Genomic DNA, 492,001 nt, shown 5'->3' with positions numbered 1-492,001 from the left:
GGGGGAAGGTGGGTTCAGTGAGGTGAGATAAATCACAAGAGCTTAGTAAGATTGAAAAAGAGATTGGCCGTTTATATGGAGAACAAGATTGTCCAGAGTTAGAAGAATTCGTTCTAAAAATGCTTTTGGAAAGAAGATAGAATTCATGTTTCAGGCTTTAAGCCAGCCTCTAACTATGATGGTTTAGGATGAGACCATCATTGGTACTAGGGATTAGTGATGCAGGCTCAACATCGATCGACTGTTTAGCCATCTATATTGCTGCCTTTTAGACAGGTTATCTGTAGAGATAGAACCCAGGACCTTGGTATCTAAAAGCACAAGTCTTGACTGTTTGGGCTAAATGCAGGGCCGGCTCCAGGCACCAGCTGAGCAAGCTGGTGCTTGGGGCGGCAGATTGTTGGAGGCGGCATTCCGCCCAATCCTAGGGCGGCACGGACACTTTTTTTGTTTTTTTTTGTTCTTCTTCCGCTCCAGCCGCCCTGTAGGGGGCGGCGGCGCGGAGAACCAGAGCGCCCTGCAGGGCAGTCCTCTTCCTTCCCTCCCCGCCGACCGGAGTGGAGCCCTCGCGGCAGGCGGCAGGCGGCAGGAGGTGGCGCAACAGGAGGGGCCACGTGGCAGCACCCCTGCTGTAGCCCTGGCTGCCCCCTTCTCTCTCTCTCCCGTCCGCTCCCTCCCCCTCCCTCCCCCAGCCGGTACCCCTGCACCTGCTGCGCTCCAGCTGCGCCGCAGGGTTTTTTTTTTTTTTCATTGCCGTTCTGGCTGCCCCGTTTTTGTTTTGTTTTGTTTTTTGCTTGGGGCGGCCAAAAAGCCAAAGCCGGCCCTGGCTAAATGCCCACCTCTATTTGTTAGCACTTATAAGCCTCCATATATGGGATTGCAACAGGACCAAGAGAAAGAGCTACTCTCCGTTAGCATGGGTTACAGACAGAACAGGTGCCAGGAAAAAAACCACAGCATTTGCTACTCCACGGTCGCATTTCTTCTGGGCGGCCTGTAACAGCAGGAGATGTCAATCATCTCCATCTCGCATTTTTTGACTCTTTATAGGCTACTCATTATTCTTTCTGCCATTTATTGATATAAACAGTTTCATTCACCTGGGCAGGAAGCAGAAACAATACCGCATGGCCAAGAGCTAATTGTGGATGTTAGCAACTCATGAACAGTCTGTAGGCTGAAACGGGTTTGCAAAACGGATTCAGGGAATGAATCCTTACTAGCCACAAAGACATTACGTGGTCTCAAAGCCTTCCAGTGCATATATCTCAGACCATTACTGGCTAGCTTTGGAATTGGACTTAAGCCAATATGCTAATGGAAAGCTAGGCAAATGGTCAGAGAAGTTATTAAATGTGATCAACACGAGTTCAGATTCTGCCGTTAGTACAAAGAGATGTATTGCTGTAGGAAACAATACACAGATTCCCTTTCAAGCTCCGTGCCACTGTTTGTCTTCATTTATGTACAGTATACAACTTGCAATGTACTTTGCATATGAACTATTGTCACCATCTGTGCATTATGCTTGTTTGGTATTATTCAAATGTGCTTTTTGGAAAACGAAATAATTCAGAACAGAGCCGGCTGTACAATCACTAAACTAGTCGTTAAAAGGAGATTATGAAAAAAGTTGAGATTTATGGCAGACTAGGATAATCTTTCCAGGAAAATGCTAAGAAACACAATAGCTCATTAAAGGTAGATTGGGCGAAGCACTGAAGAATCCACTGTACAGAGAAATGCTGGGTTAACCTGTCTGGGGATAAATAACTGAACTATGTGAAAAGAGTGGGAAAATGTTCTCGTGGCTATGATACTGCCCTGGAACATGAGATCTGCGTTCACTTACTGGCTTTCTGTTTGACCTTCAGCGTGTTATTTGAACTCTGTCTTTTAGTCCCATCTCAATAAAATGGAGATAGTTATCATTCCTTTCTCTATCTCTGTTTAGACTATAAGCTCTTTGGGACGGTTGGACTGTCTTTCACCATATGTTTGTGCAAAGCACAGTCTCGGTTGGGGTTTCTAGTTGTTACTGGCATCATATTTTTGTGGGGTGGGGGGAAATGCAGGACTGTCTGAAATCAGAGGTCTTATCTCCGCATTCTGTGATCAAGAAGCAGACAGAAGTCAAAGGGGATGACCTAGTGTAGCACAGCCACATCCCAATTTGTACTTGGGTGACGCCCCTTAACAGATGAAGGGAATAATTAGGAAATAGGACATTTCATTTTACATTTCCAAGTTCACCTGTGATATGGTGTCAAACATAGATTGAAGAATTAGGTGCAATTACTTTGGAAGCAGGGGAGGAAAATGGCCTGGCTGTACCTGGTTAGACTGTGAGCATGTCTACACTTACCATGGATTGACACTATAGCGATTGATTCATCTGGGGTTGATTTAGCGGGTCTAGTGAAGACCTGATAAATCGACCGCAGAGCGCTTTCCCATCCACTCCAGTACTCCACCAGAACAAGAAGCATATGGTAAGTCGACCGGAGAGTGTCTCCTGTCGACCCAGGGCAGTGTAGACACCGCAATAAGTGATTCATGTAGCTGGAGTTGTGTAACTTAGGTCGACTTAGCCCCGTAGTGTAGAACAGGCCTCAGAAATGTGGACAGCAGATAAAGACAGGAAAACACTTAGTTTCCCTATGCTCATCTCAGTGATGAAGAACAAATCATAAGTCTAACGGCGGAATCTGCTTTTGTTGGCAGAGGTTACTTGAGGCTTTGCTGGAGAAATGCTATGAGGCAGTGTATTGTAGCCGCAACTGCTAGAACTGGGATGCTGCAGATTCAAATTTCACCAGGAGCTTCTTGAAATGTTGCTTTTTCACACCTCCATAAAGCACTTGGTGATCTCCGAGATGGAAAAACAGTAGGTATTATTAATGATACATTAAAAATGGATCTCCCCGGGCATGCTAACATTTCCCTGAAATTAACCGACATTCTTCTCCTTCCCTCAATGTCCCTGATGCTACACAGAGTGATGGAAAATTGCATGGCAGTGGGGGCTTGGTTGGGCCCTTAAAGGTAGAACTCACTCCAATGGTTGGAAGTTGAAGCTAGACAAATGCAGACCGGAAATAAGGCATAAATATTTAATGGTGAGAGAAATTAAGCATTGGAACAAGTTACCAAGGGTCATGGTGGATTCTCCAAGACTTGCAATTTGTAAATCAAGATTGGACTTTTCTAAAAGATCTGCTCTAGGGGACATTCTCTGACCTGTGTTATGCAGGGGGTCAGACTAGATCATCACAATGTTCCTTTCTGGCATTGGAATTTATGAATCTTTTAAAATTAGAAGATTTCCAACCATCAGAAGAATAAGGTTCTGGAACAGCCACCCAGTAGAGGTACTGGGGGACAAACAACCTATCTAGGCTTAAAATGGAGCCTGAGAAATTTCTGAATGGGATTATTGGATGGGGTAGCTGGTGGTAGCAGGGATGGGACTTGATGACCCAAGAGGTCCCTTCCAGTTCTCTGAGTATATTATGATAATAGAGCCGCCTGGAGCTTCGTAGTGCCATCTCATGGATTTTTATGGAAAAAAAGAGAGAGATTTAGTTTGATGCTTACCAAATAAAACAATGAGCTCTTGGCTGGCAGAATGAGGGCTCCGAGTGGAAGCCGGTGAAATTGCTGCTGAGAGACTCTGAGCTATTCCTCACGTCGGTCAAGTCGTTTATATTAACTCTCAGGCTGTTATCACGTTTAGAGCCAGGGCTGCGGGTCTCACTTATTATTATTGCTCTGCAATAAAGTGAGAGCAAATGTTCTTTTGTCAATAGAGTTTTTGTTAGTGGAAATACTTCCGACACCTACCACGTCACTTGCTTCCCACCCACCAGCCCGTGGTTCCATATAAACTCATAGATACAACAGCATGCGCCAGAGCTGGCCACGTACAGCAAAAATAGTTCCACAAATGTTTATTACAACATTGTTTTAAAAATTGGTTTAGGGCTGTGTTCTTGCTCACGAGAGTTTTCTTTCTGCATGCATTCCTGACACTGAATTTTACTACCGCAAATGTTTCAGAAAGCACGTTTTAAGCTCACCTGCTCAAACACTTGCAGACAGCACATTTTAAATTCACTTTCCAAGAACATTCACATCAGATGCTTTATAACCAGAGTCACATTCATCCAACTAGAGCAGGGATCAGCAACCTTTGGCACGTGGCCCACCAGGGAAAGCCGCTGGTGGGCCAGGCCGGGCCGGTTTGTTTACCTACAGCGTCCGCAGGTTCGGCCGATCGCAGCTCCCACTGGCCGTGGTTCATCGTTCCAGGCTGATGGGGGCTGTGGGAAGCAGTGTGAGCCGAGGGATATGCTGGCCACCCTTCCCGCAGCCCCCATTGGCCTGGAAGGGCGAACCGCGGCCAGTGGAAGCTGCGATCGGCCGAGCCTGCGGACGCTGCAGGTAAACAAACCGGCCCAGCCCACCAGCGGCTTTCCCTGGAAGGCTGCGTGCCAAAAGTTGCCGATCCCTGAACTAGAGATTAAGAAACAATGCAATGTCCTTCATGTGACCTATCACAGCTAAGCAAAACAGCTCAAGTAGCAAGCCACAGAGAAAACAAAATTCACGGAAATTTCAGTAAATAATTTTGAACAACAAATGGATGAAAAAAAAATCAACATTTATTCCCAAGTCTCCCTTGAACAAATAGGGAGGCAGAGTGCGTCTACAAAATCATTCATTATTAATTACTTGTTCAGAGCTAGTTAACATTATTGACAGAGGTGTATTAGGTTTCATTTTCTAAACTGGCTCCAGAACACTGACACTCATTTGATGCTAAAATGATGGACAAGTGAGAGTATCATATTTCTGTGAGAAACTTTTCTGATCTTTCTGAAGCCCCTGATAAATGAAGATGTCAACACATTTGGGGGGAAATCCTGGCCCCATTGAAGGCAGTGGGAGGTTTGCCACTGACTTCGATGGGACCAGGATTTCACTCATGTTGTGCATGTGAAGTTCTGGACTTAGTGCTGCTCATTCTCCCAGTTGGGCATGCTCGCCTAGGACCTGCTTAAAAGGGAGCTCTGCGCACTGGCTGCAAGAAGGCAGCGAGGCCACAGCCCCCGAGGAAGAGCACTCTACAGGGGAAGGACCTGGACACTGTATATAGGACTTGGTCGGGATCCCCCTCCCGCCGGACTAAGGGGGGATAACTGGACTCTGAGGGTGAGATGGGAAGTGTCCTCACCACAGCAGAAGCCCTGAACGACTGAGTTTGTGTAAGCAGAAGGCTGGGGCCACCCCCTGAACTGAAGGGAAAACGGGGAAGGTAGGAAGCAGCCCAGGGGAGGTTGATCTGGAGTGGGGGCCAGAAGGGACTAAGCCACCCCTCACCTCTCTCCTCTTGGGCTGGGACATGGTGGAGAGGGAGGGCCTGCGTCCCCCTGCCATTCCCCCTTTCCCCATCCTCCTGAGACATCCTGGAGGGTCATGAACTCTGGCTTGGCTGCCGGGCCCTGAACTACTCAGGAGAGCCACCTCGAGGCTCAGAGAGACTGTTTGGCCATGGCCTGACCACTAGGCCTGCTGGACCGCGAACGAAGCCCACTACACAAACCAAAATGTTTCGAAAAGATTAATGTTGGGAGTGTTTCAATGGAATCTAGCATACCTCGACCCCCCAAATTACCTGTCCCTTACAAAATTCTACAGGGCAGATTAAAGTCAGTGACCAGTGGGTGCCCAGTTACCCTTTGTGCCTCTGAAAATCATGCAATCATATAAATACAAGGCTGGAAGGGACTTAGGTAGGTCATCTAGTCCAGAGGTTCTCAACATTTTTCTTTCTGAGGCCCCCCCAACAATAAAACTCCACGGCCCACCTGTGCCCCCAACAACTGGTTTTCTGCATATAAAAGTCAGTGTCGGCATTAGGGGGTAGCAAGCCGGGCAATTGCCCGGGGCCCCACGCCACGGGGATCCCCACAAAGCTACATTGCTCAGGCTTCAGTTTCAGCCGCGAGTGCCAAGGCTCAGGGACCTGGGCTTCATCCCCGTGCGGTGGGGCTTCAGCTTTCTGCCCTGGGCCCCATGCTGGCCCTGGTTGGAGGTCCCCTTGAAACCTGCTCGAGGCCCCCAAGGGGGCCCCGGATCCCTGGTTGAGAACCACTCATCTAGTTGATCCCCCATGATGAGGGACGATTAAGAATACCTAGACCACCTCTGAAAGGGGTTTGTCCAACCTGATCTTTAAAAACCCCAATAAAGGGGGTTCCACAACCTGCCTGGGGAGCCTATTTCAGTGGTTACTTGTCCTCATAGTTACAAAACTTTCCTAAAATCTAACCCAAATTTCCCTTGCTGCATACTAAGCCAATTACTTCTCCTACCCTTGGTGGATATGGAGAACATCTGGTCATTGTCCTCTGCGTAACAACCAGACTGTTATCAGGTCCCCACTCAGCCTTCTTTGAAACATGCCCAGGTTTTTCAACCTGTCCTCAGAGGTTGTGTTTTCTAAAGATCTCCTAAATCTCTTCCTCTATCATTTTAATAACTCAAACTTTAAGAAGTCTAAAAGTGACCAGTGATGGGAGGGACCCAGCTGGTTCCCCGCTGCTATTTAGAGCCCAATTCAATCAGCGATCAATGGGAGTGCTTTCATTGACCTCTGTCGGCACTGGATAAATCCAATAATCCCCATCATTCGGTATTGCCCCAACAGTGCCCCCTCATTTTCCTCTGTAATGGTTTGTTCCCTATGCCAATGGGTGATTCCATGGCTTGTTTATTAAGTGTGTATTACAGACCTAGAAGTTGGGATTCCCAAAGCAGTCTAGGAGATTTAAATAGATATCTTCCTCTAATTTAATGTTAATAAATCTCAGCCAAGCTTCATTAAGTCATGTCAGAATTTGATATATTTGCTCAGAGAATAATGCGTTGGTGGCATAGAAGAATATTTTTAGGGACAGCACTGGAGGGACTGATCCATTTGGTGTCACTGAATGTATTCACTTTTCGGTGTGGCAGAGTGTAGACCTTGCCAGGTTGTATTTTTAATAGTACGAGCTAAGAACTGACGCTGGGTTTTCTGTAGTGTAATATTTTTAGTGTTACGGTACACTGGAAGTGGGCCCCTCTAATAGGAAGTGGGGTTTTACAATCTAGAAATCTGTTATTTAGACCAGGGGTTCTCAACCTTTTTTTTTCTGAGCCCCTTCCGCTCCCCCCCAACATGCTATAAAAACTCCACAGCCCACCTGTGCCACAATAACTAGTTTTCTGCATCTAAAAGCCAGAGCCAGCACTACAGGGTTGTAAGCAGGGCTACTGCCTGGGGCCCCATGCCACAGGGTCCCCCATGAAACTAAGTTGTTCAGGCTTCGCCTTCAGCCCCAGGTGGCAGGGTTTGGGGCCCCAGGCTTCAGCCCCATGAGGAGGGGCTTTGGCTTTCTTCCCTCAGCTCCAGTGAGTCTAACACTGGACCTGCTTGGTGAACCCCCTAAAGCCTAAAACCTTCTTGCGTCCCCCCCCAGGGGGCCCCGGACCCCTGGTTGAGAACCACTGATTTAGACCTTAGGGTGTGTTTTAGGGGGCAAAGTTATGGGTAGGTTGTGGATTGATACTTAGTGATGGAGAACTGCATGGCGGTGGGAGCTTGGCTGGGCCCTTCAGTTCATCAGTCTCAAATATTGTATTCTATAGGTGTTTTTTCAATTGCTTTGTATTAGGTTTTACATTTTAATAATATTTCATGCTGGCATACAACACTTTCCATTTGGGGACCTTGGAATCATAGAATATCAGGGTTGGAAGAGACCTCAGGAGGTCATCTAGTCCACCCCCCTGCTCAAAGCAGGACCAATCCCCAGACAGATTTTTGCCCTGATCCCTAAATGGCCCCCTCAAGGATTGAACTCACAACCTTGGGCTTAGCAGGCCAATGCTCAAACATTAATAAACTAAGAAGCTTCCTTTGAGGTAGGTATCATTATCCTTGATGGGGAAACTGAAACACAACAGGACTAAATGGCTTGTGCACCTGAGCATTGCACAGATCCAAGGACAGCGGGTGATCTTGCACATCACATATGCTACACACAATACTCAAGTACCACTCTGTGATCTGCCTCCTTACACAGGCTTTACACACTTCTAGTGGCAGCCCTGCTGCATATGATCTACCAGGGTATCCCCCTTGGCTGGCACTTATACACTGCCAGTCGTGCAGAGAGTCTTTTAATGGGTCAAGCCCACTCCAGTATGTATATGCCATTCACCAGTCAGCAAGCTTTGTCATGACACCTGATTCTCCAGTGGGCGTGGATTTTAGTTCAGAGATTCATCGATTTTTAAGGCTGGAAAGAACCATGATGATCATCTCATCTGACCCCCTGCCTAGCACAGAATCCCAGCCAGTACCATGTGGCTGAAATATTTAACCAGCTAAAGAGAGCCGAGCTTCCCAGAGCCGTTCAATTTCTCAGCTGCCCTCGACGGGCTTGTTTTTTTTAAAATTCACTGCATGTTCCCAGTAAACAAAATGTTCTCGCTGTGAATTAATCATACCGGGCCCAACCTATATCAAAACAAACAACTGTAGTGTGGAAAACCAGAGTGTCTGGCATGCTTCAGCGGGTTAGCTGGGCTGTCACGCTGCAGTGTGCTCACTCGCACTAAGATTTTTATTTCAGCAAGGGGAACGTCAAATAATTGACGTTATATAATTGGGTAAAAAGGGAGAACATAGTGTGGACTATTAAAGCAATTAAAAAGGTGCGTGCTGAGAGCCAGCCCAAAAATGTGGCATTACTTTGCCCAAGACCAAGAGAACATCAACAATGCCAGACCACTGGGGTTTTCTGCTTTGGATTAAACAGCCATTGATTCAACTACGAAAGAGTCTGTATAACCCATATCTCATGTATTCGATAACCACCATTGATGGTAATGGGGGTTTTCTGGGGGACCAAGGATCCCACTGGTTCAGTGTGTGTTAGGTGTCATAGATTCCAAGATATATATATATATATATATATATATATATATATATATATATATATATATATATATATATATATATATATATATATATATATATATATATATATATATTAAGGGGCAGAGCCCATTGTGGCCATCCAGTCTGGCCTTTTTGCCAGAAGCTTGGACTAGGTGACAGGGTCGGATCACTCAATAATGGCCTGTTCTGTTCATTCCATCTGGGGCACCTGGCACTGGCCCCTGTTGGAAGACAGGATACAAACGGACCATTGTTCTCCATTCTTATGTATGGCCGTTCTTATGATCTCTGTTGTGATAACTGGGCCTGCAAATTTACCCTGCTTGTGAACTCAACTGGGAAAAGTGAGTGAAAGTTCATTAAGTGTCCCAACAACCTATAACACTAAATGTTGATGGGAAAAGGTGCAAAAGGGAGCCAGGCAGACTGAATTAATCCAACACAAAAAGGCCTATTGACATAACTCAGGGACTGCTTTAAGAATATGCCCGGTAAACAAGAGTAGTGTGGGACCAGCAATCATTAGTGGACTAAAATTGGTGTGTCAGAAATTAGGCCTAATTGGTGAACAAAATAATGAGAGGCTGGGCTATTCCTCCCATCCCTTCCTTTTGGGATCTTCCAAATAAGATTTGGGGGGCGAGTATAGGGGGGAATTAAAGAATGCTGGCTAGCTAAAAAATGGGAGAACTGGAAGGAGAAAGCTTCAGCATCATGGCTGTAATCCCCACCATCTCCTGGGACCCCAGATCCATCATAATACGGTTGAGTCTCCATGGTCCTAATCCTGACATGTCCTGACCAGACCAGGCTAGACAGAGGGACCCAGACGACATCGCCACCGGCACTGACTCTGACTAATTTCTAACACCATCTGGGACGTGAGACTTTGTCATTCCCTGCCCACCTGTGTTCTTTTCCTTCCCCATCTTCTTTCTCCTCTTTCCTATCCCTCTGCTTTTGCTTTCTGTTTAATAAGAGTCTCTCTTGGCCAGCCAAGACTGCTGTGAGCCTGTGACCAAAGAATCAGATAAAAACAATGCCCTAAACAGGCCCCATGCTGGTACAAGTTTGCCAGGTCTCAGAGTGGCTGATCAGACCAGACCATGCACTGGGTCTGTCATTTTCCAGCAGCAGGGTTGCAAGTGAGAGTCAATGCCAGAGTTAGAACCTACATTGTCTATCTTTGCTATTCTTCTTTCTCCCCTCTTGTGTGTGTTTGTCTGGTATTGTCATCTAGGAAACGGGATCAGATTTTAACAGCACCAGCCAATTTCAATTAATGGTTTCTCTTTTCCCCAAAAAGGACAGTTAGTACCATTTTTCATATGAATTAAAAGACTGTCAAACCAGGGGATTTTCCTTCTAAAATCTCGCTCCAGCTAAAGGGAAAGGGAAAACGAGACGTTGTTTAAATGGAAGCCTAATTTAATATGTTACATTTCAAATGTTTGAACTGTTTTTCCTTCTTTTCCAGTATCTTTTTTTGCTTTTTGACACCAACTCCAAAATAGGCTCCTTTCCATAACCAGTTTACTCACAAATCGTAATCTTTCTAGTAGAGAAAGAGGGAGGTTGGAATTTCCTTTCCTCAGTGGATCCGAACCTTAAGAAAGGTTGGTTCAGAGAAAAGGATAAGGTTCAAACTAGGTCTTAAAAGCATGTTCCCCCATCCAGCCTCTTCCATAAACATACACTAAGTCAGGGGTATAAGTGATCTTGGTCCTGGTACAAAGATAGGTCATGGTGACTATGCAGCGATACTGGAGCATAGAGAAGCTACTAACAGTCTGGAGTAAAGAACCACCAAGTTCCACATTCTCCTGCCCAATGGAGGGATTAGGGATGGATTCACAGATCTGCTCTGATAGGGTTTTCCATGAGTTTCTGGGAATGGTGGTTCCGCACTGACCCAGCCCCCATATTCCCAAATTTCATTGCACTAATCCACCTTCCAAGGCCTGTTGTAATAATTGGGTCTTCACATTTCCCTAATTGACAGCTCAACCGTGAGAAGTGAGTGAAAGTTCATAAAATATCACAATAACCTACAACAATTTTTTTAAAAGTGCAAAAGGGAGACAGACTGAATTAATCCAAACAAAAAAGGCCTCAAGATACAACTCAAGATCATCCTGTGATGTTGCACCTCATAATGCTTTATAGAAATATGCTTATGAATGTAAATATGACATAACTGGAATATGGTTTATGGTACATATACCATGTAACATATCTCTGCAAAGGTTATGATCTACTGAATATATTCATCCTATTTGTATGCATGTATCATTTTTGTGTTCGGAGTTATGAATATTGGCTATGTATTTGTTTAATTTTAAGTAGTTTCAGGGAAGCATTTGGTCAGCTTCTTGAGAAAAGACTGTTCTCAGTAAGTGCCCAGTCAAGAAACACTTAATATGACAATAGACTTTGATAGACTCCAATCCACAGCTGAGCTTTCCTGGGACCATTCCTGTAGAGAACTAAGTCATGCATGGACATGTGACTTGCCCAGGTGACTCCAAAACTCCATCTTGTAGAGGGGATTCTACACAGGGGGAGGGAGGGGTTTCCACCCACAAGAGAGAAACTATATAAAGTCCTGGGAGACTCCTCCATTTTGTCTTCAGCTGGCTCAAGAGATAGCTTCTCCACCCCCATAGGATACCTGAAAGAAACTGGAACAAAGGACAGTAACCAGAGGGGTCTGAGTGATTGATGGACCCAGACTAGAAGGAGGCTAGTCTGTAAAAGAAGCTTATTGGAACATCTCTGAGGGTGAGATTTCATTTGTAATCACTTTCTTACTGTATCAGGCTAAGATGTGCATGTTTTATTTTATTTTGCTTGGTAATTCACTGTGTTCTATCTGTTATTACTTGGAACCACTTAAATCCTACTTTTTGTATTTAATAAAATCACTTTTTACTTATTAATTAACCCAAAGTATGTATTAATACCTGGGGGGGGGCAAACAGCTGTGCATATCTCTCTATCAATGTTATAGAGGGCGAACAATTTATGAGTTTACCCTGTAAAATGGATTTATTTGGGGTTTGGACCCCATTGGGAGTTGGGTACCCGAGTTTTGGAGACAGGAACACTTCTTAAGCTGTTTTCAGTTAAGCCTGCAGCTTGTGGGGGACGTGGTTCAGACCTGGGTCTGTGTTGGAGCAGACGGGCGTGTCTGGCACAACCAGGCAGGGTTCTGAAGTCCCAAGCTGTCAGGGAAAATGGGCTCAGAGGTAGTCTCAGCACATCAGTTGGCAGTCCCAAGGGGGTTTCTGTGATCCAACCCGTCATACATCCATTGTAAACAAGAGAAGTTCGGGCCTGGAAATCAATGGACCAAAACTGGTGTGTCGGAAATTAGGCCTAAATGTTGAGCAGAATAATGAGGGGATGGGCCCTTCCACCTACCACTCCCCTTTTGGGATCCTAAAAATAAATGACTTTGAGGAAAGAGATCCAGCTGTCTGTCAATGACCGCTGACTGAGAGACAGGAAAGGAGCAAGTTTGATCATCATGGCTGCAACCTCCGTCTCCTGGGACTCCAGGATCCTCCTTCGTTCTCCTACTTCCGAGAGGTGTCCTGGCCAGACGGGCCCCGATGACATCACCACCTCTACCAGCTAACGGCTGAATCAAGATGGGCTTTACCTGAAATCTGAGGCTTTCGTACACGTTTGCCAGATCTCAGCATGGCTAATAAGACCGTGTGCCTTGCCTTTGTTTCTCCAGCAGTGAGTCTGCAATTCAGCACCAGAGATGGACGCTGCATTTCCTCTCCTCTCCTGTGTGTGTTTGCCTTGTTTTGTCTTATAGGAAATGGGATCGGACTTTAGCAAGAACAAACTGCTCCAACCCCACTCAACCTCCTTCTTCTCTTTCCCTCCAAAAAGGACAGTCATTAGCACCTTTAAAACCATCTAAGAGCCTGTCAGACAGGGGTGGTTTCCTTCTAAAGACTGTCTGCAGATCAAGGGAATAAAGGATACTGTGAAAATAAAAGCCTTACTTAATACTTTACATTTCAATTGCTTTCACTCCCCCCACACACTTATTTTCTGTGTCTTTAATAAAAGGTTAAGAAGATTTTTAATGATGTGTTTGCCATGGGACTAAGCCGGCCCAGGGCTCTGTATTCAGAACCCCAATCCTTCTTTAAAACTGTTGATGCTGTACAGTGGCAGGGTCATGGTAACACCTTTAACTTTCTGGGCCAATTTATTCCATCAAAATTAATACAACAGGCCCCCAAATGCTTCCCGTGCATCCAGCACTGTCCTCTGTGGCTTTCATCACGGCCTTCTCCCCTCTGCCATGAAGCTGTTCCCTTGTTTGGAGCCAGTCCCTGTCCCCTTCCTCCATCAGTGCTCCTCTCTGCACCTCAGCTGGTGAGTCCCCCAGCTTTCTCTGTGGGGGTTCTGGCCCCCCACCCTGCGATCGCCACACTGCCCTGTTCCCATGATGCATGCATTTCTCAAGGCTGTTGCATCACCCTGTCTCCACAGATCATGTTCTGTCTGGACAGCAGAGAGCTCTAGGCTGTGTCATTCGCCAGGCAAGATAAAAAAGAACAGGATCAACTCAGCAGCACCCGTGTGTCCTCACTCTCCTCCACCATCAGCCGTTTCCCTGGTGGCGACATGGATCCAATTTTATTAATGGGCTCAATTATTTGTTTTACATCTGTAAATCTCTCCCTCCCAGCATGCCCCTCTGAAAAGCACTGGTTTCAAGGCTTGTCAACGCTGCTCAGAAGCAGCTATGTGCTACTGCCCTACAGCAGCTGGAGAACTCCAGTTCCGCCTCGTGCTGTCTGCACCCAACACATGGGGACCTGATTGGCGTTTTCTTTTAATTAGCGCTATATTGCTGGGGCTAAACTAGCCGAGATGACTGCTGTGTCAAGAGGAGTGTTGATGAGCGCAGGGTTCTTTATCTGCTAATTAGAATGCAAGCCTTCATTTTGGGTACAGTGTAAAACACTGCACAGATTCAAGTATCAGGGGGTAGCCGTGTTAGTCTGTATCTACAAAAACAACAAGGAGTCTGGTGGCACCTTAAAGACTAACAGATTTATTTGGGCATAAGCTTTCGTGGGTAAAACCCTCACTTCTTCAGATGCATAGAGTGAAAGTTACAGATGCAGGCATTATATAATGACACATGACGAGAAGGGAGTTACTTCGCAAGTGGAGAACCAGTGTTGGCAGGGCCAATTCAATCAGGGTGGATGTAGTCCACTCCCAATAATAGATGAGGAGGTGTCAATTCCAGGAGAGGAAAAGCTGCTTCTGTAATGAGCCAGCCACTCCCAGTCCCTATTCAAGCCCAGATTAATGGTGTTAAATTTGCAAATGAATTTTAGTTCTGCTGTTTCTCTTTGAAGTCTGTTTCTGAAGGTTTTTTGTTCAATGATAGTGACTTTTAAATCTGTAATAGAATGACCAGGGAGATTGAAGTGTTCACCTACTGGCTTTTGTATGTTACCATTCCTGATGTCCGATTTGTGTCCATTTATTCTTTTGTGGAGGGACTGTCCGGTTTGGCCAATGTACATGGCAGAGGGGCATTGCTGGCACATGATGGCATATATCACATTAGTAGACGTGCAGATGAATGAGCCCTGGATGGTGAGGCTGATGTGGTTGGGTCCTCTGATGGTGTCGCCAGAGTAGATATGGGGACAGAGTAGGCAATGAGGTTTGCTACAGGGATTGGTTCCTGGGTTGGTGTTTCTGTGGTGTGGTGTGTAGTTGCTGGTGAGTATTTGCTTCAGGTTGGGGGGTTGTCTGTAAGCGAGGACTGGCCTGCCTCCCAAGGTGATGGCCAGTGGTGTTCTGTTATTGTCCTTGTTGGGCCTGTCTCTCCATGTGTCAGTATATAATGCCTGCATCTGTAACTTTCACTCTATGCATCCGAAGAAGTGAGGTTTTTACCCACGAAAGCTTATGCCCAAATAAATCTGTTAGTCTTTAAGGTGCCACCAGACTCCTTGTTGTTACTGCACAGATTGGCAACATTAGGAAACCACCGACAGATACGAGAAAGAGAGAGATGCGTACGGATAGTAGATAGACCCAGATGTAACCCACTGGGAAGTGTGTGGTACAGGTCCCACGCTATGCCCGATCCACTGAGAATCTGAGTCTTTTACAAGCTGTATCAGAGAGCCCTAGGCTTTCTGTCAAGTTTTTTGGCTCTGGAGATGCCCAGTTCAATCCCCAGTGCAATGGCCCAAGTTGGCAGCCATCTCACATACATACAGTCGATGCTGTATGGATCGACTGCATGAGAACTACATTCATCTCATATATCATTCTTGGAATCACCACTTCTATAGAGGGGGACAGCCCAGGGAAGTTCCCTATCAAGTCGTTGTTAGGTACATTTGCACAGATAATCACATCGCATCCGTAAAGGTCGGAGTGTATAGATTAGAACATATCTACCACTGCCCACACTGCCATGGCTACACTTCTATTTTTAGTGCACTAGGTCAACCAGAGCTACTGAGGGTATGTCTACCTGAGCGGTCAGTTCCGTCTCCAGCTCGAAGTGCAGACCTACCCTAAGTGGCTGCAATTTACCCTGTAAAGGAGGGAAGAAGGAGTAAGTTAAAACAGACCTCACTCTAACACGCCACCGTCAGGCTTCTGAGACTCGCTTGCATGTGGGTAGGGCAGGCACAGGGGCAAATTTAGGTGCTGAGGCTAAACAAATTAAGACTGGGGATAAGATGCAATTGTTTAACAGTGAGGGTAATTAACCATTGGAACTGACCTAGGGCCAGGTGGATTCTCCATCACTGGGAATCTTTACATCCAGATTGGATGGTTTTCTGGGAGATGTGTTTTAGTTCAACCACAGCTATTGGACTTGAAGTAGGAATGAATCCAGGGAAGCCCTGTGGCCTGTGTCATGCAGGAGGTCAGACGAGATGATCACAAAAGTCCTTTCTGGCCTTGGAGTCTATGAATGCATCTAGGTTAGCATCAGGGGGTTGCACTTACTTCATCATGTAGCGTCCTATTTCTAGGACGTCTCTCTGCTTGTAGAGGGTACAAGAACTCAAGACAATATGCTCCTCTCTAGTCCTATATAATTCCTTCACATGTTTCTCATGCATGATTTCATTCCAAATTGAACCAGGACTTGGTGGGGAGGGATAGCTCAGTGGTTTGAGCATTGGCCTGCTAAACCCAGGGTTAAGCTCAATCCTTGAGGGGGCCGTTTAGGGATCTGGGGAAGAAATTAAAAAAAATCTGTCAGGGACAGTACTTGGTTCTGCTGTGAAAGCAGGAGACTGGACTTGATGACCTTTCAAGGTCCCTTCTAGTTCTATGAGATAGGTATATCTCCATATATATACATGCTCAGGAATGAATTTTGTCTGACCATTGTGCCCCATATGGTTCAGGGAACCTTTTCTTTGCTTCTTGCAGATTTGTAGTCCCTGAGACTCACCGACAATGAAACCCCAAAGGTCAAAGTGAAGGGACATCAGCTCCAGTTGCTGGGTGCTTTGTGTTAGCGGGTGGGAAAAGGAGCCACGTGGCTGAGTTTTGCATGGCTTCCCAAGCAACATACCAAGAGGCAGAGTACTTTTGTAGTGAAGACTATGGGCAGGAATTCAAGATTTCTGGGTTCCATTCGCAGCTCTGCTACAGACGTCCTGTAAAATTATCTGTAGATTTTAAGGCCCGAAAGGCCCATAATGACAATCTAGTCTGACCTCCCAAATTGTACAGACCATAGAACCACACCCAGTGATTCTAGCATCCAGCCCAACAACTTTTTGTTGCCCTGGCATCCATCTTTCAGTCTTCATTTAAAGAGTCTGAGTGATGGGTGGATTCAAAGTTAGGTTAATAATATTTTTCTTTCACTCTTTGTCTGTCTTGAATTTTTCCATTGTAAGTCCTTGGGGGAAGGGATATCTCTTACTAATGTGTGTATGTACAGCACCTAGCACAATAGGACCTGGCCGTGGTTCTGGCATTACTGTAATTCAAATAATAAATAATAATAATAATAATTAATGGAGATATCCCATCTCCTAGAACTGGAAGGGACCTTGAAAGGTCATCGAGTCCAGCCCCCTGCCTTCACTAGCAGGACCAAGTACTGATTTTGCCCCAGATTCCCAAGTGGCCCCCTCAAGGATTGAACTCACAACCCTGGGTTTAGCAGGCCAATGCTCAAACCACTGAGCTATCCCTCCCCTACTACTACTATAGCTCTCTGCAGAAGCCAGAGAGAAATTAACATGCAGCTTAGTCCAAGATTGCTCAAAATTTGTCCCCGATTTCACCAAAGCTCAACCCAGCTTTTACTAAAAGGTTCGCAAATCTCCATGGAATTTCCATTTAACTTAAGGAAAAGACACTCCCAAAACTCTTTGGATTTCATTATGAACATTTCCCACATTGCCTTTCTCAATATAGTTTCAGCTTGAAACATAAGCACAGCCATACTGGGTCAGACCAATGGCCCATCTAGCCCAGTATCCTGTCTTTCGACAGTGGCCAGTGCCAGATGCCTCAGAGGTAATGAACACAACAGGCAGTCATTGAGTGATTCTGGTCATCTGCTCCCAGCTTCTGGTAAACAGAGACTAGGGACACCCAAAGCATGGAGTTGTTTTCCTGACCACCTTGACTAATAGTCACTGATGGATCTATCCTCCATGAACTTATCTCATTCTTTTTTGAACCCCATTATAGTTTTGCCCTTCACAATATCCCCTGGCAACAAGTTCCACGCACTGACTGTGCGTTGTATGAAGAAATACTTCCTTTTGTTTGTTTTAAACTTGCTGCCTATTAATTTCACTGGGTGACCCCTCGTTCTTGTGTTATGTGAAGTAGTAAATAACACTTCCTTGTTCACTTTCTCCACGCCAGTCAAGATTGCATAGACCTCTATCCTATCCCCCCCTTAATCTTTTCCGAACTGAAAAGTCTTTTTAATCTCCTTTCATATGGATGCTGTTCCATACTCTTAATTTTTTTTTTTTTTTGCCCTTCTCTGTACCTTTTTCAATTCTAATATATCATTATTTTTATTTGGGGCAACCAGAACCGCATGCAGTATTGAAAGTGTGGGTGTACCAGGAGCTTATATAGTAACATTATGATCTTTTCTATCTTATTATGTATCCCTTTCCTAATAATTCCTTACATTCTGTTCACTTTTTTGACTGCTGCTGCACATTGAGCGGACGTTTTCAGAGAACTGTCCACAATGACTCCAAGATCTCCTTCCTTCCTCTGAAATGGATTCTGGTCCCGGCTAGAGGTAGGATCTGGAAAAAAATGGACTTGTGCTTTAATTGAATACAATAAATCCTATATTCCTAAATAAAATCTCATGGTTTTTAGTGTCTCTGTGTCTCTGCAAACCGCGTAGAATTTGGTCTAGAGAGCACATTGAAAACAGAAAGCCCTGGGGAAAGTATATATATATATATATATTCAACAGAAATGTTGCCACTGAACTACAACCTAGCAATTTTCATTTACAACTTCCCAGTAATTGACCCTCGTAGTTAGCGTCACATATAACATTATTGCTTGGAATTCCACTGAATGGAAACAGCAAACCATGGGCTTGTTGCTCAGCAAATCAGACCCCAAATTGTGTCCTGGAGAGGGATGACCTGAGGGGAAATAACTAATTCTCTTTTGAGATGAGTGTTCTTTAGTGTTGTTAAATTTTAGATGGATCATTATTACCAGGCGGAGGAATCCACAACACTTGGGGGTTTCTTTCTCCCCACACCCCACAGGTGTGATCATCATTGTCCAGGTTGGATGTTAATGACATTTGTAGATCGCTGGAATAGCACATGAGACCTTTAGACTAGCTGACGATGAACGTTAAAAAAAAAATCAGAAACAAAAGCCCCACAAGTAACAACAATACCATTACACAAAGTAAAACTATTTCCCCAGGCGTATTTCCCTCCCCCACCAACACACACACACAGAGTTCTTCATATCTCCTTGTCAATTGCTGGAAATGGGCCATTTTCATTACCATTACAAACAGTTCTTTTTCTCTCCTGCTGATAAAAGCTCACCTTAACTGACCACTCTCCTTATAGTGTGTATGGTAACACCCATTGTTTCACGTTCTCTGTGTATATATATATATATCTTCCTACTGTATTTTCCACTACATGCATCCAATGAAGTGGGCTGTAGCCCACAGAAGCTTATGCTCAAATACATTTGTTAGTCTCTAAGGTGCCACAAGTCCTCCTGTTCTTTTTGCGGATACAGACTAACACGGCTGCTACTCTGAAACAATACCTGAGGAGAAGAAGAAAATAGCCTTTCAGGGAAAGAAGTTGGCAGGTCTCTTTTGCCTCTCTGTTCTCTTTCATTAGGATTAAAATACTACTCCATCATGGTGCGAGGAAGGCTATATGCTGTGGGACCTGCTAGCTTTCAGATGAGAACTTATTGCTATTATTTATTCATTATTTATATGCCTATGAGCGCTACTCACAGACCAGGACCCGATGGTGCTAGGCGCTGTACAAACACAGAACAGAAAGATGATCCCTGCCCCTGCAAACTTACCATTTAAATAGAAGATCATAGAATCATAGAATATCAGGGTTGGAAGGGACCTCAGGAGGTTATCTAGTCCAACCCCCTGCTCAAAGGAGGACCAATCCCCAACTAAATCATCCCAGTCAGGGCTTTATCAAGCCAAGCCTTAAAAACCTCTAAGGATGGAGATTCCACCACCTCCCTAGGGAACCCATTCCAGTGCTTCACCACCCTCCTAGTGAAAAGGTTTTCCTAATATCTAACCTAAACCTCCCTCACTGCAACTTGAGACCATTGCTCCTTGTTCTGTCATCTGCTACCACTGAGATCCATCCTCTTTGGAACCCCCTTTCAGGTAGTTGAAAGCAGCTATCAAATCCCTCTTCGTTCGTCTCTTCTGCAGACTAAACAATCCCAGTTCCCTCAGCCTCTCCTCTTAAGTCATGTGCTCCAGACCCCTAATCATTTTTGTTGCCCTCTGCTGGACTCTTTCCAATTTTTCCACATCCTTCTTGTAGTGTGGGGCCCAAAACTAGACACAGTACTCCAGATGAGGCCTCACCAATGTAGAATAGAGGGGAATGATCATGTCCCTCGATCTGCTGGCAATGCCCCTACTTATACAGCCCAAAATGCCGTTAGCGTTCTCGGCAACAAGGGCACACTGTTGACTCATATCCAGCTTCTCGTCCACTGTGACCCCTAGGTCCTTTTCTGCAGAACTGCTACCTAGCCATTCGGTCCCTAGTCTGTAACAGTGAATTGGATTCTTCCGTCCTAAGTGCAGGACTCGGCACTTCTCCTTGTTGAACCTCATCAGATTTCTTTTGGCCCAATCCTCTAATTTGTCTAGGTCCCTCTGTATCCGATCCCTACCCTCCAGCGTATCTACAACTCCTCCCAGTTTAGTGTCATCTGCAAACTTGCTGAGAGTGCAGTCCACACCATCCTCCAGGTCATTAATGAAGATATTGAACAAAACCAGCCCCAGGACCGACCCTTGGGGCACTCCGCTTGAAACCGGCTGCCAACTAGACATGGAGCCATTGATCACTACCCATTGAGCCTGATGATCTAGCCAGCTTTCTATCCACCTTATAGTCCATTCATCCAGCCCATACTTCTTTAACTTGCCGGCAAGAATACTGTGGGAGACCATATCAAAAGCTTTGCTAAAGTCAAGGAATAACAAATCCACTGCTTTCCCCTCATCCACAGAGTCATTTATCTCCTCATAGAAGGCAATTAGATTAGTCAGGCATGACTTGCCCTTGGTGAATCCATGCTGACTGTTCCTGATCACTTTCCTCTCCTCTAAGTGCTTCAGATGAGAAGCAACAGGTGGATACAGATAAACAGAGGGAGGGAAAACAATGAGACAATACTGGTCGGCATGATAGGCAATGGTTTCAGCACACCAGCTGCCCAACTCTGTCAAGGTTTTTTTTTGTAGGCATCTCTGCACGGAGTGGGATGTGAAAGAGGACAATGAGGTGGCTTTGCAGATGTTTATGGAGAGCTTCTCCCAAGTGTGAGGGGCAGCACGACACAGCACGAAGGGGCTTGTTAGAAAACGTAACAAGTGGAACATTTAACAATAACTTCCAAATTGACGTCCTTTCTCATCATCCCCCTCCCCATGCTCACCTCCTCCCTTCGACTGGAAGTGGGGCCTAAGTGGTACATAGGCCCTCTACACTGGACTGAATTTCTCCTTACCTGGATCCCAACCCACAGTTCCGTTTATCCTTGCTGAACTTTGCCGTTCCCTTTACGATTATTTTTCTTTTTCCCTTCACTGTAGAGGACCGTCTGCATTGGCCTCCTGGAGTCCTGCCAAGGGACATTATTTTTGCCATCCCGGTTTTTATATAATGCCGCAAAAATACACCCAACTCACCCTGGCTTTTAATTTCTGGCAGGTTTTAAATTCTACGAATGAGTTCCCTGGAAGCTGGGCTGCCCCAAATGAACAGTGTTTACACTCCGGCACCTGGAAAAATCAAGTTAATGAGCCCGAATGACATTTTGGTTGGCCAGGCAGATAGCCGTAACATCACTATCTATCTAGGCTCTTAAATGCACTTGAGCATTTCATGATCCTTCTCAATGGCCCTATGAAGTATGATCCTCATTTTATAGATGGGGAACTAAGACTTGCCCATGGCCACACAGGGCTTGTGGTAGAACCACGAATGGACCCCCAGTTTCCTGGGTCACAGGTGTTAGGAGTATGTACTGTCCCTTTAAAAGCAGAGCAAATGTTACAGTGAACTGGATTGGGACTCGTGAGAACTAATTGGAGGCAGTCCAGAGTCAGCTCCCCCAGATACACGGCTAGGAGCACATGGCTCTCCTTTGTGTTATGTAACTGTGGTTTAGTTCTAATAAACCCTTACTTCTAAGAGTCCAGACTGGGCCTCCTTCTTATAAATCTACAGCATATGGTACCAGAGTGAGGTAGAAGACAGGACAGAGAAAAGAGGGCTGTGGTAAAGGAGTCATCTTGGAGACGGAGCAACTTAAAAGCCTCCAAGGAAACTCTCAGGTAACGCATCAGACTTCGGGGAGAGATTCAAACAGATGCAAGCGGCTGGCTATGGGGAGAAAGAAGACCAGCAGAAAATAGCAATCTTCTTAAGCAGTGTAAGATTTGAGGCACTGGATGTCTTTAATAGCCTGCAACTAAGTCAGGCAGAGAGAGCAAGTTATGACATGATTTTGCAGAAATTTGAAGAGTTTTGCCCACCTAAAAAGAGTGAAACATTTGAAAGGTAAGTTTCACCTTAGAAGACAAAAGGCAAGAGAGTTCTTTGAAGAATTCCTAACTGAACTGAAACGAATAAGCCAAACCTTCAATTATGGCTAGTGAACAGATTCAGTTACATGGGATCAAACTGTAATTGGAATCAGAGATCCAAATTTGCAAAAAAGACGACTGGAAGATATGACTCTCACTGTGGATAAAGCACTAAGACTGTGTAAGGCAGCAGAAATCCCTCTGAGCAGAATAAAAACAATGGAAAGGAAACAGGACACCGTAGCTCTGGGTCAGTGGTCCCCAACCTTTTTCTTCTGGCAGGCACCAGACGACGAGCCACGGAGAAGCGTGGCGGCAGACGAGCATCCGCCGAAATGCCACCGACAAGCAGCAATGTCGATAGGCGTCGCTGCCGACAATCAGCGTCATCCAGAGGTGTCGCCGCTGAAATATCACCAAAAATCGGCGGCATTTCGGCGGCGACGCTTCTGGATGACGCTGCTTGTCAGCGGCATTTCGGCAGATGCTCGTCCGCCGGCCAGTACGCGGGCGCACTTAGATGCCCCGGCAGGCGCCATGGCGCCCGCGTGCACCGAGTAGGGGACCCCTGCTCTGGGTAGAGTGACATGAGAGAAAAAACACTGGCAAGCCATAGGTCAGTATAGAACAAAAAACAGAGAAATGTGAAAAAAGCAAAACACAAGCATTTTCAAGGGACAGCTTCAAGGATTGCACAAGATGTGGCCACAAACACTGACCTCAACAATGCACAGCTTTTGGTAAGCGCTGCAATATTTGTAAGAAATACAGTCGTTGTGCCAATGTCTGCAGCCGGGATCAGCAACTGCAGAAGAGGAAGCAAAGCAGGCATGCGGATGCAATAATCCAGGAAGAAAGCCCAGACAGCAACACAGAAAGGAGTTCCGTCTAGGAGCTGTATCTGAGGAGGAAGGAACAGATACATGGATAATTTCTTTAGAGACTAATGGAACTCTTATGACCTACACACTGGACACTGCTGCTCAAGGAAGTGTGGTTTCAGATATTAGTGTTCAAAGGTTGAAGAAGAAAACAGGGAACAGGGTGAGCAAATAGGTTAAAGTGAGAGCTTATAATGAGGAGCTCATTCCTACTAGAGATCCATGTGTACAAGAAGTGGAAGCAAAAAATCAAATAGAATTGTTACACTCTGCGATAGTTAAAGGGAAGAAAGAACCTATACTGGGTTTAAAAACATGCCAAGCCCTTTGTAAGCAAGAGAGAGGGAGCCTGGAGCACTGGGCTAGGCGCAAGACCTAGGCTTGAACTAGAGACTGTGAATCAAAGTTAGGTCATGGATTAAAATAGATGTTTACAAGTTCACTCTCCAATGTATGACCTCAGAAAAGGATTGCTAGTGATGGTAAAACACAGGCATTCCTAAGAAGCAACAGATACTGGGTAGGTGTGAGAACACACTCCAAAAGATAAGCTATGGGATATCCTGACATAACACCAGATAAGAGGGTGTTTTGCCTGAAACAGATGGAGCATGATACAAGGGGAGGTAACAAGCAGATGTCATGAAACACGTAAGGTGGTATGTAAGTTGTGTGTCTGGTTGTCTCAGTCTATAAATGTCTGGGTACTTCACCTGAACCTTTTGTGCAGCCAAGGAGAAGCAAAGACTCCCGGTGCTGGCTGAGGCTTGCCTTGCCAAAGGGCCCTCATGCGTTAGTGTGCTTGTAACCATGGAGCCAGGACACTAGGATGGTGTCTTGAGGGCAATAAATCTGGCCGAGTGCCTTTGTCACTGAACCCAGTCTGGTTCTTTCTGGGTAGTGCTATCAAGATGTGCTGACAACACCCTTGGGCTGATACAAAGAGCGCTCGTGGAAGAGGACGTAAGGGACACATTGTCCAGAGCATTTGATAAAACTGTAGTAGAAACAGAGATGTGCATGTCAACCCGATACAACAGAATTGTCCAGTCTCAGAAAGGAGGTGGAATGAATTTGCTAACGATGAGATTTTACAAAGGGTAATTAATTCTATTGCCACAGGGTGGCCAGGATATTACATACCAAGTCCATATTTCCAGTTCAAAGCAGAACTGTCGGTTCTTGATGGCATGTTGGTTAGAGGAAACAGAATGGTCATGCCTAAGATTTTACAAGCTGAAATACTCACAAGAATACACGAAGGATGCTTGGGCATAGCGAAATGTAAACGCAGAGCCAGAGAGATGAACAATGAGAGAGAGAAAACTGGTAAAATGTGTAAAAATATCAACCTAAACAGAAAAGAGCCTCTACTGATAAACAACGAACAGTTAAAGGCCTGGTTTAAGTTGAGTGTGGTCTCTGTGGGACCTTGTGAGATATCCCTTCGGCATTCATGCCAATCTATCTGTTACCTGTGCTATTAGAGAGACCAGGTGGGTAAGTTAATATCTTTTATTGGACCAGCTTCTGTTGGTGAGAGAGATGAGCTTTCTCTGTGATCCTGGGACCAACACTACCACAGTAACACTGCACATAGGCATTCCTGCCTGATTCAGCAGCGTTCATTCAAGACAGGCCTTTGAACAGAAGTGTTATGCTCTCTTGGGTCTTATTCCAACTCCACCTTTCATCTTTGTAGCTTGCAGGGGGATTCTTTTTAAAAAAAAATTATATCCATTCCACAGAAAATTTCATATATCAGCTTTTCATTCTGAGTTGGAATGAAAAATAATTTGGAAATGCAAAAAGTTCCCGCAGTTCCGATTACCGCTCAGATCTATAATCAACATTAAAGTGCTTTGATATTTTCAATGGTACGAGCATGCAAAGTGTTACTGCTTTTTAGACTAGTTTCCAATCCCCCCAGAATAGGTGTTAGCAGCGCACCTCCATAGCCATTCAATGAAAAGCCATTTCCTTCTGTTCTCCAGCCTACAGAAAAAAATGGAAACGAGACGGAATGCATCCAAAGGCAGATCGAATCATCCGCTCCACATGTCAGTCCCAATTTGGTTGGAATAATAAATTATAATGGTAATGACAGAGCTCACATATTAAGGGAGAACACTTTGCTCCTACCACACAGGTGCTGCTAACACACCGGTGCTGAAGCCAGCCTTTCAGATGCAGTGGTTGTTTCAAAAAGACCTTTGCCTGAAGTGTCAAGATAATGCCAAATCCCATAAAAAAAAACCCTTTTTATGCACAAGCGAGAGCTCATGAGCCGTCTATGGAGATCAAATAGCTTTACGGTCATATCATGCTGTTGGGAATAGGGAGACAGGAGCAGGGAAGCTAGTGCTCAGATGTATTGTGTAGACGGAAGGGTTGGGTTAAAGAGACATGGAGACCCTTTCTGCCCCTTTCTATATCATAGAATCATAGAATATCAGGGTTGGAAGGGACCTCAGGAGGTATCTAGTCCAACCCCCTGCTCAAAGCAGGACCAACACCAACTAAATCATCCCAGCCAGGGCTTTGTCAAGCCTGAACTTAAAAACCTCTAAGGAAGGAGATTCCACCACCTCCCTAGGTAACCCATTCCAGTGCTTCACAACCTTCTTAGTGAAATAGTGTTTCCTAATATCCAACCTAAACCTCCCTACTGCAACTTGAGACCATTACTCCTTGTTCTGTCATCTGCTATCACTGAGAACAATCTAGATCCATCCTCTTAGGAACCCTCCTTCAGGTAGTTGAAAGCAGCTATCAAATCCCCCCTCATTCTTCTCTTCTGCAGACTAAACAATCCCAGTTCCCTCAGCCTCTCCTCATAAGTCATGTGCTCCAGCCCACGAATCATTTTTGTTGCCCTCCGCTGGACTCTTTCCAATTGTTCCACATCCTTCTAATAGCGTGGAGCCCAAAACTGTACACAGTACTCCAGATGAGGCCTCACCAATGCCGAATAGAGGGGAATGATCACATCTCTCGATCTGCTGGCAATGCCCCTACTTATACAGCCCCAAATGTCATTAGCCTTCTTGGCAACAAGGGCACACTGTTGACTCATATCCAGCTTCACATCCACTGTAACTCCTAGGTCCTTTTCTGCAGAACTGCTGCCTAGCCACTCGGTCCCCAGCCTGTAGTGGTGCATGGGATTCTTCCATCCTAAGTGCAGGACTCTGCACTTGTCCTTGTTGAACCTCATCAGATTTCTTTTGGCCCAATCCTGCAATTTGTCTAGGTCACTCTGGACCCTACCCCTACCCTCCAGAATATCTACCTCTCCCCACAGCTTCATGTCATCCGCGTACTTGCTGAGGGTGCAATCCATCCCAACCTCCAGAACATTCATGAAGATTTTGAACAAAATATTGTGGCACTCTGCTTGATATATTGCCCTGCCTCCCAATCAACTCATTAAGAACAAATCTCACTGAGGATGTTGCCTACTTCTCTGCCACTAGGAGGCAGCACTGCTCTCTAGGCTAGGTGGGTCAAGGATAAGAAGACAGGGCGATAACAGGATGGTCTTACAAGTGGGTTGGGATTCCGTAGATCAGAAGTCGGTTCCTGGCTCTGCCTTGTGCATAGCTTCACACCTTGTGTGTCTCTTCTTCCAAAAGTCTAGAACCTCAAGCAGCACCTGTGATCTGCAGAGGAATAGCCAACTAACCAGGTTGTGTATCCGACACTGGATGGAGCTCTATGCTAGTGTTCAGTAAAGTGATGGCTAACCATGCACTGCGACAACAGATCTAAGTTATAGGCCCCATTACTGGATATGAGTCAGCAGTGTACCCTGGTTGCCAAGAAGGCTAACGGCATTTTGGGCTGTATAAGTAGGCGTATCGCCAGCAGATGGAGGGACGTGATTGTTCCCCTCTATTCGACATTGGTGAGGCCTCATCTGGAATACTGTGTCTAGTTTTGGGCCCCACGCTACAAGAAGGATGTGGAAAAATTGGAAAGAGTCCAGCAGAGGGCAACAAAAATGATTAGGGGGGTGGAGCACATGACTTATGAGGAGAGGCTGAGGGAACTGGGATTGTTTAGTCTGCAGAAGAGAAGAATGAGGGGGGATTTGATAGCTGCTTTCAATTACCTGAAAGGGGGGTCCAAAGAGGATGGATCTAGACTGTTCTCAGTGGTAGCAGATGACAGAACAAGGAGCAATGGTCTCAAGTTGCAGTTGGGGAGGTTTAGGTTGGATATTAGGAAAAACTATTTCACTAGGAGGGTGGTGAAGCACTGGAATGCGTTACCTAGGGAGGTGGTGGAATATCCTTCCTTAGAGGTTTTTAAGGTCAGGCTTGACAAAGCCCTGGCTGGGATGATTTAGTTGGGAATTGGTCCTGCTTTGAGCAGGGGGTTGGACTAGATGACCTCCTCAGGTCCCTTCCAACCCTGATATTCTATGATTCTGTGATTACTATAGTATCTGAGCACCTCACAATCTTTAATATATTTGTCCGCACAACACCCCTGTTATCGCCAATCTCTCTTCTTTGAAAGCATAGATGCCTACCACTTGAGCTAAAGGAGAATCCCCATTAGCTGTTTATAGTATATGGCCTCTGGAGCAGGCACTGTGGCACAGATACACACTAGCCTGCTATTCAGTATCATTTAATAAAGGACCTTTCAGGTAACAGTGTGTCAAGTTTAACAGAAATGTTGTCCAGGCAAGAAGAAACAGTTTATGCCTGGTGAGCCCAGCACCGATTTGAGTGAGCCAATTAGAGCTAAATGTCAGCTCGATAGCTGCCCTTTCCAGGGATAGGATTGTTTGGAAGGGCGCAGGTGTTTGCTCATTTCCCAATCGTTTGGCATCTCTGTTTGTGAGTCAGCGACATGACCCTGTTTCGATCAGATGGGGAAGAATAGAAATATCCCCGTTTAGCGAGCAATGATTGATCAGAGAGAGGTGAGAATCATCAGCTGCTCTCCGAGTCCCTCAGTGGGGTTCATGATGGGACCATGTGATTCAGGTGGCCCGCCTAATGTATCCTGTCTTCCCGCTGAATTCTCTGCTAATTTACTCCCATGGGTGGAAATGCTGGAAATCAAGCAGTTTATGCAGATGCAGGGGCCAAATATACCACAAGCCTATGGCAGGGCTGGGGCACATCCCTTCTGTAGCAGCTACTCCTGCCTATGGACTGAAATAATAATACCCACCTGCTATAAACCATGCATAGCTCACATGTGTGTTAGGTAAGAGCTTTCACTAGTGAGTAGGGAGAGGAGGTGATTTTACCTCTGTCTGTGGCATTAGTGAGGCCGATACCGGATGCTGCACTCAGGTCTGCTGTCCACATTTTGAAAAGGACGTTGAAAAATCGGAAAGGCTTCAGAAAAGACCTAGAAGAATAATTTGAGAACTGGGGAAACTGAGTGACAGAGAGAGACTTAAAAGAAGCTCAGTCTGTTTCGCTTCCCAAAAAAATGATTGAGAGTTGACCTGATTACGGGATAAAAGTATCCCCAAGGAGAGAAAAGGCTGGGTTTTAAAGGGCGCTTTAACCTGGCAGAGAAAGGCATCCCAAGAACCAGTGGCTGGAAATTAAAACCAGACACACTCAAATTAGAAATAAGGCATTCAGTATCAGAGGGGTAGCCGTGTTAGTCTGGATCTGTAAAAAGTGACAAAGAGTCCTGTGGCAGCTTATAGACTAACAGACATATTGGAGCATGAGCTTTCATGGGTGAATACCCACTTCGTCAGATTGGGTATTCACCCACGAAAGCTTATGCTCCAATACGTCTGTTAGTCTATAAGGTGCCAAAGGACTCTGTCGCTTTTTACAAATAAGGCACTGTTAAAGGTTTCACAATGAAGGTGATTAACCACTGAAACTGGTGGATTCTCCATCTCTTGATGTCTTCAAATCAAGATTGGATGCCTTTCTGGAAAAAGAAAATAAAGACAGGGAAGTGTTAGTACAGTTATGCAAGGCACTGATGAGACCTCATCTGGAATAGTGTGTGCAGTTCTGGTCTCCTGTGTTTAAGAAAGATGAATTCAAACGGGAAGAGGTGCAGAGAAGGTCTAAGAGGACGATCAGAGGAATGGAAAACCTACTTTAAGAGAGGAGACTCAAAGAGTTCAACTTGTTTAGCTTAACCAAACAAAGGTTGAGGGGAGATGCAACTGCTCTCTATAAGTACATCAGAGGGATAAATACCTGGGAGGGAGAGGAGTTATTTAGGTTAAGCACCAAAGTGGACACAAGAACAAATGGTATAAATTGGCCATCAACAAGTTTAGGTTTGAAATTGGACAAAGGTTTCTAACCATCAGAGGAGTGAAGTTCTGGAGCAGCCTTCCAAGGAGAGCAGTGGGGCTAAAAAACCTAACTGGCTTCAAGACTGAGCTGGATAAGTTTAGGAAGGAGACAGTATGATGAGACTGCCTATAATGGCATGTAGCGGATCTGCGACTGCTAGCAGCAAATATCTCCAAAGGCCGGTGATGAGAAACTAGATGGGGGGGGGGCTCTGAGTTACTACAGAGAATTCTTTCCCAGGGGTCTGTCTAGTGGGTCTTGCCCACATGTTCAGGGTTCAACTGATCACCACATTTGGGGTAGGGAAGGAATTTTCTCCCAGGTCAGATTGGCAGAGACCCGGGGCGGGGGGATGGTGGGTGTTTCTCATTCCTCTGCAGCATGGGGCACGAGTCACTTACGGGTTTAAACTAGTGTAAATGGTGGGTTCTCTATAATGTGAGGTCGTTAAATCAAGAGTGGAGGCTGTTGGTAACTCAGCCAGAGGTTAGGGGTCTATTCCAGGAGTGGGAGGGTGAGGTTCTGTTGCCTGCGATGTGCCAGAGACTAGATGATCATGACGGCCCCTCCTAGCCTTAACTCTATGAGTCTAAGATGAGCTTTAGCCAAACACCCATTATTGGCTCAATACAGGGTAACTGAGTGAAATTCTATGGCTGGTAATACACAGGAAGTCAAGTTAGATGACGCTTCTGGCCTTAAAATCCATGAGTCTATGAATGAATCTATGGAAACAGGGACACCGATACCTTCCTGTGCAAATCACTTTGCGATCTACTGGTGAAAATCACGGCATCAAAGTTTGGTATTATGTTTATTCTCTGTTACAATTTGTTATTTATTTGTATTGCTGTTGAACCTAGGGACCCAAGTCCCAGGCCAGGCCTCCATTGTTCCAGATGCTGTTCAAACCCAGTACACAAAGACGGTCCCCGAGCAGCTTACAGTTGAAGTATAAATCAAGAGACAACAGGTGGACACAGGCAGAGTGGGGGGAGTACAAGAGAAGCAATGAGACAATATGGGCCAGCATGACAGGCAGTGGTCTCAACACTCTCATTTATTCACTGCTAGGAGGTTTAGGTATTTCGAGGTCTCCAGGCAAGGTCACCTTCAAAGGCTCCCCCCTAAATCTATCTGACTCTTGTCCATTATGCCTAGACCACTTTGTATCCATGTCAATAAAGACTAAAAAGTCCATGTTTCATTGGACACCGCACAGTAATTGCAGAAGTGCAGTCACAAATCACAAACAGAGACAACAAATTCAGGAGCGATCATGCATGTTGTAAAAAGAGTTTAAAAAAACTCCCACTCCAACAGCTTCTTTTATGCCCATACAATAAGGCAGCATAAACAATTTTTATCTTGCCAATTATCAGAAAAAAACGAATAAAAATTCCTCCACAACCAAATGAAAGACATAAAAAAGTGGAGGAAAGAAAGACCATAAACCGATAAAAAGTAAGTATCCATCCATAAAAAAACAAACATAGACCCATAAAAAGAAGAGAATGTAAATATAAAGCCCTTTCAATAAAACAATAGAAGCCAAACACCTCATCTAATTATGATCACATCCCTTTCTCGTTTCACGCAGCAGTTACTATCTATCCATCTATCCGTCCATCTATATGTCTATCTATCTAGTAGACGCCTACATTTCTAGCAACCTCACGTTTCTAAAGGATGCCACAAATTGGACAGGTGAGATGCCATTTTGAAAATGAATGCATATATAGCCCATGTTCCAACATTTTTTTAAGTTAAACTAAACGCTAACTGCCAGCCCACAAGGGATAATATATTTATAAAGATGCTATAGATAACTCACTGGAAAACTAGGCAACATATTGTTCACTCCACCAGACCACTCTCAAACAGTCTCACAGCTCCCTGCTAACTTCTGCTTTTCATTATCAATGACTTCTTCAAAAGCTGTCTGGAGCATTTGTATCCACATGGAATTTCCTATGGATGGCTTATTAAACAGTTGTAAGTTGTCAACGCAGTGTTGTTGTAGCTGTATCGATCCCAAAATATTAGAGCGACAAGGTGGGAGAGGCAAAATCTTTAATTGGGCCAATTTCTGTTGGTGAGAGAGGCAAGTATTTGAGCTTAAGCTTGTCTCTCTCGCCAGCAGAAGTTAGTCCAATAAAAGATATTTCCTCCCACACCTTGTCACACTAATAAGTTGTCAATGTCGGGTCCGTTTATGTCTTATTTTTTTCAAGCGTTGCTCATTTCATTAGGAGCCAGCAGTTTCTTATATGGAAGCTGTTTATAATGAAAAGGGCAGCCCTGGGTGTAAGTGAATGCATTAGTGAAGATTCCCAAATTCTATTACTGTTACAGGCCACAGCTGCATTGTAAATTATGTGTCAGGTATTTATACAACCTTGGCTAAAAGCAGGAAGGACGTCTTTAATGATGTTAAGTGACTGAGCTGGGGGAAGAGAAGTTAAGAACATAAGAACGGCCGTACTGGGTCAGACCAATGGTCCATCTAGCCCAGTATCCTGTCTTCTGACAGTGGCCAGTGCCAGGTGCCCCAGACGGAATGAACAGAACAGGTAATCCTCAAATGATCCATCCCCTGTCGCCCATTCCCAGCTTCTGGCAAATAGAGTGTAGGGACAGCCAGAGCACGGGCTTGCGTCTCTGTCCATCTTGGCTAATAGCTACTGATGGACCTATCCTCCATGAGCTTATCTATTTTTTTTTTAGCCCAGTTATACTTTTGGCTTCACAACATCCCCTGGCAAGGAGTTCCACAGGCTGACTGTGCGTTGTGTGAAGTACTTCCTTTGGTTTGTTTTAAACTTGCTGCCTGTATTTTTTTTAATGAAGTGACCCCTAGTTCTTGTGTTATGTGAATAGGTACATAACACTTCCCTATTGACTTTCTCTACACCACTCATGATTTTAGAGACCTATATCATACCCCTCCTTAGTCCTCTCAGCCCCAGTCTTTTTAATCTCTCTTCATATGGAAGCTGCTCCATGCCCCTAATTATATTTGTTGCCCTTCTCTTCTCCAATTCTAACAGATTTGCTGAGATGGGATGACCAGAACTGCACTTGGTATTCAAGGTGTGAGTGTACCATAGATTTATATAGTGGCATTATGATATTTTCTCTTTTATTATCTAATTCCTAATGTTCTGTTCGCTTTTTTGACTGCCACTGCACATTGAGCAAAAGTTCCCATTGCTTTAGAATCATAGAATATCAGGGTTGGAAGGGACCTCAGGAGGTCATCTAGCCCAACCCCCTGCTCAGGGCAGGGCCAATCCCCAGACAGATTTTTGGCCCAGATCCCTAAATGGCCCCCTCAAGGATTGAGCTCACAACGCTGGGTTTAGCAGGCTAATGCTCAAACCACTGAGCTATCCCTCATGGATGATTAGTGCAGGTCTGAGCCAGAGATCCCAGGAGTGGCACATGAGGTGGGGAGGGAAATCCAGTACCTTACCCACCCATGAGTCCTCTCTAGAGTCAGTATTAGCAGGGAGCTTGTTGCTAGCACACAGCCGGATGATTCTTAGAAGAGCAAACCGAGGAGAGGAAAGCTCCCACCATTTGTAGGTCCAGTAGCTGGGAGGTCCACGTGGTAAGAGGTAATTTTCATGCAGAATAAATGGTGACATGGGGTGAAGATAAAAGAGCCTGGCCAATTTGGGATGGGGCCTTGTCTGAAAGAGGCGAGGTGGGGGGTAGCCTCCTCAAAAGGGAAGCTTCACCCGCCACCCATGGGCCTTGGGTTTGAGTGTGGTATTCTCAGCACTATGTAAGCTAAGCGTGGGGCACGGGTCACTTGCAGGAAGATTCTCTGCACCTTAAAGTCTTTAAACCATGATTTGAGGAGTTCAAAGGCTCAGACATAGGTTTGATACAGGAGTGGGTGGGTGAGATTCTGTGGCCTGCGTTGTGCAGTAGGTCAGAATAGATGATCATAATGGTCCCTTCTGACCTTGAGGTCTATGAGTCTATGATTCTATCTAAATTGAACAGATCCTCGGCGGTCTCCAGACAGAGCCTCTTAGGGGTTCGTCTTGTTAGTGCTAGTGCTTGCAAACTAAACAGCTTTGGGCTTGGCTGCTGCTTAGATTGGAGAAAATCCGGGTGCCGATGCTTCCGTAGGTAGCTATTACCCGGTGAGTGTTGGGCTAGGCCTATAGAGGGCGCTGTGCTGCTGACCTAAAGCCATGGCTCTTAGCGATAACTGATGGATGTCAAACAGCCTTCCAACCTTTCACAAACACAGAGGTGTTAGCCTCATTCTGAGGTGGGTAGTAAGTGCAACTGCTGTTCAGTGTGTGTTGCATACGTCGCCCCCCAGGGAAGTGTCCCCCAGAGTTCTCAATTATAGGTGCCCTTTAGATCCTACTGAGGAGGTGCATGTATTTAGCTCTTGAGATCTATGGTTCAATTCCTAGTCATGACCAAGCTGATAACTGTCACATAAGTACAATCTGCCTTCCCTAAACTTCCCCTGAGATTTCATTAGGAGGCAGCAATCTTCATACCGGGTCTGCAAAGCACCTGGGGAGGGCATCTGCTCTAGGAACAGGTACCCGTGAAACGAGCTGGGCTCCCTCTAGTCCGGTGTCCCGGCCAGCGCCAGCTGGTTCCGAGGAATGTAAAAATAGCTCCCTAGTGGGCAGTTCTAGAATAACCCACCCATAGGGGAAGTTTCCTCCTGACTTAGTTAGTGGGTTTAGCTTCTTGCTAAACAGCTCACATAGGTTTTATTGCCATCATGATTGATTTGTGGCATCATCAGGAAGGGATCCTGGAACCTCTTCCCACCCTGCTATGATACATAGTTAACTGCCAGGAGGAGAGTTGTAATGCGAACCAAGGCAATCTGGATAAATGACACTCTTTATGGGAGCGCATCTAGTTACAAATACAAAGCGGACAGGGACTCCCGACAATGAGACCCTCACCTAAACATCCCCCAAGTGTCCTTATTAACAGATTTCTGCTGAATCCTAAATCCAGGCATCTTTCCAGGGGGAGAGAAGGGAGCAGAGAGAACTTTCTCCAGTAATGAGACCTGCTGGGAGAGGTTACTTCACTGTTTAAACACGGGTTGCCCATAACTGCTAGCCATCAAATTCATCGGCACCTGTGTCAGTCAGCAGAAAACCCAGCTGCTCACCCTCCTCCCATTGCTTTTATGTTTTTGTCCTCAAAGGGGCCAGAGAATTTCCCCATCCCTGAGAAGGAAAGGAAACTCTAACCTGTCCAATTATTGCAGTTATAAAATTAGGTATTGGGGTGCAACATGCACTTGTCCCCAATAACAGGTAGTTTATTCAAGTGTAGAGTTAATTAAGATGAAATTGGTAAAGCACACACAGAAACTTTGTGAGCCTTAGTTAATTCTGACGATTGAAATCATAGACAAAATTTAATTACATAAGTATAAGACTAAGATAAGAACAGTAAAGTGCTTTCCTGCATTGTTCATATTTATAATCTTACATTGTGCTTTCTTCCAACCTTATGGAAACCATTTTAATAAAGGTACAAGAAAAAGTAAGTGATCACCCCCGGAGGAAAAATCTGGGTCAGGCGTCCTACCCAGTTGTCCCATGTCATCGTTCCAGTGTCTCAATAACAGGTTGAATAACCCCATCCTTTATGCATCTTTTCCTATTCCACCCCGTATGTCTGGGACAAGTTTTCAGCCTCTGCCTATAGGTATTTTGGCTAACCATATGGGGTATTGCAGGTAACCAGACTTAAATTTTTGACCGTTAACACCTCACTTGCATCAATTAACGTCCCAATAGTTTCAAAACATCAATGCAAGGCTCCATGGTTACCTCCTTGTAAAGGTACTCTAAGAGGCTACCATGTGTTCATTTTTTTAACCTATTTATCACACAATGCATTGCTAAACTATAACAAGGTACATATTGCTAAATTTTATAACCTTAGGCCAAGCAAATAATACACATGCTATCTTATGCCAGCTGCCAACTTCTACGGGGTCTCAACCTAAACTCTTAACACTCAAGGATTAAAACTTACAGGCAAGCCTATTTTTAGTTTAATAGTTTTTCTATTTTCTGTTACAGCTTCATTAACTTCCATTATTATTTCTCTGTGTGTGCTTAGCAAATAGATTATATTTTACCCCAAACCATATACCATCCAGGATTGGATCAGGGATCAACAATGGTCAAAAAGGCGGTGGGACATAAATCTACACTCTCTCTCTCTCTCTCTCTCTCTCTCTCTCTCTCTGCCTGGAGAGGCAAAGAGTGGTATATGCACCAGGCCAGCTTGAAAATGCTGACTCTGCACTTCCTGAAGGCTTCAAGTGAAACATGTATCTGCTGGGCTTCTTACCTATTATTGCAATTCAGAACTAGATCTCAACCCTCCCAAATTTCAGAGTGGTCGGGATCCGGAGTTCTCTTTTATATCGTGATAGTGATGGGGCTAGCCACAAAATTCTGGCCTATGTTTGGATTCTGGTTCCGCTGCCCACAAATTTAAAGGGTGACTGGATGAAGGGTTTTGATTTTGACTCCCATTTGATGTCTACCTCCCTGGGTAGAACCTAATTCACCCACTACTTGCAGTCATAGAATCACAGCTAGAGACTGGGGCCTGAGAAAGGAGGACCAAGGTTTTAAAAAAGTGACGATGTGATTTTTGGGTGCCCACCTTGAGACTCGGTGAAGAAGTCTGATGTCCATCCTGTGATCAGCTCCTTAATCATTAATTAGGAGTGACCACATCCCCATTCTCTGTGTTGTGGTCTCTCCCCAGGCTGCACTCAGTAATGTTGTTTCTGCCACGTCTTATGGTATTTACCCAAAGCCATTAGGCATCATCTGCGGAGTGTCCTGCTGGGAAAGGAAGACAATTCCACACAGATTGGGAGCTGTAATAAGTTGTTCTCCGTGCAAACTATGCAAAGCAAATGCCCAGTAACTGGCTAAAAATGAGAGTCTGATGATCTGTGATCCAAACTGTCACTTAAGACCAACAGATGCATTTGTGATGGAGGGATCCTGTTGCCACACAGCCAGCCAATCCTCGTTAGCCCGGGCATTGTGCCCTGGGGGAGGCCAGCCTTAGCCGCGCACATCTGGGGTGACTTGCCCGTCCCCAGCCAACACAGCACATGTTGCTTCCAGGGCTGTTGGAGAATGTGGAAAATTGTAATTTTTTTCCGTTCCATCTGGGATGGGAGGGTGAACAAAGTGTTAGGCTCCATCCGGAGAATGGGTGAAGCTAAGGCAGGGAGTATTGTTATAGCGTAGATTAAAACCTCGTGTAAACTAATAAGTGTAACAGCTGCCTTCATTCAGGTTTAACGTAAGAAACAATAGTTGTCTCCAAGACATAGGCATATTCAAGGCCACTCAGGAATTCTAGTGACTAGGGCTCAGAGATTTTCTCTGAGGGCATGGCTACACTTGCAGATGTAGAGCGCTGTGAGTTAAACCAGCCTTCAGAGAGCGCAGTAGGGAAAGTGCTGCAGTCTGTCCACACTGACATCTGCCAGCGCACTGGCGTGGTCACATTAGCAGCTCTTGCAAGGGCCACGGAGAGCAGTGCATTGTGGTAGCTATCCCAGTGTGCAAGTGGCTGCAATGTGCTTTTCAAATGGGGGGGGAGTGTGACAGGGAGTGTGTTGTGTGTACGTGAGGGGAGAGAGAGTGGGTTTTGGGGGGGCTGAGAGCATGTCAGTATACTGTCTTGTAAATTCAGACAGCAGCAGACCTCCCCCTCCCGCCCCCCACCTCTCTCTCTCTCACACACACACACACACACACACACACACAGCATTCCACAGTAATGGTTGCTTTGTCTTGGAGCAGATAAGCAGCCGGCTGTCAGAAACAGAGCTTTCAAAGGGCATATCTAAAACAATGACAAGAGTGGCCACTTGACTTAAGGGGATGATGGGATGTTTCCGGACGCTGATCAGAGCGCAGTAATGCAACACCTCATTCACACTGATGCTGGGGCGCTCCAGCGGGGGTGCAGCAAACGTTATTCCACTCGCCGAGGTGGAGTACCAGCAGCGCTGGGCTGCGGAGTCAGAGGCTCTTAGTGACATTTCCAGATGCTGATCAGAGCGCAGTAATGCAACACCTCGTTCACACTGACACTGGGGCGCTCGGGGCTCCTTTAATGCGCTGTAACTCGCAAGTGTAGCCAAGCCCTGAGCATTGTTTTGGGGGTCAGAGTGTGGGAAGCAGAAGCAAAGAGACACAGGGACAGAGAGAGAAGGCCAAGCAAACATAGCCGAGAAGCACAGTAATGTGGCCCTGAGACAAAGCAAAGGGAAAAAGTTTTTTGGGCACCGAGGGCTGGGTGGAAGGGCAGGTTTGGAACAGCGAACCTGTTGTTGTTTGATTCCTCCTGTGTTCAGAGAAACAGGCCTTTGTACATTCCTTGTAAATAAGCACAATTGTATCATCAGTTTCCACGCCCAGCTTGAAAACCCCCAGGGCCCTGAACTTTGAAAATCTACTCCCTACCTGTGAGCTGTTGAGAATTACAGGGCGCGTTTCTCCATTTCCCTGCACCATGTGAAGTCATTCAGATGGGTGCAAGGAGTGTCCAGATTAGATTGCATCAGTTTAAACCCACTTTGCACAGGTGGAAATGATGGTCCAAGGTGCAGGACAATAGAGACCCAGGCTCATACCACTGCCACTTAAGGCAAGGGCAAAACTCCCATTCTCTTAGACAGGATCAGAATTGGCCACATAAAGGGCTAGTCTTCACTGGCAAAGGGTGCACCCAACACACAGTTAGAATATTTAGCCAAACGATGTCTTATAAGGCATTTTATGTAAACGTGACATCTTGGTCATGAATATCATTGCCTGATGTATGGGGGTACCTTGTGCATAGAGAGTTATATGTGTGCACCGGTAACATGGTGCGATGACGTAGGATTTTTCAGAATATTTTATATGCATTTTGTGTGTGCCTCAGTTTCCCCTATGTGACAGGTTTCAGAGGGGTAGCTGTGTTAGTCTATATCAGCAAAAAGAACGAGAAGTACTTGTGGCACCTTAGAGACTAACAAATTTATTTGGGCATAAGCTTTCGTGGGCTAAAACCCACTTCATCGGTTGCATGCAGTGGAAAATACAGTAGGAAGATATATATATATATACACAAACAACATGAAAAAATGGGTGTTGCCATACAAGCTATAACGAGACTAATCAATTAAGGTGGGGCTTAACTAGGGGAGGGGAAAATGCATTTTCTTTGCAGAAAAATTCAGAGATCCAGGTGGGGCCTGGGCCCAGAAGATAGCCCGGCGATTTGTTTCCTAGCTACTGATAACCCTGGCCCTATTCAGGAAGCCAGCTGGTTTGACCAGCTGGAGAACAAAGAATGAGTCAGGAGGAGACCAGGTGACCCTGTTTGCCCAGGAAGAGGAAAACAAGACTGAGGAGTGGCCAGGTGGGGTGGTCATGGGTGGGCCGTGTGCTGCTGGGCACGCACTGCTGGACTGGAGTCAGGATGGGTCAGGAGAAAGGGTCTCCGGGCTCAGGATTCAGTCAGATGGACTGTGCTGTAACTTCCTGCTTTCTGTGCTAAGAAAGAATTTCCCATGCTGTGTTCCAGACAAATAATAAACCCTTTTGTTTTTTACAGCACTGGCTGAGAGTCACTGCTGACTGAGGAAGGTGGGGGTGCATTGCTCCCCTTTGGTGGGGGGTGCAAGGCTTCCCCAGGTGTCCTCTTCAGGTGGATTCACTGCAGGGAGCTCACAGCATAAAACAGGGGTCCTGGCTAGTCCCAGGAGGCACCGAAGCCAAGGAGGCTAACCCTATTGGGTGTGCCCTGAGGGGGTTGCCATACTGAAGCGGGTCCTGGCAGGGGCTGATTCAGAGCTGTTCAAGAGCACCGAGCCTGTAGACCCATGGCACATGGAGACAGCTGATAAACAAACCTGCCCTGGCCAGAGGACATAGATTTACCTGTCGGCAGGGGTCCAGCCAACAGGCGGATGAGAAAACAGCATGGCTTGATTACAGTCCGTTTGCATGGAAGGTAAAGAAAGTGACCACGCCAATCAAGAAAGCAAGTTGACCTGAGGAGGAAGACGGGGCTTAGTGCCTGCACCCCAAAGAACAAGCAGCAGGGGAGAGGAACTTTGGTTTACTTTTCCAAGAATTCATGTCAATGGCTTTCTGGACTATAGAAGGGGGCAGGGGGCTCCTTTGTTACCCATCACTCTGAGGACGAAGGGATCTGTGCCCTGTGATCCTGTGAACCCTGGGGGCTCCTGCCTGAGGGGCCGGACTTGCTGGTAGCTTGATATACGTGAGACAACTGCTTACACAAAGACTGTAGCTCGCTACAGTTAAGTGTTAGACTCCAGACAGTGGGCAGGTTTTGTGTTGTTTGTAGCCAGAACTCCTTTCTTTCTGTTGCTTAGTATCACTTAAATCCCTGTTCTTTAGTAATAAACTTCCTCTGAGTTTTCCTATCAGCCATCTCGGGGCTGTATATTAAAATGCGAGTCCTCAGCTAAACGAACAGGCTGGGGTGTGCATTGTCTCTTTGGAGGCAATGGTCATTTCTGTGAGTGGCCAGTGAGCGGGGCTGGATACTGCAGAGACACGTCTCTGGAGACCTTAGGAACTGGGGTTCACTGAGGGTTACCAGGAAGGCGGCAAGTTGGAGAGTTTGCTGGAGAGGCGGACAGACTGGTGTGGCGAGGAGCTGGCACACTGCCTCAGCAAGAGAGAGCTTTGTCGGAGCTTAAACGAAGAGATGACACAGCAGCTAATGTTTCTGGGCAACCCAAGAGCACATTGAATTTACCAGCAAATGAGGTACGCTTAGGCCATGTCTACCCTACAAAATTATGTCAACCTAATTTATGGCAGCATACGGCCCCCGCGATTATTAAATTGCTCGCGTGTGTGCACACTTGGCTCCTGATGTCAGCGATGCGTGTGCTCAAAGGAGCGATTGTGGCTTTTGGACTGTCAGTGCAGGGCACTGTGCAGAGGTGATGCATCACTAGGGGGCACAATTGAAAGGTCGGGGGGCACCTGACCGCCCCACGTGTCACCTCTGCTGGCGACCCATCGGCCCTTTACGTGCTCCTAGCTTTGCTTTCCCCTCCCTGAGATCCCTCTCTCGCTGTCCTCGCCCCACTTCGCCCCTTCAACCCCCTCCAGCCCCGCTGCTCCCGCACTGTGTACAGAACCAGCCTCTGGTGGAAGCGCCTTTCACCTCTGGTGACCTGGGTTCAAATGGCAAGTGAAAATGTGTGTGATCACGTCCAAAAGTGCCATGAGGATCTTTTGCTCAATGACGAAACCTAGAGAGGTCTGGAAGTGGAACATCGAGGGAAGTTGCAGACCATGTTTGAGGCACAATTGCAGAGATCTAAGTGTGTGTCCGAGGAGCTCTGCTGGTCAGAAATAAGGTTCGCAGCAGGTGAAGTATGGAAGCCCAGAGTTGGACAAGCAAAGCGGGAGTGAAATGCATCCCCAGAGCTTTATGGAGAGCTCAGAGCTAGTGGGTTCTGTAGGTGAGGAGACAGATGCATTGGGGCGGCATGTGAGAAGGGGCCATGGTCACCAGGGAGTAGGAGTGTTGCAGGTCAGAAATGAGGTGCCTTTGCAGAGCTATTGAGTCTATTAATAATACTCTCACTTTCATCAGCACAAAACCTTTCAAAAGGTGGTTGCATGAGCTAAAGATCTGGGGGAGGGTGTGGGATGTTGGGTGGGAAGGAATGATGAGATGATTGCCCTGCTCTAGGCATGCAGGCAAAGATTGATTCTATAGGGTCAGAGGGAGAAATCAGCAACCTCGTACCTATCTTTAAAAAGGGGAACAAGGAGGACCAGGGAATTATAACCACTCTGACTGACTTCAATACCTGGAAAGATACTAGAACAACTTGTTAAACGATCAATGTGTAGGGGAAACGAGGGTTATTAGTAATAGCCAACATGGATTTGTCAAGAACAATTCATGCTAAACCAATTCATGCTAAAGTCATTTCCTTTTTTGGCAGGGTTACTGGCCTCGCGGATGGGAGGAAGCAATCAACATGATTTATCTGGATTTTAGTAAAGCTTTTGACACTAGTCCCGCATGATATTCCAATAAACAAACTAGAAAGAAATGACCATAAGGTGACCATACTCAGAGAGTAAGTATCAATGGTTCGCTATCACACTGGAATGATGAATCTAGTGGGGCCCCACTGTCCTAGGTCTGGCACTAGGCAATATTTTCATTCATGATTTGGATAATGGAGTGGAGAGTGTGCTTATAGAATTTGCGGATGACACCAAACTGGGAAGGGTGGCAAGCACTTTGGAGAACAGGATTAAAATTCAAAATGACCTTGACAAATTGGAGAATTGGTCTGAAAGCAACAAGATGAAATTCGATTAAGACAAGTGCAAAGGACTTAGGAAAGAAAAAAATGAAATACACAACTAGCAAATGGGAAATAGCCAGATAGACAGTGGTCCTGCTAAAAAGAATTTGAGGATCATAGTGGATCATGAACGGAATATGAGCCAGTAATGCGATGCAGTTGCAAAAGAGGCTAATACTCTTCTGGGGTGTATTAAGGGGATTACTGTCTGTAAGACATGGGAGGTAATTGTCCTACTCTGCTTGGTGCTGGTGAGACCTTAGCTGGAGGACTGTGTCCAGTTTGGGGCACCACACTTTAAGAAAGGTGTGAACAAATTAGAAAGAGTCCAGGGGAAAGCAACAAAAATGATCAAACCTTAGAAACCTGACCTGTGAGGAAAGGTTACGAAAACTGGTTATGTTTAGTCTTGAGAAAAGTGGGGGGACCAGAAAGCAGCCTTCAGACATGTACAAGATTGTTATAAAAAGGACGGTGATCAATTGTTCTCCATGTCCACTAAAGCTAGTGACATTGGGTGGTTTTCACCTTCCTCTGCTGTGGGTGGGTGTGGGTCACTTGCCGGGATTATCTGTGTATAACTCATTTAACCATTTCTCTGCTACTGCGAGGATCTCAATCACAGGTGCACCTCGGTCCCTCCTATTCTCTGCCTGTGGCACATAACAGTCTAGTCTCCTGTGAATCTCATTTCCTTTGGTCTAATTTTGGTGTTGGTGGCCTGTGATCTACAGGCGATCAGACTGGATGATCTATTGGTCCCTTCTGGCCTTAACTCCATAACTCTTTGCCTAAGAAGTAATGGGCTAAATCGGCAGCGAGGGAGATTCAGGTTAGATGTTAGGAAAAACTTTCTAACTACAAGGGTAGCTAAACTCTGTAATTGGAAACCAAGGGACGTTGTGGAATCCCCATCATTGGAGGTTTTAAAGAACAGGTTGGACAAACACCTGCCAGGGATGGTCTAGGTTTTCTTGGTCCTGTCTCTGCACAAGGGACTGGACTAGATTATTTCTCAAGGTTCTTTCCAGCCCTATATTTCTATGACTCTATAACCAACCAACTCATCAGCAAGTACCCGGATGATGAGTCCTGCCTGGGGGCGGACAGAAAGGGCTGCATAGAGGAGCCCAAATACAAAATCTATCTTTTAAGCATAACACCATGCATCAGGGAATGTGACCGATGCTGCAAGATGGGCCATTCGGAAGTGATGTACAGAGGTACGCATGCGGCCCGCCAGCAGCGTGGTATAAATGGACATGGCAAATGGTCTGATGCAGCCAACTGGTTTGACAGCTTTCTCTCCTCTCTGCTGATTGGCTGTATGCTCCAACTCCCTCCCTCCATCTCCCTCCTGCTGATTGGCTGTTTGCTCCAACTCCTTCCTGACCCCTCCTTCCATATTTTCAGCCTTATTCCGCCTGCCCTCCATCTTCCCCCTCTTATCTCCTCCTTTCAGGACCCCCTCCCTTTGGCTCTCCATTTAGCTAATCCCATCCCAACATGCCCACCACCACCATTTTTTCACAAAGAAACAAGCACTTCAATGAGAAATACCGTGACCCTAACATAACACTTGCAAACCATTGCATCGTTCCCTCTCTAGCCACACCTCTTGTATGTCTGGTCTAGTTAGATTGTAAGCTGTCTGGGGCAGGGACTGTGTCTTAGTCTATGTTTGTACAGAACCTAGCACAGTAGGGTCTTGATCTCACGTAGGTTCCCTAGGCGCTACTGTGAGACATGTAATAAATAACTGAGCATGCCTATCGGCTGGAAAGGGCTGCAGGAAAGACTGGGGCTGCTTAAATAGAAAGAAACACAATACCAAAGTGGTGTAGCAAGAAACATGTCCCGTGTTCTCTGAAGGAGCAGGAAGATTAGAAGGGAAAGGTAAGAGAAAATGACCTTGTGTCTCCTAGCTTTTATGCCAGGGCCTTTCCATAGATTCTGAGCAACTCCACTATTGGAAGGCCAGACACTAATGCATCAGCTGTAGCATATTCTAGCAATCTCAGCTACCCCCCTGTGCAATCTGTTGAATACACAGAGACTCAGGAAACCACGGGGAGGGACTGAATGACCTTTATTTCCTGCTGGCCTTGGCTTTTATACTTCTCAGACTCGGTCTCCTAGAGATCTGCCTCAACAGTGGTTCTAACACTACGTCACCTAGCAAAGCTGTGCTGAGGGTGCTCCCCCAGGGACCATCGTGAGGGACTATGAAGGGGCTGGTTGAAGTAGATCGATGAAGCGCTATATTGCCACTGTTTGTGGTGAGGGGGTTCATGCAAAGTGGGCTGATGGTGGTTAGCAAAGATCCAGCTGAATTGTCTGGAAATTCACAAGATGGCGGCACAGAGTTAGGTGCCATGTCGAAGGGGCGTGCATCTGTTTTCCAGAGATCTGTGTGTCGAATGGAAGACATCAGTGTAAAGCTCACCATGAAGCCAGACACCCAGCTCACAGGTTGCCAAGCAAGAGTAGCACGGTGAACCAGCAAACCGAAGTTCAAAGGGGATCCAGAGTGTTCAGTCAAGGCAGAAGTTGTCTCCTGGCACGCACGGCAAATATGCAAAGTCCATGATGTCAGTGTGGTTAAAAAACAATCCTAGTTCCATGAGTCGGTGTGGATTTACTGGCCCTTTGAGACACCAGTTCTATGTGCAGCATAACCACCACCTCCTCATATTAAAGATCTCTTTTCTCCCTCAGCCGAAGGTCAAAAGGTTAGAGACGTTAACTCCCCGGGATATGTTTCTTCATGTATCGGAGTTGTCTGCAGTGTTTAAGTTCCAGAGGTAACTGACTCAGCAACCATCGATTGTCCCCACTTTCTCTTGCCACCTTGTTTGTGGGGAGTGGGCCTCGGAGATAAAGGAGGATGTGCAACACCACAGCATCCTGACTGTGTTATAGCCGGAGCTTCTCGGATACTCGGATACTAGGAGAAGAGGTTGCGCATCATGAATATTTCATAAGTACCAGGGCTCTAGTTTAATCTGAGGGTCTCTGAGCCATTTGAGGTTGGCAAAGTGTGAAGCGTTGAAGCCCGTTTGCTTTATTTGGTCAATACACATGTTCTACCCATTTGAATACTTGGGTGACCAGTTCTGAAACGCTAATGCCAGATACAGAATGCTGGCGCTGTTGGGGAGATGCAAGTTTTTTGAAGCACCTCCTTCTTCCTGCCTTTCCTCAAGTTGGGCAACCCAGAATTGGACAACGTACTCCAGCTGAGGCATCACCCGTGCCGAGCAGAGTGGGACAATTACCTCCCATGTCTTATACACGACACTTCGGTTAACGCATCCAAGATGAGCCTTTTTCACAACTGCAGCCCAGACTGAACCTTGTTGGGAGGGAGGTGAGCCTTGAGGGACTCCACAAATGAAGAGGAATAGTTGCCTATGATGACCCTCTGGTTCGTTCTGAGACAGAGGCTCTTAGCCACATCAGGGCATTTCCATTCACTCCCGCAGCTGCTTGGAGGCTGGACAGGAGTATCTGGGGGTCACTGATAACAGATGTCACAGAGAGGCGCCCAGCAGAGAGAATATGGATAGAGTCCTGGTCTACGGACAAAAAGAGTTAGATCCAGCAGAGTAACAAGTGCTCTTTTAGTACCATGCCGAGGCCTGACTGAGAAAGACAGAGAATATTGGCACCAGAGGCTGTTCTTTGTTCACTTCTTGATTAGCCTGCTTAGAAAAGAAGCGGCCTGATGTTCAGCAGTGTTGAGCAGCCAACAATTCCCCCTAAAGTCAGCGGGAGCTGCTGGGTGTGGAGCGCTTTGGAAACCAGACAACTTTAGGTGTCTAAATATAGACTTAGGAGCCCAATTTTAGGCTCCAATTTTTGAGACTCTTGGCCTGAGTGATGGTTGCTTTGATACCGGTTCACGAATGATTCATGAAGCCCACGTTTGCCGAACTTTGTATCTGGTGAGTGTTATTTTGCCAGCTGTAGGTGGAACATGCTTTATCTTTCCCTGTGTGGCATGCCTTACCATGTTAAGTAACCCCTCTCGACTAGATTTTCTCTCTTTTAGGCAGCCCGCCACCGTATCTGAGCATCTTCCACGTAAAACCAGAAGCAACAGCGAAGTCCCTGGTGACTTCATGGAGTCTCTGGCATTGCTGCCTTCCTAGCACAAAAACTCTGATTTGGGGTGAGGGTTTTGGTTTTGATTTTTTTTTTTTAAGATTTTAGTCATTTACATTTGGGGAGCAGGGGTTGGTTGGATAGAAGGGGGTGTCAGGATTGGGACTACCATTCTTCTGATAGAAAGGCCTTTTTCCAAGAGGAAGGTTTTTCCAGTGTTTCCTAAACACAGCCATATTCTGGGTCTATCTGATCTCCTAATATGAATCAACAGTGTGATGTTGTTGCAAAAAAAGCAAACATGATTCTGGGATGCATTAACAGGTGTGTTGTGAGCAAGACACGAGAAGTCATTCTTCCGCTCTACTCTGCGCTGGTTAGGCCTCAACTGGAGTATTGTGTCCAGTTCTGGGCACCGCATTTCAAGAAAGATGTGGAGAAATTGGAGAGGGTCCAGAGAAGAGCAACAAGAATGATTAAAGGTCTTGAGAACATGACCTATGAAGGAAGGCTGCAAGAATTGGGTTTGTTTAGTTTGGAAAAGAGAAGACTGAGAGGGGACATGATAGCAGTTTTCAGATATCTAAAAGGGTGTCATAAGGAGGAGGGAGAAAACTTGTTCACCTTAGCCTCTAAGGATAGAACAAGAAGCAATGGGCTTAAACTGTCAGGGTGGTTAAACACTGGAATAAATTGCCTAGGGAGGTTGTGGAATCACCTTCTCTGGAGATATTTAAGAGTAGGTTAGATAAATGTCTATCACGGATGGTCTAGACAGTATTTGGTCCTGCCATGCGGGCAGGGGACTGGACTCGATGACCTCTCGAGGTCCCTTCCAGTCCTAGAATATATGAATCTATGAATCCTCTGGGAGTATGTTCCACATTTGGAACCCCTCAACAAAGAATGCACTCCAACACTTCTTTGTGATCTGCTTTGTCCCAGAGGAGTACCACCATTGTGGTGGTTCATGGGGCAAAACGTGGTCTATGATAGAGTTGGAGTTTGATCCACTAGGATTAGGGCATAGTTTCATAACATGTTTGTAAGCATGGTGCTAATGTATGGTAAGAGATAATGCAGGCGGGCCCTTCACCCTATTGAAATCACAAAACTGTTCTCTACCTCTCCTGCATGTCAAACACTCAGACATTTTTTCACTATTTAAAAGGTTTCTCTCAACAGGAGTTTCCTGGGTTTAGGAATTATGAGACTATAATTCCCTACCCAACTTGTATGAGTTGGGTTTTTTTCTGGAATATGACTGTTCCCTTGCTCTATCTTAGACTGCAGATTAGCATTGGTCAAATGTATGGGTGTGTATATTCTGAGTGCTGCTTCCTTTCCCTCAACATCTCAGGTTCTGCTCAGTTGTGACCTTGGAACAGAATCACACTCTCCAGTAGTGTTGATGTTTCTGTGCTAATTTGAGGAGTGTTTATCTCTGTGCCATATAACATGGACCCCTTAATGAAGTGATCTCTTTACCTGTAACTTCATGTATGCAGTCAATTAGCAGGCCGGTTCCCTTCCTGAGATCACTACCCATTAGCAGCTGCTCATTCGAATGATTTGGATCAGCTGGGTTAAAAGGATATTGAAAGCTTTCTTCTCTTGCCTTGTTCTTTGGCATCAGCCACGGGAACGGACGGGAGCCTGGACAGACGCATATAAATACCAGGCATCAGACACTGCTCTTTCTAATTCCTCATTTCCCAGAGGATGATGTCGAATTGCTTCTTGAGTGACCCAGCTCCTCTCTGCATGACTGACTTGGCCCAGGAGGGCATTTCTGATGACATTTATTTTTCAGATTCTTTATGTCTCTTTGGAGAATCCCTCTTTTTTCATTTCCACTCTGGTGTTCTCATCCTGCATCAGCTCCACTGCGAGACCTGATGGATAGGACCGTGTCTGGCAATGTTTCAAAGCCCTCTTTGCAAACGCCTTCCACACTACAGTGGGAGATATTGAGGTGAATAATGTAATTGCCCCTCTGTTGGAAGCATCTCTGTAATGGGATGTGCTGCGCACCTGCCTGTATTCACAAGCAAAGCAGCTTTCTACTATGATGGGCAAAGTAGTTTGGGTTCTGAAGGTCCTCAGATTGGTGATTTAGTACCCCCCAGATTACTACAGAAATACTATAAAGACACAGTGTCTTTCCAAGGACATAAGTCCATAGTTTTCTGAGGTTTGGGGAGGGAGAAATAATCGAGGCGTAAGGCCACATTCTTTGTTGTTCACTATGGCATTATGCATTGCCTAATTATTCCAATGGGTTTGGGGCAGAGTTTAGCCTAGATGTTGTAGCCTATTGGATAAAGCACTGATCTATGACTCTGGAGATTTGGATTTGATTCCCCATGTGACTTTGAGTGAGCCTCTGAACTGACTTTGTGGCTCAGTTCCCCCCTGGGGATAATTCCTTCCTACCTCACAGAGGCGTTGAGAGGATCAAATGCATGTTAGATGCTCAGATACCCAGGAACCCATAGAATGGGAGGAGGCTATAAAGGGAGCAAAAGTACAAGTCGGTTAACTTAGAAAGCAGGTTGTAGGCGACCAAGGTATGGAAAAGGGTTTTGGCAGTGAGGACGAAGGAGATTTTACAGTGATAGAAACAACAAGATTTAGAAACAGCAAGAATGTGAGGGGTAAAGGGGACAAAGGAGTTGAGGATGACACCAACTGTGTGATATGTTTACTTTAGTGTGTAATTCAGCTACTAGATGTCTCCATGTGCTGTCCAGAGTGCCAGGCAGACTGTGGTCCTTGGTGGTAAATAAATGAGACAGAGCTGGAACTGAAGCTGTGTGGAAACCTGTTTGTTTGTGTCCGTGGTAGGTATTTTCTTTAATAAAGTCCCCCTGTTTAAAGAGAGCTGCGATTCCATGTAGCACAACATGGTGTCAGAAGTAAACCCGCAAGAGCGAACGTTCTTGACTACAAGCAAAAAGCCCAATTTTGCTGCTGCAGACAGGTTTGAAATTTCACAGATGTACAAAAGGGCTGGAGTAGGGACGAGCGTGGGAGACAGGGAGGATTCAGAGGAATCTGCCTGAAAGGAGGCTGTGGAGGTGCCATTTGTTCTTGCCTTGCAGATGTGGACTTAACCCTTGCAGTGGTGATATCTGAGTACAGTTGACCCCACCACAGTCCCAATGCTAATTCCTCCTATTTTATCAACTCTCCACAACAAATCCTCTGTAAATTGGCTGATCACAAATTAATGATGCCATAGAACTCAATGAGTCACTAAGAGGCTCTAATGAATAAAGGAGGATTTTAAAAATAATACCCTCTTGTGTGTTTTTTGTTTTTAATAGCCACTTGTTTCACAATCACTGAAGCTCTCACGGACAGGCAGGTAAACGGGGTCGGTGTGTATGGAGTGTATTTGCTTATTAGTCATAATAATACTTTGCAATTCTATAGCACTGTTGATACCGAATGCTTTGCTAACACCCACTCTCAACCTCATTCCCCTCTTCTACCCTCAGGAGGCAGGTAAGGGATGTTCAGTGGTCACTACCCCCACCACTCAGGTGTGGTGGGGCAGGAAGTGAACCTTAAATCCAGAAAGGCTCCTAGTGTCCCATGATTTCAACTGGACTGGGATTTCAGTGGAGTTCATTGAGTTCAATGGACATACCTTTATGTATCTGGGCCTCAGAGAATCCCCTTCCCAACTGGAACTGCAGGAGGTTGTAGGGGGGTGCAATGGAAATTACTCAACATGGCATTTGTGATTTGTCCCCAACATCGTACGAGAAAGGAGGCCACAGAGCCAAGAACAAGCCCATGGTGAAATCTCAGTCCCATTGAAGTTGATGGGAATTTTGCTATTTGACTTCAGTGGGACCAGGATTTCACCCCTAGAGTCCTGGCTTGTAGCCCAGTGTCTTAACCAACGTACTATCATTCTTCCTCCACACAATTCCCCTCTCTTATCGCTTCCAAATCCTGCTTCCAGCGCTGCATCTGCAGCTACTGCTGGATCTGAGGGCAGCATTTGCCTCTTTGGGTTTGTAGACGGCTCATAAATATTGACCTTTTCCCTGCTCTCTGTGGACTCTTTTGTTCAGGGAGCCGGACAGGCACCCGGGGATCAAGCAGCTGTGTTTCTGACATGGTGAGGCCTCATCTGGAGTACTGTGTCCAGTGTTGGGCCCCACACTACAAGAAGGATGTGGAAAAATTGGAGAGAGTCCAGCGGAGGGCAACAAAAATGATTAGGGGCTGGAGCACATTATTTATGAGGAGAGGCTGAGGGAACTGGGATTGTTTAGTCTGCAGAAGAGAAGAATGAGGGGGCATTTGATAGCTGCTTTCAACTACCTGAAAGGGGTTTCCAAGGAGGATGGATCTAGACTGTTCTCAGTGGTAGCAGATGACAGAACAAGGAGTAATGGTCTCAAGTTGCAGTGGGGGAGGTTTAGGTTGCATATTAGGAAAAACGTTTTCACTAGGAGGGTGGTGAAGCACTGAAATGGGTTCCCTAGGGAGGTGGTGGAATCTCCTTCCTTAGAGCGTTTTTAAGGTCAGGCTTGACAAAGCCCTGGCTGGGATGATTTAGTTGGGGATTGGTCCTGCTTTGAGCAGGGGGTGGGACTAGATGAACTCCTGAGGTCCCTTCCAACCCTGATATTCTATGATTCTATGGAAGTTGCTGGATGTACGTCTACCCCTACAGGTTTCCCTTGGAATGTTGCCTACGAGTGACTGGACAGCCACGCTTTTCTGTTTTTTGGATCTAACGTTCGCAAAGAACGTACGGCGTTGGGTTAACATGAATCATGATCACTCTCCTGCTTTCCCCTGGGTAATAATTAACGCCACAGAACTCTGAGTAATATCTAGAGTCCTCTGTGGAGCGAGAGGAAATCCCTTTGGCACCGACTCACATCTGCACATTTGAACTGCCAGTAGAATGCTGACAGTGCGAGCTGGACATCGGCGGAGGAGGCAGTGGGTGCTTGTTTCAGTCACTGACCCTGTAATGAGCGAACATCGGTATATAACAGGGTGACAGCAACTAGCCCTGGGTACTGCACTCACCGGTTTAGACTGCAGCTGCCTCTTTCCTACTTTTCCACCTCTCCACCCGCAGGGTTCTGCTCCTGTAGGATTACTCATAATACCTAGCACTTCCATAGCATCTTCTACCTGAGGGTCTTCAAGCATGTCACAAACATTAATGACTTGACTGGCTAGGTTTCAAAACACTCCTGGGAGGTAGGGAAATATTTTTAGCACCAGGTTCCAGACAGGGAAACTGAGGCACAAGGGCCCAGATCCTCCAAAGTATTTAGGCGCCTGATTTCCATTGCTTTGGGCCAAAGAGTGATTTCCCAGGGTCTGACCGTGAGTCGTTGTCAGACTGGGGATTAGACTCCATATCTTCTCACCCTGTCCAGTAAGCACAAGTCCATGTTGCTTCCCTTCATTATGCCTGCTTTCCCATCACCTCTCCAGGCTTTGCTGCCCCAGCACAGCCCTGCCATGCAGCATAACCCCCATATCTCCCTCTGCTCCCCCAGTTCAGCCCTGCTCTGGGACGTTACACATTCCTACAGATCACTGTTCCTAAAGAGAGTGCACAGCAGCTGGGCTGGCTCTACGTGGTCTGAAAGCACCTGTGGTGGATTCTCCATCGCTTGAAATTGTTTAAATCCAGACAGATTTATTTTTTTGTCTCAAAGAGATGCTGTCATTCAAGCACAGCTCTTGGACTGCAATTAATCCAGGGAAGTCCTGTGGCCCGCGCTCTGCAGGAAGTCAGACTAGGTGACCACAGTGTCCTCTCTGGCTGTAAACACCTGTGAAGCTGTGAATTGTGCGGGCACATTAAGGGAAAAGCAGCCCTCGCAAATCTGGCATGCGGAAGCATGTAGGAGGAGAGCAGCATCTCTGATATGTGCCCCTATCCACCACCTCTGTGCTTCCTTATATTGAAGAGAGCACATCCTTGCCTCTGCAGACCCAACTGCACAGCAGTCAGTAGGTTTCATGAATGCTCCAGACACCTTCAATTTCCTCACAATCTGAAACTTAATTCTTCCCAATGGCAACTGGAGAACTCCAGTAGTACACAGTGGCACGAACGCTGGTTATGGTTTTATGGTCTCATCATATTAAATCCATTTTAGAGCTCCATAAGAGAATCATTTAATCTCCCACACGCACAAACTTTAGCTATAATTGGGATTCAGCTTCTCAGTGGTTGGCTTATTATACAGCCTTCTGGGAGAAGCAGATGCCAAAATGTATGTTTCCTCTAGCCGGCACCCATTTAGCTGTCCCGTGTGGAAAGGAAACACATAGTAAAACATTTACTAGGATTCCGAGAGATAGATGGAAATTATACCTGCTCTGAGTTATGCAGACCGCAAAATTGCCACTTTTTTACATCAAAATAGATTTTGATGTAAAAATTGATCTTTGCCAATATGATACATTGACATTTCAGATTTGAAATTTGATGGGATTTGCTTGAAGACGGGAATATTTGTGTCTAAATTAGTCTAAATTAATTAAAAATGTTCATCCCAAGAACATCCCTCATTATAACTCGCTTTAGTTTTCCCATGGGGAGAGAAATGAGAAGGGCGCTCAGTAGAGTTGGTTGAAACATTCTGAAATTTAATTTTTCATCAAAAGTACTGAATTTAAACATTTTGGCTATTTTCTTCTCATTTTCAAGACAGCTAAGGCACAGGTCAACATGTTTTTAATTTTGAAATGTGGCTGAAAATGTGCTGAAATTTCAGCTAAAGACAGGGAAGGAAAAATTACAGTTTTGGAGAAACGTTTCCCGTTCATTCTTTGCCAACCTCTAGTTTTCAGATTCCATTGCAAGTGTATTGCCTAGCATTGATAACACACCCCTAGTGCATAGGGAGGAAATATGTACCAAGGCAATAACTTAGCTCCTGTAGTACGACAGAAACGGTAGCACTCAAGAATGAAAGAGCAGTGAGGGAGATAGGAGGTGATCACTCTTCCTGTTATGAAAGGTTTGTTAAAAGTTGATAGATGGTTTTCACTCTGATGATCGGCTCAGAAGCCAGGGGATATTGCCTAGAATCCAAGAAATGAGCCTTAATCTCAAGAAAATCTAAAGCAATTTTTCACTCAGAGGGGGAGACAGCATGTGGACTAGGTGATTGGGGAAGCTGATTGAAGAAAGACTCTCACTGAGTACACAGGATATTTACATTTCTTTCTGCCGAAGGAGTCATGCTGTGTTAATTTCAGTGGTCTAAATGGGCCCAGACAGGGCCGGCTCCAGGCACCAGCCGGCCAAGCATGTGCTTGGGGCGGCACCTTAGAAGGGGCGGCCAATGTTGGGGTGGCGGGGGGCGCTCGCTGTGGGGTTTTTTTTGTTTGGCGGGGCAGTGCTCGAGGGGTTTTTTTTTGTTTTTTGTTTTGTTTAGGCTGGGCAGTGCGGGGGGTGTTCCGGCGGCGCTCGGGGGGGTGGGGAATTCGGCGGCGCGGCCCGGCGCTCCGGGGTTTGGGCAGCCCAGCGCTCTGGGTGTTTGGGTGGAGCGGCATGGCACTCCGGGGGTTTGGCCGGCCCGGCGAGGCGCAGCGCTCAGGGGTTTGGGTGGCGTGGCACTCCGGGGGTTTGGCTGGCCCGGCGAGGCGCGGCGCTCAGGGGTTTGGCCGGCCCGGCACAGCGCTCCGGGGGTTTGGGCGGCCTGGCGCGGTGCGGTGCTGGGGCGGGGGGGGGGTGTTACGGCAGGGTGGCACTCTTCTTTTTTGCCTAGGGCGGCAAAAAAGTTAGAGCCGGTCCTGGGCCCAGAGAGTCCAACGTGTTAGCACGACCCTGTCCACTGCACAACATGAAAACGTTAAAACAGGGTTCAGGTCTAGAGTACAGAGACCTTGGCCTGCTTAATCCCAGGGCAAAAATGTCATTCAAAATCTTTCAAATTAAAGATAGCTGGGGACTGGAGGGGGGAGGGGGAGATGAGGAGGAAAAACAGTTCAACCATTTGAAATGGAAAGAAATATTAAGTCAGGTTTTCATTTGAATAATATTGCTTATTCCCCTTCCCCTCTCCTGCCCACCTCGCAAGGTTTTAGTTGGTGTTAAGGATGGCGATAACTGGCCTTTCTGGAGCAGAAGAGTGAGTTGAGATGGGCTGGAACTGGGGATCCAAAACGCTGCTTCTGTCCCTGGTGCTGGCTTTGACTTGCGACCTCGCTGCTGGAGAAACACAGCCCCAGCACCTTCGGGTGGCGGAACCAGGCAGGGCGGGGGGGACAGTGTGGGCTAGCACCCCCTGCAATGGAAATGTGGTGAGGGATGAGCTATGTTTCCACCCCCACCTGTCATTTTCCTACACACTAGGGGAGAGGCGAGAACAGGACCTGCAGGGGCCGCTGCGGTGCCTAGGATTGGGTGGGGGAGCTAGTAGGATCCGCCGGGCCCCTCTCCTTCTAGCCTGGAGCCAGCTGTCCCCCCATTCACTGAATCTCAGGAGCTCTCCTCAGTTCCCATGCAGAGCACCCCCTCCCCAGCCCTCCACCTCCGCATTCAAAGTGAGCATCTCCCAATGCTGCAGCGTCCTGGTCTGATCAACCACTCTGAGCCTTGGCGAGCTCATGCCAGGGTCTGGCTGTTTCAGGCATTGCTTTTAGCTGCCTGACTGGTCACAGCGGTGTTGCGAAAGAGACAGTCCTGGCTGGCTAGCTGTCAAACAGAAAGAGAAACAGGAATGAGAAAAAAAAATGCGGTGGGGAAGGAAAATAACAAACGAGGGAAGGGGGTGAGAGAAGGAGCCAAGTTGCGCATCCCAGTTGGTGTCCAGGATGTACACAGAGCCGGCAGAGGTGGCACTGTCATCTGCATCCCTCTCGCTGGCCTGGTGTAGTTAGGACATTTCTCAGAATCATGATGACAAAGGCCCAACAGTGTCATGAGGAATCTCAGCGGCCTAGGACACAGTGGGGGTGGCATCCAGGAAGGCGAAGCTCCCTTCTTTCCGTCCACCCATCTTCCCCCCAGCCAACCCTCTCCCCAAAGTCTCTATTTAAGGACCCCCAAAAGGCAGCAATGGGGGGAATATCCCATCCCCTTATTATTCTGCTCACCAATTAGACCTAATTTCTGACACACAAATCTTGGTCCATGGATTTCTAATCCCACACTTCTCTTATTTACCTGCCATGATCTCAACAGTCCTTGAGTTATATCAGGAGGCCTTTTTGTTTGGACTACACTAGTCTTCTGTCTTCCTTTTCTGCCCTTTCCCATTCGCTATAGGGATTAGAAGATTTTATAAACATTTGTCTGTTTTCCAGCACTTGAGCTCACATTTGCAATAGGCCTAACAGGCCCCAATTATTATCACAGGCATTCTAGCCCCAACCACCTTGTCCTGTTCCCAAAATGTCTTATCTCTTTAGCCAGGTGCTCATGTTGATAAGCATGATATATTACACACACAGAACCAATGACAAACTGATTTACAGAGGGTGGGATGAAAAGCTAACTTTATGATTGGACATGAGTCCCAAGGCAGCGCTAGTCTCTCTGCAAAGGCTAGGGAGCTGTAAATAATGGAAGGAGGGATGGAACAGACAAATGGTCACAGTGCCTGAGATGCATCTTAAGTTTTCCTCTAGGCACACATGCGGATCAATTGCCTGTGGCTTCAAGATGTGTGTTATCCCTTTAGGCTACGTCTACATAATCAATAAGTTGTGTGTGTTTTTTTCAATCAAGTCACCTCAGTTGAATTACGCTAGTACTGTGAGCCACCCACTCCCTCTCTTTAGCACCCATCTACACACAGTTTAAGACCTCTCGGATACTTGAGCTGCTTGTGATGTATCGTACATAGGACAGTTGTAGCGTGCTTGGGAGACTAGGCTACAAAAAGACCAGTACAAGCCACCTACGAGGTGTTAAGCTGTGTCCCAGTATAGTTTTTCATAGGCCCAGATGCTGCTGGCGCTGGAAAAGTCCTTGCATCGTCTTTCTTTGAGTCTTTGAGTCATCTCCTTCCCCACCTCCACTCCTCTTTAATAGGCCCTGTTCCAAAGCCCACTGAATTCAATGGATTTCACTGAGCTTTGGATGAGGTTCCTAGGGCAGGACTGACCTCTGGAATAAACATCCCAAGTTCTATAGCTAGTCTTCGTTCAGATGCCTCTCATGTCCTGTTTATTCGAAATAGCTACTCATGACATAACCCCAACATGTTCCACTCTGATAGCGCTATGAGAGGATCTCAAAGCATTTTCTTGGCCTTGACTCTCTGTCTCAAGGTGAAATTTACTCTTAGCCCAGAAACTGCCTGAGAGCAGCTGAGGTCCCCCACTCACCTGAAATTCTCATTCCAGAGAGCAACTCACTGCGTTACTTATAAGATGCTGCAATCAATCATAAATGACGGGTGGGATGGCCCAATCAATAATGCGGCAAACTAGTCAAGCTGGGGCTGGGGGAAGACAAGCAATTTGGAAAGGAGGCAACCTAATCTCATTTGCCCCCATGTTCATTTAGCCATTGAAAGACCAGGTTAGCCTGTGCTCACAGGACAAATGTCTACTTGAGTTTAGACAAGTGCCTTAGAATTACTTGAGAGAGGGATTGAGATAAAAGCAACTTGCACCTGATGGCTCAACTAGTCTCAAGTGAGCTGTGATATGATCCGGTGCCTATTTATTTGCTCAGAGTAGTGTCTAAAGATCCCACACAAGCATCAGAAGCATGTTGTCCTCGGCGTTGTAGTGACATATAGGCCAAGGCTTTCGTGAATAGGAGCTGAAACTCTTCAGGGCAAAGCCCAGCTTTTGTTACATGTTTATACGGCACCTAGAACAGTGGGACCCTGACTGGGGTCCCTAGATGCTGCCACATTACAAATAATAAATATTAAGGCCCCTACAGGGCAGGGACTGTCTTTTTGTTCTGGGTTTGTACAGGGCCTAGCACAATGGGTTCCTGTGCCATGACCATGGCGCCTAGACTCTACAGTGACACAATAATAAATAATAATATATAAGTGGCCTGATTTTCAAATGTATTGAGCATCAAATGTATTGAGCATCCCACTGAGGAAGCCAAGTATTATGAAAGAAGCAAGAAATTAGACTATTACAGAGCCAGTAGCATTAGGGATCAGAGTTCTGGGCGTCTAATCTTGTCTGAGCTACTGACAATCCTTAACTAACGCTAGCAGCAATGTAACTACTACCTAACAGCTACAGTGCAACACCAATCACGTGCACCAAACCAGTCCATTGGAGCGCCTGCTTACCCATCCACTAACTAGGCCCAACCTGTGCCTCAGTTAAACCAGTCAGGAAATCGGTTTAAAAAGGCACAAAACTCCTCAGTGCTGAATTTTCCTGAGGAAGTTAGTAAATTACCTAAGAAAGAAACCTCAGGAGCAGACAGTAAAATCTAGGTAGTTCCACTTATATGACACCCATAAACAGTCCGCTATATTATACCGCAGCTCCAAGCCATACGGGGCCATTTTTTAGTACTAGTTTTTATTTACACTTACATTACTATCCCCGTTGGTAAAACTTGGTTAGGATTTAAGACGACTTCTTGTAATGCCATTTCTTACTGCATTATGTGCAGAGCTCTTTGCGAAGCAGAATAATCGTCTTCTCCAGCGTAACCCAGCAACAAAAGCGAGAAGTTGAGGGAGTGAATCTTAGTAGCTCCTGAAAGAAATGGCACCCTAATAAGACAAAAACGTTTAAAGGAAAACCAGAAAAAAAAAGGGAGGGGGAGGGAAGGGTTGTGGGTTTGTTTTTGATGAAGGATATCTAAGCAGAAATTAGGGAAATGTGACACGTTTTGTGACTCTACCAAGCATGCTATCATTGTTTTTAGTAGACGGAGGAAAGGGTAATTCACAAACTGCAAAAGCAACCTTAATAATGCTTTGCTAAACAGGCCACTTGAAGCTGAACTCTGCTCTTGGGCTGGCATGCCAGCTGTAATGGAGTTCTGAGCACACGAAGGGCCAAATTCTGCTCTCACAATGGAATAAATCCAGCGGCACCCCACTCGGCGTCTGTGTTGTTCCTGACAATTCAGAATTAGCAATGCCTTAACACTGCATGATATGTCCTTCTTAAAAACTGACAAATTACTTTTGCTTCATGTTTAGCATTTAGATGGTCCTAGTGATGCGGGGAACAAGATGGCGGGGATAGATTTCCATCATGGTTGCTGTTTGACTTACCAGGGCATCAACACAGCTACTTCTAGTGGGATGCCTGTCATGTAGAAATAAGGAAAGACACAGGGCTTGGTTCTTCACTACATTACAGGCTATGTCTATGCAACAAGTTCTACAGCAGCACAACTACAGCACAGAAGGATTTTTTCTGTAATTGTACTTAGAGGTGGTAGGTTGACAGATTCCAGGCACTGAATGCCATCTGAGGAGCAGACAGGAAGGGAGGGGAAGGAATGTGTCAATCTTCCAATGTGTCAATCCATCATCTTGACAATTCATAGGCCACCCACTGCAGGCAAAACTACCTTAGAAATCTGTGACGCTGCCCAGGGGTACCCACGGTTGGGAGGCACCTCGCCACCACCTGCCTTTAGTGTGACGCAGGCTTGGCTCTGCCTGGTATGGGTCAGCTCCCTGAAACCAGCTGCCTCTGCCAACACGGGGACTGCCTTCCAGGCTCTCTCTATATAGGCAGTGACAGGCACATACTGACCACTAAATACTGGGAGTGTTCCCTGCAGTGTCCAGACCCTTATCCACCAAACACGCAGAATTACCAGGCCTGCTGCTCCCAAAGGACTAGTACACATTCACTCAGCACCCTCACCTTGCTTAACACCACAGTGCAGAGTTACATTTCTAGTAAAAACCAGACTAAGTTTGTAATCAAAGCACAGAAATTCAGATGATAATGAGTAAGAATGTTGGAAACAAATGGTTCCATGTAAAACACAATCATCCCACACTTTTTAGAGACTAAACTAACAAGTAATTTTTTTTTTAATCTAGAGACGTTTGTCTTACCCAAAGTCCCCTGCAGTATTTTTCAAGCATGCCTGGTTTTAGAGCCCTTTTTCATGAAGCAAAAGTGCAGTCCATTTTCTTCCTCAGTGAAGGGTGTCAGGGTGTCTGCTTTGCCTCCAAACTATAGAGGAGGAAACCTTTGATGTATATCTTTGGATAGGGTCCACCCTGCCCCAGACTTTTTTAATTCCTGTTTAGTTTCTTTTTGAAATTCTTACAATCTTTCATCGCATTCAGTCCAGACTGGTGGTAGGGGACCCATTGTGAAACATACAGTACTTAATGGACACATACACAGCCGGATAGATTAACATTTCTTGGCTGGGAGACAACCTGTTTTTCAGCTTTGCTGGTGACTAGTTTCTAGATACACTATGCAGCATATTTTTGGTATATATACATGACTGTGTACATAGTAGATATACATACATTTGACAATAATATTGATGGCCAGTGTAACACCAGCTTTCATGTGAGACCTCACGTGACAGTCTTCGGTGAACCAGAATGTACATATCAGCGCTAGGAGATTCCTGTAGTCCCTCCGCCCCCTTCTCAGTTGGCAAGAATTGGTTCTTGAGTCACAATATCACAGTCCAACCAACCCATCGACAAGGCCGTGCTTACCCACTCCACTGGGATTCGTCAGTGTGAGTTAACTGGTGCCCGTCAAGCGTATGGGGACGTATAGAAGAGGAAGTTATTTCTGGTATTAGCGAAAGGAGCTCTTCAGAACCCAGCCAGTGTGTTTTCAAGGACACACTCAGCACTGCCTGCTAGCCCCATGCCTGGCTGACAAAACCATGGATGGCCAGAAAGCACTGAACGCTTTATCAACATCAACCTTGGTCTCTTTGCCGCTTCTTGAGATTACAAGGGAATACTCCACAGTGGTAGCATTGAAAAGCCATTCAGTGCCACTGGAGAGTGCTCATTGATTAGCCACCATTGTATGCACACGTATGCTAAAGAATTGTGTAGGCACCTTTTACCAGAGGGGCTTCTAAACTTAATTGAGAGGGTCGCAGTTGGGAAGCTTCTGCATGCTGCAATCCAGCCTTGGAAACTACAACTCCCAAGATGCCTCGGGGAAGACAGAGACTTCCTTTCCCAGGGTATGCAGAGAGAACACATGGTGGGCTCCAGTTTTGGAGAGGAGCCGAGATTACATTTGTGGAGCTCTGTCCAAACCGGAAGCTGCTGCTGGGAAGCCAGACGCTGCTGCGGCTTTGATCAAGCAGGGAACCTCAGAGGCTGGTGGTGGGTTTCACTGGGGCCGGGACAGAGGTTGTTGCTGGGTCTGCGGTGACGGCAGTGTGGGTAACCACCCCTCTGGTTTGGGACAGTGCTTGCAAGGACACAGGGACAGCGAAGAGACTCTAAGGGGTTGTCTGAGGCAGAGCGGTCTTGTCATTGAACCAGAACCCAGGGCTGCTGGCATCTGGTTAAAGCAACGCCAATCATCAGAGAGGTGTGCAGCTTGGGGGGATCCCCAATTAGAATGGTTCTGCCCCTTGTTGCCTTAGCCGGACCAACTCACCGGACCAACAGAGCGCCGTCCCCAGCGGCAAGCTCGGCAAGCGCGCCCCCGCAAGCAAGCGTTTAGAACTCTGAAATCCAGAGGTGTGCGCGCGCCGGGGTGGGGTAAACGGTGGCAGTGTAAAGGCAAGTTAGACACGTTTCATTGACGGCTGTAGCCTGTAGTTGTTAATTGATTTATCGAGCTGCCCCCTGCTGATTTAAATTAGTAGTGACATTCAGTCTCAGTCTGTTGTGGCACGTTTCCTTAAGTTGTTAAGTAAAGGTGTGTGAGCTCCACGCTAAGTGGCTATTGGGTGTGTATGGTTTATAAGGGGTATTTCTCAGAGACCCATTGCACAGATTAGTTTAGGTTTGTTCCTGGAGGCTCCCAAGGGACACCAGTGAGTGTGTACATGGCCCAGCCAGAGGGAGGCACCGCCAATTTTAATTTCCTTTACGAGATTGCAGCAGCGAGGTGAATAGAGGATTCCCACCTCTACGACATCACCACTGGGATTCTCGAGATCTCCTTGACTGTCAACAACATCAAGCACACAGGTGAGTGTTGCCTGCTCCCAAGTAACCCAGGGAGGAAAGGGGGGGTACAATAGAAAAGGGTCTGTCTTAAAAGGGGCAAGTCAAATTCTTATGGTCCCCAAACTCTGCATGTATAATGGTATAAATAGGTGAGGAATGTGACAATCAGGGTTCAAACCGCCCTGTTTTCATGGGGTGTCTGGACCCTGATTGTTACACGCCCCTTGTGAGTTTGGTGCTGGTGTTTTGGCCACTGGCCATGACATAAGCTTCCATTTTGCTTACTCTTGTTTGGATAGGGCATTGACTACTTGGTTTTCCAACCCCTCAATGTTTAATTACATCTGAAATGACCATCCCAAACCTACAGATTAAGGGGCACCTTTCCCTCTCCTTTACATCCATACTTCCACCAGCAGTTGAGTCACACCCATGTGGGTCATCCGGACCAGTAAAGGGTTCTGTCACCCCCCAAAGCATGGAACCAGATCTCTTACTACCGTGAGTCTGCCCTGCTCCCAGTGGAGTTCTGGCCCACAACTCCTCTTCGTTGTGCCATTGTCTCACTACACCCAGTGGTTTTCCCCTGCCCCCAGCAGAGTCCTGGCCCACAGCTGTTTCCTAGCTGTACCAATGATTCACTGTACCCAACAGTTTTCAGGCCGCAGTCACGCCCAGCTGTGCCTCAGTTTCCCTGATTTCCGTATCATGCTGGTCCACCATTTTCCTAGGTATGCCGGAGTCTCGCCACTCCCAGCAGTCTCCCTGGCTCTCAGTGACATACTGGCCTACAGCTATTTACCAACTGTGCCAGGGTCCCATCGCTCCTATCAGCTCCTGGTCCACAACAGCTTTTAGCTGTGCCACGCTCCTGGTCAGCAAGTTTCTGGCACCAGCCTCCAGCTCCATCCATCTCTCCTCTGCCCGCAGCCATTTCCACTCCAGCCTCCCCAGCTCTGGACCCCATTGCCGCTGGCTCTGCTGAATCGTTTGGGGGACCCATCTGCTTGGGCTCCTGCATGCCCTGTAGGAGACAAAGGGACACCCCCTGTCCCCTGGTTTGGAGCAGGTGCCCCAGCCTGCCTGCTGGCAGGTGAGTGCTGCATGACCACAAGCTACGATTGCTTCCAATCCGCTGCTGACAGACCTGACAGGGCACGCCGCTCTGCTACCTGGTTCCTGGAGAGCTCAGCATCAGTCGCTTTGCTCCTCCTGCCTTTTCTGCTTTTCTCTCATCTTTCCACTTTCCTTCCTTTTATTTCCTTTACCTGCAATAAACAGAAAATAAACCCTGTCACTTTTTCTGACTGGTCCCAGCCTTCTCACTCGGAATCACTTGCAAGTCTAGTGTACCACAGCCTGTCGCTAGCCAGCAAGCTGTGTGCAAACCCTGCCAACTACGCTACTGTGATGCTCTCCTCGGGGAGTCCAGGGCCGTAAGCAGGGCCGGCGCTTCCACTAGGCGACCCTAGGCGGTCGCCTAGGGCGGCAAGATGTGGGGGGGGGCATTTCGCTGCCCTCTGTGGAATTTCGGCAGTGAGGGGTCCTTCCGCTCCGGGTCTTCGGCGGAAATTCGGCGGCGGGTCCCGCTGCCGAATTTCCGCCGAAGACCCGGAGCGGAAGGACCCCCGACGCCATGAACGCAGCTTCAGAGGAGGAGCTGCCACCGATTACCGTGGAGGAGCGCTGCCGCCTAGGGCAGCAAAAACCCTGGCCCCGCTCCTGGCCGTCAGACACTGTCTTACCTCTCTGCCTCAGCAAAAGCGGTCTTTGCTGGGGCTTAAAGTGCGTGTCAGCCCCCTGCCTCACCAGTCTGTCAGCCTCACCAGCAAATGCCTCGAAGCTCTGACAATCTAAACCTTCCCTGGCAGGCAACATTCAGTTCCCCAGAGCCATCTCTTTGCAGTATCCTGCCCCTCACTGGACACTCACAGAAATTAACCATGTTCACTGTCTCCAAAGAGACAGAATAAACCCCAGCCTGTTGGGTCATCCGGGGATGCCCATCTTCCTTTAGTGTAACAGCATTCAGATGGTTTATAGTAAAATGAAGCATATGTTTATTAATAAAAAGCAGAGATTTAAGTGATATGAAATGTAAGGCCCCATGTGTCTAGATCCCAGGCCTGTAGAGCTTCCAGGTAGTTAACATCTCCATGCTGCTACCCAGCAGCAGCTGTAACCAATCCCCACTCCACTTCCTGTGATCCGCTGTGGACGTAGACCACGGGAAGTTCCGCCTCAAGGGTTTGACAGGCAGCAGCCCCATCGCTCCTGATTGGCTTCCAGCTCTATATAAACCCAATAGGGTGACCAGATGCCACAGATTAAATATCGGGACGCGGGGGGGGGGGGGGAAGGCCGCGGGGGAGGGGGGCAGAGAAGAAAAAAGCCGGCGGCGGAGAGGGAAAAAAAAAACAAAAACGGCCGGAGCACCCCCCAGCCGAGCCGCGCTCCGGGCCCTTCCTGCAGCTCCCTGCCCAGCCGTTCCCGGGCTCCGTCGCCCCGGCCCCGCAGCAGGGGCTGCTCCGCTCCACCCCGCCAGGGCTGGGACACTTGCCCCCGCAGCCCCGGACAGCCCCTCTCCAGCCGCGGGGAGCTCGGGGACCTGGGCAGGGGGCGAACCAGGTAGCCGGGCCCGGCCCCTCCCGGCAGGAGCGTGTCCGCCTCCGACCCACCGCACTGCCCCGCGGGCTGCAGGGCTGGAGCAACCTCCGCACTGCACTCCCGGCCCCGGGCCCTGAAGGCGGCGGTGAAGCCAAGCGGCTTGCCCTGGTGACCCTAAGTGAGCCTAGGGGGCGAGAGTCCCTCCAGGACGTCAAAATTGCTTGTTTGTCCAGTGTCCCGACCGCACATCGGTCGGGACGCGGGACAAACAAGCCAATATCGGGACAGTCCCGATAAAATCGGGACATCTGGTCACCCTAAAACCCAAGGGAAATTCCAGGAAGTGTTCAGGCAACAATGTGGATCTTCTGAAATTGCCATGACCATTCTGGTTCGATGCACCTGAACTTCAGGCTTGACCTTGGCTTGTTTTGTCCCTTGCCTCCTGACTCGGACCCTGAAATCTGACTTGGACTCTGACCCTTGGTATCAACCCTGGCCATGAATGGAATATGAACTTCTCAGCTACTCCTAGCCTCAGGTTTGCCCCTGCTTTGACCCTTGGCCCCAACTGCCTTGGTTGGGATCCTGACACTAAGCGGAGACAATAGAACCTGAAAATGGTTGCATACACAACAAACTCTAGCATGCTTTCCAGTGTCCAAGACTTAACTTTAGCAAGCTACAATCTCTGTCTAAATAGCTTTCTCACTTATATCACGCCACCAGCATCTCCAGCACTTCTGGCAGGAGCATCCAACGTTCACAGAGTCAGAGGGTGCTGTCCCCTTTGTTCCCTCAGTGATGGATAACTAATAGGTTCCCGCTTCTCTTTATAGTCCAGTAAGCCTTTGAGACATAAGGCCATGCAGCCTTATAGCCAGCAGGCAAAGGAGAATCAGTAGGCAAAGCTGAGGTTGTTACTATTGTTACTGGCTGCTTCTGTATCCTAGCACTGCAGCAAGTCTGACCTATCTCAAGGAAGGAAGCCCAAGGTCTAGTGACTAAATCTCACGTATTGACCTTGGCATGATCTTAGTCAGGGGCATTTAGAACTTGCACCATATAAGTACAAAGGCCTTGGATTACAGACTGCAAACTCTGGGTTAACTGCAACCAAGACAAGATGTTTCTGTTCAAGGGGATGATCCTGAGTGGGGCCGAGCACTCTCAACTTCCATCAAGCCCCAAGGTCAAGAGGGCACCTGTACCAAGCAAGGTTCTCCAGCCAGCCCTGCGTGTGCTCCGTATTCAGTGCTCTTTTGGCCTGCCCAGAGACAGCGTCCATTGCATCTTATAATTGCTATGAAAATGCCAGCCGATTTGCTCTGATATTTACAACTCAGTCAAATTTTAATACTCAGCGGTAACATTTCTGATTGTTTTCCTTTCACATCGGTATTTATGCTTCAGTTGATTTGGGCCAAGGAGATGTATTTCAGGATGAGTAATTATCCCGGGGACAATCTACATGGTGAAAAAATAATGAAAGGAGCTACCGGTTCATTTGTTTGATCTTCTCACATAGAGGGGAAAAAATCCCATCCATACTGATAAGGAAAATACTTGGTTTTTTAAATCTTTAATTAAAGTTGTAAGGGGAGAATCACAATTGGGTGCAGTTGGATTATATGTGTTGCTTCGTACTGTTAATATTTTGTTTTCTTTAGCCGCTTCCGCCTAGGCATCGCCAATAGATTTACAAACATTACCCAAAAAAGCCTGACATCTTAGGTAGGGATTGCTCTCTCCATTTTATAAATGTGTAAATCAAGGCAAAAGAAAGGGGAAAGAGGGTGTTAAAAAAACAGAAATCCCACAGGAGGTCAGTAACAGAACACGAGAGCAGCGGCCCTTGCTCCAAACACTAGACTAAATTCCATCTTTAGTTCTGGGTTTTTAAAGAATTCTTTGTGTTTTAACCTTGGTTTTGTGGCTAATGTTTTCATGCACCAGACTAAAGCCATCGTGTGCGAAGATGGCACACACACTGCTGTCCTGGGTTTGATTTAGATCTGCTAGGTAAGAGACAGTCTGATTAATTCGTTTTTTTCAGCCTTGCCCTGGTTCGTACAGCCGGTCAGCAGCAAAGCTGAGGACGCATACGCAGTTCTCCTGAACCTCACTCAGGCTTTCACCAGCCAGCCATGCTGTTTCTCATCGCCCACGGTGGGGTAGAACAAGGGGTATAATACAACCTGCCTTGGAGGAAAGTTTGAGAGGATGCTCTTTTTGTCCACCCACCTTCCTGACGGCCAGGGTAGCTACTCTCTGATTCTGGCTTTGCCCCAGATTTCCTGGGTGAACTTAAGTGAACCCACTGAGGCCTGATTTTAAGAGGTCCCATTCATCCTTTAACCTCAGCTCTTCCTGGGTCAGTATTTTGGAGACTCAAGCCTCCATCTTTTTGTGCTTTGGAAAGTGTTGTGAAGCAATATAGTATAAATACCGATGTGAAAGGAAAACAATCAGAAATGTTACCGCTGAGTATTAAAATTTGACTGAGTTGTAAATATCAGAGCAAATCGGCTGGCATTTTCATAGCAATTATAAGATGCAATGGATGCTGTCTCTGGGCAGGCCAAAAGAGCACTGAATAGGGAGCACATGCAGGGCTGGCTGGAGAACCTTGCTTGGTACAGGTGCCCTCTTGACCTTGGGGCTTGATGGGAGTTGAGAGTGCTCGGCACCACTCAGGATCATCCCCTTGCTGCTCCCCCCTGCCCATCCCATTAATTTACCGCCTACCTCGCTTGGGCCTCTTCTCCGCAGTATCAATGGAAGCTAACAGGGAGACAGAGATGGACAGTTCTCCAAGTGGGAGAATAGGCCATGCAGAGTAGGTGTAACCCCAAAACTTGACATTACTGCAGTCAGCCATTTTTGTGCGTCCAGCCACTGCTAGCCGAAAACCAAATGCCACATAGCTAGAAATAATCTGATGCTCTGAGAGGCCAGGCCAAACAGCTGCATGTTTGCAGTTCTGCTGATCAGAGTGGGAGGATGGGACAGTTAATATACCATGAGAAGGAAAGGAATGTTTGGGCAGCCGTCCTTGCTTAAGTGCCCCTGACATGTAAGTTTTATTGTTGTTATGGTTAGAAGCACTAGAAATGTTTTGAGGCTAAGTGATAATGAGTTGGTTGCTGAAATTAGAATGGGTGACCCCCTCGGGGTTACTAGCGTGACCCACTATGAGTTATATGCTTTGTTTAAGTTAGCTATAAAAAATTAGGCAAACGGATACACAGTTAAGTTACCATGGCTTTGGGGTCTGAAAACCCGGGTAACATGGGTTACATCTCCTCCTGGGATGTGTTTGGGAGAGCAATGCAATTGACAGGTAGTTTCCTCACTGGACCATACAACCCAAGCTGTAATATTGGCCATCCTTTCCTAGCCCAGGTCTCTCTGGATTGACCTACAGGAGAAGACCGAATCGGGAGGCCCTGAAAAGAGCCCCTCCTTAGTGTTAGCAAGAGCCTGCAGTGAAAGGCTTTGTGCTTTCCACCAGACCCGGCGCATGCTAGGAACGGTCACTGCGGGAGTGACGTGGGCTCCAAGCCAGGCTGGGGGCACTGGAGAAAGCTGCTAGCTCTTTGTCTTAGTAGTGAGTCTTGGTATATTAAATCAAGGCTTCCAGTACCACATCAGGTATCCAGCTGGTCTAAGAGCCCTTCTCCAGGCTGCCCTTTAGCTCTCTGCCCCCTGCACTAATGAAGGCGGGTCTGCTGCGGCAGATAACGGGGCATGCTGTGGGAACATTACACATGGAGCAAAAACCATTCCGTTGTGTGATAATGTAACGAGCGGGGCTGCTAGCTGAAGATCCCCAGGATGGGAATTACAGAAAGATGAGATCTTCCTACAGATATATGAGGCCCCTTATTCACCCCTCTCGCTCCCACAAGCGTTAGCAAAAACCATTCGGCCCAATAATTGTACCACCTTGTGTGATGGGTCCTCAGGGGCCTACTTAGCTCAGGCGGTCCTGACAGGCAGCTCTCTAATCTCAGGCACCCCCCGTGCAGCAAGTAGCTTCATAAATCTCCCCCCTGAAGCGACCCACTGCGGCGGCTCCAGGCTTTCATCTCAAACGCCCTCAGGCAAAATCGTGTGAAGCACATCAGCCTCCGACAGAATGGCTTCCATCCAATGCAACTCTGTGGGACGGCCGACGCTGGGAGCAACTCCGGTCTCTTTCCTTGGTTTAGATTCTGCTTCTCTTTCTGATTTTAATTAATTGCTTTATCCTCGCTCCTCGCGCCACCCTACAGCTCTTGCTGAGTGGGTGTTCCACTTCTTGGTAACCTCTAACCCTCAGCCCAGGTAGCATGAAGTTACTGATATGGTTGAAAAGGGCAACTAAAATGATTAAGGGTTTGGAACGGGTCCCATATGAGGAGAGATTAAAGAGGCTAGGACTCTTCAGCTTGGAAAAGAGGAGACTAAGGGGGGATATGATAGCGGTATATAAAATCATGAGTGATGTGGAGAAAGTGGATAAGGAAAAGTTAAAAGCAACAGAGGGTCCTGTGGCACCTTTAAGACTAGCAGAAGTATTGGGAGCATAAGCTTTCGTGGGTAAGAGCCTCACTTCTTCAGATGCAAAAAGGAAAAGTTATTTACTTATTCCCAGAATACAAGAACTAGGGGTCATCAAATGAAATTAATAGGCAGCAGGTTTAAAACAAATAAAAGGAAGTTCTTCTTCACGCAGCGCACAGTCAACTTGTGGAACTCCTTACCTGAGAAGGTTGTGAAGGCTAGGACTATAACAGAGTTTAAAAGAGAACTGGATAAATTCATGGTGGTTAAGTCCATTAATGGCTATTAGCTAGGACGGGTAAGGAATGGTGTCCCTAGCCTCTGTCTGTCAGAAGATGGAGATGGATGGCAGGAGAGAGATCACTTGATCATTACCTGTTAGGTTCACTCCCTCTGGGGCACCTGGCATTGGCCACTGTCGGTAGACAGGATACTGGGCTAGATGGACCTTTGGTCTGACCCGGTACGGCCTTTCTTATGTTGCAAGGGTGCGCCTGTGCCGTTTTGTATCTGCTAGCCTGCTCCCCACCCCCACCTTTCTTTCTCTGCTCTGAAAACAGCTGGTTTAGGGGCACATCATCCCACACAACATGTTGCAGGGCCACGGTTTGTACACATGGCAACGTCGCTTTCCAAGGCCGATTCTGCTAACTGCATTAGAAGAATTTCAATTTTCCGCTGCCCAATGGAAAATAACTGGGAGAAAATGCACCCTCCATGCTTGCTGAGTTCTTGGCATGTATATAAGGAGGGTAGCCGCTTGTGGCAGGATCACTGCAACCATTCAGTGCCCAGAAAGCTGGCGACTATCACATGAGTTTGTTTGCAAGTGCCCTTTGTTGGGATTTGGGGGGAAAAATAAGAACAGTGTGAACCCTTTACCCAGGCCAAATTCCCATTAACTTCAATCCAGCTCTCCCAAGGTCCAGTCCAGAGTCACACCCACAAGAAAATCCTTCCTCTCTTAAGGCAGAGAGAGAGAGTTTTACCTAAATAAGGACTGAGCTTGTGAAATGTTCTCCAGCTCCCCTCCTGTGGGTGGCCCACAAAAGATGGGCGGGAGCAGTACCACACAGCTAACAGAGTCCGTACTTTAGCTAAAGTCATAGAGGTCTGTAGCTTGGTAATGAAGGTCCCAGGTTTTGCCCTACTCATGATTCCTGTGGGTTATGTAATGACCCCAGGATTAGACTGATCAATGAATCAGTTGGGCATGTCCTCTACTAGGGAATGGTGAAGACTCAGATAGCTTTCTATTTATATAGTGCTCTTCACCTCTACGGCCTCCGAGAGCTCTCCAAACTCTTTACAGATATAGGGCCCAATTCTCTACTGCTATGCACCCAGGTCTGCAGCCTATGCATAGACGGGGAAGGTTTGATAGCCCATTTGGATATGTTTGCTTATAGAAGGTAAGGGTGTTAAACACATCATGGTCAGCAACAGACCTTCTAAGGGCCAGCTTCAAATACAGAGGCTCCCACACAGGTTTGAGTAATAACACTCCTCTGTGGAGACAGTTTTCTTCAGGGTCGATCCAAGATAGTGGAACAAACTCCCCCCCAGGAACCAAGGACCATGGATCCAAGAGGCAAGCTAGTGAAAGTGGTATGTGCAGAGAGAGGTGGTCTGAGTTGAGTCCGGCTCAGCTTGCGTTCGTCAAATAGGCAAGGGATTTTACAGCCCGTTAGCCTATGTAACTACGACGCACAGCAGCCAGCAACACCATTTAAGTCAGGTGAGTTTAGTGTGACCAGACAGCAAGTGTGAAAAATCGGGACAGGGGGTGGAGGGTAATAGGAACCTATATAAGAAAAAGCCCCAAATATCGGGACTGTCCCTATAAAATCGGGACATCTGGTCACCCTAGGCGAGTTATAGAAATTCGCCATCTATCTTCAGTGGTGCCACCTTGAGTCTTTAATTTCAGGCGGGGCAGAGCTCATGTAGTGCAAGTGACAGGTTTTAATCATGGAGGGACGGGGAGTGTCCCCTGAGAGAAATTGATGAGGACATAAAAACGAGAGAGACACCTGCTCCTCCGGTGGCAGCTCATCGCAGGAGGGAGAGGTCATTCCCGACACAGAGGAGCTACTAGATCATCTTAGCTTCGGCGCCGGTTATAAATAAAGATCTCCCTCTCTGGCTTCTGCTGCCTTCTCGGGCCACGGTGATTCATTCCTCGGGCCGAGCCCTTGCACGGAGTGTTTGTCAGGCAGGTACGTGCCACTTCCTCCCAAAGAAACAGTTTCCACTACGTCAGCTAGAGGTTCAGAGCGCGAGGCAGCGCTGAATGGGGGGGGGGGGGAGGGGGGATATAGCATAATCTGTGAGCAGCAGCTTTGATAAGAAAGTGCTTAAAGTCCCCCCCTCAGCAAGCCAGCTTGATTTATTTGCCAGGTCTGTGACCCCCGCCCCTTTAAGTACTGGAAAGAGGCACCATCCCAGTGGAGTTGTGACCAGTAATTGATTCTGTTTTCAGGGGGAAAGGCCGTTGGCTTCCCAATGAAAGTTGGTGGAGGAGTGAAAAGCTGAGAGCATAGGGAGGGAGTGCGTGCGTGTGGTGGGGGAGGGGGTGGAATGGAAGAGTTAAGGGGGGGGGGCAAGAGAAAAGGAGAGGGTGACTTCTCGGTGCTGGACAAGCAGGAGGACTTGGGGTGAGCAGAGCCAGTGCAGGACATTTGTACACAGGGAAGGGACATGGGTGGAGAGTTGGCCAGAGCCAATAACCAACCTCCCCTCTCCCAGTTCTGTACTGGGCTGGTATTTGTGTCCCGCTGTCGCTAGAGTGTCTGAGCACCTCCATCTTTCTTCCTCCCCACACCCCTGGGAGGCAGGGGCGCACGTTGATGAGGAAATGAAGCACAGAATGTGCAATTTGCAAGATTTGTGAGGGACGCAGGGCACTGAACCAGGCTCTCCGGCCAGCCCCTAACCACTAGGCCATCCTCATCACTTACTGCTGGCCTGGCTGGTCTATTTAGGACATCAGCTCTTTGGGACAGGGCCCATCCCTTAGAATGTGTCTCCACACCACCCAGTGTGATCCCGACCAGGGATTTGAGGTGCTGCCTTAATACAACTCTATAGTAAGAGGCAGAGAGAGGGGAATGGGGCAAGCAATAGGAACGCGAAAGCTAGAGCAAGGGAGGATCATAGAATCATAGACGATCAGGGTTGGAAGGGACCTCAGGAGGTCATCTAGTCCAACCCCCTGCTCAAAGCAGGACCAATTCCCAACTAAATCATCCCAGCCAGGGCTTTGTCAAACCTGACCTTACAAACCTCTAAAGAAGGAGATTCCACCCCCTCCCTAGGTAACCCATTCTAGTGCTTAGGTGGAGAACAAGAACTTAGGAGGAGAACAAGAGAAGGGGACATGAGAAAGAGATAAAGGAGGAGGGGAAAGCGGGTAGGGTTATAATAAAGAGCCAGAGACACCGGGGAGTACAGTAGGGATTTTGCTATTGCTAATTGCTGCTACATGGAAGGCGCCTAGGGAACTATGGTGAGCCATGGCAAGACAAGACAGTAGGCGAGAGGAAAGCGAAGGGATTGTGAAAAGGAGGAATGAGAGACTGAGAATTTAAAGCAGGTGCGCGCTACAAATAAGCAAAAATAAATACAGCTGAAAAAAAAAAGACTTCCATTTTCACTCTCCCGCCTTCTAAGGCGAACGGAGACTGTAATTTGCCTCCTTCCCATGGACTAACCCCTCCTGATTCATTCAGCTCTGCGAGTCTACCTGGCTCGCTAACCTATAGTATCAATTTATATGCTAATGGCCTTCGTTTGTAAATCAAGGCAGCCTTTGCCAATGCCTCCCCTCCGCCCACCCTCGCCCCGCCAATATAGTCACTCGGCGCAAAAGGCAGTTCATTTCTGAATACAGGGCAGGGAATAGCAGATGCCGAAAAAGAAAAAAAACAAGCATCAAATCTGAAATAATTGGATCGTTGATGGAGTTCATCCCTGCAGATTAAGCTGCTGTTTCATCTCAGCCCCTCACCTGCGTGGCGGGAGCCTTTTTAAAGAGTTCTATAATTAGGAAAGAAATATATCCACCCCACATGCCAGCTCTCCCTCACTTTCTTCTTTGCAACTCAGCGCTCTCCCGTGGCAGGGCAGGACGGCTGAGGGAACTGGGCTCAGGCACTGGTCCCATTTGTTTCTAGGTCACTGGCTCACTCCTGGGGCAGGGTGAGATGACAGAGAGTTATCATTCGGTGACTTCTGTAGAACGAGTTGGTTGGCATCAGTCCAGTTCCGGGTGAACAGATACCCGTGCTGCTGGGCATGGGGGCACCGAATGGGCATTCTATAGAGCAGTGGTTCTCAGGTACAAGAACATCAATCTATGAGAACACAGCTAAACGCATTTGGCATTCAAAGCCATTGTATGCTGAGGTTACGATACAGCAGGGGTCGGCAACCTTTCAGAAGTGGTGTGCCGAGTCTTCATTTATTCACTCTAATTTAAGGTTTCGCGTGCCAGTAATACATTTTAACGTTTTTAGAAGGTCTCTTTCTATACGTCTATAATATAGAACTAAACTATTGTTGTATGTAAAGTAAATAAGGTTTTTAAAATGTTTAAGAAGTTTCATTTAAAATTAAATTAAAATGCAGAGCCCCCTGGACTGGTGGCCAGGACCCGGGCAGTGTGAGTGCCACTGAAAATCAGCTCATAGGTTGCCTACCCCTGCGATACAGCCTCACCTGGATACCAGCGCCTACAAACTGCCAGGCCTCAAAGTCAAATCCCTTTTTATTAGCAACAAGGGAAAGAAAGACGAAGCAATCACACACCAAACATACCTCCAGACTGCTGTCTTCCACTGCTTGTAGGCTTTGCTTTCTCACTGCCCGCTCTCTTAGGTTATAGCTTTAAGAGCGTTCCCAGCCTGCCCTGCTTTTAAAGAGATAGCAGCATCCTAGCACCAAAGCGATGGGCCTGACCCACAGCCCAGTCACATCAATGGGAGTCTCCCCAGTGCCTCCAGTGGGCTTTGGAGTTGGTCCTATGTACTGTACGTACTCACAGTGGGCGCAGGGATGACGAGGTGAAATTCTGAATGAAGAATGGATGAAAATAACCTCAAGCAACGTGCTGCAGCCACCCCCTAGTAAAGCAAAGGGAGAGAAGAGCTGGGTGTTTTCAGACGTTACTGCAGAACCCATCGCACACACCGTGTGCTCAGCCTTGCATCTCCCTGACACTTCCACTTAAAGGAGAGCACTGGTCTGATGTGCCTGAAACACTCACCTGAACTAGCCAGAGCTCCCCCAAGAAGGAGACTGGGGCACTGCAGGGTCACGTTGGAAGCTTAGGGCTTGTCTACACTACCCGCCGGATCGGCGGGCCACGATCGATCCAGTGGGGGTTGATTTATCGTGTCTAGTCTAGACGCGATAAATCGACCACTGAGCGCTCTCCCGTCGACTCCGTTACTCCACCAGAACGAGGAGCGCGAGTGGAGTCGACGGGAGAGCGCCAGCTGTCGATTTACTGCCATGAAGACACCACATTCACGTAGCTGAAGCTGTGTATCTTAGATCGACCCCGCGCGGTAGTGTAGACAAGCCCTTAGCTGTAGCGTCATGTTGGATGCACTCAAGTGTTGTAGGATGGGCCGGTCCATTTGGTGGGAACCTGTCACCCCCATCCTCCTCGTCCTCATTAGCACAGTCACTATTGTTTTCCACTGATGGGATGATTTCGCTCTCTATTAAGTCCATGTGGCTGGGAGTTTGTCATGTTTTTATGTCATGTATTTAACACACTCTAGGCTTCGCCAGGTGATGGGCTCAGGGTTGGAAGGTCAGTCACTGGATAGGCCAACTGTAGCAGGCAATGTGGGCTCACACACAGGCCGGAGCATGTCGGATCTGCTCAGTCCCTCAGGCGAGTTGTCCCCCTCTGCTCATTGCAACTGGTTCTAGCTTCCACTTGGTCCGCCAGCGGGAGCTCGGTGTTCCACCACTCCGAACAGGGCCCCCATACAGGACTACAGCCGCCTAGTAAGAGAGTCCTTGCCCTAAAGAGCGAACAATGTCAATGCACATGCCAGCCAATTGAAGAGTCAATAGCCCCCTTTTACCAATGGGGGAGCTGCGGATGTCAGTGAAGCGGTAATGCTTTACACCAGCTCAGGATTTGGCCCCTAGGATGCAGCTGAGACGAGGAGTCAGAGAGGAGCGAGCACTTTCCCTCACCAGTGACAGGGTCCCGGCAGGTGGCAGCAACTAGCGACTGCGGTAACAGGTGCATAGTCCATGCAGACAGCGCCGACTCGCTAGCACAAAGCCAGTCCAGCTATGAGCTAACAGTCATTCCCACCTGACCGCTGGTCAGCAGTGGCCAGGCATCCCACCGCATGCATGCTGCCTATGCAGTTGTCGGTGATTGTAGGGTGAAATGCACCCAGTGCAGAGGGCAGGATCGAAAATGGGGCAGCACTTGGCTCCCGGGGGCTTGAGCGGAGCCTGAGAGACCCTTCCACACTACATCGAGCTGGCTGGGCAGGGTGAGGAAAGCGTGTCAGAGGCGTCACCCCTGGAGGGGCCAGTAGTGATTGAACCCAGAACGTCTACAGGCCGCGTTGAAGGCCGAAGCTTGGTTAGGGCCATGGCTGTGGCAGACCCTTTATGGCTGTCTGTAGCCTCGCCACGAGAAGGGGGACGGAGACGTACATGATGTAAAGGGGGCCAGCACTTGCATCACCGCCGACTTGGCTGTTCCCGTTCTATGGACAGAGGACGTCTGTGTCTATCAGCCTTTCACCAACACCCAACTGGCCTTACATATGAGTAGCCCAAGTAGCGGAGTCCTGAAGCGATGGGGAAGGTAGGCAAGAGCAGAGAGGCTATGGGGCTGAGAGGCAGCGTGGCTAGTGCAGTGTTTTGTGACAAGTGGTCCATGGATTGGCACCGGTCCCTGAGATCTCCCAGGAAGGCAGCAAGCCGGTCCCTGGTATCAAAAAGGTTGAGAAACACTGGGCTAGTGGATAGGGAACTAGCCAGGGAGTCAGGAGACCGGTGGGCTCTTCCCAGCTCTGATCTAGTGTGGGCCAGTCACATCACTTCTGTTCCCTCCTCCTCCCACCCGTCTTGTCAATGGTACGTCCACTGAGGATGGGTCTGCTTCATACGACGGGCACACAGCACTCCGAGCATGAGGGGAGCCCTGGCGTTGGCACGGGCCTCTAGGCCCTATTAACAGCCAGTCATAACATCAGCAAGTGGCAAACAGCTGCCAATTACAGTGGCCAGCAATTGATCAAAGCCAGCGCACTCGAATGAGCCATTCGACACAGCTGCTTGGATTGCCCATCCCTAGGACGTAACCTCAGCCCACGCAGCCCCAGAGACGGCGCTTTGCTTTTTAATTGAATTAGTTCCACTGACTGGGCGCTCCTCTGCATTCCTCTTTTCTACCTCCCTTCCTTCCTGCATCCTCCTCCTTGCTCAGTTCCTCCCACCGCCTGTACAGACAAATCACTCCCTTCATTTGCATCGCTAGCGTGGTCCATTGTTCCCGCTCCGCAGCGCTGGCGAGTCACAAGGGCTCTGCACAGGGTTGTATTTTAATTTACAATTTCCATTGCTTTGAAGCTGACATTTTCCATTACAGAGAAAATGCCTCTGCCCTGATGCGTCTCACATAGAGACCTGAGTCCAGGCACTGAGTAAACAGCCCACTTTGTCTCTCTTTTCATTTGAGCTTCGGGCTGGGTGGGAGAATTCCAACGCAAACGCCCTGCATTGCAGGGAGTGGTGGTTTGGAGTCTACTTCTAGGGCACGGCCCCCCTACCTGCCTGCTACAGCCATCTCATAGCCTCTGTGGACCTGAATGACAGTCACACGCCTCCTTAATTCCCAGAAGCAGGATGCAGCACAAATTCCCATAGCACTTGTGGAGTTAGGACCGGCCTGAACAGGACACTCACCTGAACAATGTGGGTATGAGTTTAATGGGAGCTTTGCCTGAGTAAGGACTGCAGAATTTGTCCCATAGAGAATAACAGTATCTAGAAAGCTTGGCCTGTGTGGCAATATCTTCTCTTTCCTTTGTGCAGCGCCTAGCGCATCAGGGCCCTGTGCTTGGTTGAGCCCATAATTCATATAATAACTATTAATCATAATACACAAACACTTAGCAAGAACCGATCCTTGCCCTGATGATACACTCTCGACAGACCGGATGAATAAAAGGTGGAAGACCGAACGTATCAATCCCAATTTACAGATGGGAGAACTGAGGCCCAGCAGGGTTAAGGGCAAAATCCACTAAGGGATTTAGGCACCTAACTGCCCTTTTTAGGTACCTAAGACCAAAATTTGGAGCCTCAGAACCCACTTTACTGCCTCCTACCCCTGCCTATCTTTCTGCAGATAAAGCCCCCTAATTTCTGACCTTGGACACATACACAGCTGCCTCCCTACGCCCAAGCACCTACACGCTGGCAGGACTCACAACCTCGGCATTCCCCAGCAGGGCCAGGGCCAGCCAAGGTCAGGGGCTGCCTTAGAGCACAGCGGCAGGGTCAGCTGCTAGAGACCGAAGAGCAGGGGACTCTCCCGCCTCGGAGGGCAGAGCTCTGCTCCCCAGATTAGAGACTCAGTCTTACTCTCTCTCTCTCGCCCAGTGATGATGTAAGTTCTTCATACACCGTGGGACCACTTCAACACGGGCATGTCAGAGAAACCCAACCCCCAGGTACCCCACTCTCCTGGGAAGTCTAGAGTCAGGCTGCTGCTCTGAATCGGGCAGACTGGAGAGTTGAACCTGGATCTCCCACACGCTGGGCAAGTGCGCTAGCCACTGGGCTATGGACACGGCTACTGTCTTTTTTTTTTTTTTGCAAGAAAGGGCTGACCCAGCCAGTGGCAGGGGGGACAGAAAAGTGGCCCCCAGTGCAGGTTTTCAACTGCCTGAGTGGGTAGGAGCACATGGTGTCCTAGCAATGGCACGAACATGGGCTCTCTATCGCCCCATCTCTCCCCCATCCCACAGCCCCCTACTGGTCTGGCCTGCTGGTGGCTCATTTCAGCCCCGCCAGCCCCTGGATGCCGCTGCCGGTGGCTGGGACCAGCCTCTCCCAGCTGGCTACGGGCAGCCCAGGATAGGACCATGAGCAGCTTCCCTGCCCTACCCAAATGACAGCCTGGGCCCCTGCCTCCTCCACCGCGTTCCTCACCCACCCCTGCTGGCTTGAGGGTCCCTGGCGCCGAGACGAGTCCCCGCAGATTCCAGCAGGAGGGCCTGGCCGGCGGAGCAGGCCGTGGGTGCCGGCCATGGGAAGTAGTTACTGCTGCGCGGGCGTCCAGCATAAAGGGAATATTGGTGCTGCGACCCGGCACATTTGGCCCAGCCACTGCTCTGTCTGGCATTAGGGAGGGGCGGCCAGGCCAAATTCCAGTGGCATTGCGACCCTCGGCACCAAGTGCTGGATGCGCCGCTCCAGCCTGGATTTCAGGTGCCAGAGCACTGCTCCGGACCACTCCAGCAGCACTATGCCCCCGGGCCTTCTAAGTTGTGTGGGCCCTTGTGCACCAGCTGCTCCTCTATCTGTGGGCCTGATTCTAGGAGGGGGGTTACTGCTGTGAATCCCAAACAAAGGGAAGTGTTTCCCTCTGGTCTGGAGTTAGGTACCATAATTCCTTGAAGCTCTGGCATTTCCTATGGGCTAACCTCAGCAGCTCCCCACTCAGCATGCTGGCTTCTGTCAATCCCATTCTTGGGCACCCAATCATAGAATATCAGGGTTGGAAGGGACCTCAGGAGGTCATCTAGTCCAACCCCCTACTCAAAGCAGGACCAATCCCCAACTATTTTTCCCCCCAGATCCCTAAATGGTCCCCCCTCAAGGACTGAACTCACAACCCTGGGTTTAGCAGGCCAATGCTCAAACCACTGAGCTATCCCTCCCCCGTAACTTTCCCCATGCCTTGTAGAGGGAGCCTGGCCACCTAATTCTACCAGGTGGCCTGGCTTCTTAAGTCAGGCATTGAACCACTGAGCCTAAGTCCCCTTTGTGGAGCTACCCCTAAGTGGCCTGCCTGAGGTCACCCACAGCAGCACTACGGTAGAGCGAAGAACTGAATCCAGATCTCCTGGGTCCCTGCCCAGTGCCTGAGCCATGACATCATCCTTCCCCAAATGGATCTGGTTTCACTGCAGTGCCTTTATCATGGTCAAATAAGAACCCCAGGTCTTGTTTGCTCTCTCTCTCTCTCTCTCTCTCTCTCTCTCTGAACGATATCTGTAATTACAATGTTACTCACACTCTCTGTGTGCTCAGAGCAAGCTGCTGGATGCTAACAGGTCTTTACACCTGCCCTGGAATGTAAAAGTCAATCTCGGCTGACGGGATAACCTCACACTCGCTAATTACCTGATTTTCGGAGCCTCTCCAAAACAAAACAAAACCCCAAGTAGTCAGCCCCATCCGCGGCAGGCGACAACGCCATCAGCTAAGAAGCCCAACCGCCTTTTCTGTCTGTTTGGTTCTCAGACAATCCTGATGCAACTCGAGTCATTCGGGGGGGTGGGGGTTTGTCAGGAGCATTGATGCGCAGTGCCACATTGATCGGTTTTGGGTGAAAAATCCACATTCCAATGTCTTTCCTGCTCTGAAATAGAAAAACGCTTTATAGTCGTGTATCTCGAACAAAACCGGTAGTGCAAGCAATTGATTGCTGTGACCTAGTTTACATGAATGCGTCTTCGGCAGCGGAGTTGATTTCTGTTGGCTGTTACTATTACGATTCTATTCCGTAGAGGTTCGTAGTCACACTTAACACTGTGGTAGCTGAGCAATTCCAGGCGGGCATTAAGCAACATGACTACACCTCTGCCACATGTTTCTTGGTTTGCCTGAGCTTTCTTTTCAAGTCAGCGCTGGAGCCCGTTTGGAAAATGAGCTTGTCATATTTAAACTTCCTAGGTGTTTCCACTGGGTTGAATGTATGTACTTGGGTATTACCTGATCTTTGGCTCTGATTCTTCATTGCCTGGCCTTGAAGCACCTGGCATTGGCCACTGTTGAAAGACAGGCTACTGGGCTAGATGGACCTTTGATCTGACCCAGTATGTAGAGCCCTGAGCGGAAACAAATGTATACCCATGGATGCAGATATGTGCGGAGATTATTCAGGGCTCTCCTGGGAACCGCAGCGGTGAAAGGAGCAGAACATGGAGCTGCCGCTCCCAGGAGCCGGCGCCCCACACTGGCAGCTCCTCCTGGGGTGGGCACTTGGCTCACTGGTAGCTGTCCGTGGTTGTGTTCTTGCATTCAAGCAGCGCGCACCCCCTCTGACGCTCTGTACCTTGGGGGAACCCCCTGCACCCCCATGTTCATCCTTATAATATGATTGTGTGGTAGCCAATGCAAACTTTGTCATGTCAAGTGTCTTCGGAAGGCTCATGATGTACTGAGCATAGTTCTGACTTGCATCTGAAGAAGTGAGGTTCTTACCCACGAAAGCTTATGCTCCCAATACTTCTGTTAGTCTCAAAGGTGCCACAGGACCCTCTGTTGCTTTTTACAGATTCAGACTAACACGGCTACCCCTCTGGTACTTGAACATAGTTGTTACGCTAATGTTAGAGTAATGTTATAGGTTATAATTTCATGTATAAGGCAGAAAATGTATCCTCCACAGCTTAAAGCAAGCCCAGGGGAAAACTCTCCAGGAGCAGAGAGGCAGTTCACACCTCATCAAGGTGTGTATGGGACAAACTCAGCCCAGCCTCACAGGAACAAAGGACATTGGCTGGGCAGCAACAAAAGGATCTGTTGGACTCTCGAGTGAGTCACCCCCTTCCTTTGGACAGTTTGGAACTGCAATGAGGTAATTCTCACCTGACGCTAAGGGGCGGGGGGCCGGGGGCAAAGCCAAGAGGAAAGAAAGGACATGATAAAAGGGAGAGACATTTGCCATGCTCTCTGTCTTCCACCTCCTTCTACAGACACCACCACCAAGTGACTGAAGCGCTGATCAAAGGGGAGAGCCTGTCTGAAGGGCAACCAGTCAGCCTGTGGTGAGAAGCATCTAAGTTTGTAAGGTTTCAGAGTAGCAGCCGTGTTAGTCTGTATCCGCAAAAAGAACAGGAATACTTGTGGCACCTTAGAGACTAACAAATTTATTAGAGCATAAGCTTTCGTGGACTACAGCCCACTACAGTACTTTTTAAGTTTGTAAGGACATTGAAATTGTTAAGATCAACTTAGAATGTGTTTTGCTTTTATTTCATTTGACCAAATCTGACTTGTTGTGCATTGACTTATAATCACTTAAAATCTATCTTTGTAGTGAAAAAATCTGTTTGTTTGTTCTACCTGAAGCAATATGTTTGGTTTGAAGTGTGTCAGAGACTCCCCTTGGGATAACAAGTCTGGTACATATCAATTTCTTTGTTAAATTGATGAACTCATATAAGCTTGCAGCGTCCAGTGGGCATAACTGGGCACTGCAAGATGGAGGTTCCTAGGGTTGTCTCTGGGACTGGAGATATTGACTAGTGTCAGTCGGTTGCACAATCCAAGGAGCAGCTTACATGCCAGATGCTGTACGTGAACAGCCCAGGAGTGGGGGCTCTCACAGCAGGGCAGGGTAAGGCTGCCTCCCAGAGTTGAGGATTGAAGTGACCTAGCAGATCACCGGTCCAGATAACACCAGAGGGGAATGTCACCCCCCCCCCCCAGACAGGAGACGCAGACAGCTGTGTGTAAGGGACAGGGACAGGGCTGGGGGCGGTACAGACAGGCTGTCTGATCTGGGGATGTAGGCATTCCAGACCTTTGAGGAACCAACCAACCATAGGTGAAAGGCTGAGATAGCAGCGAGGTGAACCCTTATGGAGGATGATGCAAGGCCTTACTGTTTCAGGTGCAGAAGGTACTCTAAGATGAGAGGTACAGGTGCCTGGAGAGGGGGTGTATGATGCTGGTCACACCAAGTAAATCTTTTCCACTTTGCCAGGTATGTGGCTCTAGCGGAGGGCTTCCTGCTGCCAGGTAGGATCTCCCTTACTTGTTCTGAGCACAGAAGCTCCATGGGGCTCATTCATAAAGCTTCCAAGCTGTGAGGGTGTGATGGAGACCATCACAAGTCGGGGTGATGGAGACCACCATGGTCCTGAGTGATCAGGTCGGGGAGGAGAGGCAACGTGATGGGGTGTCCACTGACAGTTCCAGGAGTGTGGCAGTCTGAACAAAGCTATGGAAACATGGAAGAGCTTGCAAAGCAAGACGCCACAGTCCCAACGCCCATCACTGGTGGTAAGAAGGAACTGAGAAGGCGCCGGGTTGTCAGGGTCATATATTGAGATCCATGAAGGCGCCACTCCAGGGGGCTCCACAGCCAACCCAACGGGTGCTACTAGGGGAGAAACTTTCTGACGACTATGCACGCAGTGCGCACACACCTAACTGGGATCGATATGGGCAATCACTCGAAGAAGAACCTAATTTCAAATCGCTTTGCATAGCTGTTAATAGTGACACAAGGTGCAAAGCAATAGACTTGGGCCCTATTTAGAGAAGTCCTGCGTCTACTGTACGTATGAGACTGTGAAGACTATACCTCTGTTTTGATTCTTCTACTATTTATGTATTTGGGAAGTTTCAACAGACTTACAAATCCTTGCCATGTAAAAGCAGCAACAAAACAATGATCACTACAACCGTCAGCTTTTATTTAAAAAGACATTATATAGTAACACAGTGATCAACTCTCACTATGTAACAAGGTGTTACCGTATTACAGAGGGCGCAACCACACAACACCCATGTCATGTCTAATGATTTTATTAAATGGCGTGAAAGTAATCACATCTCAGGCTGTGAGCTTGTTACCTTTCTCCATTCTGAGAATTTACCATTTATTCCTACCCTTTGTTCCCTGTCTTTTAATTAGTCCTCAATTCATGAAAGGACCTTCCCTCTTAGCCCATGACAACTTAATTTATGTAAGAGCCTTTGGTGAGGGACCTTGTCAAAGGCTTTCTGGAAATCTAAGTACACTATGTCCACTGGATCCCCTTTGTCCACATGTTTGTTGACCCCTTCAAAGAACTCTAATAGATTCGTAAGACACGTTCTATAACTGAAAGGGTTGTTGCTTTTGGCTTGCTGCTTCTTTGGTCACATTGTGTTTCACTCAATTTTTCCCTTTCTTCTCCAACAACGAGGTCAGGAGAAAAGGAGAGAGAGCAAGAACTCTGCCTGGGAAAGTGGAAACCTTTAGCGCGCGCTGGTTCTGGATTTCCATACGCCCGAATACACAGAATGCTACGGTGTGCTTCCATTGCCCTGGTCTTCTGGAGCACTCATCCTGAAGCCTGTTGTAAAGTAGGCAAGCTAACATTACCAGCCTTTAACAGCTGAGGAAACCAAAACTCAGTGTGCAAAGTGACTTGCCCAAGGCTAAGCACAGTGGCAGAGACCGGGACAGCTCCAACTCTCCCAGCTGGAACTCTGGGTAGCAGGGACAGATGAAACCCTACTCACATTTGAGTGAGAAGTCTGACTTCAATGAGCTGCACCCATTTACCCCCCCCTGGGGAATTGGCCCTATGACTACTGATGGCTTTGCCCCTACCGTAGATGATGTTGTCAGCACAAGGTAGCGCTCATCGAGTAGAAATCGCAGGGTAGCCGCGCTAACACTGGTAGCGGCAGTGGAGGCACGACTGTGCCATGCCATGTACATACCGATGGGTTTTACGTGGGGTTGTCCTCAGTGTGGTTCAGCCACGCCCCCGCTGCTGCCACTAGTACCACCAGGGCTACGCTGCAATTTATACACGTGTGCACACACGCAGGGGAATCACACCTGTGTAGACAGAACCTTAGTGCACGCTGTCATTGAAAAGCACTGACAGTGAGGAGTAAGGGGGCAAATCCCAACCTGCTGGGACATCACTCATTTCACTGGCCTTACACTGAAGCAGGGGTTTCTTTCAGTGGTGCAGTCGAGGGCGCCATCATTTCAGGTGTGGCTGGGCCAAATCTTTGCTGCTCTTCAGCTTTACTCTGGAATTTAAAAAAAACACCTGAGTTTTTGCTCCCCGGTGAGTTTCTTCCTAGTTTGGGGGGACAGGAATCTGGTTCTGCTTCTTTCTGCAATGAAAGTTCTCTCCCAACAGACACTGGCATTTGTTCTGAGCTGGGACTCTTGCTGTCTTTTGTGCATTAATAACGTAACCCTTCTGCCAGGTGGCATCAGCAGTCACAAGGGCCGGGATCAGTATCTAGGGGTTCCTCTTCACCATACAAATCAGAACCGGCTCAAGCCCGCAGCCAGTAACTTGGGGAAACTACACACCACCCCAGTTCAGATTTTAATTATAAACCTGTTAAGCCAGTGGTGGGAGGGAGGAGGCTCCATAGTGAAGCCCAAAAGTGGTCCATGGAGTCTTAGAGCTTGTCTAGGGGAATGCTAAGGATACGTCTACACTGCAATAAAACACCTGCAGCTGGACGGTGTCAGCTGGTCCGGGCTTGTGGGGCTCGGGCTGCAGGGCTATGAAACTGCAGTGCTGACGTTTAGAAGCGGGCTAGAACCAGGCTCTGGGACCCCATGAGTGGTGCAGGGCCCAGAATGTGGGCTCCAGCCCAAACGTCTATACTGCAATTTATTGGCCCCATGGTCTGATCTCCACCAGCCCAAATCAACCGACACGGACCAGCAAGGGTGTCTGATGGCAGTATAGACATATCCTGGGTTTGCAGTGATCTGGGGTGTAAATCTACGTCCCTCTAGCCTGCCATGCACTGTGGACCCTGGTGCCGTTCACTAGAAGTCCCACCATGTGCTTTGAACTACCCCACTTGGAAACAGGAGCAAGGTCCACACAGAGTTAGCGTGCGGAAGGCTGGGGCGGGGTAGATTCACACCCCAGTTTGCAAGCCCTTAATTAAGCCTGCAGCCACCTACGCCTTGAAAATGAACTGGAAGAAGAGAACGAAGCGGATCAGTTGCAGGTTTGGTTGCTAATGAACTCGATCAATTACTCACTCCAAATGTGCCTATCAAGAAAAATAGGATAAACCACCATTATACCTTGCAGCATGGTCCAGTGGCCTCCAGGACCCCTGGGTTCTATCTCCAGCTCTGTCACTCACCTGCTATTAGACATTAGGCAAATCTCTTCTCTGGGCCTTAAGTTCCCCATCAGTAAAATGAGGCTAATATATAAAGTGCTCTGAACTCTACGGATGGAATACATTCTGTCATTAAGCATTAGTATGACTGAATACATACAGTCGGGATCAAAAATACTATGCAGATATACATACTAAGCATGGCCACTGCGAAGTGGATCTCAGTCTTGCAAAGTTCAGGTGGGCCTGGGTTACACAGAGAAGAGTAAATCACCAGGAGGCACATGCCTCTGTTCAACAATCGATCATTTCTTTGGTATTGCTTTTTTCCATGACTCCTGTCCAGTTTAACCCAGCCCTGGATACCCCTGTCATGGTGATGCTGGGTTTAGCCCTTCTGCCTGTCGTTTGCCGTTTAAGCGTACAAAGTTTTCTTCTGATAGCATAACAAAGACATTATTCCAAATGGAGACAATAGGTCTGCTCTCGTCCGGCGATGAGAGATTTCCCAGAGTTTCCTTTCCAACAGGATATTGTGCTGTTGACTGATCATTCATGTGGCCAGCCAATTCTGAAAGCCAGTGCAAAGATGGTCTGTCTTAACTGGGCGTTACCTGGACACTGCACCTCCCTTGGAGTTGATGTTCTTCTCAATTTTAAGAAGACACCTTCAAGTTTAAGTTGTTTTCTGGAGCCCGTGTTAGTCTAAAGTGTGTATGTTCACCCGCGCGCACATGAGTTCCTGGCTCCACATTTGAGTGCTTATTTCACAAGTGATTTGCTTTTTCTGTGTTTGACCGGAGAGCAATAGAAAACTCCCACCAATGGAACGTGCTCTTCCATCCCCTCCTCCTTTTGGGGACATGAGGGGCCGTGAGAAACACTCCCAGCCTCCTCCACTCAAAAATAACCGTGATCAGAACTCTGCCCACCTCCGCTATGCAGCCAACTGCATAGCGGAGTTTGCAGAAGACAGAAAGAGATGGGCAGTAAAATCCCTGGCCCAAATGCACAAGTGAGTCTAAGCTGTGTAAATTACAGTTTATTCTGCTCCCTTCAGGAGGTACATTCCCCGCATCTCTTCCCCACTTAACCTGACACTCACGTACCAAGCTGTATCATACCCTCCTGCCCTTACATGTCAGGATCTCTAAGGTAAAGGGGCTGAGGTAGAGAATTCCCTAGCATTTTGTTCCCATCATGGTTAACCGTGCCATCAGCCTAGGGTTTAATCAAAGCTATTAAACTGACCTTCTTCTAATGATCCTTGTTTGGCCTCCATTCGCTAGTGGCTGGCCACTTCCAAGACTCAGGCCCTGCAGCGCTCTCTTCATACTTAGCTGCCACCCTCACCATAATCACTCCAGAAAGAGCACTTCTGCCCCTGAAGCATTGCACAGCGAAACAGACAAAAGTCGGAGCTTAGTCTTTACCACAACTCAGGCTGTGGTCCCCCTACCCATTTCCAGTAAGTAATGGTGACCACAAGATTTCGCAGGACCCGAAGAAGTTTTTCCGATTCCTCTTCGGAGTAAGAACCCGCAACAGATCTTCTGAAATTTCATGGCAGTATTTAGGATCATTTGGCCAGAGTGGCAGTGTATGGTCCCTCATTCACCTCCTTAGTGGGAGGCAGCATGTCCTAGTGAATAGGACACTAAATAAGGCCTCGGGAGATCTGCAATCTCTTCCAAGCTCTCCTCTGTACCTCAGGCAAGACTGCCTATGTTTCCCTTTCCCACCTTCTCTTTGTTTAGATTATACAATTGTTGGGGCAAGACCAGCCTCTTCTGATGGGTTTGTACAGCCCTAGCACAATAGGGCCCTCTGTTTAGTTGGGATTTCTATCAAGTGTGTCCCAGTAGCTATCAAGAAAGATGTCCTCTATCTACAAAATCAATACAGCACAGCTGGCTTCAGTGGAAGGTTTCTTCATGGTGCTAATATTCCTCAACATTGTGCTGGAGGGCATCTGTAGGCATGAGAGACGGTTTTAGTCTCCGTGGCCTATTCACCCTTTGTGATGAGAATGCCAGTGAACGGGATAATTAGTGTTAATGGAGAAGGGCTAGTGTCGGCGTTGGTTTGTTTGTGGAGGGAATTGAAGGTGGAAAGTGGCACTAAGAACTGGCCTGAGACTGCAGTTCATCCTGTGCAGGCCCGCAAACAGCCAGCCAACATTATTAGCATTTGTCATTAGCTATTAGCATTTGTCACATAGGACACAGCGTCACACATCTCTAGGGCTTTGATTCAGACTTGTTCCAGCTTGGCTGCTCCCAATCTCCTGACCCACCCGTCACCCTGTCTCCAAACCTAAACCCTATCAGTTGCCTTCGGATCATGGAGTCAGAGGGAAAAGAGCAAGTTTCCCCATTGGAAGAGAATCCCCAAAACTCAAGGAACTAAATCATAGAATATCAGGGTTGGAAGAGACCTCAGGAGGTCATCTAGTCCAATCCCCTGCTCAAAGCAGGACCAACACCAACTAAATCATCCCGGCCAAGACTTTGTCAAGCTGGGACTTAATAAACCTGTCCATTTTTGCCTTAGGTGGGTTGGTGTCTTTATCCCCTTCCCTAACTTTAGCCATCATAGTTGGGTCCCCGCATGGCAACTACACCCCTTCAAGTGGTGGACGGGACACTCTCCACATTTGTTCGGTGCTGCCCCTTCAGTGACTAGACAGACAGCGGTTCAGTGGTAGGGCTGTGGCAATAAGAAAGGAATCAGCACTAAGCCTTCCCATTGTAGCGCTGCAGTCTTTATACCTTTAAGCATGGACAGTCTCACACTTGAGCCACCTTGGGACATCATCCTGGCACTCTTCCAAATAACGGTGCCATTGGAATACTGATGTTATCAATGGCCAGTACCATTGTGCCACATGCTAACTCCAGCTGGATTGATGTGACCTTAGTTCATAAAGACCCTTGAGGGGACCATACGCTCGGCGTGAAAAAATGGAAATTTCCAATGTCTTTGAAGATGGTAGGATGAGGCGCAATGGCTGGACGTTAAGGAAGGAAAAGTTCAAGCTAAACACTAGGATAATGTTCTTAATGGTAAGAGCAACTGGGCAGTGGCTTTTATTCCTAGGAGACATGGTTGAGGCAACATATTGCAAGATATTTAGGAAGAAGCCATCAGTGGGAGAACATGGGACATTGCCCCACAGAGGGTAGGTGCTAGAGGTGGTTAAACTGGTTGAGCAAAGCAAACTCTTTGGCCCTTACTGTCTATAGGTGAAATTCCACAATCCTAAACTACATTGGGAACCCAGCGGGAGTTTTGCCTGTGAAAGAACAGCAGGATTTATCCTTGCAACTCTCTGCTGGTCATCAGTACATGCCTAACCCTCATCTGCCAGATGCCCTTGGTACAAGATGTGGAAGCGGGCCTTTAAAAAGAAGACATGACTAGAGTTTACACGTTTTTTATTAGAAATAAGACACATTCATTTGTGCTCTGAAAACTGTACAGAAAAAACTGACGAACACAGAAATAAGAGAGGTGAAAATGGGAGGGGCAGAGAAGGGTGAGGAGAAAACAGTATTAACCAGAGAAACTCAGCAGAAAAAGTAGAATATCAACAGTTATTAAACAAACATTTATCTCTGTAATTACATAACACTGTTAATGTCCTGCAGCTTGGCTGGAATGAGAGGAGCAGGTGGGAAAGGTTTGGAAGAAGGAGGGAGGGGAGATTGGTTGGGTAGCGAAGGGGAAAAAAGAATTAAAACACAGTAGAAAGATATTTGTATGCTAAAATTCATTATGTGTAATTATAATAATTACAATATTCTACAACCCGGCATTTATGAGAGGCCTTTGTGCTTTCCTGTTTCATAGAATAATCTAAAATCTGACAATTACATCACAGTTTTTATAAGTAATTTTTTTTTTTACTATTTGGATTTTCTAATTTTTTTAAAATTTTATTTTCTTTTTAATATTATACAGCTAATGACAAGATAAATGCCATTATACTTTAAAAAAAACTAAACCGTGTGGCCTGAAATTAAATTTAAAAAATGCTTGCATATCAAGCAACCGCTGTCGGCGGGGGGAGCACAATTTGATTTCATTGATTGTTTTAAATTTTGTTCCCGTCTTTAGCTTTTTCCTAAAAAAAGAAACACACACACATACACACACATAAATCAAACCCTGATCTAGATTAGCTGCTGTTTGGGCTCAATGTGATGTTTCATAATTAGGTGCTTAGCGACAGCCATTTCTAGAGCTGGTGGAAATTGATCAAAAGTGAGATGAAAATTTTTGGTGAAACACATGTGGTGGTGAAAAAGAATTGGTGAAAATTATGTTACGTGAGGACTTCTGATGAAAGTCTTTCATAATAAAACAACAACATTTGATCATGGAAAAATGGCTGATGGACATTATTTTGTTTCAAATGTTCAGATGAAAAAATTTGGACAACTTTCCGGGGGGACAAAAATGTTTTGTGCAAAAACCATTTGACTTTTTTGTGTGTAAAAATGTTAATGAACTTTTTTCATGAAAAAATTGAGGAACATTTTTCATGAAAAATACATTGATGCACAAGTTTTGATGAAAAAAATGTCCCCGTTTTGTGTCCAGCTCTACCCATTTCCTTTCCTTCCACTAGCACCAGAAACCTGTTTCCCAGCTCTGTGACGTAGTGAAGACAGGGTGGCATGTAAGGAGAATAACCAGCCAGTGACTTGAATACAATAAAACAGAACATTCCAACCTACTGCACACAAGGGCCTGAGTGTTCCTCACCATCCCAATCTTTCCACAGGGGACTCCCACTCAACGTTTGGAAAGTGACATCCTTGCCCCGCATGTGCATGGAACCAAGCTACGGAAAGATATTTGAAATGACAAGAGCCAAAGAAAGGAAAGGTCTCGGGTTTCAAGTTCTGTTTTTATTGAAGAAAAGAAAAGAAGAAGAAAAAATAGATTTTTTTCCAAGTGTATGTTACTCATTTATCAGTTTGTCTCAATGTCCTACGGCAATATTCTCCGTATACTGAACGGCTCCAGGTACATAAACAGGTCACTGTGGCTTCCAGGGGAGGTGGCTGGAAATAGGTCGAGTCTCAAAACAAAACAAAACAAAAAAAAGGAAAAGACAATGAGGCCATGTGAACCTTTAAGCAAGGTTCACATTGAGTTTATCTCTTTGTTTTTAACAGTCAATGAAATGATCTACATTCTTTTTGTTGGTTTTTTAACGTCTCTATCTGGAGACGACATGAATGGGTTTGTTGTTGACTTAAGAGAAGGTCTCTTCCCACTCTGCATGTCCCGCTCTTCAGAGAGTTCAGGAAGTCCTCTGCAGAGGGACGGGGGGAAATACCCACCACGCCACTCTTGCTAGCCATATGCTGCAACCACTATATCTGGCCTCTCCCCAACAGCATCCTCTGAGCTGGCTTGTGTAGATCCATGGCTGAGAACCTAATTTTTCAGATTGGAGTGTGGTGGTCTTCTTGATCACAGGATGCAACAGCTTGGTAACTCCAGTCTCCTTTTTCTCCAAAAAGCTGGGCCGGGGGGACAGAAGTGAGCAGGATATGTCTCTCTCACTCCCACCGCCATGCAATGGGACATCATAGACCAGCCAATGCTGAGCTTTCCCCGGGAGCCTTTGGCCAGCCAGCATCCTGGCTGGGTTCCCACTGAATTAATCCCTGCTCCTTTTTCCCCCCAAGACAACCCCAATCCTCTTGGCCCTTCTGCCACCATATTTGCTCTCAGTGCCCTTTCGTTGCTCCCAGTTCCAGAGCAGGAAGACTCAACATACTGGCGATGGCTCCTCGTCATCCTCTCGCCACTAAAGTGTCGTGTTGACTTTGTTCCCCACCCTCCCCACCCATTCCCCCTTCTTTTACTTTTACAGGCTCATGTCCTCTTTGGGCCTACCCAGGGAAGATCGCGTTGTTCTGTACCTACTGCTACTAAGTTCTATAAAGTAATATTCCCCTTCTCTGCTGAGAACAATACAAAAGTTACTTCTTTTTACCAAAGGTTTCAAAAGAAACCAAACACTCTTCCTCACTCGCTTTCAATTGAATTTAATCATCTTTTAAAATTTTGTTTGTTTTGTTTGTTTTTCCAGAAAAAAAAGTCCCTTTTTTCCTTTCTGCTCAGACCTCTGTCTGCAGGTCAATAATGTCTTGTCCCACCAGAGGGATGGTGGCACCTGTTTTCTCCCACTCTACAGTTTTTAGTTCTAAGGGAGATTGTGGTAAAGGTTCCATGTCCTTTTTAACCCATGATGGTGGCGAGTGGACCTTCCTGATTCCTTCCCAGGGTCTCTTGTTTGGTGTCTGCTGTTTTTCTTGCTACAAAGCAAAGGAAAGAAAGACAGAGAAAGGGGGGGAAAAAAGAAAGTTACTGACAGTCCTGCAAACACTACCCATCACGCACTAGATTTCTTCTTCTGTCTTTTTTAAAGATAGGGCGAGGCGAAGATTTTCTATCACAATTCTTTCTTGAAAGAAAATTAGTTTTTCAAATAAACAAGGGTTTGTTTTGTGCAAAATGGCTGCTTGCCATGGAAAATTTCAGTTTTTCCACAAAATACTGAACACCAAAATATTTCAGTTTTCAGATGAATATTTTCAGTATTTGAATTTCCACCAAAAAAAGAAATCAAACATTTCCATGGAAAATTTGGAAGAAAATTATTTAGTTTTATTTTTCATAGAAATTTTTGCATAAAAATCATTTTTTCACCAGCTTTATTTGAAGGGCCACAGTCCATCTCTATATATCTAGAACTAAATCCACACCCAATAAACATCTCATAAATGTAATTGCTTCTTTTACTGATGATACCTGTGATGATTAAAGGCTCAATTCTGCAAAACTGAAATCAATAGTAGTTTTTCCACTGACTCCAAATGATGCTTCTGGGGCTTGTTCCACCACTATGTTAGTGCAACTTTATGCCAGTGTGACACTACTGCAATCGACCCAGGAATGGCATTTTGAAGTTTCTGCAAACATATTGTGGAATGCTCTAGTATATTTTATAGAGGTTGCCAGGGGTTTCATAATCTGTGGTGTGTTCTCATTCTCGTAGATTCATAGACTCTAGGACTGGAAGGGACTTCGAGAGGTCATCGAGTCCAGTCCTCTGCCCTCATGGCAGGACCAAATACTGTCTAGACCATCCCTGATAGACATTATTCTCATGTGTGAATGAAAACACATGCATAGATAATATTTTCAATTGGCGTTCCATGAAGCTTCCCCCCCTTTTCCCTTTTTAACAGGGATGCTTTTCACGCTTTATGATCCCTACAAAGCACCCAAACATTAGAATAAAATGGGTTCTCCCAGACACAATAGCAGCATGAAGTTCTCTGCAAACCACCTGCCACGGGTGGTTTGCAGAGATGTGGGGTTTGGTCTGGAAGAGATGTGGACAAAAAGAAAAGACGATTCAGGTTATGAGGAGGAAGAAAAATAGGGGAGAAGGCAAGAAGATGTACATGCAGGTCACATGCACCCAGATCCACCCTTTAGTCCTTGTGTGGTTATTCAGAGGTATTGACTGGAAGAATCATATCCACACACTAAACTGTGGTGTTTTAGTGTATTTCCTGTGCATGACATTGTGGGGAGAGCCACAAATCAAAAGCTTAGAGCTCTGTCTGCCTATCTAAGCTAGCCACCTGCAATGGGTTCTACTCCTCACTCCACCATAACTATCAAGATACTTTCAAATTTAAAGTCGGAAGGGACCTCCCAGGGACTGGAGTCCAGTCCCCTGCTATTGCTATTGTCAGATAACCCCCTTCGTTAACCTAGCAAGCTGGACCTTCCAACTAGTTAGGTTTCTTGCTCCTACTGGGAGGCTGTTCTAGAACCCCACTCCTCTAGTGGTTAGAATCCTTCTTCTAATTTCCATCCGAAATTTACGCTTAGACAGATCATCTCCATTTGTTCTTGTGCCGACACTGTCCTGTAGCTTAAATAGCTCTTCTCCCCCGTATTTACAGGGAGCAACCAGATCCTCTCTCAGCCTTTGTTTTGCTAGGCGAAAGAAGCCAAGCTCCTCCAGTCTCTTCTCACAAACCAGGGTCTCCATTTCCCAGCCCTTCTGTTCACCTGGTCCAGTTGGACTTGATATTTCTTGTACACTTGAACTGTCTGCGATTCATTTCACCCATGTACTGAAATCCTGGCATGACAGGCACTGCTGTACAAGTACTACAAACTTACTTGGGCTACAGCAGTGTAAATCCAGAGTAACTCAGTTGAAAGTGCTGTTGTTATGATTTCCTTGCACTAGTGTAACTGAGATCAGAACCTGGCCCTTAGTACGTAATTGTGCCATGCTCTAACTTATCTCCCATGCACTGCTTCAAACAGCACCTGAACTCAGTGGGAAAGAACTAGGTGAATGTGGCTCAGTGGTGAGCTGCTAGGCACTGTGTCAGTGTATAACCAGCAGTCCAAAGACAAGATCTCACAATACATTGTAGTACCACAAGCCACTGATTTCAGTGCAAACCAAGTCCACATCTATGATACTTCACAGAAAGGGGCACAGATGGTTGGATGAGTACACGTCAATGTAGTAGGGAACTCCCCTCCCTTCTTGCAATGGAAAGACCTCCTTTGATTTGGTTATTCTTTAAGGCCACCTTCAGCAGCAGGACCCTGTTACTTTAAACTTGCCCTCCCACACAAGCTCAAGAGCTTTGCCAATGAACCTCAGTCTTGACCTTTAGCACCCCCCAGTACTCTACTCCAGGCCTGGCCCCCAACAACTCAGTTCTCCCAATATACTTTAAGCTTGACTTGTAACGGTCCCAGCCATTCCTGTGCTGGGTGTCTTCTGAGCACCGGAACCTGAACAAGCCAATCAGTGTGACGTGCTCTAGGGACATGAGAACTACCCTGAGACCCAGCCAAGTCATCTGAACAGGTGACGCAAGCCAGCATTTAAAGTGTGGTTTTCAGAGGCCAGGGAGAGGAGCAGCCAGGGGAAGCTTGCCTTTCCTGTCCTGTTTGTGTGGCCAGACAGAGGTAGCCAGCCTACATGCATGTCAACTCCGCCCCAAATCACATAAAAAAAATATATGGAGATATCCTATCTCATAGAACTGGAAGAGACCTTGAAAGGTCATTGAGTCCAGCCCCCTGCTTTCACTAGCAGGACCAAGTACTGATTTTTGCCCTAGATCCCTAAGTGGCCCCCTCGAGGATTGAACTGAGAACCCTGCATTTAGCAGGCCAATGTGCAAACCACTGAGCTCTCCCTCCCCCCCCCAAAACACAAAAAACATTCAAATACACTAAATATAAGTAGCACGGCTCCTGTCACTGACACAGCTGCCTTTAAGGTGGGCCACGCTGCTCAACAGTTTAATATGCACAGTGCAGAAGAATATCGTCTCCAACTGGATCTTCCAGATGAATTTAGTAGGCTGAACACACTTAGCTGAGTTGACCAGTAGCCCAGATGCTGGGGCTCAAACATCCCTTGCTCTTCGCAAAAAGACCAATGGGGTTCCATGGTTAGTTCCATGTCCTTTTTCATCTCTCCTTCATGTGGAAATTATTAAAATTGGGTCTCTGTGTCCTTGGGACCACTTGAGCTGCTTACATAAGATAGCCACTGCTACTTAGTGTTGTAATGTCTTCGCGGAGTTTCTGAGCACGAGGAAAGACCCACCGATCCACAGCAAAGAAAACCCTGAGAAGAGAATTGCGTGATCCCACTGCAAACTGCTCTGGCGCTGGCCCCAGGTCGAAGGCCTCAGGGAGAGCCAGGAAGATGCGTAAAGAGAAACAGAAAGTGCAGAGGGGCTGTACTGCCAATAATTCAAAAAGATGGAATCATTACTGTGGCCTGACACAGTCCATGGGCTTGTTGCTCCTAGGAAATAAAAACATGTATCCTCTCCCGGCTGGTGACAGCTTGGCGGAGCGGATTTCTTTCACAGAGCGGCCCAACGCTGGCAGGACACCTGGTGAGTGCGTGGCAGGAGGCAGGCCGTAGACCTTCACAGTGTCTGCCTGTGCTTCTGTGACCTCTGGGAGGGGGAACGACTGTATTGATGCCTCAGCTCTCTTGTCTCCCCCGACATGCTCGGCTGGTCTGGTGGAAGTAGAGACCAGTGGGTGATGTCCCTAGTGGAGTCAATGGTAAAATCCCATTGACTTCAGTGGGGCCAGGATTCCACCTGCTTTGTTTAAAGTCTCACTCATTTGCTGAGGGCTTTCATTTTAGTTATTAATCTTAAAATGGCTGGATTAATTGGGTGGGCTGATGATTTTAGCGCTTGTGAATGGGGGTTAATTGACAGCCGCAGAGAATGATATCCTCTAACCACTCAAGAGACTGCGGAGCAGCGCAAGCTTCTCCCATGTGCATCCGTTCTGTTCTTGAGGGACTTCCTCTGGGCTGAGAATACAGGTTAAGGTTGTCAATGGTATGTCAGAGATTTGGATGCTCCACTGGGGCCTCTCCGGATCCTTTAGGTGGCTTTGAAAATCCAGCCAGAATATATTCTACTTGGCCCTTTCAATTCTGGGGCCTCTCTCTGCAGAGATGTCCAACAAAGAGGCCCAAAGTTGCTTGTTATTTTTTGGAACTGGACTGAGACCCATCCAACTCAGACTGCAGCCCTTTGCCACTCTGATCTTCTTTGGTATGTCTCACCCATGCCCACTTCGTGAAACCTCCCCAGCACAATTGGCAGTGGTCAGATGAGCTTGCATGCAAGTTTGTCTTTCATGACGTGTCCTAGAACTTACTTCCTGCTCTAAACTGTTGTGTTGCTGTTGGCTCTTAAAACAACTACCACTTTCCATGCCGGAAGGGAAGACATTTCAATGATAGCTGAAATTATTCCTATATGTAACACAGAGTTTATCAATGAGTTGGTCAATAGCTTTGGCATGAAAAGTACCATATAAATGAACGATGATAGGCCAGGGTATTTAAAAATGGGTGCCCAAGGTTAGGCTCCTAAGATCATATTTTGGCACCTCAATAAGTGGCTTGATTTTCAAAAGTGCTGAGTACCCAATAGCGCCCAATGACTTCAGCTGTTTGACAAAGCTGAACATTTTTGTGAAACTGTTTCGATTTCAATGACAATTTGTTTGAAACCAATTGAATCCTTTTGAATCAAAGCCTTTTGATTTTTTCCTAAATTAATTTTATTTCTAAATTTACTTTATTTCTTATAAAAATATAAAAAGGGGTGACATCAAAGCTGAATGTTTCAACTTTAGAGAAACAAAATGGGTCAATTGACCCCAAATTAGTTTTTTTCCAGATTTTTTTTTCTCATCAAACAATTGAAAACGTTGGGCGTTTTCCCCAATTTGGGCTGAACTATTTTTTAAATCTCAAAATGTTTCATGGGACGGAAAATCCATTTCCCAGCCAGCTCTACGGCTGTTTCCTCTTCAACTGCATGTAATATAACCTACCAGGCTCACTGCAGCCCAGATCCCAGGGCTGGGGAGACAACCAAAGAAAGGGAGGCAGCGTTGACGCTCTTGGCCCATCGTTAAGGAAGGAAAGGGAGTCTAGAATACTGAGCAGCAAACCCTGATGCGCCAGCACTAAGAGGCACACCAGCAATAAGGAACCAGAGCTCTGACGGACCAATGGGAACCCTCTCCTCATTGTTTTGGTTAGTATTTCATCTACCTGCATATCTTGGTGATGCCGCACCTGTTCCCAGCAAGCTCTCTGGTTTTCACTATGTTGCACAGCTGTGTTTGACAGAAGCACTAACAGCGCAAGGCCCAAATTTTCCAGGGTGCCCTCCGATTTCGGGGGCTTCAGTTTCATGGGTGCCCACCCTCAGACACCCTGGGTTTAAGTGCTGAGCACTTGCAGGCCCCCCTTGACTTCAACTGAAAATATTTGGATCCAGTTTACATGCCCCAATGTTACACAGGAAGTCAATGGCTCAGCCAGAATTAGTACCCAGAATCCTCTGGGCTACTGCACCTTTGCTCCACCAACTTGATAACTCAGCTTCTTCTCTTTAAAAAGGCACCTGCTGTATGATAGGTTGGGGGAGAATAGGCAGGGGGTGCACCCCGAACTTCTGAAAACCATGTAAGGTGCATGATAAGGTCTGTTGTTGATGATAGTCCAGGGATGCTATATGGGTATCAGGGTAGCTGATGGAAGGTATACAGGATGGTGGGTAGCAGATGAGCTACGTGGGGTGCGGGGTTGCTGATGGATGGTATATGGGACATTGGACAGCTTAGAGATATTTTACGACTGAATTAATTAAGTTTCTCTGCAATTTTCATAACAGAATTTATTGTAGCAATTATTACACTTTATGTAGCGTTCCCTGTAAAAGACACTCTAATTTTCCTTTTAACCGTTGCTAATTATCGTTTCATCAAAGCCTTTAAAAAGTGCAGAGAGCATTACACATGTAATGCCGCAGGGACGTCCTGCCTGGGAGTGGGGGGCCCCTGCTGTGGGACTCACAGTGATTAGAACTGGGTTCCTAGGAGCAGAATCTCTATTTTCCAAATTCAACCCAGAGACTGGCCTTGTAGCCCTGAATGCTCAGCCCACAACTGCGCACTCTGTTCTGGCTGAATTTCCCCCCCCCTGAAGCAACATCTCCAGCTACCAAGCCAGCTAACCAAAAAAAAGGGTAGCCAGCAAATGAGTGAATTAGCTCTGACATGCACTGGGATATGCCAGGCGGACACATGGCCTAGACTACTAATTACCTACAACAGTATGTTCTTTGGGAAGATCTGAAAAGCCTTTCGAAAGCTCAGGCTGGCAGTGGGGAGAAGGGAGAGAGGGAAAGTTTCTCCCGAAGAGCCTTTGATGAGCCTCGGAACCATATGGTACATTTCTGATGGTGCAAACCTCCAGCTGAGAGCCACATTTCTAGCAGAGGATATAGAGACACAAAGCAGAGCTCCTCCACCTTGTCCATAACAGGATTCCCACATCCAGACCCTTGCCCCTTGCAGCCTGGAGGTGTGATTTACAATCATTTCTTCCTGCCACTCTGGGATATGTCAATGAAAGCACCAGTGAAACTGGTACAGTCTCCTGGTGGTTGAGCAGGAGGAACTGGTGGCAAAGTGGCCGGATCAAGCCATGTCTGGAGAAGACCACAAGAGGCCAGGGCATAGGCATCTCAGGAACAGCTGAAATTTTTCAGATGAATTATTCACTTGTCATAATACACAGATTCAGGTTAACCAAAACCGCTTGTGAATTTGGGTCAAATTCAGTGAATAGTTTTGGCCCAAAAGAGACAAAATTAACACAAAACATTTTGTTTCAACACTTTCTAGCCACATAGTTCAACTTTTGGTTTCATAATGATGTTTCATTTCAAAATGTTGCTAGATTATTTGCAAAAGCAACTAAACAAAAAAGGATACCCCTCCCCCGACCCCCGCCCCTAAAAAAAATAAGCCAAATGAAAAATAAATACATAAAAACTCATTTCAGGTTTAACAAAACTTTTCATTCAAGCTGAAAGAAATTCTTCCCCCCTCCCACAATTTTTCTGGTTTGGCCACTGAATCAAAAAAATCAATTTTTCACTCAGCTCTACTTAAGAACACCCTCTGTCGGGGTCCTGCTGGGCGTCAAGGCTAGAGCTGGGCAAAGCTTTTATGCCTGGTTTCAGAATTTATAATAAAAAAACATTAATGGAGATATCCTATCTCCTAGAACTGGAAGGGACCTTGAAAAGTCATCAAGTCCAGCCCTCTGCCTTCACTAGCAGGACCAAGTACTGATTTTGCCCCAGATCCCTAAGTGGCCCCCTCAAGGATTAAACTCACAACTCTGGGTTTAGCAGGCCAATGCTCAAACCACTGAGCTATCCCTGCCCCCCAATTTGTTTCTGTGGTGGGGTGCCTGCCCCACACTGGGCTCGAAGGGGTTAGTAGAGCCTTAGGGAGACTGCGCAAGAGGCTTTCAATCAGAGAAGGGCTCAGAGGAACAGCCAATCAGGGCCTGGCAGGCCCATATAAAAAGAGCTGCAGGGCATAGCAGATCCAGTTGCTTCCAGGAGCTCAAGGAGGGAGGACCGGCTGCCTTGCAGGAGGAGGAGGAGGAAAGCTAGCCCCTTGGAAAGAGCAGTGCTGGGCAGGATCAGGGGAGGGAGCTCCTGGCTGACTGCTAAAACTGGCATGCTGAAGCCCTGAGATAAGGGCAGAGAAGGTGCTGAGTCTGTGGGGAAGCAGCCCAGAGAAAGGTACGCAGAGGTTGGAGGGGATGCAGCACATGGCTGCCATCTACAGGTTCCCTGGGCCGGGATCTGGAGTAGTGGGGGGGGGAGCGGGTCCCCCTCTCACCTCCACTCACCACTGAGAAAGTGGCTGGAGCGTCGCACTGCAGTACATTCCCCCAGAAGGGGGGAGCACAGAGTTTGGCACAGCCGGAGGGCTGTGTCCTGAAGAGAATGCCATGGTCCTTACAACGACACGGGTCCAGGAGCAGAAGTGACGGTGGCGAGACATCACCAGAAGAGGGCGCATGGGCTAGCAGAGCCAATCCCCGAGACAGCCGCAGTGGTGAGTCACGCCCCGTCACAGTTACAAACATAAAACTTGACCCAGGCTTGCAGAAAGTTCACAAGCAGTACATATATGTCTCCGAGAGCCAGGCCTCAGAATGAGAGTAGGGCTGGGTTTTGAGGTGAGCTTGGGGTTGGATATCGGGATGAGCGAAAGGCCAGAAATTGGGGCAAGAGGAGGCCAGGTTTTGGGATGAGCCTGGCGCTGAATTCTGGGCTGAGGCTGGGGCCTCTACATGTATATCTACACAGTGTTTTGAAGCCTGCAGAAGCGAGCCCCCCAGTCCAGGTGGACAGACTCGGGTTACTAGTGGAGCCTGAGCTAGCGTTCTAAAAAGAGCTATGTAGACAGTGCTTTGAAGTTTTGCTTGAGCTGGGCTAGGCTTCATAACCTGAGCTCCAGTCCGAACTCCTCTTCAAAGCACTGTCTATACAGTTATTTTTAGTGCACTAGAGCGAGTCCTGCTAGCTCAAGTCTGTCAACCCAGGCTCGGAGGCTCGCTTCTGCAGGCTCCAAAACACGGCGTAGACGTACCCTAAGTGACTGTCAGCCCATTTCTGGCTTGAAACATGTCCAATTTAGACTTTATCATAGAATAGCAGGGTTGGAAGGGACCTCAGGAGATCATCTAGTCCAACCCCCTGCTCAAAGCAGGGCCAATCCCCAGACCTTTTTTTTTTTTCCTTAACCCCAGTTCCCTAAATGGCCCTCTCAAAGATTGAGCTCACAACCCTGGGTTTAGCAGGCCAATGCTCAAACCACTGAGCTATCCCTCCCCTCCCTGATAGACTGGCCCTTTGAACATTGGACTTTGTTCAAATCCAAAACTCCGACCAAGGCCCAGGCGGGCTCACACCCCTCGAGAGCTAAAATAAAAGGTGTCCAAGAACCTCCGGCACAAGGAATCCACGGAATTTTACACAGCTCCTTTTGGAATCCCATTTGCTGGTCTCGACAAAAGTAAAGAACGAGCTGCAAAACTAGACACTGAGAGAGAGGACTTTTGTGTGACTCAAACTCTCCCGATGGTGCCGGATCAAAGAACGCCCAGGGAGAGGAACTGCAGGAGAATCGCTTTCATCGCTTTCAAAGCAGGCACTGAGCAAGGAGACCCTTACCTTGAAACCTGTAAAGGCTCGTCTTTTATACTATGCTCTTGCAGAGTGTGTCGGCTTCCGACAACACCCAGTAAAAGCCTTACTTAGAACCTCTGACTAATTTACTAGCAGGAGCAGCTTACAGAGCGGCTCTACGTGGCTCTCTACCATTCCTGCTTTAACGTTCCCAGTTCTTGGCTGGAGAGAGACAGAGCTTGAGGGAGGGGTTGTCGTCTATCTGGCCCATAGTCTGTAATCATCAGGCACTGATTAGCATTTGAATGGAGAAATGCGTTAGCAACAAGGTTTCCAGCGGCTTAACTTGTTTTTTTTTTTTAGCAGACAGGATCTGGGCAACAATTCGTATCAGCCAAAGAATGACCCAACGGGAGGGACGCAGAGTGACGCTGGCTATTCGATCTTCTGAGCCAGTAATAAACCAACCCCCCAGTACAGCCAGAGCAGCACAAAGTGATCTTAAATTGCCCTAGAGGGACACTGTAGGATCCCTTTGGCTGGGAGTGAGGGCAAGCTGGCTGAGTCTTCACCCAGATCGGAGGGGGAAGACTGACGCAATTGGGAGAAGGTGATATCAGCTGCCTCTGTTGAGGGAATGTGCCCATTTTTTGCAAGCCAAGGGCCGGTTGGATGCCCAGATGGCAGCAGTGGCCAAGAGTGCTTTTAATCGTTTGTGTTTGCTTGGGAGGCTCCCACCGCTTCCCTTTGCTCGCAGGGAGCGTGTTACACCTTCACTCTGTGACCTGTGCTCTCTTGGTTACATCCTATGAATCCTTAAATGATTTGGGTCCTGGTTACTTCAGAGAACACCCTTCCCCACTGCTAGCATGACAGGCAGCATCCTCTCAGGGCCCTGTGCTAAAATTCTCCCCAGTTTACTCATGAAGGGATTGAAGGCAGATGCTTCTTGGAGATGAGATTAATAGATTTGAAGACCAGAAGGGCCATTATGGTCATCTAGTCTGACCTCCTGGATAACACAGGCCGGAGAACCTCATCCAGGGATTCCCGCATCCAGCCCAATAACGTCTGGATCTTTGAGTGACATGTTCAATCTTGATCTGAAGACTCCAAGAGAGGGTGAATTGACCACATCCCTTGGGAAGCTGTTCCAAGAGTTAATTACTCTCTGTGTTAAAAATCTGGATCCTTACTTCAACTTGAACTTTGCTGACTCCAAATTCCAGCCACGACATCTTGTTATGTCTTTGTCCGCTAGATTTAAGAGCCCTCTAGTAGTATACTTGATCATCTCTTTGGCAGTGAAATTTACATCCCTGATTGGTTCATCAGAGCCCAGACATGTAAGACCCATTTATTTTAGCCGCAGTACTTGGGCGGAAGTAATGGGAAATCCTTGCTTTAAATGCAGATGGAGTTTGGAGAGCATTGTCCTTATGTTTTGAAAATTAGTCCTATTGGGTGATGTAGTTTCTATCATAAACTGCTGGACATGTGCCCACAGCACTGGCTGGGCAGGTTTTCATAAACTGAAATAAACAGATGAAGGGGTACATAGATAATATACCGCAGGGGATGATCCCACCCTGGTCTTGAACTAGCCAATTTAATTGGTCTCTGACACACAGGATTAATTTAGTATTAGCAATGCTCTGTGGGAGGCATAGAAATAATTGTGGTTAACACTGCTACTACAAACTGGACTTTCCTATCCTGACTAGTCAGGGTTAGATTATCTATGGGCAGGTCTTCACTACGGGAGGGGGGGTCGATTTAAGATACGCAAATTCAGCTACATGAATAGCGTAGCTGAATTCGACCTATCGGAGCCGACTTACCCCGCTGTGAGGACGGCGGCAAAATCGACCTCCGCGGCTCCCCGTCAATGGCGCTTACTCCCACCTCCGCTGGTGAAGTAAGAGCATCAATTCAGGGATCGATTGTCGCGTCCTGATGAGACGCGATAATTCGATCCCCCAGAGATCGATTTCTACCCGCCGATTTAGGCGGGTAGTGTAGACCTAGCCTAAATAAATGCCTTTGGGTTTTGGCCCACATTTGAAGAAGCGCGACAGCTTGTCTCTCTCAGCAACAGAAGTGGGTTCAATAAAAGATATTACCCCACCCACCGTGTCTTCAGATTTCAGATACATTCTCCATTTCAGGAGCTATTCCCACTTGTGATGGCTGCATTCCCAGGACACCTTCCCAAGCCCCACCTGTGAGACCCAAAGCCAGTTCCTCCCAGCTCTTTCTGCAGATCGGATAGTGGTTGCAAAATGGTTCATTTGAGAGAATCCAGCCAGATGCGATGATGGGCTAATCATTTTCAGACCGGTACGAAGTGGCTCAATGGAACACAAGGGGGACTGTCACTCGAATTCAAAACAACAGAGCAAGCACCAATTCTAGACTTCATCAAAGGCATTTTCTCTCAAGTAGATATTTGCCCTGAATTTCAGCTGCAAGTTTCTGATCTGAGGGAGGGGGAGTGCCGGGAGGAGTCGTGGAAGGATTAGGAGAAGCTTCATAACTAGGAGATGAAACCTGGCAATGAAACATGCTGCCTGGAGGAGTTGGAAAATTGCCATTGCTGGAGATAGTCAAGGCAAGACTAGACAGCCCTCCATTGGAGGGGTGCTTAGGGAGAATGAAATCAAAACTTTAGCAATGCAGGTTGATGACAAGAAGACCCACTAGCTGTCCCTTCTCCTCCATGGCACTATGGAGGTTACGAGGCATTCCAGGATGCTCGTGATCTCGTTTGTGTCCAAAAGCTGAGGAGTTTTCTACCGGGGAGGGAATGTGTTTGGAGTCATGCGTCATGGCGGGGTTGGGACTTGTCTGCAAAGCTCTCTGATGCAAAGCAGAAAGGCAGACTTACGCTAACGTTAGTTTTATCACTTCCACCAGAAGAAACACTCCACCGTTTTATAACCTAAACACACACAGAAAAGAAACGGGGGGGGGGGGGGAGGTAACGAAGGTCTCCGTGGTATCTAAAAGTTGCCTTCTCTGATATGGGGTCCACCTTGTAGGGCAGATGGCAGCCAGTGCAAGGGAATGACAGGAAAGGGGTGCAGGAGGGAAGTGATAGTTTTTCTTATAGGCTTAGGACTTTGCATAACCAAACCCCACTATTGACCACTGAATACCAATGCTTAGAAGGCTCCTTATTTAATGCACCTGAGGTAAGAAAGGTCATGGCCAGGAAGTGAATCAGGCTGCTCTGTGTGAATATTTAAATTATACGTCTCCTCAGTCTAACTCCAGCACCTGCTGAAAGCTGTTCCCATCCGAAAGCCCTTTGGTGCGGTATCTGGAACCAAGTCTCCGAACATTAGGCTACCAAATAAGCTCAGATACTTCTCTGAAATATCTGAACAACGTGAGTTTGTAAAGCTGGCCTAGGAATGTTACATGGAGAGGCTTTCTTGCCATATTTAGGCTCTTCTGCTCCCGGTCCTGGGCCAAACCTGGGAAATATAGAGGAGCATAGCAAGTGAAGGGTAGTACTGACTGTCCATCTCAAGTAATGATCCATTTGGAGTCTGGGCAAAAAATAGGGCTGGTTCTTGTATAAGCTGTTTGCCAGCCTGAGGGTCCTAGTCATTCTGAACAGCCAGTCCCCACAAGCAGACCCCTTGCAGTAAACCACAAGCACAGTAAAACTAGGGATTGCATGGAGCAAAACCCTGACTCCCAACACCATCGACTGCACAATCCCAGCCCAGATCCCAGTGTTACATCTGGGCCCTGTGTTTATAATGGAACCAACCAAAACCTCTCACCCTATCACACTCTGAACCGTGGGGCTTGGCCTGATGTCCAACTAAATCCTAACAAAAGCCCCAGCAGTCACTCACTGGCTGGTCCTTTTGGCCATGCTACAGATGGCCATGAATGCCAACTCGGCCTTCTCTTGAAGATGGATGGGAGAAATTCCAACCAACAGAGAGAAATCCCACTTTGGGGCAATCCCTAAGAGTCTCACAGAGAACAGCCCTGAGCCAGGTGGCCCACCACTCTGCAGTTGCTACTTATTTTCCCTCTCTGCTGGACTAGATTAAATTCCTTGCCAGCCATTTGGCACCAGCCCAGCAGGCATGGAGGGGCTCAGACAGCACAAAGATGGCCCTTTGGCCAGCCTGCTTTTCCTTACTGCTGCAGCAAAAGTTCTTTGCCATTATGGTTCTTTCATGCTGGACCTGATTTGGCCACAGTGCACGCCTCCCCGTACTAGTGCAACATGGGCCTTCCCTGTGGTGGACTCTCTCCTTGGAGGGGACGTCCCTACAGGGGCCACCTCACAGACTGGATGGCTTAGAACTTTACATCGATACCTACGCTGGAGCTGACAGACGCAGTCTAATTCAGTGTCATGCACACAATTGCACAGGGCCAGAAGCAGCCTATGGGCCTTTCTTGTTTTCAGATCCTATTCTTTTCCCCTCTGTGGCTTTCCCCTGTATTCTTCCAACATCGCCTCCCTGCCACTGAAGGTCGCTCAGAAAAAGTTCCTACCGGCGAGAACAGTAGGACAGTGGAACAGATGCCTCGTGTGGGCGTGGAAGCTCTTTCATTGGAGGTTTTCAAAAGGAAGCTGGCTAGCCATCTGTCTGGGGTGGTTTAAACCAGGGATCAGCAACCTTTGGCACACGGCCCATCAGGGAACTCTGCTGGGGGGTCGGGATGGTTTGTTTGCCTGGAGCCTCTGCAGGTTCAGCTGATCACGGCTCCCACTGGCTGCGGTTCACTGTTCCAGGCCAATGGGGGCTGCGGGAAGCAGTGTGGGCCGAGGGATGTGCTGGCCGCCGCTTCCCGCAGCCCCCATTGACCTGGAACAGCAAACCACGGCCAGTGGGAGCTGTGATCGGCCAAACCTTCGGACGCTGCAGGTAAACAAACCGTCCCGGCCCGCCAGCGGATTTCCCTGACTGGCCGTGTGCCAAAGGTTGCCGATCCCTGGTTTAGACACAACAAATCCTGCATCTTGGCAGGGGGTTAGACTAGATGACCCTTGTGGTCCTTTCTAACCCTGTGATTCTAAGCCAGCACACAACAGGTCACTGCCACAAGTGCTTTTAATGGAACCCCTGTCCTGAGGTCAGACTCTTCCAGCAGCATCCCTCTCCTTTCCCAGACCATCTGAAGGTGCTGCTGCCTTCGCGGCATAAATCCCACCTCCCTGACAGTCCAACCATCACAACTTATGCTCTCCTCTCCTGCCTTGGATTTGAGACCAGCTCCCATAGACAGTAACGGGATCTGACCCATCTCCACTGCACCCCCCCTCTGCTCCCCAGTCCACACCATAAAGGTGTTAAAGTTTCCATTTACTAGAAGATGGACACGACAGACACAAGCTGAACCGCATAGCCTCACAAGACACGAGGAATAGAGCTCAGAAGTGTATGTATCAGCACGACAAGCGGTTGCCGTGTGAGCTAGAGGAGAGTGAACATGTCACTGGCTGTGCAGTAGCATTATGATTTTACACACACACACACACACACACACACACACACACACACACATATTGAGAATGGAGTGACACTGAAGTGCAGGGTTCTCGTAAGAGCCCCTATATTTTCCTCCATCCCCATGCTCATCATGGTTCTTGGAGCGGGAAGCCAGCAGCTCCAAAGGGTGAGTGACTGACCTTGTTCTCCGTTGTCGGAGACTCCTTCTCCTTCTCCGCATGCTGCAGCTTCCTGTTCAGGTCCTGGAACATGTCCTGGTGACGCTTTCTCGTGTGCATGATTTTCTGAAGCAAAGACGTGTGCGACAGGTCAGCAAACCTTTCTCCCCTTAAGATTCATGGCATTAGAGTCTACCTTGCCCTCACCAACTAGGAAACTGCCAAAGTGGGCACCTAGGTTCAAGTTAGGTACCCAAATCCCTTTGAGGATCTTGGCCCTAGATACTAGAAATCTAGATCTCGCTACAGGCAGGAAAATTCCAGCCTACACCAAACTATCTGAGTCTTGGCTAGTTACAGGATTTGTGACAAACCTGAATCTCGGCCTGAAAGCTCTCCAAGGGTTGCAAAGCTTTTGAAGACGTGTGAGGCCTGAGTTCGAATCTAGTCCAACACGTGAGTTTCAGAATTTGGAGCCACACAGTGTCCCTATTTGAGACTGAGCCCAGGGTCCTAAGTTTTGGAGCAAACCTAGGAGCCCAGGCTTCGAGCAAACTCCCTTCTTCCCCATGCAGTCCCAGGAGTGATGGCTGATTTTGGAATGAAGCAGTAGCTTTGAAGAGGAAAGATGGTTTGATGCCTTCACCACCCAGCCATCCTTCCCCTTCAAAGTGACGGCTTCATTGCATAGCAATAGGCCTCAGGAGACCTGCATTCAGTTCCCAGCTCTGCTAGAGATTTGCGGTGTGAAGCCTGGCTTCCTCTTTAAAGCACCTGCTTCCCCCTTCTGTGCCTCAGATCTCCCCATCTGGAAGACGTGGATACTTCCTCATCTCCGAGGGGCGTGGGGAGGCTCCTTAATCTTGTGAGGAGCTCCCATGCCAGGATGATGGGGACCATCTGAGCAGATGTCATGTTTGGGGGCAGTTCTACACATACAGTGCTGCACTGGTGAGCGTCTCCTGTTGGCGTAGTTACTCCACCTCCACGAGAGGCAGGAAACTCTCCTGCCGACATAACACTGCCTACACCGGGGTGAGGTCGGTATAACTACGCCGCTCAGGGGGTGGATTTTTCACACCCCTCAGCGATGTAGCTATACCGATATAAGTCTGTAGTACAGACCTGGCCTCAGACTCAGGACCTCTGACCCCTCTCACACTGGCTGGAAAGTGGCCCAAACTCCTGATGCTGGTATATTGTAGTACAGCTTTCTATCGGCATCTCACTGACAGATGGGATTGTTTACAGGCCTTGTGCAAACCGACTTAAAATCCTCATTTACAAACATTTACTCAGCAGTTGCTGCTCAATAAATGAAGCCATACCAAATAAGTGTAAATCCCACGTTTGTTTAGATACACAGGGCGAACCTCCCTGTTCAGCCAGGCTGGGTGTAGCCACCTGTCCGCTTCTAGGCCTTTCCCTGGTTCTTTGGCCAAGGCAGTAGGGGAGCGCCCGCTGGGAAAAACAGAGCCTGGTCCTCTCCCCCACCTCACCCCTCCGTAAAAGGACTTAAAGGAGGAACCGCTCACCTCAAAATCTAGCTCTGCGTACCGGGATTTCCGTCTCTGCAGATTCAAAGGGAAAGAAAGATTGGTAAGTGATGATACGGGTTGATCACACCCCTGCATAGTGGCTAGAGACAGAGAGACAGCCCCTGCCTCCTTCCCCACCCTGCTCTGCCTGCACCGTGCAGTTCTGGCTCTGATACAAAGGGTAGAAGCAACCTCGGTCACTGCCCCAGGGGAGAGAACCTGTGTGTGAGCTCTGGGAGCACCGGAGACCAAAGCCTGAAGGACGCATAGGAGAGGTTGAGAGCCACATCCTATAACGGGACAAAGGAGACAGATGCCACAAGACTGTTAGAACTGGGGCCAAGTATAAGAACCAAGAGGGACTAAACGTCTGCTAAGGCAGAACCTGGCTGGGTGGGAATTCTATACTTGGGAGAGTTGTTACAAGATGAAATGAGCTGCCAAAGGACAGCAGTCAGAAGAAGCAGCAGGAAAAACAAAAAAGGAAATCCAGCACTCATGTATGCCCTCTGCGATGCCACCGACATCAATAGGGTTGCAGGGGATGTCTGTGAGGGAGAATTGCGCACATAGAGCTTAACTCTGCCATCTCTGGAATTTTCCTGTAGCTTTCCGTACCTGTATTTACCTATCTCTTCCCAGAAGGGTTGAAAGCATCAAAGCCAAGTTTAGCCACATGCCTCCCATTAAAATGAATGGGAGTGGTCTGGCTAACACCTCCTGAATAATCTTTGAATACTGTCAATACATCCAGTTTCCATAGGGCTGATGGGAGATAAAGAGAACCTTGCAGCCTGCATCTGTTGGATTTAAAAAAAAGGGGGCTAAGAAACACTTTGGCTCCTTCCCATCCTAAAATCTTTGATCAAAATACCCAGTGCTGGAACTAGGAGGGAAAGCTTCAAAAACAGATTGGACATTGATACGGAAAAGAGATGGCATCTGCAGTGTAACTACCTAGGATGAAAACTATAAGGGTTCTTAATCCTCAAGATTCAAACTGTAACTTGATATCACTAGCGGAGGTCAGGAGGAAATTTCCCCTCCCATTAACGAGGTATTGAAACTGCACAACTGGGTACATTCAAGGCAGGGTTCTACTCTTGGAACATCTGGCATAGGCCACTGTAGGAGAGAAGGCATCAATATAGAAGGAAAAGCGTGGCATGAACAATGTGACAACTGGGATGTTCTTACGGATGAAAGCGACCGCAGGTTGCCTGCTTACCTCCAAGGAGCTCATGGAGAGGGTGGAGACTGTCTCGCTCTTGGGCACCATGCCCAAGTTCCCTGAGTCGCCCGGGTCGCACAGGCTGTTGGGCATCTGCGACTCGCTGCAGATGTTCTGCTGCTGCTGCTGCAGCATGGGGGAGCCCTGCACCTCGGTGCATGTCATAGCCATGGGCTCCCTGGGCGGGCTCTTGACGATGAAGCCCGGGTCGGTTGCCATGCTGAGGTGGATGAGCCGGGTTTGGGGCATCTGGTCTATGTTGATGCTGTATTTGCCATCGTCCTTGGGTGGCTTGGCCCGCAGGGTGGAGGAACTGTTGCTGGGCAAGATGACGTAGCTGGTGTCCAGGGATTGCTCCTGCGCTCGGGAGAGCTCAGAGTCCAGCTTCTTGAAGATGTCCCCATCGCAGATGTAGATAGACTTGGGCGGCTGGTTCTTCTCCTTCTTCAGAGTGAGCGTGTGGTTGCTGAACTCATTCAGGTTGATGGCCCCCAGGTAGTGCGGGGAGCCCTGGAGGTGCATCTTAGAGACGTTGGCTGGAAGACTGTTAAAGTTCGAGGACCCCTTCTGGTGATGGAGCTTCAGCTTCTCCTCATCCTGCAGCGACGGGCGCTTCAGCGTGCCCGTGATGGCCGAGGTCCTGCACGTGGTGATGTCTTTATTCAGCACTGCGGGCGACAGAGAAGCATTCTCAGCACCTCAGACTCACCTCATCTGAGCTCCACACACAACGTCAACCATCTCACCACAGTCAAACCCCCTTGGCATGTTCCCTCCACTCTCTCAGACAGAGGTTAAATGGCGGATCAATGCTTCTGGCTCCTAGACCCCATGTCCGTGACATGCCCATGCTGGCGACTGGGCCAGTGCTTACATTGGGGGGTAATTATACCACAGGTTTTGAAGTTCTCACCCCCTGCCTCGAAGCCAAAGGGAGCTAAAATGAGTGCTCATTATTCAAATAGGAAAGAACCTTAATCTGAGGGTGGGGCAATCATGCCAAGTCGGAGATATAAACAGGACACACACACAGAGAAACAAACACAGCTGTTCCTCGACTCGTTCAAATCTGCTTTGCTGCTCAGCTGGTTCTAGGCTGCAACAGAAATGTTAATAAGCTTGTGACATCAGCCTGGATGTCCTCAGAGGATAAAGTCACAGGGTTCTGGGGTGGGCGGGGCTGAATGCTACTTACCCAGCATTTCAGCATGGAAAGGGGGAAACAATTCCAGCCAAAACCAACCAAAAAACAAGGCTCTTTTTACACATTTTTTTTTCCAATGCAGCAGACAGGAGAGGAGACAAAGCAGAGACTTTGCTGTGACCTGGCACCATTCAGCCATTCCCTTCAAGGTACTCTATGGCACAGGTGGATTTCGGGTGCCAGGTAAAACATGGTGCTGCGGTTTCACTGCTAACTTGTGCCAGGCACGGTGAGTGCTGAACGAGCGTAGGTACCTCCAATGGGTGCAGGGCAGGCAGGGCAAAATCAAAGGGAAGCCAGGAGAAACAAACCAACCATAAAACATCTTTGAAAGCCAGACCCGCTGCACGGTGACAGTCTCAGTCATTACGGCTTTGCCAGAGAACAGTGCTAGGATATAACTGTGCTTTGGCCCCATTCATGGGCCAAATTCTGCCACTGACTCTAAGTGAAAATGCCACATGTTGGCTCGGACCCAGCCCATCCTTGTTAAGGGATCAGGATCGGTGCTTTATTAACAACGCCCTTTCAGCAAAAGCCACAGCCAGTGGGTTGTTGGGTGTTTTTTACACTGTGGCTTGTATTCAAGGAAGCACTTGGGACATGCTTTGTGCATGGGAGCTCGCTGCCTGCTCTGGCTTCCCCAGGGGTGGTGTTTAGGTCCTGTCGCGAGGCTGTGGCGCACAACAAATTGGGATTATTTCATTTCTTGTCCGCTGGGGTTTGAAGACTTGTACAGCTGGCTGCTGGCAAAGAAAACCAGGCCAGGTTAGTGAGCAGAGGTGGAGATCGGGGGTCTTCTGTTCTGGAGTCACCTGACACCAAAAGGCTCCCTCCCATTGCTCGGGGAGACCCAATCCGGGAGCCAGAGACTCTACGGCAGCACAAGGAAATCTCCTGCACCGGAGGAGCCTGTCCGGGGCTCAGCACTGATTGTCAGGACCTGAGTCTCAAACGCACACTATTGTGCACGCAAACTGGCATGACCAGTGAGCACATGCCCAACTAGCCAGCTGTATGTGCAAATACCTGCCTGGTGTGCACATCTGAGGCCATCATGTGCGCACCTCGGGCACACTCTTGAGAGCACCAATTTTTGCACCTGTCTTTTTGAAAGTCAGCTCCTCAGCATCAGAAAGGAAGGGGAGAGAGAGCGGGAGAGAGCACGCTAGAAATATGGTGTGAGAGAGAGGAGAAAGAGAGAGACCCTAACGTATAGACAGAAAGAGACTGTGGAATTAATATCATGAGGGTAAGGGGGATAGATAGATAGATAGATAGATAGATAGATAGATAGATAGATAGATAGATAGATAGATAGCGGGGGTGTATGGGGATAGAGAGAGAGAGAGAGAGAGAGAGATGAGGGGGTGTATGAGGATAGATAGATAGATAGATAGATAGATAGATAGATAGAAGAGGAGGTGTATGGGGATAGCTAGATAGCTAGATAGACGAGGGGGTGGATGGGGATAGATAGAGATGAGGGGGTGTATGGGGATAGATAGATAGAAGAGGGGGTTTATGGGCATAGATAGATAGAAGAGGAGATGCATGGGGATAGATAGATAGATAGATTAGATAGATAGAAGGGGTGGACGGGGACAGATAGATAGATAGATAGAAGAGGGGTGCATGGAGATAGATAGATAGAAGAGGGGTGTATGGAGAGAGAGAGAGAGAGAGAGAGAGAGAAGGGGGTGTATGGAGATAGATAGATAGATAGATAGATAGATAGATAGATAGATAGATAGATAGATAGATAGATAGAAGAGGAGTGTATGGGGATAGATAGATAGATAGATTAGATAGATAGAAGGGGTGGACGGGGACAGATAGATAGATAGATAGATAGATAGATAGATAGATAGATAGATAGATAGAAGAGGGGTGCATGGAGATAGATAGATAGAAGAGGGGTGTATGGAGATAGAGAGAGAGAGAGAGAGAGAGAGAGAGAGAGAGAGAGAGAAGAGGAGTGTATGGGGATAGATAGATAGATAGATAGATAGATAGATTAGATAGATAAACTCTTCTGTGATGCCCCCTAAATGAGCACACAGGATGCAAAGTCCATGGCAGCTAGAGGGAGATCCTGGTTTGGAAGATGTGAATTATACACAAGGGCCAAGTGAGCTGGGAAAACTCTTGCTTGGGAAAGGGGAGGCATCTGGGCGAGCCAATGAGAGTCGGAAATTCTGCAAAAGGTTTGATTAAAATCAGCCAGCTGGTCAGGCGTGCCAAGGGCAGGAGGGAACAGAACCTGTAAAGAGGAACAGGCAACACAGCAGACTCCGGACAGCACTTTCAGAGACAGCACAGTGGGCATGAGACAAACGGGAGCGACTGAGGAGGGGTTGTGGCACCAGGGACTGCTGGCCCATGCAGATCTACAGAGCTGCAATGAATGGTTGTGTGTGGGAGGGGGTGGGCCATGTCCCCAAGCACATGACTGCCCAAGTGGTTGCTGGTATGCATGGACCCAGAGGGCAATTGTCCATTCACAGATTTGGGGGAGGATGCTCCATATTTACACCCATTTCTCAGGACACCTGAGGGGTATGAGGCCAGCCCCAGAGATGACTCTATGAGCAAAGACAAAATCAGGACCCAGTAGTGAGAGATGGAGAAGGTCATGGATCCCACCACCCCTCCAGGCAGGGCAAAGGCTCTGGATAAAAGGTGTTAAATCAAGGTGAGGCTTGACCTTAGCCAAGAGGCCAAGCAAGGCGTGGGTAAGGGAGGGGATAAGCAAAGCGAAGGGGCAGAGTTAGGAATTTTCTTGAGGTGGGGGTGGGAGCGAGGATAGCCCATACACATACACACAAGCCACTGAGGGGACGTAGACACAACACAAATAGTAAGGAAAAAAAATGGCCAAGTTCAATCCCCAAACCAGGTCACTTGTTGATTTCTCACCTGTGATGTGCTCACCTGATCTACAAGCCATATCCACATCCTTCTCAAAATCGGTCTGAAAGACAGAGAAAGCAGAGGGCGTGGTCAACGGGGCGGGGGGGGGGGGGGAGGGGAAGAAGGGAAGGCAACCTGGAATCCAATGAACGTTTCTACTCATGGACCACACACAAAGCAATAAAAATCGAGACAGAATGGCGCGAACAAGGGCTTTGGAATCAGACTCTCTGCCTAATGGCCTTGAGATAGAAGACACAGCCCCTCCCAAACAGGAGCAGGGGATGCCTGAGCAGGGGATGCCAAAAGCAGCCACGTGCAGCCCTCCTCTCCCCTAAACTAGGCCCTGCCTTGAATCACTTGGTAGCCATCATCCCAGAGAATGGGAGAAATGGAGTCACACCAGAACATGGGCGTCCATGTAATCATGTTAATAGCGATGTGGAAAAGACAGGTGTTGGATAAATATTTCCATTCTAGATGTGCTAAGCAGCAGGACGATGTGCTGGTCCCACAGGAGGATGTTGTGGTACTTTCCAGTCCATTAGTAATTAAGGAGGATGTTAAACAGCACCTACCAGGGATAGACATTTTGAAATCAGGAGGCCCAGCTAACCTGCACAACTAAAAGAGTTGTCTGAGGAGATCTCTAACCTGCTGATGTTAATTATTAACAAATTTTGAAATGTTGGGGAAACACCACAAGACTGGCAAGGTGCTAATGATATTGGCAAGGAGGATGACTTAGGTACCATAGGCTGGTTAGCCCGACATCAATCCCATGCAAAAGAATAGAAAAGCTGATGTGGGATTCGACTGATCACAAATTAAAGGCTAGGATTATAATTAATGCCAATCAACATGCGTTTATGGAAAACAGGTCTTGTCAAACCAACTTGATTTCATTCTTTGATGAGATGACAAGGTTGGTTGATAAAGGCAACTGCGTAGATATAATATACACAGACTTCTGTAACATTTGACATTTGACTTAGTATCTCTCAATGTTCTGATTATACAGTATCAGTACCGCACACATTAACTGGATTAGGAACTGGCTAACTGACAGATCTCTAAAATTAGCTGTCAATGGGGAATCATCGTTGAATGGGGGTGTTTCTAGTGGGATGCTGCAGGAATTGCTACTGGGGCCGATGCTATGCAATATTTTTATCAATGATCTGTAAGTAAATATAAAATCACTGCTGGTAAAATTTGCAGGTGATAGAAGATTGGTAGAGTGATAAATAATGACGAGGACACTACGGTCACGCAGAGTGATCTGAATGGCTTGTGAAGCGGGGCCCCGTGAAACAAAATGTATTTTAATACAGTCAAATGCAAAGTTCTCCATCTAGGAACAAGGGCTGCAGGTCATACCTACAGAATGGGGGAACTGTATTCTGGAAAGCAAAGACGCTGAAAAGGATCTAGGGGTGAGAGTGGACAAGGAGCTCAGCAGAAGCGCTCAGTGCGATGCTGTAGGAAAGAGGGCTCATGCAATCCTTGGATGTCTAAATAGGGGACCAGTGACTCGGAGCAGGGAGGTGATTTCAGCTCTGTACACGACATTGGCAAGAGCAATACTGGAATACTGCAGCCAGTTCTCATGTCTGTATTTTAAAAAGGGCCCTGAAAAGTTGGAGAGAGCGCAGAAATGAACCACAAAAGTGATCGGAGGGCTTATAACAAGAGACTTGACAAGCTCCGTCTGTTGAACAGATCAAAAAGAAGGTAACTTGATGACAGCGTGCAAGTACCTTCACCAGGACAAAACACCGGGTCGCATGGAGCTCCTTCATCGAGCTGAGAAAGGCACCACAAGAACAAAAGGCTGGAAGCTGAAGCCAGAGAAATTCAAATTAGAAAGAAGGCACAAATGTTTAACAGTGAGAGTGATTAACCACTGGGACAAGCTACCAAGGGAAGTGGTAGATTCTCTCTCTTGATGTCTTCAACTCAGGACTGGATGCCTTTCTAGAAGATTAGCGTTAGTTATTGGGCTCAATATGGGGCAAGCTGGGTGAAATATTATGGCTTGTGCTATACAGGAGGTCAGACTAGATAATCTAATGGTCCCCTCTAGCCTTGAGCTCTATGAATCTATGAATATGTTGCATCTATGGGCCTGACTGGCTGGACACTCAGACAGAAGGATAGAGGAAAGCCCCATCCGGCCTGTTTTGGAGCCTGGGAAATATCTTGTAAACTGTGGGATTGACCTGCTTACCTAAAGCTTAGAAATCAGAGACAAGAAAGACCTCTTAGGTTAGGACATCCAGTCCACCACCAAGGGGCCAATGCAGGATTGTTCCCTACAGCATCTTCTCCCAGGGCTTTATCTAGTCCAGTTTTGAAGGACTCACGTAACAGGATGACGTTTTCTATCTTTGCACAAAATGAGCTTAAAATGAGCACCCAGAAAGGAACGTTACTGAAATGGGGAAGAAAAGTACTTTGGAGAAAGAAAGTCTCCTCAGAAAGGATGTCTTGAAAATTATGACTACGATGTGACATGCTCTGAGCGAATAGGTATTAAACTGCTGTCTCCTACCACCATGCTGGACAGGACATGCAGCCTGTCAGAGGTAGAAAGGCCTGGGAAATTTCTTTTATGGGAAAATAGGTGCATGTGGGGTTTGTCATCCTTAGACCGAAAGGACCTGGTTTATCTGAACAACAAAACAGCCCCGGTGCTTGCATAGGCCTGAGCGGGAGAGGGATGGGATCCTGATTGTTATGAAGGGAACTGGAGCTATAAATTGGTGAAACTGAGGCTCACCCAAGCTCCAGCATGATCCAATCACAGATTTAAAAGAAGGAGAGTGATGACAGCTAAGCTTAAGATGTTGAAACAGAGCCCTCTGTTCATTGGATCCAAGCTAAAAGCACTGAGTCCCTTGGCAAGCGAGCGGGTGGCACTTTATCCTACCATTAGCTGAGCATGTCCGTTCTGAAACGACCCCCCCGAGTCTCCGTTGCCCTCTTCTTGACGGTCCACTACTCGGCACTTCACTGCATCCTGGACCTGCCGGGGGAAACAGATTTCCACAAGACTGAGTCAGACAGAGGCACTGTTTAAAGCAAAGGCGCATCCAACCCTGTTGGGGATAGACTGTAATGCTCACATGGGTTTGTTTAGGGCTTACACAATGACTTCAGAGGGGCTGAGAGGACACATATCTGACACACCAACACAACAACTCCAGGTTCCTACATGCTTACAGGGTTATTACATGGGATAGCTTCCCAAGTAGTTAGTTGCTGGATTTGCCTAGGCAGGAATAACCATGAATTTATTCTGTAACCCATGATATTTACAAAGGACCCTGTTGCATAAATCATGACATAGGGATATATAATGTCAGATCAAGAGTCTATACTGTGTGCATATTGTGTGTCATCGAAAACTCACTGAAATCAATGGAAAAACTCCTAACGATTGCAATGAGAGGGCCTAAATGGATAATGAAATTAATGAAAAGACTCTGGGCTAGGCCAATCCCTGGTGTAATTCCACTGAATCTATCAGGCCCACTTAATTGAAAGGAATTATATCAAGGTAACATGCACATATATAAATAAAAAAGCTCCTTGTGAATGTTATTAATGACACCTCATTTTATTGCAATGGAAAGAACTTAAAAAAAAGGAATGGAACTTTTCATCATTGATGGAGTTCACTGGTTTAAAGTAAAAGAAAGTTTCACTTTCTGCTCATAGTCAAGTTTAACTTATGGCTCCCATAAACTGGCACCATATATACAGTGTTTGGGTTTCCAACACTGCTGGGGACTATTTCAATACAACCCCTAGAAAACAGACTTGTTTTTTGTTGATATTGTCTTTAAACATGGATGAAAACTTTTCTGCAAATCCTAGGTTTTGTAGAACCTTTTTTTGAAAAAAAACAAAACCTAAATTTTGGACCAATGATAAACTAAATGAGGCTTGTCCCCAAAACTCTGCTCCACTGTACGTTTTCAGCGTGATGTCCACCTATCCATCCATCTGTCCCGGCACTTCTGTCACACTCATCACTGTGACGTCTGTGTAGCTGAATGTCATGGCCCACAGCTCAAGGGATCGGTGGAATCCCCAGAGAGACTGCGGGAAGGCTGCAATTCCCAATCTGGCCTCCGGTAGACGGGTCACATGCAGCCCTCTGGGCTGTGCAGTAGGAATCACTGGCGGTGCCCACCTCTCGTCTCAGGATGCAATGAACCATCACAATGACAAAGCCCTCCAGGGAGTCAAAGACAGCGAAGAGGATCTGGAAGAGCGCCGACCGCCGATCCGTGATTGCCAGAACCGCAGACATCCAGGTCAGCGCCAGTAGAGGTAGGACCACGCAGGAGCTCCAAAGGGACGCCCTGTCAGGGAAGAGAAAGCAAATCCGAGTTCAGCTTCATCCCCAGCCAGTTAAACATTGTGATCACTCGTGGGAGCCAATTCAGCCTCCTGATCCCAAAGGGCTGCTGAAGAATTTTCCTCAGTAACAGTGGACTCATTTTGGGTGATTTCTGAGCTCCCTCAGGGACGCAGGAGGCTGGTTTGCTCATCACATTCATGCTCTGAGAGCAGGCAGCAGACACTTCGAGGGGACTATGGCTCAGTGGTGCAAGCATGCACAGAAATTCGGGGTGGGAAGGAAGGAGGCAGGCATATCATGTCCCCCTCATGCCCCTCCCACTCCACACTGTTAATCACACCAGTGGTATTGTCCAAGGAGCGGAGAGAAGGTGCGGCCACTGTATGTTGCAAGAGGGGAGAGGAACATCTACAGGAGAAGCCAGGTTGCCTTGATGGCCATCAACACTTAGCTAATGGCTACTGGTGCCTGGACTGTCACGGCACTCAGTAAATCAGTATCACGTGGGGTTTTATTTGCAGGGTTCGGGTGGCTAAGCTGACAAGGGACAGATTTGAGCCTGGATGGTAAGCTCCTGGAAGCACTTCTTGCCCTCCATCAAATGTTCCCCACATACAAATAGCCAGATAACTAAGGAGGCTGCTGGCACCTGAATCCTGTTATCTGTTAACAAGGGGCTACTGGGTACAGATGGGACCTTGCTAAATAAACACCCTGGAAAACTGGAACCAGTTCTATCTGATGAACCGTAAGCTATTCTTGCAAGTGAAAGTAGTACTGGCTTGATGGCTCGTAGGATTCAAGTCATCTGTTTAGTCATGGCAGGGATACTGTACATCACAGTCATCTGGAAGGTGAGCATCCCTGCACTACCCCAACCAGGAGCTCCAGGTCTGAACGGGCCAGACCACCTCTAGAAATGAGAAGGCATTTCCGTCTCCATGGACCACGCTTGACCTCTTTGCCACCAAGGGAGCCAAATCAGTGCAGACTGTGGCAATACATAGGAAATGGACTCAACTTTAATTCTAAACATTTGGGGACAGCGGTGCACAGAGGAAACCATGGGACTCTATCTACAATAGAAGCGTAGCAAGAGTACACACAGAGACGGAAATAACAAGTGGACCTCAAACTTTTCTGGGTAGAAAATCTTGACCTATACGTCAAGACACATAGATAGGTAACATGGCCTATTATAGGACACAGATATCATGACTCACACTTCGCAGCACTTACATGGGAACCACTGATCATTTAATGACACATGGTCAAGTAAGTTCTAACCCAATTTACACTCACTCGTTATCCAGGCACAACGCCCAAGGACTTCCCACTGCAATGATGGTAGATTGCAGTGATGGGTTATTTCTGCAATTAATAATTATACATCAGCATTTCTGCACACCAGTCCAGGCTTGAGTTCATGAATTTAGGAGCTACTGGTGCAATTAACCAGCAACCTGGAAGAGCAGGTCAATTCCTGTGTAATTGCCCTTTCGCCACCAAGTAGAGGGTTTTGTGTTACCATGTAAGGAAAGAGCCGTAACATGATATGCATGCCCTATAACTGCACATAGGACATTGAGTGGAAAGTTTAGGACTGACTCTTGAATGCCCAATTTTTTGCAGACATACTGTAGTTTTTCACCCCCCCGGCCCCCGCAATTGGCTGAGAGCATCTGATAACAGAAACCTCTCAGAATCACCATTTGCGACATGATGTTAATGAAGCTGACTGGAGAACAAGTGTGGGGAGAACAAAACTGAAGTGGCAGAAAAGCCAAATGGAAAAATGAGATTTGCCTGATGACAGGATTCCACAGGTGTATTCCATGCCAGGATCAGAATGTCCAACACACCAGCTGTCTGGCTGGCCAAAGCAGCTCATTCAAGTTGCTCACCATACTTCTGGTGACTAGAGAGAACAAGGGGAAAGAGAGGGCACTGGATTGGGTGATATCAGACTACTCTGCCCTCTGGAGTTCCCTGGCCTATCACACTCCCGACACATAGGAACGGCTGCATTAAGGACATTAGCAGAAAAGCACACAACAGGCTCTGGCTACAGCAACAGGCCTGAACCATAGCTCAGATCTGAACTACAAATCTGGCTTTGGATGAGACTCGGCAGCTCTGTAACAGGCTGAGTCCAAACATTAAATGCAAACAAAGTTTGGACTCAGATCCAGAGTTCAGAGTTGGGGCTAGATTAGGGCTTTCGCTCAGGCCTGTTTCAAATACCAGTGCCACGGGCCCGGTTCTGACCACATGTACACTAGCATACCTTTCCTGCCTTCAGTGGAGTTGCTTCTGATTCACACTAGTGCCGACACCAGCTCCATAAACGACTCCCGCGATGTGCAGGCGTGGACACAAACTGACTCAGCGAGGAGTCAGGGCTGAAGCTGTCCTCCCAAACTCAGACACAACGGCCCAAGATTGCAGTGGGATCACCTTAACCAATCCCGCTTCTTCCCTGGAGTCTACATCCTTTCCACGTGCGACTGTTCTCCTGTCCCTCTTAGTCAAGACATTCTGTTGGACCTCTCTCCAATTCTCACCACAAACAATCTTTAGAGCTGTTACTACACTGCAGATACAGCCTGCTTCCCCGATCCCCCCACCCCCCCAAACATTAACCAGAAGAATAAGGATTAAAATAACCATGGGCTAGATGCACAGCTGGTGTAAATCAGTATAGCTACATTGACTTCAATGGACCTATGCCGACACACCATCTGAGCATCTGGCCCAACTTTCTGATCTTTTTCTGCTTCATCTTCCGGGGGCCTTCTCAGCAATATTCATCCCTTACAAATATTATGAAAATGTTGCTTGAAAATGCACAATTTTTCTCCCAGGTGGCAGATGGCAATGGGCTATAAATTACTCTGATTTCACTTTCATAGCTCTGCTTAGCTTTTGAAGTATTAAATGCAAAAGGGTTGTGTTGGTTTTTTTAAAAAACACACGTCAAGCCCGGGGCTTAAGAAAAAAAACACAAAAACAAGGGAAAGAAAAAAAGGAAAGAAAAACAGGCCTGAAAGGAGCGTGCCCTTAATTCCACCTCCTGTGCATTGGCTCTGTACTGCGATTAACACATACTATATCTTTAGGACTGTCCTGTTTCTTATTAGGTGCTTTGGCATCCATGAAGCCTTCAGGGGTCTTGATATAACTCTCAGGGCCTATGCAACATCATAATACTTAGGTGCTATGTCAGCACGTCATGACATTGGATTGCAACGTGACATGACGGTATTGCTAACTAATGGTGCTGTGGTGCAATATGGTTATATAACAGCCCTCTTTCATGGGTTTTCAGAGGGGATTAAACCCAAGACCTTTATGGCTTGAGATCAAGAAATAAGACTTTTGGCTGGCAGCTGAGGTAGGCTTTTATCCTCTTATGTATGTATCCCATGGACTAGAGGGGACAAAGACCCATATTCTCCTCGTGTGGATTGCAGTGACATTATAGCTTGGGTCCTGTGCCATTGGATCATTGAACTAGGATGCTGCTTTAACAAGGCATGATCATGGTCCAACACTGCTACATGACAGCCCAGAGACATTATGTCATGCTGTTGCCGCACCGTATGATCCAGAGCAATGGTCTCACGTCAGGATGTGCGGATGCCGCAACACAGCACAATGATGTAACCTTATGATGTCATGTGACAACACGTCTCTACAATCCTGTGGCCCCCACGTTTCTTCAACAGGACATATAATGAAAAGCTGGCAAAGCCTAGTAGGGTTGCACACGTGGGACCATATTCGGCCTTGTCAAAAGCAAGGACATGTCATGGTATTTAATCAGAGGATGTAAAAAGCAACAGAGGGTCCTGTGGCACCTTTGAGACTAACAGAAGTACTGGGAGCATAAGCTTTCGTGGGTAAGAACCTCACTTCTTCACTTGCATCTGAAGAAGTGAGATTCTTACCCACGAAAGCTTATGCTCCCAATATTTCTGTTAGTCTCAAAGGTGCCACAGGACCCTCTGTTGCTTTTTACAGATTCAGACTAACACGGCTACCCCTCTGATACTAATCAGAGGACGTTCACCAACACTACATGCCCTGTTTCATGCTCTATTATCAACAGCTCTAAGGACTCCATTTTTGCCATGGGACAAAGATAAACTGGGACGAATTCAGAGGAGAGTGCCCCAAATGACAAAAAAGTTTGGGAAACAAAGATCTACCATGATGAAAGTTTAAGAGGACGGGGCCTAGAGAAAAGACGACTAAGGCAAGAAGACACAATGACTGTCTTCAGGGATGTAACGGCATGTTACAAAGAGGACTGAGATCAATTATTCTCATTGCTTTAGGACGACAGAACAAGCATTAATGGGATAAAGCTGCAGCAGGAAATAAAGTTAATAACTCAAAGGGCAGCTCAGGCTATGGAAAAAGCTGCCAAGGGAGGTGGAACTGCCAAAGCTGGAGACAAGTAAGGCTGGGACCAGACACACCTCCATCAGGGAAGATTTAGGGATAGTAATGTCTGTCTTGCCCTCATGCAGAGGGTAGAGATTAGCTGATCTTATGGAAGTCCATCCTAACCCAAATGCTTCTCTAGTTCTATGACTGTTCAGTTGTAGGAAAAGTGGATCACAGACTACCAGCACCATGCTTCCTCCTGCTCAACTCAAGTTGGGGACATAACCATTGCCCTAGGGGAATAAGTTGTTGTCTCCATTTTAGGGACCCTCTTGAGAGAAGTCCAGAAGCATCACAATCCCACTCCTCTTTCCAAGCCACCCTCCCACAGGATGAGTCCCCCAAGAATGTAAGAAAAGAAGCTAACGTTTGGGTTTGCAACCAACAAGTTCTAATGGAGCCATCAAGATATGACTGCCCATCTCCACACAATTGCTCCTGAGGGAATTGTACTTCCCTCAATAATTGGATTCTAAACCCCATGAATGGAAACTGTACATGGAACAGTTTATTTGGAGTCACTTGAGTAGATGATAAGTTAGCTGTGGGATGGCTACCATTCCGAAACAGTTTATTAGCGATGGCCATCTTGACAAATCTACCCGAAATCTACAAATCAAAAGACTGCACCACCAGGTCCTGCTAAGTGAGACAGGACTTTGACACCTAAATATAGAAGCTGTTTTTTGCCAGTCTAAACAGGGGCCTGAGTGGCAAAGAAGCATCTACACATTGAGGGTCCAATTCAGGACTCCTTACTTGTGTTGCATAGCATTTACCCAGGTGAGTAGTCCCATTGATGGTACTAACCAAGCATGGAAGAGGTACTCAGGGTTAGTAAGGACCACAGAATCAGGCTCTGAAGGCACCTAGAATTTTGTGGGAGTGACCATGAGCCAAGAAAAGACTGAAAACGCTCTGAGATCAAGAAGCAGATAGCGGCGTCTCTGGAGGATAAAGGACAACCCCACATCCTGATCAATGAAAAATAGAAATGGAATCCCCGGCACCGAGACACTCTTGAAGGGACAGACGCCAAGAAAGGCCTGACAGCTAGAACAAGCTGCCTTAGGGTCTCGGTGGAAATAGTGGCTGCGGGGTTTCTTGCACATTTCTCTGAAGCAGCTGTGCACTGTTGCACTGTTGTAGACAAGATACTGGCCATTCCGAAGTTCTAGGCATCCCCAGCTCCCACTGAAATAAATAGAAGCCGCAGGTGTTCCTCCATAAGCGAACTGGGAAATAAGGAACTGATCCAAGGACCACTGAAATCCATGGAAAGCCTCATGTCAGCGGACTTTGAAATCTCCTGTCAAAGTTTCCAGCACAACGTAAGAACAGCCTCTCCTAAATGAATCCCCCAAATAATCATGTATTTGTTTAACAAAAGTATTGTGAGTTTAAAAAGGCATTTAAATTCCAACTATCCTGAGGAGAAAACGTGCTGTAAAATTTGTTTCTCAATAGGGACACCGACCATGGGCTGGTAAACTACTCCCGCCTGAACTGATGTCCCACGTTTCCTATTTGCCTGAGATTCACTGGGGGGGTGGGGCAAGGATCCTGGATGAAATCGATCCTGGAGCACCTGAAATCAATGGGAGTTTTGCCATTGACTTCCCTGGGGCCAGTATTTCAGTCCCTGTCTTTGAACATGTCATATAAAGTGGCATGTTCATGGACAGTAATTCTAGCTCAGAGGTAGGCAACCTTTCAGAAGTGGTGTGCCGAGTCTTCATTTATTCACTCTAATTTAAGGTTTCGCATGCCAGTAATACATTTTAATGTTTTTAGAAGGTCTCTTTCTATAAGTCTATAATATAGAACTAAACTATTGTTGTATGTAAAGTAAATTAGGTTTTAAAAATGTTTAAGAAGCTTCATTTAAAATTAAATTAAAATGCAGAGCCCCCCAGCCGGCGGCCAGGACCCGGGCAGTGTGAGTGCCACTGAAAATCAGCTTGCGTGCTGCCTTCGGCACATGTGCCATAGGTTGCCTACCTCTGTTCTAGCTAGTTAGCTATCTAATCAAAACAACAGTAACTCCAAATTTCTGCAGTGCAGCCCCTTTTTCACAGAAAACATGCAAAGAATTGGTATGGCTGAGAAGACCATATATAGCAGTCCCATTTTCAGATCAAACCTCTTCCCAAGATGGCAAAGGCAAAAGATTTTAGGGTAGCGTTTGCCCAGGGATGAGGGAGCAGGCAGACCGTGCACAAATCAGCCGAAGAGACGTCCCAGCATGGCGGTAGAGTCCACAACTGGAAGCCAACTTGGTAAAGGACACATCTGTCACGTTTGCCCTACACTTCATGGGTCAAAGAGGTCCAAAGTTTTCCACCTTCTCAACTGTTTCTGTGTTTCCCAAGAAAAGAAACCTGGCAATGTCCAGTACCCCTGACCTGTGCTCTGCTCTCACTTCCCACCTAGCCCTCCGTACCAGTGGTATGGTTTGATTCTACCCAGTCTGGGAACAACTAGTGCTAAATGCCTATTTTTCTGCTCACTCTGATTCACGGGTGTTTTCATGACCCAGCTGACAGAAAGTACTGTAACTCCCCAAAGTCAAGCAAATGGAGACCCTGCGGTGTATTTTCATGCACCATCATCCCAGATGCATTCTGTTCTCCAGGGAACCTTCTGGTCTGACAGGTAATGCCTGTGCCAAACAGAAACATGGAAATAACAAGGCACTACTATTCCTTCTCTGCCTTTCTCCACCAACCACCACAGTCACTGCTATAGTCTGTGTCAGAGAGAAGCCAAGAATCCAGTCTAGATCTGCCCCATGCAATTTTCATCCAAAGGCCACAATATCAAAGGGCAAAGCTGGCCCCTAACCTGGCATTAATGACTTGAATGCCCAGCATAATGAAATATTGGTATCAACAAGAGGCATGGTCAGCTACTCCAGGACTTTGCCTCATTAACAACCTTGTTTGCAAGAGCTTTGGAGTGGGCAAAATGATAATAATGAACCGCAGAACCAAGTGGATGATGGGAGTGGGGTCGGGGCCAACTATACAAATTCTTCTTCAGGTGCTCAGATGTCCTTTATCAAAGGCAAGATCACAGCAAACAAAATCTTGCACTGAAATTTACTGCTTTTGTTATTCTGTTGCCAGGAAAACAAGGCATATATACATTCTTTTACTGATACTTATCAAATCAATTAAGTAAAACGAGCAGCTCTCAGACTCAGTAGGAGATGGCGATTTCCAACTGCCCTGTAAAGCCATTTTTTTTTAATTTGAAAATGAATTAGATCATGTATCTTGTAAAGGAACAATGTCAAGTAGAATAGGACAATATATTCAAATTTGTTTAAAAAAAAGAAGTGTGGCTTACAAAACTTAATATGAATTATAGTTTTATTTCATGAAATATATCATTTTTATTAATGATCATATTTTTGCTAGATTTAAACATTCCTCCTGAATGGTAGGAAACTGAAATGCCACGATGTGGTGCTAATTCACAGGAACTGGTATGTGAAACTCACTAGAAACACACAAGTGTCACACCCAGTACAGTTTCACCATCCAAGCTGGTGAACAAAGTAACACAGGATCAACAATGAAAAGTAAATATGATTTTTTTTAATCCTTGCAGTTTCAAAAAATCTAAACTGTCAATAGAGTTGATTGAATTTTTTTATTCAAATTATTTTGATGAAATGTGGTCATTTTTCAAAAATGAAAATTTTCAGAAACCCTTTTTGATTTCTTGAAAATTTTCAAAGTTTTTCAACGAAAACCACTTTTTGGGTTCGTTTTTTCCATTGCAAATTTTGATTGGTTAGTTTCGTCAAATGATGGGGACTTTTTAAAATCAAAACCATTCATTTTTGAAAAAAAAAAATCATTTCAAAATTGAAACATTTCATTTTGTCAATTACAATCAAAATGAAAAAAAAAACAATGCTGAAAATAGCATTCCATGGATACTTTCAAAAAACCAAACCCTGATCCGTTAAAAAAACAGCAGAACAAAAACATCCCTGCGTTCATGCTTTTTTAAATTTTCAACCAGCTCAAAACCAGTTAGTATCAAAATTACGACGTTTAACAATATTTTATTTGGTCACTTGACAGTGTCCCTTGAACCAAAGGCATCTCAATCCAGTTCAAACAGCTCCCTGCTTCTACAAGACTCTCTGTGCCAAAGAACATGTAGCCAACCAGGGGCTCTGTCCTTCGAGGTGATGAGCACTCTTGCATGATCCAGAAAAACACTTAGTCTTGATTCAACAAAGACTTCAGTACATGCTGAATTTTAAGCAGTCTGTTCCACTGAAGTGAATGGGACTGAAGCACATGCTTAAGTGCTTTGCTAAACTGGGGGCTAAGGGCTTGAGCCTGGGAAAGTCCTACAGCCTGTGTTAAGCAACAGATCAGCCTACATGATCACAATGGCCCCTTCTGTCTTTAATTTGTGCATCGATGAGCTATTAAAGTCCATGGGAGTGTTGCCATCAAGAGTCAAGCCCCAAGTACTAGGCTGAATTTAGGGCCGTAGATATATGCTCAACTTTAAGCACATGAATAGTCCCATTGACTTCAGTGGGGCTAGTCACCTGCATTGCTTTAAGCACATATCAAAGTATTTTGCTGGAGCGCTCAGCACCCGGTAGGGTCCAGTCTACCCTAGGACTTTAACTCTTGCAGGCCTTGTTCCAGGGACATTTCAGGAAGCCTACACTTCTAACTTCTTATGGCCCGAGGGGATGGGAAGGCAGGAGGGTGGGTGGGACATGGGGAGAGAAAACAAACAGGGAATAAAATGAAAGAGGGAAATCAAATAAAGAAAGCGAGAAAGAAAGAAAGAAAAGAAGTCGAAATTAGAGGAACTAACATGGCGTTACTGGTGGCTGTGGCCGAAACTTCAGCAGAAGAAACTACTCCACACTTGGAACATTTGAGCGTCATGCCGTAAAGAGGCACTGCCATCTGACTGCAATTAAAATCAAAAGACTGAAACAAAACAAAACACTTTGCTTGTGAACACAAACGAAGAAAGGAACAGAAAAGGAAAGGAAAAAAAGGAACCAACCAGCCACACCACACCCAGTTTGAGCAAAGAGCTCAAAAGACAGGAAGGAATAAAACTCTCGTCTGTGTCATTCCAGATGCAGGAAGTCAAGTCCAGAGCTGCGCTGGTGCCACTGGCGTGGGTGGACCCGTGTTGGGAAAGGTTCCGCCGGGCTCAAGGCGACTCTCTGGGGCCTCTATTGGTGGTAACCTTTTACTGCATGTTTTTCTTACCCTCCCAGGCCTGCTTGCATGTTTTTGATCTTGATAATATTTTCTCTCCCCGTCTGTCCTTTCTCTGGGGTGCTTTTGCTTCTGGCCCGGCTGCAGTGTGTTGCACTTGAAAGGCAAGAAGTAGGACTGGTGGGACCAGCGCCGTGTTGGTTAATTTTGTTTGGTGAAGCAGAGTGAGGTGTAGATGACATGCTTTTTCCACTGTCCCTTCTGCGCCAGCTCAGCCAGCAGGCAAAATACCTTCCTAGCAGCAGACGGTGACAGGAAAGAAACAAATCATTAGTGACTCAGGGCCAGATTTATAAAGGTATGTAGGGACCTAATAATGCCTGGTAGAATTTTCAAAAGCACCTAGGCACCCAATTCCCGTTGAAATCAATGGTGCCTAGGCACTTCTGAAAATTCCTCTAGGCACCTATCTGCATTTTTAGGTACCTTTACAAATCTGGCCCTTAGTCCCTGATTCAGCAAAGCAAAGAAGGCCAAGTCACATGCTTAAATCCTATTGCCTTCAACGGGTCGTAAGCATGTAATTCCCATGAAGCATGTGTTTAAATGCTTTGCTGAACAGAGATCGGATGACTGATGTGCGTAAGGTTAAGCATGTGTTTAAGAACTTTGCTGATTCAGGGCCTTAATCCGTCCATAAAGGGAGATGGAACTGCAGGTCCCACCAGGTTGTTTCCTTGTCTCCAGCAAGGATCCTCTTTTAGGAGTCAACAACGCTTAACTCCGGGCCTTGCTCACAAAGGATGTGTCTGCCCAGAAGCCGGGGGGGTGTAATTCCCAGCAAGCGTAGAGCGCACATCAAGTTAGTGCACTAAAAAAAAGGCTGTGGACCCATGGTGGCCTAGGTGGCACCTGAGTACATAACTAGGAGCTCGGATGGAAGTGTACTTGGGCGGCTAACCGGAGACACTGGGCCATGCTGCAATGTTGAGTGTGCCCATTCAGTGAGAGCTAGTGTGTGAACTTCTACCCAAGCTGGGGTTTAAACCTCCCAGCTGCTGTGCAGCCATCCCATACAGTGGAGGCAATTATACATCCCCGCTGCTCTGTCCATGTATCCAGAGAGTGAGCACTCTGATTTCACGATGGCACTAGCCACGGACAAGTATTTGAGGGCACACACACAGGTTTCGGACACAACACTTGGATTTAATAAAGCCAATAAAATAGCTTAACAGCAGAGAGGGCGTTGTCTCACTGGCAAGAGACAGCTGATATTCGCCCCCAGTGGGTGTGCATTGCACCATTGGTGAGAGGCAGCTAGTTAATACCAAATGCAAAGCATTTGCAAACCCACTTTGCCTTGAAGGTGGACTAGACGAATGTCTTTCCTTAACTTTTATAACTATATATTCAGTCTAAAATACAAGAAAGCACATCACTGTGAAAACCAGCTTAGTATTTATGGTGTGTCCAATGGTCACATGGGCTTATTACTTAAAGGGCTACTGGACAGTTTTGAATGAGCTGGTATAACATAAGCCATTACTTCCCTCAGAAATAATGACTTGTAGCGAAGGTATCTCACAGCTATCACAGCCTTGAGACAGAGAGAAAATTAGCCACTGGCTCTATTGGATGTGGGTGTATAAATACACGCACGTCTTCTAGAAAGTGTGCTCCAAACTCATGGATAGTGTAAATCCACTGAAATCAATGGAGTCACACCAGGCATAAATTTGGCACTGTGTGTGCCTTGCTGAGACACATCCACTGAATGACCCTTGAAAAGGTGCTTTCTCCCCAGATTTCCATTGTGGGCCACAAGGAACAGGGAACTGTAAGGAGCAAAAAATGCGATCTAACAAGACATTTGATGGGAACCTCCGCTAGGAAGGACACAAACATAAGTAACAGCACATCAGCTAGAGGTGGAAAGAAGTCTGCTGTCATGTGTGCGCACAAAGCTGGGGTAAGTAAACACAGCTATAGGTGGTTCATATTCTGGTGTGTGTTTTGTCGGGGGGAGGGGCTGATTGTGTAGTCCACATGTGTCTATTTTTGGGGGAGGGGAGTATGTGCAGTACGGCAAAGGAAATAATCATAGTGAATAGTGTATTCAGTGAATTTAGCTTCTTTTTCTGCTTGCTAAAAGACCACAAGCAGATCACAATCTCTTCCAAAGTATTCATGAGGGCCTGGATTGTGATACATTTATTGACTAGCACCTGAAGCCGTGAGTAGCGTGACTGATTTCAGTGCCACTACTAGTGGGGGAAGGTACTACGCAGTGTACAGGGATTAGAATCTGACCCCATTTTAATTTATTTGACATCTTTACAATTGTTTTACTCAATACACTGACAGCAGATATTCACAATTCAAGCTGTGTTGTGCCTGGACACAGGACCACACATCAGTAAAACCCAAATGCTGAATGTCTGCAGCAAGTGAATGCAAATGGGATAAGAACGGGACATAGGGAACTGATTGACAATGTGGAGTGAGTATTCACTGAAAACGTGATAAACTCTTTTCCCCAGCTCTAGTGCACAGTGTGTTGATGTACACGTGCAGGCTGACTGTGCGTGTTGATCTAGCTATCTATATATCTGCACTCATCTATAAGGCCCTGATCCTCAAAGGTACACAGGTGCCTAACCCTCATTGAAATCACTGAAATCAGTGGGAGTTAGGTGCTTAAATATCTTTGCAGATCTTGGCCTAAGCGCCAACATGTACAGTATGCGTGTGAGGTCAGTACCATTAGAAAGTCAACATTTGCCAAGAATATTGACACAATAATCACAGTTATTTCCTGTTCTAAGTATAGGGAAAAAACTGTTGTATCTCAGATATCACTGTATGGTGACTGTTGACTTGTTAATGAGAACTACTGTAGGTTAGGGATTGTTTTGTGCTTATTATAGTGTCTCATAGCTTTCTCTCCTACAGCAAACCATACTTCTTGCCTTGGCTACAAGAGAAACAGAAGACACTGGTTATACCAGTTCCCCTCCAGTGCCCAAACCCAAAGATCTCCAGTGCAGTTACTTGTCTTGATGGGCTCCAGAATTAACTTCCAACATGGCTCCCAAGCCCAGACTGTAAGCGCCTGGCTAGATGTGACACAGTTCCCTGAGGCATTTCAGGGTTCTCAATGGGTGTGTTTCAAAAGGAGAATGAAATTGGCAAAATCTTTAAACACAGAGAACGTTTAAAATCATTGCACGCACACAAGCACACATGGAAACGAAAGAGGATAAAAGAAGAAAAGGGGGGGGACAACAAAGAACATCAGAAAAAAAGGGTTTTTTTTCTTTGTCAGTTTTGTTTTCAAAGTATAACATTCAGTATGATCAATAACCAGCTGGCATCTTTTAAATAAGGACTTTGGGGTGCTTTTGCTCAAAGAGAGAGAGAGAGAGAGCGCGAAGACAATAACTCTCTCCTCTGCTAATCCAATCAATGACTTATCTGAACATTCACTTTCAAGTGTAATTATCTGGCCACAGACTCTTGTTCAGGGTTAAAATATTTTCTCTAGTTCTCTCTTTGTAGAGGAGGCAATAAAACCCCCTCTTTTAGCAGCAGCAGTGTGTGGCAGTGCACTGAAGGTTGCTCCCCGCGTCCCTCTTTTTCCCCCCAGCAATAAGGGATGGTGCACTTGCACTCTTTCCCTCGGTTATACAGGCGTAAAGCCACTGATGTCAACGATTTGCCCTGGTGCGAGAGAAGAATCAGGGACCTGATCCTCAGCTGTTACATATCAGCCTAGCTCTGAATAACAATAGTTTTAAATAAACACACTGACTCCCCACCCGGAGGAATTATCCTCCAGCGGCCAGGGTGACTGGAGGTTTTAACATCCCCGCTCTTTGACTCTCTTCTCCGCCACCTCTCTTCCCAAAGTAAAGCCAGAAAAAAAGGTGCTTATGCAAATAATCAACGGGGCTGTCTAACTGGAAAGACTGTCCGTGCAGGCAGGTTGCCAGAGAACGTCTCACCTCGTTTCACCGATGACCTAGTCCATTTGGGAGCCTCAATAGCTTGAATCAAAAAGTCAATTTTTTAAAAATCCTCTTATTTCTTAGTGAGGATTAGAAGCCCTTCATTGCACCCGTGTGAGTCAGACGTAACGCCATTAGCCGCTGACTTCAGCTGAGTTACAAGAGTAGAATCTGTATTCTCGCTGTATTTTTCACACTGCAACGCCACTGGCATGTTAAGGCATCTCCGGGCCCAAGAATCCTGTAAAATCCTTTGATTTAGAAGGGAACTCACTGCACGGTGAATCGATGGTAAAGATCATGGGACTTGGCAGCAATTTCACTGAATTAGCACTTGGTGATCATGGCACCTGGTACCTGCTTACTGGTAGAAAATGAATGTCAAGCTGATGGTTTGGAGAGAAAAGGTGGGTGAGGTAATATCTTTTATTGGCCAAACTTCTGTTGGAGAGAGAGACAGACCCGAAGAAGAGCTCTGTGTGGCCCGAAAGCTTGTCTCTCTCACTAACAGACATTGGTCCAATAAAAGATATTCCCTCGCTCAACTCGTCTCTCTAATATCCTGGGACTGACACGGCTACAGCAACACTGCTAAGCTGATGGTTTAACAGCCTCCGAGACTAACGTCCTTCCCTGGCAGAAGAGGGACAGCAGCACCTCTTTCCCCATATTGCTCTGTGTCTCTGAGTTCTGGGGAATGGGGGGCAGTGCGCCTGGCGAGATCACACTCCATGGCCCATGGAATTCTTGGCCTCTCTGGTCTTCTGTACTACAACCAGGAGAAAAAGTCAAGACCCTTGACTCTTACAATGGTGCCTAATCCACTAGATCCCAATGGATCCCAGGCAATGCCCATCATTTAGGAGCCCTGGTTTATCCCCCTCAACAATGGATATGTTAATATGGCATCTTCTTAATTCCCCAGGGCTGCAGATAGTCAATCTTGTACCTTTCCCACCCACCCCTTGTGAATCCAGTTGCCTCCTCTCTCAAGTATTTACAATTGGCTCATCGCTGTGGTATTTAGGCACCAACACTCTTGGCCCCCGGCAGCAAGCGACATTTTCAAAACTACAATGGCACTTTGGAAGGTAAATCAGAGACCATCAGCTGACAGCAATGTACGAATGGGGGCGGGCGTTTGTGCTCCTCACTGGAAATACTGGAGTGATAGGGAGCAGACAGTCTGTACATCAAGTGGCACAGGTAGGGCTGCAGGGTTTGATGTGTTTACGTTATCAGAGGTGCTGCGCTGCACTGCCTTACTTCTGACCTGGTTTTAAACAGATCCCTGGAGACTATGGGCCATTTTCTGGCCCCTTCCTTGAAGTCTGAGAGGTAGCACAGGCTGCAAGTCTGGCCCGGATGCTGCCTTGTGTGTGTTAACTAACTCGTCACAAGGCAAAAAATGGTTCAACTGAAGCCAGTGGGAAAAATCCAATTGTCCTCATGGACGCAGGGCTTGGTTCTAAGCCAGCCAAGCGCTGGCACGGTATTTAGGGCTCTGTCTGGCCGCCCACAGCGATACCCCCTGAAATCAAGTGAGCAAGGGCTGTGGGATCTGGCTCACAAAGAAATCGAGACGCGTTTCAAAAGAAAACCAGGGGGAACTGCAATGTAAACAGACTCTGGGATACCAGAAAGGCCTGGAAGATGAGTCTCGCTCTCTCATTCTCTCTGTCTCTCTCGCGCCATCATGGCATCTGTCCAGCCCTACACATATACGCACTCAGAAAGCCAGCAGGGCCCATTTCTGTGAGGCCGTGAGCACCCTCATTTTGGCAGGCAGTGAGGGTGCATCCTCCTTGCCTTTATTCTCTTTGCACCTCTCCCCAGCTTGCGCCACGCTCCACACACTCACGTCCTTCTCCTAGCCAGCTGTTGTCGCAGGGAGTTAGCACTAAGCGAGGCTTTTCCTAATCTTTGCTGGGATACGTCAGCCGGGGCTGATGCCATCTGAACGTCTGATCCCCGTGCATGCTAACACAATGCTGCGTCTCATCTTTTGTCTCCCTTGCACCCAGCGGCAGAGCAAAAAGATTATGCTTCTGTTGCTGTTGTTTTAAATCAGTCTTTTTCTGCATGGGTTTTTTTTTCCCGTCTGTCTTTCCGCTCTCTGTCTGGTTATTGATCATGGCATTTATTATTTTCATTCTTTGCTTAGATGTATTGATAAGGCATACCCTGCCCGTTCCTTCAGTTTCTTATCTGTTATCCCATCTTTGGATACAAGTTTGTTAAAAACCAGAATGCCAATAACCATGTTCACCTGTTGAAAGAAAAATAACAGACAGGTTTGTTTTTAAATGGCTCAGGATAGAATCAATAACACAAAAACGTTTGGTAAGGTTGGCACATGAACATCTACTCCAGCTGACCAGTAGTCATCCCCTCTCTTGCCAACCCACCACAGCCCCGTTGAATGCAGGCCGGTGGGTTTAGCAACACCCAGGATAGCTGCTAGCAGATCTGAGAGGTCATTGTGACTCAGGACAAGATTGCAAAGCGGTCAGATCATAGCACAAGCATTTGAAACCTGATGGGCTTTGGGTGATGAACGCTCGGCGTCTAGAAAGGAAAACACAGGCAGCACAACCAAATGATCAGGGCCGTTCTGGGGAATACATAAAGAAAAAGGCAAATGGGAGAGGAGACAGGGGCTGGGTTTCAAACGCTTTTCAGCATCTCCGACAGGAGCTAAAGGAGCTGCTGCAGTCACGGCAAGGTGAGACCAGGCAGTGCTGAGAGTCTGCCATTCTCACTGCCCTGTGGACAGCCACGGTTCTGCTCAGACGCACTCCGAGATGTGGAGAAAGCGGCCACATTCAGGGCAAGTGGGCATGTCAATGATATAGCGACCTTAGCCTTGTGTTGGCTTTGGGGGATGATGCAGTCGCCAAGGGTAGAGCCTGTGCTAGCCATCTGTTTCCAAGAGGTATTACAGCAATGGTTCTCAAATGCGGCCCAATCAGCACAGAGCTGCGGATCCTGTGACATCCTCAGGGCCATACAGGTAGTACTGGATGAGGCCCACAATGCTAAATAGGTTGAGAACCACTGTGTTAGAGGATGAGTCCTGCCTTGAGGGCAGGGAACTGGACTAGATGACCTATTGAGGTCTCTTCCAGTCCTACACGTCTATGAGGGGGAACCACATGGTCACGTGGCATGATTGGTCAGGCTCAGAACAGAACTCTGCTGACCATACTCATAGCTGTGTATATACAGCATGGGGATGCATGTGTTTCCACTTCTATAGAACCTTTTCTCTGGAGAGCTCAGACCACTTATAAAAGCATGAATTAATATGTGTGCGGATCAGATGTATGGGGAAACTATGACTGAAGCGACAAGGACCTCCTGGAGTTCAGATCTCACAAGGTGAAGCCAACTCCCTTAGCGCTCCTGAATCATAGAATCCTAGAAGCTCAGGGTTGGAAGGGACCTCAGGAGGTCATCTAGTCCCACCCCCGTCTCAAAGCAGGACCAATCCCCAACTCCCAATGCACAGCAGGATTCATTGCTGAAAGCAGCATTTCTGCAAACGCCACTGGGCTTTCAGCATGCGCTACGGAGATGTGAATGTGCCATCGCCACACAGGTATCACTCAAGTCACAAGAAAATGCATTAAGGGGACAGGAAAGGAGGCCGCAACCGTGGTGGAAAAATGACACCATCCAGGTTTTGTTGCCATGGTGTCCTAATACTATTCAACTCAGGTTAGAAATCCCACATGTGCAGCTTTTCCGGAAGGTAGGGCCAAATCCAGAGATGTGCAAGGGGGGCTAGTTGGAGATATACCTATCTCATAGAGCTGGAAGGGACCTTGAAAGGTCATCGAGTCCAACCCCCTGCCTTCACTAGCAGGACCAACTACTGATTCTTGCCCCAGATCCCTAAGTGGCCCCCTCAAGGATTGAATTCACAACCCTGGGTTTAGTAGGCCAATGCTCAAACCACTGAGCTATCCCTTCCCCATGTATGGGAGTGGGAGTCTAAGTGATTAAGTCTAGTGGCAGTCGGCAGGTGTGATTGCAGCTCCCTTGAATAACAACAGCAGTGAGGCCATGGCAGCATGGGCGGCAGCTACTTGTGTGTGTACCGAGCCCTGGGCTGAGGAATGTCTCCGTGTACTGCAATCACACCTCCTGACTGCAATGGAGCCATACCCCGAGCGCATGTCTAGAGGCAGGCTATGCCGTTGGACGCAACACATTGCGGGGCAGGAAGAAGACGTACGTCACACTGCCTAACCCGCTCTACAGTCACCTCCAGATTGGCTGAGATTTAGGATCACCTCTGCATTTGACCCATTGGCTTCAGCAGGACCAAGAAGAAGCTCATTGATGGGGCCTCACCGCTGGGAATGAACCAAGAAGCTCCAAGGGGCGGCTGATCCTGCAAAGTCCCACCCTCCTACTCTAGCCAATGGAACTGCTCAGCACCAGGCAGTCTCCAGCTCTGGGTTATTTCCTAGAGACCCTGCTAGAGACACAGGCATTTGGTGCTTTCTAGGGTAAATAATATAGGGTCATTCAAAAACAGTCCTAAAAGCCAGTCGCCTCAGGGCAGCTTCCACCCAAAGGCACCAAAATCCACAGGCTAAAAGAAAGTCCTGGAGGGTTTTCAGCGAAAAGAAGTAGAAGGTAGAAAAGTCTGTGCGGCCTGAATCCACTTGCCTAAATCCATTAATTTGAAAGGAAAAGAGAGGGCTGTTTTCATTGATTTCCAGTTGATCCAACAGCACCATCCAATGATGTGAGCTAACAGGCCATTAAAGAAAAGCCTGCTTTGGTTACTCGGGCAAGCAGTCCCATTCATGCCAGCTGGTCTGCTCGTGTCAGTACAGGAGGCAGAATTTGGACTGGTAGGACCTGATTCTCTCCTACCTGGAGCCTTGCACGTAAATGACACAGGCAACCCTGTCCTTGCGTTCTGCCCTGGCAGCCCCTGACAATCACGTGGCACTGGTGTATATGACAGCACCGGGGGCACAGAAGAGGAGAATCAGGTGTTACTTTTTCTGAGTGAGGAAACTACCAAAAGGTCTAGAAAAAGTCGACTTGAGGTGAGTTAGCTGCATCCCAAGAACCTAAACCACACTGGGACTGTGCTACCAAATGTTGCTAAGAATGGGCAGTAACATTTGGGCCTGGTTCTTGTTTGGCTAGTATCCACCATGAGCTAGTTTAAACGATGGGGGAAGCCCAAGCCCGGGTACAGCTACGGGTTTGGCCCTAGTGCAGCAAGCAGGGACCAGTCAATAGAAGAACGTGGGTGCCCCGCAGTCTGATCTCTTTCGATCTCGGTTATTTACTTTTCCTCCCCTTGAGGAAACTGCTGTTGGGGTTAGGAAACTGCTGTTGGGGTTAGGATCAGCTGCTGGGTCACTGGATTCTGCTCCACAGATATTAATAAAATCCAAAACCACCGGGTGTGATTGGCTCTGAGAAAACTCTGATGAGGCAGAGCCACTCTGAGCAGTACAGCCCAAGATATCTGCAGGAAATCGATCGCTGGTTGATCACAGCACTGTGGGTGTGGTCTGCTTGGTGTACCTACTTGGTCTACTAGTGTGTGTCCCTAGCATGCCAATAGGTGCCAATTGCCTGGTACACTTACGAGTGTAACGAGTGTGTTCTGCCTGAAACACAGCTGGTAGATTCAGAGCTGTATCCCTGCTGGCAGCTGGTAAACACAGCCGCGTAACAGGTACGCTTCACCTGGAAGTCGATGGAATTTTTAGCTGCCACCCACAGGCTCATATGCAATCTCATGGTAAATCATTTCTAATCATTCATCTCCAGAAACATCCATGTTATGTAGTGTAACTCAGTAATTGAATCAATAAAAGATATTTCAGCAAATAAAAATCATAACCGTGTTTCTTGGCAAACACGCATTGGAGTATGGCAGTGGCCCGCTTACAGAGACATCCACTCTTAATTACATGCCTCATAACTCCCCCTCCTTATCTCTGGGATGATGTCTAGAAATGAATAAGCAAGTCTGAGACCCAGCCACTGAGATAACTAGAGAAAAGAAGCTGATGATTATTCTCTGTCTCATGTTAGCCAAGCCCTGAGCGTCTCCATGCAGAAATCTGCTGCCACAAACCACACTTCCATGCAAGGAAGTGTCATCCTGGGGTTCACCTCAGATCAGTTGAGTGAAACTGACTAACATACTGAATTTAGCTCTGGGAGCTTGGCAGGATTTTAGGCTCAGGGTCATGTCACGCCTTTGTTCTTCCATTGCTGATGTCAATGAGAGGTGCACATGCTGCTGGAGATAACCCTAAGAATAGCAGTGTCTATAAAGACATTTCCAAGCCTGAACATAGAGTTTGATGAAAGGAAGAAGGACAAAGGAGGGATGGTCTTGTGGTCAAAGCACAGATCTGTGACTCAGGTGATTGTGATTCAACTCCTGGTTTAGCTACGGACTTCCTGTGTGACCCTGAGTAAGTCACTTACTCTCTCTGAGCCTCAGTTTCCCATTTATAAAATAGGGAGAATACTGCTTCCTCTTTCTTCCACCCTTTGTCTGTCTATTTAGCCTGTAAGTTCTTTGAGGAAGAGACTGTCTCTCAGTCATGCGTCTGACGAAGTGGGTATTCACCCACGAAAGCTTATGCTCCAATACGTCTGTTAGTCTACAAGGTGCCACAGGACTCTTTGTCACTTTTTACAAATCCAGACTAACACAGCTACCCCTCTCATAGTCTCTCACTATGAGTGTACAGCACAATGGGTCCTGGTTGGGGCTTCTTGGTGCCACTTTAACACCAATAGTGATAATCGGTATGTCTACATGGGGATAAAAAAAAACATGGCTGGCCCAGGTCAGCTGACTGGAGCTCATGGGGCTTGGGCTCCGAGGCTGAAAAATCGCTGTGTGGAAGTTCAGGCTTGGGTTGAAACCTGAGATCTGGGACCCTGTGAGGATCCAGCCTGAGCCCAGATGTCTACACAGCAATGTTTAGCCGTGCTGCCCAAGCCTCATGAGCACAAGTCAACTGACTTGGGTCATTTCTCTCTCTGTAGACATACCCAAAAAGAGAAACCACCCTGGGGGGCCGGAAAAGAATAAACAAGGAGAAAGGGAATGTGAAATAATGTAAGATCTATACGGCCAGAGAGAAGCCTGGAGTAATGGTGATAACTGCATTGTGAGCTCTCATGAGCCTTGCAATATTTAGTGCTGTTCTTAAAGCCTCATCTCATGGAGTCATGTGATCACAGGAGACCAGCAGCTTTGACTTTCAAGAAAGGAAATTTCTAGCTGTCATGACTGCAGGGGAAAAGACTGAAACCGTGAACCCTAAAGGCTCAAAAACTCCAAGGCAAATAAAAAGAACCCGACTTCTTGTTTCTACAAGAGACTCTCATGATTTCTGAATGCTTTGGGTTGGCAGTGCTGAGGAAAACCAAACAGGGGTTTCTCTACATCATATGGGCAGTGAGGAGGCTGAATTTACAGGCCTGGCTCTTTAAAATTCCTGCTGCCCAGCAGAGAGAATGCACTGAATGCACTGAGCTCAAGAAGACATTCCCTTTCTGGAGGCCAATAAGGACAGGGCTGTAGGTGGTTGGAAAGGGAGAATAATAGAAGAGATGTACGGGGAAGAAGTACCATGCTTCTGTTTTCAAGTCAAAGAGAATCCCGTTCTAAGAAAAACTGGAGGTTTAAGTTCCCTTCCTTCCTTGTGTCTTGTTCATCAACACAGCAAAAGCAAAATGGCTGGAGGAGTGTCAATGACTCCAGTTTCTCTGGACATTCCCAAAAATCACTTCCTACTCACCACAGATGTGTGTCAAGTACTGTTTAACTTCTCTTGTCCACCAAACCATATGGAAAATATGGTACATGGGCAAGTGATTGGCTAATCTGAAAGCACTTCTTCTTCCCTGTATCCCATCAGCTGGCATAAGGTCCCTGTGAAAGCATCGGCCATCTTCATCTGCCCATGGGACGTTAAGGTCCACCTGCTTGCCATCTTCTTGGATGGAATCATCCGTCACTTCCTCAGCTTTCCTTGGGGCGTCTTTCCTGCCACTCACTCCTACCACGCTACCTTCACCAGCTCCTCTTCATTCAATCCTCGGCATGTGTCCAAATCAGCAAAGTCACCGCACTGATACTGTATCATGCTATTATTAATTCTATAAGAATAATTTGCTCTATAATAAAAACGACCACAACTGCAACATTACTAAGTAAAACCCAACTGATCCTGTAACCAATGAGGTATATTGTGCTGCCTAATGTGTATATCGGTATACCACTGCCCTCTGCTGAATGTAATCTGAACTGCTCGACTGTGTGCCATTGGCCCTATACTGCTAGCAACTAAAAGAGAGTCAAATTTCCCTTTGCCTAGCTGTTAGAAACCTGTTCTAGAGCAGGATACGCTGAGTTCTATCTCCTCCATCATTATGAAATTGCATAGGGCCAGGGCACGATGCACAGTGATGTCCTAGCAGGCCACAGCTGTGTCATATTTACTCCTGCCTACGTGGGATTGTCACGTAGGCCCATGCAGTGAAAAAAAGCGAAAGCTTGATTTGGAAAGGAACATCAAACATTGCTAAAATCCCCATCTCCCAGAGATTCTCCAGCACCCACAGGGCCTTTGCAGCCCCTTTGCCTGAAAGCAAGCAAAGTAACTGGAAAGTAACCACAGATTCTCTTGATGAGCATGGTTTCATTTAGTTTAATGCAGCAGTGGCTCTCACCCATCCATGCCCTCTGGGTCATACTGTGAGCCGAAAGCAAAGGGGGCTGCCCTACTGAGCTGCACAGGACCCGCTCAGCATTGTCTGACCACTGATTTCAAGAGCTTCATTTAGCCTCTGAAAAAGAAAATCTCCTGCATGCGCTTCCAGTCTGGAAGAGTGATCACAGACACACTGGCTGTACTGGCTTAGCTTGGTCCGATCTCAATGGGGAATGGCAATTTTTAAAAGCGGTTGTGTCAGGATTTCCCACCACTGCCCTGCGATTCCATCCAGTTCGGGCCACAACATGGCAGCGTTAACCAGCTTGGTTCTAAAAGGAGGATCAGAGTCGATCTGTTACATTTCAGAGCCAAATTTGGTCAGTTGGTGCATGTGGCATGCTTTGGTGCTAGTGAAATCAGCACATTTCTGGCCTCTGATCCTTTTGCTTTTTCCTACAGGGTTGTTTCTCCTGAAGGGGAGATAAAAAGGAATGGGGGGTGGGGGAGGAAGAGAGTGAGGAAGGCACATGAGGGAAAAAAGAAAGCTCTCAACTAGAGCAAATACCAAAACGACTGCAGCCGCTGGTCCCACGAAGGCGTAGAGAAGGCCTCCTTCTAATGACAGCCAGCAGCTGGAAAACAAGGAGAGAGAAAAGAAGTTACCCAAGCAGCACTGTCACCCCGATGGCCAGCATTGCTGCAAAGGGGGCTAACACCTGAGGAAATCACAGCACGTCCGTCCCAATTTTACCATACACAGAGGTTCTTCCTTGAGGCTGTTTGTTTGCTTTGTGCATTACACTTAGCGTGGATGGTATAACACCACGGCCTGGGCAGTACTACTGTTGGACAAAGAACTGATTTTTTGCTTGACTGGCCATTCTGAAAAGTCTGAAAAAAATACATTTCAAGTTGACCTGAAAATGAAATTGTTGGCAAATCAATAAGTCTAAAAAAATGTGTTTGGGACAGAACAAATTTTTTGTTTGACCCAGAATGTGACATTGCAGTTCTTTAATTTTTAAAAGGAAATTTTGAAACAAAAAGTCATTTTGAATTGAAAAATGGAAATGACTTATTTAAAAAATGGCAGAATGAAACATTCTGCCGTTTTCAGATTCTTTTCGTTTTTCCCAGTGCAAACAATTCAGCGAAGCTGACATGAATTGCTAAACATTTTGGTGTTGTTGAATCTGCATTTTTCATGGAAAAATAGTTTCAGCCAAAAAATGGCACCCAGCCCTAGTCGGTATCATGTGTTTATATATAGTCAGATTCATTTCTGGCTTCTCAGGGACTAGCACAAAGTAATCTAAGCTCTTTGGATTTGTCTGAAAAAAGGTGTTTGTTGAAAAATGCTTGCATTGAAATACAAGAAAATCCATGCCGATTTGTACCACATTTTGCAAAATCCATTTCAATATTTACAAACCCCCAAGGGCCAAATTGTGCCATTGTTCTACTAAGCTGGGCGGGAGAGCAAAAAGGAGAAAACTGCCTTCACCTCACTTCCTTGCCAGAATAAGATCTGCCTGGATCTTGGGTCCAGGATGGGCACACTGCAGCCCCTCACTCTCCGGATATTCCTGCTATGAACAAGTTGGAGGAGACAGGCAGAGCAGGTGGGGGGAGTCATGGCAGTATCCCCATTATTGATCTGTACAGAGACCACCACAATGGGGCCCAGATGCTTGATTAGGGTTCCTAGATGTTCCAATACTATAAGTAGTGAACAACAACAACTGGAGCGGTACGGGTCCAGAATTAAAGTTCACAGGGAAATTTCATGATTTCAAAATGTCTTTTTATTCTGAATCAGAATGAAACATTGACATCTGGAAGTTCCCAGGAAAGGAAAGTTCCAGGAAAATTTCATTTCAAGTCCACCAAAATGTTTTGTGTCAGTTTCGACTTGTTTTTATTTGACGTTATAATTTACAATATGACATAAAAGAAAATTTGCAATGAAAGATCAAAACTTCTGGAGCACTTCAACCGCATCAAAACACTTCACTCTGATGGGTTTTTTTTAATGAAATTTTGCTGAAATCGACGCTTTCCCATCAAACATTTCTATTCCATCAAATCGGCATTTTCTGAGAGAGATGAATGGTCTGTTGGAAAATTTTCAACCAGCTCTAATAATGCTAAGGCGCGAAGGGACAGAAAGCGGCTCTCCATCAAGGGCTGCAGTAACTGACTTCCTTCCTGCGTGCAAGAGGGGGCAGGGGAAGGACTGTGACACAAGGACGCCTGAGTCCTTGTGCCCCCCAGAGCTATACCTTGGACGATGTCACCTACCCCCTACGCTCTGCTCAATGCTGTGCCTAGAACTCAATATAGCCCTACCTTTGGGACCGGCTTCCCAGTGCCATCTTTAAACAACGGGGAAAACGGCGATTGAACAGAGCAGCTTGGAGATGGAGGAACGCAGTGATCTGCTAACCCGCCGGCCTGAGCGGCAGACGAGGCGGAATGCCTTTGAGTGATGGAACTGACAGTGTTCAGTCCCGCGTTGCAATTAGCTGGGAGGATTCAGACTGACAAGGGCTTTTGTTCCCTTCACATCCCTGGCAGCCCCTCTCCTCCCTCAGAATGTCAGTCTTTCTGAAGGGAAATTCACACATCACCAGGCATTGTCCTTCATCCTTTCTGACTGCCTGGACCACTGGATAACAGTGCCTAATTGAAGCGCTTTCATGCAAAGCTGTCAGAAGTGGTGGCTGATGGCAGAGATGTGAAGAGGGCGAGGCTGGCTTCTACAGCGGTTCCAGGCAAGAAACTCCAGAGAAGGTCGTTAGCTTAGTGCAGCAATTCTCAGCCTCTTCTGTATCAGGATCTTGGGACTCTACAAAGGCCATTAAATGAATGCAAATAGCTAACATTTCCAGAACACCTTTCACTGAAGGATCCCAAAGTGCTTTACAGATGGTGTACAGAGGGGATCTCATCAACACCACCGAAATGCAGCCATATCTGGGGTAGAACAAGCCAGCTGTTTAGCAGCACAGAGCAACGCCATGCAACTATTTAGGACAAGAAGTGAAAAATATCCTTTGTAGTTAGACGCTGTCAACCACTCAGGAGCAGCAGTCAGACTGAGAGCAGCTATTCCAGGCATTCCCCGAGACCCCTTCGTGATCTGTTATGTGTCCGATCCTTTTCTGAATTCCCCAAGAGCTGAAGCGGGCCTGAAGTGGTGCTGCGACCTTGTGCTGGCCCATTGTACAGAAATGGATTTAACTTGTAAGTCATTTTCAGAGGAACACCTTGTTGGCCAGAATGCAGCGGGTCTCATGCCAGTATCCCACAGCCGACGTATTTATAACAGAAGGGGCAGAGCTGGGAATCTGAGTTCTGCCACAGAGGTTAATGTGGAGTGCTCCCCACCGACATTATGGCTCCTTGGTCATTTGTGAACTGCGCAGGCACGGAGGCCTGGTACCGTGATACTACATGGCATGAAGCAGGACGTTGCACGACATCAGGCTCTCTCTCTGCACCGAGAGGAGCATTGGGGTGCTAAGAAACCTGGAGGGTTCTCTCTGGGACACTTGGAAAAGTGTCCTCGAAGCCTGGCAATTGTACTTCTCTAAGCCATCTGCATGCATGTGAACCCACCGGTGAGAGTGTGTAACTGGTCCTCCCGTGGTGTTATTGCAGCCCACAGTTACAGCGCTTGGTTCTTTAGCTCACGCTGTAGCAGCTCCTGCTTCTAGCTCTGGAGGTCCCCAGTTCAATCCCCAAGGTGGTGGCCAGAAGAGTGGCTGTCACACCTGCATTCAACAGCACATGGCAAATGGTGGCTAAGCCCGTGGAGGGTTTATTGCACGTATGACACCTACGCAGTCCATCGAAAGGATGGCATATGGCTTTCCAGGTAACTGGAGCAGCTTCCATCAAATGTTGTTAAAAGGCAAATTGGAAGGATTTCCTGCCCTTTAACAGGGACATTGCAAAGCAGAGCACTGAGCCATGAAAGCAGTATGTTGGCCCTGGGAAAGATGCAACCAAGAAGATGGCCAGTCACTGGGCCTCAGAAACATAAGGACAAACTCTGAAGTTTTTATTCAGGACAAATTCCCCTTGATCTCTGGGATCTCAGGATGATCTCCTGGCTCTGTTCTGCCAGCTAAAAGAACCCCTCCAAATTCTCGTGGGCCTCGCACTGTCACAGCAATATGTTTATTATGTTGGTTCACAATATGAGGATGCGGAGGGGTCATCCATCGATTTAAAGTGCCGACAGGATGATGCAAACTTTGCAGCTCATTCCCACAGCACTGGGATGCAATAATGTTGTCCTGTAAGACATTTACAAATAGAAGCCAGCGCTAAGCTGCGCTAATCTTGTCTCCGCTGGATTTTTCTTTTTTTCCTTCCCCTGCAGGCAAAATCAGAGGAAAAGCTGCTGCAGAATGAAGAGATGAGCACCAAAGTCTATACTCAGCTGAGCTGCGTCTGCCGTAACCACGCATCTCCAGGAGAAAGCCAGGCTCCCTGATGCTAGTGCACTGACTGTTAGGATCACAAAATCGCAGGGGGTTGAAAGAAGCTTAGAGGGACATTGTCAAGTCTCTTACAGTTCATCATGTCAGCTCTTATACCCTTCCACTGTTATTCATTCTAAACTGGCATTTAGAAAAAACCAACAAAGGAAATGCATGGACAGGAGATTTCATGGCATCAGATTAAAGCTGTGATGGGTTGTCAGAACGTGCACAATTTAAACCAATGGCTGGCACTTCAGGGAGCGTGGCTAAAGGTGCTGTCCCTTTTCCATTCCTTCAAGATGGCACTGGCTCAAGACAAAACATCAGGCTGGCAGGACTAGAGATGCTCACTGAAGATTTACACGTAGCATTTCCAAATGACTCTGCCGTGGTATCTAGAGATGGGTCTGAACAAAAACCACCCATCTAGTCACCAGGTCCAAATCTTGCAGTTGACTCACACATCTCTCTAACGGGCGTAAACCAATCCCCCATGCTGCTCTGTTCAGTTCCAGATCTAAACTCTGAAAATGGCTCTTCCCTCTAAATTGAGCTAAATCAAAACCCCAGGTCTGAACAACCCCAGACCGTGGGGAAGTTTAGATCTGGATCCGAACTTTGAGTCTCAAGGCCAACTCTGATTGTATCAGCTGGATGAAAGGTAAAAGCAAGGGTCTTGCCAACTGTGCTCATAAAGGGACTTGTGCATTTGTACAAGAATGGGGAGAATTAGCTCGAAGATTCGGACCACATTCCAGTTTAAGTAATGGCATCTTGCTTGCCTAAATCTCCCTTCAGTACACGGTATGCTTCGCGTCCTGACTCTGACTGGTGCAGTGCTGGTGTGCACTCTGTCCCATTCCACTCCAGAACTGACAGCATTTCAGCAGTGGGAGAAAAAAGCCCATAGAGGGAGAGTTTGTAACGTGCTTTAATGTCATTTGGAATGAAAGGCACCGATTTATCAATGGTTCAGTGTGGAGAACAGGAAGTTAGGAGACCTAGGTTCTGTTCCCAGCTCTGCCACTGACAGCTGTAACCTTAGGTCAGTCACTTAACACCTCTGCAGCTTGGTTTCCCTGCCTGTACAATGGAGATGATAATACTTAGCCATTTCAGTGCTTCGAGAAAGGTGATGAAAGGTGTTATGTATAAATGCAAGCTATTTGCCATTCGTAATAATGATTATTAAATGCAAGGCCTAATTAATCACTAATTACATCAGCCCAGCTCAGTGGAGACTGCAGCACCTGCTGAAACAGCTCTGCCCTTCTCATTGACTGCACCTGCTTTGCCACCTCATGCCCTGTCAATCCCAGTGGACTGACAGCAGCTGGTTAATGGTGCAGTGCAGCACTACAAAAAAACGGAAGTTGGATCATGGAAATTCCTGCTCTGTCGGAGTCAAAGGGAGACAGCTGCAGGGTAAATCCCTGGTAGGGTTTTACCGGGATACAGGTCACTCTTCCAGGCAAGCCATGCTTCCCAAGAGGGGAATTAACAAGGTGCTAAAATCCCGGGCCCTACAGGGACATGCATCAGTTTCCCACCTCTTCCAGATCCAGCCGTGGATTGCATGCCCCTGCCTTCATTCAGCAGCTGTTTCTCAGAGCTCCGCTAGCCCTGTGCTGCCCACGGGTACAGTCCTCTCAATTACAGCGAGCTCCGAAAGGGTATTTCCTTTGCCGTGCTCTGGCCTGCCTCATGAGACCCCAGTGTGCCCTGCAGCGGTTTTGAACTCTTCAGCCACAGCCACTCTACAAGGAGCCGGGCACGCTCTGCTAGATGTGCCTACAGCATTCAAGCATTCAACAGCCACCAAGGGCTTAAACAAAGCCTGCAGCGTGTTTGTGTGTCCGGGGGGGGGGGGGGGGGGGGCGGGGACATGAGTCCCAGGGCACAGTCGCTGTTCAGTTCTCCCTCTTGTAAACCGGCCAGAGCAGATGTTTGCGGGGAATGGGATCTTTCCAAATGATCTCTGTGCATTTTCCTGAGCAACTCACTAACACAGCCGCAGTACGGGTCACCATAAAGGCAGGATCAGAGCAGTGGTGATGGCCGAACACACACACACACAAACTCAACAATCAAGCCAAACCATCCACTCAGTGGCTTTGTAGAGCTACTATGTTTTTTTTTTTTTAAAAACCCTTCTTGGTAGGAAAGGGGGGATTGACGGTTTCCTCCTCCCACAGCCCTCTCCCCACGAGCCTTGGCCATGATGTACACCTCACGCAGGCGCGGTGGGTGCAGTCATCACCCAAGTGGGGCTTAGGGAGCGCTCTGCATCGTACTGGGGACTGTGATCTCCCCTCACTCAGACAGCAGGAGCTCAACCAAGGCGTGGCAGCAGGACGGCAGCATTATAAATGGCTGACCGGGTGCTATTTCTGGGGTCGCGGGGGGGAGCATACGTGTCTCCTAAGCCGCGGTGTTAATGACACGGCACGCCAGCGTTGGGTCGTGCTAAGAGTTTTCAAACGGATTAAGGCCGAGCGCCTCAGTGTGTGTGTGTGAGCTCACCGCGTGCTCCGCACTCCCTCGGACTACAGCGGAGGAGCTCAGCTTTCACGGTCCACTGCTTCTTTTGTGCCTGACCCTGCTCCCCCGGAAGGCACTGGCCAAACTCCTGTGAGCTCCAAGAGGAACAGGACTGGGCCCTTCGACTGCATTGCTGAGGGTCAGTTCCAGGAGGCGTCTCTCCCCTCTCCCCTCTGGATTACAGCATTGCAATACACCCCAGTGGAGGAGTTTCGCTGTGACGCGTGCACTGGGCCACCCGGCTCTATCTGGGAGTTGGGGATTTAGGCACATTGCTGCTCCCCCCCCCCCCGAGCACCCAGAAAGGGAGGCAGGAATCAGCTGCCTCATGCTGCACCGTATGTACGTTCACACTGCATTCTTCTATCAGCGGCATGTGGATTACATACCCGCACAGCCCCCCTAGCATGGGTATCCACAGCAGTGTAGGCTTAGGTGAGTAAAGACCTGCCTGAAGGGTGTGAGGGGAGGAGGCAAGCGCATACCCCACCCGGCTCTCTGCCAGGCCTCCCTGTCTACACTGCTGTTTTAGCCACGTAGTGTCCAGCCCTCTCCTCGCTGCTGGAACCTTTCCCCACTGCAGAAAAAGACTCCGGCTCTGGCAAGCAGGAAGGACTTGGGCGGCTCCCCGCTGCTGGAGTCTTTGCCCTGCCAGAGCCTTTCACCGACACGTAGTGCATGCTGCAGTGTTGACGCGGCAGCCTTTCCACAGCAACGCGTAGCTGCATGTGCCCTACACGCTACCGCCCGCGGTGTCTAGTGTAGACGTAGCCTTAGAGGGCACTGGTGTAATTCGGGCTGCTGCTCCTGCTAGAGGGGACGGATCCTCCTGCAGTAGTCTGGGCAGCCAGCTCCAGTGATGGCCGGCAGCCAGCCATCCTGCTGGGCCGCACAGCAGCCAACGTCCTGTCCCGGGGTGCGAGGAGTGACAGTGGCTAGCGGCCTAAAAAGAGTCAGGGATTAGCAGCAAAGGGAAGGCGCGGGTCAATCACATCGGCTTTCCTGGGGAGATTCCAGCTTGGTTTAGGCATCGGCAGCAGGTCTGTCCCTGGGAATGATGGAAAGTCATGGGAGCCTGCTGGCCGCTTTGCAAGCGTGCAGATCTAGTGGCAAAGAGGAGTCAGTAAGGATTCTCTGTTCACTGGCACCGCTTTGCCTTGGTGTGGGAGGGCAAGGGAAGACGGGCACTGACTGCTCTGGGGTCGAGCTTTGGTTGCACTGAGTGGATCACGGCAGCCTAGATGGAAAATTCTGTTCCGCATCTCTCCCTTTTCCCTTGCTCCTCCCTTGGCTCTATTTCCGGGTGAACCTCTCCCATCTCAAACCGCCACCCCACTGAGTGGGGACCTATGATGTTCTTACAATAACACCGGTCAGGATCTGGGCACTGCACGCCTACTTGCATCTTAGGTCGCTAGTTTGGGCTAAACTCCAGGCAGTGACCGATGCTGAGCGGAGGCAGGTGAGTCAGTACAGTTCTAATAAAACAACCCTGACACTGACACAGATGTCAGGAACTGCCTCGTATAACCCCTTAGGCTTGGTCTACACTAAAACCCCAAATCGAACTATATAACGTAGCTGAAGTTCGAATAACGTGAATAACGTAGCTGAAGTTCGAAGTACCTTAGTTCGAACTTACCTCGGTCCACACGCGGCAGGCAGGCTCCCCCGTCGACTCCGCGGTACTCCTCTCGCCGAGCTGGAGTACCGCAGTCGACGGCGAGCACTTCCGGGTTCGACTTATCGCGTCCAGACAAGACGCGATAAGTCGAACCCAGAAGTTCGATTGCCAGCCGCCGAACTAGCGGCTGGGTATAGACGTACCCTTAGTTTACAGCGGCCTGCTTCTCCATGGCCCTGTCCTACACCTTGTGTGGTCAAACACCACCGCCGCGAGTGAGTGAGTAGTGTGTTACCCTCTCTTTGTACACCCTTTGCTACCCAAGGTGCAAAGCAGTGGAGAATTGGGCAATGGATGTGTGTTGAGTGCAGAATACGGGTCTCCGAGTATGACAGACCAGACTCTGCCTTGCTTTGGCTGCATATTTAAAGGAGTGAGCAAGGATCCTGGTTGGAGAAGAATGGCTTGTCTAGATGGGAAAAAGCTCACCGTAGCGGGTGGAAGTGCACTAAGCTAGTGCGCGTGAGGAGTTAGTACAGAGTAGAGCGCGTGCTTTACATTCACATCCTAGCTTGCTGCACACTAACTGTCCCAGATCAGGTCTGTCTAACTCTGCTGCTGCTGGCTGGATCTCCAGTATCACTCCAGGGCACAGAATCGGTAGTGCTTTGGGGACCTGGTGGAATTAGGGTGGGGAACAGACTGGCGTATTGCTGCTGAAGTTACTGTCCTCTGGGTGCAATGTGCCTATATCTCTATGGCTAAACTGCCTTTTTTATTTTTTTCACTCTCTCAGCTACACTTTCTTTAATGCTGCTGCTGCTTCTGCTCTATGCTGAGTGATTTCAGCCTGGGCTATATTCCCTTATTCTCCCCTCTCTGTCTCCTTCTGCCGTTTCCACCCCTTCTCCTTGTCCCCAACACACATCTCGATGGCGGGTGCTGTGCTGCTCCCACTCAAGATTTTGTGAGCAGGCGATTTGGCCTGTTTCCAAGTAAATAAACAGCACGTGACCCAGAACGTGGAAGGAGAAATCGTGAAATTTCAGCAGTGAAATGAAACGGTGAAAATCTCCAAGAACATTTTGTGAAAAACTATTTTCCACACGCTAGTAGGCATGATTACCGTCACGAGCCAGCCTGGACTCCATCTCCAATTCCGCATCTCCAATTCTCAGACCTGGAAAGCCTCCTGATCAACAACTTTCCCAGAGGCCTGTACTCAAAATCCCTCCACTGATTCTACATTCCCCTACGGCCAGGAGAGCATTGGTGTGAACCAAAACAGATGGATGTACTAAAGAGCTTGGCTCCCATATAGGCATATCAATAAAGGCCATATTTTCCAAAAATGCTCCATTCCCAATGTGCTCCCTTTGAAAGCCACACCCTTATTTTGGTGTCTACCTGGTAGCTGAGCTCTTTTGAGACTCTGGCCTGGATCATGCAGTTCCCACCAGCGACTGATAAAACAGACCCCAGAGATCAACCCAACAGGCATTCCTCCTACTTCACGTAACTTCAATATTACAACCACCCCGAAAGGTAAGTATTGCCCACTGGACTCTTAAAAACTCTCCAAATACCACAGGCCTACATCAAAATGATGTAATAGATGCAGCAGTTAATCTAACCAGCCATCCGGCCTTTTCTATGTCAGGGTTGCAATGCACAAACTGATTACATATGTGTCTACGCTGCACACTAAACCCAGATCTACGGGATCCAGGCTCGTGGACTTGGTGTTTCCAAGCCTGGGCTTGAGAGACCGCACTGCATTATAAACCTCGGTTTGCAATTGCCAGATTCGGCTCTCCCAGCCGTGCTAACGCATACATATTGCACTACGCTAGCGTGACCAGCTAGCAATGGTTACCAATTGGGCTGGGGTGGGATAATAGGGTCCTATAGAAGACAAAACCCCTAATATTGGAACAGTCCTGATAAAATTGGAACATCTGGTCACCCAACATTATGCAGACCTTCTGACTTGGGTCTGCAGCTGGAGCTGTGTCCACGCTGCAAAAAGTCAGGGTTTAGACCTCCGTCACAGCAGAACTTGGGCTCTGATCCACACCGTTAGCAGAGTCCTAGAACCCGGGTCCCGGGTGCTTGCTGACCTGAGTCAGGCTGACATGTGTGTAGGGGTGCTTGGGCTCAAACCTGAGTCAGAGCAGGGACTTAGGGTGCAGGGTAGATGTACCCTTTGAGTTTAGTGACTGTTGTGACTGACAGTAGCCGGAGCTAGATGCTTAGGAAGATGGAGAAAAACAATAATGCACCTGGACAACTGTGCTACATTATGTTGCCCTGGGGGGAATTGCCTTCCAGCCCCCTAACGGGGGAAGGGAATATAGGAGCTGATCCTACCCCCACTGAAACCAACGACAAACCTCCCACCGGACTGCAGGCAGGCCCGTCCTCTCTCTCTCAGCCCCTTTCCTTCCTAAAGCCTCACACAGGCGCTCAGCTAAGAACAAAGAAGTCACACAGCCTCCAGACCCGAACAGGCAGCCAATAGGTTGGCGCAACCGAGCAGTGCGAAGGCTGCTTCCTTTCTCATCCTCCCCACGGGAAAGGCGCCTCTGTCGGCGTAGCTGCGACCTGGAGGGCTCCGCTTCCTACAGGTGCCCCAGAGAGTCAATTCATGTGGGGCGAGAAGGACAGAGGGCAGGAAAGGAAGTGTACGGAAGAGGCGGCCTGTTACTCACTAGTTGACGGTGCCGTAGCCCTTGGCTTTCGTAAATCCCACGGAAATGGCAACCACCAAGGCAGGCAGCCCTAAGGGAATGAAACAAAAAGAGCGTCAGTCGTGTTAGCTTCTACGGAGGCTGCGCCTCGCTCAGCGAGTCCTTCACAAACCCCTCTCCCCAGCCTGGGTCCTCAGCAGCACCTGAACCCTGACTCTTCAGGGCTAAGGACACGAGACTCTGCTCCTTGAGCTAAAGGAGGAACTCCACTGGCTGGTAGTAGCAGTAGGCTCCTATCCTCTGGTGTGGACCTGCCGCTAGAGGGCGACACGTGGCATGTAGAACTGTTTGTTTCAGAGAGACCCACTCTCTTCCAATGTCTGTGAGGGGAAGAAGGGAGGGGAAGGATGACACCCCTCGCTGGAGACATTCTGTAACGACCCTGGCTAGTGGAGGGCAGGAAAGCTGTGTTGCTCATGTGACACATGCACCACGCCATGTAGGGCTGGTGAGTGATGCTGCATTGACAGCGCTAGAGGCTGATGATGCCCTCAGCTGATATTCACAGAGCAAGTGCAATGCGGGCAGCCACGGTGCACGCATCCCCACGCCAAGGTGCTTCCCTCCTGATCTGGCACCACCTTCTCGCCCTCTCTGCGGAGGCTGCCCCAAGTGTGAGGGCAGATAGAGCAAGCTGGTTATTGTGACGTGCAGGCCTGGTCCCTCAGAACCAGCCTGAGATGCCGATTTGATTTCATAGAGAGCACTGAACAGCTCTGGGGTGGTAACAGGTTAGATCATTACATACCCAGGCACAGATTGAACCAGTAACACAGAGGTGACAGGCTCTGTATCCCATTAACAGCCTCCTGAACCTTCCAGTTCCTCCAGCAATAAGCTACTCAAGGAGCTATGAAGGAGACCGGGGTGACTTTCTGGTTCACTCTGCCCTGCGTGGCCCTCCCTTTCTCCAGCGAAAATGCCCGAATACCAGATAGTAACATCTGCCTGTACAGTTAGAGAGGTCTCCATGCGGCTTTTTATAGCCCTGATCCTTGTGACATCGTGAAGTAAGCCATCTAAGTTCTAAAGACGGGCAAATCCCATTAGGAATCAGTGGGATCACTAGCGAGCAAGGATTAGCTCTGCTCTGACGAAGCCCCCATACTTGTGCAACAGGGTTCACATCGGGCGATGGAAAAAGTGTTACAGTTTTGGCAGGTATCTACTGACGGCTATCCACAGCGGTCACATGTAGCCTCCAGGGATGCAAATCACTTTAAGACTCATCAGATATCAGGGTGAGCAACCAGTCTGCAGGCCAACCAGTCTGCAGGCCAAGTGTCTTAATGTTTGAGATGGGGAGATTCTAGGAGCAGCCACACGATCATGGGTTTCTGTTCCCACCTGACATCTCCAGGTGCATTCCACCAGACTTGCCTGATCCCATGTAAACATACGAGTGGCTTGGAAAGACTTCCCTACTTTCCCCTCCTTCTTCTCTTGTCTCTTTTTCCCTACAATTCTTGGCCACTAAATCTTAGCTGCCTCCCCCCAACATAATTCCAAATGTTTATGCCAAAAAATTGACTGTAAGAGCTTTGCTCATCCAATCAGGCCAGATAATCGTAGCCTGTGACCAGCACATCCAATTAATAAGCTCAACGTGCATACTGCACTATCAAATACTCAAAGCAATACCTGAAATGAACAGCCCAGAGGCTGAACTATGATAGCATCAACCGTTTGATGGACAACAGTGGAAATTACAATACGGTCACAAACAAGTTGTCAGTATTAAAAAGGGATACATTTGATGAAGAAATTGTTTTCTGGGAGCAATTCATCCCTCCATGTCCTAAGTGGTCTTAGCTCTTAGTGGTTGCTAAAAGTCCTAGGACTTTTTTTTCTGGATGAGCAGCAGGTGTAAATCCAAGTGAGAAACAACAAGAAAGCAGAGGACCAAACTTCCTACTGGTAGAAACTGATGCAGCTTCACTGAAGTCAGTGGAGCTGCAGGAGTTGACACCAGCAGAGAATCTGGCAAGGAATTTAAAATAGCAATTCAGAAATCCAACGGAAAAAGAAAATGGCTATGAGAAATCAACTGCCTCTGGAGCCAGAAGTGTCAATTATTTGGAATTATGCTTTTCAAGATATGTTTTTGTTTCAGTATAGGTGTTATTTGTCCCAGGGTTGTGACCCAAGTCTACCTACCTTCTACACACCTAAAATTCCCTGCTGCATTAATGGGACATGGCATTCTTCTTCACTTCTTGTCCTAAGTGAAGAAGAATGGATATAAACTGGCCGTGGGGAAGTTCAGGCTTGAAATTAGACGAAGGTTTCTGACCGTTAGAGGGGTGAAATATTGGAACGGCCTTCCGAGGGAAACGGTGGGGGCGAGGGACTTGTCTGGCTTTAAGATTAAGTTAGATAAGTTTATGGAGGGAATGGTTTAATGGTAAAACATAGTTGTCAAGGAAAACCAAGCAATGGTAGGTAAATAGCATAATGGCTAAAAGGGGTCAGGATGGAGACTCTTGCCTATATGCTCGGGGTCTTACTGATCGCCATATTTGGGGTCGGGAAGGAATTTTCCTCCAGGGCAGATTGGCTGAGCCTCTGGAGGTTTTTCGCCTTCCTCCGCAGCATGGGGCAGGGATCTCTAGCAGGAGGGTCTCTGCCGATTGAGGTCACTAATAACAGGATTGGGGACTTCAGCAGCAGAGTCCAGGGAAGGGGCGGGGATGGTTTTATGGCCTGCAGCGTGCAGGGGGTCAGACCAGATGATCATAATGGTCCCTTCTGACCTTAAAGTCTATGAGTCTATGAGTCTATGAGTCTAATCTGTTGTGAATCGTTACTATGCACTGTTCGTCAGCTAATGTGATCTAGCCCAGAGGTGGCTGCATGGCAGCCGTAGGTGGAATGACACCTATTGTCATTGTAAATGAATGGAGCTTGTGAAAGTTGTTTGCCCAAAACTCTCTGGTATCTAAAATAGTCAAGTGCCCCAGTGTTTATTAATTACAATGAAACCGCCCCCTGATTACTTAAATTCATTCAATGTCCCTCATCTGGCTTGAGTAATAAAATAGTGTGTGTGTGTGTGTGTGTGTCTGCATATGTGCGCACGTGCACACACACACACACACACACACACACAATATTTATTTTTAAAGGTCCTGTGTTTAACTATTTTTGTTCATAAACTCAGTAACAGATTTAATGGAAAACTCACGCTTTCCGCACTGAAGCTGCTCTGTAAATCTGAGGAAGATGCACCTCAATCCCTCCTTTCAATGACAAGCGGAACCCAGCCTTACTTACAGAGGTGCAGTCGTGTTAATGGATGTACAGAAACACACTGGGAGGGCTATTTAAATATTGCCAAATAGTACAGCTGAGATTCTGCTTTTGCACGTATGTACGGTTTCCATTCCTGGCCAATGGGTATTGCAAGAGTGCATCCAAGGGCAGAATTTGGCCTTAAATGCTCTGCTTCTAATCTTAACACCTTGACATTGGTAGGTTTAGACTACTCCCTTTAGCTTGTGGGGTATATTCTATTCACAACTATATCATTAGGAAATCCCAGGAGCTAAGGGGATCAGAGCTAAGAGCCCAGGCCACGTTAGCCAGGTCAGACAAAAGGAGGTCAGCTGCAAGATCATGTGGCCGGAGAATCTGCTTACTCCAGGAGTTGAGATGCCGGCGCTAGGCTTCTTGAAACGTCAGTCTGTATCACACCAAGTCCTTTTATAAGCATCAAAAATATCCTGCCTGGGGGAAAGTGTTTGACTTCAGTAGTAAAATGAGTCACTAGTACAGTGCAATGTTTTCTGTGTGTGTGTGTGTATGTGTTTCACTCGCTTTTGGACAAACTTTTTGTGATGTTGTTCTTTCCGAATTCCAGCTTGTAACATCTTTGAAAGCCCACGCCACATGATTGCCTTTGATTTCTACGACAAAATGCCTCATTTAAGGCTAATAAATTAAACATACGGGAAAGACAGAGGGAGAAAAATTAGCTGCAAACATCTGCACCAGACTAATAGTTGATTTGCCTATGGAAAACCCTGCTGCCATGGAGACAGAATTGCAGAGCTCGTTTCACTAGGAGGGAGAAAGAGGGTGAGAGAGAATATGAAGGGCCTGGAGGGAGAATGAGACAGAGAGGGAAGACGAGGAAAACGCAGGGAGAAGGGAAGGTGGAGAAAGAGATCCAATCCCCCAGCAAACCCTAGATTCCTGTATGCTGTTGAGTCACAGACCCATAATTCTCACCCCATCCGAGACACAAGAAGCGCTTGCGAATGATGCGGTTCCGTAACCTGCCCGTCACAGCCATGTAGGATTGCCAGGCCTCTGTCAGCACCCAACAGAAAGAGGAGAGGAAGAAGAAATGCAGGAAAGCCGCCACCAGTGTGCATATCACCTGGAGATGGGAGGAAAGGGATACAGGTGAGATTAGCAGCAGGGAAGGGGAACAGTTTCCAAACCGCATTCTAGGGGGAAGCTCGCAGGAGTCAGACAATGAAAAGGTGCACCTCACCTTCAAGGTCCTGATTCAGCAAACCACTGAAGCATGTTCTTAAACTTTAAGCATCCCATTGAAGTCACTGGGACTTGAGCATATGCTTAAAGTTAGGCACGTGCACAAGAGTTTTGCTGAATTGGCGCCCAAGTGCATCCCAGGGGGGGAAATTCTTGTCCTATCCAAGTCAACGGGATTTTTGTCCTTAACTTCAGTGGGATCAGGATTATGATTTATTTTCTAAGCGGCCAAAAATGCTTGGGGTCAGATTTTAAAAGTATTTATGTATCTATCTTCAGGTATAGGATAGATCCGCTCAGACATTAAAATGGCATGGAACCTTCTCTACCCAAAGAGCCATACATGCCATATTACTGACAGCAAAATCACAGAGGTGAGATCTGGAAAAGGCTATTTAGCCCATATCCCAGCCAGTCCAGGATTGTTACTTACAGACTGAGTGAATGGATCCTGTAGAGCTGGGGAGAATGATGACTGTGGAGTGGGACGATAGCTGTCTACAAGGAGGAGAGGAATTGTCCTAAAGGGTCTAACGAGGAGTAATGGGATGGCACTAAGAAAAGGTAATTTTGGAAGGATTATTGGGAGAAATTTCATAATAGTGAGAGCAGTCTCCTAAGGGACCAGGAATAAGCTAACGATAGTTAAAGTTACACTGGGGAAAATACTAGCAAATGTGCTATAGGGAATAACCCCGCACTGGCAGGGAGATGGACTGGATAACTGAAAAGGCCTTCTCCATCACTCATTCCTCTGGGCTGGAACTTCAGCTAGTATAAATTGGTGTAGCACCATTAACTTTGACAGAGCGATGCTCATTTTGCATCAGCTGAGAATCTGGCCCTGCGATTCGAATTCAAGAATGAGATGAAGGCAATATATTTAGTAGCACCCAAGGAGAAGCAGTGGTAGAGACCAGAATCTAGGTGACAAACTTGCTTATAGCATTCAGTGCAGGCACCAGCGTTTTAAAATAGGTGGCAAAGAGTTTCTCTTTGTGGAAAAAAGGCGAGAATAGAGCTGGAAACAAATGTCTTACTGTGTGTGATCACCGAACCTTCCTTTTTCTTCACCCACCAATGTCCTTTACACACAGAAGCTATCATGTGTAGTGTAACCATTATCAGGATCTGATCAGATTGATTTCAATGGATAAAGTGGTTTGATCTGAGGCCATCAGAAGCTGCATGCAAGATTTTAAACTTTTTGCAGCATATTTTTGTTCTTTGTATGTACAGCGCCAAGCACAACAGGGTCCTGGCCCCTGGCTTCTTACTTTTTTTTTCAAACCAGCTTGTAGATCTGGGTAAAAAATTTTAAAAATTCAAAAAGTTGACTAAATATTTTCAAGAAAAAATTTCAAATGATTCCCATAAGAAAGTCACTATTTTCTGGCCAGTTCTACAAATTCTCCATGTTCCTGATTTCATCTTATGCCAGCATGATTTTGCCATCCTGGCCAACAGTTTGTCTGGGCGAGAGAATGGTGTTTTGCTTTCAGATTTTCCAGCATCCCAAAGAGGCGCATTAGATTTTCCAGGCACTTTTACCGTTATCAGAGCTTAATATAAAACTCTGGGGAGTGGAGATAGTGAGGAGCTGAGCAGGTCTGAATTTCATGCTTCCAGTGAGAATGAAATCCTGCATTTATCTACAAAATAGGGAGCTGAAGGGAAATCTTCTCCCACACTGCCTCATGGCTACATCACCCCAGCCTACCATGGAAAGGCCAAGTATAAGGATGAGAAAGTGAATGTGATTCTCTATGGTCAACTCAGCCCTCTTTGGGGAGACTATGGGATCATACTTGGGACACCTCTCCCGCTGCCCACAGGGTGACCAGATGTCCTGATTTTTGGGTCTTTTTCTTATATAGGCTCCCATTACCCCCCACCCCTGTCCCGATTTTTCACACTTGCTGTCTGGTCACCCTAGCTGCCCATGCCTTGCTAGCTATACTTCTATTTAAAGCAAGCAAGCTATAAATAGCAGGTAAGTCAACCAAAGCTGGAAATTACACTTTCCAGCTCTGGAGCAGACATACTCATTGTTCATCAAGAAGTCTCGAGATAGTAAGAACTTTTGTCCATTGCTACACCATGCTAGGTTCAAACCAGCAACTTTCACAGGAGAGACTGCTACTCAAGCCAATTTACCAAGCTGTTCTACACGACCACACAGGGTTCTTACACTTCTCTTTTTGAAGAAAAGATTTTTTTTTCCTTTGCAACAGATAGATTCATAGACTTTAAGGCCAGAAGGGACCTTTGTGATCATCTAGTCTGACCTTATGGGTAACACAAGCCAGAGAACTGCCCCAAAATAATTCCTAGAGCAGATCTTTTAGAAAAATGCCCCGTCCTGATTTAAAAATTGTCAGTGATGGAGAATCCACCACCACCCTTGGTACGTTCTTCCAGTGGTTAATTATCTTCACTGTTAAAAAAATGATGCTTTATTTCCAGTCTGAATTTGTCTAGCTTCAAATTCCAGTTATTGGATCGTGTTAGACCTTGCTCTGCTAGATTGAAAAGCCCATTATTAAATATTTGTTCCACATATAGATACTGATAGACTGTGATCATGTCACCCCTTAACCTTCTCTTTGTCAAGCTAAACAGATTGAGCTCTTTGAGACTGTCACTATATAGCATGTTTCCTACTCCTTTAATCATTCTCGTGGCTCTTCTCTGAATCCTCTCCAATTTACCTGCATCCGACGAAGTGGGTATTCGCCCACGAAAGCTCATGCTCCAATATGTCTGTTAGTCTATAAGGTGCCACAGGACTCTTTGCTGCTTTTCCAATTTACCAACATCCTTCTTGAGCAATGGGCACCAAAACTGGACACAGGATTCCAGCAGTGGTCACACCAGTGCCAAATACACATGTATTATGAATCAGTGACCTGTGCCCTTCATTATTCACCACTCCCCCAATTTTTGTGTCATCTGCAAAGTTTATCAGTGATGATTTGACGTTTTCTTTAAGTGATTTATAAAGATGTTAAATAGCATAGAGCCACGAACCAGTGCTTGAGACACCCCACTGGAAACACACCTGCTCGATGACAATTCCCTGTTTATAATTACATTTTGAGACCTGTCAGTTCCTCGGTTTTTAATCCATTTCATGTGTGCCATATTAACTTTGTATCATTCTAGTTTTTTAATCAAAATATCATGCAGTACCAAGTCAAATGCTTAACAGAAATCTAACTATATTATGTCAATACTATTAAATGTATCTACCAAACTTGTAATTCATCAAAAAAGATATCGAGTTAGTTTGACAGAATTTATTTTCCATAAACCCATTTCAATTTGCATTAATTACATTACCCTCCTATCGTTCTTTATTAATGGAGTCCTAATTAATACCACATAATCGTGCCTACAATATATTAATGAACTCACAGACATGAATGTGTGACTGGATAATGCAGGGCTCATGCCTTTTGTATTACCTACCAATTATTTAGCCCCTATCCAGCACTTTCATCTTCGAAGCGTTTTGCAAATAGAATCAGATTCTGGCCTTTGGGCTTCCACAGGTGGAAATGAACGACGAATTCACAATATTGAAGCTAATCAATTCCAAAGAAACCCTTGGGGGAAAATGGAGCTGCAAACCTTTGCCAAATTTTCAGAAGCTCCATCATCAATAATTCAGCTTTTATAAATTCCTAATTTAGACTCCATGGAGCCCCAACCTTTTCTCGGCATAGTTTCTTTCTCTCTTCCCTACTGGAGACTGTTTACTAGACGGCTGAGCGGAAATCCAAGAATAACCTTTCTATTTATGGGGTTTCATGCATATTTATGTGCAAAGAACTAATCTGCCTCTTGCAATCACAGTCAGAAGCACCGAATCCCCCACTAAAGGCTCTGATGAGGGACATCCATAAAATGGGGAGCAAACTAGACCATAACTTTCCACCGAAGAGGGACAGAAATAAATAAAGGCACAGGAGCGGCCAAAATTGTTGACAATTTTTTTTCCCAGGATGAAGTTGATTGTTTAGCGACTAGAGCCAAAGAGGAGCCACCGCTGTGGTCCTCCAGGTTTATTAAATGGGAAGGAACTTGGAGAGATGCTGTTTTTCATAGCCCTGGCACACACATCTCTTGGCTTCAGCTAAAATTCCCAGTGAAAGCCCCTGCAAAGCCATTCTCTCCATCCCTCCCACCCCACTCTACCACTTAACAGACCATGCACGATGCACATTGCTCTACTTTCGCAGCGCACGTCGTACTAGGGAGAGGAGCCAGAGTTGCAGGCCTGGGGACTGAATCCCCCTTTATCCACAGAAAGTATGACCTGGGCAGCAGCAGCATGGAAATGTCTTCCACCCTGGCCTCCAGACGTGCCCTAGCGCTGACCTGAAAGTCCCTCTCTAGGGACCAAAAGGCTAGTCAGTCACCACGGCTCATTCAGTCCTGGGGCTTCTCTGTAATAAAGCTTCAAGAAGAGGCAGCATAGCTAGCATTGATCTTATGAGACCTGGGTTCTAGTCCTGACTCTGGCACTAGCCTGCTAGGTGACTTTGGAGAAGTCCCTTCCCCTCTTTAGGACTTAGTTTCCCGATCTGTAAAATAGGGATAATAGAGTACAGTGGCCTCCTCTGTGAAGTGCCTTCAGAGCGATGGATGATAAGAGTTGGTTGGTATTATAAAAGGTGCCAACAGGAGAATTAAAGTGCTTTGGCTGGCAAACAGAGTCAATATGATAGCCTGCTTGATAATACAGAGAAGGGGTGTACTTTAGCGGCCACACCAGGGCAACTAGGTATTCCAACTTTGTCACCGACTCACTCCGTGACCTTGGATAAATCACGTAAGCTCTCAGGCTCATCTCTCCAAGGTATTTAGGTGTCTGACTCCCATTGATTTGAAATCTAAATACCGAGGAGGTGCTGCGCCCCTGGGCCTTAGCTGTACAATGAGTCTCATGACACTTTCCTACGCTAGAGAGGGTGTTGTGAGGCTCTTTTTATTCACGCTTGCAACATACTTTGAGCTCCGAGGATGAAAGCCAGCCAAGAAGGGCAAAGCATTTACAGTGCTGAGTTGCTGGGGTTCCTCCCCCGCCCCCATCTGTCTTTTTGAGTTTTTGGAAGGTAAAATGGCTAAAGTCTTACAAACAACCATGCTCCTTTGCTGCACCATGTGCCCGCTAACTCAAGGCAGATATTCAAAAAGATCACACTGTTTTTTCATGAAAGCCCTGAGGATGCTCCCAAATTATCAAGAGAGAAAATTGAAATCTGCCGTTTAGTGGTGTCTCTGACACGCCGCTAATTAACAGAGGGAGGCAAAGAGGGAGGAAAGGGAAAGCTGCCTGAACAGATCATCTCAATGCTAAATGAGAGAACAGGAAATTTGTCTCCTACCTTATTCCGGGTCTGGGTTTGTCCAATCAGAATGAGAGCATTGGAGGAAATGATGGACAGGCAGAAGTTGATGAGAATGACAGAGCGTTCTGAGCGGATGTATCTGCAAAGAGAAAAGAGGAGGGGGGGGACTACTGTATTTTAATTGGTATTACAGTAGCACCTAAAGGGTGCAACCAGATCAGGGCCCCATTATGCCAGGCACTGTATATATACCTAGTAAGAGATAGTCCCTGCCCTGAAGATTTTATAATCTCCATAGACAAAGGAGGGGGGAGGGCAAAGAGGTACAGGGACTTGCCCAAAAGGTCACACAGCAGGTCAGTGGCAGAGTCAGGAATAGACCTCAGGCCTCAGCCCAATGCTCTAGCCACTAGACAATGCTATCTTCCTAGATGAGACAGGAATATAAATGTTAGAAGTGTATGAGCTGACAAATTAGTGGCATACTCAATCTCTGCCAGTGGCAAAAACTGGATGCTTCAGGGGAAAGCACAGGACCCCAATTGTACAACACTATACTACGTGAGGATGAAGTTTCTTCCTGAGCCCAGGTAGTGATCAGCTGGTGCCCTGAAGGACAATGATTTAAAGCCCCTGTAATTTTTTTCCTAGCTACTGTCAGTACAGATGCCATTCTTATTCATATAAATGTCTAAACCTTTTCTGAAACTTGCTAAGCGCTAAAAGTTCTCTTCAGTTCAAATGATGTGAAAGGGGCCTTGAAAAGCAGCTTTAAACAACAACGCAGACGTGCTAAGATTTCCAAATCAGTCACAGAGCCACAGGCATGCAGGCTATACAAGGAGATTACAAATAAATGCATTTTCGCAACAAACTGCTTGAAAATCAACTTCCCCCCTTTGCTTAACCTGACAAGGCGTCCCTGAAACAGAAAATAATCATTGATTGGTTTCTAAAGGTGCTGCTGATACCCTTTCCACAGGAGTCGGGGGGCACGAATGCCCTCAAAAAACAGGCCAGTCATGTAGGTGTCTGAGTAAGGATTTTTGGCGCTGGACTCTAGGAATCCACAGTAGCAACTCTTGACTTTAGCTCCCCCCAGCCTCAAGGCGTTCCTCCTTTCTGATTATCAATGCACTGCACAGCTATGCCTCGCTCCTGAATTGCGTGCATGCAATCAAATTAAACTCGCTCATTATTTGGGGGAGATTTCTCAGTACATTTTTAATTGCTTAATGAAAAGAAAACAATAGGCACAAAAAAGAAAGTGACTGCATTACTCAGCAATCGACTTAGGGCCCAGTCCCACGCTCAAACGCATGAGTCACTTTACTCATCCAAGTACTCCCACTGACATTGGTGGGCGTTTGCCTGAGTAGAAACAGGACCTTAGGCCCATGGAAATTAGAGAGTGAGATCTATTAGCGTCCCCTGGAGGTTGCGGCAGGATTTCTGTCTAAAGTGTATATTCCAGTATGTTGCCTAGTAATTTAAGATCAGTGACTAATTTGGAGCAACAGTAAATATGTTGGGCTTTGTGTACGGAGTTCTGGATTCCTTACTGGCCCTGCCAAAGCAGCATTCGCTGCTCGGTGCTCCAGGTGCCCGGGCTGTGTTGAGTGGGACCATGTGCTGTTGGTACAAAGCCTGCATCCTTCAACTCCACTTTACTTCCCTTTCCGTTTTGCGTTCAGGCAAATATAAAGGCTCAGCGGGAACTCCAGCTGTGACACTGTGACACTGAGAGTCGCTGGGTTTATGTTGAAAGCAGCAATCAGCCCAAACTTCTCTGAGACTCAGGTCTCGAGTTCTCACTGAAACTAGGCCCTCAGCCAGCTCTTCCCAAAACTCATCCTCCCCCCGTAAAGCCTCTCTTGGAAACTCCAGCCTGCAGTCAGCTTGCTCGGAAATTCAGTTTCCCTTGAAAACCGAGCCCAATCTTTCCCCAATATCCACCTCAAATTCACCTCAGCTCAGTCCCCAGGCTCTCTCTGACTCCCCGTTCCAATCTAGGCCCAATGTTGACACACGCTGACAGGTGAATCCAGCCTATGTCTCAATGCAAATATTCTGGAAGTCTCTAGTCCCCCTCTTTCAGCACAGATATGCTCCATGCCAAGAAATCACCACCACAGCTTCCAGCTCTGAACCACCAACCCTCTGCTGCTTGCACACAGGAAGCAGGAGGCAGTACCTTGCCCCAGAGGGTGGTGGAACAAGGAGCCTATATGGGGTGGGGCGGGTGGGGGTCCTGGCAAGGGGCGGCAAGCGAGTCTGGCCTGGCTTTGCCTAGAAGCTCCAATCTGGTCCCTCCACTTAGCAGCCACAGTCCTTACTGCTCCCAACACATTGCCCCCAGGAAGCTACTTTTAACCCAGGACACTGGCCAGTCCAGAAGGCATGAGATACCCCAGGGCTTGGCCGTGGTCTGCCAGGTTAAACATTGTTTGAACAGTCACAAAACCTTCACAGGTTTCAGAGTGGTAGCCGTGTTAGGCTGTATCAGCAAAAAGAATGAGGAGTCCTTGTGGCACCTTAGAGACTAACAAATTTATTTGGCCATAAGCTTTCGTGGGCTAAAACCCTCTTCGTCGGATGCATGCAGTGGAAAATACAGTAGGAGGATATGTATACACAGAGAACATGAAAACATGGGCGTTGCCATACCAACTATAACAAGACTAATCAGTTAAGATGAGCTATTATCAGCAGGAGAAAAACAACTTTTGTAGTGATAATCAGGATGGCCCATTTCCAACAGCTGACCAGAAGGTGTGTGTAATAGTAGGGGGAAAAAATTGCTTTCAATATTATCTCAGCCCTTGCAAAGGCTAAGAGGGAACTGTAGAGCTGGGGGAGACCAGGTAAATTACATGACAATAGGGATATAGGCATGGGAGAAGGAAGGCGAATAGACTGGGGGATTAGAGGGGAGAATTGGGAACCTCTACTCCACCTGGAAATAGTAGACATCAAGGACCACTGAGGATGCTGCCAATTGTCTTGGCTCCACCATTTCCTACCAGTGTCAAGCACCAATCCTGGAAGAACGCCCAAGTCTCCCTATGTCTGACAAAAATTAGCCATAAGACATAGGGGGTAAACGGGTCAAGCTCTCCACTGGCCAGAAGCCCAGTGGAAGCTGCTCGGTGGCAGCAAAAACAGATGCTCAAACTAAACACGCACATGCAGACGCAATCTAACAACTGTGCAGTGTTAGATTGGGTGACGCAGATGCTGCAGCAGCAAGCCATGTATTCTGGAAAAGCCATCCTTTTCCACTTCCCTAAATCCCTGGTGCCCAGCGCCCTTTTCCTCTCCTGACTCCCTGGGACAGGGCAATGTGTTTTCCTAGGGCAATGGGGGAAGCTATGGCCATCTGGTGGGTTATCTCTGAAATTCCCAGGGGAGGGTGAGAGAGAAAGCACAGAGGGGAAAACTCAGAGCTTTAAGTCACGGTAAAGAGCACACACAGAGCAAATGATAATGCAAACCATGGAGCGGGGGCAAATACATGCTCTGGATGTTATCTGGACGTTCACAGCCAGGGGAAAGAGGGGTGGGGGTGGGGGGAAGGCGGAACCTCCCTTATTTCTGTGGCATATGCTTAGGAATAAGCATACTCTCTTCTTGGTTTTCCAGCTAGGGAGGCAATGTACAGTGATCAGAGCAGGAAGACAGGTCTCCTGGGCTCCATTCCCATTGGTGTGATACTGCGTGAGTTGCTTAATATTGGCAAAGTGCTTTAAATTCCTTGGATCAAAAATTACATGCTGTATGACTGTAATCGACGTCAACTCTCTTTTTTTCCTTGGGCTCAAGACAGGAAATTGTGATCCCGATTCTTGAGTCCCCACAGTCCAGGGCTTTTGGGGATTCAGTCTGTTTGAACAGAAGGCCTCCATTACTATTATTATCATCCTCATAATCATCTTGTCAACTTCACAGCCTGACATTACCCCAGAGAATGACCCTGATTCCCCAAGGCCCCGCAACACCTGCAATCATCTACACCAATGCAAACTGGCTGTAAATGCTCCTGTTCCCATGACACCTATTCTGCACCAATTGTAAGTGACGGCACAAGGTACAGGGCAATGGACAATGAGGCCCAGTTGCCTATGGTAAAGGCAGATTTGTCCTGCATTCCCCAAGGCAGTCAGCCTTACTCAAGTCTTGGCTGACGGTTAGTCATGGAATGAGCAGCTCATCTAGAATGAAGTACTGTCCACTGAGCTCTGCATTAGCAGTGACCATCTCTATCTTACTCCAGTACCCAGGTTACCACAGCTTCATCCTGACAGAAACAAAGCCCCAGTGCCTTTGTCATTGCCCTCGTCCTAGAATAACCCATGAGGCAGTGGTCGTCCCCTCTGGCCCGCACTCCACTTGACTCTCTGTGGACTCTGAAAATACTGAGATGAGGGAACATTAGGGGCCTGCCCTCTTCTACCTATCCTACGTACACACCACATCCAAAGGGTGCTGCGGCCTAGCACCCTCACCACTGCATGAGGGTCACTGCGCATTCCTCTCCTCGACATTAAACACTACTGCATTCACCCACTAATGCGCAGGAGATCACACGTCATGATACTCCAGGGTGTTTCTGATGAGGCAAAGGCCCGTCAGAATTGAGGCAGTTGGGAACCATAGTTCCAGCTTCTCCAAGCTGCAGGGAGAGCCACACAACCATGCTTGCTTGCTTCCTTCCTTCCTTCCATCATAGCCACACTTTCTATCTATCTCCTATGACCCCCCACCGCAGTATCTGAGCACCTCTAGTGAAGGGAAGACAACTGGATTTAAAGCAGGGTAAGCGTGCAACAGGAGGCAGCAGCACCTTGGTAGCCACAAAAATTACACTCAGCTGCGAGGAGCAAGAGGTGAGACAAACTCATGCTGATATCTTGCAGAAAGACACGGACGTAGCTTTTACGCAGCCATCAGCGGCAAACCACAGAGGCCTGGGCTTTGCTGCATGTTGACTGGCTGACGAGAGAAGCAGTGGGAGAGCTAATCAATACAGAGCATTGATCGTGGTGGTATGGAAAGGTCACTCCAGCACAGTGGGTTGCTGCACAACATTGAGGTCAGGGATGGAAAATACACTAGAACATTCATGAATGCTCGTGAGTGTCAAGAACCAGAGGAAAAGGAGACACAACAATCAGAGCTTTGCAAGAGGATTAGATCACCTGGCCCAACCCCAGCCAGGGCAAAATGTTCCCTACAGTCTATTCTCCTTGACTTTGCCCATTAGTGGGGCATTTTTTGAGAGAATTCTGCACAGATATGAGGCTCAGGATGGATTGTTCTGGGCAGAGAAGTCCCCTCTTTACCCACAGAACATGTAGCACACACGGACCACAAGCAGGCTGCATCTCCAAGCCTGACCAGGAGGAACCACTGCTGGGGACGGGGAAGTTCTTCAGTTTCCATGGCCCATTAAGTCACTGGCTGCTCTATCAAGGCTGTGAACAAAGGGAGTGATGCACCCTTTGTGGAGGGTTGAGTGAGGGTTGCCACCATCTGTCCACCAGGAACTGGACTCAGTCCACCAACAGGTCACCAAACGGCCCATCAGACAGTAACAATGTTCAGTTTGGAACCACGTTCTGCCCGTATGACTGTATCTGAACTGGTCACTCGAGCCACAAAGCTCCCACCCACTGTCATTGATAGCCTGGCACGTATCAGTACGGGGAAACAGCTTCTGAGGATTTGACTGAGAACCCGAGGAGTGTTTCATGTTCTCTCGGGTATCTGGCCCATTCGCCAAAAGTCCTAAACTCCCCCTTCCCTCTTGCTCCCATTCCTGTTCCCTCTCTCTGCCTTCCCATACAGAAGCAAACTCTGGTTGGGCAAAACTCTGGGAATGTTTCCAAATTATCAGCCTCGGTGATTCTATTCATGAGAACAGGTTGGTTTTCAAGCTGAGCCTACACACACATGCTCCAGCTGCCTTTGTCCAAAAGTCTGCATGGGAAATTCTCAGCTAAATTTCCACAAAGCAACTGAATTCCAGTAAGTGCTCTCCACAGAACACCATGTGGGTAGAACGTTGTTGTAACAAGGAGCTACTTTCCCACGCATTGGCAAAAGGCCAGGTTTGCGGAGTTCCTGGACTTGGATAGTAATGACATAGGAATAATGCCGCTGGACCCACTTCTGAGCACTCCCCGTTGTCTGTACGAGATAACGTGGCTAAAAGGGCTGACCTGATCCTGGGATTTGTAATAAACAGAGGAATGTTGAGCAGGATGTTATATACCTCTGCATATAACACGGGGGAGATTGCTACTGCAAGTGTGTCCTGTTCTGGTGTCCACACGTTAAAAAGGATGTTGAAACAATGGGGCAGGTTCAGAGGTGAGACACGACAATGATTCGAGATCTGGAAACCTGCCTTACGGTGAGAGACTAAAGAACCTCACAATTCATTTAGCTTAGCAGACTTTAAGAGGCAATCTGATCCCAGTTTGTAAGTATAGGGAGAAACTTTCTGATCATAGAGGGCTTCTTAACCTAGACAAACTTGAATTGCAGGCTCACTTGGAAACTCCTGCCTGTAGTTGGCTTGCTTGGAAATTCAGCCTCTGGTTAAGTGTAAAACTGAGGCCCAATCTTGCTACAAACTAGCCCCAACATTCACCTCAAACTCACCTCGACTCACTCCCCAGGCATAGGCATACCAAGACCCAGCGGGTGGAATCGGAAGCTAAAAAATTCAGGCTGGAAATAAGGTGTACATTATTAACAGTGAGAGTAGCTGACAATTGGGACAGTTTACCAAGCAATGTGGTGCATTCTCTGTAATTTGGAGTCTTTATAGCAAGGTTGGACTTTCTAAAACATACACTCTAGCTCAAGCACAACTTGTTGGGCTCAATGCAGGAATCCCTGGGTGAGATTCAATGGCTTGTGCTATGCAGGAGGTCAGACTAAGTCCCTTCTGGCCTTAAAATCTACAGAGTTACATGCATCTCATGACCTTGGCTTTGGGTGGGGTCTTTCCTCTGGAGACTTTATGCCAGTGCAGACCTTGGATGAATCAAGCTTTGTATGTTAAGGAGTCACAGCCACCACAAAAATGCAGCTACTTCTGGGGTGATACACAGCAGCTGTTTAACAGCGAACAGTAACCCTATTCAACACAAAGTGAAGAAGAATCCCATATTTGAAACTGAAGGGGGAATTTAGGCAGACAGACTGTAGCTAGCTAAATTGGGATTAGGCCAGGATGCTCGGTTTAAATACCCTTAAGCTGTGGGATCATTAGGACCTACATTTTCAAAAGTGACTAGTGATTTTGGGTGCTTCAATTTTGCCCATCTCCAACTTGAGACACCTTAAAGAGTCCTGATTTTTAGAAAGTGCTGAGCAACCACCCTTCGAAAATCAGGCCTCTTAAAGTGTCTCAAGGTGGACACCCAAGAACCAGGGTACCCAAAACAGCAAGTCACTTTTGAAAATGTTAATGTCTATGACTCAAGTGTTCAGGGCACTAGCTTCATTGCCTCTCCAGCCAGCACCATACTGGGTTATGTGCCAGAGAAGAGAATGCCACCTACTAAGCCACCAAAACCACTTCCTTCAGCACCTGCTCATCAGAAAATGGTTCTGCCTCAGATACCCAAACATCCACAACAGGAGGGCAGAACCTCCAGAATCCACCCAGACCAAATGACAGCTGCTGTGCCCAGTGAGAAAAGCGGAGAAAGAAATCTGTACCTCCAGACCGAGACGTAAATGATAATCAAGAGCAAAAGCGTCAGCGAAGATACTCCACAGCCTACGATTAATGTGACAGAAGGGACCAGCACTTTTTCCATGTTCTGAAAAAGAGAAAACAAGAGACAAAAAGGACGCTCAGCAAATGCTACCAGCTCGGTTTCATAACAAGATCTTTCCCCCACAATTGCCTGAGCATGTGTCAATTGACCAGGCAATCACATCAAACTGAAACAAATAAATAGGATGTGAGAAACAGACACATTTTTGGTTGACCCAGCCTCTCATCGGGCCTGATTCTATTCTCACATATACTGGTGTAAACCAGGAGTACTTCCAGTGAAGTCAATGGAGACAAACAGTCTGAGAGAGGAGAATTGGGCCCTTCATCTTTAACACGAGGCTCCCGAGAGGGTTAATGAGGCAATAACAGCAGGAGGTCCGCACGCTCGCAGGTTTACAAATCAGCTCTTCTGAGAGCTGCTATCATTGCAGCTCGGAGGATGAGAAGAGGGTGAAAATCTTCCACCAATTAGAAAGCACCATCTGGCAGGCAAGGAGACAAAACAAGCGAAGAGGAAAATAAATAAATAAACTCGGTGATAACATCCAGCTGGAATGGCCATTGTTTCACCACCCTTCCTCAGCTGCACCCGGCGTCTCTTCCTATGCACAGCAAGCCGGTAAACTTGGAGGGAATTCAGCCAAATTATAGGATCCCTCCCGCCCCTGCTCCCTCACCTCCCTCCTGGCCCTTCACCTGGGAAAAGAAAGGAGCTAACTAGCTACCCATTCACAGCCAACATGCAAATCCTAAGCTGGCATCTGAGACCACAGCAGGGGAAGATGATCATATTATGGTGACTCTCTCCTCCTGAGTTCCTCCATTTGCCCCAAACTTCCTTTCATGCTTATGCTTTGGTTCCCGTATTGTTTTGATTCCTGGATGTTCAGCCTGGGGGATGTCACGGTCTCATCCTTGAAGAAAAGAATTTGCTCTTCTAATTTTTCAGTTCAGCTGTAACTCTTCTCCTGCCACACAGTGGGGAGGGAGGGGGGAAGGAAAGGGGACGAAATTAGTTTCACTCATGGGAGGAAAGGGAGGAGTCTAGTAATTAGTAATTCATACAGGACAGGGCTAAGAATGGTTGAACTGATCTCCTGTGTGACCAAGTCCATTTGGTGGACCTACCACTTGGCTAGTCAAAACTGGGCTGTGGCATCGAAGGATTGTCTTAAACTCCATGAGGCCAAACTCACTGCAGGTGTAACAGCACTGAATGCAAGGGAGGTAGACCAGGGATGAATTTGGCTTGTTATTCATGCAGAGGGAGGTGTGGCGGTCTATTAAACATTAAGGTTGTCCGTGTTATTGCTTGAGACCTTTATTGGGTCAAATAGCACGTGGCCTCACTGGCTCCCAGACACTGCCCGTGAGCGGGGACTTTGGGGGTAAACACATGGCAAGGCAGTTTTTAAAAGGTTTGGTAGTGGAGGGCGTGGGAGGGAGAACCTGTGTGGGTAGTTCATCCTATGCATTAGACCTCACCAGCCTTTAGCATAGCTGGAGAAGACATGACTGGGGATGGGAGAGAGGAATATCTTTCCCTTGATGTGTGAACCCACCGCTCCTGTCAGCCATGTGCTCTTGAAGTGTCAAGTGCTCCACAGTGGCTTCTCCTAATCTGGTTCTCCAGATCATGGATGGCAAAACTTCCCCTTCTCCAGACTACACTGTGTATTTCTCTGTTGCATGTTCTTTATCCACCATGCCCCATGCTATCCATGTCAATGCTCCCTGCTTGGAATGAATACAGAACAGCTAGCAGAAATCCACAATGCTGATGACAGAGGAGAATGATCCCTTGTGATTGAACTGACTGAGGCAGCTTGTGGGGGTGTGAGGCCAGGGACAAGGACGTTATTAGGTTTTCCGGTATCCATGTTTATTGCTACAGCTGCTGAAACGAGGTGGTTTCTGACATAAACATCCCCCAGCACTGGGCTCTGCGTGGATATGGGACAGGAACAGGCAGCCCTCGCAGACAAGTAGTCCGCATGCAGTTAACTCCGCAATACACTCTGCTAACTAGAGACAAGCAAACCAGATTGGACCAAATGAGAACTGAGCTGAACCTTTGCCCAGAGGTGAACGGCACCTGCTCTGAACCTTCCTTGCAGTTTGAAAAAGCTGGGTGATGGTTTTTTGCTTGTTTCATTTGGTTGCTGTGGGCCAAGAGCACATTTTGGCTCTCATGAGAGGCATTAATGAAGAGCAAGACCCTTCTTAAAGTGTTTATAAACTGAACCCCACCTGGACATACTAGAGACCCCAGGGGAAATCTTGCAGGATTTCCAGCCCAAAGAGTTTGGGATAAACTTTTAGAGAAGCGTCCAAACCTTTGGACGCTCAACCTACATGAGATTCTGGATCTGGGGTCTGATTCAAAGGCCACTGCAGTCAATGGGAGCCTTTCCATTAACTTCAACAGGCTTCGGCTATGGCCCTTTGAGAAATTCACCAATCACTATGTACTGCAGTTTGTTTTAACAGCTGTTTCTTTCATAATTTAGATCTCTCCAGCACCTAGCCCCTAGCTCTAGACACCTCTCACTCATCAAAAACACATAATGATACTCTCACAAGTATCAAAATCAGCAATGCTATATCTCCGTGTCCCAACTAAACAAGTACCCAATTGCCAGTAATCACATTGCAGTGAAAAGAAACCTCCTAAAAAACCTAAACATCAAACCCATCCTATGGTTCCAACCAACGTGATGTCTACATCAACCACCAGCTAGACCTCCCTTCTTCCTGAAATGCCTGTAAGAAAAGACGAGATTTGCCACATGCTCTAAGGTTAATAAATCAGTCTCTGGCTGACCACCATGTGGGGTAGTGAATTCCAGAGTCTAAGGGCCTCATGAAGAATGTCCTGCTTCCATCTCCTTATTATTATTAATCGTTTGTTACTACCACAGCACCGAGAAGCCCCAACCAGGGACCAAGGCCTCATTGTGCTAGGCACTGTACAAACACAGAACAAGAACAGCAACAACAAAGATGATCTCTGACAATCTAAGGCTACATTTACACGCATAGCAACGTGCAGAGTACGGGCACCATACGTGTAGCTACGCGCCGCAGTGAAAGGCAGTCTGCGTCCTCGCTTGTCACTGCACTGTGTATCTCCATGCACAGAGAAAGGCTCTGGCACTGGGGATGCAGAAGGAAAAGACTGGCAGGGGGGAGACAGCAGGGAAAGAATCTGGCCCAGTGTCCTTCCCCATTGCCGAAGCCTTCCTCTGCAGTGGGGAAAGGCTCCAGTAGCGGCCAGACAATGGGATGCAACTGCTAAAACTAACATTGTAGAAGTGGCACTGCTTGGGCATCTAGCAAGCCATGTATGGTATAAACCCTGGGGGCTTAGGCATGGAAATAACTCTATTCTACTTTATTCGCCTAAGCCATGCCGAGTGTCTACACTGCTACTGATACCTGTGCTAGCTGGGCATGCAGTGTCTGCACTCTACACACAGCTGTAAGTGTAGATGTGCCCTGAGTATAAGGCAAGAGACCGCAGAAAGATAGAGATGGGGCAGTACAACCAATGAGATAATATGGGTCAGCATGATAGGCAGTGGTTTCAGCACACCAGCAGCCTGACTGTGCCTCACGGCACAGGAGAGTTTTGAGGAGGACTATGAGGTGGCTTTGCAGATGTCTACAGGGAGCTCCTCCCAAGCATGAGGGGCAGCCTGGGAGACAGCACGAAGGTGCTTGTCTGAAAACATAAGTGGGAGATGGCCTGGAAAGTGAAACCAAGCTCCAGCTCTTTTCAGTGTAGACCAGGAATCTCCTAACTCAAGTACCACCATCACTCACAACTGTGGCAGAATGGTATCTGCTCAAGGGCTTCGCCGTTTCTATTTAGAAATGACTTGAGTGATGGGGCTCCCACTGCTCCTCCTTGGGAGACCCAGCTGCAGTCTGACAGATCTCACCATCGGGAAATATTTATTGGCCTTCAACCTTGCTTTTGCTCAGTTTCATCCCATTATTTCTGCTGCCGTTAGGGACTGATCCAAAGCCCACTGAAAAGAGGATGAATCTTCCCATTAACTTCAACTGGGATTTAGCTCAAACCATTGCACTCCCTGGAGCCATCCTGGATAATTCCGCTCCCTCCCTGGTGTTTACACCCTTCAGTGCCGAAGCTTTGTATACCACTCCCTACAAAAAGAAATCTGGGAAGGGCACTTCTTTTGATAACAATGTGAAGCCTTCTTTCCAGAGAGGAAGGGTGGTCCAGTGGTTAGGCCATTGCCTTGTGCCTCGCAAAAGCAGCGTTCAATTCACTGGTCTGCCACAGACTTTCTGTGTGTCCTTGGGCAAGTAACTTGGTCTCTCTGAGCCTCACTTCCTCATCTGTAAAACAGGGACAATAGCCCTGCCCTGGAACGCTGTGAGGATAAGCACATGAAAGAGTGTGAGGAGGTAACAAGCACCATATTATTACCTTAGATAAATGTCCTCCTGGGCTGCTTTCTTACTGCCCCTGCAACATTCTCTGTCACAACGGGCCCCGCTGGCTGCTACACAAACAGAGTAATGATGGCCAGGGATTCGCAGCAAGTGCCACATGATATTTAACCAGTCTCATTTAAGTGAATCTTCATGTGGCCAGGAGAAAAGACAAGTCTAGGAAGTTGTACTAAAAACAACCCTCCCCCTCACCCCTCGAGAACGTGCCTCAGAGCTGGCAGTGAACTAATGCAATGTTTGTGTTTTACATTAAGTGAGGGAGAGTGTTTGCTTATGATCCTGGATTCCTCGGTGAGAGAACCAGACTGAAGGTAATTCGCACATGTTCAAGCCTTTGTAAACCGGGACATTCCCTCAAGGTGAACTCATACTTGACTTACTGGCCCTTGTGGGGAAGTGACAGCTTGGCAGGCTGGCCTGCATCCTTGCATGGCTTAGAGGGAATTAGGTCTAAGAGCTATACCTGCGTCCTGATTTCCATCAGCCAGTCCCAGTTTTGACATGTCTCTTCCATGTCCGTAAAACTTGGGCTTGCAGTACGACAAAGTTGTACAGTTCAGGTGAGGACAGGAGCCTCAAACCAAAGAAACCCCTTCCTAGGGGTACGTCTACACTGAAGCTGAATGTGTGATTTCTAGCTCGGGGAGATGTACAGGTGTACCCGCACTAGCTTTGATCTAACTACCGTGCCACAAATAGGCACATACTCAGGTGGCGAGCCTGAGCCGCCACACCTGCCGTCGCAGCTACACTGATATTTTTAGAGCATTATTTCAATCAAAACCAGCACACGTTCATCTACCCCAGCTGGAAATTACACCTCCCAGCTGTATCCCTAATGTCCTCCATTGCCAAAACAAAACTCTGCCAAAACGTCATTCCAACACTACCAAATCTCCACGTATAAACGACAAAACCTTACCCCCGAAGTTGACAAATCCCCCATCCACATGACAAAACTCTTCCAATTTCACGTCCTAAAACCTTCGGCCACCCATCCACATTTTCATACTGAATCTCTCCCTGTGGAATGAGTTCCATAAACCGAGGGGTCTGTCGTAGCACTAGATGAATTATTTCATTTATTTTATCCAAAAGATCCCAACTCACTTTACAGCTATTGTACCGAACCACAGCACCACAGAAAAGCAGCCACCACCAGGGTGGAAGGGAATAGGATGAGGAGAATTTTGGCCAAGGACACTGTGGTGAACATCTACTACTACAAAAAGTGCCAGGGCTTGGCTTGTTTCCACACCCTGCCAACAGCACCCTTCCCCTCATTTAAAAAAAAACAAAACAAAACACTTTTTATTCAGGCAAAGTTAAAATAGGTTAACTTACTACATCGTACATTGTTTATTACTTATTCAGGATCAGGTTAATAATCAAAGAACCTGGCTAAAAATTTTGGCTTAATGACAGCGGGAGCCCTTCTTCTCTGAGTATGCTAAAAAGGGTGAGCACATTTCTAAACACCTATCCTCTTTCTGGTGTTTCTCTTATGTACGTACTTGGAGTCAAAGTTTTTCCATTAGTAGGAAAGTCCTTATTTTCCTATACCACAATTCAATAGGAGAAGTCACACTTTTCCAATACCGTGCAATACAAAATCTTGCTGATAACAATAAAAAAGAAAGTGAAGAAGTGGTTTTTTTTACCCACAAAAGCTTATGCCCAAATAAATCTGTTAGTCTTTAAGGAGCCACCGGACTCCTCGTTGTTTTTTTGTGGATACAGACTAACACGGCTACCCCTCTGATAATAAAGAAAAAGAAAGTAATTTGTCATTCTGTTTAAAAAATAGCTATTTTACTGAAGCATTATATAATCAGGCAAAGGCTCTTTAGGATGCCAGGATTTTGTAGTAAGATGAAACCCTTTAATAATTTACTCCCCAAACTGTCTACTTCCTGAATGCACCATGCATGCAAGTATGTTCCCCTTTCCCTGCAACCACTCCAATGAAGTGCCTCCTACTAGCAAAAATATGATGGTTTTTAACTGGAGTCAAATGCCATCTAGATAATAATTAATAAAAAATTATTTATTAGCTATACAAATTGAAGATGTAGATCTCCCACATAAAGACCCCCTCATCCAGATGAATTTCTTCATCCAAATCTCTCTTCTATCTTTTCATCTGGGTTGTTTTCCTATCAACATCTTTTTCAATCAAAATTGTATGCATCTTAGAAATTAAACCTTTTTATTCCAGTTTGCTCCTGGGTCAACTCCTCAAACATGGTTAAAGATCTAGATAGAGCCATCTTGTATGCGGATTTCACAATAAAATGTTTGATACTTAAATACTGAAATTACAGGATCTTTACGTTATTTACATTATTACAAAGTTTTTGGTATGATTTCAAATCAGGACCCAAGAACAGCTGTCGAAGTTGAGTAATCTCAGTTCTTGTCCACAAGGAATAGTCACTTTGATATTTCCTAGGGATACATTCCTGATTATTAATGAAAGTTGCTAAGGGAGAGGGTCTCGGTGACAGGAATGTAAAAAAAATGGCTAAAGCTGTGAAGGTGGTCTGGATGAATGGGTGATTCCTTTTTATTTTTTGTGACCTAAATTTCTTTCTAACCCACCTATTACTACAAATAGCTATACTTGGGCTCCAGTCTTGCTTGAGGTTTACCCAGTGTTTGCATGGTCTTTTGTTAACCCATTTGATCAGTGACCTGGAAAAAAACCAAAAATCATCACTCATAAAGTTTGCAGATGACACAAAAATTGAGGGAGTGGTAAAAATGAAAAGGACAGATCACTGATTCAGAGCGATTTCGATTGCTTGGTAAACTGATGCAAGGAAATAATATGTGTTTTAATATAGCTAACTGTAAACGTATACATCTAGGGACAAAGAAGGTAGGCTATAAATGGGGGACTCAATTCTAGGAAGCAGTGACTCCGAAAAAGACTTGGGGGTCATGATAGATAAAACATGAACTTCCAGTGTGACACTGTGACCAAAAGGGCTAATGTGATCTCGTTATGCATAAACGGGGCTTTTGAGTAGGAGTAAAGAGGTTATTTTAATAGGCAGCAGGTTTAAAACAAACAAAAGGAAGTATTTCTTGACACAATGTTCAGTCAACCTGTGGAACTCTTTGCCAGAGGATGTCGTGAAGGCCAAGACTATAACAGGGTTCAAAAAAGCACTAGGTAAGTTCATGGAGGATAGGTCCATAAATAGCTATTAGCCAGGATGGGCAGGGATGCAAAACCATACTCTGAAGTATCCCTAGATTGTAGAAGCTGGGAATGGATGACATAGGATGGATCACTTGATGATTACCTGTTTTGTTCATTCTCTCTGAAGCACCAGGCATTGGCCACTGTCAGAAGACAGGATGCTGGGCTAGATGGACCATTGGTCTGACCCAGTATGGCCGTTCTTATGTTCTCTGTATTTGGCACTGGTACAAACACTGCTGGAATACTATGTACAGTTCTGGTGCCCACAACTCAAGAAAGATGTTGATAAACTGGAGAGAGTTCAGTGAAGAGCCATGAGAATGATTAAAGGAGTAGAAAACCCACCTTATTTATCTTAAGAAAGAGAAAGTTAAGAGGTGACTCAATTACTGTCCATAAATACCTATATGGGGAGCAGATATTTGATAATGAGCTCTTCACTCTAGCAGAGAAAGGTCTAGCACAATCCAATGGCTGGAAGTTGAAGCTAGACAATTTCAGACTGGAAATAAGGTGTAAAATTTTAACTCTGAGAATAATTAACCATTGCAACAACTTACCAAGGGTGGTGGTAGATTCTCCATCACTGACAAATTTTAAATCAAGATTGGCTGTTTTTCGAAAAGACCTGCTCTAGGAATTGTTCTGGGGGAGTTCTATGGCCTGTGTTATGCAGCGGGTCAGAGCAGATGATCACAATGGTCCCTTCTGGCCTTGGGATCTATGAATCTATCACATCTTTTACTTGTGATGTGTAATAATAATAAGCCAAATTAGGGAAAGCTATTCCACTTCAAAACAAATTACGATAAATCTGAAATTTTAGAAATTGATATTCCCCAAAGGGTCAAAATATATAACATTTAAATGAGTAACGGAATATTTCAAATATTAAGGAATACATATTATGGAGAAATATAAAAAATCTTTTAAAGGCAAATTTACCGTCCACTGTGGAATAAAATCATGAAAGAGGAAGGGAACAAATATGAAGGTAGGGTATCCTTGGTCAGGACCTCATCTGCGAGGGCTGAACTGAAAGACCCCAACTGAGGAAATTGCATACAACTCATTCTCTCTCCCTAGGGAGGAGCAAAGGTTTACCCAACCCTGAAGAGATTTAACCCGGTGCTGTTTGCAGAATGTTTGCAGAATTCTGGAAGATGGTTCGAAATGAAGGGCCTGATCCTGGAAGTCCCACTGACTTCAATGGTAATATTAGGGCCCAGATCCTGAAAGGAATCTATGCACCTAACTCCCAGCGAAATCTATCAGTACTTTCAAGGATCTGGGCCCAAGTGAGGTCCCTAGGAACGGGAAGTCTCACAAGGTTAGTCCCAGTCAGCTCAGGATTCTGTTTTGTTTCTTTGTTTACGAGGTTGATTTTTTTTCCCTTTCCCTTTTTCTCTTTAGCAAGAGAGGCAGCCTTTGTTTTATTCCCTCTGACTAATTAAAGCCCCTGACAGATAGCGACCAGCTGCTGTAGGATCTCAGCCTCGCCAGGAAAATTTCCTCAGAGGACGGGGAAAAAAGGGTTGGATTATTAAAAAAATAAAGAAGTAACGACAAGAAGGTGCTCCATCATAATAAATCAAAGAGACAGGTTAGCCCGCACCGGTGGAGATGCTCATCTGGAGACTTATAAGGCAAGCACTACAACTGGGAAGTAAAGGAGCCACTTTCAGATGTGCAGTCCAGGGACACTGGGTCTCCATCACTTTAAAAGCCGCCAGGGTCTGGAGGAGATCCTCTAGAACTGCAGACATTCTGTCCCATCCCCACCCACCCTGCTGGGTGCCATGTGGAAGCCCCATTTGGCGCCCTGAAATCCATAACAGACAATGCCCCAGTGATCATAGGAGAGGGGACACTCTTGCCGTAGCAAAAGGGAACAATAGGTCAGTCTCAACTCCAATTCCCGCAATTCTGTCACAGAGCAAGGACGAGGAATGGAAGGATTTGCAATCAGCGACATCAACTAGGGTGGAATAATGAATGCTCCTGCCTGAGGCTGTTTGCTCTCCCTGCTACCTAATCTGTCTGCCTGGCAGGGGAGACGGATGCTCTTCCTTTTCTCTTAGACATCTTTTTTCCTTCTTTGCTTTCTGCCTCTCCTGATTACCATCCCGTTTTCTCTTTTCCTTCTTCCTCTCCCTAGCCACTCTCTCCAGTTTCTTTCTTTCCTCCCCAATTTGGCCCCTTTTGCCATCTGTTTCACAGCCCTCTTTCCAGATCCTGTTTTTTTTCTTTCTGACCTCAGTTCTCCTCTCTTATTTTCCTCTCTTCAGCCCTCCTCTCTGTTCACTTTCTCGCTCCACCTTTCCTTCCTTCCTTCTCTTCTTTGCCAGTAACTCTGTGAAATGTGACTCTGTTAAAGCAGCAGCATTATCCTTGCTCCACTTCCCTGCTCGTGCCCCTGCATCAAACTAGCTCCATTTAGAACTAAGTCAAAGGATGATATTTCTCAATGCTGCACATGTTGTTCTTTCTGCCTCTCACATCCTCAGTGGTGATCAGGGCTGAGCAAACCCTGTATTTGACATAATCACCCTAATAATGTAACTCAGGCATTTGACTGTTTCTTCTGTTCCCAAATTATTTGCAAACACACTTTTGATTTTTTTTTTAAATATGTTTGTAATTCAAAATGGTCTCATGGCTATTTTATGGGTCTGATCCAATACTCATTTGAAAGCAATAAGAATCTTTCCATTAACCTGCATGGGCTTCTGATCAAGCCTCAGGTGAATATATTTCACCCCAGGGATTGTTCATCAACCATTTGCTACTATGTGTTCAAGTGGTCAGCATTCATGGTTTGCGCGTGGTCGCCTGAGTCTCATGGTATTGTTTCTGTTCCCTGGGTGGACAATTGAAACTTTACAAAGAGGAGGGACACCAAAGAGTTTTTAAGATGGCCACAAATATGTTTCCAGTGCACACCTTTGCACAAACGTATCTTTGCACCAGTACTCAGAAGAGCGAACATTTTCATGAACAAAACAACCAACCAACCAGACAAAATGTGCACAAATGTTTGCAGAAAATGATCAAAATGAGTAGAATGCCAATGAACTGAATGTGCTGTTTCCATCTGGCTGACTATCCTCAAATAGATTTTGGCAGCATTCACTCAGGTCTACCAGTATAAAGATCCTGAATCTAATTCTCATTTATGCTAAGGCCTCTTCATGCCATCCTGACAGTGTAAAGGGGACATAAAAATGGGTGTCGATATAATTTCCTCTCATTTTAAGTCTCCTTTTATTAATTATTATTATTTTGTGCATTGCAGTAGTTCCCAGCAGTCCCAGCTGTGGCCCAAGACCACACTGCGCTAGGTGCTGTACAAACACAGAATAGCTGGTCTCAATGAACTTATGGCCCGAGTTATGCTGCTGGAACGATTTACACTCACTTGAAGGCCCTTTGCACTTCCAGAGCAGAGCACAGACGCCCTGTGACAGCGCCTTAGCCAGCAATTCTGCTGCAGCTCCAAGGGCTCTGCAGTGCTAACGGGAGATGAACACTGAGGCTTGCCAGCAGAGTGAGCAGATGGGTCTCACCCGCACCCAGGGAGCAGCGCGGTTGGATAAGCAGGCGCTGTTCTTCCCCAGTCACTTTTCTGAGCATCATAGAATCATAGACTCATAGAATATCAGGGTTGGAAGGGACCTCAGGAGGTCATCTAGTCCAACCCCCTGCTCAAAGCAGGACCAATTCCCAACTAAATCATCCCAGCCAGGGCTTTGTCAAGCCAGGCCTTAAACCCCCAAAGAAGGAGACTCCACCACCTCCCTAGGTAACGCATTCCAGTGCTTCACCACCCTCCTAGTGAAATAGTGTTTCCTAATATCCAACCTAGACCTCCCCCACTGCAACTTGAGACCATTGCTCGCAACTTGAGACCATTGCTCAATGTAATTCTCACTGATGCCCAGTCGTCCTGTCACAATTCGTTGTGCCAGTAGCGAGGGCCAATGGGAAGGCTCGGCTTTCACCTCTTGGAAGAGTAACTCCTGGCATGTACTAATATTGTGGACCTTGTGCTGCCCAACATACAATGCAACCTGCTCTGCTGCAGGCGAGAAAGCCAGGCACACGCTGGCACACACACTAGATCGGAGGGGAGGCGGGAAGAGCAGGACCAGGGCAAGGGGCAGGTCCCCCGTCACTGAAGTCAGCAGGAGTTTCGCCACTGACTTCAGTGAGAGCAGGTAGAGCCTACTTAAGGGCCAGCATTGCCAGGGGAGCCATAGGCCGCGGGAGGGTGGGGGGGGGAAGTGTGAACTCTGCAGTTTTCTAAGCAGCACCCCCTCACGGGGAAGGGTTTGGGCCCCATAGTGGGCCCAGGGACCCCAAACTGCCCCTATTATACAATGCCAGTATAGACAGTTTCTTCTCTTTAGCTCTTTCTCCCCTACTCCCCCTCATGTTGCTCCAGCCAAATAATTGTAAGAGGGGAAAGGACCAGGGGCTTCCAAAAGGCACCTGCTTAGTCTTCTAAATAAAGTGTGTAATGCTCATTCAGTGGAGAGCAATGAGCTACCCCTGTGGAGCAGGGAGGATCCCAGGGAGGGACTGTCACTCAGTGTGGTCTCTCTCTGTTACAGTGCCTCCCGTATCAATTCCTGGGCTTAATTAGCACCGCTTTGTTCAGGGCGGGGGCCAAACCTACACTCGACTCCTACACTTCTGGCCATAATAGCATTCCCCGTTCTTTGTGATGTGCTTTGGGATCTCCGCATGAGAAGCGGTAAGTTACGTTTTTCATTTCTTCCCCGCCTCTCTCTCTCTCTCGCCTCCCTTCATCAGACCAGGGCCTTCCGCAGCTCCACTCCTATCCTTTCAGCCAGACAGATTCAAAGAACCACTACATCCTTTTGTTTCCTTCACGTGGTAACAAGCATCTTATTTAAAAACTGATAGAGAGCTTATTGGAAACGTATTCTTGGAATTTAGGGCCCCTTTTATACAATTTGGCCAGTCTAACAGGCAATTCCACACAATTATAGCAAGTAAAAATCACCCAGAGAGACATCTTAATGTGCTACTATTTATTAACAATTGCTAATTCTTCACTCTGTATCGAGCTCGCTCCCCAGATACCACATGGCAATTTGTGTTTAGTAAACAGCTCTGATAGTGCTCTCAATGCTGACGAGTGATCACACGGTGGATTATTAATAAGCAGCGTCAAGAGAGCTTCCTTCAGTCTAGTAGAGAACCACAGAAATTAAGGGAAGAAAAGACTGATTCACTCACCTAGTCTCTCTCCCTAGCCAAGGCAAGATGCTGTCGTACAGTATATTCTCCAGAGCTTAGTTGACTTCACTCACAAATTACCAAAGGGATGAGGCTTCCACTACTTCCCTTTGAAGATTATTCTACATTCTTAAGGCCTGAACTTGCTCCTCCCAGCCCCTGACTTGGAAAGGAGCAGGATTGGACCTATACAGACTCTTAGGACTGTTTTCTCACTATCCAGCTAAATGGCCTAGAGCTTAGAACAGTGGTTCTCAACCTGGGGGTCGGGACCCCTCAGGGGGTCGTGAGGTTATTACATGGGGAGTCACGAGCTGTCAGCCTCCACCCCAAACCCTGCTTCGTCTCCAGCAATTATAATAGTGCTAAATATAAAAAAAGTGTTTTTAATGTATAAGGGGGGTTGCACTCAAAGGCTTGCTGTCTGAAAGAGGTCACCAGTACAAAAGTTTGAGAACCACTGGGTTAAGATAAGCGATTGTTGGTGAGGAATCCTGGGGTCTATACCCGGCTGCTCTTCCACTGACCTGCTTGGCTAAGTCATTTAAGCCAGACTTTTCAATGGCCCAATTTCAGGCAATTAAATCTGAAAATGTTGGACTTCACCCCCGAGCCGCACCGAGCGTGAGACTGACACCCGCGGATGCCTGCTCCCGCCTTCCCGCGGAGGCCGTGACTGCTTGTATTTCAAGAGGTGACAGCAGTGGCTACTCTGCCTCGCATATAACCGGCCGCCGAGTCGTCTCCCCCACCAACTGCTGCTCTGATATCATGCTGTCACACGCCACACCTTGCATGAGAACAGCACGAGGGAAGGCCTACTTCTGCTGTTGGAAAAATCACGGGATTGGGCTAATCTCGCAATTTCCGAGCAGTCTCTGAAACCGCGATTTTTCACAGGACCCTACTTAGGACAGAGAGCTACTATTATCTGCTCCACCCTTGCACAACATTAAAGTATGGACAGCACTCAGGTGGCCTGGAGGAGAGGTGAGGGGCCCAGCTGTCTTTTGAATCTTGGCACCTTGCCTGAGACAGAAGAGTAGCTCTCTGCCAGCCCTTCCCTTCCAACATAGTCTACATTCCAAAGGGGAAGGAGGGAGTAATTCTGAAGCCTCAGCTACTCCCTCAGAGGAAAGCTGATAATGATCAGGACAATTCATCAGTGCAGCCTCCAGTCCCTTCCATGACTGCCGAGTCCAGGCAGGGACTTAGGGAGACCCTGTGTGGTGATGGTAGGAAGCATCTGTTCTGAGAGAGGAGGAGAGGGTCACAGGACCTATCTGAGACCAGCAGCCTCAATAAAGGATCCCATTTCTATTCATTACAGCCCAGCCATGTCTCCTCTCTGCACTGTCCCGCTGATGATCAAGAAAAATCAAATCAAAAGTAAATCCTTACGATCCTGTGCTTATATTAGCCCCCACAGGCCTGACCTTGCACCCTCAACTCCCATCAACTTCGTGGCAGGAGCACCCAGTACCTGACCGGATTGCGCCCTGCTGGAAGCAGTCATGCAACTGCCATCACCAGTTACAAAATGAGGCCGTGGCAGACTGGGAAAGGGAAAGGAAATCCAGATTGTGTTTATCCTGATCTGAGCGGCGTCCTGGGTGGACGCCAGCCGACAGCACTCCACCAAATAATTCCAAAACAACTCGCTGTTTGTTTTTCTCTTTAAATGTCGAGTTGGCGAAAGACACCAGATTGACAGCCCTTGGGAAGGGAGGCCTCTCCCCACAGAATGGGCCGGACAAGCTTCCCCCCACTCACCCCACTGGGAGCGAGCCCTGACCTCGCTGAGGGACCAGCCTGTGGGGAGCTCAGCATCCTTGACTCATTCCAAGCCTTGGCTTCCTCTAGGAGGATGCCAGCCAGGGGCCAATGTGGCAGTAGTTTTAGGACATTGAACCATTTCTGTTGACATCACCTAATTCCAGACCTTGGGCCTGCTCAGTGCGTAGATGAGCAAGATGGGGAGGGTTCCTTGTGCCTTGGGAGAGGACAATTCTGAGTTCATACAAAGCACCAACCCTGTTCCCTTTATTCACTTGTACACAGGTGGCACAAGCCACACTGGAAATGACACTCAACCTAACTCGGTAGGACCTTCACTGGCAAGACCTCCATGGCACCATCAGTGGCCCTTCAACAAAGGGTGCTAATTAGTGCCAGTCACTACGATGATTCTTCTCTACTAGGAACGAGGCAGACAACAGGAATTTCAGTGAAGAGCTGTGGCTGGTAATGGCTTTTGGTGATTTCTGACCTGAACTGGATTTGAACCGGTGACTTAGAACAACTCTGTATCCCATCACCAGTCCTATAAGACATCACCTCCCCCATTGGCTGATACTCGCCCTGCAATCTTCAGCCACAGAACAGATCTGATCTGTTGAGCCTCACAGGTGTTTTGTACCGTTATGATGACAGTGACATCTTCATTTAGTAGCCCTCTGAGGTGCCCATATGATCAAACCTGTCTTCATCCTCTCAGTCAGTACGATACACAGACATTTGCCAGCACGGCGCATTAGCAGGGAGTCACGTTGCTAAACCACTCCCTTTCCCCAGGGAACATTTACCTCCACATACCACTCAAACAACAAGGCCCTGATCTGGATTCTCATCCACTAACGCAGAGGTAAACACCACCACAGTTAATGATGTTAAGGGAGTGTATGTCAGATCAGAATCAGCCCTCAATGGTTTACAGATTCATCGATTCCAAGGTCACAAGGGACCACTGTGATCATCTAACTTGACCTCGTGTATAACACAGGCCACAAAAACTTCCCTGAAACAACTGCTGTTTGAACTAGAGCAGCTATTGTAGGAAAAAAAACATCCAATCTTGATTTAGAAATTGCTAGGGATGGAGAATCCACCATGAGCCTTGGTAAGTTGTTTCAATGGTTAATTACCTCACTGTAAAAAATTGTCTCTTTATATCCAGTCTGACGTAATCTAGCTTCATCTTCCAGTCATTGGATCTTTAATATTTCTTCTCTTTAAGGTCTTCCGTTTACGGCCTGTTACACTAGCAGCGCTGACACTGCTCACTTACTTAGCAGAGCAGGGAGAGCAATCTCTAATAAATACTGTGCAGCCTCTTTTTGCTTTTTATTAACTTATTCGTCATTTGCCAGTTTGTTCCCGGTTCGCAGACTGGCCGCATGTAGCTAACCATGAGTATTCAACACACATTAAAAATGTTAACCCTGTCGGCTACTTTTGATTGGGCAGGTAACGCACATGATATCATTTCTGCTCCCTGATTGGATGAGCATAACTCTTAGCATCAGTTTGCGGGCTCAAATGTGCATGTTTGAAATCTGCTTTCCGTTTGCTTTCTATTCATATTCCCCAGTTCTGCTCAAAGTTTGCCATGTCTGCCAATAAACTCATCCACCAGGCTATTCATGGAAAGCAAAAGTATTAAAGGGCACAAGCACGGCTGAAGCTGATTCATTTTGTTTTAAGTGAGCAGATATTTGAGGGGGGGAAATGATTTATTCTCCTGGCCAAAATGCTGCTAATTCAGGGCCAACCCATACCATTACAGGGGGGGAAAGAGGATCAGGCAAGAGGATTCAGAAAGCTTAGTTGAGTGTCCTGACATAAGCTCTTCCTGGAACTCAGATACCACAGAGATGGGTGCTGTATTAGATAGATAGATAGATAGATAGATAGATAGATAGATAGATAGATAGATAGATAGATAGATGCTGTAAATGGATGGATGGATGGATGGATGGATGGATGGATGGATGGATGGATGGATGGATGGATGGATGGATGGATGGATGGATGGGTAGATGCTGTAAATAGATGGATAGGTAGGAAGGTTTGATTGACTAGTTTCTGTGCCAGGGCCTCCTAGCACAAAGATCCCAGAGAAAAGCAAATTTCAATCCCACAGGGCCTACGCCTCCTTCACTGCTCTGTATAACCCACTGGTAACACGGCTATCTTCAGAGCCAGGCTGCTAGTGGCCATGCCCGTGCCATGCCCGCTTCCTTCCCAGGCAGCCATAGGAGCGAATGTTGCTCTAGCAGCACTAACTTCCACGGCCAGCTAAGGTGGAAATGCCAGCACCAATCTCCCCCATGCTCATATAACCCCCGAGCCCACAGGGTACCAACTGCCCAGTGATCACGCAGAGGGCCTTCAAAAGGCTCCCAGGGAGGGCTGGAGTACCTCAGAGTGACGCTGCTCACCCCCCACCCCCCCTGCAGCTTTCAGTGCATTTCTGCCCCCCTCCCGGGAACAGAGCCACATCTTCTACCCATCTCTGATGGTTGCTTTCCAGGTGGGAATTAACGGGCATGGTGGGGGAGGGTGGTGTCCTTGTCAGAATCCCCCCCTCTCAGTAAACAAGGCTCCCATGTGGTGACCTATGACTGGGCACAGGGCAGCTGCTCCATTTGCTAGCTGAGCGTCCCTTCCGGGTGATAAGCCCGCCCCCCCATTCAAACTCGAATGGAGTGTGATCCCTCCCTAACACCCGGAGATATAGCAACCCACCTTAATCACACCAGAAACACTGCCTGAAACAGGTGATAGACAACCGGCCCATCCAACCCTGGGTGTGAGTGGGCATCAGGCCGCTGGCTCATCCCCGCTTACACCGGAGAGTGAATTTGGCTCAGTATTGCTCATACTGAAGCGATGAATCCCACAAAGCTCCCTTCCGTCAGATGAAGAGTGACGGGGTGACACAACATCTGCCGGCAGAGGAGTCACTGACAGCACTGTGAGGAACTCACAGGGGATGGCTTGGCAGTAGGGCAGAGGAGATGCTGTGCGGTAGTTCACATTCCCTCCCCCTCACCCCCGAGTTTCACACTGTGAGTTTAGGATTTAACTGAAACCATAATGCCAAAACAGAAGCTCAGCAAAACTTAGCCAGGTTTGGAGTCAAAGCCAGGAACAACTACCAAGCCATCCACCAGACCACAAACAAGAACCCCTAGCTTTTATAGTGTTTTTCTTCGTAGATCTCAAAGTAAACTGAGGCACAGAGAGGGGAAATGACTTGCCCCAGGTCAGTAGCAGAGCAAGGAACAGAACCAGGTCTCTTGTATCCCTGTCTAATGTGCTAAACACTAGGATACACTGCCCCCCAACAGTTTTGGAGCTGGGATGACTGTTTATTACACTGTTCATAACCCGTTCACTGCTACATTGTGTTCCCTTTGTCCACTTGCTGTATTCACCTGTTGTCTCTCATCATAAACTTAGATTGTAAGTACTCTGTGTCAGGGGTTGTTCTTTAGTTAAATGCGTGTATAGCACCTATCACAATAGGGTGCCAAGCCCTGATTGCTGCCTCTGGGCACAACAACAACAACATCCATCCCTGGCACCTGGAATTCAGTCTAGGTTCTCTCCAAACTCAGCTCAGGCTTATCCGACTTTCTCCCCAAACGCAACCCAGCTTCTCTGCAAATTCAGGCCAGGCTCATGTCAAACTCAGACCAGGGTCATCCCAGATTCACCCTCAATTGTACCCAAATTCAACCCAGTGTCACAGAACAACTCACAAGCTTCCAAAAGTCTGCCAAGACCCAAGTCTGTATTTAATCCCACATCTCAGGTTTGCGCAGCTCCAGTCCCTATGCTCTCAGAGACCCAGGCCTTCAGCTGCTGTATATCTATTGGCATAGCTCCATCAGAATCCACTGTCACTTACTCCTCTTTGCAGTGCTTTAGGGATACCAGTGGCCTATAAAGCTCTGTTGAAAACCAGAATCAATCCAGTTTCTATTCCAAAAGTAGCTAAGAGAAAGTTGGCTATTAAAAAAGATAAACACATTTCAGATTGCCTGCTTCCAGGTAAATAAGAGAGCTTCTGAAACGACAGGCAAGCACATTCCACGAAGGCTGAGACCACAAAATAACCCTATGCTCCTTCCAGCCAAGTCCTCAAAGTACTGAGAGGACCGCGCAGAAGGGCTAATCATGTGGACGACCTTCATCTAAACAGCTACAAAATTAACATGTAATAGAGAAATAAGCCCAAGAAGCTTCCGCTTATCACTTAGATTAGATCTGGGGATCCAATACAGAAAGCCCCATGGTATTAGAATTCAGTCCCCTATTAATGGGACGGAAGGGAAATACAATGTTGATCCATTAAAATGCCCCCTCGCTGCTGCTACCCAGATTCTCGGGACAGGCGCTACCATAAAGCTATGTTTCACCACTCCTACAGTTGGGGAGGAGGGGGACCCAGGCTCCACCCCAACCACATGCTGGCTAGTATGGCCACGCCAGAGGAAGTACTCTGTGCCAGGAACAGACGTGGTGCAGGGTACATGCCCCGCCAAGCAGGAGGAAACCACAGACAGACTGTAACTCAGAAACCCAGCCTGCAACAGTGCACTGCCCCTTGCTCAGGGGAAAGGCAGGCTGGATTGGACACTGCAGCTGCTGCTGTTTTGGTGCAGGGATGGGCAAATCAGCCTCGATTTAAAACTCACACCAAAACCAAGCTGAACCTCAACACAAAACCCTTCTGAGACAAGAAAAAGTTCGGCCCGCTGCCCCCATCCTTGTCTTATTTTTGCCTCTCCGTCTCCAGGTTCTGGCTCCAGCAGCAGGGGCAGGGCAATCCCAGAAGCAGGGTCTCTTACCAGGAAATCTCCTAAGATTTCCAGCCCAAAGACTTAATTTCAGAAATCCTGAGTGGCTCAGAGCCCCCTCTCCTTAGAATCACAGGGTCAGCCCCCAGATTTGCAAATTCGGGAGGTTTGCATAAACGGCTGAAGGTGCGGGGGCTTGTCTGAACTGAATTTGAATTCCAAAACTTTCTTGGCGCATCAATAGCTAGTGCAGGGAGGCTGTTGGCTTAAAAGGTGGAACTTCCTCACGCTACAGGGGAAATAGCACTTAGCTCCTTATATAGGATTGTCGTACTCAGGGTGCTGACCAGCCACAAATGAATGCGGATCATCCACATTTCGCAGAGGGGGCAATGAGGCAGAGAGCAATAAAAGAGGGTTACCCCAAATGGGATTAGGCCAGCTCAGTAAGGCTGGCCCCAGGACGAGCTGGGTTTTGCACGTTTCTGAAAGACAAGCACTCCAGCTCCATAGGATCACCTAGCACCATCTCTGGGCTTTGCTTCGGTGACACTGGAGAGAACAGTCCATCACCTGTTCCTTTAGGTCACCCATGCAAGCACTACAACAGGGTCTCCCCTATATAGTGAGCACGTCTGAGAGGCAGCCCAGTGTGTCGTGGCCATAGACACAGACATAACGCTAACTCTGAGTGATGGGGAGAGCATGGTGGTTACTTTGGGCCTAAAGGTCCTTGCCTGGAGGTCCAGCAGAGATGAAACATACCGAGTGAATACAATGCAAATACAGACATGCCTTGGGTCTGATCTCCACCATTTTAACTAAGTCCTGGAGCCTTTTATTGTATTTAAAATGAATTTTGCCATGTGGTATTCCACCACTGTGGGTTCCGCTCTGGTGGCTACAGTTTTAAGCTTAACAGAGTCACCTTTGCTACAAGCTTCAGATTTAGAGTCTAGTGTGGCTGGAGTTATACCGGCATAAAGGTGTTTATACCAGCGCAGCACAGTTTTCACTATAAACACCCTGAAACCAGTAGAACTGCCTCCACGTTCAGGGGCTGCATCAGTTTTTCTACCAATTTAGTTAAGTCAGAACAAGACATGACCTTAGCCTTGCTAATAGTCACCTCCCTTTTACTCAGGCTCACTACTCCTTTCCCACACCATCTTTGAGAGGAAATCTGCAGTGGGACTTCATCACCAGCCCATGCCTCAGTATCAGTGGGGGCTGGGGGCTGCCACTCAGTCTCCATACTGGGCCCTGGTGCATCCCTGCGTCCTGCCCCGCAGCGGGGCTTGGGCATGGGTCATGGCAGGAGTAAAGTGAGGGAGGGTACATACACCAACCACCATCATGGGCATCACTAAGGTTTGAACCCGGGCCTTCCCAAGCTGGGAGCCTGAGTCTCTGCTGCTCGAGCTAAAAGACTTGTATCCTCTGCAGATCAGGCCCAGGGAGGAAGGTGGCATAACACACACTGAACAGCACTCCACTGAGTGGCAGGCGATGGGCACCGCGGTGCTGGCACAGCTGAGCTCAGCCTGGCGCACAAGCCAAGCATCCCCAGGGAAGTCGGGAACGACTCCTATAAAACATTGGCCTAGCAGGTCGCCTTCACACAGCCACTGTCTCACACCGATCAAGTCTACATGGCTGGGAGCAAGGCAGTCACAGCCCATGCAGCAAAGGGTGGGGAGCTAGGGTGGCTTGTGCCAATGTTACCATTTCCTTCTGGCCATTTACAGGCCTTGCCAGGATATCTAATTACCCCCACCCTCAAGTTGGAGCTACAATCCCTTTAAATCGCTGCTTTCTGGCAAGAGCAAAAGGGACGTCAGGGACTACTCTACGAGTCAGTCACCGCCCTGGTGAATCCGTTTCAAAGTGGGTTAGCAGCTGGACCTGCCTGGGCCTAAGCAAACACAGCCAACACTGTGTCTTTAAAGCCACTTCAGTGCAGATGTTGTTTCCATGGTAACTAGTGGACCAAATATATTAGTGTTTCTAATAATAAACCAAACCTTCAACTTGGAAAATGTGCTTCCCCCACCCCTTCTTCCTTTACCCTCCTTTTCCCTAAATTAAACCGGCATTTACTGAGCAAGGTGTAATTAGTAAATGATTGGAAGGGCCTAGTAACTCCTTGTGCCCGAGCAGATGGAAGTGTCACATGAGGCACGGTGTTCATTTGTGAATCGATGTGCGCCTGGGATCTGCGCAGAAATGGCTGAAATATTTTTTTTTAAATCAACCCCAACTAAAGACATTGGGATGACTCTGTGAACCCCTGGGAGCAACGCCCCAGCACCGACTTTGCATGCACTCCGCATTCCCAGAGACCAGGCATGACTCCACTCTGGAGCTGGGATCGGCTCTAGGAATCCTTTACTTTTTCAAACACTCTCCTTGAGACCCGTTTGCTTCCCTTTAAATAAAGAAGCAGAAACTTCACACACACGCACACATACACACACACACACACACACACACCCCTCCAGCCCCCACCCCTACTCCCCACCCCCTTCAAACAACAACCGAGTCAGCAAAGCAGTACAAACCCTTTCAGGGTCTACCAATCAGGGATGATCGGCAACCAGAGATCGCACCAAGGTTGAAAGGGGAAAAGGAAGGGGTGGAGAACGTGCAAAGATTAAGTGCGGGCACTGACAACAGTGCAGATGCCAGCCTGTGCGAGTCCCCTCCCTGGTTCCACCAACATTCATATTCAAATCCACAGTGCAGGAAGAGAGCGGGGCGGGGGTGTGGGGGAGGCCCCTGAAACCGACAATACAATCACTGCAGCAGCCACAGCAACCCAAATGTATTCCACCGTGCAGGCTCCAGCTCACGCTGCAATTGAGGAAGGGGGAGTAGGGTGACCCGATAGCAAGTATGAAAAATCAGGACGGGGGTGGAGGGTAATAGGTGCCTCCATGAGACAATGCCCTGAATATCAGGACTGTCCCTATAAAATCGGGACAGCTGGTCACCCTAAGGGGGTGGGAGGGTGGCAGGAGGGCAATTTGGGGAGACAAGGGGAGGGATCTGCTCTCTGTCTCCCAAGGGCTCGCTGCCCCCGAACATCCTGACTTAAGGAATCGGTGGCACTTCAATGCAGCAGGCTTCCTCGGTCGGGTTTGTTTTTAGGTCACAGCCTGTCAGCGGCACATCTGAGCCGCTTTGCCGTGTTCTCGTCTTTCTATATTGCAATGTCTACACGCACACATGTTCGAAAGCTCATCTCTCTCGCCAACAGAAGTTGGTCCAATAAAAAATATTACCTCCCCCACCTTGTCTCTCTCTCCACACACACACACCCACACACACACACACACACATGCACACACACACACCCCTCCAGCAGCATCCTGGTCCCTCCGCCTCCCAGCACCCAGGCTGGTATTGGCGATTGATTGTCATTTAAATGTCACACTCTGGATGCTGTGCCATTCTGGGCTGGGATTTTTTTTCCCCCTCTCCTTTCTTTCTTGGCATTCTTTCATTCTTTCTTCATTGTATGTTATTGGCAGGACTTACCATGTCTGAGCTGAGCTGGGCTAAGATGGCGAAGGTAGAGAGTCTCTCACAGAGGCATTTAGTTCGGAAGGAATCGACTGGGACTGTTCGGCAGCCGCGCCAGGACCAGGCACCAAGCTGGGAGGAGGAGGAGGAGGAGGATCTGTTAAGGGAGGGGGTGGCAAAGTGCAGAGAGGCGAGAGAGACAGCAGAGAGAGAGAGAGGGAGAGAGAGGGAGAGACAGAGTGAGAGGAGGCAGCAAAAAGAAAAACCATCACCAACAAAATGCAAAAGATACAGCCAGAGCACTGACCCCCTCCTCCTCCCCACATGCTGGGAGCATCACCACCCCCCACAAGCTGGACTCCCATCCCGGCACAGAGCTGCCCTCCCCATCCCAGCACACAGGGCTCCCCTTCCCCAGCAATACCCACACCCCAGGACACAGCTCCTCTCCCCCAGCATCACCACATCCCAGCACACAGCTCCCCTCCCCCAGCATCACACCATCCCAGCACACAGCTCCCCTCCCCCAGCAACACCCCATCCCAGCACACAGCTCCCCTCCCCCAGCAACACCCCATCCCAGGACACAGCTCCCCTCCCCCCAGCATCTCCCCCATCCCAGCACACAGCTCCCCTCCCCCAGCATCACCCTCATCCCAGGACACAACTCCCCTCTCTCAGCATCACCCTCATCCCAGCACACAGCTCCCCTCCCCCAGCATCACTCCCATCCCAGGACACAGCTCCCCTCCCCCAGCATCACCCCATCCCAGCACACAGCTCCCCTCCCCCAGCATCACCCTCATCCCAGGACACAACTCCCCTCTCTCAGCATCACCCTCATCCCAGGACACAGCTCCCCTCCCCCAGCATCACCCTCATCCCAGGACACAACTCCCCTCTCTCAGCATCACCCTCATCCCAGCACACAGCTCCCCTCCCCCAGCATCACTCCCATCCCAGGACACAGCTCCCCTCCCCCAGCATCACCCCATCCCAGCACACAGCTCCCCTCCCCCAGCATCACCCTCATCCCAGGACACAACTCCCCTCTCTCAGCATCACCCTCATCCCAGGACACAGCTCCCCTCCCCCAGCATCACCCTCATCCCAGGACACAACTCCCCTCTCTCAGCATCACCCTCATCCCAGCACACAGCTCCCCTCCCCCAGCATCACTCCCATCCCAGGACACAGCTCCCCTCTCTCAGCATCACCCTCATCCCAGTACACAGCTCCCCTCCCCCAGCATCACTCCCATCCCAGCACACAGCTCCCTTCCCCCAGCATCACTCCCATCCCAGTACACAGCTCCCCTCCCCCAGCATCTCCCCCATCCCAGCACACAGCTCCCCTCCCCCAGCATCACCCCCATCCCAGCACACAGCTCCCCTCCCCCAGCATCACCCCATCCCAGCACACAGCTCCCCTCCCCCAGCATCACCCCCATCCCAGGACACAGCTCCCCTCCCCCAGCATCACCCCATCCCAGCACACAGCTCCCCTCCCTCAGCATCACCCTCATCCCAGTACACAGCTCCCCTCCCCCAGCATCACCCCCATCCCAGTACACAGCTCCCCTCCCCCAGCATCACTCCCATCCCAGCACACAGCTCCCTTCCCCCAGCATCACCCCCATCCCAGGACACAGCTCCCCTCCCCCCAGCATCACCCCATCCCAGCACACAGCTCCCCTCCCTCAGCATCACCCTCATCCCAGTACACAGCTCCCCTCCCCCAGCATCTCCCCCATCCCAGCACACAGCTCCCCTCCCCCAGCATCACCCCCATCCCAGCACACAGCTCCCCTCCCCCAGCATCACCCCCATCCCAGGACACAGCTCCCCTCCCCCAGCATCACCCCATCCCAGCACACAGCTCCCCTCCCTCAGCATCACCCTCATCCCAGTACACAGCTCCCCTCCCTCAGCAACACCCCATCCCAGGACACAGCTCCCCTCCCCCAGCAACACCCCATCCCAGGACACAGCTCCCCTCCCCCAGCATCTCCCCCATCCCAGCACACAGCTCCCCTCCCCCAGCATCACCCTCATCCCAGGACACAACTCCCCTCTCTCAGCATCACCCTCATCCCAGCACACAGCTCCCCTCCCCCAGCATCACCCTCATCCCAGGACACAACTCCCCTCTCTCAGCATCACCCTCATCCCAGCACACAGCTCCCCTCCCCCCAGCATCTCCCCCATCCCAGGACACAGCTCCCCTCCCCCAGCATCTCCCCCATCCCAGGACACAGCTCCCCTCCCCCCAGCATCTCCCCCATCCCAGCACACAGCTCCCCTCCCTCAGCAACACCCCATCCCAGCACACAGCTCCCCTCCCTCAGCATCACCCTCATCCCAGTACACAGCTCCCCTCCCCCAGCATCACCCCCATCCCAGGACACAGCTCCCCTCCCCCCAGCATCTCCCCCATCCCAGTACACAGCTCCCCTCCCCCAGCATCACCCCCATCCCAGGACACAGCTCCCCTCCCCCCAGCATCTCCCCCATCCCAGCACACAGCTCCCCTCCCCCAGCATCACCCTCATCCCAGGACACAGCTCCCCTCCCCCAGCATCACTCCCATCCCAGCACACAGCTCCCTTCCCCCAGCATCACCCCCATCCCGGCACAGAGCTGCCCTCCCCATCCCAGCACACAGGGCTCCCCTTCCCCAGCAATACCCACACCTCAGGACACAGCTCCTCTCCCCCAGCATCACCACATCCCAGCACACAGCTCCCCTCCCCCAGCATCACTCCCATCCCAGCACACATCTCCCTTCCCCCAGCATCACCCCCATCCCAGGACACAGCTCCCCTCCCTCAGCATCACCCTCATCCCAGTACACAGCTCCCCTCCCCCAGCATCTCCCCCATCCCAGCACACAGCTCCCCTCCCCCAGCATCACCCCATCCCAGCACACAGCTCCCCTCCCTCAGCATCACCCTCATCCCAGTACACAGCTCCCCTCCCCCAGCATCTCCCCCATCCCAGCACACAGCTCCCCTCCCCCAGCATCACCCCCATCCCAGGACACAGCTCCCCTCCCCCCAGCATCTCCCCCATCCCAGCACACAGCTCCCCTCCCCCAGCATCACCCTCATCCCAGGACACAACTCCCCTCTCTCAGCATCACCCTCATCCCAGCACACAGCTCCCCTCCCCCCAGCATCTCCCCCATCCCAGGACACAGCTCCCCTCCCCCAGCATCTCCCCCATCCCAGGACACAGTTCCCCTCCCTCAGCAACACCCCATCCCAGGACACACCTCCCCTCCCCCAGCAACACCCCATCCCAGCACACAGCTCCCCTCCTCCAGCATCACCCTCATCCCAGTACACAGCTCCCCTCCCCCAGCATCTCCCCCATCCCAGGACACAGCTCCCCTCCCCTAATATCTCCCCCATCCCAGGACACAGCTCCCCTCCTCCAGCATCACTCCCCTCCCCCAGCATCACCCCCATCCCAGGACACAGTTCCCCTCCCCCAGCATCACCCTCATCCCAGGACACAGCTCCCCTCCCCCAACAATACCCCCACATCAGGACACAACTCCCCTCCCCCAGCATCACCCCCATCCCAGCACAGAACTCCCCTCCCCCAGCATCAGCCACACCCCAGGACACAGCTCCCCTCCCCCAGCAATACCCCCACATCAGGACACAACTCCCCTCCTTCAGCATCACCCCCATCCCAGGACACAGCAATACCCCCATATTAGGACACAACTCCCCTCCCCCAGCATCACCCCACCCTAGCACACAGCTCCCCTCCTGCATCAACTCCCCCATCCCAGCGCACAGCTCCCCTAATTATCACAGCACACACAACTACCCTCCTTCAACACAGCACACACAGCTCCCCCCCCCCAGCTCCCATTCCCACATCCCAGCACACACAGTTCCCCTCCCTTTCTAAACTCGCACAACCCCCCATCCTCCATTCCAGCACAGGACTCCCCGCTCCTTCTCTTCCCCTTCCTATCCCTATGGAAAGCCGCAGAGTAGCTCCTGTCCTGATACCGTTCTGTTCTCGCTCCCATCTGTTCCCCCCACTGCCAAGACAGGCTGTGTGGCCCACCACAGAGCCCACCCCAACCTCCCCAGATCTGGGAGCAGCGGGACTCCGGGAGGGGTGATCAGAGAGGACTACTGAGGCACAAATCTCACCTATCCTGCAAAGGACACAGGAAACAGGGAGTGGGACCCAGGGATCCGGACCCTGTGAGCTGACACAGGTGCAGGGCGGCTGGGGAAGAGAGAGCACAAGAGGACCTGAAGGTGGAGAAACACCCTGGGGCATCCGTGCATGATGCACGGAGGGACAGGCGTAGTGGAAGGTTTTTTTTTAAAGTCATTCCTCCTAGGCAAGCGGCTGGGGCTAATCTCCTTTGGCTTGGGGCTGGCTGAGGGAGCCTGCTGCTGCTCGGGGATGGGGGTGGGAGGAAAGTGACCAGGTGTGGGAGAAGGGGAAAGAAGCTGGGAGAGAGGGCGGAGTCTCTTGGGCATGAGAAGTGCCTCTTAGGAATCAGTAAAAGTAACCTGGGGTCAGCAACATCTGTCCCAGTGGGGATTAGAGGGAAGGAGAAGTTCCCTGTGTTTGGGGACGCTGCCGGGTAGCCCGGAACATGGGACCCCCTCCACTCTCCCTGGGACTGCTCCATCATGCCCACAGCATGTGCTGCCTCAAGCTAAGTGCCACATCTCAGCCCCAGCCCCCTGCCTCCTTGCTCCAACAGCCAGCAGAACCAGGAGGGATGGAAAAGACCTGCCGGAGTAGGATTCTCCAGTGCTCTGGTTGGGCTGGTTGTACAGGTCCAGGTCCCAGGCAATGGGATTCACAGCCTAACGTATCTCACTGTCCGAACCTTCTCCGTGGAATACAGTCGGATCCTTCCCTTGCTCCACCTCCACCAAGTTACTCTAGGGGTATGCCCAGACATGAGCCACCCAACTCGGGTTTGTGGGGCTTGGGCAGCGGGGCTTTTTCATTTGCTGTGTCGATATCTGGGCTCAGGCTGCAGCCCCGGGCTGTAGGACACTGCGAGGTGGGAGGGTCCCAGAGCTCGGGCTCCAGCCCCAATCCAGAAACCTTAGCCAACACAGCAATGAAACAGGCCAGCCATGGGTTTTTCCTTGCTGTGTAGACATAGCCCTAGTCACACACCCCAGAAATATCCTAGATACAGTCTAGCTCTGCCTGGCAACTGAGAGCATGTTGAATTATTGTTCCTCTTAGCACGGAGAAGCCTCGACCGAGATCAGCACCGCATTGTGCTCCGCGCTGTATAAACACATTGCAAGAGACAGTGCCTGACCTGAACTGCTTACAACCTAAATGGACAAGACAGGCAAAGGCTGAGAGGAGAAACTGAGAATTATCCCCCATGTTCATTAACACACTTGTGCACTCTAGCATGACCAGGACGTAAATGTGTGCTGCTCGTCATTTTACTGCAGCCTCAGGTTAAACACCACATTTGTGCCCTGCTCCAAACCTTTGTGTGGCATCATCAGCGCTAGAATTTTCAATCCTGTTTGTTAACACGTGTGAAAGAGTTGCCCAGTGGTCAGTGTGCGTTCCAGGTCCCCCTCTGTGCCAACCCACAGAGGGCAGGCGCCGTTACAGCCCCAGTTACAAAACCTTGGCTCTTCTGCTCAAGTTGCAACAGCTCTTGTTTTTAGCGATCCCTGGTTCCTTCGCAGGCGTGTTGGCCAAGATGGCAGCCTTCGCCTACGCACGACTCAAACGTCAAGTAGCCATTCCCCAAAAGGCACGGCTACCAAAAGCCGGGATTAATGAGACCAAACGATATGAGCTGAGAGTTAACCATCCGTCATCTCAATAAACATTCAAGCATTGCCTCACCCATCTGAAACCAAGCTCGGGAGATGGGAAAAGAGAGGCATTGAGTTAACGATTCATGTCGCTTTTTAATAGTTTTTTTTTTTTTAGGTAAATGGGGAAACTCCATGCAAAGCATCACAGAGTCCCACAGCTCTAATGCGCCCACTGTAAGGGCCAGATCATCCCCTCCTGCTGCTTTCATGGAAGGGGTAAAAACAATGGGAACTGTTGGACGCTGGGTGGGATGAGTCTATGTGCAAACTCTCTGGGCTCCATCAGAGCAAAGGGAAGGGCATAGCGGCAGTATCACAGCGAAATAGCTGTGAGAATTAATGCCACACTCCAGCTCTGGGATGCTCTCTTTGCACAATCAGCCATCCTCTGAGGAGAGAGCTAGTGAAGAGTGCCAGAAGAGCCACAGGCAGTCCAGATGGAGCCATGCCGCTATGGAGCCCAGGGCGTATACCAGACGGACTGAGCTTCTGCACAGATGCCCTTGCCTTTGGCAGATGCCCCTTGATCTGTGGGAGCTCCTTGCAGGATTCAGGCTGTGCGTAGCTCAAGAGGTCTGTACCACTCCTACAACACAGCAACTCTCTCCCTGTGTCACAGAGTGTAACCTCCTTCTGCCTGATCTGTGGGCAGGCAAAATCTGGGCCTTGGTTTTAGAGGAAAAGCAGAGAAAAGGGTAACTAAGTTGAAACTGAAATGCGAAGGTCAGAGTATGAACAGAATGAAGCAGAATCAAGGAGCTTAAATAGCCCCCTCTGGTACTGAATCCAAAGGGCAGCTTGGGAGAGGTTAAGAACTACACCTTCCTCTGTATCGCCTGCAAACCAAAATACCCGTGAAGAAGCAGAATAAAATGGCTTCTTCCAGCCAGATCAAGCGCAGCAGGTGGAGATAGCATGATGGAGACGGAAGAAAGCACAGGAGACTGGAATGCAGGAAGAGCAGTGATGAGGAAGCGATGCCACAGGATGGAGGACAGTAACAGTCACATTTCATAATGCAAATAAGGGCTCAAGGGTCAGGCAAACAGCCAAAGTTCATTGTCACCTGGTTAAAAGAAGATATATATCACAGTGCTGAGAATAGCAGTCGCTGGGCACTTTGTAGCAATGTGGAATTAAGAGTCCATTCCATTCCCAAATGGCCATTGACAGACAGAGAGGGAGTGTACATGATGTTGGTGTAGATAGATTCATAGATTATAAAACCAAAAGGGACCATTCATAGAATCATAGAAGATTAGGGTTGGAAGAGACCACAGGAGGTCATCTAGTCCAACCCCCTGCTCAAAGCAACCCCAACTAAATCATCCCAGCCAGGGCTTTGTCAAGCCAGGCCTTAAAAACCTCTAAGGATGGAGATTCCACCATCTCCCTAGGTAACCCATTCCAGTGCTTCACCACGCTCCTAGTGAAAAAGTGTTTCCTAATATCCAATCTAGACCTCCCCCACTGCAACTTAAGACCATTGCTCCTTGTTCTGCCACCTGCCACCACTGAGAACAACCAAGCTCCATGCTCTTTGGAACCCCCCTTCACGTAAGTTGAAGACTGCTATTAAATCCCCCCTCACTCTTCTCTTCTGCAGACTAAATAACCCCAGTTTCCTCAGCCTCTCCTCATAAGTCATGTGCTCCAGCCCCCTGATCATTTTTGATGGACTCTCTCCAATTTGTCCACATCCTTTCTGTAGTGGGGGGCCTAAAACTGGACACAGTTCTCCAGATGTGGCCTCATCAGTGCTGAATAGAGGGGAATAATCACTTCCCTCGATCTGCTGGCAATGCTCCTACTAATGCAGCCCAATATGCCATTAGCCTTGGCAACAAGGGCACACTGTTGACGTATATCCAGCTTCTCATCCACTGTATTCCCCAGGTCCTTTTCTGTAGATCATCTAGTCTGATCTTCTGCATAACACAGACCAAAGAACTGCCCTAAATTAATTTCTGTTTGAACTAAAGTAGATCTTGTAGAAAAACATCCTATCTTGATTTAAAAATTGCCAGTCCTAGAGAATCCACCATAACCCTTGGTAAGTTATTCACATAGTTAATTACCCTCTCTGTTAAAAAGAAGTTGCACCTTAGTTCTAATCTGAATTTGACTAGCTTCAGCTTCCAGCCATTAGATCTTGTTATACCTCTTTCTGCTAGAAGAACCCTCTATTATCAAATTGCTGTTCCTTGTGTAGGTGCTTATAAACTGTGATCAAGTCACCCCCTAACCTCTTTGTTAAGATAAACAGATTGAGCTCTTTTAATCTTTCACTATAAAGGCAAGTTTTCAAATCCTTTAATCATTCTCATGGCTGCTTCCCTTATCAATTTTCTACAGTTCCTAGCATCTGATTTATATTCATTTCTATCAACTTCCACTTAAAACTGCTTTCACTTCACCTCTAAACCAGATTGGTTTTTTAACCAATGCAGTCTTTGTTCTCAATTGTGGCATCTAGTAAAATGTTCTTTAAAAATTCCCAATTATCATTCACATTTTTCTGTTTACATTATTTCTCTCAACTGATTTGGTTTGTTACTGTTTTGAGCTTTATGAAATTGGCCATTTTAAAACCCACATATATATTACTGGTTTGGACTTTATTCTGTTTGCATTTAACAACTGAATGGATACATTTGTGTTAGTGATAGACCTGGCCCCAAATCCCAACTCCAGTTACCTCCAAGCTTCAAAACAAAGTGGGTATGGATCTGGGCTGTTCATCTCTACTGGGTCAAGCTGAAACATCAGATCCAAACACTCCTGCACTGTTCCCATCCCTATTTCTAGACACGGCAAAGCAACTCATACATTTAAAGCACATAGTGGGATGCAGGAAAGGACACATTTTATAATAACCATGCTTTGCTCTTATAGGACATGATCCAATGTCCACTGAAATCACTGGAGAGAATCCCATTGAGTTCAATGTGCATTGGATCAAAGCCATATAGCTCTTATATTAAAAGCCACTATAAATTACCAAAGGGGCAGTGTGGGATATCCTGGGTCAGATGTTCAGCTGATGTACATCGGCATAGTCCACTGAAGTAAGTGGAGTTATGTCAATTTACAACTACTGAGAATGTGGCCCCCTAATATCAAAGATCACTGATTAAACATCTCGATCCTCTTAAAGTACTGAATTCATCCTACAGGATGCTAGTTTGACCCCTTGGTTTTAAACTCCTCAGCACAAACAATGCCTCTCCTTCCCTTATCCTTTCCCTCATCTCTATTACTCTGGTTTTAATCCTTCAGCATGTCTTTGACATGGCTTGGGGAGAACAGTCGTGCTGTTAAAAGAACATTTGGGGTGATATGAAAAAATGGCCAATTCCCCCAGCAGTAATCACATGCTCCTCTACAGAGCGTTCTGTCTTCAAAGCACTTTGCAAAATGACCCAAAGTCAGATCCAGAGCACAGGACCAGTGCAAGACCAGAGCTCTTAAACCCAAAGGCTTGGTCAGCACTTTACTCCCATGTGAGCTCAAAGACCCTTGTGCTGAACCTCTGCCTAAGAATGGATTTACCCACAAATGACTCAGTCCACACAACACACACGGCAAGGTAGGATAGGACATATTATCATCCCCATTTTACAGGAGGATAAACTGAAACAAGTGCAGTTCAGTCCAGCATTGCCAAGTCTTGCAATTTTTTGGCAAAGTTTGCAATATTTGGTATTTGCATTCAAGCCCCAGCTCCTAGAGTCAAATGATTTATGGGTGAATCTCAGCATTCAGTATTTGTTTTTAAGTTTCTAGCCCTTGTGGTTGCAAAGAAAAGCCTACATAACATGACCCAAGTGTGACCTAACAGCTCAGAAACCCAGTAGACAAACTAAAACCAAAACGTATTATTTTAATATCTCCTGATTTTTAAGCCAGTCTCGTGATTTTGGGGAGCCTGACTCATGACTGTTGAATGCTTGTGGTTGACCACGCTGTGGGGACTCACCTAGCACCACGGAAAGTGTTGATGTTGTAGACTGCAAACAATAGAGAGTGGAAGCCACTAAATGGGCTAGCTTGTGCCATCTCACCCATGCAAAATTCCCATTAGGACTCTGGCTTTGTGACTGCAATGGGACTCTGGACAAGGAGAGTCTCCATCAGAGCCATTCACCCATTGGATCAGTGGGAGTTTTGCCTGAGTCAGAGACTGTAAGATGTAGGGTCTAGCCAATTCATATTAACAAACTCCACTTAGTTCAGCATAGAATGAAGGTCCCAAATTGTTTGTCCAATGCACATTGCAGCTCTGTTTACAATAAGCCTCTGCTCCGGGGGGGTATTACTATGAGTAAGGAATGACTTCGTTACGAGCCGGATCCAAAGCACACAGAAGCCCAAGGGAGGTTTTCCATGGACTTCAGTGGGTGTTTGAACAGGGGTGTGATGGGGTGTCCACCCCACACAAGGCAGAGCTGGTAACTTAGGATAGTTAACTGGCTAGGGAAGAGCCAGGGATTGAAGGCCTGATTGAAGATGGAGCCCAGCTGGGAAGGAACAGGAGGGGTGGGTATAAAGCCAGTAAGTTGACAGCCGAAAGGGGCTGCAGGAGAAGTGGGCTGCAGTCACCCCCTGGGGGTAAGGAGGGATGTTTGATGCTACGGAGTTCAGTAGTCTGCAGTTACTCCCTGGGAGGAAGGCGTTTGAGCTGGTACAACCAGAGAGGGGGAGCCAGAAACTATAGGAAGGAGTCTCAGGAAAAAGCAACAGGGTCCGAGGGAAAGCAGACCACAGTTGCCAGGAAGAGGGTCCCTGGACAGGAACCCAGAGTAGTGGGTGGGCCCAGGCATCCCCCAGCCATTGGGAAAGTGGCACAGACCAGGCAGTGGAGCACAGACTGCCTAGGATGGTTGTCCAGTGGGATTTGGTCCCCTGAAAGGGGAGACTATAGTGACCTGGCCAGAAGGCTAAGTCACAAAGAAGGAGCACCCGAGTCCAAGGGAAAGGAAGGCCACTGGGCAAAGAAAGGGGTGTCGGACCCCTGATGTGGAGCTAATCCCCTGATGCGGCCCCAAGGAGATGCCCGAGCGGCAAGCATACCACGTGACAAGAGCCTATAAGTGATGTGTGCATGTGCAAGTATCATTTACAATCCAATCCTGAGTCCTGTACCTCATCAGTAAGGCTCTTCATTTGGGCTATTTATTGACCGGTTGATTTAATTTATTTATTGATAATTTCCCAGGGATGTATTGGGTTTCATTTAACCCTCTCAAAACCAGAAGAAAATCAGCCAAAAATGAAAACAAAGGGCATCAGAGGAGGTGGGGTACTCAAGGGGGTGGGGAGGATGAGTCCTCCGTGAAATCTTTGATTCTGCACGTAGGTACCCCTAGGTCCGTGACAGAAAGCCACACGCTCATAGCTGTAAGGAACAGGAAGGGGGTTCATGAGCGTTATCTATAAATATTAAAACCTGTGAATCCCAAGGACAAAGAGGAATTAATTAGAGGTGGGAAAATAAGAGGAAATAGATGGGAATATCAGGAAAATTCTTCCTAATAGTGAGATCTAACAGACTGTGGCCTAGCCAAAGCGGAGAGGTGGCAGCCCCAAAACTAAACTTGAGACTACATCAGTGGGTGCTGGAAGCATTAGGACACCTGAGAGGTTTATTCCATCTCTAAGGTCCGTGGGTTCAAATTCAGCCCTAGCCCATTCCACGAGAGAAAAGTTTGGCTGTAGGTTCCCATGATGGGTGTAAACACCAAGAATGTGATTCAGGAAAGCAATTAAGGACATAGTCCCATAGACTTCCATGGGAGTTAAGCACATGCTTAAGGACCTTCCTGAACAGTGATTAATAGCAAATTAAGGGCTTTGTTGTAGGAACAGGCATGGAACAGAAAGAAGCTTTAAAACAATGGAGCACATACTTAAGGCTTAAATAATATATAAATACTTCCTGATTCACAGGGGCTTTTTTTCTCCCTCCCTACCAAACTGACAGGTCAGTCAAGTGCTTGGCTGGGATCCATCTAGCGGCTTGATTATTAATTTGGAGAGCTGGAAACCGAGTCACAGTTAATCCCTTTTGCAGGATTCCCAAAGCAATTTTCATTTCCAGCAAAAGGCCATTGCAAAGCTCCTTCTGAACACTCTGGAAGTGCGAAGGGGCTGCCTTTGTACAACTGGCTTGGAATAAAATTCATTTTGTCTTGACGAGTGAGTTCTGGCCACAGTTTCTCCGGGACCTCATAGTTGGCTAAGGAGGTTAAAGAGTCCTGGGGAAAGGTGCAAGGAAAAGCTTTCTTCCTTTCCTACTTTCTTTCAGGAAAAATACAGGATGAAAATATCTAATTAGAATCCTGAACCAGTGACAGAGAATTCTGCATGCTTACAAATGAAAACAAATTACACTTTAAAGTGGAAAGGAGCCAAAATCAACCTCTGATTTCAAACACTCTGAAAGTACTGAACTTTCTGATCCAAATTCCAGGGTCAACTAAAATTGACACCCATAATGTCAAGGGTGGTTTGGGCAAAATTTCCCCTCAGGAACCAGAATGAGGCCCCCAGGCTAACAAGCTTTATCACACAAGCCACTAAACACCAAACAGACAGTAATGACTTTCACTGATTGATCCAGTGGTTTGGGGCCAGATTTGCTCCCAGTAACATTAATTTAAATCCAGAGGGGCTGCACTGAAGTCAGCTTCAATGTAAATCGATGTAACTGAGAGGAGAATTGGGCTCTAGAACTGAAAGATGATTCATCCCGGGGCAAGTCCCCAAAAGCCAGCCACTGTCCTGAATCTCTAAATATTCTGCCAGCAGGTGTAATTGGCATAAATCTATTGAAGTCAAGGAAGCAGATTATCCAGCCCAATACCTAGCTTTCACTTGTCATCTATAGGTCTCAAAGAGCTTTACAAAAGGAGTAAATATCACTAGCCCCATTTTACAGATGGTAACACTGAGTCACAGAGTCATCTCTGCTATGAAAGTGTCCAGCCAGGACAACACAGCTACATCCACCCCCACTGTATTATCTTAGGTCCAAGGACCACATTTCACGAAGTCAAATGTTCTTTGTGAACCGGGAGGTTCTTCCTCCAATCAGAAATACTCTTCAGCACCAGGGTATTACCCGACACAGGGCTTAAAGTGGGATTTAACTGGGAGGTAAGCTTTGTGCTGGATCCCTGAATTTCATCCAACTGCAGCTGCTTCTACCTATCTTTGGCTTAAAACTCTATTCTCACACCACTCTCTGCAGCACATATTTGGCACTGAAAAAAACAACTCTATGCTGATAGGGAAGAACCTATTATTAGATTAGCACCTATTATTAAATTAACTCTTTTTTTAAAAGACAACTATCGATCCACTTAGTCCGGGCACAGAAAGTGAATCCCGAGGAAAGATAATATTTTTTCAGAGGCTTATCGTTCGAAATCAGCTTGGCTGATTTGCTTCAGATTTGAAACAAATAAAATAAAGGCACTGCTGACCTGAGAATCAACTCAGGAATTATCAGGCATACGGGAAGTTTTTTGTGGGGGGAGGAAGTAGTAAGAAGGTTAAAAGTGAGGCCTTCTCCCAGCTGCGAATCATGTCTAACTGAATTGAAGCATTGCACAAAGGACAAGGTTACTTACTCTCTGCAAATTAGCCACAGAGAAACGAAAGAGCCCATATGCAGCTTCCAGTCTGAAACCTTAATTAACATAAACAATGTTAAATGCACAAAGAAACGCATGTTGCCATCAAAATAAAGCATATGGCTGGCTAAATACCCGTAAGATTATCTGGAGATAATCTTTTCAGACACCATAAATACAGCTGACGCTGAGCCATAATGACTCCCATCAGAAGGCCAGCACATTCCACTTGAGAGGAAACGCAACTTCCCAAGCAGCAGTGGTCTTTTCCCCCAGCCCAGTTCTGAGTTGAAAATGCCTGCAAAAATCCAGAGCACGGGGCCAATTATTAATCCCTATATATGTGCTCTACATCAATGCTGTGTATATATATTATAAAGCCTGAAACTCAAATCTTGTACAACCCCTAGCACAATGGGGTCGTGGTCCGTGTCTTGGGTTCCCAGGGGCTCCCACAAGAAAAAATAATGAATAATATTAATAAAATAATATCTCTGGTGATTTATTCCACATTTGGAGTCTCGCCAACCCACATGCTCAAAAATCAGGAGTTGGACCTCAACAAAATCATGAAGTTGCCTTAAAAAGCATGGGATTTAAAAAAAAACCACCATGACGGGAATTCTTTGGATTTGCCTTTTGATTTTTAGCCTTTAAGGATTACGCTTTCAAGATCTTCTCTGCAGCCATGAGGGGTAGAAACTCATGAAAATTGGAAATTCTCCCATAAAACACATGACTCCAGGAACTGGGGCTTGAACAAAAAACACCACATACGTTGAGACTCTCAATAAAATCCCCCAAGTTGGCACACTGCAAGTCTCCATCATGCCTGTCCACTGGATAATTCCCAGAGGAGACCATTGAGTGTACCACCCATCCTGGACCAGCTGTGAAGCGCTCCAGCCTCCTAACCTCTTCTCTGTCTTATGCTGGCTGCCCATGACTGCAAGGAGACAATACGGCAGCTAGGAACCACAGAGGAGTAAGGAAGCCCAGCCACAACTCCATAACTGGCTGCAGGAAGGAGGAAGCATAGGAGCGGTTATGCCAGCTCTTCACCCCTGGACTAGGACGATCCTCCTGTGGTTAGCTACAATACTTTTAGGGCCACTATGAGCCCTAAAGCAGAAAATCTGAGCCAAGATGTATTAGGCTGTAGAATAGTTTCCCAAGGGAAGAGTTGGAAGCACCATTGTAAGGGAATTACAGTTATTCCTTGAGACACTGAAAACTAGACTGAGCAAAGCACTGGGGAACGGGCTGTAGGGCACCATTGGCCCTGGCCTCCAGGGAATGGACAAGATGTTCACACAGGTCAGTGGAGCTTCTCCAACTGGGACATCTAGGGCCCCTCTCAGACAAATGAGAAGATCAGAGTGTGATCGATCTGCCTCCATCCTACTTCAATGTGCCATTCCTGGCTGTTATCTCAACAGAGCAGATCTTCTAGATGCCGGGTCTGTCTATGCCGAGGCAGTTGCTCTGAGGTCCCAAACGATACAGTTTGCACCTGCACATGGCAGTAGGGGCTGCAAACCAAGGACAGCAACAGGACTTCACTGAACAGCCTCCCGACCACTCACTATGCAGCACCGCAGGGCACCCTCAGAAGTGACCTTAGCACGAACAGAATGAAAGCAAGACCCAGTGGCAAATTTAACCTAGCGCTCCCAGATCTTACACAGGCTTTTCACCTCTCATTTCTCAGTTAGCATGTGAAGCAGAATATGGCCCACACATTAATCTAGAAAGGATTGTGGGAGGTACTTCACGGACAAATCCTAAACACAGCCTCTTTGGTGCTAGGAATAACCATGATGGATCACTGTTCTCCATAGCTATCCTCTCCTTCAGCTGCAGAAAAGAGCACATCATTTCCTGACATTCTCCTAAAGACACTTCTCACTCTCCCATCACACAGCTGGTCATCCTGAGAACCTTCCAGAGCTCAGACTTCTGGAGCTTTCGAAAAGTTTTCTTCATAATGTAAGCTCCAAGACAGGGTGCATCCTAGTTATGAAAACTACCCCTGAAGCACTTGCATTAAAAGCTTCTAGAGAAAGTGCTCTGTTGGAAAAATTAAGATATAGTCAGACAAGCAGCATACGCATTACAGACCACATTGATAAGAAGGTCCTGGTGGACGTCCCGAATCTCTGGGGAAATCACGTTTGGGATGAATGGTGAAACTGGCCAATGGCTTCACTTGTGCACCCATTCCCCCACCCCCAAAAAGGGACAACATGGCAAAGAGCATTGAACACCTGGGCAACCCAAACTTTGGTTAATGACAACTGTACAAAGGAACTAAATCAATGGGAGTTAGGTACCTAAATGTCTTTGAGGATCTGGGCCTCCGATAATACAGTGACGATGGGCAAATAGCTAGACAGATAGATTAGACCAGAGGTGGGCAAACTATGGCCTGCGGGCCACATCCGGCCCACGGGACCCTCCTGCCCGGCCCCTGAGCTTCTGGCCCGGGAGGCTAGCCCGGAGCCCCTCCCCTGCTGTTCCCCCTCCCCCATGGCCTCAGCTCGCTCCACCACCGGCGCAATGCTCTGGGCAGTGGGGCTGTGAGCTCCTGGGGCAGCACAGCTGCAGAGCCTGGCCTGACCCGGTGCTCTGTGCTGCACGGTGGCATGGCTGGCTCCAGTCAGGCGGTGCGGCTGCTTGTCCTGGTGCTCTGGGCAGCACGGCTGTAGCGCCGCCAGCCACCGGTGCTCCAGGCAGCGCGGTACAGTGGCAGGGGGCAGGGAGAAGTGGGGGTGTGTGGATAGAGAGCAGGGGAGTTTGGGATGATGGACAGGGGGCAGGGGTGTGGATAGGGATCGGGGTGGTCAGAGGGCAGGGAACAGGGGGGTTGAATGGGGACAGGGGTTCCGGGGGGGCAGTCAGGAAGGAGAAGGGGGGCTGGATGGGGTGGCAGGGGGCAATCAGGGGCAGGGGGTCCGGGTCTGGGTGGATGGGGCAGGGGTCCCGGGGGGGCCATCAGGTGGCGAGAAGTGTGGGGGGGTGGATAGGGGGCAGCAGCTGGGCCACGCCTGGCTGTTTGGGGAGACACAGCCTCCCCTAACTGGCCCTCCATACAATTTCGGAAACCCGATGTGGCCCTCAGGCCAAAAAGTTTGCCCGCTCCTGGATTAGACTGACAGATGGATGGATTAAGGTCCTATTCGGAATACATTTGGCGGGCTGGATAATGCCAGCATTCTAAGTATTCATTAGATTGCAGGGAAATCCCGCTCTTCAGCGGGAGCAGTGATACAAGCTGATGGTACCAGTCACTCCCCACTTACAGTAGAGCTCATCATACAAGGATAGTTAGCTGGCACCAGAAAAAGGACACAAGTATCATCACATTGTTGTTAATGCTTAATACGTAGAGCTAATCATAGAGGTTAGAGAGAAGGACTCTTCTACAAGTACAGGCCTGCCCCTTTAGAATTATGCCCACCCAGCTGGAAGATTTCAAGTTCTGCATGGTGCATGCCATTGAAAGACATTGAGCTCCTGTCAAAAAACATAATGCCCCCTTCCTGCAGGAGAAGAGGAATTGTTAAAGGGCCAGGAACATAGGCCATCTCTACTCAAGGGTTTATTGGTTAAGGTACTGGACTGGGACTCAGGAGACCTGGGTTCAGTTCCTGGCTCTGCCACAGAGTTACTGGGTGACCTTTGGCAAGTCACTTAATCACTCTGTGCCTCTGTTCCCCACCTGTAACAAGGGCATAGCAATCTTTCCTTTTCCTCACCCCTTTAGTGTCAAGTCTATTTAAACCATACAGTCATTCAGGCATGGACTGTCTCTTACTAGATGTATGTACAGCGCCTACCACAATGGGACCCGGAACTTAGCTTAGGCCTCTGGGTGCTACTGTAAAGCAAATATTAATAAGACTCAGTCCCTGATTCAAAGAGTACACATGACCCAAGGAGTGGGCCAGTAAGAGCACTGGCTCTCTCGGACCAATCAGCACTAGTTCCTCCAGGTAGTACTGTTTCCCAGAAACCTAAATCACAAGCTTTAAACGGCTTAGTGCAAGACTACACAATAAAGAGAAGAGATAAAATGAATCAAGCAAATGAGAGCGGGGCCAGTGGGCAGGGGAAGACGGGTAAAGAAATTAAATCAAGAAGCCAACCTAAGGTGCTGCAGGCAAAGATGAAGATGCTGGATTAAAGATTAACCGTAACTGAGAGGGGGATGCAGTTCTTTAAAGGCACAAGTGGCTGAGAGGCACTCAGCAAAATCCACGGAAATCTCCCAAGAATGGAGTCTTCAGAGATGCAACTGGATCGGGGTGCACCCGCGCCTGGACCCGAGAACTCCTCCAGTCATGCTCGTTCCATTGTTTGCAGTTTCGGATGAGGATTAAAAGTGGAGCAAGGGGACTCATTAAAGGGAAAATTTCTATGGCAGCTGGGCCTTGCAGGGAGCAGAGAGCTGTGAAAATGGGAGAACAAGGTGCTATTGCCACTGTAGTTTCAAATCAGTGGCAACTGGGTCTAGAGAGCAGAGATGCTCTTCAGCCCTGGATGGTGTAATGGGTCACATCCAAACTCTGGGAAATCTGCCTACTTCAGAGTTCCTTGTACCTTCCCTTGAAGCGTCTAGTGCTGGTCAGTGTCAGATTCAGGGCACTGGAGTAGATGGGCCATTGGTCTGATCCAGTCTGGCAAAACCTATGTCCCTCTGTTCCTACGTAAACAACGCAAGTGCACAAAAACGAGCATGTGCAAAATCGCAGAGATACATGCACAGGCCGGGTTGAGTCTGCTTGGAAAATCTAGCCCTACCTAGTGCAACAATCTAACTATTATGTACATATTATCCCTGAAATCAGAAAGGTTCAACTGTGTCAGAGGCCCCGTACTGCAAACTGCTAAAAGGGGATTCTACTTTCCCCAGAACTCGCACCTCTTTTAGAGCAGCAAAATTGTGTCTTGTAATGGAACGTCCAACAGATACCCTGTCTCACTTTTGGGAAACCTAGGATGGGGCTACGGGGTGGGAGAGCTTTTTTATTTACTGCTTTTGGTTTTTAAAAAAGACAGGCGATCTCACAGTACTTTCTAACATATTGATACAGCCTCCCTGGTGATATAAAGTCCTTTCAATCTTTGTTTGGACCATTCCAAGAACTGTTCTCTTCTGGCTGATATATCCGCTTGCTCGGTATGGTCCAACAGAGCACACAACCAGCATTTTCTGCAGTCAGAGGGAGCGTTAGTCCGATTACTGCAAAAGCAATAATCGGAACCTCCTGGGCTTATCTAAACCCTAGTAAAGTAAATGGGTGAACTCCCATGGACCCCAGCAAGCCTTGAATGGGGCTATGGGTGAATATGGGCATTGGTGAGGCCTCATCTGGAGTACTGTGTCCAGTTTTGGGCCCCAAGCTACAAGAAGGATGTGGAAAAATTGGAAAGAGTCCAGCGAAGGGCAACAAAAATGATTAGGGGCTGGAGCACATGATTTATGAGAAGAAGCTGAGGGAACTGGGATTATTTAGTCTGCAGAAGAGAAAAATGAGGGGGGATTTGATAGCTGCTTTCAACTACCTGAAAGGGGGCTCCAAAGAGGATGGATCTACACTGTTCTCAGTGGTGCAGGTGACAGAACAAGGAGCAATGATCTCAACTTTCCATGGGGGAGGTCTAGGTTGGGTATTAGGAAACACTATTTCACTAGGAGGGTGGAGAAGCACTGGAATGGGTTACCTAGGGAGGTGGTGAATCTCCATCCTTAGAGGTTTTTAAGGTCCGGCTTGACAAAGCCCTGGCTGGGATGATTTAGTTGGGGATTGGTCCTGCTTTGAGCAGGGGGTTGGACTAGATACCTCCTGAGGTCCCTTCCAACTCTGATATTCTATGACTCTATGATTCTAAGGGGGACATCAAGGAATTGTGAGATAGAAGGACAGGGAAATGCAGAAACAGCGCTATAGGCAGGGAGGTTCAGATCACGGAGATTCTTCTTCATCGTATGGAGGATATTCCTGTGTTGTCAGTGCCCCTTTCGTTCTCTATGATCCTCAAAACAAACTCCCCACATGGGCGAAGCACAACGGTGCCAGGACGGTCGACGCCGCGTGGCACTTTAAACTGTCTTTTCCGATTTGTGTTTCATAAAGCTTTGGTTTCCGGTTCTGGAAGGTCATTCAAGTGTGGCCTCCGAACTGCTGAATTGCTTCTTGTCCTCATCATTATTCTGCATTTGTGACTGTGCCTGATGTCTGACACTTGAAATGTAAAGAAAAACCCCGGTGGGACTGGAAGGATTCAAAGTGGGGGCTGATTCCAATCCCCCTTACGCCTGGTGTAATGCCAGGGAACTAATGGAGTTTCTCCTGATTTACATCAGCGCAATTGATTAGAAACCTCTATGAATAACAGCCGATAAAATGATGCACTAGTGATGCAGGGGGAAGCCAGATGCAGTAGTGTTGTGGCGGACGGACTGGTGCACGGGACAGATGCACTAGTGCTGATGCAGCTAGCGCTGGCTTCCGGGGATGCTAATTTTACCCCTCTTCACTTGCCCGGCCCCTGCACCTCAGGGAGAACACCCCTGCAGAAAAACAGACAGTGTCACCACTGCAGCCAACTCTTGGGGTTTCTGCCGGAGCTTATGTGGGGGAGGCAGCTTTAGTTTATGGCCAGGGCTCCAGTGGACTGAATCAGCTCCCTCACTGACCATGGCCCCTCTCTTCAAAGTGACACCCATCCTTTGGGCTGCACTGGTTTCTTCCTCCCCCACCCCCGATCAGCCTCACACTACTGTGCTCTGAATGGGTATTTAGCCACATGACTGGCGTGAATGGGATTCCCGTGGGCAGGGTCTGTGCCACCCAGCTGCTGCTTTTTAGGCACAGCGAAGACCCCATTGCAGGATATCCTGACTCGTGGCTCAGGATATGTCACCCCTGGCAGCACACAGGCAGGATTCATAGATTTCTAGGACTGGAAGGGATCTCGAGAGGTCATCGAGTCCAATCCCCTGCCCGCATGGCAGGACCAAATACTGTCTAGACCATCCCCGATAGACATTTATCTAACCTACTCTGAAATATCTCCAGAGATGGAGATTCCACAACCTCCCTAGGCAATTTATTCCAGTGTTTAACCACCCTGACCGTTAGGAACTTTTTCCTAATGTCCAACCTAGACCACCCTTGCTGCAGTTTAAACCCATTGCTTCTTGTTCTATCCTTAGAGGCTAAGGTGAACAAGTTTTCTCCCTCCTCCTTATGACACCCTTTTAGATACCTGAAAACTGCTACCATGTCCCCTCTCAGTCTTCTCTTTTCCAAACTAAACAAACCCAATTCTTTCAGCCTTCCTTCATAGGTCATGTTCTCAAGATCTTTAATCATTCTTGTTGCTCTTCTCTGGACCCTCTCCAATTTCTCCACATCTTTCTGAGGCTGAATTCGTTCCCCTTAACTCCAAGCCCCACCCCCAGGAACTGTATTCTGTAATGATTAAACCTGCATGATGGAAGCTTTTCTGGCTGAGTGACATGCTAAACCCCAGGCATCAAAACCCAGGATGGTATTTATCTACATCTTCCACAGCCCTGCCTGGCCTGGAAGGACAGGAGGTGACAGGATCATTCAGTCTCCGGGCCTATCTCTGCTGATGTGAGCAATCAAGGTTGCCAATCAGAGGCAGTTGCAGGGTTGGGCAAACTGAACTGAGACCCACCAAATTCGTTTCGCACAGGCTAGCAAGCTGTCACTGGGTTTACACTGAGGACTCCTCCACAGCTGGGTCCCACCGAACAGAAAGCAGGTGCTCCACAGATGTGCAAGAAAGACATACTTGCACCCGAAATGTTACATCTGATCAGCCACATGGATGGAGCAGAAACTAGGGGCTGCCTAATGCAGTGCCTCGTCTTTCTTCCGTGTCCTCTGACTTGAGATCACGTATGTTTTGCACTACGGTAAAGCAGCTGAATATGGAGCAATCATTTCCCAGCCTTGTAGCTGACAACTTATTTAATTCAAACCAGTCTGGGCCTGATTCTCTGCTCCCCAGCACTTTGTTTAGCCAGCTGTACTCGAGTAAAGAGAGTGTAAGATGCTCTCAATCATTTTCAAACCATTTCCCACTGCAGTAAATGACTACCCAAGGTGTAAGGAAATGGAGAACCAGGCCTTGTGGGCTCGCGGTGGGCTCTAGCCATCCATCCTTTCCTTCTGCTTTATCCCTCTATCTAGTTTATCATACACATTGGAAACATGGACTACAAATAATTCTCTAGGTAGCACGGAATGCTAATTTCATCCCCACCTCCCAGCATGCCTGTCCCTCCAGCCAATCAGCTTGTTCCAAACAGAGACAGATGCTGCAGCATCTGTGCAATCTTCTGCTAAACTGTCAGCTGTGTTTCACACCCTGGCGTTAATCTTTGCTGCAGTGATGAATGTTGGAGGGATCGGGAGAGAAGTCACCCAAAGGGGAGCTTCCTACTGTCACTTAGCACAAGGACATCCTTTCACCCATTTAATACCTGCCAATGACGGGGCAGCAGACAAGAGGAAGCTCCTAGTTACACCAACTTGCATGGTCCTCAGCTGGAAAGGGCATCTGCTCCCCCATGTATGGGATGCAGCATCATATTTTACACGAATATAGAATCATGCAGCAGAATTCCCGATTGCAGACATGTGCCTAAGTGCCTAAATCCCTATTGAAAATGGGATTTGTCTCCTAAACCAGTTAGGTGTAGTGATGCTGAGCACGGCAACATCTAATCCCTTTAAAAATCTGGGCCTTAACCACTCTGTGCCTCAGTTTCCCCATCTGTACAACAGGGATAATAGCACTGCCTTGCTTCACAGGGATGTTGAGGATGAATACATTAAAGATTCGGGGGGGGGGGCTCTGATACTATGGGACATATAAGTATCTTAGGTAGACAGATATAGCACAAATCTGCACCCTGTATGTCTCTCAGTCTGAGTAGGGTCCCGACTATGACAGGGGATCAGCTGCCAAGCTGGAACAAATTTCCAGTCACCTCTGCTCTGGCCCCTCTGGGGGAGGGAAAGAGGAGAGTTATGGCAAGTTACACCAGCTGAGGATTTGGCCCTTCTGCATATGTTTCATCCCTTCGTATCATCCTGTTGGTGCTTGTTCCCAGATTGCATTAGTGAATAACTCCTTATCTGAAAAACTTGGCAGAACTATCTTCCCTTCCCCATAAATAGAAAGCTGAGACCACGTCTCTGTTCCCAGCGAGGGCCCTGACCCTGCAGTGAGATCTGCGCAGTTGTTCCCCAGTGACTGTGCAGAGCCCAAGTGACTTCAACGGGCTCCTTGTCTGGGGAAGTGTCTGCCCATGGGGAAGTAAACGGCCTTCTCACAAACCCACAGATCCAAGTGCAGGATCAGGTCCCTTATTTGCAGCTCAGAGTCAGAGATTTTCCCATGGATATTTCAGCTGCTCTGTGCCACCCTTGAGCTGCAAATGTCACTTGGCAAAACATCAGCTGCATACCTGGCACCAGGAGTTACAGATTAAAATAGATCAATGGGATAAGAATATTACACTATTAATTATTATCATGGGTCAAATCCTTGTCGGTACCAAGCCCCTGCAGTTCCCACTGCCTCCCAGGAATGCTGCATGTGGTCAGCAGATACTCAGGGTTTCTAAGGGTTTGATCTATTATTAAATAATAAAAATTAAATGTAATAAATAAAGCAAAAGCCATGTTTCCCCAGATGCTTTTCCCCCTTAATTTCAGGACGCCCTGTTCTCCCACCAAAGAGTATGAGTAACTTCCATCAAGTCAGCTGGGAGGCTCTTGTGTTCATTGGGTGGTTCGCTTGAGGTCTACTAGTGTGGTTAGATGCTTGGCTGCATGTGTGTGTTCTTCCTGCATGCTGCCCCAGCTCTGCGCACACAGCCGGCACAGCAGACCTCGAGCGAACCGTCCGATGACCACAAGATCCGTTAAGGTACGAAGGCACCAGGGCAGGTTTATTGTTAGCAAAGCATGGTAATAGCACCTGGTAGACTCTACAAGGATACTAAGACATGTATGCCTGTAACAATGGACGCAGTTCAGTAAATGGCAGGACTTTCCATTCCCACCTCAGCTGAACAAAGATACTTCCTCTGAGTTACATCTTTATACCCTAATACAAACAAGTTAGTATTGCCTTTGACATAGTTAATCACTGCCCCCTGACGTGGCTAGTAATCACCTTGTACATGTTGGTTTAATTAAAACGTTTTTATCACATACTGTTATCCTAACCTTATCTTTTAGAAGGGTTCAGTGTGTTCCTGTAATTCCTGGGGAACGTTTTTGTACCATCCTTGATATTGGAGTGTTCTGGTACCACGTAATATTGAAATGTGTTTGCGTAAGTATTTTGTAACTAGCACTTTTTATGTGTGTCTCCAATATTAGCCCTGTTCTTACTACATTCTGTGAGCAGGTCCTGCCTCATACCAGGCCTCTAATACAAGGGCTTATGTCTCAGGCTCTCTTCCTACTACAGGAGGCAGCGGGGCCCAGTGAATAGAGCCCTGGACCAGGACACTTGCGTTCTTCTCTCAGCTCTTTCACCAGCTTTCTGGGTGACAGCGCGTGAATTGGGCTCTGTCCCTGGTTTCCTGCCTAAAAAATAGGGATCATGATATTTTGAATTCTACACATCACAGGAGCTAGGTATTATTGTTATTGTTGATGACTAGCATTGTAACCTGGTCAAATTTGCTGCGAGTCCAACGCACTAAGTTGGTGAGACTGGATAACAGAGAACTGGAATCTTTGCCTGCCAGCCAGCTGCCTCCATTCATAACAACAGCAGAGAGCAACTATGTGCAGATGTATCTTAGATTAAATCTAGGCATGCACTGGGCCAAGCTTGTCCCTACTGTAACTCCATTGGCTCCAGCGGCCGTTACTGCAGGGCTGGGTCTGTTCCATTGCTCTTACCGAGGGACAAGCGGCAGATCCATGCTGCCAGATTTACTGTCATACAAATGTGGAGGGTATACGTTAAACCACCTTGAGCGGCAGCTTCAGCCTGCAGCAGGGGCCAGCTCAGGAAGATTAATACGCATCATTCAGGTGGTCATTATTGTAATAGGATCAAAGTATTTGCAAAGCATCAGAAAGGGCCTTGACAAGTCTGAAAATCATTCCATGCAGCGTTACCTCTCAGAGCCCTTAATGAGGCCTTCTGGCCTCACCGTGCCAGTTATATTTCTTCCTATAGCTACCGACTGAGGGTTAAAGTGAATTCCAATAAATACAGTGACCAGGGCAAAGAGGAACTGTCCTTTCAGCACCAAACATTCATTCTCTCTGTCTCCAGGCTAAGGGCTTTGTCTACCAGGCTTTCTCCCTTCGAAGAGAACTGGGACGTGCCCATGCTGTACATTTCGATGTACATCTCGCATTCACATTCCCCAGCAATAGGTCAGCTGCAAGACGTCTATTTTCCCTGTGGTTGCAAGAGCCTGCTGGGGCTAGATATTGATCCAGCTGTCAGAACTGGCTCACTGATGCATGTATTCTCTAATCTGCTTTGCCATTCAGCTAAAAAGCCACTTTTAAGCTAATGTAGTCCTCAGAATACATGCTCTGGTGTGTTATGGTACGTTGTGTGATGTGTTGTGTTATTTTAGGTGTCAGTTAGTTCATGGATGTATTGGGTTCTGAATCTGTAAAGTCGGACTTGGGTTCTATGAGGATAGAATAGAATAGAATAGAATAGAATAGGGATTGTGTTGCTTGTCACTATTCAAATTGCAAATAAGATGTGATGGGCAAAGCTAACAAGGTTTGAATCATAAAATAAAGTTCAAATCATAAAGATCACAACTTCAGATCATAAAGTAACAATAATAATAACCGAATAATAATAATTAGCACTTACATAGAGCTTTTCATTGCTAGATCTAAAAGCATTTTGAAAGGGTTGATCAATATTAGTATTGCCGTATTCTAGACTGGGGAACTGAGACATAGAGCAGTGACACAGGTTGCCTGTGATCACACAGTAAGTTAATGATTGAGAGAAGATTAAATGCCAAGTATCCGCATGTCCACCTCAGATCCCAGAGCACCTTCTCTTGTGTCAGTTTAGCAGGAGATTTTATTTCAGGCTCCTGACCAGAAGTGGGACAAGCAGAAGCAAAAGAAAAATAAGTCATAAAAAAAAAGCAATGCACATTTTCCAGTCCTTCCAGAAATTCTGCTCACCGTTTGTGTGGAAAAGTGGGTCAGATCTCTTTTTATCCACACCGCTTGCCCCCTCTGTACATTCACAACCAAACAGACATGACTTTTACAAACATTTCTCTCTCTCCTTGGACTTTAGCCTGGACTTATCTTCCCTATTATGAAAGATGTATTTAATGCCTATAATGAACGAAAAACTTATTTGGTTGGTTCTGTCTTTTCTTTTCACCTTCATAGAATTGTATTCCAGCATAACGTACTGTAGTGCCGTTGTGCGTATGAGTATGTGATATTGCCCCCTAGTGGCTGGTCCACAGAGAAGATAAGGGACCTGCTGTTATAAAGGACCTAAGAGCCCTCTTCTTTAGCTCAAGTGGTAGAGGCTTGTGCTTTTAGAGCTAAAGAACAAGAGGTCTAGTCCACTTGTACATGAGTTTTTACAGCAAACCTGGCCCAATCCTAGGTTGATTTGTGGTTCTGGACTGAAACTGTGAAATTCAGGGATTTACTGGAAAACAAGGTGAAATTCAGCAGTTTCAATTGCATTTATCTGAACCCCAAACTGAAGGTGAGGAAATGCAGGGGGAACTAAGACACACAGAGAAGTGACATGTCTAAGCCTTCACATCCAAGCGGTGTCAGGAATCAAACTGAGGGCACTATGGCCTTAGGACCTCGGCTCAAGCTCCTAGATTACACTGCCTTTCCCTGTGGTCGATGTGGTCGTTCCATTCCTAGGATCTAGCTCATTCCAGTGCTGGCTCCTCTGCTGTGTTCAGCTCATCAGAGAGACAAGGCTAAGCTGTGAAGGATCATACATGGACTAGGTCTTCCCCAAAGCGGGAGGGGGTTCGAATCTGAGGGATTGGTTCAGCCCAGAAAGATGAGGTGAACTGTGAAGCCCTGCTCTGGATCGGAGCTACTCGAAAGTCCAGGGTTGTCGGACCCGGGGATTTGGTTGCAATGTAACAACTGCTGTGTGGCCACTGATGAGACAGGCGGTGACATTTGGCTTGGAAGGAAGGAGGACATTGTGCTGCTGCTAGTGGGTGCCGGGGCCTGGATTTCAGAGCCTTCATGTAAATACATGCAAAGAGCTTTGGTCATTAGCAAACAGAGTCTTGGCTCCGTAAGCCCTAAGATCTCTCAACTGCACTCACACGTGTCCCGCTGAATCTGACTAGACTCCTGGTGCAAGTCAGGGTTCCTGGCGTGAATACAGCTGGCAGAAGTAGGCTCACAACTAAAATGAAACACATGGAAGTTAAATGAGTGCTGACTAACCCCAGTTCCCCCGAAGCCAATGGCCACAGCATGTGCTCAGCACCTTCCAGAATCGGGGCCCCAGGCTGCCTTAAGTTTGCCTTAGCTATGAATTACATTGGCTATTGAGCGGTTAGAGGTTAAAGCTCATGAGGTCAGGGATGCGGTTTTCTCCCAGTCCCTTTTCTTCGGCTCTGAATGGCTGTGCCTGGCAGCACTTGAGGCTGCGAATCAGCACTCACAACCGACACACAGAGACCATTGACAAGCAGCCTGCAACGGATTACACATTCCCAGCACATACCAGGTAAACCGCACAGGCGACAATGAGCTCCGAGCAAGAGGCAGAAGACCCATGCAGTCTGCACCAGAGCTCGCGAACAGTCAGCGCCTCCCTTTCCCCTCGTTGAACCAACTCCCTCGCACGCTTCTGCCCTGGTCGCCCAGGCTGTGAAAGGCAAGTGACAGCTGGGGTTGCCGCCCTGTGCCACAGAACGTAATCAGCTGGCCTGATTCTTCTGAAACATGATGCCACAGGGGAGTGTGTGACAGCTCAACTGATCTCTCGGAGCCGCCAAGGGGCAGGGAGGAAAAGGACACCGCGCCTTAAGAACACACCATATCAAAGGGACAGGCACGTGTACCCACACATAGTACATGCCTGGATGCTCACCTGTGCACGCATACTGCTATTCAAATACCCACACCGGGACATATGCATGCACACGGACCCAGGTGCACGTACCCTCCCACCCACATACTCTTGAACTCTCCTGCACACGTGGGCCCGTGTAACCCACACACCTCCTGGATGTGGTGTTCTGTCCCAGCTAGTGGCACCAAGACGACTTAGGCCTGGGCTACACTAGCAGGGGCGTTCGAACTAAGATACGCAACTTCAGCTACGCTACTCGCGTAGCTGAAGTCGAAGTATCTTAGTTCGACTTACCTGGCCGTCCTCATGGCGGCGAGTCGACTGCCGTGGCTCCCCCGTCGACTCCACTTACTACTCCTGCCGAGGGGAGTATGGGCATTGATTTGGGGATCGATTTATCGCGTCCAGACGAAACGCAATAAATCGATCCCCGATATGTTAAACACAACCCGCCGATCCAGCGGGTAGTATAGACATACCCTTAGAGATTAATGAGTCTGCTACAGACTTAGCTAAGGGTCCCATGGCTTTTAGCTCACGCAGTAGAAGCTCATTCATTTAGCTCCAGAAGTCCCAGGTTCGATCCTGCCCGCCGATGACCAGGGTCTGTCGGCATTACACATACCCACATATGCATGCAAGCGTGTGTGCACACACACACCTGCATAACCAGGCACTAACACACCAGCATGCATGCACCACATACCTGAGATCCACAAGTGCGCACACACACACACGCATCCTGGCTTATGCAGCTACCCACAGACATGTACACAGGCCTATGACACACACACACACACACACACATATCCATCTGCACACAAAGACACAGGCACATGCCAGTGTGCCCTCAGCCACGCCATAGCCGTGCACTGTCACGGCCTTTAATCATTGGAAACCCACCAGCGAACCTGCCCCATTCACAGGAGATGCCCTCCCCCTCCGTCTTCCCCTTAAGAGGAAGGTTTCCAGGCGTCCTCCCATTGAATTATGGGAGCTAATTTATTCCTTCCGGCAGCCAGTGACTGAGCCCCTCCCAGATGACCCTTGCGGCTCTGTGCAGCAAAAGGGGTGACGTGACCTGTAAGCCTGGCAACCCTTAATGAGCCCCATATATCTGGCGCAAATGGAGACCCAAGGCCCAAACGCTGGATGCTTCCCAAGTGCCTCATAAAAATAGCCCTCCCCCCCGGCCCACTGAAGAGCGAGGCCGAGGGGTGGAGACGCACTCAGCTTCTTGCCGAGACAAAGGCGGCACTGGAGAGAGAAGCTGGGCTCCTTTCCCCCGGCCGCCTGCTTTTGCGTTGTGAGTCCAGCCACCGGGGCCCCGCTCACACCGAACGGAGGGCCTGGCATGGGGCTGTTGGACGGAACGAGCCAGCCAGCTGGCCGCTGTCTTGCTAATCAGCCAAGAATCAGCAGGGCTGGCGTGGCCTGCACAGCCCAGGAAGGGGGCTGAGAGGGGTCAAGCCGGAATGGGGAAGAGAAGAGGAAATTGCCTTCACTCAGTGACTGGGAGGGAAGGACGGGGAAACAAGAGTGTTTGATTCAGACCCTTTGAAACCTTCCCCATCTCCGCTTTCCCCTCTGCCTAGTGCCACATGCCATGGTACATTTGGCAGGCAGCAGATGCCCTGTTTTATGCAGCACCCGGTTCTCCTACAGCCTGCCCTAGGAAAGGCGATTGAGAAAACCCAGCTTCCTCTTGTAGGCCATTCCCAGCCCCTGGCTAGTGAGGGTTAGCTAAGCAGGGGCTAGTCACTCGTTTCTGGGCTGGAAGGAGGGCCGAGGACGCCGTCCTCCCCCGTATTTGTGAGCGGTGGTTTATACTGTACATCCCAAGTCATGCTAACCAGGCACTGAGGCTCCGCTGACTGGCAGCACCTGCTCTGTGCAGCGTTGGTCTAGCTAGGGTGATCAGATGTCCCAATTTTATGGGGACAGGCCCGATATTCAGGGCTTTTTCTTATAGAATCATAGAATCTCAGGGTTGGAAGGGACCTCAGGAGGTCATCTAGTCCAACCCCCTGCTCAAAGCAGGGCCAACCCCAACTAAATCATCCCAGCCAGGGCTTTGTCAAGCCTGACCTTAAAAACCTCTAAGGAAGGAGATTCCACCACCTCCCTAGGGAACCCATTCCAGTGCTGCACCACGGCCTATTCCCCCTACCCTGATCTTTCACACTTGCTATCAGGCCAGCCTACGTATAGCTGTGTTGGGCCCATGATATGAGAGAGACAAGGTGGATGAGGCCAGATCTTTTACTGGACCAACTTCTGTTGGTGAGACACGCTTTTGACGAGCTACACAGAGCTGGAGAAGAGCTCTGGGTACGCTCGAAAGCATGTCTCTCTCACCAACAGAAGTTGGTCCAGTAAAAGATCTGACCTCTCCCACTTGGTCTCTCTCTGGCAGCATCTGTGTCATTCAGCTAACAAGCTCCTGCCAAGTGCAGGGATGGTCTTGCGCTTAAAGGCACAGCAGTGGAACCTCAGCAATCTGGGTTCAAATTCTTGTTGAGTCACCAAGCTGTTGTGCAGCCTTAAGCTAATGATTTGGCTCCTCCTAGGTCTTTGGGTGCCCAATTTCCACTGAAATCAATAGGAATTAGGTGCCAATAAAGACCTTTGAGGAACCAGGCCCTACTTTCTCTGTCCCTTAGTTCCTTACCTGTTGTGAGGGTCAACTCATTAAAGTTGTGGAAGGGGCTAGGCAGACGTTCTCTCATGCTCCCCCTTGCCTGAGTTCTGCTTTGACCAGATCACCTCTCGCCTCCAATAGCACCATGAAATCAGGTCTACCTGCTGCTCCCAGAACAACCCATCCGCTGAGCTGACTGGGAGAGCAGCAGCTGTCCTCCAGCATGCCCAATTCCTCTGCAGAAGGCTTAGGGCTGGACTGCAGCCACTGCCAGGGTAATTCAGGAGAGGAATCGTGTCTGTTCCCCGTTGCTCTGGGCTGTAGGGATTCCTTGCTGGCAGTGAATGGCTCCACTCTCCATGCCGGCTCATAGCTGCTGGCTGACGTGCCACAGGAGGTGAAGCAGAACCTCTGCTCATCCTCACCCACTCCCCATTCACCAAAAATGGCGGGGAGAGGGGGAGCAGGCTGAGCCGCGAGCCGGTCTTTACAAAAAAACCATCTACTGCACGTGCTTAGACAGCTGCGTAAGCATCTATCTGTAAGGGCGGGGAAAGCTGCAAGATCATGGGGGACTTCAATCTGAGTGACAGGTGCTGGAGGGCTCATGCTGCCAGTACTAAAACATCCTCGGATTTTCTAAATATTATAGATGACAATTTCCTACCTCAAAAAGGGTTGCCTCCAACACAGGGGAATTCTACATGAGAGCTTCCCTTGTCGGATAAAGAGGAACTGATCACCCGAACTAAAAATGAACGGTACAAGTGGATCATGATCAATAATGTGCAAACAGAATAACATTCAAAAGAGTAATCGATATACTTGGTACTTTAAAAGGGTCAGTTTACAAAGCTAAAAACCCTACTCTGAGCCAGATCAACTGGGAGGAAGAATTTAAACATAAAAATGTGAATGAAAATGGGGAATTATTCAAGAATATTTTACTAGATGCCTCAAAAGCCACAATCCCACAGTCAAGAAAGAAGGCCCTAATGGTTAAAAAATTAATCTGTTTTAGAATGGAAGTGAAGGCAGCTACGGAAAATAGAAACTCAAGATATAACAAATAGAAGACAGGGGAAGTCTACAGTAATGACTATAAATCAGAAGGTAAGTATTGTAGAAAATTGATAAGGGAAGCAAACGGAGACAAGGAGACCTATATGGCCAGCAGAGTTAAGGACAATCAGGAGTTTTTAAAAGTATATTAGGAACAAAGAGAATCGTAACAATGATACAGGTCCATTACTAGATGGAAATGGTAGAATTATCAATAATAATGCAAAAAAGGTAATTTGCATTAAGGAGTTTTAAAAGAGCTCTGAGGAGCAACCAGGACTGTTAATGTTGATTTTCAATATGTCTTGGGACACCGTTGAAGTTCCAGAAGACTGGAGGAAAGCTAATGTGCCAATATTTTAAAAGGGGAAATGGGATGACCTGGAAAATTTGGGGCCTGTCTGTCTGATATCAAATCAAGGCAAGATAATGGAGTGGCCGATATAGGACTTGATTAATAAGAATTAGAGGGTAATACAATTAACATGGTGTGGTGGGGTAAAGCCCCAGTCGTACGTGAGAAACGGTTAAAGGCCCAGTTAGTCATATTCACTTCACCTGGTGGTAATTAGGTAGTTACTTGTCAGCCAGAGAGGGCAGGACAAAGAGGCTCAGGTGATAACATGACACCTGGGCCTTATAAACAAGCTGAGAGGGAGAGAAACCACAGGGAGGAGACAGGAAGGCTGGCTCCTGTGAAGGAGTGGAACCCTGGGTATGTCTACACTGCAGTTAGACACCGGTGACTGGCCCGTGGCAGCTGACTTGGGCTAAGGGGCTCAGGATAAGTGTCTGTTTAATTGTGGTGTAGACATTCAGGCTTGGGCTGCAGCCCACGCTCTGGGACCCTCCCTCCTCACAGGGTCCTAGAGCCTGGGCTCCAGCCCAAGCCTGAACAACTACACTATGGGCCATCTGCGGGTTTTTTAATTGCAGTGTGGACACACTCACTGTGGCCAAAAGGGTCATGCGATCATTGGATACACAAACCGGTGAATCTCCAGTAGGAGCAGAGAGGTTATTTTACCTCTGTATCTGGTGCCGGTGCAATCACTGCTGGAATATTGTATCCAGTTCTGGTGCCCGCAATTCAAGAAGGATGGTGATAAATTGCAGAGGGTTCAGAGAGGAGCCACAAGAATGATTAAAGACCTAGAAATCATGCCTTATAGTGACAGATTTAAGCAGTTAAGGGGTGACTTGATCATAGTCTATAAGTACCTACATGGGGAACAAGATATGATAATGGGCTCTTCAGTCTAGCAGAGAAAGGTATGACAAGATCCAATGCTGGAAGTTGAAGCTAGGCAAATTCAGACTGGAAACTGGATGTACATTTTTAACAGTGAGGGTAAATAACCACTGGAACAATTTACCAAGGGTGGTGGTGGACTGGCGATTTTTAAACCAAGATTGACTGTTTTTCTATAAAGATCTGCACTAGTCCGAGCAGGAATTATTTGCAGGCAGTTCTCTGGCTTGTGTTAGACAGGAGGTCAAACTAGACAATCACACTGGTCCCTTCTGGCCTTGGAATCTATGAATCTTAGCATATAATTTCAAAGGTCCTAGCCTGATCGACTGCAAAGCAGAGGGAGGTGTCAAAGCTGTTGGCTGACACACCATGGACTGAACCAGGGACCTCCAGAGCTAAAACCAGGAGCTGCTAAAGCTCTGTAGCTGACATCCATACCAACCCCATACCCTCTGTGCATTGGCACGGGGAGGGGATGTATAACACACCTCACCAGTGAATGCCAAAGGCATTGCCCCTCAATGAGAGCTATTTCCCCCCCCACCTTCAGCCAATCGGGGCACAGCTGTTCAGAAAAGGCTGCAACTATTCCCTGGTTTTGGTGTTTTTTTGTTTGGGGTTTGTTTGTTTTTTGGGAAGGAGAAAATTGTTGCTATTGCTGCTTTCTCCCCACTGTCCTCCAACTCAAAAATGGCTGAACGGCCTTAAACGTCAAACACAAAAACCCACCGTCCGAAGTTCAGCCCCAACGGTGCAAGTTTTCGAAAGCTACGACAGGAGAATGGAAACAATTGTGTAACCAGGGCCGGCGCAACCCATTAGGCGACCTAGGCAGTCACCTAGGGTGCTACAATTTGGGGGGGTTAAATCCGAGCCCATCGTTACACAGAAGGGAGTTCTGGGGACGGGGATTGATGCTGAAGGCAAGGATTGCTCCAGCAGATGACATACATAACACAGGCAATTATGCATTCAGACGGCTTCAAAATATGTATGATTTTCCTTTGGAGACTCCTCAGCCTGTACTTGATAGGCTGAAGGGGCTGTTTTGCAACCACATGCTAATTTCTGAGATCCCAGCAGAACCCTGCCAATGCCTTTCATGGCTGACCTGTTGTGCTGTGCCCCTTGCTACTCCGCTCCCAGCCTCCCCTCTGCCAGTGCATCCCAAGCCTCACCTACTGCATCCCCTGCCGTTCCCAACATGGGGCTCCGCTCATTTCTACCAATGTACCCTGCCCCAGAGCTACACTACCTCTGACTATTACACCACACAGGTCTCTCCAAGGCACCTCAATTCTATTTTGTAGCACCCGCTCCTATTCCAGCCCTGTGCTCCCACCCTCTGAAAGGATTGGGAACACAAGGCTGCGCTTCAGCTAAGTTACTATTTGAAAAGAACCCGTGTCCAAGACCTCAGTGAGGGGCTCTGAACTCTAGCTCAGAAGATACACATTTCCGAACCAGAACAGCCCGATGGTCCATGTCCTCTGGCAGCTGCATAAAACACCTAGCACAATACTGAACCACGGGCTGGATTTGTTCCTGAGCCCAGGTTCTGGAGGACACAGGCTTGACGTTTTTATTCTAGCTAGCCAAGCCGCAGAGCAGCCCTTGTTCCTATAAATGCCTACCCTTAGCCCACTAGAGGGACCTTGATAAAAGGCAAGATCTGCATTCCAAAAGTTATATAGGTTAAAGGCTTTAAGTACTGGAACAGAGGATCTTCCCCCAGGAAAGATTATAGCGTCCTTGAACTAAAACCATGCACTCCTAGAGCACCTTACCTTCAAAGCACTTTACAAACATTTTTTTAAGCTTGCCAGCTCCCCTGTACAGTCGTTATTATCTTACCACTCACTGGCTGGGAAAACAGAGGCACCGGGAAGTCAGGGCTTCATTCTGCCACCCTTTCTTACACAGAGCAGTGCTTTACTCCTCGAGTAGTCAGACTACCAGTGTAAGGGGGGTAGAATAGGTCCCTAGGTGACTTGTCCAGGATCAAAGAATCATTCTGCCGCACAGCCAGGTGTCGTACCCAGGAGTCCTGGCGCTTGGTCCCCAGCGGTACCGTGAAACAACACTGCCAGCCCACTGATCCTTTGGCCATGGGAATGTAAGCACCAGGGGTTTCCTTCTCGCTGCCGTTGTGCAGCTGTGGAAGTGAAGGCACTAAAAAGGAGGCGCAAAGGGAGGTGGAAAGTAAATTCCCTGAATGCAGAAGCCAATGAACAGAATCCATGATGACTCCATCCGTCAGGTACCTACCTGCATCCCGTCTCGGAAAGCGAGAGAGAGAGAAGAACCTGCCTCAATTTTAACTTGAACAGTGCTGCTAAGCAGCTGATGATTACCTCAGATGAATGCCCCTGGAATAAAGCCAGCCAAGCCCAAATCATTCCGCAACTTCAGCTTTCAATTTACCCAGCTGTTGCCAAGCTCATTAATCATACTCGCTGCACCCAACACAACAAACATTAGCGTGCGATCGTCTCCCCTCTCATGCTTCAAGTGAAGGATTGGGGCCCCAGTGGGAGTGGGGGGGGGGGAAGTGGGGGGGACGGTGACTAGTGGACCTAGCAGACAATCACCCAAACGGGCTAGGATTAATAAATCAACAATCCATTAATAATAATACAAGCTTAAATATCTATCTAAATGCAAATGAACAAACCCTGGATTTTTTTTTAATATTATTTAAAGTGTCCTGCCTAACAACTCCATCTTGGGAAAGCAGATACACAGATGACAATTGTCTGCTCTAATTGCAATTTTACGGTTCAACCCTTCATGGCCCATGGATTTTAAGTGGCCTTTAAAGGGCCACTGCCTGGCTTTGGCTGTGGTTTAAAGCTCAGACGGCTGCTGCCTTAGGCAAGGACTTGAGCATGGAGATTGTTTTGATTTTTCAGGTGAGCTGCAGCGGTACCTGTTAAGTCACCAAGTCGGCAGGTATCAACCTGAAAGATCGTTGGCTGCTGGCTTGCTTGGAATAAAGAGGAGAATAAAGTGAGATGGATTTCTTTGAACATTGGGTAATGATGTAAGACTAGCATCTGCCAGAAAGAGATGGTTGTCTATCTACCTATCCATCCCCAAAGAATTCCTCAAGCTAGCTACATATCTATCCGCATACAACCCCTCAATCTATGAACCTACTTACCTATCCCTATACATGTCCTCTTTATCTATCTATGAAAGACCAGGTGGGTGAGGTAATGTCTTTTATTGGGCCAACTTCTGTTAGTGAAAGAGGCAAGCTTTCAAGCGCCACGGAGCTCTTCTTCAGGTCTGAGGAAGGTACTCAAAGTGTCGCCACTAAATACTGCAATTCTGCAAATATCTATCAATTATTTTCGGTGTCTGTCCTTCTCCCTATATTATTGGCCTGATTTTGAGCACCAACTGCTCCCATTGATTCCAGCTGCAATGCCGGGTGTTCAGCACCCCTCAGAATCAGGCCTTCCCTCTTTCTCTCTCTCTTTCGCTCTGCATTGTTACGTGCCCATGACTAGAGCGTCTAGGGTAGGTGAAAGGAGGCTGGAGATCAGTGATATGTGAATGTTTTAACTCCCCTGCCCATGAGCAGTCCCTAGGCTACAGTTCTAGGGGGGCTCATCTAGGGTGACCAGATGTTAAGGGGAAAATATCAAGACCACTGCGGGGGCGGGAGTGGGGGGGTGAGGGGGCGTTTTTTTTTACACTCACCCATCCGGGAGTTCGACGGCAATTTGGCGGAGAGCGCTTCAGTCGTGGACGGTCTTTGGCGGTATTTCGGCAGGGGTTAATAAACCTTGCCACCAAAGACAGAAGCACTCACCGCCGAAATACCGCCGAAGACCATCCGCGACTGAAGGACTCTCCGTCGAATTGCCGCCGAAGACCAGGAAACAAAATATCGGGACAAATGGCGTCCCGACCGTACTCTGATCGGGACGCGGGACAAACGCCTCAAAATCGGGACAGTCCCGATTTTATCGGAACGTCTGGTCACCCTAGGCTCATCTCCTGCCGATTTTGCCCTGAAGCCAGGGGAAGTCCTGTGCACGTGACGGGAAGCAGAAGCGTTTACATTGGTCAGGAGCATACCTTTCTTCCCCAGCAAAACACCTCCCAGGGAATCGTTCTCTGCCTTTTCTTTCTTGGCAAATTAAACACCTGATCCAAAGTACACCGAAGTCAAGAGGAGTCTTTCCAATTCCTTCCATGGGCTTTCATAGAATCGTAGAATGTCAGGGTTGGAAGTGACCTCGGGAGGTCATCTGGTCCCACCCCCTGCTCAAAGCAGGACCAGTCGATCAGACCCACTAGCCCCCTGCTGGAGTACTGGTGTAAGAGGATGTGGATAGACCCCATGAAATCTCTTCTAACAACAGGGCTGTCAGGGGCACACAATGAGGAGTCAGTCAAAACCACCCTGTACATAGCTCTAGGGTGTTTTGGGAGGCGCAAGGCGCATGAGTTTATGTTTAGGAGCGAGGATGGTGCCATGCAGCAGTATGCGACCTGCCAATAGCAGAGAAACCCTCACAAGTGCCAAGTGAAATAGGAGTGGAAGCTGGCAGTCTCAGGGAGCGAGGCCCCACAGCCTCCTGGAGTTGTCCACTTTCTTAGCCAACGAAAGACCAGCTGCCCCAATCCTGACATGTGAGCAAAGCTTGGAAAACGCTGTGCAGCCCCATCCTGAGTCAGCCCCCTCTCCTAAGTGAAGGGCATTTTCTGGGGGGGCGATACCTGGGGGATTGGCCGTCAATCACACCCTTGGGAGCTGAGCGCCTGTATTTTAAGTTCCAGTGTCAGCCAGCAGAGAAATGAGAAGGTCTCAGCCTGTTTACAGGGGTTGGAGAAGCTACTACAGAGAGCTGCGGGGACGGCAGAAGTGGCTCTTACGTGACAGCCCAAAGTTCGAGGGATTTTATATAATGAACAGATCCATATCAAGCTTCGGCTAATGGAGAGGCAAGAGAGTCCTCCAAGTTACTCCCAGCTGATCGAAGACATCCGAGAGGAGGAAGAGAGGCAGGCAGCTGAAGAAGTCTGTCCAGCCTGATCACCCAGGCCAGCCAGCACAGTACCCCTGAAACTCCCCTAGCGTGCTGGTCGTGAGCACTAAAAAGGAATTTACACAAGACAAGAGCCCTTGTGGGTCACACTTATTGTTCACATTCCAATAGCACCTACAGCAGGGGTGGCCAACCTGTGGCGCCGGAGCCACATGCGGCTCTTCAGAAGTTAATATGCGGCTCCTCGTACAGGCACCGACTCCGGGGCTGGAGCTACAGGCGCCAACTTTCCAATGTGCCGGGAGGCGCTCACTGCTCAACCCCTGGCTCTGCCACAGGTCCTGACCCCATTTCACCCCTTCCCGCCCCCTCCCCTGAGCCTGCCATGCCCTCGCTCCTCCCCCTCCCCCCCAGAGCCTCCTGCACGCCACGAAACAGCTGATCAGGAGGTGCAGGGAGGGAGGGGGAGGTGCTGATTGGTGGGGCTGCCAGTGGGTGGGAGGCGCTGGGAGCAGGGTGGGGGGAGCTGATGGGGGGCTGATGACATATTACTGTGGCTCTTTGGCAATGTACATTGGTAAATTCTGGCTCCTTCTCAGGCTCAGGTTGGCCACCCCTGACCTAGAGGCCTTAACTGACATCAGGGCCCCCTGGTGCTAGGTGGGGCACAGACATTAACCCATCATCAGACATGGGGTCAGGAAGGAATTTTCCATCGGGCAGACTGGCAGTGACCGTGGGTGTTTTTTGCTATCCTCGGCAGCGTGCGGGGGGAAGGCCACTTGGCAGGATTATCTGGGTATATTTCACTTAATCATTCTCCTGCCATTCCAGGGGCCTCAGGTGCACCTCGGTCCCTACTATTCTCTGCAGTGGCACATAACAGTCTAGTCTCCTGTGGGCTGTGATACTTTGGTCTGATTTTGGCTGTTGCATATAGTGTGTGGGTGCAGGGTGGTGTTGGTGGCCTGCAGACTGGTGCTCCCCTCTGGCCTTGAACTCTAGGACACATGCTAAGAGACTGTCCCGATCCCTCACGAGCTTGCAGTCTGAACAGACAAAGGGGGACAGAAAGGAAGTAGTAGTATTATCCCCATTGCACATATGGGAAACTGAGGCACTGACCGATTGCATGACTGGTCCACGGTCACAGAGGGTGTATCTAGCAGAGTTAGGAATCGAACCCAGGTGTCCTGATGCCCAGCCCAGTGCATTTACCACCAAACCCTCCTTATACTTTCAAACTTGCACAGCGCTCCTGTGAGACCCCCCCAGTACCATTCTATTTCACACAGAGGGGGAGCAACTTGTCCCAGCCTACAGTGAGACTCTGTGTCAGAGGCGGGGTTAGAATTCAGGCTTGCCTGGCTCTGAGCTCTGTGCTCACACCAACGGACCATGACTCTACCACACTGAAAGCAACCACCTTTCCCAAAGTATGCGCCTAACCAAACTCAGACCACTGGCCACCCATCAACAATCAATGACCAACTGCCTGTAAGAGAAGCAGTCACACCGTGTGATTCCTTTAGTCTATGGGGCCTGCTCCGGCTGCAGTCTATGCACCGGAAAGCATCAGTGGCCGCAGCTGCACCAGCGTGAATTTCACCCCCTGCTGCTATTGGGATTTTCTTTTCCTTTAAAACAATTCTTGGGCTTGATCAAAAATACAATCAAAGTGCTAGACTGCACAGTAGATTGATTAACCTTTTTGGTGCTGCTACGTTATCAGAGACCCAGTACACGCTGCCTCTAACATGAACAGGCACTTAACTTTGGAAGTATTAACTTGAGGTCACAGAACTATGTACTCATTAGCAGAGCCAGGGATAGAATGCAGGAGTCTTTGCTGCAAACCATACCATTGTCAGAAACAGCTGTCCGAACCCTTTGAAGTTCAGAGGTTCAGCTGAAGCTTGGGGTGAAGGGTCAAGCCTCAAGGAGAGAAGAGGACATGGGTTACTTGGAGAATACTCCTGCTGCAGAAACTTTCCCAGGCATCATCAAGGGCAGCAAACCCGCCTGAAAACGTTATGCAAACAGCTTCACAGCTCCTTCTGCCAGAGCGCACACAAACATATCTAGCCCTGGCATTTCCTCCAGTGGAGTCTGCAGCTGCAGTCTTCTTGGCGCTTTGAACCAGTTTGGATTTTAAATGCCGTTGGATGAAAACACAACGCACCAGAGCCTGAGAAACAATCTTCCAGACGGACGGCAACAGATCTTTCTGAGGTTCTGGAATTATAGCACTGATAACAGACCCCCCACCACGTCAGCACCTAGAGTGCGCCTGCTTAGCTCCGAGCTAACGGCACGTCCTCTGGTGTGGCGGCGCGTTGAGGACTTCGGAGTGAAAACACCGCTAACGTATTGGCTGACAAGAGACAGGATAGGCAGTAGAACGAGCTGTTCTGGTCTGATCACTTTGCGGGCAGTGATCTGAAGCACCTGGCTGGACCAGGGCGCCAGACCCCCAAAGGCTGTCTGAGATAACCATACCACCTTGAACGCTGCCCCCGTGTCGGCTGCCTTCCGCTGTCCCCCCCCCTTCCAATGTCCAGCTCTGCCCTGGCTCTGTCCCGTTCTATTCCTGGGTCCTGTCACGTGAGCCTCCAGGTTAGTAACGGAACCAACACAATACCTGCCCTGCTGCAGCCCTTTCCAGGATCAGCCGCATGGGGTCGGTCAGGCCTCTGCCATGCCGACAGGTTGTATTGCTAGCCTGCCAGGAGCGTAGTCAACTGAAACGCCACCGCAGCCCTCCCCTCTCGTCACATCAGGGCTACACGGTGCACTTGTCTTGCTCAGCTGAAGGGGAACAAGACTCCGCAGTGCACTTGCTCAGCCTGTAACACCAACAGACCCCGGTCGACGGCAACCAGGATCGAACTCGGGACCTCTAGAGCTAAATGCATGAGCTAAAAGCCCTGTGGCCCTTAGCTAAGACTGTAACAGACTCATTAATCTCTCTAAGTGGTCTCGGTGCCACTAGAGGGGACAGAACACTACCCCCAGAAGGTGTGTGGTTTACACCTGGATCTTAGCCTCAGGCCTGGCGTGGAGAGCAGCTGCAGCTCTCAGGATATGGTTCACACTCTGAGAGCAAGTGGGGAGAGGCCGAGGGGGCGGAGAGAATGAGGGGCCTGGGCTCGGCCCCGTCCCTATTTGCTGGCCATGTGAAGAGGGGCGGAAGTGAAGAGGGGTGAAGTAACCTCACTCCACAGCAAGAGGGGAGCAGGCAGGAACTGTGGCTCTGAAGTAGGGATCCTTTCCAGAGCTCCTCCTGGCACATCACAGCTACAGACAGCCCCTGGCTCAGTCTAGCCCCTAGTGAACAGCGTATACAATCGCACCTTAGCAAACACCAGGGGCTACCCACATGTATTTGAGCAACCTTTGGTATTAGCTCTGCGGCTCCCGGTTGCCCTGAGGTACACTGGGGTGATTTCACAGACATGCCTGAAGGCATCACTGCGTTCATCAGATTGAGCCTGTGTATTCATTTGTGCTAATCATTGTCCAACAACAAGTGTATCCGCCGGCTACAAATGTGCCTAAGTATAAGTGACTTAATGGAGCCAAAGGGGGAAGATCAGAACTGTTTTCAAGATGATGATAATAATAAATAATAATAATAATAATAAATACAGAGCTTTGTGCATTTGAACCCAAGGAGTGAAACTGACTATAAACAGAAAATGAAACCAACTGACCCCCAGACTGAGACACAAAAATAAACCAGAGAGATGGCAAAAAGTGCCAGTAAGTGAGGTATTTCTGATCCTTTTTGGGTTTATTCACATTTTTTCACCAGCTACTTCTTATGATAAAGCTGCTCTGACTGACATCTCCTCTCCCAAACTGTCAGTCCCGATTCCCTGTGGCAACTATCAGGTTTTTCACTTAGCTGATCAACAGCACATCAGGAGACCCCAAGAGAGACCCGGACAGGGCTCCAGATAACAGCATTCCTCATAGGAATCATCCCACCACACCAGACCAATGCACCACCTACTTCCATATATTGAGCCTTATTTTCAAAAGTGGCCTCTAATTTTGGACCTTTCCGGTGCCCAACTTGCACTGACTTTCAGAGGGTGCTGAGCACCGACAATTCTGGCTCAACACCTCTGAAAATCCAGGCTCAACATTCTTCATCCTGAGCACCCCAAAAATAGAGGCACCCAAAATCCGAAGCCGCTTTTGCAAAATGATGGCCAGTCCCCAAAGCTCCCATGGTAAATGCAACTGCCTCTCTGGTAGCGGGAAGCTCTTCTCATCACTGCTTGGATACTTCACACCGTGGTGACAGACACAGATCGGTGGAGAGACTGGAAGCATTCTGCAGATCATCGGTGTGTCAGAATTTGGGTCACACCCTGGAAACAAGTGATCTGCAGCCTTCAAATATACGACTTATCTCAACGGTGTTTCTGACAAAGAAGGCAACGGCCTAGCGGCAGGTCCTTATTTGGATCCCGTTTGCAAGGATGTGAATGGAAATTGCTGAGGGAAGTGGGAGAAAGATCTCGCCTTCCCTTGCCAAGGAAGCTGACAGACAAAGCCAGACGCAGGAAAGAGATGAATGGTGAGAGTGAGGGGCCCGAGACAGTGACACCTCATCAGCTGCCTCCCAAAACAGACCCACCCTGCCAAGTCCCAAAGCTAATGTGCTCCAGAGGTGAGGAGAACAAATCAAAACCAGTGGACTTACACATCGGCTTCGTCCCACAGGATGCAGGTCTGGTTGGTGGTTCCCTGGCAGGAGAGGAAGAAGAAAGGGGTGGGAAGGGAAAGAAAAGGAGATTACGGCTGTGCTGCCAACAGGGCATCTACAGAATTGACACGGGCACGGCATTGAACATGGCATTAACACACAGCGGTGTTTCAAACATGCCATCATAGACCTCTGCTTTCTTCATGGCCATCTTCCGCTGTGGCTCAAGGGCCAGGGGAGAAGTGGAATGTACCACGCCCTAGTGATCACACTCACACTCATCAGAGCATCAAGCAGGGAGCTTGGCTCATTGTCTGATAGATCTCCCCCTCCGTCTCCCCACTCAGAATCCCATCCGACCCTCCTTTGTTGGAGCTGCAGGGTTGCCTGTTCTCGCTGGGCTCAGTCCTGCTCCCATGGGCTGCAATGGAAGCAGGACCGTGTGTCTGTGGTATGAGTTGATCCTGGGGGAGAACCTGTGGCGAGATGCCACATGCCCTCGATGCCCGCTGACAACAATGGGAGATTTACCATTGGCTGCATCAGGGCTCGAGCCAGGCCAATGCTGAGCGCTTTCGAAACTCCTCCCCATGCGGGGGCTGGAAGAGGACATCCAGACTGGGAGACTGGAGGCACAGATTGGCTCTTAGACATGTAAATACTCTTCCTATGCATCCAAGGACTGACTCAGATATCCTGAGCTGGCAATGGACCTGCTTTTAAGGTGCCAATGACAACAGCGATCCACACTTCTCTAGCATTGCCTGAGAATTGCAAAGCACTTTGCAAACATTCATGAACAAAGCCTCTGCCCTCCGACGGTCAGTATCATTAGCCTCATCTTATGAGCAGGGAAACCGCAGCCCAGAGAGGCTGTGACTTGCCATGTCCCATGGTGAATCGGAATCAAATCCTGGGATGAGACGCCCTGTCTCCCGAGTCCCTGTTACATCGCCTGCCTTCTGGGTTAGAGAAGTGGGTTCCCTGTAGTGAGTTTCACTGTGCAGTCCAAGTTCCCAAGGACAATCACTGAGGAGGGAGTGACAGCAGGACACCAACGCCAACCTGATTTCACTGTGTCAGGCCTGTAACCTGCAAGCCTGGGCTAGGAGACGTGAAAGGGTCTGGCGGTGATGTTCACAGCCCATCCCCCCCCAGAGAGACCTGCTCGGCTTCACGCTATCGCCGACACCCAAACCAAGAACGTAACTCCTGACGCCGAGGGCAGGGGACTTACATTGTACAGGTGGGAGAACTCGATCTCCAGGGGCGTGAGCAGAGTGCGGGGAGATGGCTTCACAGTCACCGAGATGACTTTGGAGTTCAGTACCGTGGCGTTCCTGGGGAGAGAAGGAAACCAGCACTTTAGAGAGGACGGAGACGGTTACACAGAGAGAGACCCACTGGGCTACCTGGAATAAGCCCAGCTACGACCATAGCAGTACGCTAGGAGTGGAATCGGTCCAATCCATGTAGTCAGCATCCAATGCACTTCCTGCTGACAGACCCCACCTCGTTGGTGTTCTGGAGCCCCTGCCAGCTCCACTGAGCTCCCTCTGGAACGAGAGCACTGGCCCGGCAGCACGAATGGATAACAAGGGACCCTCTAACCCACCAACTCCCTGGCACGGACTCGGGTGGCTGCATTAGCCCCTCTCCTGGTACTTCAGTAACACCTGCTATCCCCGGATCTCAAAGCCCTTCGCTGAACCCGTTAACCCTCACCACGCCGTGGGTAACGGGTGCGTACAATGTTATCCTCAGATAGATGGGAAATTAGAGAGACAAGGGGGGTGAGGTAATAGCTTTCATTGGACTGGATGAGAAGTCAGAGGCCCAAACTTTCAGCCCGGGGTGTCTAATGTTAGGTGCCTAGACTGACATTTTCAGGAGTGGCTAGTGATTTGGGGGTCCCCACTGGAGATGCCATAAAGGGGCCTGATTCTCGGAGGATGGGTGCTCAGCACATTCTGAAAATCAGGCCCCTTTAAGGTGTCCTGAGTTGGGCACGTAAAATCAGACGTGAATCGTGGTCCCCATGTACTAGCCGGGAGCTGTGGGGCTCAGGTGACACATAGGCACCTACCTGCAGACAGCCACATTTGGTTGCCCATGGTGGCAGGGCTGGGAATAGATTCCGGGACACTCCCAGTCATCACTGCACTGACCACTAGGGAACACTCCTTCCCTATTCTGATTCTCACTTATCCCAGGCATGTTTTAAATCATTTGCTTTTCATCAGGGTCTCATTTTCTATTTACCCAATCACTATTGAGGAAAGGCTTTGGGCAGCCAGTTTCTACTCTGGAGTGACGGGGGGCAGAAGGGGGAGTCAGACTTTTAACGCTTTGACTCCCTCTGTCCTGCCACCCCCTTCAACTCCAGACTGTGGCTTTGATACCAAGGGCCTCCATTTGGAATGTCACTCCTCTCTCAGGGTGGATCTCCTAGAGCTGGAAGGGACCTTGAAAGGTCATCAAGTCCAGCCCCCTGCCTTCACTAGCAGGAGCAAGTACTGATTTTGCCCCAGATCCCTAAGTGGCCCCTTCAAGGATTGAACTCACAACCCTGGGTTTAACAGCTCAATGCTCAAACCACTGAGCTATCCTTCCCCAGCTCTAAGGCCACAAGAATTGTGGGATCAAAGAAGAAATGTAACATAGTTAAAAATAAATGTCTTTAATGCGATGTGTGATTAACCTGTGGAACTCACTGCTGCAGGAGATGATCAAGGCAAGTCAATAGAGAGGAGACCCATACATGAATAAGACTAGCCATTGTTATTTACCAGGGTAAATCTGTAGTGACTCCTTTTGTTTAAATGGAGTGACTCTAGATTTAAACCAGTGTTACTGAAAACAAAATCTGATCCTTATTCCTCCTGCTCCCAGGAAATAGACTGATCACCAGTTGGGGTCAGGAAGACCGTTACCCTATAGTATTGTATTGCACGATTAAGTACATTATTGGGGCTACTCCCATCTCCTTGCAACATCCCTGTTGGACAGAGGAATGATGGATTTTTCCTCCGATCCAGCATTTCTTCTGCACAGTCACAGGAGATTCAGGGCTGTGCATTGTTTAAAGAAAACTGGCCTTAATTAAGCAATGCCATAAATCAGGACCCAGGGGAGAATGCCCTGGCAGAAACTCCTGCGGAAGCCGGTTAGCAGCGCCTATTCACCACTCAGCCAGTGCACGCTGAAATACCTTTGAATCCTTTGCATCCAGGATGTTTATTGCCCTTCCAGTCTCATTCCCAGCGCTGTAATGGAAGATATTACAGAATACCGTCCCTTGGCTCACTAATTCTAATTCACTAGCCACCCGCCATTGCCAGCGCTAAATCTGTAGGTATTTCAACGATTATCAGCGAGGAGAGATGCCCTGGTGTTTATGGTAAATGGGCTCACGCTAATCAGTCCAGAACAGATTTAGAAAGTGCCTTAGGATGCTTAATTTACTGCCTCAGTACCAGCCTCAGAAAAAAAAAAAGAGAGAGAGAGGAAAAGAAAAGCCATTGCTGAGCACAAAGGCTTCAGCGCCCTGAGGCACTTTGCAGAGGCCTGGAACGCTGCAGACATGTGCAGCCATCCGTGCCACTCTCCTCCGCTCCCCGAGCCCGTCTTGAGCAGTACTGCTCTCGAATGGCACCGTGTGGCAGGCAGCTCCTTTCCTGAGCATGCAGCCCCAGATCTGTCAGGAACACGGCGACCCGAAATGCCTCACAACGGGGAGGGAGAGTGGGGGTGATTGGGTACAAATCCGCCGTGGGGAGGGGATTTCGATGCCACAGTTCTGCTCTGGCAACATATGCCCCGATCCTGCCCAATGCTGAATGCCCTTAGCACCCGCTGAGATCCAGGGAGGCGGGAGCATTCAGCACCTCCTTGCGAGGAGGAAATAGGGAGCGTGCCAGGGAGAGAAGGGACTATTAACTCTTTGGCCTCCCCTGCAGCTGTCCTGAGTCTGGGCAACAAGGCAGAGATTTGAGAATTCATTTGATGAGTGGGTTTTGAGGGTTCATTCGCCAGCTCTTTCCACCTGTGACAGGTGCTGCATGATGCCCAGCGCTGGCGCCAGGGACAGTGTCCATCTCACACGGGTGTTGTGTCCCCACTGCTTGTGTCTCTCTGGAGGGCTATTTCATTTCTCATCCAGACAGATCCCAAGGAATTATGATCCCAGGGAACTGCAGCCCATCATGATCTCAGCACCAGAGGAGATGTTCGCTGAGAGGGCAGGGTTCTCGCCTGCCTCTTTGTAGGAGCATAACACCTCAGGAAGTAGCTACTACTTTGTGCTTCAGTGAGCAGAAGGGAAAGCCCTCCCTGGCGCGGCTGGCCACGTGATGTGCATTCCTGCACAAAAATGGAAAAAATCTTCCTGACCACCCTGAAAGTGATCATCTTATGCCCTGAAGCATGAGCTTGGACTGAGCCAACTTCACGTGCAGCACCAGTTATTAGTGGCCCAAAAGTTATCCCTGCAGAACCAAATCCTCTCCCTCTTATGCAAGTAGCTCCACTGACTGCTCAGGTCCTGCCTGGCCCCTTTAATTTCCAGTCGAAGAAGCGGGTTTGGGGCTGTCCGAGCGCTGAGGGGCTCCAGAAAGATAAGGGTGTCCTTACCTCTGGAGCGAGAGGATGCTCCCCAGGTTCCGGTACAGCACGGTGCCCACCACGAAGACGGACGAGTCATCTGTCTCTGCAAAGTGGCAAAGAGAAGGGAGAGAAAGACAACAGCACTGTGACGATCAGGGACGGTGAAAGCATCATCAGGGCCCGAGGGTAGTTTATGTTGGGCCCATCCTGCAAGCATTAGACTTCAGTGGGAACACATTCAGTGGGGGTAGACAGGAGACAGGGCATGGGAGTAATGAACACAACAGGAAGGGGGTCTTTGTGGAGGCTGCTGCACTCAAGCAGGACCAAACACGTCTCCTCGGATCTTCACTTCCCCACAGGCTGAAATTTCCCCCCTGTGCTGAGGGCCCAGGCAAGGCCTAGGTGCCATTTATTAGTTTCAGCGGGGCTGCTGCAGTGGGTGCCTAGCCTGGGACAGGTTGAATTTCTCCCTGCCTCCCTCCCACAAGCCGCAGCACCTACTCTCACCACATAGGGGCTCCCTATGGCCTAGCCTGGCTCTCAAAGTCATGGACAAGGCTCCGCTGCCCTCAGCACCCCACAGGCAGCGCTCAGCACCTCACCGGCTCGGACCCTCTATAATCACACAGGCCCGAGGCCCGTGTATAGGCCTTGAGCTTTAACTGGACTGAGCCGGACTGGACTGTTCAGAACTCCAGCTAATTCCTCTGACAAGGCCAGGACAGGAGGCACATGCTGGGAGTCTAATCGGAAGCAGCAGCCACCCTGGCAGCGGCTGAGTGGACGCAGCGGTTCGTTCACCGCCGGAGATCTCTAGGCGGGCTCCGCGAGCAAATCCGCAGAGCGGCTCGGAGGAGAAGGTCGCTAGCCCTCGCAGATCAGTTCCGACGACGAGCCGTCAGGGAGCCGAGCTGTACCAGGAGGACTCCAGCAGCTGAGCGTGGGAGATTTTCACCCACAGGCTGCAGAGCCCCTGCCTGACCCAGACCCGTCTCCATCCCCGCACGACTCTGCACTTGACATCAGGCTGTTCTCTTCTCTCTCCGGAAGATGTCGCCGCCGTCGGTGAAAGAGCCACGAACGCCGCATGGCGGGGCCCGGCTCCACTGGGCTGGCTCCCTCACGCTGGCATGATGGACCCTGATGCTATCTGACACCGCACAGCCGGGGCAAAAAGGCCAAGAGGCCGCAGGCCCTTCAGTTCTAATCCCAGATGAGCCTCCAACTCGTTTGTGTGACCTCTGGGCACGTCACTTGCCCTCGCACAACCCAGCTGGGAAAAGCAACAACCCCCCTGAAAACCAGATGCTACATCTGAGCAGAAACTTAATGGGTACAAACGTTTATTTGTTCTCTGGCCTGGTCCTGGAGATCCCTACACAGACAAGATCCCCCTCCCCTCCTTTGTGGTAGGACCCCCCCACACACATACCCCAGGCTCTCACACTCGCATGATATCACAGGTGAGCAGAAAACTTTAACCCCACGGGCCTGATTCTCATGTACACCCTTCTGGGCATGCAAAGAGGCTGTCATGTAAATGAGATTCGGGTCTGAATTTCTTGGGTCTTTATCAAGACTTTAGCGACGGAACTGCTCCGTCTTATTTATGTGCAAAGATGACAGAACAAGAAGCAATGGTCTCCAGTTGCAGTGGGGGAGGTCTAGTTTGGATATTAGGAAACACTATTTCACTAGGAGGGTGGTGAAGCAGTGGAATGGGTTATCTAGGGAGGTGGTGAAATCTCCGTACTTAGAGGTTTTTAAGGCCTGGCCTAGTTAGGAAGATTTAGTTGGGGTTGGTCCTGCTTTGAGCAGGGGGTGGGACTAGATGACCTCCTGAGGTCCCTTCCAACCCTGATGTTCTATGAGTCTATGAAATTACACCAACAGGTTACCTGGCCTGGCACAGTGTTTTATCTTGATTATCCTTTCTTCAGTAGCCCAGTCACTGGAAGCTGCGCACCTGCACACAGAGCTGTGAAGATTTTTGAGCATTGGCCTGCTAAACCCAGGGTTGTGAGTTCAATCCTTGAGGGGGCCACTTAGGGATCTGGGGCAAAAATCTGTCAGGGACAGTACTTGGTCCTTCTGTGAAGGCAGGAGACTGGACTTGATGACCTTTCAAGGTCCCTTCCAGTCCTACACTTCTATGAAGATTGCATGCCCGGCTCTAGTTGTGTCTTGCAGGCATGACGGATGGCCGGTTTTAAAGTTCTATGGTCGGCTCCTCAGCTGGCGTAAATCATAGAATCATAGAATATCAGGGTTGGAAGGGACCTCAGGAGGTCATCTAGTCCAACCCCCTGCTCAAAGCAGGACCAATCCCCAACTAAATCAGCATCGCTCCCTTGAAGCCAACCACTAATTCCCACCCGCTGAAGACCGGGGTCTTTATTTTAGTGAGCTGCAAAGCGGTTGTTCTATAAAGCAGGGGTGGCCACACTTACTGACCCCCCGAGCCGCATATGGCAATCTTCAGAAGTTCAAGAGCCGGGGCGCGCCTGCCATGGTTTGGGGCTTCAGCCCCCTGGGAGGTGCCTGCCGGGGCTCGCTCCTGCTGATGTTCCGAGCCCCAGTAAAAGAGCTGCATGCACTCACGAGCCAGTTTGGCCACCCCTGCTATAGAGACAAACTGTGCCCCGGTATTCTCCCTGCCGTATGCATTTGCAAAGAAGAGATGGGCGTTAAAAAGAAGTAAAACGCGTCTCCCGCACAAGTAAGATATCGAAAAGGACCGTCTTTTGCTAATATGATGCTACAGGATAAGACGCAGGAAATGCAGCTCCGGATGGGATGGAAAAGAATAATAATGTAAGTCCTAATTTGGGGTAGCTAACCATTTATTGTGCTTGTTGTAAAGGACGTAATGCAGTTTACAAGGCAGTGATCTCTTCCTAGCCTGAGCTGCAGTTCTGGATTTAGTCTTTCCCCTGCTACTGACTCCCTGCTTGACCTTGGGGCACTCACTTAACTGTGCTGCACTTCAGTGTCCCCATCAGCAGAATGGTGGTTCTAATGCTGATCTACCCAATGGGACGGACTCTGCAGCTTCATGAATGGCTGTGCTTGGAGATCTTTGGGTGAAAGGTGCACTGGGAAGCCAAGGGATCACGTCAACAACTCGGACAGTCTCCTGCCTTTGCCTCAGCAGAGGACGGTGCCGTCTGATGAAGAAAGCGCAAACTGCCTGCTTTCACTGATGAAGCCAACCCACACTGGGCACAGCTACAGAGAAAGGGACAAGGTGATGGCTACTCCCCATTGCAGGCACAATTTAGGCTCCTTTTATTGAAGTACTAGTCTTAAATATTTAGGACCCAGGCCTGCAAAGAACCGAACACCTTCCACGCAAAGAGGAGCCCCGTGAGCTTACTGAGAACCGAGGCTGACTTCAGTAAGCGGCGTCTACACCCAGTACCCCACAGGATCATGTTTTTGCAGCTGATCCCAACCTCAGAAGACTTGCTGCAGCTAACAGATGGTCCACGGAGTAGCTACAGAATCAGACCCTGGCTGAGTGCTCTAGGATCTGAGCCCTGCAGTTTTCCTTTAAGAGCTGAGATTCAGGATGGCTTGGCTTATGCTCAAGCGAAGGCTGGATTTGCTCGGTTTGCTCCCCCTCTCTCTCCCCATGCTGTTTGGGCCTGATAATAGACTGCCGCGGAGCAAATGACCCCCGAGTGATTAATGCCCCCTTTCCTGCAGCTGATGTGTGGTTACAGAGGATTACACACAAGAGGCACAGACATCACTCCAGCTACACGGCCACTGCTCATCCGGCGGCCAAGTATTGCCTGCCTGCCCGGCCGCCAGAGCCAGCCAAGCTAATAACCCGGAACGTTACATATCCGCCGCACGATGAATGGCAACCTTTTCTTCTCCCTCCCTGCCTCCCCCTGAAAAACTCCCTCCATTGCCACTCGGCACTAGGAGCCTATTTTCATGAAAAATACAAATCATTAAATTGGTAACACTGCTCCCAAACCTTTCCAAATGCCAAGACGTTCGCTCCCAGAGAAGCGTCTTTGTGTGCGCTGGTTAACGGCACCGAAATGATGCCGCAGACCAGAGAGAAAACAACACACAACCCCCACTGAGGGCTGGAAGGAACCAGTTCAGGGTCCAGCCTGCACTGGGAGGGGACGTCCTGCCCAGCTGATGGCTCGCCTGGAACCCAGCGCATCAGGTTCCTCTCAGACTAAGTGGAGCGAGTAGGTTATTATTGTCTGCAATGTGCCTCAGGTGCATTGCTGCTCTGGGGTTTGGCTCTGCCTCCAGCTGTTTTCTAAGCAAGAAGCTGTTGTGTCTAGTAATGGATCTGTGCCCAAATCCGGGACGTGAACGAATCTCCTGAACTTGCAGGGGAGCTCAGAACTGGATCTAAACTACGCCTCATCTTTAAGGCTCAGAGCTGCGTTCAGGGCCAGTTCCTCTTGGGCAGATACTCGCTAGCTGAGAGCAGAGCTTGCGGACAGAGCGTAAATGATTGACGCCCCCTTGACGCTGAAGAACAGCGATGCTGCAGCGGCACTCCCTTACCTGCCAGCCCCGTAGAGAGGATGCTCTTGGAGATGGTGACCTTGTCCTCGGAGGTCCTGGCCCAGTCCACCATGCCCCTCCAGCCTTTCATGGGGAAGCTGATGTCAGTGGCTGCATTGGCGGGGAGTTTGTGGATGCTGAGGACTTGAGGAGAAACAGAAACAGTGAGTAAAGCAAGGCCCAAATGGCCCGCTCAATATTCACACTTCCACCACTGAAAAACCTGTAGGTGCACTAGCAGGACAGGCGCTTGGCAAGAGTCAGTATTTGCTCTCACATACACGGGTGTAAATCCAGAGTAACTCCATTGTCTTCGTTTACACTGGTGTAAATCCAGAGTAAACTGACTTCATTTACACCAGTGTGACTCCAGAGTGACTCCAATAACTTCATTCGCATTGGTGCAACTATGAGTAGAAATTCAGTCCCTGACCATTCAGAGACAACGAGCACCCAAAATTTTGGATTTTCCGCTCTTTGAAAATGCGGCCCTCCATGTCGTATGTACGGTGCAAGGGGGAGCTCAGACCAGACAGATGGCGTTCCTTTAGCCTGGAGAGAGGTCAAGGCCGTGCGTGAACTGTCTCAGAGAAAGCCCCTCCTTGCCCATTTGGCTAATGGAGCACCTTGGGGCAAACCCCTCTTTAGCTGGTGGGACGGTGCTGGTAAGAACAAGCAGGGCTCTGGGAAATGTCTCTCCCTGCCTACCATGAGTTGAGGCGACTGGGGATTGAGAAGGGATGAGCTGTGAGCATACGGGGCTTTGTGATCTTGGTGGCCAAGGGTGTGGATGAAAGCAGAGGAAGCTTTAGCCAGATCCTGTCCAGGAGAGCTGGGATCTCTGGCATGGCAGAAGGTATTTGTTCAGCGAACGTCTGTACATAAAGCAAGGTGATAGCAGTAGGCAGGTGGAGCTGGAGTTTCTGTTCACTGAGCAGGATCCCCATGCATCCTTCTGTTCCTCCATACTTCCTCAGCCTCTTCCACCCTCGGATTAAACTCAAGACACCTTAACCCAAATGCTGCCCTTGTTCCCAGCCATATGACCCTAGCGATGGCACTGGGTTTGTACTGATGTGAATGGAGCTGTTAGCCTGACCAATGATGTTTTATGCCCTGGACCATATGTTCCATCACACCTGGGTGGGACACACAGAGAACATATTTGCCTTCTGGGGAGCATGAATGCAGCACTCAGCCTGAGACGCTTGTACCATCCCTTTGATAAACTCTGGAGGGAGCAGAGAGAAGAAGGGTGGTCTTGGGTTTGAATGAGTGGGCTGCAACTTAGGAGAGCCCCGTTCCATCCCCAGCTCTGCCAGACACCCTCTGGGACCCCGGGCAAGTTATTTCATCGCTCTGTGAGGAGAACAACCCTTCCTTTCCTTCAGTCTTTGCCCGTCCCATCTACTGAGCTTGTAAACTGATGAGGGCAGAGACTGCCTCTTCCCATGTGTATGTACCAGGGCTAGCACCAGGACCAATCTCAGCTGAGGTCTCTAGGCATTACCAGAACACTGCTTCTGTTACTGGTGTTGGTCCACTGGCCTGGAGTCCCATCCTTTACAGCGGCTGATTCTTGACGGGAGAGCTGACCTGCCTGCTCCAGCCTCCCTCGGCCTTAGAGAAGCGCGAGCTCTGCTGACAGCCGAGGACAGCCCTGCTTCACTTCACCTCCCGTTACCCCAGAAGCCTTCCAAGTTAGCACATTTCCCACTAAGAGTAACAGCGGGGAGCCTGAGCCCAAGGACCCGGGCTGCATCTGCTCCCTCCCTCCCTCTTACGTGAGAACAAGTCGCTGCTCCCTCCCGGCCCCTGGCCAGCCTTTTCCCCTCCCCAGGCTCACAGCCAGCTCATAAAAACTGCAAAAAGCAACGGCCTGGTTTGAATCTGCCTGTGGAGCAGGGGAGGGGAGCGGAATCCAAACCGACTCACCTAGATTGTCCGTCACTTGGTAGGAATCCCGGAAATCTTTCATGCGAAATCCAATGACATCAATGAAATCCTCCACAAGCCTGAACAGCTCCTTAGCATTCGGCCCCATCTGCAAACCCAATGAAGAGAGGTCAAATATTTAGTGGCACAGATAGCAATGAGCTCACCCTGGGCCTCTCCAAGGGCCAGGGTTCAAGCCAGGCTTATCCCACACACAGAGAGCCGGAAGCATTCTCTGCTCATGCTGGAGTACCGCGGAGTAGTGAACAACCGTGGGGGCAGAGAAATGATCCAAGGAGATAGAAACACGGACAGGAAATGACAGTATAAGATTCGGTTTGGGAAAACGCAGCTGATGGCCATGGAGGAGAATAGTCCTGACCACAACGGGAGGGCAAAACCACAACGGGAGGGTGCTGATAGTGACCTACCAACCTACCCTCCTTCCTCAAGGTTACTTATCCACCCACCAGTCTGGCCCGGGAAAGCCACAGCAGACATTTACAGGTTCCCAGGACCTGCAGCTAGCTTAACGTGGCCAGCAAATGAGACATGCCAGGCCATACCTTCAGGTGGTGTAACTCAGCAGTGCTCCATTTACATCCGCTGGAGGAGCTGGCCTGATGTGTCCACCAACAAGGCCAATGTGATTTGGCGCTGCACATGCAGCGCCATCACGTGATGGGGCAAAGAGGTAATAGATCTGCTCTATGCAAGCTCTGGAGTGTCTGCGCCCAGAGGCAAACCCTGAGAGCCTCACTCATTCAAAACTCCCCTTCAATTCGTGGACTCGGGGGGATCTGGTTCCTGGAATATTGTGCTCAGCTCTGGGAGTCAACATGACTGGAAATCATTGAGCAAAGAGAGGGAGTCCAGAGAGTCCTTGCCCGCACCACTGTTCCTGGACTGAGTACAGCTAGGCCGGTCCAGACTCACCAGACTAAGCAAAGGGAACGTTTTCACACAGCTGTGAAACAGGATGCAATACCACTGTTCGAGCACTGCTGTTACAAAAATCGGGGAGCACATTCCTCAAATCTGGGTACACCAAGAGCATGTCTAAATCCCAGCTGGGAAGCAGACATCGGAATTTAGGCAGGGAAGCGCCTCTCTTAGGCCCATATAGTACGTATCCCCTTGAATGCCCGCACCCAGAATATTTAGATGTCCCACAGGGATGCCAATGTCTGAAAACTGGGGCCACCATGAGCTGTTGTTGGAGGGGATGTTCTGGCCCTTTCCTATGTACAGTTCTCTGTTGAGAGCCTTCATACTGAGGAGTACTGGTCTCTGAACCGCCTGGTCCTACCTCCATGAGAGACTGCTGCTCCCTACCACGGCCCTCCAGCAGGACCCTGGCTTAGACTGTCATGCATACAGCATGGATCATTCCCAGTGGCAGGACCCCAGCTGCTAGAGGTCTCCTTGCCAAAGCCTGGTTGTGTTTAGTGACACAAGGCATGACCCTGGGCCAATGTCTCTAACCTACAACGACTAAACCTAACTCCCCAAACACTCCTAGACTTAAAATTCACACCTGCCTATGCACAGGAGAATGGAGAGAAATAAGGACCATTGTGTTTTGTTTTCTTTATATACCCTGTCACAATTTTGCCTGGTACTTTGATATCAAAGTAATTGCATCTTAGATCGATCATAGGTTGATTGCACAGTTTAGTGATCAAGCATTTGTACAAGGAGCTACCTCTAGAGGGGAATATCCCCAGCCAACCCATAGATCTGCGTAGGAAGAGAATACTGTTAAACAGTCAGGGAAAACTCTCCATCTGAGCTGTCACTGAATATGCAGCGAGAACAGGGGAAGGAATAAGACACTAAATGTGTGTTACCATATAAGAGTTGTTGGGTTTGTTTGGTAGGTTGGTTGGGTTTTTTCTTTTTTTTTTTTAATGGAGAGATGGTTGCTAAAGTCCTGTATTAAAATGGCATGGCAGATAGTGTGTTCCTGCACCTATCCCCTCCGCTAGGTGGACTGAGACTAGATCCAATGTATGTTGCCCTCTAGCGGTTGGAGGATTTTAGAGACACTATTACCAGTGATTCTCCTCTTGGTGCTCATGGGAGAGCAGACTCTGGATTTAGAACTGAAGTTTTAGGCCAAGATCCTATTTCTCATTCAAACATACGGGAACTGGGCATCCATATCCCTTAGGCATGGTCCTCGTGCTGTCTATAATAGTGGAGGTGGTCAAAAGATGAAAGATCCTCTGATTGATATCAAAGCAGCGCAGAAAATAACATCTGCTGTCATGAGAGTGCAGACTGGTCACGCCGCAGGAATGAACATCGGGAGTTGTCAGAGGCCAGCAAGCCAGGTTTACAACACAGGGAAGCTGATAAGGGAAAACCACTGGGAACTAACTGCAGCCGTGAGAAAACTGCAACTATTTTTATGATGATCAACAGGGTTCCTGCGTTGTCATGACAACTCAGCAGAGTCCACTCCACAGTGACTATTCTGAAAGGTGGATGTAGACACGTATTTGCTAAATTGAGCATTCGGTTCTTCACCTCCTCTGGAACCAACCAGGGTCATCAATTTCCAACTATGCTGGGGAAACACCAGCTAGAGGGGCAAAAGGTGAGCTCAGTCTCGAGGTCGGTTCAATACTTGGTCTGACCCCGTTTACCTAGGTAATGCACCCCTCCCCCTATCTGACTCATTTCAGAGAAGCCTCCGAACAGATGTCAGGTGGTAACGTCTTCCCACCATTACTGACCTAGCCCACCTTTGACCTCTGGCAGAGGAGCCAATCCCTTCCAAGCTCAATCAACGTTCAGTGCCTGCTACGCGCCAACAGCACAAACCTTCCTTGGAGCTATTTATTTTCATTTCATTTCCCCTTATGCAACAGTCTTTCCCTCACCCCCTTGACGTAGGGGGTCTCGGATTAAACCGGCAGCTCCTTAGCTGCCAGAGAAGTACAGTGGCCATTCTGAAGAAAATTGATCTTTAAGGTTTCATGTTTGTGCCGGGCAATCGTCTCTCGCTCCTGTGCTGTTTGCTGCCCCTTCTGAGGGGGTTCACCGGCCAACACGGCAGCTAAAAGAGATGCCATATTGTGACCCATGGCTCGTGATCTCCTCAGTGGAATACACTCCACCTGATGGACACCTGTCAGAAACCAGACCTGCCTGTGGTGACGTTGGCTTCCGAGACACAGGCACACTAGGCATTGTGTTCTGAGACGCAGTAAAGTGGAAGAGACAAGGGAAGAACTAGTACCGACAGGGAGCCATCAGTCAGCGTCGCCTGTAAACAGCCTTTGCCTTCAAGGCAGTATCATTTCACTCTGATGCGGCTCCCCGGGGCTGCAGAGAGATCGGCACTGTTGAGCAGTGAGCTCTGCGAGGATTTTTCAGTCCAGGTTAGGGACAGTGGGTAAGTCACCTACATGCACAGGCAGAAAATGCAACTGAGGCAGGGTAAGGATTGGGTAAGACATAGACGGGACATATAGCAGTGCCTAGGCCCAGACAGGGCGTGCTTTATCTGCCGAATTACCCATCATGTTCCCTAACTGCCAGCATCCCTGGGGAGACACCAGGTGACCTTGTGAGGAAAGGGTAGCTAACAAATAAATGAACCCTTGCTCAGCTCGAGCTGAATCAAAGTGTTAGCTCAGATGGCAGAGCACAATCCCGGCCCTTTAAAATCCTACCTGAGTCTTTTCATACAGGACTCAGACTTGGGAGCAATCTTAAAGGGCCAGGACTGCACTTGGCTCTGAAGTCTAGCAGGATCCATTTTCCTGGTCGCCGCTGATTTCTCCAAGCAGGGTCATTCAGCCGACACACCTCTTTCACTGCAAGGCATTGTGTTGGTGTTGCCTAGCAGTGGCCGGAGGAGTTCTAGCTCTTCTGGGTGAAACGGATGCCCATTGAGTACAACGCCTGCCAGGCACACAGAGCGGTGAGATCACCCAACCCAAGGGGAAATGCCCATAATCCCTCCCCCCCATGCCACAGGCTGAGCGCCAGCATTATTTGGGTTGTATGTTTACGTAGCAGGTCCATACCATCTGAGCTTCCTCCCACTTGTCCCGGTTTTCCTCTGACAGCAAGTTGCTGATGATCTGGACAAAGTTCTAGAGAGGCGAGATAAAAAAGGAAAAGAAAGTCGTGATCAGAATATGACGGAGTGGCAGGACGTGCCCCAAAACATGTTAGAGGGCAGAGAACAATAGTATTAGCAAGAAGAGGATCTGCTCTCAGTCACAGAGCACTGTTCTTCCCAAAGCACTGGACAAACCAAAGTCCTGCTCCCAATGAAATAAGTAGCAAAACTCCTACTACCTCTCCTGGGGAGACGAGTCAGTACCTTGCTCACCAACCGAGTGCAATGGGGAGCCAGTGAGCACTACACGACTCATTACCCACCAGGCCACAGCAGAAAGCAAAGGATTCTGCATGCCGTGGAGAGTGCAAGGGATGGGCGTAGGCGGACATGAGGCAATGATAAAATGCCAAGAGGGGTTTTGACTATGAGGGGTATGGAGAGCAGCAGAGTTGCCCACAATACATCTGGCTCCCGCGGGCTCTCTGAGCCCCTCACTTTCACAGGGGGATGGGCTCAGGCTGCAGACCGCAGGCCCAGATTTTGGAGATCTCGACATCCAGGAGTAGTGGGGAGCTGGGGTTTTGGCTCGGCCTATTACAGAGACAGCAAATGCTTGCAAACCTTGGGCCCGGTTTCAGAATTCCTGGCCAGGTTCAGAATTCGTGGGTGTTCTATCCATCTGGGAAAACTTACCGAGGGACATGATGGATTCTCCATCACTTGTGGTCTTTAAATCAAGACTGGATGTTGTTTTAAAGGATCTGTTCTAGCTCATACTGAAGTTATGGGCTTGATGCTGAAAGTGTTGGTTGAGGTTCTCTAGCCTGTGCCAGACAGGAGGTCAGACTAGATTATCATAATGGAAAACCTATCTAGCTATCTAGCCAGCCAGCCAGCCAGATATTTCTCTGGCCCCCATCACCAGAGTATCTGACCACTTCTCCATCATTCATGGATTCTCTCCTCACACCACCCGTGGGATATAGAGCCAGATTATCCCCATTGTACAGAAGGGTGGATGGAGGCACAGGGCAGATTAAGTGACTTTCCAAAGATCACACAGGAAAGCTGAGCGAGGGACGGCACCCAGGTTTCTCCAGCCCAAGTGCAGCGCTCTATCCCTAACCGTCGTTTGGCCCTATCTCGAACAAACAGAGAAGTTAGGTTTCTCCAGCTCAACCACTCCTGTCCCTCCCCACCTTTGCAAAGGTCTCAGCATGTGAGGCTTTGCGTAGCCGTTGTGAGTTAATGGATTTTCTCTGCACACTCTGCTGGGTCCTAGCTTCACTTGACCAAACCTTCACTGCTAAGAGAGACCCTCAGGGGGAGATATTTCACCCCGTGAGTAACACACGGGAAATATAGAAGCCAAGGTACCAAGCAGACCCCTTCTCCAGCAGATCCATCCCCCTTCCACCGAAAAGTCATTGCTGGCACTGGGAGTGCCTTCATGCTCTGAAGCCAGCGAGCACAGGGGCTGCCAGACTAGATCAGCCACTGCTTTATCCAGCCCAGTCACCGGGCTTTATGGAAGAAGACAAAACCACTGCCAGTGGTGGGAAAGCTTCTGGTGGCTCCATCTCCATTATAACTGGGAAAGGGGAATGACAGAATGAACTGTCAGAGGAAGAGGGGCTATCCAGGCAAAAGTTCTGCTGTGTGAGTGAGAGCTAGAGATGTGAAGGCAGGAGATACAGAGTTCAAAGCCATTGATTTTCCTCTCCGTTTTCCCCACCGTTGCAGACACCATGGGGAAGCAGATCCTAGAGGACAAGTTTAATATTTCAAGTTGTGGGCTGATGACCTCTCCCGAGGACAGATCTGTAGCCAGTCTGCATGTAACTGCTGAAAGTAAAGCCCAGGGCAAGAAACCCTCAGCCTTCTCCTACATCAATATATAGACACCTAATACCCAAGGATCAACTCCCCTCTCGGCCATTAGACTGCAATTCCTTCCAAATAAAGCACCAAAATCAATTAGACGCCACAGAAAGTGCAGCTGGGTTGAATCAGCTCGAAATGACTTTGCTCTTCAAGTTATTAGTTCATGAACCAGTGGGGATTGGGTGGGGGGGAGCTCATTAGCCTGGGAAGTGCACATTGGGAAATGAGGCACATCACGGAGGTAAGCAGAGATATTTCTGATTTTTCTCGGCTTTCATCAAGTATAAATAGATTCCAGTGTACGTAGTGGTCGCCCCAAACCCTGTGTGTATGTGCCCGTGCCTTAGACTTGCCCAGTGGCACCCATCCCATCATGACGTGCATCTCTCTTCCTCAGCTCACCTGTACATCCCCAGCAGCGGGGCTGTAATACGCCCTACGGAAGATCTCGGTCATATTCCTGAGTACGTCGATGGTGGACAGCAGGTCCCCGCTGTAGCTGGTCCCATCCTGGGAGATCTCCACGAGGTTTTGGAGCACTTCAGATACCCCTTCTCCCATCAGCCCCCGCTGGGCTTTGGAGAGATGCTCCCTTGTCTGAGACGAGAGAAGAGCACCATGAGTCAAACACACGTTATTGGGGATCAGTGACGTTCTCAGGCCTCAGGAGCACAGATCAGATGATCACCATGGTCCCTTCTGGGCATATGTCACCTAATCAATTCCCTGCCATTGCAGGGGCCTCGGGCGTTGATACACGGGTCTCTCCTGTTCTCTACCTCTACATGACAGTTCGGTCTCCTGAGGACTGAAATGCTTTAGTCTAAACCAAGTTCTTTGGCTCAGTATAGGGTAGCGGGGTGAAATGTAATGGCCTGTGATATACAGGAGATCGGGCTTGATGGTCTAATGGTCCCTTCTGGCCTTCAGCTCCATGCAATCTGGGAGAGTCTGTGATATCTCTGAAAGGTCTTAGGTGGCTATCGGAGGACAACTGAATTCCCACTTTCTTTGTAACCAGAAAGGGAAGTGTCCCTGAAGATTCAGAAGAGGCTATTCTGCCTCATAATCTTGCTGCTGCTGGCTACCCCAGCCTGCAATGGAAGATTTTGCTCACCACTCAGTCCTGTCGCTGTCTTATAACTGAGTTACAGCCATCTCAGCCCACAGACGGGAACGAGGATGGTTCTGCTGCGGGCACTGACCTTCCAGACAAGCCACCGGAGAGTGGCAGAGGCAGGCCAAGTATTTACAGTTTTTATTATGATGATAACAGCTAAAGGACCCAACCGAGAATGGAGCCCCATCATGCTAGACACTAAAATCCCCAGCGAGAGACTATCCTGTCGCCAGGGGCTTACAATCTAACTAGACAAGACAGACAAAGGGGGGACAAGGAAGAATTATCAGCCCCATTTTATAGCTGGGAGCTCTGTGTTTTTCTCTGTGCACAGATCTTATCAGGATAACGGATTGAGGGGACAGTAATGCCTTCCGTTTATAACACCTTCCCTCCCAAAGGATCCCAAAGTGCTTTACAAACTCTCCTTTCATGGCCGCTGAAATGCAGCAACGACACTGCACATGGGCTTAGGGCAGAACGAGATGACATCCTATCTTTTAACACTGCAGGGTGAATGTCAGGAGACTGGAGTTTGGCCAGGATACCGAGGTTAACATCCTCTACTCTTGCAAAAAGTGCTAGGAGCCTTTAAATAATCACAAGTGGCCAGGCCTCTGGTGTAGGATTAGTCCAAACGACAGAGCCTTCAGCACCATTGCACCCTCTAACCCAGTTATGGGTCACTGGCTCACTACTGACTCAGGGGGAAGAGTGGGTCACTACTGGATCAGTGGAAGCCCTTTGGGTTTCTCTGGGGAATCTCCCATCTAAGTAAAACGCGACAATGGGGGGAAATGGATCCATTCAGATGAGAAGTGAATCTTCCTTACCATCATCTGTATATTCCTGTAGTCAATGGAAACACACTTGATGTAGGTTGGAGTCTCCCAGTACGCTATCCCCTCTTCATCTAAAGTGCATCTTCGAAGGATCAACCCTAAAGGAGAAAGAAAGGGGCATGGAAGAGAGGACAGATGGATGTGGGCAAAGGTGATCCAGTGGATATATTGTACTTGGACTTTCAGAAAGCCTTTGACAAGGTCCACACCAAAGGCTCTTGAGAAAAGTAAGCAGTCATGGGATCGGAAGGAAGGTCCTCTCACTAACTGGTTGAACGATAGAAAGGGTAGGAATAAATGGTCTGCTTTCACAGTGGAGAGGGGTAAAAAGTGAGGTCCCTCAAGGATCTGTACTGTGTTGTTCAACATATTCATAAATGAGCTGGAAAAGGGGTGGGAAACAGTGGGGTGACAAAGTTTGAAGGCGATACTATATTACTGAAGAATAAAGCTGTCTGTGAAGAGTTACAAAGGGATCTCACAAAACTGCGTGACTGGGCAACAAAATGGCAGATGAAATTCAGGGTTGATAAATGCAAAGTAAGGCACGTTGGAAGACATCATCCCAACTATACATATAAAATGATGGGGTCTAATTAGTGGATACCACTCAAGAAAGATCTTGGGGTCATCATGGACAGTTCTCTGAAAACATCTGCTCAATGTGCAGCGGCAGTCAAAAAAGCTAAGAGAATGTTAGGAACCATTAGGAAAGGGATAGATAAGAAGACAGAAAATATCAAAATACCACAATGTAAATCCATAGTACGCCCACACATTGAAAACAGAGTGCAGTTCCGGTTGTCCCGTCTCAAAAAAAGATGTATTAGAATTGGAAAAGGTACAGAGAAGGGCAACAAGAATGATATGGGATATGGAACAGTTTCCACATGAGGAGAGATTAAAAAGATTGGGACTGTTCATTTCAGAAAAGAGACGACTAAGGGGGGATTTGATAAAATCATGACTGGTGTGGAGACAGTGAATAGAGAAGTGATATTTACCCTTTCACGGAACACAAGAACCAGCAGGCACCCGATGAAATGAATAAGCAGAAGGTTTTAAACAAACAGAAGGAAGTATTTCTTCACACAACGCACAGTCAAGCTGTGGAACTCGTTGCCAGGGGATGTTGTGAAGGCCAAAAGCATAAGTGGGTTCAAAAAAGAATTAGATAATTTCATGGAGGATGGGTCCTTCCGTGGCTATTAGCCAAGATGGTCAGAGACGCAACCCCATGCTCTGGGTGTCTCTAAGCCTCTGACTGCCAGAAGCTGGGATTGGACAATGGGGGATAGATCACTCGGTAAATTGCCCTGTTCTGTTCATTCCCTCTGAAGCATCTATCACCAGCCACTGTCGGAAGACAGGACACTGGGCTAGATGGACCATTGGTCTGACCCAGTTTGGCTGTTCTTATGTTCCTATGGAAACCCTGAGCATTCTCGTGGAGGGTACCCACAGCAAGCTGACTTAGCTAGAGATGCACACAAAGTGCACACAGACAAGTGCTGAGCACACACCACAGACACTAGCGCTTTGGGTGGGCTTTTTTAATCTCCTTTCTCTGCATCCCCTCGGTGTCAAGGGGCGGGAGAGCCGAAGAAAACCACAGTGGAAGCACTTGGCTGGCAATTTAGACCAGGCTAACTGGAACATGGGAGGCAAACCCATGAGTCCCAGAGAACCTCGCAAAATTGCCTGATTCTGTATCTTTGAGCTGAGGGACTAAAGCAGCAATGGCCGCTAGGCTTCTCCGGAGATCTCAAAAGAGGATAAATAACCAACAGCACCGCCTTTGAGCTGAGGTACTCGGAAACCCCGAGCACGGCCATTCGCCTCCTCTGTGAGTCCTGTCCATTGTCCTTCGTTACTCTGGTCACTCCTAATTTAGAGTGATCTGCCACTTTGGCAGCCTTTGCTTTGCTCATACCATCCCTCCTGCCATGGAGAAAGAGGTGAATCAACGATGGAGAAGATGAAAGAGGTCATCTTGTCTGACCCTTCCTGCAGGCACAGTGGACACAGTGGACTCTCCCTCTTTGAGAGTCCCCCAGGAGCAGGTGTGGCTAAATTCACAATCAGTCTTTTATTGCTAATCAGTTTCGTAATCTTCCATTGGATGCATTTCCTTTAACCTGATTGCGGTGCAATCGGCAGACCCTCCCGTGACTGCTTACTCCAGGCTGGGACCTAGGCAGAGACTGTGCGCCAGTGGATGATCCTCGATAGCACAGGTTGAGCGATCCAAAGAGAACTACAGGGGCTGTCTATGTCCAGCAACCTCGCTAAAAAAAACCCTTTACATGTATCACAGATGAATCCTGTGCCTCCCCCACCCCCATCCCTCCATCTCAGCTCCCATCAAGCACCAAGAAAGCCCGTGAGGTCACCTCAGTCAGTGCCACCTAAGAGCTGCCTCTGAGCCCGCTCACCGCTTTGACTAGGAGCTGCACATTGCCCAGCAGCACAAGGCTACACCGCCTCAGGAGGACAGCGGTGCCAAGAGAAAACAGATGCAGCCACCATGTGCTTCTGGAGAAAGCTCCCCAGCAGTCACGGACTCGTATAACACACCCTGGTCCTCTCTAGGTCAATGAGGACCGAGAACTCCCTGAGTTTAAGTTGACTCCACAGGCAGAACGTGTCGTTCTCCTTACCAGTGGCATTGCGAGGACACCGGACAGCCGCAGCGTCTCCGGCAGGCGTTTCCTTCCACACCACGGAAGCAAAGTTATCTTCATCGCATATTTCATGGGGCTCTGTAAAGGACAAAGGCACCGGCTGCTCAGCGTGGGCCGGATGGGAAGACAGGAAGGGGGGAAGTCGCAGAGAGGGGGAAGAGAAAAGGGAGACGCAGAGAAAGGACCTGGCAGTGTGGAGGAAAGCGCGCCATGTAGAGAGCCAGCAGCTCCTGAGATTAAATCCTCATCACTTGGCCTTGGGCAAAGCCACCTGACCTCTCTGTAGCTCACGTTGCCTATCTGAAAACTGAGCCTTGATCCCCTGTGCGGGTTAATTAACTCGTGCCCACCTAAGGTGAATGCAAAGTGTGTTACGTGCATCCCCTACTCTGTGGCAGCTGCGTGTGCTTAGCTCACATTGTAGGGATCTGGTGTTTCGGTGGCAAAGGACCCATGCCTAGGAGGCATTAGATCTGTCCTAGGCTTTGTGTGTTTAAAACACTGCTATGTAGAACTGGAACATCCTAGAGGAGAAGAACAGGAAAGATTGGAAGGGGAAAGGGGAGGAAAGAAAGGGAGAGGAGACACAGCTAGACAGAAACCAATTTGAACCCGGACCACCTAGAGAGCCCCTCCCCCCCCCAAGCCTTGCATAGGCAGCTATTCTCCTTGGGGCACTGGGTATCGGATGCTTACGTTGCCAGGCAAATGTGGACAAGCAGAGAGTGAAAGTACCACCCCATAATGCCGAGAAACTAGGTTTCCATCAGCTGCTCATATGAAACGACAGCCGCAGAGCCCAGCAGGCTTCTGCCATGTTTAAATGATGCGGCTGCTCCCGGCACCAGCGGAAAGCACCCCGTGCAGCGGTGACGCCAATATCCGGCCTCAGCTGGGTCTAACGGACGCAGGCTTGGGAGGAAAGGGGCGGCTGCAAAGTGGGGCGAAGCTGGGTCAGCCCACAGAGGGAGTCAAAATGGCCAACGCGCTTTCAGCAAGTTGGAAGCACATCTACTACGTGAGTGATGTTTATGTGGGAAAAGATTATTTATGGTACATAAAACTGTGGAAGCTGTGAATCTGGTATTAAAACTATTTATCACTCCTTGGGGTGGGGAGGGAAAACCTTTTATTTAATAGTTTGCAATTACATTTTCTATTTATTGTGCATGTAAAACTACCCATAAACAAGGAGGCTGCTTGCACGGCTGTTCCCAGCCAAGCCTGGCAGTTGCCAAGCCAATGCCAGTCATTGACCGGGCTCGGCAGCTGTTCACCGCACTCTCCTCCCATGCCGGGAAGCACTGCTGGTGCCAGCGTTCAGTGGCGCCAGTAGGGGTGTGCCAAGGACACAATCAGCCAAGCTGCGGGGGAGGGTGGCAGTAGCTGCAGATGACTGAAATAAATAAATTTCCTAGGTCCTGCGTTTTACTGTGAGCTCTGGGGAGTTAGTGGCGCATGCCCAGCCTGCAGCCCCCAAGTGCATCTTCAGCACGGGGAGCGCTCGCAAGTCCTACATGGGGCATGACTGGGGGTATGGAATGGAATATCTCGGGGCTCCACGTCTGGGTTGTGTGTGTCCATCTCCCCATGTGCTGCTTTGGAACTGACTGCAAGATGCCTCTGGGTGGGAGGCAGGGCTGTGAATTTAAAATCGGGGCTGGAGCCAGAATTCTGTATCTGACAAATCTCTGAGCGTGGGGCGGCTTGGATCCAGATCTTGTGGGTAACCCCTATGTCTATAAAGGCCCCAGACAGGAAGAGTGATCCACATGTACCCAGTTCAGAATGGAGTCTACATCCAAATCCATCTGTATTTGAAACACAGCTCCCCCCTCCCCTTCCTGGAAGACCACGACCAACCACTAGCCAGGATATTCATTCATAAAGAGCTCTCATCCCATTCCTTTTAATTGTCTACTGTTACTGTCACAGGTATTCCAGTGGCACCTGAAGGCCCCCACTGAGATCAGGCCTGCATTGTGCTAGGCACAACAAGAAACAGAATCTAACAGAAACAGTCTCTGCCCCACAGAACTTACAATCTACATACACAAGACAGATAGCGGGGTGGGGGGGGGAAGGGTGTATTACTGGCCCAGTTTTACTGAAGAGTGCCTGAAGCACAGAGAGATTAGGTGACTTGCCCACATTACACTGTGGCAGAGCTGTGAATTTGAGCCCAGATCTCCTGAGTCCCGGCCTAGTGCCTTAGCCACAAACCCATCGCGCCGCTCTGCTTCCCTTGGTGTTTCAAAGGAGAATGATGGAGAGCTGCTAGCATTCTTTGTTGCAAAGTGACTGACCTACAGGAGCAAGGGGGAAGAGGACGGGGAAGGGTTAAGGAGAATGGCTCCCCCACTCCAACCCCCTCACTCTCTCTCCCTAATGCCAACCCTCCAACCCTTTCCATTCACTCCCACTGGTGACTGCCCTTTCCAGGAAGTGCTACGTGATGCCGTGCATCAGGGATGCTCCTTAGAAAGGCCTGGTACTGCCTGGCATTGTCTTGCCTACAAATGCAGGAGTGATTCCCAGGCCAGGGGGGAATCAGCTGATCGCTGTCATTTTTAATATCGCTTTGTAACAAAATCTTTTTTACTCTAGGAAGTGAGCTGCACTGGGAGATTTTAATATCGAATCCAATTAAGCTCAATCCTTCTGTTAAAACCAAATCATGTGGGTGTTTGAGATTTCCTTGAGAACAAATCAAGGAGGTTTATTTGTAGCCATTGACTTGCAGAGTCCCCCTTGCCCTCCCTCCTGCCTGCACCATCCCCTCCCTCCAAAAAACAATTACAACAAGCTCCTTTGATGTGAAACACCTGCACTGCTGAGATGTGCCTCCTTTTGTATATGATAGCTCCAAGCCCCTACCAAAATTAACAAAATGTCTTGGTTTGCTCCAGATCCTCACCCAGCATAAATCAAAGGTAAAGTCCGTGATGCTGAGGATCTGGCCCAAATGTTTCCTATGGTCAGGGAATGCTGTTGGCTGAATTATAAGAGAATCCGGGGGGGTGGGACCAATAGCTGAAGTTAGGTGACACCTTCATGCTACCGTTTGGGTCTTTTCCCCTTTGATTCACAGAGACCTTTGTGGTCATCTGGTCTGACCTCCTGTATCACATAGGCCATCGCACCTCCCCAGTGATCCCTGCACCCAGCCCAGTAGCTTTTGCTTCGGCTAGAGTGCGTCTTTTCAAGAGACGCCCAGTCTTGAGTTAAAGACTCCAGTGAGGGAGAAATCACCACACCCCTTGGTAATCTGTTCAGATCATCAAATACCTTCACTATTAAAAACTCTGTATCGTATCAAAAGGAACCAACGCGACTCTCTAGTCTGACCTCCTGTATAACACAGGCCAGGGAGTTTCAACCAGAGATTTCCCCAGAAGGGGCTCTAAAAGTGGCTTGCAAAGGAAAATAAACATTGCTTTTGAGCCCTTTAGCTATTTGCTTCTGCTTGTGTTTCACATTAGAAACCCAGGTTTTGTCTGCCCTGCAAAACTCTACAGCCCTGACCTCACTAAGGGTTTTCAGCCCCATCATTTGCAGCAGGTTCTTCTCCCTGGGCAATAGCACCAGCGGGAGCTATAGGTTAGGCAGGACTCAGAGAGGCTCGGCCAGCACTGTGCTGTCTAACACTGCTCTGCAATGGCATGTGGGTACTCCAGTGCCTAGAGGCCCAGTGGGGGTAGTGTGAACATGACAGAGCATCGGGGATGCTCCAGTACTGCTTTTGCTGGGTACGCACACACCAGTTCTTTGCCTCTTTATAAATCATCAGCTGCCTGTCTCCAACCACATACCAGTCAAGAAGCACTGAGCATATCCATCCACCCACGGAAGGCCCAATCGTACCCGTTGAAATCAGGGAGACCCCCATGATTGGCTTGGATAGGTGTTGGACCAGCAGGCCTGTGTTATGCAGAAGGCTGGACCAGAGGTCTCTCCTGGTATTAAACTCTGACTCATACAAGCAGCAGCCCTTCCCCACAGTCTCTGTTACCGGTCTGAACAGAAAGCAGGAAGAGTGTGAGATACGTACCAGGACACTTCTTGTCATTACACTGTTTATACTCCTCCTTGGGCCCCTGACAAGAGTCTCCCCCGAAGAAGGGGCCGTAGCACACACGGTCGCGTCTCTGCGTCCCGCCCCCGCATGAGGTTGTACAGCTCCCCCACGGCCCCCACGCCTGCCACTTTCCGTCCACTGCAAGAGAGCAAACGAGGAAAGAAAAGTTCCTGAGCAACACAAGGCAGCTCGGCCTCAAGGTAAACATTGGACATACGGTTTGCAGCAATACAGCGGGCTGTTAGGTGACGGCTCCCGGCCTGGAAAAGGCTCTAACACTAGTTAAAAGGAGGAGGAGAGGGTGCATGGGCGTGATCTAACAGTCCATATCTCGATTGCTTTTGCACATTGATGGCCTAACTCTGAGCTCACGTGCATGGGGGAATTCAGGAGCAGTTTCCTTGTAGTCAACCGTGTAAGGTGTGCGGGGGATCATAATCACGCCTGAAAACTGGGGATTGCTTTGAAACGATTTTAGTTGTGGTGGAAGAAGTTTGAACCCTGCAGACTGGGGGCTTTTCGAAACGGAACGTTAGAATGGAACAAGCTGGAATGTAAATCGACCGTGTACTAGTGCGCTGCACGCTCCCTGGCTGTGCGGACCCGGCTACAGCGCGCTTCAAGTTCCCTGGTGCACTTTGGCCTATTGCTGTTTGAAGCAGGAGCACGTCAAAGCATCCTGAGGAATTTTTCGTGCATGGTAGCAGGGGCCACACTGCCAGTTAACATGCGCCACATTCGTGCACTGTACATTTGCACCCCGGCTTGCTGTGCACGAACTCTCCATCTAGACATACCCTGAAATCGTAGGCTTACGCCCAGAGTAAACAGTACAACATGTTCTGCTTCAGTGCAAGCTTCTCCTTATGTCTCCCCTCCCCACCTCAACCCCAGCCTGGAAGGACCCTAGGACAGTTCAGTCTTCATGACCCAATGACTCCTTGGATTCTCTCCTAAAACTGCTACTAAGGGTGACATTCAGGTGTCTCCCTACAGACACTTGTCTGGTAGGAACCAGGCTCAGGCCATCAGCTCAGTTCAAATCAACTACCAAAGAGCAGCATTCATTCACTTCTGAACCTGGGCTGCTGACCCCCTAGCCCATTTTTCATCTGTTCAATGTGAAGCGGCAGTCAAAAAAGCTAACAGCATGTTAGGAACCGTTAGGAAAGGGATAGATAATAAGACAGAAAATATCATAATGCCACTATCTAAAGCCAAGGTGCGCCCACGTCTTAAGTACTGCGGGCAGGCCTGGCTGACCCATCACAAAAAAAAAGATATATGAGAAGTGGAAAAAGTACAGAGAAGGGCAACAAAAATGATTTGGGGTATGGAACAGCTTCCGTAGGAGGAGAAAGTAAAAAGACTGCGACTATTCAGCTTGGAAAAGAGACGACGAAGAGGGGATATGATAGAAGTCAATAAAATCATGAATGATGTAGAGACAGCGAATAGAGAAGCGTTATTTACTCCTTTAGGAACACGAGAATCAGAGTCACCCGATGACATTAATAGGCAGCAGGTTTAAAACAAACAGAAGGAAGTACTCCTTCACACAACGCACAGTCAAGCTGTGGAACTCTTTGCCAGGGGATGTTGTGAAGGCCAAAAGGATAACTGGGTTCAAAAAAGAATAAGATAAGTTCATGGAGGATAGGTCCATCAGTGGCTATTGGCCAAGATGGTCAGAGACACAAACACATGCTCTGGGTACCCTAAAGCCTCTGACTGGCAGAAGCTGAGACTGAATGACATGGGACGGATCACTTGATAAATTGCTCTGTTCTGTTCATTCCCTCTGAAACATCTATCACCAGCCACTGTCGGAAGACAGGATACTGGGGTAGATGGACCATTGGTCTGACCCAGTGCGGCTGTCCTTATGTTTTTATTTCCAGTCATCTGAGACATCCAGGCCTCCTGACTCATCTCACTCTGGGCTAAGATTTTGGGGTCTGACTGTGGAAGCTCTGAATATAGACAGGGGCCCATATAAATGTCTCACTAATTTATATTAGAGAGACAAGGTGGGTGAGGTAACATCTTTTATGGAGCCAACTTCTGTTGGCGAAAGAGATCAGCCCATACAAGACCTCTGGGTAAGCTCGAAACCTTGACTCTTCTGTTTTTCACCAACAGCAGTTGGTCCAATAAAACACCTTACCTCATCCCTCTTGTCTCTCTCATACCCTGGGGCCAATACAGCTACCACAGCACTGCATGCACTTATATTAACATTTAATAACCAAAGTCTACCGCTTCAGTGCAGTACAATGAGCATTTCACAAGCAGAAAGGCAAAGATTCCCTTCTTCAGCTTAGGAGGTGAGGAGGAACCAACAAAGCAGATTTAGAGAAGCAGAGAAACCACACAGATACAGCCAAGAAGCCTTCCCATAGATGTTGTGTTATTGCCCACTTTGGGCTTCCTTTTGAGTGAAATTCACTCTTGTGCAAGAAGCTACTTCAAGGCCCACGCACCATGTAAGTGCAGCATAAGCCCCCAAGAACTTAAATTGGCCAAACTCCTTCTTGGAACAAGTCACCTGTTTTTACATTCCGGGCCTCATATGTAAGTTTAACTGTCTTTTCTCAGTACGTATGGTTGTTTCATATGCCTTGGAAATGGGATTTGCAAGCGCTCTGAGAAATGAACTGTAAGGTTGTCTAGTTCCATTGTAACTTCTCCGAGTGCTTCTGGACCCTCTATGGGCATGCTGCTTCGTAGTTCACTTCTTACTATTAATAATGGCATTTAACATCTTCAAAGCACTGTACAACTGCTAATGAATCCTCCCAACACGTCTGTGAAATCTCCTCTTCATGTCACAGATGGGGAATAGTGTGTTGTCTGCGGCCATGCCGCAGCTCAGTAACAGAACGAGAGCTAGGACCCAGGAGTCCTGATTCCTAATTCTAATCACATTTTAGCAAATCACTTATGATGCCTATTTTAACAGGATACTGGGAGGTGAGGGACTACTTTTCTTCTTTCCCTAGCTGTGGAAGGACACCATTATCACAAAACATATGGTGTGCCGCAACCTCTAGCCCTTTCTACACCGATGTCAACTGCACCTGCAGTTTGGGCCATGTCCCCACGACGCTCAAAACCAGGCTAGCAACAACTATGAGAACAGAAGCTCAGTGACTAAAAAAATAGCAGGGCCTATTGGTCTCAGTGTAGGAAAGGCCAATGCCTTGTCTAAGCACTGCTGTGTGAGTGTGGTGTTCTGCTGCTAGAGAAAGTAGTCCTCCCTGGGCCTTCTGATATTCTCTGTGGAACAGCACCACTGCAAAGCCCTAAGTTACCCCCACCTATCTAAAGGGTGACTTGGAACCTTTAGTGATGTGGAAGCCAGGCAGCTGAATTCTCTTTTGCCAGAAGCTGGGAATGGGTGACCTGGGATGGATCACTCAATGATTACCTGTTCTGTTCATTCCCTCTGGGGCACCTGGCATTGGCCACTGTCAGCAGACAGGATACTGGGCTAGATGGACCTTTGGTCTTACCCAGTATGGCCATTCTTATGCTCTTATGTTCTCTGCCGTCCACAAGCCCTGCTTAGTTGCCTGCTCAAAGCCCATTCCCTCAGAGAGCGGTAAAGTGCACCCAGGCTGAAAACAGCTGACTCCAGAGAGCCAGGATAAGGCAGATGACTGAGACCCACTGGTAACAGGCTTCTCCGACACGTGCTTCCATTCTGGTTTATTTTCCTTTCTGAAATGGCCTGTCCTAGGACCTGTCCCCCATGACATAAAGTCAGGGTGGTTATACCTAACCAGGAAGGGCTGGTCACAACGACCTAGACGCCCCGGATCTTGCTCCCCAACCAGCCTCACAGCCTACTCACGGTGAAGGTTCAAACGTGTAAATACTGTCAGTTTCAACCATAAATTGGATGAGGAAACAACTAACATAATAGGAGTGTGAAAATGCCATAGAGACATGGAAAGAATTCCATAGAACAGATTTAATGGATAAGAGGGTAATTTTTTTCAAAAGCACCTAAGTCACTTTGGAGTCTAAGTACCATTGACTTTCAATGAGATTTCAGTTCCTAAGTCATGTGAGAAATGGGACTTAGGTACTTTTGAAAACGTTACCTGATGACTATATTATTTCGACAGGAGATAAATGAGAAGTTCACAACTCAAAGACAATAATCAGAGTCTCCTTAGCTACCCTTCTTCTTAATGTTAGAATAAGGGGAGCTCAGTGAAACTGAAAGGCAATCAATTGGAAATATTGGTTTAAACAGCCCTTAATTAACCTGTGGAACTGCTTGACACAAGATGTTATTGAGGCCAACTGCTTAGCAGTATTCCAAAAAGGATTAGAAAATTATATGAATAATACAGACATCCACAGCTCCATGAGATAAGATCAAACAATTATGAGAGATATACACCATCATTCTTTGTGTCATATGGCAACCACTGACCTGAGGTTAGGAAAATGCTTTCCCAGTGCTCACGTTATTCTACTATTGTCCACTATAGGGTTTCTTGCACCTTCCGCTGGAGTATCTGGTCCTGATAGGGTACTGGAGTAGATGGACCACTGGTAATGATAGATGGACCAATGGGGAAAACTGTGCTGTTTTTCCTCAAAGGAAATAAAGGGGCATTTGTCATAGTCTCTGTGCAACTGTAGAGTGTTGGGGGAGGATCCTCAATACACAGTAACCCATTTGCCACTGACCTGGACACTGCCTTAGGAAGCAATCTCTGGTCTCCACCCAGTGCCCCTGGCACTCTGCTCCCCCATAGGAGGGTCCGTTGCACTCCCGGGTCCGCTGCTGGGTACCATTGGAGCAGGTCGTAGAACAGGAACTCCAGCTCGACCACTCATTCCAGTTCCCATCCACTGAGTGGCCCAAAGGAAGAAAAAGAGACAGAGAATGTGAAAATCCCTTTCACCAGGAACGAGGCCTGTTCCGCAAGACCAGGCCAGTGAAGCCAAGGCCCTGTTGCGCTGGACACAATACAGTGTGCCAAAGCAGACAGAGCCATCCTGCATGGACTGACAAAGAGATGTAGACAGGCACCCCAGGGAAGGAGAGCTCAACTCTGCCCAACCAAGGGTTGCAATAGCAATTCGTCTGGAACCTTAGGATTATAGACTATTACAGTATCACATGACATGATGTGATATTATAACAGGGCATATAATAATCCAAACTTTTTGACCTTCATAGTAATATTATAAATGATAATATAGATATAACATAACCATCAAAATGATAAAGTAAAAAAACGCAGATATTTTGACCCAATTGTGTTAAATTGTTCTGATCATTTTTCATCAAAACATTTCATCGAAATCAATATGTTCCCGCGGAAGATTTCAATTTTGCCAAATCAGCATGTTCCAATGGAAAAATGGAAAATGTAGAAAAAATTTGACCAGATCTAGTTCAAAGTGGCATGTGTGGAAAGAAAGAAAGATGGATGGATGAACCTTAAAACTCCATCTGTCTTTCAGAGAGAATCTTTTTACAGGAACTCACTATTATTCAATGGAATTCACTCCGTGTATCAGGACATACCCTATAGCATGAGTGGAATTTAATAAAGATCCGTGAGTATGTGTGTATGTATATATCAATGCACTTCTCTTGTTGCTGAATTAACATTGACAGGCTTCGCGTGTCTCTGAACAGAAACATCTTGGATAATTAATTAGCAAAAAAAAACAGCAAAGGAAAATTACTAAAAGCACAGGATAGGAATGAAACATGAATGGATTTTATTAGCATGATATATTTTAAAGCATTCTCTAGACTGGCAGGCCCACTCTAATTAGCCCCAATCAACAGATATTTCATCTAACCTTTCTACCATTCCCGATTTACCTCATTAGCAATGGCGGTTGCTATCTCTCTGGATGAGAAGCAAGGCCCAGTGGTATCCCTATTATTAAGGTTTTTATTCTCTTCTGAACCCCATTTCTTGGAGATTTCAGCTCTCTGACGAATAAAAACTCTTTCTCTTTGGCTCATCAGTCCCAGACGCAAATTGATTTTTTAAAAACTATTCGACATCTGGTTCTTTTTGTAATTTACAAGCTCTCAAAAGGCACCAAATTAGTCTCAGGGTCTCATTGCTTTTTGTTTGTGCATATGAAAGAAAATGTATCATAGCCAAAATGTACAATTTTAAAGTCGATGGGAGTTGCAAGGCGCAGCAGATCGGAACATCAGGCAACTTAGTTCAGTAGCTATTTATGGATTTAGGGACCCGGCTTTAGCCGCTCCAGAATAAAGACTTTGACACACCTATATTCATGGCATTATATAAGTGCATATTAATACCAAAGGGGTGAATGCTAAGAGATGCTCACCATCTGCAAACCCCACTGGAGTCAATGAGGCAATTCCTCCCAGGTGGCCCAATAATAGTAATAATAATTGTGGAGCTGTTCCTAACTCAACAGAGCTAAGATTCACACCTGCGGAGGATCTGGTCCCATGTCTCTTAGCCCATATAAGAAATATATTGCAGCAGTTACCACAATAGCCCCATGTGCTGTAGTACCACTACTGCACACTGCAAGGCTAGGGGCTATTGTCACAGAGGAACGCAGCATTTTTGGTGTAGGGGATATAAAATGGGAACACATCTATTGGGATCTGCCTTTGGCATCTACCCATGAAATCGGGGGAGAGGGGAAAGGTCATATTATGTAGAGACGGGACGATCATGTGTTTGGATTATTCATGTATTGTATTTTCGGAAGTTTAGGAAATTAAGCCAGCAAAGCTGACTGTGGTTCCAGGGTACATCTCTACTCATAGCTCCAGGCATAAAGGGCCCCAATCCTGTACGGTGCTGAGAAGCCTTCATTCCCATTGACATCACTGGGAGCTGAGGGTGCTCGGGAGCTGGCAGCCTAGACCACAAAAAGCAAGAGCTTATGAAAAGCAAATAACAGTGTAGTTCATCAGAAGTTCATCTTCTAGAGTCTATGGAGACAATTTGCTCATCCTCTCCTCTCCTTCCAAAGTGGCGCCGGGTTCACTCTGTGCCACCGACCCCACAGAATAAAGTGTCATTGTCCCATTAGTGGAGCATTGTAACCATGTGCAGTAATGAATCCTCGGAGTAGGGCAGTAATAACTGATATGACTGTCGAGTGTATAAAGCACTGAATAGCTCCCATTGTTGTGTTTCAACGAGTCCTCCAATGCAGCACTCATTTGGCACAGAAAAGCCGATGATTACCTTTGTGGATTAATTAAAACTGAAAGATTTCAATTGGGCTGCCTTCATTTGCATTGCTATTTTATTTGCAAGAGTGTATGTATTTATTTTTGTCAGAGCCATTAATTATGTATCAATGTTAACTAGGGATACACTTTATCATCCTCTGACCTCCTCAATTTGTCTCTTTATGGGAGAGCCAACTTGGTCTCTGCGAAGTTCTAATTCCAAGCAGAGATTTTAGGAGCAAAGGCAGAAATCAAGGGATAGTTACCTGATTTGGGAACTGGGTAGCAAAATGGGTAGAGGTGACAGCAAATGTGAGGAGAAATTTCACAAAATTCTCACACACACACATACATTTCCCTCCCACCCAGGGAAATATTAAATTTTGAAGATAACATCTGTCAAAATTTGAAACATTTCAGCCAGCCCTATTTTGGGAGGGTTGGTTACAGATCGAACATTTGGACCATGTTACTCAAAAGCTTCCTCAGGACTTGCAAACCTCTAAGCTAACATGGGCTATGTTTTGAGACACACGCGGGGATGAATTATGGTTTTGAGAATGGAAGCTGTACCACGTGCAACTATTTTTATATGAGCAAAAACAAACAAACAGCCACTTCTTTGAGATTCGCTTGGAGGTTTGGGTTCATTCCAACTTTAAACTCAAAGCAAAACTCAGCAGAGTGCAAATCTTTGAGAAGTAACATCTGGAAGGTGATGGGGGGCATTCACATGAGCCCCTGTAAAGCTGCTAAGTACCTCACAGTTCAAATGCTAACCTGGCAAAGTAGCTCCCAACTTACTCTGTGGAATAGCATATTAGAGGATAACAGAATCTCAGCAGTACGACACTAGAACCAACCCTGTTCTATTTCCTGTTGTGTGCCCCAGGTTACTTACTGAGAATGGGAGTTCTGACCCTAAGATTGCAGTTGGTGCTGGACACGTTTCCGGATGGACATCTCTGGAATCCAAAGTTCTCTAGATAGCAGGAGAAGCAGCAGCAGTACAGTCCTCTCCACTGCCCTCCACTATCCTTCAGACCTGCCCTAGTAGACCCACTTCTAGGGTAGCTTAATCTGCATGCCCTCTCTGCTGATAGGGCCAAGTATGGAGCCAGTTACTGCCAAACGTGTTGGTGGTTTTGGGTGATGTAGAGAGCTGTCCACCAGGAACGGGGCTGAGCGCCGCTGGAGGGAATGCTCTGTTTTTTATCGCCTTACCTGGGCAAAGTGCAATGTTGCAGAACTTAGTTTGTTTTTCAGGTCCCTCGCAGGGGTTTCCACCAAACTGAGGGGGTTTGCAGGTGCGGGTTCGATCCCTGTACCCCCGCCCACACGTTGAGGAGCACAGACTCCACGGAGACCACTCATCCCAAGTGCCGTGCACTGCAATCAAAGCAGAGGGAATAAACATCCCGTCCCAGGGAGTCTTAGATAGCTAGAGAATCATGGAATTACATGGAACATGATATCTTGCCCATAGTAAGAAACCCATTAGAAACCAGCGTGGGAAGGACCAAAACAAATCAGCCAGGAATGTGCAGAGGAGAAAGGCATGGAACATTTCATGAATTGCCACCAAATGGCTCTTCACTAGTTTCACAAACGTGAAAAATCCTGACACACTTTTCACTGACCCCTCCTCCCTCTTCACATTTTTGTGCTGGGGGGAAAAGGCCTTTTTGAGCAGTAGAAATACACTTTCAGAAAGAGAAAACCTTAATGAAATCTAGACAGCTCCAATGTCAAAGGCACTAAACGCAACACCTCTGCTAATGCTACTTTACCCAATGCTTTCTCTTTTATCTCCAAACCTCCACAAGGCATCAGCCTTTTAGAAAGTCGCAGCAATGTCAGGAGGCAGACATCTAAGTGCTAATGCATCATTCAGCAGTGACACCATCACAGGCAGCGCTAAAGAGATTTGGAATAGCTAGATGGGCTTGCAAAACTCCAATGTTGTTATGGCTGTGCAAGCATTGACTAGTTACCCCTGGTAACTGCTAGAATTAGCCATCACAAGGTGCAGTATAGAGCTGATCAGAAACACTTCGACAAAACCATTTTCCATTGGAAAACGTAGCTCGATGGAAACCAAAACACTTTGCAAAATCAGATCAATTTTGTTTGAGAACAAAAAGCAAATTCTGAAAATGTTCAAACAATCCCATTTCAGTTTTCTGAATGAAACGTTCCGATTTTTTCACTTTGGAATGACTTTCTGTTTTGAAAAAATGGTAATATAATATACCATTTTAAAAAGTCAAATCAAGCCCAAATGTTTTCAGAGATCCCAAACTTTTTTTTTTTTCAGAATTTTCTTTCATGGACAATTTTTGGGTTCCATTCCAAATAGGAATGACGATGGATTTCAAAATCTCGAAACCCTTTACTTTCCATCCTCCACACAAGTCTAGTACAGCAGTTCTGTTTGGACAGCATCCAGGAATGGGAAAGTTTATCCTAGCAGTCGTTTGGGTTATAAATCAGGATAGCACAGTTTTAGGCTTCCCAGAACTGCTCAGTTGTAGAGCAATATAATCTAATCTAGCCAAGGTATGTATGGTACACTTGTCACCATAGAATCTAGGTTCCAAGTGCCCTAAGAGCAGTCCCAACCTCCTCTGTGAGTTTTTATCCTCTCCAGCTCAAGTTCTGGATCAAATAAGAAAGTTCAGAGGCCACTGCAAACACAATCATACTAAAAAAAGAGGCAAGTGCACTTTTTCAAACCTCAGAATCCTGAGCAAAGATTCTGAATGGTTCTTAACTGAATGGGGTTACATATCCTTAGCAGTGGGTTATCTCGTATGGGGAAAGAATATGTTAATTTCCAGTGGTGAATAAACCACCATCCCCAGGAAACACGTTAAAGCCTACGGTTCGGTGGCTTTCCACAGAAACCAGCTGTGACCGTGTGATATGAGTAGAAGGCAATGCTGGGAAGCAGGGGAGAGGGGAGCAGGCAGAGTGGGTGAGCACAGGAGAGCGGCGGTTTCTCCATTATAAATTGCTTTCTGAAATCTGACTTGGCTACGTGAGAGCAGCATGGCTGCTTGGGAGACAGAAATTGCATCAGGCTGCAAACTCAGGGTCTTGGATCCTGAGCTGGGGAGCGCTCCTTGCCATTCGGATTTGGACAGCAGAGCAGTTCCTGGTAATGCGGGGAACATCTGGTAAGTGCAGTGTCAGGAGCCCAGATCCCGAGCGCCTCCTCCTTCCCCGCCGTTTGTGCCCGTGGAGTTGGTGGCGCACCTGGGCAGACGGCGGAGTTGTTGCACTGTCTCTGCTCCCGGAGAGGGCCGCTGCACTGCGTGCTGTAGGAAGACGACACGCAGAACCTGGTCCTGGTCTGCCAGCCCTCCCCGCAGGTGGTCGAACACACGCTCCACGGGGACCACTCCTCTGCTGCAGGGTCACCTGTCAGGTTCAGAGCAGAAGGTGAGGCCACGGCGTCAGAACCTGGGCGCGGTAACCCCTACGGTTATAGTAAGGGAGGGCAGAGATGGGGGTCCGGTGGGGGTGACGGCATGCTTTGGAAAACAAGAGAAAACCCACCCCAGCTATCCCCTTCCTCACTGGCCTCTGCCAGCCTGCACCAGTGGATGAGCCTGGTGGGGACACTGACTGAAGCTGCCCATCAAGTTGTTCCTTATAATCCCTGCCCACCATCAAGCAGCCCCTCTGCAGCAAAGGCCGAACATACCAAGAGCGTGGCCCAAATGCCTGCATTGCCTTTCAATACCTACCCCACGGTAGGTGACATGGGCAGGGAGGGAAGTGGGTATCCCCTGGCTTCGATACCCTCCAACACACACGGGAACCTAGCCCCACAGCTAGAAGCCAAACAATAATCATTTAGCGAAACCTCATTTATTTCAGATAGAGTGTTGAAAATGACATCTGGCGCACCTGTAACGTACCCTACAGGACCTATAATATGCAGGGACAATCCATAGAGATGGACATTGGAGAGAGAATGAGCAGAGTTCCAGCACCCTTTGACCCAAGAGAGGAGATAAGGAATGACCAACATGTCCCTTTTCGCAGTTCCATACTGTAGGGTCAGGAGATCACCAACCGCCTACCAGTGCGACATGAGATAATTAGCAGAAGCCCCTTGCGGCATCTCCCTTTCAGAGCTAAAAGCTCTGAGTGCTATCTCACCAGACTATGATAGCCACTGACTGCTCACGGAGAGCTTTGTGTACAAAACACTGGCAGGGTAACTGGGCCATGGGATTTCAAGGGATTGTGACAAACCGTATCGGACCAATCGGAGTCGGTATCTGTATATTTGTCCAGTGGTATTCTAGGAACTATTGATCTCTCTGATTCAGTGCATGTGTTGGCTTATATTTCAACTGCTTCTGAGGATTGAAGCTATTCGGACAGTTGATGTTTAATGATGTCCCACTGTGAGGATGAAGTGAAGGCTGTCAGGGTTCCCTCCCCACTCTGAACTCTGGGGTACAGATGTGGGGACTCGCATGAAAGACCCCCTAAGCTTATTTCTACCAGCTTAGGTTAAAAACTTCCCCAAGGCACAAATTCCTTTCCTTGTCCTTGGACAGTATTGCTGCCACCACCAAGTGATTTAGACAAAGATTTAGGAAAAGGACCACTTGGAGTTCCTATTTCCCCAAAATATCCCCCCAAGCCCCTTCACCCCCTTTCCTGGGGACGCTGGAGAATAATATACCAACCGAATAGGTTAACAAAGTGAGCACCGGCCAGACCCTTGGGTTTTAGGACACTAAAAACCAATCAGGTTCTTAAAAGCAGAACTTTATTATAAAGAAAAAAGTAAAAGAAGCACCTCTGTAAAATCAGGATGGAAGGTAACTTTATAGGGTAATAAAAAGATTTAAAACACAGAGGATTTCCCCTCTAGGCTCAACTTCAAAGTTACAAAAACAGGAATAAACCTGCCTCTTAGCATAGGGAAAATTCACAAGCTAAAACAAAAGATAATCTAATGCATTTCCTCGCTATTACTTACAATTTCTGTAATCTTAGATGTATTATTTCAGTGGGAGCAGGGTTACCTGCTTGGTGTCTCCCTCTCTATACAGAGGGAACAACAAAGAGAGCACAAACAAAACCTCTCCCCTCCCAGATTTGAAGGTATCTTCTCTTCTTATTGGTCCTTTTGGTCGGGTGCCAACCAGATTATTTGAGCTTCTTAACCCCTTACAGGTAAAGGAGGGATTTTATGCTACCCTTAGCTGTATGTTTATGACAAAGGCCATTGGTAACTCTGGATTTAAGAGCGACCAGTGGATGAGGACCTGTGGAGGGGAAGGTTTACAGAGAGCCTTAACCACAAAGAGGGTTGGACTTGTCTTGATTTCCTTTGCTTGACGTCTCACTGGCTCCTGCTCCGGCTGATATTGCATGGCAGAATTAAATAGGAGAGAGATTAGGACAAATATTTACCTTCTACAAATTCAGGTCCATCTCTGCTGTAAAACAACCACCGTGGGCTGCCCATTCACAGCACAGATACACCCCCCCCCCCCCGTCCGCAAGATTAGACGACAAGAAAAGGAGAGGTTTGGTGCTTGCAGTCCTGTCTCCCCTGCTCAGTGTGAATGGGGGACACAGGAAGAATACTAGACGCAACTGACCATGTTCATTAAGCCAAGGATGATCAATATCACTTTGTTCTGTTGATTTGCATCTGGAGATTAACCCATCCAACCGGTGGCTGTTAGACCAACTCTAGGAACTGCTAGTCTCAGTCACTGCTTCTAGAGTAATCAGTCCTTGTCTAGAGACCTTGAGACAGCAGCAAAGCATCTCTCTCCAGCATCTGATTTTGAAGTAGAGGATCTTCTAGGAGATCGGTACAAAAGGACGGGATTGTCATGACAACTGGGCTAGGTCTTTGATAACTGATGGCATTCTGACAGCCCTGTCAGACAGATACAGCATTACTGGACTTACAGTTCCCTAGTGGCGAGTTCCACTCCTCATGAGCGGCCGTCTCCATCACCACCACCTTAGCAGCACCCTTGTCTCCTACAAGATGTCCAACAACTGGTGTAATATCCAGGGAAAGCTCTGTTCCAGCATTTAGACTGCTGTTTCCAGTGTTCCCTTCAGACTTTACTCTATAGGTACGTCTACACTGCAAGTGAAGCTGTAACTGTAGCAGGGGTAGTCAGACCCGATCTAGCTTTAATCTAGCTAGCACGGGTAACGATAGCCATATAGATGTGGTGGCCCAGGTTTCAGCGCAGGCTAACAACCAGAGGACCTACCCAGGGTCCCTGGAGGGCCTGTACTCTGGTTGTTAGCCCATGCAGAAGCCACGCCACCCCATCTGCACTGCTATTATCACCTGTGCTCGCTAGATTTAAACTAGCACAGGTGTGCTTACCCCGGACACAATCACACCTTTCACTCGCCGTGCAGACATACCCTCACATGGCGTTAATTGTGCACTTAATGATTTGCACTGCTCAGAAGACCACCACGGATTTTTTTTAACCCCGCTCCAGCAATTCCCACCTCCGCCGCACCAGTCTTTTAGCAGACAACCAAGCCAAGAGTGTAAAGACAATGACCTTCTTGGCAGGGCTGGGAAAGTCGGGTGTGGGCCATCTGCTCTTGGGGGGGGGGGATCACAGCAAAGCTGGCCTCTCAACTGCAGACGGTGACGGGGCTTATCTGCTTCTGCCTCAAACGTGCTGCAGCGGTTCATGCTTTTGGTACATCACCTACGCTGTTACCAAGAGGCAGGCCATCCCTCTTATCTGGCTCTTTAAACACTACCTGTCTAGGCTGGAAAGTCATTTCCAAAGAGAGAGGCGTGGGAAAAGCCCGCAGTGAGACTTATGTGTTCTCTCTGTCAATTGTACGGTGCATAGAGAATGGGAAATTTAATAGTCCGCTCTGCAATCTAATCATATCCCGGCGGCTGTCTCGGATGCACATTTGAAAGTGCCACATTGAAATGAGAGGTAGGACGCTGCCTTCTGTACATCGTGGTACTATTAGAGGAATTCATGTCCTCTGCGGCCCAAGTTTCACCTCCTCCCTCTCTTCCCCCTTCCTTATTCTGGGCATTTTCCCTTTCACAGTACAGAGAGCCATGATTAGAAGGGAAAGGAAATCTGGCGGGACCTTTTGCAATTATCATCACAGCTCTTGCATTTCCCTTGACCCCACTTTCTAATTCAAAAGAGTAGGTTTTTTTAAAATGTTTTATCTCTGCTGCCTGGGGAAATATGCCTGTCCAAGCCTCAAGCCCTGAAAAATGGGAATTCAACAAGTTTCCACTCACTCTGGACCTGTTCCACAGAGCTGCTCAGAACCCCTGGGCATGAAGCCACAGGAGATCTTTATCCACATCCCGAGGGTGCCAATCACAAAAATCTTGCCCATAGAACGTTTTGTGCTTCTCAGGTCAGATCTTCACCTGGTGTAAAACAGTGTAGCTCCACTGATTTCAGCAGAGTGACTCTAATTTACACCAGTTGCAGATCTGGCCCCTCTAGTTTAAATATGTTCATATTTACTAATCGCTGCATTCCATGTCTCTAATTAGTGCCAGTTAAATGTCACTTATTTAAAGACAAGATTCTGCCCAAAGAAGCCTGTCCCCTAACTGGGGTTTACACCACTTCGCCCATGGGCAGTGGGGGTCATTTTAGTAGAGACACACTCCGCTACTGTTTTTAGAACAAGAGGTCCCTCTGCCAGGCACCAGTGCTGTATAGAATGGTTTTATTTCACCAGTCACTGCTAACTAGTTTAATCCATGGTAAGCATGATGTGACAGTGGTGTCTTAGCATAGTATGATCCATGTAAGTACACAGGGTCCTGTGTTCCCCTGCTGTTAAAATATAGTTAATCACAGACCTTCTTAGAGGGGAGGCCCTAACCGGGACCCTAGGCCCCTAACCCTAAAGGAAACAGCTACAAGCACAGTCACAAGTAAGCAGACTTACACACAACTTGAGTTCCAGCTTTGTTTCATTTCTTTACCAGGGAACACAGCCTGCCTGGAACTCTATGCAGCACACAGAGCTAGAAGCTCATTGCTTCTCCCATGTAAAAAAGGCCAGGACATGCTGCTCCAAGTAGATGCACTAAGATACAGAAGCTGTTTTTCTTCCCGTTGGGAGTTTCCACAAGCTCAGGTGAGAGGGCAATGCCATGTTGATGCCTCTCCTCTCCCTCTGACAATCACAGGGCAGTCAGGCGCATTTCCTACTCCTTTTGTGCCCCCTGCATCATGAAGCAGTGGGGATGACACAACCCAATGCAACTACCTGATACAACACCAAGTCAACTGCTACTGTATAAGTAACAAGTACTTATGAGAGAGCTGGCATGGAAGAAAGATTAATGCTATCACACAATGACAGACCAGGACGCCTGGTTTAATGCGGACCAGCCAGACTCCCACACGCTATGAAGGTGCTTAGCACAGTAGGGTCTGCAGCAGACAAGTGGGCTCGGAAAGCATCAGGTGTAAGGCCCCGGAGCTGTGCCTCATGGACCGCCATGCCTGATTGGCTGAGGAAGTTTGCAGGCCAGCTCTTAAGCCAAGCAGCAGGTGCACCTGACTGGCTGCTCCATGCATCTGCTTGCGGATTCTCTGCCTCCTTGTGCCTGTCTCGCTCCAAGCCCTGCACCCAGCCTCAACTCTGCCCTGCACCTGCCCTTGCTCCAGTCCTGCCGTAGCCTCACCACGGCCTCTGAACCAGCCCTGCGCCTGTCTTCTCTGACTCCGGTTCTGACCCTTGGTTCTGGTATCCTGAGCCTGATTCCTGCTCCGACCACTAGATCTGCTGGCCTATGACCTGGGATCCTGACAGAAAGCCCTGTAACTGCACCAGCTCATGGTATGCTGGAAGGCTGTGCCACTGCTACTTTCACCACAGTCAAGAGATTCAAAATGTGGTGATGCCTGTTGTTAGTGGTGGTATCTGTCCATGCTAGCGCAACACCCAGGGGATAAACTAGGCTCAATGATTGCTGATGATGATCAATCCTAGTAATCAGCGATGGGGGCAGACCTCTGGTGTTAGGCTAGCTCCAGGGCCAAATGGGGCCCCAGGCAAGGAGCGTCTTCGGCACACACACACCCCGCCCACCACTCCGTTTGTTAAACTTTTGAATACCTTATTTGTATTGCATTTGTAGCCCATTTCACGACTTTGATGCACAATTTGCATGCATGACTTACCCCTGACATGTAAGACTGACTGGCGGCACCCCGCCCCTTATATACCCACGAAAACATGGCTGAGGGAAATGTCGTTCTCAAAAAGTCTGGAAGGTTCCACAAGATTCTACAAAGGTCCGGAACATTCGAGGAGGTTAATGAAAAATGAAGCCACGTACGGAATACCTGAAACATTTCACTTCAAATATTCTAATTTCCCTTTTGTCGCTAACAACAAAAACAGCACCCCCCCCCCCCAACCCTGGCACCCGAGGTGGTCGCCTGAGTTGCCCGCCCCTAAATCCGGTCCTGGTTAGCTCATCCATCATCCATCATCTATGCCAATGTAGGGCCCTTCCATCCATCCATTTACTTCCAGGATGCCCATCAGTATGGTAGCTGGGCACAGTATACTGTTCCCCATAGTATACTCTCCTCTGTTTCGTCCAGCCCAATTTTATAGGAGATGGACAAAGGGAAAGGAAAAAGGTGGGAGAGGGAGAAAAATGGGAAACCCTGCTGACTCCTTCCCCTGGTCCTGTTCTCTGCCCATGGGATAGGAGTGACTCTCGTTGACTTCCCTGGGAGTTATGTGTATCCTGCAGCGGCAGAATAAACCGGAGTCTAGGACATCACTTTGCTGGGTTTAACAATGAGAAACAGTCACAGCTGCGGCCTTAGCCGCGGGTGCTGATTGTGATGGGAATTTGTCTTGGCAAACAAATTAAAAAAAAAAAATCCAATCAATATGTGAGTGCACATGTGTGCCCAGGAAGCTTAATTAATTTCCTACAGGCTGGAAGTGGCTTTGTCAGACAAGCGCCTTGTTTTGCGGAATAAGCGAAAGCTGCAAACGAATCAGCTCCGATCTCCATTGTAGATGGGCAGGGCCCTGGAAACGCCGGTGCAGTCAGCAGACTGCTGACAGCCCTTTTCCCAGATGGTTCTGGGGAATTGCTTTCTCTCTTCCTTTTTCGTTCACAGCTGCACATGCTTATCTGAGGAGGGAGTTAGCAGAGGTGCAGATCAAGAGACTGTCAGCGTCACCACACCGGCAGCTGGCTACAGTGCTCCAAGGAAGAAGAGAAATTAGCAGCCCGCCTCACGAGTTTGACAGTGGAGGAAGGCTGCTGTCAAGGGTTTGCATCCTTAACTTCACACCACGTTCCAACTAGCAGAGCGACCAGGCTCACGCTGTGTATCTCATCAGTTAAAGTGGCTCACGTCCTGACTTTTACCCTCCTTGCACTGCAAGATCCGACAGAGCCAGGTCTCCACGTTTCCCACAGGATCACAGAGGTGACCTTGTCCCACCTGCTCCTGCAGGTTTGCTGCTTTCAGCATATTCCCAGCAGGCCTGACAGTTCAGATCCAGATCTGAACAGATGCAAAGTTAAAGGGTGATTGGAGCTGGGATTTTTCCATGGCAACTGCCGAGTTCCTCATTTGAAAAAAATATATATAAACCATCCTGGGTGATAAGTGAAGGCAAGAACCCAGTGTGCGTGAGCACGTGTTACAGGGATGGTGCAGTGAGTGGCAAAGCCAAGGGACTGCTGGGCTCCTGTCTACAGGGAACAATAATTCTCTCCCATTTCACTGTGTCATAGGGGTGCTGCCCTCTGGTTACTGGAGAGCCCAGCAGATGCTTGTTATGCATCTTAACAGGCTAATCAAATGTAAAGCCGCAGCAGGTGAAGTTGGACGTGAAGGCTGCCTGCTCACCTCTCCCCAGCGCCCGGTGGAAAAGCTTTCGCTCTTGTGTCAGATTAACACGGGCTGTCGCTGAGAGATCCCACGCTGTGCTGTGAGTGCACCAGCCCTGCTGAACGAATCTCCTACTTAGCTGGACTCTGGTTATGTTCCCCGTAGGTAGGGCTGCTCGAAAACGGTTCATCAGAATTGCTTTCCACAGAAAACGCTGTTTCAGCTAACCTGAACTATTTCAACAGCGTTCTCTTTTTAAAAACTGGCAAAAATCCTTACCAAAGTTGGGATTTTGGATTCAAAACAACTTTTCGGTTTGACATTCACTTTTTCACATTTAAATAAAAATGGTTGAAATCAAAACCAACCGTCTCAAATGTCTCACAACAAAATGTTTTGTTTGATTTGAAATGATTTTTTTTTATTTTGTTTCAGAAAAAGAAAATTGACCCTTGGAAACATGGGTCTCTCCACCGATCTCTCTCCTTGTTAGAGAGGGAGCTTTCCCAATGCAACCTGGGGAACTGAGATCCATTTCAACCGGCCATTTCCTTCACTCTTCAAATGCTGAATCCCCTTGGACTTTGCCTCTGTGGATTTAGTAATCCAGGTTTAGTTTTGCAAGTAGTCATCACTTGGCCATGATATCTGGGTTCAGTGCAACACAAGCAACTGTAACCATCACATCTAATAGGAACGGCTCTCCATTTGAGTCACCTGAAATGGTACTGGGCCAGTGCATCGGGGAACAATCTTGTACTGGCCAAGGAGGACAAACAAGATGACTGGCCAGGGCCAGGTGTTTCCCATCTCCATCGCTACAAACAACATGATGAGTGACTCCTTTCTTACTAATGATGGATTATCTATTACTAGAACCAAGTCAGTGTTCATGCTCAGACTAGGGGCGGGGGCTCCCCTCACCCCCACCCCAAGCTCTGGAAGGGGAACTAGCTCTCGGTGCCTGTCTGTGATGGCAGACCCACTTGTTTCAATGACCCTCTCTCCACTCAGCAGGGTAGGGTGGTGTTAATGACAAAGGGCCTGACTCGCGTCTCACTTACACAGGTGCAAATCAGGAGGAATGCCAGGGAAGGCCATGCAATCAGAGCTGCAGATGTCAGATCGGAACCAGACACTAAGAGCCAAATTCATCACGGCTATAAATAAATCCACAGACAGCAGGGACAAATTGAACCCAGGCGATCAGTTCTGTCTTCACCGACACCTGTGTGGATCCAGAGTAGCTCTGCGGAGGTGACGGTGTAAATCCGGAGTAAGTCCGTTGACTTGAACAGAGTTAGTCTGGATTTACACGGAGGTAACTGAGATCAGAAACTGGTCCAAGGGGAGCTGCTGGGACAATGTGCACAGGGGGAGGGAAAAGGCCCAATGGGGCATTTGCACTTGCTGCCTCTAGGGACTATCTGAGGTGACTCGCCGGCAGCGCGAGGCCACCTCTCCAGGTGGTGAGGGCACGATGGCAGATGCAGCAGGCGGAGGGAATGAACTGGGCACCGCTCCGCTGTTGATTCACGCTGCTATCCAGGATCAATTCCAGCGACTTGCTGGCTTTGAGAGAAACTGTTCTGGGATGTGAAGGGAAATTCAACCTGCTGCAGGCTCCCGTTTAGTGCCTGCAGCGTCTCCCTCGCCCTCCCGCCTTCTGCAGAATCCAAGCAGCAGAGTGCTCTCCTTCCTTCCCTACGATCCTACCCGATATCTGAGTGACTCCTGCAGATCTGACATCCTCCCACTTGTCGCCTCTTCCTCATTCATCCACCCGGCCTCTGGCAAAGGCCGCTCGGAAGCAGCACGTCAGGAGGAACAGTGCCAGGTACCTGCTGGAATTTGGTCCTTCCTCTTGTGTAGTGACCAAGGTTTAAACACACCAGCGGCGTGGCCAGATCCTCAGCGGCATCAGCAAAGCACCACTGAACTTTCCAGAGCTATGCTGATTTACATCAGTGGAGGATCTGGCCCTTTTCTTGCTAGCACAGCTCCCCGTCCCAGGTTAACGAGGATATATTTCTTTGCATACTCATTTTGCCAAGCACTGCTGTTGACTCCCCTCCCCATCCATCCCTCTTCTGCACGCATTGCTTCCCCATCTCCCCTTGTCTGTCACTCCGCTGTACACTGCCAAGAGAGGCTCATTTCACCTGGCGTTTAGCAACGGATCTGCCATCCGGGCCAGGTGTGAGGTCCAGCTGCACTGCAGAAAGGAGTGATGTGATATTCCTGCTGCCTTAGCTAAGGGTTTGGAGAGAAAAGGTGGGTGGACCAACGTCTGTTGGTGAGAGAGACGAGCTTCTGAGCTTCACCAAGCTCTTCGTCAGGTCTAGGAAAGGTACTGAGAGTGTCACAGCTAAATACAAGATCAATCACTTAGTGCACTGGATGAAGGACACCACATGTTGTGATATCTCCACTGCTACCACGATCAACCCTCCCCACGCATGCCTATCACAGGGGTCCCACACATGTCTATCACAACTCGCGGCGTACCTCATTCAGTGCACGGAATACTCTAACAACAGTGATGTGGGTGAAACCAGACACTACGCTCTCGAATGAACTTTCACAGGACAATGATAAACGACAAGAACACCGTATCACCTATGGGTGAACACCTCTCTCAAAGTTATCACTCTAAATCTGACCTATCACGCCTGGTCCTCGAAGGAAACCTGCACAATGCTTTCCAAAGATGACCCTGGGAGCTTAAATTCAGAACATTGCTAAACGCTAAAAATCCTGGTCTTAATAAAAACACTGGATTTATGGCTTATTACAACCATCTGTAACCCACTAACTCCCTGTTTTGTCCTATAACTACACAGGTGTTAACGAGCCACCTCACCTTGAATGGTCCCTTAGAATATGTGCTAACTACTCATGTTAAACTATCTGTTCGATCTTGTATTTAGCTGTGACACTCTCAGGACCTTTCCTGGACCTGGAGAAGATCTCTGTGTATCTCAAAAGCTCATCTCTCTCACCAGCAGAAGTTGGTCCAATAAAAGATATTCCCTCACCCACCTCGTCTCTCTAATATCCTGGGCCCGACACAGTTCCAACGACACTGCATTAGCTGAGGCGGTGGTTCTCAAACGTTTGTACTGGTGACCCCTTTCACATAGCAAGCCTCTGAGTGTGACCTCCCTTATAAACTAAAAACACTTTTTTTAATATTTAGCACTATTATAAATGCTGGCGAGGAAGCGGGGTTTGGGGGGAGGCTGACAGCTCGCGACCTCCCATGTAATAACCTCGCGACCCCCTGCGGGGTCCCGACCCTCAGTTTGAGAACCACTGAGATAAGGGTTGTTACGGAGCTGTTTTTCCAGCTGTAGGACACCTGAGACCGTACAGATCAGTGACTGCAGAAATGGCCAGGGAAGTGAGGTGCCATTACTACAATTCCCCTCCCTCTCTGCCTCACCCTTTGTCTCTCATTCTCTTTCTTGCGCTTTGAACGAGTGTCCAGAAACTCAGCTTCCGCCCTGAGATTCACCATCATCTCTCTAATGCAAAGCCAGTTCCTTCTTCACAAGACATTCTCACCAGCAGGCTGTCCAGGCAGCTTGGGTTCCTTTAGTCTATCGCTACACAACTCACCGCCCCTGCGCTGTCGGCCAGGGCAGAGCGGCTGAGAAATGGAGCAGGCAAGAACATTCAGACCACACCCTGCCCCGTGGGGAAAGCCGCCAAACTCTGCCCTAACACCTGGGAACCTTGGCAACGCTTGCACGGTGCGGCCTACTGACATGGGGCCGGATCCTCAGACGGCGTCAATTGGCAGGTTACTGACTTCAGTGCAAGTAGGCTAGCTGAGGATTCGGTTCCCTGCAATCGAGGTCACAGCTTTGGTGTCTCTTTGAGCCTTTCGAAAGCAAAGGCGAGAGTAAAGGCCTCAGGACAATGCTTTTAACCTGCAGCTGGTGTAATCACAGGGCAGGTGGGGTCCAACCATGTGGTGCCGGGAGCTCCTGCAAAAGGCTGAAGGCTGAAGTCAGCAGGTGTGGAGGGAGCTCAGAACCTCCCAGGCCCTAAGGCAGAATCGGATGCAGAATCCTTGATCGTCCCTGTCCTGCTACCTGGATCAAACCCAGGGCTGCAGAGAGTGGGAGACAAAAGTCCTGAATCCTACAACAACATGGGCGAGAGGCGGGGAGGGGCGAGGGGAAAAGGCATGTGCCAGTGAACTCCTGAGTTCCTAGAGCATGTGATCTGTTGTTGCCCGGATTCTTTCCTGATTGCTGGAAGATACGGGTGGAAAAACCTGTCATCCCAGTGCCACCTAACCTGCCTTCCCACACAGAAGTGAATGCCTAAGGCAATGCCCACACTGATATACTCCTCTCCCCGACCCCTACCCCCACCCGTCCTTGGGGGTCAAGGGGAATGCATGGCATGTATATCACCTGCGCGTTGGGCCCCTTTATGTCACCTTCGTGCCAACTTTGGCTTAATGGACCCACCGCTGATGAGAATCGTTGCCGAGTGTCAGATCTCTAGCCAGTGATTCGGAAGCAGGCATCACTCCTGCTGACGAGCGGATTGTGAGCAACACGGACTGAGTTTGGTTGATTGCATGTTTCCTGAAATGCCCTGATCCTACGGTGATGGGGGGCAGTACAAACCCCTTAGAAAGAGCGGGATGGGATTATGCTGGGCAATGACCGTTACCCTAATGTCTGGTGTCTGTCGCCCGGGAAGAAAACAAGTCAGCTGGCTCTTTAGATCAGGGCAGACCCCAACTCTGCCTGGAAATCCAGGCCCCAGCCCCACCGAAGGATCAGGAGATTGTTGCCTTAGTTCGGAGCTTACCTATTTGAGGTGCGGGGTATCCATACTGCTGCAGTTCGTCAGCATCCTCTCGCTTTCTGTTATCTGTGGACCTCAGCGACTGGCTTCTGGAATTATAGCGTCCGTTGGCTACGGCAAGGCAATGGGTCACGTAAATAAACCTGGGTTCACGCTGTGAGATCTTTCACTACAAAGTTACATGTGAGAAAACAACAACCAACAGCAAAGCCCAGTTCGGCAGCATGGAGCTCAGAGTCCCAGCGCCGCTGATTTGCATCACAGACGTCCCCCCACCCCTGTCAGCGTTAGCTCCTGAGACAAATCATTGGCCTAGGCTGCCGTCAAACCAGGGGCTTTAGCATTTAGAGGCTGGGACCCGTTTCATCCGTCCGTAAACTTCACGTAATAGCTTTCAGTGAAGTTGTGCGTGCCCCTCCTCCCCCAGACCCTTCTCTAGGAAACCCCCAGGAGGTATCAAAAGATACAGAGCGGTTTAATGCTAGGCACACTCGAAAAGTGTTTGCGAACAACAGGCAACTTCATATTAGGCCCCTAAGACAAGCCAATTTCTGCAGCTTTCCTTGTACACATTAGGGTTCTGCTGACCTTTGAGATGCATTGACAATGAGTCTCACCTCGCTCTGTAAGGCGCTTTGAGCTCTACGATGGAAAGTGTTATATAGGAGCTAGGTATTAGTATTATTAGCATACAGCTCCACCTCGCCTGGGTTATTTCCCGAGCTGGTTTTGGTCTGCAGCTATCTACAGGGCATCATGGAGATGGGAAGGGCAGAAGGGAATTTGCAAAGGAAGGGGATTCTTCAGGATCGGAGAAGGGGAGGACGCAACATTGTTGGCCCCCATCACATGACTGGCTAAGGGTAGAGACCACCAGACATCTACCCCTTGACCCCAGGGACTCCCGAGCTAAGAGCAGGAGTCTCTACTGCTTCTACTGAAGGACCAAAATCCTGATCTAAAGCACACTAAAACCAGTGACCTCTCCCACTGAGTTCAGTGGGCCCCAGATCAGGCCTTGAGGGCATGTCTACATGGGGACACGCAGGAAAGTTATGCCAAATTCACTCATTTAAAGTGCATTCATTAAAACGCATTTAACCTGTGTGTGGAGGCTCTTTTTCAAAAGAAAGTGGCTTTGTTTCACTTTAGCTTAACTCTTTTCTAATTCGGCTTAACTTCCCATGTTAAGCCCTTAGCACGCTAGCTGTCACCTGAAGTAGATTCATACCCTCTGTGGAATCCAGCAGTGGTTCTGCACACCCAGAACAGTGGTTTCTGCATGCAAATGCCCTTAGAGGGGAACAAACAATGGAAGAGAGAATTGCCAGGATCTAAATTCTGCTCTCAAAAAGAACAGGAGTATTTGTGGCACCTTAGAGACTAACAAATTTATTTGAGCATAAGCTTTCGTGGGCTACAGCCCACTTCTTCGGATCGAAGAATTCTGCTCTCAGTTACCTGGGTGTAAATCTGAAATAACTCCACTGACTCTATCAGCGTTATATGGTGTAAGGGAGAACAGAATTTGGCCCTAGCAATCTATGATCTGGCAACTGGTTTGTTTCCAAACAGAATATACCGGGCAGAGGGTCGTTCTGCCTGATGGAGACACAACAGCCTCTCGCCCTTTCAAAACAGCACGCACGCTGCCGAGGGCTGAAAGTGGTGACAAATCCGGTCCTTGGAACCCTGGGAAAATTAATAAAGGTTAATGAAGCTTCCAGGCATGTGCTGGTGCGAGTCTGTAACGCCATCAAAAAAGGGAACGCAGAGGAGGGGGAGGAAGGATGCAGAGCGTCCCTGCCGGGAGCCAGACTTCGTGTAGAGCAGGTTGGTTTGCGGAGGAGGCCAATATGGGCTGCCTAATTAAAGGCCAGTTTCAAATCCCACCCCCCTGGTCTCCTTCCCCCACAGCATCCATGCAAAGGAGCCCTGGAACCAGTCTGCTATGACTTCTCTTAACCTTCCAGCACTGGCAGTCTGCAGACTGACTGCCAGCCAAATAAATGAGGAGGAGGATGGACAGCGTCTGTCTGTTATCGGAGAGGAGCTCAGGATGCAGTTAGAATCAATAGCTGGATTTTGAACATCCCAGTATTTAAGCGTATGTGGGGCTGGGGGGTTGGTTATACCCAGATAACGGTCAACTGGAAAATCTGGATCTGGCCTCAGGTTCATATTTTGAATACCCGGAAAACTCAGGGCTGTTCCAATGTGGGGTTTGGTTTCGGGCCCCTACCTACATACCTACCCCCAAATCTAACCATCCATCCCCATGTTTACCACTCAAGTCTACTCTAGTCTAATCTACTCTAAATCCACGGTTTTGAAAGGATCAAAACCATGAGATTCTACAGCATCCCTTGGCCACCATAAGCCGCCCCCAGACTCAAAACTCATTCAAACTGGGAGCAGAAGCAGGGATGAGCAGCCATGTTTAGCTATCGAGCTTTAAATAGATTTGTTGGGAGCTCAGCAATGGATGTGGTGTAAAAACCCAGGGCCACGAGTTTCAAAAGCGACTGGTGATTTTGGAAGGGTGGGAAAACAGATAAAGCAAATTGGCTTTTAAAAATTCAGTCAGTTTCACTAATCTCAGGTTCTATTAGTAAGACTTTCTACGTGCAGATATGGGGAGGGGGAGGGAGTTATCTCAGGTGTGCCTTTTATTTATTTTTTTCCAGTCCCCCAGAAGATGCACTGCTGGTGAAATTCACTCCTGAGCAGTAGGACAGAATGAGGCCTAAGAACCATTTAATCACTTAAAACCAGATTTTCAACAAGGCTCAGCACCCACAATTGGGACCTAATTTTCACAAGAGCTAAACTCCAATTTTGTCCTGAGTGAGAACAACAGGGGCCAGTGGGTGCTAAGCACTTTTGAAAATCCGACCCGTGGGACCGACCCGGGCGTTAAGCGGGGCTTAGATCTGGTGCTGGGTGAATCTGTCCTCAGAAGCTGAAGTAGGAGATGCTACCCTGGATGATCATTCATGACAAAGGCATCTCAGATGTGTTCCCTCCACAGCGGTCTATTTACTAATCTATCAACGGGGTCTCATTAGGAACACGTTCCATGCTGTTCCATTGCTTTCCCTGGCTGTCACTAAGGGGTTAGTTCCCTGACAGGACCTGCCATGGAGTGTCTGGGTTCTGTCTGATTAGAGTCTCCTGATGGTTCGTATTGGTCTCAGCGAAGTTGTGTGATTGCTTTTGTTCCCCTGCTGACAGGATAGGCCTAGCTGCCGTATCTCACCCAACGACAGCTGATCAGAACCACGGGCTGAAAATGCCAGCCCTTTTGCCCACTAAGGGTCTGATTCACCCCTGGCTTACTCCACTTTTACACCGGTGTCACTCCATCGACATCAAGGGGGTGACTCCAGTGTAAAATGGGTGAATCCCGCCCTGTTTTCACACTAAGCAGGAACATTCCCACTGGGCCTCGTTTGGAATTGCTTTGAATGGTCATCCAAAAAATAGTCAGTGGTGGCGCTGAGTCATTCAGGGCGGCACTCTCTTGCCCTGCATAAAGGGGGCCTGATCCAACTCCCAGTGTAGTCCATGGAAAAACTCTCAGTGGGATTTGGATCCAGCCCAAAGTCAGTCTGCAGAAGCTTTGTTAGGGGAGCGACACAAGAGAAACGGGGCACAGATGCGACCTGGATGCATGGAACTCCGCAGCCCTTCGGCAATGTAGCGAACGGAGGGAGGGTAATACAGGGATCAGTGTTAAGTCCGGTGGTATTTTAGGTCTTATCTACATAAATGATCTGTCATTTACGCTGTAGGCTAAGGAACCATACAGACAGCAGTGGAGGAACTGGCACTGAGGACACAGAAATGACACCAGGGAATCCAGAGAAGTTTTAAATACAGACAGAAAATAACCAAACGAGACTCTCATTAGAAACGATATCCGGGGAAGGCAATAATCCCCAGCACAGATATTCAATGGGAAGGAGAGACCTGTGCAGCAGTGGTGCTGAAAGAGACCTAGGGATGAGTGTGCCGTAAATGAGACAGGAGCTTGCAGTGCGAGATGAGCAAAAGGACGCTGCATATGCAGAGGCATTGCCACACAGAGCAAGGAGGTCACAGTCCTTCTCTACATGGTTCCAGGGCATTCCACAGCTGGAGTATTGCATTCCACAGCTGGAGGTCTGCATTCCACAGCTGGAGGTCCGCATTCATTTCTCTGCATCTCATTACCAGAAAAAAATAGAGGGATTCCGAAAAGAGGAACACAAATATTCAAGGGGCTGGAGTGATGGATTTAAGAAGAAAGATTAAAAGAGCTCTCTCTGCTGGTTAAGAAACAACTAAAAGAGGGAGGCCACCACAAGAGGCTACAAACACCAGAGTGGTGTAAACACAAAGGAAGGAGCGGCATTATCTACAAGGAGGCAGAGCTAGGAGTAATGGGAGAACATTAAGAAAGGGGCCCCTTCAGCAGCTCTTACAAGCTTTAATGAGCTCTGACTGCTTACGTCAGCGGAGGAACTGGCCCCGGTTGGCTCAATTTGGGCACCCAACACCAGTGAAAATGTTGCCCGGTGTGATCAGTGAGTCCCAGTTACTAAACTTTTGAAGTGCTCTCTGAAGGAGAAATATAATTAAAGTATTGCTGGCAACAGCAGCCGGCTCCTCCGTACAGGACAAGATGCTGTTCTAGCTTGATGAATCCCAGGCTTGCCTGCAGGGAACAGATACGTTCACACACAGAGGACATTTCATCTCTCTTTGTGGTTCCAGCAAACGGGCTATTTTTAATAGCATTTGGGGGCGGTGGTAGAAATCGAGTATGAGCCGCACTCCTTTGCATGGCAGATTGAACATATGCATAGCTAAATGTTAGACCTTCGGGGCCAGATCCCACTCTCTGTTACCCCCCTGTAAATCCAGAGCGATTCCATTGAAATCAGTGGAGTTGCTCTGGGTTTACACCGGTGTAACCCAGGACAGAATTTGGCCTGGTTGTCTTTAGATTAGGAGCAGAGATGTATGTGCCTGTTCGGCATATTCATAAACGTCAGTGATGGTTTCACACTGCCTCTGCCAGACTGGATGGCTTCATTTCAGCTGGCTCCCTTGTTAGTTTCATTCCCCAGGATTAAATGGGGGCTGCTGACATCTTTGGTCATTCTGGGGATCCAGGACACTAACATTAGGATGTGAGAGGTGAGATACCCTATCTGTATTTTCCCACTCTGCTGTCGTAGTTCTGTCAGCGCCCGGAGTCAGCCTCCTCGCGTGAACAGCAGCTCCACTCAGCACGCCAATTTGTTAGCGATCAGAGCTTCTAGCACCTCATGGCAGGGCTGGGCCATTAGAACAAGGGCTGTTGCCTTGCCCCTTCAATCCAAAGGGGGCAGGGTAAGCTTGCCGGTCCCCAAAGCCTTTTCTATCTTGCTGCACTTTCCCTATGAAATATCAGCTCTGGGCCAAGTCCAACAGATGGCAGAAATCTCTCTGCCTGAGTTGGGAGGGAGGAGATCACTGGGTTCTTTGCCTCCAGCAAGGAACAATAACAAACACTGAACATTGTCCTTCAGATTAACTGTTTTGAGCTGAATGGCTAAAAAGATCCTGGCTAACCAGGGCTGCTGCTAGCAGATGAAAGTTTGTTTTCAGCCTGTGCTCAGCTTCAAGTCCAGTCATCCCTCGCCATCTCCGGGCACCAAGCATGGCTCATGGCTTGCACTAAGGCTGAGGGACACCCTGCACTTGCATCCAAGCGCATCACTTAGCCATGGGTGCTTCAGGGAATTGGGGAGGAACAGCAGGTGATAAACTTAACTGTTTGAGATATGCATGGGAGGGCAGGGACAATGGGTCAAGCCAATGGAAATACCTGTATTATACGGTCTACAGGCTGTCGTTATCTGGTGGGTCACCTGCTGGTGGTTGCATCTGTTCACTAGTTTCAACTCAAAGGGAGTGGAATTTGCAGTCAGATTCTTTAGAATTCTTTTTGAAAAATTAACTTCTATTTAACTTTAATGCCTAATGAAAACTTGTGGAAAAGGACATCTTTTGAAGTCAGCATTCCTTCTGGTAAGGCAACTGTTCCCAAAGTGTGGGTCCGGACATCAAATGGGGTTGCATCATCAGCAGATGGGATCACAACAATCCGTAGGGCAGAAGAGGCCATTTTGCTCTTCACAGCATGACCTTACATGCGCGGTACGTGCGAGACCACGATGCATGGAGGACACCATTTTGCTCTACAAAATGGCACCCCCCGCACAGCGTGACCTCCTATGCACTATACGTACGAGGTGATGCTTTACGGAGAATGGCATTTTGAAGAATAAAATGGCACCCGGCGTGCTGTCTGGGGTCAGGAAAGGAAATAAATCATTAAAATGGGGTCGTGCTGGCAAGAAGTTTGGGAGCTTGCAATATACGTCTCTGTGACCATAGAGAAACCATAGAGAAACTGGACCAATTCAGCCAGCAAATACGGTGTACATTTTTAACAGAGAGGGTAATGAACAATTAGAACAATTTACCAAGGTTGGGATGGATTCTCCATCACTGGCAACTTTTAAAATCAGATAGAAAGTTTTTAGGAACAGGTTTTTTAGGAACAAACACCTGTCAGGAATGGTCTAGATAATAGTTAGTCCTACCTCAGTCCCGGGGGCTGGATTAGATGACCCACTGAGGTCCCTTCCAGTCCTACATTTGTATGATTGGATTACTTTTTAAAAAACGATATATTCTAGTTCAAACAGGAATTGTTTTGGGGAAGTTCTCTGGCCTGTATGATTCCAATGGTCCCTTCTAGCCTTTATGAATTGATGACCTCTACAAAGGACTCCAACAAAACCAAGAAAGATCAGAATTGACAATTCCTGATATTTCCTAAATAAATCCAAACAGAATTTAAAAACATCCTTTCAGGCCTGCTTCATGTGCCAAAAAAGGAGGAAACAGAAGAAATTCATAGAATTTGTTAAAGTCACTTTGGAGGTCATGCTTCGGTTTTGTAAACAGATCTGAAGAAATACATTAAAATACACTGGAAATGGACAGCCAGGGAAGACGAGGCAGATTCACCAGCAGAGGAGTTCAGAGCCCAGTTTACAGGCAGTGGAAGCAGGTCCTCTGTTGAGGCGGGATGCAGGGCTGAAAGAGTGGGGCTAAGGGGTCTCCTTTTAACCACAAGACTTTGCAGCAACTCTGTAGCACTGTATATCCAAAGAGCCCACAATGCCTTACAGCTCCTGAGTGGAGCCTCACAAAAGTCAGCTGGGGGAGGTATTTGTTCTGATTCCCATTTTAACGGTTCATAGGGAGGGTAAGGTGAGTTGCCCACAGCCATGCACTAAGAACATAAGAACGGCCCTACTAGGTCAAACTAGTGTGAAAAATCAGGGACGGGGGGTAATAGAAGCTTATATAAGAAAAAGACCCAAAAATTGGGACTGTCCCCATAAAACCGGGACATCTGGTCACCCTCGGTCAGACCAAAGGTCCATTTAGCCCAGTATCCTGTCTTCCAACAGTGGCCAATACCAGGTGCCCCAGGGGGAATGAAGAGAACAGGGAATCATTCCCAGCTTCTGGCAAACAGTGAGTGGTGAAGCTAGAAATGGACCAGACTTCCAAATGCCTAGGCCCGTAAATGGGTCAAAAGATCATCCTTCCTCTTTATTCTCCCACTCAGAGTGCTCCTCTCTATGGCCCTGTCCGCACTAGGGAAATGAGCAGTAACCCCAGTTGCTAACACGGGATAAGCTCCACCAATCTGAGCAGCGGCACAAGCCCCGGTGTCAATGGGCTGCCAGCATTTTAGCCACCTTTTTCTTTAACCGCACTCAAAGCGACTTGAATTCAATATGCTGCTTACGTGACTCCAGCTAGCACAGGATATGTCTATATGGCAGCCGGGAGGCGTCATTTGCAGCTTGGGTAGATGTCCATGCGCCTAGCTCTGCTCAGGCTAGTGCCTATAAATAGCGGTGTGGTCACAGCAGCAGTTTGGGCTAGCCGCCCGAGTACATAAGAACATAAGAATGGCCCTACTGGGTCAGACCAAAGGTCCATCTAGCCCAGTATCCTGTCTACTGACAGTGGCCAATGCCAGGTGTCCCAGAGGGAATGAACAGAACAGGGAATCATCAAGTGATCCATCCCCTGTCGCCCATTCTCAGCTTCTGGCAAACAGAGGCTAGGGACACCAAACCTGCCCATCCTAGTTAATATCCATTGATGGACCTATCCTCCATAATTTATCTAGTTCTTTTTTGAACCCTGTTATGGTGTTGGCCTTCACAACAGCCTCTGGCAAGAGTTCCACTGGTTGACTATGCGTTGTGTGAAGAAATACTTCCTTTTGTTTGTTTTAAACCTGCTGCCTATTCATTTCATTTGGTGACCCCTAGTTCTTGTGTTATGAGAAGGAGTAAACAACACTTCCTTATCTACTTTCTCTATACCAGTCATGATTTTATAGACCTCAATCATATCTCCCCTTAGCTGTCTCTTTTCCAAGCTGAAAAGTCCCAGTCTTATTAATCTCTCCTCCTACAGCAGCCATTCCAGACCCTTCCTCATTTTTGTTGCCCTTTTCTGAACATTTTCCAATTCCAAGTACATACCCAGGGGTTAGGCATGGCTAGCCTGAGCTGCCATGGCCACATTGCTATTTTTAGGTGCCAGCCACTCAAGCATAGGTACATCTGACCAAGCTGGGAATCACACCTCCCATCTGCTGTGTAGACGTACCCACAGCGGGTAAAAGACCCGCAGCTGACCGGGATCAGCTGACTCGGGCTCCCCGGGCTTCGGCTGCGGGGTTATAACATTGCCGTGTACAGATGCGCTGGCGCAGGCTGAAGCCCACGCTCTGAGATCAGAGGGTCCCAGAGAGAGGGCGCCAGCCCCAGCTGAAATATCTACACTGCAACGTGATAGCCCCGAAGGCCTAGGACATGCTGTTATTGAAGCGTAGATCTATCCCGTGTGGCTTTTTGCCTGTATTTTAGGGCAGTGGTTCTCTTCAGGGGTCCGAGCAGGTTTCAGGGGGGCTACCAAGCAGGGCTAGCAGGGTAGAAAGCAGAAGCCCCACCGCATGGGGCTGAATCCCATGGCCCTGAGCAATGTAGCTTCATGGGAGCCCGTGTGGCGTGGGGCCCCAGGTAATTACCCTGCTTGCTACCCCCTAATGCCAGCCCTGGCTTTTATATGTAGAAAACCAGTTATTGTGGCAGAGGTGGGCCGCGGAGTTTTTATAGCATGTTGGGGGGGCCTCAGAAAGAAAAACTTTGAGAACCCCTGGTGCAGGGGCTAGATTCAGGGTGGATAAAAATCAATGATTTTTAAAAAAAATTAAATAAAAAAAATCGGGTTATTTTTATTTAAAACGGATTTTTTTGATAAAATGCTTTTTGAAGAAAAAACCTATCTAAAGATCGTTTTAATTAAGATACATTATAGATCAAAGATCTCTATCTCATCATGGAATAGGGATTATAACTTTTAATTCTATAGGATGAGAGAATATATTCATGTAATGTTTAAGAAAAGTTTTGTAAATGAGTTCTAATAGTTCAGGGATTAGGGACCAATTTTATGGGGTTCCAGGGGCTTCTGTATAGATTATTTGGTTAATCTTTCTATCTACCCAATGGGACTCAGTGCTCAGTCTAGAAGATACCATCAGAGATGCTTAGTTTTGCAGTTCTCAAACTTTGGATTTGTGTTTCCAGAGATAACATGCATGTTAACAGCAAAAATGTTTTTAAATAAATAAATAAATATATAACTATATAGAGAGAGGTGAGAAATAACAGACCTCAATCCTATTGTCCCTCTGCAAATGTGTACACAGAGTCAATCCCTTACCTCTCTCTAAAAGTGCAAAGTTTCAAAAAGTTCAATGAATAGAAGATTGGTGGGGGCGGAATAGATCTGGACAAGGAGAAGAAGTCTGGAGATAAATGTGAGAAGGGAGGGACAGGCAGTAGAAACAAAAGTGAAACTGTTTGAGCCGCATATTCCAGAATGCACTTTTATGTAGAAATCCATGATTAAATCGAGTCTTCCTGACTAGTGATTTAAATCAATTTGATTTAAATCAAATCCACCCTGGCTAGATTACATACAGCACATGTCTACACTGAAGTCAGAGGTGTGAGTGCAATGTGTGTAGACATACCTGAACTAGCTTTAATCTAGCTAGCAATGAAACCATGGCACCATGGACAGCCGTTCTAAGTCTATACCTGAACGGTTAGCCCATGCTGCCAGGACGGCACTACCATTGCTATTGGAGTTATTGAAGCTCACTCAGATATGTCTCTACATGCTGCAGTCCAACTTCTGACTACAGAAGAGACATACCTTCAGATGTTCAGGAGAGTCTGCTACTGGCCTTGAGCTAAAATAGTCCTTCAGCTCAAGCAGCCCTGTACTTTTAGATCCAGAGGTCCCAGGTTCAATTCCTACAGATAACGCAACCAAAGGGACAATATTAAACTTTAAATGCCAGCCGCCCAGGCACACTAGTGCTTCCAACGTTACTAGCAATTGTGGGAAACGTGAACAAAACTTCTCTAGTTTAGACAGAGCCTGAATGACAAATCTGCTGAAGGAACCAGAGAAGATGAAGTTTAATATACTGGAAAGTTTCTTTAAAAAAAAAACCCTAATTGCAACATGATTTAACTTTATGGAAGTGGTAAAAAATGCATGAAATCATTTTAGCCCTTATTAGAGAAATCCATTCACATCCCTCTATTTTAACTTCGCCTTTGTCAGCTAGTCCACTTCCCTGCCTTTGAAGACAGTTGAACTTTCCCCGGTTATCTGCCTCATCAGAGGACCTAATCAAACATACTTCTCTGCAAATTTGAAACAAAAAAAGAAGGGAATAATTATAATCAGAGCCCGCTCACATTAGCCAGGCTCGGATTTCTTTTTTCTTTTTTTCCCCCTACTTGCCTAATGCAAAAGAAGCATTTGAAATGAAGGTGCCTGAAGACACAGGCTTGAATCATCAACATCCCTCTGCCGGCTGGCACTGGCAGATTGTCCTTGATCCTCTAGAGCAGGGGTGGGCAAACGTTTTGGCCCGATGGCCACATCTGGGTATGGAAATTGTACGATGGGCCATGAATGCTCACAAATTAGGGGTGAGGGCTCCAGCTGGAGGTGCGGGCTCTGGGGTGGGGCTGGGGATGAGGGGTTGGGGGTGCAGGAGGGAGCTCTGGGCTGGGACCAAGGGGTTCGGAGGACGGGAGGCGGATCAGGGATGGGGCAGGGGTTTGGGGCATGGGAGGGGGTCGGGGTGCAGGCTCTGGGGGGTGTTTACCTCAAGCAGCTCCCAGAAGCAGCGGCATGTCCCCCCTCCAGCTCCTACGCGGAGGCACAGCCAGGAGGGTCTGCACACTGCCCCATCCGTAGACGCCACCCCTGCAGCTCCCATTGGCTGTGGTTCCCGGAAAATGGGAGCTGCGGGGACGACGCTTGGAGCAGGGGCAGTGTGCAGGGCCCCCTGGCTTCCCCTATGCGTAAGAGCCGGAGCGGGGACATGCTGCTGCTTCTGGGAGCCACGTGGAGTGGGGCAAGCCCCGGACCCTGCTCCCCGACGGGAGCTGGAGGGCAGATTAAAACATCTGGAGGGCCGGATGCAGCCCCCAGGCCGTAGTTTGCCCACCCCTGCTCTAGAGAAAGTGGCAACACTAATATGCCTACACTGCACTGTAAATATGGTCCTGGGCTCCATGCTTGAGTATCCACATTGCATTGCAAACCAGGGCTGGACCCAGGTCTCATAGCCATGCTGACATGTCCATCCTGCACAACGCAGACCTTCTGGCTCAGCTCTGCAGCTTGGCTATGTCCACACTGCAAAATGACAGGGTTTAGACTTCAGTCACAGCAGAACTTGGGCTCTGACCCGTCCCCCTAGCAGGACCCTAGGACCCTGGTCCTGCGTGCTTGCTGACTGGAGTCCAACTGATTTGTATGTAGCTGGAAAGGGGGCTTTGGCTCAAACCTGAGTCAAAACCCAGGCTTTGTGTGCATGTAGACAGACCCTAAGGGACAGTGCATACAGAGAGGATTCTAGTCCCTACAGAGATCTGCCTTTCTGAAACTCCTGCCCTGTCTATCCACTAGTCTAGTAACCAGGTCTTGCTCTGTTTATCATTATTGCTGGGCATTTCTTATTTGTAAATCTCAATGCGCTTTACAAAGGAGGGGGAACTTTTACAGATGGGGAAACTGAGTCACAGAAATACAAGATATGTGCAAGGTGGCTGTGTAGGCAACGGCAGAGCTCTGAACATGTGCATTTTGCCCGCCCCGGCATCACATTTCCTTGGCACGTTGGCATGCACTGTTACTCAGATGCAGCCTTTGAACAATTTCACCCTGTGTCTGAAACACCTTCATTACTGACGGCGACAGACTATGATCAGGAGACCGGATGGCTCGCCCCCGTGCATTGGAACATGCCTCACTTACTATTGCATGCTTTTCTATTGCACAGTCTTCCTTCCTCCAGCACTCCTTCGCAGATAAGGCCTTCGTCGGGAATGGGCCGGCAGGTTCGGGTGCGCGTCTGGAGACCACCCCCACAGTCTCGAGTGCAGTCTCCCCAAGCGGACCAAGGGTTCCAGCCACCTGAGCAAAACCCAGAAAAAGCACCATCAGCTTCAGCATTCTCGGGGGGTGGAGAAGAAGCAGCAGGCAAGGGGGAGAAGTAGGAAATCCTACAGCAGACCCTGAAGGCCCCGAAGTAGCATCCATTGCTGAGCCTTCCAATAAAGCAGGATTAGAACCGGAGTAGGGCGCCGGCAGAGGCTATAGTACGGAGGGGGGGGGAGGGCTGCAGAGCTCCCCCACCTCCTTGATTTGGATCATAATGAGAGCTCCCCCGCCCGGTGGAGTGCGTCTCCCCTTTCCGGACACTGCGAAAGCATCGCTGCTAACCTTGCCCCATGCCGAGACTCCTCAGAAGCAATTCTTGCCATTGCACCACCTGGGGCGGATTATCCAAAATCTGCCCGGGGGGTTGACACACTTGGACCCTGCGTTAAGGGCTTCATCTCTCTTTACACACACACACACAGAGCCCTGACTTCCTCCAGCAGGAGGCAGCGGTGTGCTCTCTCTCTCTCTCTCTCTCTCTCTCTCACACACACACACGCACACATATGCCCACCACCCTCGTTCACCAACTCTGTTGTATTCGAGGTGCCGTTCCCTCTGAAACCCGTCAGAAATGCTTCCTCCCAGTCACTGCAACGTGACATGCAAACACCTCTGTACTCACGATCAGTTTAGAGAGAAAGGGGCTTGGGGCAGTGGCTGGCCCCCGGCAGGGTTTTACAATCTAGTGGAACGCCGAAAAATAAGGAGTGGTTTATACCTGAGCGTGACCCATTTGGAGGTGATCGAGGGAGCTGTTTGACTCTCCCTTAGAAGCATGCTTAGTGCTGGAGTCAGAAGTGCTCCACTTATCCACAGAATACGGCTAGCTATGCTGCCCAAGCCAACGGATGTAAATCTCGTCTCTGCGGGGTTATTCCTTCTAGGGGCAAACAGGCAGTTCAGGCTTCCTGACCCACTCGAGCATTAGCCTCACCATTAGGCTGCCCAAGAATCAATGCCGTCTGTGTTACAGTCATCGATTGTAAAAGCCGGAAGAGACCGTTTTGATCGTCTGCTCTGACCTGCTGCATAACACAGCCCAGAGAATTTAACTCACTAATTTCTGCATCAATCCCAGCCGAGCTGGAGTCTCCGTTTGGGAAGACATCCAGGCCCGATTTAGACACTTCAAGGGATGGAGACTCTCCCGCCTCCCCTGGTAATCAGTTTGCTTCCTGTTCGGTGCATTTAACAAGTCAGAGACAGGGCATGTGTGCTTGCTGTTTCAAACCTGGATGCCACTAACAGTTGTGGGCCCCCCTCCGAGTGGTTTCCTCATCCCCCATTGTTCTCCTGGACACACAGCTAAAACAGGGGTCGACCTTCATTAAATCGGTGTCTGTTTCCATGTGTTTGTCTGTTCTGCTGCTCTCTCTCTCTCTAATTATCTGAAGCTGGCACAGGTCGGGTTGGCGTCAGCTGGGGGAAAAGCATAGCGACTGGGCGGCACTCAGGCAAAAACAAAGATAATGAGCTTGTTTGCTTAATTTAGATTTTTTAAAAAATCAAATAGAGGAAAAATTGTTTTGAATTCTTTCACGAGCCTATAGAAACCAGAGAAGCAAATGGGCCTCTGATTCATCCAGCCCATTGTCCCACAAGCCACTGCAGGATTCTTCCCTATACATTGCAATAGCGCCTACAGCTCCCAACCGAGATCAGGGCTGCGTTGTGCTCGGTGCTGTACACAGACACAGTCAGACAGTCCCTGAGCTGACAAGCTTACATTCTAAACAGACAAGACAGCAGGCAAAGAGGGCGAGAAAGGGAATATTATTATTACCCTGTTTTACAACTGGGAAAATGCTGCACAGGGAGGTTAAGTGACTGACTCAACATCATCCAGTGAGTCTGTAGCAGAGCTAGGAATTGCACCCAGGGTTTCTGGATCCCAGTTCCTATTTTCCTGTGCTTTGTCCAGACTAGCATTAAGTCTTCAGAGAAGGGGTTTATTCACCTCCTTTGGGAGACTGTTCTGCAGGCTGACAGCTCTCACTGTTACTGATATTCAGGAAACATTTTATTTTCTTTAAATTTCATCCCAATCTCCGTCTACGCTAAATAACCCCCCATCTGCTTCACACGCCTGCACGGGGATTATCATGTCCCTCTTTAACTATCACACATGCAACACATATTTCATTCTTCTTTCCTAATAAGTCATGCCTTCCAGCCCTCGGGCCGTCGTTTCCCATGTTCTCGCAGCATGCCTAGAGCTGTACAAAACAGAAAACAGACCATCCCTGCCCCAAGCTGCGCCCCATCTGAATGAGAGCAATATCTTTTAGATGCTCTCTCCGACCTCCCTCCAGTTGTTCTGCATCCGCGTGTTAAAAAACTGTGTTTAGATTTTTACCAGGAATTCTTTCACTCTGGGCCTGATTGAAATCTATGGGAATCTTTCACTTTGGTTCAATGGGCTTCAAATCAGGCATTCTAACAACACATAATCACTGTTTTGCTACGCCTCCATAAATATGACCCCCCGGGTCACCTGCGCTCTGAACTGCTGCAATCATGGCAAATAATGCTAGCGGAGAACAAGCACAATGCAGATGTTGGGCCTCGTTGCTTAATGCACGGCAGGAAGGTGCTCAACTACAACTGTGATGAGTGTGGTATAAGAACCTATATAGACTAGGATGAAGCCCCAGGATAATGACCCTGTCTGTCAGACGGTTTGTAATAGTCTCAGCAGTGGGATGGGTAGGTTGCTACTGGCCCATAGCAGATTGTTTGAGTTTGACCTTCAAAGAGATTTTCTTTCCCTTGAAAGTCACTTTCCCTGCCAGTGTCGTTCTTAATGGCGTGCGTTAATGGGAAGGCTTGTCTCTTCCGTTTCCTGATGGGAGACGGATTGAGTTTCAAGCATGTCAAAGGCTAGTGACAGACAGGCAGGTACCCTGATGTCTTGCTCAAGCCGATCAATAGGATATCTGTAACCAGACACGTTTAACCAGACAAGGGCTAATAAAGTCCTCTCACACGCTATCGGAAGGATTTTTTCCCCTCCCCTTGTTGAGTTGAAGTGAGGGGTGGGGGAGCAGCAAAGGCAGGCACCATGCAGCCAGTGATTTATCCGTCTGAGACACTTTTCGATTCACTGTTAAGCAAAATGCATAATCGCTCGACTGCATCAAAAGGTAATTTCATATCAGTATGTTAAACAGAATACACTTCTGTCATCCAAACCAATTGTCAATCAAAGGGCCCCCTGCTTAACGATGGGTTGTTGAAACAGGCCTTTTGCATTTTACGATGCAATCCATTATGGTAGCATTAAAAACCATAAAAACTATAAAGTGAGGCTGGCTTCAATGCTCCTGCTTACTCTAATTAATTAATCGAATCTCCCCAGGATCTGGCCGTAGGAATGAGATTCCTTCTAACTAGCATCATCTTTCAGACACTTGGTTTCTTAACCCTTTGTGCGCCGCTAAAGTGGCTGAGTTGCTTCAGATAAAATAAGAACCGCCATGTTCTCAACCTTACAACAGGAAGCAAGCCTCTTTTTCAGGGGTGAAAAAAATGAATAACTTTTATTGCACCCAACTCTCCCCACCCCCGTCCTGTATTTCCCAGCTTCCTTTGTGCTTCTGGGCTCCACCCAGCAGAGGTGATGGAAGTTCTTAAATATCTAAGTATTTATACCACCTCCACCAAGATATGCTCATGCCTGAACTGATTGGCCGTATGATCTTACTGCTGTAAACCGTCTCGCTCGCTACTAATAGCAATAGGTCTAAAATTAGCACCCAGTGCTGCAAAGTGAGCCACATGGCCAGACCCTTTTGGCCACGCAGAATCCGCTTGAAGTCAGTGGGACTCCATGCAGATGGTCCCTTTTGCCCACTGAACCTCATTTCACCAGTTCTCCCCGTGCAAATGTAACCCACTGATCAGTATGGGTCGTGCGTTGCCCTCTGTCCTCAATCCACAGAGAAAAGGAGTCTGTTACGGCTGATTTGAGGCGATTTAGGGTCAGATTTTCAAAGGTATTGACTGCGACGGGGGTTAGGTGACTAACGGTTTAGGCACCTTTGCAAATCTCACTAGATGGCCTGTCTGCCTCTATAGGCAGCTCACGCTTTTAGCTCTGGAGGTCCCCCGTTCAGCCCCCCATTCATAACTGGGAAATGGCAGTCATCACACACCCAGTTTTGCTCAGAAATGGCTCTGGTTTTCTCCGACAGAATGGCCCCAACCCAGCACGTACGTACGACAAAACGTGAAATGGATGACAACAGGAACGTTCTGAATGCTCTTGTGAATACGACCCACTGCTGGCCTTTAACCACTCTGTAAAGAGCATTTGGGTCCTCCTCATTCTATGAGGATCACTTATGACTAGAGCTGGGCAAATCATTCATTTTTTTGGGTCAGTTGCTGAAACAAAAATTCGGGGGGGAGGGGGGGGAAAATAGTTTCAGGTTGAACAAAACATTTTGTTTCCTTTTGGGGATTTTTTCCACCTTTTTGGGGTGAGTTCTTTTTTTAAAAAAGAGCTAAATTTAACTCATTTTCTAAATGAAACATCAAAATATTTCAACTTTTTTGGAATTTCCCCCCAATTTTTTTCAGCCAAAACTATTCATTTAATTCTAGCTGAATTTGTAAACCATTTGGTTGACCTGAAACTGCATTTTTCAGTGAATAAATTATTCGCTGAAAAAAATTCACCCAGCTCTACTTATGACACTCAATAGTTTTTAGTACTAGGCTGGCCTACTTCCTCCTGGAACTCTGTCATTAAACTGTAGAGGTCTTTGGGATAGTTACACTGAACTCACAACGCCATGCATGGCAGTTTCCCCCTGTGTGAAGATGCCGGTGAACTGAAATAAGACGTCAAGTCACTGCTTGAACTTTGAGGCAGTTCACATCAAGATCCGGAGATAAACTTCACAGCTGGCAGCTGTTACATCTCCCAAAATCTAATCAGTCAATCGTGCCTTTTAATTTAATGACAATTATTTTAATTGGATACAGACAACAACAGCAAGGAATTAAAGAAACCAAAACAATCCAGTCAGCATAGTGAGACAGTCTTTGTTTACAAGCCACATCCAGCCCCACTTCATTTGGGCATTCAGTCTCCCACCAGCTGCAGCTTCTTCTGAAGATAGGTCTCTTCTGAATGGGGCATCCCAAAATGTTCATGTTTTAAAGATGCAGTGACCACATACAGTCACTGCAGTGCTTCGAGCTCTATACATTATCTACCTAGGTACCCATGTGGCCCTCATCACCAGAGTACCAGAGCACCTCACAATCATTAATACCTTTTATCGTCACAATACCCCTCAGAGATAGGGAAGTGCTATTGTCTCCATTCTACACAGAACCTGAGGCACCGGACAGATGAAGTGACTTGCCCAAGGTCACATGGGAAATATGTGGTTGAGCCAATCCCTGAACCACAACACCATTCTTCCTTACTAGATTCATAGACTTCAAGGCCAGAGGAGAACATCGTGATCATCCAGAATGAGCTCCTGCATCCCATAGGCCACAGAACGTCTTTCAGTAATCCCAGCATCAAGCCCATAACTTCTGTTTGAGCTAGAGCAGATCCTTTAGAAAGACATCTAGCCTTGATTTAAAGAGCTCACATGATGGAGAATCCACCACATTCCTAGGGATGTCGTTCCAGTGGTTAATTACCTTCACTGTTAACAATGTGCATCTTATTTCTAATCTGAATTTGTTTTGTTTCCGCCTCCAACCATTGGATATTATGCTGTTTTGCTTCTAGAATAAAGAGCCATCTAATGTCAGAAATCTCTTTCCCGTGTAGCTACTTCTAGACCATGATCAAGTCGCCACTTAACCTTCCCTTTGTCACACACCAGGACATTCGTGGTCAGGCCTAGTGGTTGGAGCAGGATTCGGGCGCTGGAGCGAATGGGTCAGAGCCGGAATCAGGATCGAAACCAGGGGTCAGGGCCAAAGTCAGGAAAAACACAGGGAAGTAGAGCTGGAAGTAGAGAGGGTTGGGAAGAAGGCAGGCACAGAAGAGATTGCAGCTGGGGGTGTACGCACAGAGCACCCCGAGATCAGTTGCTGCTGTTGGGCTTATGAGCAGATTTGCTGTCGTCCTCCGCCAGTCAGGTGGGGTGGCCAATCAGGCGGCCCTGCTATGGCTTAGCTGTGCTCCTGGGCGGATGCTGCTGCAAGTCATCATTCCAGACCCTGCTGGATGAACTAAATGGATTGAGCTTTTTCAGTCTCTCAGTGTCAGGCATGTTTCCCAGACCTTGAATCACGCTTGTAGCTCTTTTCTGAACCCTTTTCCAATTTGTCGACACCCTTTCTGACGTGTGGACACCAGAACTGGACACAGGATCTAGAAAAGGTCTCACTAACCTATCACCTCTCTTCCGGTAAAATCGGTTGCTGTGTGGCTGTAGCCATGTCGGTCCCAAAGTATTAGCGAGACAAGGTGGGCGAGGTGATATCTTAGATTGGACCAACTTTTGTTGGGGAACGAGAGAAGCTTTCGAGCTACACAGAGCTCTTCTTCAGGATTTGAACAACAGGAACAGAAGTTGGTCCAGTAAAAGATATTATCTCACCCACCTTGTTTCCCTATAAAGTGTGGAACATCAGGACCCTTGAGAAAGTTGACATCTGGCTCTGAACTCTGGCGTTCATCCCAGACACACATGAAATGATATGGACATCTCCTCGGTGGTGTCTCCTTCCAGCCAACCTTTCCCCTGGCCCCCGTCGGACCTCAGTCTGTAATGTCTCTATCTCACAACTCATTTCCCACTAATTGCCCTCATTACTCCCTCTCTTCCAAAGCCTTTTGTGATTCCCGAGTATTTAAGCAGAGGTCAAAGGCAGCACGTAGCTTGCATTAACGTTAATCATGCCCGGTTGGCTCTCAATTAGGAAAACTAAACCTTTTTTTTTGTTTGTTCCCTACCACCACCCATTGCTCTGCGGCTGCTTTCAGATGAATGGCTGCTGTCTATTAGACAGAAGCCTAGAGGTTGAAATAATGAACTGACTCAAACGGCAGATCAAAACCTTGGGATGTGAGGTGATTTCTTTTTGCTTGTTTGTTTGATTATTATTATTATTACTTCCCTTTTTGTGATCTTGGCTCCTGAATGCCCTTTAGAACAAAGCCACAGAAGACAATGACAATGAAGGAGAAAACCATAACCTGGTTTAATTGGCCTACATTGGTTTGAAGGTCAGCCCTCTGAACTGGGTGACTAGCAAGGGCATTGTCATGAAAACCATTTGGGGATCGTTTTGTGTCAGCATTTCCTCTGAATGGCGTGCCTTTTTATTATTATTAACATTCAATAGATTTCTTCCGCTGGAGGTATTTATGGAACTGCCTAGTGGAGCATGCCAAGACAGGCTTTTAATGCATGTTTCTAACAGGAATGGAGAGGAGTTGACATCAAATAGTCCATGTCTTTTCAACTCACGGCCATCCAAGCGGTGCCACTCGGTGCTAAGTAATTATAGTTTGCATCTTCATTCTGAGGATCTCAAAGCACTTTATGAACATGAATGTTTTACACAACATAAACTTCCCCTGCAAGCCAGGTGAGTGTTGTAATGAACTAGCTCGTCTATGTGTGTCACTACTGACTTCTACTGGGTAGAATCTACACTGTTCAACTGCGTTGTCATAAGTCCTGTATTGCTAATGGAGATTCTCCTTCAGATCGAGTGTTAGGTCAGGGGTTCTCAAACTGGGGGTCGGGACCCCTCAGGGGGTGGTGAGGTTATTACAGGGGGGGTCACGAGCTGTCAGCCTCCACCCTAAACCCCGCTTTGCCTCCAGCATTTATAATGGTGTTAAATATATAAAAAAGTGTTTTTAATTTATAAGGGGGGGGGGTCGCACTCAGAGGCTTGCTACGTGAAAGGGGTCACCAGTGCAAACGTTTGAGAACCACTGGGTTAGGTGTCTTTCCGAGCAGGAGGTCTGAGAGCGATCTCTGCTGTCGCTGCGTAGTTCCAACTGGCCACTGCATCTGATAAGTGATAACCGTAAACTCTTGGGTGGTTAACGACTTGTTACTGTATTATGGTTATTACCCCGTTTTACATATGAGCTAATGGGGACACAAAGAGGACAAGGCCAGTATTCAGACTTGGCTGCCAAAATACACATTTAGGTACCTGTATCAACAGCCTGATTTTCAAACCTGCTGAGCAAATGTTGATTCCACCAACTTTATATAAGGCCACCAGGGTCCAAGTCAATGAAACATTTAAAACCATGCTTATGCCCACCTCTACTCTGCAAACCACTTAATAGGGACAGGCCGCTGAATGGGGGCCCCAGAGCTTTGCTTTCAAGGAAACTCAGACCAAGTATAAAGCCATGTTTACTCCGTGGGACCCTGAATCCATGCAAGTGAAACAGCAGGGAAGAAGAGGGATTATTTCTGAGTGGAGGGGAGGGATAGCTCAGTGGTTTGAGCATTAGCCTATTAAACTGAGGGATGTGAGCTCAATCCTTGAGGGGGCCATTTAGAGATCTGGGGCAAAAATCTGTCAAGGACAGTACTTGGTCCTGCTGTGAAGGCAGGGGACTGAACTTAATGACCTTTCAAGGTCCCTTCCAGTTCTATGAGATAGGTATAGTTCCATATAATATCTATTGAGTAGGTTTGGCAGAATTTGATTTTTTTAAATAATTTCTATGGATAATATCGATGATTTTTTTCCAATTTTTATCTATTTAAATGTTCATGGTTGCACAACATTGTGGGTTGTAAGCATTTTTTCCAATTATTTTCTATTTACATTTTCACAGTTGTCAGTTGTGAGAAATTATGGGGGGGGGGGGTCAGGTGCTGGGGGTTTCAGACAATAATTATTTTATGACAGTAGATATTGAGATTTTAAAAGGTAAAGCTTTATAGCCATTAAAACACAAAATTTCAACATCACATGGCAAAATATACAAAGTAAATGTCCTTAAATCAAACCCTACTAAGTTCTCAAGCAGTACTTTTCTTACTTTGCCTATCTATCAATTTTGATTATCTATGGAAATATTTTTTGTGGGTTTGTGTGTATACAGTGAAATTGACATTTACTGACATTTACCAATACCAATCTAATCCTTCAAGCCTAGTTATGAGGTGGTAGGAATAATGGGGGAAAATGAGAAAAGGAACATTAATCTGGAACGTGAGATCAGAGAAGACTGTGGAATAGTCTCCTTAAGAAAGTGGTAGAAGCCTCATTGCTTAAGTTATTTCAAAGTAGAGCAGACAAAACATCAAAGGACAGATCTGTAGAGAAAAATCCAGCGTTCATTACAAGGGAAGGACTAGATGATCCAATGTGTCTTTCCACCCTTGACTTCAGTGCATAAGATGTGAGTTTATATAATACCTTGCTTCTTCAAATTATCTCAAAGCTCTGTAGCTCTGAAGTCTTTAAACCACAAGTTGAGGACTTCAATAGCTCAGACATAGGTCAGGGGTTTGTTACAGGAGTGGGTGGGTGAGATTCCGTGGCCTGCGTTGTGCAGGAGGTCAGACTAGAAGATCATAATGGCCCCTTCTGATTTTAAAGTCTATGAGCCTATAAAGCAGAGGGGTAAATGTTGACACACACACTCACATATATGGAGATAAATAAAGACATACATTAAAATAAAGCCACGTAAGTTGAGCCAGTCAAAACCTTTCCAAATCTAAAACTTCAACAGCATTTTTAATCAAAATTTGGACCAAAAAAAAGGACAAAAATGTTGCCAAAAATTCATTTTCATTTTCAATCAACTCTATGCTTTTGTGCTTCACTTTCCCCCAGCTACAAAACACGAGCAATAATTCTTATCTTCCTATTTCCAGCACTGTCAGATCATTGGATAAGGCAGACTCTTAGATGTGCCAAATATTATTATATACCGTAATACTCGGTCCTTGTAGAGCACCTGTTAATTGCAATTTGCTTCCTAAATGTTAGTTCGCTCTTAGGTACTTATCTGACTCCCATCACCATGGTATCTGACCATCTCATAAGCTTTAATGTCTTTATCCTGATAATAGCCCTGTGTAGGGCAATACTAGTATTGCCATTGTACAGATAGGGAATTGAGACACAGCGTGTATGTCTACATAGCAGCTGGGAGCAAGCCTCCCACCCCAGGCAGACAGAGTCATGCTAGCAGGGCTCAAGCTACAGTGCTAAAAACACAAGTGTGGATGGGGCTTTCAAGGCCGCCTGACCCCGAGAGCCAAGCTGCAACATCCACCCTGCTCTTTTTAGCAAGTCGGTCTACCCAGGTGTCCCCAGCTGCAATGTAGACACACCTGAAGAGGCTAAGTGACTTGCCTACGGTCACACAGAAAGTCTGTGACTGTATGTGTGTATATATATCTCCTCAATATATGTTCCATTCTATATGCATCCGAAGAAGTGGGCTGTAGTCCACGAAAGCTTATGCGCTAATAAATTTGTTAGTCTCTAAGGTGCCACAAGTACTTTTGTTCTTCTTTTTGCGGATACAGACTAACACGGCTGCTACTCTGAAATGTGACAGATCAGTTATTCTAACCCAGGTCTCCCAAATCATAGCTAGTAACTTCACCACTAGACCATCCATCCTCTTTATTATTGATGCTTCATACCATCCCTCTGACATACGTAGATATTAATCACCCATTTTACAGAGTGGATAAGTAAAGCACAGAAGGGTTAAGTGACTTAGTGTCACACAGTAAAGGAGCTGGGAGGCGAACCCAGGAGTCCTGATTCCCAGGCCCCTGCTCTAATCACTGTTATGCTCAGAGAGACAGAGCTACATAGATCCCGCTTGCTGAGATGACTAAAACTATTAACTTTTCCCCCGGTTTCCATGAAAAACCATGAAGCAGCCGTCTAGATGCATCAGGAACGATAGCTTCAGAGCAATGTTCAGGGCAGCTGCACTGCAGTTATGAAGCCAAATATTTAATGACATTTTGGTACATGAAGTCAAGCCCACTTCACACAGGGATGTCAGTAATCAGGATTTTGCCTGTAAGGGGAACTAAAGCGGTTGAAAACCACACAAAAACACTCTGTATGTGTGCACCTCTGAGGAACATTTGCAAACAAGCAAGCTGTCAGTCAGCATCTCTCCCCTCAGTGTCTTCTCCCTCCTAGACCTGTCAGCTGCATTCCATCATACTGCAGAAACTACTGATCACAGCTGCCTCGAGGGCAGAGGTTGGCGTTACTGGCTCATCCCTTGGCCCATCACTAGTGTTTTTCCTTGGGGGGGTTCAGCTCAATGAACGCAGAGGGATGGGCAGCATCGTTGAATCAGGGACAGTGCAGGCAAAGTCTGTGCCAAGCAGGGCCGGCTCCAGACACCAGCCCAGCAAGCAGGTGCTTGGGGCGGCCAAGGGAAAGGGGCGGCATGTCCGGCTCTTCGTGGGCGGGTCCCTCACTCCCTCTCGGGGGGAAGGACCTGCCGCCGAAGAAGAAAGCGGCGCGGTGGAGCTGCCACCGATCTCGATTGCGGCTTCTTCTTTTTTTCCGCCGCTTGGGACAGCAAAAACCCTGGAGCCGGCCCTGGTGCCAAGTTGTGTGGAATTCAACCTGGACATTCTCATCCTGACCAGTTGTGGGCCGCCTTTTCCAGGCAGAAAAGGGCCCATTGGATATAGATTTGGCACCAGACTGTAGGTCAGGAGACCCAGCTCCAGCACTGACTTGCCGTGTGACCTTTGGCAAGTCACTTCCTCTCTTTGTGCCACTTGATCTCCTCCCACCCTTTGTCTCTCAAAAGGCAAACTGACAGGCAGACTGTTTCTCACTATCTGATCGTACAGTGCCTAGCACATCCGGGCCCTTATCTTGGCTGGGACCTCTATGCATCACTGTAATTCAAATCATTAACAACTGCAATGTGCAATTTTAAGCCCCATTGGTTGGGAGTTTTACCATTAACTGCAATGGGAGCGGAGTTGGGCATGTTTGAAAACCTTCCCCCAGAGTGCGGTAGGTTTCCATTGCTAACACCGATGCCGAGGGCACACTGTTTTGCTGGCAGGGACTGTTTCACTGGAGCTGCAGTCTTTCCACTAAGGGGTAAAACTGACATCCCAGATGCTTCTGGCCATTAAATATCCCATTGCTCTATTCACAAGATTGCACGGGTTAGCTCCAGATTCCAATTTGTCTCCCCAAATTTCCCCTGAAGTCTCAACCGGCCACCGTATTCTTCTGCATATCATTTGCCAGATCTTGCACGCTGTCGCTGGGCCCTGTTCAAAAGATGCCGAGTCCCACCCAAGAGGTGGCTGCTCTTCAGTGGGGGTTGAAGTGAAATCTATCATAGACGCAGACTTTAAGGCTGGAAGGTACCATCATGATCATCTGTTCTAGTCTGTCCTCCTACACATCACAGGCCCCAGAACGTTACCCACTCACTCCTGTAGTATATGACTTGTAAAGTCTCTGCAGCCATCAATGCATTGGTCACATCTCAGTGAAGATTTTTGTAGAGTATAATACCCACTTTCTCCCCTATATGTTAGCATGACCTGCAGGGAAATGCGTGTCTTCATCTCCACATAGGGAGAGTCACTGCAGCCTAGCAGAAGGATATTAAGTGCGGCTAATCAGCCTCCTTAGCTTCTCAGCTCCTTTTGCCAGTTGCTCTCTTAACAGATCAGCTGCAGGGCCGGCTGCGATCTCTCTACTTCCCGGTGATGACGGTTGCAGCAATGCCACCTATTAGGAGACAAGACCCTGGGCACAGGGCCGGCTCCAGCTTTTTTGCCGCCCCAAGCGGCGGGAAAAAAAAAAATTAAAACCCGATTGAGCTGCCGCCGAAGTGGAAGCCAGGGAGTGAATGACCCGCCGCCGAAGTGCCGCCCCAAGAACAGACAGACGTGCCGCCCCTTTCTATTGGCCGCCCCAGGCACCTGCTTCCTTTGCTGGTGCCTGGAGCCGGCCCTGCCTGGGCAACCCAAGTCCTGAAGGCATCTGCCCACAGGGCTGTCGTTGATTCTTTGATCTTCTCTGTCCTTCCCTGTTTAGCGTCAATTGGTGCAGTCAGTGTTTTGTTTTCTAGACTCAGTCCGTCTGTGCTGTCCTGTGTGTTAATTGCATAGAGTTGGCACATTAAACAAGGTTTAGCAACCTGAACGCGCAGTTCTTCCCATCTGCTGATGTGTGTAGGACCGGGCTCCGTGTGCTGTGGCAATAGGTTCATTCATGGTCCTACCAGACACCTGCAGGAATTTGGACTGGGGCAGGGTAGAGGAAGTGAGGGGGCTGAACAGAAATGTGCTGGCAATGGTCATGGAGGCTATTTGTGACAGGGACACTTGTCCACCAGAAAATGGATTGAGGGCCCACTATCATTCCACACAGGCCACCAAGTTAGAGTGATTAGGGTTACGGGCAGCATGACCCAAAGATAATTATTCTCATTGCCATCACACAGAGTAGCAAAAGTAACTCTTACCCCCTGCTCTTCATTCAGCTCCAGTACGTCCCTTCCAAATCCACAGAAGATGATAATCACTGATGTAACTCCAGGTGGTTTCAGGGACTTTGACCAGCCAGCCTATTCATTCATTCTCACAAGGTCAGCTAAACCAGACTCTCTTGTTGAGATTACTATTTAACATTAGTATCCCACTTGTACCTAGCAGCCCCCATTGAGCTCAGGTGTTCTACAGACACAACAGCAAGGCACAGCTCTAACCCCAAGAGCTTACAATAGATGTTATGGCAATGCAATGCCTAAATGGTACAGGGACTGGCAAATACCAAGGAGAGAGAAAGAGAGATTCAAACCACTTTATAAATGTCTGGTATTCATTAATCATTACGTATCAATTAATTATGTGAAGTAATGGAGATGGGCTGGCAACTAGGGGCAACTCCCTGAGGTCCCAGGAGACTGTTCGCTAAGATGGGAGGGTTCTAAGCCAAGTACCCAGTGGCTTCCCAAACCAACACGTTCCCAGGAATTACATGGAAGAAAATCCACAGGCAGAAGATCCACGGGTGCCCTCCTTGTTGTCCTGCCGGTCTCCCTTCCCCTAGGCAGCACAGCGGCAACAATACAGCCAGGACGTGTCAAGGGTTGAGTTCCCCTGGGCTGTTGGGGATGAGGACTCCTTGGGAGTCAGTGCCACTGGAAGTGGGATTAATGCCCAGCAGGATAACTGCATGGATATAACCACAAATCTAGTCCCCACTTCTGCACCCCCATTTCCACTAAGGGGAAAGGGGGGATGCAGAAGTGAACCCCATCCTCAAGGCGCACCCACTGAGTGGCTTCTGATGAGCCCAAGGGAGTTGTGGGTAACGCCAAGAGGCAGCCAGGCCCCTTCACAACCTCTAGAGGGCATTCTGCTGAGCTGGAAGCCCCTCCCCCCACACACACCTCCACTCGTATTAAGCGGCTGGGATGCTCTGGGCCCCATCATTTCTCTTTCTGTATAAATAGCTGTCATGCTTTCGTTAAGTAATTTAATAATGCCCTAGAAATATTGATCGATTTCAAGCGCTTCTCATTAAGAAAACAGCAAGTCGTTATTTTACCGGGTAATTAGAAACGATGGCACCGTTTGTTTTTCCTTCAGCTTCCGAAATGGACCAAGATTGGAAGGAGCAGAGTGTGGTATTAGGGGAGACAGCTTGAACGTGGCGAAGCAGGAGCGAGCTTGCTTGTCGCAAAGGATGAGCTTCTCAGCGTTGGATAAAAATCCTGCTAAGTATATCAGGGCAAAGAAGATTGGCATCTACTGCCCACGCAGGTCAATAGGCAGATGCATGTAGCTACTTCATATTGCACATGGCTCCGATCACAGACACTCATGCAACAGGTCAACAAATCTGTGGTTTGTGCTTAGGAGTTAGCACCTGCTCTTCTTGGCAGTAGGGGTAGAGCTAAACCTGAACCCAAGTCTCAGCTCCAAAGGGCCTTGAACTTGTTCCGAGTGGGACCGGGCCTACGCGTGCAGTTCAGGGCCGGTTAGGCACAAGAAGCGGACCTGTGGTCACGGTGTATTCTGGAACTGCAGCCCCTTGTCCCCAAGACTGTGGCAACGATCCTTGGATTACGCATAAATGGCACCTGGAGAGTCCGTGTCTCAGTCCGCTCCCAAGCAATCTAGAGGCAAGCAGCTCTCAGACTATTCCCATCCCACACCCAGAAACTACCCACAGATTCTCGGCAGGACACGTCCGAACCCCACAAACCTTTGGGGTCAGTATAAGAAACTGAGGCCGGCTTTTGGGTGCTGCGGGGGATTATTGCTGGTGGCTGGGTGCAGGGTAGGGGGTAATTGGAGGGGGTGTGGAGGGCTGATGGGGCGATGGCTGTGGAGCTGGAGGTAATGTTCTATACGCAATCACCTGCCATCGCTGTAACAAGGAGATGAAGCTTACACACGTGGTATTGCCTCCCAGATGGGAGCAGAGGTGCTGAAATTCAGACGCCAAACAAACCTCCTCTCCCTATTCTCTCCTCGCTCTCTATTGATTACAGCTCCTGATTTTAGCAAGAGGAGTACTACATCATCCACTCCCACAGCCTCCGCTTCTCCCTTCCAGTCCCTGACACCTCCCGAACTGTGTTTCTTGACTCCTGGTGCAGTGGCCTGAATTCTAATCCAATTCCTCCACCACCACCCAGAGCTGATCTGACAAGAAAAAGTGTTCAGTGCATCTCTCAGAGACATGTCAGTGCAGAAATGACCTGTCTCTGATGAGAGATGATTTTGGAAGATGTGGGGCACTCTAAAGGATGCCTTTGATATTTGAAACAAACGCCAATGCAAAGACTACATAGCAATATTGCAGCTGCCTGGCTTATTGGCATTGCGGCAGCGCTGCGCTGCACTCTGCTAGCTGAAAGGGAGAGCTGCAGATAAGAAAGATGTGGCATGCCGGTTACAGGGAGGGGAGCTTTAAATTGCACCTTTCTCATGGGACTTCAGAAACTACCCAGTCACTAGTGCAAACGTTAGCTCCAGACTGACCTTGAATACTAGTTACAAGGTCTTCCCCTTGCCCTGCATGAGAAGTGACACCGGCATGAGCGTATAAACTAGAACCTTGGTGCAACTCACAGCATGCCTGGGAATTCTCACGGTGCATTACAAAATCTGAACTCAGGGTCTTTGAGGCAAAGTGACACCATGGGATATGTTACGATACAAGGTGCAGATAGGGAGCAGGTTCAGAAGTCTGCTGAGAGCTAAGGCACTGGAGTTGCCATTGAACTACAGCCCTCTGAGAAGCTGCAGAAGACAAACCCAGAGTCCCCAAGGGTGACCTGAAGGCACTAAGAAGGGCTGCACCCAAGCTCTGCAGACCAATGGTCCATCTACCCAGTACCCTGTCTTTGAACAGTGGGCAATGCCAGGTGCTTCAGAGGGAATGAACAGAACTGGTAATCATTGAGTGATTCATCCCCTCTCATCCAGCCCCAGCTTCTGGCAATCAGAGGCGTAGGGACACCCAGAGCATGGGGTTACATCCCTGACCATCTTGGCTAATAGCCATGGATGGACCTATCCTTCATGAACTTATCTAATTCTTTTCTGAAGCCAGTTATAGGTCTGGCCTTCACAACATCCTCTGGCAACAGGTGAAGAAGTACTTCCTCATGTTTGTTTTAAACCAGCTGCCTGGGTTACCCCTAATTTTTGTGTTCTGAGAAGGAGTAAATAACGCTTCTCTATTCACTTTCTTCACACCAGTCATGATTCTATAGACTTCTAGCATATCGCCCATTAGTTGTCCCTTTTCCAAGCTGAACAGTCCCAGTCTTGTTAATCTCTCCTCATATGAAAGCAGTTCCATACCCCTAATCATTTTTGTTGTCCTACTATGTACCTTTTCCAATTCTAATAGACTTTTTTTGAGATGGGGTGACCAGAACTGCACACTGTATTCCAGGTGTGGGTGTATCATAGATTTATATAGTGGCAATATGAACTTTTCTGTCTTACTATCTATTCTTTTCCTAATAGTTCTTAACATTCTGTTCGCTTTTTTTGCCTGCCACTGCACATTGAGCAGATGTTTGCAGAGAACTATCCACAATGATCTATTTCTCGAGTGGTAACAGCTAATTTAGTACCCATCATTTTGTATGTATAGTTGGGATTATGTTTTCCAATGTGCCTTACTTTGCATTTATCAACACTGAATTTCATCTGCCATTTTGTTGCCCAGTCACTCCGTTTTATGAGATCCTTTTGTAATTCTTTGCACCCAGCTTTGGACTTAACTATCTTGAATCATTTCATACCATCCACAAACTTTGCCACCGCACTGTTCACCCCCTTTTCTACATCATTTATGAATATGTTGAACAGAACATGCCAAGTTCAGATCCTTGGGGGACCCTGCTATTTTTACTGCTTCCCACTGTCAAAACCATCTATTCCTACCCTGTGTTTCCTATCTTTTAACCAGTTACTGATCCATGAGTGGACCAGCCCTCTTTTCCAATGGCTGCTTATTTTGCTTAAAATCCTTTGTTGTGGGACCTTGTCAGACGCTTTTTGAAAGTCCAAGTACACTATATCCATGGTGTCTCCCTAGTTCACATGCTTATTGACTCCTGTAACAGGCTGTACTCTAATGTTCTTCCTTTTTATAAGATTATGATAAACTTTGTACAAAGTATACCTTGTGAGTTATCATTTGAAAACTCATAATTTGCTGGTTATTATTGTCCTTGGTAAAATAGGTGTGGCGACCTTGTAGGTAAAGTTATATGAGTCTACTGTATGACTTTACTGAGACATGCTCCAAGTTTAGAAAAGCGGGCAGAAACCAGTTCCTCAGAGACAAAAGGCAAACTGACACCTCAGCCAAGTGTCAACAAAATCCAATGGACCATCCCCTGGTCAAGTGGCTATTCTTTGGCGGGAAGAAGGGTATGAGTGAAAAATCTACATCTTGACAATGGAACAGCTGGAGGTTCCCCTGTATGCAGACTGGCTGTCAGCTGAATCCCAGCCCGGAGATGATTCTCAAAGAGGAGGAAAAGATATAAAAATGAGGAACAGAGGCCCCAAATCACCCTTCTCCCCTCATCTCTCCTCATCAACAATGTTTGAAAGACAAAGGAAGCAATATTGAGGAGGGAGGGATCCTGGCCGAAAGAATCCAGCCACGCTGCTGTAAGCGTGTGGTCAGAGAAACCTTTTTGCTGTCAATTGTTAAGTTAGGTGTTAGCTGTGTTTTACCTTTTCCTTCTTTGTCACCAATTCTGACTTTTATGCCTCATTCCTTGTAATGGCTTTAAATCTTTTTGTAGCTAATAAACTTGGTTTATTGCTTTAGCTAAACCAGTGTGTGTTTGGATGGAAGTGTTTGGGAACTTCCATTTGAGATCATGAAACGACGGACTTTCCATGAGCTTGTGTTGCATGGAAGAGAAGAGCTGGGCAGCACAAGATGCACATTTCTGGAGATGAGTCTGGGACTGGGAATTTGCTGATTTTGCTCTGCACTACAATTCAAGAGTGGCTGGCTAGAAACACTCATATAACTCAGCTGGGAGTAATTGACATGCTGGAGGCTGTGTAAGGCGGCCAGACAGCAAGTGTGAAAAATCGGGACAGGGGCTGGGGGGTAATAGGAGCCTATACAAGAAAAAGACCCCAAAATCGGGACTGTCCCTATAAAATCGGGACATCTGGTCACCCTAAGGCTGTGTGTGAGCAAAGCCAGGAGTGGGTGCTCTCACAGCAAAGCAGTGTAAAAGGTACCCCAGATTGGAGAATTGAGGGGACACAGCTGTTTAACACTCTAGATTGTACCCTAGGGAAAGTCAAAACTCCCTCAAAGAACTATAATAGATTGGTAGAGGTAGCCTCAGTTTTCTAGCCTAGTCTACAAAATGGGAAGAAGAAGACAGGTTTCCCTCACAGGGTGGATATGAGGCTACATTCATTAATGTCGGCAAAGGGGTTTGAGATCACAGGATGGGCAACAGAAAATGCAAACTATCTCGTTGTTACCACCGCGTGAGTCCAAAGTGCCCTGTGAGCTGGCCAGCAGGAGCTGTGCTAAGCTTAGCCCAGTTGGAGGCAGCTCTGTGTCTACATTGGCAATCTTAACTAATGTCCTCACCCACCCAGGAGCCCTTAAGCATCTCTGTTTCAGGCTCGTCTCCAGCGCTTTGAGTAGGAACAAGAGATAACCAAGTTGATCATTTTTGAGAATCCCAGTTTCTTTATGCAGAGGGCAAGTCAGTACACCGTCCCCAGCGGGAGGAGGTATCCCATGTTAAATTGATACCACGCTTGATCCTGGCCCACAAGCTGAGACGCAACAGTATCCTGTTGGGTACCTTTCATGCTCAGAATGCGTCCTGTTACTGGAAAGGGGGTTTCACACTAAGGGGAGGTGTGATGCACGGAGACGAAACAGACCCTGGCTTCAGCTCTACTTTCACGCTGCCTGGCTGATCCCAAGGGGCCTGTCGTGATGTCGTTATTTGCTGTTCCACTGACTGGCCGGCAGAGTGCCACTGGTGAATAAATTGTGGGTGACGAGGGGGAAGAGAACTCAGTTCAAAGGGAGGGTAGGGAGAGAAAAAAAAGTCCCGTGGTTGCCTTGACCGTGGATGATCTCGTTTGGGTCTGTGTTTTAACCGCTCAGGGTGCCTTGCCTTACCCGCTAATGTATGGACCCAATTCTGATCTCACCCTGGGTTTATATGGATGTGACTCTATTGATGTCAGTAGGGCTCTATTGCATTTAAACTGAGAGCAGAATCAGGCCCTCCTCTCTCAATCCAGGCTCCCTCTCATTGCTGAAGTCATTGCAGCATGGTTGGGAGGTTTCGGGACGGGGTGAATCTGTGTCTGTGTCTGTGAATGCATCGGGGGGAGGGTCCCTTGTGTTTAATAGAAAGTTTAGGGGGGGAATTAAGACTGTGGAGGCATTTGAATCTGGATTCAGCCTCCCACTCCCAAGCTGGTCCCTATTTCTCTTATGGGCCAAACCAACCCTTTGCAGCCAAACAGCATGAAATGTGGGATTTTCCACTCCCCAGCTGCGCACGCAGGTACGTTTGTGCGCAGGTAACACATCGCCCCAGCTAAAGGGAAGGGAGCACAGCCCCAGAGAAGGGAGAGGAGTAAACCTAAAGGGACAGGTTGAGCTCTCGTGTCTGCCTGAATAATGCAAGGAGTGAAATATTCTGTTACCAGCCTAGGGAGCAGACAATTAAAACGCTACTTGAAGCAAATGTCTCCTGACTGTGGCGCAGAATCTCAATTAGCCCGAAACATCTTATTGCACTTAAGTGCACGTTAGCGACATTGCAGGGAGGAGAGATGGCTTATGCCAGCCAATGAGGATCATGTCTAGGGGCCTGTCCTTAAAACGACGTGTGATCGCTGCGTGACATTTTCCCGGCTTAGCACTTCAAGTCTTCTAGTAGTAACCTCTAGGAGCCAGAAAAGCATATGCTCTATGTCCCTTCATTTAAAACAATCTCTCTCCTCCTCTGTTAATCCCTTCTTTTCTCTCCCTTTTTCTTTAAACTCATTCCCTCTCTTACTCCAGTCCCTATTTTCTTTTTTCAACTCACTCTACTAATAACTCCATCCTTCTCTCTCTTTCTCCCCATACCCTCAACACCACTCAAGTTCAAATTCAGATCACTTTACTGACATGGCAAGTTCCACAAGCACTGTGAACATATGGTGGGTGGGGAGGGTGGACGCAGAGCAGTCATCGACAGAGAGGCATTGATTGCTGCATTTACAGCGTATTTCTAACCTGGCGGCAAACTGCAGCACAGTTCTGCCGCTTCTAGTCATTAACTAGTTTTTCTCCTCCACTTTTTAGCACAAAGTCTGTTATTTCCAGAAAATCTCTCCCCGTTCTCCTTGCATTTTGCAGAGCAGCGAGTGTAATGCTGCTCTTTCGTTCACTCCACTCCTGCGCTGCTGGCAAAGATCTACCAATTTAATTCGTATGGGCCAGGTCCTATCCTTGAGCGGTGGCCACTGGTGAGGTGTTGCCTGTGGCTGGGGTTTGGCCCTGTTGGGAGGTGCAGTGATGGTTTAGGGATCTAGAACAGCGTATCTCAGCACATTGTTTAATCTACTCTCTCTGGTAGTCAATACCCAGATTAGAAACTCTCCAGGGAAGTGTCCCGGGGTATACTATTCACCACTGTGGCCCTCTTGCCAGGTCATTAAAGTTTTCCCCTTCTGGGGTATCAAAGTCCCTCTGGACAAATTGTCTCAGGCCATCTTCTGATCCTCTACCCAGACTATGCCACTTCCCCAGTGGCTGGTCGGTGAACCCAGACCCGCCCTCTACTCCGGATTCCCGCCCAGGGACCTTATGCCCAGCAACCACCATCTGTTCTAGCTCCAACCCCGTTGCTGTTTCCCTGGGCTCTTTCCTACCTCTCTTCTCTATCTTCTGGCCCACATCTGGGTTTACCCTGCAGCCACTCCCCACAGCTGCCCTAGAACTCCTCCTTGTATCTCGCCAAGTCTTCTCCTCTCTAGGGCGTGACTGCAGAGCTCCTCCTTGTATCTCACCAAGTCTTCTCCTCTCTAGGGCGTGACTGCAGAGCTCCCTGCTTCCTGGGTTTACACCAGCTCAGCCTGTCCCGGCTCAGTAAAGCTCCGATGGACGATGAAGCCCATCAGCCCTGACTCTCCTTAAGGTGCAGCCTACATGGTTAATTGGTCCCTTCTGAGCCCCCTGGTGTGGGGTGAACACCCCATCACGGGCAGACCTGTCTTTGTGTTCTGAGTTTGAGCGACACCTAGCCCAGTGGGGTCCTGAGCCGTGCTCTCCAGAGTCAATACCCATTGGCCAGATCCTCAGCTGGTGTAAATCAGCATAACTCCACTGAAGTCAGAGTGGGCCAATTTACACCATCAAGGGATCCAGCCCACCGACTTCACTCTCCTTCTTTAAAGTCGCTTCTTCACATCCCTGACCAGCTCATCTCCCTGATGGTTTCTCTCTGTGTCATACACCGAAGGCCACCATTCATCCAGATCTCCTGCGCTTGAATTCCCAACTCCATGGGAATTCATCTTAACAGAGGTGCATGCAGCCAGCCAGCAGCCAGCTGATATGTTTACAGACCTGCTCCTTCGTCTGCCACAAGCGTACGGTGCATTTCGAGATTAGAGACATTGCAAAATGCCCCAGAAGGACCTTTGTAGTGCACAGTGGACAGCCAGGCCAACAGGTTCCTACCGGTGCCACATGCTGATGCAAAGGGCAGGAATGGTAGCCATCTACCAAGGATGGAAGACATTTAAAGAACTGACAGCCAGGGAGGTGGGGTTGTCCCCGGGTTACAGATGGTCTGTACAACCCTCTACGTGCTCTTTTGAGAGCCAGGCATTGGGAAGGACATCTCGTTGCAACACTGTTCTTAGAATGAAAAGGTTGAGTAACCGCTGCTTTCAGGATCGGATCCCAGCCTTGATGTAAATAACGGGGAGATACTGCAGTGAGGGGGTTTGAAATACAGCAGCTGTCACGCAGCCATCTGAGCCAGTATGAGCCAATGCGCCAACATGGCGGCTGGGGTGAGGTACAGCTGGAGGTGCTATCACTACAGTCTCTGGGCAAAGCACAGAGACTGAAAACATGGTGGCAACGTCTTAGGAAGGCATTCTTTTAAGAGGTAAAGGTGTGTGGTCATTACAGATCCCATAGAGCATTTAATCAAAATGGGGCAAAATTTCGGCACTCCTGGCCAGATTCCGGTTGTAGGTGATATTATTATTATTTATTTGTATAACCAGCCACCTAGGAGCCCTTCATGGACCAGGACCCCAGTGTGCTCAGGGCCGGCTCTGGAGTTTTGGCCGCCCCAAGCAGCCAAACAAACAAACAAACAAAAAAAAGCAATTCGGCGGGAGGTCCTTCGCTCCGAGCAGGAGTGAGGGACCGTCTGCCGAATTGCTGCCGAACAGCTGGACATGCCATCCCTCTCCAAAGTGGCCGCCCCAAAGCACCTGCTTGGTAAGCTGGTGCCTGGAGCTGGCCCTGAGTATGCTAGGGGCTGTACAAACACAGCACAAAAAGACTGTTCCTGATCCAAGGAGCTTACAAGACGAAACAACTGATAGATACAGACAAACCAATGAGGGTACAAGAAACAATGAGACAATATTGGTCAGTATGATGGACAGTGATCTCAGCACACCAGCTGTTGTCCTTCTATCTCTACCTGTTAATTGCTACTGGAGTTAGAGTACCAGGCAGCATAGGTTAAACGTCCCTGCCATCCTGTGAAATGTATCAGGGACATCGAAATAAAGGGTACCTGCTATGTTGCTCAATGTACCAGGCACACCTGGTAGAATGCCCCTGGACGTACCAGTTAAACCCTAGGCAGACCAGCATTTGCCATTCTGCTATATATTCCCCAGCACATTTCGGTAGAACGGCCTTGAAGTGCTGCAGAAATGGGCAGGTAGGTCTAGGATAAGAACCTCTGCCAGATTGCCCTCTGTGGCCTAGGCCGAGCTTATGTAAGAGATCGCCTTCCACTCTGGGATGACGAGCGTGGGCGACAATGCGGTTGCTCAGAGATCATGGAATCCTCTACCACAAGGATACAGCTCAGCCGTGCAGGAGAGAGCGCAGGGGGCGCAGTTTGAGGCTATGGAATGAACTCACCCAGGAACTAAGGGCCATTCAAAACCTCCCCACCTTTCCCTCTAACTGCAAGACACACTTCTCTGACTTGCTTTCTCTAACATAAACACAGAGCAGTATGCACATTTTAACACCCTCACCCCCCAAAAACCCTACCAAAACAAACCACTCCACTGTATCCACAACTCCTCCCTCCCAGGGAGATATGGGAAAGAACAAACCACGCATGACAATAGTCACGTCACTTAACGGATCAGCGTTCATGTTGCGTTCCCCGTCAGTACCCAGGCCGGGCCGGGGAAGCGAATGATCCATCCAGTGGACCAAATTCAGTGATGAATCATGGTCATGTGTCACCTGAGGCACATTGTGCATACGCTATGAAGAAGATTCACCACTGGCAAGCGCTCAGAGACTACGGTGATGAAGATGGGATAAGAACCTCGGGGTAGATCCAGGATTGGGAGACAGGCGGAGGTGCAGAGTGTAACACGGCTTATTATTGTTAATTGTATTACAATAGCATGTAAAGCCCCACCCAAACTCATGAGCCCATTGTGTCAGGTGCTGTACATACACAAAGGGTGAGAGCGGAAACAGAGGTGAAGAGACTTACCCAAGGTCCCCCAGCATATTACTGAATAGTCTAACTGAACTGAGACAACAGTTGTCTGAACTGGTAATAATCTCTGGACTCCCAGGCCAGTACCTATTCACCAGGCCACACTGCCTCTCTCATTGTAATTACTGAAATGGGACATTCAAATGTGACCCAGCCTTCAAGATTGATAGCTGGGATCTATCTATCTCGGGTATTACATGGCCCCCATGACGGCATCCTCTGAGTGCCACACAGACTTTAGTGCATTTATCCTTCCCCCATGAGTTAGGGAAGTGGTAGTGAAGTACAGAGAGACTCAGTGACTTGCCCAAGGACGCAGGAAATCTGTGGTGGAATAGGAATATTTTATCTGTGTCTTACCTGAAATTTTTCTTTCTTGGAGTGATGAGGTCCACAGATCCATGACACTGAGGAGCGATTCCAATGTCTTGGATCTTTGGACCTCACTATGAATAAGAAGAGAATTAAACTGAGGTCTCGAGATTTCCAGGCTAGTATTCTAACCACTAGGCCATGCTTCCTCATAAGTCCTTACCCGTTAATAATTCAGACTAGACTCAATCACTAAAGGGCATGCATTCCTGAATGCCGCAGCCTTCTTCCCCTGCTGGGTTTGAAGTACAGGCTCCAAACACCAGTGGTGTCTCAGGTACAAATTGCGACACCTGAATCTTTAAAAAAACATCTTAATTATATCTGTTTCTAAAACCACTGCTGAACCAACAAAGGCGTTTGTTAGATTTGCTGTGGCCGGAGATGGAGGGGTGGCTCAGTGAGGCTAGAGAGTTCTGCATGCACAGGGCTATTAATCTTCCACCAGCAGGTCCTATTACACAGCGAGCCACACATGATCAATAGTGGCTCTGTTATTTTTCCACACTGTCAATTAATCTTGTCCCCATGGCACCTGAAGATGCTCTTGTGCATGTGTGTGTGTGTGTGCGCGCGTGCGTGGGAGGACACAATCAATGGTGCCAACAGAACAGGCACCACAATGGGGATTTGAGGAGATTCGCAAAAGGTTAAGATGCTATTGACCTAAACAGGGAGAGATGTGAATAAGGTCAAAGATGTCAGTTGATCTTCCCATATTCCTGCCCCCACATGACCTTCTGCTGGATGGGCAGTTCCCCCTAACTCCCATCACTCAGCAGGCATTCCCCCCCTCTCCAAGAAGGCCAGCACCCAATTTGTAATTGTAAGAAGGCACATGACACACCATGAATGGGATTTCAGCAAAGCAGGGTCTGGTGAATTCCGCTGTTAAACACTGATGTGCCACAGGGGACTTCCAGGAGCTCCTTGTTAAACTGAATGGGTCTGATTTCCCTGACTGTGATAGAGTCACCTGTTCTCTGATGCCGCTAAAGCCTCCCTGATAGAGATGCCTTAGTCCTAAACCTGAAAGAAACACTTCAGAGGAGCAAATCAAAAAAGCTAACTGAATGTGAGGAACCACTAGGACAGGGATAGATAATAAGACAGAGAATATCATAATGCCACTATCTAAATCCATGCTACGCCCACACCTTAAATACTGTGTGCAGATCTGGTCACCCCATCTCAAAAAAAGATAGATTAGAACAGAAAAAGGGGCAGAGAAGGGCAACAAAAATGATTAAGGGTACGGAACAGCTTCCAAATGAGGAGAGATTAAGACGATGAGAGTGTTCAGCTTAAAAAAGAGACAACTAAGCAGGGATATGACAGAGATCTATAAAATCATGACTGGTGTGGAGAAAGTGACTAAGGAAGTGTTATTTACCCCTTCACATAACATAAGAACCAGGGGTTGCCCAATAAAATTAACAGACAGCAGGTTTAAAACAAACATAAGGAAGTACTTCTTCACACTGCACACAGGCAACCTGTGGAACTCATTGCCAGGGCATGTTGTGAAGGCTAAAAGCATAACTGGGTTCAAAAAAGAAGTAGATAAGTTCCTGGAGGATAGGTCCATCCATGGCTATTAGTGAAGATGGTCAGAGCCACAACACCACGCTCCATGTATCCCTAAACTTGTGACTGCCAGAAGCAGGGAGTGGATGACTGGGGATGGATCACTCAATAATTGCCCTGTTCTGTTCATTCCCTCTGAAGCATCTGGCACTGGCTCCCGTCAGAAGACAGGATACTAGGCTAGAAGGACCATTGGTCTGACCCAGCATGGCCATTCTTATATTCTTAAACCTTTGGAATTTGGAAGGGACCAGATGCAGTGAATGGCAAATATTTCCAGAAGTCACCCTTTTCAGTCACCTGTAAAAGATCTTCACAAGCACATCCCACACTGAGCTAGTAATATACTCTGTCCTGCCACGCGGGCAGGGGACTGGACTCAATGACCTCTCGAGGTCCCTTCCAGCCCTAGAATCTATGAATCTATGAATCTGTATAGCTTGTAGGAACAACAGATGCCCCTTAATCTAAACTGTCTGCTGAGCCGTGATGCCCCCTCACTCGGGCATGGCTATTGAGAAAGGTTTCTGTTCAGAAAGGCAAGTACTAGACAGAGTTTCTACCCAAGCCATGGCTATAACAGATTTGTTGGTTTGTTGGTTTGTTGATAATTTCGAAAAGTGGGAAAAAATCATTTTGGGTCAAACTGATTTTTATTTTTCCGTTTTGGGCAAATCAAAACATTGAACATGTTTGGCTGCAGGTTGAACACACAATTCATTTTGACATCATTCTGTTCTACACAGGAGCCTAGATCACCGGAGTATCTGACATTTCATGGCTATTTTGACCATTTTTAAACATTTTGGAATTTTTGAAGACACTTAAAAGACATTTCACTGTGAAGTAATTTCAAACCGTGTTTGATTTTGGAAAGGTCAGAATGAAACTCTGCACTTTTTCCTGTGTGTTTGTTTTAAGCGAACAATTTGGCGGAATCGACACAAATTTGCGAAAGGTTTTGATGTCACCGAATCTGCGTTTTTCGCCAAAAAAAAAAATTTGGCTAAAATCATTCACCCACCTCATGTCACAACACAGCGACTATCCCATCCTGACACTGTTGACCTCACACCCTTGGGCTCTGGGCCAGGTTGAATTTCCACTCCCACCAACATCCCTAAAATCCCCCTGAACACGATCCTCATCCTCCCACTGCTCCCTTTGCTGGGGCAAACTCTCCGGGTATCACGTCTCCTCTGTCAAGGCCCTCACTCACATCCCCCTACTGGCAGGAATCATTGAGTCACTTATTGCACCATGTGAGCTGGGCCTTGCTTTAAAACCAGCCCAGGAGAGACTCGTTCTACTGACCTTTCTCAGGGCCACAGCAGTTTTCAAACACATTCCTGACGGGTCCCCCTGTTCCTCTTTGCTCCACTGAGGATGACTGATCCGTGGGGTACTTTTTACCCATCAATTACTTACACCTGCTCGGTAATATTTCATTGTAGAGTGGGCTTGTTGTACGCTTGTAATATTTAATTCTTATAATTCCACCTCTGACAAGCAGAGGCTCCTGCAAGCATGAGATTACATCTCAATGGGTACACTCTTGCATGCATAAATAACACCTCCACTACTGACGGCACACGGGGCTGTTGTTGGGTTTGGTTTTGTTTTTTTTTAAAAGGAATCTCTGGGCAGCAATTCTGAAACATGCCTCTGTTGTGTAGCGAAAGCTCCATTTAAATGCAAATGTTGACTTTTTGCCTGGCACTGGAGGGAAAATACTCTTCTAATGACATACATACAGAAGTACAACCAATATTTTTTAAATTGAACTGTATCAAAAGGGGTCAGGCTTTGGGTTCTGGTTGTCATGTAGATTATTACCAAGTTAGAATGTCAACCAAAAGCTCCAATATAGGCAAAGATGGACTCTTAGGGTTTCATCTTACACCGCTGAACTCAACGGAAGTTTTGTCATTGCCTTCAATGGGTGCAGAGACGGGCAATTAATTCCGGTACTACGCAGAGAGCAAGAGACAGAATATGAATGCAAAGGAGGGAGCTGAAAGAGAGTGAGTGAGGGGAAGGGAGGACGTGGGAGAAGGAAGAGTGAGAAAGTCAGAGTTAGGAAAGAGAGAAACAGTGGGGGGCGGTGGACAGATCCCCAGACTGGGCGGCAGGAGAGGCCAAATCTATTCCCAGTTCTGCCATTCCCGTGCTGTATGACCTCGGGCAAGTCTCTCTTCCCCCTCCTGTTTGTCTAGTTTGATGGTATTGTCTCCAGACCAGGGGTTGTCTTCCTACCATGCCTAGCACAATGTGGTTCTGATCTTGGTTGGCGAGCCCGCTGTGCTAAGACCTACTGTATTAATAGTAATAATAAGCGGGACAGAGAGGAAACAGGGCGACATCAAAACCAGATTCTTAGGGATGAACAGAGTTTGGTCTAGCTGCGGTAGCTAATAATAGAGCTACATGGAGTCCTGAACTGAACGGCACAGCGTGTTCCTTTCTCTGCTCTCTGTTGTAGGGTCACTGGCAGCCTTTTTTCCGCACCCCAGGCTGAGCTCTGGGTCAGAAGATGCCAAAGGACAGTGCGTGCACTCCCCCGGAACTGGCTGAGAAAGGGCAGGCGGGTTCCCTGTTCCACTAACCACCCCCCAGAACACCTAGGAATTCTCACACGTGAGCCCAGAGATGCAGGCAAGGCAACACATGCAGCCACAAAGAGGCAAACAGAGACTCACCCAGCTCCTGTTACAGGTGCACACGGACACACACATACAGGCCCACAGGCTACACAGGGTCACCCCACAGCCACAAAGAGACACACACACACACACACCCTGCTCTAGTCGCAAACTGATTGTCACTCCCCTGCCTCCCACCCAGGAGCAGGGGCCTGGCAAGTGAGGGTTTACTGTCCATCTGCCACTGCCCCCCGTTTTGGAAAACACTGAAAGCCCAACCACAGTGATGTGCGTACTCCCACGGCAGAAACCTTTCGACAATATCTGCTCCGCACACCGCTCTGACCATGGGGCTCCCTTGTGAAGGCGCAGACTGCCCCTGGGTGGAGATGCTGGCAGCAGGAACAAGGGAGAGGATGTACACATCACTGAACGGAGACCGGCAAGAGACGCACAGCTGTGGGCTGTTGTCCTCCATGTCCCAGGTTCAAACTAACGCAGAGAGACACGGCCAGTCCAGCCCGGGTTCCGCACCGAAATACCATGACCTACATGCACAGAGATGCACGTCCACCCACCAGACCGTTGTTTGAAGCAGATTCTTTCCCTGGTTTTAATGATGAGCCGTTTCTGCTGCTGCAGCTTGGCCCATTCCTGGTCCACCAGGGCTGGCCACACGTAAAGTGAGGATTAAAACCGGTGGGCCACAATCCCCCGCAGCCATTGCTCCATCTGCACCTGGAGCAAAGACGCAGGGTTAACCGGGACTCCTAAGGGCTGTGGGTCATTCCCAGTGTGGCAAGAGGAGGATTCTGGGGTTAATTCCTGCCTCTCCAAGGGGAGGCGGGACCTAGTAGGTGGCAGTTCTCTCAGGCACATGGCACCACTTAACCCAACCTGGGTTGCTTTAGTAAAAGGTTCCTGCCACAGACCAGGTACAAAATGTGTGTGTGTTAGTGTGACACACACTGCACTTCCAGCCATGCATACAGCCATCCAAACACCCATGCAAAACCAAATACAGGGAGCTCCACAGTCCTTCTTAAGCCAGGCAAAACATTAGCCCACATCCTGCCATCACAGACTTCACATCCTCTCTCAGTGTTAAGGATATGTTGTTTGTTCAAGGTCTCTCCCTGCCTGTTTATATTTAGTGTGCTTTAGTTACGATGGGGACAATGATTTATAAGGGCACAGCTTAGGGACAGCCACAAGAGCAGAATACAATCAATTTAGACCATTCAGGGATCGAACTGTTCCCTGTTTGATCATCGATCCAGGGCCCGAGCTTGGGAAAGTTTGTTGGTCCTGCGGATGTGTCCCTGGTATGTTGCAATGTACATGACCTAAAAACCATCCTCTCTTTCGGATATCTCCTGAGGAGCTGGGACATAAACGGGATGTCCGTGCAGTCCGATGGCTGGGAATCCTGGCTTACGGAAGATAGAAAGCTACTGTTTCTAGCCCCGGTGGCCCATGATTAGATCAGTCACTGGTGGCTGTATGCTATTTTGGCAATAGTTGCAGACTGAATAGAGCTAGGGTGACCAGACAGCAAGTGTGAGAAATCGGGATGGGGGTGGGGGGTAATAGGAGCCTATATAAGAAAAAGCCCCAAATATCGGGACTGTCCCTATAAAATTGGGACATCTGGTCACCCTAAATAGAGCACAGGCGAGAGCCATTTTCAGTCCTTGCAATGGTGGATGAAATAGGCATTTTTCCCCCGCACGTGTGTGTAGTGCAGGTGAACGGTGTTGGATCAACAGCCCTGAGAGAACCCAGTCCTCTCTTCATCCACAGGTCTGGCAGCCGTAGTGCAAGTTTCCCCCGCAAAGCTAAGAGTGCCGTCCCGTTCTCATGGCCTAGCCAGACTTCGGCCTTTGTGGGGAGGTTGAGGATAAAGTGTTTGTGGTTCTTTGACGGGAGGAGGCCAGGTTCTATTTCCAGTTCTGTTACCGACCTCTGGGTGACCTCGGGCAAGCAACTTAGGCCCAAATTTTCAGACTTGGTGCTAAGGGGTTCCACTCACCACAGGTGCGCCTCCTTGTGGCTGGTGTGGGAATTAGCTCTCACCCCATCTGGTGCCCCCTTCCACTGGTAGCTCACACTGGGGCCCTCTCTCTCTGCAGAACTCAGGGTGCTCCCTCTTGATGACTCGGCCCTCTGGTCACTATACAGACCCCCCCGTTCCAGGTTAACAAAGTACCACCAGACAAGCTGTTGGAACGCTGTCTCAGGCAGCCTGCCATTCCAAGTCTTCATGGTCTGCGCTGCTTTCCCAGTGGCTGGGAGGGGAAGCCAGCCCCGGTACTCCAGGTTCCAACCCAGGGACCCTCTGACTAGCAATCCAGATCTACGCAGTCTCAGATCCTGTTGCTGTTTCCTTGGGCTCCTTCCTACCCATCCTCTTTATCACCTATCTCTGGGTTTGCCTCCAGAGATTCCTCTGCTCCCCAGGGTTACTTCACCCCTCTCAGCCTCTTGCTGGACTCCAGAGCTTACTCTACCCTGGACTTCCTCCTTGCCCCTGGCCAACTCCCCTTCCCTCTAAAGAGTGGCTGCAGATCTCCTCCCTCCAGCCCCTTCTGGTCTCACTTCCTGGCTTTATCATCCTATCCCGGCTCCTCCCCCCGCTGGGCGCCATTAGGCCCTGTCAGTCCCTACTTCCCTTCCAGGTGCAGCATAGAGGGATAATTGGCCCCTTTTAGCACACATTAAGCCATCTAGGGCTTGTGTGGGGTGGACACCCCATCACATCTGGGCAGCTTAAATTAGGCACTTACATGCATATTCATGCACCTACATAAGTGGGCTAACTTGCGGGGATTGCTGGGCACTTGCAGTCCGTAAGAATCACTAGTAACATTCAGTGAATGAACGCAGCCCCCAGTTTTAGAAACCCAAATCTGACAAGTGGGTCCTCAGTCCCTATTGGTCTGGTCTAAATCTGAACTAGTAATTTATCAAGTGCCCTGGAATACCATCTATTAAGGGATGGTTACCCTGCCCACATATTTGGTGACACATAGGCTTGGTCTACACTAAACCCCCCAAATCGAACTAAGATACGCAACTTCAGCTACGTGAATAACGTAGCTGAAGTCGACGTACCTTAGTTCGAACTTACCGCGGTCCAGACGCGGCAGGCAGGCTCCCCCGTCGACTCCACGTACCCCTTCACGGCGAGCAGGATTACCGGAGTCGACGGGGAGCACTTCTGAGTTCGATTTATCGCGTCCAGACAAGACGTGATAAATCGAACCCAGAAGTTTGATTGCCTGCCGCCGAACCAGCGCGTAAGTATAGACAAGCCCTTAGCTACATTAGACAGGCCAAACCCCAGAGGGGGCACAGTTCTTCTCAGAACAGAAGAGTCTCAAGTCCCCCAAAATGCCCACCTAAATGGTTTTTGGAAAATGAAATGTCCTCAAGCCCCTATGAGCCACATCACCGACAGTGTCTAGTTGTCTTTAAGAATCACTCTCCATCAGTTGGAGAAAAGCACTGAAACAACAGAACTCTCTCCTTCTCCTCTGGCATAGCAAACAACTAAGAAAGACTGGCTGAGAGTGAAAGAGATGGACATGCTATTTCTTCCTGACCCCCCCATGATGATCAGATGATGGCCCCAAAGATAAGGACTGAAGGCCCTTGTTAACTAGGCAGCGAGAGAATAGAAAGAGAGAGATTGTTTATAAAGCATACAGAAGAGAAGATTAAAAACAATCACCCATTGGTGGGGCCTTCCCCAGGCAGATGGGGAAGAGGGGAAGCATATTTTTGTTCTATTCAGCTGTATATTCCCATTGCCCCAGGAAAGCTCCGTAGTAGCTGAAATGTCAGCTTTAATCTCCTTCCAACATGTATTTTGCAAATAACTCCTTTTCTCCTTTTAAATTCTGCAGCTAATACGTTGGAGCAGTGACGATCCCCAGCAATGATTTAATGGAACAGAAAATGCGCTCCCCTAATGTCACATTTCAGATGCGCTTAATTCAAAGGAGGCAACAAAAATAAACAGCAAAGACGTGGCGAGCGAAAGCAGCTGCAGAGGGTCGTCTCTGCTGTCGCAGTGCCCGCTGCTTGCTCCCTGCACCACTGGGCATGTGCATTGTACACGGGAGTAAAAGGGAGCACAGAAATTGACGGGCTAGAAGAGACCATCAGCCCCTGCAGTCTGGTGCCCTGTCTCTGATTTCAACGCTGGATGCTGCGAAGCAAAATATAAACTGCCATCATGAATCTAATTCTGTAATACTGCACCAAAGCTTGTATAACTCATGGGACAGACGCCTGGTTGGGATGAATGGAGGGATGGATTTCTGACCCCCACAGCTGGTGATCAAATTATGACCCCAAACATGAGGACAGAGCGATAGGTACTGCATAGCGCTGAAGGATCTCATCCTGGTGCTACAGCAGATGTGTTGGTTGGCCCTGATCTAACCCTTTTATAGCCATACCAGGATACCTGCCTCAATAATATCCCGTGGTGGTGAGTTTACAAGGTTAATTTATTTCCCCCGCCCAGAGCAGCCAATGCTTCTCTTGCCACGTGCATCACTGGTGAACACACACCTTGGGCAGAGATAAGGACACTGCGAAAGCCAGAGGAGAGGGCTACAGATGGACCTGCGAGCTGTTGAGAGACGGTCCTGTGGTAGCGAGAAGCTGTGGATTTCCCGGGAGGAAATCCACACACTGGGTGTGACAGCCCCGGGACATAGGGAAGGGGCTGAACTATCCAGGAGCTGTTTCTATATAGCAGCTTCCGTCCTCCAGGTTATAGCTTTCCCAAACCATGGAGTAGGCACCAGAGAGAGACATATCCCCTCCCTCACGCCTGTCCCACCTCCAGGGAGCGTGCCCGGCACTTCCAATCCACCTCAATTCGAAGCCGCAGCACCTCCTGCTGGCAGTGCCGGCCAAGGAGTGTAGGACTCCCAGGAGATTCCCGGCCAAATCAGCCTCCTCTTGCCATGTGATTTAGGCCTGATCCTGAGCCCTAGTAGCTCCCTTCGAAGCCAATAGCATCCGCAGGGGCTCCAAATCAGGATCTGAACCCACGGCTTGTCTACGGAGGTGACTCTGGCTTTCCTCTCCACACTTCTGCCTACTGCCCTGCCACTTCCAGCTTCTCTGCCTCCTGCTTGCCCCTGGGCTGCTGAGGGCAAGCAGAGAGTCCTTCCCTGTGCGTGCAGGACTCCTGGCCTGCCATCTCCACCCACCCCTTGCCTAGCGGAGGCTGCACAATGAGAGCTGAGGGGCATCGGCAGAACAGCCTCCTTGCTCCCTGCCAGGAAGCAGGACTGTGGGAGGGGAGGTGCACCCGGCTGCTACATAGAGAATTCAGCCCATTGCCCCAGGGAAGAGGAGCCTGAGACCTAAGCGGGATTAGTGGGAGGGGCTGATTCTTTTTGGGGGGTGAGGAGGGTTGATTTCTGGGGTTGGGGGAGTTGATTGTGTGGGTCAGATGCCACTGGGGTGAGGAGACTTTGCTTAATTCTATAAGTGGTATGCAAATATCAATGCTAATTTTATGCAAACGAGTTCCCAGGCATCTCAGTGCCCAGTATATGCAGGTCTGGTGCAAGCCTGTAATTCTCCCTGGCTAGCTGGCTCCGAGACTGACTGACACAGCCTGTGACACCAGATGCCCAGGACCTGCCCGCCCACACCCTGGATTAGGAACTGCTGGCCACCCTGTACTAGAAGAATCCACCATGGCAGCATTAAAGGAAAACAATGGGCCAGTGCCCTGGACTCCAGGAGTATCTTGGCGTATACGAGGGGTTGTGATTCCTAATAAAAAAATAGCATGTGGCCCTTTCATAGCTCTCTCCATCGAAAGACCACCCAGCATCAAAAGGCAGCCACCTCTGAAGAGGAAGGCAACAGCTGTCTAACACAGGAGAGAACCTGCCAGTCTATAAATCAGCACAGGGATGGAATGATCCCATGGAGCTACTCCTATTTACCCCCGCTGAGGACATGGCTCCATGTCTTTGAAACAGCAGGAGGAAATTATGGCGAGTGAATCGCTACCCAATTCATTTAAGCAGGTCATGGAGGCTAACACCCCCTATCCTACAAACAGTGGCCCCCCAGGAGCTTTAATAACCACACACAATCAGGGCTTCTGATGCCTCATCTCCAGCAGTACTTTGCCCTAACGTGCTGGGGCATTGGTGCAGGGCTGACCGAGCAGAACAAGCGCCACCTACTGGATCCCAAGCAGCAAATGAGATGCTTCAATATTAGAGCTGGTCCGAATTTTTTTCATCTGAACTTTTTTTTTTTTCAATAACGGCCAAATATGGGTTTTTGACCAAAGCAATTTGGTTGTAAATTTCCAGTTTTACAATGAAAGAAAAATCAATATTTTTTTAAGGTGTATAAAATTTTAATTTTCAGTCAAAAATTTTGGTACTTGAAAACCGAAAACTGATTTTGTTTAATGACTTTTTTTGTGGTTTTAGGAAAACCAAAACATTTTTGCAAGAAATTTCAGGAAAAAAGAGTGTGTTTTTTTAAACCTTCCCCCCCACCCCCAATTTTCAACCAGCTCTATTCCTTATATAATGAATCTTGCTACAACATGCAAAGGAGAAAACAGATGCCAGATTGGGGGGTCAGAAGGTAATTTTCCCTCCTTTTGTATCAGCTGGGACCCTAAGAAGGTGAAGAAGGCTGAGCTTGTCTTCTTTGGAGACTGGGCAAGCTTATTCCACACCACTAGTTTCCTGAAGTTGCCAGGCTGTGGGTCAATCCTGCCTCTTCTGTTTCTGTGTCTCAAAGCATTCGTAAACATACAATTTTGCCCTGGTTCCTGCCTGATGGAGTAGATGTGACCAAATAGGTCTTTTCTATCTTTAATTTGATGGGTTTTATATTAAAGAAAGGAAGAAAGAATATCATCCATAGTACCCTTCATCTGAGGATCTAAATGTGCTTTACAAAATTAACCTCAATCCCCTTTGAGGAAAGCATATTTATACCCTTTTTAAAAATGGGGAAACTGAGGCTCAAATGGGTTAAATGACTTGCCCAAGGTCACACCAAGAGTCAGAAGCAGAACTGAGACTAGACCCCCCCCCAAGAGTCCCCTGCTCTAACCACTAGTCCTGCTCAGTCAAATGGGAGAAGTTGTTGGTGAGGAGCGGAGGGAGAAGAAATCCAGGCTGCAGACTGAAGGAGGCATATGCCAACTCCATCAGTGGTTGACTTGAAAAGACTGCATCTGCAGAGCCATGATTCAGCTATTCAGCTCCTGGTTGCCTGCCTCTCCCAGACCGAGAGCAGCATCTGCTTTGCGGAGCACTGAACAGCCAAGCAGAAAAAAAGGTCAACCGCTTCTCTAAAGCTCCGCTCCAGGTTGGAAGCAGGGCTCACACCACATGTCAATGCAATGCTTCCGTGGGCTTGTTTGTTTCAGTTTATAAATATTAGATGCAGCCACATGAGGCTGCAAAGGACGGGACCCCTTCAGGCCTGCATCTAGTTAACAAGAGAAAAGCGGGGGCAGAGGGTGGAAAGAAGCCCACAACCCTCTAGACCTTATCTCACAAAGAAATAGAAATCCAACTGGTCACTTTCTCTTCTTGCCCTGGGTCTGGCTGCATTCAGGACAAGCTTACCCTCCTGATCTCGGGAATGCTTCTGGGGGGGGTGACAAATTGCTAGGCCTGCAATGAAATATTTAACAGGCCCATTGCAATCACAGGGGTTATTTGTTTCCCCTGTGGGCACTTGTTTGTAATAGCAGGTTTGATTTCAGAGCCTGGCTGCATGTGTTTAACTAATGGGATCCTCTCCCGCAAGGTTGGGGGAGTAAAGGGGATGCATGTGATCTTCTCCCATCACACCTGGACTTCAACGGTTAACCTCGTAAGACTCAGCAACCTCCCAAGATCTCACTCTAATTTGTGCAGTCAGCCTCTCCGCGTTTTGTAGAGCCAGTTCTCGAGAGGCAACTGGACCAGAGGCTCCAATTGGAAACAGGCTCAAACTTGACAGAATGACAGATGACAGAACAAGGAGCAAAGGTCTCAAGTTGCAGTGGGGGAGGTTTAGGTTGGATATTAGGAAAAACTTTTTCACTAGGAGGGTGGTGAAACACTGGAATGGGTTACCTAGGGAGGTGGTGGAATCTCCATCCTTAGAGGTTTTTAAGGTCAGGCTTGACAAAGCCCTGGCTGGGATGATTTAGTTGGGAATTGGTCCTGCTTTGAGCAGGGGGTTGGACTAGATACCTCCTGAGGTCCCATCCAACCCTGATATTCTATTATTCGGTCCTGGGTCTACACTCCCCCGAAGTTCACGGGCCAGCTTCTGAATTCAGATCCAAGCTTCCTTGAGGTCTGGCTCAGGCCACCCTCTGTTCACGTACAATACAAGCTCAGCCCTTGCCAAGAACTCCAACCAACGCCGTCGAAATCCCTGAGGAGCCTCAAACAGCTGCCACTTCGCAAAACTGATCAACCTACCGGAGAAAATGTTCCCTCTTTCCCACTGAATGTGGAATTTCCACCCCCCCCCCAGATTACACTGTTCTAAAGTACACAACAGCAGTGCAATATTCAGACTTGCACCTGTGACATATTTAAGCCCCAGTAGATGGAAACCAGCACTTGAGACAATTGGTTAGGGGAGATTAGCTTTCCAACGGAGCACAGCACACTTTCCCCTGTCCCTAGTAGATCCAGTAGCAACGTCCCTTAGCATCACTGCATTGTTATGTATGTTATATTGTGGAGAGGCTTTTACCATGTCTCATTTGTCATTTTCTCCCCTTCACAGGCCCACGCTGTTGGCGTTATGGTGTTAAAGCAGCGTGGCTTCACAGCAGGGCATTCTGAGACCAGTGTGCCTGATGGGACATGAAAGCGTAGACAGACCCAGGTGGAGGGATGCAAAAATGCTGTCCCAAGCAAAGCTTTGAAATGCTTTTGAAACAGATGTCTTGTAAAACATTTGGCACGTGCAGAATCTCCGATAAGGGAGTGGATCACTCCCACGGGACACCATTGGAGGTTGCAGCTTTGCCTCTGTCTTTGGCTCGCTGATCCTATCTCGTTCCCAGAGCCGCTCCCACCAAAACTTGTCTGAGGTGCCCTAAGCACGCAACGGGCTGGATCCCGAGCTGGTGGAGATCAGTGTGGCTCCACTGACTGCAACGGGACTGTGCTCATTTATACCAGCAGAGGATTGGGCCTGACAAGCAGCATGTGTGAGAGAATCTACCCCCCACCCCCACCGCCCCTCTTCAGCTGCCTGGTAGGCCCTGGCCGGAACCCAGAAAGGAGCTGGGATTCCCCAGCACCGCTTAATGACCCACTATGCTCTCTCCTCATTTACATCTAATTAGAGGAACGAGCCCATTAATGAGAGCTATGCTAAATGCAAACCCAAGGAAACCACAGTCAGTGGAATGATGCAGCGGTGGGGTCCAGGAGAGAATCCAAGCCCACAGTTTGCTCCTATTCTGCCTAAAAGTCTGGCCTCAGGACAACAGCCATGTGGCTAAGTGGGCCAGTGTCCACATCAAATCAGTGTATCAGAAACAAGAGTCAGTTCCCAGGCCCTGAGCTCCAGCTTCTCCCCCACTGTACTGGTGCAAAGCGCAGGCACCAAGGACGTCAGCAGGAGCTGCCCCTCTTTTATGCTAGGGCTCCCAGGATAGCCAATCAATCACAGACCCGGGGGGAGGGATAGCTCAGTGGTTTGAGCATTGACCTGCTAAACCCAGGGTTGTGAGTTCAATCCTTGAGGGGGCCACTTAGGGATCTGGGGCAAAATCAGTACTTGGTCCTGCTAGTGAAGGCAGGGGGCTGGACTTGATGACCTTTCAAGGTCCCTTCCAGTTCTAGGAGATAGGATATCTCCATGAAGAGAAGAGACAATCAGTGCAAGAGTTGCTCAGCATTGCCAACTCTTGTAATCTTATCCTGAGTCCGGCGATATTTGTTGTAATGGCCCAGCGCCTGCAGTCATGTGAATTTGGGAGACTCTCAACTGACATATATATTTAAAAACCTAAGTTTCTAACCCTTGTAGCGGCAGAGAAAAACTTGGTAGTGTGACCACGGTGCAACCAAACATCTGGGCAAATAGAAAGGTCCCACATTTTTAAGTCTTGTGACTTTTAAGCCAATCTCCTGATTTGGAAGGGGCCTGAGCCATGATTTTTGAACGTTTGGGGTGAGCAATGGTGTCCACTTGTCTTGCAAGCACAGTGAACTCTAGGTTGCTTCAAGTTGCGCTACTTTGCCCCTCCCGCCCATTTTCTGACCAGCTGACCCCAGACTTTTTACTCTTTGGATTTAATTCCATTTGCATCACAGCTGAGTTCTGCTCGCCGTTCCACCAGAGTAAAGCTGCAGTAACCCCTTTCACTCAGCGGAGCTACTCCACGTTTACACCAGTCACGGAGATAAGAACTGATCCTTTTCTCCGCAAAACATTCCAAGTTCACAGTCTGATCTCTGTTACGTCAAGGTAAATCTGGAGTCACTCCACCGATGGCAATGATAACTGAAGATGGCTGAGCATCTCAGACTGGTGTTGTACTGTGTTGTGGCTGGTCATCTTTAAGATACGGTGAGCCTGAATGTGCTCTCACTTACACCAGTTTTGCAAGTGTAAATCCACTGGGTCAGATCTCAGCTCTGATGTACCATGTCTGGAGGCTCAAAGGGACTCTAAAGCTGTGCTAACCAGGCATCTGAGAATTCCCCTTACCAGAGGAACTCTTAGGTAGCTATACACCACCCTTCCTGACCCAACTCCACACCGGTGGGGTGGGGGGAGATGTTGGAGGTGTGCCCAGAGCAAGGGCAAGAAGCGAGAGCACTGCTGCACTCCGGCAATCCCCAGCTAGCGTAGTTGTCTCTTGAGGGCTGTTACCAGCTGAAGGGAGTTAGAACAGCACCAGGCTGCTCTAACTTGCACTGAGGGATGAACTGGAGGATTCAGGAGTTTAAGGATGCTGCGCAGTTACCTTTACCTCCTCACCCCGTGGAGCGTAGTTTGGCTGGACCTGGACCCATCGACTTCAACTGAGTGACTCCTGATTTGCACTGGCATAAGTGAGAGGCGAGTCCAGCATACCTTTTAAAACTAGGACTTGGAGACAAGGAGATCACAAACCTGCTTCCAGCCCCACTGGAAGTTTTACTGCCCTGCACTGACCCACCTGGGAAATTCAATGGTTTCCATTAGGGTAAGTACTGGTAACGAGGGCAAAGGAAATGAAAACCTGCCAAGGACAGCGCTCCAGGACGCCCTGGGAGAAGCTGAGACATCCTCGTGGCCAGCAAGCCATCACCTGAGCAAGGGGAAGCCACAGAGCAAGGGGAAGCCGGTTTTCCAAGCCGGTCCCTGGCAAGGTTTCAATCAGAAGGCCATGCTGGAAATGAAAAGGACAATCAGCAGAAGGCTGTCTCTTGGCAGGGGAAGAGGCAATCGTCAAGATGGTGGCAGGCAGGAGAATGACATTTCTCAGGCTTAATGGAAGAGGAGGATAGAATAACAGCAGAGCTCAGCGACTGGGAAATGGGAAACCTTCCAAAGAGCCCAGGCTGCAGTTTATACTCACCGGAGGCCTCTCTCCATTTTTTTTTTATTTATTTCTACAAGTTAATTTTTTTCGTGCTGGCAAAAGGGACCAGGCTGACAGCTCCGGAGAGTTAAACGAACCAGTTCACAGCACAAGCAGAAGGTCCCTATAAGCTTCCCCCACAAGCATAGAATCATAGAATATCAGGGATGGAAGGGACCTCAGGAGGTCATCTAGTCCAACCCCCTGCTCAAAGCAGGACCAATCCCCAACTTAATCATCCCAGCCAGGGCTTTGTCAAGCCTGACCTTAAAAACCTCTAAGGATGGAGATTCCACCACCTCCCTAGGTAACCCATTCCAGTGCTTCTCCACCCTCCTAGTGAAATAGTGTTTCTAATATCCAACCTAAACCTCCCCCACTGCAACTTGAGACCATTGCTCCTTGTTCTGTCATCTGCTACCACTGAGAACAGTCTAGATCCATCCTCTTTGGAACCCCCTTTCAGGTATTTGAAAGCAGCTGTCAAATCCCACCTCATTCTTCTCTTCTGCAGACTAAGCAATCGCGGTTCCCTCAGCCTCTCCTCATAAGTCATACTGGACACAGAACTCCAGATGAGGCCTCACCAATGTCGAATAGAGGGGAATGATCACATCTTTCGATCTGCTGGCAATGCCCCTACTTATACAGCCCAAAATGCCATTAGCCTTCTTGGCAACAAGGGCACACTGCTGACTCATATCCAGCTTCTCATCCACTGTAATCCCCGGGACCTTTTCTGCAAAACTGCTGCTTAGTCAGTCGGTCCCCAGCATGTAGTGGTGCATGGGATTCTTCCTTCCTAAGTGCAGGACTCTGCACTTGTCCTTGTTGAATCTCATCAGATTTCTTTTGGCCCAATCCTCTAATTTGTCTAGGTCCCTCTGTATCCTATCCCTACCCTCCAGCGTATCTACCACTCCTCCCAGTTTCGTGTCATCTGCAAACTTGCTGAGGGTGCAGTCCACACCATCCTCCAGATCATTAATGAAGATGTTGAACAAAACCAGCCCCAGGACCGACCCTGTGCTTCTGCTACAATGTGCTTCTGCTACAATGCCTCAGAGCTGATCTGAAGGAACTGCCTCTCCAGGTGACAAGGGCATTCATTCTCCATCAGACACTCTGCTGAGCCTGCCAGTTAGGACAGGCAGCTTTTGTAGGGTTACCATATTTCAGCAAGAAAAAAAGAGGACGGGAGGAGCCCCGCCCTAGCCCCGCCCCTGCCCCTCCCACTTCCCGCCCCCCCCAGAACCCCCAACCCTCCCCCCGTTCCTTGTCCCCTGACTGCCCCCGCCTGGGACCCCTGCCCCTAACTGCCCCCCAGGACTCCACTCCCTATCTAAGCCTCCTTGCCTCTTGTCCCCCGACTGCCCCAACCCTTATCCACACCCCCACCCCCAGACAGACCCCTGGGACTCCCACGCCCCATCCAACCACTCCCCACCCCCTGACAGCCCCCCCCAGAACTCCCAACCCATCTAAACCCCTCTGCTCCCTGTCCCCTGACTGCTGCGATCCCTCTCCCCACTTCTACCCCCTGACAGCCCCCCCCAGAACTCCCAACCCATCTAAACCCCTCTGCTCCCTGTCCCCTGACTGCTCCGATCCCTCTCCCCACTCCTGCCCCCTGACAGCTCCCCCCCAGAACTCCCAGCCCCCTACCCCCCGCTCCTTGTCCCCTGACTGCCCCCTCCTGGGACCCCTGCTCCTAACTGCCCTCCAGAACCCCACCCCCACCTAAGACTCCCTGTTCCTTGTCCCCTAACTGCCCCCTCCTAAGACTCCCCCCAACTGCCCCCCAGGACCCTACCCCCTACCTGTACCCTGACTGCCCAAAACTTTTTCCACTCCCCCCAAAAAGCCCCCCCCCCCGTTTCTTGACTGCCCCCTCCAGAACCTCCCTGGCCCCCTTACCCTGCTGCTCAGAACAGGGTGTTGGGCTCTGTGCGAGCCGGACACATGGCTGAGCTCCCCAGCACAACAAAACCCGGTCCCTGGCCCTGCACAATGCTGCCGGACCGGGCTGCAGGAGGAGGAGCTGCCGGCCGGCTCAGAATGCAGGGAGGGGGGGTGGGAGGAGGAAGCTGCTCCGGAGTCCAGCCCGGGACTTTCCTGCAGCCCTCCCAGCTCTGCTCTGCCGGGGGAGGGGGGAAATCCCGGACATTTTGAGTGCTTTACAAATTCCCCCCGGACGCTATTTTTAGCACGAAAAGGAGGACATGTCCGGGTAAATCCGGACGAATGGTAACCCTAGCTTTTGTGATAGGACTGCTAAGGTCTGGACTGAGACCAACAGCTCGTTTCACATAGGCCACTGAACAGCCAGGAAACAGTATCAGCTTTCTGCCAGTGCTAACCTGCGCCAGAGGCAAACCAGTGATATAGAGGTGAAAGGCCAGCCACATTCTCCTATATCCCATTGTCATTTCCCTGCGGCATCCATCCAGTCCCCCTGCTGGAGACATGATATACTTCATTGCAGTGGCACACCCATGTTAATTTATGCAAGGCAGAGGAGTTAAGGTCCAATTGGTACAGCTTCCGACAAGGTGTAAACACAAGTGCACTTGAAGGGGACACTGAAATCCAGTTCGGGTTAAGAAACAGGCAACTCAGTTCTACTCCAGAGTGAATCAGCAGCTAAGGGAAGTCCCAACACTAGAGCAATGCCCTAGATACCAGGTATTATTCCTGCAGAGAACCTCTCCACTCCTAGGGGCAAGTTGGGCAAGTTCTGCTCTGTTACTCCAAGATAGGGTGACTAGACTGCAAGTGTGAAAAATCGGGACAGGAGGGGGGCTAATAGGGTCCTATACAAGACTAAGCCCTAACATCAGGATGTCCTCCCTACTCCAAGAGCTCCCTCCCTAGTGACACAAGCAGGGTCATCAAAAAGCTCGTATGCTTTGAGAGTCGAGCTACAGCCTTCTACTTCACTGAGCCAAAGGCCTGAGCGCCCCTGAAACAGACAACTGAACTAAGGCAGGGATTTCGGAGACAGGATTCCAGAGTTCTAGTTCCGGCTTTGTCCCCGGATTGTCTGACACACTTAGGCGTAGTAATAATAACAAATCAAATGGTAGTGGTGATAGGTAATTCATGCTTGTAAAGTGTTTTGAGACCCTTGAACAGAAAGCATTACTGCTATCTAGGTGCAATTGATTTAATTATCACTGGGCTAGATTCCTTTCTCAGGCACTGCTCTCAGCTAAATCAATGGGAGTTTTGCCTGAGCAAAGACTTCAGGATTTGGCCCATTCATATCATTAGACCCTTCTCCTTGTCTATATTTTCATTGCCCCATTAGAAGAGTGCCACAGAGCATCCATATATCCCACAGTGATAGACTTTGAGACTGGTTCTCAACTGCCTTGCACCTTGTGTTGTAACTGATCAGTGTGCAAAGTCAATGGAGCTACACTGGTTTACAGCAGCTGGGGATCTGGCCCTATTGACCTCAATGAAGTGACACTGGTTCACACCAGCTGGGGATCTGGCCCTCCTGACCTCAATCAGGGCCGGCTCCAGGCACCAGCCCAGCAAGCAGGTGCTTGGGGTGGCCAAGTGGAAGGGGGGGCAAGTCGGGCTGTTTGGCAGCGAGTCCCTCTTGGAGGGAAGCACCTGCCGCCGAATTCCCGAAGAAAGCGGCGCGGTGGAGCTGCCACCTGAGTGCCGCCGATCGCGATTAAGATCACGGCTTTTTTTTTTCCCTGCCGCTTGGGGCGGCAAAAACCCTGGAGCCGGTCCTGACCTCAATGAAGCGACACTGGTTCATACCAGCTAGGGATCTGGTCCCACTACTTCAGTGGACTTATATTTCATTAAACCAGTCTAACCAAGAGTAGAATCAACCCCAGTGAAGTTATCTCGCATAAAACTGATGGGAGATCTAAATCAGACACTAGATAATAATAATAATAATTAATGGAGATATCCCATCTCCTAGAACTGGAAGGGACCTTGAAAGGTCATCGAGTCCAGCCCCCTACCTTCACTAGCAGGACCAAGAGAAAGGAGTCACTTACCCTAGCACTGAGATACAGCCATCTCATATGACAACAAAAGAAAAGCAGGAAGAATTCTAAAAGAGCAGGATGGATCGGTTTATGAAGGAAGGAACAGAACTACGGACCATATTTTTATCTCAGTTCATGGTGTAGTTTGAGAGAAATCTCACTCTGTGTTAGGTTATTCCTGATTTCCACTGGTGTAACTATGCTGATTTCACTGGAGTTATTCCTAATTTACACCTGTGTACATGAGATCTGAATCAGGCCTGAATGTGTAGCTTGGTCAACTGATGACTAAGTGACTGGGAGCCAGACAGTAATAACCATCTACAAATATTTGAAAATGCCATGAGAGAGGAGCGTTAGAGTGGTTCCAGTGCATGTAAGCAGGAGGAGAGAGACGACGTTAAACTAAGATAATTTTAGCCTGAATACGATGCCAACTTTTCTAACGGCGAGATTTGGTAGACCACGGTATGATCACCCAAGAGAAGTGGTGGAAGCTCCATCAGTTGAGACATTAAAAACAGGACTGAGGAGCATACTATAGGGAAGAGTCCTGCCTTGGTCCTTGGGGTAGGGACTAGATCTTTCCCATCTTTAGCCTCTATAAACCATTTAATGGTGCACAGCAACCCTACACAGAGCATCAGAAGAGAGAGTGAAGAATACTCTCTCCAGGGGCCTTAAGATACTACTGGCCTGACAATGCTCTTCACTCACCCTGGAGTCAATCCAGAGTAACTCCACCTAAGTCGGCAGAGTTGCCCCAGGTTTACACCAATGTAGCTGAGAGAAAACTTTGGCCCTTTATCTCACCCTGTAAAACTAGGGATGGGGGCAGGTCGAGCAATTCAGCTTTAGATGCTTGTCAGAAATACAGCTGAACAAACAGTACGTAAGGATAGTGGTATCCTCAGGGAAGGATATAAATTTATCATTAAAGCACTGAAATAATGATATGAATGTAATTAACAACACTCTCTCTCTCTCTCTCCGCTGTCCCCTGCCCCAGTCTAATGTTGGAACAGCCTAGCAGAAGACAGTCCTAGGATGTTAACATTCTCCCTACAATGCAGCCTCCCTTCCAGTAAGAACATAAGAACGGCCATACTGGGTCAGACCAAAGGTCCATCTAGCCCAGTATCCTGTCTTCCGACAGTGGCCAATGCCAGGTGCCCCAAAGGGAATGAACAGACAGGTTATCATCAAGTGATCCATGCCCTGTCACCCAATCCCAGCTTCTGGCAAACAGAGGTTAGGGACACCATCCCTGCCCATCCTGGCTAATAACCATTGAATGACCTATCTTCCATGAATCTATCTAGCTCCTTTTTGAACCCTGTTATAGTATTGGCCTTCACAACACCCTCTGGCAAGGAGTTCCAGAGGTTGACAGTGCATTGAGTGAAAAAATACTTTCTTGTGTTTGTTTTAAACCTGCTATCTATTAATTTCATTTGGTGGCCTCTTGTTCTTCTATTATGAGAAGGAGTAAATAACATTCCCTTATTTACTTTCTATATGCCATTCATGATTTTATAGACCTCTATCTACCTTAGTCACCAATTTTCCAAGCTGAAAAGTCCCAGTCTTATTAATCTCTCCTCATACGGAAGTTGTTCTATACCCCAGGGCCACCCAGAGGATTCAGGGGGCCTGGGGCAAAGCAATTTCAGGGACCCCTTCCATAAAAAAAAGTTGCAATACTATAGAATACTATATTCTTGTGGGGGCCCCTGAGGGGCCCGGGGCAAATTGCCCCACTTCCCCCCCCCCCCCCCGCTCTGGGCGCCCCTGCTATACCCCTAATCAGTGGATGACTCTGAGTTCCTGTAAGAGACACTCCCTTTCCTGAAGAAATTTTGAAGCTCTGGGGATGTAGCTACAGGGACAGATTGGGATACCAACTGCACCAACAGATTATTATTATTATTTATATTCCAGTAGCATTAAGAGGCGAGCCTCCTCTTCCTCCGTCCCGGTATCAGGGAATTGTGTACACAGTAAGAGATGGTCCTTGACCCTCAGCGCTTACAGCCTACACAGACCACTATGGAAGAGTAAACAGAGGCACAAGGAAGTGAACTGACTTGCCCAAGGAATAGAACCCAGGTATCTTGACTCACAGTCCAGTACTCTGACCACTAGATAACACTGCCCCGAGGTGTAACTCCACACCAAAAAAAAAAAACTACTGTGGTCTTGGGATCCAATTCTCCACTCAGTTGCACCCGTTCATAAGCCGGTGTCACTCCAATGGAGTCAGGGCCCAGGGGATCTACTCCACTGTTACACTGAGATGTGAATGTGGCTCAGGCCGGGTCTACACCTAAAACTCAGGTCAGCCTTGTTCATTGCTAAAGACTATCAAAAATGTCACACCCTGTGCCACGCCCTTAGGACAACCTCCCCCAACAGTAGACGCAGCAAGATTGACAGAAGCATTCTTCCATCAACTCAGCACCCACTTCTCAGAGAGGTGGAAAACGCCCTTTCATCGCTGTAGGAAGCACCTAGGCAACAGCAGCACAATTGTGCTGCTGGAGCTGCCGGCACGTAGACAGATCCACAGAGTGATCAGGTTTAGGGACGCATCACCTATGGAGGGATCTTTGGCTAAGATCCAGCTCCCCAAAGGTATTTAGGCACCTCCTTTTGAGGAACTTTGAGGACGCACTGTTGCCTTCCCTGTACTTCTGTCTATCTTTCAAATGTTTATGGAGGAAACATATTCGGCCTTTTACTTCCCAGTCCCCTTTCAAGAACAAACAAAAAATACACTGTGCCGCAGGCAGTCCTTTTATTATCTAACATAGAGTTCATGCAATAAAGTCCGTTAATTAAAACATGAATATTTAAAATGGCTTTCAAGAGCAGCGGCCTCATCTCACCAGAGGGAAGAAGAGAGAGAGAAGAAGGGGAAAAGGGAAAAAAAAAATCACACACACAAAAAGTTGTAACGCACGAGGAAGGCGGGCTAGTTCTTTTTGCCAGAAGAGCATTTCAATTATTTAATTGCTGAATGAGTATATTTTCCCAGCTGACATTAGATGTTCATTTGTGCCCCACGGGGGGCAGGGGGAAAGGTATGGGAGGGGGAGGGAAGGGCAGGGGAATGTGTAGAATTTTAATTAAAATTTGATGAGGGCTAAGTTATCATTTTCGGCAGAGTTGCATTTCAAAGTTGCGGCTGTGTCTATGGGTTGGTGCGTGCGGATGCAGTGGGCCCGGTGCTTATCTACACTGAAGCCTCGTTGAGATGGTCTCTCAAAGTGGAAGCGAATTACATTCGCACCCACTTTCAGGCGTCTGTGCGTTAGATAGAGTGTGGGTACAAATCTATGCATGGGAGTGCACATAAATGAATTTCTATGTCCAGATGCACATGCGTGTGTGGGCACAGTGGGGCCTATCTGTGCATGATAGAGTGTGGGTACAAATCTATGCATGGGAGTGCACATAAATGAATTTCTATGTCCAGATGCACATGCGTGTGTGGGCACAGTGGGGCCTATCTGTGCATGATAGAGTGTGGGTACAAATCTATGCATGGGAGTGCACATAAATGAATTTCTATGTCCAGATGCACATGCGTATGTGGGCACAGTGGGACCTATCTGTGCACGACAGATTGGGTGTACAAATCTGAGTGTGAGTGTACATAAATGGGTTTCTGTGTGCATTCCGAGTGTGTGCATGTGTACCTGTGTATGGGCACCCGTGTGTGCTCGTATGCTGTGTATGAGTGTGGTTGTGTGTTTTCCAAATATCCTCTGGGAGGGTGAAGAAGATAAAGCAGAAAAGCGGAGATGGGAGATGAATTACCAAAGGGCTCCTCGAGGCAGAATATACTGCACAGGCCAGGGGCAGGAAATTCCGACCTCAGAGACAGAAGCTTTGACACCAACGTCCGCAGGGCAGAACTTCGACCAGCCGCAAGCGATCGCAGACCTCCTGGTGTGAACAGATCTCTCACAACAGGGTGGTTCTCAGATTCTGGTCCAGAGTCCCAGCTTTGCTTTCCTCTGTCAGACATTCTGCCTTGCTAGCTCTTGTCTGCCTTTCACAGCTGAGCACCGGCAAGAGGCGCGCGTCTCTCTGCTCTGCCCGAGTGCCTGCTGGAAGCCGAATCAATGCCACTGCTGCCCTGGCTCACCCAGAATCCTTTGCTGTCTCTCCCGTGACTGCTCTTTGCCATTCCTGTCCCTGTTCTATTCCCAAGAGGGAGTTTTCTTTTTCTCTGACCCAGCCTCACGTCCTGGGCACTGAAGTGGGCTAGGAAGTTTCTAGGGATGGGATACGGACTTTGGTTTAGTTCCCCAAGTACTCACTTTGAGCTCTGTTTCCACATGGGGTTTCAACAGGAACAGATTCATCTCTGAACAGCAGGAGTTATCCTGAGCCATCCCTGCCTGGGCCCAGCCAAGTCTTGGGCCTTTAGAAGGTCGAGGGGACATACCTAGAGACATGTCAGACGTCCGCAGCTGTAGGGAAGGGCTTTTGCATCAACAGTAGCAGCATTAAGGAAGACGAGACCGTGTCCATCGCTATTCAGCAAAGCACGTCAGCACAGGCTGAATTAGAAGCATGCTCCTCTGCTGTGCTGACCATGAAGAGATTTAAGCCTGTGCTTAAACGCTTTGCTGACCTAGGAGGCAGGCGGGAAAGCAGAGAGAGATAAGTTCCATCAGACAGACAGGGATAGGTCCACAGAGGGCTCTGAAAACCAGGCAATTTTAAACTGCGGAAATCCATGCCTAGCACACCTCCACTCTATTCAGTGGAGTCTCAGAAGGAAAGAATTTGGCCAGAAGTCTTTTCCAAACGCTGATTTTTATGAGTACTGGTATCCCCAGAACAATTCATTCCAGTCTTCCAAGAACACTCAGACACTAACAATTCAGGGTCTTTACTCCCACAGAGTAATCATGTATAAGGGCAGGGATTGGCAACCTTTGGCATGCAGCCCGTCAGGGAAATCCGCTGGGGGGCCGGGACAGTTTGTTTACCTGCAGCGTCTGCAGGTTCAGCTGATCGCAGCTCCCACTGGCTGTGGTTCGCCGTTCCAGGCCAATTGGGGCTGCAGGAAGCGGCGTGGGCCGAGGGATGTGCTGGCCACTGCTTCCCACAACCCCCATTGGCCTGGAACAGCAAACCGCGGCCAGTGGGAGCTGCGATCGGCCGAACCTGCAGATGCTGCAGATAAACAAACTGGCCCGGCCCGCCAGCGGATTTCCCTGACGGGCCACATGCCAAAGGTTGCCAATCCCTGGTCTAGGGTGACCATTAGCTTCCTACGGCTCTCAGTTAAACTATTCCTGGAATAACCCCACAAGTATAAACCAAAGGAGCATGTTCTGAGATGCCACAAAATGCCTGTTTGGAAAATCAATTCATCAGCTAGCAGAGGACTTCCCCCATCCAACCAGTGACCCCAATCCCCGTGGTCACCTGCCAGCATGGAAAGAATTCGCATGAGTCCCATCCATACTGGAAAGGAGTTTTTACACACATCGGGATCTCATGGGTTGATAGCGTCTCGAGTGTGTGTGTCTGTGTGTTAAGGTATCTGTCGGTGTACATGTGTGTGTTTTGTGTATGCATGCCATGTGTTTGAACCTCTGGCTGTCTCTGTGTGCCGTGAGAATAGAAAGCCAGGTGTTGTGTGTGCCCGCACATGTATGTGTGTACAGCTGGGGGTGTACTCACACAGAGGTGCATGTGTGTGCGTATATGTGTGTTTTTTCCAGGGTGCGTGCTCCCACGCCAACAAACACAACACCACAGCGGCAGAGTTACAAATTGAAAGTGAAAGCAGAGGATGGGCACAGCCTTCCAATAGCCCAGGGATACAGCTGCAGTGGAGAAAGGATGGAGCAGCTTTTTCTGTTCTCTAAACAATAGGTAAAGATTGAAGAGACATGGGGGAGAAAATCTCCTATAGCAAACAACCAACCCAGCCCAAAGCTCTCTCTCTCTCTCAGACCAGGTCAACGTACAGCAGCTGTGTCACAGCATGGGAAGAGCTGCAGACACGTGGATACCTCTTCATGGAGCGTGTCACATTCTTCGGTGCAATCCAGACCAGAGAGGGCTTGGGTCATCACCTGCCCGGCTTGGATCATCACCTGGGGGCCTTAAAATGCTCTGCTGCTGTAGCTCCCAGGTCTGGATGCTCCCAGCCAACACACAAGCATGGACTGAGTGTCTGCGTGTAAAGCATCTCTGGACCTACAGCTCCGACTGCGGCAGCCTGTTTGTTCCACCACAGCCACATTCCGGCCCCCACCAGCCTTGGCTACACCTGGAAAGATGACCTCAACATTGCCCAGATCCAAATGTTCCCAAAGCCATGTGCTCTGCAATGCCCAGCCTGTTCCTGGGGGGAGGGATAGCTCAGTGGTTTGAGCATTGGCCTCCTAAACCCAGCTTCGTGAGTTCTATCCTTGAGGGAGCCACTTGGAGATCTGGGGCAAAATCAGTACTTGGTCCTGCTAATGAAGGCAGGGGGCTGGACTTGATGACCTTTCAAGGTCCCTTCCAGTGGATGGGGATATCTCCATTCAGAGGAATAATGAGGATCATTTGTTTGCTGCTGTAAAGAGACCTCATGGCATATCACTTGAACTGGAGTTAACTATCACTTCAGTGCAAACACAACACTGGCCGGTTTAGCGTAAAAGTAAAATGAGTTTATTAGCAAGGGAAGACAGGATTTTAAGAGAGCTCAAGGACAAAGAACAGAGGCAGAAGTGATTACCAGCAAATAAATTGAAAAACACTTTCTAAAGCCTAAGACTTAACAAAACAGCAGTTTTGGTTCAAGGTCAGCTTCTTGCCATACTACTTTCCAGCAAGATGGCTGACCACCCCCTTGGTCAGGATAGAATCATAGAATATCAGGGTTAGAAGGGACCTCAGGAGGTCATCTAGTCCAACCTCCTGCTCAAAGCAGGACCAAACCCCAGACAGATTTTTGCCCCAGATGCCTAAATGGCCCCCTCAAGGAATGAGCTCACAACCCTGGGTTTAGCAGGCTAGTGCTCAAACCACTGAGCTATCCCTCCCCCTATAACATTTCTTTTTTCCCAGACCATATGCCTCAAAATCCCCTAATAGCTAAGTTACTTCCCCTGCAGCTTCCCACAGAAGGACACAGTCTCTCCTGCTGCTTTCTTCTCCTCTCACAAGGAGCGTGCCACCTCCAGACACCCTCAGCCTCGACCAAACACAGGAAATAGAAACAAGTGTATATTTCATAGCTCCCGTTTCCTGCTCTCCTTACTGTCCTTTCATGGCTTTTGCCTACTAAAGTATTACCTAACCTTTCTCCAGAAGCCCTGGGATGCATAGAACACACCGTATGTGTCCAGCAAAAAGAGAACTCACATGGCTCAAGGCATGAAAATCAGGTGCGAGCAAACTACCCCAGATAAAATAAAACCCAAGCCTGTCCTTCCCCAACACGCTAGCCTGTTTTGGACACTGCTAATAAGCACTTTGTTTTGTGTTTCCTTGTTATAACCAGCAAGAGCCTTTGCGATTCACAGTTACCACAGCTGGGATCAGAAGCCAAATCAAACCATAATAAAATTGTCATCTATTTGTTAGGGTGTATGTACATCACTGCCCTCTCCGAATTTCCAAACTGCGCGTTATATGCTAACTGCCTCCTTACAACTCTCCTTTGCTATGAATGTGATGCCTACAAAAAACTTGACAATGGTTAGGCAGCTGGTGTATTGTGACCCCCTGCTTATCATGCTGATCAGTATTGTAATTGGATATGCCTATATTGCATGCACAGGGTGTGATTGCAGATTGAGTAGACATATACAAGGTAGCATTAATCTAGCTAGCTTGGATACTGGAGCAGAAAAGCCACAGCAACACACGCTTCAGAGCAAGCTAGCCCCGAGAGTAATTATCCAGGGTTCCAGATAATTTAATCTAGGTAGCTAGGTTAACACTAGCTCAGGTATATCTACTCAAGCGGCAATAACACCCCGTGATTGCAGTGTAGACATACCCTCAGTGTTTCCTTGTGCTCACCTTGCCTGTTTCTTGTAGCCATGTGTTGTTTCTTGTCTTGGATTGTAATCTCTTTGGGGCAGGGACTGTCTCTTTGTTATATGTTTGTACAGCACCAGGCACAACTCTGTCCAGATCCTCTGGGTGCTACTGTAATGCAAACTATTTATATTAATTACAGCTGATCAGGAAAGTTTTCACAAATTGTTATTTCCTCAAAAAGCCGAGTTCTCAAAATCAAAATGGTTTGCAAAAGGCGGTCAGGTTCAAATGACATTCCCAACTCCAAAGAACGTTGAGGAAAAAAGTTTCACAACTGTCGAAATGCCTCATTTCAACATTTTTTAAACAAAACATTCTGGTTTGAAACAACTTTTCACTTCAAAATTTGAGCTAATTAGACTGAAAAGAAAGTTGAAAAAGAAAAAAAAAGGCAAAATCAAAACAAGTGTTTCGACTGACTCAAAATGGGGGCGGGGGGAAATGTTCTTATTGGGGAATATTTTCAAATTTTTGACTTTTCACCCTGATTTGAGACAGGAAAAAATGTTGAACTCTCAAAAATATAGAATATCAGGGTTGGAAGGGACCTCAGGAGGTCATCTAGTCCAACCCCCTGCTCAAAGCAGGACCACTCCACAGACAGATTTTTGCCCTAGATCCCTAAATGACCCCCTCAAAGATTGAGCTCACAACTGTGGGTTTAGCAAGCCAATGCTCAAACCATTGAGCTAGACAGGAACAGGAGTCCCCGCCCCCAACTCTGATGTTAATATCCTGCTAAAGCAGAGATTTTCCTGTCGCTCTGACGGTAAACACCTATGCTTTTTCATCAGGAAGACCTGAATTCTAGACCTGCTATTGCCAGAAAGCTACAAGAAGCCTTAAAAGGCAGCACAGGAACAACAGTGAAGTTCTCCTTAGCTAAAGCTTTGTCACAGATGCTACCTTATATTTCTACAGAGCCTTCATCCCAAAGTGCTTCACAAACCATCTGCGTACAGCGCCAGTGAAATGCAACCACTTCTGGGGTGGAAAAATGTGATCTTTCATTTCCAGACACAGCAAACATGATCATCGTTGAAGATTGAGCCAAAAGATCCTCCTGCCCAGTCAACCATGTGGTCCTCAGTTTACCTACGTGAGAATGATCTAGTGCTGACGTGACCTTGCCAAGGTTAGAACTTTTGTAGTTTTAGGAAGTCGAGCTACCATTAGAAAAATCTACTGTCATGTACGGGCTAGTGTGTGTGTCTTACCACTGCCTTCTACGGGAGGGAATCATAACTGTCTGGGACTCTACGGAGCATAAGGTTGACTCTGAAAGATAGGGTGCTTTTTTAGAACTCTCTGGCTGTCTCATTCCTCCACCCTGAGCCTAATCCCACTAATAGAGCCCTTTTCAGCCATAGAGCTCAACGCACTTTACAAAGCAGGTCAGGAGCATGGGGAAATTTTACAGATGGGGGAACTGAATTGACTCCCCACAGGCTAGCCAGCAAGTAAATGAGAAAGCTGGGACTAGATCACAGATCTCGAGTCCCAGTCCACTGCTTCCCATTTTCTTTTTGGAAACCGAAAGGAATAGCATGACTTCCTGGGTGTTTACTTTTCCTTCTTAACAGGCTGTGGCAACGCCATTGTGGGTTTCAAATTCAGTTTCTTGCCAGGGGAGGCAGGGGAGAAAGTTGTTTGGGGATTTATTTTAAAGAAAAAAGACACTGCTTGACAAAAACAGGCCTGATGAAGGGCGAGTGCTGCTGCCCACTTGGCCGAGGGCAAGATCACTCTAAAACCTACCTCTGCAGAGAATCATAGAAGTGCAGGACTAGAAGGGACTTCACCAGGTTATCTAATCCAGTCCCCTGCACTCAGAGGTTAACAAGAACAATTTTTCACTCTCCTCCTTGTAACAACCTTTTATGTACTTGTCCCCTCTCAGTCTTCTCTTCTCCAGACTAAACAAAAACAATCTTTTCAATCTTTCCTCATAGGTCATGTTTTCTAGACCTTTAATCAGTTTTGTTGCTCTTCTCTGGACTTTCTCCAATTTGTCTACCTCTTTCATGAAATGTGGCACCCAGAACTGGACACAATACTCCAGTTGAGGCCTTATCAGCTCTTATGTTCTTATGAATGGGTCATGGCATCTTCCCCATCAACAGGAGCGGTGCCAGGGTTTTTGCCACCCTAGGCGGCAGTGCTCCTCCTCTGAGCATTCAGGGGGCCTGGGGTCTTCGGCGGCGGGGGTCCTTCCGCTCCGTGTCTTCGGGGCACTTCGGCAGCGGGTCACAGAGCGAGTGAAGGACCTGCCGCCGAATTTCCGCGCAAGACCCGGAGCAGAAGGACCCCCCCGCCACCGAATTTCCGCCGAGGGCGGCAAAATGCCACCCCCCCAAAACCTGCCACCCTAGGCAACCGCCTAGGGTCGTCTAGTGGAAGCGCCGGCCCTGCCCATCAGCAGTCGCAGTATCTAAGGGGCTATGCAGGTGCCAGACCTTTTCTGTGGATCACAATAGGATTTCAACCTCCATGTGTCTTAGCCTTCCCCCTTTTCCCATTCACTGCATTAACTTAAAAACAATCACATCACTAAAGCAGGGGGATTAGACTAGACTGGAGGCTTCTTTTCTTGGCCGGGGCTCTGCCTGCTTACATGTCTACACTAGACATGGCTCCAAGCCACAAAGTCTGGATTTGGGTCTGAACTACCTCCAAATCTGGGGTCGTTTGTACGGGGATTTGGAGTCCGAGCCAGCTCTAGTTTGCAGAACACACGGGGACCATACAATCAGTTCATAAGACCAATCAACACACAATTTGGATAATCAACCTTCAACCCTTTACCCTAAACTCGGCTCCAGCCGGCACGTCAGACCCCAGGCTGGGGTATAGAGAGGACTGATTAACCTTTTTTGGAGAGGGGAAAAAGTTGCGGGCTGTGGTTTAATATTCTTGGCTCTCCGCTAGGACCAGAATGGGAAAACAAAAGCAAACAAAACCGAGGCAGCATTCTGGGTATTTGGGATCCATTAGAGCAAGGAATGCTCAGAAGAAAAAGAGCCTTTTGTTACGCCATTATCAGCCTGATTACTTAGATCGTGAGCTCACTGGGGCAGGCCCTGTCTTCTTGTTCTGTGTTTGTATGGCGCCTAGCACCGGGGGGGGACCTGGCCCAGGATGGGGCCCCTAGCTGATGCCACAATAATAACGAATACACAATAGTAACACATTATGAGACCAAGGAGGATTCCATCATCTTCCAATCGGAGAGGGGTTCGTCACTGAACCGCACCTCCAAAGCTTTCAAAGCTAGCCCAGTGCCCACAGTTATTTCCCTCAGAGATAAGCCCCGTCCGGCATCTGCCCCTTTGTGACTATTCCTCCACTCCTGGGAGCCCTGGCCGAGCGGTAAACGAGCGACACTGTGGCTGGGCAGGAGGGCTTGTGTAGCGCAGCACAGGACCCACGGTTGCCTGTTGTTTTCCTCAGGCTGTGGCTGATTTCGCTGGAAGGTTAGTGGCGGGCTGACGGTCCACAGAACTGGGTGCTGCGTCCCAGGCCACAGACTACCAGCTTTCTTGATCGCGCCTGCATTGCATGGGAGACACAGGCGGACACGCTCTAGACTTAAGCCGGTCCCCCCCGCCCAGGGCTTACAAGAGGGACTTAAGTGATGCATTGACCTCGAATTGGCCCTCTGCACAGGGCTGACCTTCACCTGAACCCCCCAAGTCCTGCCCCATACAGCCCTGGGCTCAGTGTCAAACCTGGAACAGATTCTCTAGGAGTAGTCTCTTTGCTGCTAGTTCCAAAGACCTGATCAGGAACCTGGAGGCAGAGGACAATACTTCATAGGAGTGCCCTTTAGAAGGACCTACGCTATTAGACTAAGGGGGCTATGAGCAACTCCCTCCATTAAATAACAAAAACCATGTTAGCTCTCTGGTGCTTCAAATGCTCCCACCGAGCACAATTTGCAGACTTAGCTGCCTACCAATAACTCGGGCAGCTTGGAGAGAGAGAGAGAGATTCCAAACAAATGTAGAAAAAACACAAGAGCCCAGGGAAACACCCGTTTGCTGGCATAAGAAAAAACTACACCGGGGCTCTCCAGTTTACACGTTAGAAGCTGCCAGGGTGTCACTTTCCAGCCAGAAACATGTGCCAGGGCATTACCCAAGACTACAGAGTGAAGGGCACCTGCCAATAACAGCATCATTCCCATATCCTCCCCCCGACGCCCCCTTTTCTACACATCTCCCCACCCCCATCCAACATGCACAAGCTGTCACTGCAGTCTAGCATTTGGAATCAGCTGCGGCAAAAGCCAGCCACTTCTCTTCCGACCAGCGCTGGGGTTCATTGGTAGCCAACGCTGCATGTATCGCGCATAAACATCTTGACTGGGGCACGAAGGGGAGCTGACCAGCTGACGCCGCGTAGTTCGTTATAAGGAATGAGGCTGCACATTTCACAGCTCCCAGCTACGCGGACTGAGCCAGGCTCAGCCCTTTATTATTACTGTCTAGCCATTTGGGTATCATGGTTCTGTAATTGTTCATTTGACTGTATACAGCGCTCAGGGTCCAAAGTGAACATTCGGCGTAATGAGCTGTGCTGTAATATAGTGTTATTGCATTGCTGAAACCGGAGCAAAAATTCAAACACAACATATATGTGATTATGACATTGTGTTAAAGGACATCCCATCCCATTAGACTGCATTATAATGCCATCACTTTCAGAAAGGCTGATGAGCAAGATATTTAAATAGGTTGCATGGTCTTGTGTAGCTCACTTTGAATGATAGAATAGAATATCAGGGTTGGAAGGGACCTCAGGCGGTCATCTAGACCCACCCCCTGCTCAAAGCAGGACCAACCCCAACTAAATCATCCCAGCTAGGGCTTTGTCAAGCCTGACCTTAAAAACCTCTAAGGAAGGAGATTTCACCACCTCCCTAGGTAACCCATTCCAGTGCTTCCCCACCCTCCTAGTGAAAAAGTTTTTCCTAATATCCAACCTAAACCTCCCCCACTGCAACTTGACACCAATACTCCTTCTTCTGTCATCTGCTACCACTGAGAACAGACTAGATCCATCCTCTTTGGAACCCCCTTTCAGGTAGTTGAAAGCAGCTATCTAACCCCCCCTCATTCTTCTCTTCTTCAGACTAAATAATCCCAGTTTCCTCAGTCTCTCCTCATAAGTCATGTGCTCCAGTCCCCTAATAATTTTTGTTGCCCTCCGCTGGACTCTTCAATTTTTCCACATCCTTCCTGTAGTGTGGGGCCCAAAACTGGACACAGTACTCCAGATGAGGCCTCACCAACGTCAAATAGAGGGGAATGATCACGTCCCTCGATCTGCTGGCAATGCCCCTACTTATACAGCCCAAAATGCCGTTAGCCTTCTTGGCAACAAGGGCACACTGCTGACTCATATCCAGCTTCTCCTCCACTGTAACCCCTAGGTCCTTTTCTGCAGAACTGCCGCTTAGCCAGTCGGTCCCTAGTCTTTGGCAAATGCAAGGCCAAGGTATGCTGTGTGCATACACAGCACTTTCTGATCTGAGTGACACCGACAGGGAAAAAACCACTTGGCGGGAAAAAACACTCAACGAATAACTCATCTAGGGCCAGATCCTCAACCAGGGTCAATTGCCTTAGCTTTGCTGGCCTCAATGGTGCTACAGCAATTTCTATCAGCTGGGGTTTGGCTGATAATTTTCAAAATGTGTTCTGCATGGGTTCACCCAAAGCACATATTTAAATCCTGGGATGATGGGTAGAGTCCAGCAAAGCAATGAAAGGCCCGCCCACCCTTTAGATGTGGGAGGAGTCACAGAACCTAGATTTCACTGATTATGGGGGATTAAAAAAATAAAACAGGGAAGAAGATGCAGGGTCAAGACTGAGATTCCTGAAGAACAATGTCCTGGACTGCTCCACACAGCAAGAACAACATGGGCAACAGAAAGGGGTGAAGGAATCTCACTGTTAAGGCACTGGACTGGGATTCAGGAGAGCTCGGATCAGTTCCTGGTGCTGCTACAAGCTCTCTATGTGACCTGGGGAAAGTCACTCCATCTTTCTGTTCCTTGCTTTCCCACCTACCTTTCTCCCACCCCTTGTTTGTCTTGTCTATTTAGATGGAAAGCTCTTTAGGGCAGGAGAGACTCTTTCTTACTCTGGGTCTGTACAGCCCCTGGTACAACAGGGCCCTGATCTTTTTGGGTGCCTCTGGACACTGCTGTAATACAAATACATAATTATCATAAAAGGGGAAACTTCTCTGACACTGCCCCTGCCAATGTGTCTCAGTGGCCCTAGAAGTACAAATCTCTAGTGCTGAGAAGGCATTTCAGATTCCATTTTCCACTCTGCCTATAGTCTCCGTACCCCGGGTGAACAGTAAAAAGAGCTCTGAATGGATATGCGCATGTTTTTTTCTGCTGGAGTAATATCTTCATTTGGATGTGCCGGGGGTTAGGTGTGTAAATCTACATCCCGAATATGTGAGGATTTTGAATCCAGCATTTGGCATCTCTTTGCATCTAAATTCCAGCGTATTCTCATGCAAAACACTTTGGGGCATTTGCAATACAGCCTGAATATGAGAGGATGTTAAATAATGATGAACTAAAAAAAATGATGCATAACCAAAAGGCTGAGTTTTCACCATGGCTCTGCTCGTTAAATGACACATAAAAGTCCCCTCATAGCAATAATGGGAATAGTTGCCTGTAAAATTCCCTGAACAACTGAATGTAAATTCCACCTTTAGTCTCTTTGGTATAACAGTGGCACTTCCTGAAGGTAATTGCTGATCTTTCTGCATTGTGATCATGTCCACAAGCTGTGGAGCTGAGATTGGAACAGAGCCTGTCATTTTTCTATCTTTCCTCCCTTATATCTTAAAATGTTCGAGTGACTGTCACATAGGCACCGACTCGGTGAGTGCTCCGGGGCTGAAGCAGCCACTGAAAAAAAATAGGGGGTGCTCAGAACCTGCAGGGCTGGATGAAACTTTTGTGGGCCCCGACATCCAGAGTGCGGCCCCACCCCCTGCTCTGCCTCGAGGCCCCGCCCCCGCTTGGCCTCTTCCCCCCGCAGCCACACCCAGGCTCCGCCCCAAGGTCTTGTCCCCGCTTGGCCTCTTCCTCCCAAGGCCCCGCCCACCAGTCGCACGGGGGAGAGGGGGCAGAGAGGAACACCCACCAGCAAAACCAAAAGTCAGCGCCTGTGGACTGTCGTGCTGGCCTGACAGCCAGATCAACGGAATACTATACAGTGCTTACCCTCAGATCCTGCAAACCCTTACGCAGACGCTTCACTTTAAGAACGTGAGTAGTCCAATTGACTTGGTTTGCAGGATCAGCGCCAAAAGGCAGAGCATGGATGATGGCAGTGATATGTCTCACTAACATGTCTCAGCTGTGAGCATCTCTACTAGTAAAGTTTATACTTCCACGGCCTGCCCTCTGGAAATGCCAGCAATGCATGCCAACGGAGATGGGTCTTTGTGGGCAAACAGGAAATCTGGTCACTAGATACTGCACTAAGCCCAATTCACCTCATCACACAGACATCAGGTGGCGTGAGGTTTTGGTCAGCGCTGCACCTGGGTTGGATTTATGGTAGTGATGGAAAACAAAATCCCTTGACTCTATTATTATTAGGTAGCACCTGAAAACAGGGCCATACTGTACTAGGTACTATGTCATTAGTGCCTGCCTTGAAGCTCCAACAAACTAAACAGTCAAGACAGATAAAGGGACTATTTGCATCTCTGTTTTACAGATGGGGAATTTAGACCCGGAGAGATTAAATGACTTGCTCAAGGTCACGCAGAGTCTGTGGAAGGGCCAGAACTGAAACCAGATCTCCCAAGGCCTAGCCCAGTGCATTAACCACTAGACCATCCTCTATGCCTTTTTAGGCTCTCCTGCAGAGCTGTTTTAAACGGACCCTGCAAGATGCGGAGCGCCCTCAACACACGTGGCGGTCAGTAGGAGCCAAGTTTGCACAGCGTCCTCCATCCAGGCCCTTTGCTTTCAAATGCTGAACGCGCAGGAGAGAGACACGCCTGCAGAACCGTACCTCATGCACAAGACGTGAGCGGGATCTGGCAGACAAAAGCAGGTCAGGTTCCAGCCCTTCTGCTCTGGGCACTCAGCCTGCGGATAATTGCTTGTTTTGTGGAGGCTCCGTGGAACTCTGAGCTGCAGCAACAGCCTTTCACCATCTGCTTTCAGTTCCTGGGTCCCAGGATTTGCATCCCAAGCCCCCTGGTTTCTCCACATCACAGTCTAGGCCACAGGGGAGCTGCTGGAACTCCTCTGGTCCACTGGGGTTCTAGCCAGGATGCAGTCGGCCCACTGTGTGAGGAGGATGAACCGGAGGGGGTGCTGCAGGACATCTAGATGGTACTTTGGCAGTGTCCATCCAAATTATGCCTGTTATTATTGACCCCTCCACTCTCCTGCTGGCTGAGCTCACGCACACCAATAATGAGATGTTTTTACGTAAGGAGTGATTTATCCAGACGAGGTTATGTACAAGGCAATAAATGGCTCTGTAACAGGGCGCGACTCACCAATGCGGCGCCTCTTGCTGGCTGTCCGGGGAATTAGGGCTGCATCCCAGTGCTGGTGGTGTCTCGCCCACTGTCCCCTCTGTTCCTGGACCCACGTCACTCCCAGGACTGCGGCGTCCTCTTCGTGACACTGCCCTCCGGCTGTGCCACACTCTGTGTCCCCCCCCTACCAGGGGAGCTGCATGCCGCTGTCCAGCCACTTCCTTCAGTGGCAAGCGCAGTCTACTTTTTAGCCACTTCCCCAGTGGTGAGGAGCAGGGGGGAGGGACCCGGGCCCGCCCACTACTCCAGGTCCTGGCCCAGTGACCCTATAGATGGCAGCCGTTTACTGCATCCCCCGACTCCTCTGTGGATCTCCCTGGGCCACTTCCCCGTGGCCCCAGCACCCTCTTTGCCCTAGCCTCAGGGCCTCAGCCTGCAGCACTGCTCTGCCCAGGGTGCTTGCTGCCCTCCACCTGCGAGGCAGCCAGTCTACCTCCCTCCTCAAGCTCCAGAGAGTGACTGAAACTGCTCTGTACTGCCGCTCTTCTTATATGGGCCTGCCAGGCCCTGATTGGCTGCTCCTATAAGCCCGTCTGTGTTTGGTTGCTTCCTACACAGCCTCCCTACGACTCTATTAACCCCTCAGAGCCCAGTATGGGATAGGCACCCCATCCAGGCTCACAGAGATGAACAGTGGGGACACCACAAGCGTTATTTCTGCCACACAGCGAAGTAGAAGTTTCAACAAACTGTGGCATGAAGGTGGATCATGACTTCATGAGGCCACGACTTCTTCACACCACAGGGGATGGAAGTGGAATGCTGAGGCCATCTCTGATGTTGCACTCAGAGGAGCAGAGCTTAGGTTGAAGGAGGGGCTAAGCTCCAGCCTCTGCATATAACATTGCAGGAAAGCCTTATGGCAACAGCATTGCATTTCAATCCCATGTGAAGCAAAGGTGGGTTAGTAACTGACTAACCACTGGAGGGCGTGGCTAACAACTGAATAACCATTGGAGAGAGGGGCTAGCGACTAAATATCCATTGGAGGGAGGGGCTAGCGACTAAATAACCGTTGGAAGAAGGGTTTAGCAACTGACTAGCTATTGACAACTGAATAACCATTGGAGGGAGGAACTAACAGCTAAATAACTGTTTGAGGGAGGAGCTAAAACTGAATAACCATTGGAAGGAGGGGCTACAAACTAAATAACTGTTGGAGGGCGTGGCTAACAACTGAATAACCATTGGAGGGAGGGGCTAAGAATTTAATAACTGTTGGAGGGAGGGGCTAGCCAACTGAATAACCATTGGAAGGAGGGGCTAAGAACTAAATAACTATTGGAGGGAGGGGCTAGCCAACTGAATAACCATTGGAGGGAGTGGCTAGCAACTAAATAACCGTTGGAGGGAGGGGCTAAAACTGAATAACCATTGGAAGGAGGGGCTACAAACTAAATAACTGTTGGAGGGCGTGGCTAACAACTGAATAACCATTGGAGGGAGGGGCTAAGAATTTAATAACTGTTGGAGGGAGGGGCTAGCCAACTGAATAACCATTGGAGGGAGGGGCTAGCAACTAAATAACCATTGGAGGGAGTGTCTAACAACTGAATAACCATTGGAGGGAGGAGTTAACAACTAAATAACCATTGGAGGAAGGGGCTAAGAACTGAGTAACTGTTGGAGGGAATGGCTAGTCAACTGAATAACCGTTGACAACTGACTAATAGATGTTTGTCTGGGAAACAATTTTACATTTATGCAACCTGCAGGATACCTACAACCCTACGTGGAATGAAACCTACCACTGAAGGAGAGGGAGTCCGAGCGCTGACCCAATCAACATGAGAGCAAAGGACACCCATGGTCACAGCCTATGTTGACTGTCTGGAGTCTAAGCAGGCTGGAGATTTACAAAGACAAAGAACCCAAGAAGTGTTCTGAGAAAAGAAGGGGGGCCTGGGCTATGAAACAATAGCCTGGGACTGTATACAAGAAGAATTGGTCCAAGTGGTTATCCATTACAGGATAGAACTGTCAGTCAGAAGGGGAGGTCTCATGAACAGTGGACCCCAGCTTTATGGACTGGACAAGCACTGGAAGGACTAACCATTTGGGTAAGAAATACCTTATTAGACAGGAAAGTAACTTGTTAATAAGTATAGGCTATAGACTGTGTTATATATTTTTTTAACCTGTTACCAAATCCTTTTACTTGCTTTTATTTTAAATTTTCATCTCAAGCTCTATTAAATAAACGTTAATTTGGTTTTGCTATACATATATCTGAGTGCCTTGTGCTAAGGGCAGCATTGAACTGAGGTGAAACTGGTGAACTGGGGAGCGCTGTCTCCACAAAGGCAGCGGATCAGTGAACGTTGCAGATGTCCAGAAGATAAGGGACGGGGCACTCGCGTGTAACAAAGTGGGGTGTGTAAATTGCTAGCTTGCACTGGGACAGAGCAGGGCTCATGGAGCCCAGTATGTTGCCAATCAACCAGCAGCTGTGGAGAGTTTCCCCTGGTGGGCACAGACAGGGCTCCCTCCCACTGCGAGCGGGTGGTAGTGATTAACCCAGCACAAATTGGATAACCATGAAAAGTGTCACAGCTTCGCACTCTAATGGAAGGGACCCAGACACTTCAGTAGCAGTTTTGTGTGCATGAGGAATGAGGGTTTGCAAGCAGCAAGGATTAAAAAAGGAAATATTTTTGGGGAGTAGGTACTTTTTTTTTTTGCCGCTCTTTCTCCTCTATCTTGCAACAGAAGGCAAGAGTTTAGCTCAGAGTTCTGCCAGATGAATAGAGAGTAATAAAGAGGCTTTTATTTGGTGTCCACTTTTACTGCCCATGCTTTAAGAGAAGAGATACAAGAATGATTCAAGGCCCGAAAAATGTGACCTACAATGAGAGACTTAAGAAGCAAAGTCTATTGACCTTATCCAACAGAAAGTTAAGTGGCAACTTGGTCATGACCTATAATGCCTAGATGGATAGAAGAGATCAGATACTATATGGCTCTTGGATCTAGCCGACAAAAGCATAAAAAAGCCCCATAGTTGGAAGTTGAAGGTAGACAACCTCAAAATGGAAATAAGCCATAATTTCTTAGCACTGGGGATAATTAATCATTGGAACAGATTACCAAGGCATGTCATAAATTCTCCTTCACATGGGCGTTTTGAAATCAAGATTCAGTGTCTTTCTAAAAGATATGCTCTGGTTCAGCCACAAGTTATTGGGCTCGATGCAGGACTCATTGGGTGAAATTTTATGGCTTGTGTTAGGCAGCTGCTGAGGCTAGATGATCACAATGGTCCCTTCTGGCTTTATAACCCATGTATTTTAAAAGCATCTGATGAAGGCGCAAATGCTGGATTTCAAGATCATACAGCAGCTAAACAGGTTTTAGACATCAGAAGCTCCGAGACAGCATCATGTACACATTGGAGGTAGACTATGCAGACGGTAGGTATTGCTGCTGTTACCAGTCATTTTGGCCTTCCAGGTATTTTAAATGTTCTTTGATTTCTATTCTTCTTTCCCGGTGCAGATAAACTTGGGACAGAATTAGCTATGTACTAATTAAGTGCCCAATTCAGCAAAACACTTAAGCACCCACTTAACCTTATTTTATTACCCTGTCAAACTGGAGTCTTTCTGAAAGTTTCACACCTGCCCTACTGTTTACAGTGAATCCAGTTGACATCTGGGATTTGCAAAGGAGACTTACTGCAGTCAGGCACCCAACTGCCCTGGCATGTCACTGAGAGCTGGGCACCTGACTGCCTTTTGTGTCTTCGAAAATCTTCCAACTTGTATGTTTATTTCCTATTGCTGTTCCCCTTCCCCTACACTCTATTTGTGAGTCTGTCTCATAAATTGCAGTTTGTTCATGGAATTACCCCATTCCCCAGGTGCAGATACCTTTTCCACCCACTAATACAGTCTCCACCTACACAGCAGGCCCACAAACACTGTATTTCAGGCACAACTTACGCAGCCACCTGTAAACCTTTGTCCCACATTGCTCATGTCATTCTGGGAGGATAACGTTTGATTTTTCTTCACTGTGACCTAGTGTAATCCTTCCCCTCCTGAGTAATTCTCACTAGTGTTCTCTCCAATCAGTGCAGTCCATCAGCAACAGTATAATCCTGAATAGCTCTCGAGGTACCCACAGCTACAAAATGGGAAATGACAGGCAAACTGCAGCTGCCAACGCACGTCAAAGTGCCGCTGATCACCAGGATAAGCTCCATGGGCAGCAACAAGCAGAACTATCTTCATAGCTAATACCATCTCTGGAACCTGCCAGAGGGTTTGTTTTTTTTCCATAGCCCAGTGTAGCCTGTCCAAAGCAGTCTCTTTGATCCAGTAAAAATAATCCTGCATTTGGAAATGTCATAGTAGCCCATTTGCCCAACAGTTGTTGTTGCTGGGAGATGGATGAGGGGGAACGCACCTTCAGTTTGATCCCTTCCTGAATACGAAAGGCAGGTAAAATTTAGTGCCCAGTCCTGAAACACCCTGAACCCTCAATGACTTCAGTGGAAGCGCTTTGCAAGAAGGTGGCATTAGCTCTCAACCCACATAGGATCCTTCCTCTAAGCATGATCAGTTCAGCTGTCAGCCCCAAATCATGACATATGAAGATGCAAACATAGGGATGGAAAAGACCCATTAGATGCCTTTTAGTCCGTCCTCTGCACATTCCAGTGCTGCCTTGTTCTCTAAAGAACATTCTCAACCTTGCCCAGTCTAGTTTTAAGGTCTCAAGTGCTGGGTTTCTCACCTCTTCCCACAGGGAGCTATCCTAGCCCAGCAGATCTCACTGTCCGCAGGTTTTACCCAGTGTTCGCTTTGCATCCTACTACTAGTTATACCCTTGTCCTAAACAGCCTCTCAGTCACCTTGATGTTTGCACTCAATAAACGCAGCAACATCCATACAGATGAGTTTCCTGCCCCCAGAGATACTGCCTGCTGCAGAAGACCTATGGAGCGGAGCAGAGAATATGGTCAAATGACAACCACACTCAAACTTAAAAAGGACAGGAGTACTTGTGGCACCTTAGAGACTAACAAATTTATTAGAGCATAAGCTTTCGTGGACTACAACCCACTTCTTCGGATGCATATAGCATATACACTCAAACTTGTCACCCTAGTGTTTATGCTAGGTACCAGGGTGAGCGACAAGCAGGATAGGTACCATGGTCAGAGGCAAGCTTTGCTCCTCACTACTCCCTTCTGTCTGAGGTCTCAAATCACAAACATATTATGAATTAAGCCTCTCATGACCTTAAGAGGTAGGTGTCACTGTGTCAGCTTCATAGCTGGGGAAAGCAAAGCTGTGACTGAGGAGTTTAAGTTACTTGCCAAAGGTCTCCAAGGGAATTGGTGGCCGACCTCATTGTTCTTAGTCTTATTCTTCTGCCACAAAGCCATCCTTCAGATGCTTCTAGACAGAGGTAATCCACAAACAGAATGCATCTGGTGCCTTTCCTAACTATTCCTGTTAGAGATTATGAAATGGGGAGAGGGTAACATCTAACCCTGACTGGTGGTGAAAGGGATGAGGATCTGGCCCCTTTGAAAACATCTAGTCCAGTGCATTCTTCTGAACCGCATCAGCTCATATTGGAGGGAATTCTGGAGGCTACCCAATACCTTGGGCTCAGGGACGCCGCACGTCCCCACTTGCTGTACGTCCAAACGAGAGCTGGAGGACAGGTCTGTCTGCTCTCTTTGGGGCTGACATCTAGAAACCCATGGAAGAATCCCTGAGACCACTAACGAGCATTTCCCACTTGCCCCAGATCACTCAGCTACATTTATATAGCTCAAACCCCTTAGCTTTAAAGGCTCTGCAGTGAGAAGCCATAAAGGAAACATGATTTTGGGAAAGGAAAAAGGTTGCTAATGCAAAACAAGAACCACCACCAATAATTAAGGAGACAGAGTCAAAGGTTCAGCCTGCAAAATACTGGCAGAGATTATTGGTTCAATGTCCAAGGTGGAACCCCTATATTTTCCTCACCCGGCTTTTGCAGCAACCAAAATTGACACAGGGACTCAGGTAGGTCATTGCATGCAGACACAGGATATTTTGCGAGTGCTAATCAGTTTCACATCGGTGGCATTCAGTCAATGAAATTGCTAGTTCTTTATATTTAATATTGTGCAGATATGAATAAGGGCCCAAAAAAATCCACAAATATTTGACATCCAAAAAGAACTTTGATTCATTCCACATCGGAGACCCGCTCATATTTGTTTTCCAGGAACATTCAAGTGCTCAAACTTTACTAGATCCTCACAAAAAGCCAATATAAAGCTTTAATGCTCCAGTATTTGCCAAAAAGCTAATTTTGAATTTCACCTTCAATTGTAACAATAAAATAAAGAAAAGGTCATGATATATTGGTTGAATGCATAAATCATCCTATAAGGGAATGGCGTGATTTATGGAACTAACCAGCGCTACACAAAACCAGTCACATGGAACTCTTTGCAAATTCTTCCTGTAGAGAAAAACATCTCACAAAGAAATTTGTGGAAATTCTTGAATAACAAATTTCACAATCTGCTCATAAACAGGAAAAGAGACAAGTGACTGCCTTGTTAGGATTTATTTGCTCAGCTCCAATATTGAGCATATTGATTCAAAACTCACCTGAGATACAAAAGCTCCCACAAAATCAACAGTGAAGCACTTCTAGTGTAATCCTTCTACAATAGCTAGAACCAAGCCAGGACTAAAAAGATACCCTGTGTGAGAATACTAGACACTACAAGGTTCATCTGTGTCCAGCAGCCTCATTGGAAAATCTCCTTTCACTTCATTAGAACCAAGTCCTGTCTCTTTCTCTACCACAAGGGTTAGCCCGGGGCCACTCCTGAGCTGGGTATTATATAGAGCCAGGCATGAACCACAAATTTCAAATCTAGATCCAAACTTCCCCATGATCTGGGAAGCTGTTTGAATCTGGTGTTTTAAAGAGACAGAGTCTAGCTGTGAAATTCAGATGCAGATCAGAAGTTCTCCAAAGTGTGGGGGTGTTTGGGTCAGACCCATTTCTAGTATCAGGTCTCAGTTTTGAACCATCTCCTTGCTGATAGCTCGGTCAGGAACTGAGAAAGAATAAATAAATCAAAATGGTTTATGCAGACACAAAAATAGAAGCAAGAAGCCCTGTTTTGAAGCTGGAGAGTCTGTGACTCCTCATTCCTGTCTAGTTGAAGGAGATTAATGGGATCTATCTTCAGACAGCGCCACTAACACAGGCTGCTTCTGAAAGTACAAAACCATTCCCTTCATGCCAATAATGCAGAAAGGTTAAGCGACTTTGACACAAGCAGGTATCAGCGTGAGAGCTGAGATTAGAAGCAGGAGTCCCCAGCTTTCAGTCTTATGTTCAGTCCATTACATCCCATCCCCTTCTACCTCACAGGCTCCCTTTTTTATCTCTTGCCATGCACAGCACATGCTGTGGACTCCAGGAATCACTAGAGAAAGAAACACAGCAAAGAAGGAGGGAGAAAACATTTATCGCCTGCCCCCAGCTACCCACAGAGACAGTATTGAAGAGCTTTTACAGTTACAGATGGGACCGTAATCAAAATCTCCATTCATGTTGTCTTGATTTGGTGTCAGTCCGATTTGGCCCTGGAAGTCACTTCAGCTTACATATTTCCTATGCACTAAATGGGGATGGGGCTGCACGGTGGAACCTGACGTGAGAGGTGACTTGAGTCATGGCCCCTTCAGGCATGGTTTATTGTGGGGTTAGGGGGCTTTTGAAACATGCTTGTTGATGGGTCAGAATCTCAAATCGTCTCTGAGGCGCCATTAGAAACAAATAAATAAGGCACGAAGCCTGAGAAACAATGAAAGCATTGTTCCTGTTAATCTGCGCTGCGTTTCAGTTACATGCTAATCAAATGCCACCGGAATTACTGATCCTACTTAGGATGGATAACGGCTTTAAGATGAGGGAGCAGGAGGCTCAGATACCATGGAGATGGGCGCAGTCTCAAAAATAAAATAGGCCAGGAGAGATCTACCTACCGTACATGCCCCCCCTTCCACCCAAAACACAAAGAGCTTTCAGCACTTACCCAGGAACTCCACCTGGCTGCTGTCTTTCGGGCTGCTCATGCAGTTTTCCAAATAAATCCCATCCTTAAAACAATCTTCCTTCTTCTTGGGTAGCCCCAACATCTCGCTGGGCTGATCCAGCACCTCTCCTCCGGAGCAAGAGCAAGGAGTCTGCATGATGCCACAGGGGTGGGAGCTGCTGCTGGTGGTCAGGCAGGTGTCCAGCCATTGGCAGAGCATCTGGCAGGCGGCTTTGCTAGGGCTCCTATTGCCCACCACCAGGTACTCCACGGAGAAGTCCCGCTCCTGAGCCTTGGTGGGCTTCCGTCGCACGTGCCCACCTTCTGCCGGGGACATGGTCTGCTTCATCTGGAGGAACTGCTTGTTGGACTGGAGGAAGGAGTACCTAGTGGAACTGTCACACAGTTTTAGCACGTCGTCGAAGCTCTCCATACCCAGGTAAGTGCGGGTGGACTCCAGGAAAGAGTCGAACTGGTAGGTGCGTATCGGCTGGTGGTCACATAGGCCAGTGGGTTTCAAGACCTTCATGTACAAGGTGTACCTCCTGGGGTCCGGGTTCTGGATAATCCAAGAGCACAGAGAAGAGTTCAATGGGAAGACAGCAAAGGAGGAGAAATACCCAAAGAATTTCCCCTGGACCAGGGTGGTGCAAGGAGTTTGTCCTAGGTCGAGGGCGACCACTGTCCACACTAAGAAGAGTGGGGATATCAAAAGCAGGTTCAGGGCAAAGCCAGTGCTCCTCATCCTAGGTCTCTGGTCCTATGGAACTCAAAGTAATTGTCAGGCAGGTGCCAGATCTTGGACATAACAGGTGCAAGCTTACAGGAAAAGAGAGAGTTTATGAGACTCTACGCGAAATCAATCCGATCTTCCCATGTTCGGACTTGGGCTCCCCCTTGTGGCCATAAGCAACACCTGGGAAAGAAAAGGAAGAGAGAAGAGAGTTTTTTTATTAACTCTCAGTAAATCTGAGACTCGGGGAAGCATCCGCTCTCTCCCCACGCCCCGGCCCGCCCCCGGCCCAGCTGTGTGAGACGCGCCGGCCCCCTCCCAGGGAGGGAGTTGCCCCGGGGACGATGCTGGGCAGAGTCCAACACAGAATCGAGGTCGCTCGCCCGCCTTCGGTGTTGTCGGCTAAGCGGATCTCAGCGGCGCCTCCCCCTCCGCGGTGACCGGGAGCGTGTCACCGGCTCCGCTCGCTGACCTGCCGCTCTGCGGAGCCCGGGCTGCGGGGGAGAGGGGCAGGGAGTTTGGGGTTATTCTCCGGAAGCCCCTGACCCGAGCCGGAGCCCTCGCCTGCCCAGCGGCCCCAGGGGCTCCTGCTCCGCCGCGGATCCCGGGGGAGCGCCCTGGAGCTCCGGCTGCGTTGCACGCTGCGGTCAGCTGGGCTCTGCCACGCCAGGCTGGCTGCGGCTTCCCATCTCCTCCCTCCACCCAGGGTTTGCGCCTCTCCCCTTCCTTCCCCTGCCGCTCGCCCGTGGCCCCCGGGAACCCCCCGCGCCTCTCCCCCGCGCCGTGCGGGGCGGCCCAGCCAGGAGCCCGGCAGCGGGGCAGTTTCTGCCAGGGGTGGGTGGTGGGTCCCGCGGCGGAGGCGGCCCCTTAGCCCCGCGCCGAGCTGGGGAGCCCCGGCCGCTGCCCAGCCTGATACCCACGGAGACCGCAGCCCTGCTCCCAGTGGCAGCCAGCGAACTCCTCAGCGCCCCGCACCACCCGCGCCCCGGGCGCTGCGCCCCGCACAGCCCCGCGGCCGCCCACACCTGAGCCGCCCCTGCGCTGCGCCTCCGCAGGATGGAGAGGGGCGCAGGCGGCAACCTGTGCCCAGCGCTGCGCTCCAAGCCCCGCCGGCCAGGGCGCGCTAGCCCCCACACGGGCCCCTTCCCTTCCCCCCCCCATGCGCCCCCCGCCACTGCCCCGGGACCCTCTCCCCCCCCCCCCCCCGTGCGCCCCCCGGCGCTGCCCCGGGATCTCTCCCCTCGTGCGCCCCCTCGCGCTGCCCCAAGGAGCCTTCCCCCCCCTGTGCGCCCCCCCGCGCTGCCCCGGGATCCTCTCCCCCCCCCCCGTAAATCCCCCACCACTGCCCCAAGGATCCTTGCCCTCCCCCTGTGCGCCCCTCGTCACTGCCCCCAAGGATCCTTCCCCTTCCCTCCATGCATCCCCCACACTATCCTAGGGTCCTAACCCTTCCCGTGGGCTCCCCCAATGCCCAAGGGTCCTTCCCCCTGTGTGCCCCACACTGCCAAATGGCCCTTCTCCCCTGTCCAAGGGTCATAACCCTCCCCCCTAAGTCCCCCACATGCCCAAGGGTCTATGCCCCCCCCATAAACCTCCAGCATTGCCCAAGGATTCTAACCCCCCACCACCACCTTTCTTCCCCACACACCCCAATGGGCCCCTTCCCTCCTTTTCACCACTTCCCACAGGGCTCCTCCACTACCCGAGACCCCTGCCCCTATGCCCCCCACTGCCCATAGGACCCCTTCCCCTGTGCTCCTTCAGCACCCCATCCCTCACCCCACACACATGCACACCCCACATGCAAAGTTCTTGCTGGGGCTAGTTGAGAAAAGGGAGAAAAGGGGGGGGGGGTCAAGACAAACTGACGCGTCCTCGCCTGGCTCTGGGATCTGGGTGCAAAGTCCTCCTGGGGCTCCCCACCTGCTGAGGAGCGGCTGCAGCAGGCAGGTCAGTGCAGCGCGCTCTGAAGCCTGTTGGAGACACTGGGGCACAGGGGACCCACGGGGAGGTGGAAGAGGGGCACTCCAACATTTTTAGGAGACCCTATCACCTTAAGGGCAGGGTGGGGAGATACAGGCACTATCCCCCTTGGGGGGAGCTGATTGCATTGCCAGGCCATGCCCTCACGGGGCGAGGGGGGTAGGTGGGATTACATCATCACCAAACCAAAACTCTTCATCCCCTCTATCTATCTGATGTTCCCCCGGGATGCACCGGGGGTCCCCGTGCTCCGGTCAGGGTGACTGTGCAAACTAGAGGCCTGGTCATGAGAGAGGGAATGGTGCCATCCGCTCCCTTGAGAGAGGGCAGATTAAAGCAGGTCACCCCATCTTTAGGGCTAGGAGCCTGGCAGATGGCCCGGCAGTGCACGGGGGACCTGCCAGCATCATAGAATATCAGGGTTGGAAGGGACCTCAGAAGGTCATCTAGTCCAACGCCCTGCTCAAAGCAGGACCAATCCCCAGACAGATTTTTACCCCAGTTCCCTAAATGGCCCCCTCAAGGATTGAACTCACAACCCTGGGTTTAGCAGGCCAATGCTTGGTTGCCCATTGTCTGATGGCAGTGATTCTCCCAACGTGGTCCAGACAGTACAGGCTGGTCCCATGGTGCCAGCTCCTCAGATTTTAAAGCCAAAAGGGATTATTATGATCATCTAGCCTGACCCCCTGCATCACACAGGCCAGAGAACCCGACCAGGGATTCCTGCACCTAGCCCTTAACTTCTGGGCGAATTAGAGCAGATCTTTCTGAAAGAAAGTCTTCTCGATTAAAAGACTACACGCAATGGAAAATCCACCACAGCCCTGGGTGAGCTGTTCCACCGCGTAATCGCGCTCACTGTTAAAAATCTGCATTACAAGAGAGTTTAAAAATACATAAATACTCCCCTAACGTGAATTAGCCATGTAAGTGCTTGGTGTAGTTCCTACAGGGATGATACGTGATCGCCAAGGGGAGACGGGATATGCTTTGTACAACACTCTCTCTAACAATGTAGTTCACGCTAGGAAAACGTTTGAGAACGCCTGCCTTAGGCCCGTTCTGGGTATATATGTGCTCAGAGCACAGTTCACAGCAGGACACATCAGTTACTCAAATGTACTCAGTTTCCACTGACCTATGTTCCTGCAGCCAGTCAGTTCATTGCTAGCCTGTAAGAGGGCTCTGTACAGTCAGATTTCTAACACATCAGGAATTTTCCATGTCGAGCCATACACCCAGTTTTCCAGCAGATCTCGAATTCATTCAGTTGAGCTCTATCACATCAGAGACCATAAAATTAGAGATGGGCCCAATCCCCCTAAACTCTAGTCCAACATCCACACTTTAGCTCCAGAGCCTAATTTTGTGCTTGATTCCCAGCTCTATGACACTGGCAGACCCGGTGTCAGCTCATGCCAAGGTCCCCATGTCTCTGCTGAACACTGAGAAAGACATGGCTGGAATCAGCCTGGCTCACCTGTTTACAAGTGTGTTGGTATTGTTCAAATAGGTATTAGGATGATAAGAATGTGGTTAGTGTTAAGACTTTATTGAATTCTTGTAAATCGTTGCATGCGCTAATCTCACAGCATCTGTAACCAGTATTGTAAGGTGCAATTTGAGTGGCTATATTATGAGGCTCTGTGACTGTGTAAATCACCAGACAAGAGATAGACATTGACTAGCTGATCTCCAGCTGATCCTGGCCAACAGGGAAGGTCCATCAACACTAGATGGACTGTTGTGGGACTTTAAAGAAGACAAAAGACATTGTTTTTCTGCTTCCCCTCTCCCCACCCCCGCCCATGATGATGAATTAGGCAAATGGATTCTTCCTATCAGCTGAGTTCACAGATGAGAGCACATGGGAGGAGGAGGATAAAAACCCCTAACAAGTATCTCTATGCTTCTTGGACTGGGGGGAGAGCGGGGGAGTTTCCTAGGCATAAGCAAGAGATCCCCAGTGTTCAGCCTGGGTTAGCTCTAAAGGACTTATACAGCTTGCTTATTATAGATGCTTCTGTTACTAAAACTGTAACTGATTTGTGTATATATGTTTACCTACTTTAACCTTGTAAATAACACTCTTGTTTCCTTTCCTTACTTAATAAATGTTTATATCGTTTATTATAGGATTGGCTACAAGGGTTGTCTTTGGTGTAAGATCTAAAGTGTAATTGACCTGGGGTAAGTGACTGGTCCTTTGGGACTGGGAGTAACCTGAATATAGCTATGATTCTTGATGTAAGGGACCATCTAGCACAAAGGTAAACTTATCTGGGAGGCGAGATAGATCGGAGTACCCAAGGAACCTGTGACTCCATGTTTAGCCTGTTATAGTGCCTCAGGAGTTTACACATGATAATCAGTTGATGAAATCTAAATATAGAACTCACAATCAATTTGGGGTTGGTACCCTGCTTCCTGTCGGTCTACCCTGTGGTTGGTCATCATGCTCTTGAGTAACTGCAGGCCATGTTACAGGGCAAACCAAAATCACAGATCTGAACATCTCTGAGCTTTGAGAGGGTTCAAAAGGTAGATCTGACTTCTGCAGCCTGGGTTTATTTCCACTTAAAGTCGCTGTGAAAACTCTATGCAAGCAGAGTGCTAGGTGTCCTAGCATTCTGTTAGATCAGACACTAACTGGCATGGAAATCAAATCCATCTGTACTTTAATCTGTCAGAAATCTGAACCCCAGGCCTGGCACCAGCTGACAGTCTTGCCAAACTTGATAGCCCAGATTTCTCTATGCCAAACTCCACCGCTTAACCAGAGTTCTAACATGCTTTAAATCATGCCACTCTCCAGATTTCAGAAAACAGACCAGGATGGGGACAGGAAGAGATGTTTAATTATAATACAACTTGCACGCATCAGCCAGGGACCACGTGAGCACCAAGACAGGTCACCATGGTTAAGGATTGCTAAGGCAAAGGCTTTCTATCATCTCCTCTGCTTCAGTGAGCAGTGGGGGCCCTGCTTAAGTGTCTAATTCCAAAGGAGCAAAGAAGAAGGGACGAACATCTCTGCCAGCAATTCTCCCTTTTCTCTGACCCTAAGGAAGCCCCTCCATGGGTGCCCTTTGGGAATCAAGTCATGCTGCTTGTGAGAGGGGAAAGCCATAGTCCATGACAGCATGCCATGCTCTATTTCTGTGGAGAACCCCCCAGTGAGGTAATGCTGACGCAGCTAGGAATATCTGGTCCATCTCACAGTGAAACACTCCCTAGACGTGGTTTCGGAAGCGGTGACTGGCGGGGATGCCACATCAACACGGCAGGGCAAGAGGGCCAGGAACAGGGGTAGGTACAGCATCAGGTGTCCTGAGATCCAGTAATTTAAAGGCCGAACCCCAAAGAGACTCTACAAGTTGGAACTCTCCGAGTCTCCAGTCCCCTGCAAAGCAGGTTTTCCTGCATAAGGGGCAGCCTGGCCCAGGTCAATACTAAATAACGTTTGCCAGCCTCTAACAGCCTCAGACACTCCAGGATTCATGTTGTAAAAGCCAACAAACTTTAACTAAACAGACCCGTTAATGGGACACTGCGTTACGGCCATTAGGCCTCAGGATTGATTTCCTCTGCGCGTCGTCCCATCTGGAAGGGCTTGCCATAAGAAATATAAACATATTGTTTCTCCTTCAACGCATCCTTGCTCAAGTGGGAAATGTTAAGAGAAAAAATAAATGCACGAACACCTGGAACTCCAGCCCAATGCGCTATAAACCCAGCAGTGTGTGGGCAGACCAGCATCCTGCAATGTACTGGCTAAGGGCCCAATCCCACAAGCTTTACACAGGCCAAACCTCCAGTGAAGTCAATAGCAGTTTGGCTGAATATGTCCGGGGAAGTACTGATCCGCCTTCTGATTTCACGGAAGGACAGACGGCTCGAGTATTGTGGACAATGGCTGTATCTACAATGCACACTGCATCCGGCCTCTGGCTCAGGTTTCAGTCCAAGCTCCCACTTCCGTCCACACACAAAGCAGTCTGACTCAGATCAGCAGGCACTCAGGACCTCCGTCCTTGGACCCTGCTAGGGGGTTGGGTCAGAGCCTGAGTCCGTCCTGCTGTGACTCGGGTCAAAACCTTGTCGTTTTGCAGTGTGGATACAAGTCAAGCCGCAGACCCGAATCAGACGGTCTGTGTGTATAGTACAGTATGGACACTTTAGCACAGTTGTGAGACCTGGGTCCAGGTTTACAATGCAGTGTGGACACTCAAGCATAGACTTGGAAACACTGAGTCTCCAAACCCGGATTCCACAAACCCAGGATTAGTATGCAGTTTAGACACACCTGACTTCAGCCTACAGCAGACACAACCCATCAAATCATCCATCACAGCGGGGTCTGTCACGGACACCGGCTCCTCTTTAGCTTGAGTGCAACACAAGACCGGAGCTCTACCTCTGCTAGCGACGGAGACAGAAAAGCAACCACAGAACGGTGACAGCTGGCTCCCCCACCTCGGCAAGGATAAACATTTGAAGAGGAACAGATTTTTGCCCCCACACGAGTCAGAATTTATTCCTGACAATCCAAAGGCAAGAAAGAGTCTGGCAAGTTCAGAGTGAAAGTACCCTCCCTGGTTTAACTATGTGTAACAGAGCTAAAGCAGAGAGCTATGCAGAGAGACTTCTGGAAACAGCAAGAAAAGACCTTGGCTCCAATTGCTTATGCAATCAGCCTAGCTCAAGGGTACTGTAGGAGCCAGGGTGAAGAAGCCCCCCTGAGTTGTTTCTCTCTCCACTTATTAGTCGTCTATATTCTAGTAGCCCCTAGCAGCCCCCACTTGTGCAAGGTGCTGTACAAACACACAGTAACCAACAGCCCTTGAACAGCTTACAGTCTAACCGGACAAGCACTGGGAGGAAAGGATGTATTCCTCTCCCCATTTTACAGGCGCAGGGAGACTATGTGCCTTGCTCACTCCCCTAAGGAGTCTGTGACAGCGCTGAACTGAACTGAGATCATCCGAGTCTTGCTCCTGAAGCTTAACCACAAGACACTTCCTCTCCAATCTGCCTTCTGGACACAGGTTGTGACAGAGACTGAAAGAGGCTCCCTAAGGAAAATCGCCTTTTGTTCCCCAGGAGCCCCTAGTGCAATGTCTGCAGGGCAAGGGCTATTTCTTACAGACATTCAAATTCTCCCCTTGGGAGAGTCAACTAGTTCTTTTCATCTTTCCTGGGAAATCGAGTCCTTCCAGCCCCGGGATCACTGCTGTTGCTCCTCTAGGAACTCTCTCTGGTTGCCTGCAACTACCTTCTCTCCCTGTTTGAACTAACATGAGGTTCTAGCCCTGTGCTTTTGCTATCACTCTCTCTTGCCTTTCTGATGAGACGGGAACACATCCATGTCCACCTAGCACTCCACAGATGTCACCCCACAGACATTCAGCCCTTTAATCCTAATATTAATAACAATGTCTAAGCAGGGACAGAGCTCGAGTGGTCCTGCCTCGGAAGGACAGGTTATGACCACACAAGCTAATGGGGAATCTTTCTCTGGAGGGGCCCGAATCAGGGTTTATGACTCATAGTTTCACAGTTCTCATTCTGACCAGCAGAGGGCAGTGCTACCTCAGTGTTAGCTACATGGTAGGCTACCATTATCTGTGTTTCTTATAGTTCAATAACTACAGAAAGGCTCTCTTTTTATATCACATTCCACAGGACCTTCCCATGAAGGAAGAACTCCACTGCTCCCACTTCTCTTCTACCCCCCAGCTCAGATATGTCCTGCAGGACTCCAGGGGCTTCCTGCTTCCCCATTTCCACCCCTTGAGCTCCACTTACCAGCTTAAACGTGTCACATGACAGGATTCTAATTCCTCATATGTCCCTCCCCTCTTGGAGCATGGCTAACATCCTACAGGGATACAACTCAAATCACAGAGTGCTAAATCTTCCTTGGGACCTCCAGTTTCTTTAAAGAAATTCCCCAGTATCAGTCAGCTCTCCTTTCTCATGGCATGGCCCTTAAAGGCTGTGTCCTAATGTCTGAGAAACACATTCATGCCCTTATCCATGATAAACTGAGAGCAGAGAAGGCTGTAACCGGCCGGAAATTTTCTTATTTCTGCTGAAGCAAACAGCCAATGCACAGTGGAAATGCCTAGAGTAACGGCATGGCATCTGTCACCCGGCGGCACAAGGAGAACGCCATGCATGGAAGGGAACTGAGCGTGAGGGTGGGGTGCCAGTTTCCTAGACCAGGAACTCCAGCTAGAGAGACACTGAGCCGGAGCACCCCTGCTACTGATCTTGGAGCTACGCCTGAATGGAGTCATCTTTGTGAAGCCCGTCAACTCACCAGCAATGTCAAGGGTTAGCAGCTATTGTGGGGGGAGAGGGGGTTGGGTTCATTTTCTTTGTTATGGTCCTCGTTTCCTTGTTTTTTGCCTTCCCTCTGACTTTCCTTCTGGAGAAGATGAGTTTACCCATAGGCAGCGCATAATGGAGGCTGGGGGAGGCTAAGCCGGTCTCGGGGCCTCAATGGGGGGGCAGGGCCTCAGGGGCGAAGAGATGGAGTGGGGGCGGAACAGGGGTGGGGCTGCAAGGGAAGGGGCAGAATGGGGACAGGGCCATGGGCAGGGCCATAGGGGAAGGGGCGGAATGGGGCGGGGCCCTAGGCGGAACAGGGTAGGGGCGCCAAGCTCCAGCCAGAGCCAAGACAGAGAGCGCCAACGTGCTCCTAGCTTAGGCTGAGAGCTCACCGCCCCCCACCCTCCACCCCAGCCAGGGCCATAGGGGGGCTGAGAGCAGCAAGTCAGGGTGAGGCCTCGGCTGGAAGAGGCAGAGCAGCGGGCTAGCCTCCCCAAGAGGAAGCGTCACACCATGAGTTCACTCTGACCCTTTCCAGCAACACTTTGTCCCTAAAAAGCCATGGCCACTTCACTCAGAAACAGGAGTCTGACAAAAGTCGAAGGAAGAGGCGTAACACAACGGGAGGAAGGAGGGATCTCTGGGCAAGGGATGAGGGAAACTCTTCCTGGATGACGGTTCAACTCTTAAGATACTATGGGCCAGATCCTCGGGTGGTATAAATCAGCACAGTCCATTGAGTTCAGTAGAACTACTCCCGTGAGGACCTGGCTATGCGGTGATAGGAGCTATTTCAATGTGCTAGATAGACAAGCCACTTGATCCCTTTGGAATGACTCACGAGGTCTAGACTCAGAAAATCAATAGAAGATGGACTGAGTAAGGCACTTGGTGTCTGGTGGGTCCCCTGTCCTACTCCTGAGGTGTAACACGGGGATATTGCTCCTCATCTACATACGGGTATCACGTAGAGGCTTGACTTACACTGATAAAGTGCCTAGAGATGCTTGAATGGAAGTTGCCACCGAAGAAGAAACAATCCCATGCTGACAGAACGGTAGATGAGACACTCCACTTGCCAACATTCTCTAGTCTTCCCCTCGCATCTTGCTGTCTGAATTGCACTTTAAATGCCCTTTGCCATCATGGATGGGGTCCCCCGTGTCTTCCCATCCCAGAGACCCACCTACTGCCTCTAAACTCTATGCATTCAAATTCTCCAGCTGTGTGTATGGGGGGGAGGGGGGGCAACAGGGGAGTCCCAGGAAAGCTTGTTCCAGATCTGCCGGTTCTAGTAATTACTTGCGTTTATATCCAGCAGCATCTTTCATCCCCGAGTGCTTTGAAACCCACAGCAAAGGGCATCCAGCCTCGGGGATGAATTGCCGCGGCAGCTACACAGCTCCCAGGAACAGCACGCAACAGTCAAGAAGAGAAAGGGAAGGAGAACGTTAAATACAACGGAACCTGCCGGGGACTTAGGGAAAGCGGAATGTAATTAATCATAGCAGATGATTAGGATTAATACACCCAACTCTTGCAAAAGTGCTGCAGGATCTTTAATGGTTACCAGTGGCCAGTGCTGCAGTTTCTATCATTCACAAGACAGGCTGTCCTGCTAACATTAGGCTGTGTAAAGAGACCCCTGGGCATCGGCTCAGAGGGAAAGGTGCGACCTATCAGCCTTGGATCATCAACACCACTTCCTACAGCAGTGGACTCTCCATTGAAGTTCTCCCAGCCCCACATTAAATAGGTTTTGCCCCGCTTAGCTCAGGAGACCTGATGGGGTCATAGCCAGATGTGGCACATCAGCTGACTCATACCCCTTGTGGATCAACACAGACGGATACAGAGCCTGGATGCAGGAGAGCCAGTTTGTAACACAAAGAGACACACTTTGCACCACGGAGCAAAGGGCACCCTCGGAAGCACAGGGAGACATGAAGGGGCAAACCCACCCAGGGAGAGGGAGCCCTGGGTCAGGAGGTGGGGCAGGGGGGACGTACGCAAAGGATCATGCACAAAATGGGCCTGGGCCATAGCTGTGCGAGAGATGGTGGAGCTGAATCCACCCCAAGAGCTGGGAAAACAGATTAGGGTCCCAGACTCCATCTCTTTTACTGCATTTCCCCAAGGCCAAAAAGCTGCTTCCAAGCTAACCCAAGCCCCAGGGTCAATCTGAGTCGACAGCTCTGGATTCCAGCTGCCTGTCCGCAGCCTCACTTCAACTTTAGACAGCGGAGAGCAGAGTGGGGAGGAGAGAATGTGCTGCGATGCGGAAGTTAGCCACAGATCAGATCAAAACCCGGCGGGAGGATTGTAACCACATGAGTGGGGACGCGGAGTACCTGCCGAACCTCATTTTTTAAAAAACCCCTTAGGCAGAGTCCTTCATTTAACCTCAACCAGCAGGCAGGGCGTGGGATTGGGAACTCAGGAAACCTGGGGTTTAGTCCCAATTTTGCCACTGACTTGCTGTGTGACCTTGGCTAAGTCACTTCCCCGCTCTGTGCCTCAGTTTCCCAGCTGTAAAATGAGGCACCTTTGTGCAATGCTTTATTGTATGGAGATTTAGCCCAGATGAAAGGTGCTGGTTTCACAGACCTGGACACTGAAGTATCTCCACAGAGAAGGTTAATTACTTGATAACTGGTCTGGGGGTCGAGGCACAGGGCTCTTATCCATCTTAGGTACTTATTTGCCCCCCATATCCATAAGTGCCCCACAATCTTTAATGCATTTACCTTCACAACCATCCTTTGAGATGGGGCAGAGCTGTCATCCCCCTTTACAGATGGGCAGCTGAGCCGCAAAGAGACCAAGGGGCCCACGGTGAATGAGCCACAAGACAATCCCTCTTCTTTCACAGAACCACCTCTGTCTGTTCCCTTGATTTGGAGGGAGCAGGGACTTTCTCGGACTGCAAACCTTTCGGGGCGGAGACTATCTTTTAATTGGTGATTGGGCAATGCCTGGCACATTGGGGCCCTTAGGCGCTACTGCAATGATACACAGGTGGGCCCACACCCAGACACAAGCACAGCACAAGAACAAATGAGTTTGAACAATTTCCTGCATGAATCACACCCCAGCCATCAACTCCGAGAAGCAGCAACACTGGGATTTGCATAAAGGAGGGTGATGTACGAAGGTCCCCGTTTATTTCAACCCTTTTCTCCTCTGCAGAGCCCTTGAGAGACGGAGTTGGGGTCGGGCGGGACAGGGAGAAGAGGATAGCTGGGAGGAGAGGCAAAGGTTGCTTTCTGGGGCTTCTTTAATCACAGACGATGTCAGCAGATGTTATTGAGTGATTTGTGCGGCATTAAGAATGTGCTGGAGTGGGATTGGGGTTAGTTAGCTGTCAGCACATAACCTTGATGAAGATGAAGGAGCGAAGGAGGGAGGGTTGTATTTATTCTGCGAATGGCTCGGGTGACGTTTCATCATGGAAAGTGACAGCAGAGCCGGTGCTTTCAGACACTCCTTCATTTGTATGGGTTTCCCCTTCTGCCTGGGAGGCAGACAGATGTGAGCTGGAGAGAGGGGCTGCCGGGGCAGGGGGAAATCCATCAAGAGGACTCCAGCCAGGGCTTGGGGTTTGGCCACTAAGTAATACAAATGGAAAGCTATCTACAGTCGGACCTACTCTTTCCCCTCTTCCCTCGGCTTCCAAAGCACACACACTTTACGATGTTCTTTGTTCCATTCAAAATAAAAGCTTCAGTGATGTTGCCCCTTTCCCTATCCCAATAAAATAACAAGATCTGCCAGTTCAGAGTAACCCAGCCATCACCAATCAGCATGTCTAGCCCAAGGGCTTGTGAGCAACCCTACAATAACAAACCAACCCGCTAGCATTCGTGAACCACTCCCACAACAAACCAATGGGTGCAGGGGAGAAGAGTAGCCCAACTGAGCACATGCCCTTCACAGCATGAAACACTTCCCCAGTCCCCCTCTTTACTAGGAGCTGTTCTTGGGCAGTTCTGGTCTCTCATGTTTAAGAAAGATGAATTCAAACTGGAACAGGTGCAGAGAAGGGCTCCTAGGATGATCAGAGGAATGGAAAATATGCTTTATGAGAGGAGACTCAAAGAGCTTGGCTTGTTTAGCCTAACCAAAAGAAGGCTGAGGGGAGGGATGACTGCTCTCTATAAGTACGTCAGAGGGATAAATACCAGGGAGGGAGAGGAGTTATTTAAGTTAAGCACCACTGATGACACAAGAACAAACGGATATAAACTGGCCATCAACAAGTTTAGGTTTGAAATTAGATGAAGGTTTCTAACCATCAGAGGAATGAAGTTCTGGAATAGCCTTTCAAGGGGAGCAGTGGGGGCAAGAAACCTAACTGGCTTCAAGACTGAGCTGGATAAGTTTATGGAGGGGATGGTCTGACAAGACTGCCTACAATGGCATGTAGCGGATCTGCGACTGCTAGCAGCAAATACCTCCAACAGCCAGTGATGGGACACTAGATGGGAAGGGCTCTGATTTACTACAGAGAATTCTTTCCCATGTGTCTGGCTGGTGGGTCTTGCCCACATGTTCAAGGTCTAACTGATTGCCATATTTGGGGTTGGGAAGGAATTTTCCGTGGGTCAGATTGACAGAGACCCTCAGATTTTTTCACCTTTCTCTGCAGCATGGGGCACGGGTCACTTGCTGGTCTGAACTAGTGTAAATGGTGGATTCTCTGTAACTTGAAGTCTTTAAATCATGATCTGAGGACATCAGTAACTCAGCCAGAGCTTAGGGGGTCTATTACAGGAGTGGGTGGGTGAGGTTCTGTGGCTGCGATGTGCAGGAGATCAGACTAGATGACCATAAAGGTCCCGTTTGACCTTAAAGTCTATGAGTCCTCATTCACGCAGTGCCTACCACAGCTGTGCGCCTCAGGACTGGGTGTGGTGGACTCGCGAGGGCATTGGTAATGGGGTATGAAGTCTCTCACTGCTAGGTCACCAGATCAAATCCAGCGCAGGTTGGTCATGAGTGAAAGCTCCCATTGAGAGCTAGGTACAATGGACAAGTGCTCTCTGCTTTGGTTCCCAACACACAGCAATGCACATGGCTACAAAATGCTAATTTGCCCTCTTGCTGTCCATCTTATCAGAGGCCGGGAACTGAATGGGCCACAGAGACCAAGGGCTTGTCTACACAGGAAAGTGCCACTGGGAAAGTTAAACTGAAATAGCTAGGTAAGTATGCCTTCCCACTAATTCCAGATTAGGTGCATCTATACAGGGAGTAGTACCAGTATACACCTTAGCTTATACCAGAATAAGTCTAGACAAAACAGAGAGGAAGGCTGGTCTTGTTGGTTAAGATACTCAACGAGACGCCAGGAGTTCTGGAGTCGATTCCTACCTCTGCAAATGGCCTTCTATAGAATATCAGGGTTGGAAGGGACCCCAGGAGGTTATCTAGTCCAATCCCCTGCTCAAAGCAGGACCAACCCCAACTAAATCATCCCAGCCAGGGCTTTGTCAAGCCAGGCCTTAAAGACCTCTAAGGAAGGAGATTCCACCACCTCCCTAGGTAACCCATTCCAGTGCTTCATCACCCTCCGAGTGAAATAGTTTTTCCTAATATCCAACTTAGACCTCCCCCACTGCAACTTGAGACCATTACTCCTTGTTCTGTCAACTGGTACCACTGAGAACAGTCTAGATCCATCCTCTTTGGAACCCCCTTATAAATAGTTGAAAGCAGCTATCAAATCCCCTCCTCCCCCCCATTCCTCTCTTCTGCAGACTAAACAATCCCAGTTCCCTCAGCCTCTCCTCATAAGTCATGAGCTCCAGCCCCCTAATCATTTTTGTTGCCCTCTGCTGGACTCTTTCCAATTTTTCCACATCCTTCTTGTAAGTGTGGGGCCCAAAACTGGACACAGTACTCCAGATGAGACCTCACCAGTGTCGAATAGAGGGGAATGATCACGTCCCTTGATCTGCTGGCAATGCCCCTACTTATACAGCCCCAAATGTCGTTAGCCTTTTTGGCAACAAGGGCACACTGTTGACTCATATCCAGCTTCTCGTCCACTGTAACCCCTAATTCCTGTTCTGCAGAACTGCTGCCTAGCCACTCAGTCCCTAGTCTGTAGCAGTGCATGGGATTCTTCCGTCCTAAGTGCAGGACTCTGCACTTGTCCTTGTTGAACCTCATCAGATTTCTTTTGGCCCAATCCTCTAATTTGTCTAGGTCCCTCTGTATCCTATCCCAACCCTCCAGAGTATCTACCACTCCTCCCATTTTAGTCTCATCTGCAAACTTGCTGAGGGTGCAGTCCATGCCATCTTCCAGATCATCAGATATAGGACCCTGGGCAAGTGCCTTAATCTCTCTTGGCCTCTGCTCCCTCTCAGTAAAATGGAGATAATGACTCCTACCCTTCATTGGTCTGATCTACAACTGTAAGATCTTTGGGGCCAGGATTCTCTTCTGCCACAGGTGGGATTTTTAAAAGCACCCAAGTGAATTAGCACAAGAGCTTTCACAGGGACTTGCGCTCTTAGGTCTTTTGGGTGCTTCTGAGAGTCCTGTGCTGTGCATCTGTACAGCACCTAGCACAATGGGGATCTCAAGGGGCTATTGTAATATGGATAATTAACTGAGCTACTCTTTACCCCCAGCAGGTGGCAGCAGGCCGGGGATGTCTGCCTGTGCTGTTCCCAGAAATGGGTACAGAGAACGTTGGCCTCTAGAGACAATAATCCAGCACCAGATGAAAGCTGCCCGTCCCAATGAGGCGGCATATAACAACAGTTCCCCATCGGTCAAAACGCTTGACCCCAGCAACAGTGAGAGAAACAGCATCAGTTCGCCGGGGTCTTATTCTTAGGGCTGCCTACCAGCAGTTTACAAAAGGATCGGTAAACCCTGCTCTAATGAGTTGACCCCGGTTTGCCTAAGCAGTGGCATAATGTTAGCTGAAAATGCTTTTCATGAGATTTTTTTTCTCCCGTCCTTCTTCCCCTTTGCAAGCCATCTAAAGCAACGCAGCACAGGGATGAATTGCTTGATTGTGTGCGCCTCATATCCCCATGGTGCTGCCTTAACAGAAGGGTTGGGGGATGGAGCGAGAGCCCAGCTGCTCCTTGCGGACTGTTCTCTCGCCGCCCACCAGGCATTTTAAATCAGCTGCAAATTAACACCAACTCCCGGCATTATTCATTTATTTGATTGGCTCAGTGCTAGTTTGCTTTGCTTTTATGTTCTATTTTAATTGTTCATTTTCCCAGCCCATCCTTCATAAGAATACACCTAGCAATTAAAAACTGATCAATAACGCACCTGGACACAGACATGATTCCATAACATTCCAGGCAGCAATAATCTCTACAGATTCCTGAAGCTTTAAAAGAGTCACCAGGACCCAAAAGTGGACAGCAACCTACCTACTATCTTACATTCATACAGCATTTTTCATCCACAACATGCTTCACGCGATATACAAGAATCAGTTTCTGAAATGCAGCCACCTCTTGGGTGGAATGCAGCTGCCATTTAACAGCTCACAGCAAAACACTTCAGAATCAATACTTCGTTTCCCCTGCATGAGGAGTTTAGACGGATGGAATGTAATTGCCTGAGGAAGATACTGGGGTTAACACCATGCAAAAACCACCATGGGATATTTAACAGCCAGGAGTGGCCGACATCACCGGATGGTGCAGTATAAGGAACTGAACAGATAACAGTGTCTGTTTAACACACCCTGCGAAAGCTGGCACGACCAGTGCCTACTACCCACACCACAGTGGGGCAGTGGTTTAACTCAGAGTCTGAAGGAAAGATTATCACTTACTGAAACACCACCCCAACTTCATGGGCTTTCCTTGGAGGTCTCCCCGATGAGTACTGTGCCACCAAGCCCACAGTCCAAGGTGTAACGGCTGCAGGTATCATAAGGAACCACACTTACTAACCTTCTCTTGCTGCTCCCAGCTCTGGGAAACTGGAACACAGGAATTTGTGTCCTTTTAGCCTTACATCCACTCAGTCTTCACAGCTTCGCGGCTCCTCTGTGTTCTTTGTACGCTCTCCTCCTCTACACCCCCGGGTTATCACTCTCCAGCAGCAATATGGGTTATGGAGAGTAGGATGCAAAGACCCAGCGACAGGTTCCTCTGCAGAATGACCATGCTTACCAGGGAAACAGCCTGCCCCTCTCATCTATCTGTATAGTCATGTTCGCTAAGCCACTCAATCCAGCATACACTGTTCGGCAACTATCAAACCTTTTGTGGATTTCCGTCTCTGCAATATTCGTTTCTTAGCAACTCTGTTTGCTTTTAGCAAAAACAAAATGTCTCTGCCGGAGGTATGCTATTTTGAGCAGAAACGGTGTTGTTTTGGGTCCATGCTAGTCATAGGGACGCTAGTTAAAACGACTTCCCCCGCCAACTCGCTCTTCACGGCAGTGGGTGGCATTGATTCCTCCAGTTTTGCCATTTCACCCACGGCAGGGAAATCACAGAAATCCTGGACCCAGCTCATGACAGACAAATAATCCTATGTTGCACTTCCGTAGTCCCTTCCAATCTGGGGATTTCAAGGTGTGTTACATGCACGAATGAATTAAGCCTCACAACCCGTCTGCAAATTATGTGCATATTATCATTCCCATGTTACAAGGGGGGAAAACCTGAGATCCAGACTTGTCCAAAGCTTCATAGCAGACAGGGAAATAGAACCCCGGTGTCCTGAGTGCAAGTCCAGTGCTCGATCCACTGGATCACACGGCCTCACTTTGGAAACTAAAGAGGAAGTTGGCTAAGACAAGGAATAAGGGTAGTATGATAGAGAAGTAGGCAACTGGGAAAACAACAAGGCCACTGGGCTAAGGATGGGAGCAAACTAAAATGGGAGAGAGGGTAGCACCAGAAAGGGAATGATTGAATCATAGAAATTGTACATGGCAGAGATCAGAGATGGGGGCTGCACTGTAACCCTCCCTCAAACCAGGGGAACACACAAATATCCATCCAAACATCACAGCTCGGGCCCAGCCATACAAAGGACCGCATGGGAAACGCGTACCTGAACATCTCAGACCAATCTGGATTCCATCTTGGCAGCACAAGCCTGCCAGTGGGAAAAGCCCTCTTAGATCATCTTCTCCATTTCCCCTGGCCAGTGCAGAATAGCTCCCTACACTACGTTTTCCAGCACTCTGTTCCAGTTGGGTTTCAAAAGACTCAAGCAATGACGCTTCCACTGTTTCCTTGAAAAGACTACTCGACAGGCTATTAAAACTTTAGGATGCTTGTCCAAAAGTGACCTATGAACTTTTTTTGAGGTTTACCGATGACAAATCGTTAATGGCCTGACACTACATAGTTCCGAGCACCCTCAGCGCCCATTGAAAACAATGGGATTTGAAGATATTCAGCAACTTTCTGAGTGAAGTCCACATGTTTATCTGCAGTATAGGAGTCAGCCAGTAGATGTCTCCATGTGCTATACAGAATCCCAGACAGTGTAGTGCCTGATAAACAAGGAAAACAAGAGCTGGAACTCAAGCTGTGTAGAAACCTAATGTAGTTTGTAGATGTTTTCTTTAATAAACGCCTCTTGTCTAAGATGGATTGTGACTCCATAGGTGAAATTTTGGCCTCAATGAAGTCAATGTCAAAACTCCCATTGACTTCATGGGACCAGGATTTCCTTGCATATAGCATGACACTCAGTGACTATATATTGTTCTGAGGTGAATCTAAGGGTGTTCTCTATGTGCTCTCCTGATTTTCTCTCTCCCATTCATACTGACTCATCCTCCTCCGCTTGGAACTCCTTGCCTATGCTGTAAGGATCCCACACACTCAGACAGTATTCTTGTCCAAACCTACATCATAGTACATTTGTCCAATTAATGTTTTTTATTTTAAAAAAGTTTCTGCTTTGCAAAGCTGCCAAGAGCAATTGTTTTGGTGAATCATAAATAATTCAGAAAGTCAATGTTGGTTCAAGATTTTTATTTCTGCCTTTGGCAGATCAAACCTTCAAAAAATATTCCCCAAGAAAGTGGGTATTTTAGTTCAGATCACAAAGCAGATAACAACAACATCGGCTCATTTGGACACTTCTGTAGTCTGATGTAAGCAAAGCCCATGCAGAAAAAGCTGGCTGCTAGTATAGTTAGAAAAGGCTGTTTTGATCTCCATGCAATTTCTTTGGAGTGAAGATGTTTAGGTGTAAAGTACTTTATATTAACTGTAGATCTTAAATGGTCAGCTCTATTTAGCAGGGATTGTGGTTTCTTTTAGGTTAATATAACTAACCCTGTTTGGGTCACCAACAGGATTTAAAACTAGGAGCTTCAGCTGAACCTCTATTGTTTGAGCTAACAGGCTATGTCTATTCATTAGTAGCAGTAGTAGACTATCTTCTTATGTAACCAGCCACTCTAGGGTGACAGATACCCACATTCTCCTAACATAGGTTACATTTGTGCAGTGCCTAGCACTAGGAGATCCTGACTGGGACCTCTGAACATGACTGCAGTACAAACACTACATGATAATAATGAGGTCATACTAGAATATGGTGACTGTAATTACATTGTAAGTAAATAGCAATTACAGTGCAATTACAATGTAATTAAATAACAGGTACCGTGCAATTATATCATAAGTGTGTTTTCTGATACATTAATTTGTGGTAATAAAAGGTTACTGAAATATTTACTGTGTGGCTGAGAATAAACACAGTATAAATTCATTCTTGTTAATATACCTGGATTCCAATAGCATCTGCTTGAAGAATCCCAAAGGGTTAATAAAAATTCACTCAGGCAATTAACATCCTTGTTATATCATTTAGTAGTAATTATGTCCATGAATAAATTTAGGTTGGAAATTAGACATAGGTTTCTAACCTTCAGAGGAATGAGGTTCTGGGATGGCCTCCCAACAGATGGAATGGGGATAGGGGGCAGACGGTAGGGGGCAAAAATCTTAACTGGTTTTAAGATGGAGCTTGATATCTGAACAGGATTATATGATGGGGTTGCCTGCGAGAGCAGGCGACTGGACTCAGTGACCTAGGAGGTGACTTTCAGTCTTATGTTCCTATGTAATTACTTATTGAGAAACAAAACCACAGTGTAACTGCACTGCAATTACACTCTAATTACACTCCCGGCATTATTAAGTGTGGCTGATACTAATCAGATTATAGACACAGATAAACCACTCATGGCTTTAAAAGATTATATTGGTCTGTTAGATTGCAGAACCTCCCAAGAGACTAGACAGAAGCACTACTGATTGATTCATTGGACACAATGTTGGCAAATATACTGCAGGGAAAATCCTGCAGTGCCTCCTAGAACATGACCTTGAGTCCTTTCCATCTCTGACGTTAATGATTCCACAGCACATCAAAGGTGCAGAGTCCAAGTGACACCAGGGGCTTTTCATTGCATGTTATTACAAACCAACCCTGAGTTAGCATGCGCTATTAGCAACATCTCAACAATCAGGGGACAATCATTCACCTATTCTCTGAGCAAAAACCGCCAGGCACAAAACTAATTAATTACAAACTGTGATTTTTTTAGGAGAAAGACACTTCCCCTGTCTTGTTTACCCTGGTCTCCTCCACTAGACCCTCCCCTCCTTCTTTATTTGTGGGGGCTGTGAACATGGCACATAAAGAAGATGAACATGATGTTGTCCAATGGTCATTCCACAATACTGTCCCCAAAAATTAACCTGGCACAAGACAACTACCCACCCCGAACGACGACGACAAAAGGATAGAAATAAACACAAATGGGTGGGTCCTGTGACATGCTGATTGAAGTCAATGGAGGCCGAGGACCAGACTCAAAATGGTGTTCAACCAAAAGCTTCTCTGAACAGACACATCTAGCAGGATGACCTGGAGCTCACCAAACAGGGGCTGAGGAAGAGTCAAGGCGAATGAAATCCCAAAGCAAGGGCCCTCCACTGAAAACGCCCTTCTGCCAACCTGGGAAAGATGAGTTCATAGAATCATAGAATCATAGAATATCAGAGTTGGAAGGGACCTCAAGAGGTCATCTAGTCCAACCCCCTGCTCAAAGCAGGACCAATTCCCAGCTAAATCATCCCAGCCAGGGCTTTGTCAAGCCGGGCCTTAAAAACCTCCAAGGAAGGAGACTCCATCACCTCCCTAGGTAACGCATTCCAGTGTTTCACCACCCTCCTAGTGAAATAGTTTTTCCTGATATCCAACCTGGACCTCCCCCACTGCAACTTGAGACCATTGCTCCTTGTTCTGTCGTCTGCCACCACTGAGAACAGCCGAGCTCCATCCTCTTTGGAACCCCCCTTCAGGTAGTTGAAGGCTGCTATCAAATCCCCCCTCATTCTTCTCTTCTGGAGACTAAACAATCCCAGTTCCCTCAGCCTCTCCTCATAAGTCATGTGCTCCAGACCCCTAATCATTTTTGTTGCCCTCCGCTGGACTCTTTCCAATTTTTCCACATCCTTCTTGTAGTGTGGGGCCCAAAACTGGACACAGTATTCCAGATGAGGCCTCACCAATGTCGAATAAAGGGGAACGATCACGTCCCTCGATCTGCTGGCAATGCCCCTACTTATACAGCCCAAAATGCTGTTAGCCTTCTTGGCAACAAGAGCACACTGTTGACTCATATCCAGCTTCTCGTCCACTGTGACCCCTAGGTCCTTTTCTGCAGAACTGCTACCTAGCCATTCGGTCCCTAGTCTGTAGCAGTGCATGGAATTCTTCCGTCCTAAGTGCAGGACTCTGCACTTGTCCTTGTTGAACCTCATCAGGTTTTTTTCGGCCCAATCTTCTAATTTGTCTAGGTCCCTCTGTATCCGATCCCTACCCTCTAGTGTATCTACCACGCCTCCTAGTTTAGTGTCATCTGCAAACTTGCTGAGAGTGCAGTCCACACCATCCTCCAGATCATTAATAAAGATATTAAACAAAACCGGCCCCAGGACCGACCCTTGGGGCACTCCGCTTGAAACCGGCTGCCAACTAGACATGGAGCCATTGATCACTACCCGTTGAGCCCGACGATCTAGCCAGCTTTCTATCCACCTTACAGTCCATTCATCCAGCCCATACTTCTTTAACTTGGCGGCAAGAATACTGTGGGAGACCGTATCAAAAGCTTTGCTAAAGTCAAGGAATAACACATCCACTGCTTTCCCCTCATCCACAGAGCCAGTTATCTCATCATAGAAGGCAATTAGGTTAGTCAGGCACGACTTCCCCTTCATGAATCCATGCTGACTGTTCCTGATCACTTTCCTCTCCTCTAAATGTTTCATAATTGATTCCTTGAGGACCTGCTCCATGATTTTTCCAGGGACTGAGGTGAGGCTGACTGGCCTGTAGTTCCCCGGATCCTCCTTCTTCCCTTTTTTAAAGATGGGCACTACATTAGCCTTTTTCCAGTCATCTGGGACCTCCCCCGATCGCCATGAGTTTTCAAAAATAATGGCTAATGGCTCTGCAATCTCACCCGCCAACTCCTTTAGCACCCTCGGATGCAGCGCATCCGGCCCCATGGACTTGTGCACGTCCAGTTTTTCTAAATAGTCCCGAACCACTTCTTTCTCCACAGAGGGTTGGTCACCTTCTCCCCATGCTGTACTGGCCAGTGCAGCAGTCTGGGAGCTGACCTTGTTCGTGAAGACAGAGGCAAAAAAATCATTGAGTACATTAGCTTTTTCCACATCCTCGGTCACTAGGTTGCCTCCCTCATTCAGTAAGGGGCCCACACTTTCCTTGATTTTCTTCTTGTTGCTAACATACCTGAAGAAACCCTTCTTGTTACTCTTAACATCTCTTGCTAACTGCAACTCCAAGTGTGATTTGGCCTTCCTGATTTCACTCCTGCACGCCTGAGCAATATTTTTATACTCCTCCCTGGTCATTTGTCCAATCTTCCACTTCTTGTAAGCTTCTTTTTTGCGTTTAAGATCAGCAAGGATTTCACTGTTTAGCCAAGCTGGTCGCCTGCCATATTTACTATTCTTTCTACACATCGGGATGGTTTGTTCCTGCAACCTCAATAAGGATTCTTTAAAATACAGTTCTGGCAGCTGAGATGCTCACTGTGGCCTTCAAAGTCACAGAGGGATACAGGGAAGGAGACTTGCTATTATGGGGTAGGGTTTCACTCCACCTTGGCTTGCATTGAGAATGGAACCCATCCTAGCATGCAGAACACACATACCTGGTACTCATGCTGACCCACCTCACTCAGGATGCAATCACATGAGGCACTGAGCACTCCCAAGTCCTCCTGAGGGCCCTCAGAGAGCAAGATGGAGCTCACGCTGAGGTGGATGACCTAGGCCAATAGGAGAAGCTCTCCCATCGGTGCAGTAGTGTCTTCACTGAAGCATTTTAAGTGTAGACTGCCCTCAGAAGCAAGAACGGCTTGGGTGAGTACGTGAGGTCTCACAGCTGAGAGCCAAGCACCCAACCTCTTTAGAGCACAAAGCACTTTGGTGACTAAGGCACAGAGAGGAACGGGGAGAAAAAGATAAGCCTCTTTTATCCTCTCCTCCCCCCTGCCCCTTTGCTACCAATGAAGAAAATGACTAACCTTGGGAGGAGAATGAAGTTCTCCTTTCCTATTGCGGATGTTAGGACAATATCGTATCCATGACAACCTGCAGTTTAGCTTAACTCCTCAACCCATAAAAGCTTTTATTTCTCCCTTCATAGCTTCATGTTTTCATGAAACAATGACATTCCCACCCTCAACACATCCCATGATTCGGCATTTCCCGATACTGAGGTCAGTGACCAACCAGGCATATGGGCCTTGAGTGAAGCAGCTCGTGAGCTGCTCTCCCACATCATTTATTAGAGCTTAAGGGTATGATCCTGCAGCCATGGAAATTGGTGGCAAAGCTCCCATTGACTTCAGCATCTGCAGGATTTGAGCCATAGATGCCTAATAATAATGCTCCAAGTACGGAAGAACTGTCCCAATAGCATGAAGAACAAAACACAAGAGATATGCCCAAGATACAAAATTCAGAGCTGGTTTCAGATTTTAAACATCCAGTCTGACAAAGTTCAGGAGTGTTCCAACCTAGGTTCTGACCCAATATAAAGAGAGAGGTGAGCCATGAAATTTGGACCTTGATTTGGTTTTGGATTCCAAGCACTGCCCTTAATATCAGTGGTGTTGGATCCAGGGTTTTGGTCTGTCCCCAGGTCTGGGGACAGATTCAGTATGGATTCAGGCCAAAATAAGGCATGAGGAATGAAGTGGTGCAAAATTGTGTCACTCAAGCATGAAAATGGCCTGGTTTCAAGTTTTGTTGCTAACCTGAAACTTGTCTCGGATTCAAGGAAAAGTTCATGAAGTTTTGCAGAACGTTTGGCGAACCTGTGATGAGTGTCAGAGAAAGGGCCACAAGTTACGGGATGATGCCCAGTGCCTGAAGTGATTTCCACCTAAAATGGAGAGAAAGCTGGAGGCTTTGCCTGAATTTCACTTTAAAGTATCTGACTTTGTTTTACCCTGAAATTTGCAGCAAAAACACAAAGGGTTTAAAACCAGACCTACAGGAAGCAAAACCACCACCATGTGCCCCCTGAAACACAGAGTTTCATCTATCTCCACAGGGCGACTGGACTGTCACCAATCGACTCCCACTACACTGAACCCAATGCATAATTCACATAGCTAGCTGGACTTCTCTGAACAAGACTCCTGGGCTCACCTGGCCCATAACAGAGTTGCAAAACACCCAGCTATTTCTTAAGGAAAAGTGCTGCTTTCCCTCCTGCTGACCAGTGCAGAAGTTAGCCCCCATACATATGCCTTTATACCAGAAGGCCTGCAGCATTTACCATGCCCACTTGGCAACCGAAAGAGCTAAATTTGACATATATCTCACCAGAGCCAGAAGACTGCGGTAGATTCAAATCCTTTGTTAGACTGCAATGTAGCACTAGGGGAAGGGGAGGGGGAGGGAGGAGGCACCCTGTGAATGAAACAGCAGACCGAGGTTCCCTCTATCTATCTGTGGTGTGTATCCAGGTAGGAAAAGGCTAAGATCCCAGAGCACCTTTCCACAAAAGGACAAGGACAGATCCTGATCCACATTCCCTTCCCCAGCCTGTGAGCTTTGTGTGCGCCACGCCAAGCTCGCTGATCCGTTTGTTTCTGTGGCCATGACGCTACCAGCGTCCAATGCATTACTTTATGAAGTGCGTTGTGAGACTCCAAGCAAGAGACCGTGTTCTCAGACACCCACTGTCACCCCACACTAAACTCCACTCTTGTTCAACGAAAAGTTATCGCAGAGAGCAGCCCGCCAGAGCCAGTGAAGGTCAATGCAGGGTGTTATGCTAAGATGCTGCTCCAATAAATTGTTGGCTAAAATAGTCAGGATCCTTTAATTCTCCAAGGATTTGTTGGGGGGGGTGGGGGAAGGCACACCTGTGTGTATATAGATAAATGCAGCTAAACAGACATACTGCACCCTGGCTCCCTGTTATTATCCAAGGACATTCTAGCTAATAAAGAATGGCACATTTTAAATGATGGGGTGGAATGAATGCTCAGTGGCATAACTCCAAAGCAGAAAAAAATCACATTCTAGGGACAGAACACCTAGAGAGAGAGAGAGAGAGAGAGAGAGAGAGAGAGAAATGGCAAGTTCTTGGGATCTGGGACTTTGCAGCTGGAGGGAACCTAGATGTAGAAGTGAACAGCATCAGACTCAGACTGAGGAGACACCCACCGTAACCCCTGAGATCGCATCATGCTCTGATGTCATGGCACATGATGAGAGTGTCCGTGGGGATCAGGAGAGGGGTAGATCCCAGGACAATCCAGCTGGCAGCGGGAAGATGACGACAGACCGGCCTGGAGTGCAGCCCACGTTGGAGGATGAATCATCAGTGAATCTTTCACACACAGTGGGGTGGGGAGGAGGGGGGAAGATAGGATGAATCCCTTCAGGGAAGGGCTTGAAGGATTGATGGTGGGGGCTGGGGGACACTAAGAAACGTTAGTGGATCCTGAACCTCTTTCCCAAAGCACTTTAGCATGTGCTTAACTTTAAGGACCCTAAAGTCATTTAGGACCTGCTCCAAAGCCTACTGAAGTCAAGAAAAATCACCCCTGAGTGAAATGGGCTTTGGATAAGGTCCTTACAGGTGGAGACCTTCTACAGTGATTGCTGATTGTGGGTGCACAGCTTGAGAGGCCATAAAGGGACTGAACTGCACAGGAAGAGTGCTCAACACTTCCCCCAAACCAGGCCCCTATAAGACAGCTAAAGTTGATCCCCCAAAAGCTGGGATTGTCCAGGAGCCGTAAGCCAAGATCATCAGCACTCAATTGCTTCTGCCCCCGAGACTGCCCAGGAAACATAAGTGGACATAATGTACTTACCCAGGTTGGAATTTGACCAGGACTCACTCCCTTACTTACAGCTACCTTGATTTGAGGATCAAAGCAGCCAGGACCTTGGGTTTTCCCTCTCACCCACAGTGCCCTGCAACAGGCAGCTCTGGGACCGGCTCAGTACTAACTAGGAGGAAAAACAGCATCACCTTTTGAAACACCAGCCCACCTAGTCATTCCTTTGGAGCAGTGGTTCTCAACCAGGGGTACACACAGAGGTGAAAGTAAGCTGGTATGGTCCGGTACAGCATGCCGGTAAGAACCGGTACACAGCCGACCATCCCAACAGGGCCGCTGAAGAGGGGGGCCAAAAGGGGCAACTTCCCAGGGCCTGGCAATTCAAAAGGGCCTGGGGCTCCCGGCCGCCACTACCACGCCAGCAGCTGGAGCCCCGGGCCCTTTAAATTGCTGCTGGAGCCCCCGGGTAGCGCTAGCAGCAGCAGCTGGGAGCCCCGGGCCCTTTATATCGCTGCCGGAGCCCCGGGCGGCGCAGGCCGGGCAGCGCTGAAGGGCTGGCTGAGGGAGTCTGGCCCCAGCCCCGCCCCCTCCACCCAAAGCCCCACCCCTTCTGGAGGCCCAGAGCCACCCCTGCACCTGGCTCAGGACCCCAGCTACCCTGCATAACGATAAGTCCCTTAAGTTACTTTCACCTCTGGGTACATGAACCCCAGGGAGTGCACAGAGGGTCCATCAACTCATCAAGATATTTGCCTGGTTTTACAACAGGCTACGTAAAAAGCACTAGCCAAGTCAGTACAAACTAAAATGTCAAACAGACAGTGACTTGTTTATACTGCTCTATATACTATACACTGAAATGCAAGTACAATATTTAGATTCCAACTGATTTATTTTAGAACTATATGGTAAAAAGGAGAAAGTCAGCAAGTTCTCAGGAACAGTGTGCTGTGATACTTTTGCATTTTTATGTCTGATTATGTAAGCAAGTCGGTTTTTAAGGGAGCTGAAACTTGGGGGTACGCAAGACAAATCAGACTCCTGAAAGGGATACCGTAGTCGGGAAGGTTGAGTACCACTGCTTTGGAGGAGTCCCACTGAGCTACTGGCCAGGCCCTCCTTTCTGCATACTTTATGGACTCTGACAAGAATGCAGCCCAGCCGACATCCTGGGAAGAGTTTACTTGTCTGTACAGATCACAATCAGATGTGAAACCTCTCTGGGATACGACACTTTGCAGAAGGGAATCGTGTTGCTGGATGCAGACATCAAATCTCCTTTTCTGGCTAGTGATTATTATCATTATTGTTTCCATAATAATATGACTGGGAGATTGCAATTTGTCTGCAAGACACAAACTCTAAAAATAATCCCTTCTTCCTTTCTGCATCTCCCTCAGCAGCAGCAGAACTTTGACATGATTGAATTCTAAGGGAGAAAAGGAAGGAACGAGAAAGGGAGGGGAAGGAGCCAGCCTTAACCTAATATGACCGTGGTTGAATTCCTCAAGACCTGAGCAGTAACAGGATTTGCTATCAATAGCATTTGTACAAGGAAACACTGTGGGCACTTTTGTTTAATACTTGATGCTTTCATATATTTGTTTCTTTGTCTGCCTGTTGGTTTCCTTCCCTGCATCTAGCACAATCAGAGATGATGAGAGCCGGTCTTGCAATGCTAAAAGACTGGTCATTCCTCTGGGTGTCTCGGCTTTCTGCGAGCGCTGCCTCTCTCAGGAGAACTGAAATGGGAACCGTTCACAATACCCCAGGCTCCGGAGATATACTTTGGTGAGGAATTAGATGGTTTCAGGGAGTTAGGAATGAAATATGAAGGCTTTCACCTCTAGGGATCTGGCTTGAATCCCGCTCAGGTCAATGTGGAAAAAAGTAGGTTACCATTTGATGGTACCCTGGTGGATTTTGTGGGTCCCAGTTTATTTTCTACCGGACTGGTGTTCATGGCACAAAAATTACCACTGATTGACAAGTCCTGATTGTCCCCACTGCTGACAGGCTGCTCAAAGCCACCAAGGAATGACTGGGCATGGAGAGGGAACTCCTCTCTGATCTCTACAGGTGATCCTTAAGCTCAAGGTTAGGATAAATGTAGCATGGCAGCATGAAGAAAGGTTGAACTTCCTTCTGCCCGTGCTGTGGCTAGACAAAGGGCTCTCCGTCCTGCACCTTTCTCCAGCACTCAAATCCCCTTATGGGCCAGCTCCTCTGCTGGCATAAGCCAGCGCAGCTCTATCGAAGTCAAGCAAGCAACATCACTTTATACCAGCTGAGAATCTGCTCCATTTTTAGCAAAGAGCCAAAGATTAGACAGATGGAAACCCTTTCCTTTTTGAAAGCAAGCAGGCACTTTGCTACCTTGGGACGTAGAAAATACTTCCCGGGATGCTGCCGACCCCTGCAAGAACAACAGACCATGCACCGCCAAAGACTCACAGCAACAGGAAGCAGAGAGTAATACCACTGGGAGCTCTTGCCTCTCTTTACGGGAATCTGGTTATTTAATGCAGTAATCCCAGGAAAAGCCTGGTCATTTGCCAACATCTAATGACAAGTTTGTTAGTTAATGGCCCAGAGCAAAGCCGAAGGTGATTAATAATCTAACAAACCGGTCAATACACCTGTGACAAAGACCAATTATAAACCGTAATCAACAGTCCCACAAATAGTTAGTTTTACTGACCCTTTCTTTCCTCTCCAGGCTTCAGGGCAGGTAAGAGACTGTTTCAAGGAAATCAGTCACTGCCTGGCAGTCGATAACCAATCAACGCCTGGCATTCACTCTGATAAATGCAGACAGCAAAAATGAAGCCCACTAAGAAACATTTTACCCCAGAAAACAAATGAGCAGGAGAGATAATGGGACCTGCCATGGGCTCAGCTGTTTAACACCATGTTTGAAGGGATTAATTAATTAAAAAAACCACTCTGAAGAAACTGCAGCGCTGGGAAATACGCATTTGAGCAGCAGCCCATTTTCACAGACGTCAGTTTGAAGGCAACTTTCAAGAGCAAACAGCACATGGATCCAGCCAGGAAAGAAGGAAAAGAGGAGTGTGTGTATGAGAGAGACAGACATGCAGACAGAGAGAGAATGAAAGGGACAGTCTGAAGGAAGCATACACGACACAACAAAGTCCATCTTACAGAAGTGCAGCCCATGAGATCAGAATTGACAGCCCCCATCCTGATCAATCATGTGATGTCCAGTATGATATCATCCTTGAGCTCACCAATAAATATTAGGGGGCTTAAAGCATCTCAAGGAAGTCCAAGTGTCAGGAGGAAGAACATCCCTTCATTCCTCCTTACAGACCTGGTTGGTTATGTGCCATCTGCTTAATGACTCTTTCTCAACACCCTTCCTTTTGAGAGAAGAACACCATTGCAGGGGATGTCAGCCCCTTCCCCCAGAATCCCATGCACAGTGGAAGAAGGTGACAGTCAGTGTAGCGTGATGGGAGCCTGGCTGGTAAGGGAGTCAGGTATGAACAGGCGCTGGATGGAGGATGAGGTATATGATGAGAGGCTGAGATTGAATAGGACAGAGCAGGTTGTACTCATGAGGGAACACTACAGGCAATTCTCACATGTCCTGTGAAAATGCTCAGATCCAGCTGTACCAATAGATGGATACACCTTTGTTGTGCCATAGTCTATTTGTAACCCATGTAACCCTTTGTCCCTTTGTCCCTCTACGGTAGCTGGGCAATATAAGAGGTTTAATGAGTCCATGACTGCTTCTGACAGTGATGGACTCAGTCCTTGAGTTCAAGCAGTAAGGCCTCATGAACTACTGGGTACCAGTGATGGCCCTTCGAAGTCTGAAGCATTTCAAAGGTCAAAATCTAAGAGGAACTTGACATGAATAGGATTTCAGGGCTCTTAGGCCCCCCCAAATCTCCCCCAGATATCTTTTATTCTCCATTATATTTCATTGTCCACTGGGCTTCACATGTTGTAGTTTTGGCCAGAAGCACAAGTAGAAGTGCTCAAAATAACATGGCGGGATGCAGGGCATCCGTCTCGTCCTGTTTCTGGGCACCACAGGAAGTACCAATAATCTCATGAGAGAACCTAATACCCTGAGATTCCCAACTGCAGTGGCAGGTGTAAGAATCTTGGCATGTTTCTCTGATGGTCCAGAGAAGCCCCTGAATTGTGGGGTGCTCCTTCAGATCAAACCTCCAAATCACTGAGGTTCACCCCTCACTCGAGAGAGCACATCTGAAAGACCTTTCTGGAGAGAGTGGAGTAGAAAAGATGGGAGTCTAGGGGTTGAGAGGACAGGACAGTAGGTCAGAATTAATGGGTTGTACTCCATTCCTGGTTCTGTCACTGACCTGCCATTGTGGGACAAATCACTTAGGGACAGATTGTAAAGGTATTTAGGCACCTAACTCCCACTGGAATCTGGCCTTTCAGCTTTGTCTACATTCCACCGGTGCAATATGCATTGATGGAGTTAATCCATTGTATCTGATTGTTTGCACTGTTATAAGTGCACTGGTATAAACTGTCATACATTTCTGCCCTGCAACCCCACTGGTATTGTGCTTCGTCAATTTGGCCACATTGCTGCATTGGTAGATATCCCAGAATCCCTTGCATTGCTCCAGGCACACTGCATTCTGGGCAATTTTCACTTCAGATGGTGGGATGCTTCCAGCAGGCGAGGGGAATTGTGGGAGGAGGATTCAACCTCTCAGGTTTTGTCCATCAGTAGAATGGGGCTGGTAACATTTACCCACTTCATAAAGATTCATTAACATTTGTAAAATGCTTTGAGATCCTAGGGTGGAAGGGATTATGGGAGATCAAAGTTGAGTTATTACTAGTATTTGTAACTTTCCTCACCATGGATATTATTGATCTGTTCACACAGACTTCCTCTCTTTCCTAGCTGAATGTTTTTTTGTCCGAAACAAGTCATGGGAATGGAAAGCCCTATTCACATTCCATGTGCAACTTACAAGGTGAAGCATAAATCCCATTTACCAGCTGATAAAAGCAAGCTGGAGATTTTGTTGGTTTGCTTTCTCTATGAAAGGACAGAGCCATCTTGGTAAGAGTGTCCCTGTTTGTCCCCGTCCTTTGTTCCCTGCTAATCAATTTGACTCCATTTTCTTGCTCTTCTTCTGTTGATTCACAAATCCTTTTTGATACAGCACGTTTACAATCTTTGCCAAGCTTTTCAATCCCCCCGCCTAATCTTTATTAATTAACTGCTAAATAACCTCCAATTATTCTGTAAATAAGTGAATGGCTGAGTCACTTCTGCTCTCTGCTATGCTTTCCTTCTGCCAAGTAGCGTGGCACCAAAATCACCAGACAACAATGCACAATCTTTTTCAGTGATACTTTTAAATGAAGGACTTTCATAGTGGGAGAAACTTTCAAACCTATTAGGTCTAGTGCAGCCCTGGTGTAACTGCATTGATGCCAGTGGAATTACAGCAGGGGTAAATTTAGTCCTCTATACTTAGACTAAGTCACGTTCCCAGTGGAACTGCCCACATACACCCCAAAAACCCCACAATTCAATGTTTGGATTAGGCCCGTTATAGAGATAAACATGAGCTGTGACCCTCAGATCTGGATCCAAATTTCAGGATGGGATTGGATCTGGCTTTCCATTTTGGGTCCATTTGAACACTAACGGACAAAGTCAGTCTCAACTCTAGCAGTATAAACCCAGAATAGTCCAGTGAACGAGGAATCTGCAGACCAGGGATCCATTCTTGGCTCGGCTCCTGACCTACTGTGTGCCCTTAGGAAAGTCAATTAACCTCTTTGTGACTCAGTTTCCCCATCTGTAAAATAGGTTTAGGGATACTTACTCTCCTAAGCAACACGTTTTGAAATCAATGCATGAAAAGCTCTATATAAGAGCTAGGTGTTATCATCATTAGTAGAGTCACTCCAGCATCACACAGGTGTGAGTGCTGAATCTGGCCTATTACCCTTACCTTTCACTTTTTGCTTCATATTCCCTCTTAATAACAGTGCTGCTTTCTTCTTCTACTGCATCCTCCAACCAGCTTATTCAAGGATCCCAAATCCTAATTAATTTAGGTTCACAACACTCCCACTCCTCCCCAGGAGGCAGGGATTATTACAACCCATTTTACAGATGAGATGACTGAGACACAGAGAGGATCATAGACATGCAGGGCTAGAAAGGATTTTGAGAGATCATCAAGTCCAGCCCCCTACGCTAAGGCAGGACCAAGTAAACCTAGACCATCCCTGACAGGGGTTTGTCCAATCTGTTCTTAAAAACCTCCAATGACTGGGATTCCACAACCTCCCTTGGTAACCTATTCCAGAGTTTAACTACCCTTATAGTAAGAAAGTTCTTCCTAATATCTAACCTAAATCTCCCCAGCTGCAGATCCCATTACTTCTTCTCCTACCCTCGGTGGACCATGGAGAACAATTAATCACCAGCCTGTTTATAAGAGCCTTTAACATATTTGAAGACTGTTATCAGGTCCACCCTCTCCCCCCTCCCAGTCGTCTCTTCTCAAGACTAAACATGCTGTGACAAGATGGCCGATGTTAGCATGGTGGGTCCTGCACTTTTCTTGGCAGGGGGGCTAAGATGCCACCCCTTGCCTCTGCTCTTGGGCCTTAATTAGCCTAGGGCTTATATATTTCCCCTCTACCACTCTACCACTGCTCCCTGGCCCTCCTGTATCACAATGCCTAGGTGTTTTAACTTTTCCTCCTAGGTCTGGTTTCTAAACCTTTGATCATTTTACTTGCTCTCCTCTGGACTTTCTGCAGTTTCTCCACATCTTCCCTAGAGTGTGGTGCCAAGAACTGGACCGAGTAGTCCAGCTGAGGCCTCACCAGCGCTGAGTAGAGTGGGACGATTACCTCCCATGTCTTACATACAACCCTCCTGTTAATAACCCCAGAATGATATTAGCCTTTTTGGTAACTGCATCGCATTGTTGACACATATTCAATAATGGATAAGTGAGTTCACTTCAGGATTAGGCCACCTGAGAAAATGGACATGAGTCTCGCCCTGCAGGCCACGGTTCAGGTCCCATTGAGTTCCTGGACAGTGCATTTCATGTCAGTGAGGCTCTGATTGTGTCCCAATGGGCTCTCCGGCGAAGTTCCCATTGGCTCCAGGATCCTATCCATTCTGCCAGGCCTACTGCCTCCAAGGTTACCAGCATAGCTCCCATTAACTTTCTCAGAGAGTAGGATAAAAAAATTTTCCTCTGTAGAAAGATCCTCTTTCTCTCCCTACTCTATGGCGTGGCTGAATGAATTTTTCACCACTGCACTGATGGAAGAAATGACTCTGCCTAATAAATGCAGATGGAAAAAATATGAGGTCATTTGGTCGCACATGAAGAACTTGCCTACTATAGTAGTTTAATGCAGACTTCTCCTGGCCCACTACTTGATTAGAATATTACTTATTCACTTATCAAGCTATTTAATCATATCAATGGATCGGGCCCTGCATGACCTCTCTGGGTAATGGCTGATTCCTTTGTTCTTTTATTCTGCTGGTAACTTTTAGATGATTTCCATGCAGGTTCCCTTAATAACGAACAATCAGTTATATTACTTTATCATCCATAAGGCGTTATGTAGTCACTGGTGTATTTCGATCTGTCCAGATATTCCTAGAGTAACCCCAGTATATGAGCCCCTCACTAACATCCATCACTCATCGAGTCCTAGATTTTAAGGCCAGAAGGGACTGATCTGATTATCTAGTCTGACCTCGTGCATGGAATTTTACTCTGATTTCACCCACCGAGCCCAATACCTTTTGGGCTGGAAAGTGTTGTTTAAAAAGATCTTGAGTGAAAATCTTCCAAACAATGGAGAATCCACCACACCCCTGGGTGAGTTGTTCCAATGGACAATTTCCATTATTGTTAAAAATGTACACCTTATTTCCAGTCTGCATTTGTCTAGCTTCAATTTCCAGCCGTTGGATACTGATACACTTTTGTCTGTATTAATGAGTGTAGTCTCATTACACCCCTGAGAGGCAGTAATATTACTCCATTTTACAGATATGGAAATGAAGCACTGAGAGATCAAGTGATTTATCATAGAATCATAGAAATGTCAGGCTGGAAGGGACCTTGAGAGGTCATCTAGTCCAGCAACCCTGCACTGAGGCAGGACCAAGTAAACCTAGACCATCCCTGACAGGTGTCTGTCCAACCTCCAATGATGGGGATTCCACAACCTCCCTCTAAAGCCTAGTCCAGAGCTTAATCTAATGTAAATCTCCCTTGCTGAAGATTAAGCCCATTACTTCTTCAGTGGACATGGAGAACAATTCATCACCATCCTCTTTATAACAGTCTTTAACATGTTTGAAGACTGTTATCAGGTTCCCCCCTCCCCAGTCTTTTCTTCTCAAGACTAAACATGCCCAGGTTTTTTAACCTTTCCTCCTAGGTCAGGTTGTCTAAACCTTTGATCATTTTTGTTGCTCTTCTCTGGACTCTCTCCATTTTGTTCACATCTTCCCTAGAGTGTGGCGCCCAGTGTGACAAGGTCAGTGCGAGAGCCACAAATGGAACCCAGACGTCCAGTTTCTCCCTCTCATGCTTTAACCACAAGACTATATGCTCCACTTGCCTCCCTTTATTGTAATGTACTTACAGTGTTACAGAAATGGAAACCAATTTAGGAAATACAGTTAGCAAATGACGGGTATGTTATTAAAAAGGAAGCATTTGATTGGCTGATGATGCTTTACCCTACACAGAAATACCATGGAAGCACCGGACCTACCATTGGTAGGTCCCACACTGTGACATACACAGACAAAAAGTGATCTCCAGAAATGGACACATAAAAATTAATTGTACAGGGAGCTTGGAATGTGCAACATTCGTACTGCTTCAGTTTCATGGCTCACCATTTCCAATTAAATCAGCTGACTTTAGAAGACAACACTTGTCACATATGGAAGCACTATCTGTAGATCTCAAAGCATTTTACAAAGGAGATTATAAATTATTGCGCCCATTTTGAAGATGGGAGACTGAGGCACGGATCGATTAAATGTCTGATTTCCAAAGGTGCTGGGGAACCCTTCAATCGACTTGAATTAGAGCTTCAGGTGCTGAAGAACTCTGAAAATGAGGGCCTATGGCCCACATCCTCAAGGGCATTTAGGCGCCTAACTCCCATTTTTCAATGGGAGTTAGGCACCTAAATACCTTTGAGAATCTGAGCCCAAGTAACTTGCCTAAGGTTACATAGCAGGTCAGTGGAAGAGCCAGGGTGTGATGTTCCCCTGGTGTTATCCGGACCGGTGATCTGCTAGGCCACTCCAATCCTCAACTCTGGGAGCCAGCCTTACCCTGCTCTCCTGTGAGAACCCCCACTCCTGGGCTATTCACACACAGCCTCTGACACGTAAACTGCTTGGATTGTGCAACTGAATGACACTAGCCAATGTGTCCGGTCCCAGATACAACCCTAGGAACCTCCGTCTTGCAGTGTCCAGTTATGTCCACTGGATGCTGCACGCTTAAATGAGTTTGTCAGTTTAACAAAGAAATTGATATGCACCAGGCTTGTTATCCCAAGGGGAGTCTCCAACACCCTTCAAACCAGACGCACTGCTTCAGATAGAATAAACCAACAAATTTATTAACTCCAAAGATAGATTTTAAGTGATTATAAGTCAAAACATAACAAGTCAGATTTGGTCAAATGATATAAAAGCAAAATGCATTCTAAACTGATCTTAACACTTTCAGTGCCCTTACAAACTTAGATGCTTTTCACCACAGACTGGCTGGTTGCCCTTCAACCAGGCTCTCCCCTTTGATCAGTGCTTCAGTCGCTTGGTGGTGATGTCTGTAGATGGAGGTGAAAGAGAGGAAGAACATGGCAAATGTCTCTCCCTTTTATCATGTTCTTTCTTTCCTCTTGGCTTTCCCCCCCACCTTCAGAGTCAGGTGGGCATTACCTCATTGCAGTCCCAAACTGACCAAAGGAAGGCGGGTGACTCACTCGAGAGTCCAACAGATCCTTTGTTGTTGCCTAGGCCAGTGTCCTATTGTTCATGTGAGGCTGGGCTGGGTTTGTCCCATCCAGGCCCTGATGAGGTGTGAACTACCCCTCTGCTCTTGGAGAGTTTTTGCCTGGGCTTGTTTTAAGCCATGAGGACATATTTTCAGCCTCATAACTCTGTACATGAAATTACAACCTATAACATCACTATAACAACAATGCTTAGTGCATCATGAGCCTTCTGAAGACACCCGCCATGACAAACTTTGCATTAGATCCCACACAATCATATTATAAGGATGAACATGGGGGTGCAGGGTGTTCCCTCGAGGTACAGAACGTCACACTGGGACAGAATCCAGGTCTCTGGAGTCCCAGTCTGAGTGCTCATTCCACTAGAGCACAATGAGATAATAGAAGTTACTCATGGGGTGAAGCTAAAATTGGATCTAAAACTAAGCAGAAATAGGACAACGGTGCAATATTATGAACCCCATTCAGAGTCTGAATGACCAAAATCAGCAGGGTTTGTACTTGGGGTGAGTTCAGCCCATAACAGAGAAAGAGATCCACTGCAAAATTTGAATCCAGATCGAAGCTCATATTCTGATAATTTGGGGAATTCTTTGTATCCAGATTTTGGTTCAAGACCATCTCTAAAATTAAAGTCGAGACATATGATAATAACAGAAACGGGGACAAAAATACAATCAATGGAATTTCAGAAGAACAATGAAGCACTTGAAGTTCAGTTATCCTGCCAATTCTTATGGGCCAAAGTTACCATCAAGATTTTGTCCAACATTATAGTCTGGTGCATGGAATTTGGAGGGAGGAGCACAGGTTGCAGGAGGGAAGAATTTGGAGAAAGCACCAGGAAGTCAATCTGCAAAGCACATGGCTAGGGGTGGTAAGCTGCAGCAATTCTGTAAATTGTCCCATAAAAAGGTCTGCCTATCTTAATGTGCTATGTTATTACCCAGCATAGAATCATAGGACTGGAAGGGACCTCGAGAGGTCATCTAGTCCAGTCCCCTGCACTCATGGCAGGACTAGGTATTATAGCTTGCGGTACGTGAAACAGGGTCCACCACAACATTCATGTGGAAGTATGATGCGATGCCATCACTAGTGAGGCAATGCTAGCACCCACTGTTGGGATGGGCGGATGTTGCACACACAGACCCCCTAACGTTTTGGAAGGCTAACCAGAGCATCAAGACATGCACATTTGACAGAACTGCAGAGCTTCTCTGGTACTGCTCCTTGGGGTTTCATACACAAAGGGCATTTGAACAGTGCAGAACGCATGACTGTCTTATTTGGGCATGTTAGACAGAATGGAAATGCAACTAGCAGGTGAGCTTCTGCCAAAGCAGAGAGCAAGATGAATGAAAAATGTACAGCTTTGGCTGGAACTTCATTAATCAGTGTTTGTTTCACAGTCGGAGAGAATTCTGAGCTGATTAACAAAAAATGATTAAGGAGCTGGAGGGATTGATTTATGAAGAGAAATTATATAAAGCTTGGCCAAATGACAACCAAGGGTGGATGTGACAACGGTCTACGAGGGTCTGGATGCCAAATAGCCAGAGGGAGCCTTTGAGATGGTCCATGGAGGAAGATGATGTAACCAGGGGCTCATGTGAAGTTTGTGGTGAATATCAGGACATATGTTCTAACCATAAAGTCCACTAGACTGTGGAATAGTCCCTCAAGGGAAGGGTAAAGCCTGATCATTCTACTCACTGAAGGGGAGCAAACTCCTTCACTCTAGCCACCCAGTAGGGAACCAGACACTATAGCCTAGGGGTGGGTGGTATTGGAAAATATGTCCTGTTGGGGTCCTTTCCATCTCCAATTCCTAAAGGTCACTCCCTGGAAGAAATGAATGTGACTCCTTTGTGTTGCTCTAAGACACTGGCAAATATCACAAAGGAACAGAAGTAGAAAAATAATATCATCTGCACCACAATGGTTTTTATGAAAATCCTGGAGCTTTGGGTGCCAGCCAGCAGTTCTACAGTATCTGATCTGAAGTCTGAACAGTGATTAAAGTTTGAGTTTATGAAAGCAGGCAGTGGGGAGGGGAGATTATCAGGCAATGTCACAATATGAGACCAAAAAATACCATGTGAGAGAAAGTGAAGGGTGTTTGGGGGGGGAAAGGAGGAGAGGATCATACATTTCCAGGCTAAAAAACCCCACAACTATAGAATAGATAAGTCCTGTTAAAGGTTTTATTACTTCAACTTCCCAGTAATTTATTGCTGTCTTTTCCGTCTTCCATAAAAGTGCAGGGCAGCATATATTGTGTAAAGTGTCTATTATACAGTGTCAAATATAACTTCCCAAGTGAGATACAATCTGAACTGCAGCGAAGCAGTGAGTCAAATGGGGAAATATTTTTCGCCTGTGGCTACTGTTGCCAGAAACAATCACACAAAAGTGCCTCGCCGGGAAGCAATGAGATCGGACAGTTCATAGGGCGGGGAGTAGGGGGAGAAAGGTGTTCTCCTTTGCGCTGATGGCCCACTGATTAACACCGTAGCCACCTTTATAAACATCCTACTTAGCTCTTCTCCAGCATTGGTATGTAGTAGTGCAGCCTAGGGGCAGGGACATGGGTATATGAGATAGGCATGCCTATGTTCTCCTCCTGGTTCTCACTCCCACAGTTGCTTGAGTGGGCTGATGGGCTTGTCATAATTCCTGCTCTGGCAGCATAAACAGGTCTCAAAGAGGATGGAAACAGTGCCCTGTGATCACTTCCTGTGCTAGGGGCCTCCTCAGCAAGCATGGAGATGGCGTAAGAACTCTCCACCATCACTGCTCTGTGTTTCCAGCAGAGGAGGTGGGGCTAGAGCAGACTGCATTGTGGGACGTCTGTGCTGCCCCGGGGCCCATAAGAGGTCTCTGGAAAGCAGAGCATACATTAGAGCAGCCCTCAGGTTGCTCTAACTTACATCAGGGTCCAGATACAGCCTCCATGGCCCCAGAATACAGGGAGGGTGGTTAAAGTTACTGTATCCCACTCCCTCCATCCTTGCCCTAAGCACGGGAAAGGAGTAGCTGAAAATCAGGTCCTTGGCATTAGATGGCTGCTGAGATGGCTGTCAGAACCCTTAGGGAAGGCACCGATCTCTGTGCAGTGGTATTTTCCCCCTCTGGAAAACAGGGATCAGTATACAGACTTCTCAGGACTGGTTAATAAATATCTGGCAATGCCAGAAGACACTCACATGAGATGTACCATTGAAATGCAAAGAAGAATTATTATTTTCCATATTCCCAGTCTGGCTGCCACGCACCACATCTAAGCCGGATTGCTCAGAGCCCATTCAGTCGGGACAAGTCCTGTAACAGGCACCTGTGAAATGGAAGAGGCGATCAAACAGGTCTTTCCCATCTCTGACCCTAAGATCTCATGGCACTGGAGCCCCACTAGGGAGCTGATTAGCTCCTGTCTATCTAGTGAGGTACTTCCATGTACCAACCTACATCATTGCTCACAACCTCCTTGTGACGTGTGTGAGGAATATGGCAATGTCCCACGTGATTCTTTGAAGACCTCAGTGCATTAAGTCTATATATTATTGTAGGCTAGAATTGTAGGTCACCTCTCTAAGGGGGAGATGTGACAGATGTGAGACCTGGGAGTTCAAGAGACTATATTGAAAATGTGCCAGACAAGTATGGACTTTGAGGGTAATAAGCGTGCAGTGGATTTCCTGGGGAATCCTTAGGGAGATGCAAATTCCCCAACTCTGGTTATGCAAACACCCAGCCTTTAGAAGCTGTGCCCTGGGTACGGATCATTTTCTGCTGATTACCTGTCACAGAAAACCAAGATCAAAGAAGATAAAGAAATGGCTGATCTGCCCAGTCAGTGTTCTGGTTCAGGGTCTAAGACGGATGGACTTGTAACCATGGGGAAAACCCAGTTATGGGCTTTGAAGGACTGAGACCTACCGGCATCCTAGGTTGACATTGGGGGGACCTCCTGTAAGTTTTATAGCATGCTTACAGGTTCTTTTATTGTTTTAATGTGCTTTCTTGGTAATGCTTTTTCCTTAAGAATAAATGTGCTTGCTTAGAAAGAGCTGTATGGCAACTGGTAACTGCTAGCAATACACTGATCATAGCCCTGGGAGAGAAAGGACAGTGCTGGTGCTGGCCGATAGGGAGCCTGGCTTGCTGAGGATATCACAGTGTAAGGAAGGGAGCTGTGCAATCTTAAAATCTCTGCTCAGGAGAGAGTTAGACACAAATCTCCACCCAAGAGAGGTGAGGGCTGGGAATATCCTTGGTGGACTGCAGAGGGGGAAATACAGGTATAGTTGCCCTGACACTGTGACAGGGTGGAGAAGTACCATTATCGCCAGGTCACGGATGGGGATCTGAGGCTGAGAGAGTCTATGACAGAACAGGGAACTGAAACCAACTCTTTTGAATTCCCAGCCAATCTCTTACCCTCAAGTGTCTCTGCAAGTTCAAGAAGTGACCTTTCCTGAGAAGCACGGAATGTAAATGGTTGGGAACTCACTAACAAAAACCCCTGCCACTGTAAGATCACCCGGTCGCTGGTTGCGTTTGAACTGAAAACACACACAGCTTTCATCCGCGGGATACAAAAATCAATGACTTAAAAAAATTAAACAAACTATCTCAGGTTAAAAGAAAAACAGCTGTGGGCTCCAATGGAAAAACATTTCCTATTAAACCTGACTTCAAGCCCCTACGGCCAACTTTTACAAGAGCTATTCTAGCCATCAAAGAGGGATTTCACCTGCCTGGGGTAGTAAAGGATCATTATCCCTTCAGCTTAACTGTTGCTCCACTTAATGCATGGGGCCTGGACTAGCAGGCAGCTCCATTACAGTTGCTTTATAGAACAGAATTCATAGAAGGCAGCTTTCATTCCGGGGCTCTCCCACAGCGCTTGATCAAGCGGTGGGTAAGATATTGATGGCGCAGTGCGAGGGAGCAGCAATCGTAGCTCTGCAAATTGCTCGCACTCATGCCTGGAAATTAGATGTTGGTGCCTAAGTGACAGAATATAGGCCGGGACACTGGGTCAACCCTTGGTTACACAAGGAATAATACTTAGCCCATAGATAGACAGCACTTTGCAACTTCAAAGCATTAGGCAGACATTAACTATATTTTCTGTAGCAGTCCAGAGTCTTGGTAGTTGACATACAGACTAATGATATATTCTAGTTTGGCAAATCCACTCATTATGAGATTTAGAAAAGGCAGAATGTTGTCTCTTTAACCTGTTGAAATGGGAACATTTCAATCTCTAACAAGAGATTTTGCTTGATTCTGTTTCCCTAAATTCCTCTCCAGATACCTGGTAGAGCCCTTATCCGTTTGTAGAGGGAAACATAGCAATGATGAAAGCTGAGAAAGGCAACCCGCAAAGCCAACTTTGTGTGTCCTCCCAGACCATACAGAAAGGCCAGTTAATGTGGGATCAATCAGTTAATGATCAGTTAATCAATCAGTTAACGATCCCCACTTAATGTGCGGTCCGACTAAAACTGTGGGGGATCTTGAGTGACACACTGACATTTGTGAGGAGAGAGGGGACATTTATCTGATTAGTGCTTAAATACTAAGACAGACAGTCTCCACCCATCTTGGTATAAATGGATTTCACTAGTCTGTCCTATGTCCATAAGGTCCTTCGTTTTCAGTTTTTACAGAAAAATTACAAAAGATATTAATGATTTTCACCCAAATTTTGGACCACTCAAGTAAATAAAAATACTGATTATGTTAAAAGAAAATCCAGTACATGACACTAGGTAGGTAGGTTTAGGTTAATAAGAAGTTAGGCTGAGTGTAACCGTGAGGCTGTCTGTTAAAGCAAGACAATGTAGTGGAAGATACACACCTAGACATGCATGCAGGTGCATATGTCTACGTACCATTAACGTACATTTCATGAAATAAAGTATAGCATGAAACTGCTTTTACTTTCAATACTTTTACTTTTGTCTCTTTGTTGCTCTTCTTCCTGTCCTCCCATCACCCCAATATTAACCCGGATATTTACCCAGAAAACCGTGAAGTTAATTTTTGGCACTGATTTTCAGCCATTTTTTAAAAAAATTTTGTAATAGGCACCGATAAATTCCCTGGACATTTTAAATAAAATGAGAACTGATAAAGAAGGGCCTTGAGATTTAGCTCACACCACATGGAGAGATGTGCTGAATGCTAAGCCTCACCGCCCACTTCATTACCCTGGAAGTTGAGAGCTCTCCACCAGCACTTCACAGGTTCAGACCCCCTAGGCTGGGATGCTACTGTCACGTTATGGTCACGATACGGTAGTGCCTCATCAAAACGTGGTGCAGCATCCCTGTGTAGGAGAGGCGCAGCTTTGTCACAGGTTGATTTAGCACCCTGGCACAAAGATGCAAGCATTGCAGTGCACTGCGGAAACACGTGGCTTGTTGTGCTGGATGTATGCGGGCAGGCAGCAAAGCAATGATGCTAACGGGGACTTTCCAAGGATGTCTCGGACTGTCGTCTAAAGCCCTGTTTGCATTATGACCTAGTTTTAACACGAGTGGCACAGTTGTCTCTAAACGTGGTTTGTCTTCACGCGCAACATGGCTGATGTACATGGCTAGTAAAGGTAGGGTGACCAGACAGCAAGTGTGAAAAATCGGGACGGGGCGGGAGGTGTAATAGGAGCCTATATAAGCAAAAGCCCCAAATATCGGGACTGTCCCTATAAAATCGGGACATCTGGTCACCCTAAGTAAAGGTAGCAAGCTAACATAGCCAGCCAGTTGCCTAGGGTGGCATATAGTTTCCTTCCTGTAACCAACATGGTATATTTAGACATAAACTCCTAACTGAGCTTCGGTATTTAGTTTGGCCAGTCCTCCTTCCTCCCGGTTGTGTGTGCTGGGGCAATGCACTCTGGGATGCCCTATGCGCTGCTGGTGTCACTGTCGCTCTTTATGCCAGTCCTTCAGGCATTCTATCGCCCTGCTGAGGCACTATGGGATAGCTGCCCAGTCCTTCCCACAATGCACCGAGACTTGGTTGCATTGAGAGAAAAGTAGCTGCATGGGCACAACCCCACTTCGTTTTGTTGTGCCTGGGTTAGGTGAGGGTGTTGTACTATTTACTAAAAGACGGTTGTACTCATGGCACCCTGAATAGCCTGTAGGGACCAAACGCCATAGGAATGGAAATGTGGTGTGGAGAACCATGCAGACCCATTGTCCCTGAGAACCCCCAATGTGCTACGGGGGTGCTCTCCATCTGCTCTCCACCTGCCATTCTTTCTGAGGGAAGGTCGCGGATCCGTGTGTGCCTGGCGCCAGGCCAGATGCAAGCAGTTTGAGCTCTGAACTTTGAGCAGTCCCTGGTCAGCTGCATGGATCTGACAGCATGCCTAATACTAAACTCAGGCCTCGCTAATGCAGTATAAATGTCAGGCTTGTCCGCTTTCAAACAGGTAGAAAAAACAAGGGCAAAGGCTGCCGGGCCCTTTACGTTGATTCCATTTGACTAATAATTGGATCCATGTTCTACCAGACCTGACATTGACAGTGCAATTTAGCATGTGCCCAACATCACTGGCCTTAAACACTTTTTCCCACTGGAAGCACGGCATTGAATTCAATCTGGGACCTCTATAACTGCAAAGACTTACAAAATGGCATATGAGCTGTCTTGGAGGGAGATGCAGACTGGAGGGTTTATTGAGAGAGAAAGAACTTGATTCTGCCTGTGAATGCCATTCTCAGGAATTTAACAAGCTCGATTAAGCAGCTTTAAATCCCACTTCAGTTAACTCAAGTGCACCCAAATGAGCCGTATCCCTTCTGTGTTTTAAACTCTGTCCGTTTTCCAGCCCACCTGGGCAGTATCTCGGTCATCCTCTTCAAAGATTACAATGGATTTTAGCGGGAAGAGATGCTACATTCAAGTGTATTGTCAGAATAATGACACTTACTTGTTTACTTTTCAAACCACCTCCCATCATTCGTCTGTCTCAATGGTCATACATACTCAGTTTTCAAGTCAAAATGTGGTATCCCTTTGTGCTAAGGCAGCAAACTCCACCGGGGATCTGAAAACCAAGCAGGTTTTTTTTTCCTGCTTCATAGTTGATTATAAGGATCCTATCCTCAGAGAATTCAGCTGGCTCTCCCATAAGTGTATGGGTTTTCCCAGTGAGTCAGCAGGAAAGAACAGTTGTTTTGGACAGTTAACAGAGCACATATGCCCCACAGACACAGAGGTTGAGGAAGAAGGTGTTGTTTCTTTTACAATAGTAGGTTGTTGTAGATTTTGTGCATTGATTACATCAATTCAAATCTGTAGTTAACCGCTGCACTAGTGCAAAATGGGACTTCCCCAGTGTGATAGTCCAAGATAAGTTTTATATTAGTGCAGTGCAGGCACTCTGGGGGTTTACCCTACATCAGTGCAGGTCCTTTCCCCCCATAGGCAGGGCCTAAGCTAAACATTTCTCCAGTGAGGCTTGTAGAGGGCAATCTAACAAGAGCTCCTTTAATGTGCATGATGAATGAGTTACCTGAGGGGACAGGCGGCAGCAAGTGACCTTTCAGAGGCAAGACCGTCCTCGCCACAGCTTGAGTTACTCTGTGCTGCCCGCAGACAGGACCTGGGAATCTATCATTATAAATCCAATGCAGGAAGCAATTATTAAAAGCTATAGACCCAGAGCCTGGCCTGGTTTGTTTGCTGATCCGGTACCGGTGTTAGCAGGCTGTTGTAGGGATAGGTCCCCTGACTGTTTCTAAACCTGTGGGTCACTGGCACTGCATTCCCTCTCCTCCACAGTTCTTTGCTCTGCTGGTTTTCTCCTTGACAGCTCCTTCCAGTCAACCTTTCCAAAACACTGACCTAGTGACACCATTCCCTTTCCCCATCCCCCGCCCCCCAGTGAGCCTCCAATTAAAGCCCAATTGCCTCCGTACAAAAGGGGCTCTGTCGGGTTCATTCATGGAAGAACAAGCGGCCTGAATAGGTTCGGGCACAGTGGAAGCCAGGAAACAGTGTGGTCTTGTGTTCAGGTTGAATGACGGCAGGGAGGAGGGAGTGGGGGCAGGGCGTTGATTCAGTTAAAGTAATTTTTGAGTCCTTCTGGGAAGTTGGAGCGGAGGACGGCGGGAAGGGAAGGGAATGGAATGAAGGGGAGTTTCTTCTTAAACGAAACTCTGCAACAGGCAAATAAGACATGTTTCCCTCTAAAGTGACTGCCAGATGGAAAAGGGAAATAAAACAGTTAATTGCAACGTGCATTGTTCAGAGCTATTGTGCTGTTAAGGTCCTCTATAAGGATGAAAGGGGTGTGGACCCCATGACTTCTTGATGCCCCCTCCAGATCCCTGATCAGAACTTCAGAATAACCAAGGAAGAGACCAGTCCCCAGAGGAACCTCCCCCTGCCCCCATTCTTGTTGTGCCACCTTAGTGTGTGCTGGGTAGATACCCACACAGTACAGATGTGGGGCCTCATTCTCCATTGCTTTGCACCTTGTGGAGTCCTTTACTGAGTAAGGATTGGAGAAATATATGGAGATATACCTATCTCATAGAACTGGAAGGGACCCCAAAAGGTCATCAAGTCCAGTCCCCTGCCTTCACTAGCAGGACCAAGTACTGATTTTTGCCCCAGATCCTTAAGTGGCCCCCTCAAGGATTAAATTCACAACCCTGGGTTTAGCAGGCCAATGCTCAAACCACTGAGCTATCCCTCTTATAAGATACCCAAGAAATTCCTCAGGGATCAGGACATCAGGCCCCTTACTCGTTGTTTTAATTTACCTGCTAGTTAATCCTAATTTGGCAGTCCTCTGAGCAACGGATCATGTAAACAAGAGGACAGGCAGGACTCCAGACACAACCTGACCCTTAAAAACTACATCTATTCTGTAAGGAGGGTCCGTCTATACAGGTTCTCAGTGTTATTCAATAGAATTCACCCTGCAGTGCAGGAACTATTTAGTAGGAGAAGAAGAATTTAAAAGATCAGAACTGTAACTCTCCAGCGAGCGAGCGGGGGGGAGGGGGGACACGACATTTTTACACATGATAGCTCTGTTTAGGGCAAGTTACTCCCATGTGCTCTTCCTTTGTGCTGTCAGGGCTGCAGGCACCAAGCTCCTCTCTCCTGAGTCAGTCTGTGCTGCATGGCTAAGAAACTGGGATAAGCTATTTTACTGAATAATGCTGGACATTGGCCAGTTCCATTAAGGCAAGGCTTTCTCTTGTTTCAGTAATAACTAGGGTGACCAGATGTCCAGATTGTATAGGGACAGTCCTGATTTTTGGGTCTTTATCTTATCTAGACTCCTACTACCCCCGACCCCCTGTCCCAATTTTTCACATTTGCTGTCTGGTCACCCTAGTAATAATTGTGCAGAACATGGGTTGGAGTTGTTGATGTGAGCTGTCCGGCAATGATCTACCACAATGATGCCCTATGTATGGGACTAAAGCCGCCATCAGAATTAGAGATTTAAAAGATCTATAGCCATTGGTTATTTTATCCAGCCAGCTCAACTCTATGCAGGATTGTTCCCCACGGTCTATATTCCAGTGCTTGGCCAGTCTAAATTTAAAGTGGAAAAAGCAACAGTTCTGAGGCAGAGATGAATGAATAGTTAGCTAACACTAAATGAGCCAACAAATTTAGCATTTTTTCCACTCAGTGATTAAAATTTCATGGAATTTATTCATTATTTTCATTGATTCAGCTGATTTTTTAATGTTGCATTAATCATAAATAGTTCTCTGTGATTAGTTATTTATGGCATGCTAGTAAGTTGGCTCGGGTCAAATAAGTCACATGTGGTTGCTACTGTTCCTTGATTGGATAAATGCGAAAGCCCTTCTGGCACAAACACTCATGTGCGCATATGTAAAATTCAGTTCATGCTAATCCTCACACAAGCTTGTAATTCATGCCCGTGAAACTCAGCCTCATGGAAAACAAATGCAAAAAGGGTTTGCGCACAATCATTATTATTTGTATTGTAATCGGCCTGAGAAGTCCCATTCAGGAATCGGGGCCCCTTTGTGCTAAGTACTGTACACACACAAATCACGAAGGGGGACCCTGCCACCATGACTTAACAGCAAGTCAAGAGACACACCTGAGCAACCAAATCAATTTCATTTACAAATCGGAGTAAATATTGGCAAAAGATTTTTATTTTATGTTATGCAATATTTACCCATCTCTATGGCTTTGGGAGACTGATCCACGTTCAACAGACTTCTTTATCAGGAAATATTGCTTAATATTGGAAGAGATTTTCAAAAGAACCTAACTGATTTAGGAGCTCAAATCCCACAGAAACTCAATGTGTTATGTGAGAGTTTCAATAGGATGGTGTGATGGTCCACGCCCCTAAGGTTGCGAGCGGTGTGGACTATCCGCCACTGTCCGTCAAATAGCCCTTCAGTCCAGGGCAGTATGGCGTAGCAGCCAGAGTCTATGACGTCCCCTTTTCCTCAGGGAGACACGGCTTGATGGCAGGAGTCTGTAACACAGCCCTCGGTTACCGGGCAGTAGGGCCTAGCGGCCAGAGTCCAGGACGCAACCCTCGGGTGGAGGGTAGCGTGGCCTAGCAGCCAGAGTCCAGGACTTGGGGTGCGACAGCCCCAGTAGGGGGACCCCAACCCGGGGCTCTAACCATAGCGTAGGGCTTTTCCACCAACTCAGTGGGGGGTTCCGACCGAAACACGCTGAGTTTCCCTGGGGGGGGAGGGAGGGGTTACCACTCGGTCACCCTCCCGGGGTCCCTTCCTACCAGGCTCTCCCAGGAGTCGTCGGGTCCTTGGTATCCGGCAGATTTGGTCGTCCCCTGGGTCTCCTCCAACCGCCAGGGCGCCGGCGGGCCGTGGACGGCGTCTCTTCCCGGCGCAGTCAACGGCTGTGTCTGGTCCGCCACAGGAGCTTCCCCGGCAGGTCCTTCTCCTACGGGCTCCAGCCCAGAATGAGCTGGTCTCCCTCCCTTTATACTCCTATAGCACTTGGAGCATGCCCAGTCTGCCCAGGGAGGCGGGACTTCCACTGTCAGTCCCTGGGACTTAACTCCTTCCAGGCTAAGGCGGGGTAGCCTGGCTCCGCCACAGATGGGTGTTGCTACGTCACTTTTGAAAACTGCACCCGGTAAGTGTAGTGAGTCCTTTGCTTTTTTTTGTCCTTTTGCTCCTTGGTATAGCCCCTGGTTCCACTACCCTAAATAATCCCTTTCCCTGCATGACATTTAAACTCTTCAGAACTTATCTCCATTGGTGCAAGTAGATGTGTCACAGCCGTTGCTCACCCGGATGGTTCTTCTACCACCGCCCAACGTAGTATCATGGGCTGGGCATCAACTGCCCAATGCACCTAGTAGCAGTGAGAAAGTGTTTTGCTAATTGAAAGGGGTGTCGGCACGTGTGTTGGAGGGTGGTAGAGTGGGTTGTCTTTGCAGATTTCACTCCTTGGGCTCCCATCGCGTTGTGTTGCTACTGTTGGACATTATAGAACCATAGACTATAGGGCTTGAAGGGACATAAAGAATCCATCCTCCCTTTATCCCCCCTCCACTGTGTAGAGGCAGGATAATTATTCCATGAGCCTTGATTTATCAGGTGCCGAATACACAAAGGCCTGATCACAGAGACTAGAACAAACATAACCAGTTAGCAGGATCCCCCGCTCAGCGGCCAGACTTCCAGTGCATATGCAGCCTATGCAATGCAGCAGCTCAGTCTCAAACCACGACCCTTGTGGCGCACAGGTCGGTCTCCCGCTAGGCTGAGGAAGTACTAGTAGGAGTTGGGCTGAGCTCATTTCAGATGGAAGATGCTCTCTGTCTATTTTATGGCAGGCAACCAAATAGCATAGTTAATGAATCGGCTGGTGCGTATGGGAACCACTGGCTTAGAATCATAGAATCATAGAATATCAGAGTTGGAAGGGACCTCAAGAGGTCATCTAGTCCAACCCCCTGCTCAAAGCAGGACCAATTCCCAGCTAATTCTGCTTCTGCTAGACTGAATCAGAATGGCTCAAATGTGGGCCATAGACCCTATATTGCTAGAGATTCTCCTTTGTTTGGGTGGTAGGGGGACACCCAAGCAAGAGGATCTGAGTTTGTACCCACTGTTATCCAGTAGCCCTGGAGGTTCCTATGTGGCCACATGGTTATGCCACTGGTCTAGGAGTCACCAAACCTGGGCTTAATTCCCAGCTCTGCCTCAGACTCCCTGTGTGACCATGGGCAAGTCACACTCTGTTCCTCATCGGTAACAGAGACAATACTTTCTTTGTCTGCCTTGTCAAACTAGAGCATCAGCTCTTGAGGGACTGTCTCTTGCTATGCGTCTGCACAACGCCTAGCGCAATGGGACCCAACCTCAGCAGGGGCCCATAACACAAAAAAGAATAAGTTATAATATTGTAAATTACCTCATTTCCCATAAAAAGAGGAATGACAAGCTCACGACACTCCTCATGATGAACGGAACGGGAGCTTGGCCTGGGGTGCACAGAGGCTGGTACAGGTGAACACTAATGTAGGAGTCACCTTCCAGTAGACCACCCAAAGCACATACACAGACAGGCCTTTGAAATTCACCTCCGCAGCACTGGGAATCCATCAGCTCAGAGTTTACCAGGTACCACATCTCTTGCGCGCAAGCCCTGGCTTTTCACTTTAAGTATCAGATGGCATAAAGACCATTTGGCCCAGCAGTATGAAAAAAAAAAAAAAAGAATGGCTCACCTTTTTTTTCCCCTAACAGTATTTCATTACTCCCTCAACAAGTCAAATGTGAGCCATAAAGGAAACCTGCTGAGATGGGAGGCCTTGTCAGACTGAATGAAGTGAATTATGCCTGAGAACGGTACAAGTAGCTATATCATTAACAGCCATTGGTCATAAAAAATGCAGCTCTCTCACCTTTAGGGGATTCAAGTCGCTGACATTTTAATTAACAAGGTTGACTTCTCCCAGCGCCAGATCTGACTTCCACACATACTCCCTCCTTGCTCTAAAGCATGAGTGACAGCTGTCCTTCGCCCTGCACGACCACCGGGCTATGTAGCGAAGTGCCCCTGTATACCACATTCGGGCTGGCCTCAGAGCAAAGCAAGCAGGGGAGTGTCTTCCTGCGGCTCATAAACCTCCCTCCATAGATGCCAAGGAAAAACCAGATGAAAGGAAACCGTCTGCTGCCAGCCCATCCATGCTGTCAACAAAGAAAGGTCACTGCAACCTATGGGTGAGGCCTGTGATGTACAAACATAGGAATAACTGGGGAGATGTGTAGCTTTTGAGAGAGGGGAAAGGAAGGCTGGGGAGGGGGAGGGTAGAACGCTGTACAGAAGGTGGGAGTCACCCCTGGGCGGAAGACCGGCGCGAGTCCCTTTTAAGCAGTGCACAGGAGTTGCACTGGCTCTTTGCAAAGGGATGGAGATTGAATTATACTCAGTGATTTTCATACAGTTTAAGGCCAGAAGGGACCAACAGATCATCCAGTTTGATTTTCTGTCTAACACAGGACATTACATTTCTGTACTCTACTCCTGTACTAAACCCAAAGACTTTAGTTAGCCCAAAGCATGTCAGTCCTTAGGAGACTAAACTGTGTGCCACAGGCAGAGAACAGGAGAGACCAAAGTGTCACCAATGCCTGAGGTCCCTGCAGTGGCAGGCGTTTGATTAGGTGAGAAATGCCCAGATGACCCCATCAAGCAAACCAGACCTTATACTGCAGAGGAAGGCAAAAAGAAATCCAACGTCCCTGCCCATCTGACCTGGGGGAAAATTCCTTCCTGACCCCAAATCTGGTGATCAGTAGAACTCGGAGTATGTAAGCAAGACACAGCAGCCAGGCATCTGGGAAGGATTCTCTAGATCACTCCAGTCTACCCTATCCAGTGTCCCATCTCCAGCTGTGGCCAATCACTGATGCTTCAAGGGAAGGTGGGAAAAAGCAACAACCCCCACTGCCAGAATACTTCCAGCCAATTGTGCATCGTGGAAAAAATTCCTTCGGCACTGGCTGGAGCCTTGAAGCAGGAGATTTGATTGTAGCCATTATCTTTATGTACCACTGCAAGTGTTGTGAGCATGTGCAGGGGGGGTGCAGGTGATCCTGTTCTCCCCACGATGGAAGGAAATGAACAGGGAGGACCCCTGGATTCCCAGACTCCAAAGCCAGAAGAGAACACCATGACCCCAGCCCTGTCTGACCCCACATACCCAGGCCACAGAATTTCTCCCTGAAGCTGGATTAAAGCATAGCCTTTAATGGTACAGCTAATCTCATTTAAAAAACTCCAAGCGCCGCCCTGGTGAGCTGTTCCAAACGTTCAATTACCCACCCTGCTAGGAAATTGTGATTTATTTCAAGATTGAATTGGTCTAACTTCATCTTCCAGCCCGTGGAGCTGGTGATGCCTTTGATAGCCAGGTTGCCAATGCCCTCGTTATCAGATCTCTTTTCCACGGGTAAGTTCCTGCACACCCATCACCTCTCAGATGAGCTGAATAAGCGGAGCTCCTTGAGCCTCACCATGTCAGGCTTGTTCTCCAGCCCTGGATCACGTCTCTGGTTAACCTGCCAGAGCTGCCCTAGAGATTTAGCTCATCACCGACTCCTATTTGCTTTTCCCCGATGAGCCCAAGTAGCACTGCGTAACAAACCATGGCCGTATGCTACATAGGTACCCTGGTTGGCATGGAGGCTTGAATCCAGAACACGCCACTACCACTACAGCCAGAGGAGAACTTCCATAGAGAAAAAAGCAGACTGCCATAGTCACTGGGGTTAGGCATCACTGGGAAGCATCACCACAGACACTCTGCTAATGTGTTACCATTGGTTCTGTGACCTGCATGGGATCCCTTCTCTAGGGGGTGGTCTACACTTATTGGAGGATCAATGAGCGGTGATCGATGCATCGGCAGTCGATTTAGCGAGTCTGGTGAAGACCCGCTAAATCACGCGCAGATTGCTGTCCCATCGATTCCTGTACTCCACCGGATTGAGAAGTGTAAGGGGAGTCAACAAGAGAGTGTCTCCCATCGACATTGCGTAGTGTGGACCCAGCGGTAAGTAGATCTAAGCTACGTCGATTTGAGTTACGCTATTCACGTAACTCAAACTGTGTAGCTTAGATCGAATTTCCCCTGTAGTGTAGACAAGGCCTAGGTATGATGATTTTTTTTTTAAACAGTGAGAGTTATTAGCCATTGGAACAACTTACCTAGGGACATGCTGAATTCTCCATTGCTGGATGTCTTTAAATCAGGACTGGATACCTGTCTAAAAGAGATGCTATCATTCAAACAGAAGTTACGGATGTGACGCAGGAATTGCTGTGTGAGGTTATGCAGGAGGTCAGACATGATTATCACGTTGGTTCCTTCTGGCCTTAAAAGCTATTAATCTAATCTCAGCCTATCTTCCGGTGGTGGTGGAAAGTTCTTCTATCCTTAGCACATACTAGTAGCAAGAACCTGCCTTTAGTTAGGAAAATGTGTTTCGGAAAATTTGATACCTCCTTCGGTGGGAAAAAATATGCAACAATTTTCAAAACCTGGTGTCTAAAATCAGGCTCCTAAAATCATGGAGAGACCTAAATGCTCAGCACCCACAAATTCCATTGAAGTCAGTAAGAGCTGCAGGTGCTCTGCACCTTTGAGCAACAGGCCTTCGATTTAGGTGCAGAAGCGTGGATTTAGGGGCCTAGATTTAGGTACTCGGCTAAGGAATGTTTGGCCCATGTATTTTAAATAACAAGGGAGATAGTTTGCCAACTCCCACTAGCTTTGTTTGCAAGAAGCATGATTGTCCTTACTCCACCCCTCCTTCCAATCACGGAGTCCTTGGTAACAGTAATACACACCTGTCCAGCTCTTCCCTTAATGGTACATTTGCCTACGGGTATTAAATCTTTGTCTCGACATGGTCCATTTTTAAATTCCAAAGCTGCCTGTTGGAGTGGCACTGAATTGGGTGTCTAGAAGCCAAGGGGCAATTTAAAAGTGGAGATAGCTATATTTACAGGAGCAGCCAGAGAATCATCACCATCACATGCATTTTTAAACTCAGTTTGTTAGATGAAGGGGTTTTATTTTCCCCACCCACCTTAGTGCAAATGTCACTGCCAAGGTATTTTTAATTTTTTTTTCCCTTTAAACTCACTGTTGTTTACAATGCCACCTCCTCCCTCTTCTAAAACGTGCACACAACACTGGTTTATTAGTGTAGGGTCACTTTTCAGTACTGAACGGAGCACTGGGCTTTGTACGCTAACTTGTTATTGTAAATTGGGTTCCCGAGCAGGGAGTTGTGCAGGTCAATTTGTTATTTTCCTGTTTGTTCCCAGTGTGCTGAGCTGCCGGTATGGCTGGGTGTTCAAAAAAAAAATAAAGAGTAGTGGACCGATTTTCTTTTGAGGTAAGGATCATTGATAAGAACTTACAGAGACTTCCCAGATAGACTGAAAGTGGGAAAACAGAAACTCAAATGGTGATGTTTTGGGCCTCTCGACCTTGATGATGTCCCTTTAATTTGCAAAACTCATGAATGAACGTGCAGCTAGGGAAATGAGAGACCGCACCATGCCAATGACTGGTCTTCCACCTAGTCTCTTGGCTCTACATTGAGATGGGAAAACAGAACTTTGTTGAGTGAAGGGTTCTTATTATAACCGTAGGAAGGAGAGGTGAAGTCAGGCCTGCTGGATAAGGGGCAAGCCTGGGACTTAAAATATGTGGATTCTGCTTCTACCTCCACCACTGACTTCCTGAACTTGGGCCAGTCACTTCGCCTCGCTGGGCCTCCGTTTATCCACCTGTCAAATGATGATCATATTTCTATCTCCTTACAGGCTTAATGAATCCATGTTTGTGAAACGCTTGGAGATCCTCAAATAGGAGGTGGCAAATATTAATGATTATTATTATTTCAGAATTCTGATGTAGCTAAATTTCAACACACCAGGCTGGATTGTCTGGCTTCTGTCATAAGGCAGAACATTTGCAGCCAAATGAAGCCCCCCCCCCCCCATCTACTATAAGTCTGATGAGAAAAACAGGCAGTGGAGATTAACTACAACCTGAGAATGCAACAGCCCCGCACCCAAATGTTTTAATAGGCAAGAGCTGAGAACAGTTGTTGGGGCCCAGTAGGACCACTGTGATCATCTAATCTGACCTCCGACATAACATATGCCAGAGAATTTCATCTGGTGACTCCTGCAGCTAGCTGAATAACTGGTGATCGCACTAGAGCACAGCTTTTAGAAAGTATCAGAGGGGTAGCTGTGTTAGTCTGAATCTGTAAAAAGCAACAGAGGGTGCCACAGGACCCTCTGTAGCTTTTAGAAAGACATTCAGTCTTCATTTAAAGACGCCTGGTAATGGACAACCCACCACCTCTCTCGGGAAGCTGCTCCAATGGTTCATCACTCTCAGAATGTGTTTGCCTTAGTGCCTGCTTGGATTTGTCGAGATGGGAAAGCAGATTTCATTGGGGCGCTTAACAAGACCGGGCACTTACAGGCCATCTTCATAAGATCGTCTTCAAACACCTTACGAACATTAAATAAGCCTCATTGCATGCCCGTGAGACAGGGGAATATAATTAAACTAGCATTTTATATGTGGGGAAACAAAGGTTATTTTTTCTCCCTATCACTTGCCAAAGGCTAAGCAATGACTGCGTGGCGTTACCAGGAGTAGAACCCAGGCATCCGTAATCCCCTGCTCTAACCACTACCTAACGCTGCCTCATGAGTTCAATCCTCAAGAGAGGCGTCATGCTCCACTCACAGATGCTCCCACACTGCCTGATCTTGCAAGATGCCGAGTGCCCTTGATAAGAATGGTGCTCAACACCTTGGACCCTCGGGATTTCATTCTCCACTGCTATGCGTCTAGTGCAGTCACTTCCACTGTACCCAGTCTGGTAGCATTTTACACTCAAGAGGCAAGGCCATGGAGAGTCGGGCCGTTCATATTCGAATAGCAGGAACCCCATAAGAAGTGTCTTTGATTAGGCTGGAGTTTTCTAAGGGGACCGAGTTGGATGCCATATGCACCTTAGACAATCCTGGCTTTGATCACAGAGCGAGTGACTGATGCTTCTGATAGTCATCATTCTTTTCCAGTGTGATCATTTCCTCTCAAAAGGGCAGGACTCAATCAAAGCAATGGCTCTGCTAATTCAGGATTCTCAGAGCTCCGTTCTGTGTGGCCACAAGCAAGATGATAATTTTCTGGCTAGATCTGCCTTCTTCTCAAACAACCTCTTCACAGCCTGCCTCTCTTTATACCAAAATAATGTACTGGATTCACAGTTTTCTTGATGTGCTTCCTCTTCTTAGGATATAATGATTTCCACCCATCTGACAAGCTACTGACTAGCTCAAATCGTCTCCTCTGTTATAGGTCTGGGAGCATGCAACTCCTGTATGAGGGCATACTTTCCCCCCCCCATTCTCTGCTTTTAGACTGGACTCTAAAAGAGCCTTTAAACCTGGACATACAGCTGTGGAGTAAGTGCCTGGAGCTATACCTGGGAGGAATTTAGCCTAGTGTAATGCATTTATCACACATACGCCTCTATTAAGAGAGGGTCAATAGCCATCAAGTGTCTTCTCCCTGCACTCTCGCCATCACAATGAAGGAACACACATTAGCAGTGCAATTAGGAATTGATCCAACACACTGAAGTCAATGGGAGTCTTTCCACTGACTCCAAAGGGGTTTGGATCAGATCGTGAATTTATTTGCCTCTTCCCCTTATCTATAATATAATACCTCATAAAATCTTGGGAACCACGTGTGACTCCGTATCACAGAGAGGTCTGAAAGCAAAACTATCTGTGAAGTCACAAATTCCACAGGTCAATATAACTTGGTCAATATAACTTAAGTAGCTCTTTCGAGCAACACAGGAAATCGGGATGCATCCGAAGAAGTGGGCTGTAGCCCACGAAAGCTTATGCTCAAATAAATTTGTTAGTCTTTAAGGTGCCACCGGACTCCTCATTGTTACTGTACCTTTGTTTTTTTACTTCCCCTCCCCTCCCCATTCCTATTTATCTAAGTATGCTTAATCCTGCCTCAAAACAGGAGAGATGGATTAGATGACCTCTTGATGTCCACTCTGGACTTACATTTCTAGGATTCTGTTCTTCTACAAATCATTGGGTTCTAGTCCATGACTAGGGCCCAATAAATCATAATGGCAAGACATTTAAAACCAGGTGTAACAAAGCAGTGGAGAGTTTTTTGTAGGGCACAATCGGGTCAGAGGGAAGGAGTAGGATGATCTATTCTCTGATCAGCTACCATCTAAAGGGTAAAGAGGGAACACCAAGGCATGGAACAACAGGTATCCCTTTAAGAGACAACCTGCTTATCAAGAGGGAAAAAAGTGCAATATTTTGTTTTAGTGAAACATTTGGCATGTCCTGTAGAGATCAATGCCAGCGTTTCAGAAGGAATGACAGCAGTAGACTATAATTAGCGTCGATAAATCCTTACAATAACAAGTATATTATGTGTTGAATTATTCATGAGCTACAGTGTTATTTCTGGCATCCTCTAGCCTCCCCCCCCCCCCCCAATAATGTTTTTTTGGCCAGACACTGTTTTAACTACTGAGCACACGCACACAAAAGTAGCGAACAAGCTTGAGGGCAGGAGATTTCAGTAAGCATTGAGTTTCTGGTTCATGGGAAGGACAACCTTCTACATACGCCATCAATCATACATCCCACTGACTGGATGGAAGTATATGCACAGCTTAATTAAGAACGAGGAGAGATCTCTCCTAGGACAAGATGCAGGGTCCTCAGCTTTCTAAACATGTTTTCTTATCATCGAGATGGAGGGCATCACTCTTTCCCTGAGCTCAAGTGGCCAAGGAAGTACCTGGGAAAGATTCTGTGCTTTACTGTTATCTCTGCTCCCTGTACATTCATCCAATCATTGGGATTTATGCCTGTTTATCTAGACAGCGGTGTATTGTTTAGTTAAGCTCCATCTAGCAAAGACAGTTTACTTTTTATGCATTAAAAATTAATCTGGATTGACAGCCCTGGAAAATGAAGTCCTCTGTTTATTCACAGAAAAAGTGGTTGTGTCAGCTGCCTCTACACTTTGCTACCCTACTTCCTGCAGATGTCTCGAATCCCTGTCCTGAGGAGATCATGCCTATGGAGATGGGTTCAGTCTTTGCCTTCCTGCAAGAACTGCCCAAAAAAGACACCAATTACTGCCTATGGAGGTGGGCTTTGAGATATAGATGTGTGTTCACTAGGAACTAAGCCCTAACCTGCAAACACAAGGTACCATTAGTAGTCCCACTAAAAAGAAAAAAAAAATCAATAGAATTAGTTGCAGTAGTGAAGTGAAGCAGGTACGCAAGTGTTTGCAGGATCGGGGCCAACACCAACCATCCAGAGATAAAAGCTGTCCTCCACTATTGACTAGAGTTAGATTAAAACCACCAACCTAGGCAAAGACACTTGGTTTCAGAGTCCACTATACACAACTCACCTTTTCTTAATAGGGGATTAATCACAGAGGTTGTACTAAGCCAAAACATTTCATTTCCAAGACCATGAGTAATTCTCTGCTTGCATGCGAGGTATGAAATTCACTTCTCATCCCATCCTCCCGGAAGAGGAACTACACACTATACCTGACATGTCTATGAGCATGACCTTGTATCCAAACGGCTTTAAAAAGCTTCACTAATAGACTGTGTGAAAATGCACTTATTTTTGTGACTAATGTTGTAACCAGGATATGGAGAGGACCCTGAAGCTCAGTCCTCAACGCATGCAAAAAGTGACATGGGATATTTAATAACCAGACACTAAATACTCATGTAATGCAGTGCCCATGGGTGGGTCATCAGTGGGGATAGAACCAAAGACCCCTGGATCTAGTGCCTGAGCTAAAAGACCCAGCTCCATTAAATGCTGTTTCTTACTCAAACCTCTATATGGTCCAGTTACTAGAAGGAGAGAGTGCACCACATTACACTAATGCAGGGGTTAGATTCACAACTTTGCCTTTATATCTCACTTAAACGTTCAACCCTTCAGCAGCATGGTGCCCTCTCTGTGATACTGGGAGTTGATGGCCACACTGGCTGAGGGAGGAGCATCACCAGAGCTGAGCCAAATTTGGAATGTGTCCCCCACAGAAAATTCCGACCTTTGCAACATTTGGTTTCCTCCCAAAACAGGACGAAAAGTTGAAATTCCAAATTTTTCTGCCAAATGGAAATTCACGAGAATAAATATTTAGTACAGCTCCAGCTACTAACCTTCCGTGCGAGCCGTGAATCACGACTGCTCTGTCTGTTCGGCTGCCTGTGCACTCTTCACCCTCACTGCAGTGTATCTCCAACATGAGCAATCAGTGCAGAGGACACATTCCGTTGCTACTGAATATAATTAAGTCTAATTGCAAAGTTAATTGTAGAGGAGGATGCGGGGAAAGATAAACAAACAGCAGGCGATGAAGAAAGGCTACCGGAGTCAAGAGCACCCTGCGCTTGTAACGACATAGTAGGAATTCATTTTCCCTCATATTAGCTGCATTCTCTGTGCACCCGCATGTACATTAGTTGTCATCTTTCTTCACTTTGGCTGTTGATGTTGCATGCCAGCTGCCAAACCACCCCAGAGAGAGGGGACAACCCTGCCAGAAGTAGGAACAGCAGGAAGGAAACGTTATCTATCCAAGCTGACAGCATTCACCTGAACATTCGGACAACCTGGGGGCAAGGAGGGAAGGGATGTCTCAATGCTAGAAAGCGACTATCGATTCAGGGAAACCTCTGATCATGTAGGGACCAGATCTCCAGCTGGTGTACATCAGGCATAGCTCCACTGACTTTGTTTGAGCTACACTGATGTACAGCAGCTGAGGATCTCCCTTTAGATCCTTCTCTGGGCCAACCTGGATCAGAGATTAGGCTGGAAATCTCAGAAGAACCAGCTCTGCTATGAGATTTCAAGGCTTCTGCTTCCAGCCAGGATTCATGGGACCACTGTGATCATCTAGTCTGACCTCCCCTGGAACACAGGCCAGACAACTGCCCCCAAATAACTTCTAGAGCTGATCTTTTAGAAACATCCCATCTTGATTTAAAAATTGCCAGTAATGAGGATCCACCACGACCCTTGATAAATTAACCATTGGAACAATTACTCTCACTGTGAAAAATTTACACCTTATTTCCAGTCTGAATTTTTCTAGCTTCAACTTCCAGCCATTGGATCTTGTTATACCTATCTCCGCTAGACTGACGAGCCCATTATTAAATATTTATTCCCCATATACTTATAGACTGTACTCAAGTCACTCCTTAACCTTCTCTTTGTTAAAGTAACTAGATTGAGTTCTTTGAGTTGATCACTATAAGTCTTATATTCCTGTGTTTTGGGAGCCGGGGGATCTGAGTTCTATCCCACGCTGTCGCCATGCCATTCTGACCGGCCATGACTTGCAGCACAGTGACAACTGCAAAATCTTAGGTGACTGCAGATTTGGTACAATCCTTAGACTTCTGCTCCTGGTCTGAAAAGTTCCAAGGATCCTCCCATCTGTGGTTCATGATATTTGGTATCAGCCCAAACAGCCCATAATAGCACTAGAGAAAGAAAGAAAGAAAGAAAGAAAGAAAGAAAGAAAGAAAGAAAGAAAGAAAGAAAGAAAGAAAGAAAGAAAGAAAGAATCGAGCCACGCCAGGGGCAGTCCTTATAAATATACAGGACACTCTGAATGAAAGGAATGGTATATTACCACACAGGACCTGATGGATTGCCCTTTGCATGAGCACACAAACATCCCCCGGCAACCATTTTTTCTCTCTGCAACATTAAATAACACTCCACTTGTCAAGGCGAGAGGAACCTAATTCCTGTTTAACTGGGGGTGATTCTTCTTGAGAGGCTGTTCCAGGCAACTTTGGGGGTCTCCTCATACAGAAAGCTACACAGCTATTGATGGGCCTGCCCCTGCTCCCCTGGAAGTCCATAAGAACTTTGTCACTCTCCAATCCCAAATCATTAACAAAACACCTGGGTAGGTCTTTAGGAGACAGATTCTCCTCTCACACAGTCTCTGGCCCTGCAGACTCATGCATGAGCTCCCTGTTAAGCATGTGAGTGGACCCATTCATTCAGCAGTGCTATTCATATGCTTGAAGTTAGTTAAGCACAAGCATGCGTCTTGGCCAGACTGGAGCCATACACCAGTTTTACAATAGTGAAGCGCCTTTAACTTCAGTGGCGTTTCTTCTGGTTAGCACACGAGTAAGCAAGAACAGAATCAGGCCCAATGTGAGGAGTGCTGCTCCCTCCTCTGCTTCAGGTGTTAGAGGCCATCACAGAGGCAAGGGACATACTGAGCCATAGACCTACCTAAAAGGCACCCTGCTCTCTCCGTGCAATACAGCGTTAGCACAACTGCCAGGAGCAGCAGATTTTGAGCGGGCAATGCCCTCAATTTAATCGGGAGAGAGCAGGAGGCAGCGTATTCTCCAATAGGGGTCTTGGACTCTGGAATTCACTCCCTGGCCAAAGGGGATCTCGCCAAGCCCAGATCTGTTATCCCCCCAAGCACACTGCAAAGCCCAACTTCTCTCAGGCTGCTCGTGAGGGGCTGGTTGGGAGTGAATGGCGGCTGACAGGGGTCACAGGTATTAATGGGGCGATCATTCTAAGTTGTACAGTCCTGGGTGAGTAGGTCATTTCTGTTGTACTAGAGTTTGGATTTTGCTTAGGGTTAGGGTGAACTCTGCCCAGCTCCTAGAGCTATGAACAAGAGCCATACCCATGGAAATTGATTACAACCCATGGCGACCATTCTCTTTTAAACAGATTTCGGGTAGGGAATCATTATGTTTCATTCAGAAGGACTTACCTTCCTCTTGTTATAGCCTATCCTTTTTCATTTTTGTTCCTCATTCCACCTGAACTGGTTCGCTCCGCTCCTAGTTTCTGGCCGCTCTGCTTCCGAGGTCCAACATTGGGTTTCAAACCCAAGGAGTTGTTGTTCCAGCAGCATCTGTTTGCTATGCTGTTTAGTCCTGACAGGGTCAAAACTATCAAAGGCAAATTTCGGTTCCCAGCCTGGATCGGAGCTGTCTCCCACATGCTGAGCAGTGGGAGCATGGGTTATGCCCCAGCCTGTTCATTATAAAGAACAGGACAGCCACAAAGTTCAAATCTGGATCCAAACTTCACTAAAGTCCGCATTATTTGGCCCTGAGGTTTTGATTGATCTTGAGTTAGAACCTTGCTTAAATTATGTCCTAGGAGCGAGGGTAATCCATGTCTCTAACAAGGCTTGACCTTGTGGTGAATGGAACTGTGTAACTACGCCACCCTTAATGGTCCACACGTTGCACCTTTCAATTTTTAAATTGCATTGCCTGTGTGCAGACCTCAGAGGATATTCTGGGCCTGATCCCTCGTTGCCCTACACTCTGTGCTTGAAACCAGCACGCCGCATGGATAGAATATCCCCCTGCCGATGTAGCTGTCACATTGCATGGCTGTAAGTGAGCACACAAGGTCTGTGCAGGGCAACGGAGCATCAGACCCAGCTACAGTCTGCTTCCATGGAGAAACACACACTGTGCTCTCTCCTGGAGACTTCCCTTTTGGTCTTTCTTGGACTGTCCCTTAACCTAAAACAAAAGCCAGCCCTTTTCATAGGGAACAAGCCCAACAGGCCCTCCCTGCATTGACACACCAAATCATGTCAGAAACCCAGTCTGCAAAAAACACATCCAATTCTGTTTAAAATGTGTGTAGAGTAGGGGGCCCTTGAGTGCACTTTGTTTCAGAGAAAACCCCTGTCCTTCCCCCAAGGGAAAACAAAACAAACCCTCCTTGATCACTATATAAAAGCAAGGAGACACTAACAGCATAAAAGTGCCTGGGGGTGGGGAGGGGAGACGACTGTAGTGGGGAGACCCTCTTTGTCTTGTTAGTACATTCTCCATGGGGAAACCCAGCTGTTGCCATGGCAACCTCTTCACACTGGTTAGTGTGCTGAGAAAGGCACTGCCAGCTCATGCCTTTACTGGCAGAGGAGATTTCATGGCGGGGGGGGGGGGAAGTGTGGGGAGGGCAGGTACAGGGGTGACAGAGGAGTGGGGGTCAGCGCCAGGCTAAGGGAGAGGGCTGTTGAGGGGAAGGAAAGCAGGCTGTGGAGGGATGGGAATGCGTGTGAATGGGAGGAAAGGAGTGCAGGGAAGGGGAAGGTGCCCGTGGAGGGATGGAGCATGCAGGGAAAGGGGTATTGGCTGGATGAGAGTGCGGGGGGAGGGGGGGGGGGAAGGAGATTGTAGCAGGGAATGGATGTGTGGAAGGGGCCAGAGGATGTAGGGGAAAGAGGCTAAGCAGATGGGGTGTCAAAGGGAGCCTTGGGGTGATTGGTGTGGGGTATAGAAAGGGATGGGCAGGGGAGGGAGGGAAAGCAGCATGGGGTGGGTGATCATCATCAAGGGAGGCAGGGGCGTGCGAGGAGGAGATGGAAGGGCAGAGAAGAGCTATGTGTAGTGGTGGATGCGCACAGGCTGTCGGGATTAAAGTGGGGGGGGGGTGGAGGGAGCCAGGAAAAGGGAGTAACAGAGGGTCCTGTGGCACCTTTAATTCTAACAGAAGTATTGGGAGCATAAGCTTTCGTGGGTAAGAACCTCACTTCTTCAGATGCAATCTCCAATGCCTTGCATCTGAAGAAGTGAGATTCTTACCCACGAAAGCTTATGCTCCCAATACTTCTGTTAGTCTTAAAGGTGCCACAGGACCCTCTGTTACTTTTTACAGATTCAGACTAACACGGCTACCCCTCTGATAGGAGAAGGGAGTGTGACTGGCACCTGCCCCCCATCTGCGGCACACCTCTGAGAGTTCAGGCTGCAACTTCCATCTCCAGCACACTATGATCGTAACGCAGCCTGGACTTTAAAAGTTCATCCGCCAGTAGCACCCGTTTGCGCAACGGCCTGTTCGCTCCAAGCATGCCAGCTCGGCGAGCGCCTCATAAGTTAATCATACGCTGTCACTTCTGCCGCTGGAACGGGGAACGTCTTACAAGTTACAGCGCAGAGTTCACAGCTTCACTCACACAGGCAGTCTCTCCTTCCTTGGCTAGGATTTAACCAGCTACCTATTCACCCCGCGGTATGAGGAGAAGGGAGAGTTAATGGGCAGGCGTTCCCAGGGAAGATAATAAGTCCCCCTTAATGCTAAACGGAAAACCACACTCATTCTGTCAGTCCAGCCATAAGAGAGTTCACAGCAAATGGAGCACGGTCACCAATGAATAAACTGTGACGAGCACAGAAAACCAGCTGGCTTGCTGGTTTTGTGCGCGCATGAGTGCGCCTGCCTCCTCTATTGCAGAGCATCAGCACTACAACTGCAGCATGGATCCTTACCCTGCTAGCATGCCATGGAGGTTCTCCATTCGTTCAAGCAACAGGGCCCATGCTTATGGAGAAGGGGGCCTGAGTTCTGTCCTCACGGCATGTGTGAACTTCCAACCGGTCCAGGGGCCCGCAGCATCGCAACAACTGCGGTGTTCCTGAGTAGCCATGGATTTGTCACTTTAAAGACCACACGTTTAATCACAATGGAGATTTCGGAGTCTAGTGAGAAAGGCAGCCCTCCTGACAAGTCATTTCTGTTCTGATTTTGGCTGCATGGGACCCCAATGGAAAGGACTGAAGATCAGGTGGCAATTAGTTTAATAGACATGGAGCTAAACAAACCCAAAGGTCAAGGGAGTTTGGATCCAGTGTCCCAGGCTGGATCCAGCTGAAGAAGTTGGGCTGAGTTGAGAAGTTTGGGTCTGGACACAGACCTGGGCTCCTCTCTGTCTACAAGACGTGTGGATCCAGGGCTGTGGTACAAATCCATCTTTAATTCTATTCATCAGTTTGGCAGTCAAAGAAACTCAGTTCAAACCAAGTGTCATGAATAAAGGAGGCCTCCTCCTAGCAAGTTGGCCAACCTCCTCACCAGGCTCCACAGTGCTAGTTCAGACCACAGACTTGTTTCACAGACACTTCACAGTCGAGAAGAACGCTCAGTTCTTCTCCTGATCACTTTCATAACCTGAACCATGGCTACAGTTTCCATTTAACTAAGGCTGATGTGGGGTTGTGTGTGTGTAAAATCCTTCAATCAGCAACACATATGCACCGCCTAGACTCCTAAAGAACCTTACACTCAGTGACCTGCAGGGTTGGTGGAGGTTCTGCTGCCCAGCGATGGATCTGTCCAGCTCCTAGCAAATGCTGAAAGCCATGGGAGAAATGGTGAGACCTCAGTTTCCAACAGGACTTGAGGGAGATCATCAACTAGCCAGCTCAACAGGATTGGGCTCTGATGTTGGGCACCACATTGACCTTTGCTCTCCTGCCAGCAGGGAGCACTGCAGAGGCAGTCAGTGAGGAGATGGAATATGGTGAAGGACCCTCAAGATGTTCTGCTCCCAGCCTAAATTCAAACGGATATTGACAACCTACAGAAGAAGGTTTAGCAGAGGGCGGTGAGGTATACATAGAGAGCCTTGAAAGATACAAAGCCAGGGAATAATATCTAGCTCCTTGGAGACTCTTAATAATCTCTTTGGTCCATTTTAACTGCACCTAGTCACCTTGTTAAGGGAAATAGCAGCTGTCTCAACAAGGGCACCTTGGGGGCTTTCGGGAGAGAAAAGGAGCATCCTTGATTTGAAGGGAGCCCCCCCCCCCCCGATTCTATAGACAAGGCAGGAGTCATCATCTGCTCTATTCCTAAAGCAGTCCAGTCAGTGTTTCATCATGATGGAAGATGCTAATTCCCCATGCTGTGCTGAAATGTGTGGATTAAATACAGCCATGTTTATCCTAGCCTGAGCAGTGAAAATGAATTCGGATGTCTAACCCTCCCCACCACACTCGGAGATATGTGTCCAGAGAAAATCATTGACAGACAGAATTTGTCTAGGTCCCTCCCTTTCCCTGCAGAGATGCATTAGTGTCAGTGACCAGAGCTCCTAGGTGGAAAAAGTAGCAGATGAAAGTACTGCAAGGTAACAGGAGAGAATCAGGGATATACTGGGGTGGGAAAGGCCTGGTAGGTTCCATCTAGTCCATTATCCCAGGCCAGAGCCGGATAACTCCCTACAGTCTGAGATTTGCCCTGCCTAAAGAAGTCAGGTGATGGGAATTCCCTTGGAAGACTATTTAACAATCCCCTAGATCAGGAATCTAGCTCCTTCCTTTTACTGCTTCTGTGCTGGGGTAACTCATGACTGCATTCAGTTTTAGGACAGGATATTCCCACCCCTTTAACCACTCCTTCCCCTTGTGCCCTTCTCAGCCACAGGTTCCCATTCCTACTTCCCCAGTGCAACTGGCCTGGTGCTAGGTCTGCCAAGAAGTCAGCAGGCAACAGGCTCTTGGTCATGCATATGCTATTGTGACCAAGAGGCAAACGGACACAGGCCACTAACAGACATCTTATGCCATGCCGCATCCTCCACATCTGGTTGAGACATCAGAGCTGAGCTCGTCTCAGATGGGAGTTGCTGCCCGCCAGTTCGCCTCAGACAGGACCTTGCTGTTCCATGGTCATCCCCTTGAGCTGGCAGCACGAGTCCGCTGCTCAATGGGAAACGCACAGTTCAGGAGGCACAGGGCAGCATGCTTCTTGCTGCTGCCATTGGTCAGGGTCACAGGCCTTTTGTCTGCACTGCAGCCGTACTGGTGACTGGACACCCGTGGCTGTAATCAGGACAAATCCCCAGTGAGGAGAAGACCACGGAGTCTTCAGTGAGAGGGCCAGAGAGGTTCATTTTATCCGAGGGCCATACACCAAAATCATTGATTGAAAATCCATTCCCCGGAGAAGGTCCAATGGGCAGGTACGGTGCGGGTCACAGGAGCTAGAGCGAACCCTACAGGGAGGAAAATGAGCCAGGGAAAGTGGAGGGTAGCAGGAGATATCTCCTATGCTGAGATCTGTTCAGGAATGGGATAATCTCCCAGGTGCTGAAACTCCCTAGCACTTGCGTGATTTAGGAAAGAACCCTGCATTACCTGAAGGGCTAGAAGACCCAGTAGGGCCTTTGAGATAATGACCATGAGTCTGGGCTACTTTATATATCGAATGGTGCGTAAGTCCCACCATATCCTGAGAAGAGTGCCAAGCCTTCCTAAGGGGATCTGGTGTGGTGCCAAAGGAAGGATATTTATGCCAGTGATACCTGTCAGCACTGATGAGAGGTAGGTACACTAATCTCATCTTGTGAGAGAACAGACCACAGCATCTTCCTCCTCCCCATCTGCTAAGGATGCCCCTTTTTCCTGCTCAGCTGCAGGCATTAAGGTGCCATGAACCACAATAGCTATGAGTGGCTGGGGCAAATGACTCACAAAGTCAGTTCCTGTAGTCTCCACTGACTTAGGACTGGGGTGGGCAAGCAGTGGTGGAACACAAAGCACCAAGGAGATAAAGAGGATTCAGCATTTAACATTGGGGGGGGGGGGCAGGCTAAGCTCCACTGGAGGTTACAGCCATTATAGGATATAACTCTATCTAGGGGTCTTACTGACTTTGGAGAACCCCTATCCTGAAGCAGGGAGTGGGGGGTGAGGGTGCTCTCATTTCAGGCTACAGTCCTAGAGGCCCTGCCGCCGTCGGCAGGGTCACCCCCCACTCCCAAACTACAGCCAGACCTAGCTTGGTATCAGTAGGAACATTGCCCCCAAACAATGTGTATCCTCTCACTGCCCTTTGGCAGCAGGTGCAGTAGCAGAACCTGTCCCCAGAGACAGCTACGTGCCTGCCTCTCAGCCCCATCAGCCTGCACAGTCTCTGCTATGCCAGAGGAGGTTGGGATCTGTAATTTTCCATTATTGCTGCTTATCAAGTGTCAGCGTTCCAGCGACCTTCAAGAGCGTCCGTTCCCCTCATCACGGCTGGGACCAAAACCCTGCTGCCACTGCAAGTACATCACATTGGTCTGCATCTTGTTCACTCTTCAGCATTTACATGGGGGAATTTGGGGAGCAAGGGTACTCTGGGCCTAGAGGGGATCGGATGCCTCCCTCCTCTTCCTGTCGTTGCCCCTTGCTCTCCACGCATCTCACTCTAGCCCCTGGCTGGGCCGTCTCTCCTCTCCTTCATTCAGTTTGGTTACTGCTGGAGGCAACTGTCTTTAAAGCCCAAAGGTTTGCCAGAATCCTTTGCAGCAGTCTGTCAATGTTGCTGCTGAAGCAGGAGGATTTGTGGATGTGTCCGAGACCTAGCCAGACATAGGGTAGCCACCTCGTTTTTGCAGGATTGTCCCTTTTTTGGAGGTCGCTGTCCTGGGACATCTGTAAGGGTGCCCAGTGCACACTGACAGCTGTCCAGTTTTATGGGCTCAGGATCATCCTGGATATCCTGATATTTGGACCTTAGAAGCAGAAACCCTAGCTACACATGAACACAAGGGACAGACACCCTTCCGGAGAGGGAATGAGGCAATCAGAATATCCCCCGGTAGTGTGGAACAGACTGGGACTGGCCTGTTAATCGGTGACTACTGGAGCATTTTCACCTCTCTCTATTCCAGGGAAGGCATAGATGGCTGTGGACTCAGGCCTACATATTCAAAAATTATCCGCATAATTTTCGGTGCCCAACTCAGGGCCTGATTTTTCAGAGGCACTGAGGACCTACAACTCCACTTGAAGTCGATGGGAGCTGTGCGTGCTCAGCACTGTCGAGAGTTGGGCTCTACATGGCCACATTTGGGCCCTCAAAACTGGAGGCACTCAAAATTACTGGACAATGTGGAACATTCAGGCTTTAGCCTGGACCTGAAACTGCCCCTGTCAACCGTGGGGAAAGAATAATCCAGTGAAAGCAGCAACTCCGAGGGCTGTGGAAACGGGCTCTCTCCCCGCAAGCCAATATGTCCTGTGTCCTTCCTACAACATTAGAATTAAAATGCTCCTCGCACTTGACTTTCAACTACTCCCCAATGGCCTGCCTTTAAGCAGAGCCTGGCATATGAGCCAATCGATATTTACACCCCCCCTCTGTATGAAATTACCCTTCTGAGTGACAGATAAGAAGCTATTATAAATGTCCCATTCACCTAGTCCTATCAGCCTCTTAATCTGAAGTCAACACTTTCCAATATTGCTTAGAACAAGAGCAACCCACAGTGCCACTTGGAGATGCCTTCACAGAGTACCTGTGGAGACAACAGGTCCCACCATGAGGTCTTCCACTTTGGGCCACGTGTCAGGGAATATGGTCTAGTGATCAAAGCTCGAAAATTGGACTCCTAGATTGTATGCCCAGCTCCACACCTGGCCAAATATGTGATGTGGAAATTAGTAACCTAGAGCGCTGTACAAAATGTTGGGTTAATTCGCATTTAGGAAACATCTTTGAGATCCTTTGATGAAAAGCACAATGTTATTATTCGATTGAAGATGAGGGTAGCTGTAATCTGCTCCATTTAAATTAACTGCTGGCCTCGGGCTCCTTACAAGAGCCAATGTGATCCTTGTTTGTGCCAGCTGTTGACATTCCTATCCTAGATGATCAGTTCAGGGGTGAGAAGGAAGGATGGGTTATCAACAAAGCCATCAGACACAAATCTAACAAGTTTTTATTCTATCCCTCTGGCTTTTCTTCACCTAGCACAGGCAGACCCTATGATGCATTAGACTCACCCAGTTATTACAGCTGGGAAGGGACCCACTGAACTTCAACCAGTCCATCTGCTACTCGATAAAATCAGAAGGCAACCTGTTGAGGAGTGGTAGAAGGAAACACCAACTATTGGATTTGGCCGTTCCAGAATATTGCTAAGGCAAATGACAGAATGTGACTCAAAAATGATTTGTCATTATTAATAATAATAAATACCTGGTGCCTATATAGCATTTTTCATCTGTGTAAGAACAGCATCAACCATTGCACTCTCCAGGATAAAATGATCATGGGTTGTAAGTCTCATGGTTTAGGGCATAAGATGATCACTGTACAGATCAGGAATTATCTCCTTCCCCTGTTCCAGCATTGCAGTGGTAGGTGCATTACAGGAAATTTACCCTGAGGCATTCAGAATTAGCCACGGTCAGTACCAGGATCCCAGACTAGAGGTACTATTGATCCGTTTGTGCCTGGCAAACACTATTATTCCTCTGTATTCTCTCCAACTGGTGCTTGTAAAGCCATGACTTGGAAATTCCTAGTGATTTTTAACCCCATCTCCTGCTGAAGCTCGTTCTAGCTTTGACTCAATCATATCACTAATTTGCATATTCTGCATTGCCTCCAAACCCTTTTCGTTCTAGTTGCTTGCATTTGACCATTGCAAAGTGGTTCTCTGTAGCAAATTATTTTCAGCAGTGGAAAAATCTCCATATTTCATAAAGGTGATTGAATTATGGTGGGGAAAAAAATATTTGCAGATATATTGATGGTATAGCGGGCTTACTTTCCCCCACTGCTATTAGAGGGCTAGATTATTCATTGCTCATGAATATTCAGCTGACCCTTGGAATATTCATGGGAACATTTTCAGTTCCATCCCAAACATTCCATGAAGTTTAGCGCAAACTATTATGTCACCTAGGCAAACAAGGTGGGTCTTTGTCCTGCTCTAGTGACTAGACCATGTATAGAGGTTTGTGAATCTGCTACTGCCCCTTTGCTAATAGACCTAACTTTTCCGCTCAGACAATAGAGGGTCATGATTTTAGATCCAGTGGTCACAGGTTCAGATCTACAGTCAGCCTCTCTAAGGACACTGTTACTATGACATACAGGATAGCTTCCTATTCGGTATTCACTATTAGTCATTTATTATCCTCCAGTCTGAAAAGTTTCAGTTGCCCAATCAGGGAGTAGAAGCAAAATATATATAACAGGATTTAGGGGACCAATCAATCCTAATAGTCAAAAAGGAGAGTCTGGCAACAACCCATAGGCTGAGAACAGTTAATCTGGACTCTCAAAGGAATACTTATGAATAGTCAAATGAGTTCACAGACATTCAGGGTCAGTTCACAAGTGATTTGCAAATGGGGGGGAAAAAAGGGAAGGTAAATTCCCAATGCATATTGTTTTACAATTCAAGCTGCTCAAATATAAATTGATTAGATAAGATATAAGACACGCATGGCACAGACTCTAAATTCTGTATGAAAACTCACAATGCGGAACAGTTTTTAAAAGTTGCTTTTCTCTCCACTCTCCGGCAGGAGCAGTTCAGAGGCCAGAAGAACAGTCATAAGATGGTAACGATTTGTAGTCCTGGATTTGAACCAGTCACCTTGAGGTAAAAGCTGGCTCCAGCCACTCCCTGTCCCCTGAGTCAGCCAGTCCTGCTGCCATGCAGCGTTTGACAGAAGTGTGACGGGTTTCACACTGCTCCGATCTCATGCACGTGCCCCACCAATATCTGAATATTTTTTGCAATAGGAAACATCTGATCCTTTTTAAAAGCGGCAGAGCCCATTAAACAATCAAATGCATCAGTCAGGCCCCATAAATCAATGTTGGGTGTCAAGTAACTGATGTGTAAGGCAAAGTATAGTTCTGAAGGAGGTTTTCAGGCTGACTTCTTCAGCTCTAGGCAGCAGGCCACCAGCCTGGTACTAAGCAAAACAAAGTCATTCTTTGTTAGGCATCCGCCACCTAGTCTCTCCTCCTGCAAAGCACAAGCCGTAGAATCTCACCCATGATTCCTGCATCAAGCCCAAAAAGGTGTGAAAGTTCTATTCTCCCCACTTTTCATCTCTCTGTTTCCCATCTGTAGTGACCCAGGATCACCCAACAGCTCAATGGCAGAATTAGCACCCAGACCTCCTCGCTCCTGCTCCAGTTCCCCATGCACTATGCTACGCTGCCTTCAGTACCAAGAGTTACTGACTGCATAACTTCAGTCTCTCCAACAGCACCATTCAGGGCTGTTGATTCTATCTGCAGCTACAATAACCTGCGTGCTATTTCCCACCCCCTCCCCCTTTAAATGCACCAGGAGCCGGTGACAGCCCTGGAGAAGGAAGTCTTGCACTGATTCACCAGAAAGGTACAGCATGACTTGCGCATGTCTCCCATGGCTCTCTCTCCCTCCCCACCCCCATGGACCTCAAGTCTGGCCTGAAGGCACCATCTAGAAGGATGAGACTACGTGAGTTATTTGTGGTCCTTTCAAGCACTTGGCCTCTCTGCCGAGACCAGAAGAAAAAAGGGGTGTTAGAAATTAGTTCCAGCTGTAATTGGATGATGAGCAGCACCTCAATGGGCTCAGGTGGGACCAAAAATTTTCATAAACTTCTGGTACCTTCTGGCCTGTTTCAGATCAGAGATTCAGAACTGTCAAACAGAAGGTAAGTCCTAACTCCTACCATTCAGATCTGTAGGAGCAAAATTCACCCTAGGCTAACCGGGTTGTTCCCATCCACTTAAGCCAAGGCTGAATTTTGTCCTAGCTCATCAGGCAAAGCAGCAATCCGAGTACAAAGGAGTGCACAAGAAACCCTGCCACCGAGAAAACATATGGGAAAATATTCACGTTGTGTCTTGTGTGGGTTTCATTTGGACACTGTAATTAGAGACAATGCCACACGGTGAGATTTTCCAATACAGGACTCCAGTTAGATAAATCATGTTCATTCTCTATGGGTAATAGATGACATTGTCGCCTGGCTGAAGAGACTTGGGATGCTGTGGCTTCCTCAAATCAGCAGGCTGTAGGCAGCTGTACCAGTTCACACCAGCTTGGCTTTCCTTTAGGGAGAGCACTTCTTTCCCTGCCGCTGTTTTGAGATCGAATCCTGACTTGGGTCAATTAGAAGGAGTTTGGGAAGTTTCAGCGCAGTCCCTAGCTGGCATCTGTCCCGCTCACGTACACACAGAGGCGGATTAAGATTCAGTGGGACTCTTTGCCCCACACACACACACTCCCCTTGCCATGGGGCTCTGCCCCTTGCTCCTCCTCTTGTGGCCCTGCCCTGCCCTCCTCCCCAGGCTGCTGTGGGGAGTCCTGGACCCTCCACCTGCCCTGGGCAGTGCACCCCAGGGGACAGGGACATGGACTGGGGGCTGCTCTCAGATCCCCCAGCCTTCCACTCAGGGCAGGTGGAGGGTCCAAGGCCCCCCACAGCAGCCCAGGCTCCCTGGGCAGCTCTTACCATGATCTGGCTCCAGCTTCTGGCCTGGCCAGGGGGCAGAACCTCGAAAGCAAAAGGAGGAGCAGGGGCGGGATCACAGTTCTGGCATCAGTGCCCCCCCACACACACTTCTACACAGGTTTCGGCACTCCTGGTGGGGCCCCCAAATTGGCTGGGGCCTGTGAGTGAATATGCCACTGCATGCATGTGGAGTAGCCTGGGACGATTCCACATGACTGGCACTCTCTAGCCTAGAGAGGCTCAGGACTTGGAGTGCAGGAAGTTTTGGAAGAGAGATTAAGGTGCATTGGCAGAGCTGTGTGGTCTCCCATTGTTCTCTCCTGTCCTGTCCTCTCCGACTCGCTGTGGAGTCCCATCTGGCCTGCTTCCCCTCCCCCGTGCCAGGAAACCAGTGCCAGCCTTGAGGCCTCAGACAAGAGACCCAGCCAGCCTGCATTTCCCGACTGGATTTGTCACTACTTGCCCCTTTCACTGCAGTGACACACCAGTTGTGTTTTGGACAAAGGCCATGCCAATTAGATTCTTTCCATTGTGCAGCCAGGGACAGCCTGATTTAGCTGGTGCCATCCAGCAGATCAAATCTCCTTCTGGCATGTGAGGGAGTTGCCAGTCCACAGGAATCAAGCGGCACCTTCCTCTCCTGCGCCCTGGATAAATGCAGTTAGCCACCTCCTTTGGCGGTAGGAGAGGAGCCTCGAGAAAGTGCAGGGAGGGGGGAAATCAGGAGTGGGGGTGGTAGTGAGGACAGAGGACTTCTGCTGAAGATACACAAATATTCCCATTGCCTGTCACCTTCACACTAGGCTCTGTGTTTTCTCTGACAGAAAAGCGGGTCAGGACAATTGTCTTCCCCACCTACCCCCTAATGCAAACAAGGCAAAGGGCCCTGTTGTTTCAGACCCTGAGGGCAGAGACCACTGAAGACAACACTGATTATGAAGAGCCCCCACTCTCCGGCTGGCGTGTGACAAACCACAGAGGAGCAGCAGTGCTGCCAACCACAGTGACTGAGGCCAAAGAGAGAGGAGGCCGAGGGACACAAGAGCCTGCTTGTTCGTATTTTGTTTGGGAGTTATTTGAAATTCAGCAGCGACTGGTGCTGGAAAACAGAGTCCACTCACAGCTTCTCTCTTCCCATTCATCCCTGGCCCGGCAAAAGCGCGTGAAGGGTGTGTGTGGAGGGCGGAGGGGGGGAAATATAGGCTGGCTAGCAAGAAAAATACCAGTTTCCTCACAATAATGTCTGCCAGATAGCAGACTAGTCTCCCAAGCGGTGGGGTGGGACCCCTGTCACTGGAGACGTTTAAATCTAGCCTGGATAAAAGCACTAGGAAATACACTGCAGAAGGCAGCCCTGCCCTGGCCACCAGGAAGGCACAACATGTCCTGGTTCTGTAGGCCATCTCCAGCTCTTTGCTAGGAGACCTCTGCTCAGAACCTGCCAGGCTGCCTCCAGTCTAAGGTGGAAGCCGATCACCGTTCTCTGCCCTGGCTCCAAATACCTGTTACTTTCTTAGAGGGGCAGGAGTGGAGAGTCAGAGGTATTGGGTAGGGTGCAAGAAATGCTACAGAGACATGAACGGTCCATATAGTCAGTATCCATTCCCAAACTGTGACCAGTGCCCAAATGCTTTATCCTCCATGTTATATCTATACTCAGCTAGTGCAATATGGAGCATGAAGGACCTTGCATTATGCAGTACCACACCAAGATTTGCAGCACAAGGGGTTTACAGTGGGTATAGGCTTGGAAGTACTTGATTTTTGCCAGAAAAACAAGTATTTCACCATCCTCACACAAACCAATGGAAAAAATATTTCTATTGTTAACAGTCAAAATGTTCAGCTAGACAAAGAAAGAAAAGTGCTGCTTGAGAACTGGGAGCTTTTGATTTAAGGATATTTTCTTTGTATATGACATTGACCATCTTTGTTTTAAGTTATAAACTTTTTGAATTTCAACATTTATGGACATTAAATAATTATTTCTGAACTCCACTCTTCTCTGACACCAATAACCCCGATTTTCTGCACCTGTGAAAATTTAAATTGATAAAAATAGAAAAAAAATGCTTAAAAACAAACATTTTTTATTTTTAGAATGTTGATGGATAATATCAAATTGAGTTCTGCCAACCCTAAGTATAAAAGAGGTAGGGGATGGAGCTTTGGGGATGAGGTTTATCAGAACTCCACATTGGCAGCCTGGCATTTATCGAATCCCAGCTTTAACACTGACTTATCACCTCAGGCGAGTCACTTAACTCCCGTGCCTCAGTTTCCTCATCTCTCCAATGAGGAGAGCCACCAAGACACAGGAGGCTCCATTACTTCATGACAGCAAAGTGCTACTGAAGTAGGGAAAAAAATCAGTGGAACATGGTCGTGTCCTAAGGGGCAGAACTCCAGAGAGTGAGGCCGGGGGTAAGAACGGGCAGAACGTTATAAAAGATGCTCCAGAGAGTTGTAATGTTGGAGTGCTCTAGCGGGCACCACAGCAGGGTGACACAAGATTAGCTGTTTGATTGAGTAGTGCAGCATCCAGGTATTCCCTCCTCCTATTGGCAAAACCCTGACGTTCTTACTCAGGCAAAACTTCCCCGGCACCATGGGTTTTATATGATGAATGAGTACAGCTCTCAGAATCTGGTGCATTGTTTGCAGGGTGCCCGGGCCCAACACTCGCTCCTTAGCTCCGCTGTGCCCTCTTCCCCCTTCAGTTTGGCTAAGGAACTATAAGAACCAGCAGATTCCATCCTCAGATGAAGATAGTTGCATATTGCTTTAAGAAGAGAGGGTCTGTTGGCAAGGAGACGAGTATTTTACCATCTAGATCTGTCACATCAGAGAGAGAAACAAACAGGAGGCTCCGTCATGCATCAACTTCTGCTGAAAGACCCAGCAGCCTGTTTCTCCCCAGCCGACAATCTTGCTTCTGCCCCTTTCTGTGGCACTTCTCGCTCTTCCACACAACTCGAGTGGAGTGCGGCAGAGCCGTCATTGACATCTAATTGGGGCAACAGGTGAACGGGTAGCAGCAGGGCTGGAATGACAGAAGCCAGGGCCCCTTGAGAGTGAATGCCAAGTGGAAGTCCAAGGATACGGAATTGAGACGACAGGCTCAAATTGTTGCCCTGTGCAAGCCGGAATCCCGGCGACCGTAAGCCCCCCGCTTTGAGGGAATCGTATGTCTAATGGTTCCCTGGCTACAAAAGGGCTGCGCGTTGTATGAAATTGCCCTCCTGGTTTCCAGAACTACTAATGATACTTAAATAGCTCTTTCAAACTTCAACTATTTAAACCTCACAACAGCAGGTATGTATTATCCTTGGTGTCAGAGCCAGGAATATAACTCAAGTGTTCTCAGGCTTGTGTGTTAACCATGCTTCTGCCTCTGAACTTCTCCTGGGCTCACTGCCCTGACCTCTCGGACGCATGTCCATCTACTCCCCATAGCTGCATATTGAAAAGATCAGATCTGTTTGCCTTACAGATGGAAAGACATTCAAATAACGAATGGTATAGTGAAGGTAAGTGGGGAATTTCTTTTCACCCTGTCGCGTAACACCAGGACCAGGGGAAAGTCACTGAAATTGAAAGGCCACAAATTTAAAACCAACAAAAGGAAATAGTTCTGTACCCAGCACACAACTGGCCTGTGGAACTCCCTGCCACAAGATGGCATTAAGGCCCAGAGATTAGTAGGATCTTAACAAGAATACCAGAGTTAGAACAGTAAGGATTAAAAGAACGAATGACAGAATGAACTTTTGGCAAAATGATAAACCCTCATGCTTCAGGAGACAAGTCAAACTAACTCCTGGAGGCCAGGAAGAAACTTTTTCTGGAGGGCAGGTTATCCCATAGCTACCCACCTGCAGGGTTCTTGCTCCTTCCTCTGAGGCTTCTGGTGATGCCCACTGTCAGAGACAGAGTACTGGACTAGATGGACCCTGTAGGCTGCTGGCCTGTCTCCCCAATCCAGGAAGAGCTAATGCAAGATCCCAAGTCTGTTCAGGCCCTTCCGTCAGGGCACAGTTTTAGCCTTCAAGCGTAAGGCCTTGTCTACACTACGAGAGTAGTTCGATTTTACTTGCATCGAATTTTTGTAATCGATATTGCAAAGTCGAACGTGTGTGTCCACACTAAGGACAGTAATTCGACTTTGTGCGTCCACACTAACGGTGATAGCGTCGACATTCGAAGCGGTGCACTGTGGTCAGCTATCCCACAGTTCCCGCAGTCCCCTCTGCCCATTGGAATTCTGGGTGTAGCCGGCAATGCCTTCTGGGTAACAAAATGAGTCGAGGGTGCTTTTGGGAAACTGTCGTCATCCGTCCATCACTCCCGCCCTCCCTCCCTGAAAGCGCCGGCGGGAAAACAGTTCGCGCGCTTTTCCAGTCATTGACAGCGTGGACGCCACTGTACTCCGAGCATGGAGCCCGCTGCGACCATCGCTGCAGTTGTGGCCGCTCTCAACGTCTCGCAGCTTATCATAAAGGTTTCCCTGAGGCAGATGCAGAAAAGTCAGGCGAGGAGGCTACGGCACCGCGGTGATGTCCTGAAGTCTGAGAGTAGCACAGACCTGTCAGAAAGCAGGCGACCCAGCGCCGAGGACATCACAGTGGCAATGGGTCATGTTGATGCCGTGGAACGGCGATTCTGGGCACGGGAAACAAGCACTGAGTGGTGGGACCGCATAGTGCTGCAGGACTGGGATGAATCCCAGTGGCTGCGAAACTTTCGCATGCGGAAGGGAACTTTCCTGGAACTTTGTGAGTTGCTGTCCCCTGCCCTGAAGCGCAGTGACACCCGGTTGCGAGCTGCACTGAGTGTACAGAAGCGAGTGGCCATAGCCCTGTGGAAGCTTGCAACGCCAGACAGCTACCGGTCAGTCGCGAACCAGTTTGGGGTGGGCAAATCTACCGTGGGGGTTGTTGTGATGCAAGTAGCGAAGGCAATCGTTGATGTACTGCTGCCAAAGGTAGTGACCCTGGGAAACGTGGAGGCGATCATAGATGGCTTCGCAGCGATGGGATTCCCAAACTGCGGTGGGGCCATAGATGGAACTCACATCCCTATCCTGGCACCGGACCACCAGGCCACCCAGTACATTAACCGAAAGGGATACTTTTCCATGGTGCTGCAAGCACTGGTGGACCACAGGGGACGTTTTACCAACATCTACGTGGGATGGCCGGGCAAGGTTCATGACGCTCGTGTTTTCAGGAACTCTGGTCTGTTTAGACGGCTGCAACAAGGTATTTACTTCCCGGACCACAAAATAACTGTTGGGGATGTGGAGATGCCTATAGTCATCCTCGGGGACCCAGCCTACCCGCTAATGCCCTGGCTCATGAAGCCCTATACTGGCGCCCTGGACACTGAAAAAGAACTCTTCAACTACCGGCTGAGCAAGTGCAGAATGGTGGTGGAGTGTGCTTTTGGCCGTCTCAAGGGGAGATGGAGAAGCTTACTGACTCGCTGTGATCTCAGCGAAACCAATATCCCCATTGTTATAGCAGCTTGCTGTGTGCTCCACAATCTCTGTGAGAGCAAGGGGGAGACCTTTATGGCGGGGTGGGAGGTTGAGGAAAATAGCCTGGCTGGTGATTACTCACAGCCAGACAGCCGGGCGATTAGAAGAGACCAGCGGGAAGCGCTGTGCATCCGGGAGGCTTTGAAAGCAAAGTTCCTGAGTGAGCAGGGTAACCTGTGACTTTATAGTTTGTGTACTGAGAAGCTAAACCTGCCCCCGTTTCTTTACCCAGGTAATGTTGACTATCCTATCCAGTTACATACCCCCTTCACCCCCCCTCCAACACACGTGTCGAAATAAAAATAGTTCTACTTTGTTAAAGCACACCGTTTTCTTTAATACTGTTTTCGCGGGAATTTTTTAAAACTGGGACGCAGACTGTGGTGCGGGGCGGGTGTAGTGTTGTGACGCGAATGCAGCTTCTAAACTCAAGGATTGACAGGCTCCGCTGTGGTGGGATGCTTGTTTCAACGGAGCCTGTCAACCCTCCTGATCGGGACTGTGTGTATGGGGGGTCTATTTGACTTTGTGGCAGGGGGAGGACGGTTACAGATCCCATGCTGTGTGGCTCTGTGATCCTGCCTAAGGACCGGCGCTTAAGATCTGTAACTGCCCTCCCCCGCCACAAAGTCACAGAGCAACCCACCCCCCCCCCAACATTACATCAAAACAACCTCCCAGACTAACCGGAGCAACTAGTCACTGCATCACTGCACTGTGTATGTGCCCTGCTGCTGTGCCTGCCCCCGACTATGTACCCTGCCAAAGGAGACTGTCCTGTCCAATTACCAACCCCCTTTCCCCTCCTCCTCCAAAAGAACATGATTGAAACAGTAGTTAACAGAAACGAATTTTTTATTATCAACTACACATGGCATTGGGAGGTGAAACTTGGACGGGGGCTTGTGTCAGGCGGGAAGGAAAGAACTTTTCAAATTTTGGGAAATGAGAGCCTTCTGCTACTAGAGCTCTCTGCAGGGGTGGAGTGAGACTTAGCAGGGACTCTGCCGCCTCTCCTTCTTTGCACTTTGGGTGAGGTGGGTATGGGACTTGGTGGCGGGGGAGGGCGGTTAGAGATGGACTGCAGCGGGGCTCTGTCCTCCTGCCTCCGTTCCTGCAGAACATCCACAAGGCGCCGGAGCGTGTCCGTTTGCTCCCTCAGTAGTCCAAGCAGCGTTTGAGTCGCCTGCTGGTCTTCCTGCCGCCACCTCTCCTCCCGATCCATGTTGGCTTGGTGCATTCGGGTCAAGTTCTCCCGCCACTGGGTCTGCTGTGCTGCCTGGGCTTGGGAACAGGCCATAAGCTCAGAGAACATGTCCTCCCGTGTCCTCTTCTTCCTACGCCTAATCCGCGCTAGCCTCTGGGAGTGTGATTCCAGGCTAGGTTGTGAGACAGTCGCAGACGGGGCTGTGGAAATGGGAAAAAGGGAGTGAATTCCTCAGAAAGATAAATGTAGTTGTGAACAAAGAACATAGTCTTTCTCTGTGAACAAGACCATGCACAGCACCTTTCACATGCGCACTCAGCACAAGGTCGAATTCTCGGCCTTCGCATTCAGTGCCTGGGGTCTTGAACAGCACATTTGAGAAGCGAGGCAGCACAACGGAATTTCTGTTGCAGGCAGACATGGTAAGCCGTACACTTGTGGCAGTTTAAAACTTTTATATTACCACTGGCCTCATTTCACATTTAAATCAATGTCAGTCCCTGCTGCCAGCAATCCGGCAAGCGGGAACTCTGCCCCTGTCCCACCCCCTCGCGGCTGTCCCCGGGAACGATCCCTTTCGGCTGCCCCTCTCCCGCCTCCACCGCGTGGCTGCAAACCAGCGGTTACAGTTCTGTAAAGGAACGGGAAAGCAGTCCCAACACTAACATTCCCCTACCTAATTAAAAGCAGGTCACCATGGCCGACATCACCCTGATGAGGATCTCCGAGAGCGACAAAGAGAGAATGCTCCGGGAAAGCCTCCAAAGACCAGGGCCGTATGCCACCCTGCTGTGCAGAGCAATGATCCCCGAGTACTTGATAATCTCGTGGCGCGGCAACGTGTCGTACTTCGGAGGACCCAATAAGGCCGCTCTCCCCAAGAACCTCATGCAACGGCTTTCAAGTTACCTCCAGGAGAGCTTCATCGAGATGTCCCAGGAGGATTACTGCTCTATCCCCGGACACATAGACCGCATTTTACTGTAGCTGCAGTAGCAGGGAATAAACAGTAGAGCGGCTTGTGCAGGACAATCACTGAAAACCGGACATTGCTAGATTTCTTTTCAAAACTTGCACTGCCCCTTACTAAACCGTTAAGCGCCTAGGGCACACTAATCATGAACAACCCATTCTTTTAATTGTTAATATTCCTGTTTTGTTAAAAATAAATGTTTAGATGTTTACAACACTTACTGGCTGATCCTTCACCAGATTCTGTGTCCGGGGTAACGGCTGGGGACGCTTCGTAGGGGATCTCTGTAAGGGTGATGAAGAGATCCTGGCTGTCGGGGAAATCAGCGTTGTGAGAGCTGCCGACTGCCTCGCCCTCCTCATCTCCTTCCTCATCTTCCCCGTCCCCTAACATGTCCGAGGAACCGGCCGTGGACAGTATCCCATCCTCAGAGTCCACGGTCACTGGTGGGGTAGTGGTGGCGGCAGCACCGAGGATGGAATGCAGTGCCTCGTAGAAACGGGATGTCTGGGGATGGGATCCGGAGCGTCCGTTTGCCTCTTTGGTCTTCTGGTAGCCTTGTCTCAGCTCCTTGATTTTCACGCGGCACTGCGTTGCATCCCGGCTGTATCCTCTCTCTGCCATGTCTTTAGAGATCTTCTCGTAGATCTTTGCATTCCTTCTTTTGGATCGCAGCTCGGAAAGCACGGACTCATCGCCCCACACAGCGATGAGATCCAAGACTTCACGATCAGTCCATGCTGGGGCTCTCTTTCTATTCCCAGACTGCACGGCCATCACTGCTGGAGAGCTCTGCATCGTTGCCAGTGCTGCTGTGCTCGCCACGATGTCCAGACAGGAAATGAGATTCAAACTGGCCAGACAGGAAAAGGAATTCAAATTCAAATTTTCCCGGGGCTTTTCCTGTGTGGCTGGTCAGAGCATCCGAGCTCGCACTGCTGTCCAGAGCGTCAACAGAGTGGTGCACTGTGGGATAGCTCCCGGAGCTATTAGCGTCGATTTCCATCCACACCTAGCCTAATTCGACATGGCCATGTCGAATTTAGCGCTACTCCCCTCGTCGGGGAGGAGTACAGAAGTCGAATTAAAGAGACCTCTATGTCGAACTAAATAGCGTCGCAGTGTGGACGGGTGCAGGGTTAATTCGATTTAACGGCGCTAACTTCGACATAAACGCCTAGTGTAGACCAGGCCTAAGACTCACAAAGTAACAAACCAAGGTAGGTGAGGGGACATCTTTGATTGGACCAACTTTCATTGCCTCCCCTACCTTGTCTCTTCCATATCCTGGGACCAACCCAATTCCAGCAAACTTGGGACAAAGAAACCGATTCCACTGACCAACGCTGACTGCAGCCACCCAGGGGCCTTTCCCCTTGCATCTCTCTCCAGCGCTCCAGGTCCTGCCACCGGAGCCAGCCTCCCTCCAGTAGCTCTCCCCTCAACTGAGCCACTTGCTGATTTTTATAATCACTCGTTCAGTCTCAGCTGGAAGGTACCTGGTCAGTCACAAATGAAACAGGGCCCAATTCCTCTTAAAGAGCCAGCCAGCCTGTGACAAATCTCTGGTCTGACCACAATACCTGGGTCCTTGCATTCCCTCTGATCTCATACCCGCCTACACTACCTCCTCCATACATGCCGCTCCTTCAGTTTCCCACTTGCTCTCACATCTCTGCTCACTCTCTCAAGTCAGTCTCCACCTTCTCTCTCTGATGGCATCTCCACCTCCCTGTCCACAGATCTCCGGTGAACCTCTGAGGGTTGGACATAGTATTCAGCCCCACAATATCAAGGAGCCGATGCTCATCTTCTATTCACCAACTCCCCCATCTCCAGTCACCCCACTACTTCAACATTACCCTCCTCTCAGTGTTTGATCAATGGAATTGGAGCTATCAGAGCAGGTGTTAGACTACCTTTCCCTTCCTCCTTGACACTGCAGGCTTCCCCTTTCAGCATGCTTTCCAATGCTTTGCTCGTTACTGGATCTTCCACACCTGAGCAGATCTGCCTCTAAAGGAATAGTCATCCTCAATATTCCCTGGTCTTAATTTCATCCCACGACTCCCGGTCATACCCTCTTGTACTCCCCTAAATAATGGTCTCTCCTGGGGTTTTACATCTTCCCAGTATTTGCAGACAGAGGCAGGGCCTGTTAATCTATCCGTTGCACTTCCCCCATCTAGATGGAATTCTTTGTAGCCACTTCCCCATATTTAAACCTCACGTTAAAAACCTGCACCAATCTTTTCTAACTTGCTAAAATTAGACACCTAAATCCACATTTAGACACCTAGAAAGACTGATCTTCATAAATGCTGAGCACTCACAGTTCTTATTGTTGGGGATGAAGTGCCCTTCCAGCAAAGACACGTGTATATGTAGCTACAATACCGGGAAGGTTTTTCTTTTCTATGAATTGGCCCTTTACATTTTTAGGAGCCTGCTGTCAGCAGCCATAGAAGAGGCAGAGTTCCCTGCAGACTGTTATAGAGGAAAGATGCACAAATACATTCTGCTCTCCCATGGAAATGTTATTGTGGCCTCCTCTTGTTTTCTTGATCATTTTGTGTATGGGAGTGTAATGCTGGTGGCCTAACTTCATTTGGTTCTGCTTTTCCTACAGTAAGCGGGATTACCAACTCTCACAATTTTAAGTCTTGCAATATCTGGTGTTTTTTTAAAAATGTCCCAGCTTCTGGAGTCATGTGATTATGTAAGAATTTCAGCTTTCATTTAAAAAACAAAAACAAAAAAAACCCACACACTTTTCTGGGCTTCATGGATGTGGGGAAAGCCTGAAAATGCCCAAGTGTAACCTAAAAAAACAACAAGGAGTCCAATGGCACCTTAAAGACTAACAGATTTCTTTAGGCATAAGCTTTCATGGGTAAAAATCCTCAGTTCTTCAGATGCATGGAGTGAAAATTACAGATGCAGGCATTATATAATGACACATGAAGAGAAGGGAGTTACCTCACAAGTGGAGAGCCAATATTGACAGGGCTTTGCCTCTTCTGGAACTGACACCTCCTCATCTATTATTGGGAGTGGACTACATCCACTCTGATCAAATTGGCCCTGTCAACGCTGGTTCTCCACTTGTGAGGTTCTCACTGAAATGACAACCCACTTTGCCTGTTTTTTTACAGAAAGTAGCGTCCCTTCTGTTACAAAGATATAGTCCACACGAAAAACACTACAGCAAATAAAACCGCACGGTCTCGTGTTTCCGCTTCTAACCCCAATTCTTTCCTCCTGCCCTCTAACTAGGCAGGTTAGCAGGTAGCATTCCATCTCTAGCCATCCAGCAACAAGTATGTCATCGTTCCACCAGCATAGACATAACCCAAACAGCCAGTCATGTCCTCACTGGCATTTAAAAACACCTCAGATCTATCTATGCATTGTTTGGCTAGGCAGGGGGAGGAGGGGAAGGAGGGCGGTAAGAGGGAAAAAAATAAGAATCCCCATGACGCAACAAATCTGAAAAAAAAAATAAATCTTTACAACCTGTATTGGGCACTAAATACTAGGCAGAACTCTAAACATAGACTATAAAGTTAGAGAGGCTTATAAATTAAGCCCATTCTGTCCCTTTTAACTAAAAAGTGACCTTACTGTGGAATTAAATGTGTTTTTCATCTTGTGATCTACGGTGCCATAAAAGTGGCTGATTGTTACACTTCCATGGTTTAGAGCAAAGACAACCCGCGGATAAGTATCTCCATGAAACTAGATCACAGCCCAGGCCATGCATCGACGCTTCCTTTACAATTAACTCCATGCCCTCAATTTTTCAGGGGGAACATAAAGAATCTGACTTGTTGTAGTGGGGGCCCTCCTCTCTAGAGAACCCCTGGCAGCCTGGTACAGCACCACCAGTGCATCTCTGCCTCAGTTTCCCTGAGTAAGGGTTTTAATAAGTCCAATGAGACTTGGATATTAAACAGCACCCCTTTCAGGGGTCTAGTTTATTCAACCCCAAAGGCTGAATGTCACACAAACAAGCCTCCCCTCGCCTTCTCTGGCACGTACAGGGCTATCTTCCAATTGTCCCTCCTTAAGGCAGGAGTTTTCCACAGTTCTCCTCCATGGAGCTGGGCTATGGTTCAGGACAGCTTCAGGGCTTTAGCCAGCTTCTCCTTCCGCTGTCCTCCTACCCTCAGGCTGGGAGGGACCAACAGGCAGAACTTCCCCTGCTGCTGTCTTCTCCCGGTTAAAGCAAGGCCCTTAGGAACCAGCTTCCTCCCTGCAGTAGCTATAGACATGTGTCCCTCTAGGCAGGAGGAGGGAGTATTTATGCTGGCCCCTTCTCCCAGCTCTTTCCTTATTGGCTGGGAGATGGGGGAGCCCTGCCCCTTCCTCTGCAAGGCTCCACGCCCTTAAAGATACAGTAACAGGATTCCTTTTAACTGCTACTTCTTCCCGGGACCCTTTTCCTCTCTTCCCATATCTCCTCAGGCCCTGTTATCGGATCAGTCAAAACTCTTAAAGGTCATGTCATGTGACAGGGAGGACTGACCCGTAGGCAGTATGGGTCAGATGACCCCACCACGCTCCCCCCTAAAACATTAATTGTAGCATGTTTTTACAATGAGATAGGATGTTTTCCTTCCCAATTTGATCTTTTACCTTATCAAAGATCATCACCAATATTAACTTACTATTCTAGGCAGTGTGGCCTAATGGGTAGGGCACTGGATTTAGACTCAGGAGACTTGGGTTCCATTTGCAGCTCTGCCACTGGACTTGGGCCAGTCACTACTTCTCTATGCCTCAGTTTCCCCATCTGTAAAATGGGAATAATGATACTGAGCTCCTTTGTAAAGCCCTTTTTCATCAGTAGATTTCAAGTCCTACATAAGAGCTAGGTATTATTATTTATAATACTTCGGGCCAGGATCCTCCAGTCCAGCTGAGCTGCACTCTGCACAGAACCAGAAGCAGAAAGGTCCAAAACTTTTTTTTAATAGTCTCTTTGTGGGTCCCTGGGACTGGGACTGGCCTAAGATGTAGCTGGCTGCCCATTGTTCCCAGGGGCCATTCTGGCAGCCAGAAGAACTAGGATTATCCTTTTGCCTGTGGAAAGAACCCTACTCAAGGGCTAGGGAAGGAGACACCCAGGTAGCTGGATAAACCATTTTAAGGTTCCTTTGCGCTCCTAGAGCAGCTCAAAGGAGTCATCAAGGACCCAAGGATCTAGCCTCTTATTTTTACAGACCAACTTTCATCCAGAACAAGCAGACTCTTTCTGATGGGAGTGACTCACCAACTGCTGAGAAGGTCACCTCTGGGGTGGCATTCTGTGCCAGTAACACAGTGCCAGCGTTTTAAGGAGGGGATGTGAAGAATAACGGTCTCAGTTCCTCGGGTCAGCAGAATACAATTACCAGCATCAGAATCCAGTCAGGACACCAGAATCAAGCAGAGGACTCCACTCTGCTCAGATGTACTATAAGCCCGGACTGATGGATACAAGACCGCATGCCTAAAGGAGAATGAAATGCAAGGCTCCAAGTAACCCAGTGGAACATAATAAACACAGGGTCAAATCCAGCCTTTATGTACTCCAGTCAGTACAATGGGGAATAATAAAATCAGCCCCTGCACTATAGATTAAACAGACGCGTAGGCAATTCCGTTTCCCTCTTTGCTGCTTAGAAATGGTTAAAAGGCAGGAGCAAGAAGACCCTTTCCAGCCAAAGCAAATCATTCCAAGCTTGGACAAAGGGAGTACTGTCATGCACTGCGTTTTCTCCAAAGCTAGTACCCATCTCCTTCAGTGGACTTCACCCTGCTAGCCATGTGCCCCATCCACTGGTGAGACTCAATCCAGGCGTACGTGCTCTCTTGGCCAAGACTTGCATCAGAGATTTCACACGCAATAATGCGGCATCCTGTACTAAACTAGCACTGGGGCAAGTTGCCAAATGCACATCCCTTACACTAGATAGATCACTATTTGGCAGATTCCAGCTGATCTGCCAGGCAGCACCCCACGAGGTGTTCTTGGAATATTACCTCTAGCTCTTGGTACCCAGACGATAGGCTATTACAGACTCTCTGTTCTGGTTTGGCCCTTTTCAGCCACACTCACTGTTGATTATTCTTTGTCTAACAGTAGCACTGCTGATACCAGGGCTGCCCTGTCGTAGGCAATATATAACCACAAAGGGAGAGACTTCACCTGTCCCCGAGTTTAAAATCAAAATAGACAAGAGGAGTGGGAGGGGAAACTGAGGCACAGAAAGTGGATGTGACTTGCCCAAGGCCACTCACCAAACATGCCTATTCCAGGCAGAAAAGAGAACCCGGGTCTCCTGACTCTTGGTGGGTTCTACCCACTAGGCCAGACTGCACTGCCTCTTTCTAGCAACCCCTGCTCAGCCCCCAACTCCGATGCACCATATCAGGTGCATCCCAGGCAGGGGAAAGGAGACAGGCGCAAAAACCATATTGTTTGGGAGAAAGACCCTCTGGATTGCCCCTTCCCCACCTCTGGCAGGTTTTTTGTGAGTTGGGAAATAAGTAGAGTAGTTAAGACGGTAAGTTAATGGCTCAGGTTGGACATCATGCTGTGCACCCCTAGAGCACAGAGTCAGCTCAGGCCTCTGGTCAGCAGTGCCCCTCATGTGCAATGGGTCATAACTCTCAGGGCAGCTCTCCCCGCACTAACAGCACCACCATCACTGGTTCTAATTGTCCCCAATGTTAGCAGTCTCGGCAGAGAGACGAAGGACTCAATGGTCCCTGGAGACTACACTACACTCCCACCAGCAGGGGTGAGTGAGACTTGTATGGGGCAGCTTCCATTACAGAGGTGTGTGCTGTGCGGCTTAGGCTACGTGACACAGGCCAGGTCTCCAGCTGGTGCACATCAGTCCAGTTCCACTAACTTCAACAGAGCGATACGGGTGTATACCAGCCGAAGAACTGGTCCAGCAAGTCAATGGCAGGGGTTAAGCAGAGTCTTCAGAGACTCTGGCATCTTTCACCAGCAATAGATTCACACCTGGAAAAAAAAGTGAAGATTAAAAAAATTACAAAAATAAGTGATTGTACAGTTCCCTGGATCGGTGCCTCTACGCACCACAGCAGCCCATAGAATCATATGGAATTTGTCCGAACTCATTTGGAGTCATCCAGATTTAAAAAGATTAGATCTTTATTTTTGGCCAGAAGAGAACATTTTCAGCGGATGTTTCACCATTTTCACAGCCTCAGACAGGAACGTCTTAAAATCAAGAAAGGGGATGGACTATGTCTGAACACTGTTTTCAAAGAGCAGCTGGCATAATGTACTGTGGTTATTCTCACGCAATGCAGATTTTCTCCCCTACTCAGCTCCTACTACCTGGCACGTCCAGACAAGAATATCAGTTTGGAGGCTTTTACAAATTTCTGTTTCTTTACATGAGCTGTTTCATAACACTCCAATACCACTGCTATACTGCGCTTCTGGTGGACCACATGAATAACATCTGAAAGGCAAAAATAAAAAAAAATTCAAATCTAAGCAAAACCAGTTTCTTGGTCCGCTCCAAGCACTGAAACCACCCGTGGATTTCCACACTTGGGCTACACTGGACTGCCCACACACTGATCATCAGCCAAAGTGACTCAGAGGCAGATTTTGTCTCTGCCCTCATTATTATTTGTATGACAGTAATGTGGAGAAGCCCCAGCTGAGAGCCAGGCCTCAGAGAGCTGGGTGCTCTCATATTGCAAGAGAGAGCTCCTGCCACAAGACAAGACAAAAGGTGGGAGAAAGCAAGCATCATTAGCATTGTTTTCATAGGAGGAACTAAGTCACAGTGAGATTAAGTGACTGCCCAAGGTGACACAGAATGAACATAAGAGCGGCCAGACTGGGTCAGACCAAAGGTCCATCTAGCCCAGTATCCTGTCTTCTGACTGGCCAATGCCAGCTGCCCCAGAGGGAATGAACAGAACAGGTAATGATCAAGTGATCCATCCTCTGTCACCCATTCCCAGCTTCTGGCAAACAAAGGCTAGGGACACCATCCCTGCCCATCCTGGCTAATAGCCATTGATGGACCTATCCTCCATGAATTTATCTAGTTCTTTTTTGAACCTCCTTATAGTCTTGGCCTTCACAACATCCTCTGGCAAAGAGTTCCACAGGTTGACTGTGCGTTGTGTGAAAAAATACTTCCTGTTGTTTGTTTTTAAATGCCTGTAGCAAAGCCAAGAATTCAGAGATAAATTCAGAGATTCCAAGTTCAGATGGGACCACTGTGATCATCTAGCCTGACCTCCTGCAAAGGGCAGGACAACTGAATCCAGATCTCCCAGGTCTGAGAGCAGGGGCTTACCTGTAACATATTCCTCCTCTCAGATCTCCAGTTTAGGGCAGACTGACGGAACTACACAAGTGACCTGAGCCATGTGTTGCCAATTTTACACCGATTTAAGCCATATAAGCCCCTCCTGCAGTGCCCTCCCAGTCTCTATTACCAAGGAGTTTTATCACAGAGATACACTCTTCTAGAAAGGGTGCCTGACTGGCAGGATGGCCTGTGTGTCAAGAAGGATACAAGGCCCCGTTTGGAAAACCTTGCTGAACAGAATCATTAATTCACAACCTCCCACTGCTGCCATTTGCACCAGACTGATTTTTCCCCCCCATCTACAAATAACTTCCAAGGCAGATTATACTGTCTAATCAACAACAACTTCAAAAGGGCTTAGCGCTAAAATAAAGCTATAGGGGGCCTTAATAATCGCCGGCATTAAATGGGAAACAAACAGGGTGTTTGGGTTGCGACTGAAGGTGGGAGATTTGGGTTTTAACAACTCAATCATGCTAGAGCGGTGCATGCACATCATGCTGCTTGCGTTCTGTAAATCTTATGTAGAGCGGGATCTCTTCGCTACATGTGGAAATTCAGCCACTTCTGGAGTGGAACGTAGCAGCTGTTATACACTACCCAGGAGTAATTATAAATAATGCTAATTTGCACTCCTGTAGAACCTTCCTACCATGGCTGCTTGAGAACTAGCACAGTCCAACGAACAGGACGCTGGGTTGGGACTCAGGACACCTGGGCTTGATTCCCAGCTCTATCGCTGGGTGACCTGGGGCAACTCACTTTGCCTTAGTTTCTGTGGAACAGAGATAATGATACTGGCCACCTTTGAAATTGTGAAACTTGTATATAGTGCTTTTCCTTGGTAGACTTGGTAGACTTCAGACTTCATTATTATTACTTGGGCAAGTGTCTTGCCTCTCTGGTTCCCCTCTCATTCTTTGCCTGTCTTGTCAGTTTAGACTGCGAGATCTTTGTGCGTACAGTGCTTAGCACAATGGGGTAGCACCTCTATGGCTCACCGCGATAGACATAATCTGAATCTTCTAGCTGAGGGTCTGAATGTGCTTTATAGACATTAAAGTCTTATCCCTGTGAGGTAACTGTTGTAACCCCTATTTCACCAATGAGACACAGAGAGGTTAAGTGACTTTCCCAAGGTCACACGGGGAAGCCTGTGCCAGAGTTGGGAAGATCACACCAATGTCCCTACTTTTGATTTTGTGCTTTACCACTAGACAATATTTCCCTCTGCACAACAGTTTTAGGACAGGACATGAAACAAAATACTGTATCCAACTGAAACTGCTGGGGGAGTTTTAGGTCAGGAGAATGCAATGACCTGAACTGGAATATGGCCTCATGCCATGGCCAATACAGCTGCTCTCTCCCAAAGTATCTTGGGACCTTTGACAAGGGGAGCAGTTCAAAATACAACACCACTCTAGCAGTGCAATATGCCTGGCCCCACGCTGGGGCATTGGTCAGTGCTGGCTCTGAGATAGAGGAGCTCCAGCTACTGTATCACTCACACAATTTCCTGGGGTACCCTGGAATTTTCCCTGGAAGCCTCATCCCAGATCTAACCAAGCACAGCCTGGTTAGCTTGCGAGCTCCATCAAGCTCAAAATTCAAGGTGGAATGGCTGCAAAGCTCAATAAGCACAGTCCTGGCCCAATGAGTAGAGTCCACGACTTGGCTGCAGGCCGGTATTAGGCACAGGCAACCTGGTCCTGGCACCCCCAAGTTGGTCTTGTAGGAAGAACCACAGTGGAGGCTTGTATGTTGTCAAGTCCCCTGAGCTGGATGCAGGCGTCTCTCTTGTCTGCTGTGATCTCCACTAAGACCTTAGCTCCAAGGCGTGGCATCCATCAGGACAGCACTACCGGAAGTCAAGCCGAGCTCTAGTGCTCCGGGTGTGGATAGCATCTGTTTGCAAGCGTTTGTGCTTCTAATCAGCAAATCACCAACAATAGCGAACGCTGTCTCATTTCCCGCCGACACTTGTTGAATTATCATTCCCCTTATTGTTCTGCATCAGAATGAGAGGAAATCACTCGCCTGTCCTTTGCCTCCCACTCCTTCCCTCTCCCTGATAGTCCTGCCTGCTGTTCTGGCACAATGCACAGAGATTGTTACAGCCGCTGGTTAGACTGGGGCCATAGTGAGAAACTGCCGAGTGCCCAGTCGTGCCCCCAACGTACAGCCAAGTCCTTCTATAGGGAAGGAACTAGAGATTCTGCAGCCCTCTCCCAGCTAACGGCTGGCATCCCAGGTACTCTTCAGCAGAGGCGGAGGGCACAGTGTCCCTGTGCAATCAGTAACCGGGGTGGAGCTGTTGCATGGGGTGAGGGGCAGGCAGGCGTCTGGATCCAGGGCTGAGTGTCTGAACACCCTGCAAGTGCAGAACCCCAGCTTGCAGCAGCGCCACCAAATGCACACGCTGCAGGATCAGAGCTGATGCCGGTGGATCCACCAGCTGTTAACCCCACAGAGCTGGGGAAGAAGGGGATGCCCCAAGTCTGCACTAGTTAGGGCGCAGCTGATGGGGGTGGAATCTCCCCTCTCACAGCCCCTGGAAAATGCGCCTTGAGCCTAGCCTGGCTATTTAGGCTTGGTATAGCCAAGGAGAGCTCAGCGAAGGAATTCAGGAGAGACATGTAGGGTGTACGGTGATTGCCAGCCACAGTAGGGAATGGACTCCTCCATCACAGGTGAAACATTACGCAACCAGGCCAGGTGCATTGATACTGCAGAGCAAGGACTCTGAAGCTTGTGGTAATGACCACTGTCGAGGGCAGGGTTAGTCTAAGATGGGGTGGCCAACCTGAGCCTGAGAAGGAGCCAGAATTTAGCAATGTACATTGCCAAAGAGCCACAGTAATACGTCAGCAGCCCCCCATCTGCTCCCCAGCCCCCAGTGCCTCCCGCCTGCCAGCAGCCCCCACAAATCAGCGCCTACTCCCCGCTCCCACCACCCACCACAATCAGCTGTGTCACACGCGCAGGAGGCTATGGAGGGGAAGGGGAAGGAGTGAGGGCATGGCAGGCTCAGGGGCCTTGGGGGAAGGGGTGGAGTGGGGGCAGGGCTTGGGGCAGAGCAGGGGGTTGAGCAGTGAGCACCCCCCAGCACATTGGAAAGTTATCGTCTATAGCTCCAGCCCCAGAATCAGTGCCTAGGTAAGGAGCCACATATTAACCCCTGAAGAGCTGCATACGGCTCTGGAGCCACAGGTTGGCCACCCCTGGTCTAAGACCTAGATGGAGGGAGAGATATGGCTGGACCCATTGAGTTTTTTCCCGAGGCAGGTCTCAAGGAGAAGGTGACGACACACGCCGTCGGTGGAGTTTAGCCCCAATGCAGAGTGAGCAGAATCTATGTTACGGGGACAGCGCTGGGCTGTCTTGTAAGGTCATGCAGTGCAGCCCTCTCCACCCAGAACCGTGCAGCGCTCTCAGGAGCCACTCCTGCCAGTTTGGTTGTTCTGCAGCTTTACTGGGAGGGATTGAAGATGGGCATCTAAGTGATAACCCACCGGACTTCCTTCCTTCTAATAGAACCCTGGTCAATAAGCCTCGCAGATCAAAGCCTGCAGCCGGTGAAAGACGCTCCCAGAACTCTAATGGTTACTGACAGAACGGACCTGGTGGCTAGTCAGTCCCACCAGGGTCCATGCAGGATTCTTCCTTACATTGTGTTCCCTAGCCCAGCAGTTTTCAACCTTTTTTCATTTGTGGACCCCTTAAAAACTTTGAATGGAAGTGCAGACCCCTTTGGAAATCTTAGGCACTCCCAGGAGGTCCGCAGACCCCAGCTTGAAAACCACTGTCCTAGGGTTGTCTTCAAGTCAGCTTAAATGGCTAACAGACCTCCTGGTCATCATTCATACAGCCCTAACGTGCTTGGACCCAGCTGGGAAGCTCAGCATGGCAGCTGCATCCCAACAGGACACTTAGCCAGCAGAGCCCACATGGCTCCTTGTCAGGACTAGAGATTTCTCAGTGGAGAGCCTGAGCCATGGAGCAACTCATGCCAGGACTCTAAGCCATCTCCAGGCTGGATACAAAAGCTACCTCTTCACCCAGGTATTCCTCAGCGGGATGAGCTGGGTCACTCAACACGACCCATCCGAGCGTGCAGAACAGAGCTATTTGGAAACGTGGGAAGAGGTCTCACCACAAATATTCCTTAACATTCTTCTCCTGATTTTTCCATGTTCAAAGTTTCTAGAGCCAGCATGGCACCCGGGGCCAGTCCATGCACTTGTCCAGCTACTGCAACCAGGGATGCTTTAGAAACATACGTAACAGCAATCATCGCCTCACTGCTACGTTCTGATATCGTTCTGATATTTTAGCCTTACTTTTCATTTGCTTATTTGACTCCCAAGGCTAATGGACGTTGCACGGGGATGTCCCATAACTCTTTGCAGGGCCTGTCTCCTGCTACACCCTCCCGCCACGTTTCAGATCACAAACATCTGTTCTGCCAACAGCAGAAGTGTCTTGATTTTAAGAATCAGAAATTCTGGACTATCTTGCTAACCAATACCATTTTAAGAAACGCACAAAAGTTGGCAGGAGCCATTGGGTCAGTACAAGGTATACAGGAATTTTTTTTTAATTGTCTTTAGCTATTAAAATGTTCTGGACACCGATTAACTGTCTGTGCTCAGTACTGATTACCGGTCACCTGCCTTGAAATTGGAACTTCAAGCACTTTGATGAATGGACTGGAAGGTTTGCCTCGTTTCACAGAAGTGCTCCTGCGCCCATCTTCTCTGCTGAGATGCTAGCTTGCACTTCTCAGGGAGCCCCTGGGGAGATCTTTCTGCTGCCTAGAGCAATGACACCTGGGAAGGTGGGAGGGTGACGCTCCACAGCTGCATATATATATGGTCCCCACAGTCATTAGTGGGGATGAAGCCTGGAACCATCAGCTCAAGCCCCTCCCATTGTAGCTAAAGGAGTAATTCCAACAGTGGTAAAGAACAGGTTCTTATCCGGGCAGAGATCAGCCACACGGAGGAGACATGGGCACAGGCAATAACCCCATTTGTCACAGCTGTATATCAGCACAAGTCCACGCTATGTCAAGGTGCTGGCTCTATCTATGTAAGTGACCAGTTGGCCCAGCACTTCAATTCACAATACCCTAGTAATCTGGAGACTCACAGGGCTGCATTTGCTCTTCCGAGAAGGCTGCCTAAATTCCTTGTTGTGTCATATCATAGAATCATAGAATATCAGGGTTGGAAGGGACCTCAAGAGGTCATCTAGTCCAACCCCCTGCTCAAAGCAGGACCAATTCCCAACTAAATCATCCCAGCCAGGGCTTTGTCAAGCCGGGCCTTAAAAACCTCTAAGGAAGGAGATTCCACCGCCTCCCTAGGTAACCCATTCCAGTGTTTCACCACCCTCCTAGTGAAATAGTTTTTCCTAATATCTACTTCCAAAGCATAAAAACAAAGAGATGTCCTTTTAAGGGGGCGATTGCATGTCCCCTGCATACAGATTAGCACTGTGTCTGTTCCATAGGGTTTATTAAATGAGACTATACGTAAATACCTAACTGAAACATAAGAAGCTTGGAAGGGCCAAGATCCACCAATTCCATCCTCCACAGAAAGAAACTGTTGGAATGGGATATGCCTGCAGTGTTCCTCACATCACGGAACAGACAGGAGTTGGCGGCAACAAATAGATAGGGGTTTGGGATGGGGGGCTCACCCCACACTCGCCTAGAAAGAGTTAATGAGGCTGAGAAGGGGCTGATTAACCAGAGAGGCTGCCTAACTCCCCTCAGGTGTGGCCTGAGGAATCCGTGATTGAGGATGGAGCTCAGCTGGAAGGAATAGTTGTGGCTGCTATAAAGCCAGGAAGTTGGCCGCGAGAAAGGGCTGCCGTGAGGGAAATGATAGCCACTCTCTGGGCATTAGAGAGGGAAAGGAGGAATCCTTGCAGGAGAGTAGAAACCCTGGGGGTCCAGGCTCTGAAGGAAGGTATGGAAGCCTGAGAGAAGCAGAGTACGAAAAGGCTCAGGGAAACAGCAGCAGCGAGGTGGGACATTGCAGACCGTGGCTGCTGACATGAGGGTCCCTGAGCTGGAACCCAGAGCCAAAGGGAGGCCCAGGTTCCCCTACCAGCCACTGGGGAAGTGGCACACTCAGGGCAGTGGAGTTGAAGACCGCCTGGAACCGTTCATCTTGTGGGACTCTGCTACCCCAGAAAGGGAAACACAGAAGGACCGTCCTAGACGGAGGGCCCAGCTGCAAAGAGGGAGCGCGCTGAGTCCCAGAGGGGCTGCGGTGAGGGTAAATGAGCAACGGAAGGGAGGTCAGACCTGGATGGAGCTAATCCTTGGAGCAGCCAGGAGGAGATTACTCACTGCAGATGGCGAGCACCCCAAGACAGGGTTCCCCTCTCGAGGTTTTTGGACCGGTGGTTTTCCCTAGCTATCTAGCTCCCCCACTGACCAGCATAGCCAATAAAGCCCCATGGGACCCAACACGGTCTCCCTCAATCTGACCTGGCCTTCACAGTCCTGGAATGCCTGCTGACTACGCTACGGTGTCCCAATGGACACGCTGTCCCCACTGGTTGCATCAGAGGAACAACTCATGAGCACTCGGCCAAAATTCCCTCCCAGACCTTAATACCAAGTTCAGTTCCACCCGTTTCACAGGAGCAAGCATCACTGTAATTACACCTCATCCCATATAGGCCCTAAAACAAAACTGGTGTCTAAGTATTTGTCCAATGTGATTATTCTTCCCCCCTGTGAATCTCTGGATCCGGTGTGTGCCCCTTCCTGTCTTACTACACTGGCAAAGGCGTGTGTGGGAATCGGGGCCCTCCTACATTCTCCCACGTGTGGTGAGCTTGCAGTGAACTCCACAAGGCTACACACTCCCTCCATTCCCTTCTTCCTGAGCACAGACACAAAGAGTTTTCCATCAGCAATTAACCCCCGGTTCAGCTCAATAGGACGGATTTGATTGTAGAACAATATATGAAAAGTAAAGATTAGCAGGGCAAGCTCTTTAATGCTCCAGGCATCAGTGCAGCTACTTAAAATCAGATTTCTCTTCCCCCTGGGTGCTTGATTAAAGGTTTTTCAGGCTTCCCTTTCCCATTTCCAGATGCTTAAGTGGGGTGACGGAGAAAAAAAAAAAGATCACTGAAATGACAAGAGTGTGCATCTCAGGTATCTTTGGGACAATAATGTACGTCTGGGTAGCACTCTGTGTGCGCTAATGCAATGGTTCGGGATTGCTAATCAGCGTGGAATGGTGCAATGGACTTAGCAGGGCATTTCAGGAATCAGCAGATATTCTTAAAAGACTCACGCTTGGTACAGAAATAGAGTCAGCTCAGGTGCATGGCGATTTATTCAAACTTTGCATGGTGGCAAAGTCCGCTACGACAAATATCTGATTAAAGCAACACAACCATAAATCCCAAGCACCCGAAGGCAACATCTAATGAATAACTGACTTGTATAGCGAACAAACCTGTGCAGTAAATCAATCCATCAACGGGGCTTTCGACACAAGCGAGTCCATCAGAACAAATTTCCTTAGGAAGGTATACTGAGCTGGTGAGGGAAATGCACGTGACAGGAACCAATGGATGTATGTTTCAAAGAAAGAACACTGTTGCTAAATAAGGGAGCTTGAAACTGACTCCTATCCCCCCTGCCTGAGTCATCTGCAGAGACAAAGGGCTATCAGCCAATGCATAGAGTTGGGTCAAATGATTACCCAGTGATACTGCTTTCACCATGCAAAGGGTTATACAGGGCCAGTCTAGAAGTCAGAGGAGGGGCAGCTAGCACATGCATTAATGTGCCCAGTCCTAGTGCCTTAGCTTTCATAAAAAAGTATCAAGATGATAGAGGTTGAGAGAGGGTGACAGAACAGGACTCACAAGGAAAGGCGAAGAGATGCACGTTAATGTAATAAAGTAAATTCATGCTTTGTGTTAGTGTGGTGCCTTTCATCTGAGGATCTCAAACGTGAAAAAGTATCATTTGGACAAATTCATCCCTGGTGTGACTCTAGCAAGGTAAATGGAGTTATACCAAGGAAGAATTTAGCCCACCACCCCCATTTTACGGGTGGAGAAACTGATCCACAGATTGGCCAGAGCCTAAATTAAGTATCCACTGATTTTGACCACCTCAATTTTTGGACTCCCAATCTGTGCCACCTCATTTTCAGAGGTTCTGCCGACCTACAATGCCATTTGACTTCAATGGGCGCTCAGCATCTTTGACCATCAGGTCCTGTGTGACTCTCAAGCTTGGTACCCAAAGCTAGTGGACGCTTTTGAAATGGTAGGCTTAAGTGACCAACCGAACTGCACAGAGAAAGTCAGTAGCATTCCTGGAACTAGAACCCAGCTCTCTCAATTCCCCATCCTGTGCTCTAAACAAGGAGACCACACTGCCTCCCATAGTGATGACATTTAAAGGAGGAAGCATGATAATGGTCTCTAAACCATGTAAGGGGTCATATTGTTGGGATGGAAAGGACTCTATCGACAACAACAAGAGCAAAATAAGGAGCCAGGGGCATCAGCCATGGACAATGCCACACAGCCGAGTTTATCTTGAAAATTAGGATGAATTTCCAGTCAGCAAAGGACAATCTGACAGCAGGAGCAAGACCAGATGAGTGCACAGAAGGGAGACGTGCATGGACAGGAATCGTGTAACGCTGATCACTGGAGTCTGAATTAGATGACATGAGAGATGCCTTCCAAACTCTAACTTAACATAGAACCATTTCAGAAAAAAAAAATCCTGATGCTCACTTGCTCGGGGTCTATCTGATCGCCATATGTGGGGTCAGGAAGGAATTTCCCCCCAGGTCAAATTGTCAGTGACCTTGGGGATTTATCTCCTGCTTCTGCGGCATCTGGGATCACTTGCCAGGATTACCTAGATATATCTCACTTAATCATTTGCCTGTCATTGCAGGAGTCTGTGGCACATAATCTAGTATCCTATAATACTTTGGTCTTACTTCCGTTGCTTGGCTTAGGGTGTGGGTGCTGGGTGGGATTGGTGGCCTGTGAGATACAGGTGGCCAGACTAGATGACCCAGTGGTCCCTTCTGGCCTTACACTCTATGACTTTATGTTCTTAGAGCTACTGTCAACTTCTTGGGCCAAATCCATCCATGGAATAACTCTAGTGAAATCAACACCCTGGTTCTGGACCTCTGCCTAGAATAGACTTTCCACTCTAACCGGTTCAGTGTTTTCCTTATGCTGTTAGCGCAGTGCCCATATAGTAAGCACTTTCATACCACCTACAATGGAATGTTACATCTCACCATGTGGGCGGGGGGGTTCCACCCCCGAGTATGGTCCTATTGGAAATGGTTGAAACTAGTCACACCAAATTTTCATATTGGTGGGCTGAAGGGAACAGAACAATTTCCTCTCAAGAGCTCGGTATTTAATCCTCCTCCAAATAGTATTTTCATCTTTCATGCCATGCTGCCCCATAAATTCAGCAGCCTGACTTCATACATACCATAGCTCAGGATCTCTATGGCTAATTTCAGGTCAGCTGGCCACTTTCTGATCAAAGCTTCTGAAGGCATTTTACGGAAGGTAGACAGTGAAAAAGAAAAAACCTCCCTCTGGTTTAATTTTGAAAACACAAAGGGGGGGGAGAACTCACTCCAACCAAAAAAAAAAAAAATCAGCAAATGATCTCTCATGTTCTCCGACAGAGGTAACCAATTTAAATTTCCATAAAGGAGGCAGTGATGTGTGTCTTTGGGAAATGGAGTCACCAATCAAGCAGTCCTCTGATTTAAAATATTATCTTTCTTTTTTAATTTTCTGAGGGCTTCCTGGAGCAACACGAAAGATTATCTCAACGTAATCAAACTAATACAAAACCCCTTGCCCTCAGACTATCTGTAAGTAATTTGCAAGACCAAGACACAGTGTCTGAAGGGATGTCATTTGTTTCTAATTCTCTTTTATATGTGTTTTATAAAATTCCAAGTATACTTCACACTGTGCTTTTAAGCAGCCAGCTACCACACAGCATACCTGCTAGAGAGGAGGAAGAACTGAGTTGGACACAGCCGTCCATCGTCATGTTGCCTCCTTTTTTGATCTGAGCGCCTAATCACATTTCAGGTGCCTGGGGATGTTCAGGTTGGAAGTGGGAACTGATGGAGTCAGGTATTCTCTTTGATACCACCTTGTTTATTTACAAGGACTGTACAGAGTCCTGCTTCTCCCAATGCAGAAGGAATCAAGAACAAAAGGAGCAGTTTCCCAGCTTACAGCCCCAAACCTCTTTAGCCAACAGCCCCAAAAGCTCTCTCTCTAGCTTTTCCCAGGGTCACACCATGCTCACAGGCTTTCTTGCCTCTCTCTGATCCCACTTGTTATGTGTTCTCTCTCACACATACCCACATACGCCTGAGCACAATATCCAGTGGACCCCCACCCCACCCACAGGGTGCTAGCTACTGGGCACACTCTGTTAGATCTTGTTTTAGGTGTAGCCCCTTAGCCATACCTTTTACCTATCTTAAACAAAGGGCCTGTTCTCACATCAGTTTGACCAAGGTTTTAACTCAACCCATAACAAGGTTTCGCTCAGCACAGAACAGTAACGATTTGTGTTCAAAGGACACGTGAAGGATTAAACACTGGAATAAATTGCCTAGGGAGGTTGTGGAATCTCCATCTCTGGAGATATTTAAGAGTAGGTTAGATAAATGTCTATCAGGGATGGTCTAGACAGTATTTGGTCCTGCCATGCGGGCAGGGGACTGGACTCGATGACCTCTCGAGGTCCCTTCCAGTCCTAGAATCTATGAATCTATGAAGAGCATTTGGTGGTCTCAGCCTAGCCCTACATGAATTCTTCTCTGCACCACCGGACCGCCGTGCAATCTTAAGTGTGCTGGTACTGTTAGCGTGCCCTGTGCAGGAGGAGCATCATACAGGAATAGCAGGGACTAATGCAAGACAGTTAAGCAGTGCACTGGAAGAGCTGTGTCTGGGACATCCACTACTGGAAGAGTAGAAGATGCTACCAATCAGAATTGTGATGGCGTTGCCAGAGCTGTGTAGTGCCCCAGGACCGGGAGAGCAAGGGGTGCTGCAGACCAGGGTGGTGGTGGCTCACGATCCTGCTTCCATTGAAGCTAAGGGCAAAAAAATGCAATTGACTGCAGTCATGTCGGACTGGCCCAAGAACCGCAAGGGCTACTGCCAATCCTACTGGTGGTGTAACGTCCAGGGGCAGCTTGAAAGATACCTCCCCTGGCACACTGTGCTTGCCTTCAGCTAGACTCCACATTCCAGTGTGCATCAACTTATCCCCCCATTAACCGCACACACAGTAGAGATTGGCAGTTAACCCACTAACCTGCAATCCCAGTCTCCAGCGCCACCTGTTCTACCCAATGAAACATGCACCCACATGCCAAACACCCCCTGCCAAGAGGGATCTCCAGACCAGCATGGAAGGCAACATTTCCACTGGGAGCAGAACGGTTAGAAAATGGTCTCTCCAGCTGACACAAGCAAAGCTTTATATAGATATATATTTGGCGGGCTTGGTAGCTGATGCATCCTGCTGTCAGATATCACACAGCACTTTGTCTGCAGACATGTTCTGCTAGTTCCATATAATGCAGTACGATCAATAGAGACTGTTTTCTACAAATCACCCGGCCAGATGCCAAAGCTTTTTCTTTGTGTTGGTTTGTTTTTTAAGACCCACATTGGACTGTGTTTACTTTAGTTTTCCTAAGAGAAGGTATCTTTAAAAAGGGACTAGTCAGACCCCACCCACCCCCCAGTGTGCAAAACCCCTGCACTTCTTTCACACCCCCTGGAGATCAAACAGGAGAGGTTTGAGTGCCCAAGAAACACAGGCTCAGACTCAAAACCGAGCTTTGATTCATTTGTTTACCACTGCAGATTTTCTGCAGGTAATTAATTAGCCATTCCTATACCTAGCAACAGGTGGGCACAGGCTTGTCCGCGAAAACGGAGAGGCAGGCAGGTATTTCATAACAGACCCACTTCAGCCTTCATAGACTGGGCTCATTAGAAGGTGAATTCATTTGCACACTAAGGACAAAAAACAACCCTGAAAACACCTGCATTTCTTAGGGGGGAAAATACATTTGATTTTAGCTTTGCTTTCCCTACCTGTGTGAAAGTGCAGCATCCATCCCCCATGAAGAAAATAAGCACCGGATTCCTGCAAAACACTCATGCCCATGAGTAACTGGAGTGCTTAGGTGAGTAAAGTGACTCAAGTGAGTAAGCCTCTGCAAGAGTGGACTTAAAACATGCTTCCCTCCTTACCCCCCACCATCTGACCGCAGGCTTCCCATTTCATAGGTAGCATCTTAATATCAGACATCAGAAAGTGTAAGGAGACAGCAAACACACAACCCATGGCAAAGGGCAGACACGTGCCCACTTAAATTGGCTTGGATATGAAATCTATGCACAGCCAGTTCTACATACAGAGAGCGATTTCATTCAGACAGCATCGCTTCACCGTGGAGAAGAATCAGAACAGATTCTCTGTTTTACAAGCTGATGTTCAAACCCAGGCAACGCCGGAGGGGGAGCAGCGGTTGATTAAACAGCATCAAGAAAATCTCTGGATTGGGAAGGAAATATTTTATAGACAGAAGGGAAAAAATTAAATCGCCTTTGATATTGTCTCTCTCGCTGGCGGTTTGGAAGACTTACTTATTGCCTTTCCAGCTATCATCATCATCTTTCTCTGCTTTTTGAAAGTGCAGGAAAAGAAGCCAATTCTTTCGTGGTATTTAACTTTTAAAAAAATGAGACTTGGACCCCAGGTGGAGTATAACTGAGCAGCTAGCGCCATCTCTCTGTCACTCTGTGTCATCAAAAATAGCTACATCCAGCCCAAAAGACACCAAGACGATCCAGGGCCAAATCCACCCCAAGTGTAAATCCACTGAAGTCAGCCGAGTTACATCAAGGACGATTGTGGCTCACTGTCCTTTGCAACAAGAAAGAACAAAAAAATGGATCTACACAGCCACTTCCCCTCCCCCCTACCTATACACACACACACACACACACACTCCGTTTATCTGGAGCTGTGCGGTATTAAATGCAGGAGACTGTAATAATCCTTCTCAAACTAAACCCTGACCATGGTAAATCTCTGATGGGGTTTGCTAAAGTGGGTTAGAAATGGGAGGTATGGCTGGGTTATTAGCATAATACAAAAAAAACCCCACCACCCCTCTCCTTTTGCAGAGGTGGGACAAGTAACCATAGGAAGGAGAGGGGGAGGCAGACAAAGCGGCGCCTTGCAGTTCATCTCAAGCTTAGATGATGGACTCCCAGCTGCGTGTCCCTCCTGAGACCAAAGGAAGCGAGTCACAAAGCAGGTGGCTTCTCTCTTTCTCGCGGGTCGCTCCTGGCAAGTGCCTTTAGCTCTAAGAGCGGACTGGGACCCCTCTCTCCCCCTCCAATCAGAGGGGCAGACGCGCCTGGGGAACGCAGATCCCTGACGACTCATTTACCCTCTCTGCCTCAGTTTCCCCATGTTTATAAATCAAGGGGGAGGGGGGTAATATTCATCTACCTCACAGTGGCGCTATGAAGATTTGCTACCGCCCTTAATCACGTACAGCCATACACAGATATATATAACCATGGCACTTCAGCCTTCACTGGTACCGGCTATGCATCCAGCCATCAGTTTTCCTCTAGCCCTGAACATCCATTTGAAGAGTGCAGAGCATGTCAACCCGAATGGTGCTCACAAGCCCAGAGGACTCAAATCTCCTTGTTGAAAACCTGCCAGGGGGCTGGCTGGGGAAGGGCAGGCTCGCAGATCTGTAATTCTGCAAAGGATCATAGATTTCCATTTCCCAGGTAGTGCTCAACTGCGGGTGATTTGCCAAGGGCCAGGCGCCAGGAGTCCCCCCACCCCACCCTCTGCTTGACTTCAGCCCTTTCTAGTGCGTCCTCCGCAGTGAAGTGAGTTCGGGAGGCATAATGCGCACTGACCCCGGGATAACTCGGGATGGAAGAGCTCCACAGAGCAGGGGGGAAATAATCCCTGCTCCTTGATTAGAAAGTGAAATGAGATCTCCTCCAGCAGCCCCGCTCCCGGAGCAAAGGACAGCCAGTCTCTTTCCAGCTGGGAAGCTACCCCTCAGTGGGAGCGGTCTGGATTTTTAAAGCATTTCACCCATCCTCCTTCTCCCCCCCCCCCCCCAAAAAAAAAGGATTATAAAAAACGTGCCCCCTTCGGATCGACACACCCCTTCCCAGCTGCCCTCATCTACCGCCGCTGCGATTTTCAGCAGCCTCCGAAGCAAAGCAGTTATAGGCATTGGATCAAATAAACTCCCTGGGGCGTCGATGGGGAGTGGGTCCCGAGAGCGGAGATCGAAGGCGTAAGAACGGCAGGACCGGGGTGAATTTGGAATCAATGTCATATACATTTGACGGGGGAGGGGGTCGTTTCCATTACATCCCCAGGCTGCCTCCCACCCCACCAATCCCGCATTTATGCAGCTTCCAAGCTCATCTCTCAGCTGATCTATTTGCTGTTCGCAATAGCCAAACCCTATATTCCCTCGTTACTCTGTCCTTATTAAAGTCGCTCGACTCAACTCCACCGCCTGCCCGGGGTAATTTAATAACGCTGCAACTGTGGTTTGAGATCAAATAAATAAATAATCAACAGGTAAAGGGAGAGGGAAAGGAAGGGGGAGACCCATTTACCAGGCACGAAGTGCTTCCAAATGTCCGCCTGTTTGTCCAATGACAGCATCCTTCCCAAGGTGTTTCTTCCAGAGATCATTTGCATTTCAGGGGCTGAAAATCGCACAGGCAGGTTTTAGCATCTGGGCCAGGTGGGTTTTGCTCGTCCCTGTCACCAGTCATATCAACTGCGCTGAACCTTTCCAGATATATATTTCTAGAGAATTTGAACCTGAGCTTAGCAAGATCCTCGCCAGAGTTGGAGCTGTTCTGTTATTTGTTTTTATTCTGCCCTTTGCCTTGATAGTCACATTCCTCGGTGCAATTAATTCATTTGGATTATTTGCATGAACTGGGCAGTGGTACCCTGCATGAGTCATACATTTGCCGCCCTGCGCTCCAGTAAATAAAAAAGTACCAGCTACCTTGCTGAGTTTATTGAAAACCCGTGACAGGCTCCTGCCTCTTTGTATCCGCTGCTTGGACAGAATCCGGTTGGACATTGGTGGGAAAATGTATATTAATCCTCTGCTTTCTGTTTCCTAACAGCCTCCTAAGAGCCCTGGCTGAAATATCTGTATGTGAAGGCTGGAGTGTACGTTGATCACCTCCATCATATCATCTACATAGAATGGCACGCAGTGAAATATATTTTAAAAAGGAAGAGGTGGACGGGGAGAGGGAAAGACCGACAAATTCTGCTGTCCAGTGCCACACAGGGTGATTTGGAACAAGGTGCCCTGTAATTAAGCATCCCTGAGGGAGTCTTCTTTTTTTCCACAGTGCTAGCTAATTCATGCCTGGGTTTTAAAAATACTGAACGGGCCATATCTCCAGCAGCACTAGGAACTGTGTGTGTGTGTGGGGGGGGTGTTGATCTGCACCTATGTTAAAGGATCGTTTTCTAAGATGTGAGACAAAGTGTTGATGGGGTGGAGCGGGGAGGCAAGAGATGGAGAGAGATAGTAAAGGTTTGCGCCTTTTCAAATGATTGCCTGCAGCGGTGCGCTGGTAATAAACAACACCAAAAAGGAAGGGACGGATGGCTACCAAAACTCCCCTGGAGAGAGAGGACGAGATGGAGGCTGGGGAGGAAAGGCAAGTCACTCCCGCTGTAAGTAAACACAACTGCGATTCCATCACACACTTTGTTTTCCCACCTCGCAGACTAAACACAGTCTAGGGCATGTCCGCCTGAAATCTGCCTCTCAACAACAGTTAGCCCCATGCCACTGTGCAGTTTAGACCACGTTGGCTTTGCAGCACGGGGGCAATCTTTGGAGGGTGCTAGTTTCCTCTTCTTTCTTCCTCTCCCCCCCCCCCATCGGTTTGCTTTCATATCCTTCCCCCCTCCTCCCCAAAAGCATCCCTACTTGGTTCGTTTCCCCGGGCTGCGCGTGCATGCCTGCGCTTTTTCTAGGCGCACCAGTATTTTCCACGGCGCCGGTTTGTGTTACCGACCGGACCCGCGCCTACAAAAGCTACAAAACTTCAAATCGAAGGTAGGAAGATTTGGCTTGGAACCGAAAGGGAGGAGAAAGTATGTGCCCGAGAGAGAGGATGGGTTGACATGCTCTCCGGGTCTGGTTCAAAAGGAAACCTCCGAGTCTCATTCTCGGGTCCTGCTTTTTTCATTGCCTTCTAATGATGAGAAGCCCCCCACATTCCATCCAAAGCAGGACAGCAAGCAAGTGCCCCTCGCTTTCTTCCCACCCGGCCCCCCATCAATAAGAAAGAAGCATCTTACCTGATGGACTTTCTAGATTATATCCCGCTCTCCCTTTCTGGCCAATTCCAAATGGAAACCACCAACAAATCCAGGGGTAACCAAACAAACATTTGGCAGCGTGTGAAGTCCTGGAGAATGAGGCAGCGCTCTGGCTCGCTCGCCCTCTCCCCCCACCCCCACCCTCACCCCCCTGCCCCACTCGCTTCTTTATTCAAAATATTTAACTTTGATTTAAAAAAAAAAACCTTAAAGAAAAATACCTTTGGCGTCTCTGCAGGAAGGCGGCTGGGAGAGAAAAGCGGAAAGCGATAAATAAAGGAATCCTTAGCAGAGCGGGGAAAAGACAATTAAAAACCAGCCAATGATTAGATCCACCGAGACAAGCAAGTCTTCTTTTAAAAAATGAAAGGACGGCTCGGGGTAGCTTTCCCACCAGCGCAGAGAGAGACCGGTCTTCCCGGGAAAGAGACGTTGGTTAAGATCCACTGGGGTCTGTCTGCTTTTTTTTTTTCTTTCCCTCTTTTTAATTCCCACTTCTGAACCGCTCGCTCGCTCGCTCTCCCTCTCTGTGAAACTAGATCCAGTCTGTGTAGCCAGGGGCTGCATTAAGGATTACATCAGGCTTTTATAAGCTTCCCAGATCACACATTAGAGTGAGGGGGGAGGGCTGGAGGAAGGAGGGAGCGCTAGGAGAGAGGGAGGGATAAAACACACACACAGCGAGCTCTGGAACAGGCGGCTATAGACCGAGCCCCTCCTCGGGCACATTCTGGCACGGGGCATGCTCCCCCGGCCCGGCTAGAGACGGACAGGGAGCTGCAGGAGCCAAGGGAGCGCTGAGAACCGGGCAGCCAGCTTCTCCGGAGAACTTTGCTCGGGGGAGCAGGGAGGTGAAGGGGGGGGGGGCAGTGGTGGTTAGTGCTTGTGCTGTTGATTACACATAAATCACCAAATTCAAGTGTCACCGTGGTGAGGAGTCCGGGGAGGTAATATCACACACACACACACCCGCTCCCGCTCCCGGGGAGATTGCAGCCACAGCAGCAGCGAGGCCGGGCTGGAGGCGAAGCTGGATCGGATGGAGCGCAGCGCCCTGGCGGAGAGAGGGGAAGCCCGCGGCCAGGCGCAGGGACCTCGGCGGCTCGCTTGCTCGCTCCGGAGAGGCTCTTTCCCGCACGCCGGGGAGCTCCAGGCAGGAGGGGGCTAAGGGAGCGGGGCAGAAGCGCCGCCGGATGGAGAGAAGCAGAGCGCCAGGGGTAGGGAAGGGGGGGACAGAGAGGCGCACCCAGGAGGGTCAGCCTTGCGCGCTCCTCCATCTCTCCTCTTCCGACCCTGCGTCCTCTCCCTCCTTCCCTCCATCCCTGTGTCTCCTTCCCTCCTCCTCTCCGGCATTTCCCTCCCTAGCTCCATCCCCAGAGACAAGGGGAGTGCAACTCGGGCAGGTCGCCGGAGAGCCAGCCCCGCTCGCCAGGGAGAAGATGCGCCCTGCCTCGGTCCAGGGGCTCGGGCTTGTGATCAGGTGCGAGCCGTCACGCCTTGCCGTGGACCTCTCCCCGGCAGAGAGAGGCTGGAATTTCCCTTGGGGGAGATTCCCAAGCCCTCGGATTCCGGCTCCTTGATTTATTTGCCCCAGGCAGAGGTTTCCCCTGGCAGGAGGAAGGAGCAAAGATTAACCCTCCTGGCGTGCACGGCTGGGTTGCCATCAGGTAATCTGAGCGCAGAGCGGGACAGTGTGTGTAAGAGACAGAAAGCGAGGGAGGCCAGGTCATGGGGAAGGCGGCTTGGGTAAAGGACCGAACTGCGTCCCTATCCCCTTTTGGATGAAGCAAGCCCTGGCTGGCTGGGCTGCAGCCTCATGAAAGAGGGGCGGGGGATGGTTTGAGTTTAACCAGCAAGGAAGCTGGAAAAGCTTGCGTCCTCCTGGCACGGAGCTGCCTATGGATGTAGGGAGGAGAGGGGGAGACAGAGAGGCAGGGGAAAAGAGAAGGAAGAAGGGGAGAGAAGGGAGGGGAAGGAGGAGGGAAAGATAATGAGCAATGGGGAGGGTAAAGAGGCAGTAAGGAGGTGGGGGACTCCAGCCCTCTGAGCATCCTGCCAGGCTCCTAGGACATGCTGCCCCCCCCCCCCCTTAGGCTACAGAGCTCAAAACAGGCGGAGGAAAGGGATCCCACCCCCCTTCTGCGGGCAGTCTGAACGGGAACCAAAGCAAAGGCCCTCAGGCCAGGCTGCTGCCCATCCTTGCTCTGGGGCAGGGGCCTGTTTCACCTGCCTTCTCGCAACATGAGGCACTTCCCCGCCACCCATCCCAGGCCTGAGCTAGTGGGCAGGACAAGGGCATCTTCCTCCTGAAATGGGAGTGAGAGAGAGGCAAACAAGCAAGCAGGGCCCTCCCTACAGGGACAGCCCACCAGGGGCAGCCTGGCCTTGCAGTCCCCAGTGGGTGCTGGCTGTCATTGGCAGGGCCTGCCAGGCCAGTTCTAGCTTTGCCCACTCCCTCCCTCCCACCTCCTCAACATGCTCCTTAGACCCCTATTCCCCCCCCCTTTCATTTTACTCTCTGGTCTCATCTGCCCCCCCCCACACACACACACACACTTTACTCTCCCTTTTCCTTCCCCCTGGTCTCAACATCTTCCCCCCATTGACTTTCTTTCTCCCGTTGTTTCACCCCCATTCCATCTGATCTCTCTCTCTCTCCTTGCTGCCCCCAGTGAGTTTGTTATTTACATGGCATGGCTTGCATAGAAGAAAGGGAGGGAGCTGAGCAGCAAACACCAACACGAAAAGTGCTTCCAAGCTCCATTTCCCCTCACTATCAGAGAGACAGTGCTCTGGTGGTCCAAAGGCAGCTGTGACCCCCCCGCCCCCCAGTGTGAGCAGGGGCTGGAGCTGTGCAAGGGGGCAGCTGTAGGTGGAAAGGTGTGTGTTTAGCTGACAGGCAGCTGTGCTAGATTAGCACTGGGCCTGCCCAGAATGTGAATTGCACGTCCTCTTTCAAACTTTTTTTTTTTTTAATTTCTTCTCCCCTGCCCCCGCTTCCATAGCCTCTCCCCCAAAGATTTTTTCTTCTTAGTTAGAAGATGCACATCAGCAAAACAGAGTGCTTTGTGGGGAATGGAATGTCCTTCGGAAAAGGAGCTGGCCCCTGATGCTGCTTCCAAGGGAGAGAGCCCAGAGACCACAAGGCCTAATGGGCACAAAGGGTCTGACTACATTGCATTGTAAACCCATGTCTGTGGGACACGTGCTTGTGGACTTGGTGTTTCCAAGCCCCATTGTAAACCAGGATTTACAGTTGCTAGACCGGGGCCTCACAGCCCTGCTAACATGTCCACACTGCACTGCTCAGCCCTTCTGACTTGGGTCTGAGATGCATCCACACTGCAAAATGACAGGGCCTGGACCCAAGCCACAGCAGGGCTCAGACTCGGACCCACCCTCCTAGCAGGATCCTAGGACCTAGGTCCTGAGTGCTTGCTGACCTGAGTCAGTCTGATCCGTATGTGGACGAGTCAGAGCCCAGGGTTAGTGTGCAGTTACCCAAAGTGGCAGGAGATGACAAAGGAGGCTAGGGATTCAATGTGCTTCATGGTAGCCTTGAATTGCTTGCTAAGGAAAGAGAAGGTGTAATTAGAACTGTGACACTGCACCCCGTATTCGTCATAGTAATATTATTATGATATGATTATGGCGTAATTATGATGCATTTTGTACAAGATAAGTCATGTGAGGTGTCATTGGAAAAGGCATGATTTGCTGAATATGATTATCCTATTTGTATGCATGTATCATTTTTGTATCTGAAGTTATAAATACTGACTATGTATCTGTACTTCAAATATAATTACACCTGGGTAATGCCCACAATCTAGATAGCTGGTTGGGAAAGGCCTATTCAGGGCAATGAGCCATTAGGGAAAACAACAGGCCTTAAGGGAAGCTTATCTCCCACCTGGTGAACCTTCCTGAGAACACTCCAGATAGCCTGTAAGAATGGCTGCTAGGACTCTACAAGGACATGTGATCAGACCACATGTCTCTGGACTCCATCTTGGGATGTCAGTATTTTTCCACAGACTGGTCTGGGAACCAAGTTTTGAAACAAAGAGTTCCCGCCATATGCTAAAGCTGTATAAGGCAGGGAGTGACATCATCAGGTGTTCTTCACTCCCCACACAAGAAGACATTTAAGGAACAAAGACTGAACTGGGGGAAGTGCTGGACCCACACTAATGGGATTTCTAGCCTGTGTATGAAAGACCTGGGGATTCCAAGCTGTAAAGCAAGTGCAGCTTGTCCCATAAGAATCTGCAGCCTGCCTGTATTATCAGCCAGGATGAGCATTTGCTAGTTCATATCCTATCTTTCTAGTATCTTAGACTTAGTTTGTGTTTTGTTTATTTACTAGGTAAATACTATAATGGGTTCAAAAGGGAACTAGATAGATTCATGGAAGATGGGTCCATCAATGGCTATTAGCCAGGGTGGGCAGGAATGGTGTCCCTAGCCTCTCTTTGCCAGAAGCTGGGATTGGGTGACAGGGCATGGATCACTTGATGATAGCCTGTCTGTTCATTCCCTTTGGGGCACCTGCCATTGGACACTGTCAGAGGACAGGATACTGGGCTTGATGGACCTTTGGTCTGACCCAGTATGGCCGTTCTTATGTTCTTATGTAATCTGCTTTGATCTGTTTTCTATCACTTATAATCACTTAAAATCTATCTTTTGTAGTTAATCAATTTATTTTATGTTTTAATCCAAACCAGTGAGCTTTGACTGGAGTACTTGGGGAAAATCTGTGTGTGGTTACCACAAGTGTGCATTGCTCTCTTCACATTGAGGGAGAGGCAGATGGGGTATTAAACCCATATACCGGCCAGATTTGACATGGGCAGGATGGTACTGCTCTGGGGTCCTAGGCTGGTAAACTGGTGGTTAGAGAGCCTGCATGTAACTGCAACTGGATGTATCCCTACCTGTGTGAAAGTGCACCCTGGAGAGCTTTGCAGCTTGTCACAGCAGCAGAGTGTGAGAGGGAGTCTAGGCTGGTGGGTCAGAGGGATCAGTGGTACCCCAGTTCCAGGTGACACGCCAGGTGGAACCGGTCACAAGAACCCTTTCTGCAAAGTAGCTACCACAGGACAAAGGCATTTGAAATAATGAGTGGTGTGGAGATAATGTTTTTAATTTGTACTGGGGTAGCCCTGGGAGCTCCAGTCATGGACCAGAACTCCACTGCACTAGGCACTGTACAAACACAACACAAAGAAAGTCCCTGCCCCAAAGAGTTTACAATCTATGTGTAGCAGATGGGTCACACCTATTCATCCTGCATCATGAGGCAAGAACTAGATGCCATTCAACAGAGACTGAATATTTAAAACTAATAAAAGGAAATATCTTTTCACACAACACACAATTATTCTGTGGAACTCCCTGCCACAAGAAATCATTGATGCCTAAAGCTTAGCAGGATTAAAATAAAGACTGGATATTTAAATGGATACCAAAAATATCATGAATATGTTAGTAAGGGTTTTTTTTTAATGAAATGTTTTGGAAGAGTTTTAATCCCTGATGCTTCAGGGAATAAGCAAAACCTGTAACTATATGGGCTTAGGAAGAAACTTGCCCAGTCTGCAGGTAATCTCTTAACTACCTAAATTAAGCATTTGATACTGGCCACTCTCAAAGACAAGATACTGGACTAGACTGACCACTGGTCTGATGACATTTGGCAGTTCCCATTTTCCTCTTGTTACTATTGTTTTTGAAGGGAAGCGGTGAGTAGTTACCACACAGTCAAAAACAGGTTTGGTATTACACTACCCATAGGTCATAAAGATCACATTTCAGTCAATTCACAGCACAATTCAGTGAAGACGGTTAATGCACAATCTGGGCCAGTCTGTGCTTCAAGGCCAGGTGTTTAACTGTGTCTGGTGTCACAGTCGGGTTCCCCAATACAGTCTGGCTTAGGTGGTACCTAAGGATAATGGGGCAAAATAAGCAAAGGAAAATGTAAGATGACAATCAGGAGAATCCTCCTACAGGCTGTGGAATAATCTCCCAAGGGAAGTGGTGAAGCCTCATCAAGAAACTAGACTGGCTACAATGCCAGAGAGTATACTTTAAGGAACAACACCTGGAAGAGGAGTGGAGAAGCGACCTATCAGGGCTTTTCCATCTCCAATTTCTAGGGCTTCCACATTCACTTCTGGTGGGAGTCACACAGTGTGCTGGGCTAGTCAGCGCCGCACATCTGGGATTTTGATGCAGATGTTACTCTGTGCAGGAGCAGAAGCATGCCGCTTACAGCAGCGGCTCCCTGGATTCGGATCCACACACCCCACCCTCACTCCCTGGGAGCCCCGTTTCCCACATGCTTCCTAGGCCAGGCTGTATTAGGCTATTGTCAGCTATACAGATTTACGGGGTTGATGTCTCAAACCTTTGCCCTCTGTGCTAGCTCCCATTCCTTTTCCTCATCATCTTGCTTCTCGCTGTGCTAGGCGTGCGGGGGGAATATAACCACAACATCTAACCAAAATTCTACACTTCCCTGGTATTTTAGGTCCTATTGATTGGTATTGCAGTACTGCCTAGAGGGCCCCATTGTGCTACACAGTGTGCAAACAAGACAGTCCTTGCCTCCAAGAGCTTACCTTTTAAATATAAGATGAGAGACAACCCTAGATACAACAAAGAGAGGGCCACAAACAGTGCGACTGCACTGATCAGCTGGCAGCTGGCGGTCAGAGAGTCCAACAGCTGCCTAAACATAACAAACACCAGAGCTGACTCTGTGCAATGGAGCTACTGCAAAACTTATCAGCAGGGCTCTGTGGAAAACCTCAAGCCAGGTGAGTTGTGCCTGGTTTTTGCGCAGCTTTACTCTGTGTCCTACTGCCAAGAGCCTATTCTCCAGGAACTGTGGGCTTCTGTTCTCCCCGTTTCTCAACACAAAAAGAAGGGGACATTCGACGGAACTGAAAGGAGACAAACGCAAAACAGATAAAAGGAAATACTTTTTCACGCTGCATGATCACCTGTCGAAGTCATTGCCAGCGATGTCGTGGACGTCAAAAACTTAGCATGATTCAAAAAGTGGTTAGACACATATATAGACAACAAGCATATCCAAAGCGATCATAACGAAGGCAAACAAATTATGGAAGAGCAATGAAATCTCCTGCTTCGGAGCTTAAGCCAGTCTCCGACTCCTAGAAGATTAGGAGGAAACATAATGTGGAGGGCAGGCTATCCCACATCTGTCTAACGTGAGGTTGCTTGCACCTCCCTGTGAGACACCTGGTATTGACCATTGCTGGAGACAGGATAGTGGAGGAGATGGACCTCAGGTCTGATGCAGTCTGGCAATTCCTACGTTTCTTACAAAGTGGGTGATTCAGCATTTGTTTGGGATTCATTCACTCTGCAGTCCCACTCTTGCTGTTTATCAAGAGAGAGAGATTTTTGGTCCCACACTTCAATTTGTATGTGTGTGAAATATGCATGGAGCAATTTCCAGCCGAGACAAGCTTTATGGAGATTCCCCCTTCTGGTTCACCGGGTAGAGCCACTGCCTATTCCAGGGGTTCTCAAACTGGGGGTCAGGATCCCTCAGGGGGTCATGAGATTATTATGTGGGGGGGTCGCGAGCGGTCAGCCTCCACCCCAAACCCCGCTTCGCCTCCAGCATTTATAATGGTGTTAAATATATAAAAAAGTGTTTTTAATTTATAAGGGGGGTCGCACTCAGAGGCTTGCGATGTGAAAGGGGTCACCAGTACAAACGTTTGAGAATCACTGGCCTATTCATTATGGCCACATCTACACTGGGAGCAAGGGTGCTTTTGCACTGCTCCCGGGCACATATAAATAGAAGTGTAGCCGCAGTGGCATGGGTAGCGGCAGCAGCGGTATGGGTGAGCATGCCAAGTACAAACTGTGAAGGTATAAGGCCTATGAAGGTCCTAGTTCAGACTTCAGAACCTGTGTGCACAGATTCCAGCTGCCATGCACGGCTGGGGATTCAGCTAATGCGTTAACTCCCCTGATGCAATAGATTGATAATGAGGGATAGGAGGAAGGAGAATTGCTGGTGTAGGTCCCCGTGACCTTTTGAAAGAGGATTACTGCACAGCATTGCAGTTTATCACTGATCGATTCTATCTTCTCTCCAGCAACAGGCATCACAGCGTTTACACTTGTAATGCCTTGCATCATGTCAGGCTAAAGATTTTGCTCAACAATTTCCAATTACCTATAAACCAGGTACCTGTGGCTTATCACGCAAGGGCTGTGCTCAGCTGTGTACAGTACCTTAACTGGAATGGCCATTTGCCCAGTTTTTGACATGGCTAGCTGGTTTTCAAACCCTTCCTCCAGCTGTTGAAGATTTTTGGTTTGCTTTTGTTTTAAACCAACGCTCGCCATTTTTACTGGCTTTGCCTGGTTCTTAACTCCCTGCCCCCACTGCAATTCCATGGCCAAGCGGCCATTCAAAAAAACCGTCAGCGTTAACAATGCCGTGAACCTGACCGCACAGTTCCGGCCTCTTCTGATGCTGTCATGTTCCTTTCCAGCCTCCTCAAAATGCAGCAGGTAAAATCCTCTCTCCCTTCCCTGGATGACAGTAGTTATTCTAAATACCCATATTTGCACCTACACAGTGCCCTTCACCAGGGATCCAAAAGCACCCTATAAACCATTAATGGGATTATCCATGCAATGAACCCGTGCTATAGTTAAATAGGATTATCCCCATTTTACAGATGAGGAAACTGAGACAGGAAAAAAAAAAAAAACCTAAGCTATTTATCCAAAGCCACAAGGTGACTAAATTGTAGAGTTGGGGAGAAAATCCAGCAATTCTGCCTCATAGTCCCATTTTAACCTCTCAACAACACTGCCTCCCTATCACACCTCATACACCAACTACACCTATTGCTTTCTGCCTCCCTAGCAGATTAAAATGAGCAAAACTCTAGGGATTGGGATGTTACATGACCCCCTGACAACGGTCCAAAGTTAAAATAATGCGATGGGTCAATGCCCAAAGTGTCAAAGGTCTGACTCCACACCCAGACTCCCCCAGCCCCTGGGATAGCCAAAGCTGGGCTGGTGAGAAAAGGGTTTTCTTTAATGGGATATCAGATGCTTGTTGATGAGGCAGGAACCCCATGCAGCCAGCCTCTCTCCCCATAGCCCCCTCTCCTTACACAGGGAGCCAGGAAGTGCAAAAAGCAACGGGAGGATGTGTGCAAGAATGAGGCCATTGGCCAGGAGGGAGGTGGGGAAGGAATTATCCAGATGGGATACATATATATATATATATATATATATATATTAATAACTCTACAAGAGCGATGGGCCCGCTGCTGGAGGAAGACTCAGATGCCTGAGCGCAGCAGGCCTGGGGCATTCACGTCTCATGTCCTGCCCGGGAGCTCGGCCTAGTCCCGCCTTGCTCTGCTCACCTGGCTGTCCCGGGAGGCACCTTTCCAACCGCGGCGAGGGTTAACTGCAGAGCACCGAAGCCCACCGGTAAAACGCCCTTTGACTCCACCGGGCGTGGGAGCTGGCCCAGAGCCCGCGGGGGGACGGCCCACCCCTGGCTGCAGCCCTTCCCCGCAGCTCGCCCTGCCCAGCCCCGCCGCCACGGGCCAGGCGCCACCCCTCGGGGGCCGTGGGCACCGTCTCGCGTGGGGCGGCCTCTGCGCGTGCAGAGCTGCGCGCGTGGGGGGGGGCACGTTGGCCCCGCCCAGGGCTTCACACTCATTTTCCCCGAGTGGCCAAGGGGCGTGGGAATTAATGGCAGGGCGCAATGAGCGGCGCCCCTGGTCCTGCCCGCCTCAAACGCCCGAGCTGCCGCGTGAGTCAGACCCACCCGCGGCTGCCTCCCCCCATTCCCACGCCCCCACCCCAGCGCTGATTCATGCGGGCGCCGCGCTCCCAGGGGAGCCCGGCCAGCGGCTTCGTCCCCCAGATCGGGGGGGCGGACCCGGCGACTCGGCTTACAAATGCCCCCCTCTGCCCAGCGCCCGCGGCCGGATCTCTCCCTCCCCAGGCTCGGATAGCTACAAGACGCTGGTTTGAGCCCCAGGGCCTGGCTGCCGGGGAACTCCCAGGGCAGAAGGGGGCTTTCTCCCCCCGGCGCGGGCAATGGAAGAGATTTCCTGGGGGAAGGGGTCGGGTTTTTGTTTGCTTTGGATAGAAACGTTTCTGATTTAGGCTGGCACAGGTTGGCTCCTGCCGTCTCCTTCTCAGGGTGACCCCACATCCTGTTTGGGCCAGGGCAGTCCCCTGTTTAAGCCCTGGCCCGGGGGTCCTGACTCTTCTGGCAAATCGGGGCATTTGTCCCGTTTGTTCTTGCTAATTGATCGTCAGTTGGCAAGAGCAAATGGGATAAATGCCTAGTTTTGCCCCCCCAAAAGTGGGGTTTGCCCTCGTAGGAGGGACACAGAGGAACGTTTGGGGGACAAGTAGTTGTGCCAGGTGGTGGGGCTCGGGCAAGCAGTGATGCCAGGCGGCTCAATCCAGCCCTGTATCGGGGGAGGGGGAGGGCAAGTCCTCTGTGTGTGGGATGGGAGGGGCTCAGGTGAGCGGCAACAGCAGGTGGTTTGGGCAAACCCCATGTGGGAGGAGGGGGAGGTGGGCTCAGGCAAGTCCCGTGGGGTATCCCATTTTCCCTTTGGGAAATATAGTCACCCTACTCATTCTGCTGTCACCCCACCAGCTTCCAAACCATATTTTGAAAGAGAGAAATCAAGAAGGTCCTGATCACATGTGGTCATTGCAGATCTCCGGGCAGTTCTGGTAGAACAGACTTGGTATCTCTCATTGCCTGGCCAAATCCCAACCAGCTAATTACATTTCACCTCCCTAAATTCCCCATTCTAATAGACTATTCTTCACATCCTGTCCTAGACTGCTGTATTGCAGTGAGCTGTTAAAAGATGAGTATGTTTCCACCTAGAGAAGGCTGCATTTCAATGGTGGGCAAAGTAGCTGCTACTTCGTGCAATGTTTGGGACAAGCATGTCAGGATTCTGAAAGGTCATATGTAAGGAAGCCTTTGGGCTGCTCATCCATTAAAAAAAAAAAATCTCTTACTGGCCTGGATGTGCCATGTACCATATGAAATCCCATAATCTGTAGATGTCAAGAGTGGTTTCATTTATTCTGTATTGGTTATTGAGTGCTGTGATCAATGGTTAAGATTTTCACATGTAATTTGTGGTTTTAGCCTCAATTTTGGGGTGCCAACTTGAGATACCTGAAAGGGGTCAGATTCTCAGAGGGGTCAACACTTGCTGAAAATTAGGCCCCTTTCAGGTGTCTCAAGCTGGCCTCCGAAAACCATACGCCAGTTTTGAAAACGTCAACTAATGTGTCAGGTTGCTTCTATACTCTCAAATGAACTCCTGCAGAAAAATGATAAAAGACAAGAACGCCATGTCACCTGTGGGCAAACACTTATCTCAAAATGGTCACTCCAGAGCGGACTATTCAGTCCTCATCCTCAAAGGAAACTTGCACAACACCTTCCAAAGGTGAGCCTGAGAGTTTAAATTCAGCCTTTTTCTAGACACTAAAAATCATGGGCTTAATAAATAAACTAGACTTATGGTTTGTTATACCAATCTGTAACCCACTCACCCCCATTCCCCTTTTTTTTCCTCCTATGATTGGAGAGGTATTAAGGGCCACTTCACCTTCAGTGATTCCTGGGAATATGTCTTAACTACTTATACTAAACAATCTGTTCCACCTTGTATTTAATACCTTCCCCAGACCTGAAGAAGAGTTCTGTGTAGCTCAGAACCCAGGGTTACTAGAACAGTTTTTATAGTGGGGGTGCTGAGAGCCATTGAACAAACTGTAAACCCCATATATGATGGAAACCACTTCAAGCCAGGGGGTGCAGCAGCACCCCTAGTTTCAACACCTATCTCAAAAACGTGTCTCCCTCACCCACAGAAGTTGGTCCAGTGAAAGATATTACCTCACCCATCTCCTCTCTCTAATATCCCAGGACCGACTCTGCTACAAGAACACTGCACACAGAGTTAATCGGTGGTGAATTCAACAGACAGGTGGAGGGCTGAACAGGCCCGGACAACAAACTCCCCTCCCACCATTTAGAGGGGCTCCCACCAGTTCAGAGGACAAATAGTGCTGTCATTGTTTCTGTTTTGTGGATAAATGCAGGGATTTTGGTCCCCAATCCAGCACCTTTCACCAGCACTAAATTCACTTTTAAAATTAAACACCCCATTAATTTAGAAAGTTAATTGTATTCCACCTCAACCTTACAGTCTAATAGATCACCCCAGGTTAAACCTCGAGCCATCCGCTGAAGTTTAGCATGGGGAAACACAATGGCTCAGATTACAGGGTATGAACTGCTCATTTCACTGCCCTCCCTCTGAGATTTGGAGGCATCTCCCCATCCCTCCTGTAAATTCCTGACCTCAGAAATCCTGATTCATGCAACTAAACTTAAAGAAAACTTTGTAGATGACAAAGAATGCAGCCTGCTTGTACATCCCTCATTCCAGACCTTTGGCCGTGTGTTGAAATTCCCAGTGACCATCAGACTGATAAAAATCAGAACCTCTTCTCCTCGATCTTGAATCCAGCCAGAAGCCACCACTTGTTGCTTGAGCCAGACCTCTTGGTAATCGGACCTATCCGGCACTAGGGGCTGGATCCTCAGCTGGTGTCAATTGGCGTAGATTCACTGAAGTCGGTGTTCCACTGAAGTGAAATCAAGCAATGCTGATTGACACCAGCTGAGGATCATGCGCTAGAAGAGCAGAAAATCTTTTCTGAATGCTTCTGCTGAGTGAGGTTTCCAGCCCAAGTTTGCAGACTCAAGCCGTTCAGGTCACCTTTCGAAGTCCTGATCCTAGGAGGGACCAGGGGTGTGTCTGCACTGCCGCTGCTGCAGCAGAATAGCTATGGTGCTGCATCTGTAACTGAAGAAATATAAATGATGCCTATGTAATGCTGTTGCTGGCAGAATTTGTTTGGCCTTTGATTGCCCTAACCAGGAAGTAAGGGCCACCAGTAGTAGTCAAGATCTGGTTAAAACCAGCTCTGGGTGCTCTGCACAGGGCTAACAATAATAGAATTTTTTTTTTGCTCAGAAGGTTTGTGGCTAGCCAACAATACCGAGCACCTGGACGTGTGATGGGTTCTACTTTGGCTGCAGTGATTAAGTGGGGATAGCAAATTGTTATGTTTGTGCTATTGGGCTGACCAGCCTTTGAAATAATAAAGGCTTTTTCAGTTAAAGTGTTGACTTCTGAGCCTCTTCCCAGTAGATTGGACATCCCAGGGATAGATCGGAAATTCAAGCAAGCACCATAGTGTAGACACTTGCTATGGGAACAGAAGGGGGTTTTTCATGGCCACCGTTAATCCACCTCCTCAGGATGCAATAGCTAACTCAACGGAAGAATTCTTTTGTCGACCTAGTACTGTCTATACCAGGGCTTAGATGGATTTAACTACGGGTCTCAGATGTGTTAGTTTTTCACACCCCTGAGTGACGTCAACCGAAGTTTTGGGGGTAGACCAGGCCCAAATGTCTACAACTCCCATGGAAATCAGTGGAGGTTGTGGGTGCTCAGCTAAGTTCCCTCTAAGCAGCATGGCTTATTAAGCACTGCACAGGCGCTCAGGGCTGTGGCGGGGAGAGATGCCTCTCCCCCAGCCCTGGACCTGGCACGGCGCTCCTCCCCCAACTCAGCCCGGACAATACTGGATTTATAATGGTGTGGGGCCCACGCTTAGCAGTGACCCCCTCTGGCCCGGCCTAGCGCTCCACTTCACTCGCACTGAGGTCCAGTGGCCACAGCACTGGCTCCTCTCCGGCCCCTCCCCCGGGCTCCTTTAGGCCCACCAGCCCAGGATTTCGCTCGGCCCCCGCCTCACTCCTCTCAGCCTGCTAGCTGAGGGCTCCTCTCTCCACCCCCATCACCAGCAGGCAGCAGCCCTGTCTGCCTGCCTGTGATGGGGAAGGGGCGGAAAGGAGCCCACAGTTGCTGCTGCTCCTCTGGGTGGCCGGTGAGGGATCACCGAAGCAGCGGATCATTACTAGTGGCCCAGACTGCGGACGGACCTGCCGCAGCCCAGGGAGAGGCACCCAACCCAGCCCAGCCCTCTCTGGGCCTGCCACAGATGTGGGGAGAGGCTCCCCTCCATCAGCCCAGCTCCCCCTGGACCTGCCACAGACAGGGGAGAGGTGCCCCTCCACCAGCCCAGCTCCCCTCCGGACCTGACACGATGGAGAAGAGGCATCCCAGCCCAGCCCCGGACCTGCTGGGGCGGGGGGAGAGGCACCTATCCCGTGGCCTCAGCCCTGGAGCTGTCATGGCGGGGAGAGGCACCTTTCCCCCCAACCCAGGTGCTGCTGTGGGGACAGAGAGCTGGGGGGAGTCCTCTCCCTGTCATAGCCCTGGGGCAGCCTGCACCCGAGCCGCAGCCCTCACCCCCTCTTACACCCCAACCCTCTGCCCCAGCCTGGAGCCCCCTCCCACACTCCGAACCCCTCGGCCCCACCCCCACAGCGGGAATTTTGTTATGTGCACCAATATGGAAGTGATGTGTCACACGTCGCCTCCATATTGGGGCACCTAAAATTCATTCTGCACATGTGTGGGGAAAATTAGAGGGAAGACTCGTGCTCAGCACCTCACAAGATCAGGTCCTTTGATGTTTGCCAGAACCAACCCCAAACCCAGGCAACTTGCCCGTCACTAACTGTCACAGGCATTTGATCCTGGCTTGGTTCACACACACTCAGTCCGAGGTTGATCCTGTGACAATGATCAGACTTGCCTTGAAAAACTGATGCAGACTTGATAGGACTATCCCTGAAGAAGGATGGAAAAGTGATGTGTATAAAAGTAAATAAATGACTCACCCTAGCATAGCCTCACAACATCTGTGGGTTTTCTCAGCGATAATTATAGCGTGCACTGGGATGGGGCTGTTTATGTTAATGCTGGAGCGGCTCTGCAGACAATCTAACATAGTCTCCTACTATAAATCACTGAAATTGCTTGGAACAAGCCTAGGCTTTAAGCCCTTTGGTTAATACCAACATTCAGTATATTCCCTGATGCTGTGCGTTGTTGTGAAGCAAAGTGTAAGCTTTCTCCTCCAGCCACAGCCCCGTTGCTAAATGCAATGACTTGCTGGTGCATTCTTGATGGTAATGTGCTATTTGAAGAAGTACCCTAGCAACTGGTAGATTCCTAGTGGGTTTCGATCCAGAGGGAACTCTTTTTGGAACCACCCATAGGTATGCTCGGTACTGAATAAGACACCGAGCTGGTCTTACAAGTGTGGGAGGAATCCAAACCGCTCCCGTGGGGTCCCCCATTCAGTTCTGTTTATGGAGCTGGTGGCTGGGCTGGTCTGAGTTGTGCCCCTTTCTATCTACCTGTGTCTGTAGCCATAGTTACCATAGTATCTGAGCACCTCATAATCTTAAATGTATTGACTCTCACAACCACCCTGTGAGGTAGCCAAGTGCTGTTCTCCCCATTTTACAGGTCGGGAACAGACACAGAGAGAGGCTAGGTGACTTCCCCGAGGTCACACAGCCAGGTTGTGGTGGAAAAGGGAATTCTTTTTTAAATATGGAGATATACCTATCTCATAGAACTAGAAGGGACTTTGAAAGGTTATTGAGTCTAGTCCCCTGCCTTCACAGCAGGACCAAGAGATTCTCCCCCCCTAAATGGCCCTCTCAAGGATTGAGCTCACAACCCTGGGTTTAGCAGGCCAGTGCTTAAACCACTGAGCTATCCCTCACCCCAGGAGGGAATTGAAACCAGGTCTGCCAAATTCCAGGCTAGTGCCCCTGCCTAAACATTATTAATTGTAAGAACTGCAGAATCAGAGAAATGTAGGTCTCGCAGCGACCACAAGAGGACATCATGTCCAGGCCCTTGCACTGAGGCAGCACCAGCTAAACCTAGACTATCCCGGACAGATGTTTGTCTTCAAAACCTCCAGTGACGGGGATTCCACAACTGCCCTTGGAAGCCTGTTCAAGAGTTGAACTACCCTTACAGTTAGAAACTTTTTTCCTCATTCCTAAGCTAAATCTCTCTTGCTGCCCATTACTTCTTGTTCTACCTTCAGTGGACATGGAGAACAATTGATTACCATCTTCTTTATAACATATTTGAAGACTTAGTAGGTTACCCCTCTGTCTTCTTGCCTCGAGACCGGGGTGGTGGGCTTGCAGGGGCTAAAGCCACCCCAAAATTTGCCTTATCCCTCCCGTAGACACCCTGTAGCAGCTGCCGTGCTGTGGCTGCCCAGCTCTGAAGGCAGAGCGGAAAGAGTGGCGGCTGCCAGCTAGGCACCCAGCTCCAGCAGCAGAGAAGTAAGCCCGGGGTGGGGGGCAAGGGTGCTCAGGACCAGCCCCTGGCCCATGTCTCTGCCCACCAGGGCGCTCCCCCAGGGCAGGTGGAGGGTCCAGGGCGGCCCGGACCCGCTCCGGCCTGGGCTCCTGGGCCTCACCTCCAGCAGTCCCCCTGCTCAAGTGGCTCTTACCACCTGCGAGAAGCCAGCCCTGCACTCCGGCTTCCAGCTTGGCCAGGGGGTGGGGTCTCAGGGTGCAGGGGAGAAGAGGAGCAGGAGTGGGGCTACAGAGAGGGGCAGGGCCTCATGCGAAGGGGGTCTGAGGCTCACCTCAGCCCCCCAGCACTAGGAAGAGGCTGGCGCAGCCCCTGTTCAAGACTAAACATGCCCAGCTTTTTTAACCTTTCCTCACAGCAGGTCAGGTTTTCTAACGCTTTTATCGTTTTATTGCTCTCCTCTGGACTCTCTCTCCCCAGTTTGTTCACAGCTTTCTTAAAGCATGGCACACAGAACTGGACACAATATTCACCGGTGCCGAGTAGAGTGGGACAGTTACCACCCACGTCTTACATATAACGCTCCCAGATTAGATCAGGTTTTTTTGCAACTGCATCATTGTTGGCTCATACTCAATTGGTGATCCAGTATTACCCCCAGATCCTTTTCAGCAGTACTGCCACCTAGCCAATTACTTCCCATTTTGTAGTTGTGCATTTTATTTTTTTTCCTTCCTGAATATAATACTTTTTATATGTCTTTATTGAATTTCATCTCATTGATTTCATACCAATTCTCCAATTTCTCATGGTCATTTTTGAATTCTAATCCTGTTCTCCAAAGTGCTTGCAACCCCTCCCAGCTTGGTGTCATTCACAGATTTTATAAGTATACTTTCCCCCCTCCCATTATCCCATTAATGAAAATACTGAGTAGTATCAGACCCAGGACATACCCCTGTGGGACCCCACTAGATACCTCATTCTAGGTTGACAGCAAACCATTGATAACTCCTCTTTAAACCAGTTGTGCACGCACCTTATAGGAATTTCATCTAGACCACATTTTCCTAGTTTTGTTTCTGAGAATATCATGGGGGACAATGTCAAAAGCTTTAAAAAAGCTCTTGTTAAAATCAAGATAAATCGTGCATACTGCTTCCCCCTCCACTAAATGAGTAATACTGTCAAAGCAGGAAATTGTGTTGGTTTAGCATGCTTTCTTCTTGAGAAATCCATGCTGGTGATTACTTATCACCCTATTATTCCTTAGGTGCTTGCAAATGGATTGTTTAATAATTTGTTCCAGTATCTTTCCAGGTATCAAAGTTAGGTTGACTAGACTAGAATTCTTTGGGTCCTCTTTGTTCTCCTTTTTAAAGATAGGTACTGTTTGCCCTTCTCCAGTCCTTGGGAACATCACCAGTCCTCCAGGAGTTTCAAGGATCGTTGCTAATGCTTCTGAGATTGCTTCAGCTGATTCTTTAAGTACCCTAGACAATTAAGTTCTTTTAGCCCCCATCCCTGAAAAGCATGTTGTGCAGAAAACTATAATGCCTATAATGCACTGCACCTTCAAACGTCTTCAAACGCTCCTTATGTGTAGAGCTCAGCAGCTCTTTTGTTCTCGGGGTTGCTACAGAGAGATGGGTGCACACGTGCACACACAAACAGTCCTCTCCCAAGGAGAAATGACTTTTCTTCTCTCTTGCATCTGTTTCCCTTAATCTCAAAATAAGTCTTTTTTAGACTGAAAGAACATGTTTTACTCTGTGTGTGGAAACATAACGTCATTGCTTGTGCATAAAGCCGGTTCCAATTAGGAGGGAGTTTCTTCCATCCTGTCAAACTTAAATCTCTACAAATTCTGAATGTACTTTGAAATGACCAAAACTGAAAGTTTAAATAAGCTTAAGGGATATGGTCAAGTCAAATTAAACTCAAAATCTAAGAGCCGTGGAGATGTTTCTGTGGGATTTTTGTTTATATTCTGTTTATTCCTAGTCTAAAGCATTTCTCCTGCAGCCTTTGTAACCCAACATTGCAGCTAAGATATGGGACGTGGACCTGAGGCATGAAGATGCTCCTAATAGGAGCAGGAAAGAATCCACTGATTGTCTTTCACGTGAGAACAAGTGATACAGCTAGATTCTCGCTGGAACGCATCCAAGGAGACTATGCCAGACTAGGGAAGATGTTTGAAGAAATGGAGGTTCAGGTGATCTGCAGTGGGATTCTGCCTGTCCCTAGAGGAGGAGAGCGAAGGCGAGACACGATTGTGATGATCAACAGATGGCTCAGGCAGTGGTGCTATGAGGATGGCTTTGGGGTGTTTGACCACTGGGATGCATTCACCGACACAGGACTGTTCTCATGGGATGGACTCCACCTGAGTAGGGAGGGAAATGGACTTCGGGGATGGAGACTGGCACAACTGATTAAAAGAGCTTTAAACTAGGAACTCGGGGGAGACCATTGGGAGATGCTCATGTAATTTCAATACCTGGTTTTAACATTAAGAGGGAAGAAAATCAAGTAAGAAAGGATACAACAATGGAGAAAGGAACAGAAGTGGGCAGGAGAATGGACATTAGAAAGAAAGATAGTATCAATACCAATGAAGCTAACAGTCAGGTAGGCGATACTGGCAGTAGAATGAGGGTGAGGAATCTGGGAGAAGCCAAGCAGAAACAACTAAGATGTCTGTACACCGATGCAAGGAGCCTGGATAACAAAATGGAGGAACTAGAACTACTGGTGCAGCAAGTGAAACCAGATATTATAGGGATAACAGAAATATGGTGGAATAGTAGTCATAACTGGAGTACAGAGATTGAAGGGTATGTGCTGTTCAGGAAAGACAGAAATAAACGTAAGTGTGGTGGAGTAGCATTGTATATTAATGATGTGGTAGACTGTAAAGAAATTAGAAGTGATGGAATGGATAAGATGGTCTGTTTAGGCCAAAATCACTTTGGGGAAGAAAGCTACTAGAGATTCTCCTGGGATAGTGGTTGGGGTCTGCTACAGACCTCCAGGATCTGATTTGGATAGAGACCTCGTTAATGTTTTTAATGAAATAAATACTACTGAGAATTGTCCTCCAATCTATATCTGGGAAGCTAAAGTTTTCCAACATCACACAACTGCTACTAATAATAGTAGGGGGCCCAGATTTTCCTGGATGTGATAGCTGGCAGATTTATTCACCAAACAGTCGCTGAACCAACAAGATGCCATTTTAGATTTGGTATTGGTGAGCAGTGAGGATCTCATTGAACTGGTTGCGGGGACAATCTTGGTTCAAGTGATCATAGAATCATAAAAGATTAGAGTTGGAAGAGACCTCAGGAGGTCATCTAATCCAACCCCCTGCTCAAAGCAGGATCAACCCCAACTAAATCATCCCAGTCAGGGCTTTATCAAGCTGGGCCTTAAAAACCTCTAAGGATGGAGATTCCACCACCTCCCTAGGTAACCCATTCCAGTGCTTCACCACCCTCCTAGTGAAATAGTGTTTCCTAATATCCAACCTAGACCCACTGCAACTTGAGACCATTGCTCCTTGTTCTGTCATTTGCCACCACTGAGAACAGTCAAACTCCATTCTCTTTGGAATCCCCCTTCAGGTAATTGAAAGCTGTTCTCAAATCCCCGCCCCCCTCCCCCCCCCCCCCCCACACACACACTCTTCTCTTCTGCAGACTAAACAAGCCCAGTTCCCTCAGCCTTGCCTCATAACTCATGTACCCCAGCCCCCTAATCATTTTTGTTGCCCTCTGCTGGACTCTCTCCAATTTGTCCACATTCTTTCTGTAGTGGGGGCCCCAAAACTGGACACAATACTCCAGATGTGGCCTCACCAGTGCCGAATAGAGGGGAATAATCATTTCCCTTAATCTGCTGGCAATGCTCCTACTAATGCAGCCCAATATGCCATTAGCCTTCTTGGCAACAAGGGCACACTGTTGACTCATATCCAGCTTCTAGTCCACTGTAATCCCCAGGACCTTTTCTGCAGGACTGCCACTTAGCCAGTAGGTCCCCAGCCTGTAGTGGTGCATGGGATTCTTCCGTCCTAAATGCAGGACTCTGCACTTGTCCTTGTTGAACCTCATCAGATTTCTTTTGGCCCAATCCTCCAATTTGTCTAGGTCACTCTGGACCCTATCCCTACCCTCCAGCATATCTACTTCTCCCCCCATCTTAGTGTCATTCACAAACTTGCTGAGGGTGCATTCCATCCCATCATCCAGATCATTAATGAAAATGTTGAACAAAATCGGCCCTAGAATTGACTCCTGGAACACTCCGCTTGATACCGGCTGCCAACTAGACATCGAGCGATTGATCACTACCTGTTGAGCCAGACGATCTAGCCAGTTTTCTTTCCACCTTATAGTCCATTTGATCCAATGCATACTTCTTTAACTTGCTGGCAAGAATACTGTGGGAGACTGTATCAAAAGCTTTGTTAAAGTCAAGGTATATCATGTCCACTGCTTTCCCCATATCCACAGAGACAGTTATCTCATCAAAGAGGCAATCAGGTTGGTCAGGCATGACTTGCCTTTGGTAAATCCATGTTGACTGTTCACCTTCCTCTCCTCCAAGTGCTTCAAAATGGATTCCTTGAGGATCTGCTCCATGATTTTTCCAGGGACTGAGGTAAGGCTGACTGGTCTATAGTTCCCCAGATTCTCCTTCTTCCCCTTTTTTAAGATGGGCACTATATTTGCCTTTTTCCAATCGTTCGGGACGTCCCCCGATCACCACGAGTTTTTAAAGATAATGGCCAATGGCTCTGGAATCACATCAGCCAGCTCCCTCAGCACCCTCGGATGCATTAAATCTGGCTCCATGGACTTGTGCATGTCCAGCTTTTCTAAATAGTCCTTAACCTGTTCTTTCACCATTGAGGGCTGCTCACCTCCTCCCCATACTGTGCTGCCCAGTGCAGCAGTCTGGGAGCTGACCTTGTCTGTGAAGACCAAGGCAAAAAAAAAGGCATTGAGTACTTCAGTTTTTTCCACATCATCTGTCACTAGGTTGCCTCCCCCATTCAGTAAATGTCCCACACTTTCCCTGACCACTTTCTTGTTGCTAACTTATCTGTAGAAAGCCTTCTTGTTACCCTTCACATCCCTTGCTAGCTGCAACTCCAATTGTACCTTGGCCTTCCTGATTACACCCCTGCATGCGCGAGCAATATCATGAGCTAATTCCGTTTAAATTAAATGGAAGATAAACAAAAATAGATCTGCAACTGGGGTTCTTGATTTCCAAAGGACAAACTTAAAAAAGAAAAAAGAATTAGCATGGAGAGTGGACAGGGCTGAAGAACTCAAGGATCTGAATGTGGAGGAGGCTTGGAATTACTTTGTCAAAATTGCAGAAACGTTCAGAAGCCTTCATCCCAAGCCAGGGGGGAAAATTCGTAGGGAAGGGTTGAAGACCAAGCTGGATGAGCAAGTATCTCAACAAGGCGATTAAGAGAAAGCCAAAAGTCTAGAAGGAATGGAAGATGGGATGGATCAGAAAGGAAAGCTACCTCTTGGAGGTCAGAAAATGTCGGGATGAAGTGAGAACTGCCAAGCCATGCAGAGTTGGATCTTGCAAAGGGAATTAAAACCCATAATAAAAGGTTCTATAACCATATCAATAAAAAGAAAACAAAGAAAGAACAAGTGGGGCCACTAAGCACTGAGGATGGGAGTGGAGATTAAAGATAATCTAGGCATAATTATTATAATTATTATAATTAATTATTATTAACTATTATAATTATAGGCATGGCCCAACACCTGAACAAATACTTTGCCTACATTTTTAATGAGGCTAATGAAGAGCTTAGGGGTAGAGGCAGGATGGCTAATGAGAATGAGGAGATGGAAACCAAATTCAAACAGTTTAATGGGATTAAATCGGGGGGGCCTGGATAATCTCCATCCAAGGATATTAAAGGAACTGGCACATGAAAT

The 492,001-nt window shown here is 48.1% G+C and overlaps 1 protein-coding gene across 7 annotated transcripts; it reads right to left on the bottom strand.

Moving 5' to 3' along the window:
• Positions 1-89,326: 89,326 nt before the first annotated feature.
• ADGRB1 (adhesion G protein-coupled receptor B1) lies at positions 89,327-470,277 on the bottom strand. 7 transcript variants are annotated; one of them, XM_024102700.3, is made up of 33 exons: positions 469,890-470,277; positions 364,377-365,292; positions 294,989-295,147; positions 282,509-282,616; positions 270,042-270,206; positions 268,008-268,172; positions 264,275-264,439; positions 259,541-259,705; positions 255,466-255,567; positions 252,797-252,903; positions 251,246-251,440; positions 248,919-248,987; positions 244,879-244,987; positions 242,944-243,087; positions 238,426-238,501; positions 235,031-235,133; positions 233,791-233,834; positions 191,513-191,654; positions 168,361-168,464; positions 167,293-167,361; positions 160,663-160,765; positions 155,000-155,150; positions 150,731-150,800; positions 139,927-139,993; positions 132,822-132,907; positions 126,270-126,368; positions 116,790-116,961; positions 115,521-115,616; positions 112,595-112,649; positions 108,469-109,139; positions 107,238-107,273; positions 105,724-105,828; positions 89,327-90,770 (listed from the first exon to the last, which is right to left on the bottom strand). In XM_024102700.3, exons 2-33 carry the CDS (start codon positions 365,119-365,121, stop codon positions 90,573-90,575), a joined length of 4,845 nt encoding a protein of 1,614 aa, XP_023958468.2. In that variant the 5' UTR covers positions 365,122-365,292; positions 469,890-470,277; the 3' UTR covers positions 89,327-90,572. The 7 variants fall into 7 exon arrangements, with proteins under 7 accessions (XP_023958468.2, XP_065442394.1, XP_065442395.1 ...); XM_065586322.1 differs by lacking the exon at positions 469,890-470,277 and adding an exon at positions 469,648-469,782; XM_065586323.1 differs by lacking the exon at positions 469,890-470,277 and adding an exon at positions 365,582-365,735.
• Positions 470,278-492,001: the final 21,724 nt, after the last annotated feature.

The sequence above is a fragment of the Chrysemys picta genome, chromosome 2, assembly GCF_011386835.1.
Source record: "Chrysemys picta bellii isolate R12L10 chromosome 2, ASM1138683v2, whole genome shotgun sequence".
NCBI lineage: Eukaryota > Metazoa > Chordata > Testudines > Emydidae > Chrysemys > Chrysemys picta.
This window is presented reverse-complemented; position numbering and strand designations above follow the sequence as displayed.

Bases quoted from the DNA above. Each gene is read 5' to 3' on its own strand.
- ADGRB1 (XM_024102700.3), bottom strand. From the start codon at position 365,121: ATGAGGAGCACTGGCTTTGCCCTGAACCTGCTTTTGATATCCCCACTC. The intron at 282,617-294,988 runs GTAAGTGAGGCA...GCCTTGCCGTAG, and splicing joins CAATAGAAAAGCATGCAATA to CCAACGGACGCTATAATTCC. The intron at 115,617-116,789 runs GTGGGCACCGCC...TTCCCCCGGCAG, and splicing joins ATTGCATCCTGAGACGAGAG to GTCCAGGATGCAGTGAAGTG.